Below are 557,129 nucleotides of genomic sequence, written 5' to 3' on the forward strand. Positions count from 1 at the left end.
GACTCTTGAGAACTTTACCATGCAGACAAACAAACAATTTTTGAAGCTTATGGTCTCAAACACTACTAAACTAATTCCTTGCAAATTTGGTGTAATTCCGTTCAGAAGCTTTTGCAAAAATGCTTCTCACAGATGTATATGGCAAATGAATGGGGATTTTGCATTTTGGGACACCCCTTTTTTCTTGGTCTCCTGCTCAGCAGATCAATCAGTCAATCAATCAATCAAAAACATTTATTGCCCGCGCTACTCACCCGTGAGGGTCTCAAGGCGCTTGTGGTGGTGGTGGGTTACTGTTCGAACAGCCATGTCTTGAGGTTTTTTCTGAAGAGCAGGAGGTCTTTGGTTTTGCAGAGGTTGGTGGGGAGGGAGTTCCAGGTTTTGGGGGCGAGGTAGGAGAATGCCCTGCCTCCTGTGGTGGTTCGATGGATGCAGGGGACTGTAGCTAGTGCGAGGTCGGCTGATCGGAGGTTGTGGGTGGGAGTGTGGAAGTTCACTCTTTCGTTGAGGTAGGTCGGGCTGGTGTTGTGGAGGGATTTGTGTGCGTGGATGAGGTTCTTGAAAGTGATTCTCTTGTCTATGGGGAGCCAGTGAAGGGATTTGAGGTGTGGTGAGATTCGTTCATGGCGGGGAGGCCAAGGCGAGGCATGCGGCTGTGTTCTGGATTCTCTGGAGTTTGCGTTTGAGTGTGGTGCCGGCGTAGAGGGCATGACCGTAGTCTAGTCTGCTGCTGATGAGTGCATGGGTGACTGTCTTCCTGGTCTCTGGGGGAATCCATTTGAGGGATTTCTTTTAGAGTGCGGAGTGTGTGGAAGCAGGAGGAGGTTAGTGCATTGATTTGCTGTGTCATGGAGAGGGAGGGGTCCAGGAAGATGCCGAGGTTGCGTGCATGGTCTGCGGGGGTGGGTGCGGGCCTAGGGCGGTGGGCCACCAGGAGTCATTCCATATGGTGTTGTTGGGGCCGAAGATGATGATCTCGGTTTTGTTGGAGTTAAGCTTGAGGTGGTTAGTTGTCATCCAGTTGGCGGTGTCGAGGAGAGCAGCGTGTAGGTTGGTTTTGACGGTGGTGGGATTGCGGGTGAGGGAGAGGATGAGTTGGGTGTCATCTGCGTAGGAGAGGATAGTGATTCCGTCTGGTCGGGGGATGTTGGCTAGGGGGATCATCTAAATGTTGAAGAGTGTGGGGCTGAGGGAGGACCCTTGGGGGACTCCACAGATGATCTTGGTAGCGGTGGAGTGGAAAGGTGAAAGTCGGACTCTCTGGGTCCGGTCGGTGAGGAAGGAGGTGAGCCAGTGTAAGGCTTTGTGGCGAATTCCTATGTTGTGGAGGCATGTGCGGAGTGTGTGGTGGCAGACAGTGTCAAAGGCTACGGAGAGGTCTAAGAGGATGAGTGCGACGGTCTCGCCTTTGTCGACTTTTGTCCTGATGTCGTCAGTGCATGCGATGAGGGCGGTTTCTGTGCTGTGGCTCTTGCGGAACCCGGATTGTGAGGGGTCAAGAGAGTTGTTTTCTTCGCAGAAGTGGGATAGGCGGGCGTTGACTAGTTTCTCGGCAATTTGGTGGGGAAAGGGAGGAGGGAGATAGGGCGATAGTTGGAGAGGATCTCCAGGTCGGCTTTGGTTTTTTTTAGGAGCGCATTGATTTCCGCGTGCTTCCAGGGGTCAGGGTAGGTGGCGGAGTCGAAAGAGGAGTTGATTATGTTGTGGAGTATGGGGGCGATGGTTGTGCTGGCTTTGTTGTAGATGCGATGTGGACAGGGGTTGGAGGGGGATCCGGAGTGGATGGAGTTCATGGTTTTTTCGGTTTCTTCGTGTGTGGTGGGGGCCCAGGTGGTGAGTGTGGTAGGGAGGTCATGAGTGGGGGTTGAGTTGGGTGAGTGAGGGGTGTGTGTGGTGGGTGTGTGTGGTATGAAGCTGTTGTGGATGTCCAGGATTTTGTGGTGGAAGTGGTTGGAGAGGGCGTCACATAGGGGCTGTGTGTGGTCTGTGTTGCTGGCTTTGGGTTTTGCTAGCTCTTTAATGATGGTGAAGAGTTCTTTGCTGTTTAGACAGTTGTTGTCAAGGCGTGTCTTGTAGTGATCTCTTTTGGCGGTGCGTATGAGTTGGTGATGGGTGCGAATGGTGGCTTTGAGGGTGGAGAGGTTGGTTGTAGAGGGTTCTTGTCGCCATATTTTCTCCGCTTGGCGGCATTTGCGCTTGGAGTCTTGGAGTTCGGGTGGGAACCATGGGGCATTCTTGATGTTGCGGGTGGCGATGTGTTTTCTGAGGGGGGCTAGTGTGTCTGCGCAGGTAGTGATCCATTTAAAGAGGTTGTGTGCTCCTGTGTTAGGGTCGTTGGTGTGGGAGGGGACGTTGTGAGCCAGTTGGGAGTTCAGGGGTTCTGTGGGGATCTTGTCCCATATGCGATAGGGTGTGGTGTGTTGATGGTGGTGTGTGGGGGATTTGGTGAAGGAGAAATGGACGCAGTGGTGGTCAGTCCAGAGGAGTTTGGTGGTGTAGGCTATGTGTTGGCTTGAGGTGAAAATTGCATCGAGCGTGTGTCCTGGTGAGTGGGTGGGTGCGGTGACCAGTTGTTTGAGTTCGAGGTTTGTGAGGTTGTCTATGAGGGAGGTAGAGTTGTGGTCTTGAAGGTTCTCCAAGTGAAAGTTGAAATCACCAAGGAGGATGTAGTCTGTGGAGGTGAGGACGTGCGAGCTGATGGGGTCGGCGGTGGTGTCGCAGAAGGCGGGGCGTGGTCCTGGTGGTCTGTAGATTAGTTTACCTCTGAGGGTGGAGTTGTTGTTAATGTGGATTAGGAAGTGCATGTGTTCTGTGTTGTCGATAGTGTCTTGGGAGCTGGTGATGACTTTGATGGTGTCCCTGTGTAGGATGGCGATGCCACCACCTGGCCTGTTGAGGCGGTCTTTGCATTGGAGTTTGTATCCCTTGGGGGTGGCGATGGCTATGTCAGGTTCCGAGGAGGGGTTGGCCCAGGTTTCCGTGAGGAAGGCGATGTCTGGTGAGTGTGATGTGATGAGGTCCCAGAGTTCTATGGCATGTTTGTGAAGGGAGCGGGTGTTGAGGAGCAGGCAGTTGAGGTGGTTGTGGTGGGTGGTGTTGGTGTGGTGCATGAGGGTGTTATTGCGGGGTGTGTTCTGGTTGTGGGGTGGTGTGCTGCAGGGCTGGTTGGTGGGGGTGGGGGCAGAGCAGGTGTGTATTGTGTTGGGGGTGTTGTGTTTGTTGTCAGGGGGTTGTTATGGTTGGTGTGGGGTGTGAGGGATGAGAAGCAGGAGAAATGACAGGTGTGGCAGGTGAAGGGGCCATGAGTGTGTGTGGGGCTGGAAAGGGTGCAGGTGGGGCGAGGGCCTGGGTTGAGTGAGTGGAGGGTGAGGGGGAGTAGATTTGTCTGAGGGGGCTAGGGGGACTGGCGATGGGCACGGTCTTGGCACAGACGGGCACAGACTTTGGCGCACCAGCTGTGCATCCGCGCCACGGCTGCCCTAAATGGGGAGGTGGGAGGGAGTGGCAGCTGGGAGGAGGGAGGGCTGGGCGAATGGGAGGGCTGGGGGGTGGGGCCACAGGGGATGGCAGCGGTGGGAAAACAAAAAGGAAAATGGAGGTGAGGAGGAGGGGGGAGGTGGGAGGGGCTGTGGGGACGCAGCGGCAGGGGAATTACTAAGTAGGTGAAACGGACGGTGAGAAAGGAGGGCGGAGGCAGAAGGGGCCGTGGGGACTCAGCGGCAGGGGAATTACTAAAAAGGTGAAACGGAGGGTGAGAAAGGAGGCAGCGCGAGGAGCGACCTGAAACTTTCATTGCACGAACTAGGGCAAAAAACAGCACTTTTTTGGAAAGTATTGTGAATATTCCCCAAATGCCGCCAAAGTTATAAGCAAAACAAGAAAGGTATTTCCTAAGAAAATGCTGACCGAAATATAACTACCCAGATAATACATATAATATTATATTATACATAATGGGCAACCGTACAATATGGTGCAATATTGTCATCAAGGAGTACTGGTGACATCATAAACCACATTTCAGTAAATTACAGCAGAACCCCAAGATGGTAATATAGGACTATCTTACACAGGGTACCTGCTATTTTGTTTGTTGCTTATTTATTTTGGGGTAGTCATCTTGAAAAATATGTTTTCTTCAAATTGTAGCTAACAAAGGGCAATAATTGCAATTAGAATAACATGTTGCTCATTGACAATACATTGGACAATGATGAGGGTGAGAGGATTTATGTGGTTTTATGGTTGCAGCGATTAGAATGTAACCATGGAATTACTCCATTTGCAATATCATTTGCTACATAACTTGCAACATTTACAGATTTGATAAAAATGTTGTTTCTAGCTAAAATGTATAACAAATAATACGGTCAGAGAAAGTGCTGCATAATTTTTATTTTTGCCACATAGTTTAGAAAACCTTACTGCTTAATTTGGTCTTCCATTCAGCATAATCCTAGTAGCCTAGACAATGTTAAAGCTCTGCAGAGTGGTTTGGGAGGGTTTCATTATGATGAGGAAATCCATATTTCACAGGCAGCTGTATGAATAAAGACATATGCAAATATTTTAGAAAAACCAGGTTGGAAAAGGTTAAATTTGTCCAGTATGATAAAATCTCATTGAGGAGATACAATGATTATACGAAGAGTCGACTCCATGTATAAAGTATTTGTTTATATGCAGTCAGGTAGGAAGTAAAAGTGTTTTTCTCAGGTGAGTTTTGCTCTGCTCTGGTAATAAACTCAAATTTGACCCAGCACTCTAGTAAGTATTAATAGTAAGTAATCTGTGTGAATCTGTGTATGTTAGTATTCTGTGTGAATCTGTGTATGTTAGTACTGTTGCTCTAAATAAAACGTGCTATTGGGCCAGATTTTTGTCTGCCACTGCATAAAATTATTCATCTTCAATAAAAGCTGATTTTGCATGTTTAAGCTTACCACATGTTCTTCTACACACCACTGTGGTATAGTACTCCACTATGGGAAAAAATGATGTGATCCAGTCCTACAGCTCCCAGAACGCATCAGGGGCCATATGGCCGTGGGCAGGCAATGGGTGTTTGGGTTCGCTTGTTGTGCCTCTGGGGCACATTGGTATTACAGAAGGGTACAGAAATACTTATGCGACCCCTTCTGTAATACAGATATCCCTACATCACATATAGCGCCAGTGCTATCATTAGAGGGTGTTCCCTGAGTCTTATTGCCTCTGTGCCCAACCAGTATTATCAACGTGGGCACAGAGGCAAACATGCCTTTAGAAGGCCTACTGAAAGTCCGCCAAAAAAACGTGGCGCACTTAAAGTACACCTTTTGAAGGCCGCCTTCTAAAGGAATAAAAAGGGGTCCTTTGGGCCCCCCCAAAGACATCCTGTTGAGGACGGGCGCAGTATGTCACTTCACCGGCCTGCAAGGAGGTCTCTGATGCCTCTGAAAAGTGCAGGCGAGTTGCCTCCTGCGCAGAAAAACATGGAGCAGCTTTTGAATTGGGAGGCATTATGTAGTTGGTTCTGCTCCAGGTATGTCATGAATTGCTTGTTGATGATCTTTTACAGTACGTTTGCTGTGAATCGGAGCAGGGAGATTGGCCAGTAGTTTTAGGGTTCGTTCGGTTAGGAGGATGGTTTTTAGAATAGTGGTCTGACTTCAGTGTGTTTCCAGGCATCAGGAGATGTTGCGGTGTTGATAGAGATGTTGAACAGGGTGGTGAGTTCCTGGCCAATCCTTTGGTTTCTAAGGTTGAAGATGTAGTGCGGGCATGGGTCTGTGGGAGCTCCCGAGTGGATGGATTTCATGATGGAGGTGATGTCCTGGGTGGAGAGGATGTTCCAGGTGGTCAGTATGTGGTTTGTGTTGATTATGGTGGTGGCGTTTCTGTTGAGGAAGTCCGTAGGTGTGGGTTGGGGTTCCAAGTTTCTGTATATGTTTGTGATCTTGTTGTGGAAGAAGTGGCCAAGTTTGTCACACAGCTCCTGTGAGGGTGTGATGTTTTTTTTCCACTGGCAGCCGGGTTGGAGAATTCCTTAACGATGTTGGAAAGTTCCTTGGTGTTGTTGGTGCTGGTTTTGATACGTGTGGCAAGGGCTCTCTTCTTTGTTGTCTTCAACAAACGGTGGTACAGGTTGAGGGAGGTCTTGAAGGCTGCTCTGTTGGAGTTGTCCTTGCTGGTGTGCAATCTCTTTTACAGCTGTTTGATGTCTTGTTTCTCTGTTTTGAGGTCTTGGGTGTACCAGCTCGCTTTTTTCGAGGATTTTCTCTGGATGTTGCTCTTGATGGGGACAATGGTGTTGGCACAATTGATGATCCAGGAGTTGAAGTTTTTCACTCCCTGTTCAAGGTTGGTGGCGGTAGCAGGCTTGGAAGTGTTGAGGGTGTCTACCCAGCTGGTCTCTGAGATTTTGTTCCATCTCCAGCTGGTCATCTTTGGGCTGGAGGTGCGGGGGCTGTAGATGCTGAAGTGGATGATGGAGCGATCGGTCCATGTGTGTTCTGTAACATGGCTATATTTGACGCAGTTGCTGGAGGTGAAAATGGGGTCCAGCGTGTGTCCTGCGGTGCGTGTAGGGTCGGGGACAATCTAGAGCAATCGGAGGTTGCTCATACTGTTGAGGAGGTGTGCAGTGTTGTTGTTGGGGTTGTCGATGTGGAAATTTAGGTTGCAGAGAAAGATGTAGTCCTTGGAGTCTAAGGCTAAGGGTGTACTGAAGTCTGCAGTGGTGAAGTCAAACTGTAGTAAAGAGTTATCTCCAGATAGTTGTCCAGCTGTCTGCAGTTTTGTGCAAGACCAGATATGGATTAACCCATCTGAAGAAAAGCTGGGGAAACATGGATTGTACCATAAAGTGGTGTATTTCTTAATTCTAGGGTTCTATAACTTTTTGGATACAGCATTCCCGACAAGCACATGTATGTGTAGGGTCTTAAATCTTGTTCTCTTAAAGTAAGAAGGCTAAAAACAATCCTGGCACTGATGTTAAATCGCAATAGAGATCCCTGAGACGCTATGTGGTAGAAGAAAGACCAAGAACTTGTGAAAGCCTCATTGAAAAACTAGCTCAAAAATAAAACTTCATGCATAAGAATGCCCATCCTCCTTCCCTTAATGCTTGTTTCAACTTGAAAAGATCTCTCCTCAGTTTCCTACATTGCCATCTAAATTGGGACCATATTTTGTCAATTTTTTAAAACAAATTTTATTGGATTTTAGCAGAAGAACAATGACACAGTGATGAAGGATCAGACACTGGACATTTAAATCAGTGTGTCTAGTAAAAAACCCGTACGTTGCACAGTTCATCCCACCCATCCCCACATCGCAATCCTCATTAAACATAGGGCATTTATCATCCATACCGTGTACCATGTCCTTGCATTTCAATCCCATATCCCCGGTTTTCTTCGTCCAAATTATGGGAGGTGGGGTGGTTAGGCTCCAGTACAATCCCCCTATAGTGAGCCCACCTTTGCCAAATTTTTGCATGGTGTCTCGTATAATAAGTTGTATCAGACGAAGGCAAGCCAAAATGACTGCATCACGAGGAGCACCCACAGCCTCCACCACATCGTCAACATCAGCATCATCAAGAGACCCTAGGTCCGACTCACACGCCTCTTGAACTGCAGACAACATAGTAGAGCTATTACTGATGAACAACCGGTAGATGTGTGTTATTTTGTGCCCTCCCCTGTACCCCCATAAGTAGCCTGCCATCCAGGGGGTTGAATTCTGAGAGATCAGTAAGGTCTCTAATGTATTGGGTGAGGGCATATCTCAGCTGAAGATAACAATAGAATTGACTATGGTGTAGCATACACTCTGTTCGCATCTATTGGAATTAATTTAATATTGTTCCTTGCATTGCGTCCTCCAGGTTGGAGATCCCAATGGTGTACCATGCCCTAAATCCCTCCAGCTGCATCACCTGATATAGTACCCTACCCTACCACAGTGGAGTCTGCTCTGTAAGCCCATCCACCTCAGGGATCGCTTCCATATCTGGAGGACGACCTTGGTGGCAGGTGGAAGAGATGGCATCCCTCTGTCATCATATAAATAATGAAGCAGAAGGGTGGAACCCATCGCCCACCACCCGCAGCAAATGTGGGATCTCCTGGTGAGCCATACCAATATTCTGTTCATTTCAATGAAAAAAGAATTAGGGCTCTAGATAGAAAAAAAAAACAAAATTTGTGGTAAAGCTAACATCTTAATGAAGTTGCATCAGCCTTGAATACCAATAGGGAAATTTTCTATTTACTGAGAAATTGTGAAATACTATTAATCAGTGGGATATAATTCAAGGTAAATACTTTAGCAAAATTAGCTGTAATCTGAACCTCGAGGTATGTGGCTTGAGCAGGATGTTTACCACTGTTAGAAATGGGGTTTTTGGTTGGCAGATAGGTTGCCCTCTGTCCAAGCAAGAACCCTCACTCTAGTCAGGGTAAGTCACACACAATCCAAAATCAGCCTGTGCTCACCCTCCGGTAGCTTGGCACGAGCAGTCAGGCTTAACTTAGAAGGCAATGTGTAAAGCATTTGTGCAATAAATCATACAACACCATAGCATAACACCACAAAAATACACCACACAGTGTTTAGAAAAATATAGAATATTTATCTGGATAATTGTAGGTCAAAACGATCAAAGTTGCAATACGAATTTGTAAAGATATCACTGAAAAGTGATATTAAGAGTCTTTAAGTCTTTAGAAAGCAATAAAGTGTCTTTCAAGCACAGAGTACCTGGTTTCTGGTGGGAAATCTCCTCAGAGGGCCACAGGAGAAGAGATGCGTGGAAAAAGGGGTGTGTGCGTCGTTTTCCGCTCAGCACACACAGACTTGCGTCGTTCTTTTCCACGCGGGGAAGTCGGGCGTCGTTTTCCGGCGCGCAGACAGTCTCTTTTTGTGGATCGCGGGGATTACCAGATGTCCCGGGTCTGTGCGTGGGTTCTCCTGCTTATTTTCCGGCTGCGCGTCGTTCTGCGGGGCTGCGCGTCGAAGTTTCGATCTCATGGTAGGCGTCGCGTCGATTTCTCCTTGGAAGTCGGGCGTCGTTTTCCTTGCGAGGCCGTGCGTCGAAATTTTGGTCTCACGGCAGGCGTCGCGTCGATTTCTCCTTGGAAATCGGGCGGCGTTGTCCTTGCGAGGCCGTGCGTCAAAGTTTCGCACTCACGGTAGGCGTCGCGTCGATTTCTCCTTGGAAGTCGGGCGGCTTTGTCCTTGCGAGGTTGTGCGTCGAAGTCTCGATCGTCCCGAGGGCGTCGCGTTGATCAGCGTCGGTGTGCGGCGTTTTTCTCGCCGCGAAACAAGCTGTGCGTCGAAATTTTCGGCGCACGGAGCGTCCACGTGAAAGGCAGAAGTCTTTTTGGTCCTGAGACTTCAAGGAACAGGAGGCAAGCTCTATCCAAGCCCTTGGAGAGCACTTTCACAGCCAGACAAGAGTTCAGCAAGGCAGCAGGGCAACAGCAAGACAGCAGTCCTTTGGAGAAAGCAGACAGGTGAGTCCTTTGAGCAGCCAGGCAGTTCTTCTTGGCAGGATGTAGTTTCTGGTTCAGGTTTCTTCTCCAGCAAGTGTCTGATGAGGTAGGGCAGAGGCCCTGTTTTATACTAAGTTGTGCCTTTGAAGTGGGGGTGATTTCAAAGAGTCTCTAAGAAATGCACCAAGTTCCCTTTCAGCTCAATCCTGTCTGCCAGAGTCCCAGTAGGGGGTGTGGCAGTCCTTTGTGTGAGGGCAGGCCCTCCACCCTCCCAGCCCAGGAAGACCCATTCAAAATGCAGATGTATGCAAGTGAGGCTGAGTACCCTGTGTTTGGGGTGTGTCTGAGTGAATGCACAAGGAGCTGTCAACTAAACCTAGCCAGACGTGGATTGAAGGGCACAACAAGTTTTTAGTGCAAAGAAATGCTCACTTTCTAAAAGTGGCATTTCTAGAATAGTAATATTAAATCCGACTTCACCAGTCAGCAGGATTTTATATTACCATTCTGGCCATATTAAATATGACCTTCCTGCTCCTTTTAGATCAGCAGCTGCCACTTCAACAGTGTATGAGGGCAGCCCCAATGTTAGCCTATGAAGGGAGCAGGCCTCACAGTAGTGTAAAAACGAATTTAGGAGTTTTACACTACCAGGACATATAACTACACAGGTACATGTCCTGCCTTTTACCTACACAGCACCCTGCTCTAGGGGTTACCTAGGGCACACATTAGGGATGACTTATATGTAGAAAAAGGGGAGTTCTAGGCTTGGCAAGTACTTTTAAATGCCAAGTCGAAGTGGCAGTGAAACTGCACACACAGGCCTTGCAATGGCAGGCCTGAGACAAGGTTAAGGGGCTACTGAGGTGGGTGGCACAACCAGTGCTGCAGGCCCACTAGTAGCATTTAATCTACATGCCCTAGGCACATGTAGTGCACTCTAATAGGGACTTACAGGTAAATTAAATAGTCAATCATGGATAAACCAATCAATAGTACAATTTACACAGAGAGCATATGCACTTTAGCACTGGTTAGCAGTGGTAAAGTGCTCAGAGGTCAAAAGCCAACAACAACAGGTCAGAAAAAATAGGAGGAAGGAGGCAACAAGTTTGGGGATGTCCCTGTCAAAAAGCCAGGTCCAACATGACCCCCCACCAGCCTAAAGCCAGGGGACAACAATCACTATCCTGATGTACTTCCCTGTTTGAGGCGACAGAACAAGGACCCAGGCCCACAACAGCAGGGGCATGCTCCAGTTCTTCGCCTTCCTGACTCCAATTGGATCCCTCTGTCCATACTCTCCGGGCCCACTAAGCCCATCCATGGGGAACCTTTCTCCTTTCCTGCGGATCCCATCTGTGCAGCACCTAACCTTACATTGCTCACAGATGTATCCCAGGAGCAGGATAGTACCACCAGGACCAACACAGTGGTGTTGCCCATTCTATCCCCGGGGTGGGACACTTGTCCCCTCCCCAGGGATAACTCTGTCCACCCGGACAGCAAGCCACAGTGATTACTGACAGCTGCCAGGGATGAGAGCCAGGCCCCAGGCCTCTCAAAGCTCTCCAACCACTGTGGCTGTGGAGAGTGGGGGGCGGTAGCCCCAGGTGCTGGGCACCCTTTAACCACTCTCCCTTCCACCAGGTCAGGGATGACAGCCTGAACCTGGTCCTCCCCTCTGGGGCTTTGTACCCTCCCTCCTGGAGCGGTACCCCCAGAGTCCAACATGGCCAGGGGGCTTACAGAAGTCGCCCTGTACCATTCCTCCACCAGTGCAGGGCTGTTAACCTGCCACTGGCCCTCCAACCTGGGGTCTGTACCTTCAGGTTGGACTAGGGCCCGGGGTGAGGCTTCCCTCCCCCTGCCCTCCCTTCTGGGGTCCAGCACCCTCCAACTAGGAGTGGCCTCCTCAGAAGACAACATGGTAGGGGCACTGTTATCAGTAGCCCCTCCCTCCAGGTCCGGGGGGACACCCTGAACCTGGTCTTCCAGCCCAGGGTCTGTACCCTCAGACTGGATCACCGCCTGGCAAACCAGGACTTCCTGGGAGGCACACCTACCCCCCACCAGGTCAGAGTTTAACCTCTGCACCTGCCCATTCAACTCAGAGTCACCACCCTGAAGTTGAACAATTGCCTGGCACGCCAGGACTTCCTGGAGGGCACACTGACCCTCCACCAGGTCAGAGCTTAACCTCTGCACCTGACCATTCAACTCAGAGTCACCACCCTGAAGTTGAACAATTGCCTGGCGCACCAGGACTTTCTGGGAGGCACACCTACCTCCCACCAGGTCAGAGTTTAACCTCTGCGCCTGGTTCCCCAACCCAGGGTCACCACCCTGAGGTTGGGCAATTGCCTGGCACGCCAGGACTTTCTGGGGGGCACACCTACCCCTCACCAGGTCAGAGTTTAACCTCTGAACCTGGTCATCCAACCCAGGGTCAACACCCTGAGGTTGGACAATTGCCTGGCACAGCAGGGCTTCTGGGGAGGCACACCTACCTCCCACCAGGTCAGAGTTTAACCTCTGAACCTGGGTATCCAACTCAGAGTCAGCACTCTGAGGTTGAACAATTGCCTGGCACGCCAGGACTTTCTGGAGGGCACACTGACCCTCCACCAGGTCAGAGTTTAACCTCTGAACTGGGCCATTCAACTCAGAGTTACCACCCTGAAGTAGAACAATCGCCTGGCACGCCAGGACTTCCTGGAGGGCACACTGACCCTCCACCAGGTCAGAGTTTAACCTCTGAACCTGGTTCTCCAACCTAGGGTCACCATCCTGAGGTTGGACAACTGCCTGGTACACCAGGGCTTTCTGGGGGGCACACCTACCCCCCACCAGGTCAGAGGTTAACCTCTGAACCTGTATATCCAACCCAGAGTCACCACCCTGAGGTTGAACCATTGCCTGGCAGGCCAGGACTTTCAGGGAGGCACACCTACCTCCCACCAGGTCAGAGTTTAACCTCTGAGCCTGGTTCTCCAACCCAGGGTCACCACCCTGAGGTTGGGCAATTGCCTGGCACCCCAGGACTTTCTGGGAGGCACACCTACCTCCCACCAGGTCAGAGTTTAACCTCTGAACCTGGCCATCCAACCCAGAGTCGACACCCTGAGGTTGGACAACTGCCTGGCACGCCAGGACTTTCTGGGGGGCACACCTACCCCCCACCAGGTCAGAGTTTGACCTCTTCACCTGGTAAGCCAACCCAGAGTCACCACCCTGAGGTTGAGCCATTGCCTGGCATTCCAGGACTTTCTGGGGGGCACATCTACCCCCCACCAGGTCAAGGTTTAACCTCTGAACCCGGTTATCCAACCCAGAGTCACCACCCTGAGGTTGAATCTTTGCCTGGCATGCCAGGACTTCCGGGGGGGCACTCTCACCCCCCACAAGGGACACGCCGTCCCCAAGGGCCACACAAGAGTCTGGTTGGCGCAGGTCTCCCGACCTCTGCCCATCCGGCAGAGTCTGGGTTTCCCCCAAACCAGAAACGGTCTCACCTGGGTCATTCCTGGGGGGCTCTGCTCTCAGAGCTGACCCCTGACTTTCAAGATCCTCCACTGGGGTCTGCCACCCCCTCTCAACCCTATGTCTGGACTTCTGCACCCCCCCACTAGGAGTGGTACTGCCAGACACCAGAACTGTTGGGATGCTGTCTACAGTCATCCCCCCAAGTTCTTCTGACACTGCGGGGCTTCCCTCAAAAGGTGGCCCTACGGTACAGGTTAGGCTCTGAGACCTACCTGGGACACTACAATCCTCTCCCACCTCACTTGGTCGGGAATCACCTAGACCACTCCCTTCAGGAGCACCCCCAAATGCCTCTTCAGACTCTCTGGTACTCACCCAAAAGTCTGCCTCCACTGTAAGTTCCCTGGGGTCAGAGAACTCACACTCCACCTGGTGTTGGCGTAGCTCTGGAAAATAAGGACCAGACATATGCTCTCCAGCAATTACATCACTCTGCCCTTCACATGTATTAACCACAGTACCCTTCACCCAACCACCTAGTAACTCAGCCTTGGAAAAGCACTCTACATCACCCTCTTGAGACTGGTGAGACAGTTTCTGTCTGTCCCTGACACTCAACCCAAACTCTTCTGGGATGTCTCTACACTCTATATCCAGGACGTCCACCAGGGGGGAACCCTTTTCTCTGTCACTCTCTGCTAGAGTCAGTAAAGTGTCCCTCCCCCCAGTAGGAATATGACTCCCTGTGCCAGTTCCCCAATCCTTCTCAGGGACCCTGTGCATAACGGGAACTACCTCATACCCTTGAACCGCCTGGGGTGTGTCAACTCTCTTCTTCAAGTTGGGTACCACATCTCTGGGCTTGTGCCCTTCTTCAGCAGTACTAGATGCAAGATTTTTGCTGCCACCATCTGAACTGGACTCAGCCCTTCCGGCCTCCAGTTTCAGCTCTTTACAGCTCAGCTCTTGAGCTGCAATCTTTTCTTCTTCCAGGGCTAAGAGACTTGCTGCCTCAGCCCTTTCAAGCTGCTCATCTAGCTCTTCAAAACACCGCTCTAGAGCCATGAGCCATTCTTTTTTCACTGGGTCTCTTTCCTCATCTGAGTCGTCCTCCTCCTCCTCCTCTGAGGGGTACTTAGTCATTTGGTTTCTTGCTGCCTCTCTCTCTGCCCATCTGTCTTCCTCCCAGACTATGTAGGCATGTAGCATCTCTGCTTTAGTAGATCTCTTTGCTACAGGAAGGCCACATTCTCTGCAAAGCTTCCTTAGGTCAGCCTTAGTGAGGTGGTCAGTAGGCAAAAAGAAGTAGGTAAGCGATCCCATTCTGATAGGATCTTACCAGCAAAAACCAAAATCCAAAGGCCAAAATATCAATAGTATATCCAGGAGGACATCAGAGACCAAAAGTCAAAAAAAAGATAAAAAAATCAAGTTGACCTTCAACTGTGGGTAGGTAGTGAAATACTTAGCTACTGTATGTCACTGCACAAATACAAGTCCTATCCTCACCGCTGATCACCAATGTTAGAAATGGGGTTTTTGGTTGGCAGATAGGTTGCCCTCTGTCCAAGCAAGAACCCTCACTCTAGTCAGGGTAAGTCACACACAATCCAAAATCAGCCTGTGCTCACCCTCCGGTAGCTTGGCACGAGCAGTCAGGCTTAACTTAGAAGGCAATGTGTAAAGCATTTGTGCAATAAATCATACAACACCATAGCATAACACCACAAAAATACACCACACAGTGTTTAGAAAAATATAGAATATTTATCTGGATAATTGTAGGTCAAAACGATCAAAGTTGCAATACGAATTTGTAAAGATATCACTGAAAAGTGATATTAAGAGTCTTTAAGTCTTTAGAAAGCAATAAAGTGTCTTTCAAGCACAGAGTACCTGGTTTCTGGTGGGAAATCTCCTCAGAGGGCCACAGGAGAAGAGATGCGTGGAAAAAGGGGTGTGTGCGTCGTTTTCCGCTCAGCACACACAGACTTGCGTCGTTCTTTTCCACGCGGGGAAGTCGGGCGTCGTTTTCCGGCGCGCAGACAGTCTCTTTTTGTGGATCGCGGGGATTACCAGATGTCCCGGGTCTGTGCGTGGGTTCTCCTGCTTATTTTCCGGCTGCGCGTCGTTCTGCGGGGCTGCGCGTCGAAGTTTCGATCTCACGGTAGGCGTTGCGTCGATTTCTCCTTGGAAGTCGGGCGTCGTTTTCCTTGCGAGGCCGTGCGTCGAAATTTTGGTCTCACGGCAGGCGTTGCGTCGATTTCTCCTTGGAAGTCGGGCGGCGTTGTCCTTGCGAGGCCGTGCGTCAAAGTTTCGCACTCACGGTAGGCGTCGCGTCGATTTCTCCTTGGAAGTCGGGCGGCTTTGTCCTTGCGAGGTTGTGCGTCGAAGTCTCGATCGTCCCGAGGGCGTCGCGTTGATCAGCGTCGGTGTGCGGCGTTTTTCTCGCCGCGAAACAAGCTGTGCGTCGAAATTTTCGGCGCACGGAGCGTCCACGTGAAAGGCAGAAGTCTTTTTGGTCCTGAGACTTCAAGGAACAGGAGGCAAGCTCTATCCAAGCCCTTGGAGAGCACTTTCACAGCCAGACAAGAGTTCAGCAAGGCAGCAGGGCAACAGCAAGACAGCAGTCCTTTGGAGAAAGCAGACAGGTGAGTCCTTTGAGCAGCCAGGCAGTTCTTCTTGGCAGGATGTAGTTTCTGGTTCAGGTTTCTTCTCCAGCAAGTGTCTGATGAGGTAGGGCAGAGGCCCTGTTTTATACTAAGTTGTGCCTTTGAAGTGGGGGTGATTTCAAAGAGTCTCTAAGAAATGCACCAAGTTCCCTTTCAGCTCAATCCTGTCTGCCAGAGTCCCAGTAGGGGGTGTGGCAGTCCTTTGTGTGAGGGCAGGCCCTCCACCCTCCCAGCCCAGGAAGACCCATTCAAAATGCAGATGTATGCAAGTGAGGCTGAGTACCCTGTGTTTGGGGTGTGTCTGAGTGAATGCACAAGGAGCTGTCAACTAAACCTAGCCAGACGTGGATTGAAGGGCACAACAAGTTTTTAGTGCAAAGAAATGCTCACTTTCTAAAAGTGGCATTTCTAGAATAGTAATATTAAGTCCGACTTCACCAGTCAGCAGGATTTTATATTACCATTCTGGCCATACTAAATATGACCTTCCTGCTCCTTTTAGATCAGCAGCTGCCACTTCAACAGTGTATGAGGGCAGCCCCAATGTTAGCCTATGAAGGGAGCAGGCCTCACAGTAGTGTAAAAACGAATTTAGGAGTTTTACACTACCAGGACATATAACTACACAGGTACATGTCCTGCCTTTTACCTACACAGCACCCTGCTCTAGGGGTTACCTAGGGCACACATTAGGGATGACTTATATGTAGAAAAAGGGGAGTTCTAGGCTTGGCAAGTACTTTTAAATGCCAAGTCGAAGTGGCAGTGAAACTGCACACACAGGCCTTGCAATGGCAGGCCTGAGACAAGGTTAAGGGGCTACTGAGGTGGGTGGCACAACCAGTGCTGCAGGCCCACTAGTAGCATTTAATCTACATGCCCTAGGCACATGTAGTGCACTCTAATAGGGACTTACAGGTAAATTAAATAGTCAATCATGGATAAACCAATCAATAGTACAATTTACACAGAGAGCATATGCACTTTAGCACTGGTTAGCAGTGGTAAAGTGCTCAGAGGTCAAAAGCCAACAACAACAGGTCAGAAAAAATAGGAGGAAGGAGGCAAAAAGTTTGGGGATGTCCCTGTCAAAAAGCCAGGTCCAACAACCACTATATAAAACTTGATTCTTAACTATGTTTGATGCTTAACCAGGCAATGTGCCATATCTCCTAGGTTTGCATTCAATTGTTTGTAATGCCATATCAGGATTAGATGTAAAGACTGCCACATTATCAGCGTAACCAATAACCTTCCATGTGGATCCATTTAGAACCACAGGTACGCTGTACGTTGACTGGGCTAGCATCCTAATGTAGGGCTTTAAGTATAGGTTAAACAGTTGGGGTGACTAGGGTAGCCTTAACCCCGCACAATTGCAAACTTATCAGATTGCACATCTATAGCCACCACTCTTGCAGAGCGGATCTGATAAATTACTTGTGTTCTTTGTATCAGCTGTGGGTGAAACCCAAACATTTTCATGATACATCACAGAAAAGGAGACCCAGTTGAACACTTTCACGACATCCAACAGACCCATCCTGGCTGGTACTCTGAGTTCTGCGGCCACATAAAAAACAGCAACTGCTAAGTGAATGAAGAGTGGTATCTCTCATAGGCACAAATCTGTGCTGTAAAGGGTCGATCTAACTATTGACACTCAGTTTCATTCTATTGGCCAAAATTTTCGAGTATAATTTTGAATCAACATTAGTAACTGATATAAGTCAATAGGACCCACAGTTGAGAGGATCATTAATTTTGTTTAGGAAGAAAACTATAATAGTTTCTTTCCAAGAGGGTAGGATCAGATTGTTTGTGTCAATGTAATGTAATACATTCATAAATAATGGCAAAAAAAAGTAGTAAACATAGCATAAATTCCACAGGAATGCGTCTGGTCCAGTTGCCTTTCCTGCTGGGAGATCCCTAATCACATTTGTAAATTCCATTGCTGTGACAGTGTTGTCTAACAAGTCGTGTTGCTTAGTGGTAATTTTGGCCTTCTCTAAACAGAGTGTCCTATAAAACTTAGAAAAGTGAATATGATCCCCTCTTTATCAGTTATTATCTGAAACAGGGAATTTCGAATTGCTTTTATAAAAATTATCTTCTCTTTCTCCTTAACCTGCATGGCTGAGATTGTACCCATATTCTCTGATCCTCAATGTATCCAGGTGAGTTGAGTGTAAATGCTTAGCTGACTTGTCCCATGATTGTTTCTTTTGTAAGCATTCTGACCCCATTAAGTTAACTCAAAACAGCATGTAAATCTGAGGTTCTAGCGGCCTGATATCTGGGAATCAGCCCTAGCTCAATATCCAATTTCTGGAGTTTGTCCCTCTGATGAATTGATTGCTGCTGCTCCTCCTTGTCTTTACTAATCGTATAAGATAATGTAGTCCTCATAATTATGGCCTTTAAACAATCCCAGATCATGATAGAGGAGACACTACCTGCGTTGAGGTTGATATAGTCCCTTATTATGCTTGTAATATATCAACAGTATTCACCATCGTGAAGGAGAGACCTATTAAAGATCCACCTAGTAGAGCTATAGAGGGTACAAGTTGATCTTCTACCAGTAGTTAGCCCTAATGGATTATGGTTGGAAATTATGTGTGGATAAATATCTACTGTGACATTGCCAATTAAGCTATGGCTAATTAAGAACATCTGTATCCTTGAGCGTGACTTATGAGGGGCTGAGAAAAAGGTATAACACTGTTATTGTTTGCACAGAAAATGACAGGCATCCGCCAGGCCAAGAACTTCAATCATGTGGAGCCCAGAGGCTCTTGACCTGCATTTGCAAAAATAGGTATGAAGGCTGGCAGAGTCACTTTTATGGTCATGGTGAAATTAATATCCTCGCAGATTATAAATGGGGGATTCCATAACAACAATTCCAACATAAACTTGTTAAACCACTTGGCCTCATCTGTGTGTGGGCCATACAAAACACACATGGTGATAAAGAGAACATCTACATGAATTTGACTAATTACCCATTGCTCTGAAAAATATTCCTTTTCTTTAACTATAGTCCATGTGTATTTTTTTCAGCCAGCAATGCTACCCCTCTAGTGGGTGTAATCTGGGTAGAACTCAACAGAACTTTATATCCCAGCTGTTCCGATTTTAAGGACTCAGGACATAGGAGATGAGTTTCCTATAAACATACACTTTCGGGTCCCAGCTGTATCAGCACCCCGTCACCAAGAATATCTTATTATTTGCCTGGAGCCCATTAACATTCTAGGAATAAGAAAACAAACAGAATCTTTCATCTGTGTGATGCAGATGCACCTCTGCTATAACAAAATGTATGCTTTTTTTTTAGCAGTTTCACACCCACCCATGCACCCCATAAGCCCCCAGATCCCACTGTCCCGGGGCACAAGAATGTTCACAACCCACTACTTCCCAGTCTCTGTCAGAGAGGAAGATCCCGTCCCAAACCCACCTAATGAAAGGAATGGAAAAGGAAAACAAGAAATGGTGTCCACTAGCCAACCACATTCACCAGGAAGGAGAGATCGGCCACAGATGACAGACAGAAAAAATAAGAACCAGAGAAAAACATTCTCAAACCGCTGCTTTTCCTGGTTGATTACCAGGGGCGGCTCCTCCATTTGGGCAGAGGGGCGTTGCCCTCCTTACCCCCACCCCGCCCCGACAACAGCAGTAGCTGCAAACATTTTACTGAAAACTATGTTTATTATCGTTTTTCAGTAAAAGGGGCGTGGCCATAGTGGTGACGAGTAGTAAGGGGGAGTGCACAGCACTCCCCCTCAATGCACATGTATGTCTGGCTGGCCGTCTCGGGCCGGCCAAACATACATGCGCACTGGGCTCTCTCCAGCCCAGCAACACAGTTGCTGGGCTGGAGAGAGCCTGCACAGGCTCCCAGTCTGCCTGAGAGTCCCCTAGCTGGGCGCTCCCAGCCAATCCTGACGCTGCTCTGAGCAATATCAGGATTGGTGCAGGGAAGGCTGGAAGCCTGTGCCTGTTTGCAGCCAGCAACGAACAGAGGAAGGAGCAGCGTGCAGCGGCAAAGGTAAGTTTATTTTCTTTTTTTAATTAATTTCTTTTTTATGTCCCCCACCCCCGCGCTCTGCCCCGCCCCTTCTGCGCTTAGTGAGCCGCCACTGCCGATTACATGCTTTTAGTGACTACCCTCCTGATTTCCCTTCCGAATCCTTGAAAGTGAGGGGGGAAAAAGAGATAGTTCAGAATCATAATCAGAAAAAGTGATCCCAGATTATTCATACACATAAGAGAGGACAGAATATCACCTAATCAATATTCTGAAATATTATACTTTTAACCAGGTCGGATTAAACTGGTTCATGTCAAATTTACCACCCTATCTACACACTTTATTAAAAAGGCCATTATTTCCCCATTTTGCAACAAAATTCCCAACTTCCTCATTCGAAGAACAGATTTAGGACCTGGTCCCATAAATGATCTTTTACTGGGAGTGCTCCTGAAGATTGGTACACAGACCTATTGCATGAAGTTTGCGGATAAACTGCTGAAGCTGCCAGCAGCGTTGCACCGCCTGGTGACAAAAATCTGACCTAACAAAAAGTGTGTAAGCTCTGTCTCTTGCTGGGTTTTGTGGTCATGCAGTTTGGAAAAGAAGACGTCGAAAAATAAAATTACCAGTATGAATTAAAATCATCCTAGGATGCTAGCTGTGCTGGGTGATCTCCCAGTGCGGCCATTTGCTTAGATGGTTTGCAGACAACAGGTTGTGTCTTCAAGCTGGTAGTTTTAATCCCAACAGCAACCTTATTGTACTATCGCTGTGGACAGAGTAAATCATATAGAGGCAAGAGTTGAGGCTTACGTCCCCTTGCCAGTCTGATTCTGGATCTGTGTTTGAGACTGTGCTTCTGCTGGCAGGCCTTGTCTAAAGGATTGTGGCAGCACCTGGTCACCCTACTGCCTTTCTTACACTCTGTAGTCCATACGGGGGCAGGGGGGGCGGCCATGATATCGGTAGATTTTGTAAGATGATGTGCAGAACAGTCCTCATTAGCCTCCTCAGATCCATCTTCACTGTCCCCATCCTCAGGGGTGCCATTGTCTTCAGCATCTTCCCCCGTCTTCCTTATGATGCAAAGTATCTGTAACACTTAAACCCATCAAACCATTTTTCTGGTCTCCGTCTGACAAACTCCCCCATGATGACAAACCCACGGAAGCGAGTTGGTGCGCTGCTCGCTAAAAGCACCCTTTCTACGCTTACCTCCTTGCACCCTTTATCTTCATCTGAAGCACTATCCGAGGCCTCTAACAGTGAAAAAATGGCTCTAACGGATCATCATTCCTTTTCTCACTGCCATTAGTTGAAACATCATCGTCTGCAGGGGGGCAGCTATCATTCGGTCCCTTCGGTGACATGGCATCCAGTTTTCTGGCCTCTCCTAGGCCTCGAGGTCTCCCCTGCCACTAATCAGCCAGACTGCATGATGCTAAGGTTTGAAAAGTCTGAAAAGCCTAGGAAGACATCAGCAGCTGAGAAGTCAATGGTAGGGTTGCCAGGCCCGATTAACTGTTCCCACCGGTCTCTTTCTCAGGAGATGGATTGCTGTCCACCACCACTAATATGACCGGCCTTTCCCCTCGCAGTGTTGTTTTGCGAGGGAGCTATCTCTGAGGGACTAGTATCAGAGCTTGTATTAGTAGAGGCCACTATCACAGCTGTAAGAGTCATATTAGATAAAAGCAGGGGTGCTGAGTATTCACTACTGCCTGTACTGTCTGTACTGTCATTATCACCTTAAAGAATATCATTTAGGGAATCATATATTTCAGTATTTTCCCCCTGACCCCTGAAGGACAGTCTCATATCCAAAGATAAAGTCTGACTTACTTCGTTGCTATGATCATCATCTGGGTTCCCAAGAAAGCCCATTTTGTTTAATTTGGAGGGTAGATTTCCAAAGTAGGACTCCAGTTGTTTGCTCTTGCTTCCACTGGGTATGACAGGGCGATCTACTCACGGCTCAGCCCTTAATCTCTGCCTGCAAAGGAGCAGATGGTGTTGAAGTCCCCCTGCTCCATCCGTATGCAGCCGAGGTCCCGGTTGAATTGAGCCTACAGTGGAGGACAGGGACAAGTGCGAGGACGGAGTGCTGGAGCTTTTAGAGGGACGAACTAGTGGTTGGTGTGCTTTGCATGCCCTGCCGTACCAGGTCGCGAGTTTTTAGCAGGGTTATGACAGTCACAAAGAGAGCTAAAAACGCTAAAAACACCAAACGTGTGAGCTGGGAGTAGGGGTGGTCTTGAGGGGTACTATCCAAGGCACTAATGGGGCCGGTATGGATGGGACTGCTGCTGCAATAGCTGTAGTTGCTGCAGCTGACATCAAAATCAAATAAAGAAGGAAAGACAGGCGCAAAAGGTGCAGCAGGTGAAGTCGTCCCTGTCAGTCTCACCTGGGTCAGGACCAATGTGACGAAGTACAAGACAGGGCTGAAGCAGAACACATCAACGAGAGGCGCCTGGGGAACTAACCATCTCTAAATTTGATGGATGGTAGTCTATCAGGATGGTGGAAGCAATGGCTTCTGCTACCCTGAGGCACAATGTACCATCCATTCAGCCATCCTCGTATCAGTTTCTATGTGTGTAAACATTTTATTGGATTCCTCCACAGTGCCACGTTGTCTGTGGTTTCTATTTTGGTGAGGTCTGTCATTTAAGTCTTGGTTTGTCTCCCCCGTACCCATCTCCTAGAACCCGCGGCCTGATCGCTACAAAGTTAGAGCAGTACTTCTATGTTAGTGAGAAGTCCCGTTTTTTGTTTTTCAAAATATGGTCGCCCCATCACAGTTTCAACCACCAACCCCCACCGGCAGATAGCAGCCCCACCTACAGCTGAATGCTGCTTTCGAAGATATGCACGAGTTCAGGGTATCACTGCAGTATGCAGTGGGAGGCTTACATTTCATTGTGGCTAGAATCGAACTCCTCTAGGAGCAGATTTTCCCATAGTCAGATCATCTAAACCCTCTCAGGGACTGGCTGAAGCTGCCAGAAATCCAGAGGCAGGCTGAGTGCCTCCTACAAACGGCCTCTGTGGCAGCTCACAGATCACAAAAGCGAGGCCTTGCATCCCAGAATGGCACCCTTCCTGCACAACAAAATAAAAGCCAGAAGCATATGCACATCCTTAGCCTGGGCTTGCAAAAACATAGATTTTTAATAGCCTTTGCGGAATTTGGTTTTCTGATATGGAGAATGGTGAAGTGAGATCACGGATGGACATTAAGAAAATATTCTACAGGAATCTGCAAATAGTAGGAGAGTGCGATCGGCAGAGAGGGGGTGGGACCAGGGAGGTGGGCTCAATTAACTGGAGTCCTTAAATGTCAGTCATGGTCTGTGAGTATATACGAAGTATAGTGCGCTCACAACGTGCAAGTCGCTGCCCCCCCCCACCTGAAACAGTTCTCCAGGAGATAGACCATTGCAATTAAAGTAGTTTGACCATGGCATAGCCTTTTATTCCTACAGTCACATAGTATCAGAAGGAAATGATATACATAGTTAGGCAGACATTATTGGTATGAGAATATAGAACATAATAGAGAACATAAGATCATCAAAAACAGCAATATTGTTCAAACAATACCACAGTTGTCTCCACCTTCCACTAAAGCGCAATACTTCAGGATGCAAAAAGTGCCGGGAGGCCCCTTTCCTCATCCATCGACCCGCCCTCATCCAAGGGCACCCAGGGCATATTTTAGTAGCAACCTTTCCTCAATCACACGGAGGGATGGGCAATACAAGCAGTTCCATACCGACTCATACCCAGGGCACAGCATAATGCACCCGCCTTGCCGGGGTACCTTTCACCAGGCAAAATCCCCAAAGTGCTCAACTCCAGGCATCCCGGGGTAGGACAGGAAGGTCCAGGACCACTGGCAGGCCAGTCCACACTCCTGCCTGCCCAGTGCCCATACAAATCAACACCTCTCCAAGGGGAATGTTCAGTACATCAGTCCAAATTTTTGGGTTGCCCCCTTTTCCTGCTACAAGAAATTCTGCCACAGGGCGAGAAGGTTACTGGCGACCTTGCACTCCCCCCGCCACTGCCAGAGAGTCTCAGTAATGCCACTAAGAAAGTGCGACTGCTGCATACAGAGCTTGTGGCTCACCGAGTAACCGATGCACCCCATCATTAAGGGACTGCTCTCTGGCGATAGGACACTACACTGTGGGTGCTACCAAATATACTGCTGCCACAGCTTCTCCCTTGGGTACAAGTTCACTGGCTGACTGTACCTGCATTTTAAACATGAAGGTCATACCACAACCTCGCTGCCAGACTACTCACCATTCTAGCTGCCTGGAATGAATTTTAACTTGGTAGTGAATATTCCAACCAATTTCAATTTCCTCCCCAGTAGGAGAGGTAACAACCAGGGATGGTTGGAGTCTACCATGTTCCTTTGGCAACTCCGTAACTTACCCAGGACTCTGCATCCAATGGAGAGATCCTTTAACTAACGGGTCGCTCTGCTTTCTTGAACCCAGTTAATTCCTTCCTTGATGGTACATCATGACGTAGCTGTTTAACCATAGAAACAACATTAGTGAATAAAGTGGCAGACATAAAATGATAGATAAGAAAACACCCAGAAACAAAGAAGACCACCCCACCGAAGGCACCGTACTGACGTGTGACAAAAATAACCAACACCCTTATATCAAAGCTTCCACAATCGGGTAACAAACCGCTCACACATGCGTGGAAGTTAGCTACTCCTTTTCAAGTGTCTCCCCTGTAGGGGAAGGCACCAGGCCCCCAATTTTCCATCCCTTGCAGGGGTTCTTGAGCAAAATATTGTCATTCACCTTCCTTATAGTAGCTCTTGACTAAATCAGCAGACCCTAAATGATTTGGGCTGGTGGGGGGAAGAGAGAGGCTGTCCCCTCCCCTCACGATGGCTTAAATGCTGCCGTTCCAGTCACGGGTTACCCTCCTTGCTGGCAAAGCGGATAAGGGGCTCCCTACTTGGCTCCTGCCGCCGGAGCGACTAATGGCGCCCTACTGCTACATGCTGTGGGCGCCTGGCAATTTTTACCAACTTTGCCCACAAAAAAATCGATGAGGCGAAAAGCGATAGTAAAGCTGATTTTGCCTTATTAAATGCAAAAGACCACATTTGACGATAAATTGGGGCATTAAGGCATATGCTGCAGAGATACATGTTGCTGAAGCGAATCTCAATATATGCATCTGAAGCATCTTCTGTAGAGTTCTGTGTGTGATCTGCTGGTCACGGCTGAATTAAACATAACTCGGAGAGTTAATGCGCCTGCTGCAGAGCACAATGTTTAAACTTCATGCCAGCGGTTTGTGGCCGAAGGCCAGAGGTACTAAGGGCCAGGTGTGAGTAGAACACAAATTGCAACTCGCAATTTGTGATGCAGAAAGGTGTCTCAGACACCTTCTGCGACTCGCTATGGGGTCGCAAAGACCCACCTCATAAATATTCATGAGGTGGGTCGCAGTTTGCGACCCCATAGCGAGTCTAGGCACTCACGGGGATGGTGGCCTGCTGGAGACAGCAGACCCCCATGTCCGTGACTGCTTTTCAATAAAGCAGTTTTTTTTTTCTCTTTGCAGCCCGTTTTCCTTAAAGGAAAACGAGCTGCAAATAGAAAAAAATACCGAAACCTTTTGTTTCGTTTTTTTTTTCAAAATAAATTTGTGAGCATTCACAAAGGGGAAGGGGTCCCATGGGGACCCCTTCCCGTTTGCGAATGAGTTACCATCCACTTCAAGTGGATGGTAACTGCGAGTTGATTTGCGACTGCTTTCGCGGTCACAAATCAACTTACATCGCGGTGCGAGTCGCAAATAGGAAGGGAACACCCCTTCCTATTTGCGAGTCGGAAACACATTTTGCGAGTCGGTTTCGACTTGCAAAATGTGTTTCTGCATCGCGTGAGGGCATTAGCGCCTCGCAAACGGCGTTTTTCGCCATTTGCGAAGCGCTAATGCCTTGCTACATCTGGCCCTAAGCATTTAAACAGTCGCAAATGTTCCATTTCAGCATTTCGGATTGTTGAAATACATGTTCTTCTCTAATAATCCCATCATAGCAGTCGGAGAAGTTTTTCTGACTCCTAAAATGGAGTTCTGAATTGATAGAATTTGGTATCTGGAAGGAGCGTACTCTAGGCATGACTTCCAACTACTCAATGGGTATCTTAGGTATCAATGTTTTACAACCAAAATCTGGTAGCAAAACATTGATTTTTGGAGTAGGCAGTGGCCCAGCGCAACCCAGCCAACAGTTAAACAAAAAAAATGAAAGAACATTTTCCTTTTAAAACGCAGACCCATTTCTTTTAAGGAGAAAAGACTGCATTTAAAAGAAAAAGAAAAAAAAAGTTTGCCTTACTAAAAAGCAATCACAGACATGGTGGTCCTCTGAACCCCAACAAGCCACCATCCCTTTGATGATTTCCAATCCTAATGATTCGCAATTTGTGACCTACCTCCCTCATTCATTTTCCTTATGTAGGTCGGATTACGACCCACTAGGATTCTGGATTTTAACAACCAACATACATACAGGTCAGTTCTTAAAAAAATCTTTACTTGGCGCTACATTACTGGTTGCAAATTGCTACCAGTATTTTGCATCAAGTGAATAGTACATCTGGTCCCCAGTACAGAGCTTTATGCATTAATACCTATTATAACAAATTAGTTTTTATTGTGTGCTACAGAAATGCTAATTGTTACAGTGTTATTACACATACCTAAATACATGTACCTGCATACATACAGAGCAGACATGGACAACATACCCACAATCTGGTCTTATACCTTTGCCAACTTGTAAATGTCATTGTTTGCCCCTGAAGGTTGCTCCTGAGTCTGGAGGCAATGTGATGCAGCATCCCACAGTGTTGACTTAACACCCAATTCTGGGCAAGAGACAACACAGACCAAAGTATTCCCTTGAAGTGAAGCATTTCGAGCAGGATGTATTGGTAAGGTGTCCTCAAACACTGCTGCTGCTCGCAGCAGCACAGCGACACTGAAGGTGGACAGGCACCATTGTTTTCCACTACATGTCTTGATATGTACACTCTGTACTGGGAGATAATTGGGATGATTTGCGAGGAATGGAACCAGTTCTGATATATGACAAACTGTCGGGCCTGGCTTCTGATCGGATTCTGCTCCATGCCAGCACTCTTTGACATCCAAATGATTCAATGTGACCATCAAACACAGGCACTTAATAGGTGAAATTACTGAAAATGTTGGATTCCAGGTGGTTCAGGGTGTATTCGACTCCTAAATCTGCCTTTTCCATGTAAAGTGAAGCTAATACTATGTAACATATAGCAGGATTTTTTAGCCATGCACTATGCATCCCTAGTTTTGTTTAATGTGAGGGGTGCCAAGATTTGAAGTCCTATCTATTTATGAATGTTGGCTAACCTAGTCAGTATTCAAGGGGTTTTACCCCCTAACTCTGCCTTCTCTAGTGCAATAGCTAAACCAAATTGTGTTGTGAGGGTATAGTAATAATTTCGAAGTAGCCTCAAACTCAACCCCCCCAAAATTTGATAATTTATCAGTTCTCAGATCATCCCAAAATTTGAGATGCACGATTCTTGTGATTTGAAGAACCTAGGGCTTACAAATGTAGTAGAGGTTGACTGTCGTTTAGGGACAATAAACATAAAGTACAGTCAGACAGACATGGGCTATTGGCTATATATTAGTTGTGTCTTCAGTGCTTATACAGCCATCAGGTCAATGGGGAGGACAGGGAACAATGCAAAATGATAAATTAGTTGTTATACATATCCTCGCAATTGGATTGTGTCTAGGAGTGGCCAAGAGGAAACTCTGCATAGATGATGATGATTCATCAGACTGCAAGGGGTAGCAGAAGACATCACATTTCTTTTGTCTCCAATGACATCAATGGAAGTGACATCATCTGATCATTCTTTCTTTTTATAGTCTCTATCATCTGTCTCATACCTTAATCCTACACCTTCACACTTCTTTCTCACCTGCCTCTGCCTCTCTATCACCTCTCTGCTTCTCCCCCATCGCCCTCACCTCACAGCTGTTGCTACTTCTTTCTCACCTGTCTTTTAATCGCTTATTTTACATCTTTCTTTGTTGTCGCTGTAGATCCTTTCTTTCACCTCTATCCCCTCCGTCTTCTAGTTATTTCTCACACCAGTCTGCATCTGTATCACCTCTTGCATCTACCATCTCTAACTCTTTGAATTGGGTCTTTATGATCTGTCCATCCTCTTTTTCATAGCTGTCTCTCCCATCCATCCGTCTCCATCACGTCTTCCTCACATCTGTCTCACCCTCTCTTATGCAACTCTACTATCTCTTTACCATCAGTTGTTATAGTCTGTTTCTTTTCCTCATCTCTGTCACCTGTCTCAGCCCTCATTAGATGTCTATCCCCATCACATTGTTTCCGCTTTGTCTCTCAGCTGTCTCTTTTTTGCACATGCACACACACACACACCTGTCTTAGTATTTCTGTCACTGATCTGACACTCTGAAGAGCCCTCCTCATAGCTCTTTTCTGCTTCCCCTGGACATCTTCCCATAGTCTCACGCGCGCGCGCTCCCTCTCTCCCTTTTTCACTCTCCTCTTTCTCCGATGCTGATTTGCCCTGTCCCACTAGTGCTTACATACAACCAAAGACACGGGTTCGCCTTTTTACATGAGCCCTCTCCTCTAGGAAAATAAATACATTATACTGCAAAATTGTTGCTTTCTGCCACGAGGTTGTTTTTCATGGCATTCTAAACTGCAAAGTTAGCTAAAGTGCACCTAGGAGTGTAAGAGTAGAGCGCCCAGGACACAGATGAAGGCGCCACTGTCACGTTTTAGATGGAAGCGTTTTTCACTGTAGCCTTGTGCTCCATTCTTGAAGGCATTCATTCTCATATTCAGTCTAACTGCTGACTACTAAAAGTAAACAAAACTCACAAGACCCGTTTTATATTTTTTAGTTTCTGTCACTACCTTTAAGACATTTGATGCCAGGGGTCGTAAAGGCAGTGCCAGGAGTAACGAGAGCAAGTCAGGAGTTGCAACAGCGATCCCTAGCCACCCCTAAATGACCTCCATGGAACTCTGAGTGTAGATGGTGAGGATTAAAGGTAACCCCAAGGGTGACAAATTAAAACCGACAATACAAAGCCAGTAGGTCTCGCCTTTGGGACCTACTGGTTTTGCCCATGACTCACCTCCCTACTACCAGCACCACCCTTTCACCACCATCCTGCCACCAGTTCCTACCGCCACCACCCTACCACCCTTCTAAAAAAACACTACTCTACCACCACCACCAATCTAGCACCCTGCACCCCCACCCAACCACGACCCTAATCACCACCCTATCACTACTCTACTACCACCCTATCACACCACCCTACCACCATCACTACTACCATCCTAACCACTACCCTAAAAACCACCCCTTCCACTGGCATTCTACCACTACACTACCCTAACCACCACCACACTACCCTAACCACCACCACCAAACTACCCTAACCACTAACACCACCCTGACCATCATCATTCTAACCACCATTCTAACTATCACCCTGCCCATCACCACCCTCACCACCTCTACCACCACCACTCTACCACACCACCCCCCTAACCAGCCTAACACAACCGCCCTACAAACACCACCCTAACATCTTCAGCCTTGCTACCTCCTTCCTGCCACCACTCTAACCACCAAAGCCACCACCACCCTAACCACCAGCACCAAGCTAACCACCATCACCGTAACCACCACCATCACCAACCACCACCATAACCATTGTACCATAAAAAACAGTACCATTCCACCCTACCCACCATCATCATCCCCAATCCATCACCACCATCCTACCCTTCCCACCACCACCAACACATTCACCACCATCCTACCACCACCATCCTAATCACCACCACTCCACCTTTAAGGACACCAACCCCCTCAGCACCATGACCCTCAACTCCACCCCACCACCCTAACCACCACCTGCATCACCCTCACCACTTCCACCAGCCTCACCACTTCCTTCACCACACCCACTCTAACCACCCTTTCCTAACCACCACCGCCATCCTTTCTCTCAAAGCGGCTCTCAATGCAAATAGAGGGTCCTGTAGATTTTTTGACAACCATTTTCAACTCATTACTTGGTTTTTGTTTTCATGGAAAGTTGGGGCCTACCCTTGATTAACCTGTTCTCATCTGAAACCATGCATTTAGGTATCTAGTAAAGCTAAGTCATATCAAAGATTGAGAAACATTTTCACTTCATCTGAAGCTATCTAGCTACCTGACGGCCTGCACGATGGAAATCAGTATGCAAGTGTTGAGAAGGAATCCTACGGTAGGATGTTGCTGTGAACCCTAGGGCAAGTGCCTGCTAGGCATATTCACAAGTACATAAATGAGATATTTGATTGCATTGTACGTTATAATTGCTGTACTGTGGGAATAAGAAAATGTAGTGTTCATCACATTATGGCATGCTTTTAATAAGATACCCTACGCACACAGTTGAATCCTGCTTCGAAGAAACGATATGTGGGCTTCCCTTTGTCTTCTTGTGTTTGCCCCTCCTCTGGGGCATGGCCTCATTATTGGCAACCTTTCATTGCTTACCTTTCTTTTTGTTTAAGCACTTCAGGAGAAAGAATGAAATGTATAAAACCAACACTAGGAGACCCAAGACGTAGTCAAGAGGAGGAAAGTTGTCTGTACACTAGGGGAAAATGTTCCATGTTAAGGTCTTTATAATATTTGCTAGAGCTTTCCCTAGGTGAAGTGGTATGAGTGGTAATCAAAAAGAATATTCTACAATTGAACCTTTAGAACAACAGAGTCTCCTCCAACCTCATTTACTTATCACTGGACATTCTGAGAGTGTGCTCTGGAATGCTAGTCAAGGGTGTGTTGTCAGGTGATACAGGAGCAACAATTTTCTTGGATAATCAGGAGCATGGCTAGTGTGTTCGTTGGTAGGTGGACAAACCACTATAGCACAGGCAATTTATATAGAAAGGCCTCTAAGACTGAAGTATGTAGACTAATCGGTAGATGGCTGGACTCCCTACTATGTGGCATTCTCTTTTCACTTAGCTCCTATTTTATGCTTGATCAGACATTTACATGGATGCTTAACAGAAACTTTCGTGGAAAGGAAAGATTTGTTACTTTACAATGTTCTGAAATTGCTCCTCTAACCTATCTTAGTCTGTATTCTGTGGCCCCTTTTTCAATGTTTTGTACTTTCTAGGTGTATACACTTTTTGTAGTACACTACTTTTATAGAGCTATCTATGCAGCTGATATGATAAGCTGAACTGCAATGACCATCTTGCTCTCATTTCTTGACACTGGACAGCAACTGAAGACTCGCATAGGTAGACCCACGAGTTAAGCAGGCCAAGAGAAGCCTAATATTACTCACTCAACTAATTTTATTTATATGTATTTATATATATATATTTTGGTCACCCCCTATATGCGCGATTTGCCATTGCAACAGAAAAACTGTTTTATTTTCATCATTTATATTTGTTACCTTTTCCTTGACGGAAGGGTGCCAGCCCTCCAAATGGCACAGATTGATATTTCGCTGATGTGAAGAACTCTTTACTCTGCTGTATGGAATCGTGGATAACCTCTACTCTTCAATTTATCCTTGTCCTTCTCTCTCTTCAAGCTGCAAAGTCAAATCTATCAATCACTAAAGAGCATCATAGGCATATGAAATCTGGAACAAGGCATCTTTTAATTGTTCTCTCACACATCTATAATATAGTGTGGTCTATGTCTAAGCTCTAACTTTCTGAGGCTGCTGAAATATTCAATGTAACTCAATAGACCTTTTGAACTTTGTCAAATTTAGAAAACTCCCGGTCAACTGACTTTTTAAAATAGTGATATACAACCATCAATGTATACTGGATTTACAACTGATCAAAGTTTCTTAAATACGAATTAATGCTATCTGTGAATGGTATCACTCAGTTGCATTACCTCCATGTCACTTTGGCTAATCTAACACTTTCATTTGGACATAACACATAAAGCGTAACATACAGTGTCCCATAAATGATCAGTAGCCTTTAGACTAACCAAGATATATTTAAAGTCATGGAAAACATGAATAATTGCTTTCCATCCCCTATTCAGCACCGCTTTCACTGTGGTGGAAGGTTGATATTAGACCCTCTTAGATTCATATATCATATATTTCAAGTTTCTAGAGCAAACACACCCGTGAAAACAGGTGCGCGATTGAGGGGACTGACATGGTTCGACCATCTCTAATGACAGTGCAAACAAGGAGGGAACACCACAATTGTATTTAATTCTTTCAGTAGGTGGCACACACCTTTTCCGCTATCTCTGGAGTGCTGAGAATGGAGATGTCACATCTTTGCACTAGAGGACTTCCCTTTTCTGGCTCCCCACCTTGGGTGCAGTGCAAGAGCTTCAGTCGTTTTTCGCGAATGATAATCAGCACACATGGCATGCTGATGCCATCACTACTGAATGTGAAAGTAGAAGAAGCCTTTCTGCTCCCTCTGCCTACTATGTATGGTGCTTTGGGGCATAGTTCAGCTCTCAATCACATATCACAATGGGAGATACATTGGTGGAGTGGGGAACATTTCCCCCTTCCCAACAGCTCTTTCGACTGTACTCTTCCCAGTGGATCCCTGCTCTAGGGTCGCTGAAGGAGAACGATCCATGAGTAGGGATCCATCCAGTAGTCACCAGGGACTTTAGAGAGGACCATGGCAGATTCTCCCCCACCAAGGACCTCAGCAGAGTATTTCTGACCCCTTGGTTAGCTGATTGGGGGTTTACCCCCGACCGGCCCTCTCATGGACGCAGACAGTAACACTGTCCATAAGGGTTTCTTTCTTTTTTTTTTTAACAAAAGAGGCGGGACGTTGTGCCATCCAAGAACCTGCCTGACACACCCGGCCTGCATGCCATTGACAGTCTGGGGTTGCCCCCAATCTGCCTACATGAGGAGCACAAAAAGAACTGGTCAGCATGAGAGACAATTTTTTGGGAAGGAAAAGGGGTAGGTTAGGCCCTTATATTGATAAGGCTACAACCGTCCAGCCCAGGGGCCCACACAGTCTTTCTGCCCCACTGGGAGGCAAAGTGTGAGGTTAGCCCCCAATTATTCTTCTTAATTGGGCAGAACGCACCACTAGAAGACACCAATCCATTTTTTCATATATTATATCTGGACTTGGGGGCCAGTCCTTATTGGTATTGAGTCAACCCTCTCTACCCCACTGCTCACACAATGTTTCTGACTTATTGGGAAGCAGATTGAGGAGTTTATCCACGATTAATACATCTGGGAGGACAGAGAGCACAAGTAGAAGACAGGGAATGTTATTTTTTACTATGTATCAAGAGAGGTGCCAGCCTGTATTGGTATCGGGTCACATCCCCCTCATACCCTGGGCCCACACAGTCTCTCTGCATCCCTGGTGTATTGGCAGATTAAGTTTACTTCATGGATCATTTTTGTGAAAAACAGGCTGGGAGCTGGCCCTATTGGCAGGGGAATTCACCCCGTTGTCTAGGAGGTATCAACTGTACCCAAAATCCCATGCCCAAGGGGGAGAAAGCATCACTAAACATCAGGGATTACTTTTTTTTCCAATTGTGTGGGGTGGACTATCTGCCTGTGTTGGGCCGCACCACTGGACCCTAAGGGCCCATTGTTTCTGTCCCACCAGGAGGCATATTGTGGAGTGTGCATCCAATCAACCCACTTGAGAAGGCAGAAAGTGCTACAAAATCCCAGGGATTACCAGGGGCCCACTTGGGGGTGTTAAACCTATACTTCTCCACAGATGGTTAGAAGGACCACCAGGACCAAGGAATTGTTTTCTTGGCTGGGGCACTCCTTCAGACATTAGGAATTACACAATCCGTACCTGGGGCCATAACACATTTTTATTCAATGAATGGCTACTCCTTCTTGATTACTGGCTATCCCATCCTCAAAGCACTGTCACAGATTGTCTGTCAGTGTGCAGGGTGGAGTTCACAGGACTACGCTACAGTATGCCCATCAAAAATGGTGGCTGCTTTGTAGAAAAGCTAGTAGGTCATAACTGACCTAGAAGCTTGTAAATGTGCATTCCGTTCAACACTCTGTATTGCATCGTCTGGGCCCAGGGGAAGAGCTGCACCTCTACTACCATTCAGTATCTGCCCTGTCCCTCCCTGACACCACCTTTGCTGAAGGGAAGCCTATGTGCGCTTTTCAGTTGCCTTCAGAGGGTTGAAGGATTACCTCGACTGCCCCCTCACCTGGGGACTCAGGGAGGTATCTGGAGTAAGTGCCTTGAATTCCAAAATAATTGATATGTTTCTAAGACAAAGGGATCTGGTGTAACACATATTTCAACCGTAGGTTCTAATATGAGAAAGTGCATTCCCTCTAACACTTGCTCTTTCACTGGGCATAGTCTGTGCCCTTGCATCTATAGGAACATTTGGTACTTAAAATTGACAGCAATTAGTGATTCTCCAGAGACAGGCCCACTAACCTTTTGTGCCAATTTAAGTGGGTTGTCTGGTGTAGTGCTATCACAAGCTATTACCCTCAATGACTTAGCCTGTGTATAGCTTGACCTCCATAGGCTGTACCAGACTGCACAGGAGAGACTTACCATTGTCCTTGCAAACCTAGAACAGACTATTTTGCTTTTCAGGCTGGATGGGCTTTTTTTAGATTTTAGGTTTTGCGTTCACCTTTATGTGTCTTGCCAACCTCTTTTTCCAAAACATTCACAACAAAATATACAAACGTATGCACATACATACACTGACCTTTGGCCACTACTCTTCATTCATTGGTCTGTTCACCTGTCATTCACATTTTGTTTCTGCCCACCACAGCAGGGAGCCATGGACCAGTCCACTTCAGTCATTGTCTCTTTTGCACTGTGAATGATGACATTTTGCTTGAACACATGTACGCATCTGCTTGAAAAGGGGTGCACTTCAATGCTAGAGCTGGTGTTAGTAGGCTGCTGGGTAACTGTTTTAGATTTTATATGTTTACGATTTCTTTTGCATATTGCAATAAATGAATAAATAAACAAATAATATTGCATGCTTGCCAAAGACAGACCTATTGACTTTGCCAAGGCTTTTTTGCATTTGAGTAAGGTCTGCAGGCACTACTTTGGGCCCAGAAGAGTTTCATGGAGGCTGCTTCGAAACCCCACAGATATTGCCATACCAGGAACTGAAATCTATGTAATTATGGGCAAAGGGAGATAAACATGCGTCCCTTTGAAGTGTAGCATCTTAAAGATCTACCTCAAAGAATAACTTTACAACACTGAGATGTTGGTGCTACTGTTCCTTGATAGATTCACAAGGGTTACACACTCTGTTGTCCTGAGTACACAAGCTTGGATTTCAGGAACAACTTATATGATACAACATTGGCCATAGTCCCCATGTTAAACCTTTGTATAGCCCTAGAATAGTGTAATCGTTCCTATGTCTGTTCCCGAAAGGACTAGAGAGTTCTGAATTAATTTGCTGCTCATTATATTTTATGTACTATACCATTCCTGTGGACATAACGCATTTTTCTTTTCTATAGTGAAGCACTGACTGAAATATTGGTCTATTGACTGGTACGACCTTGAGTACGCTCTGCAATGCTCTGCCTTGTTATGCTGAGAGGCAAGTGCTAAAATGGATACTTGGTCATTTAGTTTACATTTTAGCAGTACCATGGCCTCAGGACACCAGCGGTAAGAACTCGAGATACTACAATGGATCCCAGTAACCCATGACTAAACTTAGGCCCCAAGAACACATTCTCACAGTTTTTAATTCTGATGGGACACAGAGCCCGCCAGTGGGTCAATGTGTAAGCTTTCCCACTGGCTCTGCATGTGTAGCACAATACAATGCATCTTTATTTATGGCATTAGCACATTGACAAGTAACAGCAAGAGTCCTACACAGAAGGAATGTTTAGGTGCTATGTGAATAAATGGCATATAGAGAGGGACAATGCACCGTGGTCGTTAGCTGAGAGGCATGTGGATGGAAGTTCTTATATAACACTGTGGAGGCTTAATATAGCCAACGAACACCTTCAGAAACGATTTGTTCCATCATGCTACCAGCATTTTTATATCCGTTTCTGCAATCAGTATGGTGTTGTAGTGTTTTTTTAATCTTTGCTCCCTTTCTTATGGTTCTATGGCTTTCATCAACCAGTTGCGCAAGGTTGTTTGCATAGTTTGCGTTTGTTAATGAGAAAGTAAACAAGTCTTTTCATGCTCATAATCTTTGTGATACGGTTTGTGAATGGATTTTGCCACCGAGTTAGGTAGGAAGACCTCACCCTACATATCTGAGGTAGATGCTCTGCTAGAGGTCGTACGCTCTTGTCCCGTGAAGGGTACGGTTTGCATTTGGGCATGGTTGGGGTATGCAGAAGGACAAAGCGTGCAAACTCCTCTATATTTCTATTATTTCAGGCTCATGGACTGGTGTGAAGCGAGCGGGGAGTGATGTGTTTAGAATCTACACATTGGAAAGGGTTAGGAATTCGTGTTGAGCATTCCAGCAATTTTTGGTGTCTATGCATCAGAGAGTAAATCTACCTTGTCACATCAATGTCTAACTGAACAGAAGAAACCAACTCAAATTAGTGACGAGAGGGTCCTCAGACATCAGCTAAAAACGACAAAGACTGGATCCAAAAGTGAGTGAGTAAATGAGTGAGTGAATAAGTGACTGAATGAGTGAGCAGTGCAGTGTATCTGAGGGAGATAAGAGTATATCAAGGGTCCCTAGAGAAGGGATTACATGAGCATTTTAAAGTGCAAGTAAGTGAAGAGTGAGGAATAAACGTGTCTGTGAGGAGTAAAGTCAGGCGGGAAACAGGTACGAGTGACTGTAGGGGGGCATGGAGGATCATTCAAAATAAATTCTACCTCACCACATAAACTGTACTCGGGTTCACCAAAACCCAATCTTACGTGAAATCATGTCGGGCCATGTCAGGTTTGCCCTACAGCTGTCAGCCTCTGGGACTGTCTTTGTTCTGCTCCATTTCTAGTTGAACTATTTCCAGGTTGATCTATTCCCATCAGCCCATTGTCATTGGACTATTTCTGGGATGCTACACTTTCGAGCTTTTTCTCCCTTTTCGGAATTTTTCCTCCATCTCCACCAGAGAGTGACCCTTTATTTGAAGTTTGTCAGACTGATCAGACTACATAACCTTTAAAATATGTATCTTTTCTGATATGCCTTCTGCTGCCTTCCACGGCCCAGATTCCATCTGTTCCTTCGATCTTCCACTGACATTTTCTCATCCACAGAAACAAGCAAGAATTCTGATTTGTGTCATCAAATATGTCCTCCATTTAAAAAAAAAAAATTGGGAAAAGAGCTGTAAATATTTTTGTGATTTAGTAATCACTGGGATTTAGCATACCAGGGATGGCCTGTGCGCTATAAAAATTAGAACAATTGAAATCTAGGGAATGATAGTTTTAGACAAGAATTGGCAAAACCAAGCGGTCTCACCTTTGCGACTTATAGACTTTGCCCAAAAACTTTAGGGATGCCTCACAGGAACCCTGATGCTGTGCAGCATGGCTAATAAACAGAAAAAAAACCTACTTGACCGGCTGCATCATTTTGTAGGAATGCCCATCAAACAAAAGTGTCCCTATAAAATAATGGAAGTGTTATTTTTTCTTTTTGTTTACCAATCAGAGTTGGATTGGCAAACAAAAATGTAAAAGGAGCAGGTGGGGGAAAATAATGCAGATGTGGGAAACAACAGGGAGGGTGCAATCACAGAGGGCAGAGAAGAAACAGGAAGGCTAGGAAAAGCAACTTTGAGGGTGGGCAGAAGCAACATAGGATCCCTAGGGAGAAGCAACCCAGAGGGCGCGAGGAGGGATGCAAACAGAGAAAGAGCAATGCGGAGGGTGGAGGAGAATGAATAGCCGCAATGTGGAGTTAGCATGCTTGGGAGAGCGGTTCGAAGGATGAAGCTTTATAAAAACGAAAGCGTTGGTGAGAGCAGCTCGAGGAACAAAGTTGTGGAAAATGAAATGTTCATGATGCTATGAAATGAATGTGCTGAGAGAATTAGGCAAACACATTGGATGATAGAAACGCATGCACTCTTGTGGAATGCTGAAGAAAAGTGTGGTTCAAGTGCTTTTTAATTATGATAGTGCGAACAGTAAGAAAGGACATGTGCACGTAGAAGTATAGGAAAGGCCCTAGATAAAATTGTTAAAAACCAGTAGTGCATGGCACAGCAAGTGGAAGAGCGAATCAGTATAACATTGTAACCTCATTAACAGCAGTTTGAAGGCAAACGTGATTAAAGTTGAACTTTTACATTTAAAAAAAAGAAATGTACTAGAAGTGGGAAAAGAGAGAGAAAGAGGGAACACGTTCTCAAATTGGGTGCTTTTAGAAAAAGAAAAAAAAAATCTAAAAAAGCAGAAATTAAAAGGGGCAATAAGACAAATGGTAAACAGCCTATGCTCCACTGGAGGTACAAAGGTACAAAGACTAGATGAAGGGGGTAAAACAAATAAAGCCAACCATCCAAAACTAAATAGACCTCTACGGGAATTTATCCTGATCAATGTCATTGTTAAGCGAAACTGCCATTAGATCTGGGTGCCTTTGCTGGATTCACATTGGCATGAGATCAAATCAACAAAAAACACAAACCAAGGTGTTCCCTGATGTTTAAAGATACAGTGCCAGCAGAGTTTGTTTTTGGTCAATTCTTTCTATTATCGTACTAAGAAAATCCTCCTGCCATGATACTTGTTCAATACGTTTTGAAAGAATTTATGTTCGTACCGTGGCACTAAGCTACTAAACATAATAAATTTAGATAACTTTTCTCTTAGTGCAACTATCCTACTGCCACCATCCCAGAATACCCAACTTCATGTGTCATAATCTTGCACCAGTGTTTATCAGTTACAGCTCCAAAAATATCACTACTCCTTGCGAAAAGTAGTTCACGAATAGAAAGTAGATCTAAGTGCAGATAGTGATAGTAATTACTGTCAACATAAAGGGCACACATTTGAAAAGCATTTTGTTCCTTTTTTTTAAGCTATTGCTAGGACCACTGGAATTATGGAGCAGTGGAGGGCCATATTATGCGCAGGTTTGATAAAAATGTGTGTCAAGAAAAGGCAATTTATGCAGCATAATGCAGCATATTTTGTAATAGTAGTACATATTTTTTTCAGATTTTTACACTTGGTAAAACTGTCTGGGTTTAGATTGCACCTCATTAGTACTGGTTTAACACCCAAATATATTAATTAGCAAAAGAAAAGCAACCAGTCAACATTTGCAAAGGGAGTTTTAATTATATTGGTTATAAACTTTAATATGCTTAATTGCCACAAAATTGCCTCTTGATGCTAAAAGCAGCAACGTGTACAAAATGAAGTATACCCACAGCCGAGAGGTCAGCTAGGCCTGTACTGCTACTGCAGAGGCACAGGGGTTTTCAGTGTCCTTTTGAAGACCTGGAAGGAATTCCAAGCCTGGTAGCCCATCACAGGGAAGGCTCCTATCCTTTCCAGATTTTCTGTACATAAGGGATAGCCACCAGCCTTTCACTGATACATCTGGTAGTACTTAGTGGAAATAATAAAGGATGATAAAGGGAGCCATATAGGTCTTGTGAACTATGAAGATTGTCTTGAGTAGTGCACGTTAGGTCACCAGAAGGCAAAATGTCCAAGCCAGTGCAATAGAGGGATACCCTAACATCCTTACCAACATGAGAAGTGTTAGAAATGGGGTTTTTGGTTGGCAGTCAGGTTACCCTCTGACCAAGCAAAAGCCCTCACTCTAGTCAGGGTAAGTCACACACAATCCAAGATTATCCTGTGCCCACCCTCTGGTAGCTTGGCACGAGCAGTCAGGCTTAATTTAGAAGGCAATGTGTAAAGTATTTGTGCAATAAATCATACAATACCACCATATAGCACCACAAAAATACACCACACAGTGTTTAGAAAAATACATAATATTTATCAGCATAATTGTAGGTCAAAACGAATAAAGTTGCAATGTGAATTTGTAGAGATATCACTGAAAAGTGATATAAAGTGTCTTAAGTCTTTAAAAAGCAAACAAAGTCTCTTTCACGCACAAAGTACCTGGTATGGAGTGGAAAATGTCCTCAGAGGGCCACAGAAGAAGAGATGCGTGGAAAAAGGGTGTGAGCGTCGATTTCTCCCCAGCACACACGGACTCGCGTCGTTATTTTTCACGCGGGGAAGTCGTGCGTCGTTTTCCGGCACGTGGACAGTCTCTTTCTGTGGATAGCGGGGATTACCAGATGTCCCGGGTCTGTGCGTGGATTTTCCTGCTTGTTTTCCGGCTGCGCGTCGTTCTGCGGGGCTGCGTGTTGAAATTTCGATCTCACGGCAGGCGTCGCGTCGATTTCTCCTCTGGAGGTCGGGCGGCGTTGTCCTTGCGAAGCCGTGCGTTGAAGTTCCGGTCGTCCCAAAGGCGTCGCGTCGATCAGCGTCGGTGTGCAGCATTTTTCTCGCCGTGGAACAAGCTGTGCGTCGAAAATTTTGGCGCACGGAGCGTCCAAGTGAAAAAGAGAAGTCTTTTTGGTCCTGAGACTTCAAGGAACAGGAGGCAAGCTCTATCCAAGCCCTGGGAGAGCACTTTTACAGCCAGACAAGAGTTCAGCAAGGCAGCAGGCCAACAGCAAGGCAGCAGTCCTTTGTAGAAAGCAGACAGGTGAGTCCTTTGAGCAGCCAGGCAGTTCTTCTTGGCAGGATGTAGTTTCTGGTTAAGGTTTCTTCTCCAGCAAGTGTCTGATGAGGTAGGGCAGAGGCCCTGTTTTATACCCAAATGTGCTTTGGAAGTGGGGGAGACTTCAAAGAGTGGCTAAGAAGTGCACCAGGTCCCCTTTCAGTTCAATCCTGTCTGCCAGGGTCCCAGTAGGGGGTGTGGCAGTCCTTTGTGTGAGAGCAGGCCCTCCACCCTCCCAGCCCAGGAAGACCCATTCAAAATGCAGATGTATGCAAGTGAGGCTGAGTACCCTGTGTTTGGGGTGTGTCTGAGTGAATGCACAAGGAGCTGTCAACTAAGCCCAGCCAGACGTGGATTGTAAGGCACAGAAAGATTTAAGTGCAAAAAAATGCTCACTTTCTAAAAGTGGCATTTCTAGAATAGTAATATTAAATCCATCTTCACCAGTAGCAGGATTTTATATTACCATTCTGGCCATACTAAATATGACCTTCCTACTCCTTTCAGATCAGCAGCTACCACTTCAATACTGTATGAGGGCAGCCCCAATGTTAGCCTATGAAGGGAGCAGGCCTCACAGTAGTGCAAAAACGAATTTAGAAGTTTTACACTACCAGGACATGTAAACTACACAGGTACATGTCCTGCCTTCCACCCACACAGCACCCTGCTCTAGGGGTTACCTAGGGCACACATTAGAGGTGACTTATATGTGGAGAAAGGGGAGGTTTAGGCTTGGCAAGTACTTTTAAATGCCAAGTCGAGGTGACAGTGAAACTGCACACACAGGCCTTGCAGTGGCAGGCCTGAGACAAGGAAAAGGGGCTACTTAAGTGGTTGGCACAACCAGTGCTGCAGGCCAACTAGTAGCATTTAATCTACAGGCCCTAGGCACAGAGAGTGCACATTACTAGGGACTTATAAGTAAATTAAATAGTCCAATCAGGTATGATTCAAGGTTACCATGTTTTAAGGGAGAGAGCATATGCACTTTAGCACTGGTTAGCAGTGGTAAAGTGTGCAGAGTCTAAAAGCCAGCAAAAACAGTGTCCAAAAAGTGGAGGGAGGCAGGCAAAAAGTTAGGGGTGACCACCCTAAGGCTGTCAGGTCTAACAAGAAGGCACACGGTTGCGTTATTGTATATATGAAGGACACAAATATGCTACTGTTGTGGTGTAAAACCTAAGAAATGTTTGATGTTATCATGCAAATGTTATATTGAAAGGCTAAGTAGTGGTACTTCACAATTATCTTAACCAGGGATCGGAAAGGCGTGTCTGTCCTCTAAGACAATGCAAGAAACCTCATTGCAGTGGTGGACACTAGATACCCAAACATTTATTTTGGTTAAACGTTCCTTCCTTTTTTAGTGAGAAAAATAAACTCCCAAAGCAATTTATTTTCTCAATACAAAGAAGTAAATGCCTGGCAGGAAACATTAGTGAAAAATGGCACACATATATTTTTTTTCTGCCCTTGTCCACCATGCCTGGCATTTTAAACATTAGAGGGGAAAATGAGAGACTATTGGGGTGACCACCACTGTGATCAAGGTTTACTCCAGTGGTGCCAGGGGAGACTCAACTTGAAGTAGAGTGGGGGTGGCGGCTTCAAGTTATGTGGGCTGGGGCATCCAGTGGTTCTCGACCCCCGCCATACTCTAACTATTGCCCGAAGTCACTGAAGTATTTGCAAACCTAGAGAGTGCACGAAAGCTCAAATAAACAAGCATTGGCAAATGCAATAGGTTTCACCTATGTGATTATAAATATTATTTTTTTAAGTTTTAGCTTGGTGAGCAGTTGTGCAATATAATTTCAAGAACCTCCATAAAAGTGTTATGACTTGTTTAGTGAGAAACACAATATATTGTGCAGTAACTGGTGGTAATATAAAGCGCTCCTGTACCTTTGGGTGATGTTGACGCTATTTAAAACTGACCTTAAAATAAAATTGTGAAGAAAGTGTTTAAATGCGGAGGTGATTAGTTACGGAGTATGCTTGTATGAAGTAACTGGTGTTAATTTAAAGTGCTCCTGTATCATCGGGTGAGTAAAAAAGTAAAAAGTAATTAAATAAAAAAACATGTTAGCAGCCAGGACAGTGCAGCAAATATCCACAAGGTCTCTCATGTAATGTCCTTATTCTAATCATCAAAAAAAATCCCATAAATGTAATATAACTTGGCTTCTTATAAAGCGTGCGAGTTTGCACTATATAACATTGCTGTCGTTGGTGACAAAAGTGAAAAAAAGAACCAAACAGGAACTTATTCACAGCTGTTGCTATGAAACACTACAGAAATACAAAAATGTGACCAGGACCACACAGTGTCTGAAACAGATTCAACCAACATATTGTGGGAGTCGGTGGGCATTCAAGTAACCTGTTGTGGGAGTCAGGTGTATTTTAAACGTAAATTCTTGAGTGCACACAGCTACAAGGAGCAAGAGTGCTGCTGATCGCACTGTAGTACGCCTGCCCATACGTGAGAGATTGTGCAAATGAGCCCTGATATTGTGAGGACACAGTGGATCACCCCCAAAGACTTTTGGAGGAGGGACCTGAGAGACAGTGAGGTGATGGTGCAAGGGGGGCACTGACCAACTGTAGTGGATGGGCTGATTCGCTTCACATAGGGCACTCTGTGGCCGCTCTGTGATTGTGAGTGAGGACCTCCCCAAGTTAGTCTGGAGTGCAGTGGTGAATTTAGTCCCGTTTCTTCTGGGGATTCAAAGTAATCCAATGAGTGGAAGGTCCACAGTTAGCAGCAAGTGGGGTGGCAACTGATGACATTATTAAGCTCCTTAGTCCCCTTGGAGTGCTGAAAAAGTTGCAGTCCGGTTAGCCCATCTATCAATTTTGCTATGGTCTCTGAGTACTCACAGAAAAAGACCACACACCCACGTGAAAGGGAGGGATGGTTGAGTGCAACGATGTGACCCCACCCACTGGCTGAAATCCTGTGTCTGCGGACAGTGGGAGAGCTTTGGGCACCCACGGGGGTGCTGGTCTCTACAGTTGCCTCCCACTACAGTGGTTCTCAGGCTTAGCCATCTACCTGAACCCCTCACATGCCAAGGACATAGACAGGCCAGCTAGAAGTACATAACAAACCAAAATGGATCAGTGTACTGGCCCGGGTGCTGGTGTAGGCCCGCAGAAGGAACCTGCGGGACTCGTGCAAACTGTCTGTGGCCTGAATTTTAGCAGCCATTACGACTTCAGACCAAGCAGTGCAAGCGAAGATTGAAGCTATCTCTGTAAATGTCAACTTGTTCAGATCGGATCTCCGTAAAGTAGCAGAGCGGTCCATCGTGACAGAGCAACAGGTACTTACAATGAGGAATTAAATGGATTCTCTGAAGACCAAGGTAGCCGTGCTTAAGGTTCAATCACATAGGCTAGAGGCAAGGGCAGAGGATGCGGAAGAAAGATCCTGCACGTGTAATTTGAGATTTGTGGGATTCCTTGCAGGGGCTGAATGGAGCACCCTCAAGTTATTTCTGGAAGGTTGGATCAGGGAGGTACTTCCGTCCGCAGCACTGTCACAGGTATTTGTTGTGGAAAGGATCTATAGGTCACTGGCCTGTAGTGTGGTCAGTTTTACGTATATTTTGCGCATTAGCTTCAGGCCTTAGGCCTCTGTGCACTTTGCCCTAAATATATTTTATTCATTTGCTAACAGCTTAGAGCCTCTGTGCACTTTGCTCTAAATGCTTTCTATTAGGCTTCGTACTGTTATTTTACAGAATAGCCAGTTCTACGGTGTTGTTTTTTATTCATATCACACTGTTTGCCTACTTCAGCACTGGAGTTCTTCATAACATATTCACTCTGTGCTTTAGTCAAGGATACAGTCTGGTACATTGCCGATAGACGTGGTAGGAGTCTAGACTTGCCATTCCTGCGTAGGAACATTTTGTGATCACGATGACATGTTAGTTATAAAATCACTTCCTTGTCCCAATACATGGCAGAGGGAGATTCCGACCAGGGAACCACAACTAGACGCTGACTGCCTCGTTGCAGATGCTGAACCAGATCACAGGCCTTTGCTCAGGTATGAGTGTGTCCGTCTCCCTAGTGATACAGAAAGGCAAGCTGAAAGCTTAACATGCTGTGCTCTAAATAGAACAAGCAGAGGGAGAGTAGAAACGGTTAGGAATTATGATAGCTTTATTTCTATGTTTTACTCTCCTGGTTACTATATCAATCCTACTATGTTGTATTGTTCTGGTTATTGCGGCTCACGCCTTAATATCTAAAATACAGTTGTTTTATTAAAACATTATATAAAACTTATACTGTCTTTGTCATTTGTATATGAGACCATATAGTGAATGAGAGAGTTGGTTTGGATCTGAGTGACCACGACTTCCCTGAGAAGTTCCAAAGATGTCATGCGCTCGGCAGCCCAATCATTTCTTCCCCGTGGGAGAAATGAGGCACTGCTAGTTAGCCGGAGCAACAACCGGATTTAGGGTGACAGAGTTCCTTACACGTGGGTCAGACTCAGTCCCCCACACCGTTATCGATCCTGCTGCCTAGAAATCCAGTAGTCTCATTTAGGATAATGAGAGCCCACACGACATGGCGCCGCCAACGTTTGGTCTGGCTCTAATGTTTGGGTCCGACTGACTCTCTCGGTCTCGTATATATTTTGACTCCTCGGTTCCGTAAGCGGAGACGTCCGTGGGGCTGAGGGTTTCCGCCACCACAGGTTGGGTACATCCTATTACTTAGTGGTTGGTTGTTCAAGCTTGAACTTTGAAAGGAAATACCCCGATATTGGTGTGCCTTCTCTGTCCTAGAGCTATTATTGTTATACTAATGGCGAATCCAGTTGTAGTAAATATACCGCTTAATATGCGATTTCCGCTCACGGGTCATCTGATAGCACATGGACTGACGGTCCAGGGGGGTCCGGTCACTTTTGTGGTGGACGCCCATGCAGCCTATAGAACAGAACTTTTTTATTCTTGGGTTGTATTTCCAGCAGCTGATGGGGGTACAAATACTTTTCATGAATATACTGTTGCGAATGTCCCTGGACAATACAGGGCTTATGCATACTTAGAAATACCTTTATCTTATCAAGAACACCATAATTGGCTTGATGGCGCCCTCCCACATTCAGTAACACCAGTACGGTTAGGTCCGTTGAGTAATGATGGTCCGACCTGGCCTTTATTGGCTACATATACACCATATCCTGGAGTGGCAAATGTGGCAGTGGCTGAAGTGCGTCGTTTATATGTGGAATTAACTGCAACGTACAGACGATTAGTTCAGTTTGTGATGCAGACATTAAATACTAATGCAGCGCGTGCTGCTCCAGCTCATCCACATGCGGTGGTGCCGGGAATAAATCCGGCCACTGTACACTCTGTAATGGGCAAGGTACCGGCTAAACGTGAGGAGACTCCATTTTGGCTGGCGCAAAAAATTAATACGCTGGAAGCAGTATTTCCCCATACGGGACCTCAGGATAAGCATAGAATTTTGACGATGTGTTTGCCGTATGGGATGGTTCCTACGGTGGATCTTTGTAATACTTGGGGCACGGTGTTTGCCGCTCTCTATACTACAGCACACGGTACACCGACTTTGGCTAATTTGCCGGAGGTGCTTAAACAAATTCAGGATGAATATGGGGCTGCCCCTGCCTTGGATTTAGGCATGCAATTGATGGGTAATTTTGACGCGGTTTCTTCTATTATTTTGAGTAATCTCAAGGGGGAGGCTGTAGCACTAGCAGTGCGAATGCGTCTTCGGGACGTTCCGCAGATTAATCAGGAGCGGGAACTTCCGAGAATAATAGCTGAAACATATTCTAGTATTGGTCGTGATAGCCTAGGGGCTCGACCGCAGAAACCACAATTGCAGGGTAAAAATAATAAGGATAATTATAAGCAACAGCAACCTGAGGGTGCGAAAAAGCGCTGGGATAAGAAACAGCAAACACCTAAGAAAGATGGTGGGCAGTCTCCGCAACCGGAGACCCCACAAAATAAGTATAATCTCAGGAATAGGGATACTTTGAAGACGCCTGATAGATATCAATATACTGATACGCGCCAATCTCGTTCCTTTCAGGACTCCTCAGAGAAAAGAAGTGAGAGAGGTGGGCGGTCAGAGCGGAGGACGGAGTACCTGAAACCGAGACAGGATTCACAACGCTCAGCGGAGGTTTCTATTAAACAAGAAGAGAAACCGCTGCAACAAAAACAGCAGTTTAAAAAGAAGAAAGTGGCAGCAGTCTCAGTTAGACATGCCGCTCAAGAAGAGAGTTCTCTTGACGAACAAGACATGGGCGTTAGCGCTGTTAGACAGCGCGGCAGAGGTCACAATAGTTCGCCGGAGTCTTCTAGAGCATCTGGAGGCGAAAGCAACTGATGACTTCATACAAGTCGAGACGGCGGATATGCGAGTCTCTGATCCTGATCAAGTATATCTTGTGACTCTACGATTAGAAGGGGACATTGACCGCGTTGTACACGCCATCTTTTGGGACCATATGGTGAAATCATATGATGTCCTGTTGGCCGAACAAGATTGGCCACCTGACTTTGTTCGCGACTGTCCAGTTGGGGAGGAGGTTATTGCGCCTTCCTTTTCACCACTTGTTCCGAGAGAACTAGCGGAGTCATATGGTAAATCATGGGCTCTAGCACAAGCCCCCGCACTATATAGAAATAATGTGGGGTGGGATAAACAATCACCTTATCATGTCATTCCCATTAAAGGAGAACCTCAGCCACAGCCGCAATATCCTATTAAATTTGAAGCAAGGGCATCGGTTCGGAAAATTCTTACACAATTGGAGTACCAAGGTGTGATTGAGCCTTGTGTCTCGCCGATGAATAATCCCTTATTTCCGGTTGCTAAACCGGACCATTCCTATAGGATAGTGGTGGATTACAGACATTTGAATAGTCATACACGCACATATGCTATACAGAATTCACATAGCGCTGCGCTTATGAATAATATAGTGCGTAAAAAATACAAAACAACCTTGGATATCTTGAATGGATTTTTCTGCCAGAATATAGCACCCGAAAGTCGGGACTATACCGGTTTCAGTGCGTTTGGCTCTCAGAAAAAGTTTTGTCGTTTACCTCAGGGGTATAAGAATATCCCAGGACTGTTCTCGGCTCGTGTGACTGAACTTCTGCACGAGTTGGACCCTGAGGCGTTATCATATGTTGAAGACATTTATTTGACGGACGATGAGATTCTACAACATCTCAGTCGCGTATCGCGCATTGTTGTGGGTTTTGCTGATATTGGTTATAAGTTTAATTTTAAGAAATCGAAGATTGCCTTCCTCAGTGTTATTTTCCTGGGATATGAGTTATCGAGTGAGGGCAAGAGCCTGGCGCCACATTTTTTGGAGAAATGTGCTTTACTGCAGCCTCCTAATACGGTTCGGAAGCTCCAGTCTTTGTTGGGGTTTCTGAATTTTGGCAGAACTTACATTCCTGATTATGCTACACGTATAAAACCCTTATATGAACTGATTCGCCCGAATTTTTCAAGTAGATTTTGGACGATTGAGCATACACACATACTGCGAGAGTTGCAGAATGATCTCTTAGCGGTTAAACATTTACACACGCGGGACAATAAAACTCATTTGGTCATCAGGGTGATTCCTGGGGCTGTTGGATTTACGTATGTCACCTTTAATGAAGGGGAGACAGTCCCAGTAGCATACAAGTCCCACTTGTATTCTGCTGCAGAACAACGTTTTGCACAGACTGAGAAAATTCTCACTGCAGTACAGATGGCTGTGATCAAAGAAAGACCGCTAGCCCAGGGCCAACGCATTATTGTCGTTTCCCCAATTCCGGCCTTGGAGGCTGTTACAAAAGCGAGTCTTCCTAATTCGAAAGCTTTACACCCGCGGTGGATACAATGGGCTACGTCTTTGACGGCCACTGATGTGGATTACATATTTGACCCTAAGCTGCAGACTCAAGAATTTCTTCAATATGAAATAGAGTACCCGGTTCCTGCTGGCACATTACCTATTGACCAATATGAAGTGGTCATGTATACCGATGGCTCTGCGCAACCGGCGGTTGGGACTAAACAACAGTATTCTGCTGCTTGTGCGGTGGTGAGCGGGACTATGGAGGGGGGAGTTTTCTGCCCAAGACATACTTATACTAAAACATGGGGAGATTGCACGGCGCAGCTGGCTGAGCTCAAAGCTCTTTTGTTAGCGTTGGAGCATGCAGAGCCGGCGATATTGACCTTGCTAGTCTGTGACTCCTACTACTGTGTGCAATCCTTCAATGAATATCTGCATTATTGGAAAATTAATGGGTTCAGAGATTCTAAAGGCAACACCATTAAACATAAATTGTTGTGGGGTAAGGTTGCGGGTCTGAAAGAGACGCTTCCTAAAGTCCATGTTGTACATACACTTGGACACCAGCGCGTTGGAATACACGTTGCTGGGAATACTTTGGCTGATGAGGCTGCAAAGTCGGCAGTGGCTATCGCTACTGTAGCCGTGATAACTCGTTCGAGTTCAAAACCAGACATAGAGATTTCGGCTGCCATAAAAGCTACGGCTGATGGCACGCCATTTCCTAAAGGATTCCCTTCTAAATATAGTTACTGTTTGAGTAGTGCACTAAATGCTGTTGTTAATATTCCAGGCGTTGGTGTACGTGAGTTACCGAATAAGATTGAGAGACCTCGATTAATTTCTGCAGAGCATGAAGGGATGGCATCTGCGCATGCTGGTGTGGCTGCCACGATTTCGCTTTTACAGGCCCGTTATTGGTGGCCTGGTCTCTATAAGGAGACAAAGCAGTATGTCCTTTGTTGTGACGTCTGTCAACAAATTAAAGTATCGTCGGCTAGACGCCCGCAGCAGACTCCTCTGCTGATATCAAATAGACCATTACAGTGTGTGTACTTGGACCATTGTGGTCCACTGACACCAGATAGTGCATACAAATACATATTGGTTGCAGTAGATTCGTGCTCCAGATTTGTGTGGGTCTGGCCACAGCGCTCGGCTGACGCTCGGACTGTTATTAAAGATTTGCGTATCTTTGTCGATACATTTGCAGTTGCGGCTTTTCATTCGGACCAGGGCCCTGCTTTTGCCTCTAAGGCATTCAGGGACACCATGGCTTCGTTGGGGGTCCAACTCCAATTCTCGTCTCCATTTCATCCCGAGGGAAATTCTGTCGTGGAGCGTTTAAATCGTGATTTAAAGCAATCCTTAACAGCCAGGGTTATAGGTACGGGTCGTAGTTGGCTAGCCCACCTGTATGGAGTACAGAGAGCACTTAATAACTTGCCTAGAAGGTCACTGGGGGGTCGTACTTCATATGAGTGCCTGTTCGGAACACGAATGTATGTTCCTGATCTAGATGGTCCTGGTGTGGAGGCGGCAGAAACGCCCTTTGACATAAATGATCGTGTCACTGTTTTGCAGGATTTACAACGTTTCCGTGAAGATAACTCTTCTGCGAGTGCTGCCTCAGCTGGAATTAAGGATGAGCCAGTAACACCTACTGGTTGGATACCCAGGATTGGGGATCTAGTGCGTGAAAAGGTCGCAGTAAAGAAAGAATTTGGTCCTTCTTATCGAGCACCTGTCCCGGTGTTGGGGGTGAGCGGCACGAGAACTGTGATTTTGCCGCCGCTGCAAGGGGCCAAAGGAAATCGTTTTGTTTCCATTGATAATGTCAAGTTACAACATGTGGCCGATTCTGCACAGCAGACCAAGAGGGACACCCAGTAGTTCCGGCATCCCTCTCACTACTGGGGAAGAAGTCCCGCTGCAGGTGATTAGCACCGACCATGTTTCCTCTCCGAGCTTGGGGAGGGTGGAAGATGATCTTGCGGTTGTTCCACAGTCGACGATTGATATTGATTCTTTTTCTCAAGTTGCTGTACGTTCTACTGATGTTTCTGAACATGTGATTTATAGCGTACCTAGGAGAGAACCTCCATCAGCTTCCTTGTTCACTGTTGCACCTTTTGCGAGAACTGCCTCTGGCTGCTTCAACGACGCGGATGCGGCTGTATCCAGCTCTTCGTCTTCGCTGTCTTCAATCCGAGGTCCACGTAAGCTACTAAGTTGGCTTAAACGTACATATTTTGTTGTTCCTTGGAACCATTTGTGGCTTTTTATGGCTGTACTGACTATTTTTTTATGGTTGGGATTTGTGGTTACCTTTTTTCTGGTAATACATGGTAATTTTCTTCCTGATCGATCAGACATTGAGCACGTGGAGACTGTGTTGAGACCATATTTTTCGTCTCATATGGTTCGAAGAGACATATCCAATGTGAACATTTCTGCGATACCAATTCCGGATGGAATTGTGTGGGATAAAGTAATGTTTGAAATATATGGTCCCACTGAATTGATTAAAATACCGTATGTTCTTAAGTTATCAATGAATGATATTGTTATTCCAGGCATTGTTTCTGATGATTGGGATGTGAAGACAGTAGATGCTATGCTAAAAGATTTGCAATATTATACTGTCTATGACGATGAAGATGCTTACCAATTTAAAGATAATCATGGTGATATGTTTTGCTACACCTATTATGGACACCACTTTATTCACACAGCGAGTAGCCCTAAGTCCATCTTTCATTATGTACAATGGGAACATTGCTCGACTCCTCCACCAGGGAGTTCGAAAACGTATAATGATAAATTTGCATATTTTTCTGGGCATGATCAGCGAAGCGCTAAGTCTTACTATTTTAAAGTGACACCGTATTCTAATAAGCAAATTTTGTTGACCGATACTAAATTACTGTATTGTAATTCGTTTATATCTAAACTTTCGGTCGAAGGATATGAATACTGGTTGAAGACTGTTGACTTGAAAAGTGTTTGGGGTACGAAAAATTGGCAGATGCAAGGCAGAGATACATTATTTCGAGCATGCATTATCCCTGTGCAAATGATTTTCCTCAATGACACAGTACAACAGACTAGTTGTTTGGGCTTGGCGTCGATTAGAGAATTGACTTTGCCTAGCATACCTGTCCCTTCTAAATTAAATAACTGGCAGCACTATGTGAATGCTACTTTTAGTGAATTTACGTATTGGGTCCAGAATGGTACGCTTAACGCTTCATCGTTACATCCGGGCGGGTGGTTATTGTGGCCTGTAGACACTAATCAGTGTCATCAACGTTTTGTTACCTCTTCTGGGGGGTTCAGGACTAGTAGGGCAGACCCTCGTTACATTTCACCAGAACATGCAGATACAATAACTACATACAGTGTGGGGAAACTTTGTCAACAATGGTTGAAGTACTCCACGCTGGGTGCAGTTAAGTCACACCTCAAGTTACTGTCTAATGGTACTGATTTACAAGATTTCTTGTCAGGTCCCAAGGTGCCCCGGAGAAAAAGGTTCTTATACGAAGTGTATAATGAGTTTTGGAAACTTTCCCAGCAGGAGGCTGCAGCCAGGTTAAGACAGATTGATCGAAAAAATCTGCTGCAGACTTTGTCTGTTGTTGATAATGGCATGCATACCCTTTCTGACCGTGTTTACACGATTGACAGCATTGTCTCTTCTGCTATTGACATTATAAAATCAGACATGTCTTCTTTATATCATGGGCAGAGTCAGACACGATCTATCATGCAGCTGGGTTGGACTCTTCAGACCTTTCCATGGCAGCACATTTGTGCCAGAGAGATCTTTATCTCCTTTAATTTAACTCGTCAACAACAATTGATGGCTAAGAAGGAAGCGACGTATGTTATGTTAAATATTGAAAAGTTGGAGAAACTGCCTTGTACGGTGGCTGAGATTCCGTCAGCTGAGTGGTTGATTCATGGGGTTATTAATTTGCCTATCTCCACTCTGCAATTTACTTCTTGTTTGAAGCACATTCCGGTGGGTAGATATGAACTATTGGGTGACAGTTACATACACGAGGTGTGGGAGCTTCCTTTTCAGTACAGATGTGTTAATGGTTTGCGGGAAGTTTTTCTTAGCGGTAGCGACTGCGAAACTTCTGTTAGCCATTCCATGGTTTGTAAACAGCTGTCCTTGCACGGAGCGTGTAATGCTTTGATTGCTAACTTAGCTTGTTATCTGAAGGGAGTTCCGGTCCCGGTAATTAAAAACACTTTCCAGGTGCTTTCTAACGGCAGTTACATTGTTCTTAACAGCGAACGCTGCTGTGGCATGCGTGCCGGAATAGTTTACATCGTCGTTGTCAACAAGGCCGTTACGTGCTGCGGGAATGTGTTGTTTCCCCCTACTGAATTTAGGGAGGTAGCGGACATCTGGCCTCATATTGCTACTTCCAAGGTTGATTTCGACAAGTTGAGTCGGCTGAAAGCTTTATTGTTTCAAAAGCATGTGGCCCTTACATCTGCTAGCGAGACCTACGCACTTCAAGTGGCAAGGTCATCGGCGGAGATACAGTCCCTTTTGAATACTAACTTTCCGAGTCACTTCGGTGAACTTGTGGGACGTATATTTAATGCATCTAGCACTGCTGGTATTGCTCATTTTTTCAAAGCCGTTGGTGTTGGTTTCGTTCACACCTTCTCTTCCGTATTCGGTTTGATACCTTCGGCTATACACTCTATTTTCGGAAGCATTTTTGGGGGTTTCCCAATTACTTTGGCTTTATTTGCTGGAGTTTTGCTATTGTTGCTATTTTTTCGCAATGGCTGTCCCGCCGCAACGAGATCCTGTATTGCTGCTCCTGTCAGCGCAGCTGTGTCGTGAACGCATGATGCAGCGTTTTGGAGCAACACTCCTGGCTCATTTGGAGTGTGACTGGTCTTTGTCGTTCCGACCGGTTTTGGATTGTGTGCAACCCGTGTTTCGGTGCCTTTGGTGCTCGTTTGAACATGCACTGGCTTTCTGTCTCTCACTGCAGCGCTCTCCAGTGGTTGATCTTGATCTGTTGATGTTCCCGATTAGGGCTCATTCCCAGACTTGTGCACTGCGGTTGCGTTTGCTTCGTGAAGCGGATTATGAGATTCCCTTCCTGGAGGAAGATGGTTTTGTCTCTTTCCGTGGCACTACACGGGGTGCCGCCCTGAATGGTTTTGGGGCTTTGGAACACACCTGCTCCATGGTACTTTGTGGCGTGGATCTTCCGATATTGACATATCTCGAAGTGGAGGAGCTTCTACGTTCTGTTGCTTCTGTTTGACAATTGGATTTTTTTTTTTTCTCTCTCTCCCGACTAAATTGACACTATATTGCAATTCGCTCTATTGTCACATGTTTCCTAAATTTATGACTTTGTTGTCTTCTCATCTTGTCGAAATGTTGGGTTTAAATTTAGGTCATGTTTTTTTTTTTATGTTGTTGGAACCACTTGCTACCGACAAGGGGAGGGTGTAGTGTGGTCAGTTTTACGTATATTTTGCGCATTAGCTTCAGGCCTTAGGCCTCTGTGCACTTTGCTCTAAATGCTTTCTATTAGGCTTCGTACTGTTATTTTACAGAATAGCCAGTTCTACGGTGTTGTTTTTTATTCATATCACACTGTTTTGCCTACTTCAGCACTGGAGTTCTTCATAACATATTCACTCTGTGCTTTAGTCAAGGATACAGTCTGGTACATTGCCGATAGACGTGGTAGGAGTCTAGACTTGCCATTCCTGCGTAGGAACATTTTGTGATCACGATGACATGTTAGTTATAAAATCACTTCCTTGTCCCAATACATGGCAGAGGGAGATTCCGACCAGGGAACCACAACTAGACGCTGACTGCCTCGTTGCAGATGCTGAACCAGATCACAGGCCTTTGCTCAGGTATGAGTGTGCCCGTCTCCCTAGTGATACAGAAAGGCAAGCTGAAAGCTTAACATGCTGTGCTCTAAATAGAACAAGCAGAGGGACAGTAGAAACGGTTAGGAATTATGATAGCTTTATTTCTCTGTTTTACTCTCCTGGTTACTATATCAATCCTACTATGTTGTATTGTTCTGGTTATTGCGGCTCACGCCTTAATATCTAAAATACAGTCGTTTTATTAAAACATTATATAAAACTTATACTGTCTTTGTCATTTGTATATGAGACCATATAGTGAATGAGAGAGTTGGTTTGGATCTGAGTGACCACGACTTCCCTGAGAAGTTCCAAAGATGTCATGCGCTCGGCTGCCCAATCATTTCTTCCCCGTGGGAGAAATGAGGCACTGCTAGTTAGCTGGAGCAACAACCGGATTTAGGGTGACAGAGTTCCTTACACGTGGGTCAGACTCAGTCCCCCACACAGTTATCGATCCTGCTGCCTAGAAATCCAGTAGTCTCATTTAGGATAATGAGAGGCCACGCGACAGGCCCGGCTGTGCCACTGGGGACCACCTTCAGAACTATTATTGACAAACTTCCTAATTACAAGGACCGAGATGCCACATTACAAGATGTATGGAAAGTAGGTGACTTGTCCTTTGAAAATCATACCATACGCATTTTTCCAGACTACACCGGAGCAGTTCAGTTCCAGCGGCAAACCTTCAGTGGTGTCAAACAAAAACTGAAAGCAATGGGTCTTACATATATGTTGCTCTATCCTGCTAAATTGAAAGTGTTGCATGCTGGTCATTCACACTTCTTTATGACACCTGAAGACGCATGGGACTGGTTGGAGATCCGGGGAAATGAACGGATTCTGGCTACCACCTTGGGGAGTGCCCATGGTGGAGACGGGTGGGGGGGGCGAGGGACCCAAAGACGGCGACACGGAGGAGAGGCAGGTGACGGTGATGATCCAGCCCTGGTGAAAAGGTGGTGGTATGCTTGGATGGCACCCCGAACTTGGAACAGTGGTGGCAGGAAAGAGAGGAGGCCAGGGCACTGGAGGAGACAGTGACCTGAGGGATATCCTCCCATAGCAGTTCAGTTCACGGAGAAGATGCCCTGCCCCTAGACGCTGCAAATACTTTGACTTCAGTTATGGAATAGGGCTTCACGATTTAACATTGCAGCTGCGGGAACTCTTCCGGACGCTGGAGAGGAAGCCGGGAGTCAAGTAGACGATGGTGAAGGTACAGTGAGGTGCAGCTCACTTGAACGATCCTGCGGATCCAGATACCTTATTAAAACTGCTGTTTTCTCCTAACTGTAGGTTGCGGAACACCAAAGCCACATTGTAGAAGGGTCTTGGCCTAGCCAAATATATGTATGTATATATATGATACCTCGTAGTGGTTTTATTGGTTTGAGGAGGAACGAGAGTGTGGACCAAGGTGTTCTCTGAGATTGGACTGTGGGATGGTTCACTGGTTTAGTGGCCCAGACCACACTCTATACCTGAAATACTATTGTTGCTGGGGGGGAGGGGAACAAGAGGTGCTTTTTTGCACACTAACACCCTTATAGTTTATCACATGGGTGGGGTACATTCCAAAATAGCTGGGAAGACAGTAGTTGAGTTCTGAGGTGTTTACCCTGGGAAGGTGTTGGGAGGCTGGATGCTGAGTTAGGGAGTTTGTTTTTTAATGCAGCAGATGACACACTGTGGGGGTCATTCCGACCCCGGCGGGCGGCGGAAGCCGCCTGCCTGGCGGGAACCGCCAGAAGACCGTACCGCGGTCAAATGACCGCGGCGGTCATTCTCACTTTCCCGCTGGGCCGGCGGGCGACCGCCAGAAGGCCGCCTGCCGGCCCAGGGGGAAAGCCCCTTCAACAATGAAGCCGGCTCCGAATGGACCCGGCGGAGTTGAAGGGGTGCGACGGGTGCAGTGGCACCCGTCGCGATTTTCAGTGTCTGCTAGGCAGACACTGAAAATCAGTATGGGGCCCTGTTAGGGGGCCCCACGACACCCGTTCCCGCCATCCTGTTCCTGGCGGTTTTTACCGCCAGGACCAGGATGGCGGGAAGGGGGTCGGAATCCCCATGGCGGTGCTGCGAGCAGCGCCGCCATGGAGGATTCTTTGGGGCAGGGGTAAACCGGCGGGAAACCGCCGGTTGCCCTTTTCTGACCGCGGCTTTACCGCCGCGGTCAGAATTGCCCCTGAAGCACCGCCAGCCTGTTGGCGGTGCTTCCTCCGTCCCCGGCCCTGGCGGTCCATGACCGCCAGGGTCGGAATGACCCCCTGTGTTTGGTAGAGTGTGAATGGATGTCAGAGATCTTGGATGTATGTGGAGTGATGGGTCCTGTTTGCTCACATGGAGAGGTGGTTGGAGGGTGGCATAGGAGGCCAGGTGGAGGGGGACTGGAAACTATGCAGGATGTGATGTCTTGCAACGGCTGAACTGGCATGTCTACTCACCTGGAATGTGAGAGGTTTGAATTAATTTGTGAAACGTTATAAAACGCACACTTACCTCAAGTGTGTAGAAGTACACATTGCACTCTTACAGGAAAGGCACTCGCTGGATAATGAAGCCCAGAAACAACAGAAAAAAATGTAAGGGGAAGCTCTACTCATCTACCTACTCCTCTTATAGGGGGGTGTCAGTGTGGGTTGCCCCGGGGTGCTGTTTCAGTTTAGAGGTCAGGTTGTGGATGTGGCAGGTCAATATGTGCACCTTCATGGGGTACTGGATGGCCGGGAGTTATGTATTCTGAACAGCTATGCACAAAACACTGATGACAAAGGGTTCTTTAGGGACCTGGAATCTGAACTTCTGCCTTTTGTTGGAGTTCCCATTATTGGGCAGGAGACTTCAATCGTATGGTCAACGGTTGTCTGGATAGACACCCACCTAAACTGGGTTCAAAACCCAGAATGGTAGCAGGGCTACAGGAAACTATAACCAGACTACCATTAGTTGACATATGGAGGGACCTTCCTCCCATATCCAAAGAATTTCCTGCTATAGCCCTAAGCATAGGGCGCATATTCTCCTGGATTGCTTTTTACTGGCGAACTATGGCACATTAAATGTCCAGAGGGCAACATATCAGGTGTGCTTGCCACATCATGTCCCCATGTTCCTGGAATGGGGGATATGGGTGCATAGGCCGGCTATCCTCCTGTGGTGTCTGTGCACTGAATCATTGGGGGACACAGAATTCAAAGTAGATATGCTAGCGACACTGCAGTTTTTTTTGCTACCAACTGGAACACTGCTCAGAGGCGGTTCAGAGTGGGGCAACCATAAGGTGACCACACAGGGCGAGAGCCTCAGTAAGACTTATGCCACCAGAAAGAGACTGGAGCAGGAATTAAAGTAAGGAGAAGATGATCTTGCACAACTGCAGCGACAGGTGGTGGGTCAGGCAGAGGGAGTTGCAGAACTCTTAGAAGCACAGAGATGAGTTCAGGCCATCTGGGGCAGGCTGCACTGTTATATTCTGAGGGACTATGGACAATGGCTGCATCAGGGAGGGGACCAGTCAGGGTTCATGTTGGAATGGTTGCTGAAACGTGAGAGGCCCCCACCACTGATTCTCTCCCCACGTAGACCAGAAGGAGAGTTGGTTGTGGGGCAAGTGATGATCAATTCGCTGCTACGGGATCATTTGGTAGGAGTGGATACATCACCGACATGGACAGAGATTCAAGAGCCTTCCTTCATGAAATTACGGTCCCCAGACTGACAGAGACCCAGACTTAGGGTCTAGATGGAGTCATAAAGTTTGAGGAGTTACAGGATGCCCTTCGGGACATGGGTCATGGAAAATGCCCTGGCCTAGATGGCCTCCCGGTAGAGTATTAGCAGGCATACCTTGTCTCTGCTCCCTGGTTTGCTAGAGACCCTCTGTGAAGTGCATGAGACAGGCACATTACCGGCCCACATGCAGGATGCCCTAAAAATGTTGACAAAACCAGGCAGGGACCCTTCTGATCCCGGTTCGTATTAGTCTGTGTCTATGTTTAATGTGGACATTAAATTAATTGCAAAGGTTCTGGCATTGAGTTTGAGCCGAGTGATCACCCCACCTGATACATGGAGACCAATGTGGGTTTATACCAGGTAAGGTACCCAAATGAACCTACGAAGGCTCGCCCAATATGATGCATGAAACCCACAGGCACGGAGTTGCGGCTTCACTGATTGACTTGGACATTGAAAAGGCATTTGACAACCTATCTTGGGAGTATCTATGGCAAGTAATGAGGTAGATAGGATTCAGGCCGGGCTTTCTATCGTGGTTACACCTGTTATACACAGCACAAGAGCTAGAGTGAAGACTGGACAAGTGGTCTCTGATTCGTTCCACATTGAGAGAAGTACGTGGCAGAGTTGCCCGCTGTCGTCACTCCTATTAGCGCTCGCCATGGAACCACTGGCGATATGTCTGAGGATGAACTCCGGGATTGGGGTATGCGAGTGGGTACCGTGACACACATTGTGTTAATGTAGGTTGATGATACCCTGATATATGCATCAGAACTAGAACAATTGATGCCTCTCCTCATGCAGCTCATGGCCAGATTTGGGGAAGTGTCTGGCTTTCGTGCTCATCCTATTGACTGGACGTGTGGCGTCTCACTTCCCTGTGGTAGAACTGAAATGGGAGACCCGATCATTTCACTATCTGGGGATGCAGGTAACCAACGATCACCAGTTATAATATGACCTGAACATGGGCAGGGTGCTGGACGGCTTACCAACCTCTGTCCAGTTTTGGACCGAATTGCTGCTCTCGGTCATTAGTAGAGTTGCGCTGAGTGAGTTAATAATGTTGCCCCGGTGTCTCTATAAAATACAAAATTTGTTCTGTATGCTGCTGCACTCTGTGTTTGGACAACTAGAACTAAAGTTATTGGTGTCCTTGGTATGGGGAGGTGGAAAACGCAGGGTCTGCCTTGTGATTTTGAAATTGAACTTGGGCGAGTGTGGTCTCAGCTCCCGGACCTTCACCTATATTACCTGGCGGGCCTGCTCCAGTATGCAGCCCTGTGGTGCGAGGATGGGCCCAACTGGGAGAAAACATTATTGGAGGACTCGGTGGTACTGGGTGAGCTCCCCAGGTTACTTATGCACAGTTCCAGACTTCCAAAGGGTACCCCCTTTGCCATCTCTTAGGTCGCCCAGGCATTAGAGGGGCATTCATGTGGGTCCTGCAATAGGCGCGCTATGCGAGGCTCCTCCCCATTTGGTGGTTGTGCCCATTCGTCCATATAAGAAACTCTATGAACATGTTGAAATGGGTGGAGGGCGGATGTCAGAGAGGAGATATGTTTCAAAATGGCACCTTCATGTCCCTGGAAGAGTTTGGAACTGATTTTGGAATAAATTAAGGGCAGTTCTTACAATACGCAAGTGTGTCATGTATGACTCAGGCGATCTAGACAACGTTCCCAGAGGAGTCTGACGAATCTCACGTTCTATAGATGATATTAGACCCAGGGGCCTCCTTTCCCCCTATAGAAGGCGCTCAAGAAAGACAGATGGACAGATGTGTTGCTAGTACGTAGTGCTTGCAATCCAGATTTAGAGGCACCACTCACTGATCAGGAGTGGGGCTGAGCCAGGGCACAAGTACAAGAGGTGGCAAGTAATGCTAGGTCTAAATTGGCACAATTTTCCTACCTACACAGAGCATACCCGACACCGCAGCTGCTACATAAGATTTATCCGACGTGCCCCACTGAACGTGCTCGCTGTGGTGTATCCCCGGCCATGTTTGGTCTTGCCACTTGGGACTGCAGGAGGTTGCAGCCCTTCTGGATTGCAATCATAGGGGAGCTGGACAAAATGACAGCAGTAAAGGTGAAGTTGACGATGCACCATTGTCTATTAAGTTTACTGCCTCTCCCTAAGAAAGGCAGGAAAATGCAGTACAGATTTACCCAACTGGGACAAGTACTTGCTAGACAGCCATTCATTTGGCCAGCTTGGCCCCCTCTGACACAACAGAAATGGCAGACTGACTTCCTGGAATGGACAGTGGCAAAAGAACGCAGACTACGGACGGTCCAAACGGATGTGTAGGAAGCTGGCCTGGTATGTGGTGAACACCTATGGTGTTATCACCTTATACCAGGTCCAGGTATCCCCTATTAGTGAGGTGTAGACAGTGTCTAAGAAGCCAGGGCTCTCTAGAGGTAGCTGTGGATGAGCAGTGAAGACTTATCTAGGAGACATGCAAAGCTTATGCAATACCACTACAGTCACAGAGCACTTACACATATGAAAGAACCGCACAGTGTTACAAAAATAAAGGTCTTTTATTATAGTAACACAATTACTAAAATACTGTATAGGCAATACTCCTCTAGGAGGCGAGTAAACACACTAATATATACACATTAGCATAGAAAGCAATAGCAAATAGTAAAACAATAGAAAATAGTATATTATAGACCAAACCATATAGTAAATTAATTTAAAGTGCTCCTGTATCATCGGGTGAGTAAAAAGTAAAAAGTAATTAAATAAAAAAATATGTTAGCAGCCAGGACAATGCAGCAAATATCCACAAGGTCTCTCATGTAATGTCCTTATCCTAATCATAAAAGAAAATCCCATAAATGTAAGATAACTTGGCTTCTTATAAAGCGTGCGAGTTTGCACTATATAACATTGCTGTCGTTGGTGACAAAAGTGAAAAAAAGAACCAAACAGGAACTTATTCACAGCTGCTGCTATGAAACACTACAGAAATACAAAAATGTGACCAGGACCACACAGTGTCTGAAGCAGATTCAAGCAACATATTGTGGGAGTCGGTGGGCATTCAAGTAACCTGTTGTGTGAGTCAGGTGTATTTTAAACGTAAATTGCGTTAGTCTTCTAAATAAAATTTATGAAAGGAGTGAAATTGCTTTTGATACGGTTTAAGTTAGATTAAGAAAACAAGCAGTTCTTCATGCATGGAAAAAGCAGATGAGCCTTGCTGTCCACTGGTACACGGCACGGTATCAGGCAAGGCTTGGTCCGGATAGGTAATCCTCAGTCAACTGATACTACACACTTTCAGCTATCCTGTACAGTAACCGGGACACGTCACCGCTCAATACTCACGTGTTAGCAGCAGAGTGAGAAGTATGGCAAAGCCGAGACAAACCAGCTATCACCTGCTTTGTGCATGAAACCAACCCACACCAAATAAACACGCAGAACGTCCACTGACAATATCTGTCCACCATTTTAGACACACTTTTACATAAATAAATCATGAAGCGCTGAATGGCAATAAATGGAGATGGCCACGTGACTAGCGGGAGGTAAAGTGTGATGCCCCCTAGGGCGCTATTATGATGCTACACTGGCCTGGTCAAGATCTTGATACTTGCACACTATTTCAGATGAAACACCGCTCAGCACGGCAGTCGGGGAAGAGCTACTGAGTGATAACCAAACAAATCCAGAAGAATAAGAGGTTTCACAATGAGCGAGGAAAGTAAGAGAAATCACTGAGTACTGTTTCCTTGCTGTGCTTTCTGAAGTACAACCATTAATTCTTACATATTTTTGCACTTCAGAAAGTGCAATTGCATACAAATAAAGTCACAGCTGAACTAAGTGAGTCTGCCTGGGAGGAACTGATCGAAGCAAGTAAAAACAAATATACAATTGCATTTTGGCAAGTGGTTAATTCTCCAATGTTGAATAATAAGCACAAAATGACTATGGATACTGTCATCCCAGCTCAAACTTGGGTGGATTATTTTTCAAAAACTTTTGCAATGGAGAACAATGTCCAACAAGATGACACGAATCGCCTTATGACAATGGGAAATGCTCCGATCAGTGTGGCTTTCAGTAATACTATAAGTGTAGCTGACATAAGACAGGCTATACAAGACTGTCCTCCTGAGAAAGCCCCTGTCCCAGACAAAATTCTGGCTGATTTATACAAAGCGCTTCCAGATTTTTGGGGGCCATTGCTCACCAATGTTCTGAGATCTGTTATGACAGGACCACTAGTAGACACTTGGAGAGAGGCGATTATTGTCCCGATTTTCAAGAAGGGGGATAGGGCGATCCTTTATGATATCGACCGATCTCTTTGTTGGACAGTTCGGTTAAAATGTTAGGTCGAGTGATTTTAAATAAGTTGGAAAACTGGGCAACTGAATCTAACTGTCTTTCAGAAGTGCAATTTGGCTTTCGACCTGGGTTGAGTACAGTAGAAAAAAAACACTCAACCTGACTCTTATGGTCCAAAAATATACGAAAGTCAAAAAGGGGTGTATTCATTTAGCATTTATGGACCTGTCTTGTGCTTTCGATACAGTCAATAGAGAGGAACTGTGGACGGTTATGTTAAACATGGGGGTGGACAAAGACATAATTGTCCTACTTAGCAGACTTCATGCTTGTACATCGGCCCGAGTTCGCTACTCTCAGGAGGGTGGTCTAACAGAGAAGTTCCACTCAGTAAAAGGGGTTAGACAGGGTTGTGTGCTGGCCCCCTTTCTTTTTCTTCTTTATATAAATGGGCTAGAGAGATCTCTTTGTGAAGTGGGGAAGGATCTGCCAATTATTAATAAGTCCCCAATTCCAGTATTATTGTATGCCGATGACGCTGTACTCATTTCAAGGACAGCAAATGGTCTTCAGATTTTATTGAATGCTTTTAAAATATTCATGGGAAATCTTGGTCTTAAAATTAATAGATCTAATAATTTGTGATGAAGACTGGGCCAAAGTTAGCAAAAACCCAAAAATGTATTTTGGATGGGGAAAAAGTACTTAAGGTCCCACATTTTAAGTATCTGGGGATTCCCACTGATGTAGATTTTAATTGGAAATTTTTAGTAAATATACGTTCAATACAATTTCAGAAAGCCATAGAAGCAGTTTTTAGATTTGTGAAAAGGTTGCGACATAAACCTGTAAAAGAGATGATGATTGTCTTTTCTAGCAAATGTCTCTCTATTGCGTCATTTGGAGCTGGGGTTTGGGGCTATGCTGTATGCTCGAGCCTCCAGATTGTAGAAAATAAGTTTTTGGGAAGGCTATTAGTAGTCGCGCAATCAACTTCAGTAATGTTCTGCCATGAAGAAGTAGGCCTGCAGCTATATAAAGCTCCAACCCATATTACTTTGGATAAAAATTTGGTCAAAACCAGAAGCTTTTTTACATAGAAGGGTGATACAGGATTGCCTTTTATTATCACGACCATTGGACATACCTTGGCTTAGATATGTCCACTCCTCTCTTCTTTTTTTTAGGACTAAGGGAGTTCTTTTTTAAGCCGGACCTTCTGACAAAGAGGGATATCAAAAAAGGTAAAGGAAATATATTGGCAGAAAATGCATGATTTGAAGCCGACTTTGGCTATAGATAGAACTCAGGCGAGGAACCAGAAACAGCAATCGCACCCAATGTTATACTTGACTTTTATCAGCCTTGAGCGACATAGGTTCTTACTTACTAGGCTACGCCTGAACAAATTACATTACTTGGTAGCATTTCCTACACATGGAACTTGGTTCAAGAATCTACCGCCATGCTGCTGTGATGGAAAGACATCCCAAAGTACCTTGCACTTTATACTCTTTCGCACTTTTTATGATACCCCAAGAAAAAGGTTTTTACGTCTGTTATTTTTATCTAAAAGTATTAGAACTACCCAGCTTGCTTACCTTTATTTACATAACTTGGGAAATGTAGATATAATACAGGCTGTGTTAAGTTTTATATATACTGCTTTTGGAATTCGAAATATGTACCAATAATGTTTTTATTAACTTAATGGCTATGAAATTTGTATGTTTGTATTTATTGGATGTCTTTTATAGTCGATTTTGTACTGCTTAAAGTAAATTGATGATGATGATGAAGTCACAGCTGTGCCCTGCGTGTGCACAAACGTTTATGATGGAGCCCCATATCTCAAGTTAAGTCTTCACCTATATTGGGGGGCATGGCCAACAAGATGGCCGACCAGTCGCTCTGAGCTGGCCTGGTTTCATCATCCTTGCTGATACTACCGCCCTGGTGAACCGTGACACCTCCTCATGTATGGGGAAATGGGGGAAAAATAACTGCCACATTAGGACCCCTCCCGGCTCCTTGATGACCCCCCAGACTGCGAAGCTGTAAATTGCGGCTCTGCACCGCCTGTGCAAAAAATGGGACATGCTACAGGCTCTGAAACTAAGAGGCCCAGCCCCAACCGGAGCCGGGTGCCGGACGTTGCCTGCAGGGAAAACCGACCTGCGGAGGAGCGCTGTCGATTGCACCTGACATCCGTCAGCCTGCTACTGAGTATGACGACTGGCAGGGCCGGAGCCCACATTAGATGAGGCGCTGCGCTGTAGAGGGGAAAATGAGACCCGGCCCGCCATTGCAATGGGAGGAGGGACCAGAGACCTGTGTTGGGGGCCTGATCACCTATTGTGTGTCTGAAAGGGAGTGCTGCAGGAGGGAGTTGCCGTGGAGCCAGCTGCCTAACTTGAAGACCTTGTGTCGGGACGGCTGCTGGTGGCTTTGCTTCCCCACCCCGTCAGCACATTGAGCTCCACGTAAGCAGAGCGGAGGTAGTGGAGCGACTGGGGACCCCCACTTGAGCTGGGGTGTCCTGACCCTCACTCTTGAGTGCACACAGCTACGAGGAGCAAGAGTGCTGCTGATCGCACTATAGTGCGCCTGCCAATACGTGAGAGATTGTGCAAATGAGCCCTGATATTGTGAGGACACAGTGGATCACCCCCAAAGACTTTTGGAGGAGCGACCTGAGAGACAGTGAAGTGATGGTGCAAGGGGGGCACTGACCAACTGTAGTGGATGGGCTGATTCGCTTCACATAGGGCACTCTGTGGCCGCTCTGTGATTGTGAGTGATGACCTCCCCAAGTTAGTCTGGAGTGCAGTGGTGAATTTAGTCCTGTTTCTTCTGGGGATTCAAAGTAATCCAATGAGTGGAAGGTCCACAGTTAGCAGCAAGTGGGGTGGCAACTGATGACATTATTAAGCTCCTTAGTCCCCTTGAAGTGCTGAAAAAGTTGCAGTCCGGTTAGCCCATCTATCAATTTTGCTATAGTCTCTGAGTACACACAGAAAAAGACCACACACCCATGTGAAAGGGAGGGATGGTTGAGTGCAACGATGTGACCCCACCCACTGGCTGAAATCCTGTGTCTGTGGACAGTGGGAGAGCTTTGGGCACCCACGGGGGTGCTGGTCTCTACGGTTGCCTCCCACTACAGTGGTTCTCAGGCTTAGCCATCTACCTAAACCCCTCACGTGCCAAGGACATAGACAGGCCAGCTAGAAGTACATAACAAACCAAAATGGATCAGTGTACTGGCCCGGGTGCTGGTGTAGGCCCGCAGAAGGAACCTGCGGGACTCGTGCAAACTGTCTGTGGCCTGAATTTTAGCAGCCATTACGACTTCAGACCAAGCAGTGCAAGCGAAGATTGAAGCTATCGCTGTAAATGTCAACTTGTTCAGATCGGATCTCCGTAAAGTAGCAGAGCGGTCCATCGTGACAGAGCAACAGGTGCTTACAATGAGGAATGAAATGGATTCTCTGAAGACCAAGGTGGCCGTGCTTAAGGTTCAATCACATAGGCTAGAGGCAAGGGCAGAGGATGCGGAAGAAAGATCCTGCACGTGTAATTTGAGATTTGTGGGATTCCTTGCGGGGGCTGAATGGAGCACCCTGAAGTTATTTCTGGAAGGTTGGATCAGGGAGGTACTTCCGTCCGCAGCACTGTCACAGGTATTTGTTGTGGAAAGGATGTATAGGTCACTGGCCCGGCTGTGCCACTGGTGAGCACCTTTTAAAACTATTATTGACAAACTTCCTAATTACAAGGACCGAGATGCCACATTACAAGAGGTATGCAAAGTAGGTGACTTGTCCTTTGAAAATCATACCATACGCATTTTTCCGGACTACACCGGAGCAGTTCAGTTCCAGCGGCAAACCTTCAGTGGTGTCAAACAAAAACTGAAAGCAATGGGTCTTACATATATGTTGCTCTATCCTGCTAAATTGAAAGTTTTGCATGCTGGTCATTCACACTTCTTTATGACACCTTAAGACGCATGGGACTGGTTGGAGATCCGGGGAAATGAACGGATTCTGGCTACCACCTTGGGGAGTGCCCATGGTGGAGACGGGTGGGGGGGGGGTGAGGGACCCAAAGACGGCGACACGGAGGAGAGGCAGGTGACGGTGATGATCCAGCCCTGGTGAAAAGGTGGTGGTATGCTTGGATGGCACCCTGAGCTTGGAACAGTGGTGGCAGGAGAGAGAGGAGGCCAGGGCACTGGAGGAGACAGTGACCTGAGGGATATCCTCCCATAGCAGTTCAGTTCACGGAGAAGATGCCCTGCCCCTAGACGCTGCAAATACTTTGACTTCAGTTATGGAATAGGGCTTCACGATTTAACATTGCAGCTGCGGGAACTCTTCCCGACGCTGGAGAGGAAGCCGGGAGTCAAGTAGACGATGGTGAAGGTACAGTGAGGTGCAGCTCACTTGAACGCTCCTGCGGATCCAGATACCTTATTAAAACTGCTGTTTTCTCCTAACTGTAGGTTGCAGAACACCAAAGCCACATTGTAGAAGGGTCTTGGCCTAGCCAAATATATGTATGTATTTATATGATACCTCGTTGTGGTTTTATTGGTTTGAGGAGGAACGAGAGTGTGGACCAAGGTGTTCTCTGGGATTGGACTGTGGGATGGTTCACCGGTTTAGTGGCCCAGACCACACTCTATACCTGAAATACTATTGTTGCTGGGGGGGGAGGGGGAACAAGAGGTGCTTTTTTGCACACTAACACCCTTATAGTTTATCACATGGGTGGGGTACATTCCAAAATGGCTGGGAAGACAGTAGTTGAGTTCTGAGGTGCTTACCCTGGGAAGGTGTTGGGAGGCTGGATGCTGAGTTAGGGAGTTTGTTTTTTAATGCAGCAGATGACACACTGGGGGTCATTCTGACCCTGGCGCTCTAAGACCGCCGGGGCCAGGGTTGGCGGGAGCACCGCCGACAGGCCGGCGGTGCCCCGCAGGGCATTCTGACCGCGGCGGTTCGGCCGCGGTCAGAAGAGGCAAACCGGCGGTCTCCCGCCGGTTTACCGCTGCCCTTAGAATCCCCCATGGCGGCGCAGCTTGCTGCGCCGCCATGGGGGATTCTGACCCCCCTACCGCCATCCTGTTCCTGGTGGTTCGCCCGCCAGGAACAGGATGGCGGTAGGGGGTGCCGCGGGGCCTCTGGGGGCCCCTGCCGTGCCCATGCCAATGGCATGGGCACGGCAGGGGCCCCCGTAAGAGGGCCCCGAAAAGTATTTCAGTGTCTGCTAAGCAGACACTGAAATACGCGACGGGTGCAACTGCACCCGTCGCACCCCTGCAACTACGCCGGCTCAATTCTGAGCCGGCGTCGTCGTTGCAGGGGCATTTCCTCTGGGCCGGCGGGCGCTCTTTTGGAGAGCGCCCGCCGGCCCAGAGGAAATGTCTGAATGGCCGCCGCGGTCTTTTGACCGCAGTGCGGTCATTCAGCGGCGGTACCCTGGCGGACGGCCTCCGCCGGCCGCCAGGGTCAGAATGAGGCCCACTGTGTTTGGTAGAGTGTGAATGGATGTCAGAGATCTTGGATGTATGTGGAGTGATAGGTCCTGTTTGCTCACATGGAGAGGTGGTTGGAAGGTGGCATGGGAGGCCAGGTGGAGGGGGACTGGAAACTATGCAGGATGTCATGTCTTGCAATGGCTGAACTGGCACGTGTACTCACCTGGAATGTGAGAGGTTTGAATTAATTTGTGAAACGTTATAAAACGCACACTTACCTCAAGTGTGTAGAAGTGCACATTGCACTCTTACAGGAAAGGCACTCGCTGGATAATGAAGCCCAGAAACAACAGAAAAAAATGTAAGGGGAAGCTCTACTCATCTACCCACTCCTCTTATAGGGGGGTGTCAGTGTGGGTTGCCCCGGGGTGCTGTTTCAGTTGAGAGGTCAGGTTGTGGATGTGGCAGGTCAATATGTGCACCTTCATGGGGTACTGGATGGCCGGGAGTTATGTATTCTGAACAGCTATGCACAAAACACTGATGACAAAGGATTCTTTAGGGACCTGGAATCTGAACTTCTGCCTTTTGTTGGAGTTTCCATTATTGGGCAGGAGACTTCAATCGCATGGTCGACGATTGTCTGGATAGACACCCACCTAAACTGGGTTAAAAACCCAGAATGGTAGCAGGGCTACAGGAAACTATAACCAGACTACCATTAGTTGACATATGGAGGGACCTTCCTCCCATATCCAAAGAATTTCCTGCTATAGCCCTAAGCATAGGGCGCATATTCTCCTGGATTGCTTTTTACTGGTGAACTATGGCACATTAAATGTCCAGAGGGCAACATATCAGGTGTGCTTGCCAGATCATGTCACCCTGTTCCTGGAATGGGGGATATGGGTGCATAGGCCGGCTATCCTCCTGTGGTGTCTGTGCACTGAATCATTGGGGGACACAGAATTCAAAGTAGATATGCTAGCGACACTGCAGTTTTTTTTGCTACCAACTGGAACACTGCTCAGAGGCGGTTCAGAGTGGGGCAACCATAAGGTGACCACACAGGGCGAGAGCCTCAGTAAGACTTATGCCACCAGAAAGAGACTGGAGCAGGAATTAAAGTAAGGAGAAGATGATCTTGCACAACTGCAGCAACAGATGGTGGGGCAGGCAGAGGAAGTTGCAGAACTCTTGGAAGCACAGAGATGAGTTCAGGTCATTTGGGGCAGGCTGCACTGTTATATTCGGAGGGACTACAGACAATGGCTGCATCAGGGAGGGGACCAGTCAGGGTTCATGTTGGAATGGTTGCTGAAACGTGAGAGGCCCCACCACTGATTCTCTCCCTACGTAGACCAGAAGGAGAGTTGGTTGTGGGGCAAGTGCTGATCAATTCGCTGCTACGGGATCATTTGGTAGGAGTGGATACATCACCGACATGGACAGAGATTCAAGAGCCTTCCTTCATGAAATTACGGTCCCCAGACTGACAGAGACCCAGGCTTAGGGTCTAGATGGAGTCATAAAGTTTGAGGAGTTACAGGATGCCCTTCGGGACATGGGTCATGGAAAATGCCCTGGCCTAGATGGCCTCCCGGTAGAGTATTAGCAGGCATACCTTGTCTCTGCTCCCTGGTTTGCTAGAGACCCTCTGTGAAGTGCATGAGACAGGCACATTACCGACCCACATGCAGGATGCCCTAAAAATGTTGACAAAACCAGGCAGGGTCCCTTCTGATCCCGGTTCGTATTAGTCTGTGTCTATGTTTAATGTGGACATTAAATTAATTGCAAAGGTTCTGGCATTGAGTTTGAGCCGAGTGATCACCCACCTGATACATGGAGACCAATGTGGGTTTATACCAGGTAAGGTACCCAAATGAACCTACGAAGGCTCACCCAATATGATGCATGAAATCCACAGGCACGGAGTTGCAGCTTCAGTGATTGACTTGGACATTGAAAAGGTATTTGACAACCTATCTTGGGAGTATCTATGGCAAGTAATGAGGTAGATAGGATTCAGGCCGGGGTTTCTATCGTGGTTACACCTGTTATACACAGCCCCAAGAGCTAAAGTGAAGACTGGACAAGTGGTCTCTGATTCGTTCCACATTGAGAGAAGTACGCGGCAGAGTTGCCCGCTATCGTCACTCCTATTAGCGCTCGCCATGGAACCACTGGCGATATGTCTGAGGATGAACTCCGGGATTGGGGTATGCGAGTGGGTACCGTGACACACATTGTGTTAATGTAGGTTGATGATACCCTGATATATGCATCAGAACTAGAACAATTGATGCCTCTTCTCATGCAGCTCATGGCCAGATTTGGGGAAGTGTCTGGCTTTCGTGCTCATCCTATTGACTGGACGTGTGGCGTCTCACTTTCCTGTGGTAGAACTGACATGGGAGACCCGATCGTTTCACTATCTGGGGATGCAGGTAACCAACGATCACCAGTCACAATATGACCTGAACATGGGCAGGGTGCTGGATGGCTTACCAACCTCTGTCCAGTTTTGGACCGAATTGCTGCTCTTGGTCATTAGTAGAGTTGCTCTGAGTGAGTTAATAATGTTGCCCCGGTATCTCTATAAAATACAAAATTTGTTCTGTATGCTGCTGCACTCTGAGTTTGGACAACTAGAACTAAAGTTATTGGTGTCCTTGGTATGGGGAGGTGGAAAACGCAGGGTCTGCCTTGTGATTTTGAAATTGAACTTGGGCGAATGTGGTCTCAGCTCCCGGACCTTCACCTATATTACCTGGCGGGCCTGCTCCAGTATGCAGCCCTGTGGTGCGAGGATGGGCCCAGCTGGGTGAAAACATTATTGGAGGGCTCGGTGGTACTGGGTGAGCTCCCCAGGTTACTTATGCACACAGTTCCAGACTTCCAAAGGGTACCCCCTTTGCCATCTCTTAGGTCGCCCAGGCATTAGAGGGGCATTCATGTGGGTCATGCAATAGGCGCCCTATGCGAGGCTCCTCCCCATTTGGTGGTTGTGCCCATTCGTCCGTATAAGAAACTCTATGAACATGTTGAAATGGGTGGAGGGCGGTTGTCAGAGAGTAGATATGTTTCAAAATGGCACCTTCATGTCCCTGGAAGAGTTTGGAACTGATTTTGGAATAAATCAAGGGCAGTTCTTACAATACGCAAGTGTGTCATGTATGACTCAGGCGATCTGGACAACTTTCCCAGAGGAGTCTGACGAATCTCACGTTCTATAGATGATATTAGACCCCGGTTTGGCCAGGGGCCTCCTTTCCCCCTATATAAGGCGCTCAAGAAAGACAGATGGACAGATGTGTTGCTAGTACGTAGTGCTTGCAATCCAGATTTAGAGGCACCACTCACTGATCAGGAGTGGGGCTGAGCCAGGGCACAAGTACAAGAGGTGGCAAGTAATGCTAGGTCTAAATTGGCACAATTTTCCTACCTACACAGAGCATACTCTGACACCGCAGCTGCTACATAAGATTTATCCGACGTGCCCCACTGAACGTGCTCGCTGTGGTGTATCCCCGGCCATATTTGGCCTTGCCACTTGGGACTGCAGGAGGTTGCAGCCCTTCTGGATTGCAATCATAGGGGAGCTGGACAAAATGACAGCAGTAAAGGTGAAGTTGACGATGCACCATTGTCTATTAAGATTACTGCCTCTCCCTAAGAAAGGCAGGAAAATGCAGTACAGATTTACCCAACTGGGACAAGTACTTGCTAGACGGCCATTCATTTGGCCAGCTTGGCCCCCTCTGACACAACAGAAATGGCAGACTGACTTCCTGGAATGGACAGTGGCAAAAGAACGCAGACTACGGATGGTCCAAACGGATGTGTAGGAAGCTGGCCTGGTATGTGGTGAAGACCTATGGTGTTATCACCTTATACCAAGTCCAGGTATCCCCTATTAGTGAGGTGTAGACAGTGTCTAGGAAGCCAGGGCTCTCTAGAGGTAGCTGTGGATGAGCAGTGAAGACTTATCTAGGAGACATGCAAAGCTTATGCAATACCACTACAGTCACAGAGCACTTACACATATGAAAGAACCGCACAGTGTTACAAAAATAAAGGTATTTTATTATAGTAACACAATTACTAAAATACTGTATAGGCAATACTCCTCTAGGAGGCGAGTAAACACACTAATATATACACATTAGCATAGAAAGCAATAGCAAATAGTAAAACAATAGAAAATAGTATATTATAGACCAAACCATATAGTAAGTAATTGGAATGCGAGAGGCAGTCCCCCACCCAAGGAAGTGGAATCTGTAGATGGGAGCTGGAAAAAATAGGAACCCCAAAAGGTAAGTACTAGAGTGTCCCCAGCCACCAGGAGAGAAAAGGTAAGTACCTGTTTTTTCCCCAACCCCATAGGTAAACTTTGGAAAAACACTGTGCAAGACCCGAGCAAGACTGGAAGAAACCAAAGGTGGATTCAGACAGAAGAGGATGTGCAAAAGAAGGGGACCAAGTCCAGTTCGAGTTGCAGTGTTCGGTTGGGGCAGGAGCCACTAACCACCCTTCTGGAGATGCAGGACCAGGTTGATGGTTGAGACAAAGAGTCAGCTGTGCAGCACTGGAGCAGGAAGAGAGTTCCAGAAGTGATGCAGGTGATGTCCCACAACAGAAGAAGAGTTTCAGTCAGTCAGTAGTGTTGGAAAACCACCAACAAGCCTTGGCAAAGGCAAAAGTTGCAGATGAAGATTTGCAGAGCTGCCGGGGACCAGCAAGGTCCAGGGAGACTCAACCCAAAGAGTGGAGTCCCAGGTGACCTTCAGCAGTGAGGAGAGCCAGAAGACAAGGAGGCAGCCCCCACAGGCAACTCATAGGCAGCAGGCACAGGAGTCTCCAGTGAGGCCCACTCAGCACACCTGGAGAAGAGTCCGATGTTGCTGGAGCAGCAGGCAGGAGACTGTACTGTGCAGGAAAGAATGCGAGAGGCCGGGGCAATGCGGAGCCTGAAGATCCCTTGGAGTAAGAACAAATAAGCCTTGTTAGCTTCAAGAGTTGTGGGGCACAGGGGTACTGTCCTGCAAAGAAAGGCAAGGTCTCACCATCTCCCAAGTTGTACAGCTGATAGAGGGGACCACTACAGACCACCACCTGTGTTGCAGGATCCACACAGTTTTGCAGGAGAGAAGATCCATGCCACCAGACATCGTTACAGTTGGTGCCTGCGGATGCAGGGGAAAGACTCCTTCACTCCAAGGGAGATTCTTTCGTGCTTAGGATGAAGACTCGTCACCCTCAGAGGATGCACAGCCAGGGAAATGTTGCAGTTTCTGGAAGGAGCCAGAGAAACAATGTGGCAGAGCGAAGTCATCGCTGGAGTCGTACATAGTCAGTTCCTGGAGGGTCCAGTTGCAGTCCCGGTGACCAGAAGATGAAGTAAACAATCCTGCTGGAATCTTGCACATCGTATCTGAAGACCCACCCTGCAGGGAGACCCTAAATAGCCTAGGAAGGGGGATTAGTCACCCTGCAGGGTGACCACCTATCAGGAGGGGGATGTGACGTCAGCTGCCTGACCTGGCCACTCAGATATTCCCAGGGGCCTCTGCCCACTTTGGATTCACAATGGCAGAATCAAGTGGCCACCTGGAGGAGTTCTGGGCACCACCCCTGGGGTGGTGATGGACAAGGGATCGGTCACTTCCCTTTCCATTGTCCAAATATGCACCAGAGCAGGGGCTGGGGTCCCTGGACTGGTGCAAACTGGTTTATGCAAGGAGGGCACCAAATGTGCCCTTAAAAGCATACCAGTGGCTTGGGAAGGCTACCCCTCCCAAGGCATGTAACACCTATTTCGAAAGGGAGAGGGTGTTGTCTCTCTCTCCCAAAGGAAATCCTTTGTTCTGCCTTCCTCTGCTTGAGCAGGCTAAGTAGCACAAGGGCAGAAACCTGTCTGTGGGGTGGCAGCAGCAAGGGATGCACGGAAAACCCCAGAAGACTGGTAGGAGCAATGCTGGGGGTCCTGTAAGGAACCCCCAGAGTGCATAGAATCATACAACCAATACTGGCAACAGTATTGGGGTAAGATTCCAAAATGTTTGATACCAAACATGCCCAGATTTGGAGTTACCATTATGTAGCTGGACACAGGTAGTGACCTGTGTCCAGTACATAGGTAAAATGGCTTCACCGCACTTACAAAGTCCAGGGAAATGGAGCTGAAGTTCATAGGGGTACCTCTGATTATGCAGGGTTGCCCTCACACACAGATATTTGCACCCTGCCCTCTGTGTTAGGAGGGCCTGCCACAGGCTTTGACTTATAGTGACCTGGTGCAGTGACCTGTAGTGAAAGGGTGCATGCACCATTTCACGTAGGCTGTAAGGGGAGGCCTGCAGACACATTTTGCATGGGCTCCCATGGGAGGCATAATACATGCTGCAGCCCATGGCGAAAACCTGGTGCCCCAATGCGCTGGGTACCTAGTTATCATATACTAGGGACTTACATGGGGGCACCAGTATGCCAATCGTGGGGTGTGCTAAGTCCTAGGCAACCAAATTTAGAGGGAGAGAGCACAGTCACTTGGGTCCTGGTTAGCAGGATTCCAGTGAACACAGTCAAAACACACTGACAGCCGGCAAAAAGTGGGGGTAACAATGCCAAAAAAGAGGGTACTTTCCTACAGGATGAATAGCCGAGCGAGATCTGAAGCTCTGGATAGCCTTGGTGGACTTCCTGGGGGAGGAGGACGCAGAGCTAACTGCTAACTAGGCCCTGAACTCACCCAGAGACAGGGCAGGCATTGCGCATGAGATTCCTGTTGGGGTGGATGTGCCTGGAAGAACTGGGGGGGGGGGCAGGACCCCAACCATGAGGGCTAAACCTCTGGGAATGTCGTGGATGAGTGCCTGCATGTAGACAATAATAACTGCAATAATGTCTGCATGCTGTTAGACATGGCATCTTTTGGTGTGTTTCCCCTGTCTTTTTGCCTTCTGACCTCCTGTTTTTATGGTATGCTGGACTCTGTTTTTGCTGGTTTATTGCCTCTGCACACTTTACCACTGCTGATCAGTGCTAACGTACAAGTGCTCTCTATGTAAATTGTATTGGTGATTGGAACACTTCTGGATCAAGAGGAACCTCTGTCAAGGAGAAGAGCTGAAGAGCTGGGGAGCAGGAGGAGGATTACTGCCCTTTTGCTGTGTGTGCTTTGTTGGGTTGGCCTGCAGTTGCTGCTTCTGCTTTAAAGAGGACACAGAATGGACTTTGCTGTGCTTGTGAAGTTTCTCCAAGGGCTTGGAGTGGAGCTTGCCTCCTGTTGGAAGTCTCAGTGATATCAAAGACTTCAGAATCATCTGCCTGGGAACTGTGTGTTTTGTGCTGCAGCAAAAGACAAACCACTGCGACACCATCAACGACGCCTCTGACTGCACCATGACCTGATGACACCACACGGAGTTGTGCCCCACATCGTACCGCAACCCTGATCTCACCGATGTCGCATCCCAATGTCATCACTGAGCCACTGCTTGCTCCGTGACCTGTGGGTCCTGCACTCCACATTGCCTTGCTTACACCGCAGCCTTGGCAGCGCCACCCACACCACTGCCTGCACCGTAGCCTGTGGACACCGCTCATGAGGTACACGAAGCACCATCTCGACCCGCACCACAGCCCGGTCCCCTGACTCCAGCACCATCAACTCCAGCATCTTCAACAGACGCCCCTGTCTGCACCACGACTCGTGGGCACCGCATGGAGCCCGCCCCATGTCGCACCGCCGCCTTGGGCCTACTGATGACAACACCGCTACCTGCACAGTGATCTGGAGATACCGCACGTCGCACTGTCCTGCTTCACACTGCAGCACTGGTCTCACTGACGCCGCAGGATGCAGTCACAAAGCTGCTGTCTGCACTGTGACCTGTGCGCACCGCATGTCGACCATCCTGCTTTGCACCGCAGCCCCGATGCCATCAACACCAGAGCTCCTGACTTAGTCATCAGCCCGGAGTTTGATCTGCAACACGTGTCACTTCAAGGGCCCGATTACCCCACGCACTAACTTCCGGAACCAACGCCTGCGACGCTGCACTCCGGATCTCATAGTGAGGATCACAACGCCCTACATTTCCAAGGTACTGTTTGTGGGTCTTCCCGACACCGAAGCTGGCCTGCAATGCTGTGGTGGCCTGAACTGTTATATTTGTTGTCCACGACGCCGTGATAGCCCCAGACGGAGCTATCTACCTCAAGGAAATGTATTTTTAAGTTGATTCTTGCTAAATTCTTATCTTTATTAGAATATGTTGGATTTTTCTCATTTTGGTCTTGTTTTACCTCAATAAATATTGGCTATTTTTCTAAAACTGGTGTGGCTTCCTTTTGTAGTGTTTTCACTGTATTACTGTGTGTTATGTGCAAATGCTTTACACATTGCTTCGGAGATAAGCCTGACTGTTCGTGCCAAGCTACCAAGGGGGTGAGCAAGGGTTATCTGAGCTGGGCATCTCCTTTATCCTGACTAGAGTTAGAGTCCCTACTTGGACAGGGTGCAAACCGACTGCCAGCTAGAGACCCATTTCTAACACATGCCATCCATCCTCTTGTATTCTGAGACCCTTGTGCTATTCTGCCACTGGTGGGATGGGTTATCCAGTGTGAAGGTTGATAGTGAGACCGTTCCATCATCCTGGCTTCCCCCAGCTGTTAGGGGCCAAAGCGCCATGCTTTGACCACCCCCACTGAGCGAGAGACTATGAGATCTGCTGTTGTTGCTACAGCGTATGGGACTCTGCATGACTAATGGAGAGAATTTCCTGTATTAGGCTGCCTTCTTTTGAGGCTTTTGCAATGCCAGTTATATTCACTTAAATGAGAATAAACACATTAAAAAAAAAAGGTCTTCACCTATATTCATAAATCAGTGTCATGCGTCAACCTCTCACTCACCTAGTTACCAGCCCTTATGTTTCTGAGTTATTCATACACTGGTCATTTATTACCCCTGGTTAAATGGCAGCTTTGTAGAGCAGCACCCACATAGCACACAAAAGATGAGGGGATGATCGCACACGCAGCAGGCCCCCTCTTCATGCCCCCCACACAAAGGTACCTAGAGGGTTAAGTGACCCAGACCTGGCACTAAAGTGAAACCGTGTGAATCCAAGTGACAGGATGGAGAGAAACTGTAGAGATACACGCACTGAGCAGAAAGTAAAAACAAGTACAGCGCAAGTGCTGTGCAGGTAAAAGTTTAAAAAAATAAATAAAAAAAAAGTCCTACAAAGCAGATGAAAACAGTACTTATGCCATGGGAGACTGATAAGAGAAACACACAGAGGAACAGGAAATAATATGCTACTGCCAGTAGAAATGGAGGAAAAGTAAGTGGTAAGCCCCTTTTAAGATTTATATTAAATACATTATGGTTAACAAGCACAGTACAAGCGCTGTGCAGGCGAAACCTAAAAATGATGGCCAACATTTTATTCATTAAAGTGGCAAGGGCATTTCTCGGGGGACAGATGAATTGAGCATATCAGCTTTCAAAATGAACAGAGAGCCAAGTATATATTAAAAAATATCTGTCAAACTGCGTGATTTGCAAAATCACAGGTTTTGTGCTCTCAAATTGGCTTTTAGGTGTATATGAAAACCATTTTGTAGGTTTGAAAAGCCTTTCCGATTTTCGAAGGTGTGTCCTCTCTTGGTTGCAAATCTGTATGGCATGTATGATTGATTGCAACTGCAGTTGTGGTCTTAAAACGTTGGCCAGTGACCAGCGCCTCAACGGAGGTGCTAAATGATTCTCAAAGAGCAAGATATACCCTTAGGGCACCCTTCCCTTTGTAAATGGTGTTTGAGGACCTTCAGAGAAACAGACTGTGGCCCAAACCTACTCAACCTGATGTTTTCCTAAAAAGGAAACTTAGTTTAATATTGCAGAATGGGTTCCTTTCAGGAACACTGACTGCTTTAAAAGAAAAAGGGTATCCCATCTTGGAATGCACAGTGATGGTGTTCTGCTGTTCCTTGCAGGCTACTAGCCCTTTGTTTGCAGCCAATCGCAAGGGAATACAAATAGTGACCTTTCTATTTAAAATCTATTAGGCAGGCCATTCTGTGTCCCCCTGCGACTGGAGATTTTACACTGCAATCTAATAGAACATAAGTCAAATCACAACATCAGAGACAGTAGGTGCACAATTTGTGGCCTGTCTTTTAATACATTTGGCCCCTAAAGCACCTGTTATCAGGAATTCATGAATATTCACAATGGTGCAATGGAACTGTATTACATAGAGCCCAAGTACGGTACCTCTTTCAGACATCCAGTTGTACCAACTAGACATTGATGGAAGTTAATGGGGAATGTGAAGTAGCCCAGTGGCACTGGACAAAAACACCTATCAAAAGATCAATTTTTAGGGGTCATATACTGGGCATATTTGTTTTTTCCCCAAACAAGACATGGATGAGCAAATGCAGATACATAAGCCACGACTGATCAACCAACCTCTGTTCTTTTAAGATTCGTTGATGCATCTGGAAAGACACACACTCCTATGGCATGATGGCTACATATTTAATAAATACAGGCTGTGCACCATACAAATTGTAATTAACAACACAATGTCAAGATTATAATGCATTTCTTTTTATATTTTGCTTGAATTTACGCTTGTCTGGAAGCACAAAGAGCTTTATGAACAATTACTCTATGTAATGGTGATTAATGTAACCTCCTTTAAATGGACGTAGAAACCACATAATACCCATGATTGGATTTGTTGCCTACAGGTTAACATGACCACATTTCATCGGTAGTGCTTAGCTCACTGAGCCACTGCATCAGTACACATATCACTTCATAACATGAAGTTTAGGTTGTTATTTAATTTGTCCCGCAGTCGGAAATCTGTGATTTTTTAGTGACCTCAGCTATAAAAAGAATATATTTTTCCTGCATTTCTCATATGGGTGATTTAATAGTGCCTAAATGCCTCTAAAATGATAGTTTATAAAAAAAATAATGGAGATATGTTACTTATTTAGTGGTTTACAAAGATCGTTGTTGTAAAGTTATTATTACCCGATCATAAATTTATACTCATTTTGATGGCATCTGAAGGATGAAAGAGTAAGTCAACTTTTAGTGAGTGCTCAACTCACTGAGATACCTTATGGGCTTTTAGGGTGTCGTACAGCTTGTACTGTATCTTGTAGAACAAACACCTGCCACTCATACTGCAGAACATCAGTAACCAGATGGAGAGCTTTATGAAGATACAGTAGATTTGTCTAATAATGTGCCATTTACAGTAACTAGGGTGCAATTTTGTATATTTTGCTAACTTTCATAATGATGACTGTAAAGCAGTAGCAGCTCCTGCCGGGAAGGGGCGGTGGCAGTACGCAGAGCGGGAACCAATAATAAACATTTTTTTTTTTTTAAACGTACCTGCCGCCTCGGTGTTCCTCTATTCTTCTAGTCTTCTTCCTCCCCTCCCCACCCAATCCCAACGCTTCCCTGATACTATTACCAGAAAGAGCGAAGCACCGGGATTGGCCTGAGTGGGCAGAAATGCTGCTCAGGGAGGTAGGGAAAGAACACGCTTGGTCTCCACCGGGCTGTGCAACACATCCAGGTAGAGAATTTTAAGTGTGCAGGTCAGTTGGGCCTCGGATGGCCGGCCAAACTGACATGCGCATTTAGAAGTGCACATACCACTCCCTGGTGACGTGGAGGTGGCTGGTCCCGTCCTCACCAAGCGGAAAAATAAAGTGATAATAAAATACTTGTATCACTACTTTATTTTTCTGCTTTCAGCAGCGGGGCGGCGCTCCTCTGCCACAGCTGTAATGTATAATTTTTATCTTGTAACTCATTACTAGATTGCATCTACAGATCTGGTGAGAGAACAAGTAATGGTTTGAACAGAGTCATCATTAAAGTTCTGTGTTGTAAAATGGTGGGTGTTTGTTGAAAAAAATCAAATATTTCAACAATTGATAGAAACATTTGTAAACACAAGGCCATAGTTATGAAAATAATTGGAAATAGGCACCAACTTTTTGGAATTCACAATAGCTTTCAAGGGAATGCCTAAAAACCTACAACAATTTCAATCTTCCAGGCGTGTTCCTGGAAAACATTTCCGATTTCCAAATTATGACTATGCAGAGGCGCTTTTACATGCTTAGTTGTACATAAAGCACATTGGCACGTGAGAGAATTCCTTTCTATGTGTGTAATTGCACCTTATTTCTCTATGGGGTAAAACATTTTTTTCATTTAGAAAAGCCCCTTCCCATGAACCTCCACCAACTTTGAATGTCTTACATTCCCATTTATACATTGAAAGGAATTTATCCCTGTCCCGTGGCAGGGAAGGGCAGGAGTAAATCTCAGGGTAATTCTAGGGTTGGAAGGGTTGAATACATTTTGGAATATCCACAAACTCGAAGGTCTGTGGGTGTTCCCAAACTATCTAAGGTATCCTCAACCTGGAATGACCACTCCTCGACCTAGGTCATCCACAATATTACACCAATGTTGGGTAAATATTGAGCAAGAAGACACGAATTTAAGAGTTGAAGTTTTCCTTTTGTGAATAATCTTCACTCGTAATTAAGCCATTGGCATGAGCAAGTTACTCTTACACATTCATAGGGCTTCGTGAATCAAGACTATAGATTGTTGAGTGTAGCCCAAAGTCAATTGTAATTCCTTGACCAGAATTCCAATGCCAACCTAATCGACTGGACTCCATGACCAAAACTCACCATAGCATTACATATTCTGAACAGACTGATCGGGCTGCTGTGAGATGTTTTCAGTCCATGGGCATCAATACACTGAAATGCCAGGAATAGAGAAAGTTACATCATGCGCCATTTGACCCTTATTTTGACTCACACCCAGGTGCTTACCACACATTTACACTCTCTCTCTCACATAAACACTCTCACCACCAAGCACTCATACAACATACACTGAAAATCAGTTTGGTTTACCTTAGCTGCCAGATAGTATCATATTCTCGCTAAGTGTACTCTATTTTTGATTACACAAATAGTGAATAACATTATTCACTATTTGTGTAATAAAAAAATTGACAGAAAACAAAGAAAGTGGGGCTGTAACTGACGTCTATTAAGACGAGCTGCCCCTGTGTTCCATTCACTGAATTTGCCACTTCTGAGGTCAGAGATCAAAAGGCAGTGCCAGGGGTTTACTGGACACCCCTAAATGCAGGGGCGGCTCCTCCATAAGGGCAGAGGAGTGTCACACCCCCGTCAGAAGCGGCAGCTGCGAAACCTTTTTTTAAAAACGATACTAAACATAGTTTATTATCCTTTTCTTTGAATGGGGCAGGCCACTGGGTTGACGTGCACTGAGGGGGGAGTGCACAGCACTCCCTCTCACTGCGCATGTATGTTTGGCTGGCCACCTCGGGCCGGCCAAACACACATGAGAAGTAGGTTCTCTCAAGCCCGACGCTTGAGAGAGCCTGTACAGGCTCCCAGTCTGCCTTGGAGCACCCTGGCTGGGCGCTCCCAGCCAATCCTGACGCTGCTCTGAGCATCATCAGGATTGGCGCAGGGCAGGCTGGGAGCCTGTGCCTGGAGAGACAACGCGGGAGAGAGGAGCAGCGCGCGGCAGAGAAGGTACGTTTAAAAAAAAAAATCTTTTAATAACCTTAAATGTATTAATGCCCCCCGTGCGCCGCCCCGCCCACAGGAATTCCCGCGAGCCGCACCTGCCTAAATGACTTCCATGTTGCAGCCTGCCTAGCGTTTCTTTGGAAAATAACTGAAAATTACCATCTGTTTCGTCAATCTTTGAAGAGCGGCTGAGAATAGTAGGGGTTGCCTATCAGGCACTTCAGGATCAAACACCAAGATAAACAAAGCTCTTGTGAGTTACAGAGATAGAAACTTTGAAAGTGCACATCCAGGTTCCAATGGTGCCCCCAAGCAGACTTAATCAAAATGGAACGATAGTTAAATGTAATCCAACAACATCGGTTAGGAATCCCTTAAACATCACTGACTTAAAACACCTAAACATCCTTGTCACCTTTACTTTCCCATCCTTCATTAGATTGTACTGAAGAAAACACACTTACATTCCTGACACATTAGCTGTTGTGCAGTGTGCCAGTCACTGTGGCATCCGGAGCCATGCTTATTTGATCATTTAGATCGGTGCAGTAGTGTTAAAACCAGTTCCCTGCCAGCACCTGGATACCCTTACCGGTGACAAGAAGCGCTCTACAAATCTACTGATTGCGTTTATATGTAAAATGTCAAAATCAAGCACAAATTCTGCCTGCTCTGCTTTTAGTCCAGGTGCTTACCAACAAATTGTACCTGGTGTAATTGGCAGTACCGAATGGGAGAGGTGTGGTAAAAACATGAGCAAAACAGGTATAAAGGCAGTTTGTGTTCATTGCACCCCATTTTTTTGCAACAGAGATACTAATGGGGTGCAAAAACATAAACGACCCCGCATGCAAATGCTATTTGCGCAAATGTGATTTTATGCAGGGCTCTAAATTACCCCTTTGATGGGGTGCCTTAGCTTCTTTGGTTCTTTCTGTCTGGTGGAAAATCTGTTTCTTCGCTATTGTCATGTTCACATGGACTCCATATTAACACATGATAGCTATGCAGAGTTGGACTTCATCAATTTTATGAGCTTTCTTTAAACGTTGACACCATCATGAAGGTTTTGCAAGAGCACAATAATGAAAAACCTGCACTTTCCGGGCAAAAGAATAATATGAGACATTTTCTGCAATTTTGTTTTGTAGGGAATACCCCCACCCCCATGAGGCAGAATTGTACAGAGATGACAAACTTCTTCCGTGAGGTTGTGAAGTTTATCAGTTTTGTAAAAGTTTGCTGGTGAAACTATAATTTTGCATACAGAGTGGAAGTCACATCCCAGCAAAAGAATTTAGTAATGGAGGCTTTTTTCGGCCTTGAACTATATTTATTTCACAATAAGGAAACATCTGTTCACTGTCAGACAGTGCATTTGAATTTTACGTCTAAAGCTCTATTGGGATGTGTTAGTTGCAGGAGGATAAAAGCGGGGTGGTGGTGCTCGTGGTGTGGGTGTGTGTACTGTGATATTAAAAGGGTCTTTCTCTGGTGTGTGTGCCAACCAGCCTAGTTTATTTGTTATCAATATTTCCACTTTTGGGGTTTTGTGCATGTACCAATTACATGCTGCTGTGCACCTATGGAACCTTCGATATTTTCCTCTGCTGGGATCCGACACCTGCCAACCAGACCTCATACCCAGTATGCTTTGTGTAGGATGGCATTATTCATTTCTAATGCAGCCTTCTAAGACAGCCTGACTTGCTTGGCATGACTTCAAGCCACCATATTGAGTTAGTGAGGTCAGGCATTTATAGCTGTGAGGAAATAGTTTTTTGTAGGTTTGCCCCTGCTTTTTGTGACACTTTTTGACTACTAAGTACTGGTGTAATGGCTCTGAAAGTGCATTGAGGCCTGCTCATCAGACCCCAGTGCCAAGGTTCTGGCCCTTAAAAGTGTAGCTTTAATTGGCTTATACCCAATTTGCATAAGTTAGCTTACTCTCCTCTCTTGTGTACGGTAGCAGGGGTTACCCAGGGCATGTAAATTAAAGTGTCCCTCATGGGCTGCAGCACTTAATGTGCTACCACAAGTGTGACCAAGTAAAGCATGTTTCCCAGCCTGCCACTGCAGACTGGTAGAGCAGTTTTAAACTGCTAACTCAACTTTGCCATTTAAACTCATGATGTAAGTTGCCCCTCAGGTATGCATGTCGAGCCCTAACACATGGTGCTGTAAATTAAAAGGCAGGACATGTGTTTTTTAAGGTCCTAATAGTAAAATTCCCAAGTTGTCTTTTTTTTTTTTTACTGCGGAAAGGCTGGTAACCCCGTTGGCAAGTACAGGGATACACAGTGACAACTCAGATGCGCTAACTTCTGAATGGGACTACTAAAATTGCTTGTTCAGGGTATCTAAAGAATTGTTATACTAAACCTGACTTGATGCCCAAATCGAATTTAGGGTAACTATTGAGTAAAAGGCAACTTTAGAAAGTTGCCACTCTGTTGCCCACGTATTCCAGTGGCCATTTATGGTTGCTGGATTTGAGACAGCCTTCTGCTCTTCTGAGGAACAGGGTAATTGACTCCCAGGAAAGGCCACAATAGAAGCCCACAGTTGGAAGAGGTGTTACCTTCTCCTAGGCAGAGAACCACACAGGGCGTGAGCCCAAAAAGTAAGCATCAAAGCTGAAGCCTCTTTTGAAGTGTAGAGAAATTGCTCTTTTGTTCTGGTAGACAGGTTGGCAATGGGGACGGAGAGGGGAAAACAGTTGCCAAAACAGTTTTCCAGTGGACGTGTGGCCCTCAGTGAGCCACACCTATAGGGTGGGCTACCAGTCTCCACACAGAGAGAGAAGGGTTCTGCCATTTTGGGAGTGGGCAGAATACTGCACTCCGTGATAGCTAGATGCCACACTTTGCAGGAAATCATCATCAGGTGCGACGGGACCAGGTAGCCCATTGATTAGTAGTCACCGCATCCCCGAGGGAAAGGTGTGATCATAAAAGTGGCACCCCAAGCACCCAGATCACATCTGCAATGGCTGAGGTGCTTGGCTGGGTCCTTGCTACCCTGCCCATACGTGCATGATGGGGGGGTGGAGGGGTAGGGAAGAGTACAATCTGGGAAAGGAAAAGCTTTTTAGGGATGTTGGGGAGGGAATAGGGAGGAGTAATTGGAGTGGAAGATGAGGGAGTGGTTGTTGGAGGTGTTTGTCTGCTGGATTTGGGTGCAGGTGCATGGGCTGCATCCTGTTGTGAGGTGGATGGCTATTGGGTATCTGAGTGCTTGCGTTTGTGTACTTTAGGTGGGGGGACAGACATGGTGGGAGAGGACACAGGGGACGTGTGCATGGATGTTGTGGAGGTGTCTGCCTGTGAGGTGTGTGTTCTGCTTGGTATGACGATGCTGGTAGTGGATATTGATGTAGTGCATGCAGGTGTGAGTGTGGACGTCCCTGGGTGGGAGATGGAGGAGGAGGAGGGGGAGACAGTGGAGATAGTGGATGTTGTTGTGTCTGCAACTGAATGGTGTTTGTTTGAGAACCTGTGGGATGAAGGGTGGTGCTTGTGTTTGCCTGTGACACTCTTGGGTGTTGTCTTGTGTGTATGCTCGTCTGGCTGTGTGCTTGGGATGGGTTGGGGTTGAGGAGAATTAGACTGGGAAGAGGAAGTTGGAGGGGGGACGGCTGAAACAGGGATAATGGCTGCCATCAGAGAGGAGGCCAGAGCCTGAATCGATCTCTGTTGGGCCGCCAATCCACCGTGAATGCCCTCCAGGAATGTATTAAATTGCTGCATCTGGGCTGCCCCTGGATGGCATTCATAATGGCTGTTTGCCCTACAGAGATGGATCTCAAGAGGTCAATAGCGTCCCACACTCAGAGCAGCAGGGCTCACTGGGGCAGGGCCAGAGGTGCCTGGGGCGAATGAGATGCCCACCCTCCTGGGTGAGCGGGCACGGGCAACTCGCTGAGGGGCTACTGGGAGGGCGGTGATGGTACGGGGGATGGCGGCTGCACCTGCAGCTGGGGTGTTCACAGAGGTGTCTGCCACCACCAGGGAGCTTCCGTCGGGGGAGGTATCAGAGCCTGTATTGTCCCCTCCAATCTCCGCTGTGGTGCGCCCCTCACCCTCCATCCCACTGGTACCCTCAGGGTCAGTGGACTCAGCCTCCAGGGTCCTCTGGGATGCAGCTCCCTCTGTCGTCTGTGGCTCTGGTCCTCCGCCAGATGATGCTAATGCACATAAGGACAGGATGACAAAAAAAGAAAGGGGGGAGAGAGAGACAAGGGATACACTGGGTCAATGACTGCACCAACACCACCATTGGTGTACACAGCACCCTCACACACAGGGAACAGGGCTACACACTATGCATGGCACTACCAGTTATATGGCTACTCAACAAGGAATGAGGAGGGGTACACACCACCAACTGCAGCACACCTGGGACCCACGCAGCCCTGACCAGTAGTAAATACTAACAAGCTAGGTAAGCAGTATTTCACAATCAAACCCTTAGCCACCAGAGGACCTACGCTGCTAAGTCTGGCCTGGCCTAGCGGCATCCACTGACACACAACCACTACCCAGATACCACCCCTCCAGCCGTGAGTTTCAATGATAGCCACTGCACTCACCCCCTTGTGGCTGCTGTGATGCCCTCAAGCACCCATCCAGCTCAGGGTAGGCCACCACCAGTATGCGGGCCACCAGGGGGCTCAGGGTCCGACGGGCACCCCTTCCTCATTGGGAGGCCATCCCCAGCTGGGCCTCCGTGGTCTTTCGTGCCTAGCATCTCAGGTCCTCCCACCGTTTGCGACAGTGGGTGCTCTGTCTGCCATAGACCCCCAGGGTCCGCACGTCCTTGGCGATGGCACGCCATATTCCCTTCTTTTGATGGGCGCTGAACTGCAGAGGCAAAACAGACAGGAAAACACCATTAGACAAACAGTCCAGCCAGTCACAGAAATGGCCCACTATACCCGTTTCCCACACCATTGGCAAAGACATAGCCCAGCACACAACATGTACATTGCCAAGAGGGCATCCACCCACCCCCCTTACGAGGCATTAACACACAACTCCATGCATTCATGCCACATGCATTGTGCCCACAGTGTACTCACCGGTTGGACTGGAGGCCCATACAGGAGTCCGTACTGGGGTAGAACCCCATCCACCAGTCGCTCCGACTCCTCAGAAGTGAAGGCTGGGGCCCTTTCCCCGGTCACACGGGCCATGGTAGGTTCCAGTCACAGGTCACAGCAGCACATGCAGTGTAGGTCCTCTCCTATGGAAAGTCAGGAAACAAGTGAGGAATCTGATAGAAAATGGCAGTCACGTCCGCCGCGGTGCATACTGTCACCGCCAGTGTAGATCACCACTGGCCACTGTACCCCATAGGGTCCAATTATAACCAATGAGGAATTGCACAGCGGTTCACGACTGCCTACCGCCACGGTGCACAACGTCAGTGGCATTATGTCGTCACTTCCACCTGTCCCTCCACACAGGACAGGTGGACGCCATTTGAGGGGGGTTGAACAGGCCTATAGATTAATTCTGCATCACAGGATAAATAGGCACATACTTCACAAATGACACTGTCCCATAACATGTTTGCACATTGAGGACTGCTGTTGTTGCTCCATTGTTCAGCTTCTGACAACCTACTCACTATTGTGTCCCTTAGATACCTACAGCTGCGGATGAATAGGAGATGCAGACATACCCCCATGGTCAGACCCCTGGTGGACTTGGCTACACTGGAGGACAGGCACATAATACTCACCTATAGACTGGACAGGGCCACAATCACAGATCTGTGTGCCCAATTTGAGCCTGACCTGATATCTGCCATCCGTCACCCCACTGGGATCACCCCATTTGTGCAAGTGCTATCAGTTCCCCATTTCCTGGCAACTGGTTCTTTCCAAGTGACAGTGGGCTTGGCAGCACGAATGTTACAGTCAATGTTCTCAAATGTGCTAACAAAAGTGTTGTCTGCCCTGATAAAACATGTGCAGCTACACTGCATTGCCCCAGGTTGAGGATTTGGACACTGTAAAGGCCGGATTCTATGCAATGGGACATATCCCCAATATAATTGGTGGAAAATGACGGAACACATATTGCATTTGTGCCCCCACGCCAGAATGAACAGGTGTTCAGGAATCGTAAGAGTTTCCACTCCATGAATGTGTAGATGGTGTGCTTGGCGGACCAGTACATTTCCCACATCAATGCTAAGTATCCAGGGTAAGTGCATGATGCCTTTATCCTGAGGAATAGCGGCATCCCAAATGTGATGTCCCAACTACAGAGGCACAGGGTGAGGCTAATATGTGAGCCCTGGTTCCCACCCAGTATATGCTGAAGTATGCCTATGGTGTGGGCCATCTAGGATAATGTGGCTAATTGTTGTCCCTCAATATTTGCAGGTGACTCTGGTTACCCAAACCTATCATGACTGCTGACCCCTGTGAGGAATGCCAGGTCAAGGGCAGAAGAACGTTATAATGAGGCACATGGGCGAACCAGAAGGATCATTGAAAGGACCTTTAGCCTCCTGAAGGCCAGGTTCCGGTGCCTCCATCTAACAGGTGGATCCCTGTGCTACTCAGGAAGGTCTGCCAGATAGTAGTGGCATGCCACCTGTTGCACAACCTGGCTCTCATACGACATATGCCTTTTCTGCACGAGGAGGAGACTGGAGATGCCCCTTTGGCAACAGTGGACCCCGAGGACAGTGAGGATGAGGAGGCATAGGATGAGGATGTGGACAACAGAACATCTGTGATACGGCAGTACTTCTAATGACACACAGGTGAGAAAGTGCAACTTTACATTTCTATGACTTTGGTTGTATTCTGTGTGGCATTGGCATGCTGGCATTTCCCACTTCTTTGCACATTTACTGTTACCTCTGGATATTAATTTTGCAGATGTTGGTGATTTAACAATTTCTCCTGGTTTGATCACAACAGCCAGCTACAGGTAATTAACTCTATGCTCATTCTAAGTACAGTTCATTTGCAATGGTTGTAGCTGTTTTAGTCAATACATATTTGAAATACATGAAATACTCGTAGTCGATTTTTATCCAAGGGTGTTTATTACAGTGCTAATAATTTGAGGGGAAGTGCAATGGAATGGGGTGATGATGGAGGAAAGTCCAGGGTATTGTTCCAGTCTGTTTGTTGCACAGGTGCATTGTCCATGGGGATATAGGAAGGGGAGCAATGGCAGTTCAAGGTGGATAAGGTGACTGATTGGGACACAAGGGGGACAATCAGGAGAGTCTCATTTGCTGGCAGTGGTCTTGGCAAGTGTCTCTGGCTTCTGTCTGGTTCGCAGGGAACGTTTGCGGGGTCGTTCACCTTCTGCAGGGGGAGGGGTGCTGGTGGCCTGTTGGTCCTGTGGCGGGCCTTCTGGCCACTAGCGGCAGTGGAAGTGGAGGGCTGAGCAGATGACTGGCTAGTGGCAGGGGCCCGCTGGTGTGACACTGCCTCCCTCATTATGTTGGCCATGTCTGCCAGCATCCCTGCCATGGAGAGCAGGGTGTGGTTGATGGCCTGCAAGTCCTCCCTGATCCCCTGATACTGTCCCTCCTGCAGCTGCCTGGTCTCCTGCACATTGTCTAGAATGTGGCCCATCGTGTCTTGGGAATGTTGGTAGGCTCCCAGGATCTCGGAGAGTGCCTCCTGGAGAGTCAGTTCCATGGTCCTGTCCTCCCAGTGTCCCTGTTGGCCTGTGCCTCTGTACCCTGAATGGTGTGCCCACTGCCACGGACTCCAGGTCCCTGATTGTCTTGTGTGCGAGGTGTGGCCTGGGGTCCCTGTACAGGTGGGCACACTGCTGATTGACTTGTCATCGGGACAGAGGTTTGGGGACGCTGGGTGGGTGCTGTGGTGTTGGTTCCTGATGAGGGAGGCCCTGTGGTGGTCTGTGACTGGGATTGGGTGACCGACTCTCCAGTGGTCCCTGATGGGCCAGGTAGATCATCCAGATCCTGAAGTCCAGCGTTACTGTCATCACTGTGGTCCTCTTCTGTTGGGGGACTGGATAGTGATGGCACCTCCTCTCACATGTCCAGTGACATTGGCTAGGGTACCAGTGGGGATGTAAATTATGTATTATGCTTCAGGTGTATGACATTTGCACATCCCAGGCTTCCCCTCTATGGTTGGTGTTGCCCTGCCAGCTTTGGCTTGTGTATGTTGGTGTACAGTGGAATTGTTAGTTTCCCTATGCAGTGCATGCTTTAGTGATGAGTGTCCATGCAGGGCTGTGAGGGGTGCCCATGCATTGGTACAGCGTGCAGGGCTTGGCATTGGGATTAGTGTGATGTGGAGTGTGTGGGATGGAGTGGAGTGATGGGAGCAAGGGTGAGGGTTTGTGATGGCATGCAGGTATGTGGGCTGATAATTGTTAAAAGTTGACTTACCAGAGTCCAGTCCTCCTCCAACTCTGGCCAGGCCCTCAGGATGCACTATTGCCAAGAGTTGCTCCTCCCATGCTGTGAGTTGTGGGGGAGGAGGTGGGGGTCCAACGCCAGTCCTCTGTATAGCGAGCTGGTGTCTTGGTGCTATAAAAAGTACCTTCCCCCATAGGTCGTTCCACCTCTTCCTGATGTCGTCCCTTGTTCTGGGGTGCTGTCCCACGTCGTTGACCCTGTCCACGATTTTCCGCCATAGCTCCATCTTCCTTGCTATCGATACTTGCTGCACCTGTGCTCCAAATAGCTGTGGCTCTATCCTGACAATTTCCTCCACCATGACCCTTAACTCCTCCTAAGTGAAACGGGGGTGCCCTTGTGGTGCCATGGGAGTTATGTGATGTGTGTTGGTGAGGGTGTGTTGGGTAATGTGTTGGGGTGTGTGATGTGGAGTGCGTGAGGGGTGTGTGAGTCTAGTTGTCGCAGTGGTCTTGGTGTCTGTCTGGTGGCAATGATCTGTATTCGTAAAGGGTTGTGGCTACTGTGGGTGCGTGTTTTATAGTGGTGTGGGTGTTGTGTGTGTATGGTTGTCAGGTGTGTGTTGTTTGAATTGTCCAATGTGGTGTTGTTTTGTATGTGGGTGTCCATTGTGAGCGCGGCGGTATGTACCGCCAATGGTTTACCGCTGTTGAATGTCTGTCGTGGTGATTCGTGGGTCATAATGTGATGGGCGTTGTTCTGTTGGCGTAACGGTGTGGGTTTTGAGACCGCCAGTTCATCACTAACCTTTGGTCTGACGGATTTGTGTATGTGGCTGTATTCTGTCGGATTAGTGTGTGTGTGTCATAATATGGTGAATGGATATCCGCAACTGCTGCGGTGAGTTGGCGGCCGTCAGGGTGGCGGTAAGCAGGATTTACTGCCAGTGTCATCATGAGGGCCTGTATGTTACTGACCAACTATAAAGCACTCCTTAAATACTTAATATAATGAGCCCACAGAGTGTTTAAATCACTGCCTAAACAGAAATAAAGACTTAAAGAGTTAAGTCAAATTTTTCTGTGCCTTACCCGAGGAAGGGCGATTGGTGAGGGCCATCTCCAGTTTGCTACTGCTTAGCCGACTCCATCAACACCAACATGTTGTGGGTCACATCTTCTCCCATTGCAAACTGGAGTTGTGTTTGCTTGTGGACAGCCATACTGGCATATTACTAAAATATACTTAGATTTGCAGTCCTAGAGTGTTATTAATGCAAATGGTTCAGGTGAACTGTATCCAAATAGGTGCACCACCTGCAGGGAGCTTTGACATGGCTAAAGACTGCGGGGTAGCAGAGTGCCCTGTAACTATACTCCATGAAGGCAATCAGGCCCTCATGTTGAAAGAGAATACTGGGAGCCTCCACAGATTGGCTGCATGGGTCTCACAGCTGCTACATTACCCCAGGGTGGTGATTCATTGCGCACAGCAGACTTCCCCAGGTTCAAGTATGGGGAAAAACGGCCCTCCAAGTCAACCATGAATAATGTGGGCCTTCCATTCTAACCTTATCGCTAGCATCATTTTCTCACTGCTCCCAAAAAACACAGCTGTCCAGAAAGCACTGACTTGCCCAGCTATGCCCCAGTCAGTGCTTAATTTGTAAATAAACATGTGCTGCTGCCCAAAGCTCTCCTCTGAAACACAGAGCTGCTGCAATTACGTGTGCCAGCACGGAATACTGAGGCAGCACAATCCTGAAGCCATCTGAGGCCGCGTTAATCCATTTCAATACACTCCCTGCCCCTTCAGCTCACCCTTGCAGCTTACCGCTTCCTCCCTACCTGACGCTTTTTAATTTTTCTTTTCCTTTGTCTTTTCCATATGTGTCTTTGGCTCGCACTAAATGCTTGAGGCAGAAAAATAAGTGCCGGCCCTCAAAATTAAGTGCCGGTGCCCTGCACCGGAAACCACCGGCTCAAATTAGGCATTAGCCCCAGTCAGCACCATTGTAATGTAAGGACTTGCTTATTTACTTGGACAGGCCATGAATACTTGTTGGAGAACACTGCCCCTGCCAGTGCTGTGGGTATCTGTCAAACGAGACGGCCTAAACTTGGTGGACTCAGGGATAGGCGTACTTTTAGAGCAATGTCCAGACCAAAAGACAGGCTTGGTTTGTAGGAAAAATGTGTATGTAACAAGGCAATACATGTCTGGATAGTGAGGTCAGTAGGCATCAAGGGACTGGGAAGGGGATTGAGAACTTTATGAGCATGAAAGAGAGGGAGGGAGGGCAAGTGAAAGGTTGTACAAAATGGAGGGAATGGTGTGTGAGAAATGAAAAGAAAGAAAATATGAATGAAATAGCGATTGAGCTTAAGGGGTAGAAGGATAAATACAGTCAAGGGAGAGAAGCAAGAAACAAGAGTGAAAAGGGGAGAGAGGTGTGTGAGAATGGGTGCAACACTCCGAGTGTTTAAGCAACCTGTGCCAAGAATTGTGTCCTGGGACCCTTTCCCCAAGTGTCCCTCACTGCTCCCTTATGGCTAGACTTTATACAGCAGTGGTAATGCTTGAATCCAGATTTACTACTGACTGCATACTGTACACATTTTCCTTTTTCAGTGAGACCACTGCGCCAGTGAGCTCTGAGATAGAAAGAAGAACTCCAGACCAGCCCACGACAAACAGAGGGTGAAATGGGAAGTGGCGGGGCAGCAGTGAAATACCATAGACACCAATACAGCCTTGAAACATCAGCTTTCTAAGAATGTACGAATGGGTGTTTGTTACTTTACCTCATCCTGATGTTTTTGTACATGCATGGAAACAGAAGACCGATTATTTGAACTAATATTTAGCTAAGCTGTTCTTTGGCTTTTCTCCCCAGAGTTCTACTTTTCTGAAGGAAAAAAGCAGTTTAATTTTTGAAATATGATCTGCTGAGAATAATAGTGAAAGCAAACTGTAGAAATGGAATATTGTTCACCAGACAAAGAAACACTTTGCTTAACTAAAGTCAAGTAATGTTAAACCCAGATCTAAGAAGAGAAACCGCTTCCTTTCACATGTCTACATTTCATGTAATAGGAATTGTTTCCGTGTGAAGAAACACTTATTAACCAGGTACACAAAAAAAAGAAATCATCTTAAGGTAACATCTGCTGTTGACATTTAGAGATTCTTTAAAGAAGGATTGAAAATGGCATTCTAAAACAATTATGTAGAACATGGAATCACAGCACATAAAGTGAACACTTTCAAATGAAACACAACAAGTTAACCCTTACTGTAGAAAAATGCCTTTTTTGGCATCGTTTAACCCCTCACACTTTTTTCCCCCGATATTGATGCTAAACTTGACTGTGTGTGTGCTGGATCCTGCGAACCAGGCCCCAGCATCGGTGTTCTTTCCCTAAACTGTACCACTGTTTCCACAATTGGCACACTCCTGGCACACAGCTAAGTCCTTTGTAAAAAGGTACCAATGGTATCAATGGCTCTGTGGCCAGGGAAGGTCCCCAAGGGCTGCAGCATGTATTATACCACCCTAAGGGACCACTCAACACACACAGGCACACTGCCAATGCAGATTGTGTGTTGGTGAGGAGAAAAAGGTAAAGTCGACATGGCATCCCTCCCAGGGTGGCATGCCTACAAACCACTGCCTGTGGAATAGGTAAGTCACCTCTGTAGCAGGCCTTATATCCCTAAGGCAGGGTGCTCTATACCACAAGTGAGGGCATAGCTGCATGAGCAATATGCCCCTACATTGTCTAAGTTACTTTTTAGACATTGTAAGTGCAGTGGGGCCAGATTAAGCACATGGGCTTGGAGTTTGTCATTAGCTCCATGATGGCTTCACTGAAGACTGAGCAGTGTGGTTCAAACGTCTCAGCACAATAAACCCAAACTGATGCCAGTGTTGAATTTATTGTAAAAAGCACACAGAGGGTATCTTTGAGATGCCCCCTCTATTTTACTCAACCCTCTAGTGTAGGGGTGACCGTTCTGTGCCACACTACAACTAACTGACAAGTTTCTGACCCCATGGGGTGAGAGCTTTTGTGATCAGGAACAAAGCCTGCTCTGAGTGGAGGTGCTTCACACCTCCCCCCGCAGGATTCACACCTCCCCCCTCTGCAGGAACTGCAACACTTGTTGGTGAGCCTCAAAAGCGCAGACCTCCTGTTACAGTGCTCCAGGGCACTCCAGCTAGTACAGATGCCCCACTTTTGGGGGCAGGCCTGGTGGGAAAATTAGGTAAAAACAAGGAGGAGTGACCACTGAAGTCAGGACCACCCCTAAGGTGTCCAGAGCTAAAGTGACCCACTACTTGCAGAATACTCCATCTTGTTTTGGAGGAGAGGGACCAATAGGGATAGGAATGTGTCCACCTCCCTGACAAGAGTGGGCACAGGAAGGTTGTAGCCACCCTCAAGGACAGTAGCCATTGGCTACTGCCCTCTGAACCCTGTAACACCCCTGAATCTAGTATTTAGGGGCACCCCTGAACCTTGCTCTTCAGATTCCTGGTGACCTCAAGAAAGAAGGACTGAAGAGCCGACCCCAGCAGTGAAGATGCCAGACCACAACTGACTTGTCCCAAGCCCTACCAGCTTGTCTGCAGCTTCAAGATTCCTGCTACAAAAAGGTGACGCATCCTGCAGGACCAGCGACCTCTACAAATCCCCAAAGGACTGCCTGCCTAGCAGAGCATTAGGAACTCCTGAGGACAGCACCCCTGTCCAGAAGAAACTCTCAAAAAGGACTCCAGAACCATCCCGGGTCGACGAGCAGTGTCCACTCTGCACCCAACACCCACGGCCCATGTCCAGGTGGCCCACTGGTCCAGAGAAGGTCCCCAGGGTCCACCTTGGGTTGACCCCTCCTGGCCAACATGACGACACCTGCAGATTAAATACAGAGGACGCCCCCTCCCGCGACCGGATCCGATGAAGATTCCCGATGCCCAAAAGTACCCCTGCACCCACAGTCCACTGGCTTTGGGAAATCCGACCAAGGGTCCAGCAATGTCCAGCGGGCACCTCCCCTCCTTGTCCAGCTTTTGGTTTTCCAGAACCGACCCTTTGGACCCAGCCTGCAGCCTCTTTGTGATCACCGGGGTTCCCCCTTTGGAAAGCATTGGGCGCCCAACGCTGTGTTTGCACCCTGCACCTGGCCACCCATGTGCTGCTGAGGGGGTATGTTTGGTGCTCCCCTGTGCCCCCCCCCCCCCCCAGTGCTCCTCTAAACCCCCCAGGTCTGATGCCTGAAGTCGTGGGTACTTACCTGCTAACAGATCTTTTCCAAGCACCCCGAGTCCTCATTGGATTCAATGAAAACCCAATGCCAACTTTGACCTCTGCACTCGGCCGGCAGAGTGTTGCTGGTGATGCCCTTTTGGAGTCAACTTGAACTTTGACCTGTGGACACCCTAAATCCTGAAGAATGGGATTGTATGTGAAGTACTTACCTATTAACTGTGCTAACACTTTTCCTCCCCTAGGACTGCCTTGGTTCCTACGAGAAATCGCACTGTGTCAACTTTTAAAATTGAAAAGTGTTACTTTCATGTAATCAGTTTGATCTGCAAAACCTAAACAAAGTAGATTTGATACATATGCCTGATACTTACTTACAACAAAGACCTTTTTTCTTCTAGTAATAAAGTAACAAAATATGTTTTTGCTATATAAAAACATTGGCCTGGAGTTAGTCATTGAGTGTGTGCCTCATTTCTTGACTGTGTGTGTACAACAAATGTGTTGCACTACCCTCTGATAAGCCTAACTGCTCAACCACACTACCACAAAAGAGAGCATTAGTATTATGTACTTTAGCCTGTATTAAGCCTCTGGGGAACCCCTGGACTCTGTGCACACTATATCTCATTTTGGTACAGTATATACAGAGCAAACTTCCTACACTTATTCCCTACCAGTCTATGAATTTCCATACTGGTACACTGACCATCTGAGTTGGGGTGAGTGACTTTTTGTTAGGGTCATATGGGAGAATATTCCATTAGAGCTATATGCTAAAGAGTCAAGTGATCTAGGATTCAGCTCCAGCTCCCCCACTTCATAAAAATGTGTGATCCTGAGCCAACACACTTTAGGGCTGATTCACAAAGGTAAACATGCATGTGTAGATTTACTCAAGTGTAAATGTACTACATCTAGGTGTGAATCTACACTTTTTAGTTATTCTTTATATCCAGAAACCATTTCTGAGTGTGGCTTTACATAACTACATCCTGTGATGGAGATTCCAGAGACAGGAGTTATGAGTGTAAAGTTAGTACTAGTAACCTTCCATACATAGGTTGAGAGCTCTAGCTCCATGCTGAGTACCTTACTCTGGGAAAGTATGGGGAAAAATATTAACGTTTATTAATCTGTAAAAAAATGTATATATATATGTTAATAAAATCAAATATTTTAGAATACAATTAATAAAAATATTTATTAGCAACCCAAATGTAATAAATATATAACATATGTTGTAGCAAATTAACTCATCATAATAAGAGTATTAAATAACTAAAAATATTTATTTGATGTATAAATGATAGTTCATGAAGATTATTTTTCAAGCAAAATTACCACCCACAGTAACATTTGTAGTTATTTGGTATTAAAGTTTTGTTAAGGATACATGTTGAATTCATTTAAAATACCTTTAACTTTTAATAAAGTACAAGTTTAATTTAATTATTAAATTTAAATTAACTTTGCTAATTGTAATGCTATCTGTATTTTGCCCCCAGCTCCATCTTGACCACTGACTCCATTTTGTGCTTAGCTTAGCTTCAAACACTGTCATATTGGTGGTGCAGGTATTTTTCCACGCACAACTCGTGCAACATGTTTTTCGCTCCTCTCCATTTTTTCTCACCAAGGCAGGGCAATAACATGGAGGAGTGAGGGAGAAATAAAGGATGTACCAGAGAATGTTTATGGTACCGCAGGGAACAGTTCGGTCTTGGGAGCGTACCTAAGAAGTGGCTAATCTCTAAATGTGCTCTTTCAACCCAGACCTGGTACAGCCAGCGTTTGAACAACAACTTACTGTATGGGAGGGGATAGTTTCTAGAATTCTCCTCTCCAGCTTGTTTAAGGTATTTAAAAGGGAAGCTTGACCACCGGGGTTAGACAGATCTCTTTCCGGGGAGGGTGACATATTTGCCCTGACTCCCATTGTTGGTAGTTCTCGCTTTTCGCGGTCGTTTGGGTTCAAGGCTTGCAGCTGGCAAAGAGATAATGTCTATGTCACTCCCCATGGTGATGCATTTTTTTATTCTTATTTTAATCTTTGCGTTGTACATGAATATATAATCACTATAAATAGATATATTATTCAGAGTTAAAGTAGTGTATTTTCTTTGTTTGTTTCTATGATAATTATTATTCTACTGCTGTGATTATTTTCAGAAGTGTACTTGTGTTGCTGCATTTGACCTAAACGCTTTTCCTGTATAAACCTTGAGAAGTGCCTTAATAAATTTGTTACTCAGACTAAGAGTGCTGCATTGTTAGCATTCCTTTCATTTGGTCTTCTCCCAGTCTGAGGTATAGCAAAACACTAATACATTTTAAAATATTGCCTAAATATTTAGAATGTTGAGATACTAAATAACATAGATATACATATATATATATATATATATATATATATATATATATGCAAAATAATTTTACTTTGTAGCAGATTTCTCTCTAAAACTCTGGGTCAATTATTGTGTATGTGGCAGTGCCTGTGATTGCCCACATACGTTAAGAACTTCAGAAGTGTTGTTTGTGAATAGCAATGGACTTATTCTTTTTCAGGTGAGTATTTGTATTTGCATGTCCCTTTTCCTAAACCCCTGCTTATTGTTCCTGCCTAAACCTCTCCCAGTTAGTAACTGTGAGTATTTTCTATTATCTGTACATTTCCCCCAGTCCCTCCCAAATGTATTACTAAAATGTAGACTTATGTGGCAGAGATTGCTGCACAAAAAAGATGAGTAGCGTCGGTCTCTGCATATAGGTTTATGGATTGCATATTGTATTACATGAGCAGTACTACTGTAGTACTACTAAATGTATTACAAAAAAACGGGGAGAGGATGTGGTATTACTACCAGAGCTTCTGACTTTGGAGCTGGGGAACCAGGTTCACGTCTCTGTATCAGCTCAACATCCTGTGGTTCTGGCAGAGGTCAAAATGGGCGGGATCAGAGAGGCATGAAGTGCCCATATGTTTTTAATTTATGAAACACCATTCCCCTACTGTTCGTAAAAAGACAACCAACATGTGCTGGTTAATTCCAATATGTTAAATGCTTCAGCTGAAATGTCATTCAGTGAGTCTCCATGCTGTGAAACTGAAGCCAGGCAGGCAACTAAACAAGCCTTCCAGCCAGGGTGCCTGCTTGCCTGAAAGAAATAAAAATGTGCACAAGGAGTTAATCTGCAGAAGTAAAGGGTGATCGGCAACTGTAAAGGATGCTTGGGAGCCTGATCGAATCACTCAAAGCTTTGTGATGACGAAGACTTAGGGCCTCATTATGAGTGTGGCAGTCCGAAGACCGTCACACTTGCGTTGACGGTCAGACTGCCACACTCCAGGTGGTCCGACCGCCCAATTACAGCATTGGTGGGTGGATTCGCCTTAAGACTGCCGTCCCCGCAGGGATCATAAATCCTGATAGGGCAATGGTGGTTCGGCTTGTAACCAGCCATGGCGGCACTGAACTCAGTGCTGCCTGGCTGATTACAACCCCACTTTCCGCCAGCCTTTTCATGGTGGGGACCCTGCCATGAAAAAAGGCTGGCGAAAAGCCAGTGCTAAGGGTTGCAGGGGGGGGGGGGCTGCACTCCCCATGGCATGGGCAATGCAGGGCCCCCCTACTCAGCACCATCGGAATTCGCAGTCTGCACTGTAGACAGTGCGCATGCCGAGGGTGCTAAAGTGCTGCGATATTGGCCTCGACTCCCTTAAGGGAGCAGAGACCAATATCGTAGCAGTGTTCCCACCAGTCAGCCTGGCAGGAACGTGTATTACAATGTTCCCGTCGGTCAGCCCGGCAGGAATATTGTAATACGCTCGGGGGCGTCACCGCCGTGGCAACCTCCATGTGAGTCTGCTGTCCTGTGTTGGGACCACCAAACTCATAAGGAGCCCCTTATTCTTTTTGAGTGGTAGTGCAAATACTTAACAATTGAGATGTGAAGGGCTTTTAATTGTAATTCTATTTAGATAGCGCTTACTACCCCTAACCAGGGGTTGAAGGAACAGTAACGTAAAAAGAAAAAGTTGCATTATGTAATCTGGGTATTACTGAAATCTAAGCTTTTGAAGCACCATTTTATCTTAAACCTTTTTGCACATTTTGTAACAGTCTAACTGTGTAAAATACAAGCTTAAAATGACTTACATATTCACAGTGCTTTCTGTCACAGGATGTGTCCCTCGTAGCACTAAACATGCACATCACTATTTTCCAAGATTTAATTTTGTGGCTTTCTGTTTATACACAGACCTCTGCAGTGCCTTTACTAAGTGAGGGTTCATAATGTGCATTTCCCACTGAGTAACAACTTTTTTATTTATTTTTCATTCAAGCTGCACGTTATTTTATATGTAGGTACCTGACATTGAAAGACCAAGAAAGTAAAGATAATTTTGTTTTTTAGTCACACCTTTAACCCCGCACCGATAGTCACTGACCGCGCCTCCACTGCATGCAGCATCACAGTCCCATGCGTTTCTTAACGCTCTTCGATTGTTGGATTCTGGGCAAACCATTGTATATCACCTTTGAGAATAAAATGAATGTGACCTTGTGTAGAGTAATTGGTGCGCATGTAACCACACCAATGCCTTCGGATCGAGTTTGCGCTTATAAAAACTGTAGAAAAAACGTTTGTACTGCAATATTGCATTAAGGTCATTAAGGATGGTCATTGGCTTCATCTGTGCCATGTGTTCACCTCCCCTGTCTCTACTTTGGTACACTTTAAAGGAGTACCAGTTGGGAACACGCATCTTATCCGCGAGAGATCTAGAACACAACAGAAGTAGTTGCATCCGTGCGGATGAGGCTCCATTGTTCCGCGTCTCCGTTACCTGGCTTCATTGCCCCAGGCTCTACCGTGCCACCGCCCCCGACTTCTCAAGGCTGGTGGCTTCCCTGTCTGTAGGAGGGAGGGGTGGAAGACTGGAGGGTGGGAAGGCGCGTGGGAGGCAGCACGACGAGGGTGGTGGTAGAGTAGAAAAGTGTTAGCGAGGGAGGGGCCCTGCAGAAGCCCAGCAGCTCTGACACTGCGGCCTCTCCCCACCTCGCGGGACAGCAGGGGAAAGTCTGGTCAGCAGCGCAGACAGTCTGCAGCAGTGGGAGGAGGAAGAGCGGGAGGAAGGCTCCACATTTAGGGGTCACGGACAATCTGCAGCGAGGGAGGCGGGTGTGCCGATCGAGGAGAGGAGCTGCAGCGAGGGAGGGGGGGGGGGGGAAGAGCGGCAGCAGGGCGTCAGAGGTACCAGCCACATCCCCGTCCCTCCTGCCATGCACGCTGCTGCCGCCTGAGCTGAGGAGCCCGAGGACCGGCGGCCACAACAAACCCACGAGCCATGTCTGCCAAGGAGGGGCTGCCCGACAGCCATGTGGAAGGTAAGGGCGAGGCGACCGCAGTCTCCCCCGAAGCGAAGGTGGGCTGAGGGTGCGTAGGAGACTCTGGGTCCCGCCAGCGCAGCCTTCCTTATTGGGGTGGCGAGTGGGGGGTCTGCGGCAGCATGCCCCTGGGCTGTGAGATGAGGAGGTGATGCAGCAAACTGCTTGGAGGGACGGGTCAGGGATACGGGGGTTATGGGAGAGGTGTTTGAAGCTGCAGCAGCCTCCCCTCAAGGGGGAGGGAGGGTGCCGCAGAGCCCCGTCCCGAAGGAGAAGACGTGCTGCAGCAGAGGATGGGATGCTGCTAAACTCCGTTTCCTGCTCAGCATCTTCCATTTTGGGAGCTGCCGTCGCTTTCCGCCACCACAGGGATACCCCGAAGGGTGAAATGTCCGGACTTTGAGATCTACTGTAAAATTTGTAATTTTGTATGCATTTTCCTCCCTGCCCCTTTTAAAATCCTCCCTAGTTTGGCACGTTTCTACTAGGAGTTGGGACGAGAGCCCGTCCATTTTCTTGACCAAAAGTATCCCTATTTTCGTTTCGACATCCTATATTTAGATGTCCTCTGCCTGCAGAAGTGATTGACCTCCGGCTCCTTCGTCACTGACCCTTGACCCTACAGGTCCAGATGCGCCACCCAGCGGGGCTCGGTGTCTCCACCCAGCGCCAGCGCGCGTGACACCTCCCTTTTGGACCATGCGTCTCCACCCTGTAGGAGCTGGCTGATGACTTCACCCTGCTCTGCGTGGCAAGGTGCCTCCTGCACCACAATCCACAGTGCTATCTTGGCATGACTGAAATAGAAGCAGTGATAGGTATTGCGAAGGTGGTCTAGATTAGTATTTTAGTACATACGAGGTAGGGTAGATATAGTAGTGTCGTACACTGTCCTGTTTCATCAGGTCATAGTTTTTAAATCCTCCAGAGTTACGTATTCCTGTATATCTCGGAGTTCTTGAGCGTCTTTTGATGTCACATGCACCCAGACTTGCTGCCATTTGCCCTCTCACAGTTTTTACAAGTGCAGTGAATAAGGAAGATACTTATTTGCCGAAAAGCTCGGAGATGTATCAAATGGAGTATCCGGTATTAAGACTCGGATCGCTAAAATGAGCAGCGATTTAAGTGATTGACGTTGATGCAGCGCGGTAGTTGCACGGGCTGTGTGCATTAGAAGTTGTGCAGCGCTCCTTCCCGCCCATTTGGCCTGGTATCTGTTGGTGGTCTCCGTCTCTCCTCAAGGGCCCGCAGTGTGGCCTGTCAAAGAACCGACATGATCCAGGTGGAACAACAGTGCAGGAATGTCCTCTCCCCTCCCAGTGTCCTTCTCACATTACCTGTAGGCCTCTCTCCTTTCAAGAGCTTAGCCAGCCCTTCGGTCATCGGTCCTTCGCCCCCTACTCCTCCTGTTTAGCCTCCCCTCCTCTCAACCAACCGCCCGCACCGTTTCACTGCTCACACGACCTCCTTTTCTTCTACGCTCTCTAAGCCTTACTCATTCAGCCTTTACCCACCGCTCCAAACCTCCCCACACATCAATCACTGCCACTGCAGGCCTATCTCTTCAAAGTCAGATTGCTTGCACCCCTCTTCATATAAAGCCTACATCCCGTTCCTCCACAACTTCTCCTTTCACACCCTCTTCATTACCAGCTTGTCCCTCAATCCCAGACGGTCCTCCAATTAATATATTCTTACTATCAACTACCCTCCCTTTTAAACAGGCCCTTTAATTCCCTCATTGCTAGCTTTTCCTAAACACTGTCCACTTCTCTCCTCGCTACCACCCACACACAGAAGTGGTCTCTAAATGCTAAACCTCTTCCTCACATACATCTTGCTTCATCACTGGTAACACCATATCACATGCTGCAATACAGTGCCACGCTGTATCCCTTCCAACCAGACTGCCTCTCAAAAAACATTAAAGCTCCCAGTGGCACCATACCAGACACCATAATACAGGCCACACTATCTCACCATCCAAAAACATAAACTAATGACTCACACTGTACCACAGCCTTTGAAAAGCATACTGCACCAAATCCCGCCATGCTACTTCGCCCTTCCAAAATCACATCATATTTCATCACGCAGTCCAAGAAACCTATGATACCACAACACGCACTACAACAACATCACTTTAACCACACTGTGCTTCACCATGTATCTTGACACTGTGCCTTTTCAAACATCACACAAGAATTGCACCATAAAACACCATGCCAGGCCCTTCAAAAATACACCTTACAGTCCAGCGCATTATCCTACCATTCTATAGAATCTTACATCAGGTCACACCAATGCACAACAAATTATACCGCACGCCGTACTATGCAACATAACACAATATACCATACAAAATCATGCTAGATGACAGGATACAGCACAGCTTCGAGAGCACACCACACTATACAATACTGCATAACATCATGTTCTGTTATATTGATTTGTAGAGTGCACAAATCACACTAGAGGGTATCCAGGCGCTTGGGCGTGTGTGTAGTTTTGTGGTCCCAAAGGTGCCTATAGAAAGAGCAAAGTCTTCAGCTTCTTGCTGAACTCAAGAAGTGAGGAGGAGGCTCTGATGTGTAGAGAGAGGTCGTTCCATGTCTTGGGTGCGATGTAAGAGAATGAGCGACCTTAAGTTTTGATTAATTGGGATGCGGGGAATGTGCGCCAGTGGAGTGAGGCAGAGTGTAGGTGTCTTGTGGGTTGGTGAAAGTGTATGAGGCTGTTCAGGGATTCTGGTCCTGTGTTGTGTAGGGCTTCGTATGTGAGCGAGAGAGATTTGAATTGGCTGCACTTGTGAATGGGGAGCAAGTGAAGCTTCCCGATTTGCAGTGTGATGCAGGTGCGGCTTGGGAGGACAAGTATGAGTCTTACAGTGGTTTTCTGAGTGGTCTGGAGTCTGTGTAGGAGATGTTTGGGGATTCTGGCGTAAAAAGTGTTGCTGTAGTCCAGCCTGCTGGTGATGAGTGCTTGTGTAACAGTCTGTCTGGTATTCTTAGGCAACCATTTGAACGTTTTTCACAGTATGTATAGGCTGTGGAAGCAGAAGGTGCACACTGCATTGAACTGAGCAGTCATGTTGAGCTTGTCTTCCAAGATGATCCCTAGATTTCTTGCGTAGTCTGTAGGTGTGGGTGTTGGTCCTAAGTCCGACAGCCATCAGGAGGAGTCCCACGGGTAGAGCTTGTTGCCAAAGACCAGTACTTCTGTCTTGTTAGTGCTGAGCTTTAGGCAGTTGATTCACATCCAGTCTGCTACCATGGCCATGCAGTTGTTGAAGTTCGTTTTGGCGGTGGTTATTTTGTCTGTCAGGTAGAGGTTGAGTTGGGTATCATTGGTATAGGAGATTATGGTAATGTCTTGTGATCTGATGATGTTGGTGAGCCATGTTATGTAATGTGGAAAAGGGTGGGACTCCACATATAAATTTCTCAGTCTCAGATTTGAAGGGTGGCAGCCTGACCCTTTGGGTTCTTCCTGTGAGGAAGGAACAGATCCATCTGAGAGTGGATCCTTGTACGCCAATCTTGTGTAGCCTTCTCATGAGGGTGTCATGGGAGACAATGTCGAAGGCAACAGAGAAGTTGAGCAGGATGAGGGCTGTGGTTCTTTCTGAATCTTGATTGAGTGTTGCCTAGCAGATGGTGAAGTTCAAGGTGGGTTGCGAGTTGCTTGTTGATGACCTTGTCAATCACTTTGTCTGGATAGGGGGGCAAGGAGATGGGTCGGAAGTTGCTGAGTTGATTTCGGTCAGCTGTGGGTTTCTTGAGGAGGACGTTGATTTCTGCCACACAATATAATACAGTGAAGCACAGTACCATATCATGATCTAATCTCTTAATATAGTTCCACATCTTTGAATAAGATCAGCTCACAACGTAAACTATAAACAACATTTCACAAAAAGTACACCACCATTTAACACCACACCGTATAATACAACACATTATTCCTCACAACATCTCATAATGCCATGATCACTGCACCAAACCAAATCATAACACACTACCGCACATCACATAAGCCAACACCACACTATACAATCTCCATTTCACACCAGAGAGCACCACTGAACCCCAGAGGTGCATTACACAACATATTATCACCACATGACATCTTACTTCACTAAGGAAAAACATGCATAGCCACGTGGTAGCAACATACAACAGGCATTTATACATCGTAACACACTACATCACGTCACCCTATACCTAACCATACTATTAAAACCCTTCAAACAATCACAACATCACTTTTAGTATATGATACCAGCAAAGCCAGGGAAATATGAGGGCCAGGGAATATCAAGGAGTCCTTTGGCCAAAGCCCTGCGGGCAGCCAACCCAACCCTGTGCATGGCCTTTGGCCGTGCACGGCATAGAGTTGGCTGCTGGGCCTGTCCTGTGGCCAGGCCCAGGGGCCATCCTTCCCCCCCCGGGCAGCTAACCCCACACTAGGTATGACCTCCACCATGTGTGGTGTAGAATCGGCCATAAGGCCTGGCCTGCCACAAGGCATTATGCTCACCCCGCATTGGCATCCAAACCGTTCGGCCTTCAGCCATGTGCAGCGTGGAGCTGGCTGCAGGGCCTAGTCTGCAGCCAGACTCTGTGTCCAACCAATTGGCACAGGCCCCCTCCCCAAACTACTCACTCTGGAAACCCCACCCATCCCCCCTGACCGTTTTTATTTTTTTTTATTTTTTTTTTAAAGGGAAGGGGGCATGCGGCCCCCTCACCAAGCCACTTAATCAAGGGGAAAGAGGGGTGCACAGCATGGAGCCCCCTCCCCGAGCTTTAATAGGCCTGAGGGATCGCATCTTGCGGGGCTGAAATACTTTCAAAAGGGAAGGGAGGCCACACAACCTCCTCCCCAAGATGCAGTAGACCCCGGGGACTTTATCCTTTGGGACCACAGTTAACATAGTGGATGAGGCATGTGGCCGCACTCCCTGAGCCTTAGCAGGTCTTAGAGACACCATCCCCTCTGTCTGCAATTAACTTATAGGGGAGGGCAGCATGCAACCCAAGCCTATTGTGGCCTTGGGGACCCCATCCTTTGAGGCCTATCTTTCTTTTAGGTGGGTGCCCTTGTGCCCACCTGGGAACCCATTAAACAACAAGTCAGTGCTGCAGGTGGAGCCCCAAGGCCCCCCACATGCTGCGGGAGCTGGCATTGCAGTTATTGTTTGGTTGCTCCCGCTGGGTGGGAGCATTGTGTGTCAATCTGCTCCCATCCGGGGGGAGCATTTATAAACCTCCAGCCAGGTAGCAGGCAGGAAAGACATGTTTGCTCCCACCTGGCAGAAGATTTTAAAATGCTCCTGCCAGGTGAGAGCAAACATATGTTCAAAACTATTGTTTCCCTGGTGGTGGGGTGCCCTGGGACACAGTTATTAAGTCAGCCCCTGAGACCTGGGGTCCTCTGGGTGTATTAAGGCTCTGGGAGTGTAGGCAGCATGTCCCCCCCCTGTTTTATGCATTTTAGCCCCACAGGATGGGGTCCCCAGGGACACTTAGAGGCTAGGTTGGGAGTTTCATGTGCCCCCTCCCCTTAATGTAGTGAGCCTTGTGTGATGCGGTCCAAGAAGCCCAATTGGCTCGGGAAGGGTGGTCCCCCTCTCTCCCCTAATTAAGGTCTCTCCGCCGGGGAATGTAGTCCCTGGGGCCTTTAGAGGTGCAGAGAGGGGGGCTATTGCGCAGTCTCCCTATCCTTTTTTTTTTTTTATTTGGCCCCAGTGGATGGGTCCTCTGGACACAAAGCTAGTGAAGGGGACTGCTAGTCCTATAATGGCTGCGTGCAACATATTTCTGCATGTTGCAGGCAGCCAATGGGAGCACAAAATTCTGATTGAGCATGTCTACTGTAGGAGCAAATTGGCTATTGGCTTGTGAGGAAAAAATCCTGCTGTGCCAATCAGAATGCTCAATTTTTAAAAATTGGGTTTCAGGGACTATCACCAGAGTCCCTCGAATCCAACCTTCCAGATATAATATATAAATATGTTTTTTCCTGGACATCTCAAAAACTAGTGAACAAATTTACACCAAATTGCAAAAGGCACACTTTCTGGACCAAGATCTAGCTTCCTGGCAATTTTGGAGTAAATCCCTTCAGCAGTTTTTGTGATATCGCTGTCCCCCCCAAAAAAAATTTAATTTTTTTTTAAAAAAAAACCTAAGGAAAATGCATGGGGATTTTGCGTTTTGGGACCCCCGCCTTTTTCTTGGACCCTGCTTGACAGATCACTCTGAAAAATTCCATTCACAAACTAGGTTAAAAAAAAGGACAATCTTGCTGGAAGTTTTCATGGAGACTCATCAAACGGCAACAAAATTATTAGCAAAACAAAATAGGCATTTTCTATGGAAATGCTGACCTAACTATATCTAATGATGACCACTACTAAAAGTAAGTTAAATGTTTTAAGCAGACTGATTTAAACAATACTGTAGTTTGTAGAAGGTGAATGGTCTTCGGAGTGTTTCAATCACTCCTATTCTCCTCTTTACACCATTCTCTTCTGCAGTCTCTTTGGTAGACATTTACACTCTCTTTCTCCTTGTTTCTGTTTAATGCAGTCAATGTGCATTTCTCATACCTCATCTCTTTCCTCCTCAGCACCCTCTTTTCACTCTCTCCTGCACATACTCCTTTGCATCTCTTTCACTTCACTAATCCCGCTCACATAATGCACTCACTACCTGAATACACTGCCTTTCCATTACCTTTAGTCCTGTTGATATTTTGACAGTTACCTCATTCACACACTTTCAACTTTGATCACAATTTCAACTAAGACACCTGACCATTGCTCTGTACACTCTGCTGAGAGGTCAATGGCTGGTTAAGCATGAATTTATGAGCCCCTTTAAGACCCACCGACAGACACTGTGAGAAATTCTCACTGTCTTCAGCCTGAACTCCACAGCCCTCATTGCACAGCCACACCCTGAATTCACACAGCTACAGAGAGACAAATCTTTCCAAGCTATGCACTATACATGAGTAATATGTTGCGTGAAAAGACTACCAAAGCTCACCATCCTGGAAAAAGCAAATACTCTTAGGGATCGCAACAGTAGGCAAAATGTGAATTGTAAACAATAACAACATAGCTCATCCCAGGCTGAGAGGTCAGGGTCTGTTTCTTCTGGCTACGGCTGGCGTTGGGTCAAAAGGGGGGGGGTCCAGGACATTTACACATGCGACACCAGCCCACCCAAGCACCCATTTCCCTCATGCCATTGATGGGGGCCAAGAGCAAAACAGGGGATAAAGACCAGAAGCAACATATAGGTCTGGCATGACTCTGGGATCAAATATGCAAAAGAGAGAAATGTGGAGCTGGTGGGGAGAAAGAACATGGGTGAAAAGGCAACAGAGGGAGCCTGGGGAAGAAACATGGGTGAGAGAGAAAAACACAGCGTATGATAGAGAGGGAGGGAAGCACACGAGAAAGACCGTGGGAAAACACATGCACTTGTAAACTGTTTAAACAAAAAAAGTAGCATCTGAGAAAGAAATAAGTGGAAGGACAGAGTAATGCATCCATGCCCCTTGGGAGGCACAAACACAATAAAAGGAAGGAAAACCCAGACATCTAATTGATAAGAAGTAAGCAAATGAGAGTGACAATGGGGCCAACCAATGGTAAGAGCAATGGGTGGGCGCTGAGCCCGCTGAGATAACATGTATTGCAATAGACAACTCATATGCTCTGTCAGAGATGCTATCTAAAAATTACATCTTTGAAAAGGAGGAGCAAAGGAGCCTTGGTGACCGGGTGATATTGAGACAGACACATCTAGAGAAAGGTCTACAGTTGGACAGAGAACGTTGGGGACAGGAAATCTTTGAAACTGTGAGTCTTGGGCATTGGGCAGGACAGGGAGGCAAAAAGACAAGGGGACACTTGGAGATGCCGGTACATAGGGACAGCAGGATGGAACAATTTCAGACATGGAAATAAAGAAAAGGGATTCAAGCACAGTAGAGAGGTTGAGGCGATGTGGGCAGGCTATACTGATGGATGAGTAGATAGGATGACACAGGCAGTAGCAGGAAAGACTAGGAAACCTGGAACATATGAAGAATCAGGCACTAACAAGACAGAGAAACCAGATGACTGAGTGGCATTGGTACAAACTGGAAAGAAAACAAGCGAGCTTGGGGACAGTGCAAGACCAACACTAACATAATGTCTCCAGGCAAGAAAGCAATGAGTCACAATGGCTGCTAAACAAAGAGTGTGACACACCACACAGGTCATGTGAAGTGTCAAGAATCATCAGCTGTATCAAGACCCCCAGGATCTTCCACAAAGACACATAACACTGCTTTTATTGACACGTTAGGTGAAAGGCAGCAGAGGAACCCACAGCATAATGAATCCTGCCATGTTTCCCAGGACCTTGCTATTAGCTTCTGCAGCTTAGGTTGTTTCTTTGAATTCCTCGACTTGTAGTCCTGTTTGTCCCATTATAAAACCAGGATTACAAGTCACAGATTGAAAAGCATACCGTGGTCTGGGGCAACTAGTCATGCCATGTGTGACTCTGGGAAACCTGGCAGTTAAGCACAGCTCTCACAGAGGTTACGTGGAGCAGCACAACAATCCCCCCCTCCACACCCCCAGTTCACCAGGACACCACTGAAGTAAAAACCGCGACCCTACAAACCACCTTATCACCTATACATGCTTCTTGGAAAACGTAAACGTTGGATATCCCCACAGCAGCCTTCTTGCAAATCTAGGAACCCAACAGCACTAATAAGTCAAGAGATTGGCAAAGGCTGCACTACACACGTTAGCAACATCAGTCAAAATTCTCAGGCCATGTGCGAGTAGATTATTCTGTCAAGTCTTCTGTTAGCACTTCTGGGACTTGAAGTCCTGCTTTTTTATTGTATAACTAGGGCTATAAGTCCCTGAATGCAAACATACAACCTGGAGTGGGTGAAGTAGCCGTGCATTCTGAGGACATGTGTAACCTGAGAGCTCTGAACACCTCACCTCTTAATAGTAACAGCATACTAAATCATAGGTATACATGCACATATCTCCCCGTCTAGGTCACACCTACCTGCATACATGCTGTTACCAGATGAATAGCTGCATACCAGCAATGACACAATGCTTCAGCACCAAGCTTTTCCTTTACAAATCATCGTTTTCAGGCGTTTTAGTTCAACTGGATTTACGTAAGTGAACCAGGCCTACAGCACCCAGAATGCATTAGGTTGTTAAAAGAAAAATCTGAACTGGAGGATTGTTTCCATAGTGATGGAGTCATCTGATAACCATATGCATACAGTATTATCTCCCTTTACTGCTAATAATCCACCTCACACAGTACTCCTATCACAGCTGTAAGACTCTCATGCCCACTGCCAACAATCTAGGAATAGAAACTTCCTCCCACTCCTTGCTGTCATTTTCCCCTATACTGCTGCTTTATTTTTCACCCACCCCCTACTATTGTAAACACTTCACACGCACAACCAATACAAAGAAACATTCTGCTCCCTAGTGTACTTGTTTTAACCAAAGTTTTCTTCGACATCATGTGTCTGTCAGACAGGTGTTGTTAAAGTAACTCTTTAGTGACATTACCTTACTACACTAATTCAAGTCTTGGACTGCAGCGTTGTCTGGCCTGGTGCCAGGCACGAATGCAAGTACTTACTGTAGCAGCCCATTCGGTTGTTTAAGGCGGGACTTGAAGCGGCCTGAAGAAAAGTGTGAGACTCTCAAAAAGGGGTGTGGCCCAAGAACCATCAGAGAGGCATAGCCTGTGGGATTATGGGCCTAGTTTAAAACGTGTAGAGTAAAATCTAGGCCCCCCCCCTAGCCTGCCAAAGTATCACAATTAAAGTTGCATACCTCCTTATGACCCTCTTAAAGGCACTGTGAGAAACTCGCACCAAAACTCCACAGCTCTCAATCATGGCTAGTTTTAAACCCCCTTTCCAGTGCTTAATTTGTGCTTTTTCTTTCCGGTGCTGAGCACCGGCACTTATTTGTGAGGACCGGGGCTATTCTTATGCCTCAAGCATTTGCTGCGAGCAAAAGACACATATGGGAAAGACGGAAGAAGGAAAAACTAAAAGGCGTCATAAAGGGAGAAAGTAGAAAGTTGCTGGATGAGCTGAAGGGGCAGGGGTGGCCGTAAATGGATTGAGGATTACGCTGCCTCAGTATTCAGTGCTGTCAGATTTAATTACTGCAGCCTCGTGTTTAAGAGAACGGCTTTGAGCACCGGCACCTCTTTATTTACAAATTAAGCACTGCCCCATTCACGTCTGAACTCACGCAGATACCTAGGGGCGAGACTTTTCACAGTACACACTATACAAGAGTAACAGGCTACATTAAAAAAAAACTAGAGAAATACAACAACATGGAGAAAGTACATACTCTTAGGAACTACAAAAGTAAAACATGTGAAATGGAAACATGACCAAAATGGTGGCATGGATTTTAATGCTTTTTACAGCCGTTGCTCAGACGTCGGCGTTTTGCCTGTTTGGTTGATGGCATATATATAGGTACCGGTAGGGACTCGTTTCAACATCAGTTACATAATTGCTGTGGCGGTTGAGACTCGGAGAGACCCCTCCCACTTGAAGCTATGGTTTCAGGTATCGCCTCGCGCCGCACTCACCAAAGCTGTATCGCAGTTTCTTAGCTTTTTTGACAACCAGTCGCAGTCGCTCCTGTGGGGACGCGCGTTTCCCCCAAGTGTTGCTACGAAAGTCAGTGGAAGCGGAAGACACAGCTGACCGAGCCGTCGTTCAGATCTTTCCTGCCCCAATGACCTGCACAAATAAGCGCACAGGAGAGTGGTTCAAGGGTCCACGTTTTAACTGAAAATACCAGTGTCGCGTTTTGAGACTCGATTCACGACGCGGCGATAACGAGGGGGTTCACTGTAGTTCTGCAGTTGGCAGGGCGATCTTCCAAAGCCTGACAGTGCAGGGGGTATGGAAAGTGTGGTATCATGCATGGCTTTGGTCCTTTCAGGCCGTACTTCTCCCTATCGTGTGACCAGCATGTGTCAAGTACTGACTCACCAATCGATGCATCCTGGGAATTGTGGTCCTCGTTTAAACTGGAAGGAAACACTTGATAACCCTGACCGTTGAAAAGAAAGCCTCAACGTGTATCACCGGGTTCTCCTTTCATGAAGTGATCTGAAGTTGCGCAAACAAATCCTTGCTGTAGTATTAGGGACGCGGCTCGGTATCCTTAAAACGTTACTAGATTTGATAGAAAATGGAAGACACATATGTAGGTGAGGTGCTTTTTCACAGGGCTACGAACCGTACTCCGCAGCCTGACACTTTTCTTAGTAGATCACCCCGGTCCCTCCTCCTCACATGACCCTTTCGCGGACCTGAAGTAAACTGTGAAGGCTCAGGTGGCAGACCTACTTGCTTTCGTATCCCTCTCAACTCACACCCTGCATTTTCCCACCACACTCTTACCCTCCAAAAATACACCCTCCGTAACGCCCAAGCTCCCCACCCCTATAACTCGCCGCGGTCCCCATCATCATTAAAAAAAATCTCGCACCCTTCACAGCGTGTTCCTCTCGCGCACGCCCACCCGTTAAACAGGCGTGGCCTCGCGGGATTTCACTTTGAGGCTGCAGCCCTTCAATTGAACTTGTCGCTGCACGAGAATCGCCAGACTTTGTCTCCCTGACATCTCATCGTGTGGCATCGACCCCTCCCCCTTCTCTAGTGGCACTGGAAGTAGGGGCCCGTTAACTGCTGCGGAACCCTCAGACACCCAAGGAGTTCATTTCGAAAATGCACGTCGGTCTTGCAACATGTATTCATTTGTTTAAAGAAAGACAGACTGTCAAATGTCAGGCGGCTTCTGAGCAGCAGCTGACAATTCTTTCAAAGTAGTAGGAAGGCTAACATGCTAATAGCACGTGCTTTTATCTATTAAAAGTGCAAAACTCAGAATATTGTAGTATTTTCCCATGCCGTTTCTGCCATGTTTTGCCTGAAGAAACGTAATGGTTGGAAAAGGTATGGTATTTGTACACAAATTAGAATTCCAGCTCAAGCACATATTTCAAGGAAATAATGTACACACCACATTTATCCAGCTATTTGTTAACACGTGCTCCAAAATGCACTATTGGACCTTGCAGTGCCGCACACCCCTTTTGTACTAAACGATAGTCCCTGAATAAATGCACTTGTTCTTTAAGTAGAATTCGGATTTTTCACAACTCTGTGCCTGCAGTGAGCTGATGTTGCTGGCCACCTGCTCCAAGCTCAATGCTGTTCTATCACCAGAGGCCATCCCCTATATCTATATGTTCTGCCTCACAGTCCCTCTACATGCACCGCACTCATTTCCACTCCTCCTGCCTATTCGAGTCTGCCTTTCCCTATCACCTCCTCCCTCTGTAAGCAATAACACCAGGCACTACCAACTGCTAATTCTTTCACCCAGCACTGCTATGTGGATAACAGAACATCCCCAATATGTTTCAGAGTTAAAGCTCCGTTAAGTTCTTGGGAAAACTTAATGAAAGAGATTCCTTTCCTTTCTATTTTCCTGTTTCAGGTCCCTTTTACTATCTCTTCCGATTGTACCAATAGGGGACCTTCCTGAGTCTAAAGCTGGGCCTCACCTCTTGCTGCCCTTGAGTGAGTTGAGGGCTTTTGCCACGTTGAATCTTTCCTTTTCAGGCACGGCTTTCACACATATTGCACTTAGCTTCTGGGATTCAAGTTCAACACTTTGCATGGCCTTAGGGAGAAAATCCAGGGACTCAGACCTCGAGCTCACTGTGCACCCTGGGAATATAGAACTGTCCACGTGATGCCCAGACAGGATCCGAATGGGTATTTTTTAGGCTTCAGAATTCCCCATATGTTGATTTAAAAGCATTTTATGGGCCTTTTGTGGTACTTTACTGCCACTACATAGTCATGCCCTACAGGTTATGGCTTAACTTACCTTATCTAAGCAGAAGCCCTGCTTGCAGGTTCTTGTCCTGGTGCGCTAACTGATGTACTACCCTTCAAATGCATGAGTTAGGAATTTAGTTTTGGAACAGGGTTATTTCATGTGTCTTGAACACAAAGTCTGAAGGGACCTTCTGCGGAGCGTTGAGTGTTATTCCAGATCTTGGACGCTGCTATGAAGAAAAAGTGTTGCAGAGTTCTTTGTTTTTTAATTCTGGAAATATAAGTTCCTTCAACAGAAAGAAGCTGAGGCAGCCATTAATGCTTACTCACTCCTGTCGACAATTTCAGCCTTGCAGTTGTACTCGCTCCAATAAGGTAGTGAGTCCCGGTCACTCAGAAGACTGAGTATTTGAAGGATTTTAATCTGGGAGACACAAAATACCATTGCAGCCGATTTTAATTCCGTGGCCTGAAAGGAACGCAGATGGTGACTGTTCATACATTGACAAATTAACTGCAAGGGCGCTTTGCCCACAGTAGCAGCCCCTGAAAGCTTGTTGTCAGGGTTGCCTGTGCGGGGGAGCAATAGATGGGATATGCCGAGGAGACGCATTCATGTGCTGCTCCCTTCCTGGAAAAAATACATTATATGTATCATAAAATACAGAAGGTGGGCGGAGGTTGGAAGTCTCGGTGCCGCAGAATCCTGGCTACAGGCGCCACAGGGTGCTGTCTGTCTGTGTTATTGCATATGAAGGTATACCTTGCTGACAGTTGTGGTACTATGCCTGCCTGCTGCTTTTTCATGTCTAGTGTGCCCTCCCCGTGTATTTTGGGAGCGTTCATAGAGATGCAAGGGTTCATTCCCTTCACACAATCAGTCGTGCAAGACAACCCACTGAGAAGGCATTCCCCGGTGAGTTCAGTCTGGTCTGGTCCTTCAGTCTCGCACACCGGCCTTTCATACTAGTTTTCTCACTTTAAAGTCGTTATCACAATCTCCCGCTGTTTATCTGATGGCCTTTACTGCTTTTTAGAACTTGTGTTGTTTTGAATGCTTCACACAATAACGGTCAAACACCTTTATGTAGACCAAACAGTGCCATGCCCGATTAAAAATACTTGCACAAACCACACCCCGCATGAAAGCTGCCCAGCATGCCCAGATGAACGCTTTGGGCGTGGCAGGGAGTGCTGTGACTCATGAAAAGAAGCCCCTCTGACTAGCCGCACGCACAGAAGGGCCAGGCAGTGCAGGCACAGCCCTGCTGTCCCACTTGAACACGCAAGGCATGCCTGGGAAGACTCAAGGAGAGGGAGCTGCCATTTTTCTTCCAGCACTTCATATGAATATTTGTAATTGGGAGCACCTTAGCGCACACCTTGGTGATGCACGAATAACAGCATCGTTGACACCCTTATTATGCGATGTTCAACCTCCTAACTGTGAATATCTGTATTTTCTGAGTTTGCGCACCGTTTTCCTATCTTTTGCATGGTGTCAGCGTCTCAAAGCACCCTGAAGGGCCCAAGGGCGTTTGCTTAAACTTTACAAACCACCCAAATAGCTACTTTCCCAGTACTGATTCTGTAGGTGACAGCTGACTATGAGCCTACATTTTGAGTGCACACATTATAAAGTCCTCTAATAAATCGTAGGACAGGTCCCTGGTGAAGGAGCAGTCACAGCACTGGGAGAGACCCACATCTGCAGACAGTGCCCATTTCATGACTGCTTGTCTCTAACCCCAAACATTTGGGATGCAAAGACAAACCTCCCGTTGTAGGTAAGGGGGATCAAAGGCCCATTTAAAATACATTTTCATATATAATACTCACTAACACAGGCTTACGGGCAGCTCAAAATGTAGGCATGGGTGCCAGCAGCTTTTGGAAACAGAGGTTAACACACTTTTTTTTAAGAGCCAGGTTGGAGGGAGATACTGCAGACAGCTCCTGTGCCCCTCTAAGGGTCGCCACCCAGGTTATGGGCTCAGCTTGCCCATGCAAAAGGCTGGCCCTGCTTGTGGCTTCAGAGTACTAGGAGTAAGTAACACCTGTGATTGCTGCCCAGCTCAATAGTGTATAGTTAATTGGCCCTAATGCGATTCAGAGGTATGCCATTTAAAGCAGCCAGATCACTAATGAATCCATTACTTAGTAGTAATCTTCATTACTCCGAATCATGAGATCCCAGTCCCAGTCCTTCTAAATGAGGCATTGCCTTACTGTTTGTGCCCTCCCAAGATTACACTTAGTCCTAGCTTTATTTTTAGCAACTCCCTTAACACCACCCCCATCCCCACAGCACTTCCTTTCCTAACAAGCCAGTTTATTGGTTCCAAGCTAGGGAAAGAGTGTTGAGAATCTGACTGAGAAGAGGAGCTCCTGATTTGTAGTAATGAAAGTTACTGGTAAGTAATTGATTAATTATCTCCATATCATCGCTCTCCGTCTCAGTCCTTATACATGAGGATGTACACAAGCCTCCAAACATTGATGAACTTTCATAAAGTCTTTGTTAGACAATTATCAGACTCCAATCAAGTGCATAAGAAAGCAAACCACAAATATTTCATGGTGGCCTTAAGTATCTCAGTTGCTAAATTCAAGTAGTCATCATCACTCGCATCCAATCTATAATGTGCCACAAAAGTATTAGGGGTGGACCAAGAGGCAGCCCTGCATATTTCCTGAAGAGACACCCCATCAGACTCTGTGGACACTGCTCTAGTAAATATTCCTTGGAGCCCTTTTGGAACAACAAACCAGCAGAAACATAAGCCTGAATTATGGCCTGTTTCACCCACCTGCTCAAAGTTGTAGTAGCAACTTTATTACCTTTATTCGCTGCCCCATGTGCAGTAAACAACACTTGTGAGCGAATCGCCTTGAAATTTGATTTACATCCAGAAAAAAGCTTGTTGAACTGGCTTCACAGATTTCTGCAGTTGGCATTCACCCACCTGTGTTCTTTAAGGCAAGCTGGAGACAAAATACCCGATTTACTTGCAGGTGAATCCATCTAAACTTGTACTCGTTGGGGACTCCTAAGCAGAGCTTAGTGTGTGCTGATGACTGTTGGTGGTGCCCACTGGTGCTCATTTTGGGATCGGGGATTTACTTTTCTTCAATAGCCTTTGGTCCTGAGAAAGAAAGAGAAAAGAAGGCATAAAAGGGGGAAGAAGGAGGTAGAAAAATGGGAAAACTATGACAAAGAGAGAAGGTGGCAATGAAAAAAGACCAGAAGATTGAGATAAAGAGACAGGGAGAAAGAGACATGAGTTGGGATCAAAACAGTTGTCATTGGACAAACCTGGCATTGAGCTGTGTCAGTGGCAGGTTACTAAGAAAAACTTTGGCACCCTTCACTTGTTTTTTACTTTGTATTTTTTTAACAAATTAAATGCCTGTAAGTGATATCGCCACCAAAGATTCCTCCTCCAAGTCAAGCTAGTGACCGCATTCTTATGGCTGCAGTCCTGTCGCTCATGTCTCAGACTTCTCCTCATTACACATTTTTTCCACTCGGAAGAATTTTCCATCTTTCCTTTTCCATCTTCTCAGCCTCCAGCACAGTGCAAGTCATCATGACCCTAGTGCTTTTAAGGATGCATTATGCAAATTGGTTTCATTAGGGCCTACTTAATCAGAGGATTACAGCCTCTCCAGAATGTAATAGGCAGAACCCTGCAGCATCAGACTTGGAGGGTTCTCGCGGCCCTTGCACTGAAGTCCTTTCACTAGTTGTAGATTTGTCCTTTTCAAGGTGCCCTGCGTCACCCACGGCCTAAGGGCATACCTTTGCATGGTTTAGAGAGATCTAAAGAAATACAGACCCCCAGGAGATCGTCGATCAGACAATGGAATAACTTGTAATCCCACACTTCGAGCTGGCCAGAAAGGGAGGCAAACCCTTCTGACGGCCACGATGTTAGATTTCTGAACTGGATTTTATAAAACAAACATTCTAAATGTCAGTGCATCTTGCTTCAAATGGTACATATTTCATGGTGCTTAGCACAGGGGGGTGGTTTCCTATAGAACGTTGAAGCCACTAAAGAGGCAATAGTGCTCTGTACCAACAATATATAACATAGACACTGTCTAACCTAAAACACTTACCTTGAATAAGTCTCTGAGCCTGAGTCATTTTCAGTGCATTTTAGCAGGAGAAAGTGTTAAAGTATTACTGTAATGTAGAGGTTTTTATTTGATGTGAGAAAACATCCGACACATGACACGTCTGAACGTTATCATGAGAAGGTGCTGATTTGTAGTGGACCACCCTACAAGGATCTGGGTCCTGATCTATATACTGATTAACCAAACAAATAATTATTCTGCCATTTCCTGCAGGCCAGAAAATTGGACGAGAGTGTAATTTGCTGTGGTACAGTATTCCATAGTAAAGGAGCTTGAATAAAAAAGGATAGATCTGAACGTGCCATTAAAGTTTGTGTTTTGGTGCAGGTAATCTGAGGGAGGCTTAGCTGCAGAGCATGCAATTAAGGGTTTGTTAGGAGATCTTGGTTGTGAGGTAGCTTGTGGCCTGGCAGTTAAGGCACATAGACACAAAGCTTAAGGTATTCAAAGCAATTCTCTCCTGCCCTGGATTTCAGCAAAGATAATGACAGTCCTGAGAGACATAGGCTCTCGTTATGAGTTTGATAGATCGCAGAGGCCACCTGACAAACTCATTCGCACAGAAGGCCACCACACCGGTTTTCTGCCTGATGCCCTATTATGAGTTGCCTACTGGGCCAGAGGGCGGAAAAGGCGTTTCTGCTCGCCAGCCCAGCGGGAAACAGGGCCTTAACATTGACGTCGGCTCATAATTGAGCCAGCGGCAATGTGGCGGTTTTGTCGGGTGCGACAGCACCTGTCGAGCTTTTCACTGCCCGAATTTCGGGCAGTGAAAAGCACAATGGGGCTGTCTATGGGGGCCCCTGCACTGCCCATGCCAAGCGCATGGGCAGTACAGGGGTCCCCATGGGGCCCCCGGCACCCTCTTTCCGTCAGCCTTTGCATGGTGCGGCTACCACCATGCAAAGGCTGGCGGAAAGGGGACTTGTAATTTCCAGGGCAGCACTGCCCTGGTGGATTGAGACCGCCAGACTGTCGGCTGGTGGCAACCTGGCGGTCTCGGCGGTCCGACCATGGCAGCTCTGCCACGGTCGTAATGTGGAAGTCGGACCGCTGCTTTGGCGGTGGTCCGACCTCCACTGAGGCAGGGTCGTAATGAGGCCCATAGTCTTTTTTTCAGTCCTTCGATGGTTCATAGAGTGGCATTCTTGTTTTTTGGCTGTTAAGTATTTGGAAAGTCCTACAAAAAGGGTATGGCACAGTGCATCCTGCTGCTATCTGAGGATCCAATCAATCAATCAAATAATTTATAGAGCGCGCTCAAGGCGCTGAGGTTGGAGGGGGGGGAGGGAGGGTCACTGTTCGAACAGCCTTGTCTTCAGTTTTCTTTCTGAAGAGTGGGAGGTCCTGGGTCTTGCGGAGGTCAGTGGGGAGGGAGTTCCAGGCCTTCGGGGTGAGGTAGGAGAAGGATCTGTGTGGTGGTGCGTTTGATGCGGGGGACTGTGGCGAGTGCGAGGTCGGCAGATCGGAGTTGGCGGATGGGAGTGTGGAAGTTCACTCTTTGGTTGAGGTAGGCTGGGCCGTCACTGTGGAGGGATTTGTGCGCATGGATGAGGATTTTGAAGGTGATCCTCTTGTCGATGGGGAGCCAGTGAAGGGATCTGAGGTGTGGTGAAATGTGTTCATGGCGAGGGAGATCCAGGATGAGGTGTGCAGCTGTGTTCTGGATTCTCTGGAGTTTGCGTTTGAGTTTGATTGTGATGCCGACGTAGAGGGCGTTACCCTAATTTAGCCTGCTGCTGATGAGTGCGTGGGTGACGGTCTTTCTGGTCTCTATGGGAATCCATTTGAAGGTTTTTTTCAGCGTGCGGAGTGTGTTGAAACAGGAAGAGGTGATGGCGTTTATTTGCTGGGTCATGGAGAGGGAGGGGTCCAGGATGATGCCGAGGTTGCATGTGTGGTTTGCGGGGGTAGGAGCAGGGCCTGGGGGGTGGGCCACTAGGAGTCATCCCATATGGTTTTGTTGGGTCCAAAAATGATTATTTCGGTTTTGTTGGATCCCATCGCTAATGCTTTTAATTTAATTGATAGTAATGGCAGGATAGGTTTTAGAGTCTACAAGTTATAAAAGTTATAAGACAGTTTTTAGAAACAGTTAGACTTTGAGCTTTCAGGAAAGTGTCTTTATCTGCTGTTTGATCTTTTAGTCAAAATGTTGTAATGATTTCTCCACTTTAAGCAATGACAACCTGCCCCAAGTTCCGAAAATAACTAAAACATGTTTGCTTGGTATAATTAGAGATAGCTTTTAGCCGATCATTTTTTAATATCTCCCCAACAAGGTGACAAGATCGGAGCAGGGTAGTATTTTTTGGAAACATTTTAAAGAGATCTGAGGGTTTTTGGCATTTAAATTTACATATATTTTACAGTTTTCTCCTCATTCAAAGATTGGTCTCAGATAAATGTTAAAGGGTAGAAGAAAGGACAGGCTCTTGTGGAACCCTATTACTCAAGATTGCAGAATGAGAAAAGAAGTCACCAGCTTCGTCTGTACGAGATCCTTCAAAAACTAATCGAAGCATTTAATTGTGTGAGGCACACCCCTCAACACAGTTTTTAAAGACTATCGTGGTCCACTATGTTTAAGGCAGCATAAATGTCCAGCAAGACGAAAGGGGACACTTCCTCTCCTCTCATAAAATGAAGACAATCACCCAAAAGAAGAGCAAAGGTGGCTCTGTCATATGTATGTATTGAGAGTTACATGTTAATGACAGGGTGCAAACTCCACACTGTATTCACTGGGGCGATATGGTTACTACCCACCTTTTCTGGTCAATAAGTAGTTAATAACAGCCATGCAAACCGTGTTTTCCAGTTCAAGTTTTGTAACATATATTCTTTTTCATGGAGATTGATGTCCTTATTGATGACACTATCTTAAAAGATAGTAAATGGAGCAGGAGGCAGGGTGGGAATGGCATGAGGAAGCAGGATAGGCTGATGTGAATAAGGGGGAGCATACTGTCCTTATCCTGAGCCAATGGCAAGGGTGAGACATGGACCAGGGCAATGCTGTGCTTGCAGCCCAAGTCTCGTGATTTTACTGTCTAAAGTTTATAAATAGCAAATTGCGGCCTGGTGTTTCCACATCTGGGAAACCTAGGTGTGTAAACACCAGGTCAGGTATAATCTAGAGAAGTGGCTAACTTACACAGAAGGGTGTAGTGGACAAGTTCTGATTGTACAACAAAGAGTCTCTTTGTTGTACAGAAAATATTGTATGTGGTCGACAATAACCTTTTCCAGGATTTATGCTCGAACCTGTAGTTTAATTATTGTTTGAAAATTTGCCAGATCCAAAATAGGTATTTTTTTTCTTTTTCTTTCTTCCTTTTAAGAACCGGTGTCAATATGATACTATAAGAGTAGTGGGTCACATGCTTCCTTTATTGATGCATTAATTATATATTAAATAACGAGGGCAAATCTGGATGAATGTTGTTTAAGCACTGAATTTGTTGGTTAGAGAAGTAAATATGATTTGGGAAATATTTTCTAGGCTTATAGAATGAGGTTGCAATATAGTTGATGAACCTGAACTATTAAATTTATTGACCCATAGTAATGGTGACAACTTAGGGTGCTTAAAATTTTCTGCCGTAGATAGGTTTATAGTGGCTATTTTGTCTGTAAGTATTGACAAATGGTTCATTTAGTTCTTGAGAGGGAGTAACAATGTTTGTCGACAGTACCTGAGTGGAACATGGGTACCAAGATTATGCTCTGCCAGGCCCTGTCCCATGTCGAGTGGGAAGGGGGTTCAGGAGTCTTGCAGGCTAGGCTGCATCAATTCGATGAAAAGAGGGAACACCTCAAAAAAGGAAAAGTATCCCGCTACTGAAGTTGTTACGTATAAAGCTGTCATTAAAGTAAAAGTCAGTCTTAAAATGAAGGGATGTGCTTTGGTGGTCATATAATTGGCAAGGAGACCTTAGCTCTAATACAGTTTCCCCCTCGACCTAAGCGCATGACCTTGAGTAATCATCCAGTGTCTTAATTTTTCTAGTGTTAAATGGGTGAACCTTACAAATGGCCTCACAAACAAGTCATGTTTTTAATACCATAGTTTATTATGGAGTTTGCAGGCAATATTGGGTAGGTTCTTGCCATTTAACACCTGATTTTCAGGCAATTAGAATGCATGGTGTTACTAAAGTGCATATATTTTACACACACTATACAATCGCTTACTGCATAGGCACTATTACATTGTAATTACGTCCTGTTGTTTGGTGACAAGGAAGGATTCGTCTGCAGCTCTAAATCAGGGTTTTTCTTCTTCGTGGATTTACTATTGAAAGGCAGTGTCATCTTTCTCAGACCTTGAACCGCAGGGATTCTGGATTGAGAAGTATTACAATTCAGTCAAGGTTCATTATATGTGTTATTTAGAACCTGAATCTGCCAGTGGTGTGGTCTCACCTGTGGTTATTCAGTTTTCTTTGGCGGGACATCACTTTTGGATTGCTTTTCAGCTTCCAATCAGGTGATCTGTAGTCTAAGTCAATCCTGAAGTTCCCCCCCAAATGAGGAGTTTAGAACAGGCTAGGACATTTTGAGGCCTTGCTTAAGCTCCGGTTTTACCCACACCTTCCTCCAATGGTTACTCCCTTTTTTTGCAACCCTGTTGTTTTATGAGGTACCATCTTGCCTTTGTATGTAAGTCAGATGGAACGATGGAGGCAGGCTCGGGGGAAGAAGTTTCAAAGGGAGAAGAGCCCCTCCAGTATTTTTACATTTAACATTTGTTTCTGTTCCCATAATGCTGTGCTGCCCCTCTGACCAGGAGTAGTGTAGACCTCTATACTCCATTTGAACTTTCTGAACACCACCTGACTCCAAAAGATCTCAATCCCTGATATTTTTTGCATTAGGTTATTGAAGTCTTTGCCCCGACATTTTATTCAGGTCAGAGTGGAACGTTCCATTGATGTGTATGTAATCGGGTGAATATTGTTTTTGGGTGGCAGCAGTAGTGCGATCATGTAATGTGGGGAATACTGCTCTCCAAAATGATGATCACTTGAGTTCTATGAGCCATCGTTCTACTCCCCCACAGCGCCCACTGCTTCTTCCTTTAGTGATTGTTCTGGACAATATGAACTTGGAGTCTGATTCATAAAAAATCATTAATCTTTGATGCGTAGTCTCGGGTCTTCTCCGAGCAGAGATTTGCAGCTTGTTCCTGATCCTCCAAGGCCCTATTATTTGCCAGAGAACGCAATGTTATTTATAAATGTGGGCCTGCTTAAGTTCAGGGTAAATGTGACTGTCCATTTTATTTTTTCCACATGGAATGCACACTTTTCAATGTGCCGGCTTCACTTGCAAAATAATTCACCACCACTTAAGCCCTGGTTGTACAGACAGAAATCCGTACAATTTTGTGGAATTCGGAAATGCATTTCCCATGTATGCGAACTCCATCAAGTTAAAACTGTGGATGTTAGCAACATCTGCATTGTTCACTGGAATGACAATCCCTCTGAATCACCACCCCCCACCAAGAAGTCATGACTGCAGAAATATCAGCACATACAAAATTTCGCAGACCCCGACTCTGAATACAGGTGTGGAATTTTACATGCGGGGTTGGCACGTTTTTCTCTTGAAAATTACACTGACCCCTTTTGAACAATGTAAGTGCGTGTTATAGCTGGAGCTATTTAAAGCATCAAAAACGAAAAATTAATCAATGGACTTCAGACATCCGGCAGTTTCATAGATTATAAATCCACCTCTCTGTATCGGGGTGGGGCTCAGTTGTTTTGTTTTTCTGAATAAAAAAATGGGCCATGTTTGTCATTGTTTCCAAATATGTACCTGCCTTCAGGAAGTGACCCAACAGGAAATGACGTGGGTCTATAGGTCGCATCCAGCTTCCAAATAAACGCAGCAGCGCTTTGATCTATTTTAAGCACAGCATGTGGGCTGACATCTTTCCTGTCAGGCGTGCAATGCTCAGAAAAGGGATACAAGCTGATTCTTTCAGGACTCTTCAGAATCTGAGAAAGAGACCTGCACGTTGACATCCTGGCCATTTGTGGAGTTACCAATTATTGCACCAGTTATTATACAGTCATCTATTTATAATGCATTGAGATTACCAAGCAAGCCAGACATTTTTTACCTATAGAAGATAAAGCACTTGAACGATTATAGGCACCTGGAGAATCCTTGTGTCCACAATTCGAGGAGATCTGTAGAGGGGTGAGTTAATGGACTTGGCTAGTATTGTGCCACTCCTGAGTATGTACGGACACCATATAGTAAATGGTCTCTAGTCAAAGAGAGCTATGCTGTTCTAACTGTATCCATGTGGGACCTGGGATCAGTTGAGTGCCCCTACCCCTTATAAGCACATCTCTGTAGCAGGTACATTGATCTAATGCTCCATTTTGTTGGGTTCATATGAGTACCGGATGCACCGTCCCAGAACCGAGCCTTGACCCACTTTAACCTGCCAGCCCCTCTAGAGTAAGTGAGTAACAGTACCATGAGCTCTGTTTACATCCTGGCCCGCACAGTTTTGTAGATGTATGCTGCGGCTATGTGATCTCTTTGGCAGGCATAGGGTTCTGTCCCCACTGGGACAACTGTGAGAAGTGGGTGTAGGACTGTTGTTGCAGGTATTGGTGGGTGTTGCAGTATTAGTGGCATTTTTAATTATTTCCTCGAGATTTAGGTTATTCAGATATTGACGCTCTGGAAGATTAGAGGTAGTCTGGCCCAAAGGAAGCCCTGCTGATTTCTGGATGGGTAGTTCATCTTAGATGTCATCAGACTGATTGATTGATTAGTGAATTGATAAAGTGCTCTGTTACCTTTTGGTATACTAATACTGGAAATGCATACAAAGAGTAAGCCAAAAACAGGAAGGTTTTAAGTACTTTACGAAAATAAGTTTAAGAATGAGCCTTAGATGAGATGGAAGAGAATCCCAAAGATCTTTCATGATCTAGGAGAAAGATCGACCACCTTGTCTATTCTTTCTTATCTGAGGGATACTAAGGAGACCTTTCAAGACTGTCTTTAGAATATGGATAGGTAAATATTAGCAAATCTTTCTTGAATGCCTTTAAGCCATGTGGTGTTGCTAACATAGTGGACCATACACAGGGTCTTGAATACAATCTTTTTTTCCTCCAGATATCCAGTAAAATATTTCGAGACATGAAGTTACATCGTCATATTTCCTGTGATTAAGAAGAAGGCATAATGTTATGTTTTGAATCATTTGTAGCCCAGCAAAGTGATATGTGGGAGAGCCCAAATATAAGGCATTCCCATAGTCCAGCTTAGAGACTGTTGAGGCTTGAATAGGCCATTTCTTGCCTTCATGTTGGAAAATGGGTGGATTTTAATAAGAATCCGTGGAGGGACAAAGCAAGATGCACCTACTTTGTCAACATGAGGAGAAAAAGGCAGAGCAAAGTGTGGTCCAGTATTTCAAATCCAGATAATAGTCTAATTCAGAAGGTCGCCAGGCTGATTTCCAGTCAACCGGAGGACCCCTGATAACCAGAGCTTCTGTTTTCTGTGACTGCATCTTTACAGTACAACATGACTTAACAGATCTATTCGTAGAGCACATATTTGCCCACGATGAATCGCTTGGCACTGTTAATAGAAAACAGATGTTAATTGCTTGTCAAATCAATGGTACTCAATTTATCAATCTCAGAAGGATGAAAGGCTTAGTGGACCCACTGGGATTTAAACCTGTGATCCCTTGAGTTGATGCACTGAGCCCCAGCTGCCATACACTTGGCTACCAATGAGTAACAAAGAGCCTGCCAGAAGAAACAGAGTTTGGCGGTCCTCAGCGGGCACTACAAGGTCGAAGTCATGTTTTTTTAGCTCCAATGGGGGGACGTAGGGATCCAATGAAGAATGATTTAATATTATGAACGACTTGGAGACACTCCTCTGATACAGAAGAAATCTGAGGTACCATACCTTCTGGTAACATAGTTTACACAAAACGTGGTGTTTTACTGGCACAGTAGAATAGGGTCAAAGAAGAAGCAGTGTTAGAGTTTTGGCAGGTAGGATCGCAAAATCCCTTTGCTACTTCAAAAACGGCCTTGGAATTATTGCCGTCCGAGCAAATAAGCTCATAATATTGACTATGGAACAGAAACCGTAATGTCTTGGCAGTACCATATTTTACTGTATATGAGGGATCATTTACTTTAATTTAATTTAATTTAAAGCTAATGAATCTAGGAATTGACTTGATCAGTGGCCATGTCTGAATTGTCAGATGGATTGACCTGACTGGAGCTTAGGGGAGGACAGTTTAGCTAGAGTTAGTCACAGTGACCGCAGCAGGCAGTGCGTTATATAGAGAGGAGCGTTCTGAAGAAGGAGTCAATGTGACATAAGAAACCTGAAGCAAAACGTTAGAGGAAGAGAAGATTCTACATATGCACCGCTTCATGGGTCAGGGAAGTTCCCGCGAGATGTAAGACACAGGTGAATTCTCTAAAGGTTAGGCTGTCACTCGGAGAGTTAGTTCAGGTGTAGCACTTGCATATGCAAGTACTTCAGTGTCACTGGGGCAACAAGCAACCTGTGGCATGGGATTGAACTGTCTGCAACTGTCCTAAAGATGCAGGCAGGGTCGTATTTTTGTTTAGTTAGTGGGGAACAGAGTACTAATGAGTGGACATTGAGTCTTTGGTGGATCATGGCCATCGTGGACTTCTGTATTTGGGCTAGTATGACTTTTTTCACTCCACTGTTTGTAGTACTTTGTAAGTTATTAACGTGTGCGGCTAGCCTGCAGCAGAAGAGTGCATCAGTCTAGTTTGATTTGCGCCTATTTTCCCTCCTCTTGTAGTAACCTGGTGCTCACCTGTGAGGAGTGACTGTGATAGTGAGTTTGTCAATAAATGGTCTCAACACTGTCCTGTGCTCCACACACTGCCTGGTCACTGGGTTAGCTCATTGCCGTCTGCATAGAGTTGTTTCTTAGCTGAACATTACAGGGTGTGTAATTACATTACATTACAGGGGTGACTGTCTGCTTCCTGCTTCTGATGTCAACCACATGGGTGCCAATGAGCTTGGTTATAATAGTTCACATTTTTATTAACTGTATTGGTCCATAATATTATTGGAACATTTGAAATGCCAATTTGAATAGAAGAACATACTTCATTTTTGGATGAGCGCCATCTCAGAGGGTGGCATTTTTTATTAAAGATGGGTTCCTCTGTGTTCATGAGAAAACTCCAGACACTCCATCTTGATCCTCGCTCTGCCTCTTCCTCGAGTCTCCAGGGCCTTAATTTTGTTCTTCTGCCACTTCCCACCCCATGACAAATAATGGCAGTTCAAAAGCGCGGCTCCTTCTCCCCACCATCTTTTTTACAGTGGGATTACTTGAAAGATGATATATCAGTGCAGTGTAGGAGGGCGAATGAGCTCTCTGTCGGAGTACATATCCCACCACCGGCATCCGGTGTCCCCCGCAAAAGTAGTAAGTGTGGGCCCGCCCGGGTGGGCTGCTGGCAGGGCCTCTGGCTGGGAGTCCTGCTCTTATACCACAAACATGACTAACCACCGAGGAGAAGTGGCGCCTAGGAGTCGTGCGACCAGAACGTCGAAAAGATAAGTATACCATCCCTGAGAGGTAAGTAAAACACCCCCGGAAAGTGAATGGAGGAGGCGACGAGAACCCCTCCCCCTTCCACACAGTACGGAAGCTAATATTGACGCATCACAAATGCGAGAAGTTCGCTCACTTTAAGAGATTTCTATTGCGTCGATAGATAAGTTATTCCTATAGCCTACTCTGCACATCTCCTTCATAAGGATTGTGAGGGAAAAGGGGAAACGTTTTGTTTTCAGTGGCACGATTAATCAGTCTCGCGTTGTTTTTAATTCGCCAATGTTGTCAATGCTGTCAAAGAGGTATCTTTGCACCCACAGTCCAGCAGGCTCTTATCTCTGACCCTCTCCCTCTGCAGCCACTGGTCACCGATAGCAGAGCAGCCCCTTTGTGTGGATCGTTAGTTTTACCTCACCCAAAAAATATCTAAGGCGCTATAATGGTTGGGGGCTCGTGTCTGTTGGAGCAGCAGATAAGGAAAACGAGCCAGGAAACATATCACACAACTGGGCTGGCTGTTATCGCTGCTATGTTTATGTCCACAGTTGGACGATTTGCATTTTGCATGTTGATGCACAACTACGACAGCACGCAGCTGTCCCTCGAGGATTAATAAGAAGGTGGTGTTATTGTCCAGCTCGATGGCATTCGCAGTACCTACCCTGGAAGGATGAAAGAATGGAGGAACAAGACGGAAAGGATTTGGGCCAGATGTACGTACCATTTTTCTTATCGCCAATGGCCCGATTTGCATAATCGGGACGTTTGCGACAAGAAAAAAGCATCTTGGTATGTAGAGAACCTATTTTGCGATTTGGTAATCCGTTTACCGAATCGTAAAATAGGTCTGCGAGTTGTAATTATGAAGGGGCGTTCCCTTCCTAATTGCGAGTCACAGTGCAATGTAGGATTGTTTTGTGATCGTGAATGCGGTCACAAAACAATTGCAGTTAGCACCAGTTTAAAATTGGTGCTAACCCATTTGCAAACGGGAAGTGGTCCACAGGGGACCCTTACCCCTTTGTGAATAGTAACGAAAATATTTTTTCAGAAAAAAAAATGAAAAGAAAACTTTTCATTTTTGTTTTTGAAATGCACCCCCGTTTTCCTTTAAAGAAAACAGGCTGCATTTAAAAAAAAACTGCTTTATTTAAAAAGTCACAGTCCCAAGTAGGCCACCATCCCTGTGAGTACAGCCATTCCCAATGGGGTCGCAAATTGCAACCTACCTCATGAATATTTATGAGGTAGGTCATTTGCGACCCCATTGGGAATTGCAAACAGTGTCATTAACACTGTTGTACATCTGGTTTTGCAACTCACAATTTGCGAGTCACAAAACCTAATATTTGTACATGTGGCCCTTAATCATTCTTACTTTTGCACAGTGAATAATATTTACCAGGGATCACTAACACACACAAGAATCTAGTATTTCACGTAAGGCACAACGGGTAGTTGATCGAGCTAAGATAGGTGAGCAGCCAGTAAAGACTTCTAGTCGCAGTTCTCAGACACCAAAATCATACATTCATATTTTATTCAATTAACAATACATGGGCTTCTGTAATCCCTAATTAAACGGCAGTCACTCTTTTCTTTATAATCAGCGATTTGAGATGTATAGAAAAGACATCAGCATTCATAAGGTTATTACAGTGGAGTTCTGAGACAATACTTGCTCACTCTGCCAGCAGCCTACGTGAAAGGCAGGTCAAGTCAGGGAGCATAATTAAAGCAGCTGTTTAAAGCAACAAATGGAAGGTTGCTTTTCTTTTTTCTGCTCTATTTTAATAGCTAAAAATGACAAGGAGGGAGAACATATTTATTTTATGCACTCCTTATTTAGAGAAAAGCTAGAATCTTTCTGCATGTTTCTACACGTTCCGAGCTACTGCAGCTTTTTATTTATTTATTTTTTAAACCGACATATTGAACTGTTTCTAATATCTGTTTGCAACAAATATCTAGCAGGTTTTTGATTTGTTTAATTTTGCATTAGAGTTTTTTTTTATTCTTCATGTTTGCAAACATGCTCGCTCTTTATATGAATGAGCTATGCACCAAGGTTTTAAGTGATTTGTGGGAAAGGTGGTGGAGTGACCATGTTTAAATGGGATGAAGGTTCCCCTGGCATACATGATAAAGATACTGCAAGTCACCTCTGAGTTCCATAACCTATATAAAGGAACTCGGCCTTCGACCTTGTTCCTCTATATGTTTTATGGAATTCCTTGTTGACTTACAATATTCTTATAATATTCAGCAGGGGGTACTTTATCCCTTATAACATTGCCACCCGACCTAGCGACAGACTAGAACAGAACATCCAAATATATTCTTACAGGATGACAAAGCTTGTGGGGCTCTATTGGCACCTGTGGAAGGACACCCAGATGGCTGGAGTCATTGCACGGCCATACTCATGGCAGGCTGTGTGCTCTACAAATCTTATTAACATAATACAGACTACCAATATGGCCGCGAATAGTGCATGCCCCCCTAACACTAAGAACAGATACAACACATGTAGTAGCAGTAAACACCACAAACAGACATGCCTTTTCTGCAACAACAGTGCAAGCTTCCCCTACATACACAGAATATACTAGCAAAGGTTGCTTCAATTCATACTTCCTCATTTACACCCAACAAGAACAGGATGTGCAGCAGAAGTGCAAGATTTCTTTACACACTTAGCCATTACAATGCAGGCAGCAATAATACCGGGTTCCTTACACACAAAGAATAGGGACAGTATGTAGAGAGCAGCAGTGCAAGCTTCAGTCTGTATTTTTGTGTGACATCCTGAGTGTTATGTCACGCTTGAGTGGATGTATTAGGATGTGGTGGTGTGACTTGTGGTGCTTTATGTTGCAGTAACGGTCCATGTTTTGGAGGGGTGGTGATGGTATGTATGATAGTTTGTGATTCTTTAAATGTGTGTTTTTTATGTTTTGGTGAGGTGGCTTTTAGGTCTCGTCTACTAGTTAGCATATTGTTAGCTTCCCTCCTTCTCAATTGTTTGTCTGCCCCCCTGAAGTAGGGATGCATTGTTGTGTCTTTACACTGCTTGCTTTTTCAGGTGCTACTTTTTTCTTTTTGTTTAAGCTTGTGTTTTCCAGCTGTCTTGCTAGTGGGCTTCTCTTACCCTCCCTGGACTGCTCTTTCTCATCTGCATGGTTCTCCTTTGTCCCCTTCCTTGATGCACTTGCTCTTGTGTGTTTCCCAGAAACGCATTATTTATCACTGAAATATCAGTTTAAAATATAGCATTTTTCTCCAAATATCAGTCTCTCAGTTCTGAAAATGTACACATATTCATGTCAAACACATGCTTTTCAATCTTGGTATACATAACTTATTTCAACCATGCAAAGGCTCCTAATTTAGTAGGTTTGGGCTGCACAGTAGAGAGCTACCTCAAGTAGCTGAAGAGAGACCAACAACTTGAGTTACTCGTTGCCAGTGAGGCGTGAGGCAGCGGGGTCAAACAGCGCTTCCGAACCCCGCAGCCTTCCTTTAAAGCAGAGTATGCAACACATAGCAACACCGTGCCTTGTGAGTTTCCTCTACTCTGGTAGTTCGATATTATAAAAATTAGATCACGTCTTCTTATTTGAGCATTAAAAAAAAGTAGAAGACGGATGTGCCAAATAGTGTTTGTATTTAGACTGTATATATTTCTGGTCATGTCATATGCTAAAGGAATATTGCTTCATCGCATTGATTTGAATATGAATGATAACTACATCAAGACTGCGGTAGAAAAATCGTTCTCTGCCTTCTTCTGGAATATTTCAAAGTATGATGCCGCGTCAGATGGGCTTCTCTTTAACACAAAATCTATTTATTGTTCTTCAGTGTAGTTCTTTTTAATGCCCAGTAATTTTAAGGATCAGGTACTGTCCGTACCTGCACTTCTTTAGTTTGAAAGGGAGAGTACCTGCTCTTTTCAGCACCGCTACAATACATTTAATGGGAGGGTACCTGCACTTCTTTAAGTTGTTAGGGAGAGTACCTGCATTTCTCAGCAGCACTGAAATATATTTAATTGGAGAGAACCTGCACTTCTCAAGATTTCCATTAGAAGCACTGTTTATGGCCCAGGAGAACAAGATTTGGTCCAGTGGGGAAAGCCAGGATTATAAACCAGAACCATTGTTCCAGAGTCAACAAGAAGGCCAGTGCATCACATCTCCCACTGTGGATGCTACCCCGGAGGAGAGATCGCTCTGCCTCCAGGTAGGCTGACCTGCTAGATCTGGGGATCAGGCTTGACTTTCTGAAGGTTGTTTTGGAATCCCCCTTTCTGCTAAAACGACAGATTGTGCAAGTAGCTGTTTTCCAGATTCCAGGCCTGATCACATTTCACGTTACCCTAGTACATGCATAATTAATGACCAAGGGCCATTTGAGTGTAAGATAAAAGGCCACATCAGCTCTCCATAATGCCGATGTCGGCTGAACTCCACGTTTCAATTTTCTAAAGAACTGAATTTAAAACGTCATGTTCGGCCTGAAAAATATACCACATTTCATGGAGGTCAGCCTTAAAAATAAGATGCACATTTTCCACTGAACTTGGGTTTAAAATCGCACATATTGCTTTGGCAGATGTTAGTCGAAATGAAGCAAAAAACTTGAACTTTGTGTGCTTGGAACACATATTCTAACCCAGAGGGGACTCACCCTGCTGCCTTTAAATACAGTGAATCTGATTGACTTAATTCACAAAATGCCAGGGGTAGCAGAAGTGACATCACATGCCCTTTGACCTCAACTTTCTCTCACACAGACACATTGACTCATACACAAACAGGTATTATAAAGAGAGAGTACCTGCACTTCCATATTTCCATTTAAATCACTGCTTATAGCCCAGGAGAACACAATTTGGTCCAGTGGGCTGAAGCCAGGATTATAATCCAGTACCATTATTCCAGCGTCAACAAGAAGGCCAGTGCATCCCATCTCCCTCTATGGATGCTACCCCGGAGGAGAGATCTCTCTCTCCCTTCAGTTACGCTGATTGACTAGATCTGGGGGTCTGACTTGACTTTCTGAAGGTTGTTTTGGAGACCCCTTTTTTGCTAAAAGGACAGATAGTGCAAGTAGCTGTTTTGACAGATGCCAGGCCTGATCACATTTCATACGTGCCCTAGTACATACATAATTAATGACCAAGGTTCCATTTGAGTGTAAGATAAAAGGCCACAAAATCACACTTGCATACACTCTCTCACATAAACACACTCTCACCCGCAAGCACATACACGACATACACTTAAAAGCATTTTTTACTTACTTCAGCTGCCATGGAAGGGCATATTCCAGCTAACTGTACTCGAGTTTTATTACACTAAGCAGTGCCATGGGTAGCAAAAGGCAAGTCAGGGGTTGCAGCTGCGACCCCTGGCGGCCCCTAAATTTCCCGCCCGTTCCTGCCTGCCTTCTTTGTGATCGCTTGTTTCACCCTTGCTAATACATTGTTAGTGCTCACCTGTTTTTATCTCCAGCTTTTTCTCATTTATTTGGTATTGTTTCTCCTCAACCTCTCGGGTAAACACATTCCGTACTTTTCCAATGAAACCGCTATTTTCGAGTCTCTTGCCACAAAATACCCCCACATCTGGCACTCTGTGCAGAAAATGGTTTCAACCTATTTATCTCTTTAGAAATGTGAATGCCTCTATCACATTGAAGCCCCTCTTTCATTCGTGGGGGTGTGCATACGATTTTGTATGTCTGCCTCCTTGTCTTACTGTCTTGGTATACCTAGGCCTCTATCCACATAACCATTCATGCGCACTCTTTCTCTCTCTCTCCATTTGTGTGAACATTTATTTATATCCCTATAATTCTATTAAGGTCCAATATAGCCAATTGTACAAAAGGTGTACTTTTCAAACAGGGAAATGTTAATAGAAAACAGTGAAATACTGGACCATTCTGTTGGGTGCACTGCGGAATAAAGAAAATAATTATTTTGCACAAAAAAATGTAGAATTGTAGAATTTTAGAGTAAAGCGCATCGTTTTGTTGAAAATACGTGTGGAAGGGAATGATAGGATTGTTGAAGCTGTTCTCTGCAAGGTGCTGCTCACAGTGGGCCAGGTGAAAATTAGAAAACTCATATTTGGTTTACTTTTCATGGTACACCTTAGAAGAGTGGTTTTAAGTCTACTATTATAATGATCACACCTGTATTTCATAGACACCTGTGACACAACTCACAAAAGCAAACTACTTCACAAGGCAACAACTTATAACAATATACAGGAACAACACTGCAACACAAAATTCAACCCAACACACAAAACGGAAATAGGAAAATCGCACACTACAAGATCACAACAACTTAAACAATACACCGTCATAATAACTCAACACAAAACAGCATATCACATATAACTTAAAAATATCACCATAAAACAAACACTCAACATAATGAAGGTATAATGCAGCAAAATTCAAAAATGCAAACAACATAAAAAATTCAATGTACACAAGCACAGTATCTCATAACACTCAAGAGAGCAACATAACCGAAACACCAAAATGCAACACTACAATAACCCTAGTTAACATAGGACAAGCAATATAAGAGAACTGCACAGTAAGAACAAAATTATAAAATACATTAAAATAACACACGCACCACAGTTAAAAAAACATCTCAGCAAATACCAACAACAAAACTCAGCAACACAACAACTCACAAACCACAACAATACAAATCCAAAATACAAGAGATAGTAATAAAACAAAACAGCACAGACAGAAAAGCATTATCATTATATAATTCACATTGTAAATTTTCAATTGCACAATGTCTATGGTCTTGCGTATAGATATATTGTATTTTGGTGTTGTTTTTGTGCTGTTTTCCTGTCATCAATGATGTCATTAGTTAACCTATGATTTGAACATGACGGCCTGAGCACTATATTTTATGGGGAAGGTTTTGCTGCTTTTCAAAACTTTTGAATGTATGTATGTATTGATGGGAAAATCATAGCATAACATCCAAGTATTGAAATGTTTAAGGGGGTTTCCTTTTAACAATTCTTTTCACTTACTTAATGATAACTCTGCATTAACAATGTTCTATCTATCTATCTATCTATCTATCTATCTATCTATCTATCTATCTATCTATCTATCTATCTTTCAAATATTGTATTAATTCTGTCATATAGATTTTCAGGCTTTTAGGGTAATGCTTGGTTGAAGCTGGAATTGGTATAAATGTGGAAGCGCTACGAATGAATCTTTTACGTTTTAGATGGCAAAACAATTGAAATGGAATTGTGAATTTTATTTTGATCTTTAATCCTGTACCAATTATCATACTTGTTCGAACTGTCTAATCGTAATGCTTTTTTTCACAATCAGCTGGTTACTTTGTGTCCTGTGGCAGAGTATGTTTGCACAAATATTCAATTTTATTTGCAAACAATTGTAAAGGAGTTTGCTAGTGACACAAAGCAGAAGGGATTCTTGGTACAAGGCACAAGACCATAATTGTCAGTGCAAAGCAAAGATTTTAGTGGTTCAGCAGATGACAGATTGCTCTACAGAAAATACTGAGGGAAGAGAAACAAGTGGGACCTAGATATAGCAGATGAGACTAGAGGCATAGAAAAGCTCTTGGGCGATAAGAGTTGAGCAATATGAAAAGGGATTAGGAGGAATTTGGATAACGTTGGGGGTAAGTAATGTAGCAGGTATGTTAAAAACAATAATTGGAGTGAAGTCAATGCTCGAGGTGGCAGATCGGATGATGCAGAGAAAGTGAGTAATGAAAATTACTAGAAAGAGGTGTCAAGTAATTGGTGATGGGCAGTGCTTAATTTGAGCCAATTGTTTCTGGTGCTCACCACCTGCACTTAATTACTAGCACTGGGGCTTATAACAGTCTGCCACATGGTGGCACTGTTTGCCTAAATTAGGTAAGACCACAACAGCAGCTGTTAATTAATTCAACATGCATTACATTGACTGATACCTGCCACCTAAGCCATTCTTATAGCTTTAGGGCCCTGGAATAATGCAAATTGTCGCACTTGTAAGTGCGTGATGGTTAGTAGTTGTGTTGGTACGGTCACTGGCAGAGGCAATGGATTGGGCAAGCTGGAGTGTCCTCCTGACTAGGGCACTGGCACTTATTCTTTCACAAATTAAGCACTGGTTGGGAGTTTAAGCTCTGTACAAAAGAGGGAGATAGATGACGAGGAAGACAAGAAGAAAGGTGGCTGATCACAAGAAATAGTTAGAAAAAGTGATAGGGAGAAGCATTAATGGTGTTAGATTTTCACATTCTTAGTACTTGGACTGAATGAGGGCCCCTGAACAGTTGAGGCATCTTGAGGTGGGGCCCACCCGCACCATAGAGTGTGCAGGGCCCTTTGGTAACCCCTGAAATGTTTGAGTGGTTGGGATGGGGCTGACCTCTGTGCCTCCCTACAGCCCCTTCCATATCCGTCTGGCTGTTTCATTGAATGTTTTCCTGTACCTGGCAAAACTGAGTCCAATGTCTACATGCAAGCAACTAATGGGTCCAGAGACACTGGTCTGCTTGGAACATCTGCAGGGCTATCCCTTCTGGAAGTAAAACTTAAGGGGGGAATGCTGTTACGTGCAAAGAGGCCCTTCGGTGAACTGAGTATTCTAAGCAATGCAAGAAGTGCATCAAAAATGTGCTGGGAAGGAGTGAAGTGAGTGTTGAAGTTGGCAACAAGAAGAAAGAATTGGAATGAATTTAGAATGGAAGCAATAGAGTGAGGGGTGAAGGTTGCAGAAAGTAAGAGAACTGAGTGTAGTAAATGTGAATCCTGGGATGGAAGACAGAACGTGGATGTAGTTAAAAGAAGACCTTAGTATTAGAGATATAATTAATGAGGGAGAGGGGCACGTCTGAGATGGTAGTTTTTAACTCAATAGGTAATATTTTACAGTGTCACAATAGAAAACTGGTGTTATCTCCAGCCCCACCTTAGCTCCCAGGCCATCAGAAGTAACAGGCCACTTGTAATGAGGGTCTTGGGGAGCTCCTTTGAAATGCATTACATAGCAAGGAAAGGTTACAGTTCATTATCCGCTTCCATCTTGTGGGTAACCTTATTTGCTCCATGCTCCATTACAGTTTCCTTCGCAGAGAGCTTCTGCTAGAGCCACTCAATGATTAGGGAAAATTCTGGTTTATCTTTAGGCCACTGGCCATTAATATGAAACACTGTCCAAGACCCAAACAGTGCATCTCTCTACACCCAATGACACATATAATCCTTTTCAGTATGCCATGTGATCCAAAGAAAAATAAAATCCCTGTGCGGGACATATTACCTTCACTCCTTTATAGGTAGATTATTGGGGGAATGACTGTCCCTTTTCCCCACAATAGCTATCTTAGAATAACTGAGCAAAAACACTTCTATGTTGGGTAATTATTGGTACCTTGGGTATCAGTAACTCGCTGGTGCAGGATCCCAGAAAAATCTCAGAAACAGAAATATGGCAGGACAAAAGCTGAGTCATTCAGTAATGAGATAGTGGATCCTCAAGAATTGTCTTGACACCATGTTCTCTCCCCTTTCAAGTGTGCCCCAGGAGTTATATGTGAATTCAGCAGATATGTCATGCAGGACTTGACACTCAAGCAGGATTTAATACTGTAACGCGAAAAAGGATGCCCACATCCTCTCTCTGCATAGTCTGTGGGGAACAAAGGAGTCATCTCTGTCCATTTGGGTCAGCATGTTCTTTGCTCCTGGGAGGCATTTTATACTTACTCACACCTATTCAAGGCTTATTACTGGCTGAGAGCTGGCAAAGGCTCTTGTTAATTAGCAGACAGTGTAGGCAGGTAAAGGTAACGTTCTAAAAGTAATTTTTTCTTAATATTTATTAAAACATCTACTCCACTATTGAATTTGCTTTTTTTAACCTATTACAAACAGTTGTTTACTTCGTTTTCTAGCAATTTCCTTTTCCGAGATAAGGATTAGTATTTTAATCTGTACTCTAGTTTTCTACATTGGGCAGCTAGGCCTCCCACAGTGAAAATAGCTTATAAGTGCTAATCACTGTTTCTACCTGTTAACATTAAACTTCTACATGTCCTACTTTCATATACAATGCACCCTGACTTTGGAGCTACATGGCCTACATAGGGGGGACTTATTAATATTTACAAGGGAGGTTTTTACATGTCACAAGGGTTTGACAGGTCGTATTGCAGTTTTTACACTACTACAGTCAGACTACGGTAGTAGGACTGAAACCATGTTTGCACTGCCATTGTAGTGGATGGCACAATAGATGCTGCAGTCGACTAGTAACAATTATCTTCTAGGCCCTGGGGACACTTTGTTCCATATATTAGGGACTTATAGGCAAGTTATAAATGTCAGTTAGGCATATGCCAAATTGACCATGTTTAAAGGGGTAGCAGAGACACTTTACTACTGTTTAGCAGGGGTAAAGGACTCAGTGTTCTAAAGTCAGCAAAATACAGAGTCCAGCAAAAGTTGAAAATTCTGGGGTGACCACACAGAAAAGACAAGTTTCCTACAAGCCCCAATTTGTGTGTTATCATTTTGCTGAATAGTGGTCATAGAATCCTTCAATATTGTGAAGAGAGCTTTTCATCGTGATGTCATTCACTGCAATATACCCGCAGCAGTGATAAATAAACCTTGTTTTCCCCTGCAGTAGAAAAGCAATGCTTAACCTTGAACCTCAAGCCTGCCCTTTCAGTTCATGTTTATTTTTTTTGAGTGCCTGCTCACGATAGTAGATGGGTTTGGAAGCAATGGACAACATTAAATTGGAGACGGATAATTATGAATAAAAGGGATGTTTTTTTCTCGGGTCTGTCTGAGTGACATGACAGACATCGGTATGAGGTAACGTGAGCATGCAGACTGAAAGAGCATCCATCCATAAATATAAACTGACACCATCAGACCATACATAAATATTTCCATGCACAAGTGCTGGCACACAAATCTAGGATGGCCCAAAACGATGCTAGGACTCCAGGTAGAATAGTAATATAACTCAATCTTGTACTTTTTTATTTTACCAGAAGCACACTGTTGTAGGCCTTCTCTGTGGGGACAGTCCTCCATCCGAAGCTCTGCTCTTCCTCCCCTCTGAAGGAGAACCAGGTCTAAGGAAGGTGAATTCATCAATGTTTTCCACTGATGGGATTAGTATGCTTTACTCATTAACATGCCCATTCCTTGAGCCAGCCTGGTATTTCCATTTAGAATTTCAGGTAAAACCTGAAAATCCTTACAGGTATGGGGCATTGAGGCAAAGGATTAGGGAGATGGCAAATTTGCAGCAAGATATTCACAGAGTATCCACCATTTAGGGTCGGACTGGCATTTAGAGAAATCGGCAGTGCCTGAAGGGCTGGTCAGTCAGATCAGTGTGTGCGCCGGTTTTCTGGCTGTTTTTGAGTCTTTTTTGTGGCCTGCTGAGTCGGCTTTTACTGTTGTTCTCTATGATATTAAAACAAAATGGTCTGCAGCAAGCTCAAATCCATTCAGCCTTCCACACGTTCCAAAACACACATCGTGTCTTTTACAAGTTCAAAACTACCCTGTAGGACGTTGGCTCTGTATGTGCTATTTCAAAGTAAGGAATAGCATGCACAGAGTCCAAGGGTTCCCCTTAGAGGTAAAATAGTGGTAAAAATAGATAATACTAATGCTCTATTTTGTGGTAGTGTGGTCGAGCAGTAGGCTTATCCAAGGAGTAGTGTTAAGCATTTGTTGTACATACACATAGACAATAAATGAGGTACACACACTCAGAGACAAATCCAGCCAATAGGTTTTTATATAGAAAAATATCTTTTCTTAGTTTATTTTAAGAACCACAGGTTCAAATTTAACAGGTAATATCTTGTTCGAAAGGTATTGCAGGTAAGTACTTTAGGAACTTCAAATCATCAAAATTGCATGTATACTTTTCAAGTTATTGTCAAATAGCTGTTTCAAAAGTGGACACTTAGTGCAATTTTCACAGTTCCTGGGGGAGGTAAGTTTTTGTTAGTTTTACCAGGTAAGTAGGACACTTACAGGGTTCAGTTCTTGGTCCAAGGTAGCCCACCGTTGGGGGTTCAGAGCAACCCCAAAGTCACCACACCAGCAGCTCAGGGCCGGTCAGGTGCAGAGTTCAAAGTGGTGCCCAAAACACATAGGCTAGAATGGAGAGAAGGGGGTGCCCCGGTTCCGATCTGCTTGCAGGTAAGTACCCGCGTCTTCGGAGGGCAGACCAGAGGGGTTTTGTAGGGCACCGGGGGGGACACAAGTTGACACAGAAATTTCACCCTCAGCAGCGCGGGGGCGGCCGGGTGCAGTGTAGAAACAAGCGTCGGGTTTGTAATGGAAGTCAATGGGAGATCTAGGGATCTCTTCAGCGCTGCAGGCAGGCAAGGGGGGGATTCCTCGGGGAAACCTCCACTTGGGCGAGGGAGAGGGACTCCTGGGGGTCACTCCTCCAGTGAAAGTCCGGTCCTTCAGGTCCTGGGGGCTGCGGGTGCAGGGTCTCTCCCAGGCGTCGGGACTTTAGGTTCAAAGAGTCGCGGTCAGGGGAAGCCTCGGGATTCCCTCTGCAGGCGGCGCTGTGGGGGCTCAGGGGGGACAGGTTTTGGTACTCACAGTATCAGAGTAGTCCTGGGGTCCCTCCTGAGGTGTTGGATCGCCACCAGCCGAGTCGGGGTCGCCGGGTGCAGTGTGGCAAGTCTCACGCTTCTTGCGGGGAGCTTGCAGGGTTCTTTAAAGCTGCTGGAAACAAAGTTGCAGCTTTTCTTTGGAGCAGGTCCGCTGTCCTCGGGAGTTTCTTGTCTTTTCGAAGCAGGGGCAGTCCTCAGAGGATGTCGAGGTCGCTGGTCCCTTTGGAAGGCGTCGCTGGAGCAGGATCTTTGGAAGGCAGGAGACAGGCCGGTGAGTTTCTGGAGCCAAGGCAGTTGTCGTCTTCTGGTCTTCCGCTGCAGGGGTTTTCAGCTAGGCAGTCCTTCTTCTTGTAGTTGCAGGAATCTAATTTTCTAGGGTTCAGGGTAGCCCTTAAATACTAAATTTAAGGGCGTGTTTAGGTCTGGGGGGTTAGTAGCCAATGGCTACTAGCCCTGAGGGTGGGTACACCCTCTTTGTGCCTCCTCCCAAGGGGAGGGGGTCACAATCCTAACCCTATTGGGGGAATCCTCCATCTGCAAGATGGAGGATTTCTAAAAGTTAGAGTCACCTCAGCTCAGGACACCTTAGGGGCTGTCCTGACTGGCCAGTGACTCCTCCTTGTTTTTCTCATTATCTTCTCCGGCCTTGCCGCCAAAAGTGGGGGCCTGGCCGGAGGGGGCGGGCAACTCCACTAGCTGGAGTGTCCTGCTGGGTTGGCACAAAGGAGGTGAGCCTTTGAGGCTCACCGCCAGGTGTGACAATTCCTGCCTGGGGGAGGTGTTAGCATCTCCACCCAGTGCAGGCTTTGTTACTGGCCTCAGAGTGACAAAGGCACTCTCCCCATGGGGCCAGCAACATGTCTCGGTTTGTGGCAGGCTGCTAGAACTAGTCAGCCTACACAGACAGTCGGTTAAGTTTCAGGGGGCACCTCTAAGGTGCCCTCTGTGGTGTATTTTACAATAAAATGTACACTGGCATCAGTGTGCATTTATTGTGCTGAGAAGTTTGATACCAAACTTCCCAGTTTTCAGTGTAGCCATTATGGTGCTGTGGAGTTCGTGTAAAACAGACTCCCAGACCATATACTCTTATGGCTACCCTGCACTTACAATGTCTAAGGTTTTGCTTAGACACTGTAGGGGCACAGTGCTCATGCACTGGTACCCTCACCTATGGTATAGTGCACCCTGCCTTAGGGCTGTAAGGCCTGCTAGAGGGGTGTCTTACCTATACTGCATAGGCAGTGAGAGGCTGGCATGGCACCCTGAGGGGAGTGCCATGTCGGCTTACTCATTTTGTTCTCACCAGCACACACAGGCTTGTAAGCAGTGTGTCTGTGCTGAGTGAGGGGTCTCTAGGGTGGCATAATACATGCTACAGCCCTTAGAGACCTTCCCTGGCATCAGGGCCCTTGGTACCAGAGGTACCAGTTACAAGGGACTTATCTGGATGCCAGGGTGTGCCAATTGTGGAAACAATGGTACATTTTAGGTGAAAGAACACTGGTGCTGGGGCCTGGTTAGCAGGGTCCCAGCACACTTCTCAGTCAAGTCAGCATCAGTATCAGGCAAAAAGTGGGGGGTAACTGCAACAGGGAGCCATTTCTTTACACAAGCCCCCCCCAGCCCACAGGCCAGGAGACTCAGCCAACGCTGGAAGAGTCTTCCTAGTCTGTCAGGCGAGGAAGAGTAGAGGAAATGGCTGGTTTGTTGCAGGGCCTACTCTGCCTTACATCCTCCTGTTCAGGTCATTCCCTCTGGGGAACTGACCCACTTCCACAGTGATAGGACCTAGTCTGAACTGCCTCTTGTCTGTGTTTTTTATGTCTTCACCCATTCTCTCTATTTTTAGGTCAGAGGTATCCACCTCTGCTAATCTTATCTTAGCCAGGGTCACTCCTAGCTTACCCAAAGAGGTTACCCAGAGCTGGAGTAACCCCACCATGACCAACAGGGTCAGGGGGCCTAACTTGTTATTTGGCATGGGGTCAGACCACCAGGCCAAGGATAGTGCAGCCATAAAGGCTAACACCCAGCAGAGGCCACTGACAGCTGTCAGTGCCCAGAACCACACCTTTAGCTCTTCACCTACAAGGGAAGGGGCTAAGTTACAGGCTTTTTTGGGTTCAGGGTGCCTGTCTGCTGTATTAGAGTGGGGGGTCACCACATCTTGTAGTAAACACCCTTCTTCCACTCTTTCTTCTGTTAGCTGAGGAGCCACCCACTCAGGCTTAACAGTTGCCTGACTAGCCAGGACTTCTTGTGGGTCAGGTTGGACTTTATCAGAGCCATTTTTGGAGTTCTCCCCTACTGGAGCAGAATCTCCTTGGCTTGCTGGAACCTTGGCTAAAGGTTGTCCACCTTTCCTACTCTGTTTCCTTTTCTTTTTCTTCTGGGGCCTACTTGCATTTACTGCAGAGGCAGGACTTCCAGAATCCTTGGGAGAGGACTGGCACTGGACCAGTTCTTCTCTTGGGCTCTGACTAACCTCTGGGTAGTCATTTCCAAGGAGACAATCAAGGGGGAGGTCTGTACTGACTACTACCCTTCTCCAGCTAAGAGTGCCACCCACTTCTATGGGTACTAAAGCCACAGGCCTCTTAGTGACCCTGTCTAGGCTAACTCTTACCCTGGCAGTCTCACCTGGGATGTACTGGTTTGAGAGCACCAGCCTGTCATGCACAATAGTGTGACTGGCACAAGTGTCTCTCAGGGCAGTGGTTGGGATTCCATTCACCAGTAGGTGGTGGAAGTGTCTACTTCCCTCTGGAATCTCCAACTCACCTGTTGGGCCCTGTTTCCAGTTGAAGGCTATGAAGACCTCCTCATCTGAGGAGTCATCTCCCATGGCTACACTGGTTACCCCTGGAATTTTGTTCTGGGGTTTGTTTTTGGGACAAGAAGTGTCCTTGGTGTGGTGCCCAGACTGTTTACAGTTGTGGCACCATGCCTTAGTGGCATCCCAGTTCTTACCCTGGTACCCACCTTTGTTTTGGGTTGTGTCTTGGGGCCCACCCACCTGTTCTGGTTTTTGGGGGCCTACAGAGGACTCTTTTTCTTTGTTTCTAGTGTCACCCACTTTCTCCTGGGGAGTTTTTGTAACCCCTTTCTTTTGGTCACCCCCAGTGGAAGTTTTGGTTACCCTAGTCTTGACCCAGTGGTCTGCCTTCTTTCCCAATTCTTGGGGAGAAATTGGACCTAGGTCTACCAGATACTGATGCAACTTTTCATTGAAGCAGTTACTTAAAATGTGTTCTTTCATAAACAAATTATAAAGCCCAACATAGTCACACACTTCATTTCCAGTTAACCAACCATCTAGTGTTTTTACTGAGTAGTCTACAAAGTCAACCCAGGTCTGGCTCGAGGATTTTTGAGCCCCCCTGAATCTAATTCTATACTCCTCAGTGGAGAATCCAAAGCCCTCAATCAGGGTACCCTTCATGAGGTCATAAGATTCTGCATCTTTTCCAGAGAGTGTGAGGAGTCTATCCCTACACTTTCCAGTGAACATTTCCCAAAGGAGAGCACCCCAGTGAGATCTGTTTACTTTTCTGGTTACACAAGCCCTCTCAAAAGCTGTGAACCATTTGGTGATGTCATCACCATCTTCATATTTTGTTACAATCCCTTTGGGGATTTTTAGGATGTCAGGAGAATCTCTGACCCTATTTAAGTTGCTGCCACCATCGATGGGACCTAGGCCCATCTCTTTTCTTTCCCTTTCTATGGCTAGGAGCTGCTTTTCCAAAGCCAATCTTTTGACCATCCTGGCTAACAGGGGGTCATCTTCACTGGAGTTATCCTCAGTGATTTCAGAGGTGTTGGTCTCTCCTGTGAGGGAACCAGCATCTCTGACTATTATTTTTGGAGTCAGGGTTTGAGGGACCCTGTTCTCCCTAGATAGGACTGGTAGGGGGGAATTTTCCTCCAAGTCACTATCCTCTTCTTCTGAGTTGTCACCCTCAGAGGGGTTGGCCTTTTCAAACTCTGCCAAAAGCTCCTGGAGCTGTATTTTGGTAGGTTTGGGGCCCATTGTTATTTTCTTTATTTTACAGAGTGACCTTAGCTCCCTCATCTTAAGATGGAGGTAAGGTGTGGTGTCGAGTTCCACCACAGTCACATCTGTGCTAGACATTTTGCTTCTAAAAGTTGGAATACTTTTTAAGAATCTACAACTGGTTCTAGAATCTAATTCAAACTTTTACAAACTTTTAACCTCTAAAAGAAATGCTAAACAGGATCTAACACAAGGCCCTAGCAGGTCTTTTAAGAATTTAGAAAACTTTTCAAATTGCAAAAATCAATTTCTAATGACAATTTTGGAATTTGTCGTGTGATCAGGTATTGGCTGAGTAGTCCAGCAAATGCAAAGTCTTGTACCCCACCGCTGATCCACCAACGTAGGACGTTGGCTCTGTATGTGCTATTTCAAAGTAAGGAATAGCATGCACAGAGTCCAAGGGTTCCCCTTAGAGGTAAAATAGTGGTAAAAATAGATAATACTAATGCTCTATTTTGTGGTAGTGTGGTCGAGCAGTAGGCTTATCCAAGGAGTAGTGTTAAGCATTTGTTGTACATACACATAGACAATAAATGAGGTACACACACTCAGAGACAAATCCAGCCAATAGGTTTTTATATAGAAAAATATCTTTTCTTAGTTTATTTTAAGAACCACAGGTTCAAATTTAACAGGTAATATCTTGTTCGAAAGGTATTGCAGGTAAGTACTTTAGGAACTTCAAATCATCAAAATTGCATGTATACTTTTCAAGTTATTGTCAAATAGCTGTTTCAAAAGTGGACACTTAGTGCAATTTTCACAGTTCCTGGGGGAGGTAAGTTTTTGTTAGTTTTACCAGGTAAGTAGGACACTTACAGGGTTCAGTTCTTGGTCCAAGGTAGCCCACCGTTGGGGGTTCAGAGCAACCCCAAAGTCACCACACCAGCAGCTCAGGGCCGGTCAGGTGCAGAGTTCAAAGTGGTGCCCAAAACACATAGGCTAGAATGGAGAGAAGGGGGTGCCCCGGTTCCGATCTGCTTGCAGGTAAGTACCCGCGTCTTCGGAGGGCAGACCAGAGGGGTTTTGTAGGGCACCGGGGGGGACACAAGTTGACACAGAAATTTCACCCTCAGCAGCGCGGGGGCGGCCGGGTGCAGTGTAGAAACAAGCGTCGGGTTTGTAATGGAAGTCAATGGGAGATCTAGGGATCTCTTCAGCGCTGCAGGCAGGCAAGGGGGGGATTCCTCGGGGAAACCTCCACTTGGGCGAGGGAGAGGGACTCCTGGGGGTCACTCCTCCAGTGAAAGTCCGGTCCTTCAGGTCCTGGGGGCTGCGGGTGCAGGGTCTCTCCCAGGCGTCGGGACTTTAGGTTCAAAGAGTCGCGGTCAGGGGAAGCCTCGGGATTCCCTCTGCAGGCGGCGCTGTGGGGGCTCAGGGGGGACAGGTTTTGGTACTCACAGTATCAGAGTAGTCCTGGGGTCCCTCCTGAGGTGTTGGATCGCCACCAGCCGAGTCGGGGTCGCCGGGTGCAGTGTGGCAAGTCTCACGCTTCTTGCGGGGAGCTTGCAGGGTTCTTTAAAGCTGCTGGAAACAAAGTTGCAGCTTTTCTTTGGAGCAGGTCCGCTGTCCTCGGGAGTTTCTTGTCTTTTCGAAGCAGGGGCAGTCCTCAGAGGATGTCGAGGTCGCTGGTCCCTTTGGAAGGCGTCGCTGGAGCAGGATCTTTGGAAGGCAGGAGACAGGCCGGTGAGTTTCTGGAGCCAAGGCAGTTGTCGTCTTCTGGTCTTCCGCTGCAGGGGTTTTCAGCTAGGCAGTCCTTCTTCTTGTAGTTGCAGGAATCTAATTTTCTAGGGTTCAGGGTAGCCCTTAAATACTAAATTTAAGGGCGTGTTTAGGTCTGGGGGGTTAGTAGCCAATGGCTACTAGCCCTGAGGGTGGGTACACCCTCTTTGTGCCTCCTCCCAAGGGGAGGGGGTCACAATCCTAACCCTATTGGGGGAATCCTCCATCTGCAAGATGGAGGATTTCTAAAAGTTAGAGTCACCTCAGCTCAGGACACCTTAGGGGCTGTCCTGACTGGCCAGTGACTCCTCCTTGTTTTTCTCATTATCTTCTCCGGCCTTGCCGCCAAAAGTGGGGGCCTGGCCGGAGGGGGCGGGCAACTCCACTAGCTGGAGTGTCCTGCTGGGTTGGCACAAAGGAGGTGAGCCTTTGAGGCTCACCGCCAGGTGTGACAATTCCTGCCTGGGGGAGGTGTTAGCATCTCCACCCAGTGCAGGCTTTGTTACTGGCCTCAGAGTGACAAAGGCACTCTCCCCATGGGGCCAGCAACATGTCTCGGTTTGTGGCAGGCTGCTAGAACTAGTCAGCCTACACAGACAGTCGGTTAAGTTTCAGGGGGCACCTCTAAGGTGCCCTCTGTGGTGTATTTTACAATAAAATGTACACTGGCATCAGTGTGCATTTATTGTGCTGAGAAGTTTGATACCAAACTTCCCAGTTTTCAGTGTAGCCATTATGGTGCTGTGGAGTTCGTGTAAAACAGACTCCCAGACCATATACTCTTATGGCTACCCTGCACTTACAATGTCTAAGGTTTTGCTTAGACACTGTAGGGGCACAGTGCTCATGCACTGGTACCCTCACCTATGGTATAGTGCACCCTGCCTTAGGGCTGTAAGGCCTGCTAGAGGGGTGTCTTACCTATACTGCATAGGCAGTGAGAGGCTGGCATGGCACCCTGAGGGGAGTGCCATGTCGACTTACTCATTTTGTTCTCACCAGCACACACAGGCTTGTAAGCAGTGTGTCTGTGCTGAGTGAGGGGTCTCTAGGGTGGCATAATACATGCTACAGCCCTTAGAGACCTTCCCTGGCATCAGGGCCCTTGGTACCAGAGGTACCAGTTACAAGGGACTTATCTGGATGCCAGGGTGTGCCAATTGTGGAAACAATGGTACATTTTAGGTGAAAGAACACTGGTGCTGGGGCCTGGTTAGCAGGGTCCCAGCACACTTCTCAGTCAAGTCAGCATCAGTATCAGGCAAAAAGTGGGGGGTAACTGCAACAGGGAGCCATTTCTTTACATACCCTGAATTAAAAATATGGGGCACTTTTTTATCTATCTGTTACACTAATGGGGCAACTTTTATTTTGGAGCTGGGGCCTATTATCTGTCCCAGTCCGACCCTGCCAGTATTTAGTTCCTGGAACTCGGTGACATTGAGGCAGCTGACTGAGTTCTGAAGCGAATTACCCTTGTTTTCTCTTGATTTCTGAGGTAGGGAAGGTAATCCAGAAACAGAATGGAAAAACGAAACGAAACGAAAACACCAAATACAACCAAGAAAAAATTGGGGAAACGGAAAACTGAAAATCTGAAATAATGGAAACAATAAATATTGCTGAATAGACCATGCTGTTTCATACCTTTTACCCTTCAATTTAAAGTGTTTTTTTTAGTATGAATTCCCAAGCCGAGATCTAATTTGCTCAAAGAAGGAAGAGGTGGTAACATCTTGAGCAATTGAACGAGGATTCTTAGCAACCCAGCCAAAAGCCAGTAATAATCTTCATTTTCAAGGCATTTCTATTTGTCTGTCTGAATATTTGAGCTTGTGCTTCATATAAGATACTCCTCCAGTATCACTCCCCTTTGCTATAAATTACGAAGTCCGCTTTAGCATCAGTATGCTATTAGGAACCTTTCATCTCCATAATGTTAAGAACAGCAAGATACTCGCCCTGAATATGCAATGATCTGACGCCATCCTCCCCTTGCACACAGCTAGGTTCATAGTCAATGCACTAGGTACAAACAAAAATAACTAGGCTTCATGATGGCAAGTCCCAAACAGACATTCTCTTCCGTGGAGAAGGTACTCCGCGTTGAATGTCCACCCTCGTCACCCACCACTAAAATAAGCCCACACTTCTTTACCATTACTAGGTTGGCTTGATCTCCGACAATGTCAGGGCAGTATACATAGTGCTAACCTTGTTTTTGAGAGGATGCACTACACCCTTGCAAGAAGTATGCAATCGTCTATCACACCGTTCTACCCACTCTAACCAACGTGTATGCCAATTCTGTTTTTTTTTTAGCTTTCTGAGACTCCTCCACTGAAATGTACTCCCCAACTGCCCGCGAGCCATCACCATCCATTGTTGAAAACCACTTTGGGACCGCCCCCCATGTTTTGAGTGGAGCACCACAGTGTTCGTTGCCCCTATGCTATATAATTGTATCAAGATCATAAAGTTGCTTAGAAAAAATGTATCCACTCACACTGATTATGCTCTTGTGTCCCTTATTCTTTAATGTATTTATCATCTCTGGTAGAAATTCAATTACTTTTCAGTAAATGCAGATAGGTGTAGCTCTCGACACTGCACCTCTGTAAGACTGTATAGTACTGTATTAGCTTTATTTGGCTCTTCATGCCTCGGAGTAGGCGTCGATGTGCCTTTGCATGTGGGTAGCACGCTACTTTGTGGGAGTGCCATGGCTAGAGTATGTGCCTGTCATGTGGCCGATGTGGGTAATGTATGGATGTGCTTGAGGGCCGGAATGCTCTTAACGTAATTTGGTGCTGCGTCTTGTGATGATAGTGTCATCACAGCACAGAGGGTGAGAGAATTCTTAGCCTGTGATGGAAGTGTTTTATCATGACCAAGAAAGCTGAATCTGTGATGATGTGGGCATGGTTCTAGGCCTACAGTAGTGTTTAACCCCTTTCCTGCCAGGCCTTTTCCCCCCTCAGGTGCCAGGCCTTTTTTTGGCTATTCGGGGCAGTTTGCACTTAGGCCCTCATAACTTTTTGTCCACATAAGATACCCACGCCAAATTTGCATATTTTTTTTCCAATATCCCAGGGATTCCAGAGGTAACCAGAGATTGTGGGTTCTCCTCGAGGGACCAAGAAATTAGCTACAATACAGCAAAACGTTCATTTTTTAAACAAAATATGGGAAAAGGGCTGCAGAAGAAAGCTTGTGGTTTTTTCCCCGAAAATAGCATCAACAAAGGGTTTGCAGTGCTAAAATCACCATCGTCCCAACTTTCAGGAACAGGAGGTGTGAATCAGAAAACTAATTTTTCAACACAATTTTGGCATTTTACTGGGACTGTACTATTTTTTGTGCTTTTAGCCTCCTTCCAGTTAGTGATAGAAATGGGTGTGAAACCAATGCTGGATCCCAGACAGCTAAACATGTCTAAAAGTAGACAAAATTCTCAATCCAGCAAGGGGTTATTTGTGTAGATCCTACAAAGTTTTCCTACAGAAAATAACAGCTGAAATACAAAAATATTGAAATTGAGGTGAAAAAAAACAGCCATTTTTCCCCATGTTTTACTCTGTAAATTTTTCCTGTGATGTCAGATTTTCAAAAGTAATATACCGTTACATCTGCTGGACTCTTCTGGTTGCGGGGATATACAGGGCTTGTAGGTTCATCAAGAACCCAGGTACCCAGAGCCAATAAAAGAGCTGCACCTTGTAATGAGGTTTCATTTTATACTGGGTATACAGCAATTCATTTGGTGATATATAAAGAGTGAAAAGCAGGTATCAAGGAAACCTTTGTATTTCCAAAATTGATACAAGATAAGGTGTTGAGAAGCAGTGGTTATTTGCACATCTCTGAATTCCAGGGTCCCCGTAGTAGCATGTGAATTACAGGGCATTTCTCAAATGGACGTCTTTTTTTACACACTGTCTTACATTTGGAAAGAATAAAATGTAGAGAAAGACAAGGGGCAATAACACTTGTTCTGCTATTCTGTGTTCCCCCAAGTCTCCCGATAAAAATGGTACCTCACTTGTGTGGGTAAGCCTAATGCCCTCGACAGGAAACGCAACATGGACACATCACATTTTTACATTGAAATCGGATGTGTTTTTTGGAAAGTGCCTAGCTGTGGATTTTGGCCTCTAGCTCACCCAGTGAAACCTACCAAACCTGTGTATTTTTAAAAACTAGATACGTAGAGGAATCCAGGATAGGGTGACTTGTGGGGCTCTTACCAGGGTCTGTTACCCAGAATCCTTTTCAAAACTCAAAATTTGGCAAAAAAAACACATTTTCCTCACATTTCGGTGATAGAACGTTCTGGAATCTGAGAGGTGCCACAAATTTCCTTCCACCCAACATTCCCCCAAGTCTCCCAGTACAAATGGTACCTCACTTGTGTGGGTAGGCCTAGTGCCTGCGACAGGAAATGCCACAAAACACAACGTGGACACATCACATTTTCTTAAAGAAAACGGACCTGTTTTTTGCAAAGTGCCTAGCTGTGGATTTTGGTCTCTAGCTCAGCCAGCACCTAGGGAACCTAGTAAACCTATACATTTTTGTAAACTATACATCTAGGGGAATTCAGAATGGGGTGACTTGTGGGACTCTGACCAGGTTCTGCCACCCAGAATCCTTTGCAAACCTCACAATTTGGCAAACAAGCACTTTTTCCTCACATTTCGGTGATAGAAAGTTCTGGAATCTGAGAGGCACCACAAATTTCCTTCCACCCAGCATTCCCTCAAATCTCCCGATAAAAATGGTACCTCACTTGTGTGGGTAGGCCTAGTGCCCGCAACAGGAAATGCCCCCAAACACAACCTAGAAACAATCCATTTTCCCAAAGAAAACTGACCTGTTTTTCCAAAGTGCCTAGCTGTGGATTTTGGCCTCTAGCTCAGCCGGCACCTATGAAAACCTAGCAAACCTGGACATTTCTGAAAATTAAATACCAAGGGAAACCCAGGATGGGGTAACTTGTGGTGCTCCCACCAGGTTCTGTTACCCAGAATCCTTAGCAAACCTCAAAATTTGACAAAAAAACCCACATTTTCCTCACATTTCGATGCTGTTAAGTCCTGGAATGTGAGGAGAGCCACAAACTTCCATCTACCCACTATTCCCCCAGGTCTCCCGATGAAAATGGTACCTCACCTGTGTTGGTAGGCCTAGTGCCCGTGAAAGTGAATGCCCTAAAACACTACGTGGACACATCAAAATTATCAAATACAAAACGACCTGTTTTTGCAGGGGCGGGTGGCCACCTGCGTTTTTGGTCCTGGACTCAGCAGCCATCTAGGGAAACAACAAAACCCAGACATTTTTGAAAACTAGTCACCTGAGGAAATCCAGGAAGGTGTGACTTGTGTGGATCCCCCAGTGTTTTATTACCCAGAATCCTCAGCAAACCTCAAATTTAGCTAAAAAAACATATTTTTCCCACATTTCTGTGTGGGATCACTGCACTGGCACAAATTTCCTACTACCGAACGTTCTTCTCAGTCTCCTGATAAAAATGATACCTCACTCGTGTAGGTGGGCCAAGTGCCTGTGACAGGGAAGAGCCAAAAACATATCGAAAGTAAGGGGGAACCAAAGCGGGTCCAAAAGGACAGTTTGGAAAAAAAACATTTTTAGGCTGACAAGTGAAGCAGAATTGTTATCGGTATAGATGTGAAATGCTGGGTGGTAGGAATTTTGTGGATTCCTGCAGATTCCAGAAGGTTCCATCACAAAAATGTGGGGAAAATGTGTGATTTCAAGCAAATTTGGAAGTTTGCAGGGCATTGTGGGTAGGAAAAAGGTGCGGGTGCATGTGAAGCACACCACCCTGGGCTCATGCAGATATTTTATTTTCAAATGTATCTAGGTCTTGTCGATTTTTCTACATGGCAGTGTCCCAAAGTCCAAAAGTGCTGCATCACCATTCCAAGTGGGACGATTTTGAGAGTTAGGCAAGCTCTCATGGCCCAAATGTATAACCAAAACCCAAAATAATCAAATGTTCTCTTGCTTGCCATGGTATAAGATGTTTTAGTGTGTGGGTAGAGAGCTGAAAGACTGTTACTCCCTTCATTTGGGGTGGGGGCATAACTATGCCCATACTGGTTGGTATCCACCACCCCACTATTTTTTATTTTATTTTAATTCCCTGGCATCTAGTAGGCTTTCTGCTCCCCCAGTGAGTGGATCGGGAGTAATTGCCCCATTTGCCCATTGGTGGGCAGAACAACTTTGTTCTCATTTATTTGGGGTGGGGGTATGGCCATACTCCCTCCCTCTTTTTTCGAAAAAAAGTCTTCCCTGGTCTCTGGTGGGCTTTCTGCCCCCTTGGGGGCAGATGAGCCTTACAAAAATAGGGGGCAGAAATGGCCTAAAATAAATCCCCCCCCTCCCCAGGGGAGCAACCCCTGCCTAAAATTGGCACAAAAAAAAATCCCTGGTATCTAGTGAGGGGGGCAAAAATGGCCTAAAATAAAATTGCCCCCCCCGGGGAGTGACCCTTGCCTATGGGGTTGCTCCCCTTATCAATTAAAAAAAAAAACCCTGGTGTCTAGTGGCTTCTGCCCCCCTGGGGACAGATCGGCCTAATTAATACAGGCCGATCAGCCCCCGGGGGGCAGAAATGGCCTTAGAAAAAATGCCCCCCCTTGGGGAGCGACCCTTGCCAAAGGGGTCCCTCTCCTTATGCTAATTAAAAAAAATAAAAAATCCCTGGTGTCTAGTGCCTTCTGCCCCCCTGGCCCGGGGGGCAGAGCAGAAATGGCCTTAGATAAAATGGCAAAAGGGTCACTCCCCTGATGCCAATTTCCTAAAAAAACAGACATTCCTGGTGTCTAGTGTCATTCCTGTAGCGCGATCGCTATGCGATCGTGCTGCTGGAATGCTCAGAGAGACATGAAACGGAAAGGAAAATCCTTTCTTTTTCATTACTCCCTGACTTCCCGTGCCCCTGTACCTTGGAGAAACTAATCTGTTTCTCCACGGATCGCGCTGGATGGGAGGTGACCTCTGATTGCGCGCTGAAGTAATCCGACCTCACTGGGTGGGGGGTTGGAGATGGAAGGGGAGGCGATTCCCCTTCCAGCCCTGCCCTCTGGGTGTAGGGGGGAATTCTCAGGGGGGGAGGGGGTGCTATACGCTATTGTTACGTCAGTGGCGCCTCAGTGCTGCGTCACCGGACATGACCATTATGTCCGTGGCGGTTAAGGAGTTAAAGAAAGTGTCAGGGTAGAATCAGTCATGCAAACATACAGATACCCACTATCTTAGAGTGGTCTGTATCACACAGATTAAATGAAGCCTGCTTTGTTATGCACACTACCACTAACAAACAACTGTGGAGTTCACACAGGAATGGCCAAGGAGGCACCCATATGAATGGCCATCATACAATCAAACTTAGTTTATGCACTTAAAGTCTTCCCAGGAGCGGCGGGGGATCAATCCATGGCAGTGGGCATTAAAAACACAAGCTGCAATTTAGGCCCAGGGTCTGTCCTGAACTGAGTCAGGTGCAGCACATAGAGAATGTGCATTCTACAATAAGCCTTTAAGCCTTTGGGCTTGCTGTGATGAGTCCACCCAGGAGTGGCATTGAGCATCCAAAGGCATGGCAGTCTGTGACCAATTAGGAATTTATATTATATGACAATTTATGGTACATGCTCAGATAGGTCTATCATTGGCGTCAGAAGAGCATCTATTTTGTGACCAGCTGTAGTACAAGCCTGCGGAATCCACTCATTGTGGCACGGATCGGCCCACTGAAAAGGGTCTTATGCAATATGGTAATGGTGCTACTGAGACAGGACAAGAGTGAGATGTTAACTAAACCTGTAGAAACATTTAGTTAGCATAAGAACATGACAAAGACAAGAGGAATATATCGGTGGAGGTGATGACTATTAGGTAGAGATGCTGCCTAAGGCCCTATCCAGTTCACAATTTCAGACTTGAGTAGGACAGCGTGTATATCCTCGGTTTGAGCCTGTCCTGTGCATGGTCAATCCTGCACGTTGTAGCAGCCCAAAAACATTTCCTCCAAATTGTGAGGGCAGGGTCTAGTTTAATACATTTATTAAACCATAAGGGTGCAAATTCTGAGCCTTTAAGTTTCTTTTTAAAGCATTTGTCTAGGTATTTGCTAACTAAGATATAGTCATTGTAGGGAGCTGGGTTCTGGTTGCGGTAACCCCCCAACATTTTTTGCCTGGGTTTTTACATGCAAATTCGACTGAAGTGCACTGGGTTCCCTTCATCTCCCTGTAAGCCCTTGGTAAATGGTACCCCTTGTACCTAGGGCATGGGTACTGAAGAGGGACCCTCAGAACTGCAGCACAACTTGTGCCACTCTGAGGGACCCAGCACCAATCGTATGCAGACTGTCATTGTAGGCTGCGTGACAAGGTGCATCCACAATTGAAAACACAACCTAAAACACTGCTTGCAATATGTGTAATTTAGCCCTACAGCAGGCCTGGTAAACTGGTCACTACAAGTTCCCCAGCTACATGATGGCTTCTCTGAACCGAGGGATGTTTGGTATCAAACAACTCATACTAATAAACCCTCATGGATTCCAGTGTTGGATTTATTAACACATGCATCCAGAGGGTACCTTAAAGGTGCCCCCTGAAAAGCCTACCAACTGCTGGTTAGCTCACTGACCGGTTCTGACCAGCCTGCCACCAACAGATGAGAATCTGACCTCCCAGGAGGAGAGCCTCCACTCTTGAGAGGTCAGAAACAAAAGCCTGTCCGGGTAGGGGTGTTACCTACCCCGCCCCAAAGAACGATCTGCATTCCAAGGCAGCAGCTTCAAAGAAGCCCACTGCCTTTGATATGCAGAAGTGGCCTTCCTCAGAGGAAAATGCCAACCCCCCTGTCTCAAGGACCATATGGCACCTGGACAGGTGGTAAAATTACCTATGTAGGAAATGTGTGGACTTCCAGACTAGGAAAACCCCTAGCGTTGCCAGCCTGAAGTGGACACACCTTATGAAATTACTCCCATCTTGCATGTGATGGAATGTAGGGACTCTGGACAGGTAGATGCCTCTTGCTCACAGGAAGTGGTCATCTAGGGTATGTAGTGACCCCACGGGTAAGTAGCCCTTTGGCTAGTACCCTTCATTCCCCTTAATTCCCACGAAATTGAGTATTTAGGGGAACCCCTGATATCAGATCATCAGATCTTCACTGGACACAAAAGAAGTGGATGAGTAGCTTGCTGAACCCGAGAACGGAGGAGCACAACTGACGTGGTGCCAGCCCTGCCAGCCTCCCTTCTGCACCTGACCATCGAGGAGCGACTGACCTGTCCTGTTGCTGCAGCCTCCAAGAACCTGGGATAGCTGCCAGTGTTCCACAAATCGCCAAGAAGAACTCCTTTGATGCGGATGAGCTGCTCCCCTGCATCTGCAGGCACCAAAGAAAGAACTGAGAGGACCAGGACTGCCAAAAAAACCTGACGCCGGACATCACCGCTGCACCTGAGCCACCTAGCCCATCTTGAAGTGGGCCAACAGTGTCTGCGTGGTCCCCATGCCATCCAGAAGATAAGCCTACCCTGTGCACACCCACTGTGGACTTCACAACAGCATCTGCAGACTGTTTCTGCAGACCCCCAGCAACCACGTGTGACCAGGAGGCAAAGACCCGATGCCCTAAGACACTTCTGCACCCATCTGTCCTGACATCTCCCCACCTCGTGAGAACAAAGCCCACTTGTTGGCTTGGTCACCCTGGACCCCCAGTCCACACCTGCAGAGTGTTTCTGTGGGCCCCCCTTCAACCATGAGGAGCTCTAGTTCTGGACCCAACACCAGACGACACCCCTGCACCCGCACCCTACAGTTTGAGGAGTAGTGGATTGACAGTGTCCCCACGTGCCTGAGAACCTTAAGGGTTGAGCTCCCCTGTGGGTTCCCCTGGACTGCCCTTTCAGTCCATCCCTGCAGCGACTTTGCAACCAGACCGATCCCCATGGACTTGAATGGGACACCGGGGCAATAACACCTCTGCACCTGGACGCACCAGAGGTATCCGAGGTGACCTGTTGGTGTGGCCTTGGACCTTGCCCCAAAACCCCCTTGAGTCCAGGAGATTGGTCCCGTAAGTCGTTGTACTCTACCTGGATTGCTGTCTTTGGTTTCCTCCATGGGATTGTATTGCAGCTTTCTGAAAAATGCACTGTGTCTACTTCACAAATTCATAACTCGAAAAGCACTCACCTGACTCAGGTGATCTTGATATCAAAGTTTATATAAAAGTATGCGTTAGTTTTATAAATTGGTGTTTGATTTCTCTATTGAGTGTGTATCTCACTTACTGTATGTGTGTGCTTTACATGCTTAGCACTACCCTCTGATATGCCTAACTGCTCGACCACCCTACCCCTATGGGGATGGCTTGAACTCTTTGTACAGTGCACCTTGTTTTGGTCAACCATATAAAGAGACAGCTTCTTACTGTCATTAATAATGTTGGAGGAGTGAGATACTTTGATTTTTTCAGTTGTTAATATGTTAATACCAGAGAGTGGGTTGACAAATTCTGACTCGATATCAACCCAGGCCGAGCGGTCAATAAATAAAAGGTGGAGCCACCAAATCATTTCCTTCACCAGAAAGTTTGTTTGATAATTTTCAAAATTAGGACAGTTCAGGCCCCCTTTAGTTTTGTGAGTTGAAGTTTGTTGTGAGACATTCTTGCTGTTTTGCCTTTCCAGATAAACGTTGATATATAGTGATAAGGGAATTGTGAAAGGACATAGAAAGGTTATCCAAGAACATGCTGACAAAAAATGAATTTGTGGTGTGAGTATCATTTTAACAGATTCAATCCACCCCCACCATGTAATGTGTTTTGCTGACTACGCTTCTCTTAACTTTTTTACTTTGGCTAGTAAAATAGCCTTTTTATGGTTCCTGGTCTCCACAATCGTGCCCATGAATTCAATCCCCAAATATTTTAGTTTGTGCTGTTGTCACTTTAAACTAAAAGGGGTTACCATGTGCAAGAGGAACAGTATATTTATAGGGAAAATATCCTTCTTTTCTTTATTCAGTGTGTTACCTGAAGCATTCGCAAAAGATGCTATAACCCTGAGTGTTTCTGGGATTAGTTGTTCTGCATCTGTGGAGAAAATCAAACTGTCATCTGCACATGCTACTAATTTGTCTGGTCCATTCTTGAATGGGATGCCCTGGATTGTATTATTAATCCTAATAGAGTGGAGAATTGGTTCGATTGAGAGCAAAAAGAGGAGAGGGGTTAGTGGTGATCCTTGTCTGGTATCTTGAGATAAGGTAAAGATATCTGACAATTGGCCATTGATTTTAATATGTCCTAGAGGTTTTTGGTAAATTGCTATGGTCATGCGAATAAAACAAAGGCCTAGGTGAAATTTCTTGAGGGTTGGTCTTAAAAAAGTCCATGAAACTTTATCAAAGGCCTTCTCCACATCCAAGACCATGTCCATGGAGGGAAAAGTTATGTGTTTGGCTTTTTCGAGTATTTGAAAAAAGGTCCTGATATGATCCGCTGCCAAACGCCCCTTAACAAAACCTGTTTGTGATGGATAAATAAGCGATGGGAAGATCTTTTGCAGTCTGGGAGCTAAGATCTTAGTACAGATTTTATAATCAGTGTTAAGTAGGGAGATGGGACTGAAGATTTTCATCTCCAGTAAGTCCTTGCCTTCTTTTGAAATTACTATTATGTGGGCTTCAGTGGCAGAACCCAAAAGTTCACCTTTTGTGTCAGAATTGTTGAAGGGGGTAAGGAGGTGAGGTATCAGGATATGTTTAATGTTTTTTTGCAAAGAGACAAAGAGGCTGAAAATCCATCTGGACCAGAGGCTTTTTTGGTTTGAGAGATTTGATGACTGTAAGAATTTCCTCTTTTGATACTGGATTACTAAGAGTTACGAACTCATCATCTGATGGAGTGGGAAGATCAAAGAATCTAGGATTTTTTGCATGCTTTTACATTAGCGGAGTCATTATTTGTAGCGTATTATAAAAATCTGAATAGAATTTTTGGAACACTGCTGTGTTGGCATGTTGTTTTGAATCCTTAAGTGTTGCTGCAAGCAATCCCCTTGCTTTATTTCATTCTAGAAGATTATTAGCCTTAAGTTTATTAGACCAAACAAGCTTTATCACTTAAAATGTTGTTGTATTTGTGTTGTATGTAGGATGTTTTACTTTGATTGTTATTGAGGGATCAGGATTGGCGAACCCATTTTTTTCCAGGGTGTCCATTTGTTTCTCTAGAAGATTTGGTCTCGCATTGAGTTATTTATTTTTATTTGACATTAAGGCAATCATGCCCCCTGGGATAGTGGGTTTCATGGCATCCCATATAATTTCCATATCTGTTTCTGAAGCAATTTTCTCTGTAAAAAAAAAAAAAAAAGGTTAATTTGGGACTGAGCAGTGCCATTCTTTGACTCGGGGTCCAGTAGCACCTCATCGATCATTCTCCACGAGCCAGATTTATTTTGTTGTGAAGGTAAGTTTAAAGTAATTGTAATACAGGCGTGATCTGATGTGAGAATGGGTTCCATAGTTGGCTCAGCAGATAAGTGGACTAGGTTTTAGCTCATGAAAAAATAGTCTGTTCTGGATAGAGTGTGCGAGTAAAAGGTAAAGTCACTACCTGCTGGGTTGTATAGTCTCCAAATGCCAATTAAGTCATTGTCTTCCGTGTGAGATCTGTTAGGTCTTTATGTAAACTGTGAGAGTCTGTTTAAAGTGGTGTCAAAGGGGAGGTTAAATTTACCCCCTAAGATGACTTCACTATTTTTAGGGATTTCATGGAGTTTCTTGTTCAGAGAGGACCAAAATGATTGGACGTTGGCAGTAACAGCGTAGGTATTGACTATAAAGGACAAGAAACTATTTTTCATAAATTTAGAGAACATCCATTTACCCTCCTTGCCATGAGTGTACAGGTCAATAGAACATTTGGCTTTTTTGGCAAGTAGAGTATAAACACTACATTATTTTTCTTAATAGCAGGAGAACACATGCAGTCAGAGACCTATGAATGTTGCATTCTGCGAGCTGCTGTCACCCCAGCTCTGGTCTCCTGAAGAAGTATAATATTAGCTTTTAATATATGACAACAGTCCAATAACTCCTTTCGCTTGATTGGATGGTTGAAACCTTTGGTATCTAGATAAATAATTTTATGCAATGTTTGAGTCCTCAAACAATATTTTGCTTCTGGTCATTCTGTCAGCTAGCATGGAGGCGCCTCGAAGGGTGAGGGAGAATTAAAGCAAGTGTCAGGAAGCCTCCAGAGGAAAGCAAGAACAGAAATAACAATTCGCTGCAAGTGAGGGGTGTATGATCTTTCTTTGGTGACAGAAAAAAGCATTGTACCAACTTTTAACAGGAATAACCAAAACACACACAAAAACGGACTCCCCTCTCCCTCCTACACCCCTACAGTCAGAAAGAGAGCCGCGGAGGCCTCAGTGGAGAGGACGGTACCACAAACGAGGTTAGGAGAAGAGTGGAATAACATTAAGAGGAACTACAATAGTGTACATTTGCTTGGTAAGCATCAGATGTTATGCTGTAACAAAGCAATCTTGTAAAAAATAATCTGGAGGCCCGAAGCTAACAGGGGCTAACTAATCCTTCAAGAAGAGGGCATTTCCGACATTTGATAAAGAAGGGTGGTGAAAAAGTATTGATTCAGAATCTAACAGTTCCAACTGCTAAATCTAAGGTGATATGTCTAGTAACTATCCCCACTTAGTAAAGCAGAGTAGGAGGTGAACCATGTAAAATAAGAAGAGTACCTTTTTCATAAACCTTTACATAAGCCTTTTCATAAAGAGCATTTATATAAGGATATCGACATTGGACTTCAACATAAAGAACCTTTATATAAGGATGCCAACATTTGGCATTGACTAGTTGGTTAAAGAAGACATCCTTTAACATAGAGGTGATGTGGATGCCAGTGAATGTGTCATATGGGAATCAGATAATTGTCTCAGAAATGTCTCTAAGACCTTCGGTTTGTCAAAGAACCTTGGGCTACCCTTGAAGATGATCCTCATCTTGGTATGGCGTGCAAAGGAAAACATAATATTCAAGGATTTGAGTTCAGGATGCAACGCCAGAAATGTTTTCCTCCATTCAGCTGTAAACTTGCAGTAGTTGTGGGAGATTCCTATTTTGTGACCATTCCAGAGAATAGTTTTCACCTGTTTCATACGTTCCAAGGTCATTTCTGCGTGTCTGTAATGGAGTGTCCGAAAGATAAGGGCTCTAGGATGATCAGGTGATAAAGCGTTGGAGTGCGTTGGAAGCCTATGAGCTCTTTCGATCTCGAATGTGTGGTCAAATGATATATCCAGCACCTGTGGCAGCCATGGTTCAAGGAACGTTACACAGGACTTTTCTTTGTTTTCCGTGTTGTCAAAAATTCCCCCTTCTATTTCTATACTCTAATGCTGAAATGTATTTTTCTAACGAGAGAACTTTGCGTGACAGAGTATCTGAGTTCTCTGTGTGAGAGCGGTGTTTATCTTCCTGGGTACTAATTTCTGATTCTGCCTCATCCATTCGGTTAGCAAGAGCCCTCCCATCTTGTCTGAGACCTCCCATTTCGTGTTTAGGGTTTGCGTGTTGGCTTTGTTAGATTCTGATAAGACATACAAATCGTTGACCTTGTGGAGGATAGTTTTGAAGTTATTGGCTAGGTCCTGTTTCCCTTTGATTGGGGAATCCGGCGATGGAGGGCCCTGCTTAGTACGTTTCTGAGCAGGTTTTGAATTCTCTGATCTTTTGATCTTCTGTGATCCTTTCTGATCGTTTTCTCTTTAGTGTCTGCCATTCGTGTATGGTTGCGATGCTGATATGTTACTTAGACATACACAGAGTTTCTGGGCACCTGGTTTAGACAACAACCATAATGGCCACAAACAGATATTGTATTATAGTCTACTGGCACTTTCTAGTTGGGCCCTTTATTGGAGCATCTGAAGATGAAATCAAATTTTAGTGGTGCAGTGTAGTTGTGAAAGCGACGTTAAGAGCTGTATCACGTGTACAGTCGAGATGGTCGTGAAATTGAGGGTCCAGTCTAAGTGTGAGCACGACCCTGTATGTTTGACCGAGCTTGAAAGTGTTTGCTCGTTTCTTTATACTTCACAATCCACTTATTAAAACTGCTTAGGACTGTGGTATCAGTGATTTCTGATAAGAAGGGACTTCTTTCAAACTAAGCCACGAATGAGAATTTTAGATGTTGAATTAATGTAGTGAGGAAGCTAAACCCCTCTAAAGAAGAATGACACAAGCATTTTTCTCACTCCATCAAAGGAATACAATTGATGACCTCGTAGTACAGCGGAAACTGAACAAAGGCAAACTTAACAAGCACTCACAAACTCAACATCTTTGTTTCTTTCTTGCAGGGTGCTTTACACAGAGACACACAGCATTCATGCACATATCAAAATTGTTTGAACAAACCTTTACATACAAGGTGTAGCACCACACTAACAAATATTGAAGTACAAAGCCCACTAGATCTAAAGACAACCCCACATAGAACATATGATATACAGGGAGTGCAGAATTATTAGGCAAGTTGTATTTTTGAGGATTAATTTTATTATTGAACAACAACCATGTTCTCAATGAACCCAAAAAACTCATTAATATCAAAGCTGAATATTTTTGGAAGTAGTTTTTAGTTTGTTTTTAGTTTTAGCTATGTTAGGGGGATATCTGTGTGTGCAGGTGACTATTACTGTGCATAATTATTAGGCAACTTAACAAAAAAAAAATATATACCCATTTCAATTATTTATTATTACCAGTGAAACCAATATAACATCTCAACATTCACAAATATACATTTCTGACATTCAAAAACAAAACAAAAACAAATCAGTGACCAATATAGCCACCTTTCTTTGCAAGGGCACTCAAAAGCCTGCCATCCATGGATTCTGTCAGTGTTTTGATCTGTTCACCATCAACATTGCGTGCAGCAGCAACCACAGCCTCCCAGACACTGTTCAGAGAGGTGTACTGTTTTCCCTCCTTGTAAATCTCACATTTGATGATGGACCACAGGTTCTCAATGGGGTTCAGATCAGGTGAACAAGGAGGCCATGTCATTAGATTTCCTTCGTTTATACCCTTTCTTGCCAGCCACGCTGTGGAGTACTTGGACGCGTGTGATGGAGCATTGTCCTGCATGAAAATCATGTTTTTCTTGAAGGATGCAGACTTCTTCCTGTACCACTGCTTGAAGAAGGTGTCTTCCAGGAACTGGCAGTAGGACTGGGAGTTGAGCTTGACTCCATCCTCAAACCGAAAAGGCCCCACAAGCTCATCTTTGATGATACCAGCCCAAACCAGTACTCCACCTCCACCTTGCTGGCGTCTGAGTCGGACTGGAGCTCTCTGCCCTTTACCAATCCAGCCACGGGCCCATCCATCTGGCCCATCAAGACTCACTCTCATTTCATCAGTCCATAAAACCTTAGAAAAATCAGTCTTGAGATATTTATTGGCCCAGTCTTGATGTTTCAGCTTGTGTGTCTTGTTCAGTGGTGGTCGTCTTTCAGCCTTTCTTACCTTGGCCATGTCTCTGAGTATTGCACACCTTGTGCTTTTGGGCACTCCAGTGATGTTGCAGCTCTGAAATATGGCCAAACCGGTGGCAAGTGGCATCATGGCAGCTGCACGCTTGACTTTTCTCAGTTCATGGGCAGTTATTTTGCGCCTTGGTTTTTCCACACGCTTCTTGCGACCCTGTTGACTATTTTGAATGAAACGCTTGATTGTTCGATGATCACGCTTCAGAAGCTTTGCAATTTTAAGAGTGCTGCATCCCTCTGCAAGATATCTCACTATTTTTGACTTTTCTGAGCCTGTCAAGTCCTTCTTTTGACCCATTTTGCCAAAGGAAAGGAAGTTGCCTAATAATTATGCACACCTGATATAGGGTGTTGATGTCATTAGACCACACCCTTCTCATTACAGAGATGCACATCACCTAATATGCTTAATTGGTAGTAGGCTTTCGAGCCTATACAGCTTGGAGTAAGACAACATGCATAAAGAGGATGATGTGGTCAAAATACTCATTTGCCTAATAATTCTGCACTCCCTGTAGAGGTAGCCATGCACATAGACATACATACTCCCATGCACAGAGATACCAAGACCTACATCCACCCATTCACACAGACCACCTTACAGACATAAAAGACAACCAAACATACATGATATCATGTGAACACAGACCTCCACACTGATGCTTACACACCCATGAAGCACCCATAAATATACACACACAATTCAACACTAAACAAATACTGTTAGCAAGCTTTCATAGAATGGCAAGTATAAAATGGATGAATGAAACATAATCAGCGGTGGGGAGATACAGGCTTTATGTTTATTTAGGGTTGCTAGACTGCTTATGTACTCCGAACAATGTGTTTCTAGCTTTTGGTGTACTTTTATAAGCACCTTCTTATGGTCTGGCGTGACAGCACATCTGAGGCCAGACAACTATGTGAGCATCTTTAGAGAGGGACTTTGGCTGTGGCCACATGTTGGGAGACAGGAGTACATGTTTTGATCAGGAAAATAATTCCAGGCTTCCACAAAAAAGTGCTTGCTCCACAAACAGCTGTGATCATTTTGTTTTGTTTTTTTCCAGCTCCCTGAGCTTGACCTTTCAGAGGTTCACAGATAACTTTGTAGTGCTGTAAAAGTGTCTTAGATAAATAGATAATTGATTACGTTTTCTATGGTAGCATGAGGATAGTCATTAATCTACATCTAGTCTTAGGTTTGGCTTGGCAGTGCAGCAGTCACCTGACCTTTTAACCTGCACTAATATTGTAACATGACATTGTAATGCTGTAAAAGTGTCTTAGCTAATTAGATAGTTTATGGTATTTTTTTCTGGCAGCAGGAGGGCAGTCATTAATCTACACAGATGTTTAGGTCTGGCTTGGCTGTGCAGCAGTACCTGACCTTTTAAACTACAGCAATATTCTTATATAGTTTTTTGCTTCTACGCAAATACTTATCCATTCCCATGCTATTTACTTGTAATGCTCCACACTACCATACAACATTCTTTAAATCCAGTCCTATTATCATTCACAGTGCTTGTTTAAGCATTTTACTCCATTTGGAACAAATGAAGCAAAGACTAAGCACGTACCGCCAGGAGATCCGCGATGAACTTTATCCCTGGAGCATGATGCAGTCCCTTTAACCAATCACAAAGTCAGTAATCCCACACTCGATTTATTTGATCTACCACTTCCAAAAACGTTTGTTGAATAAATGCTATCAAGCCAAATCTAGGGCCAGATGTATCAAAGGTTTTTACCCATTGTATGTCTATGGGAAAATGTGTTCATACATATGGCCCCTAAAGATGGGCGCATTCTCTACATTTCCGTCTCTTTCAGCAGCTCTCCACCCTGGGTCCTCCAGGCGTTCCCCTGAAAGTGCATAGTGGTGAGTGAATCTTCCCTGGAAAAGCTGTTCCGACAGTCAATAGTGTGGACAGTTCTACACGTTTAGTGAAACCACTGCATTCATAACTGTCGCTCGCTGCAGGCACACAACTACAGTTCCTGACTTGGTGTATTAGGGTTTGGTGTGTGTAAGTCTAACTTCACACACAGGAACGTAAGTGAAAGAAAACAAGAGCCTGAAAAAGAGACGTCCACACTCTGGCCATCGACTGCAGTGCCTATATTCTCCAGAGTTTAAGTGTATCACAAAAGTTCCATCCCCAAACATGATGTAAATCCCTTTCTCTCTATTCCGAATGATGGGCGTTCATTCCTTGGTGCCAGTAAGCACTGTTTGGTAACTTATGCCGAAAGACCCTTGATCTTAAAGTCCTTCTTTCATGTCCTGTGCTGAGAATTTAATGGTTTGCTGGCCTCGCAAGAATGGCAAGCAAAATGTTATCCTACTAGGCTTATACTGAAAACGTTGATTGCGAACCCTATCATCTAAACTGGCACGCAGGAGACATGGGGGGTGGGGAAACGAGTTAACAGAGAAACAAAGCAAAATTCGTTTTCGCTTGTTTTATTGCCTCCGAAGTTAGGAACGGTGAACACAGGTTTTTACCAGTACTCGGTCTGGGCCATTTGTATTCGTTTTTGTTCAAGAAGGCCAATTATTTTTGAACATTTTTGTGTTCCTTATTTGATAACAAACGGAAAAACTTAATTTTGCTCCACTGCTGAATGTGAAAGCTGACACTGCCTTTAGAGGCAGATCTATGTTTCACCATGTCTTGTTAATAGTATGAGCAACAAAGGGTGCAAAGCTAATGCCCCGCCCACTTAAACGCAGGATTCATTTTCAGGCTAAGACATAAAAAATCAGTTTTTGAGAGAGATCGCCAGCTTGTCACATTTTAATGCGAGAGCAGAGAGTGTTTGGAAGCAGCAGCTATGACCACATGGCGGGGTTTATTCCAATGAAAATTAAATTAATGCAGAAGAGGAACACGTGAGCAACTTCCAGATGGCAGTTTTATCAGTTGCTCCATCTGCCCCGCGCTCCTCCCCCAAGACTTTCCAAAATAACAATCTTCTAGCGCAGAAATACAAGATAGATTTCAGGTCCAGGCGTGCCTGGACAGGCAGACGAAGAATGAAGGTCATATCTCTAGGCATGTTTTTCCTGAAGTGGTGCAGAGAAATTGATGTTCTTCAAGGATCGAAGTCACTGTCTTAGCCAAACCCGTCTTTATCCTGTAAAAATCCGCTCATCTGCCTTTTATTAATATGTCTTTTTCTACTAAATCAACACCATTCGTCTTTTAACAGTGATGCTCGAACAATCTTTAGAGTGGGGGTGCTGCCATCAGTGTCACGTCACTGAAGGCATAAGGACTGTGGAAAATCCAAGCAGTTACAGAAAAGACAAGGTGCAGCAAAGGGGCCACGCCCATTCAGCAAGAGAAGGGTGTGGTATGTGGTTGGTTCATTTTGGAGCACAGTTCCGCAAATAGATTAGTAAAGCATAATGTGTTAGAGGACTGTTATTGAGACAACACATTTTCCATGGAAATGGCCACTAAATTTGCACTGACATACAGTTTTACTGGCAAAACTACACAGCACACAAGCCATGTGAGGAAAACGGGTTTCACCCAATTTAATTTGTGCATCACCAGGTAAAATGTCTTGATTTGCTTTGATACTATTTTTTTGTTGTTTCCATCATGTTTCATAATTAAAAATATGCTTCATTTGTGCTTTCCTAACGGCTCATATGCTTAGAAATGTTTGTACATTTCATTTACAGGTTCTTCAATTTTGTTGTGTGCTAGGAAAAATATGACATCTTATTCCCTTTCCTTTCACACTCTCTGTCCACAGCAGGATTATCACATAAATTGCTTAACAAAAAGCCTTTCACTTTGCTGTTTACTTCTCTTTGTCTGACAGCAATCTCAGTGTTAAAACAATAGGCAGCAATTCGTCAGAAGACATAGCCTGACATTTGACTTCTGTCCTTAAATGCACAGCAAATGTGAAAAGATAAAAACAAAAATTACAGGCATCTTTATTACTCATTTACCCTCCCCCAACACACACACCTACTTTCAGCACCTTTGTATCTCACCCTCATCCAGTTTCCCAAAGAACATACCTTAACCACATACTTTGCCATTACCCCAAGCCTATACCTTTCCTTTACTCTTATCCTAACGCTATAGTTTTCTCTTACTTCAACCCTTAGCCTTAATTTGAACCTATTTCTTGCCATAAACCTATCCCTTAACCTGGCACCAACTCTAAACATGTTCTTTGACTTTTTCCTTATCCGTACCCCAACCTATACATATTCTTTACCTATAGTCTAACACTATCTGTAAACATTTATCTAGCTGTGAGCCTTATTGTTTCCCTTACCATAACCCAACTCTTTTCCACTTCCATAAATATTTTTTTACTCTTAACCTCACCTGTAGATTTCCTTTGCTCCAGCTCTTAAACTTGCCCTAAAACTATTCCCTACCCTAACGTTTGATCTAACACTATCTCTGAACACGTTATTCACCTTTCTCCGTATCCCTGCCCTAATTAAGATGTATCCATTACCTTTACCCGTACTTTATATCTATCTTTATTCTTACCATAAACCTAAACACATCCCATTCTCTTATCCTCATACTAGCCCCAAAAACCCTTAACATATCCCTTACTACAATCCTATTCTCTACCATTACGCTCACCCTCTCCTTTACCTGTACCCTCTTCTTCTCACCTACCTGACCCTAACCTTACCAGATCTAATGTTGTTACCCTTACTCTTTTCTAACCTTAAACCTGCATACTTTTTTTTACCTCAATATATTTAATTTGAAGTAATGGTAAGCCTAATCAAATGCCATTGAGTTAGAGGTACTTGACAGGGTAAAATTAATGAGGTACTAGATGTAGACGTAATGTATGTCAGGTGCATCACTATACCCCAAAGGCAATGACATAAAACGCTTTAATAGCATGTATCAGGTCATCAGACCTTACACCAAGACACCTTCCACATAGTCTACTCTATGAACTAGCGTGCCTATGTAAACTGCTTATGTCTACATGCCAGAGGAGGTGAATCCACACTGCCTAGGTTTTTGTCCATTGTATAATTTAAGAATTGATTTAAATCATCAGACACAATTACCCTGTGATAGAGGAAGGGGTGAAGATATGAGCCGCAACAGAGGGTGTTAGTAGCAGGTGATGATAAGAGAGCAAAGTGAATAAAGAGAGGATGGCAATGAGTGTAATTGGTATGAGACGGGAATATGTTGAGAAGTGATTATAAGGAAATGTTATAGGCAGCCAATGGAACCATAGAATACATTGGGGAGGTTTGAAGCTCAGCAGGGGGGCAGAATGCTAGCACTTCACAGCAAGGACTGGAGACCTGTTTATCCAGCAGTACAGGGATGCTTTTGGCGCATTACAGAGCTATAGAGCTAGAATGCATCATTCTTTCATGATGAGGAAGTTCGTTTGAATTACTAGAGAGCTTTAAGAGAAAATAGTGCTCCTAAAAGTGATGTTTCTGGGAAGAGGAAATAACAATACAAAAGGTGTATGTTCTTTTTAGTAGAGTGGTAGTTTAGAGGCATAACAGCACTAAATGCCAATGCTTCCACATGAACGAGGGTTAGCCACACTAAATTTTGTTGTTCTTCACTAAATATGTAGCTCCTTCCCTTAGTGATGGATTAGTAAATTGAGGAGCTGTGCTACAGATTAACACTCATGCGCTAATGAAAGGGTTGGCGGGGGGGTTGTTGGTGCTACATACCAATGTTTCTTTAGTAGTAATGGGGCTGTAGAGAGGAGTAATTGTGCTAGGTATTGACGTTCATGAAGAAGTTGAGGGTGAATGAAAGCATTAGCAGTGTTAAATATTAAGATTCTGATGTAATAGGGGAGTGGCAGAGAGAAACAATAGTCTGACATATCAATATTCTTGATATAGCAAAGGACAGAACAGAACATACAAAGTAGCTATATCCTTCAGTTAGTAGACAATACAAGATAGCAAAGGTGATGCAAAATATCAATGTGCTCGTTAGTAAAGGGGAGGAGAAAGGAATAAGTGCGCTACTATCAGCATCTTAGTTACTTAGAGTTACTTTTGGGGCAATAAACACAGCTCACTAACAGTAGATGTTCTTAAATTAGCAGTGGGGTAGAAGAGGGTACTAGCTGCGTTAGCTATTGACTTCCTTGAATTAGCTGAGGGGTAATACCAATGAATAGCAGACTGGTCACTGATTTTACTCACTGGAAGATCCTGTTTGGACTCCCACTCATTAGACTTTAATGTCATATACCGAGGCGGTTTGAGTGAATGAGACCTGACTGTAGTGAGAGATGCTTTTGCCAGAAGTGTACAAACCATTCTGGTATCCATGGTGCTCACAGGGAGCTAACTTATGGCATGCAGTGCTTTGAAAAGTCTAAACCAAGTATCAACACTTTAATATTCTTTGGTTGGTTAATGGGTACCAGAGGTTAACCGCTGTATGCCAAACACTTATATTCCTAAGTTAATACAGAGGTAGTAATGAAGTAGACAGTCGCTAAGCCTCATCATTCCTGAGCTTGGAAAGATGTGTTGGGGAACAGCAGATAAATATGGCTATTACTGAGATAGGATTTGAGTTGCATACGAGTATCTAAACTAAATATAGGGATTCTTTAATTAGACAGGAAGTAGTTCAGAGATAGAAAAATGCCAAACGTAATGAGCTGGATTCTGCTGTTCTGTGCTTAGTAAGAGGCACTCCTACAGTTCTGTTGGGTATTGAAAACTTGCCATAATTGACTGAGGATCGGATGCGTTTGAACACTGTGTAATTTAAACAGCATGCATTCTGCATATTACATGAAATTTGCATATTTGGAAATATGTGCCATGAACATTGTTTCTGTGACTTTGCCATGAAAAGAGTTGTGCGCTCAATGAATTTATTTGTCAGCGATACAGCAAAATACGAGTGAAAATCGCATGGTGTATTTTTTGTTAACAAAACCTCCATCACCTAAGAAGTTTCTTGATATATGTTGTAAGTAGGGGAGCCTCATCCCTGTGCCTTGCACCTTCTACTGGTAGGAATTGTGGAAGAGACTTTGCCGCGGTGTAAGGTCCACCACTGAGGACCCCAGAGAAGGTCTTCTTGTAGTTGGTTGAATTTTGATTTTAAAACAACAATCTGGAACCTCATGTGACCACAGCTTTTCCTAAGGCAAACAATAGAGTCTAGGAAGGAGTTGTCAGATCTGAACTCAGCAGTCAGATCCTGTAGCACTTATCAAAGGACCACATGTGCTGGAAGTAAGGGTGCGGCAGGTGCTGCACCACCCTCAAAATAACCATGCTGGAGTTCAGAAGGTGAATGACCAATAAAGAGGGCTTTGCATTTTGTTTTTATCTTGTCACATTTCTTGACGAAATCAATTGCTGCTTATTCTTTTTAGAGGGAGAATGGTTATTTATTTCTCTGACAGCAAAGTTAGAGAATTTTAAGAAGTGAATTATGGGACAGTCTTACCCAGGGCACAGGAAGTTTGAAAGGAAAGGCAGTAGGATGTCCATTTTATTATAACACAAAACAACATTTAAATACCTGTAATTGAATTGTACAAATATTTCAAAATATATCACCCGTTAGGAAAGCACACAAGGCACATTGTTTTGTAATTCTGAATGGTGATGGAAACACAGGGCATAGGAAAAATAGAAATAAAACAAATCAAGACACTTCTCTTGGTGACGTGCAAATGATAAATATTTGCGAAACCCGAATTCCACACATTACTCCATATGCACTGTATAGTTTTATGAGTAAAACTGCATGTCTATGCACATTTAGTAGTCAATTCAATAGAAAATGTGCTGTCTGTAAATCAGAGTGGACTACCACGCCATACTTTTGTCATATGTTTGCAACAGTGTGCTTCAAAATGCACTAGGAGGTACATACTGCACCCTTACCACTCCCATAATGAATGGACGTGGCTCATTTGCTACACTTGTTCTTTGTGTGGTGCTTTGATTTTTCACATTCGCTGTGCCTTCAGTGATGTAACATTAATGGCAGCACAAGCAGAAACCCTTCTTCGCTTGAACTTGGCTGGAACCTATGCGCATAAATGGTTTGTTAATTGGCAAAAGAAAAAAACCTCTAAATATCTTCCACCGAAGGTCTGGCAAAGGGATTTATGTCCCTCTTTCTGAACCAAACAGTTTCTCTTTTGAGCATTCTAATGCTCACTGTGCTTAAAGATAAATATAGATGGAGGTAAATCAGCCACCTAATAAAATAAATGATGGTGCCACCTAAAATGTTATAAGCAGTCTAAAAATGTCCTTTGCTGTAGCTGCCTCAGAGATGGCCAAAGGCCTTTGGCCGTGATGTAATTCCTGGAGGTAGGAGCATCCCCACCTGCTCTGGAGAGGTGCATGCATGTAGATTCGCTACGAGCCTGAGACACATTTATTTATTATCTTTGCTTCTGAGTCCACTTTCATTCCTTTCCCTTTCCTTTTGACTACTTTGGTTATTCTTATAAAACCAATTTGCTTCTGTTGTGGTGTTGAATAATTTCAGGGATCTGGTGTTGATTTGCTTGTGGTTTTCCCTTCCCCAAGGCTGTATGTACTTGTGTACAAGTAACTGCTTCTAACAGAGCGTATAATTTGTCTGCTGAGCTCATGGTCCTTCTGTCTTTCGACCACAACTTTTCACCCTGTAGAAAGCCCCATTTTGTGACTAAAGACCATTTTTTCCCAAATGTTTAAATGATGGTCGTGTTATAGGAGGAAGCTACTTTGTGATAATAGAGGTGCCTGACTGTAGCATGATGTGGTTTTCTGTTCCTCTTCTGTTGCAAACATACATTCACAGGATTTAAATATTTGACAAAAAGAAATACTGACAATTGCAATCATGTGTATCAAGTTTAGAGTCATGTCAACAGAACGGGGTTCAAAGCCAAGGAGTGATGGGGCGTAACCTGCGAAAAACAATAACACTGCATCACTACTGTTGCCAGTGTTACAGAGCATATACAGGTCCCTCTTTCAAAATCTTTTCATCATTCAAAACTTTGGGGCTGCAATATAAGGACTTAGGGCCAGATGTAGGTAGCCTTTTGCGCCTCGCAAACGGCAAAAACGCCGTTTGCGAGCGCAAAAGGCCTCACGCGATGCAGAAACACATTTTGCGAGTCGGTACCGACTCGCAAAATGTGTTTCCGACTCGCAAATAGGAAGGGGTGTTCCCTTCCTATTTGCGATTCGCACCGCGATGTAGAGTTGATTTGTGACCGCGTAAGCGGTCGCAAATCAACTCGCAGTTACCATCCACTTGAAGTGGATGGTAACTCATTCGCAAACGGGAAGGGGTCCCCAGGGGACCCCTTCCCCTTTGTGAATGCTCACAAAATTATTTTTTCAGAGCAGGCAGTGGTCCTGTGGACCACTGCCTACTCTGAAAAAACCCGAAACAAAAAGGTTTTGGTATTTTTTCTATTTGCAGCTCGTTTTCCTTTAAGGAAAACGGGCTGCAAAGAGAAAAAAAAACTGCTTTATTTAAAAGCAGTCACGGACATGGTGGTCTGCTGTCTCCAGCAGGCCACCATCCCCATGAGTGCCTAGACTCGCTATAGGGTCGCAAACTGCAACCCTCCTCATAAATATTTATGAGATGGGTCTTTGTGACCCCATAGCGAGTCGTAATTTGTGATTTACCTACATCTGGCCCCTGGTACTGGCCTTAGCCTTTGGAGCATGGAGCCTTGCCATTTCCCCAGATACATATCATTTGAATAACCTATTTGCCCCAAGTACCATTAGAAGTGTTGATGGTGGCGATAGATGGTGAATCCTGTGGACTTTCAGCACATGGTAGAGTATGTTTTTTGGAGTGTGGAGAAATGATTGATTGTGAGAAATCATACCTAAATCCCTGACCTAAACCTTTGGCTCAGTACATTGCCATAAAATGAGATGATTCCTTAATCACCAATGTTTTCAAATCTCCATGAATAATGACCATGATGATTTCATTCTTATTCTGGGTGTATTCAGTCAGATGTCCAGGCTGCAATGATCTGAAGCAGTTTAGTGAAGAGATAGTGACCCCCAAGTTCCCCCGCCTGCGCATCAGTAAAGAATGGGAGAGAGTATTGAAGGCTGCGGAGAGGCTGAGTAGTACTGTGAGAACAAAGTGCCTCTCATCAGCTGCATGGCGAATACTATTTTACTGTGTCTGGTAACGCTGTTACCTTCCCTCCTAGAGCCGGACTGCTGTTAGTGAGGGCAGCTTACAATGCTGATGCTCCTGTGGTACATATTCCTTGAGGCTGTTAAACTTGCAGCACTGGTGTCCATGTGGTACTTCTTTTGTGTGTGCGAGGGAAGCTTGCATGTGTAAAGCCCATGCTGTTCTTTTTCTATAAGCTTCTGAAACTTACAATGTTGATTGCACTGATGTAACTGTTGCACTGTTGTCAATGTTCTAACTCTTCTATAAGGGAGGGAATCTTGCACTATTGATGCTATGCTGTGCCCTTCAAAAACTAGCATGGTTGTTCTCTTCGGAAGAGAAGCTTGCCCTGCTAATGCTTTTGGTACCATTCAGCAAGGGAGGTAATCTTGCTATAAGGATGCCAATATCGTACCCATTCTGTGAGGGAATAAAATGTGAACTGCTGATGACTGAGCACATGGTACCAGTTCTGTGTGTGAGTGAAGTTAGTATTTTGATGCTTATGTTGTTACTGTCCCCGGAGACCTCTGATACAGTAATGTACCTCTTCTTAGGGAAGGGATGCTTGAAATGCTGAAGCTCTGTTGAACTTGTTTTGTGAGGGAGGATAACTTCTCTTGCTGAAATTTAATCTATACCTGTTCTGTGGAAGAAGGCAACTTGCAACTTTATGCACATTGAGTTATTATAACAGGGTTAAAATAGTTACAAGAGTTTGGGAAAAGATTAACACAGAGTATATAATACAGTTGAGTCGCACTCATACAAAGTGGGAGACAAAGGAGGAAACTGAGGGCAGAACTTAGGTGTTGGGTTGCTGGCAGGTACAACACGCCCTATGTGGTGGTTCAGTGGGTGCAATGAATACGCAGGTGGGTTGAGTATCCCATTAGTGAGGAACAAGGATAAAGGGGGGCAGGGAGGGAGAAACAGATGGGAGCTACTATACATGAGCCCTTGGGGCTAGGTGTCGTCTGTGCCAAGGGAGGATGCGTCATTGGCGTGTTGTAGGAACTGTGACATGAGTGTGGCCCGCCGCGGGGAGATGGGGCGTTTACGTAGACCTTGCGCTTCCTCAAAGCGGAGGGTGTCTTCCTCCACTGCTTCCCTCTTCCTGACAGCTCCATGCCAGGCAGATAGTGAAGGAGGTGGTGGGGAGGGCAAGTGCATAGTGAGTGTGCTTCTGGTGAGGAAGAGCGCTAGGGAGGCAAACCAAGTACAGACTTTGTATTGCTGATGATGTTTGAAAATATCTAGGGAGCACACCTCCCATGTATGTATGTTTGGGAGTTCTGGAACGTGTTGTAGTGTTTCATGGACTGCCTGCTATTAAATGCGGAGATCTGGGCAGGAGCATAGCATATGTTAAAGAACTGCCCTGGGGAATGGGCAACGCAGACACTTCACTTCCACAAGTGGGAAAATACCATTAATTTGGGCTGGGGTGAGGTATGCTTGGTGTAGCAGACAGAATTGAAGGTTTTTAAAGCAGGAGTTGGGCGACACTTGTTGCAGGAATTCTAGGGCAATGGCCCACTCTTTATTGTGTAGCGGATTCCCAAATTCATCCTCCCAAGCACGGTGATGCAGGTCTAGGAATGATGCTGTTAGTGTGCGGATATCTTTATAAAGCCAGGTGATAAGGTGACGACCGGAGCCCTTTGTTAGAATTGTCTGTTGCACAGGATGGGGCGTGGGCTCTGTTGTTGTCACATTCCAGAGAGTTCGGAACGTATGAATGAGTCGCTGGTGTGTGAGGAATTGTCCTGGAAGGATGCCATAGTCTGTTATTAGCTGGGTAAAGGAAAGAAGTTGACCATCTTGGAAAAGGTCACCTGCTGTGGTGAGCAGTTGGGTTGTCCAATGGTCTAGTTCGCAGTGAGTATAGTAACCAGGAAACCTAGGAAGACCATCGAGTGGGAGCGCAGGAGCATATGCAAGTGTGCTTTGGGCAATACAGTGGACTCTAGATATGCAGGTGCCCGCCACAGTCACCTGCATGTGTGGTGATTGGGGGGAGGGGGCGGGGGGGGAGGTTCGGGATCAAAAAACGATGGATCATGGAGGAGGACATTATGCCTTTGGTGTTGCAGGTCTCTCCAACATGCCTGCCATCAGTCCATAGAGACAGCCATTGCAGCTGTGCTGCCAAGTAATATGCTTTGAAGGATAGGGCTCCCAGTCTCTGTTGATCTAGTGGGAGTTGGAGTTCATGAAGGGTCACACTGCGTCTCCCAACAACCCAAATTAAGTCGCTCAGCAGCGAGTCAAATTCTTTGAAGAAGGAGCGCGGAGGGCATATGGGGAGCTTAGTAAAGTAGTAGACTGTTTAATATGATCATTTTTGCAAGTGCTATCTTGCCTATCGGGGCTAGGGGGAGTGAGTGCCAGAAAAGCATTTGTGCCTTGATGCCCACTAGGGCAAGTCGCAAGTTACCTTCAAACATGTCTGCTGGGAAGTGATATAGCCGAACACCCAAATAGCTGATATCCTGCCCCTGCCACCGGAGGGGAATGGTGCCTAGGTGTACAGAGAGGGGTGGTTGGTTAGAGTGTAGTAGGTACCTAGTAGCTCTGATAAAGTCGTCCGAGGTCTTGCGGATCGGAGTGAGATCTAGGGTTATGTCTCATACATAGATGAGAAGATCATCCGCGTCCTATATCAATGCTTTGAAGCAGGAAAAAATACAATGCTGTTCTATTCTGTGCATGAATGGAAGATTGTACTGCTGGTACTCATGCTGCCAATGAGACACTGAAATACAGAGTACAACATGCACTACTAATTGCATGCTGTACCTGTCCTTTGAGAGAGTGCAACTTGCCCTGATAATAGCCCTGTAATAGCTGATATTTATGTGCAGTTGGCATGCTTGCACTGCTGAGTCCCATGGTGTATCTGTTTGCACTGCTTTTCTGTATGCTGTACACTTTGTGAGAATGAAGGAATCTTGGACTGCTAATCTCATGCTGTATCTATCCTTTGAGGAAGGGGAGCGTGCACTTCTGATGTTCATGTGATGTCTATTATGTGATGTGCATGCTATGTCTGCTATAGCAGGTAGGGAAGAATGTGCTGCTGATGCCCTTGCTTAACCTCTTCTATGAGGATATGATGCTTGCATTGCTGATCCCCATTCTTCTCCTGTTCTGTGAGAGAACAAAGCTTGCAAACCTTAAACCCATGGTGTATTTTATTGTTTTAGGGAGGTAAGCTCACATTATTTATGCCATTTATTTCGAGGCATTGAAGCTTACACTGCTTATGCTTAGGCTGTACCTCGTGTGTGAAGGAAGGAAACTTGCATGGCCAGTGCCCATGGTGTAGATGTTGGTCTGGTGATCAATCCTTGGACTGCTGTTCCCATTCTATACTAGTCTTGTAGGTGAGGATGGCTCCTGCTGATGGTGCACGCGATACCGCTGTTCTAAGAAAACAAAGCTTGCATTCATGAAGCTCATGTTGTACATGTTCCATGATGAAGAAAACCTTGCAAAGCTGATGCCCTAGGTGATCTGCTTTGTTGGTGAATGAAGTTGGCAACTTTAATGCCTGTCTTGTAACTGTTCTGTCACTGTGTGATCCTTCAATTGCGGAGGCTGTGCTGGACCAGGTCTTGGGAGAGGGATGCTCGCACTACTGACGCTGTGCATTATTTATTATTTATGGAGGAACACTTTCGCTACAGTCGACTTTGATGTCTCTTTTACCAGAGGCATGGAAGATTGTTCTACCGAAACAATGCTGTACGATTTCTGTGAGAGAGGGAAACTAGCTTTTTGATCCCTGTGTAGCACTTGGTCTGTGACAAAGGGATTGCTGAACTGCTGCCACCCAGGAGTACCTGTCTGTGTTGGTGAGGGAAATGTGTACTTCTGAGGTGCATGTGGCCTGTACTTCATGAGAGGGCATATTGCATTACTGATACCACCCTGTGCCTGTTCTGTAAGATAAACTTGTGCTGACATCCATGTTATTCATGTTCTATGATAGAAGGAAGCTAACAGGAAGCTGTTTATGCTGTAAGTGTCATCCGAACTCTCATGTACCAAAGAGAAACAGCAGCTTTGATCCTCCTTGATCTCTCAGCAGCCTTCAACACTGATCCCACCACATGCTAATCAAGACTCCACCACATCTGCTTCCAAGGAGACACCCTCAGATGGATCATCTTCTTCAGAGGAAGAACCGAGAAGATCCACCTCCCACCTTTCATCTCCAAACCCAAGTAGGTGACCTGCAGTGTCCCCAAGGGCTCATCCTTCAGCCCCACGCTCTTCAACACACATATGACCCAGCTGGCCAAGATCCCACGGTCTTAACATAGTTTCCTTTGCAGACTCCTCCACCACCAGGACTAACTTCCACAGATGCATGACAAGCTTCACTGACTGGATGAAGAACAACTGCCTGCAGCTGAACGCAGACAAGACAGAAGTACTGATCTTTGGCAACAGCGGCAACATATGGAACTACTCCTGGTGGCCATCAGACCTAGGACCCGCACCCACTCAATCCGACCACCCCAGAAACCTCAGAATCATCATTGACAACAAGCTCACCATGAAGTCACAGATCAATTGCATCTCCTCTGCCTGCTTCCTCATTTTACACATGCTACATAAAATCTTCCAGTGGCTACCCCTACACACAAGACGCACCGTGACACAGGCTCTCACCAGCCAACTGAACTATGGAAACACCCTCTACATAGGAATCGCCTCACACCTCCTAAGAGACTTCAGACCATACAGAACGCCGAAGCCAGACTCATCCTCTACCTTCCCTGCTGAACCCACATCACACCCTACCGCAGGGAACTCCACTGGCTCCTCGTACAGAAGAGATGCCAATTCAAGCTGCTTACCCAGGTACACAAGACTCTACACAACCAAGGACCCATGTACATTAACCACCACCTGAACTTCCACTACCTGTCGAGAAGACTACGCTCTGCCTCCCTTTCACTTGCCCATACTCCCCACATCTACTGAAGCAGAAGTGGAGGATGCTCCTTCTCTCACATCGTAGCAAAAACCTGGAGCAGCCTCCCCACACACTTCCGGACCATCACCTCACTTCCAGAATTATGAATGGCCCTCAAGATTTGGCTGTTCGAATAAGCCTCTGGGACCTGCAAGTGCCTTGTTACCCTATCGGGTGATTAGCCACACTTTATAAATCCTGATTGATTGAAGTACTCTGTTAGGGAGTTAAGCTTGCACTGCTGATGCCCTTGTTGCACCTGTTCTGTTAGGGAGGCAGCTTGCACTTCTTCCATGTTGTTTCTGTTCTGTGAGTGAGGGTAATGTGCCCTGGTCATATCCAGAAAATCTGTATTCTGTGAGAGAGGAAAGCTTGCTCTGCTGGTGCAATTCTGGCCAGATTCGGTGACCAAGGGAAGCTTGCTCTGCTGTGCAAGTAACACCTCTTTGGTGAGGAAGTAAAGCTTGAATTGTTGAAGCCAGTGTCTTACTTGTGCTGTGAGGGAGGGGAGAATGTGTTTCTGATGTTCATACTGTATCCGCTGTGTATGAGATTTGTTTATGAGCTTGTGAAACCTCCATTGCTGATCCCCATGTGGTACCTTTTCTGTGTATGTAATGGAAGCTTTAACTACTGATGCTCATACAGTATATGCTTCCTGAAGATGGGAGGTTCCTACAGCTACTGTCCATATTGTACCCGTACTGTGAGGAAGTAAATCCTGCAATGCCAGTGTCAAGCTTCTGTCTTCTTGCCCCTATGCTGTACCATCTGTGTTAGGAAGAGATCTTGCAAAGTTGGTGCACATGTGGTACATGTTCTGTGACTGAGGCAATGTATACTGCTGATGTCCATTAGGTGCCGGGTATGTTAGAGGCGGAAGTTTGTCCACTTTGTACATGTTTGTCAAAGGAGGGAAACGTGTGTTTGGGAATTTTGTGGGTGTTTTGGATTGAAGGAAAACTTGCAATGCTGATGCCCATGTAATTCTTATGATTGTCAGTGAAGTAAGTACTGCTGATGCCCGTGTTGTAAATGTTCTGCAGAGGAGGGACACTTCACCTGCTGATGCCATGCTGCTCCAGTGCTTGGGCATGGTGGGTGAGTATGTTTGCTCTGCTGTTCCTATGCTGCCTCTCTTTTGCGAGGGCAGGTAATGGATGGACTTGCATTACTTGTTTTGTGAACTATGGAAGCTTGCTCTTTGGACATTATAGCTTTATGGCAGGGATGAAAGCTTGCACATCTGAGCCTGTGTGGTACCTGGTCTCTGGGAGAAGGAAATGTGCCCAGTTGATGCTTATGTGGTACCTTTCTGTGTATGTGCGGGATGCTTGTAAAACAGATAAACAGTACAGCATGGGAATCAGAGTGTGGGTCATTTGCATTATTAATGTCATGCTGCACCAGTTCTCATGGAATGGATACTTGAATTGCTGAAGTCTGAGTGGTACCTTTTATTGTTTGTGTGCAATTGGAGCTTGCACTGCTGCATCCCATGCTTTATTTGTTTGGCAAGGAAAGGAAGCTAAAGGCAGGCTGTACCCATTCTGGAAAGCAAGAAGTTTCCATTCCATTTGTCCATGTTGTCCCATGTTCTCTGTTGTAGGGAAGATTTTGCTCTGCTGTTCTGTGAGGCCAGTAAGTTTATTTAGTTGATGCCCAAGATATTCCTCTTGTGTAGTTGAAGGTCTTAGCTTAAATGGCTGAATATATTACTATCAGAGAATGTGCCATGCAATTTACATTGGTTGCTCCATAGTTTACAAAGCTTTGCATCATAATTTTATCCTCCTTTCCACATAATTGTATATTTGTAGCCCAGTCAATGCTACAGCTCTGCAGAGTCATTTAGGGCTCCCATTATGATAACGAAATGCCTATTTTATAGGGAACTGTGACATATTTCTCATATATCATACCTCACTGTGAAATCTGGGTTTTTATGTCACTGCATTTTGTGCAACTGTATCTATCTATCTATCTATCTATCTATCTATCTATCTATCTATCTATCTATCTATCTATATATATATATATATATATATATATATATATATATATATATTACACTGTCAGTCGCCACTGTACAGCTATAGTTTGGAGGTCAAAAGTTTCCATAGGAAAAGCATTTTTGGTTTAAGTAATAATTTTTATGGGCATTTGTCAAATCTTCAGGAAACTTTCTAACAAAGAGTTTATTCTCCTCCGCTCCTCCCTGGAAAGTTTATGGCCCATCCTAAAACAAGTAGTTTATGTCCATACAATTTCCCATATAAATTGTAAGAAGCGTTTTAGAAAAACGGTGACCAGAATTACACCACATTTGGCAGAAAAAAGCGTTTTTGTGAGTTGGTGTAAATCTGTTCAGCTGCTTTTGAGAAATTAAGGGTAAATCATCAGTAATATCTGGACCTTCGATAGTAGTGCATTATTCCTGCGGTACCGCAAATTAAAGAAAAATATAGAGCTATCTGATTGGACAAGAGCTTTTTTCCCCATCATTCCATTCAGTACCATGGACAAGTCGAGGAATTTGACTGGTTGGCTGCAACATCAACAGGAATGCTGCGGCTGCTGAGCCTAGGGACTAAGGGCCAGATGTAAAAAGCGTTTTGCATGGTGCAAACTGCGAAATTCAGGAAGAATGGTCCTAGAGGGCCCCCCACGGGAGGGCCAAATAAAAAGAATTTGTGCTGCAAGTCCTGCGATGCGCCCATGGGATCCAGTAAGGCATGCCGTGAGGTACAGCAGGAGTCTCACAAGACTAAGTATGGCCCTCTGTGTGGTCCCGTGAGAGTACTGTGGTACCAGAAAAAAATCAAAGAGGCATTGGCCAACTATTGTGGGTTAGCCTCACATGGGGGTTGAACACAGGGCCTGTGCACAGGCCAGACCCTCCTTCCAACCCTCTATTGCTGTGGCCAAAATGTGTGCTCAATGTGGAGGTGGGTAAATATATGAGAATGTAAATTTATTAGTACAGTAGCACTAAGGAACAGGCTATAGGCCCACCTTTATTTTCACTAGCATGGGACTCACACACTTGGGTGTGTGTTTATGTGTGTGCCATGCTAGTTAACTTAACTGTGGTCTGATAACATGTCAGTTAGTGAAACTGTATTTACAAGTGCCCTACTGCGGTGCGAAGTTCAAATTACAGTTTATTACGACAGTAGAGCAAAACTGGCTTGAGACAAACACTGTTTACTGTCTCACGGATTGCATAATACAATTACTTTTTAAACAAATATCTTACTGGTCACAAGGCTCCTTGAATGTGATTTTGCCGTTCTGCACAATTGTAACTCATTGCATCCTGGTTTTGGTTAAATACTTCATTTTAAAACATGAATAGATCCCATGACATAAACCGTAAATATTGTTATGCACGGAATGTAATATACAATTTATTATCACTGTTTAGGGAGAACAGGAGCATCATGACACACTAAAGGCTTTGCGTCTTGTGAGTCATCGCACCTCCTTGAAATCAACAATGGTAATAAATAGAAAATTACTCGACACTCTTCATATATACTATTTATGTACGCAGATATCATATATTACATGGATAATGCTAGAACATAATTATGTGTGTCTACCAGTGGGGGCACTAGAAGGCCAAAACTCTCCCACAAGACTTCAAGACCATCATAGTGTTTTTTCTCCAATTCACGTGACGTAAAAGTAGTTACATAGAATAACCCTGTTTCATTTCACACAGGAATACATAGTAACCCCAATCTTGGAATGGTAAATCAATACAACATTCCTGTCACATTATTACACTTGTGGAGTTGCCTGGACGACAGAAGCTTCACAAAGCCTATTTGTGCATCATTTACTATGCTTGCATGTGTATACCTCATCACGCTTTAAAAAAATATTTTGCCACTGATTTTCAGCATTGGCAATATGGATATGACAATTTTTTGCTATTGCTGATGAACCGCAGTGGCAAAAAACACTCGCAAAGCCACTGGTTTTGTCAATGCTTGGTCACACTGGGACCAGTGAACCTGTGTTCCTATTCTGGCTTCCCCACTTGACCAAACTGTTTGATTGCTGGCAAACACTTTAATCACGCTGTGACACAGTTCACTCATCGGACAAAATTGGAAGGGCTTGGAAGCAGGCAGCCTGGAAGCAGGCACAGATCTAATATAAAGCACTGCATAAAAACTTGGACTTTAGATGTAAATTTGTTATATCTGCAATGCTCCATTAAGACGTCTTAGCCAATATCCTTTGACTAGAAATCTATTCTAGCCTTGGGGTTCAATTGCTTTTGTTGCAGCACAGTCCACTGATGGTGTCATGAGAGCCTCTGTAGGGAAACATGGTTCTGGCTGCCAGGAGCGACTCCTCCGCAGTGGCGAAGGAGCGTCGACCCCTGGCTAAGCCAGGAGCTGGAAGATAAAACGATATGTAATTATTGTTTTATCTTTCAATTGCTGGCTCAGCCAGCAGCATGTTCAGGGAGGGGTGGGCTGGGCCACGGGAGGTGGAGGGAGGAGGAGAGAGTGCACATGTGTGTTTGGTCGACCGTCTAAGGTGAGCCAAACACACATGCACACTTAGGTTTCTCCATCCCGGCTGGGTTGAAACAGCCGGCCTGGAGAAATTGCACAGACCCCAGGACAGTGTCTGAGTGGCAGGCCAAGCCACTCAGACCATTCCTGACGCTGCTTTCATGCTAAACTTAGCATGAAAGCAGCGCCAGAATTGCTGGGGAGCCTGTGCTGGTGTCCCAGTGAATGTTGGGACACCAGAAGAATAGGAGCGACGAGCTCGGTGGCAGGAGATGGCAGCGACAGGAAGAGGTATGTTTTTTTTAGACGTCTTATTCGACAGCGAAAAGTTACCTCACCACAGGCATTGGAGACAGACGTTTGAGCCTATAGTTTATCTTTCATGTATATTTTCACACTTCTCCTCTAAATTGTACTCGTAGGGGTTCACAAATGTTGGCATTGCTGCACATGATGGACTGTGGGAAGAAAAAGCAATAATTTATGTATTTGGCTTGCAGAGATGAATATTCATTTAGAGGCCCTCGCCTAAGTTTGAAAGCAATGCCGACTAGCTGGGGAATACGAAATAACATTTCCAGCTGTGGTTTGCTGGCAGTCTGACGCATAAACGCTGTTTCTACTAACACTTAAAAATAACAAAACATCGTTCTAATTGTTGAACAAAGTGTGTGATATTAAAGTGCCAATTAAGAAAAGATACTCTGATCTGATATCTAAATAGAAGTGTCAAAGGCTGTGTCCTAGATGAAGAAAGGTTAGTACTGGCATTAAAGGGTTTCTGCACAGTGGCCACAGTCTCTTGCTGCCTTTCACACACAACATCTCCTGGCCTAGTGGTGACATTTTCTGGTCTTGCACGGTTGAAGGCTAACTGTGGACGATACCAGTACTTGCAGGGGACTGTTGGCCAGTCCATTGCTTGCAATTTGGTGGATTCCTTGTGAGTTTCATTTGCTGTCTTCTTAGTCAATGTGTTTTCTTCCCCTCTTGCTTTTGTCCCACCCAAACGTCTTTACCATTGTTACCATAACCCTTTTACCATTATCATTTACTTTTATTATTTACTATTTATTTACTCTTAACTATTATTCTCATTTACTATCATCATGGTTTACAATTATCATTTACCTTATCATTACCATAACTTCTTTACCATATTTTTTTTAATTAGATGGCTTGTAGCCTTCCACAGCCCCCCACGTCAAGTACAGTTTATTTTGTTTTTCTTGCAGCAATGCACGTGGTGCCTGTTTTAACGCTTTCTCACTCTTTGCTGTTTCCTCAGTGAAATCTTCCCTTCGACATTTTCTGTGTTGCTCTCCTCTTCCTTCTGCTCGTCTTTTGCTTCTCCTGCCACACCCCATCCTGCCCGGTTTGGTCTCTGCTCCCAATCTTTGTGAGGAATTATTCCCCAAGCCTCCCTCCCCACCATGTTCTTTTTAACAAACGTTTTGTTTTATCTATTTTAGATAGCCCGGCAGGTACAATTTGCTGTCAGGGTGCCTATTGAAAAACAAAATGTGCTTAGTCACACTTTATATGCTTTTTAGGGCGAGCATATCAGCGCGTAAGCAGTGCTTTTCCTACGTGTTGGTATGTATCTGGAATTTTAACCACTCCCACCGCACCCATCACTACCACTCGTCCATGGGCTTGCCCTTCAAAAATCCTTTGACATTAGTCAATCAATCAATCAAGGATTTATAGAGCGCATTCATCACCCGTTAGGCTCTCAAGGCGCTGGGGGGGGGAGCTACTGCTCGTGGAGCCATGTCTTGAGGCGTTTCCTGAATGTCAAGAGGTCTTGGGTCTGGCAAAGTTGGAGCGGTAGGGAGTTCCAGGTCTTGGCGGCTAGGTGAGAGAAGGATCTTCCTCCGGCGCTGGTGCGGCTAATGCGGGAGATGGAGGCGAGGGCGAGGCTGGCGGAGCGAAGATTGCGGGTGGGGGTGTGGAAGGTGAATGTCGTTGAGGTAGGTTGGGCCTGTGTCGTGGAGGGCCTTGTGTGCGTGGATGAGGAGTTTGAAGGTGATCCTCTTTGATACAGGTAGCCAGTGAAGGTCTCTGAGGTGGGGGGAAATGTGGTCGCGGCATGGGAAGTCAAGAATGAGGCTGGCGGATGCGTTCTGGATTCTTTGCAGCTTTGTTAGGAGTTTGGTTGTTATTCCTACATATAGGGTGTTTCCGTAGTCCAAACGGCTGCTGACCAGGGCATGGGTGACAGTTTTCCTGGATTCAATGGGAATCCACTTGAAGATTTTGCAGAGAATGCGGAGAGTGGTGTAGCAGGAAGAGGAGATGGCATTGACCTGCTGAGTCTTGCTGAGTGTGGAGTCCAAGATGAAGCCTAGGTTGCATGCGTGGGTGGTGGGTAAGGGCGTGGTTCCTAGGGAGGTGGGTCCAAGTTGAGGGGTTGGTGCCAAAGATGAGGATTTTTGTCTTGTCTGTGTTTAACTTGAGGTGGCTTGATTCCATCCAGGTGGCGATGGTGTGAAGTCCGTTGTGGAGGTTGTTCTTTGCAGTTGTAGGGTCTATCGTGAGGAAGAGGATGAGCTGAGTGTCGTCTGCGTAGGAAACTATGTTGATGTGGTGGGTTTGTGCGATGTTGGCGAGGGGGGCCATGTAAACGTTGAAGAGCGTGGGGCTGAGCGAAGATCCTTGGGGAATGCCATAGATGATTCTGGAGTCTTCTGACAGGAACGGTGGGAGGCGGACTCTCTGGGTTCTGCCTGAGAGAAATGACGAGATCCAGTCGAGTGCCTTGTCGTGGAATCCAGCGTTGTGGAGGTGTGTACGGAGAGTGTGATGACATACAGTGTCGAAAGCTGCGGAGAGGTCCAGGAGGATGCGTGCTGCTGTTTCTCCTTCGTCGAGCATGGTCCTAATGTAATCTGTGGCAGCAAAGAGTGCAGTCTCGGTGCTGTGGTTTCTGCGGAATCCGGATTGGGAGGTGTCGAGTACCTTGCTTTCTTCCAGGAACCAGGATAGTTGGCTGTTTACGATTTTTTTCGATGACCTTGGCTGGGAAGGGGAGGAGGGAGATTGGCCGGTAGTTCTTGGGGTCGTCTGGGTCTGCTTTTGGTTTCTTCAGCAGGGCGTTGATTTCTGCGTGCTTCCATCTTTCTGGGAAGGTGGCTGACTCAAAGGAGCTGTTGATGGTTTTGCAGAGGTGGGGGGCAATGATGATGTTTGCCTTATTGAAGATATGGTGTGGGCAGGGGTCTGATGGTGATCCTGAGTGGATGGAGGCCATGGTGGTGGCGGTGTCCTCTATGTGAACGGGGGTCCAGGTGTGGAGGAGGTGGGTGTTGCTTGGAGCGTTGGGTTCTTGGGTGTTTGTAGTCAGCTGGTGGGTCTGGGGTTTGAAGCTATTGTGGATTTCTTCTATCTTTCGACGGAATTGGGTTGCCAGTGAGTTGCAGAACTCCTGTGATGGCGGGGGTTGGTTGGAGCAGGTCCTGGGGATGGAGAGCTCATTGTCGATGCCGAAGAGCTCTTTACTGTTGTGAGCGTTGGTGTGGATGCAGTTTTGGAAGTGGGTCCTTTTGGTGGTGCGGATCAGTTGGTGATGTTTGCGTAGGGCATCCTTGAAAGCGATGTGGTTGGAGTTGGTAGGGTCAAGGTGCCAGGTTTTTTCCATTCTGTGACCTAGCCGTTTGGATTCCTGTAGTTCTGGGGTGAACCAGCTGGCCTTGATTCTGTGGGAGGTGTTTTTTTTTTTTTGAGCGGTGCAAGGGTGTTGGCGCAATCTTCTATCCAGCAATGCAGGTTGGTTGTGGCTGTGTTGGGGTCCGGGATCCCAGGGGGTGGGGCCAAGGCGAGAGTGGAGATCAGTTGATCCGTTGTAAATGCTTTACGTTTATCCCCCCTTGGGGAGGTTTTATTACGGCCTTGGCCATCGCTTTTGTTACATGGCTAATTGCACTTTTGCCCATACGTTTGACTGCGAGCAAACTTCTTTTCCCTTTTGTGTTTTCTTCACACTGATGCTCATGGCTGTGGCGATTTGAATCGGCTCACATATGCAAAACTGTTTTACTTTTCATTTTCAATTTATGTGGCACGAAAAGTCTGATTACGAGTTTACAATGCTAATAGCTCTAACTCGAGCAAATGCAAGACCCACTACATTGCAAATGCTTGTTATATGTTGCCTGAGACAGCGCATGCACTGTCGCCTGTAAATCATTTGTTAGCTTACAGTGGGCCTGGAGCCCACACACTACCTACCATCGGCTGGCTTAATAACCACACTCATTTACTTGCTTCTTTTTGATGAGTGCATGCCGGCTTCACTTCTTGCCCATGTGTTTGTCCCTCCCTCAGAGCATGGCCCAAGTACTTGTGTCCTTCCACTGCTCACTGTTTCAGGAATACATTTTTTTCTTGTAGTTGAAGCATTAAATAAGAGTTCATGTGTTTGCAGGCCATCTCTCTCGTGTGCCCCCTGTATCACTCTCACAAACCCATGTGCTTTTGTACCCCTACATGGGGTTGCTTGGCCCCGTCCTGCGCTTTGTGTTCCTTGTACCTGTCCAGTGTTGTTTGTTGCTTGTCTCTGAGTTGTTTGTTGCTTGCACCATTCCATGTTATTGTTCTCTCACCTCCTTCCTCCCATCCTGCTGTGGTTTTTTCCTGCTTATCCCCCACCTCTTGCCCTACTATGTGTTGTTGTTGCTTGGCCTGTCCTGGTATATGTTTTTGTTGCTTGAATCCCTCTCACCCTCCCGTGTTGTTGTTGATTGACTTCCTTCCAGACTCCCATCTTATGTTGTTGGGATTGGCACCCATGGATTCCAACCCAAAAGCAAGTCCCTGATTGGATGGCTGCAGCCTGGAAGGAAAGTTGCAACCGCCATTTTGTTTCTCGGCTGGGCCCTGGGGAAAAAATATAAATATAAAAAATCACACAAGGGTCAGGATAGAGGTATCTGGACTCCATAAAAAAATGGAGGGGTCTCTGAGGGACCCCTTATGGGCAAAACAATAGCTCAATAATTTTTTTGGGGCGATCTACGGATCAACAGATCAACTGCGGTGCTCAGCCCGACCCCCAGTGTAAAATCGCGAAAGAACCGCGGATTTGTTTGCCAATAAAAAAAAAAACATGGGATGTTAGGGTAAGGGTTACTTCTTACACTCATAAAACCATAGAAATTCAGCATTTATAGTTTATTATCTGAAGAAACTATAACTCATGCCATTAAGTAACTTTGGACCATGAGGTATAGTTTCTTGAGATAAGTACAAATATAAGTATAACAGCAACTGCTAAATTTCTATGGTTTTGTGCGTGTAAAATGTGACCCTAACTATAACATCCCAGCATCCCAGTAGCCTTTATTTTTTCACTTTTTCAGTGAAATATAAATAAATATATACAGTATATATATATATATATATATATATATATATATATTCACTTAAAAAACTAAAGGTTACAGGGACGTTCTAGTTAGGTTCTGAATTTACTCACACAAAACCAGAGAAAGTCAGCAATTATAGACAGAGTTATTTCCAGTAATTCTAACTTGCAGCCTAAGGTAATTATAACCCGAGCCCTCAAATGCACAATTTTTTCTTCAATAATTTTACTTCTAATGTTTGATTGATATTTTTATTGCCGTTATAAAAGTTGTCATGATTGCTGTAATATCTGGGGTAATTAGCAGTGCATGGTGAAGTTGGGAGTTATAGTTACCTTAGGCTGTGAGCTATAGTTTCTTGAAATAACTCTTACTATAACTACTGAATTTCTCTGGTTGTGTGCAAGTAAATTCAGAACCTATAACGGCCCTGTAACCTTTGATTTTTTTTTAAGTGAATCTCTGTTTTTTTAACATAAAGTAATTATTATTACGACCACTGCTGTGCATGGCCTTAAGTCGTGTGAGGTGGGGTTTGGCCCCAGAGCCTGGCCTCTGGCCAGGCCCTGCGGCCAACCTCCTGTAACCACCCAACCCCAGGGCCTGGCCTGTGGTCAGTCCCTTTGGCCAACCCCCCTAACCACCCAACCCCACACTGGGACCTAGGCTGTGTGTGGCAGGAGTTTGCCACAGGGCCTGTCTCTCTGGGTGTGAGAGTAGGTGTAATTGTTATTACTATATGTTGATCCAACCACTGCTGAACCAGATGGCGGTTGGTCACAGCTTCTGGTCTGTGGCCAGTGCCTCTGGCCACCCCCTTAACCACCCATCCTTGTTCTGTGCAGGCCTTTGGCTATGTGCAGTGGGAATTGGCCGCAGGGCCTCTAGGTGCGGGCAACTGGGACATAGCAGGAGCCGGCACTGGGTGGTGATGGTCCCCAGGGCCAATAATGGCTCCATGAGGGGGGGCAACAAGGCCCCCCTCCAACCTTTGATTTAGCCCTTGGGAGGTTGTGGTCCCCCAGGGCCCACAACGGAACCCCTTCATTATTTTATATCAGCCCGGGAGACAGTGGCAAAAATTGGAGAAAAAAAAACAACCACGGTTTCCCACGCTTGTTTTAGGAAATTCCCCCTGGGTGGGCCAGGTAGCCGGGCCATGTTAAAAAATAAAGGCAGGAGGCACATAGGGCCCCCCTCTTAAGGCTTTTTTATGCCCCAGGGACCACCACATCACCAGGATTAATTTATACAGATTTCGGGGTGGGGTTGCCCCGTGATCAAGACCCTGAAGGTCGAAACACGTTGGTTTTGACATATTTGTATATATATATATATATAGTTAGGACCTACTTTCTATAGAAAAAGTGTTTTTTGTTTTTGCTAATAACTTTGGCACCTCTCGACGAATCTTCAGGAAATTTCCCCAAAAACATTCACGTTCATATCAGCTGCTGCCTGGAAAGTTTTGGGGTGAGTCATCTAGGGGGCGAGAAAAAGGGGGTCCCAAAACGTGTTTTCTCATTAATTTTTTCATAGGGATTTTGAACAGCGAATTACACCAAATTTGGCAGAAAAGTAGCTCTTGGTCCAGAAAGAGCCCTTTTTTGTTATTTGGTGTAAATCCGTCCAGTAGTTTTAGAGAAATGAAAGGAAATCCAAATTTGTATATATAGAGACGCGGATCCGTTGCAAATCCACTGAGAAGTGTTGCGCCTCCGCGTGACCGAAGGAAGGAATGTGAATGGGTGGTCGCAACATGTGGAGAAAGTTGCGGCCTCCAACTTATCAACTGGTACATGGCCTCGTAAATAATTAAAGGGGTCAGGAAAGAGGTACTCTGACCCCGTGAGGATCACCAATGAGTGTATGAGGGATCCTTTATGAGTTTAAAATGGTTCAAAACTCTTTTTTCTCCACAATTGTGGAGTCACAACTCAGTCACATCCTTCTGTGTGGCCCCCCATGTAACGTCATGCCTGAATCGTGAACCCAGGTGAAAATACAAAATACACATTCATACGCATGCACTCGCTGACAGACCCACTGAGACACTTACACACCCACTCACAGGCCCAGACAGACACTTGACTTGTACACCCAGTCATAGACCCACTCAGTCACTCATACACCCACTCACAGACCCACTGATACCCTCATGCATATATATATATATATATATATATATATATATATATATATAGACACACGCATATTCACTGAAAAAACAAAGGTTACAGGGATGTTATAGTTAGGAAATGGAATTTAAAAAAACCTTAGAAATTCACAGAAAAAACAAAGGTTACAGTTAAGTTCTGAATTTACTTGTGAAAAACCATAGAAATTCACCTGTTATAGTTAGATATCTAAAGTAACTATAACTCTTGCCATAAGGTAACTATAACTTTCGCCCCCGCCATGCACAGGTATGTGATCAGTAATTTTAATGCAGATGGTACAGTGACTTTATCAATGATGTTATCAAAGATGTCATGAGTGCTGTAATTTGTGGGGTAATTAGCAGTACATAGCGAGGGAATGAGTTATAGTACAACAGTGACACTATAATGGCATACACACAGACAACCGAGAATGGAGGGAAGGGGGTCAGAGGCAGCAAGATGGCCACACAGGGCAGGTGAGAGGGGCTGTGGCAGCACAGAAGACCATGCCTGGGAAGCGGATGGTTAGTGGCAGCACAACGGCCATGGTGGGCAAGAACAAGGGGCATGCACAAATGACCATGGAGGACAGAAGGGAGAGGTAGTGGCACACAGCCAAGAGAGGGCAGGGAAAGAGGCTATAACTCATGCGTCTCCAGGCACTGCTAATTTCCCCAGATATTACATCTCTCATGACATCTTCTATGACAACATTTATAATATCACTTAACAACTGCAGTAAAATTATTGATTAGAAAACTGTGGATGGCGGGGGCGCGAGCTATAGTTACCTTAGGGCATGAGTTATAGTTACTTGAAATAACTCTAACAGCTGAATTTCTGTGCTATTGTTTGTGTAAAATCTGAACCTAACTATAATGTCCGATATATATATATATATATATATATATATATATATATATATATATATATATATATATATATATATATATATATATATATATATATATATATTTATGATTAAAGATTACAATATCTCACCAATTGTCACATAATGCACTCAGAATGGTGCATGCATTATCCTTCACACCTACCCACTTCTATAGCTCTTGATGACGATGATGATGATAGAGGCGAAGTACCTGAGACACACTTCTTTTTCTTCGGTCTCTTGGGCACAGAAAATGCTTCACAGACTTATGGGTAAGGTATATTTTGAAACCAACCACAGAAAAGATGAATGTTCTGGCCATACTTACCCAATAGATCACAATTTACGGAAAAAGTCACAAATCTGCATCTGTGCAGCGAATGTTACCCTTGGCTAGAAATTAATTAATTGACTTTTTATGAATCATCAATGCCAGTCCGAACCCAATTCAAGATATTTGGATAAGGTGTGCTCAAACCATTATCAGGCCTTGATAAGCACTAAAATAAGATTAGCGGATTGTTGCCAATGTCAAATGTCTCCCGTCTTTCTCTTCTCCCCATTGCAATCTCAGCATGCACTAGATGACGAGTGACACGGAGCAAAACCGGAGATAAACCAGGCAACACCAGGACAAAGAACACACAGTTTCGTGCAGGATGATTGTACATAGAGGACAGGGCCATTCGCGTTTTTCTTACATCCTTTACTGTGTTACTGAAAGATTTGATGAGCGTTTGATGAGTGGATCACAGGATGGCACTTGGTTTACTCATTTCTGTACACCTGAGACAAACATTGGATTACCCAAATGCTCCGGAATCTAAGAGATCCGCAAGGGTCCTCTAGATCCATTGCATGCCATGGGAAAAGTTGGTGCCTGTTTTCCATCTGGAAGACTTTGTGATGTGTAGCGTCAGTTGTGAGTATAGGATTGCGTTTCTTCATCAGGAATTAGCACAAGTAGATGCAAGCACCAAGGGTCTCTGTCATTGGGGTACAGTGGTGGGTGACTGACATTAACTTCAATGTCCTCTCTCTCTGCATCATCTTCGATGCCAGGCCGACCTGTACTTTAAGCAGTATAAACGGATGTGAACTCAGACAGCCACCTGAGCAAAATCAATTCTTGCCTGCCCCCCCACGTCTGCTCTTCTGACATGTCCCTCTTCCTGTTCCATAAAAGGCTTTGGCAAGGCCCTGCTTAAAATATCTTGTGCCATGCATTCAAAGAACTCAGCCTACCTCCTAGACAGGATCCAAATAGCTGGAGTTCTTGAAACCACTAGGAGTTTGGGAGACGTTATGTTAAACGTAGAAGAACTGAAGAACTTCAAACTTTCTTCACCTTTGCCCAGGCTGTTAGGAACTCCTCCTCAATCTCAGACTCTCTACCACCCTCCAATACTGTAGGAAAGAGCTTAATACACCTCTTCCATATATTCCCACTGCTCATTGAGTAGTTCACCCCTGAAATCCATGTTGCAGTCTGTTCGGTGAAGCTCTAGCTTTCCGAATTCCGTTATTGGTTTTGCAATTCTGTATGATTTAGTGTCTCTAAGTGCTCTGAAGGTGTCAGTAGGCAACATTATAATGTACACAAGAACTAAATCTAAATAACCCTCTATTCAAATATATAGCTATTAATTTCAGAGTCTTGAACAATGCAAAAAGATACATTTTTTTAACAGAACAGTGATAGATTCTGAGAAGGCAGGGAGAGAAAAAAAATCATCAAAACGTGACCACCCATCCCTTTTGTCCGTGTTGCTTACTCCCTTCCCATTCCCACTCTGTGTTGCTTACTTCCCTCCCACTCCCCTCTGCATTACTTATTCCCCTCCCACTCCTATCTCTGTTGCTTCTTCCTCTCCCGCCCATCAGCGTTTCTTCTTTGCTTCCCACCCCCATTGGTTTGTTTCTTATCCGTGTTACTTCTTCTCTTGAAATCCCTCATCCATTGTGCTTCCTCCCCTCCTACTTCCCATCATTGTTGTTTCTTCCCCTCCTCTTCCCAGTGTCTTGTTGTTTATCCCCATCCGTGTTGCTTATTTCTTTTACCACTTTCCTCATAAGGAAAAAAACACTATGACGCGCCAGCGTTGGCTGCTACATAGTGTTAATTTTTTTACTGTTCCATCCGCCCTGCTGTTGTCTTCCCCCAACCAATTAGCAAAGTAAATAACTCACCCATACATGAGAACTTTTGGCTTTTCCGATGCTTGTTTTTAATCATTGCTAAGAAACCTCACTCCTACCTAAAACCCCGTTGCCAACAGCAGCAAGGCCTGAAGATACCAAGCACAGCCTGGCAGCAGAATGGGTAGAGAGATGAAGGTCACGGGACTGTGACAAGGAAGACCTGGACTAGGAATAAGGAATCAGACCATTTCCTCCACAGCTGGTATTCCTGGTTATGGTCATCATCGTAGGAGGATACGGTTACCATAAGTAGTCTTTTGACAGCCACATCATAATAAATTGTACAAGCTAGGGAACTGTTAAACACAGGCACGTCATAAACACAGCCAAAAGGCATAGGCTCACCCTGGAACACAAGACAAACACAACAGAAAGATCACAAGGACGAAAATCCACTAAATCCAAATGACAGAGGCTAAGACATGTGTGATGGCTGCTTATCTGACCTATCCGTAGCAATCCTGGATGACCAAAAAGATGACCAGACCAATGGACCCAGAAACAGAGACATTGGCGAACTTCACACAGTAAGGAGGAATTCCAGCAGCTAAAGGGGACCAACTCATTTTGCATAATCTACATATACTGCCAAGATCAGAAGCCAAAGCGATGTGAACAACTATACTGACCTGGAGAATGCCAGGATCACAAGTACCTGGCTCAAGAGAACTCCAGAAACTCGCCAGAATGCAGGACGACATTCTAAGAATAGCAAATTATGGGGGAGCTTCCCATCCAGCCACAAGTACAAGGGCGAGAGAGCACAATCAACGAAGGGAATGCCATTTAAATTAATTTCACTGAAAGCAATATAAAGCTTGCATGTGCTTCAGGTGGGGCTCAGTATCAACCTTGGCATGGCTCACTGTAATTACTCCTGTATATGCACAGCGTACTAAACAGTTGCACCACTGGAGGCCACTTCACACGCCGAATTGCCACAAATGCAGAAAAAACCGATGCACAAATCTGCAGTCAAAGCATTGATTTGAAAGATTCATGTAGCACCTTGTGATTGTACAGACCTTCATGCATGCACATAACCCTTGTGGTCGTGGAGCAGTAGCTGATCCCTTAACTTCAAAATGTGAAGCATGGCCAAAGAAAGATACTCAGCGCAGCATGAGGAGGGACCTTGACAGCCTCTGACCTGGGAACCCTACCAAAGCTCAGGTCACCGGTATCCATGGCTAAAGTAGATATATTGAACAGGCCACCCGGATCACGAATATGAGCTATCAAAGCAAGAAGAATCGCAGGGAGGCAAAGAATCCACAGAGCCAGCTCACTGATGAGAAAATAGATAGTGTACCCACTGGGAGACCAGATTGGCAGTGCTTCAAATGGGCAGTACAGTCAGGAATTGAGTACCTATTCTTCTTTAATTTGAAACGTAGAGTGCCCTCCACTTCTCAGTAGTGGCTCAATACTTTTAATGGAAGTGTACTGGCACAGGGATAGTCAATATCTGCAATCCCAAAATCCCATTTCATTCATTGCACCGCGTCTAAAAGAGTTTGGTATTTAACTTTTTATGTCCAGGCTGAAGAGTGTCAATACCAATATGCTTACCTCAGCCCAATGCACAACACTTTATGCAGAAGAAATACAACGAAGGCCTGCATGTATGTTGTATTCGTGAGATGACAAAAAAAACAGAGAAACAAGAGTTAGTGGTACCTATCCCAATTGATTGAGCTGATGATGGTGCGAACTATAATCAAGATGGACTTCCATTGACCAAAGCAGAAATACTGTTTCACACAGACATCAGACATTATCCTAGAAAGAGACAGAAGAACCTCTGAACATAAGAGAATGCCCAAAGCCACCTTCCCACTCCTGCGGAAGACTAAAGGGACACCATAAATGGCTACAACTATAGTTGCCGTAAACGATGAAAGACCAGCTGGAATACAGCAATGATTGATCTACAGGAGACTGTGAGAAACACTGAAATCAGCAACCACAGGCAGCACTTGGTGCAGCGAACCATGGAACACTCTGTGATCAAGAATATGTGAAAGCATTCAAAGGGCAAGGAGAAAACAAACCTGAAGGCCCAAGCCAACAGACCGAAAGACATTTACCAATACCTAATGTCCTCCAGGGACCTATGATAGTGGCAAAATTAAACACTGGACCACAGGGACAGCAGAACCCGATCCAGAAGGCAGGTGCCAGGACTTAATAGTTACAAGAGGTACAACAGGCGCCAACAGGAGTTATGACCAAAAAAAAAACGCAGAAGGCTAAAGGTTGAGTGTCCAGAACATATAGGACTGAACAAACTGAAAAAAGAGGGATAAAGGGGGAGAGACTGCGATGAGTCCCTGAAATCCGGTCATTCTGTCACTCCCTGGTAGCCTGCAGACTTGGAGGCTGTTTTCTGAGTGGTATGGGCTACAGTGACCGAGCCATGCCTCTCTGGCTTCATTCTAGTTGTGGTCTTTCACAGAGTAGAGGTGGTTTGAACATTTTTGCCGGGACTAATGTAGTTTCCTGTCCAGCCCTGGAGAAGCATTGAGAACACCCCGTGGCTGTGGTTGTAAATCAGATGGAGAACCTGCCCGTCAAACCCTTGATCTATCCACCTCTCTTAGGAACAGACGGACCTTACATTTTCTGTCAACTGAGCCTCAGTCCAGAGGTGGGAGGTTGGGGTCAGACGTTTTTTTGTTTTTCCATAACGAATTCTTACTTTAGGAGTTTGTTTCTTAAAAAGAAATTAATAACATTATGGTGAATGGCTGTCAAAATGGACAGCGGCCGTCCCTCAAATGTTTTGTAGATTGAAAGGGAGCTGCTATGATGGAGGATCCTCTCAATTTGAAGAGGTGACTGCTTGGTCAACAGTCATCTCTAGCACTGATAGATGATAACCGGTTAGGGTTGCAGTGTTAATGTCCTTCACCCCTCATGAACGAGTACCACCCGCTGAATGTTAAATCAGGCCCTAAAAGTCAGAATTCCTCATAGTAATTCCAAGACGGACACTCGGGTGGGGCAACTGTTTGGAATCTGTATAAACCAATACCCTTCATCTGCTGAAACTCCAGCCCCACTCTATGACTGATGCTCCATCAAAGGAGCATAACACAGAGGAGACTCTCATAACAGGACCCTTTGGAGACTGACCCCGAAAAAATAAAAATGCAAGTACACAGTCACCTAGCAAGTCATTTTGGTATCAGTAACATACCCCTTCATTAGAGGTAGAGAGGAGCCAGAGAGTAAACTGGCAGCTTTAGTGTAGTGAAGCGCTGGACTCCGGGCAAAGCGAAACAGGCCAGAGCCGCTCCAGTGGTGCCAGAGGCGAGGAAAGTATGCATCAGAACTGGAACAAGCTGAGACGGGACTGTGACAGAACACCCTAACCTAGACAGAGCCAAAGGGCAAGAGCATGGGAAAAAGAGAAGAAGGGAAACATGACACCTATTTGGGTGGCAATCTGACCCTTCATCCCTATGCATCATACACCAAATATGTCTAAGGGTACAGTGAATAATAAGCCAAAGCTGGGATTTGAACTCAGGTAGCCAAGTCGAGAGATGTAGCTTAAGCTGTACACTATATCGCCATAGGATGTGAATCCAGAGACTATAAATGATATGGACAAACAAGAGGATCGCTTGACAGATGAGTTTTCATAGCAAACCCGTGGCCTAATGACTATTGGACTTGAACGTCTACATTTCAGGCTAAGTGCCATAATATTGGGTTAGGCACTAGGGAAGATGTGCATCACTCCTGTTAACACGGAATCCAGTGGTCCTCATGGGGCACAATGCCACCAAACATTAGACAGCCAACTACAGCCACATTTAGAAATCAGCTGCTGTGGCCTGATTGTGGTCCTGCACCAGCGATGCCATCTTCTTAAAAGTACGTGATCCCAAGTCATTGAGGGGTGAGAGCTCCAGTTCTGCATGGGCCTGCTACACCACACACAGCACACTGCCCTTCCAGATTCTTGAGCTGTGAAGCCGGGGCACTGGGGTACTGGGGAGCAAAAACAACAGTTCTACTGTGATGCTTAGAACAACACAACCAGTAGGACACAGTCTTCCTCTCGCATTTCAGCCAGGAAGCAGCGTGTTCACCGATGCAATCACACAAGTATAGGATAAAACTCCCTTCTCCGAAGCAACACAGGAAGAAAACGACATTGGTGCTGCTGGTAATGGAATTTATGGGTAGACAAGGTGAACCTTATGAATAGTTCAACGAAAGAAAGGAGTAAGGGACAGATTTAAAGTCTGACGGATCTGCAGCCATCAGAGTGGCGGTGGACATTTTGGCTGCCAACCTGAAGGTTTACCATCCACCAGATTTAGAGATCACCATTGTCTCAGTTGTGACCCCTGTATCTTGAAAGGAACCAACATCAGTGTACAAAAGGTTTGGTGGACAGCCAGCCTTGATTTTGACAACTGTGCATCACACTTTTACAAAGTGTTTGTTTTTCAAAAACACACTCCCAAAGTGGGAGTTTGTTATTGGAGAAACGAAAAGCTAATGACCCCCTGGGTGCGGTAGTCATTATTTGTTTTTTTTCTGCCCCTCACTGCCAGGTTGGGATACCACCAGGGTTCTATACCTCACCTGGCAGTGAGGGGCAGAATAAAAAGAACTTCAGCCCCCCCCCCCCCCAAAATAAAATATGGTGGGCAGTGTAATGCCCTTACTCTAACTGTATCATATTGTCTCTAGGCAGAGCTTAAAGTCTGGCAGTGAGGGGCAGAATAAAAAGAACTTCACACCCTTCCTTAATATGGTGGGTAGTGTAGTGCCAATTCCCCCAACACCACCTTCACCGTCGGACAGTCGGAGGAAGCATTCAGATGATGGAGCCAATGGGGGCTCGGTCGATGGAAAATGGTGCTCCTCTCAACCCTGAATAGGGTGGGCAGAACATCAGTTTGGTGGACAGGGGTCTCTGTTGCATTTGCAATGGGTTACTCCGGCCACCAAACTACGAATCAGCCAATGTATCTTACGTTTTATAAAGGGAAGATTTTAAAAGAAATTCAATTGTTTGTATGGGGCAGCAAGATTGACTGTCTCGTGAGTGAGGTTCACCCTTATGCGATAATGACTGCAATGGAAAAGGCTGTATGTAGAAGTAGTGGAGTCCACGTCATCGTAGTATGTCTGAACAGTGGTCCTATTTTGTCACACCATGTGCAATGGTGTTTGATTTCACAGGTGGAATTTAGTTATTTATCCACAGGTTCAGCTAATTCCTGAACATCCAGCAGCACTTATTTTTAAATAGAGAAGTCAAATAACATTAACACTTATCAGGAAATTTTTTCTTATATTATGGCCTCTGTATATGGGCTTACAATGAGGACCTCGGCCTTATTGACTTTGACAGTAGACCCCACCTCCTTTGAATTACATCAGGGATCTCAGAGTGTGTATCAGTGTCAGGTGTGAGACACATTGGTCCTCATTATGACTGTGGCAGTCTTTTCCCAAGACCACCGCAGCCGCCGGAAGACCACCAGTGCTGGCAGTCTTCCGACCGCCGTATTATGACTGCCACCGGATTTCTGCACCGCAGCGGTAGGATATCCGGCAGCATTCACTACTAAGGTTGGCCGCGCCTAGGCGGTTCCACTGCTGACACCGCCACACCAGAAAAGACCTCCCAGAGAATTACAACCAGTAATTCTGTGTGGCAGTCTTTTCCTGGCGTGGCAGTGCCGGCGATGGGCGCGCCGGGTCCCATCCCCTGATGAAGGTGCACCTCATCGGACGAGGTAAGTGTTGTCTGCAAGTGGATGGGGTGTGGAGGTTTGAATGGGTGTGTGTGTGTGTGTGTGTGTGTGTATGCGTGTCATGAAAGTGGGGGGGAGGGAAGGGGAGTGATTGTGCATGCGTGTCTGTGTTCAAATGTGGTGATGCGTGTGTGTATGCATGTGAACGGGGCTGGGGGTGTATGCATAGGTGAATGTATAAGGCGTAAGGGGGGTGAATGAGTGCGTGCAGGTGCGTAAATGTTTGAATAGGTATATGATGAGTGTATGCGTGCATGTGTGATATGTATGGGTATGTATGCGTGTCTATGGGGTGAATGTTGTGAGTGGGGGTGTGTGTGATTGTGTGTGTGTGGGTGCATGCGTGCGTGTGTGTGAAGGTGTTTGGGGAGTATCCCAGCGATAGGAACGCAAGTTCCTGTCATCGGGATACCTTTCTGCCAGCATTTTGTGGTGGGGAGACTGCGAGGAAAATTCTGACGGTGTCTCTAGTCGGAATAACCTCAGCGATTATCAGACTCCCGCCGGGCTGTAGGTGAAAACCTCTAGCCCAGTAGGCTACGGTAAAGTGGCGGGACGGGCGGGGACGTGACGGTTTGGCAGTGGCCAAACTGCTGTGGTCGTAATATGGCAGTCTGCGGATGTGAGAAAGTAGCCTCTTTCTAGCCTTGTTGCCCCCACTTTGGGCCTGTTTGTGAGTGTATGTCAGGGTGTTTTCACTGTCTCACTGGTATCCTGCTTGCCAGGGCCCAGTGCTCATAGTGAAAACCCTATGTTTTCAGTATGTTTGTTATGTGTCACTGGGACCCTGCTAGTTAGGACCCCAGTGCTCATAAGTTTGTGACCTAAAGGTATGTGTTCCCTGTGTGATGCCTAACTGTCTCACTGAGGCTCTGCTAACCAGAACCTCAGTGGTTATGCTCTCTCTTTACAAATTGTCACTAACAGGCTAGTGACCAATTTTACCAATTTACATTGGCTTACTGGAACACCCTTATAATTCCCTAGTATATGGTACTGAGGTACCCAGGGTATTGGGGTTCCAGGAGATCCCTATGGGCTGCAGCATTTCTTTTGCCACCCATAGGGAGCTCTGACAATTCTTACACAGGCCTGCCACTGCAGCCTGAGTGAAATAACATCCACGTTATTTCACAGCCATTTTACACTGCACTTAAGTAACTTATAAGTCACCTATATGTCTAACCTTTACCTGGTAAAGGTTGGGTGCTAAGTTACTTAGTGTGTGGGCACCCTGGCACTAGCCAAGGTGCCCCCACATTGTTCAGGGCCAATTCCCCGGACTTTGTGAGTGCGGGGACACCATTACACGCGTGCACTACATATAGGTCACTACCTATATGTAGCTTCACAATGGTAACTCCGAATATGGCCATGTAACATGTCTATGATCATGGAATTGCCCCCTCTATACCATCCTGGCATAGTTGGCACAATCCCATGATCCCAGTGGTCTGTAGCACAGACCCTGGTACTGCCAAACTGCCCTTCCTGGGGTTTCACTGCAGCTGCTGCTGCTGCCAACACCTCAGACAGGCAGCTGCCCTCCTGGGGTCCATCCAGGCCTGGCCCAGGATGGCAGAACAAAGGACTTCCTCTGAGAGAGGGTGTTACACCCTCTCCCTTTGGAAAATGGTGTGAAGGCAGGGGAGGAGTAGCCTCCCCCAGCCTCTGGAAATGCTTTCTTGGGCACAGATGTGCCCAATTCTGCATAAGCCAGTCTACACCGGTTCAGGGGACCCCTTAGCCCTGCTCTGGGGCGAAACTGGACAAAGGAAAGGGGAGTGACCACTCCCCTGACCTGCACCTCCCCTGGGAGGTGTCCAGAGCTCCTCCAGTGTGCTCCAGACCTCTGCCATCTTGGAAACAGAGGTGCTGCTGGCACACTGGACTGCTCTGAGTGGCCAGTGCCACCAGGTGACGTCAGAGACTCCTTCTGATAGGCTCCTTCAGGTGTTGCTAGCCTATCCTCTCCTAGGTAGCCAAACCCTCTTTTCTGGCTATTTAGGGTCTCTGTCTCTGGGGAAACTTCAGATAACGAATGCAAGAGCTCATCCGAGTTCCTCTGCATCTCTCTCTTCACCTTCTGCCAAGGAATCGACTGCTGACCGCGCTGGAAGCCTGCAACAAAGTAGCAAAGACGACTACTGCAACTCTGTAACGCTGATCCTGCCGCCTTCTCGACTGTTTTCCTGGTGGTGCATGCTATGGGGGTAGTCTGCCTCCTCTCTGCACTAGAAGCTCCGAAGAAATCTCCTGTGGGTCGACGGAATCTTCCCCCTGCAACCGCAGGCACCAAAAAGCTGCATTACCGGTCCATTGGGTCTCCTCTCAGCACGACGAGCGAGGTCCCTCGAATCCAGCAACTCTGTCCAAGTGACTCCCACAGTCCAGTGACTCTTCAGTCCAAGTTTGGTGGAGGTAAGTCCTTGCCTCACCTCGCTAGACTGCATTGCTGGGAACCGCGACGTTTGCAGCTACTCCGGCCTCCGTGCACTTCCGGCGGAAATCCTTTGTGCACAGTCCAGCCTGGGTCCACGGCACTCTAACCTGCATTGCACAACCTCCTAAGTTGTTCTCCGGCGACGTGGGACTTCTTTGTGCGACTTCGGGTGAGCACCGTTTCACGCATCCTCGTAGTGCCTGTTTCTGGCACTTCTCCGGGTGCTACCTCCTGCTAAGAGGGCTCCTTGTCTTGCTCGATGTCCCCTCTACCTCCTGGTGCAATTTGCGACCTCCTGGTCCCTCCTGGGCCACAGCAGCATCCAAAAATGCTAACCGCATGATTTGCAGCTAGCAAGGCTTGTTGGCGTTCTTTCGGCGGGAAAACACTTCTGCACGACTCTACAAAGCGGGAGGGAGCCGTCCTCCAAAGGGGAAGTCTCTATCCCTTTGCGTTCCTGCAGAAACCGCAGCTTCTTCTGTCCAGTAGAAGCTTCTTTGCACCCGCAGCTGGCATTTCCTGGGCATCTGCCCATCTCCGACTTGCTTGTGACTTTTGGACTTGGTCCCCTTGTTCCACAGGTACCCCAGATTGGAAATCCAGCGTTGTTGCATTGTTGGTTTGTGTCTTTCCTGCATTATTCCTCTAACACGACTTCTTTATCCTTAGGGGAACTTTAGTGCACTTTGCACTCACTTTTCAGGGTCTTGGGGAGGGTTATTTTTCTAACTCTCACTATTTTCTAATAGTCCCAGCGACCCTCTACAAGGTCACATAGGTTTGGGGTTTATTCGTGGTTCGCATTCCACGTCTGGAGTATTTGGTTTGTGTTGCCCCTATCCCTATGTGTCCCCATTGCATCCTATTGTAACTATACATTGTTGCACTGTTTTCTAAGACTATACTGCATATTTTTGCTATTGTGTATATATATTTTGTGTATATTTCCTATCCTCTCACTGAGGGTACACTCTAAGATACTTTGGCATATTGTCATAAAAATAAAGTACCTTTATTTTTAGTATAACTGTGTATTGTGTTTTCTTATGATATTGTGCATATGACACTAAGTGGTACTGTAGTAGCTTCACACGTCTCCTAGTTCAGCCTAAGCTGCTCTGCTAAGCTACCATTATCTATCAGCCTAAGCTGCTAGACACCCTATACACTAATAAGGGATAACTGGGCCTGGTGCAAGGTGCAAGTACCCCTTGGTACTCACTACAAGCCAGTCCAGCCTCCTACAGCGGAGACCGCCACAGAGGCCCTGGCAGTCCATGAACCACCAGGGTCATAATGAGGGCCATTATCTAGACCACTTCTTTCTTCTTTGTATTCTGATATGTGTATTCTTGGTTTTATAATGGGAAGCAAATGTACAAATAATTAAAAATATATAGCAAGACACGGATGAGCTACTCATCTGTGGTCTGCAGAGCTCTAAAACTCAGATTACAAGAGACGCAGTAACAGTAAATACAGATACCCTGAACTGCGTTTTTTATCGGTGTGCAAATACCTCATTTTCCAAGGTGTCTCTCTGAAAAAGTGGAATCACTTGTGGATTAGGTGATTTTGCCACATAATTAAAAATTGTATTCGAACTGACATTTTTCCCTGGTAAGATTTTTAGGTTTGATCTGGAGACAATTGGGAGGGGTCGGCGTTAGAGTAATTAATCAGAAATATGACTAAAAATATGCAAGAGCATCTGCAAAGTCCTCTATATTAATGCAGCACCTATCTTGCTGCAAAGATTTAGAAGCAGCAGCCTGGCAATTTCGTTCCTGGGGCCGTAACATAATGTTTCTGGATAGAGCCGAAAGCATGTCTATTTGCATGAGCTACCAAAACATGTTACTCTGAATTTCTCTGAGTTAGTGCATGGACTTTAAACTGAACATGTCAGAAAGAGTAAGCAGGGATTGCCTCTCTCTGTTTACAACTTGTTCTAAGGTCAATGCATTAACTCGGGGAAAATTCTAATTATGTGTTAAGCAGTGCTTGATTTGTGAAAGAATGAGTAAGGGTTCCAAAGTTTTGCTCAGGAGAGCGCAGGCAGCACCATCAAAGATTGGGGTACCTAATACCAAGGCTGCATAGTCTTGATTCCTCCTCATATCTCTTCAAAGTCTCACTCTTGTAGGTTATTTTGTATCACTGCTTTCTACCCTTGTCACTGTTTTCCATCGTTGTCTTCCTACTTCCCTTCCTTAAGCACTGTGTTTGAACTTTGTACACCACAAGCGCAATGGTGGTCAGATGATGGCTGGTCACAGCCACATGATACGGCCCCGGGGAACTCTTCTAACTGACTGTGTGATCTTGAACTGGTCAGCCAGCAATATTGGGAGGCTAATTCCATCTCACGATGCCTGCATCAGGCTGCCCTACCATGGCCAAACTCCTCTCCGTATATATATTCAGAGATTCCACGCAAAAACGACTCCTTCAGCTGAATCTATTGTGTTTTTTTCTTCTTTTAGCTACAGTTACTACGACAACGTACTCCTCTCCTGCAAGAAGTTTGGGCGATCCTGGGATAACTCCGCTCTCTCCTTGTCACATTGCTGCGGTAAGACACGCCCTTATCATACCCCTCCGTACAACAAACATGACCTCAAAGATGAGTCTTGCTGCTTTGTCTTTTCACAAATTACATTTTGCCTATTAATTGCATTAAAATGCCAGTAGTTTAATTTCTGCATTTCTTCTAAATGCTCCAATAACGCTATTATACATTTGTTTCGCATTCCATGCATTTACTAATTTTACTTTACATTTACATTTTACGTTTTACTTTACATTTCCCCAATTTCATTTTTTCTGCTAAACTTCTCGTACAAATAAGGTGCTTCATGTTATCTATAAAATTGCTATACAGACCTTCTTTGTTCTAGTTCATATGTGCACCATCAGATTTGTGCTATCCTGGTTTCAGACTTAGTAACCGGCTTTTATCATCCATGTCTACTATGAATATTATATTGTGCTTGTACTTTCATGCAGAACTGCAAAGGCAATGCTTATGCAGATGTATATGGCTCTTTGGTGGAAAATATGATGAATTAAGCAGCACTACATGTCAAAGTGAATTAAGCAACAATTAAACTCCTCTTGACTTTGCTGATCACAAATATTGTGAAATGACACAAAAGTAAAAACCTAAATTTTTGAGAGTTTTCGCCTTTTTCTTCCATCATTGCCAGGGCACAGGAAGGTAAAGAATCTTGATCCATGTTAGGGATACATCATTGTGTAACAACACTACCTGCGGCTTAATTGTCTACAAAATGCCTCATGCAAAGTATTGTCAGTTTTGGTGGAATTTCTACCTTGTCCTCGTTGGTTTCAATAAATGATTATGGCCCTGATTTCAACATTGGCGGTATTGATCGCCTACCGCCACAGTGACGGCCGCCAACATACCACCACCGTGGCTACCAGCCGTCTACCGGTATCATGACCGCCGACGGTATTACGCCAGAATGCTGGCGGAACACCGCCGACGGCCATGGCGGTGGACAGCAGTAAGGCGGCGCTGCTGACAGCAGCACCGCCACGCCAGCAAAACACTGCATCGTGGCTGTATCATGACCAATGATAAGGCCTGGTGGTGTTTTGCTGGCGGACGCCGCTGCTGACAGCAGCTCCACGGACCGTCTGCAGCTGGAGGATCCCCTCCGACCGGAGGGGGAGGAGGGGTGTGAGGTGTTGTGTGTATGTGGGGGGGATGGGTGTATGTGGGGGGTGTTGTGTGTATCTATTGGTATGCATGCATGCAGGTGTGAGTCACGTAGGATGCATGCGTGAATGAGTGATTGTCAGTGTTGTGTGTTGTGAATGCATGTGTGTGACACGGTATGTTGGTGTGTGTTGCAGTGTGTGGGTATGTATGTGTGCATGTCTGGATGGTGGTGGGTATGCATGTGTGCGTGTGTGTATATGGGTGCGCGTGTGGGTGTGTATATGTGCGGGGGGTAGGGGAGGGAGGGGGAAAGTGGGGGAGGACTCCGGGGAGGGAGAGAGGGCGGGGTGACCCCTATCAGTGCCAGGGAAGGAATTCCCTGGCACTGATAGTGCCTACCGCCATGGGTTTCATGGCAGTAACCTTGGCACGAAAACCATGGCATTAGGACGGGTCGTGATTCCGAGGCTAGGATTGTGGCGCCCGACAGGCTCGAGCCCGCAGTCTCCAGCCCAGCGGCCGTTACCACCCTGGCTGTCGGTGTGTTAAAGTGGCGGATTTGAATGGTGGTAGCCGCAATGGTCCAAATCCCAATTGTTTTACCGCTGGTCTGTTGGCGGTATTACCACTGCTTTAAAACCGACTGCCAGGGTTGTAATAAGGGCCAATGTGTTGTCTATTGCTGAGTTCCCAATAATACACCATGAAAATCATTGCATATTCTTTGGCCTATGCATTTGGCACCTCTTCTCCCCTTCTTGGTGGAGCTTTTGCTTGCTGCCTTGTCTGCTTTGCAACAGAAAACGCCCTGTTAATTGGCTGAAGGGATATTTCGAATGCTGTGGCCTGGTTTTTAACTTTTTGTACTTTTCCTTACTTTGCACTGTTTTAAAATCCTACTTATTCAACCTGATGATGGTATAAACAGCAGCATTCTGTATCCTTTGCATCTTCAGCAGGGATTTTGTGAGGCCAGTTTAAAAGATATTACAGTCGTCGAAGAGGGTGTTTTTGGTGGCACCCACTACAAATACTGGTGGTTTAGTGATAGCAGTGAAAAAATCAGTTTCAGCCTCCTTAACTGGAAAGAACAACTTTTTTACCAAATAGATTTCTTGTGATACAAGAGAGGCTTCAGCGTCCAAACTAAAGGCCAATTTCTTAATTTTGTTAGCCAATTGAAAGCCAAGGTCTGCCAAGGCATTCCAATGGGTAGTCGGTAAATGCTTCTGTCTCCTGGATACGATGTGTCATTTTTTCGATACTTCATAATAATATAACTTGCCAGGTGAAATGAGGTAGGCTATCCTGGATTATATTGCAATGTTTACGGCTGGAAACTGTAAATTGAAACTAAAATATTCATTAAAGTGGGAAAAAGTTAATCATTTCAAGCTCTTCTCAGGTGCTTGGGTCCTTTTCCTGTATCTGGCCACTATGAAGCCCCTGTGAATTGACTTTTAAATCCATGTTATCAAACGTAGTTTGGGTCATCTAAAGTAAAGAAAAGCATAGACCATTGGTAACTATCAATCTTGAGATTAAAAGCATTAATATTCGCTTACCTGTACAAAAATGAGCACATCAACTACAGTATATTTTTGTGTACAAAGAGAAGTTATCTGTTAGAACTAGGCAGGAGACTCCTTGTTTGCTAATTCAAAGATTTAAAGAAAAAATCAAGATAAAATATTTTCGATTAGTGAAAAACCAGGGATCACCCTGCCTCACAATCCAGCATGCAGTCAGCCCCAGTGCATCATGGTAATTGCAGTACAAGTTCGTTTTTTTATCCATAAAGTAAAGTCATGTTTTTCACCTCAGTAGGTGCAGCAAGTTTCTGTAAATCTCTGGACACGTGTTTCTGGGTAAGCCCTTCATCAGCAGAGAGCAGCTTTGTCTGTGGGGTTGTCTGGAAATGCTGCCAAAAGTCCACGCAGGTGCTTCAACCAGAGCTCATCAGCTCGTTGGCTCAAGGGAGCCTTCTTAAACAGAAAAACCAGAAACGCAGCACCCTGCCTCACAATCCAGCATGCAGTTAGCCCCAGTGCATCATTAATTTTTGCACCAACTTTGGTGAAAAACTACAGATAATTTTCAAGTAAGCGCTAACTGTGAATTGCATTTACCAGGATGCAGAGGGGCGAACTGTGCTGGGATGTGAGGCAGTGTGCTCCCAACCCCCCTTCCTGTTCAAAAGGTTTCCTTGAGCCAGTGAGCTGACGAGCTTTGGAGATGCAGCTGTGTGCCTGTGAGTGTTACTTGACCTGAGAGGATTTTGGCAGCATTTCCAACAACCCCAGATAAATTTTCTTTGTTCTCTACTCTCTACTGATGAAGGGCTAAACCCAGAAACACGCGACTAGAGGTATACAGCAATGTCTGCACCAACTTTGGTGAAAAACTACAGATAATTTTCAAGTAAGCGCTAACTGTGAACTGCATTTACCAGGATGCAAAGGGGCGAACTGAGCTGGGATGTGAGGCAGTGTGCTCCCAACCCCCTTCCTATTTTCGATTAGTGCTTTCAATTGGCTTATAATGTGTGCATTAACTAGGGTTTATTACCTGCATGGTAAGTTTAAAATGTTGATCAGAGACTTGAAGCAGATGAGGATAATTGTAGGTGTTTGTGAGTGTAGGCAGGGTCGGCTTTGGCGCTGGTGGGACCCTGTGTGACAGTCTTTTTTGGTCCCCCTCACCCATGACTACCTCCTTGGATTCACTCACTACCACCTGGAAAATGTGCCCCTCATCTCTTCATAGCCCCCCCCTTTCACATAGATTTCATTTGTTTCAAGGCCCTTGTATAGGCTGGCTTTGCTAATCCACTCAGCTATCCACATAAAATATAGTTCTGATCTTTACAACAGGTACATTAACCATTTAAGCTACTTTATGACAAGTCAAAGCTGCCGCTAGACTAAACTCCCATCTCTCAGTCTAGCAGGAACATTAATCACAGGAGGTATCTTGACATTTTAATTGATTCCTGAAGGTTGGACGCACAAGGAACTTTTCAGAAGGTGCTTTTAAATCACAAGTTTCGTAAGTTCTAGCTAAACACAGAACCCCCCCCCCCGAGATCAGTGCCCCTCAATCCAAGTCAGCACCCGGTGCAGTCGCACTGCCCTAAAGCCGTCCCTGAGTGTAGGAAGGGGGCAGGCACTAATATGTTTATTGCCAACATGGGGCCAAGCATTCACAATGGTAAATATATTCACCCACGCCATTGGCAGAGAGGAATTTAAAGTTGTGAACACTCTAGGTTCTGGGCAACACAGTTAATCAAAGAGAGCAGGACAAAGGTTATGATCAAACATTGGAAATTTGTCCCTGAAACAGTTAGATAGAACTGGTTATGAAGATAATTAGGGCATTATTTATAGTTTGTTGTACACGTTGCTCTATCACCAACGTGAAGGATATGCCGTTTGCCTTATTACAAGTGCTTTACATCCTGTGGCACTTGTAATCAGGCAGACAGGATAATCGTCACGTTTGTGACAGAGTAACCCATCCACCAGACACTAAATCCGGCCCTTAATGTACTAACAAACTTAAACCAACCAGATGATTTGTATCAACTCATATAGACCGGCCATAAATATTTGAAAAACAAATACAAGGTATCAGGAAATGGAAATTTTTTAATTTACACAATGAGAGCAAACCAGCGGTATATGTATAAGTGAAAAACGTGTGATTGTTGCTCTGAGTGATTCACACAAAACTTTAAACAACAAACAAATCTTGATTCATAGCAGACGTTTTTCAGATTATGAAACAAATACCAGCATACCACTGTTTGATTCATAAGGTCAAAATCAATGGGGATTGCACCCTAGACAATAAACAGGTCATTGCTGGTAAATTGCTAAACGCCGGAGAGAAAGTTTACCAAGCATTAGCAATGAATAGGTCTCCATTTGCTTAAATTAGAGCTATTGGTATTATAAATTCATAACTGGACTTTTCTTGCCACATAAATTGGTTAACCCTGCCTCATAATTTTGACTATTTCTGTCATATCATTCCAGGGGCCCTCAGTCATGATTCGCACCGTCAATGAGGAGGGGGCAGGGGTGGTGTGCGCGGGGGGGCTGGCGGGCAACGCGTGGGAGCAGTAAGTTTTCAGTGAAAAGAAAAGAAAAACTTACCTGCTCTGTGCCGCACCTCTCCTCCGTCTCCTCAGGCAGCAGACTGGCACAGGCTCCCAGCCTGCCCTGCGCAAATCTTGAAGCTGCCCATAGCAGCGTCAGGATTGGCTGGGAGCACCCTAGCTGGGCACTTCTGGGCAGACCGGGAGCCTGTGCAGGCTCTCTCCAGCCCAGCAACTGTGTTGCTGGGCTGGAGAGAGCCTACAGCGCATGTGTGTTTGGCTGGCCCGAGACGGCCGGCCAAACACACATGCGCTCTGAGGGGAGTGCCCAGTGTACTCCCCTCAGTGTTTGCCCCCATGGCCCCGCCCCTTCCACTACAAAGGGATAATAAACCTAGTTTATTATTTCTTTGTGGTGAAAGGTTTGTGACTTCTGCTGCTGGAGGGGCGATGCTCCTCCGCCCTAATGGAGGAGCCGCCCCTGGTGGCCCTGCCTATAACTAAAGCACTTCCATTTACTTTCTTCCTCTATCTGCAGCAAAACATGAAAATGTTGCCATTTAGCATAGTAATCTAAATCTGCCATGCTAATTCCAATAGAATACCACTTTTACTAACACACCATCGGAGTTGCTGGCTGAACACAATTCCCCCAAAAAAGACACAAGCCAGCTACAGAGGAGAAATAAACTAGAAGGGTCAGCCAAACATATCAAGATTGTTCAAACAGTCATAGTGTAATAAGGATGTTAAGCTGGCTGACTATAACCAGGAGAGATTATTAAAACATATACAATTATCACACAAATCTTTATCGGAAATAAACTTTTGGCATTAGATTGTAATGCTCAAAACAGCCCCTTTGTAAGAAACATGGCCATGTAACCATATTGTTAACCCCTTGAAGGCATAACCACTTTAAAAAAACATGAGAAAGTAACGCAGTGTAACCATATACTTAACCCCTAGAGGGAGTTTTTAGGGCAAGCAGGCCCACTGCAATGATATTACAAACAAGACCTTTAAAACAAAACTTCTGCCAGCTGTAAAACAAAAGTTCTAGCTATGAGAAAGCTTAAAATACACTGAATTGTGGGAGGTGTTATTATTTTGGGGTTCCCATAAACCTAATGTGGGGACCCAAATATGATGTAGACAGAGTGTTTTGAAGGTGGGTCCATTGTCCTAGGATCACCACAGGCTGAGCAAAAATGTCTTGTAGCAGTAATGCACTGCAAAGCATAATGGGGCGAGTTTTGTGCCACCAATATTATAGTATGTTGACTGCAATGCTCAGAACAGCCCCTAGAGGACACCACAATAAAAATAGCATTTGGAAAAAACATGGTCATGTAACCATACAGACAGCCCTTAGAGAGCAGAACCACATTGTAGGAAGTTGGCTCTGTATGCACTATTTCATAGTAAGGAATAGTATGCACAGAGTCCAAGGGTTCCCCTTAGAGGTAAGATAGTGGCAAAAAGAGATAATACTAATGCTCTATTTTGTGGTAGTGTGGTCGAGCAGTAGGCTTATCAAAGGAGTAGTGTTAAGCATTTGTTGTACATACACAAGCCTTAACTGAGGAACACACACTCAAAGACAATTCCAGGCCAATAGGTTTTTGTATAGAAAAATATCTTTTCTTAGTTTATTTTAAGAACCACAGGTTCAAATTTTACAGGTAATACTTTAAATGAAAGATATTGCAGGTAGGTACTTTAGGAACTTTGAATAATCAAAATAGCATATACAGTCTTCACATAAATCACATATAGCTATTTTAAAACTAGACAGTGCAATTTTCACAGTTCCTAGGCGGAATAAGAGTTGGTTATTTTTTGCAGGTAAGTAAACCACCTACGGGGTTCAAGTTTGGGTCCAAGGTAGCCCACCGTTGGGGGTTCAGAGCAACCCCAAAGTTACCACACCAGCAGCTCAGGGCCGGTCAGGTGCAGAGTTCAAAGTGGTGCCCAAAACGCATAGGCTTCAATGGAGAAGGGGGTGCCCCGGTTCCAGTCTGCCAGCAGGTAAGTACCTGCTTTTTCAGAGGGCAGACCAGGGGGGTTTTGTAGGGCACCGGGGGGGACACAAGTTAGCACAGAAAGTACACCCTCAGCAGCACGGGGGCGGCCGGGTGCAGTGTGCAAACACGCGTTGGGTTTGTCGTTGAAATCAATGGGAGACCAAGGGGTCTCTTCAGCGATGCAGGCAGGCAAGGGGGGGGGCGCTCCTCGGGGTAGCCACCACCTGGGCAAGGGAGAGGGTCTCCTGGGGGTCACTCCTGCACTGGAGTTCCGATCTTTCAGGTCCTGGGGGCTGCGGGTGCAGAGTCTTTTCCAGGCGTCGGGATCTAAGAGTCAGCAGTCGCGGTCAGGGGGAGCCTCGGGATTCCCTCTGCAGGCGTCGCTGTGGGGGTTCAGGGGGGGCAACTCTGGCTACTCACAGTCTCGTAGTCGCCGGAGAGTCCTCCCTGAAGTGTTGTTTCTCCACAAGTCGAGCCGGGGGCGTCGGGTGCAGAGTAGCAAGTCTCACGCTTCCGGCGGGAAACGCAGTTGTCTTGAAGTTGCTTCTTTGGAAACAAAGTTGCAGTCTTTGGTGAACAGGGCCGCTGTCCTCGGGAGTTTCTTGGTCCTTCTAGAGTAGGGCAGTCCTCTGAGGATTCAGAGGTCGCTGGTCCTGGGTAAAGCGTCGCTGGAGCAGTGTCTTTTCGAAGTGGGGAGACAGGCCGGTAGAGCTGGGGCCAAAGCAGTTGGTGTCTCCGTCTTCTCTGCGGGGTTTTTAAGCTTAGCAGTCCTCTTCTTCTTAGGTTGCAGGAATCTGAGTTCCTAGGTTCTGGGGAGCCCCTAAATACTGAATTTAGGGGTGTGTTTAGGTCTGGGAGGGCAGTAGCCAATGGCTACTAGCCCTGAGGGTGGCTACACCCTCTTTGTGCCTCCTCCTGAGGGGAGGGGGTCACATTCCTATCCCTATTGGGGGGATTCTCCATCTGCAAGATGGAGGATTCCTAAAAGTCAGAGTCACTTCAGCTCAGGTTGCCTTAGGGGCTGTCCTGACTGGCCAGTGACTCCTCCTTGTTTTTCTCATTATCTCCTCCGGCCTTGCCGCCAAAAGTGGGGCCGTGGCCGGAGGGGGCGGGCAACTCCACTAGCTGGAATGCCCTGTGGTGCTGTAACAAAGGGGGTGAGCCTTTGAGGCTCACCGCCAGGTGTTACAGCTCCTGCAAAGGGGAGGTGATAAGCATCTCCACCCAGTACAGGCTTTGTTACTAGCCACAGAGTGACAAAGGCACTCTCCCCATGTGGCCAGCAACATGTCTCGAGTGTGGCAGGCTGCTAAAACCAGTCAGCCTACACAGGTAGTTGGTTAAGGTTTCAGGGGGCCCCTCTAAGGTGCCCTCTGGGGTGTATGTTACAATAAAATGCACACTGGCATCAGTGTGCTTTTATTGTGCTGAGAAGTTTGATACCAAACTTCCCAGTTTTCAGTGTAGCCATTATGGTGCTGTGGAGTTCGTGTTTGACAGACTCCCAGACCATATACTCTTATGGCTACCCTGCACTTACAATGTCTAAGGTTTTGTTTTAGACACTGTAGGGGCACAGTGCTCATGCACTGGTGCCCTCACCTATGGTATAGTGCACCCTGCCTTAGGGCTGTAAGGCCTGCTAGAGTGGTGACTTATCTATACTGCATAGGCAGTGTGAGGTTGGCATGGCACCCTGAGGGGAGTGCCATGTCGACTTACTTGTTTTGTCCTCACCAGCACACACAAGCTGGCAAGCAGTGTGTCTGTGCTGAGTGAGGGGTCCCCAGGGTGGCATAAGACATGCTGCAGCCCTTAGAGACCTTCCCTGGCATCAGTGCCCTTGGTACCAGTTACAAGGGACTTACCTGGATTCCAGGGTGTGCCAATTGTGTAAACAAAAGTACAGGTTAGGGAAAGAACACTGGTGCTGGGGCCTGGTTAGCAGGCCTCAGCACACTTTCAAATCAAAACTTAGCATCAGCAAAGGCAAAAAGTCAGGGGGTAACCATGCCAAGGAGGCATTTCCTTACACACATGAAAAAAGAATGGGATAAAGTGATGCAGTGTACCAATGTACGTAGTCTCTAGAGAGTGTAGTACATTACACATTTTCAAAGCTAGCAGGCCTATTGCAATGATATTACAAACAAGCCCCATGAAACATAACTTCTCCCAGCTGTAAAACAAAACTTCCAGCCATGATAGAGCTTAAAAAGATAATGAATGCTGGTAGGGGTTATTATATTGAAACCCCCGCTAACATAGCTTGGGGAGCCAGTGATGATGTAGACAGAAAGAGCACATTGTGGTAAATGTTTTGCAAGCGGTCCCATTGTCCTAGGACCACCAAAGGCTGAGTTATGAGCAACAATATTTTGTAAAAGTGATGCCCTGCAAAGTATTATGAAGCACGATTTGTGCCACAAATATTTTAGTAGATTGTAATGCTTACAACAGCCTCTAGAGGACACCACAATGAAAATAGCATTTGTTAGAAACTTGGTCATGTAATAATATAGGTAGCCCCCAAAGTGCCCAAGTGCCTAACCACACAAAAAGAAAATGGCAATAAATAATACAGTGTAGCCATATATTTAGACCTTAGGGGACATAAAGGCCTATAGCAATGATATCACAAACCAGGCTATTAGAACACAAACTCTTCCCCACTGTAAAACAAAAGTTCTAGCCATTATACCACTTAAAATGACACTGATTAGTGGGAGGGGTTATTATTTTGGGGTCCCCACTAACCTAGTGCGGGGACCCAGAGATGACTTAGACAAAAAGAGTGTGTTGTGCTGAATCATTTGGTGGTGGTGGTCTCATTGTTGTAGGACCACCGTAGGTTGAGTTATGAACAAAAATGTTTTGTAAAAGTAATGCTCTGCAAAGCATTATGGGGTGAGTTTCCCCAATGCAGTGAATATTGCAGTAATGTCTCTCCCACTCTGCCGGGAGAGCCACTTTCACTTTGAGGATTTCTGTTTTACGTAAAGCATTTACCAATTTCAAGTGTTTTAAGGGGAGAGCCACAAGAAATTACTCAGATTAGGTAACTGTGAATAATGTGACCTGGCGCTTCAATACCGACAATGGTGTTTGCACTGCTGTTCTGCGCTCTTTGCGCCATGGCCACCATGCAGCACGAAGGGAAGAGACAACAGAAACAAGCATTTGCAATGCAATGAGTCTTGCATTTGCTCGAGTTAGAGCTGTTAGCGTTGTAAGTTCCTAACCTGACTTTTCTTGTCACATAAATTGAAAAGTAAAACAGTTGACAGAAGCAAGTGAATTCAAAGCGCCAAAGCCACCATGCGTGTGAGCGCGAGAGTTATAGTTCCCTGCATGAATGTCTAGAAAGGATCGTAGCTGGGATGAAAGGGAAACCAAAACGGAGGAGGTGCTATTACATGCTCTAACAGGAAGAAGCGTGACATAGTGTGATGGCCAACATCAATGTTCACTTAGTGAAATCGCCTGATAGGGAACTCAGCACACAAAAGAGGGACATTTCACAAGATGTACTAATAAAAATGAAGCATTTAAGACAAGCACAACAAAGAATGAATAGCAAGAGTGGATGTGGTTAAAAGCCCACAGAGAGATTACAACAGGCCAGAGTGCTTGCGCGCTCTACCCTAAAAAATAGTTCGCCCATGCTGAACTATTTCGGCAGTCGTGCAATAATCCATGTAACTGGGACAGTCTGCAAAGTGTGACAAAAACAGCCTTAAGGCGGGAAAAATGTAAAGCATTTACCAATGACATCAAGTGATTTTTGAAAGGCAAGCCCAGGAATGAATGAAAGTGATGGGCATGAGATGGGTATGGTTAAAAGCCCACAATACTTACAACAAGTCAAATCGCTTGCTCACACGACCTAAAAAGTACAGAAAGGAGATTATCAGATTGAGTAAGATTAAAGTCTGATAATTACTGGTACCAGAGCAGGACAGAAGGAGGCCTTAGGTCCAACCAGGTTCTTTAAGCAAAAATAAGCATTGGCAAATCAAATGGTCTGGCTCAGTAAGCTGACGTGATGGTGATAGAAAATAGAAAGAACAGAAAAAAGAGAAACTTGCTGCTTCCTAAAGATGATGGCTACAGGTTTTCAAGAAAAGGTTAAAATTAAAATACAATAAGACAGAATATATATTTTAATAGAACAGTAGGAGTCCTGACTGGGATATTATAAATGATGCAAATAAAAAAGATTGGTAAAGTAAAGTATTAGCCCAGCAGCTAAGCCACTGAAGTCCACTTCTCTTTAGCTACAAGTGCACATGTTCAAGAGCAGAGAAAAATGCTGTCACTTAAGTGCAAAAAATCCTGGCTGAAGTGGGCTGGCCCATCGCCCTATGCTATATTCTGTCATGGATTGAAGCACACCTGAAGCTCTCTCAAGGTCAGACCTAAAAATTTACCTGGAGTCCTGTGGTTCAGAACATTATTGACCTATGCTGAGGAAACATATAAACTATGGTGGCAGGCAACCACAGTCAGTCTTGTCCAATCTGACCTAATCATGCCCGCTATGTTGCTGCATGGCCTTTACATGGACATGTTGAGAGTACTTTGCAGTTTTATTTTATGTTTTTTATAACTCAAAGGCTTATATGCACTAGCATGCAAACTGCTATTTTTTTAGGGTTGAAACTTCAGAATGCTAGGTACGTGTTTCCCCATCATGCCGTTATTTGCCATGCCAGGAGCTCACAAACCAGGGAACCACCTGGTCACTGAATTCACTGCTTCTTTGCCCAGTCATAAACTACTACGGGGAGAATGTATCACTCAAAGTGTTCCCCTAATTTGTCCTTGAGGGGTATTTAATTATTCCTCTGAGGAGATGGAATAAGTGAGTATATATTTTTGGGGATAGACTGTAACTGTACCCCAGGGGTGAGGTCTACCACCCATATCATGTAAAAATACTCTAGTCTCATAACATGGAACCTCACTTTCCCCCCATTATGGGTTTGTATTAAGAAAATCTGAACTGGGTGACTGCGTTTTTTTAGAACAGTCTGATTTGCGGAGAACGATATGCATGTCCTCATCCCTACATCCTTCATCCTTATTTGTCTGAAGGAATACACATAATTTTCCTTAAAAGCAACCCTTTGACAATTGTCTAGCAAAAAAGTCTCTAGTGATACTGTGTATTTGGAATGCAGAATCTCCATGGGAAGAACTATTTTCCCCTGCTCATCAATAAAACTGGAATCCACAAACTGTTGTTCCATTTACAGCCAGTTCTATCAATTCAGAATAGGGCAGAGCATGTGATTCTGCACTCTCCCTTCATAGGCTGGTGCTCAAACATTTGAATTTTACAAGGACATGATTGAAAAAATACCATGGACCTCAGAGGTAAGTAAGGGCCCTTTGGTGCTAGAATTTTGAGCTGACATGCTTTGATTTCAACTTCGTACTGGAATGAAGTGCAAAATACATCTGTTTGTGTTCTGGCATGTCTGCATATCTGCCTTTGAGGCTACCTGTGGTAAGTCTCCATCTGAATCAAGCCCCAAAGGTGGCCACCAACACTGTCCTGAAATATAATACCCTTAGCTAACATTGAGTTGAACTACCCATAGCTACTAGTTGCAGGTATCAAGGCCCTAGGAGAGGTGACCTCCCTCATAAACATTCTGCCTTGCATAAACCTTGACCTTGCTAAAAGTAGGTGACCAACAATCGTTGCAGCTATCCCCAGCACACCATAGTCTCTGCCAGCCATGGTTCAAGTGCAGGTTAACCATCCACTGTTTAGGTCTGGAAGAAGTGTCCTGGACCAACATTTGGGATTGCACTGACTCCGCAAAATTGAATACGTCTCATCACCATGTACCTGTAATGTACTAACTTGCCATCTAAGACCAAGTACCTGGTTTCCAAGTCAGTAGCGAACACACATGTCTCATGCTTGCAACTTAAGTAAGGCTCTACCAGACCTCTAGCGTCTGGGACAAACCTTGATATTTTAGGTATAGTTGCTTAATTCTGTCTAGGGGGTGTTAGAACACTCAGTACAGAGATGCAATAGTTACAGAAAGTTTTGTGTGGGGCAGAAAATATAAATTTAAGTTATAACTATAACTTTAGAATTTTCAGTGTCTGGTTAGATTAAGTTTGTTTAGTATCCAAAATTAATTATTAAGAACGTTTTTCTAGATACGGTTTGTGTAGTTTATATTCTTTTGGTAAAAAAATAATAAATTACGTTTTTCTACCTATAACTTATCTTCAATTGTTGTTTTTTCTCAATGAATTTGTATGTGTTTTTACTTTTGATAAATTGATTTCTAATTATATAATGTTTCTTTTACAGTTAAGTGGAGTACAGTGAAGGGGTAAACAGTATAGTGGCATACAGTAGAGTGGGGTAGAGTAGAGTAGAGTGACACAGAATTAAGTGGGGTACAGGTAGGAAGGGTAGAGTGAAGTGGCGTAGAGTGGTGTACAGTAGAGTGGCATACATAGAATGTCGTAGAGTGAAGTAGGGTGTAGTGCAGTGGGGCAGACTAGAGTAGCGTAGATTAGAGTGGCATAGAGTAGAGTGACGCAGAGTGATATAGGGTAGAATAGAGTGATGTAGAGTGGAGTCGAGTGGAGTCGAGTACAGTGGCATAGAGTGCAGTGGTGCATAGTAGAGTGCAGTGAAGTAGAGTGGCGTGGAGTAGAGTGGCATAGAGTAGAGTGGCATAGAGTAGAGTGGCTTACATTGAAGTAGGGTCAAGTAGAGTAGCGAAGAGTAGAGTTGCGAACTTTAGAGTGACCTAGAGTGAAGTGGGATACAGTGAACTAGGGTAGAGGAAGTGGGGGACAGTAGAGTGGCGTACAGTAGAATGGCATACAGTAGAGTTGGGCAGAGAGGAGTGAGGTAGAGTGGAGTAGGGACGAGTAGAGCTGCATTGAGTAGAGTGAAGTGGGGTAATGTAGAGTGGTGTTGAGTAGTGTGGCATCAAGTTAAGTGGTGTCGAGTGAAGTGGGGTAGAGGGAATTGGGGTAAAGTAGAGTGCAGTGGTGCAGAGTAGAGTGCAGTACAAAGATTGCTGTTGCTTAGAGTGAAGTAGAGTGTAGTAGAGTAGAGTGGTGTACAGTGAAGTGAAGAAAAGAGGCTTGGAGCGGCATAGAATAGAGTGGCATAGAGTAGACAGGCTTAGATTAGAGAGGCGGAGAGTTGAGTGGTGTTGAGTACAGTGGAGTGGCTTAGAGTGCAGTGGAGCAGAGTAGAATGCCGTGGTGTAGAAAGCACTTACATAGAATGGAGTAGAGTAGAGTGGTATGGAGTGGAGTGGAGTGGCGTTGAGTAGAGTGGTATAGAGTCACGTGGTGTCAACTAGAGAGACATGGAGTAAAGTGGTATAGAGTGAATTGGGGTAGAATAACGTAGTGTTTAGAGCACTGGTGCAGAGTAGACTACAGCAGCATAGATCACGGAGGCTTAGAGTGACAGAGTACAGTGGAGTACAGTGCCGTACAACGGAGTGGAGTAGAGTGGCTTGGAGTGGCGTGGAATAGAGCTGCATAGAGTAGAGTGATCGAAAGTTGAGTAGTGTACAGGAGTGGTGTAGAGCAGTTTGGCTTAGAGTGCAGTGGTGCAGAGTGCTGAGTGCAGTGGCATGGAGAGTGGCGTGGAGTTGAGTAGAGTACAGTGGAGTAGAGTGGTGTACAGTAGAGTGGAACAGAGTGGCTTGAAGTGGCGTAGTGTGGCTTACACTGAAGTACTGTAAAGTGAAGTGAGGCTGAGTACAGTGGTCCAGAGTAGAGTTGTGTGGAGTGATGTGGTTTAGAGTGAAGTGGGGTAGAGTAGAGTGGTGTAGAATAGAGTGACAGAATGAAGTGGAGAACAATAAAATGGGGTAGAGTAAAGTGGCGTACAGTAGAGTCGTATACATTACAGTGGTGTAGACTGAAGTAGGGTAGAGTGAAGTGGGGTAGACTAGAGTGGCACATAGTGCAGTGATGCATAGTAGAGTGCAGAGGCAGAGTGTAGAAGCATAGATTGGAGTGGAGTGAAATAGAGTGGCATAGAGTAGGGTGGCATACAGTGAAATGGGGTGAAAAGTGGTGAAAAGAAGAGTTGGCATATGGTAGAGTAGCATAGAGTGAAGTGAAGTACAGTGAAGTAGGGAAGAGTAGAGTGGCGTACAGTGAAGTGGAGTAGAGTGAAGTGAGGTAGAGTGGAGTACGGTATAGCAGAGTGGGGTAAAGTAGAGTGGCATACACCGAAGTGGGGTAGAGTAGAGTGGCGTACAGTGGAGTAGAGTGAAGTGAGGTAGAGTGGAGTACGGTATAGCAGAGTGGGGTAAAGTAGAGTGCAATACACTGAAGTGGGGTAGAACAGAGTGGGGTAGATTAAAGTGGGGTAGAGTAGAGGGGTGGAGTGGCGTAGAGTGAAGTGGGGTCGAGTGAAGTAGGGTACAATACAGTGGCATAGAGTACAGTTGTGCAGAGTAGAGATGAGTGGCGTAGAATGCAGTGAAATGGTTGAGTAGAGTGGTGAAGAGTAGAGTTGCATACTGTAGTGTCACATAATGAAGTGAGGTACAGTGAAGTAGAGTTAAGTGAGGTAGAGTAGCGTGGCATACAGTAGAGTGGGTTAGAGTGAAGTGAGGCAGAGTGGAGTGGGGGAGGGTAGAGTGGAGTCCAGTAGAGTGGCCTGGAATGAGGTGGCATACAGTGAAGTATAGTTGAGAACAGTGGCAAAGAGTAGAGTTGCATACAGTAGAGTGGCATTGAGTGAAGTGGGGTACAGTGAAGTAGGATTGAGTGAAATGGGGTAGAGTATTGTGGTGCACAATAGAGTGGGGTAGAGTGGAGTGGGGTATGGGAGAGTGGTGTACATTAGAGTGGCATAGATTGAAGTAGGATACGAAGAGGGGTAGACTAGAGTGGCATAGATTAGATTGCGGTTTTGTAAAGTGAACTGGGATAGAGTGAAATGGGGTACACTAAAATGGGTTAGACTGAGGTAGGATATAGTAGAGTGATGGAGCATGGCATATGGTAGAGTGGCGTAGAGTGCAGTGGTGCATAGTAGAGTGCAGTGGTATAAAGTGCAGTAGTATATATTGGATTGCAGTAAAGTGGCATAGAGCGGAGTAGAGGGGCATAGGGTGGCGTGCAGTGAAGTGAGACCAAAAGTGGTGAAAGAAAGAGTCAGCATACTCTAGAGTGGTGTGGAGTGAAGTGTAGTACAATGAAGTAGGGTAGATTGAAAGAGAGTGGAGTGAGATAGAGTGGAGTGTGGTTGAGTGAAGTGGGAAAGAGTAGAGTGGGGAAGATTAAAGTGGGGTAGGGTAGAATGGGGTAGAGTAGAGTGGCATAGAATAAAGTGGGGTAGAGTGAAGTTGGGTAGAGTGGTGTAGAGTGCAGTGGTGCTGAGTGGAGAGCAGTGGCGTAGATTGTAGTGACAAAGTGTAGTGCAGCAGAGTAGAGTGGCGTACAGTGGGGTATAGTGGCTTGGAGTGATGTAGAATAGAGTTGCATAGAGTAAAGTGGCAGAGAATAGAGTGGCATAGAGTACAGTGGCATACAGTGAAGTAGAGTTGAGTAGAGTGGCAAAGAGTAGAACTGCGTACAGTAGAGTGGCATTGAATGAAGTGGGGTACAGTGAAGTAGGGTAGAGTGAAATGGGGAAGAGCAGTGTGGTGTACAACAGAGTGGCATACAGTAGAGTGGGGTAGAGTGAAGTGAGGTGGACTGGGGTATGGTAGTGGTGTAGAGTAGAGTGGCATAGCGTGGTACACAGTGAAGTGGGGTTGAAAGTGGTGACAAGAAGAGTCGGCATACGGTAGAGTAGCATAGAGTGAAGTGAAGTACGGTAGAGTGAAGTGGTGTAGAGTTGCGTACAGTGAAGTGGAGTGGAGTAGAGTGAAGTGAGGTAGAGCGGAGTGAGGTAGAGTGGAGTACGGTTTAGTAGAGTGGGTTAAATTAGAGTGGCTTACACTGAAGTGGGGTGCAGTAGAACGGGGTAGATTAAAGTGAGGTAGGGTACAGTGGGTTGAAGTGGTGTAGAATGAAGTGAAGAAGGGTAGAGTAGAATGGCATAAAGTACAGAGTAGAGAGCAGTGGCATAGATTGCAGTGACAGAGTGACGTAGAGTACAGCAGAGGAGAGTAGAATGGCTTGGAGTTGTGGAGAGTGGCACAGAGTATAGTGGTGTAGAGTGGCATACAATGAAGTAGGGTTGAGTAGAGTGGTGAAGAGTAGAGTTGCATACAGTAGTGTCACAGAGTGAAGTGAGGTACAGTGAGGAAGGGTAGAGTAGCGCAGCATACAATAGAGTAAGCTAGAGTGAAGTGAGGTACAGTGGAGTGGGGTACAGTAGAGTGACATACAGTAGAGTGGCCTAGAATGAAGTGGAGAACAATGAAATAGGGAACTGTAAAGTGGTGTGCAGTAGAGTGGCATACTTTAGGTAGTATAGGATGAAGGTGGGTAGAGTGAGGTGGGGTAGACTAGAGTGGCATGGATTAGAGTGGTGTTTCGTAGAGTGAACTGAGGTAGAGTGAACTGAGGTAGAGTGAACTGAGGTAGAGTGAGGTAGGGTATTGTAGAGCGACAGAGAATGGCATAGGGTAGAGTGGCATAGAGTGCAGTGGTGCACAGTAGAGTGCAGTAGTATAGATTGGAGTGGAGTAGAGTGGCATAGAGAGGCATAGGGCGGCGTACAGTGAAGTGGGATATGGTGAAAAGAAGAGTCAGCATACGATAGAGTGGTGTAGAGTGAAGTGTAGTACAGTGAAGTAGGGTAGATTGACTTGGAGGGGAGTGAGGTAGAGTGGAGGGAGGTAGAGTGTAGTGAAGTAGAGTGAAGTGGGAAAGACGAGTGGGGTAGATTAAAGTAGGGTAGAATGGGGTAGAGTAGAGTGGCATAGAGTAAAGTGGGATAGAGTGGGGTAGAGTAGAGTGGTGTAGATTGCAGTGACAGAGTGAAGTGTATTGTAGCAGAGTAGTGGCATACAGTGGGGTATAGTGGCTTGGAGTGGTGTGGAATAGAGTTGCACAGAGTAGAGTGGCATAGAGTAGAGTGGCATACAGTGAAGTAGAGTTGAGTACAGTGGCAAAGAGTAGAGTTGCATACAGTAGAGTGGCATTGAGTGAAGTGGGGTACACTGAAGTAGGATTGAGTGAAATGGGGTAGAGTAGTGTGGTGCACAATATAGTGGGGTAGAGTGGAGTGGGGTATGGTAGAGTGGTGTAGAGTAGAGTGGCGTGGAGTGAAGTGGTGTAGAGTAAAGTGGGGTAGAGTGCAGAGTAGAGTGCAGTGGTGTAGACTGCAGTGGCTTAGAGTGAAGTAGAGTGGAGTACAGTGGGGTACAGTGGAGTGGAGAAGAGTGGCTTTGAGTGGCCTAGAGTAGAGTGACATAGAGTAGAGTGGGGGAGAGTTGAGTGACATAGAGTAGAGTGGCTTAGAGTTCAGTGTTGCACAGTAGAGTGTAGAAAGCAGTATAGTAGGGTGGGTTACAGTAGAGTGGAGAAAAGTGGCTTGGAGTAGTGTAAAATAGAGTTGCAGAGAGTAGAGTTGCAGAAAGTAGAGGAGCAGAGAGTAGAGTGGCATAGAGTAAATGCTCAGATTGCAGTGGTGCACTGTGGTGTAGAAAGCAGTAGAGTACAGTGGAGTAGAGTGGCATTTAGTGATGTAAAGTAGAGTGGCTTGGAGTGGCATAGAGTAGTGTGGCATAAAGTGGCTTAGAGTATCATGGTGTCAACAAGAGTGACGTAGAGTGAAGTGGCATAGAGTAAAATAGCTTTTAGAGCAGTAGTGCAGTGTAGAGTGCAGAAACATAAACTGCAGTGGCTTAGAATAAAGTAGTGTACAATGGAGTAGAGTAGTGAACTGTGGAGTGGTGTGAAGCAGTGTGGCTTGGAGTGATGTAGAGTAGAGTCACAAAGAGTAGACTGGTGTAGAGTACAGTGAGGGAGAGTTGACTGGCATTGAGTAGAGTGATATAGAGTAGAGCAGCGTAGAGTAAAGGGTATAGGGAGGTTGGGTAGAGTGAAGTGGTGTTAAATAGAGTGGCATAGAATAGAGTAGTAGAGTAGTGTACAGTAAAGTGGCGTAGAGTCAAGTGGGGTAAGGTGAAGTTGGGTAGGGTTAAGTGAGCTAGAGTAGAGTAGCAAAGAGTGAAGTGTTGTACAGTAAAGTGGGGTAAATTGAAGTGGGGTTGAGTAGAGTGGTGCACAGTAGAGTGGTGTTTAGTGATGTGGGGTACAGTGAAATGGGGTAGAGTGAAATGGTATTGAGTAGTGTGGCATAGGGTAAAGTGGTGGAGAGTGGAGTGGAGTGGGATTAAGTTAGGTGCAGTGGAGTATGGTTGAGTGACATAGAGTACAGTGGCATAAAATAGAGTGGAATAGAGTGAAGTGGGTTAGGGTAGAGTGACATAAATTACAATTTGTGTAGAGTAGAGTGATGTAGAGTGAAGTGAGGTAGAGTGTCATGGTTACAGTGGAGTGTGAGAAGTTTTAGATAGATGTAGCGCCAAAAAAGATGAACAGATTTTTATGAACATTGGCAGGATTAAATATTATGAAGTGGAAAGGGCACTTTTTGTTATTTTGTATAAATTGGTTCAGTAGTTGTAAAGCTATAAGGCTCAAAAACATATTAATATATTGGACCATGGTATACCACAGTACTTTCACAGTATACAGTGGTATATGTTGATTAAAAAACACACAACACACCATACTATTGGTTATTGACAGCTCTTACAAAATTAAAAGGCAACCATATTGCATAGATCCCGTGGTACCTATAGTAATCAAAGTTAAATATATATATAATAAAAGAGACTATACAACATGCCACTCTACCCCACTCCATTGAAGTGAGGAGCGGGTAGAGTCTTGTTGGCATAGAGTATTGTGGCAGAGAGTGTCATGGGGTAGAGTGAAGTGTGGTAGAAAAGAGTGGCATAGAGTGATGTCACATACAGTGTCATGGCATAGAGTGGGGGGTGGACAGGAGTGATTTATAGTGTGATAGCGTACAATGGAGTGGCGTACAGTGTGATGGAAGTGGAGTGGTGTACAGTGTTGTGGCATTGAGTCTAGTGGCACAGAGTGAAGTGCCTTAGAGTAAAACGGGGTAGAGTAGAATGCGTAGCTTATAGTTGCTTTGAGCATTGTTCTGTATAGTGAAGGTGGGATAGAGTAGAGAGGCCTAGAGTGCAGTGGTGCACAGTCGATTGGAGTGGCGTAGAGTGGAGTAGAGTGGCATATAGTGGAGTGGAGTAGAGGGTGTTGGGCTGATGTAGAGTAAAGTGACGTACATCAGATTGGCTCATAGTAGAGTGGCATAGAGTAGAGTGGGGTGTCAGGCCAGCTGCTTTTATTATAACCTTTCATAATAAACAATCAGGCCTGTATCCTTTATCACTGGTTTGTCACCATAATCAACTAAAGCCTACTGTGTTGGTTATAAGTTTTCCCACAAGGCATTCATCAGGTGTACTGTACTAATATAACAAATATGTACACAACTACATTGTCACACAGTATACAATCTCTACTAATAGGGCCGAAGAAGGATTCCCATAGTGCTAATCTTCTCCCCAGTGGTTTGTTTGGGTCTATCACCAAAGCCTTTGCCTTCTATATTAATAAGTGAGAATCGCCATAACAAAATACCTGCATTTAGCACAGTGAAATAACAATCCAACCCCAAAAGCCTATTTTGTTTACCACATGATTCTCTTAAAATGTAAGTCAAGTGTAATTGCTTTGTCATAGCTTTTCAATATAAACAGATCACTCATAAGGAATCTGACAACTTTTCCCAATGAACTGATAGAGCTGATAGCCTTTACCAGAGGCTTGACACAATAACCAACAAAGGCTTACTGAAGTGTGTAAAAACTGGCAAATGTAATGCATACTGTTATTATAAAAATGTACATAATTGCTGTTGGAAAAACATTATACATTCACTCTCATTAGGGCCTACCAAGAATCATTAAGGTCAAGATTTTCTACTCCGAGGGTTTGCCAGAGTGGGTTTCTACACTAAAATACTTGCCTACTGTGGTAATCTTAGAGATTGCATGTTACCAGACACCTGTCCACAGCCTATAACACAATGTAATGGCAATCTACTTTTAGAGGCCTATTTGCGTTAAGTAGGGCTGTTCACAATAAATACACCAGACATACTGCCTTTGCTATAACGTTTCATAATAAGCAAATCAGACCTATTGCATCTGGCATAACGTTTCCCTGCACAAAAATGGGGTCTGTATAGGTGAAACGTGTAATTACTTTCACGAACATGTGGGTGTAGCCAAGGTTCCACTCTGTAGTACTCCTAAATGCTCTGACATGGAATTGTCACTGACGTAACACTATAAGGAGACATGGTGCCAGTCTTGTGGAACTGAGCATTTTGTTACCTCATGCTTGAGATGATGCAGTAATGATAAAGAGTAAGATTTGCGGTGTGCAATAATATCAGCAAAATTACTTTATTTAACGAGAGAGGAGGTAACCAGATGTCCCTTGCATTCTTTGTTCATTGTTTTAGATTGAGAGAACCAGGTGCATTATTTTTTGTCAATGGCCTTCCTGTAAAAAGTGTTGCTACCTCGACCCAGGTGTTATTAAAGATGATGCAATAAGTAAAAACAAGTCACTCGAGTGAATGTGCTAACACTCCTTCTCTCCTTCTCAAAAGCCAGCCAGATGTCATCAAAGGGAAAGGCTACAATATTAGTAACAAATGGTGATGCAGTGTTCGGTTAAGAGAGATGGATTATCGTCTTTTAACTAGAAAGTCCCTATGAAATATGTAACACCGCTTTTTAAGGATGCCTCAAAACTCAACGGGTGCTTTTTTATCGGTCAGCTCAACAAGGTTATATTTATATTTTTTAATTAAGCGATTTATCGTAATTAAATTTAGATTTGAGGAAATTACTAATATTTTACATTTTTTGCCATTACGGGTTAGCAGGCAGGTAAAAAGGAACTCATAGGAAAGAAATTCAAGGGCAGTAGCACGATGGTGAGGCTGTAACTCCTACTGACAAAGGCTGGCTGTCCAGTGACGTTGTTGCAAGGGAATGGTAGTTAGAAGACCATATTCTAACAGGGCTAATGCTGGGAAATTAGGTGGTATGCACAGGAAACCTCCAGTTTTAATCACTTGTAAATAGCTAGGTATAAGTACCACATTTTCACCCTGATTCAATCGATGTACAACCGGAAGAGTACTGGGAAAACTTACAGTACTGAATTACTGCCAATTTCTATGGAAACTGAAGGTAAAAATGTAGCAGGGTTCCAGTTGAGTCTCTTGTTTAGGAAAAAATGTAATATGGGTGCACTATATAGCCGCAAATAAAACATATTTTGTAGGCTGACAAAAGCAGTTCAAATTAATATATGATTGGAAACAGCATTGTCAGTCTAAATTATGAAAGAAGCCAGTTGATGCAGCTCCTTTGAAACATATATGAATACATGTGACTAAAGGGGATTGGGCAAGTTGTAATGAGAAAGTTATTTATTGATTATTTTCATTTTCTACTGTCAATGCTGGTCTTACCTTTTATTATTTAGGGTTTCACCTGTTGTGTTCCCTAAGCAATATATAATTTAAGCACTAGTTTATGCAGAAGTACTACATATAGATAGAAACGCAATAGATTGATCCCTGTGTACCGTGTGAGTACGTTTGATTTTTCTTTTTTCTTTTGGATACCGTGAAGATGATAAAGTGGACTCTGACCTGGCCTGAAAGAGTTTATGTGAAATTTCTTCTCTCTGCACAATTCCTTTTCTCCACGATACTGGGCTGTGGTTTCCTCTTTGACGAAGCGCGGTCCTGCCGGGATACATCAAGTACCTCTTTCTCAAGGCAGCAGGCAGGCTCATCTCTTCAATAATACTGCCAAACAGCACTTCCGGCAGAATGCATAGTTTAGGGTTTGTTCTCAGCCTCGTAGGTGAGCTCTTTGTCAAGGATACGAGTCCTAGAACTCACTGCGCCCTGCTGTGTAGAGCCCGGATAACACTCAGTTACAATTTATTGAATATTGATTTGGGGTTTGTACAGAATATTTATGTTCGTTTGAGAGGCAAATGAATGTGTCTCAGAGCCCACACGTTTTGGGTAAGGTCTGGATTCAGGTGAGCGGTCCTCTTCCACACGGCTACTTAGCCGCATCTCACGATGTGCCTGGAAAGGCGGTGGACGTGGAGATTCCTTGTCAGAAGATAAAAAGCAAAGAAAGCAATGGCACAAAGTAAGATGGTTCTTCTCGTGTCTGCAGCACACCTCTGTGGGAGACTGAAATTGACAGGGGCTGTCCTTGATTTTCAGAAAGGGGTTTAGTTATAACACTCTCAGAAATTGAAGAGGCAGAGGTCATGAAGTCCAGAAAGATTTATTGTAGAATACATAAACCAGCACACTGTGCCTCCATCTGTTCGCTCTAGATCTCAGAATAACTGTTGGTCAGGAACTTACAGTGACACAGAACCAAGGTAACAGAACACTAACTGAGTATTCCAGTAACAACAGAAATAGACAAAAGACATAAACCAGACCCCAGCCCATAACACATCTCCCTCCCCCAGCAAACAGAAAGCTCTGTACCCAACATGGGGCTACGAACTCACAACATAAAACAACCCCCAAAAAAGACAAATATCCCCTCCTACAAACCCAGTAAATATCACAGATCTAACAAAGCCAACAAAACTTCAAGAGAGAATATAATCATCCAAATATCTAGGCAAACATACCCTTCTCCCACTCCTGACTCCATTATTTCCAGTACCACCAATATCCCAGTATAGTTCACTCACAATGGGGTCTATTCTACCAGCCATCTGCGATCCCTGACTCCCTTCTTCCTCTCCCTATTTGGCGTTTTCTCCTGGCATCATCCAAGAAATCACAGACTGGTCACAGCTGTTTGCACCCACATAACCATTTCCAGGGCCTTTTATACCAGGTCTCGATCCCACTTCAGCGGCTCACCTCCACACATACCTCCTAGGGAGATCCCACTATCAGAAATATGCAACTCTGACTCATCTCGTACCTTGGCCACACTACTTTTGCTCCCCCACTTTCCATTTTCACACAAATAGAATGCTTGGCCACTTGAATGATCGTCATCTTAGGATAATATTTATCTTGACATACTCCCCCACACAAAAATCCACTATCCTTTTGAGTTTTCTCAACTCGCTTCTTAGTTTCATCAACTCCTGGAATATTTCTGTCTACCTTGGTCACATTCAGAACCCAACATGGTGACAGTTCATTCAAGGAATGTCTGCCAGTCAATATCACAAATGGAGCCAAGCCAGAAGTAGAATGGGGAGTGTTGTGATGACACCAAATTGTGTCAGCCACGCCTCTTGAATATTCTTCCCTGCCATACTCGCCAATTAGATAGTTTCTTTAAACATGTGACCCACCCTCTCGACACTCCCATTCCCCTGTGAGCTATAGAGAGCTGTGCTAAGATGCTTGACCACAGGAAGCAGACAAACTTGGGAGGGAGAGGTAAAAAGCCACCACACGTCCTCCCTAGATTAATTGCGTAAAAACAAGAGGGTACTGTCACACGCAAAGCTCAAACTTCATCCCCTACATAGAGGTATAAGTCAATGTCCTACTTGGACAACCTAGTAATCCTGTCGCATCACGTGAGAAAGCCTTTCCTTTTGGGAGAAGAAGAAAACTCACACACTACTCATGTCATTCTTCATCCTTTGCAATCGCCCCACACTCTGTTAGGGCAATCCACCCGGACGGACTCAACCTCCTGATGGATGAAAAGGAAGGAGGGAATTCTTATGTGAAGCTTGACTGGACAAATGGCAGGATCCAGGAAAACTAAAAATACCTTGGGGTATCCAGGCATGTCACCTTTAATATTGGGACCCCAGGTATATCTGTAAGCCTTTCCGGGATGGTCAATGAGAGTAATGACTCAAACCATCTCCATAGGCTAGCTTGTTTCTGCCCCTATGGTAGCCTAACTGGTCTTGCACTTTCATCAGGGCCAAGGATCCTTAATGGATTGGCCAATTCACCAAGAGGGCGATTCCACCTAAATAGACCTCACCACCAGATTACAGTGGCTGGGAAGTGATGCGCTCCATATAAGTGGAATCTACAATGCCCTCTTGAGGAATGTGCGATCCGGACAAGGGGGCTAATTGCCCTTGATTAACAAGGTACAAGTTAAGCAGATCCAGGTAGGATTCCGCTGGGTGCTGTTAGGCATTCGTCATGGCCAAAGATCCCTAATGGATTGAGCAATTTACCAAGATCAGTACCAAAGGAGCAGAAACATGTTGGTCTAGGGAAATGATTTAAGTCATTACTCTCATAGACCATCCCAACAAGGTTTTTAGATATACCTGGGGTCCCAATATTAAAGGTGACAGGCCTGGGTACCCCATGATATTTTTAGTTTCTCCTGGATCCCGCTATTTGTCAAGTCAAGCTTTGTAAATGCATTTTAAAAAATGGAGTGATGGCAAATGGCTGCTGCAGGGGACTTTAAAAAACTGAAAAGATACTTTTTTTATTGGGCCATGAAGGGAGGTGAGGTGCAGTGGAGGAGGCTATAGGGGAGAGCTCAACAGTGGGGAACAATAGAGGGGCTTAGGATATGGGAAGTAAATAAATACATATTTTGAAAAAGTTCAAACCCAAAAAATTGGACAGGTGTGAAAGCCACGCATGAGGTGGGGTGTAAGGGGAGAAGGGAGCAACACTGAGCGTGTGTGGTGAGGATGGTTTTTGAGTGAGGAAGCAGCACATCAGGGAAAGAGGATACGAAAACACACACATTCTCATTGAGAGCTGAAAGAAAAAGAAAAATGTAGTTCCGTGAATGTGAGCGGTGGTTAAATGCAAGGCATCTGTTCAAACGGATGGTAAAGAAGCTATGCTACAGAGGTGGGTGTGGTATGGCGGAGTGAAATAAACATCAGACATAGATTCTTCTTCATGAAGAGAGTTTATTCCAAACAGAAGTACAGGAATAAGAGAACTCACACACAGAGACCTTCGATCCGCTCCTCATCCCACAGAAAAAACACTTTTAACCATTTAGGTATAGCGGACCAAAGAGTTTTTGATAATCTTCCAGCCATACCTGCTCCGGTTAATGAAAATACTCTCTGAAATGTGTACCTGGAAGCAAAGGAATGGATGCACAAGTAGTATTCAGAAGAGCCGAGAGTTCTTCTGGAGAGGCACAATTTTTTCAAGTGTAAACAATCCTGCGATGAGTCTGTGGAAGAGTACATTGCCACGTTAAGACTTTTGGCATCCAAATGTGAATTTGAGAACAACGTGGATATTTACATAAGGGATCAATTTGTCTTCAATTGCTTTTCATAGAAAATACAGGAGAGACATCTTTAATTGAAACTATAGACATAGCTAAAAGAATTGAGAGGTCTATTGTTACTTCTCAGGTGATGTCAAACCATGGAGAGGAACATCAAGGTCAAAGTGGTTTGTCTCCTATTAACTGTGTTTCTGAGGACACACCTTCTATAAATGCTTTACGGAAAGAGAACAAATTCCAAAAGAATAGTAACACTTGCTATAGGTGTGGCTCAAAGAATCACATTGGAAATTCTTCTTCGTGTCCTGCACACGGACAAAAGTGTAACAAATGTCACAAGATAGGTCATTTTCAATCTGTGTGTAGAACTATGAGTAGTACTTGCAACAAAATGAAGATTAATAGTCATAACATACCTGATGAGGAAGAAAATATGCATTATTGTAAAGATGAGTTTGCAAATGTACTGTTGACGATAGACTTGGATTCAAAGGCAGAAGATGTCTTAGGCATTACAGAGAGTAAAACTATAAAGGGGCCATTTTGTCAAGTAAATATCGATGGCAAAATAATCACGGTAATGGCAGACTCAGGTGCTCCAGTAACTATTTTAGGTGATAATACTTTCCACAAACTATGGCCTAAGGGTACGAAGTTGTTGCTGGCTGATATGTCCTAAAGCGTTTGGGGAGCAAGACGTGGACTTGTTGGGATATTTTGTTTCTAATCTTGAATGTCTTCATAGGGTGATCAACACTAAAATTTATGTGGCAGTTAAGGGACGAGATATTTTGGGGTGGAAAGATTTGGCAAGTTTAGGCATATACCTGTGTCCTGGGCATAGAGAGCCAGTTGTCTGGGTGACATACCTATATTAAACATTGAGGATGAGGACAACATCAGTCAATGGCTCAAAAGTTTCCTGAAGTATTTAAAGATGTAACAGGAAGAGTAGAAGGGTTTGAACATCAAATGAAACTTAAAAAAGGAGCAGTTCCAGTTGTACACAAGGTCAGATTGGTACCTTTGAGTGTGAGAGGTGATTTGAAGAAGCTTCTGGAAAAACAAACTAGGGAAGGTGTAATCTCTAGCACTGATTCCTCAGAATGAGTATCTCCGATCGTTGTAACAAAGAAGAAATCAGGTGAATTGAGGCTTTGTGTGGACTTGAGGTCACTTAATCAGAATATAGTAGTTGACTGTCATACATTACCCTGCCCCTGGTACCAAAAATGTGGTATGTTAGAGTGAAATAAACCTCAGACGTAGATTCTTCTTCACAAATAGAAGTACAGGAATAAGAGAGCTCACGCACAGAGACCTTCGATCCGCTCCTCATCCCACAAAAAAACTGACTCTCTGGAACCTAGAGTCCTGTGGCACGAGGAACCCATTGAACGCCTCAATAGACGCTATGACATAATAAATAGAATACTACAGTGGGGCAAGCACAGCAAGAGGAAAGAAGGCCATTGAAGAAAGAAGCAAGCAAATACGAGTACCCAGCAAGTAAACCAATAATTAGCAATGGGCTGGCCATAAGCCTACTTCAGGTTTGGGATGACCCACTTGAGGGCTTTTGCAAACCTAAAGCTATAGTCTGTAGGCAAGACTTAAAACGTAATGAAGTAGGTGACAAAACTATATTGACCATCACTGAGGGCTTGTTGAAAAGAGTGAAAAAGGAAACAAATTAAAAGCAAATAGCAGAACATTTTCAGTACCCCGCCTAGCATTATGTTTCACAAAAAGCTTAGAGTAGTACTTATATTAGTCGCTACGCCATCATTGTACCCTTTGGACAATCTAAGAACATGATACGCAGAGGTCTCTCACACCTGTGTGTTTACATGGTCATGTGCTGAATTGCTCCAAGAGGAATCGCAGTGTACAACGTGCAGTAATAGTGCACGTCCCTGATCTTTACAGCTGTTATGACGTAGTTCAAAAACAATCATTTGCTGTAAGCATTCAATAACCTGATCAAACATATAAATATTCAATAACATTAATTGACATTGTATGTCAATACTAGATTATTTTTCACAAAATGAATATAGTAATGCTTATTAGAGATTTTTTTCTAGTCCACTCTATGTACATTTGAAGGTGTAAGGAGAAATGTATTTTTTAAAATAAAATCTTTATCTTTTTCTGCTTTCAAATCTAACCGTATAACAAAGCATGACAACATGCATTATCGCAAAGGCTTAATCCATAGTGTATTTTATAGCATCTCTGACTGTAAGCCACACCATTATGTGCTGTCCTGGGGTCATTAGCTATTTCAGTGGGCACTAAACAGTGTTGCTTCCTAAGCAACATCGACCTAGCCATACAACTGGCCATAGGGGTGCCACCACTGAACTCAACATTTCAGCCCATCCTCGCCACTTCATTGGGTCTAACCTCTCATGTGTGTATGCCCACTAGTGCCCTCTCTAGCATATCCTTTGCCCATACTATGTCAGTGGGGCCCCTGAAGGAAAGCTAGTGCATTGCATTTCGGCATTTTACTAGCAATAGTGCCTGTGCAGAGAATCTTTGCTAGTTTTTGTTTCCCTCTTTTTAGGGTTGGATATAATGCCTAATAGGCAGTGTCTAATCATGGCTTTTGTAATGATACCTGTTACCAATCGCAGCCTTGTCCCCATGCCTTCCCATTACCTGTCTATGACTCTACAGGTCCAGGTCAGATGCGTGAAGGTGGTCTCCTGTCTTCCACGTCTCAGACCGGTGGGCGTTCTATCTGAATAGTTCTTATGCAGCCTTGAGAGGGTCAGATAGGTACAGTGCAACACATTAAAGTGTGCCAGTTTGACCCTAGCTTTACACGCTATCTCCTGCAAATGAGCACAGGTTCTCACCCATTCATCATCTGTCGTTGTCCCCTGCAGGTCCCTCCCCTATAACTACTGAGTTCTCAGGAGTAGCTTTTTTCTGTTTGTTTCCAAAACCTTACCTAATTGCTGAACCAGCCTATATCCCTTCCCTTTTTTTACGAGCAGCCCTGGACAGACCAAAAGTCTGTCCATATTTCTCTGGCTGTCCCAACTAAGCTGATATACTAAAGAAACAGTACCCAAGTGCCTCCTGCACCTTCCTAGAGGATATAAGCATTTCCAGTGGAAATAAGCCACCCATTGGGTGGCACCTCCCCATCCTCCACCAGACCATGGACATGTCCCGATTTGTTTAAAGAAATGATTCCAGATTCAGGGAGGTGTCATTCTAACAAGTGCTTCCCAAGCGGGCACACTTGGTGCACGGCTTAAGGACACTTTCAGGCATATTGCCTCTCTCCATCAAATACACTGGTAGTTAACCTTCTCCCAGTGTCCCACGAAGCAGCCTCTTTTCCCAAATACCTTCCTCTTTGCACTACTTTGCAGCATGCTAAAGATGTGCCACTGATTAATATAATTCCTCCAAATCGGATAATCTGAGGCCTCCTTCCTCCCTGGCCATCTTCAATATCTGTACCGGTAAGACCAAGAGGCTATCCAGCTCCTTATAGGCTATCTTGTGATTCGACATAGTGTTTTGCAAGATATGTAGGCATCAGGGAGGAGTGCCAGCTTCGCAATCATTGTTCTGCCCATTCTGGGAACAGGAACAGTGTTCCAGAACTGTACAAGGTGCTGAGATCATGAAACACTCTTCCCATATTGTGTGAATATTATTTCTTGGGTATATGTGACATTTGTATCCCTAAATGGTTAAATTTGTTCATCTCCCAGAACAACCCTATCTTTGAGCATTCATCTGATGCTTTACGCACTAGACTAGCCAAGGGGAACAGCGCTGTCTTATCTTTGTTGAAATGCTGGCCCAAAGCACTCCTAAAGTAGGAACCCAAAATAGGAAAATAGGAACCCAAATATCATTGACACCATATGAACCATATCTCCCACTTTGATTCCTCAGACATGCATCACCCTTCTCAAGTGTATTTTCAGTGGCCCAACTGCCAGGTCAAATAATAATGTGATTTAAGGAGAACCTTGCCTAGTGCCTCTTTTTATGGTTTCCCCTCCTGTGTGGTCCACATATAGACGTATACAGACAAAAGATTGGGGCCTACACCCATGCTGTTTAGGGTGGCAAGCATTTATAACCTGTCTAAAGTATTAAATGCTTCTTTGCTCTTGAGTGGCACTGGTGTGCCCTCACCTATGCTTTTTCTATAACATGCATCACATGGCTGAGCCTTTTAAGGATCATAACTGTGCTGTGTTCCAGTTGAAACCATATTGGTCCTAATGTACCAGAGAGCTAATTACTTGGAGCAATCCGTTCTATAATAAAATCTTGGACAATATTTCTGTAACCATGTTTACTACAGCTGTGGAATAGTGTGGCCACTGAGTCATATGCCCCTGTCTGGTTTTAACATTATTATAACTATGACTACGATAGCTTCTTTAAAGCATGTGATAGCCTACCTACTTGCCTGGCCTCAATATAAACCCCTAACAGCCTTTCAGGGAACTGTGCAATCTCTGTATTCTCTGAGGGTGAGTCTGTCTAGTGCATATTAAGATTTCCCCTCAGAGTGCCTAGCTTCCACTAGTTCTGCTCTGTTTATTAGGTCTCTGGTCTCTTGTTATTACAGCAGTGCTAATCTTTCCTCTTTCCTTTTTCCTTTATGTTGTATTTGCGTTCTGGGGTCATATATCTTTCTCGTGCATTCTCCCTTTGTACATATCTTCAGTATTCCCCATTCATTCCCTCTAGTATCTTTCGATTCACAGACAGGTTTACATAGTCATGTGTATGTTTGAATAAAAGGCCACATCCTGCTTGGCTTTTGGATTTAACTCTGTGTGGGGATGAGGGTGTGTATCTGACTATTAGTATATTCTGTCCATACCAGTGAGTGGTCAGGGAGAATTTTTTTTAGCCATCATGCAACCTGTTTTTTGCTACTCAGGCCCCACAAGATCAGCTTGCAGTCCAGTCTGGTATAGATACAATGCGAGGCTGAGTAACATGAGTAGTTCTACTGCGTCGGGTGGAGCCCTCTCCAGATAGCAATACTCTCAATCCTATTCATGACTTTGGTTAGTCTTCTTGACATTTCAGGTTTTATGAGTAACGTGGTAGATGTCTGTCCATAGTACTACCTTGGATACAGCTAAACCAAATCATAAAGATATCAGCATAGGACGTCACTTGGTTCGACAAAAGTCAGAAGTAGGCCTTTTCGTCTAGGGGCCTGATTACGACATTGGTGGTTTGAGGACTGCCAATGTTGTGGTGGCTTGTGGACTGCTGTGGTGGTGGCGGTCCTACCGCCACATTATGAGGTTGGCAGGCAGACCTACCTCTGTCCCCGCTAGGATCTTTGATCCCGACAGGCTGACGGTGGTGCAGGTTGCAATCAGCCAGTGCGGCGCTGAACTCAGTGCCACCCTGCTGATTACAACCTTGTTCTCTGTCAGCCTTTTCATGGTGGTGAGAACAAGTGCAGGGGTCCCCCTGCCCAGCACCCTCAAAATGCTACTGTCTGCTGTGCAGAAAGTGGACATTTCAAGGGTGCTGCTGCCCCCTGCATGCAGCAGCATTGCCGCCAGGTCTATTACAAGCCGGCGTCAATGTTGCTGCACCTTTCCCATTGGGCTTCTTTGTTCCCGCCCCTCAGCCTAGTGGGAAAGTTGTAATAGGGCCGGCAGTGAGGTCGCCAGTATAGCAGCAGCCACCCCATAGGGTGTATGGTGGATGGGTGTTTCCGTCCACCAGACTCCTAATCGGCCCCTGGGTTTGATGTGCATGAGTTTATGTGGTACAGCTCGGTACCATCAAGAAGACCATATATATTTATGTATCTTTCTTCTACGTCCATCTTTAAACAACAGTGTGGAAAGGGGATCCTGAGTGCAGAACGTATCAATGCAACCCTTGCAAAGGCTAAGTATGTAGAGGAGAACCATTAACCTTTCCATTTTTTTTGTATCTTATTCTCCTCTACATCTGGAAGGTGCATCTCCTTAAGCAACACAAATTCTACAACATCTTATCTGAAAAATGTATGCGTTCTATGCATCTTCATAAGGTAGTTTAGGCACCATACCCTAAAAGTGACCATTTTTATGGTTCTCCCATCTTCTTTTAATAACTATTTGTTGGTGTGCGCTTTTGTTTCTATTCATTTTTGCATTTGCTCTTGTGAGCTCTCCCACTCCCCACAACTCCCTCCCCCACCCCATGCCTCACAGAGGCTGCAGCTTACATGTACCGCCTGCTCAGACCACTTTGATTCAAACACTTACCCCTCTCTCTCTCTCTCTCTCTCTCTCTGTCTCTCAATCATGTCTTCAGACATGGAGAAGGGTGGGTGGTCACTCGGCATACCAAGTAGTGAGAGTGGGTCATAATTTTCCCTACTTCCTTATCCTTTACTGTCCAAAGTGTGTGAAGAGAAGGTGTGGGAGGTGGGTTCTCCCTAATAAAAGAAGTGAGGTCTCCTGGAAAATCACCCCTCAGACAGTCAATGTCAGAGAGGGAAGAAGCAAGGGGCAGGGCCTGTATCAAGCTCAGTGCAGGTGACAAATGTATGTGGTAGACTCCACGGAATTGGAAATTCCATGTTGTTTTCCATATGGTTCTATATGGTATATCTGGATGTATAAGGTTACTCCCCATTCATGGGATTTAATTCGTAATTGCACACTACTGGTACGGTGGTACTGCATAGTAATGAATTTCATCTTCAGAGCTTGCACATCACAAGTACAGTGAAACCCGTAATTGGGTCCTATATATGTTATTGTAGCTAAACTGATTTGGTGTGAAGTAAACTGCCTAGTCTATTGTGGCTCTCTTTCTCCTGGTTTCAACTAACAGAAGCTTCCAGTCAGCATAACAATTTAAGAAGTTCTCATAGTCCGATAACAATGGGACAGAAGATATCTGCTTACGCAGCACTAGAAATCAACATCTGTCACGAAATTACACTCTCACCATGCATACCAACATAGCTGGATAGTTCAGCATGTTGTAGACAGATTACAGAGCAACTAAGTACAGCAAAAGTCTTTCTTAGGTAACCCCATTGTACCTCATAAAAAACAATACCATATGAAAATGTTTCACCTGAGGCAGACTGAAGAGACTGACATTTTCTTACTCTCTCTAAGGTTTATAAGATATCCTGAACTAGCTCCAGCATTGATTACAACAATGACTAATTGTGGTACAGGCCATGAAGGGCTTCAATACAAAAGGAGCACGCCAACCAGGAGTAGCCAAAGGCAGAAATGGGTCCTGTTTCAGTGCCTCATGAGGGTCAATCCCAGCATGAACTATATCATGCAGTTGCTGATTGTGGACTAAACACTAGATCTCTTAAAAGTTTTGAGCATGATGTTTGTTGTATAAGGGCCTTCAGGGTGAATTGCACATTAAGGCGAGTCTATGATTATTGTGATACAAAATATTGCAATATGAAAATATTGTGACAAATATTCAATATTGACTTTACTACCTGTGTAAATTACAAAATTGTCTACAAAAATGTAGTGGGCAAAATATCGACATTATATAGGTAAATATATATATTTAAAAGTATTTATCATAATAACTTACAAAAACATTCAAAGATAATTACATGTCAAAGTATGTATAGTAAAGAAATTATAAAGATAAATTTAATAACTATTATAAAAATATAACTTTTAAATAAATGTATGCAGAAAATAAAAATGTCAAAATTAATGTAAAATAAATAATATTACACCAACATATAAGTGAATCCAAATAAATTAATAATTTACATTTTCTAAAATCACAATATTTATAAATAAATTGTAAAAATCAAAATTATACAGTATTCAGTCATTGAAAATAAAAATGCATTACTTAAAGTAAAACTTATCAGACAATAAAACAAAAACATTTGAATATGTAAAACAAAAAAACGAAAATTAAAATAAATATATAAATTTGAAAGTAAATTACAAAAAAATCTAAAAATAATGAAACAGTTAACAAAATTCAAATAAAAATAATTAAAACATATTCACAGGTAGCACTATAAATAAAATTCAACTGATATTAATAAACAAGGCACTAAGGGGGTCATTCTGACCCCGGCGGTCTTGGACCGCCGGGGCCAGGGTTGGCGGGAGCACCGCCAACAGGCTGGCGGTGCCCCGCAGGGCATTCTGATCGCGGCGGTTTTGCTGCGGTCAGAAGTGGAAAACCGGCGGTCTCCCGCCGGTTTTCCGCTGCCCTTAAGAATCCTCCATGGCGGCGCAGCTCGCTGCGCCGCCATGGGGATTCTGACAGCCCATACCGCCATCCTGTTCCTGGCGGTTCGCCCGCCAGGAACAGGATGGCGGTATGGGTTGTCGTGGGGCCCCTGGGGGCCCCTGCAGAGCCCATGCCAATGGCATGGGCACTGCAGGGGCCCCCGTAAGAGGGCCCCACTTTGTATTTCAGTGTCTGCTTTGCAGACACTGAAATACGCGACGGGTGCCACTGCACCCATCGCACCTTCCCACTCCGCCGGCTCAATTCTGAGCCGGCGTCCTCGTGGGAAGGTGTTTTGCACTGGGCTGGCGGGCGGCCTTTTGGCGGTCGCCCGCCAGCCCAGTGCAAAACCCAAAATACCCTCAGCGGTCTTTCGACCGCGGAGCGGTATTTTGGAGGGGGGAACTCTGGCGGGCGGCCTCCGCCGCCCGCCAGGGTGAGAATCACCCCCTATATGTCAGTTTTTTGAGTTTGTCAATTCTTGTTTAATTTTGGGTTTGGAAAACGTTATTGTCAGAGAAGCTGCTGAGTCTCTGTCAATCCAAAATAAAATTGGCTAACAGTAAAATAATTTTTGTTTCGAAAAAGCACATATTGCCGTAGTAGTCTCTGCTACTGATGGGAACTACTTTGTGGATGTGCTCCTTGTACAAGAGTAAAATGCCATCACTCACAGTGAAGTTAGCCAGTGGCTGACCCATTGCCCATATGCTGTACTGGGTGGAAGAAACATGTAAATGATTCATCGAAGATCAGTGAATTAAAAGGGCTGGCTGAAAGCCCATACGGGCAAGTATATTATACATATACTTTCTGTTAAATTAAAAGGCCTGGACTAAAGCCAGGCCTAAAATTATATACTCCTTGCATAGACAATTCTAACTACAATCTAATAAAGCAACATTAAAAATACATAGTAAAACTACCATCATAAACCAAAACAAAAATTAAAAATCCGTACATCAAAGAAAGACAAATTGACTATTCCTACTCCAACCTGAGCAACAGTGAATAGTGTTGGGCTTTCGAAGGGTCAGGTTTCCTATTCTTACTCTATGCAGAGCAACCGTAGGGAAATTGTTGGAATTTGGTGGGGGGGCGGGAAGGGACATATTTACTACTCCAAATCCAGCCTGAGCAACAGTATGAAAAGCGTTGACCTTTGAAAGGGTCGAGCTACAACTCCCATTCCAACCCGACCAACAATAGGGAAAGTGTTGAACTTTGTAGGAGTATTTACAATATTTAAACATATAAGTCACAAAACTGATAAGTGGTTTCACCAATTATTAATTCATAAATGTATTCAAAACGAATACACAAACATTCCACAACAATTCTACTTCATAAAAATAATACATTTGCAAACTGGTTCATAAAAATAGTCATATTAAAATAAATTAATTTACATAAATAACAATTTAATTAACTAGTTGAAATAATTAAAAATAAAAAAAGATTGTAACACCTATAAGGTAATACACTTCCTACCATACTAAAGGTAGATTTGGACATAATTAACAGTAAAATAATAAATTATACCACTCAAACTAACAAAAATATTTTTTAAAGCCAGCACAATATTTTATATAATAATATTAAAATAAAACAATTTTAAGAACGTACTTATTATTATTGACAAGTAAAATTATATCCCTCTGGATTGTGGACATCATAATACATTTTGTAGTAATATAAAAGACCAGTGATATTTTTAGTGCAATATTAAGATCGAACACCAAAAAGCTTTGTTTAATAAGTGGGGTATTAATTTGCCAAGAAGAAAACGGGAAGACGAACCAGATTTGAGGGACAATACTGAATCTAATACAAGGACTCACTGATTACTGGCCTACTTTACTAGATGTAGCATGACAGCAGAGCTATCTGCACAACTATTGTTACCAAGTCTTTGTAATGTACATAGAGTGAGCTTACTCTGCTCACACAAGTATGCCCCTCTTCCCTCATGCCATTGGTTGTTTGATGTATCACTCCACCTCTTATGGAGTTTTTGTACTGCAATGCAAGAGGGACTTTTTTGCATCTAAAAGTACACTGAATCATCATCTTTTAAATTCTGTATGTCATAAGTACATTGTATGCAGATACAAATAGCAATCCTTTTTCGCCACTTCAAGCTAATTCTTTAGTTGGAATTCACATTTTACATTATAAACAAGCACTGAGAAAACCAAAATGTTGACACTAATAAGCCAATAAAGGCATGCACAAGTGCTGGTTGCATATTTTTGCATAATTAAGCCAGACCTGTTCGCTTTGCCAATGATTGTTTAAAGAGACAAGGAAGCAGATGGCAAAGGATACACCGAAACCTAAAACTCATTTACTTTTGCTGACCTGGCCAGTGCTAAGTGAGAATTGGCTGCGAGTGAATTTTGAGAAAATGGGAATTAGATGTTGGCCACTGATCCTGGACTAAATTTTGTAAATGTGTGTTTGTTGCTTTGCTCTTGCTATTGTGTAAGCTATTTTTTCAGGTCACAGTGCTGCAGACATTTAGTACTGTCACTGGGCCTTGTATGCACAGATTAATATTCCTATTTCTGTGTTTCATATTATTATTAAAGTTGATGTATGTCTTTATATAATTTATATAGTGCAGACCTAGCGACAAAGTCAACAGAGGGCGTTGTGGAGAATAACATAAGACACAAATAACGAGAAGCAGTTAAAACCAGGGATTAGGCAGGGAAAAAGGGTCCTAGGATAACTCTGGAGGCATGTAACACCTAGCATTTAAAAAAAGAAAGTAAATGTGGGCTGGGAATCCAGGTGATGGCTGGTTCACTCACACCTGTATGTAATGAAGTTCAGAACTGCTGCGCAATCTACTTTAAGTGAGCAGAAGATAGTGGCAAAAAAGGACAGTTAAAATGCATAATCAATGAATGGGCCATGACTGGTCCTTCAAGTAGGACTGTTAGAAATGGGGCTCTGGCTGGCAGTCAGGTTACCCCCTGTCCAACCAAGGACCCTCACTCTAGTCAGGGTAAAAGAGACTCACCTTCAGCTAACCCCCGCTTACCCCTTTGGTAGCTTGGCACGAGCAGGTAGGCTTAACTTCAGAGTGCTAGGTGTAAAGTATTTGTACCAACACACACAATAACTTAATGAAAACACCATAAAATGACACAACACAGGTTTAGAAAAATAGAGAATATTTATCGAAACAAATCCAAGACCAAAACGACAAAAATCCAAAATACACAAGTCAAGTTATCAATAAAAATGCAAAAAGAGTCTTCATGTAAATTTAAACACAATGCTAACGCTGTTAGCGTGAACATGTACCTTGGGCGTGTCAAAAATAACCCTGCACTGGCGAGTATGCGTCAAAAAGGGCTTGCGATGCATCGATAGCACTCACGAGCGAGACCTTGAATTGTTTCTCCTTCAGTCGGGTCGGCATGCGTCGTTTCTTCTCTATGCAGGAGAGCGATGCGTCGATCCGGTCAGCACTCGCAGGTCCGGGCAGGCCTTGCGTCGTTTTTACACACCCAGTGGTGTTTGGGTCAGAAATCCAGCTGCACGATGATCCAAAAACCACGCAGAACAGGTTGCGATCTCACCAGCCTCCGTCAGCGATGCTGCACATAGTTTCTCCAGACGCGTGCGTCGATCTCACAGCCGCACAACTGGCGACTGTCAATTTCAGCCACGAAGCCAGCGGCGCATCGATATTTTAGCCGCGGATTGGAGTTGTGTCTATCTTTTCCCTGCACGGCGGTCTGTGCGTGGATTTCTCACTCGTCCTGCCAGCTTCTCCTTTCAGGGCCCCAAGAACTGGATGGGCACCACTTGGCTTCTTCCTCAGCTCTTTAGCTCTTCTCCAGGCAGAGCTTCCTCTTGGTTTCCAGAAGTGTTCTAAAGTCTGAAGTTTTGGGTGGCCTTCTTATACCCATTTTGCCCTTTGAAGTAGGCTTACGTCAAAGGAAAGTCTCTCTTGTTTGTGAAATCCTGCCTTGCCCAGGTCAGGCCCCAGACACACACACACACCAGGGGGTTGGAGACTGCATTGTGTGAGGCCAAGCACAGCCCTTTCAGGTGTGAGTGACCACTCCTCCCCTCCAGATGGCCCACCAGGAAATGCAGGAAATGCAGGAAATGCAGACTACAACTCAGCTCCCTTTGTGTCACTGTCTAGTGAGAGGTGCAACAAGCCCAACTGTCAAACTGACCCAGACAGGGAATCCACAAACAGGCAGAGTCACAGAAATGGTTTAAGCAAGAAAATGCTTACTTCCTAAAAGTGGCATTTTCAAACACACAATCTTAAAATCAACTTTTCTAAAAGATGTATTTGTTAAATTGTGAGTTCAGAGACCCCAAACTCCACATGTCTATCCTCTCCCAAAGGGAATCTACACTTTAATCATTATTTAACCATGTTAGCCTATGAGAGGGACAGGCCTTGCAACAGTGAAAAATGAATTTAGCAGTATTTCACTGTCAGGACATATTAAACACATTACTATATGTCCTACCTTAACCATAAACTGCACCCTGCCCTTGGGGCTACCTAGGGCCTACCTTAGGGGTGTCTTACATGTAAGAAAAGGGAATGTTTAGGCGTGGCAAGTGGGTACACTTGCCAAGTCGAATTTACAGTTTAAAACTGCACACAAAGACACTGCAGTGGCAGGTCTGAGCCATGTTTACAGAGCTACTAATGTGGGTGGCACTACCTGTGCTGCAGGCCCACTAGTAGTATTTGATTTACAGGCCCTGGACACCTCTAGTGCACTGTAATAGGGACTTACTAGTAAATCAAATATGCCAATCATGGATGAACCAATTACATACACATTTTGTATAGGAGCACTTGCACTTTAGCACTGTTTAGCAGTGGTAAAGTGCCCAAAGTAACAAAAAACAGCAAAAACAGAGTCCAGCACACATCAACAACCTGGGAAACAGAGGCAAAAAGTTAAGGGAGACCACGCCAAGGATGAAAAGTCGAACAAGGACCAACAAAAATATTTACAGACAAAGGTTTGCCTAGCACACAGTAGACACATATACATCCATGGGTAAATAGTGTTCATCTAATTGCTATTGTACATGAGGGCATTTTGTAGAGGTAGTCACATTGTTAAAGCAGGCAAAAAATGGTTTTCCACCAGTTTTTTTTCCACCTTACGCTTGTGTTAAAACTACTAAGTGTAATTCAAAGTGGAAACAACCTGTGCAGTCGTTAATTGTGCCAGGGAGTTTTTTCACCCAGTATTCACAAAAACGAGAGGACACATCCTTACCATAAACTTGGGAGCTCTTTGTAGAGTACACCTCATTCATGCGTAACACCAAGTTAAGACTTCCAGATCCCTGGACAGTGTCATTGTTGGTAAAAATAAATCATTGTCATCATTACCACTGGGATAGTAAGGATTTTGGGGCCTGTGTTAGACATAGGGCCTCATTTCAAGTTTGGCGGATGGGAAAGCCAATACGCCAAACTCCTGACAGGGTGGCTGCCGCCTTCGTGGCTACCACCCCGCTGGAGTTATTAAAAGTTTCCTTCTAGGTTGCTGGGTGGAAACCTCAGTTTCCTCCCACCGGCCTAGCAGGAAACAGGCTACAGCATTGTCTCTGGCTCATAATCAAGCTGGCGGCAGTGCTATAGCAAAGCAGACAGTGAACACTGTGAGGGTGTTTGGCAGGGTGGCACATGCCTAGTGCAAGGGCAGAGCAGGGGCCCCCGTGGCCACCTGTACCTGTTCTCTGCTAGCCTTTTCATGGCAGTGTTACTGCCATAAAAAAGGCCGGTGGAGAACAAGGTTGTAATCCACATGGCAGTGCTTCTTGCATTGCTGCCCTGGCGGATTACGATTTCCGCCACCCCTAGGCTGCCGGGATCATGGATCCTGGCGGCACTGATGGTTCCCTGGTGGTCAGACCGCCAGGGTTGTAATGTGGCAGTCGGACTTCCGCAACATCGGTGGTCCTGACCGCTACCATGAATGTGGTGGTCTGTAGACCGCTACACTTGTAATGAGGCCACTAGTGTGGAGCCCATTGTTCCAAACAATTTGTATTGATTTCATTACACGTGTTGTGCTAAGTGAAGGACACACAATGTCCAAAAATATTAAAGCATACGTTAAACTTTCAGAAACTGGATCACAGAAAAGCAGCTGAAATATATCTTCTCCCAGGACTTCAAAAATCTTCAAGATCATAGTAGAGAAGGAAAGGATTGAGCTAGAGAAATAGACAAGAATGAGAGAGAGAGAGAGAGAGAGAGAGAGAGAGAGAGAGAGAGATCGCCTTCTTGGGTGTGGGAGGTGAAGGGAAGTGGGGGCCCTGGCCAGTAGCCCACTTTTCCTCATGCCTTAAAATGTCTCACTAATTGATTTTCATCTCCCCTCTGCACCCCACCTCAAGAGACATGTCACTTCATTTAGCCGCTGTATTTCCACATATGTTACTTGATGATGCCAAGCTTATCTCCTGCAAACTGGCAAGCACATCACCAGAACACTCCTTCTAATTGGTCCACAGACGATTGCATTTGCGATTTTCAATGAAAAGCTGCAAAAGGATTGCTGGCTACGCCAGATTTGGGTTTCTCTTATATTGTATTGTTTCATTGTCAGGCTCCATTTTGCATGTGTGCTGTTGTGCCTGAGACAGAGGTCCTTCCATTGTGTGATGCCACATTCACTGAAAATGGAAGAGCGGGTCCTGAATACGTCCCTCAGTGACCTGCTGCTGCCAGCACGTGCACCTGGAACATGTCAGAATGTCTTCAAGAAACTCAGCAAAGGGAGCCATGAGTGTGAATTATAGGAATGGGGCTGCAGTTGTTGGCAAGTGCAGAACCTGGTGCGTATTAACGTTACAACATGCAGGAAGAGAAGGGGTTGAGTGATTTGTTTTCATTGGCAATCCTTACTTGGCTCTGTTAGCCTGAAGGAGTAAGAAGAGATAGATCTATGGGCAAGACCTACTCTGCGGGCTCCTCGGGAAGACTCCGCTGGCGGTTCTTCTCCAGAACATTCCTCTTAACTGGCTACCAGGTGCTTGTAATTAGCAGCGTGTCCTGCTGCTTTATCTTGTTTGTCTCAAACAGTCTCTGTAACCCAGTGAGGACTGAGGAAAATGTCATTACAAATGGTGATTTCAGATTTCCCTTAGTAGTGGCAACGCAAAGCTCTCCCAGCACGCGGAGCCGCGCATGCCTCCCTAGCTGGCCTCGTGGTCATTGCCTGTTGCAGTCTACTCCCATGCAGAGCCCTCAGAAGAGACGCCACGCCAAAGTCTTTTTGGGGCAGTCCTGCATTACGGGACAACACTGTGCTAAACAAGCTGCCATATATACAAAAGAGTTTGACTGGGTGGTGACGTTTACCTTTAGTTTTGGAGTGACCAGTAAACAGCAGCATTTCAGGCAAGTCACCGTGGTGACACTGTAATGGGGCTCGAAATAAAAGCAGTCTTTGTGAGAGACAGCGGTTGTCATTTTACCGAAGGACAATATTCATCTAGGAAACACGTCACCTACACATATCTTCCTCTCTTATGAGGCAGATGTTACATTCCAGCTGCCATGAATGCCCAGCAAGTGACCAGAGCCGAGAGCTGCGCAGCAGGAAGAGACCCAAGCCGGGTTACTGTTGGTTCCTGCCTGTGCAACAGCTGCCTGCAAACACGGCTAATAATCTGTGACATCTTTTAGGCTAAACCACTATCCATACAGTGAGTGGTAACTCTATCAGGCGGCCTGTACCACTAAACCTACACCGACTAGGGGAGCAGCAGGTGAGCTGTACCACTAAACATTCACTGACCTGGGAAGTGAACAAGAAACTTATACTGACTGGGGAAGCTAACATGCGGAAAGTACCACAGGGCCTATCAAAGGTCACCTTCAATAGATAGTGAGTGGCCCACAACAAACATAAAGCCATTGGTTGCATTTAGTAACTTACATTTTTAGTACCTTGTATCTGTGGGGTCGAGCATGTAACATGAAACCTGGCCATCTGTGAGGGGATGCTTGCTTTATTTGCTGTGGGTAATGCACATCTTATGCATATCTGGATACTTCTAATGGACGTTAGTGCGGTGGCTGAGTCCCAACAGGTCAACTTGGCATCATTCACTTGTGTGTCTGCCCACTGCTCACCTCTGGAGCACTCCCTGGGGAACCATGTGCGGTTGCTTGTTTGAAGACGGAGTGTTGTTGCTGGAAACGGCAGGACTGGTCTGCCAAGAACCCGAAAGAAATGCAGCCACCGTGATCCTCCACGTCAGACCGCATCGAGTCAGAAGGGAAGAACCATTGAATTTTGTTACATTGTATATGGTGTTCATATTTCAGAAGCAAAAAGAGAATTGAAGATCAACATTATATTTGTTACATTTATACTAGGTGCCGTGGGATGAGTACGTCGTACTTTGGGGTTTTTTACAGCTCAAACTGGCAATGAAGTTGGTCCTTTGTCCGCTATTACTTGCTGCTCGCCATGGTTTACCTAAACAGTGGAAGGCATGTCTACAAACCTTGATTTTCAAATATGTTTTGAAGAGCAGTTGGTTTGTCTGTGCTATCGAGGCTGGGCTCAAGTGCTTGTTTTTTTGGGCATCGAAGCACCTACTTCTGTGCTTTTGATATGTGAACGCTGGTGGAACGTCTGTGTTGGGTAGCGACCCTTGACCCAAGGGTAGGTCGCTCCCCCTGCCGCTGCAGCTCCTCCAGCTCCTCCAGGTTCCTGAGTTCCTGAGACCCACCTCACAGTAAGTACCCCCCACCTCCCAGCCCCTCGCTCTGTCCCGCGCTACTCACCCTCTCTCCTGCTTCTTTTCTTCTTTTCTTCTTCTCTGTTCTTCCTCCTCGCTCCTCGTCTGTAATCTTCTTCTGTACTCTTCTTTTACCCGTCTTCTCTCTTCTTCTGTGTGCTTCTCAGCCCCTCCTGTCGCCTCTCTTCTTCCTCATCTTCTTCTGTGGTCTTCTGCCTTCTGTTCTTCGTTTTCTGTATCTTCTTCTGTGTTCTTCTGTGTTCTTCTGTGTTCTTCTGGTCTCCTGCTCTTCTGTTCTTCTGATCTTCTGATCTTCTGATCTTCTGATCTTCCGGTCTTCTGCTCTTCTGTCTTCTATCTTCTATCTTCTGCCTTCGGCTCTTCTGCCTCCTCCGTCTTCTTCTCCCCGCGCCTGCCCTCCTGCTCCTGCCTCATCCCCCTCCCTCACTCGCATCCCCCTCTCTATCTCCCCTATCTAACCCGTTCACTATCTACCTCCCTCACTCCTCCTATCTAACTCCCTCACTCTCCACCTCCTCCTATCTTCCTATCTCTCTATCCATTTCTCTATCTATCGATTTCTCTATCTATCTATTTTCTCTATCTATTTCTCTATCTCTCCCCCCCTTCCCGCCACCCCCTCTATTACCTATCTTTCTATCCTCTCACTCTACCTCTCACCCTCACCCACCTCTACAACCCCCCTCCCCTATCTTCACAACCCTACTCCTATCTTTCTCCCTAATCTCCTAAACCTCCTAACACTCACCCCCTCCACCCTTAAACCCCCTCCCCCAGCTCTTCTCACTCTACCTGTCCCCCCTCCCTCGCGCTTTCCCGCCACGACCTCCTGCACGCCCCCGCCCCCCAGCTCCCATTCGCCCCCAGCTGACCCCTCCCCCCCCTCCTACCTCATATGGCGCCCGTCCGCGCCTGGCCCGCGCCCAGCGCCACGACGCCTGGTCCCCAGATCTCCCAAGCCCCGCTGATCCGCTACGACCCCACCACCCTCCACGCCCTCAACCCAGGATGCTCCAACACCTGCTTCCAAGCTCACCCCAAACGCACCCATGGACCCTTCGCCTGCAACTCCTGCAAACGCATCTTCCACCATGCAACTACCACGACCACAAGCCCACGCGCCATCAACCACCTCAAGTGCATCCTAGTCAACGCTCGCTCCGTCCACAAACACGCCGTTGAACTCTGGGACCTCCTGGACTCCACAGCACCGGACGTCGCCTTCATCACGGAGACCTGGATGAACGCCTCCTCTGCTCCAGACATCGCCACCGCCATCCCCGAAGGCTACAAGATCTCCAGAAAAGACCGCACCAACCAAGTAGGAGGAGGTATTGCCATCGTCTTCAAAGACTCCATCAGCGTCACCACCTCCACCGAAGACGCCCCTCTCGCCGCTGAACACCTGCATTTTCAGATTCGCACCGACCCGAGGACCACCCTCAGAGGATCCCTCGTCTACCGTCCTCCCGGACCACGCGCCCCTTTCAGCGACGCCATCGCCGACTTCATCTCCCCGCACGCCCTCGCCTCACTGGACTACATCCTCCTAGGCGACCTCAACTTCCATCTGGAACAAAACAACGACCCCAACACCACCACCCTGCTCGACAACCTCGCCAACCTCGGCCTCAAACAACTGGTGAACACCGCCACCCACATCGCCGGACACACGCTCGACCCTATCTTCTCCGCCAGCAAACACATCTTCTTCAGCCACACCTCCGCCCTACACTGGACCGACCACAGCTGCATCCACTTCACATTCCGACGCGAGACCCGCCACCTCCACACTCAACCCATCCCTCGTCGACAGTGGAACAAGATCCCTGAAGAGCAACTCTTCTCCGCACTCGCCACCAACCAACCCACCCTCACCACCGACCACAACGACGCAGCCCTCAACCTCACAAACTGGATCTCCAACTGCGCAGACAACCTTGCTCCCCTCAAACGCACGCATTGACAGACCAACGCCAAAAAACCTCTCTGGTTCTCTGACACCCTCAAAGAATCAAAGAAAACTTGTCGCGCCCTTGAGAAAGCCTGGCGCAAGGACCACACTGCTGACAACATGACCGCCCTCAAGAACGCTACCCGCGAACACCACCACCTGATCCGCGCTGCCAAAAGGAACTTTTTCACCGACAGACTGGACAAAAACAGCCACAACAGCAGAGAACTCTTCAGCATCGTCAAGGAGTTCTCCAACCCCAGCACCAACGCCAACGCCGTCACGCCCTCACAGGATTTGTGCGAATCCCTCGCCACTTTCTTTCATCGCAAGATCAGCGACCTCCACGACAGCTTCGGACACCAGACCCAACCAAACACCACCGAACCCGCATCCCCGGCCATCACCCTCAACAACTGGACCCACATCAACACGGAAGAAACCAAATCCATCATGAACTCTATCCACTCCGGCGCCCCTTCGGACCCCTGCCCGCACTTCATCTTTAACAAAGCAGACGACATCATCGCCCCGCACCTCCAGACCGTCATCAACTCTTCTTTTTCTTCTGCTACCTTCCCCGAATGCTGGAAACACGCCGAAGTCAACGCCCTACTAAAGAAACCTACGGCTGACCCGAGCGACCTGAAAAACTTCCGCCCCATCTCTCTTCTGCCTTTCTCAGCCAAGGTAATAGAGAAGACCGTCAACAAACAGCTGACCACCTTCCTGGAAGACAACAACCTGCTCGACCCTTCACAAACCGGATTCCGAACCAACCACAGCAATGAAACCGCCCTCATCTCAGTCACAGACGACATCAGAACCCTGATGGACAACGGTGAAACAGTCGCCCTCATTCTCCTTGACCTCTCGGCTGCCTTTGACACCGTCTGTCACCACACCCTAATCACCCGCCTCCGCTCCACCGGGATCCAAGGCCAGGCCCTGGACTGGATCGCCTCCTTACTCGCAAACCGTTCCCAAAGAGTTTACCTCCCTCCGTTTCGCTCAGAACCCACCGAGATCATCTGCGGCGTACCTCAAGGCTCATCACGCAGCCCGACACTCTTCAATGTCTACATGAGCCCCCTCGCCAACATCGTACGCAAGCACGACATCATCATCACCTCCTACGCCGACGACACCCAACTTATACTCTCCCTCACCAAGGACCCCGCCAGCGCCAAGACCAACCTACAAGAGGGTATGAAGGACGTCGCAGATTGGATGAGGCTCAGCCGCCTAAAGCTGAACTCTGAAAAAACGGAAGTCCTCATCCTCGGCAACACCCCGTCCGCCTGGGATGACTCCTGGTGGCCAGCGGCCCTCGGCACCGCACCGACCCCCACAGACCACGCCCGCAACCTCGGCTTCATCTTGGACCCTATCCTCACCATGACCAAGCAAGTCAATGCCGTGTCCTCCGCCTGCTTCCTCACCCTCTGCATGCTCCGCAAGATCTTCCGCTGGATCCCCGCCGACACCAGAAAAACCGTGACCCACGCCCTCGTCACGAGCCGCCTGGACTACGGCAACACCCTCTACGCCGGGACCACAGCCAAACTCCAAAATCGCCTGGAACGCATTCAAAACGCCTCGGCCCGCCTCATCCTCGACGTACCCCGCAGCAGCCACATCTCCACACACCTGAGACACCTGCATTGGCTCCCAGTCAGCAAAAGGATCCCCTTCCGACTTCTCACCCACGCACACAAAGCCCTCCACGACAAGGGACCGGAATACCTCAACAGACGCCTCAGCTTCTACGTCCCCACCCGCCTCCTCCGTTCCTCTGGCCTCGCACTCGCTGCTGTCCCTCGCATCCGCCGCTCCACGGCGGGTGGGAGATCTTTCTCCTTCCTGGTGGCCAAGACCTGGAACTCCCTCCCCATCAGCCTCAGGACCACCCAGGACCACTCCGCTTTCCGGAGACTCCTAAAGACCTGGCTGTTCGAGCAGTGATAACCCCCCCTTTTCCCCTAGCGCCTTGAGACCCGCACGGGTGAGTAGCGCGCTTTATAAATGTTAATGATTTGATTTGATTTGGGCTAGCTGAGGTTGATTGACGATGGCTGGTGTGATGGGCAGCAGAATCGGGTTCATGACCCCTGCTTTGTATTTGCAGACCAGAAGTGGACAATGAGATCAAATCTCCCTCATCCAATCAGATTCCTTTTTTTTTTTTTTTTATCTGGGTCTACACATTGCCCGAAAATCTGAGTTCACAGACTATTCGCATTTTAATGATCTAGATAGCTACCTTTAAAAGGTTAATTCACCGGTCAGCTCAGTTTGAGGCTTATAAAATCACTCCTCTCCTACTGAAAGGATTTATGCCAAATCAAGCATAGGAACTTCCTTGAGTTCTGCTTTCTTGCCAATGTGATGTAATTCTGCTCAGCCATTTTTTTCTGTAGCATCCTAGAATACATAGTTTAAGCACAAATAATTCGAATGCATTCCCATACAAATGTGAAAAGCTAAAAAAGAAAGCAAATTCGGGGTTTCATTTTTAGATACCAATTTGGTACTAAAACGGGGGTTATGCTTTTTCTCTTGGTCTACCATTATGCTAAGATTTATGAAGTAACTACATCATAGTCCATTAGAGGCCTTCTTTGAAGACTTTACTATATTTCGTGGTCTGACTTTCTTAAATATAGGGGCCTTCTGTTTTTCCTCTTTGAGGGGAAGAAGTGGATTAATTAGAACAAAGTGTGTCAAATATTCTGATGTCAAAAGTAGTATAAAGTTTTTGGGCAATGTTGCATGTCTAAACTGTTTATTCGGGGTGTGGGTAGACTGCAGTTACAATGTCATTCTTTATAAGAGGTATTTGCTCAGCTAGATATTTGTAGATGTTTGTCACGTTGCTTGACCAGAAATTCGAGTCCAGCTATGATTCCTTAACAATAACAAGGAAATCCTGATCAAAGACCTCTGAGATGCCAAAATACAAAATGGCTTAATGTATGAGAAGCTAATCAGTTCTTAAGGAGCCAGGATATACCAAGATGTCTTTAGGTAATTGCATATGGAAAAGGGCATAGTAATTTGTTCAAAATCTCAGCCAGTACAATATCACTTTTAAAACATCATTTTCAGAAATCGATATTTAATATTAATTGACTCTAGAATGCAATTTGAGAGGCAACCTATGTACTAACATTACATCACAAATTGTACATGCACAGGTGTCACCAAACGACCTGCCTAATGAATGATAGATAGTGTGGTCGCAGTTTGCGATGCCTGTGATTAGCTGCAAACCTCCATTCCTGATTTTGAAATCACAAAATGGATTTAAAAAAAAGAAAAGAAAAGCAGTACACATCCCTCAACTGGACCTGCCTGCTCTCTACAAGGCTGCTGCAATAATTCCCAAAAGGAAAACTGTCACACAGGACAATTCCCCTCTGCAAACCAGCTACAATCTAACTCAGGGGTTGGTAATTGATCAATGGTGTACAACCGCGTTGCTGTCACAAACTATTGTTACATTCCATTGCAAATTTAACAAAGGAGGAGTACACTTCTTCCACACCCATCTCATATTTGCAAATCGTATGGGATCACAAAATATGTTTTGTGAGTCAGGAAGGCTTTCGAAGCTCACAAAAGGTATTTTTGTACATTTTAAAAAGGTGTTTCACACTTGCATACTCTGTGTTTTTGACAATTGCATGTTTACAATGCAAAGCACCATTGTCCATTGTTGTGTGGCACAGCGCTTGTTGATTACTGCTGGAGTGCGGCGCACATAACATTCAGTAACACTTGGTTACAGTTTCTGGCCACTCGGGAAAACTCCCCGGCCCATTTATTAGATTGGGTCCCTACATCATGGACCGCTCCATCTGGCCCCTGGGGGCAGGGTAAACATACACGACCCCTGTTAACACACAGGGGGTGTAGCGGTCCGGGCATGACATAACATTCCTCCTCAAACCAGACAGAACAAGAAAAAAATAAATAAAATGTGATTATAAATGTACAGTAATAAATTGTTATAACTAGCAAATATACTCAACAATGATGTGAGAGACCACTGAATACAGATTACGACTCCAATCCAACACAAGTTCTCACGAACACGTAGAAGTATCTGGTCGAGGACACACATGGTATCTCTCTGCCCCTCCTCTTTTACGGAAAGGAGTCAGGGTCACTGAACTAGGTCCTCTCTGCACTGGTGACCCAGGTTGCTCAGCATCTTGCGGTCCCAACTCTGATGGAGGCTGAGAGTGACCATTCACCCTGTCTCTAGGCATCCCCATGGGCACAGATACACCATCAGGATAGTCTGCAGTACAGTCTCCACCATTGAACCCCCGAACCCATTGACATGGCACCATTCATACTTGGCTTGTTGGGATTGGGCTGCAGGAATAGTTTGAAAAGGAGACGTTCCTCGTGAGGCTTTCCTGACCCTTATGAGTAGTCCCCATGGTGCCCTTGATGGAAGTCACCACCCAGGGATCCTTTTCAAATAGCAGCAGAAACTTGCTCCCTGCCTGTCGATTCCTAACCATAACAAGATCACCAACCTGGAACTCCTTTGGCTTGGCCCTCCTTCTCCTTGACACCGTTTTTTGCTGGATTCTCCTCCCTGACAATGCCTTTGCCGCCTTGTCAACAATTTGGTACGACTCAGTCACATGAGGGATGGTATTTCCGACTATCTGATTGATGCACAAAGTGCTGGGTGGTACTCCAGTGGTGACATGAGGAGTAAGACAATACTCACCAAGAAAAGCATATACTGCACAGTCCACATCCTGATTGTTGGCCACAGCAATTCTCAAGACTTTATTGAGAGCCCTCATGAAGCGTTCGCTTCTCCACTGGCCTGAGGCCAGCGAGGAGTGATCTTTTTGTGAGTGATGCCACAAGATTTTAGAAAGTCTGCAAACTCTTGGCTGGAGAACGGTGGCCCATTGTCAGTTCGAATCTCCTGCAAGAGCCTATGACTGGCCATTACCTTGTCTAAGGGGGGAATGGACTGGGAGGCAGTGATCGAATCCAGGATCTCCACCTCTGGATATTTGGAAAAATCTTCTATTACCACTAGCATGTGGCGACTGTCAGGCAAACTACCAAAGTCCACACTGGCTTGGAACCAGGGCACCAGAGGGATCTCCTCAGTGAGGATAGATAGTTGGGGGAGGTTCAGCATGACTGACAGCCTGACACATCGAACATTGACGCACCACTCGTCCACTTGTTCATCCAGTCCTGGAAACCACACCTTACTCTTTAGACTTGATTTGGTTTTGACCACCCCTTAATATGATGAGTGAGCTAGTTCCACCACCTGCTGCTGGAGGGAGATGGGACCCACAAGCCTTGGGCCCCTTAACAGACACCCCTTTGGGGATACAGCCAGTTCCTGCCTAATCTTGTGTAAGGAGGACAATATCAGACGGGCCCTCATAGTCCTACGAGCCACATTATGGAGTATGTGATGCCAATTTCCAGAGGCAATTGTCGATATCACCAACTGAAGACACTCATCCTTCTCTGTGGCTGTCTTGATTTCTTCAAGTGAAATGGGCAGGGGATGTGATCGCTCTACCACTAAACGCACATATTCTTCTACGTCGTCTGCTTCAGATATTTCTCGAGGAGTGGCTGGCCTTGCGTGTCAAGGCAGGTAATCTGCAGGATACAGAGAGCCAGGCCTATACACTACAGAGAAACTATAGTCTTGCAACTGTAGGATTAATTTCTCGATCTGGTGAGGGGGTTTCGATGACGACCCATTGAAAAGAGGTACAAGTAGCGTATGGTTGGTGTGGACTGTAAACGGTTTTCCGTAAAGATACAAATGAAAGTGGCAACCCCCTCAGTGGACCACAATAGCCTCGTTTTCTCTCTGGGAATACTGCTGCTCGGTATCTGTGAGCACACAGCTTGCATCGGCCACTGGGGCCCATTCTCCATCTCCCTGTCTTTGAGACAGAACAGCCCCTAGACCAGTAGGGCTTGCTTGCATCAACCGAGAGTTCAGACTCCTTACTCGGATCAAAGCACACTAAACTCGTGTGTTCGATAGGGTCGCTTTGGTAGCCTGAAAGGATGCTTCCTCCTCTGGGCCCCAGTCCCACATGGTATTGGACTGGATCAGTTCTCTTAGAGGAGCAGTCAGAGCAGTTAGATTCCGGATGAAATGGCCACAGTAATTAACCACCCCCAGGTAGCTGCGGACGCCAGACACATTGGTGGGAGCTTATGCTGACTGGATGTCTTGCACCTTGGCCTCTCCTGAAAACCGATAGCTGAAGAAAGCCACTTCTCTCTGTAGTAAGGCACACTTCTCACAATGGAGAGTAAGACCATTTTCTTGTTGTCGCCTATAGGTGGATTTCAGGTGATCAAGATGCAGCTCAATGGTGGGGGCGTGTAGCAGAATGTAATCGCTGACATTGATGACTCCGAGCAGCCCAGCAAGCACTCCCCAAATGACATCCTGAAACACCTCTGCTGTGCTGAATATCCCAAAACTGAGTCATTATTTATCTCCTCAGGCCAACAAGGGTGGAGAAGGTGGTGATGGCTCTAGAATCAGGAGCTAGCAGCAGTTGGTGGTACCCCGCTCGCAAGTCCACTTTGGCGATGTTTCAAAGCCACTGGCTCAACTGTACCGTCTATATGCAGATGTATTAAGCAATCCTTCAGACACCTGATCCAGTCAAACAGCTGTTCAGATTCAGTGAGAAGACTTTCAACACTCCCCAGGTGCACGCTGAAGGCAAAGGATATGAGATTGAGTTGGTCAGCTGTCCTGCAGCTCAGCAGCATCCCAGACCCAGTCTTAGTCACATAAACTTTGGCGCATGTTGATTTTCCATTGTGTGAGATGCTGGTCATGAAAACTCCAGCCAGTGGTATTGGTGTAGAAGACCCAAAAGCATACACTCGGATAGGGGTGAATCACAGAGCTGGCTGTATAAGAAGGGACTGCAGCACCGACTGTGCCAAAATGTTGATGAATGCCACTGTGTCAATTAACGCCGGAACCTGATGACCAGATAGGAGCACGGTGCACCTTGGTATGTGCTTTCTGGGGCACTCTTCTGGTCGCATTGCATGCACAATGTGAACTGCTCCTTCATCATCATCACTGTCATCATCATCATCACCCGTGTCATCGGCTGTTGCGCTAGATTGACTAGCTTTGGTTTTTGTGGCTTCTGTCGTGTGGCTGATCTGTATACTTTAGCAAAATGGTTCATCTTCTTGCAGATAGAGCATTTCTTGCCTTGGGCAGGGTACGGCCCTTGATGAGGATATGGTCCTCCACACAAGTAGCAGGTGCGGGTACTTGTGGCGGGCTTTTGACGAGCTCTGTTCTTGTCCGCCGCTACAGACGTTACTGCATTTATGGGTCCTGTCTTGATCTGGCTCTGCAGCGCCGCTTCCATATGTGCAGCATGCACCTTTGACAGTTCTTTGGAACTACCCATGGTAAGAATGGTCGCTATGGACATTCTGGGTACCTGCAGGATGTTTTCTTGTAGTTTGACAGACGCACAGCCCTTTATGATGTGCGCACGTATTTGGTCTTCTGCATTGGGTTAGGTACATGTGCTTGCAAGCTCCTTCAGCCTTGCATAAAATGTATCCACAGACTCCTCCAGAAGCTGCCTCCTCCTCCGCAAGAAACATTCATAATCTGGATTCTCAATGGGTTCGAAGTGGGCCGCTAGGGCCCCTTTGAGTGATAGGTAAGTATGAGGTGGGCTGTCTTCAACCACTGACTTGCTTATTTTATGAATAGTGCCACCCCCTAGGTGTAGCAGTATGGAGCGGCATCTGTTGGCATCCAACACCAGTGCTGCAAAGTAGGTTTCAAGCCATTCTACCCAGTCCTTCCATTGAGCAGCTTGCGCTGATGGGGGACCCTCTATGACAAAAGGTTCAAGAGCAGGGATGGACGCCATTGTGTGTTCCGAGTTGGAGTGTGGTGTGAGAGAGGTACGTTAACTTTGTTAGTTGTAGCCAGTTTACTGTGTTTGGTTGCTAAATACAGTCAGTGACATCCCAGGACAGGACAAACTTCCTTCTGAGATGGCCAGTGCTGAAATTTCCTTTCTTTTTTTTTTTTTTTTTATTATGATAGTTATTTGCCTGTTCACAATGTTTGAATTATTTCCCTGGAAGGGCAGGTGTGGCCCCATCCACTCCTTCCCCCTGGGCCTCCTCCAGTGCGCCTCATGATGCATGCACCGTGGTGATTACTGTGTGGAAGATGGGCAGGAATGATGTTCTGTCCGTTGAGCATGACGGTGTGCATCTGCTGGCAGGGACGCGATGAGAGGAGGCAGCGCTCCTCCCGGCAGGAGTGCGTCGGTCCTGGCAGTGACTCGACCTGCCTCACCTCTTCGGTGCTGCAATCCACACAGGGCACTGTGGGCTTGCATCAATGAGGGACCACCACTCTCAGTGTGCGGATCTGCGGTCGCGGTGCCTTCAACTCTGGCCAGGCCTTCGAGGGGGGGTGGCCGGCCGACCGCCCGATGTGTAGCATGAGCTGACAGGCTGCTGTTGGGAGTGGCACGCTCCGACTATGTCTCACATTTGAAGGAAGGAACGTCTCCGGGATGGGGAGGCAGCCTACCAGCGTAGCAGGCATGGGTAGCGACTCCAACTTCCCTCATCACCAATTTGTTCTGTTGTGCAGAGTGTGTTGATTACTGCTTGAGCGCTGCGCACACACCATTCAGGAACACTTGGTTACAGTTTCTGGCCACGCAGGAAAACTACCTGGCCCATTTATTAGGTTGGGTCCCTACATCATGGACCATTCCATCTGGCCTCTGGGTGCAAGGTAAACATACACGACCCCTGTTAGCGCACAGGGGGTGTAGCAGTCCGGGCCAAACATAACAGTCCATGAGGCCCCAAATTCCCAGGTTTCTCCACAATAGCTTTCGGAAGTGCACTTGCAACATTACATTTATGGGTTGACATCCAAATTTGGACTTGTATCTCCCAATAGCATTGATAGATTGGTTTAAGGCAGTAATTGACATGTGTAGGCTGGGACAAGGCAAAAGTTAGCCCCAAGATATCAAAACTACAGTTTAAAGCACATTGCCGGCTAATTCTAAAGGAACACTTCAGATGGTACCTTGTACTCACTACCATTGGCTTTGTTGTTTCTTCCTTAATAATGAGGGCCTTTATGCAAATAGTAACAAGTAACAGTCAAGAATACTGCATATACATTTTTTGGGGAGGCTTATTTAGACCTGGCTGGTAGCTCTTCATTTTACTAGGTTGGCAGATAACCTGACTTCTTGCCCCTGTAGAGGATGAGATCCCCCGTCTGCCTGGCATGGATCTCAGTGCCTACACTGCATCAGCCAGCATTCCAGAGGCAGTGTAAGCAGAGCAGTGTGTCAAGTAGATGCTGTGTTTTTTGGTCTGTGAAGCAAACATTTTTGTCACACTGAAATGAACCGTCAAAAAAGCAGAAGACCTGATGCGCAGTGAGTTTTCTCAGAAACGTCTTTTAGCTGTGCTGCTTCTTTTTAAGGTCTTACCTAGAGACAGCTGTCTGTTTGTAAAATAATTCTTGTGGACCATACAAGAAACTTATGGTAGCCTCAGAGCCAGCTCACTGCTTATTGTTGAATGGCTTTCTTGTCACTCTTCTTAGCTTGCTGCTAGCTTCTTATTCAATGGACTTTCTTTCTCTTCTTGCATTTTCCTGGCTTTGCCATCTTTTTGATTGGATGATTTGAATCCTTTTCCCACAGCTCGCATTCAGGGAACTACTTTTTTCTTTTTCTTTCAGCACTCCATGAGAGTCCAAGTGCTTTCTATCTCTCATTTCTCTGCTGCTTCCTCCCTCAAACCAGTGGTCGAAGTGGGTGGGATCTGAGTATACATACTTTTTTTAATTTAAGAAAAACTGTTCCCCTACTTTTTGTGAAAAATATAACCATTCCAGGATGGTTAATTCTGAGAGTTGAAATGCTTTAGCTGAAGAGTAAGGCAGTGAGTATCCTGTGTGAAACCGAGGAAGTCTTCTTGCCAGGGTGCCTGCTGCCTGAAACAAATGTAAATGTGCACAACTAGTCAGTCTGCGAATGTAAAGTGTGCTTGGGAGCCGATATTGGCTTTAATTAACAGAATCACATGAAGCGTCCTGATGACACAGATTTATTATTTTTGAGAAATATTGCAGGGGAGTTACCATCTGAGCTGTGAATTGTGTGTTTTTAAAAGACTGTTATAAAACAATTGCACAACATACAGTCTCGGAGTTACTAAAATCTATATTTTGAAAGCCATTTTTCCTTAAACCTTTTTGTGCATTTTGTAGCTGACTATCTTATAAAATGAGTAATGCAAGTTTAAAATAATGACTTACATATTCACAGTTTTCTGTGACAGACTGACCTCATGGCACTAAACATACAAAAGTTACTATTCTCCACTGCACCAGCCAGGTTTCAATTCTGTGGCAATCTTGTTACAGATGCATGCCTCTGCAGTGCATTAACCAGCAGAGGTTTCAGAATGTACAATTGTATCTTTCTCACTGTTTAATTTAACTTTCATTTATTTTTCATTTAAGTTGTGCATTATTTTACATGTAGTTATCCCAAGGTGAAAGACTGAAACAAACTCACAAATATTTTGTTGTTTAGTCTCACCTTTGACCCGACCCCCCATAGCCACTCCAACCCTCCCCCATTGCACGCATCATCGCAGTTCCCATACTTTGTTTAATGCACTTTGACTGCTGCTTCAAACACACCCTCGCCCCACATTACAAATTGCTCCCTCTTCCCACAATGCCTCCTCTCTTTTTAAATCATGCCATCGACTGGTGCAACCACTTCTCCACACCCCCCATAAGTCTTCAAGTATTGCCATGCGAATGCAAAGGGCAGAGAGTACAATATTTTGCACAGCCTGCCCCCACCCAGCAGTGTTACGGCAAACTCATTTTGAGACTTCAAGTCTATCTACTGAAATATTCCCGGACTGGCTTTATCAGTCACTGGGCGTTTTCCCGGTGGGCTGGCAGTGTGAGGCAGATTCACTGCTGGCGGGGGGCTGGTTTTGTTCATGAGCACCGGCCGGCCATGTTGCTGCCAGCAATGCGTATAAATAATGCAAAATAAATGGTTTGAAAGTGTGCTTTAAAACCGTTTGTTTGTGCATTTCGATGGTTCCTTTCACCCATAGGCAAGAACATTGCCAACTGGGCCTCAGCAACAAACCCAGCAGTGAAACCGGCCCATACCCTGCCAATCCATTGGTAAACATTGTTCTTGCTCTATACACACAATTTGGGGGCTGAGCCTGCAAAAATTGCCAGGGCTGTTTTTGCTGCCCAGTCCGGCGATGGCGTGAAAGTAGAGGGCTACTTGCTAGAGATTCCCCTTACCCAATGGCTACTAGCTAAAACTCACTCTGCCTGGGTTAGCTTGCATTCCACATCAGGTTTGTGCAAACTTGTTGCAGGTTAAGACTTTACTAGTATAATCCTCTGGAGGAAGTGGGAGCGGAGGGAGGGTGTGTGTGCATGCGTGCGTCTGTGATTTTGTTCAACCAGGTGTGTTTTCTTTCAACCAGTGGGACGGCAGGTTGGAATGAAAGGTCCTTGTTGGAATATGGAATCATAGCTGCCAAAGTTTGAGATTGCTATGTGTGACATTTTCATATTTTCCGTGTAATTATGAGTGACATTTCAACGACTGTGAGTGACACTTTCTTGCAAGCAATATCAAGCGATGAAGACAAGGGAAACATAAATATCTGGCTGCTTAAATGCTGTCTCGCCAAGTGTGCCTTGTGATTGTGTCTCAGGGGCGCTACAATGCGTGACTAATGTATTTTAGTGCGGTGATGCGGACAGTTAGTCTTACCCCTGATGCGTGGCACTTGGCAGGGCTGTGAAAAACAGCTTAATGGCAAAGTTTTGTCGATTGCTGTCTGGAAAGGGGGTATCTGAGAACCTTTCATGATGTGCTTTAAGCAGCACACTCAAGCAAACTGAAACTGAGAGGAACGTGTTGTTTATATAATTATTGTTTTTATTAAGCAACACATTGACCCCTCTTTATGGTGGGATAGTGATTTAAAAGTCTTAGAAAAACAGCATGTCCTTCCGAGTGTATGCCGCAAGCAGAGAACGATATTACTACATATCGGGCAATGATTAATGCAATGGCATTCACAGTCATTGCTCATTAATGTGCTGCTTCACCCAAAAACAGTAAGGACTAAATAGAAATACTGCCTATAACAGTCAACAAATGCACACTTAGGGAGTGATTCAGACCTTGGCGGACGGCGGAGGCCGTCCGCCAAGGTTCCGCCGCCGAATGACCGCACCGCGGTCAAAAGACCGCGGCGGCCATTCAGACATTTCCGCTGGGCCGGCGGGCGCTCTCCGAAAGAGCGCCCGCCGGCCCAGCAGAAATGCCCCTGCAACGAGGACGCCGGCTCAGAATTGAGCCGGCGTAGTTGCAGGGGTGCGACGGGTGCAGTTGCACCCGTCGCGTATTTCAGTGTCTGCAAAGCAGACACTGAAATACTTTGCGGGGCCCTCTTACGGGGGCCCCTGCAGTGCCCATGCCATTGGCATGGGCACTGCAGGGGCCCCCAGGGGCCCCGCGGCACCCCCTACCGCCATCCTGTTCATGGCGGGTTTCCCGCCATGAACAGGATGGCGGTAGGGGGTGTCTGAATCCCCATGGCGGCGGAGCGTGCTCCGCCGCCATGGAGGATTCAATGGGGCAGCGGTAAACCGGCGGGAGACCGCCGGTTTACCCTTTGTGACCGCGGCTGAACCGCCGCGGTCAGAATGCCCTCGGGAGCACTGCCAGCCTGTTGGCGGTGCTCCCGTGGTCGGTGACCCTGGCGGTCACCGGCCGCCAGGGTCAGAATGACCCCCTTAGTGTTTTTCTCCTTAACCGCAAAGGTATAATTGTACCTTTGTAATAATACACGGATAGTTATAAATTAAAGAATAGCTATTACACATCAGGAATCGGCCTGATAAATTTAATACATAATCAAAAAATGTTCATTAAAACAAATACCTCCAGGCCCTTTTATTCTGCCCACTTTCCTTCCGGCTTTACTCCTCCCTAGTTTCCATTTAATCTACAAATGTATATCTCAGTACTAGCAAAAACTGGACTACTCCTTAGCAAATGTTCATATCATGTTTACGAGACTGTGTGAAACTAGTGTTCTAAAGTGGAAATGATGCAAAAAAATGTAGTTTTAGTTACGTGTGTATGTGTTTAGCAAAATGTCACGTCACTTATCTCAAAGTGTCAAAAACCGGTAATAAGGTTTATGTGAACGAAAATTTGGTGAATTATAATAAATGAGACACCCCATCCATTTAATGTCAATACAAACAGGGCGTGCGGAATGTCTATGATAAAGTTTTAAGAAAGGCAAAAGGGTTACATGCCTGATGAATAAATCTGTGTCTCACCGTGAGGACACAGCATTAAAATGGAATGGTTTTCCTTCTGAACGTGTGAGTCCCACTGTGAGTGGATTTCCTCCTAATGTTTAAGTTTTAGGCAACATGCCAGTGTGTGGTATATGCAAAAGGTCTGATTCACAAAGTTAAAGCTACAATTTTGTATCAGTTTATTTTTTTACAGTATTCACAAACTGCAAGTTTAGATTGATTAATAGTAATTTTGTGACCGTGGAGACTCCACACATAAAAGTATAGGACAGGCCTATGGATAGTTTTTGCACTGTGTTAAAAAGTCTAGGCAGGTATTTTGTTACATGAAATCTCACACATTACGTGTGTAGGGAAAGAAGACGATGTTGGTTACCTCCTTTGACAAACCTTATGGGAAGAAGATTTACACTGTAATATTCTTTACTGAAATATCTTCACTTTGGAGGAACTGACAGGCTTAGCTGACTACCAGGATATTGTTATTAAAAAAAAAATCATGAAATATTGCAGTGGCGGGCGACACAATTTAATAGTAGTGGGGAGGGTGGATGGGGTACATGGGAATTTTAATAATAAAAAATATTTGAAACACTTACCTGGTGTTGCCTCCCGCCTCGCGCTCCTCTGCTTCCTGGTCCCAGCAGTCCATGGGACAACTTTGGAGACTCCCTGTGCAGTCTTCACGCTGCTCTCATGCTATTACCAAGCATGAGAGCAGCACAGAGATTGGCTTGAGTGGGCTGGTTTACTGCTCGCTTAGGCACCGGGAGTCTGTGCTGTTTCTCCAACCCGGCTGTCAAATACAGCTGGTTTGGAGAAATATAAGTGCTCATGTCTGTTTGGCTGGCCTAAGGCGACCAGGCAAACTGACATGCACACTTAAGAGCACTCCACTCCTCCTCCCCCATCCCATGGCCCAGACCCGCCCCTCCCTGAACAAGCTGGCTCAGCTAGCAGCTGAAAAATAAAACAATACAAAATATTTTTTCTTTTTCAGCTGCTGGCTCTGAGCCAGTGGGGAGACGGGCTGAAATATTGCATACATCCTTATCAACAAAATATATATCTTGATAAGTACATAAAGGAAACCTCATCTGTCCTTGGTCTGTTTGAATGTAATTTACATTCTGCTTCCATCCATGAGAGTATACTGATTGGAGTTATGGATGACTCAACATCAGTCATTGGCTCTTTTGCCCTGTGAATGACAGCATTTTCGGACCAGATGTGCATATCCACCTGAGAATGAGTGTGTTTCAGTGTCAAGACTGGTTGGCTAGTCATTTAGTTTTAAATGTGTACCTTTTGTATTTCCCATTCCATGTCTTCTCTTTTTTAATTTTAATGTTTTAAGCGGATACAACAGGTCCACAGGAACTACTAATAGGCCAGTTACTTTCCACTTATTTCATCTGCTGTGCACTGCATCCCACATGGCCACCCCCTCTATATCAGGCAGCCATTATGAAATGCAACTGTCCATATTTGATCATTGATTTACCATTCAAAGATGAATAACAAATTGGTTTGTGTAGGTGGCAGCCATGCTGGAACTTTAAATCTACAACAGCCTATGTACAATACCACTCTAAGACGGACACCCGCTACTGTGTTTAATTCAGTGATGGCAAGCATATCTATTTTATAGTTACATTCTTTTAATTTATCTTGCATACGTTGTCGAATTCATGTGCTGCATTATGGTGGTGTCAGAAGGTAAATGCAAGAATGAGTAAGTGGATGGAAGAATGGATGTAAGAGTGAAACGATGAGTATGTGTGGTGATCTAACGAGTGCCTGAACCCATCAGTAACAGAAAAATAGTTTAATTCATAAGCCAGACCTATTGACATTGCCAATGCTCCTTTAGGATGTAAATTTGAAAGAAAACTATTGCGATGGTATTGCACTGGTAAGACCTGAGGCATGCAGGTACAGCATACTTCATACTTTGCTCCTGTGCTCGATAAGTGCATTATACCCTCATGCATCACGGCAATACAATACATATAATGTTTATGCTGCACTGCCTGTGGGAGCAAGCATGGCGAATCAATCGCTGTGTACACAGTTTGGTGGTGCCTCCGTGTAATTGACTGTTATTGTACTGTGCATTAAGTAGGCATCATTTCATGATGGCTTTTCTTGAAGAATTAGACCGATGCAACATCCATTCATAACAAAAAAAGGAACATGTTGCATTGATGCGACCTGTCAGAAAATTCAGGACTTTATTTTTTCACCCATTGCGTTTCTCTCATGAACTTCCTGTAACTCTTGTGAACACTACATTTGCTACCCATAATTCACTATGTTTTCTGCTTCTAGTTTTTACGTTGAAATCAGGACTTTTAACCCTCCCCAAAAATATTTCAGTTTTAAATCTGTGAGGACAACACTTTTAAAGTTAACTCACCCCAAAAGTGCACAACACATTTTCTGCACCAACTAACACTTCCGAGGAAATATTACAAGTTTGCAAGGAAAACCTAAGCTAGGGCCGTAAGCTTAAGAGAAGGACGGAGGTAATCAGGATCTACACGAGACTTCACTCGTATAATAAATACATGGCACACCCCACACAACTTTCCTTTGCCCTGGTGCTCGGGCATTATTGCTGCGGCCTAGAGAAGGCCCGGTCCACTGAATGGACGAAGGCTAGAATCTAAAGTGAACTGAGTTTGTCACCTCACTATTTTTCCAGAAAGAAGGACCAATCCGGAAATGTCCGTATTTCCCGAGGGTCAGTCCTTGTTTACTTATACATTCTAACATATGTAGGTCTACGGAGCAGCCTCCTTAGGACATGAGTTACTTACTTGTTGCCTCTCACAGAAAAACATAGATTGAGCGTGTACGCAGTCACAAGCTCCCACACACTTTTTCTTAACATTCAGTACATGTTTTGGGGAATTCGGGCTAATAGATGGCTTTTATTTTCCTGTTATTAACAGAACGATTCCAGTGCCGCGGTGGACGACGAGCCGTCCTTTCAAGTGGTGGTTGCGATTGACTTTGGCACCACATCCAGCGGGTACGCCTACAGCTTCGCCAAGGAGCCAGAATGCATCCACATCATGAGGTAAGAGCTGCAATGCAGCGGGGGACAGTGAAGTATGGATTCACCGGCGGGACCCGCAGAGGGCGGCGTGCATTTCTTCACAGGATGCTGCAGTCTGACGTCGGCCCCTGCAGCAGTCTCTGCCGCCAGAGGCTGACTGCCGGTGTCTCTACACACTTACGTTACTTAAGGGGCCCGTCACTAAGACCCAGTGATCGTCCTGGCAATATTTAGGGTCCCAAATGGTTTCTGGATTTAGCCTACTTGCTAAAATTCCGTGTGTGGTGGCCAAAACTGAGCAGAATTTCATTAGCTGTCAAAACTACTAATTAGCAGAATAATATCTCCAAAGTAAAATCATGTGACTGGAGACCCTATTACGAACTCATATGGAACTACATCACATGACACTGGGCCCAGAACCCAGGAAATGCCAGTGTGACTTCATTTAAATCTAGATGACATTACAAGCAATAAATGATGGCGTAACTGGGTGACTGGAGCACTGTACCATCGTTAAGCTCACTAGCAAATACTGATCCCTAACATACCCACGAAGGTGCTGCATTGTGAGTGAGTATCTACAGTCTAGGGCATGCATTTCAAGGCCCTGCTTTCAAAGGGTTGTTGATTATTTTCATCCTGCTAAGGGACCTGGATTTTAAGTTCATTCTGCCATAGGCCAGCACCAATAAATTGGTAGGCAACACTTCTGCCATGTATTTAGTAGCAGAGAGGTTGTAGCCATTGACACTTGGGCATCTCCTTTTGGACCAAGAACCTGTGCTTACTCAGTGTAGAATGATTTATTCAACTCCCAGCAGGGCAAACTGAAAGCATAGGTGGACTCTATGAAGTAGGGTCTATTATAAATGCTGAAGTGACTTGATATCCATTGGCTGTGATGCGAGTGTGCTGAGAATGTTGTTTGGTTGCATACCTTAAAGTGATTGACCTACAGAAGTTGCTTTTGTATTTGAAGAATGATTGGTTTTGGGATAGCAGTGCTATTTTTTAATATTAGTCTGATGATGGTATTAGAGGAGGCAGTTATGTAAGCTTCAAGAAGATTTTTAGGGCAACATGTATCAAAATTAGTGAATTAGATTTTCCAATTGAAATTATTGCTGAATTGCAATTTGGAAACTGCAATTACTAATGTGTGATTTTTTTTCTAAAATAGCGATTCGTAGTGGGTCACAATTCGACCTACCTCTTTAATATTAATGAGGCAGGACTCAATTTGCGACCCACTAGGAATCAACGCCATCACAGGGTTTGTGACCTGCTGAAGTCAACAGACCAACATGTCTTTGATTGCTTTTAAATAAAACAGTCTTTTTTGTTTTTAAAGAAACCTGTTTCCCTTAAAGGAAAACAGGATGCATTTTAAAAATAAAGTTATTTTTTCTCTTTTGTTTGTTTAAGAAGAGGCAGTGGTCCCCTGGAGAACTGCCTCGTCTTTAACAACCTTATTTTTTACATTCACAAAAGGGAAGGGGTCCCCAGAGGACTTTTGGCAATGTATTACCACTACAAAACATTACTGCATACCATTCCAATGTGTTATTTGGAAGGGACACCCCTTCCAAATGCCAAATCGGTTGTTGGTCGCAACCAAAATTGACTTGTGTGTGACCGCAAAAAAGCTTGATACATCTGGCCCTTAGTGAGGTGGAAAAAAGATCTGCAGGAAGTCAGAGCTCAGAAGGATCCGAGTAAGATCAGGCTGAGGGTGTTTCCTTTTCAGTTGAAGAGGAAGGTGGACTGATGGGGCTGCTTGCAAAAAGACAAAGTCATTGGTAAAGAAGGAAAACCTCTGGAGTGCAGTGGTCTGAATGAGCTGAGGTGATTGTCCGTGCATTAAGGCTGTCTTAAGTCATCACCATTGTCTTATTAACTTGTCACTATTTCTGTTGCTGGTAAAATGTATTATTCATATGGAATGTGCTACTTTTTTAAAGTGTCCCACCACTTTCGGGCAATAGCTTATGGTCCAGGGGAGCCTATACCACACAGCCAGGGTACACAAATAGTTGGTGACTTGTGTCGTATATGCACCTGTGTGTGTGTTTCTAATCATGCCACTCCATTATGATCAAATTGGTTTTCTTACAGCTAAGGATGGCACATTAATATACATCTCTTTTCAAGAAACAGCACAACACAATATTCAGTACTGGATTTAACCACCTTAAAAATAGTTAACCCCTCTTTCACATTTTCTTTCCAGAATTCCACCTAGTCTGGATAAAGACAGTTACATTTTTTGTCAGAATATCCAATTATAATGCTAGAGAAAACAAGCTATAAATCCAAAACAAAGAGAAAGTTTAAGTAAGATGTAGCATAAATGTTAATATTGACCCTGATGTTACAGTAATCATCTATACGTGACAATTTATGCATTGTGTTAAATTATTAATAGTTTTGTTGTAAAGCGGCGCACTAAAATGTTATAATAATGTCCATTCACTATAGGCCATTGAACAAAAGTGTTGTGGTATAGTTTTTAAACTTCATATGTGATTAATCAGTTTGTTTCTATGTTATGTGATGATGTTAATTAACAGCCTGAACTAAAATGATAATAGTTTTCTGAAGAGAAGTGTTTTAAAACTTACATGCAAATGTGGAAAAAGTAGTTCTGTGCTATAGTTACATGAATGGGTAAACAGAGTTATTTCGTTTAAATCTACTGTGCCCTGAACACCGACAAAGCTTACTAATATTGAAATTATAATTTTGCATGTTACATGTGTATTAATTGCATAAATGAATGTGCCGTTTTAATTTACTTTGCTTAGCCTAAGTGCGGCCTACAAGGCCCTGTTTCCTTACTGTACAGAAACTATTTAGTCATTCTTGCTAAAGTGATCTTAACTTTCAGACATCATTCTCATGAAAATACTAGCTTGGAAATAGATATTTTATTGTTTTGCTCATAGTGAGCCTGAGAAACTAACCTTGAGCCCAGTACATTCAGGAACTGTGGAATGAAGTATCTATAAAATTGTTTCAACACGCACAAATGAGCTACAATGGACAAATTTTCTCATGATGGACTTTGGAATCTTCATAGATGTTGCAGTCTATGTCGCATGACTGCCTTCCATTGGACAATTTCACCTTTTATGTCATATGGAGTGATGGATGGACAAATCATTTTGCATTATGAACTTTAATTTACCGTTCCGCAGCTGCACTTTGATCAGAATTTCCCACTCTTTACTGCTTGCTGAGCCCCTGGGACGCGGAAAGGTATACTCCTCTCTACCCTTTACCCTACTAAATTACAGAGAATTATTTATGTTACTCTGAGCCTTAATTTGTAATAAACACCCTTAGACTTTATTTCAGCTTGGAGTATTCATTGTGTGGCTAAAAGAGTCATACTGTTATTTTAATTGGCTACTGTGAAGTTTGGTGCCATTGTCTCTACACTGTTATGCTAGGTGACCTCGTCCAAAGTATAATCCTGTGAAGGAATATGCTAGAGCAAATCTGGTAGCAGAGTACGGTTCCTCCCACATAGTTAGGCATAGTGTTAGGGATGTAGGATTGTTGCCCTGCAACTTGCCCATTCCAAATTCTCACAGCCCAACTTGTGCCCCATGGTTCCCTCCAAAGATTGATGAAATTACACCATTGTTTGAGGGATGTTTGAGTATAGCTAGGGTTTCGCTTGTATTGCTTCTGGCATGAGATTGTGGCAACGTGTGATGTTGTGAAATGTTTTGCAGAGTCTTTGCACTTGTATGGTTGTGGCGCTTAATGCTAATACGTAGTTGTTTTTTGGAACAGGTCCGCCATGGCCTAAGATTCAAGGTCAAGGCACAAGTGTAGAAGACACTTGGGTAATTTATTGTCTGCAATGAGGTGCTTGTCAAGAGAATTCGTTGACAGTGCCAATAGTTTTCTTTGAGTAAATGTGGGTTTGGTTAATATTAAGTGAATCCTGAGTGCACATAGAGGATCTGTATCAACCGGAGTGAGAGTTGCTGGTCACGTTTCATTTGTTGTGTAAATGTGAAAGCCGTAATTGGAAAGTGTTAATACACTGTACTGATTTGAAGGGTTTGGTTACCCTGTCCTCTAGTGAGCAGACAGGACATTGTGTTTTTTTTCTTACAATATTTGCATTAGGTTTGCGTGAAAGGTGACTGTGTGAGAGAAGTTGCAAAGAAGGGTGAGTTGCTGCAAGGAGTGAGATTGACATCATTGTGTGTTGTGCTGGTATAGGTCGGTTGGTGTGAAGCCGCGCTGGTATTGGTGGGCAGTGCTGCATTGCCACTGGTTGAGAACATCGAAAAGAGGATTGTGGGAATTAAGTTACTTCCTGCTACAAACAAAACGTTTATTGTGATTTTATTGAATTTGATTGAAAGTGAAGTTCTTTAAAGCATTAAAAAGTGCATTGAGAGGAGATGAGTGCATTCGAGTGAGAAAGGGAATAGAAACCCCACTCAAATGTACTCCAGGTCACTATGTTATGTCTGAAAAATGTCTTCATGCATGTTTGTGGCTTGAGCAATGGAACAAAGTTACAGAGAAAATAGTTGCATTAGCATTTCCCCGCTATGGAACTTTTAATATAAGAATTCTTGAAAACCTGAGGCGTTTGCTTTATGAGATGAAACCACCGTTGAGACCCGCACAATTTGAAGCACTTTGTACTTGGTAATACATAACGCAACAGAAACTAAAAAACAAATATGAAAATAGAATGCAGAGACCATTATAAACTGTTGCTGAGGCACAATGGAATGATCAGCAGAAATCCTGGTGAGCAAAACTATTGAGGGAACTAGATTGTATCCAGCTATTACTAGTGAAGAAGGAGAAAGCACTAAACCAATGACTAAGAGAAAGGCAGGGAAACAGAATAGGCAACAGATACTGAAAAGAAAAAAGCTGAGGTATATGAGAGTGATTTGGATGATGAATTTATAAACCAGATATTGCTAAATTGTCCACCTCCATATCATTTTGTAGAAGTAGGAACAAGTGAAGCTGCATCAGATGAAAACCCCAATGCGCCTACTGCTCCAGTTGCACAAACCCTGAATCAGACAATACCAGTTACACCCGCTTATTCAGTAGGACACACTCGTAGTGTGAATCTAATAGTTTAGAGCTTTGGCACAAGTCAGCCTGTACATAGTCCTAATGTAAATCAGATTGTACTGAATTCTCACATGACCCAGTCAGTACAGTCACCTTATGTGAATCGGCTAGCACAGAGTTTTAATTTGGGACAACCTGTGCAAATGTTCAGTCTAAATCAGCCCATACCGAATGTTATTCTGACTCAAACAGTACAAAGCTTAAGTAACCATCATGTCAGGGCAAAGTGTAGGAATGACAGTTCCCCAGAACCAGATGAATTATATTGGTCCAGACTCCAGATGCATTAGCAATTCCTGTAGCCATAGATCCAGTTATTACTTTGTACGCTCCAGGTATGTCTGGAAGTAATGCACACTCATTAAGAGTCCCAACTGTTCCCGATACTCCAGTTACATCCAATGGGATGTCACCAAACAGTTTACAAAGATCAGTACATTCAAATGATTCAGAGATGGAGAGAATTTGTTCTCTTCTGAAACTATTAACCCCTACATAGATTTCAGGTCCTAGTTCAATAACAAGTCAGACAGGATTTACTGCTGATGTGAGGTTTCCTCAGAGATCCTCACCATATTTTGTGCCCAGAGAAGACACCAAATTTTAGTTCTAGTACCCGTTAACACACCATAAGACATTTCTATTGTAAGATATGTCTTTTGTAAGTACCCCAAATCAATCAATTGCAGGACCTTCAAGAGCAGAAGTTTTGCAGAGTAATCCAGTGAGTTTGCGAGGTTTTACAGCACAGCAATTAAATGATTGGCTAAATAATTTTAGTCCAGTAGGTGTGACAGGTGTAACAAATTGCAGTGCAAAAGCAGATAACATTCTAGAGAAAGAATCATCACTGAATGTGTGCAGACTGAAATTGGAACTACATTAAATGATACTGGGAACTCTAGGCACTGCCCAACTAGTTACTTACACTATGGGTAAACCATTGTTCATGTGCAAAGATATTACCAAATGTGCAGGACAAGCTTATGAAAGGTTATCTGAAGTGGGTGAGAAATATAATGTGGATTTATAAAAATCAAAGCCCCTAAAGAGAAGTTACAGATTGGAATTTAGTGGCAAGGAAATAGCGAACATGAGACCTCCTGGAATTAAATTGCAGATTAGGGAATTAATCACGTAATCCAGAAATGACGTGCATCAGGTTAGTGGAAGGTTGATGGGCAAAGAAAAGTGATCAGAAAAAAGCAAAAGCTGATGTGCCTCCAGCAGGAGCAAATCGAGCTGAGGCTAATGTGAAAATGCTACCCATGAAAGAAATACCAGGTGGAGGTTATGTTCATGTACCTTAAAGTAGAAGTAATATATTATCATTAACCAAATTTGAGAAAAAAAACAGTGGAATGGTATGAGCCAATAGATTTGTGAAGCTTTGAAAATGCCTGTGGGAAGATTTGAATACATTGTTTGGCCTTGTGGTTCCGAGCAACTTGTGCACTAAGTGTAAGGTTTTTGTTGATTGGCCTGAAAGTAAACCTCCAAAAGAACCAGTAACAGGCGCGCCATCTAAAGAGGTGCCAAAAAGTATTATAAGGTAATTGGCTTTTTGAAAGACAAGGTGTCTCTAAAAGACATTGATTGGCTATGGATTCAACTACTCAAGAATCTAAGGAGTCCATATGTTCCTATTATGAGAGATTGTTTCAGGCTTTCAAACATTACAGTAGTGCTGAAGCCATAGGGGCTACGGATATGGTTCATTTTGTGCTCAGATTTATGCAAGGATTGAAACCAAAGATAAGTGATAAGATACATCAGCATTTGATGTATTTGTTGGCAGAACAAACCAGTGGTAAAAAAAACCTGCAGTATGCAAAATACTGCAGTGATGAATTGGAATTGAAGCAGAAAAAGCTGAAAGAGAAAGTAATGGTGATGCAATTAAATGCTGTACAGAAAGCTAGTCAGAGTCCGCAGTTGGTGGTGAATTCTGGTGATATTCAAGAAGTGTAACAGCAGGAAGCTAATGTTTTCCAGCCCAGAGGCAGACACCATGGAGATCAGGTAGACCAACGTGGTGGTGTTGCTGTCCAGACTTTGAAAAGAACTAATCCATGTCACTTGTGCGGATATTTGGGACATTGGAAATTAGAGTGTCCTCTTAATGTGAATAATAATCAGATGCAAAATGGAAGTGTAATGCAGGCACAAGGTGATAATCAAGTTCAAATATAGAGAATTCAAAGACCTTGAGCGCACAAGGGTAAATGTACCCCAAGGACAGTAGATGCAGGTACCACAAGCTCTGATGGCTCAGCAACAGATTAATATGTCCCGGCAGAATTTAGTTTTAGATCAGGTTGCAAATATAGATGTGAATCATTTGGCATCACAGTTTCCTTTAATAGATCTGAGTGATGAGAATCTTTCAGAGATTCTTCAGTTGGATTATTCAGATGATGAAGATTTTCTGTTAGGTGCTTCCTTAGAAGTAGATCTGTGTGGTTCTTATGTATATGCCTATGTAATAGGTCACTACATGTCATTTCTGGTTGACACTGGGGCTCCACGCTGCACTGTCCGAACATCAGAAGTACCAAATTTATTTAATTTGTGGGAAAAATGCTGATTACAGGTTGTCCAAATGTTGGTATGGTATATATGATTTAGGAGTAGTCTTTCCAAAGATTTATCATTTTTAGAATTTGAATGATCCCGTTTCAGCTGAGAAGTCAAACTCCAGAGTCAAGAGAGCTGTCAGTGCGTCAGAGATTTTAAGTGATATTTTTGTGGCCATAATTCCATCAGAAAGTGTTATCCTGAATGATCATAAGATAAGGGAGTTGTCAACAATTGTAGATAAGCTTCAACAGACACTGCAGGTTCCTTCTTGTTAGTAGACACAGAAATGGTTGCTCTAAGATCAATGACTTTACAAAATCGTCTTGCATTAGACATTCTTCTCGCAAAAGAGGGTAGAGTTTGCAAAATGCTACAGGTCGAACAGTGATGCACATATATACCTGATATCAGTAAAGAGCTGAGGAAGTATATTTTGAATGTGACAGACCTGAAAATGTATCTGAAGGAGTTAGAAGCACCAGAGTCCTGGGAAGCAATAGGTAGTGGTTTATCAGCAGTTGTAAATTCATTTGGGAACCTAGGAAGAAGGCTTGTTGGAAGTATCCTGAGATCGATACAGATAGTTACCCTGAGTATGTTAGGTGCTTTTGGTCTATTCAAATTGTACAAGAAACTGAGAGCAATGAGAGCAATAAGAGGTGAAAGAAAAGAGAAGTTTGAGATGGAGACTAGATGATGCCTATATTACAGTCACATTAATCAGTTAGAGGAGTCCAGAAGATCTTACCTGGAACGTCTTCAGAAATTTTGAGCTGTCTCATTGGTAATGAGAAGTTGAAGTTCAATGTGATAACTTGATTTGCCATAGGAGGGGCGCTGATGTAGCAGAAATGTTAATACTGTCCCTGATGTCATACTAAACATCTATATGTGTCAATGTATGCATTTTTTAAATCAAATGATTAATAGTTTTGCTGTAAAATGGTGTACTGAAAAGCCATATTAATGTGCATTTACTCTAGGCCGTTAGAGAAAAGTGTTTTGGAGTAGTACTTAAACTGTTTCATTAATCAATTAATTTCTAAGTTATAATTCATGATGTTAACAGCTTGTGCTAAAAAAATATTAGTTTTCTGAAGAGAAGTGTTTTGAAAGTTCCATGCAAATGTAGAAAAAAGGTAGATCTCTGCCATAGTTACATGAATGGGTTGACAGAGTTATTTCGTTTAAATCTACTGTGCCATGAACACTGACAACGCTTAGTAATGTTGAAATAATTTTGTATGTTATATGTGTATTAATTGCATAAATGAATGTACTATTTTAATTTACTTTGCTTAGCCTAAGTAAGGCCTGCAAAGCCCTGTTTCCTGACTGTGCAGAAAATGTTTAGTCCTCATTCTTATGAGAATGCTAGCTTGGAAACAAATATTCTATTGTTTTACACATAGTAAGCCTGAAAAACTAACCTTGAGCCCAGCACATTCAGAAACTGTGGAATGAAGTATGTAAACAGTTGTTCAAACATGCACGAATGAGCTACGATGGATGTCTTTTCTCATGATGGACTTGGGAATCTTCACTGATGTTGCAGTCTATTTCGCATGACTGCCTTCCATTGGACACTTTAATCTTTTGCGTTATATGGAGTGATGGATGGTCAAGTCATTTTGCATTATGAACTTAAATATACCTCTCCCCAGCTGGTCTTTGGTCAGAATTTCACAATCTTCATTGCTTGCTGAACCCCTTGGAGTCTGAGAGGTATACTCCTCTCTACCCTTGCCACCTTGGGAATGCTTCCTGGGACTTAGAGATTTCTCCCCTGACCCAGAGAAGAAGCCTCTTCATCGAGCTTCTGAAATGGTGACACCGTCCTTTTTTTTTACATACTGTAGGAAAGTGCCTTTTTAGACATGGTCACTCCTCCACCTTTTGCCTGGTTTCTGGTGCAATTTCCACTGAAAGTGCACCGGGTCCCTGCTAAACAGATCTCCAGTGCCAGATCTCGTTCACTAAAACTGCAGTCATTTTTCCCAATTGGCAAGCCTTTAGTTGCTATTGTAAGTCCCTAGTAAATGGTACCCCTGGTACCTAGGGCATGGGGTACTAAAGGAAATCCCCTGAGGGCTGCAGCACAGATTGTCCAACCCTCAGGGACCCTCTCACCTAAGTGCACACAGTGCTGCCTTGACGGGCTGAATGTCTCGGTGCAGACCTAACATGAAAACCCAACATGGCACACAGCCTGTGTGCCCTGTCCCCTGTAACATGCATGCAATATATTTAAGTCACCCCTCTGGCAGGCTTGCAGCCTTAAAGGCAGGGTGCATTTTATCATCTGTGAGGGCATACCTGCATGGGCACATATGCCCCTGCTATGTCTTTGTCGATTCCCAGACATAGTAAGTGAACAGTGCAGCCATTTTAAGTACATATGCTGAACACTGGCCATTATGAGTTCCCCAGCTACCTGATGGCTTCACTGACAATAGGTATGTTTGGTATCAAACATCTCATATTAATGAATTAAGTGATGGATTTAATAATACATGCACTCAGAGGGCACCTTAGAGGTGCTCCCTTGAAACCTACCAACTCCTAGAGTGCGCACTGACTGGTCAGAAACAGTGCAGCCACTTTAGACAGAGTTCAACCCCCTGAGGTGAGAGCCCATGCTCTTGAGGGTTCAGAACTAAGGTCTGCCCTGGACAGAGGTGGCATCCTCTCCCAGGTAGGATGGGCATTCCAGGATGGGGAGCTTCAAAGGCCTTGCCACCTTTGAAATGCGAACCAGGCCTCTCCAAATGGTGGAGGAGGCCGACCCCCAGTTCCTGACCCCACTTTTGGAGGCAGAAGAGGCAGGAAAAGTAGGTAAATTAGGAGTGCACACTTTATGCCAGTCGAGCCCCTAGGGTGGACACTGCTTTCTAAATTCCTTCATCTTGCATGGAAGGAATTAGGCCAATAGGATTAGGGCTAAGTCACTTCCCAAAGGAAGTGGTCCTAGGAAGGATGTAGGCACCCTTGAGTAGCCCATTGGCTACCACCTCTCCCTCCATGTAACACCACCAAATTCAATACTTGGGTAGCACCCCTGAACCCTAGAATGAGATCCCTTATGACCTAAGAAGAGCTGGACACTACAGCTTTGCAATAGCAGAGAAGACTACAGACACCAACTTACTTGGCCCCAGCTCTACCGGCCTGTCTGCTGCCCTCAAAGAACCTGCAACAAAAGTCGACCAGCCTTGCAGCCAGTGACCTCCAAACCCTTGGGAGGACTGCCTGCTTTCAACAAAGACCAAGTTCTCCCGTGGACAGCGGACCTGTACAGAAGAAACCAACTTTTAAAGACAAAGACCACATCCCTGAGGAGCTGCAAAACCGCATTCAGACCACCTCTGCATAAGACGCCCATGGCCCGAGTTCAAGTGGCCCACCAGTCCTGTGAAGGTTACCCAGCAATCCTGAGTCTGAGTCCACCATGGGTTGAGCCCTGTCAAACTGCCTCCAAGCCTGCAGCCTCAATCTGAAGACTCCAGCTGACTGCGACCACCCTATAAGCTGAATTCTGACACCAAAAGTTACACCTGCATCCGAAGCCCATGGACCTAGTGGAGCTGGACCGACGACCAACATCAGAACTTACCTGGGCAGCTGGGGGTTTCCTTCATCAAACTTCCTGGCCCGACCCAGCAGCCTTTTTCCAAAACCAATCTCCCCCATTGGCTAACATTGGGAGCCCGACCCTGTGTTGGCACTCTGCACTCAGCCACCCCCCATACTGCTGATGGTGTAAAATTTGGTGCTGCCTTGTGGCCCCCTCTGTACTTACCTCAGTTCCAGGAGATCGACCCCTGACCTCGCTCTACCTACCTGTGAGCAGTGCATCTTTGGTTACCCCAGCTCCATAGCATAACATTGAATGCCTGGCACTATTTTGCCACTCTGCACCCAGCTGCCGTCCCTGTGCCGCTGAGGGTGTAAGTTTGGTGCTGCCTTGTGGCCCCGGGTGCTTACCTTAATTCAAGGAGACCAACCTCTGATGCCACTTTCACTTACCTGTAACATTGGGCACCAACTCCGAATTCCACCCGGTCATCCCTGTGCCACTGTGGGTGCACTCATGGTGCTGATCTAAACCTCGCCTGGTGCTGATCTGAACCTTGCCAGGTGCAAAACTGCATTTTTGTTTCCCTCTATAGGTTAACATTGAAGAGTCTGAAATTTGCACAGAAACTATTTTAAATATGCTTCCCTTATAACGAAGTTCTTTGGTTTAAAGCATATAAAAGCAATTGTTATTTTTCTAAATTGGTCTTGGATTTGTTCTTTGAGTGTGTGTCTCATTTATTGCCTCTGTGAGTACAACAAATGCTTAACACAACTTTTTTATAAGCATAACTGCTCACCTACGCTTCCACAAAAAGAGCACTAGCCTTATCTATTTCTGTCTTTGCAAACCTTTGGGGATCCACTGAACTCTCTGCGCAGTGTACTTCATTTTAGTGCCCTGTATAGAGAGGCAGCTTCTTACACCTACATTTTGAAAACCTTTGTTAGTCACTTGTTTCCCCAGATTTCCTTCTTCAAATTCTTCTTCTCCTTTTTGTGCTTTTTGCCTTTGTGCCTACATGTGTTCGACATAGCACATATAAAAGGGATTTGCCAATTCTTAGGTTTACTCCTTGCCTGGGTTACTAAATTGCAGAAGTAGAATTGCTGAATGAATAACCAAATTAGACAGCATTTGTTCCCTCTTTTTCAAATGTTGTAATTGCTCTGATGTATAGCATTTTACTCCTCAGGGGATAGGGTGTGGGAAGAGACACTGCTCCCAGCAGTAGATCCAGCAGGGAACTTCCTCTCTCTGGGCTCCCCTCTCTCATTTGGAACCTGTGTAAAGTTGTCCCCCCCCACTTCCTCCTGAGAGCCACTGCCCTCATGTGTTTCTGATTTGGGATCATGTAGGAGGTTCCAAAGCCTTAAATCCTTTGCATGTACAAAGAGGTCCTCCCCAGAGTCATCTTATGGTGTTGCTACCCAGTGTATTTCCACATAACAACATAAGGATGTCTCAAGATCCCACCTTGTGGATCTCCTTTTCACAGGCAGACGTGCAGATAACTCTCAGCTCCTTCATAGTATAGGCCAGTGGTTCCCAACCTTTTGACTTCTGTGGAGCCCTACTTTATCATTAGTGGAACCCGGGGACCCCCACTGAATAATTTTAGGAATCTGGAGACCCCCTGCTGAGTCATTACTGAAAGCTTGGGACCTAATCTGTTAATATTGTTTAAATTTCTAAGCAGTCGCGGACCCCCTGAGGAGGCTTTGCGGACCCCCAGGAGTCCCCGGACCACAGGTTGGGAACCACTAATATAGGTGTTAGGGTGCCAAAAGTTAATTTCCATTCTGTCAAGGCTTCACAGGTGCAACAACTGCACAGATTTCGAAGTTGATCATCATGAAGTAAGAGTAACTTTAGAAAAATGACCAATTGAGAGAAAAAGGCGAAACAGTATATTGGTATATAATGGACTGCGATATAGAAGTTGTGTACGCCAATCACTGTATGTAAAGTACAAATACAAGTCCTATCCTCATTGCTGATACCCAGTGTTAGAAATGGTGACTCTAGTTGGCACTGGCTTATACCCTGTGAAAGTAGGGACCCTTACTCTAGTCAGGGTAAGGGAGTCACGGAGTGAAGATAACCCCTGCTCTCTCCCTTGGTAGTTTGGCTTAAGCAATTAGGCTTATCTCAGAGGCAATGTGTAAAGTGTTTATACACACACACACACACACACACACAGTAACACACTGAATACACTACAAATGGACTCCACGCAAGTCTAGAATAATAGCCAATATTAATCTGAGTAAAACCAGACCAAAATGACAAAAATCAAATATAAGCAAGCAAAGATACAACATTTTCAAAGATTAAATGTAGCATAGTACTTAAGAACACAACAGCTCCAACTAGGGCTATCAAAACGGCTTGATGGAGTCTCTTTTAACATTCCGGCACCACCTGCGAGTGAGCGCGGTCAGCCAGGAAGTCTTGTAGAACCCGGTTACAGTACCTTGGAAAACGATGAGGAAACAAATGTGTTGCACGGAGTTGGGGAGGTGAGGTGTTGCTGGAGCTGGTGCTACATTGGTTCCCCACTGCCACCGGGGAGGTGAGGCGTTGGTTCCTTACTGCTAAGTAGGGGAGATGTGGCATCGGTTTAATTATGGTTGTAGAGGAGGTAATGGTGCGTTGGCGGAGAGGCGGCGGTTCCTTAGGACAAGGCAAGGTCGATTAATCCAGCAGGTCAAGACGTGATCCATTGACTTTGTGGTGTCGCGATCACACCATGGGTCACAGGAGCTGCATCATAGTTATAGTTGAGAGCCACGGATGTCAGTGACATGGCAGTCTAGACTCACGCTGTGACAGGACTGCGGAGGTGCTACAGCAGCGTCTGGTCTGCTTTTTAGGTCATTGCACTAAGTGGGGCCCTTGAACTGAATTTGGCACCACTTGGCAATTCAGAACTGTCAACAAGAGAGCCCAGGTGCTGAGAGATGAAGTATTTGATGTCTCTGACACTTCTTCACAGGAGACAAGTTCAGTCCAAGCCCTTGGAGAACTTTTGGAAGCAGGATGCAGAAAGCCAAGTCCAGTCTTTTCCCTCCCAAAACAGAAGCAGCAGGCCAGCACAACAAATCAACAGGCAGAGTGGCTTTCCTTACTACAGGAACCAGCTCTTCTTCCTGGCAGACTTCCCTCAGACCAGAAGGTTTCTAACTATGTGGTGTCAGAGGTCCAGTTATTAAAACCCATTCCTGTCTTTGATGTAGGCAAACTTCAAAGAAAAGTCTTTTAGTGCACAAAACCCTGCCTTTCCCTCCCTTAGCCCCCGATACACTCCAGGGAGTTGGAGACTACTTTGTGTGAGGACAGGCACAGCCCTTTCAGGTACAAATGTCAGCTCCTGCCATCACTCTAGTTCAGGAAGAACCATCAGCCTGGTGATGGGCCATCAGAATATGCAGGGCACATCTCAACTCCCTTTGTGTGACTGTCTAGAGGAAATGCACAAATAGCCCAACTGTTATCCTGACCTAGACGTGTATTCAGCAGACAGGCAGAGGCACAGAATGGCTAAGCAAGAAAATGCCAACTTTCTAAATGTGACATTTTCAAACCTACAATTGCAACTCCAGCTTCATCAAAATATGTATTTTTAAATTGTGAGTTCAGAGACCCCAAACTCTACATCTCTATCTGTTTCCAAATGGGAAATTGCACTTGAAAAATATTTCAAGGCAATCCTAATGTTACTCCATGGGAGAGATAGGTCTTGCAATGGTGAAAAATGAAATTAGCAGTGTTTCACTATCAGAACATGTAAAACACACCATTACATGTCCTACATTTTAAATACCCTGCCCATGGTGCTACCTTGAGCCTACCTTAGGGGTAACTCACAGGTAATAAAAGGGAAGGTTTGGGCCTGGCAAGTTGGTGCATGTACCAGGTTGACATGGCAGTTTAAAACTTCACACACTGACACTGCAATGACAGGCCTGAAACATGTTTGCCAGGCTCCTCGTGTGGGTGGCACAAGCAGTGCTGTAGGCCCACTAGTAGCATTTGATTTACAGGCCCTGGGCACACCTGGTGTGCTACACTAGGCACTTACTAGTAAATCAGATATGTCAATCATGGATAAACAATCACTAACTTATACAATCTAGAGAAGGAACATGTGCACTTTAGCAGTGGTAAAGTGCCCAGAGTCCTAAAGCCAACATATACAGGTCAGAAACAAATAGAAGGAAGAAGGCAAAATGTTTGAGGATAACCCTGCAAAAAAGGACAGGTCCAACCCTTTCCCATTCTGTGTGCTGTGGAAGCAAAGAGTGAGTGGCAGTTGAACACACCAAAGGATGAAGAGCGCTTACCCAAAGCCCTTCTTTGTATGTATAAACGCATCTATTTTATTACCATTTTTTAGATCCACCTTTAAGACAGCTTTAGCTGTCTCACCAGACTATTGTTTTAAGGAAAAAAATATATATGATACATATATATAGTGGCTTTTTGTCAATCCTCTTCATTCATTGATTTGCTCAGTTATCAGTCACTCTTTGCTTCTGCCCACCCATCGTACCATATGGGGAAATGGTTCACCCACTTCACCCATTGTTTTTAGAGTCAGGCCTGTGAGTGCATGCACTAGTGCATGCGTCTCGCTTGGAAGACTCTGTTGTGTACCGTAAGTGGCTTAGAGCCTGCCTGACGCTCACCATTTGTTGGCTTGCATGGCACTCTTCTTTACAGTCTCGTAATTCTTCCACTTTAGGCCTGGCATAATTTTCCTTCCTCTCTGTGGAGCAGGAACCAGGCACTGATTGATTCAACTTAATCAGTGCCTCCCCTCTACTCCCGATGTGATTGAGGTACTATTTTGTTCTTTTTACCTTCTAGTGCCCTCCAAACAGAAAGCCTGTGATTGGCAAAAATGTGCCCAGCAGGGCAAACAACATCGCAAAGTTTTCTTTTTTATAGCTAACTTTCTTTTATTTTGCCAAGTCATCTTTTCTCACTTTCTACTCATGTTTTTTGTTTTGGCTCATGGGTGCTCCTTTCAAAAGATTATCTTGTTCTAAATATTCCAATACAATATTTATTTATGCAATCTTACAAAATTATGCTTTAACACATAATAGTGCAGTACACCCCAATCCACCCTAATCCAATCGGCCAGACTAAATCCATCCCAGTTCACCACACTTTAGCCACTAATCCACACCACTTCATCCAAACCACTCACCCCAGTCCTGTCCAACTCACTCCACTCCAATCCTCCCAACCACTCCAGTCTAATCTGCCCCATTCCAATTCGCCCCTCTCTCATCCAAAACAATCTTCACCACTCCAAAACAATCTGCCACACTCCAATTCAAAACAATCTGCCCCACTCCAATCCAAAACAATGTGCCCCACTTCCTTCCAGAACAATATGCCCTTCTGCCATTTACCTCTCTCCAATCTGCCTCACTCCAATCCAAAACAATCTACCCCACTCCAATCTAAAATAGTCTGCCCACTGCAATGTGCTGCATTCCGAAACAATCTGCCCCACTCCAGTCTGCACCACTTTTATCCAAAACAATCTGCCCCATACCCATCTGCCCCTCTCCAATTCAAAACAATCTGTCCCACTCAAATCTGCCCCACTCAATTCTGCCTCACCCCATTTCAAAACAATATGCCCCACTCCAATCCACCCCATCTTCAAATCCACCTAAATACAATCTGCCCACTCCAGTCCAAAACAATCTGCCCCAATCCAGTCTAGCCACTCCAATCCAAAGCAATCTGTCCTACTCCAATCCGCCTCTCTCCAGTCTGCCCCATTCCAATCCAAACCAATCTGCCCAACTCCAATCCAAATCAATCTGTCCCACTCAAGTCCACACCAATCTGCCCCACTCCAATCCAAACCAATCTGCCCCACTTCATTCCAAAAAACTCTGCCCACTTAGATCCATTTCAATCTACCAGTCTGCCCCTTTTAATTAAAAACTACCAGCCCCATTCCAACCTGCACCACTCCACTCTGTCCTACTCCAATACCAAGCAACTCACTCCAATCCAAAACAATCTGCCTCACTCCAACTCACCTCACCTCAACCCAATCCAATCCACCCCACTGAAACCCAATTCACCCCACTCCAATCCACTACAATGCACCCCACTTCAGTGCAGTCCACCCCACACCAATCCAGTCCACCCCTCTAATCTAATCCTCCCAAATCCTTTCCAGTCCAATCTACCCGACTCCAGTCCAATATACCTCATCCCAATCCAGTCCATACCACTGTAATTCAATCCACCCTAATCCACTCCAGTCCAATCCACCCCCTCCAGTCCAATCCATCCCACTCCAGTCCATCCTGCCCCACTCCTGTCCATTCCACCCAACTCCAATCCATCCCACCATAATCCAGCCCACCCCAATCCAACCCACCCTACTCCAGTCTAACCCACTCCAATCCAACCCACCTCACTCCAGGCCACCCCACTCAATTCCATCCCACCCCACTCAAACCCACCCTACTCCTATCCAGTCCACCTCACTCCAATCCAATCCACTCAGTCCATCCCACTCCAATGCAATCCACATGAATCTACCCTACTCCAGTCCAATCCACCTTAATCTACCCCACTTAAATCCAGTCCACCCCTCTCCAATCAATCCACCACACACCAATCCAATTTAACCCACGCCAGTTAATTCTACCCCTCTTCTGTCCACCACAATCCACTCCAATCCACCCCACCCCAACCAAATCCATCCCACCCCAGTTCAGTGCACCCCACCCCTATCCAATCCATTACACCACACTCAATCCAATATCCCCTCTAATCCACCCGACCCTAATCCACCCAACCCTAATCCACCCAATCCCCCTCACTCCAATCCACCCCACTACACACCACCCAATAGATACACCCCAGTCTGATCTACCCCAATCCAGTCCACCCCATTCCAGCCCACCCCACTCCAATTCACCCCACCCACCCCAATCCAGTCCAATCTACCTCACCTCAGTGGAGTCCACCTTAGTCCAATCCACCCCACCCAAATCCAACTGACCCCAATCCAGTCTACCCCACTCCAATCCAGTACATCCCACTCCACCCCATTTCACTCCAATCCACCCCACTTCAATCCACCCACTCCAGTCCACCCCACTGTACCTTAATCTAGCCCACCCCATCCCAGTTCAGACCACTGCACTTCAATCCAATCAAGCCAGATCTATTCCACTCCAATTCACCCCACTCCACTCCAATCCACCCCACTCCAATCCACCCCTCCCCAGTCTAACCCACCCTAGTCCAATCCACCACACCCCATCCCAGTTCAGCCCACCACACTCCATTCCAATCCATTCAGCTCACTGCACTCCAATCCACCCACCTCAATGCAATCCATCCCACTCCAATTCACCCACACCCCACCCCATTTCAATCTGAACCACTCTAGTCCAGTCCAGTCCACCCCACTCCAATCCACCCCACCCCATTCCAAACTACCCCACTCACTCCAATCTGCCACACTGTACTCCAGTCCATCCACTCTATTCCAATCAACCCCACTCCAATCCATCCAGCCTTCTGCACTCCAGTCCTTCCAGACCACCTCACTCCAATCCAGTCCATCCAGTCCACCCCACACTAATCCACTCCAATCCACCCCACTCCAATCCTTTCCAGTCCAATCCACCCCACTCCAGTCCAGTGACTCCAAACCACCTCACCCCAATCCATCCCACTCGAGTCCAATCTAATCCACCACCTACCCACCCCAGCCATATCACTCAAATCCAAACCACCCACCTCAATTCAATCCAAGTCACCCCACTTGAATCTTCCCAATCCCATCACCTTATCCCATTTCAATCCACCCAACATCAATCCACCCCACTCAATCCACTCCACTCATCCCAAGCCAATCCACCTTACTCTACTCCAATCCAGTCGGCCCACTATCTCAATCCTCTCCAACCACTTCACCCTATTCCACTATACTTGACTCTTTGACACTGTGCTACTGAACTTTTCTCTCCTCTACTCAACTCTACAACACTCTATTCCTCCTACTCCACTTTACATTCCAACAAATCCATTGTACAACACTCTACTCCCCCACTCCACTCTGACACTCCACACCACTACCTTTTAGCAATGCTCAACAGCAGCCACACTGGTGTACAACATGGCAAAACATGTTGCCAAAGCCAGTAGCTCTTGTTTAGGCGAGGCCTTTTGGCTTTGCCAATGCGGTGTTTCCTATTTTTGTGAGACGGGATTCTTCTTTTGCACAAAGTGCACCTTCGCCATAGAGGTAGGCCTCTTCAGTGACAGGGCTTTTATGCACCGTCCTATCCTCCATTTAGTGCTTCACCACAGCTCTCAATGCCAATGGATCCTGCTTGAGCCATGTGGTTTCTTACAGTGGCAAATCCTTGTCCCGGCTTCTTCTTTGTAATTCCTACGCTGCCTGCTCCCTGGAGTTTTTTGACAGGCCACTAATCAGCACTGATATGCATCATTGGTGCTCAGTGTGAATAGTGCCACCCCATCTGTACTTAATCAGTGGTTTGAGTCACTTTAACACTAGAAATTATGCAACAACTGAGCCATCACAAATGTGAATACGTTCAAATAATATCTGTAAACATTTTAAAGTGGTAATTATATTGCCTTGCTCTCCGACTATTACATTTTGTGCGGCTCAAGTAACATAATAAACGAAAGCAGTCGCAATCGTAGGCATCCTATCTTTTCTCTGAAAAACGGCTTATTACATTTCGGTGAATCATGTATAAACAGAACCATTCCCAATTGTGTACATCCAATATGTGCTGTGTGAACCACCACTAGCGATGGGCGTCTGTATAAAGTAAAATGCATGTGTCCACCGGCAAAACGCTCTCGGTTTAGTTCTTCTCTCCTTTCTATTGCTCTTACTATCCTTCCTGGGAAATGAGAAGGGAGCAGCCCTCATAAACGAAGTTCAGTGTAATATCAGACAAAACGTGCTGCAAAACCATTCATTTCTACTTACACATTTAGCATTGGCAAAGCCTACAGGCTTGACTTTGCCATTGTCTTTTATCCATGTTATACAGCAGCGTGGCTGCGCAGCATGGCTAAAAGTAAAGTCAGAAAAAGAAATCTGAACGCGTCATATCACTTTTCCCTAACTTTACTTTTAGCCATGCTGCATAGCCACGCTGTTGGCAACATGGCTGGAAGCGATTGCCGAAGCCAATAGACTTTGCCAGTGCTTGTTTTACACCTCGGACTGAGAGGGAAGTGAGTTCACGGCCGAGCTGCACCTTTTGTATATAACATCTCTCTCTTTTAAATATAAAAAGATACTTCAGCTGAGAAATTATATGAAACCAATGCGAAACTACCCTGTGTTGAACTTTGGAAGAGCACTTTACACTGCAAATGAATATATAATTTGTGCTGCCTGTATATTTTATTTAAGTGGTAATGGCATTCTGCTATTATGATAATTGCAACTCACCCCATTTAACATCTTTTATTTCTGAAACTGGCACATTGTTGATACAGTGTCGCTGCTGGGATGGAACAGTTTGCCATAATGAAAGGGTTTTGCCTCCCCTTAAACCTAGTTGCACTAAGTGTCTAGGTGTGCCAGGTCACATGCTTGGGTGTGCCAGCGTACTTGGCTTGCTCTGTGTACCAGCCGGTGTGGTAGAGTATTGAGGGGGGTTTGAATGGGCAACATGGGAGGGTGTGAGGAAACGTCAACGGGACAATAAAAAAAGTGATATGGTGGGGCCAGCGCTGGTTGCATTATAGTATTTTGTTTTCTTATGGTGGGCGGGGTGGGGCAACAGGAGGGTGGAGATGGAGGAAAAGAAGCAACACAGAAGCTAAGGGTGGTGGGTTGGCGGGTAATAAGCAAAACGGACAAAGGTCAGGTCAAAAGCAGAAGAAGACATGCTCATTGTCTTTTCATTTTTAGTTCAATTTACAGTTCAACAGTTTGCATCATTTTCGTTTCTGGTCTAATTTTCTTTTAGAGAGTTTTAGCTTAGATATATACTGAGAAGGATTGCTAAAAGGAAGGCAGTTGCTGTAAGTGGGGGAAGTGAAGTTGTGGCCTCACAGTCAGAAGCAATAGACATGATGCTCTGGGAATTCGTATACTAGGGTGTGTGTCTTTTTTAATGACAATGTTGATTGGCATTTGAATGAAAGGGCTATTCAAAGCAGAGGCTGTTTTCATGAGATCAATAATAACTACTAACTACTAACTACTACTAATATCTTAAGAAATTATTGACCGGATTTACACCAGATCACAAAAAGCACAATCTGCGGACCAAGATCTAGCTTCCTACCAAATTTAGTGTAATTTCATTGAGCACTTTTTGCAGTAGCGCTTCGTAATGATGTCTAAGGAAAATGCATGGGGATTTTACATTTGGGAGCCCCTTTTTAATTACCCGCTGCTTAATGAATCACTACAACACTGTCCATAAACAAACTAGGAAAAAAAAACACTTTTTAAAAAAGATCTGTGGAGGTTCATTAAATGGTGCCAAAGTTATTAGCAACACAAAAAGGCATTTCCAATGGAAATGCTGACCTAACTATGTATATGTGTGTTTGGAACCCAGTGGCGCTTGCCACTGTGTAGTTACACTTAAGTCAGCACTTCTCAAGTATCTATAACTCGTACTCTAAAGTAACTGTAACTTGCACCCCTCACCATGCACTGCTTTTACCCCGCATATTAAATCACTCATGACATATTCATTGACTACATTCATAATCATCCCTAATCATATCTGAAATGCCATCATGGTTTATAATAATGTGCATGGCGGGGGCGCAAGTTATAGTTACTTCAGGGTACGAGTTAGAGTTACTTGAGATAACTAAAACTGATGAAGTTCAATGGTTTTGTTAGTTTAAAATGGTATGTTTTACTTGCCATTTTCACCTAACCATAACATCCCTTTAACCACTGAATTTTCAGTGAACTTCTAACGTTTTTTTCATGTAAAATTAAAGATTTTTACAATTCCGTACCTCTAACGTCACTTCATTGAAAAATTGTGTGTATGAATCTCTTTTAGGAAAGGAAACGAATTACATACATTTTAAAACCAAACGCTGTGAATAAGCAGAAGTATTAATGCACACAGATTCACCTTGTCCTCTGGTTTTGATTTCATCTGTAAAAGAGTAGTCGATGTGGTTCTTCTTTTTAATTACTGTGGCTTGATTGAAGTATTTCCTGTGCTTCCCTTTGGTAATCTGTTTGTAATATTGTGTTTTTGACATTCTTAAACCGTTCTGGAGTACGGAGGCCCCTTGACAAGTGAGGGCTCTGGGCAACTTTCCACTTCCAATGCCTTAAACCGGCTTTGCGGACATCTGTGCCCCTGTCCGATGTGCCGGTGGACACAGGCTTCCCGGCATGCGCAGCGGCTGTGTCTAAAGTGGCAGGACCCTCAGGGGCACTGTTTGAAGTCTATTTTCTTGAGAGCTTCCGAACAGCTCCTAGAGATGTGACGAAAGAGGTTGTGGGGGCATTGGTTTATTTTTGTCCCAAATGTTCCCGTGGAGAGACAAAAGTAGCTCCTGCAGCACCTTTTGTTAAAACAAACTGCTATTGGATGCTGAGGCAGGAGCTAAGTAGCTTCCGGTTCCTGGGTTCCTTGACAATGCCAATAACAAGTGTTTCACGCTGTGAACGTAAGCAGGGATTTGGAATCACTCACTGTGAAAGACAAAAACAGGGACCAGTGGAAAAGACGATGTGTGTACCTCTAGCTCCCAGGGTCTGTGGTAACCAGGATGTTCTGGGCCGTTGCTAGGCCCCTGTCAACGTGTTCATGAAAATTACTCAGAAAAGCAAAGCGCTCTCTGCACCTCGGACGAAAAAACAACTGAAGTATTAGAACACAACAGTAAAGCAGAGGTTCTAAAAATATGCAAGGAGGCGTGAATGAGGCAAAGTCAGGCACCTGAGAGGACTGCAAGTAGGGCACCTGTCATAGGTGGAGTAGTGAAAGTGCACCCCATTTACAGCCACACTCTGAGTGGCTAAGTCTCCTGTAGCCGATTTGAGGTCAAGATGCCCAGTACCTTCCAGCCATCTTTGATTGGAGATGTGTGAGTTCAACATTCCACTCCAAAGACCGTAGTCACAAAACAGGAGCTCCAAAAGTGGTCTGTAATAGAGGAGTACGAGTGTGTAGAAGAGGCTCGTGGACAGTGCTAGATTGACTGCACTGAGGTTGACTTCATCTCAGAATTAGCAGCACACAGTACAGGCTACACACATTTGCCTTCAACTCAACAATGATTGAATATTCATTAAGGGTTCTTTGAGAAATGTATACTTCACAAAAAAATGCACTCAAGTCCAGAAGACATTCTGTCCAAGCAGAGATGCAGGATACTGATAAGTGGCTACTTGACCACAAAGCCAACAAGCATCACATGAAAAAGCGAGCAGATCTCTTGCTGCTAACAACTTTTATCGAAGAAGCCTTCTTTACCGTCTGCTCTTGTTTTTCGTTCATCTTCACTGTGCCTCATTATTAGAGTTGGTTGCACAAGTAACCAGTCTCCTCTACACCTCTTGCTTATGTGGAGCAGTGTTTGCCACATCATGTTTGAAGCATGTGTTTGAACCTCATGCACCTCTCCCAATACCTCTCATATAGATAACATACCCAACATAATTCCAACACTACTACCAGTGGCGGTTCCTCTGCTATGGCAGAGGAGCATCACCACCACCCCTGCCAGCAGCAGAAGCTGCAAACCTTTCACAACGAAAGGATAGTAAACTTATTATCCTTTTTCGTGAAAGGGGCAAGGCATTGGGGTGACAAGCAGAGAGGGGAGTGCACCATGCACTCCCCTCAGTACGCATGTATTTTTGGCCGACCGTCTCGGTCCCGCCAAACATAAATGCGCAGTAGGCTCTCTCCAGCCCAGCAACACAGTTGCCGGGCATGAGAGAGCCTGCACAGGCTCCCAGTCTGCCTGGGAGCCCAACACAGTTGCCGGGCTGCAGAGAGCTTGCACAGGCTCCCAGTCTGCCTGGGAGCGTCCTGGCTGGGCGCCCCCAGACAATTCTTACACTGCTTTGAGCAGCGTCAGGATTGGCCACACAGCAGGCTGGGAGCCTGTGCCTGCTGAGATGACGGCGCGGAGGTAAGCTTTTAAACATTTTTCATCTCCACCTCCACCCCCCCTCCATCTCTCTCGCCTGTAACTAGCGTGAGCCGCAACTGACTACATCCATGCACTCCAAAAGGGCATCTGGTACCCAAAGCAAACTGGAGTTCTTTCTGGCCTCCTCAGGTCTATTAACTGCTATTTAAATGCTAAACCTTGCAAATCAAAACAATCTAGCAAATGGACCAAATATGAAAGAGTACCTATCAGACGGCGGCTAGGCAAATGATAAATTGAGAAATCCACTAGAAGACAGTTCTAAACGTCTGCTGCATCTTGGGCTGGTCTTACATGTGACTGTGGGCCTTATTTTACAGTTCAACTCCATTTCACCGGAGCAGGTGAGGGATGTACTCCGCTGTTCTGGTAGAGTGCAGTCTGCTATGTATTGTTGTCGCTGTCTGACATGCACAGATTTCTCTGCTTTCAGAGGAGTTGACGCTATGGTGGCCCACGGAGGGCACTGTACTTGATCTTTATTTGTTCGGGTGCCTCCATGCGCCTGCACAGCAAGGTTTTTGATTTGCAAACACTAGCACCCAAAGTGAAGTTCGATTTGTAAAACAAAAACACAATGGTCATTAGATTCTGTGGGTTTAACGATCATTTCTGTGACTTCCTATTTGGGACCAGCAGGATTACGCAGGTAAAAATTACATCCGAGCGGCCGCTCTAAATACACGGTGGGTGACCTGAGATACTTTGAATGACGACCAGATGTCAGTCTAGCAGGCAGGCAAAGGTTGCCACTGGAAGAGCCACCAGAGGCTAAACCAGCAGAAATATGATGGGTTTCTTGGCACTAAATAGACCAGTTTACTAGGAGTAAAGCCCTAAATCTCCTTAAACTCCATTGGCCTTTTCCAGCCATCGGCTCCCTTTATTGATAACCACCAGATTTTATTGTTGTAAACAATCCACCTCTAGAAGCACTCCTGGGATTTTAACATGTGTAATAGCAGAAATGGAAACAACTGTCCTGTCACGAAGGAAGCCGAAAGGGGACAATATTTTATAACGTGAGAGAGAGTTCCGGATCTCGTGTACATAATCCGACCGGCAGAAGATGCTTATAAATACTGACATGCCTCTGAAATGAGCATCCCCAGATTTCCTTTTCTGATGCATCGGATATCTCCAGATCCTGTTTATAAACTCATGCTGCTTCGGCACAAAGATAGTCACAGTTCTAAGCTGCAGGGCACCGGGGGGAGCAGCTGCTTTGTGCTACACTCCTTGAATGAAAACATTAGATTGTTTGTATTGAAAGCATGCGGGCTCCTCCTGTTTCTGGCAGGGCTTCAAAGGGTCCTTGGGAGACAAAGTATTTTTCATGCCGTACTCGCAACATGAGTTCGTGTACTAGGACAGAGTGATAGCAGGAAGGCCAGGAGATAGCTCAGAGGGCTAGGTCACCAGCTGCAAGAGCTGTAACCCATTGACCCTTCCAATCCTAGCAAGGCGCGAGGCCAGCGTGATGTGTCAACGAAGCACATGCATCGTGATGATTATTAGAAAGTCAAGCTATAATGGCAGTTCACAAACGCTGTTTCGCTCATTTCCCACTTTTCGACATGTACACCTACTATAAGGTATAAATTACTTTCACTGTGAATCTGTACACGCTGCAGCCTCAGATTTTCAATAAAGAATATTTTTTTTTAAAAAGTGGTTGGTCACTTGAATGTTAAGTTTTATGATGTCATTCTTGTGGTATGAAAAGGTGTGATATCACTTTCAGGGGAGTAAAGCGAGCCCCTGTATTGCAGGGGGTACTCCAAACCCTGACAAAGCCCCCAACTCATTGGGGGGGGGGGCTCTTCAGCTCAAATCTAATATATGTAAGATTTGGTAAACTCAGGGGGCCCTCTTCATATTCTACATGGGGTGGGGGGTTCCTCACTTTGCAATGCACCACTGATCATTTCTGTCAACCCTCGTTTCAGAAAACTGAAATCCTGTACAGAGTTTTCACCCTTCAAATTCATAGGGCAGCAGAACATTCCTTGAGCAGCTCACCAGCTTTGTGCAACATGAGGAATTCCTCATTGCATTCATTCTTTGGCGCTATCTGCCACCACCCGTAGGATCAGGTAAGACATATCCATAGATTCCAGGGCTCATCGCCAAAAGAAGCCCAGTGCTGAGAAATTCCAGTTTGTGCCTTAGACATTCCATCTTCAATCAAATAGTGCAAAGGGATTCTTCTGCCTCCTACTACTGACAGCAAGTGGTCTCTTCGAAGACAGAGTTCTCACCTTATACCGGATGTGGACTTCACTGTCCAAGATGGATACCTGCAGGGCGAGATTGTGTGGGCAAGGACGGTTGCACTTTGTGGTATCGTCCTACTTGACAAGCTCAACATGACGGCTCAAGTAAATGCAGTGTGCACCTCCTGCTTCCACATCCTACGCATGCTGTGAGAGATCTTCAAATGTTTTCCTCAGAACATCAGACGGACCTTCACACAAGCACTTATCATTAGCAGGCTGGACTACAGCAACACTGTTTATGAGGAAAACCCCAATCCACTCCTACACAGACTCCAGACTATCTAGAATACTGCCGCAAGACTCGTACTCAACCACCAACATCACATCGCAAATCAGGAAGTTGCACTGGCTTCCCATTCACAAGCACAGACAATTCACATTTCTAACGCACACATAAAAAAACCCTACACAACGCTGGACTAGAATAGCCGAACAGCAGCATATAGTTTCACCAAGCCATCAGAAACCTACGCTCTGCCTCAGTCTCTCTCGCACACATTCCCTGCATCCGCAAACACGAAACCAGAGGTCGCTCATTCTCCTACATTGCATCCAGGACCTACAACAACTTCTCTCAACACATGAGCGCTTCCTCACTTCTTGAGTTCTGCAAGAATCTGAAGATTTGGCTCTTTGCACAAGCACCTCGGGAACCACAAACCAGCACACCTGCTCAAGAACCTGGATATTCTCTCAGGTGATTAGTGCGCTATACAAAGCAACATAACATAACCCAAAGAGGCCGGTGTAGTGTGCAAGGGCACAGATGGTGCGAGATGAATTTCATTCAGGGTGAGGGGAAGAAGCAAAGTTTCAGGAAGCATTGGCAACCAGGTACTTACACGGTGATGATTTATAGTAGAGCTTTTTTGGAGGTGATGACAGAAGGGGGAATCAGGGAGACTCTTCGGTATGGTCTGGTAAAGGGGCATTTACAATGTGATGAGGTTTTGCTTTCAGTCCTTTCTGAGGTGAGCTCTTTCCTGAAGTGTAATTAAGATTATTATGACTGTGACTGAATCGTCAAGACCATGGCTCAAAGGTACGGGAGCACAACAGCACTGCAAGAACATACTAATGGCCTTAGAGCACCATACAAGACACTGATGACGTAATATAACATTACGACTACGGTTGCCTTTGGCCTGAGCTTTTACTTATAATTTTATAATGTATAACTTGTCCACCACTCAAACCTGTAAAATATCTGTTGCCACCTCAACCTGCAAATTCTTGGTAACTAAATCTCTGATAACATAACTTAATGACTGCTGCTTCCTGAGGGTTTATCTGTAACATTTTAACTCATACCTTGTCTTCCACTTGTACCTTACGAATCTCTGTGGCCACCCAAAGTGTAAGTTCCTTAGCTGTACCTCTGGTTTTTGAGGTAGGGTGTTGAGTCTGCTATCTACCATCTTCTGCCTGAAGTGAAACAGAAGAAGAGTTTTAACTCTATCTTAGCTAAATGGATGGTTATTGCAAAATTATACATTCCCAAACTTCTCACCTTGGGCTTATATCTTGTTTGCTTTCTAGGCGGTGGGAAGGCGGAGATCCGGGAGTGTCCAACCAGAAGACTCCAACCACGATTCTCCTCACCCCAGATCGGAAGTTTCACAGCTTTGGATATGCAGCTCGCGACTTTTACCATGACCTAGACTCCAATGAGTGCAAACAGTGGCTGTACTTTGAGAAATTCAAGATGACGCTACATACCAGTCCAGTAAGGAGCCCATGTTGTGCTAAATAATACAGTTATTTAGGAGTCTGCCCAGGCAGTTCCAATAAACTCATATTTTTGGGTTAGTTTAAGACTAAAGGCAGACAAACCTGCAAAGGTTTCAGAAACAGTGCTTTCTCCCCAAACTGATTTTGTTTTCTCTTATTAAGTCACATGCCAGAAATCTACATGGACCATGTCTTGAGCATTAATTTTTTAGAAGCAATGGTCACAAAGGGGCATTTCCCACACATATTCCGTTCCAATTTATGTTCTCAAGATGCAAACTGAGTTCTGTGAATGACTGCTTGTAAAACTGATCCACATTTATTTCACATTATTTTTGCCTTTACACATAAAGAACGAATTGCTAGGGTTCGGTTACCTTACTTACACATGCACACGTAATTAATTCTGTTAATTAGGTACTTATTTAGTTAACATGTGCATTAACTTTTCATTGCTTCAAGAGTAATATATTTCATTACTTATGCGCACCTAACACATATTGTGGGCTGAGTATTTAGTTACAAATGAGGATGTAGCTCCCATTTCCTCCCGGGTACTTGTTTAAGCACATATGCAGATGTAGTGTAATTTTTTTTTAAATAGATATGCCTCAACCAATGAGTATGTTAGTCACAAATGGTGCAAGGCTCCTTACTTAGTTACAAATCTACATGTAAAATTAGCCAACAAAGATTTTCAGGGTACATTACACATGGATATATACCTCAGATCCTTACTAGGTACCAATTTAGTTACATAAACACCAGTGGCAATAATTGTTGTCCAAGAACTTCATTATTTACTCATTCATGGACAGTTAATTTGTTAATCACGAATGCACTTAGTTAAACATTCACTCATAATTCATGTTGACACTTTTATAGTTCAGCATGTACACATATAGCACAGTCTAATATGTGGGATTCTGTGATCCCTGCATAAACGTCAGTTTTTAACTTCTTTATAATCGGCGCCTGGTGACATACCCAGTCATCGATTATAAAGAAAAGATATCAGAACTCCACTATTATAAGTTATTACAGCCGAGTTCTCATGTCACAATGCCTGCTGCCAGCAGCCAGCAGATCACGGAGCACAATTGAAGCAGCTGTTTAAGGCGAGGAAACAGAACGTTACTATTCTTTCTTCTTCTTTCTTTTATTAGCTCACAATGATAAGCAGAGAGAATATGTTTACTTTTTGCACACCTTTAAATATGCAAAAGTTAGAATCTTTCTGCATGTTTCTACACATTCTGAGGTGCTACAGCTTTTTCTTTAAAAAACAGTACTTGTATTGAACTGTTTCCACTATCTGTTTGCAGCAAATATCTAACAGGTTTTTGATGTGTTAAATTTTGCACTAGAGGTTTTAGTCTTCATGCTTACAAACATGCTGACTCTTTTATACTAAAGAGCTACGTACTAAGGTTTTAAGTGTTTGTCGGAAAGGTAATGGTGTGGCCAGGTATTATATGGGATAAAGTACCCTCTGGGGTACATGATAAGAATATTGCTAGTCACCATGGAGTTCCATAACCTTAAAAAGGAACGTGGCCTTCAGCCTCGTTCCTCTATATAGTTATGGAACTCCTCGGTGACTTGCAATATCGTTATATTGTACGGAAGGCGGTGGTTTATTCCTTATATTTTCTGCATACCCATTTCATAACACATGCACCTGCAGATTTCCTCATTACTTTGGTATGTGTTAAGCTGCATATGTACCTGCTGTGATGGATTCATATAGGAAAGAGTAAAAGCTGAAATGTGAACTAAAACCTGCATATCTTTTTTTTTTTTTTTTTAAATATTTTTTATTGGCAATTAAACAGTACATCCGCCGGCATAAAATGGGTATTAATGTGAACAACTGCATAACAGGAGGTCTGTACAAACCCATCAAACACAAGCATTATGGCAGTGGTGTCTACGCGAAAGTGACAAAATACAATACAGGACAACCTGCCATATCAATGTGCCAATTTAACAGCGACATTCAGTCCAGTGTGATGTGCCCAAGAGGAGAGTAACAAAGTGAAAGGCAGCTGAAACAACAATGAACCATCTCTAACTTCTGTCTGGTGGACCAAGTGTATGTGATGTTTGTGTTCCACGTGTGGTGGGACGCTCGGATGGGGGAGGGAGGTAGAAGGGAAATGGAAGGGCCCGCATGGGCCATCCTCTAGGTCGAACCACCACTTGCGGGCATATTTGATTGTGTGTTCAGGTTCTCTGATCTCCGGGGCTAAAGTAACAACAGGATCGCTCCATCATGCCTGACAGACTAGGGTGCAGATGGGTGTAATTTGTCGAACACTTTTAGTACATAAATATCCCACAGTGTGGCAACTCCCTCAACCAGCCGTTGGTTGTGTGGTATGGTGTCCACCTTGGCCAGTGTCCATTTGTGTGTCACTTGCACCTGGCACTGCACTGCCCTGTGGACGGGTGTGTGTCTTTCTGGACCATAGCTAATAATCCCTTGAAGAAGACCAGTGTGTAGTCTACAATTTTTATATAGTATTTAATGCGTTTAGTGCGCTGTGTAGAGGTGGGGATCCGGGGACAACTGTACATCAACCACTGCTGAGATATGTTCCAGTATCTGTACCCATATTCGCGCCAACAGAGGGCACTCACATACCATGTGGATAAAAATGGCATCAAAGTAACCACATCAGGGGCAAATCAGTGGCATCCACGAAAACATTGCGTGCAACCATTGAGGTGTAAAAGTAAGTCTGATGCAGATAACTAACCTGCATAAATTTCAATTGCGCATTGTGCAACACACGTTTTACATGTGCCAATGTCATCCCCCATTTTTTAGTAGTGAGTATTATGCCTAAACTGTCATCCCATCTAGATTTGCCAAGCAGTAAAATTTGCGCTTGCAGCCTGTAGCGCAGCATAAATCGATGAAATCGCCCTACATCCAAGTCCGTGCATGAGCAAACACTGTAGGCCATGGTGTAGTCCTGGTTCATCACCCCTTGCCTCTTACGTGTCCCCTAGCCCTATTGTGAGTGCATTGTGAGTGGAATCATGCACCTCCAATAAGGATGTTGTGGCTGGTATGCTCCACAGTGGTATCTACGGCGCATAAGGGGTCTTGCCGCTTCAGGGTTGTAGGTATCTCTTCCACACTCGTTTGGTCAGGTGAACCAATCTGCCCGTCGTCTTAGTTGGACCTTGGGGCTTAAACAATCATTCCAATATACCCATGCCTCCCAGGTCTTCCTCTATCAATCTGCCCTTTGCCATCCTGTCACCCGCCGACCAACGCATAGGCCATTGAAGTTGTGCTGATGCGAAATAAAGTTCCAAATTGAGGATCCCCAGCCATCCTTCAAGAGCGGCCTCTGGAGCATACACTTGTTTCCAAGATGAGCCCCATATAAGACCCGACATCAGCCCTCTGAGGTCCCTAAAGAAGGACTTGTTGGGCATTACTGGTAGCGCCGGAAAAAAAAATACAAGAGGCGGGGAAGGATCCACATCTTGGGGACTGAGGCATGCCCCATGGGCGACAGGGGGAGACAAGTACAAAAGGTCATTGATTGTCATATTGATGTTTGAGCTCGTCCATGATTCCCATTCAGGAGATCCCTGTCCATATGATATATGTTCACCCTTAGGTAGCGGATGTTTCTGAAGCTCCAGGGCAGCCGGTCAAGCACTTACACCTCTTAGTTCTCGCGTTTCATACGCCGTAGTGGAAAAACACAGGATTTACCCCAGTTTACCCTGAGACCCAAAACTGCTCCAAAAAGGTCCAGCAGTTCATAAAGGGCAAGAAGTGCACATTTGTGATTCCTCAGGTACACCAACATGTTGTCAGCATACAAGGAAACATTATGCCATGTTGTACCCATCCGAATGCCCTATTCAGGGCCTCTAGTGCACAATTTGGTGGCCAGAAGTTCCATGGCTAGTTTAAAAATTATGGGTGAGAGAGAGCATCCTTGACGTGTCCCTCCCACAGTGTTGTGGGACACAGGTTCTGTCACCCAGTGTGTACCCGTGCACTTGGTTCCATATATAGCATCCTGATCCACCCAAGAAACTTAGGCCCATCCCTTTGACCTCCAGCACTCTGATCAATTAAGACCAACCAAGAGTGTTGAAGACCTTTTCGAAATCCCAGGAGACCACCCCTGGGAGATAGCCCCCCCCCCACATGGCACCCACGACGTGACACAGTTGCAGAATGTTATAGTGGGTCACTCGTTGGGGGATAAACCTGCACTGTTCAAAGTGGACTAATGTGCCAAGCACAGGTAATAGCCTGTTGGCAAGCACCTTGTTTAATATCCTATAATTAATGTTTAACATTGAGAGAGGTTTATAAGATCCCACTTCTAGGGGGTCCCTGCCAGGTTTGGGCACCGCCACTATGAGAGCCTCTCATAGAGACTCTGGCAGCAATCACCATTGATGGGCCTCCTCATAGACCTCCAACAATTGAATGGTGAGAGTTGCCCTAAATGTCGCATAAACTCAACAGGGAACCAGTCTTTGCTCTGGGTATTACCTGGCGCCATTTGATGGATCATTAGTTGAATCTCCTCTAATTGTAGGGGTTGTTCAAGGTCCAAGAGATGCAGCAGGGACAACATGGGAAGGGGCACTCCCTGCAGAAAATCCAGCATTTGCTCCGGGGAGGGCTCTGCTGGGGGGTGGTATAACCACTCATAGTACTGGACAAAAACTTAATTGATGTCTGATTGGGTGTTAACTATTTGACATGAGGAGTCGCATAGTGCACCAATCAGTGTTTTAGGGATCTCTGACGTCAGCAATCACGCAAGTGTACGGCTCGGTTTGTAGCCATCTCCATGTTGGTGGGCCATGGCAGCTTTATAGTCAATGTCTTTGTGCCAGTTTGCCTCCCCGCTATACCGGTGGCGGAGTTCCGTCAGCCATGTTCAGGCCTCAGCCTCTGCCATGGCTCAATTCCTACACTCTTCATATGCGATTCCAGGTCAGTCACTATACCGGTAAGTGTCGACCTCGCCCTGCACAAAGTACTTATACAGTATCCCCTCATTACTGCCTTCATGGCATCCCACTCTAGTCCCCGAGAGTCCACAGTTCCATCATTTTCCACAAAATATCACAATAAATGTGAACCAATGGCTTCCATGTGTGCTGCATCACACAATGTGTCCATCCTAAGTTTACAATGTGGAATTGTGGCCCTGATCCCACTCCATTTAAGCATTATCTTAAGTGGGCTGTGATCTGATAGAGTTCTGCCTAAATAATCAGAGCTGTGCACTAGGAGCCAGAAGTCTGAATTACAGAAAATGTAGTCCATCCTGGTGTGTACTTGATGGCCAGGTGCATAATAGGAGTACTCTGCATCCCTTGGATGTCCAAAGCTCCAAACGTCAATAAAGTGTGTCTCCCTATTCTTTTGCTAGAAGTGCATCATGAGTGCCCGGAAGTGGGGGCACGGAGAAGTCAAGGTCCTTGTCATGTATGCAGTTGAAATCCCCCCCTCCAGAACCCCGGGGCCTTAGATCGAACAGCATGGACAGTGCAGTGGTATTCACGAATTCACCCTGAAGCGTGTTAGGGGCATACATGGAAACCAATGACTGGGGGCGGCAATCCAATATTCCCTTTAGTAGTACGTAATAGCCCTCTGTCAATCACCAATCTGCTTTTCCTGAATAGTACACCTGCGGCCTGGCATGCACCGATCCATATGTTCAGTTCCATATGTCTGCCTGCTCCAGTGCCTGCTGATCTCTTCAAGCTCTGTTTTGGTGAGATGTGTCTCTTGAAGGCATGCAATGTGAATGTACCAGTGCCTGAGGTATGCATAGATTATGGGGGTCATTACGACCCTCGCGGCCGGCGGTAACACCGCCAACAGGCTGGCGGTGTTCTGCTAGCAATTATGACCGTGGCGCAATAGCCACGGCCATACTGCCGGCCCCTCCAACATACCGCCAGGCTTCTGCCTGGCGGTCATAATCCACAGGGCAGCGGTGCAAGCACTGCTGCCCTGGGGATTATGAGTCCCCGACCGCCAGCCTGGGCACGGCGGTAAACACTGCCATGGAACGGCTGGCGGTAAGGGGACTTGGGGTGCCCCTGGGGGCCCCTGCACTGCCCATGCACTTGGCATGGGCAGTGCAGGGGCCCCCAGGCATAGCCCGTTGCGCATTTTACTGCCCGAATTTCGGGCAGTGAAATGCGCAACGGGTGCTACTGCACCCGCTGCACATCAGCATTGCCGCCGGCTCTATTACGAGCCGGCAGCAATGTTGATGTGACATTTCCGCTGGGCCAGCGGACGGTAACACTGTTACTGTCCGCTGGCCCAGCGGAAATGTCATAATAGTGAGACAGGAATACCGCCGGCAATGGTGGTATTCTGTCTCCCGCAGCCTCGGCGGTCTTTTTGCAAGACCGCCGAGGTTGTAATGACCCCATATATGTCTTCGCACAGGAGTCTCCATACCCAGGATGTTCCAAGTCACCATGTTGAATGTGGTGTCCATGTGTGCATTTGATTACCCCAGTGACCCCCACCACTGCACCATCCCCCCACTTTAACCTCCCTCAAAGCTTCCTTCATCACTCCCCAATCCAGCCAGAGTAACAACGCAATAACATAACTGAAAAGAACATCCAGATCCCAGGCTTGGATGCCAACTGGCATTGTGCCACAAAGTCCTAAACAATATAGCATGTTTGTATAACGTGTCCACAACAATATTAAGCCCTTGCGGAAGTCTCTTAGGGGAAGGCGGACCAAACCCAGTGGGTAGTTGGATCAACCCCTCACGGGCCCAGCTGTTGCATACGTTACTAAGTAGAACTGCATCGTTGTTTGCCTGTACAGTCAGAAGGAGGTCACAATAGGTCTCAGCAATCATTTCAGTGTCTCTATTTATTCACCATCTGGGCATCATCAGGGATTGGGCATTTCCTTCTGGGGATCTCAACGGCGTGATTAAAGAGCCCCCATCAGAGGCAGCCGAGCCAGAAGCACCCAGCTCTGCATCTAAATACGTGTTCAGGGCCAGCCCTTGGAATCTGTTGGTGATGCGTGTGGAGGTTTCTGCCACTGCTCTTGCATGCTCCTGAACATCAGGACAGTATTACAATTTATGTAGGCGGCAGTGATCCCTCTAAGTCATATGCGGAGGCTTCCGGGCACTCCAGTATTCCTTTGGAGCAAAGCCACTCCCTGGCCTCTTCTGGGGAGGCAAAGAAGTGAGTCACACCCGCATCCACCACATGCAGGTGGGCTGGGAATAACAAGTCACGCAGTTACACTTTAACCGCTCCAGATGTGTTGTGCCTTTTATGAACCTCCACCGTATAGTCCGGGTATGGCCTTATAGTGTTACCATTGTATGTCCAAGGGCCCTTGACCCGGAACATCTGTAGTAACAAGTCTCTATCCCCGAAATTGAGCAAGCAGGTGATGATCGGCCCTGGCACTGACCCTGGAGGAGGGAGACAGCCAAGGATCCTATGTGATCATTCGATAGACAATAATTTTGGGATTCTGTTTGCTAGGACTATCGATGTCAGCCAGTCCTCTAGGAAGAGTTCAGTAGTTGGGCCCTCTGAACCTTCTGGGAACCCCAGCAAGTAGATGTTATCTCACCTGGATCGCCCTTCTGCATCTAAGTCTCTTGCCTTGAGTTCTCACACTTCTGTGTGGAGAGCCTTCAATTAGTCTTGCATAGCCATTAAGCAGAGCTTGATTGAAGTTAAGGAGGATTCCGACGCATCACAAGTGGCCCCTTTAGGCAGCCTACATTAGTTTGTAGCCCTGGTTTCACCTGGTGGTGGGTAGCCCTGCACTCTGCCTCGGTGCAGGTCTCAGTTTCAAAGTGTCCCCAGGGAGCCCACATAGGGTTTGGATGCTGTGCCCACACAGCGTGTTGTGCGATGGGAGGGCCAGGCATCCTAAGTAGTGCAGCGTCCCCAAGCCCCCACTCGCAGCAGGCCAGGACCCATCAGTTAGAATTCATCCTGCCTCACAGTGCGCTCCATAGTACGTACGTCTTTATGTTTGCCTCCCAGTGTCCAAGGAAGCCCATGCAACCCAGTGAGTCCATCACTGTGGGGGTATCTCATTCATGGGCCTGTGGGTGCCCTCTCTCTTGATGGAAATAATGGCTGGGAACAATTGGATAGAAAAACCGCCTGCCAAGCAGTCCATATCAGGGCCTCTTTGTGGCATGGGCAATTTAGAGAGCGGTTCCGCTCTTTCGCAAAGCCCCGCGATCACCGTGTGAGCTCGTCACTGCCGATTGAAGCACCACTCTCTCTCTCTGTCGGGTCCAGACACTGTTATGCAGGTGCACAGTGGGCAAGCGCTACAGTCACCATGATTTCGCCTAAGGCTCTGTCGGGGGCTGTTACTCTCTTTAGATGACACATACAACGGGGTGATGGTAGTACACTGAATGGTGGCATGAACAGCACAGGCATTTTTATTAGCTTGGCTCCTTACGTATAGAGCCTACCACGTGCATCGCTAGGTCAGGGGACACAATGGGCTGGGAACAGGGATGAACCCCTCATGGTGGTACAGCCCAAACATTTGAACATAAATACTGGGCAACTCAAAGTGTAAACATATATAGATGAATATATTATTTTCTTAAAGTTTCAATAAATGTCTCTCGAGTCCATATATGTCATTCCTTTTTATAAACACTAGTCTTCTTTATTATTATTCAAATTCATATGGTTACGTTCTGTATTTGATACATTTCACCAATTTCAACAAACACAAATATAAAACACAAATATATCCAGAATAGTAGATACAGGCGGTCGCCCCTACCCCTCTAAAGAAAAAATATACAATCATATAAAATGTAAAATCATCCATACCCAGGCATACCAAGACTCATGCATATTACCCCTTTCCACAACCAAAGCATCCATGAGAATAGAAAAACAAACAGAAAACACACCACATGATATCAGGGTCTTGCACTGGCTCATATTACCATGAAATCTTGGAGCTTGGTGGACACTTCTAGCCTGGGTCTTAGATGGTACCGGCCGGTACTTTGCTGTTGGGTAACCACATTCTCAGCTGATGGTAACGCATCCGATCATAGCATGGCTCTGTCCTCACACACCCCAGACGGGGGTATTTGGTCTTTCCCAGGGCCTAGCACCTCTCTACGCAGGTCACCAGAGACATGCCCCTGCTTCCGCTGGTCGATGGACTGGAGAGTCCCCGTCCTCCTTGGTTCACGATGAGGTCAGTGACATTACTGATCTCACTTCCAGGATTGACCCCATGACTAGATATAATTTGAAAAATGATATATTCCTTGTTAAGGATTCATCCCCTTCGAGCCGTGACCAGGGCTCCTCAGACTCGACTCACGGTCCACAGGAGAAGTTAAAAAGGTAGTCTGAACTTTCCCCCAGCCTGTCGATTCTTGACCAAACCAAGATCACCCTCATGAATGTTAGGATCTCGAGCACGTCACTTCCTGGGTGGGTAATTGTTGCGAACACATCGTTTCCGCAGTGTGTCCGCTACTTTATCTTGCAAGACAGAAGTACCTTCATAGTGAGGAATTGTGTCACTCACCATCCGATTCATGCATAAAATACTGGGGGCTACCTTGGTGGTGATATGGGGAGTGAGTCGATACTCCAGTTGAAAAGTATAAAGAGCACATTCAATGTTTTAACCATTGGCCATGGCATTTCTCAAGACTTTATTTAAAGTTCTCATGAAGCGATCGGGCTCTCCATTCTCCTGTGGCCATCTAGGAGTGATCTTAATGTGGCAAATACCCCAAGAGGCCAGGTAACCAGCAAAGTCTTAGCTTGAGAAAGGCGGGTCATTGTCCGCCAATAGTTCTCTGATAAGGCCACAGGTGGCCATGGCCTTCTCAAGGTGGGGCACTGTCTGGGCACTGGTGATATAGTCTAGGAATTCTACTTTGGGATACTTTGAGAAATCGTCAATGATAACCAGCATATGTCGCCCGTCAGGCAGGCTTTGAAAATCCACACTTGCCCGGTGCCATGGAGCTGAATGGAAGGGTTCAGTGATGATGGGAGCCGGAGGATCGGCTGGACCAACTGTTTGGCAGATGGGACAGGGTCTCACGGTGCGCTCCACATGCTCATCTAGCCCCGGGAACCATACTAAACCTAGTCGGGCTTTGGTCTTTATAATCCCTTGGTGTGCTGAGTGAGCAAGGTCCACCACTCGCTGCTGCAGGGCCAGCGAAATCACTAAACGCGCCCCCCGCAACAAGCATCCGACAGGTAACAACACCAGGTCGTGCTGGACTCAATGGAGCGCTGACAGCACCAAATGTGCCTCTTCCTTCGGGAGAGATGCTGGAAGACAGTGTGCCACTTCCCGGTGCGAACAGCAGAGAAAGCCAGCTGCAGGCCCTCATCCGTCTGGGTTGCCACTCGGATATCCTCCAGCGAAATGACAGGGGCCTTGACCGTTCAACTACCATTCGTACATATTCTTCCACTGCCTCCACATCTTCCTCTTCACGGGTGGTTGCTGGCCTGGTGTGTCGAGAAAGATATTCTGCAGGATTCTGTGCCCCTGGCCTATAAACTACTGTGATCTGGTACGCTTGAAGTTGGAGAATCCATTTCTTGATGCGGGCGGTATCTTAGAAGATGATCTATTGAGCAGCAGTATAAGAGGTTTGTGGTCAGTGCGGATGATAAAAGGGTGATCGTATAAGTAATGGTGGAAATGAAGTGACGGCAGCCCCAGTGAACCGCAATGGCCTCCTTGTCAATGTGCGAATATCTCTGTTCAGTGTCTGTCAGCGGCAACTGGCATAGGCCACCGGGGCCCACTCTCCAGTACACCCCTTTTGAGATAACACTGCCCCAAGCCTGTGGGGCTGGCATCAGCGGAGAGCTCTGAGTCTTTGGTTTGATCAAAGTAGGCGAGCACAGTGTGGGCTGACAGTGCCTTTTTGGTGGCTTGAAATGCTGCTTCTTCTGCTGATCCCCAGTCCCAGTTAGCATTGAATTTGGTGAGCTCTCAGAGAGGTGCCGTAACGGAGGTAAGTTACTGGATGAACCTCCTGCAGTGTGTGACCATACCCAAGAAACTCTGGACTCCAGTGACAGAGGTGGGGGCTGGCGCAGACTGAATGTATCTGACTTTGTTGAGGTCTGGTATACTCCGTTCTCTGAGAAATGATGCCCAAAAAATGTGATCTCCAGCTGTAGCAATGCACACTTGTCCCAATGGAGTGTCAAACCATTGTCCCGCAGCCGTCTGAAGGTGGCTGTAGCCTCTCCCACTGCTCCTCGATGGTGCGGTCAAGTACCAGAATGCCATCGCTGATACTGATGACCCCTTCCAGGCCTGCCAGCACTCCCCGTATGGTATCCTGAAAAACCTTGGCGGCACTCGTGATGCCAAAACTAAGGCGTATGTACCTCTGGAGCCAAACATGCAATGCCGCTTCTGTGTGCACTGCTTGTACCTTGGACAGTGCCTTAGACCTCCCCATGGTGAGGATGTCTGCCATTGCCATACCAGAGACCTGAAGGATGCCCTCCCTCAATTTCACGGAGTGGCACCCTTGAACGAACTGTGCCCTTATCTCATTGTCACCTTTGGGAAGGGTGCAGGTGCTGGCCACTTCTAATAGTCTCACATAGAACGTGTGTACTGATTCCTCAGGCAGTTGATGGGCGTGTTGAAGAAGGAACCTCTCGTAATTCAGATTTGCAACGGGTTCAAAATGCTCAGTGATGGCACTCTTTAAGGTCTGATAGGTGAAAGGCGGGCCTTCCTCTCCAACGATTTGCTGATTTTGTGGATCATGGCAACCCCTAGATGTAAGAGCATGGGATGACGTTGATCATTGTCCAGCGCTATTGCTGCAAAGTAGGTTTCCAGCCTTTCATACCACTCTTTCCACGGGGCAGCTTGTGCAGATGGTGGGCCATCTGCCACAAATGGTTCTAGAGTGGGTATTGAGGCCATAGCGACCTTGGCACTGGATCTTTCTGAAATGACTGTCAGTGCTGTCTGGGGCTGGTATCCTGTGCTCTACTGGATACAGAGTGCAGTGTTACCCTTTTGGGGTGTAATAATTGATCCCTTTATTTGCTTAACAGATTCAGTGAGTGTTTGGATCAAGAAGTTATGTGAGATACTCACTTACTTTACTGTTTTCCGCTTGTCATTCTTTTTATGCTGCCTGCCTTCTAGCGTCTGGCTCAGTACAGGCCCCCTTTTTGGCAGAAATGGCAGTCCTCCACTCAGCACAAGATTTGTGGCAGTCCGTTGTGGTGCGCTTTCTCCTGGGAGACACACCTTAAGGAGGAGGTGGCTGCGTGATGCACACGTGCCCACCAGCAACGCTGAGCACATGTGGATGGCCAGCAGGGAGCCCTTGACAGGGACAGGCTCCAGCGCACTCCCTCCTGGGAGACGTGTGACACACATGCAGTGAGTGGGACCTTTGAGCACACACGCCCACTCATCCTGCCAGGCGGCATGTGAAAGGGCCAGCAGAAGGCCCGAATGAGACCGCAGGTTTCTGCGCGCTCTGTCCTCTGAGACGTGCATGGTGTAGACGGAGGGTGAGGCTTATGTGTGGACATGCCGTGACTGAAGCGAGGCAGCGTAGGGAGGGCCACCGGAGAGCAACAGCCTGAATCGGTCAGCGAGCACGACAGTGGCACCTCTGTGCATGGGGCAGCGCAGAACCTTCCTTCCGCCTTCCAGGTACGCTGGGCTGGGTACCGGCCGACCAAGGCAGTCTGCTAGCAGGTGGGTTACTGTTGCACGGCTGCGGTAGGTGCAGGTTCAAAGTCGACCCTCATTGCCAGATTGTTGAATTGTCCATGTGACGTATGTGAGGACACCCTCCTTTTATAGATGGCACGTACAACGGGATGATGGTAGTACACTGCCTGGTGGCGCAAACACCACAGGCACTTTTATTAGCATGGCTCCACACGTCAGGAGCCTACCATGTGCATCCCGAGGTCAGGGGACCCAATGGGATGGGAACTAGCAAGAACCCCTCATGGTGGTACAGCCCAAACATAACACTCTCCAAGCCAAAGGCTGTGGATTGCTCCCCCCATGGACAGCAATCATGGCCCGTGGTCACTACACAATATGTGAGCACCCCACTGATACAAGGGTATTCAGGAGCCAGATTGGCTCAATGCCACATTGATGGGGTCAGGATAACTGCAGCTAGGCCGGACGGGGCTCGGAGCTTCAAAGCAGCGCGTCCATTCACTCCACCTTCTTGGCCGCACGCCCCTACACCTGCATACCCAATAATGAAAAGGTTGTCCTTCACATTCTTCACTTATTATTGGCTGTCATGCATTTAAGGGAAAGTTACTCACAAACTTGGATAATATGCACCTCTTTCATTAACTGCATGTGTGTGAACTTAATATATAAACTGCTCATGAATACTTTAGGAGGTTCTTAAAATGCACGTTATTTTTTTTTAAAACAGTTTGTCATTTATGAATATTTGTCGTTGAGACACACACACTTGGAAAATGTAGAGTACTGGTGTAACTTCTGACACTTTCTCTGTGTGTTAGATGTGAAAGTAGGTGTTGATAATGCAGTTTAGAACTGTTTGTGAATACCCAGAGCTAATAATGACTGTGCAGGTTCTTGCCTCAGTTTCATTTCCCTGACTACTCCCTTATCCTCCCGAATGAACACCCCCTAATGCCCATCTGTCTACTCGGCTTTCACAGGATTTGAACATATTTTACGAGTTAACCACACGTGTGTGACATTTCCACAGATACAACCTAGATGTTTCTGTCTTTTTCCATTGACACTACCTGACACATAGATCAATTATATGTAAAGTTCACATGCGCATTGGAATCAGTGGGAGTTTATTTACGGTTAAAGTCATAAAACCATACAACATACATCGCAGAATAATAACCACTACTGACATAACATATCAAACATCTATGTTACACAGATTCTCGACACTTATTTTATCAGTTCTAATTACATTAGATGCAGAATTCTAGATTAAAACATTCAACCTAAATGAATTCCATAACTTTAGTTCTCTGCCACATTGCAAGCTGTCCCCGCGACGCTGTATCAATTTTATATTTACAGAAAGCAAACTTTTATTTCCAAATAATGCAGTTTCTAAGCAATTGAAATAGCTACTGTTTACGATAATTTGTATATAAGAGATAGAAAAATAAAATCATAGTAAATCGGGCTAAAGTACCCCATGGATATGTTGGTGTGTATGCACGTTTTATACAAGCACTTGCATCTTAGCTTATTGCCTGAGTACTTACTAAATTACACATGAAAATGTAGTTAATATTGTGTACTTTAGTTACAGAAGCACATTTGCGCACATGGTAACTGGGTACTTAAGTTTCATACGCTGTCCTGGTTCTTACCTGATTTTGTATCTGGTTATTCACGTATTCCACATTGCTGACTACCTATTTATTACTAATAGATAAGTAGCTGTCATTGGACTGGGTACTTATTTGGTTGAAAATGTTGCTTATATTAGCTCGTCGCTTATTTAATATTGTGATTGCAGGTACCTTTGATTGTTATCCAGGTAATTTACTCAGTTCATTTAGTTACACATACATATAAAGTTTATATTTTTACAAGTGTACCTAATTTACCACAAATATAGCTGAGTTTTATACCTGCGAACTGATTTAGCTCCACAGGTAAAAGTAGCTCACTTTTGCTGCATCTGAGTAATTTTTTTGTTTCACACATTGTGTTATTCTTCTGACATTTATATAGTACACGGTCTGCTATTAGAGTGGTCTCTTAGCTATATTGGCTGTCTGGGGTGCCTCAGCAAGTGCTTTTTGGTTTTCCATAACAGAATGTAGTCTGAGTCATCCCCTGAGGACATGTTATAGGTATTATGCAGTGGTCCATTTCCGATTAAAGAGGTATGTCAGTAAGGTGTCAGAATGGTGTGCTAGAAGACACTTACCGATTGCTTATACATTGCTTGCTCCTGCATCTCTCGTTGATACGAGTACTTAAGTTTAGAATGTAGATGTTGCTCACATTTTTGCCTGGCTGCCTACTGAGTTATTTACACACTGCACGTGGCTCACGTTTTCACCTGAGTACTTCCTTTATCTTACACAAATAACTCATATTGCTTCTAGTACCCCCAGGGTACTCGTGTATAAACATATGAGCAATAGTGTTAACTAGTTACTTGGTTAGTAATTCGTGCATGCACAGTTTATACACATGCATTTACTCAAATAGCACAAAGAGTTAAAAGATACACATTTGTTACACATACACATTAAGATCACACTTTTTCATGAGAACATATTTAGATACATATGCAAAATTAGTGCACATTGTTACCCGAGTACTTATTTGGTTGTGCATTTTTTCACATTGTTACATATGTAGGCATTTATTTACTTATGTACATGTAGCACACGTTGTTACCTGAGTACCTCCTTAGTTCATGCACGTGTGGTTTCAACTGATACCCAAATATTTATAACATTATACAGTATACCTCCACATGTAGCTCATGTGTATACGTTGCTGGCATTATTAAGTGGGTAGAGATGTAGTTACATGTAGTCACATGTATTCACACTTATTAGTCAATATGCACATGTAGGTAACAGTGATACTTCTACTTATTTAAGTATGCACACTCTATCTCCCAGTCTCTCGTTCTCTCCCTCAATCTAATTCAGATATCTCCAGGGGAACCTCTTATATTTCAAAGACACATGTAGTTCATGAAATATCTGAGTACATAGTTAATTAAACATGCACAATCGTCTAACATTTTACGTAGGTGCTTAATTAGTTGCACAGGAACTTACCATAAGTAAGTTACTTGTATGAATGTAACTCATAATGTAACTTGAGTGGTTATTAAAAAACATGTGCACTTGTAGTCCACATTGTTATGAAGGTACTCATTTAAGAATGTACATGAGAAACTTTGCTCTATGAGTACCTAAGTAGTTACATGCACGTACAGTTGACATTGATTTCATGTTTAGTTATTAACACCTATGCAACTCTCACTGTTACCTTGTTATGCATATATATCTAGGTGTTCATGCTGCACAAATAGGAACCATTTGTTACACAAGCACACTTTTACTAGGCTAACTATTTAGGTAAGTGTAAGAAATTGGGTTATTAGTTGAGGGGTTAAGGACCTACATCAAGTAATAACCATAGTCCTAGTAAGGTTGAACTACTAAAGTCACTAAATAAACCTGAGCTCTTCTGGTAGCTATGTTGCAGACCAGACAAGCTTAACTTAGAGGCAGCGTGTAATGTATGCAGAACAAAAACACGAATACAGTTGAATTGTCAACTATGAAAACTCTAAAACTCATTAAAAACATAAAGTAAAATGTAATAAATAAAATGGCACTAAAATGACAAACATCCAATAATGGGAACAGAAGATATAACTTTTTAATTTTTTAATTAGAAATAACGCCAAGAAGCATAAAGTGGTAATGATAGCAAATGGTCCTGGTACAACAAGACCTAGGAGCAATTTAATACTGACCGCAGTGGAGTGAGGGTTGGATACACTAACCAGGTTTGTCCTGATCAGAGGTTATACCTTTGACATTAGTCCTTTTAGTTTAGATCCACCACAAGTACATTTCTAAAGCCAGTTAGGACCTCAGGGGATGCACTTAGAGACTGCCAGGCAGATGCCACAGCAGGGTCCAGTACAGGTCCAGTTACCACTGGTCAGCTGAGTATTTGGAGGAAAAGCCCTCTTATAGCTTGTTGAATCCCTGTAGCTTTAATGGGGGGGGGGGTCAGCCTTTTGACCCATGGAGTCCACTCCTTTGTCCTGGGTGAAAGAGACAGAGCAGATCCCGTCCCTCAGGGCTGTCTCAGGTTGCAGACCCTCTTCTGATTTTCCTCAAGTCTAGGAGTGTTCTGAAGTGGGTGCCTCAAGGTGCCACGTTTTTGTCTGGTATGAGCTGGTGGGTGGAAATGGCCCTAGCCAATGGGGTAAAGGTCCATGAGGCTAACTCTACCCACTTTAAGCATTTTCAGGATGCCCAAAGCCTTCAGCCATATCTAAAGTAGGCTTTGGTGGCCAGGGTGCGTATGGTTATTGTACTATGGTAATCCTGGTGTTCTATCACTAAAGTAGATTTTTAGGCAGCCCTGTACCCCCAAGAGACTTGGAGACAAACATTTGGTAAAGCTGAGCTTTAAGAAACCATTCAGTGGATACACAGAGTGTTTTGGCTTTCTTTTTTCCTTCTTTGAAATGCACCCCTATGATAAATGAAAAACCCAAGCAGACCTATAAAGCAGGATGTGACCATAAAGCAGGACTTGACACTGTACTACCGAAGAGGAGGATCAAAGTCCCAATCCCCGTAGTCACTCTAAACCAGTAATAGGGCAACTCTTACTCTCACTGGGGTGGGTGCCTGGCTGACGAGAAGGACAAATAGGAAGGCAGGCCCAGATGTGATCTCTATCTGTCTGTGGCTTGGGAGGACCCTGTGAAGTGCACCAAGGGCCTGGGCACAACCCCCAGGCAATCCTGTCAAGTGGCATTAAACTCCTCCCTACATCTAAAGCTCACTGTCCCTCTTCTGAGAGTAGTTCACACCTTACCACAGGGTGGCCATCACACTAACTGGTGCCAGTTGAATGCTTGCAGAAAGACCTCCAACGGCTTTATCCATGCAAAACGTAACTTTTCCAAAATAACTTTTCTGCAATTTTTAGACAAATTTCAACTTTACCATTAAGTTGGATTAACTATTAAAGAGAGTTCTTGAAATATTTCTCTGGTTATTTTCTAGGCAGATATAACATTTATTAAATGTAATATAGCATCCCAATGCTTTCCCATGGAACAAGCAACCCGTTTACAGTGAAAATAGATTTGAGGTACTAGTCACTCTAAGGAAATGTTTAATATTAACATTTACATGTCCTACTTCTAAATATCATACACTCTGCCTTAATGGATAGTAAATGTTACTTAGAGGTCACATATAATATTTAAAAGAAGGGTTTTAGGCCTGTCAAAATGGGTTATTTTGACAAGTTGAGTTTACTCCTGCACAACCAGGTTACTGGTGGCAGGCGTGCAGTCATGTTTGCATTGTCACTGCAGTGGGTGGCATATGAGTGCTTCCGCCCACTGATGACATTTAACTTACAGGCACTGGGTACACTGAGGATACCATATATTAGGGACCTATAGGTAAGTTAATATGCCAATCAGGAGTATACTAACTTCACCTTGTTGAAAGGAGGAGCACAATCACTTTACCATTGATTAGCAGGGGTAAAGTGCACAGAGTTCTCTAGCTAGCAAAATAATGTTCAGCAAAAAGGCAAAATAAATTACAGTAACCCTGAAGAAAGGAAAAAATGTCAAAATGATGTCTTATCTATGTAGCTTATAATTTTATATTGGACCTATGATACCTATGCAAAATGCTGAAAACGCTAATATGGCTACATGTAGCTTATATATTTATCTGGGGACTTCTTTTAGGGACATATTCAAAAAGCCAAAAATGCTAAAGTGGATGCAATTTTTACTTAGTTAATAATTCATACGTAGGTCATATTCTTATCTGGTTTTGCTTTTACATGAAAGGTAGCTGACATTTTTCTGTTGTTTATTTAATGATGCACATGTCTTGTTTCTGCCTATGTAATTATTGAAGCAGTTATTTAAAGTTTGATGAACAGAGTCCTCCACCACAAATGTAGCTGAGTACCCTGTTGTCCAAACTTTTAGTTTGTTCTTTCTATTTAGAGTAATTGAACCATCTAATTTTTATTGCTAGAGACTGCCTTGCTTCACTGGCAGAAGACTTAGGGCCTGATTTAGATCTTGGTGGCGTTAACGCCAAACCGCCACAGCGGCAGACCAGAAAACACCGTCAAGTCGACGGTGTTCGGTCCGCTATATTTAGATGCATTGCGGCTGAGCCAAGGACCACCACAACAGAGTGCTCTTCCTAGCCGTCAGGAAGGCAAGTTCCCACTGACCTTATTTAGATGTTACAGCTCTGTAGCTGGTGTCATACCGGCGGATTGCTGACTGATGGAGGGAGCACATCAATGGACTCAATGGACATGGTAGAATGGCAGTGGCTATGGAATACAGGTAAGTCCCCCCCCCACACACACACACACACACACTGTATCTTGGCCATATGTGTCGACACACGAGGCACGACTCAACACGCCATATACACACACCATCATCCATTGCCATTCCAACCCCACACAACTCGTACATGCGGAAAACACACATTGCCATACATCCATGATACATCATACACACACCATTGACACTGCTCCCACACACAATACAACCACAACGACCAACACAGCTACACACACAGCTACACAAACACACTCACATGGGGCACAACTACACACACCCTGACTCCTGCCACACAACCCCAATCACCTGAATGTAACACACAGCCACACAACCAACAATACACAATATCAGACCCATATGCACATGGCACACATACTGACACAATCACATCGCCCACTCCAGCTCCCTCCACCTTAACCAGCCAATCCAGTCGCACACATACATACACATAGAGGCTCACAATCATTATGGGTAGCAGAGCATCACAGGCACAGTTCCCCTTGCAATGTGCACACCTGGGCACAGTTGACAAGTGTGAATGTCACGTCATTGTGATGCTAGCATTCATTTGGCAATGAATATTGATACCAAAATAAAATTTGTGTATGTGTGAGATATGTTTCTTGTACCAGAGTGTCCCCATCCTTGTGTGACCCAATCGTGTTCCTGCCATATGCATGTCACAGTATTTTAACAAAATTACTGTGACATGTATATGACTGCAGTGGTCCTGAGATCAATTTCAGTACCCAGCTAACTTATCCTGGCAATCTGGGTTCCCTTCCTTCGAGTCCAGCGCTATGAGGGGGGGGAACATGGGGATCGTGTTTTCTCTGTGATCTGGTGGGTCTTGTCCAGTCATGTCCAGTTGAAAATCGGAAGTGGAATTGGGGAAAAGGTAGGTTATTACCTTATCTCCCCCCAGCCCAATCCACCAACTCAGGGCGGAAATTGAGCCGCCACAGTTGGCTTGGCAGTAAGGCACATCCAAATCTGCACAGCAGTATAGGTGGCTGGGGTCCCGCCAACAGCCACTATTTTCTATGGCACTGTTGATACGGATGGAGTTACTTGGCGGAGACTGCAGGACAAATGTTGGCTATTGACTATGGGACCACCAACATCTTAATTTGGCTGGCAGACCTCCAAGGCGGCGGACGGGTTTTCAGTTGAAAAATCGACAGCGGGACCATATCCGCCAAGATCTAAATCTGGACCCCAGACTGCCAACGGGCCATTGGTCTAAGGACCTCAGAATGTCCTCCTTTTTTAGAATGGACATTTACCTTTTTTTCTGTACAGGACCACTAGGAACAGCCTGGTAGTCCCTAACTGGAAATAATTTAAATGATCCCTATACCCTCCCACAGAGAAAAGTTCGAGGCTGACAGTGCCATTTGTTTCTGAAACATGGCTGCTTCTCCGCAAACTTACAGTGCCTTAAGAGGAGTTGCGGTGGCTCCTCTGATTCTCCAAGTTGGTAGAGATCTCTAAATATGGTGGGTGGTCATCTACCAGGGTGGCGGATGTTTGGCCTCCAACATACTGGCCAAACGACCCACAAATCATAAGTAGCTTTCAAAGTTACATATTTAAAATGTGCTTCAGATGTTACCTGGTTACTTGTTTAGTTTCCCTTGCTATTTAGTTACTCCACACATGTAGGTAACATTCTCACGTTGTTAACAATTTAGTTAAGAATGTACTCACTGTACTGCTTATTTAGTTACGTTTGAGTATGGGTACCAAGTTAGTTGCACCTATCTGCATAGAGCCCTATATTATCTTATTTTGTTTTAAATGCCAAACATATAGCATGTAGTTTTCATTGCTTTCTGGTTACTTATTTAGTTTCCATAGCTGCCTCGCTTATTGTACGCATGTGTGTAGTAATTATAGGTTCTTAGTGTGCATATGTTTGACAATTGCATGTCTTGTGTGTGTGCATAGCATGCTTTTCTCTTTCTGGCTTATGTCAGACGTCCTACGTTTACAAAATTCTTATGAGTAATGATTTATGTAATCATTGTCATTATAGGAATTGACATTGCATGTCCGTTGACTCCAATGAAGGTTGTGCTCATTTTTTAAATAATACTAGTATTGTGCACCAGTAGCTCCAGTCTTCAGCATTTCCCAATGCAATATGTACATTAGTCCCAACAGGAAGCAATGGGCAGTAACTAACCGGCCTGGAGTGAGCATTAATGTTTCTAGGTTGTAACAAAGATTTTTAACCCACGCCTGGCTGTAATGGGCATTAATTATAGGATCTAATGAGCATTAAAGCCACTATTATGTAACAAGTATTAATTGCTCGACTGGAACATGCATTAAAGAACCCAGGCTCTGTCAAGCATTAATAATTCCAAGCTGCAGTGCTTAATTTGAGCTGGTGGTTGCGGATGGGGTCCATTGGCACTAATTTTTGGGGGTGGGGGAGCAATTGTTTTCGTGAACAGACTTTGACCCAGAGTAAGAATGAGAAAACTATAAATGATGGAAAGAAGGAGGAAAAGAATGATGGAAAAACAGCGACAAAGGGAGAAAGCGAGGAATAAAAAGAACCTGCAAGATTGAGGTAAAGACGTAGGGATTGTCTGGTGGTGGATTAAACAGGTATGACATAGAATCACAACTATGCAGCCCTGACATTCAACACCCCTAATTTCAGTAGCGCTAGCTGCAGGCTTCAAAACAAAACCATAGGCCGAGTCACCTATTCAATCAGTGTGAAGGTGTGTTTCACAAAACTGAAAATGTTGTGGTATGACTGATGGATGAGGAATGAGGAGTAGGGATGATGGATGAGGAGTAGGGTTGATGGCTGAGGCATGAGAAGTAGGAATGATGGATGAGAAGCAGGGATGAGGGATGATAAGCAGGGATGAGGGATGAGAAGCAGGGATGATGGATGAGAAGTAGGGATGAGAAGCAGGGATGAGGAGTAGGGATGATGGAAAAGAAGCAGGGATGATGGAAGAGAAGCAGGGATGATGGATGAGAAGTAAGGATGATGTATTATGGATGAGAAGCAGGGATGATGGATGGGAAGTAGGGATGATGTATGAGAAGTAGGGATGATGTATGATGGATGAGAGGTAGGGATGAGGAGTAGGGGTGATGGATGAGAAGCAGGGATGATGGATGAGAAGTAGGGGTGATGGATGAGAAGTAGGGATGATGTATGATGGATGAGAAGTAGGGATGAAGGAAGAGACGCAGGGATGATGGATGAGAAGTAGGGATGATGAATAAGAAGCAGGGATGAGAAGTAGGGATGATGGAAGAGAAGTAGGGATGATGGATGAGAAGTAGGGATAATATATGATGGATGAGAAGTAGGGATGATGGATGAGAAGCAGGGATGAGAAGTAGGGATGAGGAGTGAGGAATGAGGATGTCCTAAAATGGATGCTGTACACCAGGCTTTATTGAGCATTTGTTACCACAGGGTCTAAAAAGAATTACTGCCACAAGTCTATGACGCCCGTTAATTGCTCCTGATGGTAGCAGGTGCTAATGTCCCCAGACACCCTTCACTCAACTCTGCAGCAGCTCTAAAAGGCACTGTGGTGACTAAACATTGGGGAGACTCAGCCAGTGCCTGAGCACCACAGAGAAGAGTTAGATTAGGCACATGCAGTTCAGTGGTTCTGCCTGAGAGTGCTAGTTCTGCCGCCCTGACCACATTGAAGCTGCAGGAGTGTGCAGCAACTCACAGGTAGGGTAAGTCTCTTGCATAGTTAAATACCCACTGACTGACCCACTTGACTCTCACTCTGCTCTAATCACTGACAAGTGCTGCAGGCCAGGCACTAGACGGTCACAGTGAGGCAGCCATTAGTATTCTTCGGGGAGCTAAGTTGCTTGAGAACTTATTGACTTCAAGTAGCGACAACTTGTATTAGGGAGTCATGCACATGGCCATTAGAACACTTACCATTGTCTGTGTGTAGCAATAAGGGGTGGGACCATAGCTGCATGTCATAGCTCCACTTAGGTGAAATTGCTGTAGTGCATAGCGCAGTCTCTTTATTGTGAGTTGAGTTGGAGATCATATATTGGAAATGTATTGCTCCTGCTGGTCAAACAGATTACTTAACTCATGTATGCAGTCTAACCTGGGAAATGAATATGAATTTAACTACTCTTAGTAAACTTTTAGATTGCATAACTTACAAAAGGAGATAGTTGCTGTTGGGGCAGATAACTGAACTCTGTATGTAAAGTTTGGAATTGTACGACAGTAACACTCAAGAACAAAATGATTCAGCAATGCCAAAGCCAGTTAGGGCAGCAATTCTTCCCCCTGATCAGAGTGATTCAAGGGTTCTTCCACCAGCATTATCAGACAGATCAGGGGAAGCACCTTCAAGTGCACAATTACAAACCTCGCAGTTATAAATGTCTACCATTTACTGGACCCTATATTTTTGCAGATTGTAGGACTCTGTACCAATGCTTACCAGAGATAAAGTGCCTATGCTCCCAATTTCAACGTGGCGTACTCTAAATTAGCGTATTTAATCTACCTATAAGTCCCCAGCAAATGATGCAAAGTGTACCCAGGGCCTGTAAATGCCACTAGTCGACGTCAGCACTCATTGCACCACCCAACACTTTGGTGCCAATTTTTTGGCACCAAAGAAGGAAGATGAGTTGCATATGTGTAGGTTGTAGAGCCATAAACCAAGTAATAATAGTGAATCGGCATGTTACCACTTTTACCATATCTATTGCATCAAGTTAGAAATGCCACTGTATTGACTAAATTTGACCTCTGGGATCCTGAACATTTAGTAGAGATCTGATTAGGCAAAGACTGGAACACTGCATTTTGTACTAAGTTCAAATTGTATTATAACCAAATCATGACGTTTGTGCTTTGTACACCAGCAGCATTTCAGTATTTTATTGATGAACTTATGCTGTAGTATATGGATGATTATGGGGTGCTTATGTAGATGATATTCTGATTTTTTTTCTTAATGTGAACCAGATCATATTTGGCGTGTAAACCTTTAGTTTTTTGTAGTACTAGAAAAGTGCTCCTTTCATTCTAAAACTGATGAGTTCTTGGGACGCATCATCACTTCAACTGCAATAAAGGTGGATTAATATAAAATTTCAGGTATTCTGGAATGCCCTATGACAAAAACTTTGACGAAAGTGTAAAGTTGTCTTCACAATTTTATCAATCAGTTTTCATCAATAATTCAACGTATGACTAAACTTCTTTGGAAAGAAACAACATTGTTTCAATCTGTAAAAGTAGAACACGCTTTGTGGATTTTTGAAGGGGAATTCACCACACGACATTGTAGTACATTGGGACTCCTCAGCAACTTTTATAGTAATGCCTGCCATTGGTTTATTAGAGCAGTGCTACTATCAAGGAGGAATCCTGATGAAGGACTTGTGCACTCAGTAGCTTTCTTTCCAAAGATGTTTACCCCAGCAGAAGCATATTACTTAAGCGCTGACAAAGAATTGTTCGGAATTTAAAAGTTCATTTGAAGAATTACAGAGTTATTAAATGGGAACAAGCCATATAGTAACCATCTCTATTCTGACCATAGAATGATCCATTTTTTAAACCCACCAGACCCTGACCCATTCTGATGGGCCTGGGTTTTGATGAGTTTGATTTCATCATTACCTATTGCGTTAAATAACAAGAAAGCTTACACCTCATTTGTCTGAGCGTGAAACTGAAGGGAGGGTGACATCCGTCCTGCCTCCACTTCGCTTATCTTCAGAAGAAGAATGAGGACCATAGCTTTGATTAATTAAGATACCTGGTTTGACCTGAGTGAGAGAAAATTCTATAAATCAAAACAATGCTGAGTGCCTCGTTGCACAAGAATATTATTCTTAAAAGATGGGTTATCTTTTCAAGGGCAGCAGTTTTCGTCACCATCAGAAAATTGGTGCAAACAAATTGTAGTCTAGTTGCATGATTCAAAGTTTTCTCATCATCCCGCTTATGACAAAAATGTGCCTTTCGTTCAATAATATTTTTGGTGGCCATCCCTCTCTACCGATATTACTTTTATTTATCTGTGTTCAGTATGTGCTCAAGGGAAAAGTCAACATTCACCACCTTATGGGAAGTTGCAATTAATACTCAACACATCAGCATCGTTTGCATACAATGCCTTTGGATTTTGTGTTAGAGCTACCAGAATGTGAAGAAAATACCATTATACTAGTTGTATTAGCTAATTAACCTGAGACCGGGCATTTTAATCCACTTGAAATGGTATGAACAGCTAGGAGTTGGCTAAATTAAAACTCAAGATTTGTTGGTTTTTGTTGCATACCCCATGTGCATCACCGATGAGGTCTGTCACTTCACCTCACATTTTTTAGAAGCTCTTTGCAAAATCTTGGATATCAAAGCTCAACAATCAACAAGTTATCATCCTCAGACAAATGGCCAACCTAAGCTTTTAAATCAAGTTTTGGAACAATTTCTCAGTTGTTTTGCTCTGAATCAGGAGAAGGATTTGATTGAAGATTTTTGGGTGGCAGAATACACATAAAACATTTAGAACATGCATCCACTAGTGTTTCACCTTTTTCCTTATTTCTATACCTATAAATATCATCTAAATATTCCTGAAATGGAAATCATTAAATCGGTCCCTCTACCATCTGTGCAAGAGCAACATGATCATTTACGAATAACAGCACAGGAAGGCCATAAATAGCTGCAGGAATACAAAATCAAATGTAAAGATTATGCAGATCGTGAAAGAGCTCAAGAACCTCCATGTATAGTAAGGCATAAGGGTTGGCTGTCCACTAAGTATTTTCAAATTAAAGGAGCATCTTGATCAAAAACAAATTGAAATGTCACCAGAGTATTGGACCATTTATCATTGAAAAGAAAATTCCTCCTGTAAACCTGACGTTAACTCTTTCATCAAAGTGGAAAATACATCTGGTACTTCATGTTTATCTCATAAAGCTAAACAATTTTTAAATACTCCATACTCCATTATTTTGTTATGTTGCAGGGTGAACTTGAATACAAGATCAATCATATATTGGAATCTAAAAGAATTAATGGAAAGGTGCATTGTCTGATAGATTAGAAGGGATGGGGCCTTGTGGAAAGATCCTGGGAACCTTCAAAGAATATACATACTTATACATTTCATGGTCATCACCCTAGTAGCCAAGCATCCTCTGTCTGGTGAAACTGTCTTCAAGAGATGAGGTAATGTCAGAGATCTACTTGGGGAAAAACAAGTGGGACAAACTGCTGTAGTACATACAGTACATCTTTAAAGTGAGGCAAGACTGAGAAATAGACTGCTGTATGGAAGCTTGGCTTGCTCATCGCAGGTCTTGCGCCTCTGGAAGTTTTACAAGACCCACGGCTCTGAGGTCACTTGAGAGCTATAACATCTTGACACCCATTTTGAAACCTTATTGTGTAAATAAACATTGACCTCACTAAGCAGTTGAAACTCTGAGACTCTAGGAATCATGTCATATTCATATTAGGTTTGCAGCTAAATTGTATGTAGAGGAGTATTTTGGCTGAGTGTTTCTGCAGTTTAGCTTTAGAATTTCATTTAGTATCTATCGAATTTTTCTGGTTGTTCAAGCTTTCACTTGAATCCTAGTGGGATTAATCTGCTGACAAGAAAAGATAACAAAAGCAAAGTTCTTTAGTGTAGTTGCATAACTACCTTAATTCAGGGGGTAGGAAAACAAACTCAGTTTATAAGCTTTCGAAATCTAAGTTGCTGCATGTGTGGAGTAATTCAGGGAATGCATTAGACTAACATGAGTTGTGTAACAGGCAAGCCTGTGTTAAACATGCACGTGTACCTCATATTTTCTCTAACTGGATATTTGTTCGTTACATATGCAGTTATATAGGCTTATTTGCCTTTACTTCTGTGCGTAAAAAGGTAGTTTGTGATTCCAGATCCTAATTCACAGAATTAGAATTTGTAGAATATTAAATCTGAGAAGGCACATATGATGGTGGAAAGTTGTAAAATATGGTGAATTGGCCACCATCCAGAGTTTGCGGTTAATGCAATGCTGAAAGTGCTCCCAGGTGGATTACTTTTCAAAAGTGGTTGAGACCCCACATACTCCTAGGTTTTAGGGTATTCACATGCATCTTGCAGTAGGTCTCACATGTTGCAAATACACTCCAGTGTAGTCCTATGGAATGCAGGAGTAAGTGCCTTTCCAAGTTATAAGCAACACAACCTATATAATGAGGCGTTGAGAAATGTCCCGCCAGTGAGGTTAAAAGGTTAATTGTGGAAATGGCCAGCTCCCCGTAATTGCACATAATTTACTCCTGAGGGATTGCCACCTAGCGGTATATTTTGTGACTTGGAATTCTCCCAGAAAAATACTAGTCTCCTACGTTTTAAGGAGAGTTTCTTATGAACATCAGTAATGTGCACTGATTAGATATGTACAGCTATGTTGTAATACTACTAGTAGTATTGGTTGTAGTAAGAGAAATAGAAAGTAGGTAGTAGATTTCCAACGTTTCAAACGGAAAATTTGTGAACTTGAAGCACAGTTTTTATTGTTGCCTGAGTTTATGTTATTATAGCTCAGATTGATAATCAGGTACACCACTGCTCCCCACATCTTTATGGAGTAATTGTATAGTGACACGTGTAACTAGCTTTATGAACAAGATCCATTTATTACACATACACAACAATTCCTGCTAGCTGATTTGTTGTTTCTCTGTGCATGTTACTCAAATTAACGAGCATGTGTAGGTAGTAACAGGACCACATACAGATTTTTGCACCACTGCAGGGTCTGTTTGCACCTGTATTTGCAGTGACCAACCACTGCAAAAATAGCATTTGAAGTTACCAACTGATGCAGTTGTGATTTCGGCACTCGTCAGTTTGGCCAAATGTGGTCCGAATTTACCTTTCACCTGTACCTACGGACATCTGTCGGATAAGAAGTGCTTGTGCTGGGGCTTAGAATCAAAAATTGTCTTTGATTTTTTTCCTTCTTCTATCCCTCTTTCAAATCCATACTGCTCAGTGCGTTTTAAAAGGGGGACTATGTTCCACTTTCTAGATCTGATTACCTTTTTTTATGAGTGTGAGACTATTTGTGATTCACAAAATGTGAATATGCACCCATAAAAAAAAATATATTCACACATACTTATTCATGTGAGTGAATCATAAATCCTGGGTGGGAAGTAGGTATCCAGGACGAGAATGCCACTGAACAGGGGCGGCTTCTCCGCAGTGGCGAAGGCACGTTGCCCTACCCCCCCACCCAGCTGGGCCAGCAGATAAAAATAAAACAATAGCTTGCTGTCGTGTTATTTTTCATCATTTTTCATCTGCCTGCTCAGCCAGCAGTGTGTACAGGGAGGGGCGAGGCTGGGTAATGGGAGGTGGGAGGGTGAAGGAGGAGAGAGTGCACTAAGTGAGCATGTGTGTTAGGTCAGCTGTCTGAGGCCAGCCAAACACATGCGCACTTAGGTTTCTACAGCCTGGATGTGGACACAGCCAGGCTGGAGAAACAGCCCAGACCCCAGGGCTGTGTCTGAGCGGCAGTTCAAGCTGCTCAGACCAATCCTGATGCTGCTTTCTTGCTATGTTTATGGGTGTTCTCTGGAATCCTTTGTCAATTCCACCAAAACAAAGTTTATTTCACACTTAGGATGAAACCTATGGGTATAAATTTCTGAATTTTTTTGTGACTCAGGTCCTGTAATTACCCAATAGGTATCTTCTCTTGATAACAAAGTGCAGACAAGGGATTGACATATTCACAGTCCATTTTTTTCTATTTTCTGATGCCAGGCCATAGAGAATGAAAACAGATAAATTCAAAAGGGTGGCATTCAAGTACAGATACATCTCTAGCTGGCATTGTCAGCAACTTACATACAAAATTTCAGACAAAAATGTTCACGGTTGAGGAACATCTGTAGTACAATGTATTCATGTGCTGGTACAGGAGGGACACATATTAATTTAGACATGGTATTAAGTCACACCGCATGTTTTAGTTACTATTTCATTTTAAAGTTGGTTACAACTTCTTCTGTGATGCTCTGAGATCAGCATAAAGGAAATTGTTACACACACAACTGTCTTCCCTTCTAGCTAGAAGAGTAGGAATTGATTCAACGTTTTCTTCTCATGTGTAATAACTTTGCCTCTTGGTCCGTTTTTAGAACCTCAACATGGAGACTGATCTCATCGCCGCAAACTGCAAGAAGGTGAAAGCGCTGGAGATATTTGCCTACGCTCTACAATTCTTTAAAGAACAAGCAATGAAGGTATGAAGAAGCAATTGACAGTATAAATGATTAGGGTGCAAGAATGGGCGTTGTCATGTTGTACTTCTTGTTGCTAATAAACACAAGTGCCTCAGATGAGCGCTGTGTACTCTTCACATATGAAACCTTGGTGCAGAAGTAGTAGTCTTCGAGTTCAGTGTATGTTGAGTGCACATTAACAATTGAAGTCAAACAGCATTACACAATTACTAGCTAGAATTACATAGTCACCAAGTTGCGTTCCCAACATTACACACCATGTCCGTTAAAATGATTTTTTAGTGTAGAAATGTGGAATTAATTTGCCAGAGGATAATCTAACAACGATTTTAAGTGGCATCAATCCCGGTAATTTCCATCTGCTCAATGACCTTTTTAAACCGAGTTACCGATTTATGTTGAGACTCTCGCTCCACTTTTCCACTTCCCCTCTACTATCAGTTAAGTACTTGGATGTACACCTTTTAGGGGTACACGTAAATGTCCTACCCTTCTGCTATCGGTCACCTGCGTGAATAGACATCTTTTTGGGAAGGACTACATAATGTCCAGTTAAAGGCGAGGCTTCAAACCTACCCAATAGCACATTAAGAGTCTGTCGCAGGTGAAACTACACCTTGAAAGTTGTTACATCAATGGCTTTGAGACTCAGTAGTGATCACATCTTGGTTTTGTGCAGGTGTGTGATTTCCTTTTTTCTTCATAATTGCCCGATGACACAGAATGAAAAGATTTTTTTATTTTACCATTTAGTGTTTTTGGGTGCGCATATTCCATCTGTCCGGAGTTTTACGTCTTTCTGTTGCTGAGTAGGCTTCTTTTGTTACCTTCTGTTACCTAGAGATTTAATTTGCCATATAATTATGATTCATTTCTATATCATGTTTGCTGTATCCCTCTTCTCTAAATGTTGCTGAACTTTTTCTATTCAGTTTGTTTTTTATGTGTGTTAGGCGTGATACTGATTAAGTTGTCTTTTTTAATCTTTGTTGGTTGTATGCCTGTGAATTACTATACGCACTGCTAGGGACTGCTGAGTAGCTTTAGGCCGAAGATGCTATGTTTGCATTTCTCATTCAGAGCATGTCATTTCTTTGTTTTGTCCAAAGGTGTACCTTTGGCAGGTCCATTTAAACTGATTCATAAATACAATAGAAATTCACACAGAAATACGACTGTGGGAGCTAGGTGTGAAAATATAGGTCCTAAAGCACCCTTGATATAATACTTTTTGGTCTCAAGTGTATGAGTCACTCTGGATATAGTAAATGAAGTGCAGGATTGTAGATGTGAAATTAATAGGATGAGCACAATTAGCCATGACGTTAGGAGAGATAGCAGTACAGAATTTCAACTATAAATCTCCCAAGCTAGTTAAACGTATGATTGACAACGTGGGCGTTTTTCTCCCTCTAATGTGTCTCTTCAAGTGAACTTCTGCACATCAAGAGTGATTGTTGTAGTTGTATTCCTTTCTGATTTCATTACAGTCATGGCTTAATTGTCTGTATTGCACTCAGGTCTATTCTATTGTTAGGAGAGTAAACATTGGGCTTTCTTAGGTGCTTTTACAAATAAACTTTCTGTTGCGTTTGCCCAAAGTTTGGTTGCATTACATTTTTTATAAATGCATGTTTGGTCTGTTCAGTGTTTGTTCCAGAGAAATAGGAGTCTCAACATTTCCCTTTTTTGTGGTGCTGGAGAGTTTCTAGCATTACAGTTTACAGAATCAAGGCTAGCGCGCTACATGCAGGGCGAATGATTGTCGTGAGGAGGTACAGACAATATCCAGTCATCTTACATGTATTTATTGCCGGCACTTCAAGGCCACAAGTTTGCAACCTCTTGTTAAACCGTGGAGGCACTGTGTCTGCTGGTTATACCAAACATCAGTGTACATCTAACCTTCTGGTCTGAGCTCCTTTAAGGACTCATATATTTTCTCCACTAGCAACAAGTTAACCCAAATGCCCAAGATCGTCGGTAAGAGGTCCTGCAGCCCAGTTCCTCACCAGGGAACCATTCTCTCTTCCACAAGAACCAGTTCTCAGCCTACACCTTAATCGCACATTAAATATATGTTGATTGCAAAATGAAGGCATGCTATCCGTACTAGCAATTTTGAGTTCGGCAGCATTAATAAAAAGTTCCTGGTAGAATCAAGCACTCTAAATAGATTGTAGATCTTCAATCTGTTTTTCACATAGTGTAGCATAAGCAAATAACGGGAACATAAGCAAAAGAGAAGTATAGAGAGGAGGAAGAGAAAAGAAAAGAGTAGCTAATGATATCAGATTTGTCCAACCAAAGCCTGCAGCCCTGACCTCCACGTCAGTCCACACCTAAAGCGCAGCTGTTTCCCATAGGCGTTATATGTGCCATTTTGCCTCTACCCACTGCAGTAACTAAGTTGTGGTTACATCTTCCTTGGCTGGATTTCCACTCAACCATAGGCATTAAACAAAGACCAATCTAAAATTATTCAGTTTATGATCATTCAAGGAAACTGGAGCACTTACTAGAATGTGTTGCCAATACTCTAGAAATCCTGACAGAAATCGATCACCTGGTGAGGCATCTCCTGCATGACCTAAATAGCTAACATATTGTAAAGCATTTGGGTTCTCCCCAGGAGCGTTGTTTTTTCCAGACTTTGTGCGATAAGGCCTAAATGGAAACAAGCCTTAAATTATTTATTTTGTGCAGTTTCATGACTCTCAATTCCTTTGCCGAAAAACTAAACAATATTTGAACCATCTCCATGGTGAGGTTAGTATCTTACATATTTTATCCACCTCAAAATCACTTCCAATAAAAATGTGCTTCCCTACTGTCGTCAACTGATGGGGGTAGCTCCCCCTTTTACCAACATCAGAACATCTGAAAGACAAGACCCACATAAGCTCTATAATCTCCAGAAATGGCAAGGACCATAATGCCAACAACTAGAGAAGGTAACCCTCCATGAAATATTCTTTCACTGATTCTTTCATCTGCTAGAGCCCTTCCCATTTCTTTCTTCTAGTCCACCCTGCATTTGGGTGCAGCATCTTTGTTTCTAGCAATAATACATCTATAGAAATCGCCCCCTAGAAATCAAACTGTTGTGCTTTAAGTTATACTACAACAGTCAAACCTCTCCTCAAAGAGGACCTTAGGAAGCAGTTTAATTTTTATAGACATCAACTGCACCAACCATGAGATCATATTGTGGTGCCACCTCTCAAAATCACTTTTGAACATGTGAAGTAGGAACATAGGGCCTGATTTAGAGTTTGGCTGAGGGGGGTAACTTGGTCACAAAGGTGACAGATATCCCTTCTGCCGTATTACAATTCCATTCTAGCCTGTGAAACTTGTGATACGGTAGACAGGATATTCGTTTGTGACAGAGTAACCCTTCTGCTAAACTCTAACTCAGGCCCATAGCTTTAAATATAGAGACTATTGTTATAAAATCCTAAATACCAGTTTGTACTTACTGACACTGAGGCCTGCTACTGTAACATAGCAAGAAATCACTTTAAATGTCCTTGAGACTGAACAGACTGGCTTGGACAGTGAAAGTAAAATATCTGCAAGCATCACACATTATAATAGTTTCCCATCATGTGAGAGACCCTTAATTTCATAATATTCTTGTATGTCCCAGACTAAATGCTGAGAAGAATGATTAATGCGGATGAGACAGGGGACATCCATTGACTTTTGTTAGATTGAATGTATCTGATTAAGAACCACTTACCTGCACTCAGGGTGTAGGAGAATCTTACAGGGCTTACACAATTTAGAAAGCTGGACCCTGAGTCAAGGTTTCCCAACACCTGATGCATCAAAGACCATTAAAACTGATCAAATGCCCTTTCAACATCTACAGACAAAAGTTTGGATTGAATTCTCCCTTTTTATTGATGTATAAGGTTCACAGGTTTGCTATGTTATTCCCTCCTTGTCTTGGTCTAACAATTTTCACTTTTTTGGGCCAGATGTAACAAGCCTTTTTGCATTCGCAAACGGTGCGAATGCAAAAATGCCTTTCAGTATTTATCAAAGGCATTCGCAACGCAAATTTAAGGAATCGCTAAAATAGCGATTCCTTAAATTTACGAGCCCTTTTAGAGAATTGCAAATTGCGATTCTCTAAATAAGAAATCGCAAATAAGGAATCCTTATTTGCGATTTCTAAACCACATGTTTCAAGCAATTCCTTAATGCGAATTTGGCATTAAGGAATCGAAATTACCACCAAGTAAAACTTGGTGGTAACCACGTGCAAATTTTAAAAATGCATTAAAAATGCATTTTTAAAATTTACATGTAACGCACACATGCCCCTTTGGCATGTGTGCGTATTACATGTCCAAAAAAACGTTTTGGGGTGCAGCAGAGGGGGCCTTAGGCCCCCAGCCCCTTGGGTTTTGCATTTCCAAATTTGCGAAGTCCAATTAGGAATTTGAAATTTGGGAAATGCAAAAAAATCGCAAATATGGGCCTACAGGCCCAGAGGTGCGAATGGGGGCTGTATCGCTATTTGCGATTCGGTAATAGCATTTGCGATTTTTAAGAAATCGCTATTACCGAATCGCAAATATGATACATAGCATTTTGCAAATCAGAAATAGCGATTTCTTAAAATTCGCTATTACCAATTCGTAAAAGGCTTTTTTGATACATCTGGCCCTATGTTTCCAAATACAGTCTTGGAGACATTTTCAACCAACTTGATATAGGTCTGATGTCACTGCAGTTACAAAGGCCCTTTCCCTTTTTCAAGATTACAGTGACCAAATCTTGCAGCGTCAGTAACAGTGACCATTCTGTTGAACATAATGATATTCAACAGGGAGGGTCACTGTTGCCGTCCATGCTGCAAGACATTAACATTCTCCCGAAGCATTTCTAGAATCTAACAGTAAATTCATTGTCTCCTAGTGTCTTACCTCCTTGGATATCTCCTTAGATATTTCCAGGATATCTTTCATTGCATTGGATACCCTAGAGTGTGGTTTTCCCTGTAATATTCATAAAATCGACCTACATTACCTCTTCTATCAATATTGAGTCAGTCGTAAAACTTTATTTAGTTTAGAAAAGCCATAAAAGAGCAAATTGCAGACATATTACACACACAGGTCATTTCGTAGGGCAAACAAGTAAAAACATTTAAAATCTCAACATATAAACCATGGATTAAAAACATCAATGACTACAGAAAATTCCCAAAAGGTTTTAGATTTAGTTTTCTTTGGCCCTCAAAACATGACAAACAACTTCTATTGATTAATCTTCAAATCCAAGGATGGCATAAACTCCACAAAGGTGTCCAGAGCTTTCTGAAGACATACCATCATCCATATAAAAAATGTCCCTTGGAAAATCCAGTTTCTTTTGGAGCAACGGGGCTTCTAAACCTTTAATATAAATAAGAAACAACAATGAGGCTAGGATGCAGCTTTGAAGGACACCTTGATTATACCGTATAGATGACGTACTTCCTCCTCAGGGCCCATTATGTAATTTAGCAGAAGTATCCCTGTGCAGACGTCGGAGGAGAGAGACCAAGGGTTCTTCTACCCCCAGCTTCCACAGCATATTCCATAGTTTGAACCTAATCACCATGTCAAAAGTACATGGCAAGTCCATGAAGGCTAGATGTAAAGAAACTTTCATGAACTTGGTATACTTTCCAATAAGAGCAATAGATGCAGACACTGCTCAACCCTACCCATTCTGTGTATGAAACCATGTTGTGCTTCAGAGAGAAGGGTTTGATGTCATGTGTGGCTATAGATACACATGCTCTGCATATTACTGCCATCTAGCGTTGGTTCCTGAGTGTTGCAAGTTGTTTTTCTTCAAATAAGTATTTTCGAGATACAGGATTGAGGTACTCCTCCTTCTCGGTGATACTGCGCATGAGCATCAACTCCTTTGTTAGATTGTTTTCTCTCCACCATCAGGTTCGGACGTGTTTGTATTCACTCTGTCTTTCGACTCACTCTGTTTCTAAACCTTTCCTTCCATCTTTCCTTTATCGACGGTATTGTTTTCTCGATCCTGTATTTCCATCTTCATGTTCATCTCCACTTGTCGGTCGGGGCATTGACTGCACACCTCTGGGGATGACCTCACCCATTTCACGCCTATCTCAACCACATGGATCCGAAGAGTATGCTGAGCTGATGAAATGGATGCCATTTGGTTTCTGTCCTTGGTGCCACTTGAAATTCCCCCACATCGTCCAACATCTGGTGTGTAACCTGTGCCTCTCCCTCAATCACCAAGAAGACACCTGTGATGCCTGTAAATCCTTCCGCTCGAAGAAGGCTCTTCAGGATTGAAGACCTTGTCGGTTGGAGATGGCGCACAAGGGCCTGAACGACACCACAGACATCTTTGGGGAGGAACATGCCCAGGAGGAGCCTGGAAACAGGAGGAGGCCTTCTCCATTCAGGTATCCGACATCAAGTTGGACATCAAAAGCCACAAGGTAACATCTGCACAACCCATGAGTACCGTGGCCCCTGCTGCCCACCCTAAGACTGTTAAAAAGCCCCTTCTAGAGGTAACCGGACCACCACTGCCACCAGGTCATGGTCAGATACGAAAAACTGTTTCGGCTGCCCCGCCCTAAGGCTCGGCTCTGAAAATAGCCAAGCCAAAACACTGTCTTTGGCTTCGATCTCCAGTACCTCGGTCCGAGACACAAGAAGGGCTCTAGCCAGTCTTCGCTATGCCCTCACTTGTGGAACCTATTTTGCAGACCATGGACTCTCTATACCGCTGCCTTCAAATCCAAGAAGGTACAGGGCACATTATTGCTTTTCCCTGTAGTTTTCAAGAGGAAATTATCCTTTGGACACTTCACTACCTCCCGAGAAGGTTACCAAGGACAATGATTCCTCCACACCTCACAAGCCTTCTTCACCTCTACCTAGTACACCTTCCACTCCTCCTTCACCCCCTGCTTCTGCTCCTTCTCCTTCCACTCCTCATTCATCTGCCTCACCTACTGCAGGAGTCTTTACACCTCTGGGATCACCTGTATACACTGGGGAAGATTTAGGTGGGACACAGTAGGACCCAGATCCATTGGACACATATGGCCCTGATCCCATGTTGACCACTGACCCAGATTTGTAGTCCACATGACCCTCCCCACCAGAGGATAGCACATCCTATTAACATGTTATCGTGTATCTGCATTCCATAATGTTGAGCTGCATAGGGATCCAATAAAACAGCACTTCCTGTTCAATACCTTCACAACCACACACAGGGATATATAGTTTCTCCCCATGCTTCCTGGCATGCTTCATCACGCAGACATAATTTTTAAAGAACCTGTTCGCTCTAGGATTATCACCCCTAGAGTAGATATGAAATATGTCTGCTCACACTGACCTGGTATATATCAGGTCCCTCCTGAATCCATAGTGGCCAACACTGCAGTGAAAAGGGCCAATAGTCAAGCCATAAGGGACTCTCCTTCTCCAAATAAAGAGAGTAAAAAGCTGGATGCCTCTGGCAAAAGGGTGGCTGCCTAGGTAGCCAATCATTGGCATATCACCAGTTCACAGGCCTTGCTAGTGAGATATGACCAAGCTATCTGGGATGAGATGGAGGAGCTCCTCCAATTTCTCCCAGATAAGCACAGAAAAAGAGGACAGTAGATTGTTGCAGAGAGGCAAGCAATTACAAATAATTCTATCCACTGTGCCCTAGATGCAGCACACACAGTCACACAGCAGTATTAACACTAGTGTGGTAATAAGGAGGCAGGCTTGGCTCTGATGCTCTGGCTTCAAACTAGAGGTCCGGCAGACAGTGCTCAATACGCCCTTGTACAAGGAGCACCTTTTTGACCCTCAAGTTGACTCCAGCCTTGTGCAGCTGACAAAAGATACCGGCACTGCAAAATCCATGGGTGCTCAGACAGGGGCACTTTTCCTCGCCCCACATTTAGAGGTGGTTACAAATCCACAACCTCAGAGGCATCTACTTCTCAGCCCAGACAGCTTTCAGCCTCATATTCCAGGGGGTTCTTCAGGGGAGCCTACAAAGACAATAACAACTGAGGCAGAGGTAAGAGCACTGCCACCCAAAGATTTACCTTCACTGCAAAGCAATGACTACCTCCTTCTTCCTCCCACACACTCAACACCTGTCGGGGACAACTTCAAAATTTTCATCCAGAATGGGTGAACATCACCATGGACCAATGGGTCCTTTCTATTATCCAACATGGTTATTGTCTGGAGCTCATTACCACTCACACTCACAGATTAGCCCGAGAGCACCTTGCACTTCTCAAAGATTAAGTTCGGGCCCTTTATCTGAAAGGGGCCATCTGGCCTGTCCCGTGCAACAACAGTGATTGGGAGTATTGTCTCTATACTTTCTCATTCCCAAAAAAGACGGCTCTTTCAGTCCTGTCCTGGACCTCAGACCATTAAATCATTACATTCTCTCAGAACACTTTCACATGGATACTCTTCAAGACATTATTCTGTCTCTACACAAGGTGATGTAATGACAGTCCTAGATCTAAAGGATGCCGACTTTCATATCGCCATCCACCCTTGACACCGAAAATACCTAAGATTTGTGGTTACAATCAAACATCATCAGATCAAAGTCCTGCCTTTCAGAGTCACGACTGCTCAAAAAGTGCTTAGCAGTTTTCACCACACATCTTGGAGAAATGTACACATCTTCCCTTATCTAGACTACTGGCTCATCAAGGCCAGCACACTATGACAGTGCCAATAGCACATTCAGATGACATTGGGCCTGCTTTACAAACTGGGATTCACAAGCAACTTTGTGAAATCCCATCTACAACCTCTTCAGATACAGCCCTATCTAGGAGCTATTCTCAATGCAGAGTTGGGGTTAGCATGCCCAATTCCGGCCTAAGTTCGAGGTTTTCAGTCTCTACTTCCCCATTTTCAGGAGAATCACACATACATAGTCCGGACTATCATGCACCTATTGGAGATGATGGCACGATGCATTGCCATTGTTTCCCATACCAGACTCCACATACGTCCCCTACAGCAGTGTCTGTCACATCAGTGGTCTCAGTCACGGGGTCACCTGGAGGATCAAGTGTTGTGTGACCACCATACTCACCGCTCTCTACAAAGATGGAACACCACCAACCTGTGAAAGGGAGGCCTTTTCCGGACCCTGTGCCTAAGGTCATTCTGACCAGACTCATCACAGATGGGTTGGGCTGCTCACCTTCAAGGCCTCATAGTACAGGGTGTCTGGGAGTGTGTTTAATCCAACTTCATCTGCACAAATTAGGTCAACATGATCTTTGCCCATGATTCTGATTTCTCTTCAAGTCACCCTTTTCTCCTTTGGTACCCCCAAAAAGTATAGATAGCACTCTCTTTCTTTGTTCTTGATTCCTCAATTCTAGGACCCTACCATTCATGTGGGAATCATTCTTGCCTTCTGGCTCCTTGAAGGTGGGGACTGTCTTCCAGTCAGTAAGGTATAATATTAAATTATTTGATTGAATGTGTTACAACTGTTTGTGTTGAAAGGAAATTCTCAATTAGGTTCTTGCTATAGTAGCTTTTTCCTGCAAGCATTTATCCTTGGTGTCAGCTTCTCCTCTGAAGAATTTGCCTTTAGATTTGTGCAGTTGAACGGGTTGCCTATAAAAGTAGTCCAACTTCTTTCTCCAGGGACTGCATGAAATCTCCCAAGGTTCCCTACCAAGCTTGCTTTCTGAATCAGGGAAGTTCCCTGATCCATTCCATGCTTTGTCTTATTGCTACATTGACTCGTGTTTCCTGAAGAGCCAGCTAAAGCGCCAGACCATATGACATTTATCGCAGCCCCAGGTGGCACCCAGCACATGTGGAGCATAGCACATCGATCTTCTCCTGTTATCACGACACAAGGGATGGTGTCCACATCATCAACATTTTCAGTGTTTCTTTGAGCTTTTTGTTTATATTTCACATGTGAATATAGTGTTTGCCTCACTGACTCTCAATTGTAGCACACTACTGTCCATAAATCTACCACTTTTTATCACGAGTGTCTTAGACATAGCTGCCTCTTACCTTAGAATAAGTTTCTCACTGTAGTGTTGAAATTGCTAGAGAGTCCCTGCAGTGGAAAAAGGTGCTAGTAAACTGTCAGTGATAAGAGGACCCCCTGACTGACAATCACGTAATGCCGCCATGAAGAGCAGTAGGCACTAGCATCCAACAAGGCAAGCACACAGAGTCCAGTCCCATTCAAAGTGATGCACCCAATGGAATTGAGGCTCCAGCTTCACGACCCTGCCCAGTTCACCACTTTTCCAGTGTCTGGGTCTTCTGTTCACAGGTGCAACACTGCTATCCTGCAGCATTCAAGTCCTTTTCTGCCCATCTGCAACTGAAAACAGGTACAGTCTTCGGTTTACATCTATGGTTGGAAAAGTGAGGAAGGCACCTCGACCATTCTTTGCTGTACTGCATGAGGCCTCAGAGGACTTGCCACTCACCGCACAGCTGTGTGGCAGCACCCTAAAAGGCACAGCAGCTGTGAATAAGTCCCCGTTGATCATCATGTACCCTCTGTCCTCTAGGGAAGCCCATGTTCACAGGCCCTCCAAGAGTCAGTTTCCTTCTGGGCAAAACCTTTTTTTTTATCCATGCAGAGAATCCCCCAAGGCCTTTTAATTGATTTTTCCGGCTTACTTTTTTTCTTCCCAAGGATTCATGGGAAGTGTAAGGCATGCTGCTGTTCATTAAAGTTAGAAACGCAAAAGCATGCCGCTGTTCATTAAAGTAAGAACGCAAAAGCATAAAATGAGCTTGCCATGACATTTAACTCAAAAAGAAAATTGAGCAGCTCTGCGTTACGTGGTAAAACGAAATAGATGTATCATAAAAGATGATGCACCACTCTTAATAATTCAGGAGCACTTCATCTGTGCACATTTAGCTTTAAGTAAAACCACATCCTTGTAAGGATGGTGTTACTGCCATGGGCCGCCACTCATAGATCAAGTCATGGCCATCCGGCATTGAAGGGCCTGGTGTCCGACTGTCTGTAGTGAGTAAGCAGATCTGCGGCACATTAAAGAAATGCTTTTATGACTAGGAAGAGCACTGTCAGTTGGCACAATGTTATTGGAAAATCAATTGCCACTTCAGGTTCAACAGAGAAGCTGTTAATGCACTTAGGTGTATTCCTGGAATCTTAAAATGCCAGATGGGTCCTCTGAGACTAGTGCAGACTTTATGTCGGCTTGTGGCAGCTTCCAGCTTCCATGCTGGTGAGCAAGCACAAGACCTTGAGGTGCACGTCGGGTTGGCTGATTTCTAGCCGCAAATATGGCAGCTAGAACCCATAGGATTGAGTGAAATTAATATTTCTCCACAGCTGACTAGAAGTTCTCCAGATTCTAAGGTTGACCTGATACTGGAAGGCAAACTGTTGCTTAAGATCTCTGTCACTTTGATACAAGTTTTGGAATGAAACTTACATCCATTACTCAAATGAAAAAATAATGTTTTCTAAATCAATTATCTAAACTTTGTATGCAGAAGCAGAGAAATTTCACAGTTTCCAGGCAGTTTATGATCCTCAGTGGAAGAATTTTAGGTTACCTTTATTGACAGTTTTGGGACTGAAAAGTCCTCTACGTAGTAAAGACATGTACTTCTGCCCTGAGTGCCCAACTGTACTTTTGTCTGGATAATGCTGATTATTTTTTACCGTAGGCGAACACACAAATCATGCGTGTGCACCATGACATAGGTCTGTTTCACGGATTGTGGTTTTGTTGGACTGGAAGGGGCATCCAAAGCGCTACCCTCCTAGTGGTGGAAGACTACCACCTTCACCAGAAGTTAAGCAGCACACGCACGGTGGTGGCAGCATACCATACAGTGATCAGTAGTAATGAACTGGACCCTTCTTACCCTGTGTCAATGGAGTGAGGCCTTTAGGCTCATTTGCCTTTTTAAAATTTCCACTGCTTTCCATGTAGATGTGGAGAGCTGCCTACCCAGGAGTAGTGACTCTGCATGGTTGTAGGCCTAGGAAGGGTACAGTACAGCGATAGAGCAGTACTGTGTAGTACATGTGAGACTGATGCATGTGGTGAGTATACGTATGCCTGTTAGGAAAACATGACATGAAAGATGTGGTGATGTGCAGTATGTGTGGATAAAGCATGTTCTGGGTGTATGTGTGGTTGTGTGAAGTACAGTACATGAAGTGTGAAGATATGTGCAGTGCACATATTGAGTGTGTGTGCTGGTAGCGAGTGTGTTTGCAAATAAAACACCTGGTTATAGATGATGGATAGAAAAGCATCAGTGCTCACATGCTAAGTGTGTACTGTCTGCAGGTGTTCATGTAAGTGTCCAATGCAGAGGATAACAGTACTGGACTGAAAGTGTGCTGCAAATATACACTGAGCAAGTGTGCCTGCAATGGTACATTACATGGAGAGCCCTTAGTTCCATTTTGGGACATACAGGCCTTCCTGGTAAGGACATGAGAAAGAGAGGACTTCTTACAGATAGATCTTACATTTCATTCCTGCTGTGGCAGAGCTCTTTCATGAAGGAAGATGAAAAGGGGCAGTGCCTAGGGGTGCAAGGAGCGCACGTTACGGCTTTGTGCACCTGCACGCATTATGGTGTTAAAGAAGGGGCAGCAGGCGCTTGTGCAGCTCTTTTGTAATGCTGGTAGTGCTGGCACACATTTAGTGCCAGTGCTTTCTTGAACGAGAGTTGCCTCATTTGCAGGTGGGAGTGGCCCCATGCAAATTAGGGAATTTCATTGTCTCTCGCCCATGCCCTATTACAGACAGGGGCGCAGAGGCAAACAGTCACTTAGGAGCGGCACTGATAGTGCGCCAAAAAGGTTGGTGCATTTTTATTACACCCCATGTGGGCAGCCCTATAGAGAGAATAAGGGGGGTCTCACGGAGCCCTCCGACATTCTCCTGCAGATGGGTGCATTCACTCATCGCACCAGCCTGCAGAGGGATCTCTGTCCCCTCTTCAAAGGTTCGGGCAGCTCCTGCCTGCGCTGTAAAACACAGTGGCTAAGCAGTTGTTCCTCCTTTCACTGAATGAACTGCCACTGGGCCATCCACAAGTGTACGGCTGCCCTAGCGGCAGCACATTCATGGTAAAAGGGAGCACTATCCTGGTCTGCACCAGTTGCATCTCATGAAAGGTGGGCGTGGTGCAGCCTGGGACAGTGCCCCGATTCTGTAATATGGGTATGAAATCCCTGATCATGAAGCTGGCAAAATTGTATGTTAAAGAAACAAAATGCAGGAAAAAAGGCCCAGTAAGTAAGACAAGCCTTCATTTAGAGGGACAGTGGCTAGATGAAGGACAAAAATAGGACAAATATTTATTGGAGCGTGGCAGCCCATGCTCTTAACGGAATCACTTCCAGAGGCTTTTTTCTTGTCGTTTTATATGGCAATAGCTGGTGCTTCAAAAAAATAAAACAGGGACTGGATATTTATTGATGTGTAAATAAATGTGTGAGTGTCTGATTTAATGCGCGTTCCTTTTGTCTAGGAGCTGAGTGATCAAACGGGCTCTGACTACGCAGCCTCTGACGTCCGATGGGTCATTACAGTCCCCGCCATCTGGAAGCAGCCGGCGAAGCAGTTCATGAGGCACGCTGCGTACAAGGTAAGACACGCCTGAAATTCCCTGACCCATGTCACAACACTGGACCCACCACAGGAGTCGGACTTTAAGCCATCAACCCTCATTTTCAGTAAAGTCTTTCTCGGAGAGCAGAAATAGCCTTCCTGGAAGTGGTCTTCGCACTGACTGGCCAGAGTCTCTGAATATGTGTAGACAGCCGCTGATTGACAGTTCTACCTCCCTTTTAGGGCAGACTGTCTAGGTGACAACTTAGTGCTTATACCAAAAAATACAAAAATTCACATTTTCAGAAATCCCACAAAATTGCAGAGGTTCCATAAACAACTATAAAATTCACAATTTTACCAATTCTATCAGCATTATAATCTCTGTAGACAAATCTAATGGCAATACTGTACCCTGCGTTAGAATTTGCTTTTTTGAAACAGTTGCCTATTTTTGGTATTCTTTGTGTGTTTGCTTGAATGACAACCGCAGCAACAATATCCTAACATCACACTCATGATTTTAAAGGAACAATTCCAATAGCTTGTTTGTTTTTTTTTCCTCAAAAAGAGCTTAATGTGCACATGTGCCCTTCAAATCTTTGAGGCTAGTTGCGTTCAGGGTTCTCGGTCCAATCCTGATTATCTCATCCAGTTCAGAGATTTTCTGTGCAAACTGCTACTTGTACCTACATTTTATTCGGCTATAAATGCAGGCCTGCAAATCATACAACTAGGAAGGAATGAAGGAAAGGAATATCAAGCACTTTCAGTGCTATGGCACGTGCCCTAAATGAAGAGAACAAGACGTGTGATGTGCAATACAAGGGAAACCTTACTCAGCCTCTTCACCTATTGTCTCCTGCCCCTCCCAACATAACCCATACAGGGAGTGCAGAATTATTAGGCAAATGAGTATTTTGACCACATCATCCTCTTTATGCATGTTGTCTTACTCCAAGCTGTATAGGCTCGAAAGCCTACTACCAATTAAGCATATTAGGTGATGTGCATCTCTGTAATGAGAAGGGGTGTGGTCTAATGACATCAACACCCTATATCAGGTGTGCATAATTATTAGGCAACTTCCTTTCCTTTGGCAAAATGGGTCAAAAGAAGGACTTGACAGGCTCAGAAAAGTCAAAAATAGTGAGATATCTTGCAGAGGGATGCAGCACTCTTAAAATTGCAAAGCTTCTGAAGCGTGATCATCGAACAATCAAGCGTTTCATTCAAAATAGTCAACAGGGTCGCAAGAAGCGTGTGGAAAAACCAAGGCGCAAAATAACTGCCCATGAACTGAGAAAAGTCAAGCGTGCAGCTGCCACGATGCCACTTGCCACCAGTTTGGCCATATTTCAGAGCTGCAACATCACTGGAGTGCCCAAAAGCACAAGGTGTGCAATACTCAGAGACATGGCCAAGGTAAGAAAGGCTGAAAGACGACCACCACTGAACAAGACACACAAGCTGAAACGTCAAGACTGGGCCAAGAAATATCTCAAGACTGATTTTTCTAAGGTTTTATGGACTGATGAAATGAGAGTGAGTCTTGATGGGCCAGATGGATGGGCCCGTGGCTGGATTGGTAAAGGGCAGAGAGCTCCAGTCCGACTCAGACGCCAGCAAGGTGGAGGTGGAGTACTGGTTTGGGCTGGTATCATCAAAGATGAGCTTGTGGGGCCTTTTCGGGTTGAGGATGGAGTCAAGCTCAACTCCCAGTCCTACTGCCAGTTCCTGGAAGACACCTTCTTCAAGCAGTGGTACAGGAAGAAGTCTGCATCCTTCAAGAAAAACATGATTTTCATGCAGGACAATGCTCCATCACACGCGTCCAAGTACTCCACAGCGTGGCTGGCAAGAAAGGGTATAAAAGAAGGAAATCTAATGACATGGCATCCTTGTTCACCTGATCTGAACCCCATTGAGAACCTGTGGTCCATCATCAAATGTGAGATTTACAAGGAGGGAAAACAGTACACCTCTCTGAACAGTGTCTGGGAGGCTGTGGTTGCTGCTGCACGCAATGTTGATGGTGAACAGATCAAAACACTGACAGAATCCATGGATGGCAGGCTTTTGAGTGTCCTTGCAAAGAAAGGTGGCTATATTGGTCACTGATTTGTTTTTGTTTTGTTTTTGAATGTCAGAAATGTATATTTGTGAATGTTGAGATGTTATATTGGTTTCACTGGTAATAATAAATAATTGAACTGGGTATATATTTTTTTTTGGTAAGTTGCCTAATAATTATGCACAGTGATAGTCACCTGCACACACAGATATCCCCCTAACATAGCTAAAACTAAAAACAAACTAAAAACTACTTCCAAAAATATTCAGCTTAGATATTAATGAGTTTTTTGGGTTCATTGAGAACATGGTTGTTGTTCAATAATAAAATTAATCCTCAAAAATACAACTTGCCTAATAATTCTGCACTCCCTGTATATCAAACACTTTCACCACAGAGTCAAGTCACTGGCACAGAGAGCAGGACATTATCCTTAGAACTGTGTGCACGTTTTCAGCGTTAATTGTTGCCAGTGGAAACTTACAATAATGACATTTTCTAGAGAGGGTCTTATTCTTTAAATTGACCCAATTTCCTTTTATTAAAAGGTTGACAGTACTGTTACCCTATTACCCACTTTTTCCATATTGTTAAAATGCTTGTGACTTTTAGTTCACTTATAATTGATGCAGCCTTACAAACCAACATGTCTTCTTGCAGAAGCAGGCTGTACTGAAAATTCTTAAATATATCAAGGCACTGCCATTCCTGAATTGATTTTTGTTTGATGACATTTGCAATTTAGAGGCTAAAGTATCTGAGTGCATGAGTTCAGAAGCATATTCAGGACTAGGTCGGGGTAATTCTTTTCAAAAGGTTGTGTATTCAAGTGACAGCTTAAAGATTGATGGGCCAAGGGCAAGATATATTTTGGGGGCCCTGTCTGAAACAATGTTCAATGTATTACTCCTTTTGAGCTTATTCAAACCCCTGTGATACAAAACAATATTGAATTATATGTGAAACTGGATATGCCAAAACTTTCGAAAGCTCAAACTGCCTGATGTCCACTCACCAAATAGTACCAAAAGAAAGATGAAACCATTTCTTTTTGAGTTTGTATTTAGATTTTTTTTTACATACAACAGCAACATTTTATGTGGAATTCATTGTCAAACCGTCTTGCTAAAGCCATGGTAGGAAAACATGCTACGGACAGATTGTTAGTCTACTAATGCATAATATTAAAATAAGACATAGTGCCTGAAATTGTAGATAAAATATTTGTAATCACAAATATATCACCTTCAGTAGTGGCATTCTTTATGTGACAACTCAAAGTCTAAGCACTGTTATGCAAATTTTCTCTATTCCAAAGCGCTACCTTTAATAACTTCTCCTACGTTTCTGTCCCTTCCTTTTCTTCTTGTTATGTCTCACCTGAGACATTGCATGTTCTGTCACTTGCAAGATCTCTTTTTAACTTAAATTTAAAGCAGGCTTAGAACCAGCCCAAAACTTACCATTGGTTGCTCTAGGAAGCTGGGTTCTGGTTGCAGTACCCACAGACTACTTTTTCCCTAATTTTTGGTGCAACTTTGACTGAAGTGCACTGGGTTCCTGCCAACCAGGTACCCAGTACCAGTGTTCCTGCTAACCAGGTACCCGGTGCCAGTGTTCCTTCCCCAAAACAAGACATTCGGTCCCTTGATCTGCAAGTGGCCAGGCCCTGTATCATCTCTATAAGTCCCTAGTAAAAGGTGCACCTGGTGCCTAGGGCATGGATACTGAAGAGGGCCTAAGAGCTGCTGTACAACTTGTGCCACTCACAGGGACCCAGCACCAACCTCATGCAGACTGCCATTGCAGGCTGCATAACACAGTGCTCCCAAAAGTGAAAACATGACATGGCACACACTCTGTGTGCCATATCCCCTCAAACACAATGGGCCTTATTACGACTTTGATGGAGGGGCTTACTCCGTCTCAAATGTGACGGATATCCCGCCCATCATATTACGAATTCCATAGGATATAATGGACTTGCAATTCGGCGGGCGGAAAATCCGTCACATTTGGGATGGAGTAATCCCATCCGCCAAAGTCGTAATCAGGCCCAATGTCTTTAATATTTGTAAATCACCCCTACAGCAGACCTTATTCCCCTAAGGCAGGGTGCATTATATTACACGTGTGGGCTGCTTTATTGTTGTTGATTCCCGGACATAATAAGTGTGCAGTGAAGCCCTTTTAAATAAAAATGCTGGAAACTGGTCAATACGAGTTACCCAGCAACATGAAGGCTTCACTGAAACTAGGGATGTTTGGTATCAAACATCTCATATTAATAAACCCTCACTGATGACAGTGATGGATTTATTAATACATGACCCAGAGGGAACCTTAGCAGTGCCCCCTGAAAACTTACCAACTGCTAGTGGGCTCATGGGCTAGTTCCAGCCAGCCTGCCACTCACAGACGAGAATCTGACCCCCAGGGTGAGAGTCTTTGCTCTCTGGAGGTCAGAGACAAAAGCCTGCACTGGCAGGGGTGTTAACCCACCCTACACAGGCTGACCGACAAATCTGCATTCTAAGGCAGGGAGCTTCAAAGAAGCCCACTGCCTTTGGTATGCAGAACTGGCCTTCCTCAGAGGAAGATGCTGACCCCCATGCCTCAGGGCCCGTCTGGCACAAGGATAGGCGGTAAAATTGGCTAAGCAGGAGGTGTGTCACATTTCCTAAGCTGGGCAGCCTGAAGTGGACACAGCATCAGGAATTCTGCCATCTTGTGTGTGGTGGAATTTAGAAACTCTGGACAGAGTGATGCCCACTCCCCTCAGGAAGTGGTCATCTTGGGGGTGTAGTGACCACAAGAGTAAGTAGCCTATTGGCTACTATCCTTCACTCCCCTTAATGCTACCTAAATTGAGTATTTAGAGGACCCCCCTGATTCCAGGGCCTCAGATCTTTGCTGGACTCAAAGGAAGGAGTGGACAAGAAGCCTGCTGAACCTAAGAACCACAGAGCTTGACGGACTTGGCATCAATTCTGCTAGCCTGTCTGCTGGACCGCCCCTCGAGGAGCAACTAACCTGTGCTGCTGTTGCAGCCTTGAAGAAGCTGTCAAATCACCAAGAAGAACCTTCTTCCAGTTGAGGAGCTGCTCCCCTGCATTTGCAGGCACACAAGAAAGAACTGTGAGGACCGGGATCGCCAAAAACCCAATAGCGGACATCACCACTGCACCCAAGCTGAAGTGGGCCAATGGTGTCAGCGTGGTCCCCAGGCCTTCCAGAGACCAAGCCCACTCCAAGCTTGCCCTCTGTGGACTTTCCGATGCATCTGCAGCCTGATACTGCAGACCCCCCTTCATTGCGACCGCCTCTGGTGATGTAGACCCAACGGTCCACTGAACCTCTGCACCCGGATGCCCCGGACTGAGGAAAAGAGGACCACTGGTGTCCTTATGTCCCCCTGGCTCATGAGACCTGAGCCCACCTTTTGGTTTGGCCGGACTGGTTCCCCAGTCCATGCATGCAGTCTGTTTCTGTGGGCCCCTGCACCACGACCGGTGATGGTAAAACCTGATGGGCCAATCAGCCTCTGCACCTGGATGCCCCGGACCGAGGAGAACTGGACCACTGGTGTCTCTATGTCCCCGAGTATCACAGGACCTGAACCCCCTTGGTGATTCACCCTGTCTAGACTCTCAGTCCACCCCTGCAGCACATTTGTGACTGGACCGATCCCCATAGACTTACACAGAGCACCCAATGCTAACCTGCACCACTGTACCTGGCCACCCTTGTGCCATCCAATGTGACCTGTTGGTGTGACCTTGGACCTTGCCCCATACTAACCCCAAGTCCAGGACACTGGTCCCATGAGTCACTGTACTATACCTGTATGCAGTGCGTGTTCTTTCTCCATAGGATAACACTACCACATCTGAAAAAAGCACTGTCAACTTTTGCAAACTCTAAAAATTCATATCTCGAAAAGTACTCACCTGACTCCAGTGATCTTGGTATCACAGTTTATATAAAAGTACATGTTATTTTTGCAAATTGGTGTAAGATTTATTTGAGTGTATGTCTCACTTACTTATGAGTGTGTGCCTTACATGTTTAGCACTACCCTCTGGTATGCATAATTGCTCGACTACACTACGCAAAAAGAGAGTATTTGGGATGTCATTTGTGCCTTTGTGAGACTTCTGGGGTTTGACTGGACTCTTTGCACAAAGTACCTAATTTTGGTCCACTATGTAAAGAGCCAGCTTCCTACAGTTGGCTTAATCACCACTCTCATTTCCTTGCTTCTCATTGGCCAGCGCATGCCAATTTCATTTTCTCTGTTTGTTTGCTCCTTGAATGGAGCATTGATCCACATACTGATTAAGTGTTTTGTTAGTGTCTTTCTGCTGCTTGCTTGGATTCAGGTACCTTATTTACAGCTTGCTTCCCCCATCGTCAATGCTTCCTTGTCATTTTTGCTTGCACCCTTTCCCGTCATTGTTGCTTGTCCTCTTGTGATTGTCGTTTGCCACCCCTCCCGTCCTTCTCTCCTTACAAGTGTATGGTTGCACATTCGCTCATCTCTAAACTTTAGTGTGCTAGTTCAGAGGGGAAGGTGGTAGCTCATCAGCAGTCTGCTTCAATAAAAAGAGTACATGAGCTAGAAAGAAGTCAGAACAGAGACTGCTTTAACCAGCATTCACTTTTATTTGCATAGTTGGCAAGGGATATGCAAATCCTCTGATCCTCTAGATATTTACTAAGACATAAATACCCCATCTTACATCAGAATACATATTATAGTTATGTTTATTATTAGGTGCTTTGCAATACAGGTGGTGATAAATGCCTCTTTTTACAGAAAGATGTTGTGTCCACTTCCCCTTCCTGTAGATCTCAGTTTAGTAGTGCGTTTCTTCCTGATAGTTGTGCCAAGCCTGAGAAGTCTCCGGGCTTGTTTCAGCAATGGCAGATAGACCATACTCCCTCTGAATGTGCAGGCTCCCTGCAGAAAGAAAATAGAAAACAGAGAAGGGAACCTTGGGAGAGAAGTTGATGGAACTGAGCTGGCTGCTGTGCCTGATATATCATTTTATTCCTGCAGTGAAATGGATCACTGGGTTAGCACAGCAAGCAGATATGTTTTTTCGTTGCCATTTTTCCCTTGCTTGCACTATAAGAGCCTGCTCAAGTGATGATATTTAAATCTGCATATGGCTTTAATGTGCACCCAAAAAGGTCTCAAAAAGATACAATTCAACTACTGAATCTCAGGTTTCCCTTATGCAGCGATTCACATTATGAATATGGGAATGTGAAATTGTAATCATTTACAGCTTGCATACAAGGCCACCGAATAGCCTACCTTCCTTTGGAACATTCTACTACATGTTAAAGAACAGATCCATGCAAGATATGTGCAAGGACTTTCTTAAACTTGACAAGAGAGCATCTTCCACGTGTAGTTGCCACTCAGAACAGAATTAAAACACCATGGCATTAACACAAGTCAGCTCTTTCTCGTCACATCTCAACCGCCATGCACACACATTTAATCAGCCTTTGAAATTGTTGACACCGTTCTGCAAATCACGTTCATGCTATTACATGTGCGATTACACGAATGAAAAAATACTCCATGCTGCGAGCATACAAGAATCCTCAGGACACGGAAGTTGTATATCGCATTAACCACCCAGATCTATGTCCACTTATTGACTTCATATCTGCCATCCCATGTTGCTGCTAAAGCAGTTTCCCCGGCTTCCTCACTCTGTCGTTGCTCGACCCCGTCCCTCTGCACTAGCCCGCCCATTGTTGTTTCCCCACCCACATTTTTATTTGCCTTTTCTCTCATCCCCTCCCACTACAAAACAAGCATTTGCAATGCAACGGGTCTCGCGTTTGCTCATGTTAGAGCTGATAGCGTTGTAAACTCCTAACCCAACTTTTCACCTATCGGCAAAAGTGCATTTATGTACGTAACCCAAAAAAGTGCAATTAACTATGTAAAGCGCTTGACTTCTGGCAAGCGAAATCGCGCTAGTAAATTAGAGAAAAATTAGTCCACGAGCCGGACAGAAAACAGCGAGCCTCGCATGTTTTTTGTACTTGGCTGATGCGCTCGAGGAGGGCTAGCCACTGAAAAAAAGGCATGACGTATGCATGCCTTCGTCTAATGAAAGCAAGCAGATTTTATGAGGCAAGCCCACGAACCAATAAAAAACACTGACGTGACGTCGACAGGGCTCCGAGCCCTTTTCTAAACACTAAAGCGTCTCGCTACGATACACATGCGCGAGCGCATGCAACGCAGGCTCGACCCTAAAAAGGCATTGCTTTATAGTGCTTTTTTCCTAAGCATTGCTATTGTCAATAGATCTCCCAATGCAAGATCTATTGCCTTTGTCTTTTTTTCTACACAAACTTTATTGCATTTTCAATGTAAAATTTTAAATTCTTATTTAGAAAAAGCATAGTTTCACCGTAGCAGCAAGCATATTAACAATAGTGTACAAAGCCATCCTTTTAGGGAGAGTTGACAGTATAGTATGAAAAGCACATCATCGTGAACAGCGTTTTCAAAATACTTGTAATGTGAACTGTAAGCTGAAGGTAACAACCCCCCTCCCTCTCTTAAACCGAACATAGGCACTGTGTGCACACATCTTGTCTTGCCCTGCAGAGAAGGAGTCGTAATAGTATACATTTGTCTCTTCGGTTTTAAAAGATTCCAATAATGCATCCCACTCCATAGCTATAGATTTTTTTTGTAGGCCCCTGTATTATTCCCGGCATAGGGCTTCACTCTCCACCAGTCCCCATCTTTCCACCTCCTTTCTCCACTGAGATATTAGCAGAGCTGTTGAGGGCTTCCATTGCTGAGTCAAGAGTCCTATTTAGTACATAAAGAGGTTAGCGAGATTAAGAGTTGTGCATGGAGCCCCCAATACAACCATCGGATTAGGTGTCTACCTTTGCCCATAGCGTGCATTGTTTGTACGAATTTGTGGTTAGGTGGTGCGGAACCATCAGGTACCCAATATTGTCATATATATTGTGTAATGTAATGCTAGCGTGTGTTAGAAAACAGCGAGTCTGGTAGGCCCTGAGTGTGGGTAAGATCTGTTTGATTCAAGGGCATGTTACCACCAATCTGCGTCCTAACAGTTGTGACCCCACCTCACGCACAGGATTGATCTATTGGCTTTTATTATATGTTTTCTTGCCATGTTGGAAAAAAGCACTATTGCATGGCCAGCATTGACTACATCATAGTCCTTTTTTTTCTTTCAGCACTCCTGCACAGCAGCTGCAGTGCTGTACAACATGGCTAAAACTAAAACATTGACAAAGCCAATAGATCTCAAATGGGCAAGACCTATGGATCTGCCAATGCGTGTTTTATTTGTGCAGTTCTCTGGATTGACAGTTACGTGTTACCCCGCTGAGTATGAGAAATGGGATGGGGTGAGATACAGGAGATGGACGAGACACAAAGAGAACAGTAGAGTGAGAGATGTGACGTAGAGGCTGAAAGGGTTTGAGGTAGAGGATGTAGAAATATAGGGATGTTGTTTGAGAAAAGTAAACCAAATAGAGAAAGGTGAGGTATACAGAAGGAAAGATAAAAAGCGGTAGAAAGAGAAGAGAGATAGAGGTATGGAGAAGGAAATGTAGAGAGAGAGAGACAAAGGTGTGCATGACTCAGAGGTAAGGTAGAGAGAGGTAATGCAGAGAAGGACATGTATTAGAGAAAGTTAAGGCAGAAAGAGGTAAAAGAAGCCAAATAAAACAAAGAGGTGCAAGGTAGAAAGAGAGCCAAATGAGAAGAGGCGCAGAAAAACAGATCTGCTAAAGAGAGTGGAGGGCAAGATAGAAAGGCGGAGCGAGGGGTGAAGGCTGGAGAGCAAAATGTGGGGTAGAGCGAAAAAAAGGAAGTTGACAGACACGAAAAAAGAAAGATAGGTCAGGTTTATATAGGAGTAGAGCTGTGAGCTAGAGAAAAAAGAAGACAACAACCGAGTTGAGAAAAACAGTTGAGGTGGAGGGGGTGAATTGAAGTGGAGAAGGAGGGCCAGAGCAAGATAACCTGTGTGTGTGTGAGAGAGAGAGACAGAAAGAGAGGGAGAGAGAGAAGAGGATGATAGAGAAAGGGGGTAGACATAGAGAAATAGAGGTAGTCAGAAAGGAATAAGATATTTTGAGAGGTGACGAAAAGGGGGGCAGATATAAAATGAGAGCAAGGTGGGAAGTTGTGGTATTAAACTAATGGTGTGGCACACTGAAAGACTAGGCAGTGAGAGAGAGAACAGTGGGTAGAATCAGGTGAGTGCCCGAGGGAAATGTCAGATATATAGAGAGAGATAAATGAGATAGAGAGGGAGGGGGGTGGTGAGGTATAGATGGGGCTGAGAGAGCGGTAGAGGGAAGCAAGGTAGTGAGACCTACAGAGAGATGCGGTGCTGAATTAATGCTAGAGATGAAGTTGTGTGAGAAGGGAAGTAGACGAAGGAGAGATACAGGGGTGTCCCATGAAAAAAGAGCAGCGAGGTGTGAGGCCGAGAAAGAGTTGAGGTAGAGAGCGGGATTAAGAGCGATAGCTGCAGATGTAGTCACAGAGAGTGATAGAGAGAGGAGCAAGACCACGAGAGAGGTAGAGCAATAAGTAAATGGTGGCGGTAGAGTAAGTTTATTAAGAGCGAAATGAGATGGTGAACAGGGAGGTAACGAGAGCTGAGAAGGAGAGGGGGTTGAAAGGATATGGAGAAGTAGAGCTAGATCAAGAGAGCTTAGAGGGCAGCTTATGACAGGAGAGGTGAGGTGAAGTAAGGAGAGAGAAATGACACAGAACATTTACTTTTACCTTTCCGTTTAATTGCCACCAGAGAGTGAGGGTTAAGGCCGGGTAGACCTGGCATGCACACTACAGGGTTCAGCAAAGTCGGTCCTGGAGAGCCGGGTCCATGCCAGATTTTTAGCATATCAATTTTTAGAAAAAAGATGTTTCAGAAATCTACATTTTTCTAAATATAAATATGCTAAACATCTGGACCCGGCTCTCCAGGACCGACTTTGCAGAACCCTGCACTAGGGGGCAGATTTATTGATTTTGAACTCAACGCAGCGCAATAACTGAATCTGCTGCGCTGCACTTCTCAAGGTGGAGAAAGCAGCACGGAGACAACATTATCAGTTAATATGGCCTGTTGCCTCGCAATACTGCTGCACTGGTGCATAACCAAGCTGCCTAGCACCATGCATAACCTTTCATCACGGTGCATAGGTGTTTGCTTGCTGTCTTGCGTGGGATTTGATTTTGAAGCTTAGAGGGCAGCTTATGACAGCTGAGGTGAGGTGAAGTAAGGAGAGAGAAATGACACAGAACATTTACTTTTACTTTTCCGTTTAATTGCCACCAGAGAGTGAGGGTTAAGGCCGGGTAGACCTGGCATGCACACTACAGGGTTCAGCAAAGTCGGTCCTGGAGAGCCGGGTCCATGCCAGATTTTTAGCATATCAATTTTTAGAAAAAAGATGTTTCAGAAATCTACATTTTTCTAAATATAAATATGCTAAACATCTGGACCCGGCTCTCCAGGACCGACTTTGCAGAACCCTGCACTAGGGGGCAGATTTATTGATTTTGAACTCAACGCAGCGCAATAACTGAATCTGCTGCGCTGCACTTCTCAAGGTGGAGAAAGCAGCACGGAGACAACATTATCAGTTCATATGGCCTGTTGCCTCGCAATACTGCTGCACTGGCGCATAACCAAGCTGCCTAGCACCATGCATAACCTTTCATCACGGTGCATAGGTGTTTGCTTGCTGTCTTGCGTGGGATTTGATTTGGAAGCTTACCTTCCTGTGCAAATCCTATGTCTAGACATATTCTTAAACATTCCACACGTATGCGTGCTGTTCAGTGCAGCACACGAGCAACTTGTGGAATGTTTGGCAAAATTAAAAATTTCTCCATTTTAGCGACGGCTTCCAGAAGGCATTATTTTTGTAACCCAAAGCCTAGTCAGGCCATCATAGTAGTTCGAGCTTTGCCACAAAAGCTATTGATGCTTGTGCTAATTCACGCAAGTAACACCCAAGCAACAACCGCTTGACACAAACTGATGCGAAGCAGCACAAAGAACAATTTGCGATGAGAAACGGATAACTTTCCAGGGCAGGATTCCTCTTGCACCGGAAAGTAAATACCCCAGTAAGAGTTCAGTTCATCTTGAAATATTGTGTGTGACATTCCACTGGAGAAAACCTATGGTAAATCAGGCCCAGAAAAAGAGTTTAAGCAAGACCGGCTGGCAAATCTGGAAGAAACGCTGCTTTTTATGAGTAGCAACATGTTGCAGGAATCTCTCCTCTCACTCACTTCACCAGGGAGCCCTTTGGAAGGGAGGACCTCTGGAAACTGCTCACTTTGCCCATGCCTTAAAAAGCCTCTCTATGTCTTATGCTCCTCGGGGCAAGAGTCACTACATTATTGGAGGAGCACAGCACCATGAGATAGGAGCAGATCTACCGAGGACAGATGTTGCTCTCGGCCCTGTGGATGCTACAAGCGCTATACCCCTGAACACTGGATTTACCACTCATGAATTCATTTTGTACAGTGCAAACCAACCAGGGAAACCAAGCAGGTAAATACTCCTAAAAAATAAGCAGGGGACTGGTTTAGTCATTGGAGGGAGGTTTTGCACATTTAGGGCCAAATGTAGCAAGCGTTTTTGCATGGTGCAAACAGCGAATTTCGCGGTTTACGCCATGCAAAAAGCACATTGCGATGCTCATTCCCATTTTGCGAGTCGGAAAACGTAAAGTGAACATTTAAAAGTTATCTTACGTGTTGTAACTGCACAGACTAGTAGTGAAGTGAGCTTTGAATCCCTCCAGCTGGCAATACTTTGCAAACATGGTGGAGATTAAGCTTGATTTCTAAATTGAAAACCAGCCATATTTCAATGAGTGAAACAAATGTTCTGACCTGAATTTTTAAAAGCGTGTGTGCTAATGCTATGTGAGAGTAGATATGCCTTGCAGTTGTAGCTGTATACTGTCACCCGCTCCCTAGGCAGCCTTTGACACTGCTAATCAGCCAATAGAACACCTTTACAATTTTGTTCTGAAAGTGGGTACCCTCACTACGGAGCTGGAGATGAAAGGGTCTCCTTATATCTTCAACACCCCAGCTTCTCAGACTTGGCTCTCAATACAGGGGGAACTTGTCGTCGAGCAATTCAGGGCAGGATAAACAATACCCTGGGCAGGGGTGTAACGCAAGCCTCTGTAGACCCTGCCCTGCAGGGGGAACCCCAACGCTCCAGGGACCCTAAACCTTTATAAAGGCACCAATTCAGCACAAGGCCAACGACTTTCTGTGAAGTATGGGAGAATTGGGCCCTCATAATTTTCTGCAGGGTGCCACCATCATTTGCATTATACCACTGGCCCTGGCCTGATGTTTTGCTCCTAACAGGGCTTAGCCCTGGAGATGGGTATAACATGAGTAATGTTTCTGCTACCTTAACCTGTAAGATCATTGTGAAAAGCTCTACCACATAGGCAAAAGATTGTGAGATCTCTGTAAGTTTTCATTTCCACTCTCGAGACCTTCTAATTAGAGGACTGATTTTGAGTTTAGTGGGCAGAGGGCAGTCAATCAGGTTAGCAGAGGGTATTACCTTCATGTACTGCCTGATAAATTTAGAGTACCACTGTCTCGGTGGTCGTGTCTGTACTTTCAAGGGAACAGTCATCACAGCAGTTCCTTTCAATGTAGTAAAAGTTTGGTGGATGGCCACCATTGGTTTTGACAGAAATTCACCAGACTTTGAACTTTTGTTTTTTTTGCCTCCCAGGTTGTGGGGACTCATTGAGCCAAAGTCAATGTGGGCTGAGTTGATGGGATACTTAGGATCTACCCCACTCTATTTGAAGTGGGTGGACTGAGGGTTTGGCAGGCAGGTCAGTCAGTTGTGTTTGCGGAAGAGTACCCTCTCCGCCAAACTGTAAATTAGGCCCAAGGTTCTCTATCTTGGAGCATGGACAAGAGCCTATGTCGAAGTGGAAAGTAAGGAAAATGAGGGGAGCGGCTGATAGAAGGGAAGGGAGATGATTTATGCATTTGAATTTGTGCAAACAGGCCAATATGTATCTTTAGCTATTATTTACAGTACTAACCCAGAAAAACGTATTTTATGCTGTCTGCCTTACTGGGTTTGAGTAGAATCTGGCATAACAATGTGTGTTTAAAACTGATAGTTTTGAAGCTAGCACAACAAAAGGGGCTGTATTGGGACTATGAGAAAACTTACATCATCTTGAGAATATTATTATAATGTGGGTCAGCGTTGTAGGTTCAATTTGCCAGATCTCTAAATTCAGAGTTGTATGTACTTTCATAAACTTTGAGGATTCTTCTTAGCATTCCATAGCCAATGAGCAACATAGGATAATAAAGCAACATAATTGACATTTTTAGTAGCTCAGGTATATTTCAGGAGTACCAGCTGTAGCACAGCCCACAGCACTTCTGCATCACTTGCACCAGCAACCCAGGCAGTGGTACCGCTGACTCGTTACCTCAAGGCATATTTGAGCAGGATCGTTGGTCGAGAATCCCTAGACCCTAGTCTGTTTGTGCATCACTTGTGACATATTGAACAGCACTCAATGGATGTGTTTGGGTGAGAGCACAATGTTTTGACAGAGGCAGCCAATGAAATATATTTGATTATTTATAGAGTTACACTTACTAATAACTAGTAAAACTTATGGCAAGTAGCAAATTTCTGTTTCTATAAAATGCACCATTTGGTCTCTTTTTTTTTTTAGTAAGGATTTTTAATTAAACAGTGCCAGACACCTTGCCCAGCCCATGTTATCTCCTACAGAAGGTTCAGGGTCTCTTGATACACTCTAGGTCTTCTTCTCCTTGTTATTTTTGCCTATTTTATGATTATGTGATATATAATGGCATTGGAAGGCGGTATACATTGTTCGATAAATGTCACATCATCCTGACATGTAAGGCAGGAATATTCTGCATGTTTGTCTATGTTACCCTATAGTTTATTGAATATTCTTATGTTGTTGTGGGTGATTGGTGTATTTCTATACATGTTCGGTTGAATTCTTTGATATGTTGCTCAGATGTTTCAGAAGTTGACAGTTGTTTGTGGTGACAATCAGTGTTCTGTGGTTCTTGAATTTGTGTTTATTGGTTGGTCCTCTGTTCTGTACTTTGAATTTCACTTATTTTTATGTGGTACGAGACCTGGTGTAAGTAGAAACGAGACGTCTTATCCATTAGGGAATTAGGTCGCACAAGTACTTTACGACATTAATTGAGTGTGAGTTCTACCTCAATTTATTAATTTCCTTACTTTTTAATCTTTTTTTTTTTTTTTTACAGCTTTTACAAATTGTTAGTATTATTTTCAGACAGACCATGTGCAAACACAGAAAGTAACACGATCCTACCCTACCCAGTTGAACCCTGACACACGTGTATCATGTTGGGTCCGCGTGTAGCGAGTAAAATATGAATTTACAAAATAAAGCAGCCTAAAACAATACCATCTTCTGAAATCCTCCACAGGATCTCCACAGGTTCTTGAAGCAGTGAACCTTTATCACCATATCGCTGTCACTGCTTCTGTGCTTATCATTCCATTGGACCGTTTGACTCAGAAAACTGCACACGCTCTGCTAATATCCCCCTTAATATGGCACAACGCCCAGTATATTGCAACTTTCCTGATGCGCTGAAATAACGTTACAGCACAAGAAATCAAAGTGACGCGAAAGAAGTAAAACTGCAGTCATCCTCTTCCTCTCAAGGTCAGAATCAATGGTAACTAAATCAGCACTGGTTGAGATAAATCCGGCCACCTGAGGCCCCCATGCTTTATTGATGGGATCGGCTCCCTTGAGGAATAATTCAATCAGTCGCTTGGTGGCCATAACTTTCGTGAACGGAGTCATCTGCTAAGTGTTCTCGAATTACAGTCTGCTAAATGGATAACGCTCCTCTGGCCTCTTTTTCCGCATCTAGAACATGTGGCGACCAACTGTGTCCGTAGCATCACTTCACGCCGAGGTCCCCAAGGCCTAGTGTACATCACGTCATTAGAAATACATTCACAAGGAAAATATGTTTTTGTGCAAGGTCACAAAGTATCCACCGGAGCGAGATTAAACCCTGGGAATTCGCGCTCAGTGCCTTAATGAGAAGTCCGAACTTCACTCCTGCGATGGGAGATGTAGCAGGTTTGCTACAGTTGTATCTCATGGTAAAGGCGCACTTTGCAACACGCTACCTGCTCCCTTGAACCCATTTACCGCCTGGGATGCCTCGATCGGCCCAGCACTGTCCCTTGCCCAGAGGCGTCGTGCACACTTAAATACTCGGCTGTAAAAGTATACCGCTGCTTTTAACCATTAGAGGTAAACATTGCCTTATAGAAGTAGAATTGTGCGCCTTGGATGTTTATAATATGATTTATAGAGGAGCATAAGTAGAAAAGATATCAAGCGCTCAACATCTGATTAAAAAGGTATATGTGACCCATAGGCACGTCAGCATGAGGTGTATAATGGCAGCAGCCGAGCACTGAGAGACATTGCATTCTGCAAATGTCACGTGACTTAGAATGACATTTGATATAGTGTTTGTTTAAGGAACAGGGGCTAATTATTATTGGTTGGTAAAACAATCTGAAAGGCAGTTGTTTTTTATCTGATAATGGTAGCTAGCCCATCTCAACCAGAAGAAAATTCGAAATGCTGAGCCATAACATGATTGCTGGATTGTATGTTGCTGTCTGAATTTTGGAGTATCCAGAAAAGGCGATCCGTGGTGGGCCTCTTGTTTTTGTCATTGGCAGTGGCAAGGTTTGTTTTGGCTGTACGTTTCCAGAAGTTGAGGTAGAGGTAGAGGACATTATAGGTCAAACCAGCAGTCTTGGAGACCCATCAGCGTTCAATGGGAACTATTGTCGTCAGTTGTGGGTAGTGGTGGTCTGGTCCTACCTTTGAATTCTATTTGCTGCTTATGTTTAGGGGTGCCAGCTTGATTTTGGACAATATTGTCAGTAATGCTATTCCATCATTTTTCCTGTGCACAGTATGTGCTGGTACTACTGTGAGGCGGTCGTGAGAGGAGATGTATTGTGGATGCCTAAGCTTTGATGAAGCACTATGTATAAATTGATGGGCATACAAGAGAGGATTAATGCCTGGACACGTTGGTTTTAGACTAGCTACTAGCGGCTGTTATATGATAATAAGAGCCATTACCATCGAAGGACTCTGTCCAGTGTGTTTTCAGGCTTTCAAGATTGGCAATGTTTTCCAATAGAGGGGTGACTACCAAGCTCAAGCCTGAAATGGTAATCATCCCATTGAAATAATGTGTAATTATGTTGAACCTGAGAGGACCAGATGTGCCAATGGTATTTCAACCATTGAATGCGGTTGACATCAGGTAGGCAGTCTTTTTGTTAATTTCTAGAGAGATTGGTTGACATCAGAATTTGCATGTATTACCAGAGGCTATTCTATTTCCAATTATGTGTTTTTTCAGAAAAGGAGAATTTGTTCATTGCTCAGAATTTCTCTGTCCAAATAGGGCATTTTGGTTTTCCAGGCAAATTTTGTACAATGACCCGGTTTATACGATTCAGTTATTTTTATAAGGTGTTCTTTTTTCCCTGTTGCTTACTTCTTTGATCATTCTAGGCAATTCTTCTTGGGATCTAACTGTTATACAAAGCCCTAAAAGCAACTATCACGTTACTTTTGGGTACACAAGATAACTGTCACATTCAACAAGGCCTCCACGTGCTTTGAGTTTTTCGCTTGCTTTCTTCGCATTTGTATGTTTCTCATTATCAAACCTATGATGTTAGTGTCACATGCTATTTGTTAAAGAATAACAGTTATAAAGGTTTAGATCCCAATACTGACCTAATGTATCATTTTACTACTTTTTAAGACTTTGCTGGTACATATCCCTGGGTCAAAAATGTTTCTATTTATGTTTGAAGTGTAATGCCATTTGCAGTAATATGGCATTTTATATACAGTATAGTATTTTAGTCTCTCTTTCAGTTAACTTTTTGGATGTATTCTTCTGACTATTGGAATGCATGAGGGAAAATGTTCTTTTTTTAAATTGTTTTGCACTGCAGCAGGCTTTATTATTGCTTGTATCAAGGCTTGAGTGTGAGCATCAAACTTATTGGCTATGCTGATGCGTGTTTAACTTGATTTTGCATTATGTGTCTTCGACACATATTGGGCCCTAGATTATTTAGACAGTAGTTGGTGTACCTATCCCCTTTCTAGCAGAACTTCTTAAGTGTTTCAAGAAAAAGTAAACAGGGCTTGACCTGATGAAGTAATTAAATTTGTTCTTATAGAAACCACATTACACAGCTATGCCTAACCATGGGGAGATCTCCACACCGATTGTTTCCCTTTGTTAAGAAGCAGGGAAAAATGTATTCAACTCGAAAATAAATCTTACAAATATTTTCATGTTAAACATTATTTGTAATTAATTTTATGTATAATGTTTAAACATAGAACAGTAGACCAAAATAGAAAAAATGCTACAGCACTATTACATTCATTTTAAATTAATACATTAATAATTGAAATATAGTAAATTAAAACTCTCTTTCTAAAGGTTAAATAAATCCCACCTAAAGAAAAATATTTTGAATGTGCATTAATAATTATAAAAAGTGATGTATAGAACGTATTAAAATTATTGTAATTGTTTTTGTAATTATTTAAAAAATATATTGTTACTTTGAGTTTTACATTAAATATAGGTTATTAAAAAGTTCATAATTAACTACTAAATGTCCACATTTTATATATACATATAATTGTAACATTATTTTATATTTATTTATATTTATATTTTAAATAATTAATTTAAATCTACATATTTTTCTATCGACTTTTATTTTAATTTTCTGCCTCCAATATTTTCTGTGGGAAGGTGTTGCAGTACTAGTTACAGGCCATGTGTAGTTCTTCTACAAAAGTATAAGGCCCTTATTACGACTGTGGTCCAACCGGTGGACTCCCCAAAGCTGCGGGGATGAGGATGCCGTAAGCCCGGCAGCCTCACCCCCCATCATATTATGATGTTTCCATGGAGCTGACCGGCAGAAACGTCATATTACGACATTTCCACCGGTCAGCCTGGTGGAAACAGGGCAGCGGGAGGCCAATGCTGTCGCACATCACCCCCCTCGGAATGCGCACTGTATGGCAGACAGTGCGCATTCCAAGAGTGCTGCCAGGGGGGGCCTGCACAGTGCAGGGCCCCCCTGTGGCTCTCAGCCCTAGCTTTTTATCAGTGAAACCGCCATGGAAAGGCTGGAGGAAAGTGAAGTCATGATCAGCATGGCAGAGCTGCCATGGACACCTCTGTGGCTGACCATGATTTTGACTGCCGCCACCTCATCGGAATCAGTGATCCTGGCGGTGGCAGCGGTCTCCTGGAGGCCTGACCACCAGGGTTGTAATCTGCCGGTCGCTCCGCCAGGAGTGTGGTGGTCCGACCACCACCGTAAGTTTCTTTGTCTGAAGACCACAAAACTCGTAATGAGGCCTAATGAAGTTACTACAAAAGTGTAAGTTACATGTGTAAGTTACAACAAAAATATAAATTACTACAAAACTGTAAGTTACATGTGTAAGTTATGAAAATAATGTAAGTTACTAAAAAAAAATGCAATTTGTGAACATCGAAAAGTAGTAAACTTACTTAAAAGTGTAAATTTACTAAAAATTGTAAGTTGCCTTTCTGAATCAGGCCCACAGATTGTTTGCTTGTCAATGCGAAAGGTCAAGAATTTTGCACTTGTTGATACTTAGGCCATTGCACACTTGCTACTGAGGAGACAGATTCTTTATTGCGGCACTTAGGGTTAAGGACCGCCAACAACCTTGCTGGGGCTCGAACCTTTAAGGACTATCAGTTGTGAACAGTGTACTTGTTGTTTTTGCACTGTAGCACTTTCTAGTGTATTCATAAACATATTTTCCCAGCTACATTTTTTTTTTTTATTAAGTACGTAAGCTAACCATAGCTCACATCTGCCAATGAAAGTGACTGCGGAGGGTGCTTTTCGTTAAATAAATGGTTAAATAAAAATGTAAATGTTGACAAGCTAACCCCAGCTGCCCAACTGCTGCCTGTCCTTGAGATAGACTCCAGGTGGTCTCCAGCGTAATTATTTGAAATGCAAGATTATTTCTCCCTTAATGCTTCCTGAGTTAATGTCTATTATTTGCCCAGGATACAATGCACATCGTCCCTGTATCGTAACACTTTTGCGCATGTGGTAACGAAGCAGCTGCTTCACAGTTGAGGCGGTTCCCAATATAGTTTGCATTCCTCCGTAGGCTTCCCTCCCTTGTCACTCAGCACTGCTGTGAGAATGCTGATCCGCCATCAAATGCAGGCCCTGGCAGCGTGGTAACCTCCCTGGTGGCACTAACAGCTGCCATGATGACACTGTACAAAAATACCCTACAGCAAAACAAAGGCACTGCACCTCAACACACCCCAAAGTAAAAACAAAATACATTCGTATATGTCACAGTAACTTACGGCACCGTGTTAATCGTAGTGACTTACAGCTAGTAAGTGGTTGACAAATTTCATAAAAGGGATACATGCAAAGAGTGACTTACACTAAACAAATCTGAGGCCTAACTGAAAGCACAAATCTACTCTGGCATGTTTCTGGAATGACACACTTAATTCACTGTTTTGTGATATTTATATGAGATGCATTTAGCCCCGTGATTAATGACTTTTTAGGTTCTACTCACAGAGGAAGGGGTCTGTCAGTCAGTTTAAAGTATTTTAATGTTTTTTTCTTTTTCAGCTATTTTTATACTGCGTTGTCTTATTGATGATGGTTTTATCACAAATCAAAAAAGGATCACTCAAAGTTCAAAACTGCAAAAAGAGAGACAAAGCACAAAACAAAACGAAATAAAGTGCTAAGCAGAAGACACAAAGCAAAACAATGCCACGCAGTAGATAACACACAAATTAAAGGACGGTACAAAGCCCAGAAAACTAAGTGCAACATAATGCAAAACAAACAAAACTAAAATAAAAAGACTGAACAAACCACCAAAACATCCTGTAAAACACACTAAATACCACAACATGCCAAACATAGAAGGCATACCTGCCTAAACAGACAGGAGATAAAACATGTGTATTGTAAAACACTTTCCACAGGTAAATTACATCTTTGTTTTGTTTTAGCAATTTCATAAGGACAAAAATCTGAGAGTAACCTCATAGAGACGAGTCCTTCTAGTCATATGATGCTCACCGGGACGTAGCTATAAACTATATGAAAAGGCCTGAATAGGCTCTTTACACCATGCTACTTTTTATTTTTGTTTAAGAACTCTGCAAGGGTGCTTTTGTTTCCCTGCTGTCTCTCTCGTGTGCCATGCTCTGTGTTCTTTCCTCATGTCTGTGTGATTCTTTTCCTCTCCCCTAAATTTCCTTTTTGCCTGTGTGCTTTCACTCTGCCAGCTCTACATTGCTTTCTTTTGCCCGCTTAAACCTCCATTAGTGTTGCTGTGTTACCTCCCTCCCTCAGTGCCACATGTTGCTTCTACCCCTTGTCACGGGGTTGCTTCGCCCTCCACTCACACCCCCTTGTAGCTTTTGTCTGTGTTGCAAAAATCTCCCTTCATCCCCCGTATTGTTTCCACTATGTACCAGTGGCTCTCTATGTTGCTTCCAACACCCTCTTTAAGGAAAAAAGGACACTTTTGCAGTTTTTTAAGTTACCCATCCAACTCAGATCTAAACTAAAAACAAATAAGCATTGGCAAAGTCAACAGGTCGCCCCCTATGGAAGATCTATTGGCTTTGCCAATCTGTTTTAGCCATGTTGTACACCAGCGTGGCTGCTTTTCAGCATGGATAATTGTTAGTGGCATAAAGGAGAGTGGTGTGGAGTGTCGTAAAGTGGAGTTGAATGGAGTGGCATGAAGTGGCGTAGAGTGGTGTAGTGTAGATCTGAGTTGAGCGGTGTGGAGTGTCATGAAGGGAGTAGATTGTCGTAGAATGGAGTGCCATAGAATGGAGTCTTGTAGCAGAGTGAAATGGCATACAGTTTAGTAGACTGAATTCCAGTGTTGTGTGCTGCCATAGAGTGGAGCAGATGGTGTGGAGTGGCAAAGACTGGAAAGACATAGATTGGGGTAGTGGGTACTGTGCTGTATAATATAGTGGAGTAAAGTGACATAGAGTGAGGCAAAGGAGTTGGGTATAGCATCATAAAGTGAAGTAGTGTTGTAGAGTGGCACAGAGTGGCTTACTGTGTTGCGGAGTGGCATATAGTGGAGTTGCATGTCAGAGGGGAGTAGAGTTTAATGGAGAAGTCTGTCATAGAGTGGAGCGGAGTGCCATAGAAAGGAGTTTTATCGTCTCCTAGAGTAAAGTGGTTTCAACTACAGAATAGACAGGCATAGAGTGCAGTGGCATAGAGTGCATTGTTTTGGAGTAATGGGGTGTAGAGCGCATTGGCATAGAGTGCAGTGACATAGAGAAGAGTATCTTAGAGTGGTGTAGAGTGGCATAGAGTGGAGTGCCACAGCACAGAATAGACAGGCACAGAGTGGAAGGGTGCAGAGTGGAGCAGTGCAGGGTGGAGAAGAGTGGCGTAGAGTGCAGTGGTGTAAAGTAGATTGTACGGTTAATCACGTAAAAAGAAGAATGGTTGAAACGAAATCGAACAGAAACATAGAGTGATACAAAAATTATGCAAAACATTAAACGGTACTCTTGGTATCTTCTAATTTAGGCGAGGATCTTAGTAACGAAACAAATGTGAACAGTTGCAATCTCAAATAACAGGATTCCGTCAGTCTTTTAACTTTCTATTAGCAGTGTGCCATGAAAAAGGACGATTCAGGAGACAAGATTTCTCGCCTCAGTACCACCAACCTTTGAGGATGCACACACATGTGTCTTAGGTTGTGTTTTGTTTTGTGCCAGGTTGTTTGCCATGATGTGTCATAGTGTGTAGTGCTGCTAGCAATTTGTTAACTTACACATTGTTAAGCCTTGTATGGGAGTTTTGTGTTATTGGGGATTGCGGTACACAAATGGAGCTCAAACCGAGGACATTCCTTAAATATAAAAGCAGGACTACACTTTTGAATCGACCGAGGTTCACAGAATGACTCAAATAGCATTATTGTCTAACGAAGAAAACACATAAAATGGTGAACTAAAGGGAAATAAATACAGCTATTACAATCTTCTGTATTCATTACAATATTTTCTGCTTGTGACTGTTGAGTAATACTGCGCTGGAACAAATACATTCTTGCCGGTAGCTGTGTTCAGTTTTCTCTGGTCAAAACAAGCATAGATAAAGCCAATCGGTCTCAGCTACGCGAGAGCTATTGCCTTTGTCAATGCCAGTTAGTCATGTTATACAGCAGCATGGCTAAAATCAAAGTTACTAAAAAACCGCTAACACAGACAGCACTTGTGCAGAGTCAAAGTACTTTTTATTTTTGGGTGGAAGAGCGGGATGGGCAAGCAAGAATGGGGAGGGGGTATGGGCAAGCAAGAATGGGGGAGGGGGTATGGGCAAGCAAAAACGTAGGGGTGGTGGCAAAAGGGACAGCAACATGGGGACATGATGGGTGGGAGTGAAAGCCACAGCACATATAAAAAATACCACTTCAATCATGGCGTGATCAACCAAGAGATGCCAATTAAATATAATTAATGCTCCCAGTATTCTGTTTTTATTAATTTTGGCTGATAAATACAGACAGAAAACAATGTGTTTTCTGTCTGTATTTATTTTTAAAAACAGAAAAATACAGAAAACGTTGCCTGTTGTGAGTGACTCTCCATGCTGTTCTTCATGATTTCCAGGCCAACACCTGGCCGGATGGAAAGCATGGTGAATTAAAAATCAGGATGAGATTTCCTTGAATACAGGTATCAGTTAAAACTTACTTGTATGTAATGCTCTAATTACATGTGGGTGTAGTGTTTTTTTACATCAGGCTGCTTGATTTGCTAAAACTCGACAGGTGTCAAAGTATGAGAGCATGTTTAATAGTTAATTAAATGTGGAAATATGTCATTTTACGACTCTGTTTATTCTTAAAGCACAAAATAAATATGGATAAATACCAATAAGAAGGCCAAAAAATAAATATGGTGAAATACTGAGCGAAATTGTTAAAGGAATAAATACCATAAAACCGGGAGCCCTAAATATAATCAATCAGTGCTTGGTCCATGTGCAAAAAACGGAACAGAAGTGACGCATGGCCTCTTCTGGACATCTAGGATGCATCAAAGCGGAGATACACCGACTCTAACAAATGGTAAGCAAAGGGTAATTTGCAAGCCGTAAATTATATACAATAGTGTTTCACTAGTGAGAGGAAATATCCATGCGCTGTCACAGGCCCGATCTTAAAAAAGCTGCTTTGCCATTTTGTAAGCATGGTGTACATGCCCACAACATGAAATAGCTGGCCACATCAAAAGCATTTTTTTTTTTTATGTTAGCCATGCTGCATGGTTAAAACCATTGGCAAGGCCAGTATGCCATAAAGGTGAACCCTATTGGCTTTGTCAGGGCTTGTTTTGCCTGATTCTGAACTTCCCATCTGCTAAAGTGGAAGAGCGGCAGAAGCAGTTTTTGCAACTGGTTTTACCACAAAATGTTCCCTCTGCCAACTGTTTTACCACAAAACAGCACCCAGTGCTTAATTGAGCCAGTTGTTGCAGGTGCTAAACACCCATTTTTTGGGCCGGCCCTTATTTTTGCTAAAAAAAACTTTGATCCAGAGCAGGAGAGAGAAATACAGAAGAATGGAATAGAAGGAGGAAAAAAAAAAAGAAACAGTAGCAAAGAGTGAAAACAAGGATGAAAAAGAGCCTAGAGGAGTGTGCTGAAGAGGCATGGAGCTTCTAATAGTAGATTAGAGACGAGGTGGAGTCAAGATTATGCAGCCCTGGTATTCGGCACCCTGGCCTTCGACAGCACCGGCCTCGGGCTTCTAAACACAACGTTGAGCCCCAGCACTTATTCTTTTACAAATAAAGCACTACTGGGAGGAAATACCGCATTCGCAAACACAAGACAGAGCTAAATTTTTATGGAACTGATGATTTCAGATCTAACCCGGCATTGAGAATGGCTGTAAATTAATTAAAAACCAACATGGGAGCAAGGCTGGCTGCAGCAGTTGCGGAGATAATTGTAATTCTGTAGACAAGTTAGGGTATTTTGTTTAAACATCAGCCAGCAGGGTAGGGGAGAATGGATGAGATGTTGGTCTCCTGTCAAATTCTTTGTTTTTCTTTTGCTCAGTGGTGAGTATTCATCCTGGCGCAGACGGGCGCACATGTGTTTTCTCAAAGGACCGTTGTTGGAAAACCTGTGTGTGTAACTATGACGCCCTGCTCGTAGCAGTGCCCCAGAGACTGCGCTCACTAGAAAACAACAACTTCCTGAATTACTGATGACTAGACAGCGCAGAGCTCCATGTTGTGTGTGTGTCTTTTTATAGCTGACCGCGTGGAACTACGTCATTCACTGGTGCAAATCGGCCAAATTCACAGAGGGCTTTACAGCCTAGGTTTAAATGTGGCGTACGTATTTGCCAAGTTGCGTAAACCATAAGTGAAAGCCTCAGGTTATCTCTAGATGTATACAACGGATGCACTGTGTGTGTGTAATTTACATATACAATAATGTCACAATTGGTGGGCAGAAGTGAACACACACAACGCAAAGTACAATGACATGCATGAAACGTGGCATCTCCTGTGGTAATTGAAAGTCAGTTAATCACTTTCAGGCTAATATCAGTTGATGAATCACGGATGATTAATTTCGAAATTGTATTTTTTGAACAAAATCTCAGATGATTTATTTCTGGCATTCTTGTTGTAATTCACTGTTTTTTTATAATATGAGTCCCCTCTCTGTCCTCCATCCCTCACACTTTAAACCATTCCCCTTCTTTTTGTTTAACTTTTTACCCTTTCCTTACCCAACCTTACCTTAACCATTACCCTTACCTTTAAGTTTGTCCTTTCTTAGTTAGCGGTAGCCTGCTACGTAGTTAAGTCTTGCCTCCCAGACAGCTTTCAGCTGTTGTTAGCGAAAGCCTTTTGTGGACTATAGTAAAAATGTATAGTGGGTTTGGAGCCCACCCACCGCTTACCATTCGGAGGCTTCATAGTTTCTTTCATTTGTTAGCTTTATATTCAGTGGCTTGCCTTCATCTTCTTTTGTTTGTCCCTTCACTGGAGCAAAGCCTCGTTACTGTTCTTTTTTGATTGACTGATTTTCTTGAGTCTTATTCAATGGCTTACTTTTCTTACCTGTGTTTGTCCCTATCCTGGAGCATAGTTTATTTGGCATTCTGTTATTTGGCTGACCTGTGTCCTTCCATTGCTCACATTTAGAGACTTGTGTTTTTTCCTTTTTTTATTAAGTACTCAATGAGAATGCATGTGCCTTCTTACTTTCTCTTACTTTCTCTTCTCAAACAACTACCTCCCTCTTTGCATCCTCTTCACCCGCTCCAAAGTGGCTACCTTACCCCTGGAAATTATCCAAGTGCATTACTTGAACTTTTTTTCAGAGGGCCCAGCAGCTGGCATTTGCTGCCCGGCTTTAACAGGCACTTTCACCCTTCCCTCTTGCTCCCCCGCCCTTGTTCATTCCTCCCCACACAACATTGGCAAAAAGCATTTGAATAGCCAATGGGTCTACAAAGTGAGATTCTTTGGCTTTACCAGTGGTTGTTTATCCAATGTTTTGGTCATCCATTTTTTTCTCAAACTTTTTGTATCCAAGGTTGTTTTCTGAAATGAACATGTCACTGCTAGTTTGTGTCCCCTGCAACGTATTAACATTTTGGTATTCACAAAGGATTGGGTATGCACTTGTATCACTTACCTGTGCATCCAGTGCGCATGCAAATGGACCTGGAGCACGTTGTGCAGAAAGTGCAGTGAAAATTATCACTCCGTGCAATCTTTATCGATGTTTTTAGGAACAGACATCGTATAACAGATTTCAGAAAATTGAGGAAAGAAATGTAAACTGAACAAATGTGTTTTAAATTCGTTTAGTTTTCAAACTGTAGGCTTGTGTAATTGTAGGGTTTGATATTAGGTCGATGTACATGAATACCGTACTGTTGCACACACATTTACACAATGCTGTGAAGTCTTCTGAGTCAAGCGGCATGCAATGTCACCTCAGCTTTCCCCAAGATTTTATGAAATGAACTAGGCTAAGAGAGGCAAGGCCTAAATGAAACTGGTAGAACTGACTATTGCCGAAGGCTGAGAGAAGCTTGTATGGAAGTGCAAGATTAGGGTACATGTGCCCTTCTTAATAAAGTGAGAGAAATTTACGCTTAATGGCTGCTGGAATTAGATGTTGAAGTACATTTTTAGCTATACTTGTCTTGGAAAGTGCTTTTTCTTTCAAAACACAACCGTCTCAGGAAAAGGGAAGGGTAGATTTGTGGCACGCTAAATGGTTTGGCAGACCCAAAAAGCTGTGATAGCATCTTCGGGGCAACTGGGGCACAACAAGTCCTGTTTGAGGAAAGATGTCAAGATGCAGGTGCTAATGCCTGCACAGTTGTTCACTTCCTGATTAAGAATGAAACATTGACAGGTTAATGCTGAAACCTCACTTAGGGCCAGATGTAGGAAACTATTTGCATGGCGCAAACAGCGAATTTCGGTGTTTGCGTCCTGCAAAAAGCACATTGCGATGCCCATTCCCATTTTGCGAGTCGGTAACCTGTTTACCGACTTGCAAAATGGGAATGCGAGTCGCAAATAGGAAGGGGTGTTCCTGTTCCTATTTGAGATTCGCATCGCGATGCAGAATTGCTTTGTGACCGCAAACGTGGTCGCAAAGCAATTCGCAGTTACCACCAGTGTCACACTGGTGGTAACCCGTTCGCAAAAGGGAAGGGGTCCCCATGGGACCCCTTCCCCTTTGTGAATGGCCCTGAAAACATTTTTTCAGGGCAGGCAGTGGTCCTATACTCTGAAAAAATTAAACAAAACCATTTAATTTTTTCGTTTGTATTGCAACTCGTTTTCCTTTAAGGAAAACGGGCTGCATTGCAAAAAAAAAAAACCCTGCTTTATTGAAAAGCAGTCATAGACATGGTGGTCTGCTGTCTCCAGCAGGCCACCATCCCTGTGAGTGCTGCGAGTCGCAAATTGTGATCCACCTCATTAATATTAATGAGGTGGGTCTTTGCAACCCTCAAAACGGGCTGCATTTCAAAAAAAAAAACCTGCTTTATTGAAAAGCAGTCACAGACATGGTGGTCTGCTGTCTCCAGCAGGCCACCATCCCTGTGAGTGCTGTGAGTCGCAAGGGGGTCGCAAATTGTGACCCACCTCATTAATATTAATAAGGTGGGCCTTTGCGACCCCCTTGCGACTTGCAGATGGTGTCATGGACACCATCCCGCATCCGGGTTTGCGGCACGCAAATTGCGACTCGCAAATCCGGAATTTCGTACATCTGGCCCTTACTGACTTTGTTGTACAGTCCAAAGCTGCAGCATTCATCAGTGAAGGTCTTCACCTTTAACAGCACCATGCCTATTTTTAAGTTGGAGCCTACCAGACAGCACAGATGTCTGGTCGCTAAAGATTTATTGGGGATATCCTGAAAGCTGACATCCTTCATTCCGCCCATTGCTTACCATTAACTTTGTGGTTTGTTTACTGTATTCTTCCATAAGTGCTCGCTTTCTGTAAACAGACCTTTACATTTTTTTTGTCTTGTCACATTTGCTGTACATTCAAAGACAGAGTTCAAATGTCAGGCTCTGTTTTCTGAGGGTGCTTGGTGTTTACTTTTCTTTCTCTGACTTCAAAGCGAAAAGATTTATTGAAAATCTGGGGATGGGAAACAAGAGGCTTTTTTAGAGGACACAACAAGATTGAAATGTCTGTAAATGAATTGTGCAAATGTTTTAGAATATATCAGAATTAGGAAAGCACAAATGAAGCACTTTTTTGTAATTCTGCAGTGTGGTGGAAACAACTATTTCAATATGATTAAAACAGTCAATGCACTAGGTGATGGTATTTTCACACATTATCGTTCATGTGCTATACAAGTGTTTGTCTATGCAAATGTAACGGTCTTTTCAATTGAAAAAGTGTTGTCTGTAAAGGCAGTGCACTACTGCACCATGCATACTCTATGCCACTCCACTCTACTCTGGTCCACTCTACGCCCCTCCACTCTACTCCACACCTCTCTACTGTACTCCATGCCACTCTGTGTCTCTCTACTCCATTATACGCCACTCTACTTTACACCACTCTCCTTCACCCTATGCCACTCTACTCCATGCTACACCATGCCAATCCACTCTACACCACTAACTCTATGCCACTCTGTGACCCTCTACTGTACGACATTCTATTCTATTCTGTGACACTGTACTCTGTGTCGTAGTTTGGACTCTTGCTCTGAGCAAGACTGCTGGTCTCAGGATGACAGTACTTTCGTTTGTAGGTGACTAAGTCTCTTCCTACAACTAGTTGTAACTGTTGTCCAAACCTTACCGGCATACTAGCAGTACCTCACCATTAACACAATAGTCAAAGGTGATTTGTAGCAGTCGCTTACGCATGGACTCAAAGTAAAATATCTCAAGGTTGTCGTGGTTAAACTGAAATTACCCTTTTCTCACAGATTTATTATGTCTCATACAAACAAAGGCAATAACATAGATGCAGTAAAGTTATAATAGTTTTTATTCAACATAACTGCAATTTGTGATAAGTTGCATGAACTGCAATGATTAGGATAATGAATATACCAAGCAACAGTATTGTGAAGAGGAGGGTCATTGTTATAAAGACCCCCACCATTATGCAATATATGAAAGAAGTATATGTATATGTAAAAGATGGCACAAGCCCTAATACCTCAAGGAGAGCTGGGTTCGTTAAATCTAATCTGCCAAAACGTGTCCATGAGAGGAGCCCCCAACCCTCGTTACCTTGGAATGAGGTCTCTATTTCAGACTCCGCAGGGACACGAAGACTGGGTCAGTGTCAAGATGACTGCAGCATCGGTATCAGCGATGGTGGCGATGCCCTCTGGTCGGAATCCCTCTGATTATCTGTCTAAAAGTGTGTTGTATTTATACAGATCTACAAGGTCCCCTGACATAAGTGTTATTCATAACAATAGATAACAGGCATGCTTGGGACGGCAATTAATATCAACAATCCCTCGAAAGTATAGAGAGGGAAAATCCCTAAGTGTGAATGCCTACTGTATGTTTGTCTTTCGTGCTTGATCTTGACGCCTTGGCGCAGTGACACCGATAATAGAACCCATAACAAGTGGCCTAACTATAAACAAGGCCGCCATTTTAAAGGAAATAAATAATTAAATGGACTAAGCCAGAGCAAGCTAATTAGGTTAAAAGTCACTGGGTGACGGGGGCACGAGTTTACAAGCCGACGGCTAAGCTAACTCCTGTTATCCCGTTAAAACAAACTAGGATTCACTACAATGACACCATAGTCTACAACACTCTACTTCACTCTGTGCCACTCCACTCTGGGCCACTCCACTTTGCACCACACCACTCCACTCTACAACACTCCACTCACTCTCTGACAATCCACTCTGACACTCCACTCTATCCCACTCCTTTCTAGTCCACTCCACTCTACTCTGATACTGCACTCTATGGCTGTCCACCCTATGACTGTCCACTCTTTGACTCTCCACTCTACGACACTATACATCACTCTACTGTATGACACTTTTCGCCCCTTTACACCACTCTAGTCCATACCACTCTGACACTGTATGCCACTCCCACTATACTACACTCCATGCCACTTTACTCCACTCTACTCTATGCCACTCCACTCTGCTCCACTCCACACCATTTCACTGTATGCCAGTCCACACCACTCTCATACTCTACAACATACCATGCCACTCTACGTCACTCTATGCTATGCCACTCCACTCTACTCTGCTCCACTCAACAACACTCCACTCTACCCCACTCAACTCTACAACACTCTGCTCTGTGGCACTCCACTCTAGAACACTCCACTCTACGACACTCGACTATACTCCACTCTGTGACACTCTACTCCACTTTACAATACTCCATTCTATGCCACTCCACTCTACTACACTTTATGGCACTCTGCTCCACTCTACTCTACCTCACTCTGCGACACTCTACTACCCCTTACTACACTCCACTTTAAGCCACTACTCTCTACGCCACTCCACTCTGTGCCACTTCATGACACTCTACGACCCTCCACTCTATGCCTCTCCAATCTGACATTCCATTCTGACACTCCACTCCCCTCCATTCTATGCCACTCCACTCTATGCCACTCTAAATCACCCTACTCTATTCCATTCTACGCCACTCTTCATCAATCTACTTTGCTCCGCTCTACCCCACTCTATGCCATTCCACTCTACACCATTTTACATCACTCTACTCTATGCCACTCCCCTCCCCTCCATGACCCTACACTCTACACCCACCCTCCACTATACTGTATGACACTTCACAACACTCTGACAATATACTCCACTCTACGCCACCCTAATCTACTCCATTCTGCAATATTCTACTCTTCTGCATGCCACCTCCTCTATCCCACTCCACCCTACTTCACACCACTCTGCTCCACAACACTCTACTCTGAAACTCTACTTTATGACACTTGCCTCTAAAACACTCTATGCCTTTCTATGTTGCTCCACTCTACTCTATGCCATTCTACTCCGCTCTACTCCACAACACTCTACTCCAATGTATGCCACTCCATTCTTTGCCCCTCCACTCTACAACACTTGGCTCCACTCTATGCAACTCCCTTTATGCCACTCCATGCCACCCTACTTCACTTTACACCACTCCACTATATGGCACTGGACTCCACTCTACATCACTCCACTGTATGCCACCCTATTCAACTCCACTCTGCGCCACTCTACATGCTACACCCCTGTACTCCACTCTAAGGCATTCCACTCTACACACTTTACTCCTTTTTACAGCACTTCACTCTACGCCACTGTATTCCCTTCCACTCTACAACTCTTCACTCTACGACCTCCCTCCACTCTACTCTATGACACTCTACGAGACTCCACTGTACTCTGACACTTCACTCTGACACTCCATTCTACAACACTCCACTCTACAGCAGTCCATGCCACTCCACTCTACACCACTCCACATCACTCTACATCACTCTGTTCTATTCCACTCTGCCACTACTCTCCTCTCTCTACCCCTCTACTGCACGACCCTCCCCTCTGCCCCACTCTACTCTGTGCAACTCCTTCTATGCTACTCCATGACACTTTACTTCACTTTACACCACTACTCCCTGATACTGTACTTCTCTCTAGATCACTCCACTCTATTCCACCCTGCTCTGTGACACTCTGTGCCACGCCACTCTTCGAATCTCGACTCCACTCTATGCTCCTCTGCTCTATGCTACTCTGCACCACTCCACTCTGCACCTCTCCGTTCTATATCACTCCACTCTACTCCACCATGCTCCACTCTACCCCACAACACTCCGCTGAGACACTCCATTCTACGACACTTAACAACCTTCCACTCCACAACCCTCTACTCCACTCTACAACACTTAACAACACCCTAGGCAACTCCACCCAATGACATTCCACACTCTGCCACTCTACAACCCTCACTCCACAACCCTCTACTCCACTCTATGACACTTCACGACACCCTACCCAACTCCACTCTATGACACTCTACAGCATTCCACTCTATGACACTCCACTCCATGGCACTCTCATCTGCGTCACTGACTTTTAGCTATGTTGAACAGTAGCCACACTGGTGTACAACATGTCTAAATCACATTAACAAAGCCCATAACTCTTACATATGTGAGACCTTTTGGCTATACCATTGTTTGTTATGGTTCCTGCTTTTGAGGCTACCATTGCAAGCAATACTTTATCTGACAAAAGTAGTGTGCATAAAAACAACTGTTTAATATTTTGGCCCTGTGTTTCCGGCTGCAGGTAAGAGAGCACACCCAAGTAGCAAAATGTCATTACAACTTCCAGTGCCCCATCACTTATCCCTTAGCACTTATCCCTTAACAATTTTCTATGCAAGGCCATTCTTTGTACTTAGTCTTTGCTAAAGCTAGCTTTTTTTGATGCAACTACTCCTACACCTGCTGAAGACCATGTAGCAGTGAGTGTTTGAACCAGAGCTGCCCATTGCCTTTCCACATGCCAAGGATGCACTCATTATAAATGACATTTCGAGACATGTGAAGAATATCTCATTATCTCCAAGATCATCATTACTTTGTGTTGTGCAGACACAGGACTCTCTTGAATGCACTATTTATCTTTTGAATGTGCAGGCAGAGCTATTAAACTGATGCAAGCGAGACACTCCCAGAGTACAGACAGTTGCGTTTTTGTGGGGTGTCAGTACAGACTTCTGTATCTTTGCAGACAACGAATGGTTGTGTTTACTGACCACAAAACACATTGCCTCTTGTCATAGGTTTGATTCCTCATTCCCCAGCTTCAAAGTAAAAGTGGATGTTAGAGCAACAAGGTATGACTTTCAGATGATCTACAATAGGGTTGTTGCCAGCCCGTGGATTTATTGTTAAAACGTATGAGGACACTGACTTCTGTTACAACCAACTCCTTATTTATTTTAATGTGGATCAGGCCATTGCAAAGGCAGTCATCATTACCTTTTTATATATACACACTCAAACTCCAGTGATTACAATTAGCTAGCTTTCTAGGTCATCTTGACCAGCTCAGGAGGAATATACTGCTCATCAATTGTGCCGGCCATTCCCTAAGCTTTCTACAGGGGAATGGTAGAACTAATGCATATGGTCCATCAAAGTGTGGTAAAGTAAAATGTACTTGTAAGGGAAAAGTTCTGGTTTCTGAGAATGGATGACCATGTATACAGGGAGTGCAGAATTATTAGGCAAGTTGTATTTTTGAGGATTAATTTTATTATTGAACAACAACCATGTTCTCAATGAACCCAAAAAACTCATTAATATCAAAGCTGAATATTTTTGGAAGTAGTTTTTAGTTTGTTTTTAGTTTTAGCTATGTTAGGGGGATATCTGTGTGTGCAGGTGACTATTACTGTGCATAATTATTAGGCAACTTAACAAAAAAAAATATATACCCATTTCAATTATTTATTATTACCAGTGAAACCAATATAACATCTCAACATTCACAAATATACATTTCTGACATTCAAAAACAAAACAAAAACAAATCAGTGACCACTATAGCCACCTTTCTTTGCAAGGACACTCAAAAGCCTGCCATCCATGGATTCTGTCAGTGTTTTGATCTGTTCACCATCAACATTGCGTGCAGCAGCAACCACAGCCTCCCAGACACTGTTCAGAGAGGTGTACTGTTTTCCCTCCTTGTAAATCTCACATTTGATGATGGACCACAGGTTCTCAATGGGGTTCAGATCAGGTGAACAAGGAGGCCATGTCATTAGATTTCCTTCTTTTATACCCTTTCTTGCCAGCCACGCTGTGGAGTACTTGGACGCGTGTGATGGAGCATTGTCCTGCATGAGAATCATGTTTTTCTTGAAGGATGCAGACTTCTTCCTGTACCACTGCTTGAAGAAGGTGTCTTCCAGGAACTGGCAGTAGGACTGGGAGTTGAGCTTGACTCCATCCTCAACCCGAAAAGGCCCCACAAGCTCATCTTTGATGATACCAGCCCAAACCAGTACTCCACCTCCACAATGCTGGCGTCTGAGTCGGACTGGAGCTCTCTGCCCTTTACCAATCCAGCCACGGGCCCATCCATCTGGCCCATCAAGACTCACTCTCATTTCATCAGTCCATAAAACCTTAGAAAAATCAGTCTTGAGATATTTCTTGGCCCAGTCTTGACGTTTCAGCTTGTGTGTCTTGTTCAGTGGTGGTCGTCTTTCAGCCTTTCTTACCTTGGCCATGTCTCTGAGTATTGCACACCTTGTGCTTTTGGGCGCTCCAGTGATGTTGCAGCTCTGAAATATGGCCAAACTGGTGGCAAGTGGCATCGTGGCAGCTGCACACTTGACTTTTCTCAGTTTATGGGCAGTTATTTTGCGCCTTGGTTTTTCCACACGCTTCTTGCGAACCTGTTGACTATTTTGAATGAAACACTTGATTGTTCGATGATCACGCTTCAGAAGCTTTGCAATTTTAAGAGTGCTGCATCCCTCTGCAAGATATCTCACTATTTTTGACTTTTCTGAGCCTGTCAAGTCCTTCTTTTGACCCATTTTGCCAAAGGAAAGGAAGTTGCCTAATAATTATGCACACCTGATATAGGGTGTTGATGTCATTAGACCACACCCCTTCTCATTACAGAGATGCACATCACCTAATATGCTTAATTGGTAGTAGGCTTTCGAGCCTATACAGCTTGGAGTAAGACAACATGCATAAAGAGGATGATGTGGTCAAAATACTCATTTGCCTAATAATTCTGCACTCCCTGTAGGAACTGGTCTCATCATGAATATGAAGCTAAGTTGTAGGCCAAACAGATGTACCATATCCTATTTCTACATCGGAGGAGATAAACCTTGTGGAAGGATATTGGCAAATTTCTGCCACTGTCAAATTAACTTTATTTGTTTGTAGTCGTCGACTATTTATCATTGACTCTGTAAGTAGGATTTATGTCTCCACTATGGCCGAGGCAATAATTCCAAAGCCTAAACAACTAATTTGATCTCCAAGTTTTCCACTGAGGGTTCATACTGGCAGTAGGTGTCCAATCCAGGGCATAAAGGGTTTGAAGTATATGGTGCTGCTGTAATTTGATACCAAATAGTCACTCGGTTTGGGGATATTGGATGATTTGTTGCACTGTCACTGAGAGGCACCGGGGCAAGTGAATGGTAATCTTCCAGTTTCTCCACACCAATTCTACCACTAATTTTCCGAAGCATCTTGTTTTTGTTGGTGACTCATTACATCACCTTTTCCAGTGCATTTTATTGTTGGTTGCAGAATCCATATTTCAGACTACTGTCTTAAGAGATCACTAAAGGAACAACGATCACATGAACAACAAGAGGAGAGACAATCCCATAGACTTAGATATAGATGGCATCCTCTTTGTGAGGAACTTTTCCCTCCAGTCAGTCTCACATTGAACTTCAGGACCGAACCAAGGTAGATTGTTCATCACAAATGAACTTTGAGAACTGCCACCAAGGGTCATGCGATTCTAAGACAGGTCTGAATCCCAGATGAGCCCATCTATGCCCTATTTCGCCTTTAACCTTCTGACATGAAGAAACCCAGTGTTTTCGGTTGCCTGCACACAAAGTTATGAGACTCTTTAGGAAAATCAGTCTCCTAACAGCTTTTTTCAAGAACCTGTGCCTGCTCAGATGTACTAAAACCTTTCAATTTAACATGAATAACTGTGCTTAAAATATGACAAGAAAGCTTTCCAGCGCAGGCAGAATTTCGTAATTTCTTAGTTGGTTAAATTACTTTGTTTAACCCACCCACCCCCAAAAATAACCCAAATTGCATTTTATTTTATTAATCTGTTTTCTTTTCTTTAGGAATTTAAAAGGAGAAACACATTACCAAATTCAAAGTATATGGTTAATTTACATTGGTAATGTACGAATCACGCCGCTTCGTCTACTCCTGCTATCCTGACTGTTCTCCTCCCCCTTAAACACATTTTTATCTTGAGATTTCACCATAGAAACAAGGCACAAGTAGGAGCTGTGGGTGTTCAATTTTTCAATGAAATTAAATCGCTTTTCAATCTGAGCTCTTAACTAATGCATGATGGATGGGAGGAAATGATACACACTGGCAGAGCCTCTTATTATGTCTAGCCAATGACGTGTGGAGCCACAGCTGTATTTACACAACATGCATCAGAAGCAAATCTCGCTCCTTTTGTATTTATTTATTTATTTATTTAATAAAAGGATAACTAATTATGAAATGGGAGAGTAATTGTAGAATGGCAACATTTGTTGTGATGTTATGGGCTGATCCTGCATGGATATTTCACATTTATCTAATTTGTAGGTTTTGCTCGAGCATTTTAGCTCTGTGAAGCTCAGTTAATGCATCAGAACACATTCAAATGCTTAGGGTTACCAATTGTGTGAAAGCAACAAACAGTTGCACGGGGCCAACTGGCTAATGTGCAAAGTTTGGCTGGATGACCAGGGATTTTTCCTTCTCTAAAATCCTTCATTTTGAAAGGGCAGACAACGTGAGAGCCTCAGATGCCACTTAATCCACTGTGATTGCTTCATTCAGTCATCAAGTCTCTGAGATAAACGCAAACTACCAGATTTGGAATTTGGAATTCTTGCAGAGATGGAGGAGACATTTAGGTCTATAATAGAATTTATTTGCACCAAAGGAATTGGATGAAGGTATCAGTGGTGCAGCAGGTGTAGTGGCACCAAGGCACAAAGGATTGAGGGCTGCAGACCTCCCTGAATCGACTGCAGTAAACAGAATGCTGGTAGCACAGACTTTTTTCTCCACTGTCCTGCCTTTATTCTTACTCTAAGAGCTTAGGAGAGGAAGAAAAGTAAAGAGATAGCGGGGAGAAAATAGAGTTAGAGCCATGAAATAAAGCTAGCAATGAGGAGGTAGGCATAGTGATACATGGAAGAATGGATGGGTACGGCAAATAGAGGGAGGCCACTTGACGGACAGTGGAAGTGAAGTGGGAGATATTAAATTAAGGCAGGAGGGAAAGAAGGGGAGAGAAATGACAGGTTAGGAAGAGGAAAGATAGTAAAAAGAAGAAGAGCTGAAAAATACCGAAGACCAAGGGTGAAAGGTATAAAGAAGCAAAATACAGATGTAGAGTGAGAAGGCAAGAGTGGAGTTATACTTAAAAAGATGGATTGTAAGGGGTTGTTGGGACAGAAAAGTCCTCCACATGCCAATGGATGTCCATCCCTGCCCTGAGTGCCCCAGCAGTACTGCTGTCTGGTTCTGTAATTCTTATTTTTTTTTTTGTCATAGGTAAACATAGATCATGTGTGTGCACCATGACATAGACCTGCTTCATGGATTGCGGTCTTGGTTGACCAGGAAGGGGCCCAAAGTGCTATGCTAGTAGTGATGAAAGCTACTGCCTTCACCAGAAGTTAAGCAGCAGGAGTGCCTGGTGGCAGCATACCATGTAGTGATTAGTAAGATTGAACAGGTTCTTTTGAACTGTGTCAAAGGTGTGAGGCCTAGAGGCTCACTCATTTAAAGTTCCATTGCCGTGTTCTTAACTCACCATTGTGCCATGTGTGGTGCACATGTGCCTGTGAATAGCAGAATACAAGGCTAATGCAGTACCTTGCAGTGCATGTACATTATATGCATGTGTTGGGACTATATGTGCCTGCGAGTGGTACAATACTTGAAGTCTGCAGTGCTGCACAGTGGGGTATGGTATATGTATGTGCTAGGTGTATGTGTGCCTGTGAGCGGTACAATACATGAAGGCTATAGTACAGTGTGTGTGGATTTTGTATACATGTACTGGGTGTATATGTGCCTGCGAATGGTACAGTGCATGGCTGATTCTGGGTTCTATTTTTTGAGACTCAGTGCTGTATGGTGAAACATGAGGATGTAGATGAATCCCCCTGGCAGCTCTGTGTATTGCTGTGTTCCTTTAAGCTGGGTTGGATACACTGCAGAGGAGAGCCAGGCTTCTCCAGGACACTTCAAAGTGTGCTCCTTGATTCAGAGAGAGCTCACAAGGTAGGGCCTGTGCACATCTCTGGAAGGAGATGGGGGTGATAGAAGAATCAAAAAAGGTAGGGCTGAAGTACACATATCACTATGGCTGACATACACGTGCGAACTTTTAGTTACTCCCATGTCCTGTGTTATGGGGCCATCAGCTTTGGAGTGGCTTCTGCTGTGACAGACAGCTTTTAGGAGGAAGAGAGGGCAGAGGAATGGGCACTTCAAAAGGAATCAGACCCCAAGCATAATCTTCAAAGACTCAGAGACTGAATCATCACATTTGATGTCTCAAAATCGACTATTAGGGGTGGCTGCGATCCCCAAAATGGTCAATTGTTAAACAACCAGTCGGGCTGTGCAACAAGAAGAAGCTCAGCATGTGATTATGACTAGGGGCTAAGGCCTGCCAGTCTTCCAGCTGAGTGAGGGACATCACCCAGGGAACACACCACCACCTGCCCTGGAGCCAGGAGCAGCAGCACCTGCTTGCTTGCCAAGCTCAGTGTGCCCTATGAGGAAGAGCTGAGCACTGGAGGGAGCAAGGTCCAGTGGAGAATCCTGTCAAGTGGATTCCTGTGGCAATGAGTGCCCCCCATGAGGGATTTGCTGTGCTGATTGGGTCAGATCCCATGTGCATTGGTGAGACGGTAACACCGTATGCCAGAGAGGGCCACTGGGGCCGGGTCAGGGTCATCACTGGAAGAGAGAGGCCACTGTGGGGACCGCTATGGACCTGATCTGCACTGTGCCTTAGGACCAGCGTTGGGACCGTTGCCCTACTCCCCCTCCTCACCCCCCCCCCAGTTACCGTGGGAAGGCTCAAATAACTTACCCAGCTTGGAGGAGTCACTAAGAACCTCAGTTTCTGTGGCCTCACAATCTTGTTTGAGGAACTCGAGGACTTGTTGAGCGCATCTGCCTGGGCTCCATGCAGAAAACTTACTAAAGGCTGCCACTTCAGCTCCTGAGCCTGCAGAGGGGGCTTGCCAAGAGACTCAGGTCGCTCTGAACATGCAGGTGTCGTAAAGACTGATTTTAGGCCAGTCTTCCCTGGTGCAACTTGCTTGTCAGGTTGCGCATTGGCACTGGAACACTTTTTACTTTAAGTCGGGGTGGGCCTCCTACGAATCAGAGTACAGTGAAGCTTCCAGTGAATGGGGAATACCACCATCGCTAGAGCGAGGAGGAAGTGGGCGAGGGGAACCAACTAACAACACTAGAGCCCCGACCTCAGAGGGCTGTAGAAGTTGTTTCTGAATGTCATATTTCCCTTTGTGTTGCTAGCAGTAAAATAAAATACTTATTTTTTTCATAAAAGCAAGCATTTGGCTGCACTATCATTTATTGCTGTGTGTATTTTGAGTTGTGTCCTCCCACCCCATCCACCAGAGACCCCTGGGAATACTTGAGCCGCCTTATTGCGGGGTGTCAAGTGCTGAAGGGGTTATTGGTCCAGTTGCTCAGGATCCATAGAAGGTCCAGCCCCGGGACATCAGGAGTAAGAGTCCTCAATCCCCACAGCTGAGTTAAGTAAAACCTGCTTGCCCCATGGCCCTCAAAATGGGTTTCTGAAAGAGGGAAACAATAGCCTAGAGATAGAGGGGAGAATGGGGTAAAGTGAAATATATGAAGTAGCTAGATAAAGATTGATATTGTGGTGAACGGGGGCTATAGGAGGAAGTGAAGAGACAGGGAAGAAAGAAGGGGAATAAACAAGCATTGCAAAGTCAACAAGAATTGGCAACGCCTTTATAAGTGAGTGTCGAGCTGTTGTCTTTTTCAATGTTTTTCTGTAAAATATTGTTTAAAAACATTTTTAAAAATTCTAAATACTAGTGGAAAATATAACAAATATCTTGTGCATAGACATTTAGGGGGTGCCTGGTATCGCAGTAGAGACCACTGGTTTCCTCCTTGCAACCCCTAGTACTACCACTGTGACCCCTGGCCTAAAAGGTCACTAAAGAAGTACCAGGAACTAGAAGTAGTGCTCGCATGAGCCTTTTTAAATCTTTTTTTCATGCCGCCAATGTTACATTTGGGTGACATAAATTCCATAGTGACACTCTGATCACTGCAATGAAACAAAATGTTAGCACCATTTGTGAATAAAGAAAATGGGACAGAAAATAAAATGTTGGCTCCATTTGTTAATTTGGTGCTTTGGCCTGTGCCGATTTTGCAGTGTAATGTGAAGGTGGTGTGCTCAAACTGAAAATAACAATTTCAACAAGGGCCCTGCATACACGAGAGAAAAGGAAGAGTTAAGGACCAGGGACACCAGAGAGAACAGAAAATAGGAAGAAGGCACACCAGACAGACTGAGTGCGAAAAAGGACTATGCGCTCGTGCGTGTGTGTGAGACAGAGATTGGTGAAAAAGAGACTGAAGACAGGGGTTAATAGGTTTGACAGGCAGACAGATGAGAAAGACACTGCTTGGATAGACAGAAATAGAGGAGAGGTCTGACAAGGATGATAAGAGACATTCCAGAAAAAAGACAGCTGGTAGGGAAGGTAAGAGACAGCTGAGAGAAAGGAGAGATTAATGAGACACAGGTGAGAAAGAAACAGTTCAAAGATACAGAGCAGGAGACAGATTTAAAAGAAACAATAAAGATAAACTGGCATGAGAAAACTCAGGTAGATACAAAGAGAAGGATACACACGAGGAAGACAGAGGGATAATGAGGCAAGCAGAATAGCAAGAATGGCTGAGAGGTGGGGAATGGAAATATTGATTTTGATTAGGGATTGTGTTGGGTCTCAGTCGAGAACCCTGGATAGGCCTTTGCTGCCCCTGGCACTGATTTTGCTGTCCCCTGGCCTCTGAAATGGCAACATCAGTGGCAGGAACACAGGGGTTTTATGCCCATCTTCTGTTAGACCAATATTGAGTAATAATGTGTTACTCGCTATTAATGTTAACAGAAATGGAGCCCCAGTAGCTGTAAGAGAAGATTCACTGACAACAGAGGTATGTTCATTAAAATGCTTTTAAATGTATGTTGTATCCATGTGTGCATGTGAGTGTGTTGTGTTTGAGAGCCTATGTATGTGCGAGAGCGTGTCTGTATGTGCGAGAATCTGTGTGTCAGAAAGAAAGTGAGTGTGAATGAGTGATAATGAATAGGAATAAGTGTGAAGCGTATTAGAATGATGGAATGTGATTGAGAATGAATGGGAGCGAGAATGAGTCAAAGTGAGTGACAGTGTAGGAATGTAACTGCATGAGAATGTTAGTGAATGAGAATAGGTGAAAACAATGAATGTATGAGTGAGTCAGAGAAAATGAGAATACGAGTGGGCGTGTGTGCATTAATGAGTGGAAATGAATGACTCAGACTGTGTGAAAATAAGTGTGAATGAGAGTAAGAGTTAGTGAAAGAGTATGAGTGAGAATTTGAGTGACTGAATGAGAGAGAATGCAAATCAGTGGGAATGAGAGTGACAGTAAGACTGAGTGCAAGAGAGCTAGTAAGGAGAATGAATGAGTTTGAGTGAGAATGAGAGAGTGAGTGAATGTAAGTGAGTGTGGGAGACAATGCGGTTTTAAGCCTGCAAGTCTGCAGTTCGTTGTGACGTACTGAATGTCATTCTTAACTTATAGATGCACCCACAGTAAAGTGCTGGGGCTGGCATACCAGAGAGGCAATTCTTACTATGACCGGTACCTGTGACAAAACACTGGCACTAGTATATGAGAGAGAATACCTGCCGCATGTGGACACCTATGGAAACATTCTGACATATTGAGCAAATTCTTAGTATGTGGGACACCCATGAGAGTAGCATATTGGTGTTAATTCTTGACATAATGGAGGACAACCGTGGCATATTGAGGGAGGCAACCAAAATGCTGGCCCTGTAATTCTAGAGGTAATTCTTGACCGAAGGGCCACCCATAGTATATGGACTGCACTAATTGCAAAATTCTGGTACTGGCATATTGTATGTAAGTATTTGTCCAAATGAGTTCCCATGATATTGAGGGGAATCCATGACAAAGTGCACACCTTTAGGTTCGGCCTTTTGATTTTACTAAAATTATATGGGTAATATACTTACATAAAAGGGTTTTCAGCTACCTCTCTTTATCCTTTGGTCTGTTGTTGTTGTGTCATTCTCATTTTGCTTCTTCCCACTGCAGAATACAGCATGGGGCTGTGGGTCAGCCACTGGTTAACTTTACTGTGAGTGACTGCATTTTGCTCTTTCACAGTGAGCACATCCGCACTCAAGGTAGCTGCCTTCAGTGACAGTGTTTGTGTTGTTTACTTTACAATTACTTTAGTGTTGCCTTCATGTTTAGAGTCTGAAGTGAAAGCAGGATGGTTTATACCCAATATAAGCACTAATCACATTCCATTGTCTATCAGTTCTTGATTCCTGCCAATGCTGTTGTAAATTCCTTTTGTAGTGCACTTTGTTTATATGAGTGCTGGTATTTCACAGCATAATAGATTGCGTCCATGTGAAACTGTTCTGTATTAAGTTATCCTCTTGTTACTAGATACACAATAACCAAAAGCTTCAATATCATACATGTGAATTCATAAGAGGACAATTCTTCAGTACACATTGATTCTGAACTCAGTTTTACCAATGGTTCTTTAATAAACTTTGCCAAGGAAGAATACCAACCGTTATCATGTTTAATTGGCAGTAAATGTAGCACATTGTTTATATTTATTTCCTTCTTTCCTTCATTCTTTCTTTCTTTCCTTCTTCCTTTGTTTCTTTTTCCTTCTCTTTCATTCTTTCTTTCTCTTTTTCTTACTTTCTTTCTTTCCTTCCTTTTTTCTTTCCTTTCTTTCCTTCTTTGCTTCTTTTTTGCACTGTTTTCTTCCTTCTTTCTTGCCTTTTTTCCCGTCTTCCTATCACTTTTTCTTGCCTTCTTCCTTTCCTTTTTCCATTTTCCTTCTTTCTTCTTTGTTTCTAGCCTTCTTATTTCATTGGTTCTTCTATCTTTCCCTTATGTTTTCTTTCTTTTTCCTCTCAACCCTTTTTTCTTTCTTTCCCTTTTTCTTTATTACTCATTTTCTTTCGTGCTTTTCTTTCTTGAGACAGCCAACCAATGAAAGAACAATTATCAATTTTTTGTCTGTGTTAGCCAAGACCTTTGGATTTTACAAACAATTATGTGTATGGCATAGTTACTTGTAGAGGTTTTCAGTCACACTTCACCCATTTGTCTGTGGTTGTGTCATTCACATTTTATCCAACCCACTCGAGCATGCATCATGGAGCAATGGGTCACCCCACTTCAGCTGTTGGCTGACTTCACACTGAGTTACATCATGCTACCCTTTCACTGGGAGCACATCCACACACAAAGTAGTTCACTACAGTGCCAGGCAGCACTATGGTAATGTGTATTTTTTAAAGACCAAAAACATTTTTTGCCTTTAGTCAAGGTTTTTTGTTAGATTGACAAATGCCTGTCAGCTTCACAAACAATACAGTTTGCAAAGACCATGACTAAACAAAACAAGAATTGGCAAAAGGCTGATGGTCCGCCAGACCTACTGGCTTTGCCAATGCATGCTAATTAAGTTGTTTTTATGTTTCCTTATAGTGAATACATTAACATTTATGTTTCTGAATTTAACCTTAAAATATGGTATACTCAAAGTATTAGTCATTGTTTTGTGGCAGTATATACTCTGCAGATGAAAACATAATGAAAACATACTTTTTAATTTAATACAAAAAGAAAGTAGTAAGGTCCCCTTAGCATATCTTAGCATTACCCTAATATAGGTTTTTAGACCTAGGGCCCTCTCTCCATGGTCACCCCCAAACTTTTTGCCTCCTCCCATCGTGTTTGCTGAAATCATTTTTGTTGGGCAGAGGACACTATGCACTTTGCCACTGCTAACCAGTGCTGCCATGCTTGTGCTCTCTCCTTTAAGCATGGTGAATTTTGCTTACACCCAATTGGCACATTCAATTTACTTACAAGTCCTTAGTAGAGTGATAATTCATATACTCAGAGTCTGTACGTGAAATACTACTAGTGGGCCTGCAGCACTGATTGTGCCACTCACTTAAGTAGCATTCTGAAGCATGTCGTAGGTCTGCCATTGCAGCCTTTATGTGCAGTTTTAAATTGCCTTTTTACCTTGGAAAATAAACCTTTTTGACAGGCCTAAACCTTCCTTTTTAATGCACATAACTCATCCTCCAGGTAGGCCCTAAACAGCCTTTGGGCAGTGTGCATTGTATTTAATATTTTGGACATGTACATTTAAGTTTACATGTCCTTGTCCAAGACTATCAAATTTATTTTCACTTTTGCAAGGCCTACCTCTCCCATAGGATAATATTGGGTCCCCTTATTACATTTAGTAAGTGATAACTTTTCTTTGGGACCAGGTAGGTATGTCATGTTTGATGTCTGACAAATTGTAATTTAAAACCCCATTAATGTTAAAGTTTAATTTTAAGTCACCATTCTAAAAATGCCACTTTTAGAAACTTGCCATTTTCTTGCTCTAAAAATGTGGTGCCTGCAACATGTTCCTGTGTCACAGAACTAGGTGTAGTTTGCAGATGTTCTTTGTCTATTTCTCCCAGACAACGCACACAATGAATGGTCTTGGTGTTGGCAGGATAGGCCATCCTGACTTGATGAGTGGGGCACAGATGTCCCCTGTTGCACTTGCACTTCAAAGACAGTGCTGCAGCTCACACACAAAGAACTTCCATTAGCCTAATGTGCTGGCAGACTAGAGCAAAGAGTCAGGAAGTTACAGACACTTCTGTAGGGGGAAAACTCCAGAGTTTGTCTCCACTTCAAAGTGGGCATCAGGTATAAAAATAGGATGTCAGACCCACTCATCAGTACCCTCCTGGGACTGTTCTGCTTGCTGAGAAGGAAGACTGGATGTGCAGCCTTCATCCCCGGCAGAAGTGACTCCAAGTGTCTCCTGTTCTGATCTAGGGGGACAAACAAGCTCCAGAGGCCTCCTTGCATCTGCTCAGCTGACCTGCTGCCTAGACCTTCAACTGAAACAGCCTGTGCACTGCAGGCCTCTGCTTGAGCAAGTTCCTGATCCCTAAGTGGTGTCCCTTAGGTCCTGGATCATTGGTATGGAATCAGTTGAGCCCCTCCTTGAAAAAAGGGAGAAATCCTAAAGTTTTGTGCTTTTCATAACCGTGAATGGGCTAGTTTGTGGCAAGATCCTGCTGCCCGCACCGACTGCCAATGCGAATATCCAGTAAACCAGGAACTTCGCGCTACAGCGACTGCCAGCGATGGGAGGTCTGCACTTTGCACTAAAGCACAGACATCTCATGGTGACTACCAATGTAAAATTCCAGCAACGACCGTCCATGATTCCCGACAGGATCTTTGCACTACAGTGATGGCTATCCATGATGCTGTTCCTGCTCCTTGCAGCCTCCTCCACTGCAAATGGAACACTTAACACTGAACTTCAGAAGATAACTTTTTCAGTGGGACTAAACTGGTCCCTGTATATGGCCCTTACTCCATAGCATTGGGCTTGAAGTTGTGACTTTCACCTGGTCTTGCACAACTAGATTTACCTTAAATCTTTGAAAGTGCTTATCTCTGGTTCTAATGATTCACTGTTTTTATTTTTCTAAATTGGAATGAGATTTTTCTTGCTGTGTTTTCACTTTATTGATGTTTGTGGGCTGCATAAATATGTTACTCATTGGCTCTCAGGTAAGTCTGTCTGCTTTGTGCCAAGCTGCCAGAGTGCTTAGCACATGTTGATTTAGTGACTTTTAGTGGCTCACTCTGACAAGGATTGTGACTGTTGCTTGAGTAGCGTTTCACCCCCCTCGGCTAGCAACCCAATTTCTCACATAGGTTATATCTAAAATTGACACTGTGTTGTGTGAGAAAGTAATTCTTTTAGTATGTTCCCCCCAATTTTTCTGACAGATACTGGTAGTAACTGCCCCTACTGTGCCCTGGGCTCTTCAAAAAAGGCCCAGGGCTCTAAAATAAAAAGTATATGGCAAAGTGGCACAATTGCAATTGGCAGTGACAGACTCCTGTTAAGTACCTTGTAGATAATAGGGAAAGGGGGATTAAAACTACCTTTAAGTCCCTATTATATAACAGGGCAGGGACGTTTAGAGGCCTAAAAGATTTCCTGCACTGGAGGTGCACTGCTGTGGTGCCTGCTGTCATTTGTAAAGGCAGCCCTGCCTTGCAGACTGTCTTTAAAAAAATTAAAATGTGTGCCAATTCGACTTCTGGATTTAAGGTACTTCTAAACTGATAATATACCTTAATTTTATACATAAGTCACCCCTAATGTCTCCTCTAGATGCCTCACGGATGGAGTGACATGCAACTATGTGCAGGGACATTATGATAGATGTTTTATATGCCATGGTGAGATAAAAACTGCATCTTTCAATCTTCCTCATTGCAGATACTTAGCTCCATAGGCTAACATGAGGATATTTTCCATAAGCATAAGTATTGCTAGGAAGGAGCTAAATGTGTCATAAAGTGACGCAAAAGAATGGTAATGATAAATCCAATAACTTGCCATTGTTGAATTTATCTTAACTGATACATAAAATAAGTTATAAGACTTTCTTCTCTGTAAACCAAATTCCAGCCTGCCAGTGGCCTCTCCTGATTGTTCAGGCTTAACAGGATTAGCCAGGCTGCTTTGATGAAGTGATAAGTGACCTGCACTGAGCATAGGATATCTGATGGAGGGAGGTCTGCAGATGCAGAGGCCAGGCCAGGAAGGGGACTGGGTAAATCAAACTGGGCTTCAAATGAAGCAGAACAGAAAGGAATGCCAGCCATGACTGCCCTCTCACCCTGTACCCCATGGATAGATGCAGATGTCCAGAGGGGGAGGGTAATTAGAAATGAGCCACACAAGTAAGTTGGTTTAGCCAGGTCTTGCTCCTCTGGAGGAATATTGTCCATCTTGGAATTTTAAAGTGCAGTGCTTTATGGGACAAGAAAATGCCACACTTTGGAGGAGGTTGTCATGCTTTTGGTTGGCAACCCGCAGCTCATTGGACAAGGGTGCCCCCCTTCTTATTCCCTAAGATGATTGGATAAAAGTGGCTGATCTGCTTTGCAACTAAGATCTGCTGCCTGAAACCACAAGAAGAATGACTTCCCTGCTGGAATCCTGATCTGCAACCCAGAGGACTGCACTGTGAAATACTGCTCCTGTTGCACACTGGAACAACAGCCCTAAGGACTTTGCCTTGCTTCAAAAAGGACTCAGGTGTGGACTCCCTGAAAGCAATTGGTTGTCATTGCTTGCCTGCACTAACTGCCACAAAAGTCCCCAGCCTGGAGTGCATCTAGTGGACTTTTAAGGATTTGGCCAGGTGCATTGTGGGAATTGTGGTCCTAAATTTCTAAAGGCCATGTCAGAGCTTCTAGATCCTTGGATATGTGTTTTGGAATTGTTGAAACCTCAAGAGAAACTTCAGGAAGAAATCCCAGAAGTTTGGAGAGTTTTGGGGTAACTTTTGGAAAAAGCTCCATAAGTAGACTGACTCGCCGTTGTGAGTCGAGCCAACTACATTCAACCGTGACCCGCCCTGGATTTCAGGTTCATCCCGCTGAAAGCTCCAGACTTCCAGGATTTGACAGAGGTCTCACGGAATAGCAATCCAATGACGTTGCATCAAAATCAGCTTGCTGTGGAGGCCCACATGATATTGACTGAGAAAAGCTCCAGAAAAGTTTCAAAATGTGAAGGTAAAATTTTGACTAAGGCCTCCTGCGCAGTGTATCCGAGCAGGACACCATTGCTGTTGGCCTCAAACTTTGACTTTATCCCGGTCAAGCGCGACCAGATGTCGCCAGTTGGCGCTATTGATTTCTAAGCACTAGAAAGCACATTTTTTTTATTTAATCTTTAAAAAAATCATTACTGTGGTTCTTTATATTGGATGTTTGTCATTCTGGTGCCATTTTAAAGTTAAACATATTTACAATGTTTTTAATTAGCGTGGGATTTTTATTGTGTGATGTGTCTTACTTACTTACTGTACTGGTGTATTTGAAGGCTTCCCATACCTGTCTCCTAAGTTAAGCTGCCTGTTGCTTGTTGGCAAGTTACCAGGGGTTGGGCCAGGGGCTGATATTTTGAGACCATGACTGGACCTAACACTGTCTGGGGGCATTATTGATAGTGGTAGGTGGCAACTTACCTCTAATAGTACTCAACCTCCAACAAGTTGCTATATTAATCCTACAGTTACGGAACTTCAGCGAAGTTAATAATTGTCATGTAAACAAGATCATGTGCTATCACCCCATTGGAAGATTCAGGGTCAAAGCTCATGATAATGTCAGGGGTGTCATATAGGTCACAGATGTGTGATGTCACTTCCGCTACCCCTGACATTTTGGTGAATCGTCATCCATGATCTTGTGATATCTTAAAATTGTACATTGAATCCAATGTTTACAATATTTATAAATTTCCTGGTTAATTTTTCAAATAGTTTTCACCCAAGAAACTCAGAACATAATTTAACAAGAATAAGGAAGCGCCAGAATGTAAATTTAAACATTTGTGAAGGCCTAATTTACTTTCCCCAGGTTTCAGCCATTTGTTCGCTGCACTAACCCAGGCAGCAGATTCATAGGCCTTCAGGTGAAGTGTCATGCTAAGTATACCTTCTGCCTTAGACACCAGCCTACGGAGTGCAGCAGGTGGATCTTCCCCAAGTGCGCTAAAAGGCTGTGTGTGCCAAAGCTTGTGCTTTTATTTAATATGTAGAATGCAGGAGATAGATAAAATGAGATAGAACAAAAACAGCCATTGAGGGCTGCTCTTTAGTCGTATTCTAGCACAAATATATCTGTTTTTAAAGGCAAGCTGGGAGGGCTGGGGAGCATCACAGTATGGGAGATGGGTATTGAGGGCAGAAAGCAATACACAAGGAGGACAGCTAGAAAACACATGCACTCTCGTGGACTGTTGAATGAAAAAGAAAAAAGTAATCCCCTAAATGTGAGCAGTGAAAGGATACAAGTCAGCTAATCAAAAGGGTCATAAAGAGGCTATGCTCCAGGAGACGGACAAACACACGAAGAGGAAGGCAAGCCATTGAATAAGAGGCAAGCAAATGACAGTGACAAGAAATCCAACCAATGGTAAGTAATGGACTGACTGTCAACGGAGGTCTTTTGCAACCTAACAGCTCAAACTGTCTGTTATGCGAGACCTAAAAAGCAGTAGAGTGATGCAGCAGAAAAGCAAGTGCGGTAAAGGGTAAGAGGTATTATCCAGTTCACCCTCAAATGTTATGTTCTCTTTAAATCTCATCAAGGTATCCAGACAAAGAGGCTTCACCTCGTTCCCAATCTATACGGGAGCAGGGAAAAACAGTGAAACAATTCATCTAAATAGTGATTTCAATAACAGTATAGAGCAGATCTGTCTGTCAAGTCTTTAGCTCTTACTTTCTTGAAAATTGATTTGGTGGTATCCACATGAGAGAACAAAATCATTTTGACTTTCCTCGGGTCTCAGCCTTGCAGTCTACTTAACCAAGTCCTTTTGCTGGACTGATACATCTCTCTACAAAAAAAGGAGAACGTTTTTGCCGCTAAATTAAAATCCCTTTGGCTGCTGTGCAACCTATCTTTTTCGGGGTCATGCCCGGAAAGCTATCTTTCCCCTAGAGGCATATGTGCACAGCCTTCACCTCTGCAGAAAAAAAGGACAGGGGACTCACTTTTAGGAATATGCACGATGTTACGAATACAACAGACCTGCCAGAGGAACTCTTGTAGGGTACCGACGAGAACCCTCTGCCCCCATCTAAAGAAACACACTCACACACGTCCCCCCTTTGTATTTTACAATACTTCGTATTTATTTTCTGTTAATCGAATAGGATTATCACCACTGTAGGAGATAACTCAAGAATTAGAAAAATTATAAGACTGAGCAAAGTAAACACCCCGGGCATTATATCACTCATCCCATATTCTTCCTAGTACGTCACTGCTATATATGTTGCTTTGCTGCCTTGTTGCAGAGCAATGTAAAATCCCCTCTCGCACCTGCTGCAGTCAGATGGTCTTTAATATAATGTTCCCATTTCTTCTCTTTCTGCCCCTTCACTAAGGAGTGAATATGCACCATATTTGTCATTGTACGTCTGTGGAGCGCACAGGGCCACTTTTATCTTGGATCACATGTGAAACATATCCTCAAATAACAACGTATGCCGGATACAATTCTATCATTTGAACCACCCAAAGCATGACAATGTGTTGCATTATATTTTGCATTTGAAACCCAGTTGCAATATTCATTTATGTCAAGACCTGCTATTAAGATTATTGAAACACACAGGGAGGGCCGGGAGCACTTCACATGGGCACCTTAACCTCCACTTATCCTCCCAAAGTCAAAACAGTGTAAACAAAGGGTGTGGAGGAAATGAGATCACTTCATCAGTAACAACCACATTGGTTGTGATTGTGTCAATATTTTCTTGGTGTTCTTATTAAAGACTGTTGTGTTCGATCCTATGTGGGGAATTCCTCTGTATGGAATAGGTGGTCTCGCACACTTAATAGTGTCATGCTTCATCATAGACCACCTATCCCCACCCTAGTAGGACAATGCCACCAGGGTGACTCGACCTCATTGTGAGGTACACCCAGAGGGAGTTCTTAGAATACGTTTTCTCGATAATAACGGGATCCAGTTGAATTAAAACTACCTAGCTGACAGCAAGTGTTAATATACCTTTAATAATAGTGTCCATTGGTAAGATTAAAAAATGAATCAACGGTATATGTGGGTATAATGACTCACCCCGTCATAAGACAAAGCCAACATATTTCTGCCCTCACAGCAAGCCTAACCTGGTCTGGGGCATTCTTCAGGGCCAAGGATCCCTAACCATACATCAGTGAGCTGACTACTGGTCCCTCCCACTACTGGAAAGGAATACCTAATATAGAAGCACTCAAGGCCTAATTGTGTGGCAGTAATAGTTTATACATACCCTGAATTTAAGAGATTGGGGTCTCTGGTCTGGGACTAGGGATGATGCCCCTTGTAGTTTCACATTCTATTACTGCCACTAAGGTAGGCCTTGGCCTCCATAGCAAGTTTGTGAAGGAGGGCAGTTGGTAAAGGGAAGTGTGTTGGTGTGGTTGAGAACAGCAGGTGCCAGGTTGGTGGGCTGTCAGCACAAGAGGCCTGAAATTGAAGCTTTCACTGCCTAGGATGACGGCATTACGCAGCACGCAAACTCCACAGAATTTCACAGAATTTGTAGCTAATTCTGCAAAATTCCGCTGAGTAGAACTCCATGAGCTTCTCCCACCCTTAATGGATTCAAAATGTGCTTGTGTATTTACTTGTGGGACCTTGGCAGATTAATGTTGTTATCTCTGATCTCAGCTCATGAGCTGAAACACAGTGTATTCAGCACTTAGAGTACATATAAGAGAATTCCATAGAGTAGACCACAGAGAACCTCACTGTTCCCAATAGGACTCTTTCTTGCATGTCTACCCCTTCACCACACCATAGCACTTGGCAGACATGATGAGTACTTTATTGCACTTTATCGCACAGCACGCGTCACGGTCTGAGACTAGGTTGAACAGTGGAAGAGGAAGAGACCAGAAGTACCATCTTTATCCCCCTCAGAGGAGCAGGATGCTGACAACAGCATGTGTTGGATCAGAGCCACGCGCACACCACATATTAGTGGACCTCCATGGAAACGGAGAAAGCAACTGAACTCTAATAGCATTTTTTTTCAGGAAGGATGATTCATGGGCTAGTTACTAAACTTCTAGCTGTAGATCTTTGATGCGTGAGTTCTGATGATGGATCCACCACTTGACCAGGTTGTGTGAGCCATGGCAAGTCCAGTGTAGCTTCAGGCTGCTTAGCTCTCTTTAGCCACCAAAACTGACTGACAGCTGGTTGAGAAACTGACTGAAAACAGCCTTGAGTTCTGCATAGTAGTATTGCTATCCTTACTTTTAGTAGCTCTTACACAGAAAAGAAATATATGGTCATTGCAGACTAGCCTCAGAACGCAAAGTAATAAACGCTGCAGTGGGTGGTATGGAAATTTGCTTTATTTGGATAGGTTGTTGTTCTACCTATCACTTTGATGAGGCTTCAAAGTGATTACGAAGTGCCAAAATTAAATAGAGAGTCAGTGTGATAAAACATACAATTCCATACTCCCGCTGTTTCATTTCACATGTATTTGCTGTGGAGCCTATTAGCTGCTTAAGTCACGTGATCTTTCAGAGAGATTTAAAGGCACAAGTTCTTTTACTTCTGCCTTCAGTTGGGCAGTTAGAAAGAGCCATCTAGTGCCTCTGGTCACCAAGTATATAAGCAGATAAACCTGGCCTGGATAACATTCTGGCTGTATCATGTGAGCTCCTATTGGTTTGTATGGAATGACGAAGCAGGACATGTACTTGGGTGGAAGACCAGTTACTCTTTTCATATAACGGACAGGGAGTCTGATAATGATCCTCTCCACCCCTCCATCCAGAGTCCTGGGACGTCCAGAGCTGGCTCGGTCCTACTACAGAGGCGCTTTATCGTCGTAATTCCACCTAAACAGGTGTTTTAAGTCCCCTGCGTGGGCTAGAGATAACTGGTACTCCCAACGAGCATCCAAAGGCGCCCCTGGTGCCCAAGCAACCCCTCCACAGTGCTCTTCCGCGTGCCACTCTAAATCACATTTTAGCTCATTTCTGAACTATGAGCACCTCTCTTTTCATGTGTCTTAAGTGTCATCTCTACAGAAATTAAATCTACCGTTCTCATATTGGCCCCATTACTTCTGGAGTCCACATCCCGCTCGCGCCCCTCTTCCCTATACCAGTGCAGCTTCTCTTCTTTCATAAGCCATCGATCAGTTTGACCATCGAACGGATTCTGCAGCATGTTCGCCCACTGATTAAATAGTCATGCAGCCTCCTATAAAGGAGGCTATTAAAGCAGAGTGCTGGTAATGGCTGCGCAGAACGACACAAAGCACATTTCTTGAAATTTATTGCCCGCGGGTGGGAGCGAGGTCCCTGCCCCCTCCCCGAGATGATCTCATCTGACGTCTGCATTTTGGGACATGGGCACATCAGTCCTTACTGCGGTAAAATTACCATTCTGGAAGCACAGAACTTGTGCTAATGCAGTAGTTCTGCAGCTCGGGATATCGCCAGCGCAGCACTTGGGCAGCACGCGCTCACGTCTGACATCCGCTCACCGCGAGCTGGGCTCGCCCTGATGGACAGGCACATCTGGCCAACATTCAGGTTTAGTGTGAAAGGAGAACTCTTTGGGAACTGGGAGCCGTGCTTTATTGTTAGTCATCACAGCTGCAACAGTGACGTGAGAGATTTGTGGGCGACAATGCAGCGAAGGTGGGGGCTAGCACTGGAGCTGTGTGTGTAATAACACAAGGAGGTGCGGTGCAACCTGCAAAGAGGTGCAGGGGACAACCATATACAACGGTGTGGGGACAACTGTGCAGTGTCGAGACCTGCTAGTGCCTACTAGGTATGTGGGCAGTGGTACAAAGTGAGGATTGGGGCAATAATGCTAGGGGCGTAGCTTCAAGGGTGGTGTTTAGGATCCCCCCAATAAATGTATTTTGTACAAATAGTTGGGTACAAATGCTTTCAGTCAGGTGTGGAGTGTCTGTCGCATTTCACCATGATTTTTACATATACAGACAAAAATGCCCATGCACTCTCCCTGTCTCTGTTTTGAAACTCTTCAAAAATGTTTGTCATTTTACAAAATATAGTTTTCTCTTACTTAATACACCTACCAGTCGGCATTCCTCTCCCTTTCTACTGACCCTTGAGCCCCTCTCAATGCACCCTCCTTGTTGTATGATATATTTTAACCTTATATGCCCGCGTGAATCTTCCTGACCAACCTTCACCGCTGTATAATGCAGAAGTTGTATGGTCAACAATTCAGAAAGATGTGCAGTGGCAACAAAAAAAAGAGTTGTGGGGGGGGGGACAATGCAAAAGAGGTCTGGTCAACAATTAAGCGAGTGGTGAGGGCAACAACGCAGAGGTGTGTCATTAATAATATCAAAGAGAGGCCTGTGAGGCAACGATGCAAAGAACGGTGTGACGGCAGCAATGATGAAAAATGTGGACTATTATTGCAAAAAATATATGGGGCAACATCGCAAAGAGAGTTACGTGTACATCAGTGCAAAGAGGTGTGTGCAGAGGATGAACAGCAGTGCACAGCTCAGTGCTTAATTTGTGCTTGTTGTTTCCGGTGCTGAGCACCGACCCTTATTTTTGAGGGCCGGGGCTTATTTTTCTGCCTCAAGCATTTGCTGCGAGGAAAAGACACATATAGGAAAGACGACGCATATAGGAAAGACGGTGGAGGGGGAAAAGCGTCACAATGGGAGAAAGAAGGAAGCTGCTAGAGTGAGCTGAAGGGGCAAGGAGTGGCTTTACCTGGATTAAAGAGACCCAAGATGTTTTAAGTATTACGCTGCCTCAGTATTCTGTGTTCCCACATTTAATTGCAGCAGCCGCATGTTTAAGAGGAGGGCTTTGGGCACCGGCACGTTTTTATTTACAAATTAAGCACTCGCACAGCTCTGTGTGTCTGAAAATGTTAAGAGCTATATGTGGCAACAGTGCGAGGCGGAGCTGGGGCAATACTGCAAATATATAGAGGTAACTGACAATAGATGGGTGTGTGGGGAACAGCAAAGAAAAATTTGGGGGAAATAATGTAAAGAGAAGTGTCAGTGTAACAATGTAAAGGGGCGTGGGCAATCAATGTAAAGCGAAGTGTGTGCAAAAGTGGCAAGAGGAGAGGAGAAACAATGTAGGGAGTGATGAGGGCTAAGAATACTGATATGAGTGAGTAATAATGGAAAGAAAGGTGTTAGAACAAGAATAGGAAGGAACCTGAGAAAGCAAAGAGAGGAGTGTGGGCAACAATGCAAAGAGACGTTTGCGCCACAATGCCAAGAAAAGCATGGACATCACATTACAAAGAGAACTGTGATGACTAACAACTCCCAAAAAAAGTTTTGGGCAAAACTGCAAAGTGGTGTCGAGCTATAATACATAGCATGTATGTGGACCAACATTTCACCGATGAACAGTGCTAAGCAGGGCTCGCTTTAGGGCTGTGTGAGGGGTGCGACCGCACCAGGTGCTGACCTGGATTGGGGGGCGCTGACCTCAGGGTGGCGCTGTGTTTAGCAATGACTTTCAAAACTTGTGATTTAAAAACACCTGCTTAAAAGTTCCTTGTGGGTCCAGCCTTCAGGAAACAATTAAAATTCCAAGATACCTCTTGTGATTAATGTTCCTGCTAGGGAGAGAGATGGGAGTTTTGTCTAGTGGCAGATTTGACTTGCCATACAGTAGCATAGAAGGTTAATATGCCTGCTGCAAATAATAGAACTATATTTTATGTGGATAGCTGCGTGGATTAGTAAAGCCAGCTTTTACAAGCTCTTTAAAATAAATGAATGTATGTGAAAAGGGGGCTATGGAGAGATGAGGGGCACATTTGCCGGGTGGTAGTGAGGGTTTCCGAGGAGGTTGTCATGATGTTGAGGGTCCCAAAAAAGACTGTCGCACAGGGTGCCACAAGCTCTAAAGCCGGCCCTGGTGCTAAGAGTAATGTTAAGGCAATAATGCAAACCGAAGTGTGGGGGCACAAATGCACACATAAGTGTGGAAGCCAGTAATGCAGAGTTGTGTAGGACAACAATGCAGAGAGAGAACACGTTGCTCTTAAGTCTAGGGGTGGGCGATTGGGGAAGCACCGTCATTGGCTAAAGTCCACCATTTCTCCCAGAGTAATTATGGTAGATACAGTACATGCATGCTGCCACTTTAGAGTTGTCACAAGTTGGCACAGTCAGTGCTTTTATCTCTGGACATGTGTGCCCTGCATTTTTGTCTGTCTTCGTCAGAGAGTACAAGTTGGTTTGGGGATGATGCTTGAAATGCTGTTTACTGTTTCTCAGTAAAGTACCTCCCCAGAGTAAAGGTGATTCCACCTTTACCTACCCACCATGCCTCATTAATGTATTTGATGTTATATTGAATCTTTGTAAAGGGTTGTGTCATCTCAACAATTCTCTCTAACACATGTTGACACATTTTAGGCAGAATCATGGTACAGAAAAAGGTAACATATCCACAATAAAACAAGAAATATAGAAATTCATACACACATCCCCATGCGTGCATTCACACAAACATATCCAAACATATACACATGTATATAGTACAGCCTTATGCACATAGCTACAGAGGGACACTATCACATACATAGAAATATCTATACACATACAAAAATGAAGAAAAAAGCTCAAATGAATTTTCATGTATACACATATATATATACACATGCATACACAGAGAGACATACAACAGCGGTACACCTCCCTATGCAGACCTGTATATTCATAGGTATACATACATAGAATGTAACAGAGTTTGAAACAGGTTGTGTGAGGTGGATGCCGCCTTGAACCTTCTTTATGTGGGCCATACTGGCCACCCTGTGGCTCTGGTATTTTCCCACTTGGCTGCAGTCTAGGGGTAGCCTTCAGAGCAGAATGGGGTGTCACAACCCAACAAGTCCCCACAGCCATATTTTAATTTTGCTATTATTGCAATAACAGGTGTGAACATTTTTGCCATGGCTGATTTTGTTTTCCAATGGGCTATGGGTGTGCTGTCCGAGGTAAGCCTACGCTTGGTTTCTTATCAGTGCCTCAGAATGGCTGATTGTTTTTCCCTGACCACCAAACAGATTCCAACCTTTGCCCAGTTTGCTCTCAAGTCTATAATGTTTACGCTCACAGAACCCCTCAATGCTTCTCAAGGAAATGAGGTGGTACCTTGACAACGCTTTTTAAACTACCCACCACCCCTACCTCCTCCTTGCCATTCATCTTGTTCTCAGGACACATTAGCTTTGCTGCAGTATGAGCGTGAGCGCCACCTTTGTTCTGTTGATTGGAGGCGCCACGTGCATGCAGTGGTGCTGGAACAACTATCAGAGTGGTGATGCTCCCTTCAATGTCAATGACGACATAAGGGTTGTGCAAAATCCAAGCGCCACGCCAAATATAGCAAATGATCCTCTCCCATTGGACTGAAGAATAGTGTGGAAGTAGTATGTGTCCAGTAGAGCATTTTGGAACATAATGCCCTAAATAAATGAATAAAGCAAGGGTCTGCCAGCACATTTTCTATTGAAATGGTCTCTACATTTCCATCAGTCAAAAAGCTTCCCTTCTAATGTATGTACCCCACAAATATTAACATGCTGGAATTTGATTTTGCATATATTTAACAATTTGGCATCACACAAGTAAAGTGTCTTGGTTTGTTTTGATCTTATTAAAATCGCTGATACCGTCACACCTGAGAATTACAAAAACACTGTGCCTCATGTGAAGGTTTCTTGCTGCTGATATATTTCGAAATATATATATACAGTCCACTTGCACGTATATAAATGTGGATGTACAGGGAGTGCAGAATTATTAGGCAAATGAGTATTTTGACCACATCATCCTCTTTATGCATGTTGTCTTACTCCAAGCTGTATAGGCTCGAAAGCCTACTACCAATTAAGCATATTAGGTGATGTGCATCTCTGTAATGAGAAGGGGTGTGGTCTAATGACATCAACACCCTATATCAGGTGTGCATAATTATTAGGCAACTTCCTTTCCTTTGGCAAAATGGGTCAAAAGAAGGACTTGGCAGGCTCAGAAAAGTCAAAAATAGTGAGATATCTTGCAGAGGGATGCAGCACTCTTAAAATTGCAAAGCTTCTGAAGCGTGATCATCGAACAATCAAGCGTTTCATTCAAAATAGTCAACAGGGTCGCAAGAAGCGTGTGGAAAAACCAAGGCGCAAAATAACTGCCCATGAACTGAGAAAAGTCAAGCGTGCAGCTGCCACGATGCCACTTGCCACCAGTTTGGCCATATTTCAGAGCTGCAACATCACTGGAGTGCCCAAAAGCACAAGGTGTGCAATACTCAGAGACATGGCCAAGGTAAGAAAGGCTGAAAGACGACCACCACTGAACAAGACACACAAGCTGAAACATCAAGACTGGGCCAAGAAATATCTCAAGACTGATTTTTCTAAGGTTTTATGGACTGATGAAATGAGAGTGGGTCTTGATGGGCCAGATGGATGGGCCCGTGGCTGGATTGGTAAAGGGCAGAGAGCTCCAGTCCGACTCAGACGCCAGCAAGGTGGAGGTGGAGTACTGGTTTGGGCTGGTATCATCAAAGATGAGCTTGTGGGGCCTTTTCGGGTTGAGGATGGAGTCAAGCTCAACTCCCAGTCCTACTGCCAGTTCCTGGAAGACACCTTCTTCAAGCAGTGGTACAGGAAGAAGTCTGCATCCTTCAAGAAAAACATGATTTTCATGCAGGACAATGCTCCATCACACGCGTCCAAGTACTCCACAGCGTGGCTGGCAAGAAAGGGTATAAAAGAAGGAAATCTAATGACATGGCCTCCTTGTTCACCTGATCTGAACCCCATTGAGAACCTGTGGTCCCTCATCAAATGTGAGATTTACAAGGAGGGAAAACAGTACACCTCTCTGAACAGTGTCTGGGAGGCTGTGGTTGCTGCTGCACGCAATGTTGATGGTGAACAGATCAAAACACTGACAGAATCCATGGATGGCAGGCTTTTGAGTGTCCTTGCAAAGATAGGTGGCTATATTGGTCACTGATTTGTTTTTGTTTTGTTTTTGAATGTCAGAAATGTATATTTGTGAATGTTGAGATGTTATATTGGTTTCACTGGTAATGATAAATAATTGAAATGGGTATATATTTTTTTTTGTTAAGTTGCCTAATAATTATGCACAGTGATAGTCACCTGCACACACAGATATCCCCCTAACATAGCTAAAACTAAAAACAAACTAAAAACTACTTCCAAAAATATTCAGTTTTGATATTAATGAGTTTTTTGGGTTCATTGAGAACATGGTTGTTGTTCAATAATAAAATTAATCCTCAAAAATACAACTTGCCTAATAATTCTGCACTCCCTGTATATTAGAAAACATTGATGTCCTGTAGCCCGTTTTTCAATTCTTCCTGTACCCCAGCAAGACTGTAACTTGATCCATAATCTAAAAGTCGCCCACTTAGCAGTCAAGGAAAGGAACAGTAAACAGCAATCTGTTAAATTTGCACCCGTTTATCAGAAGACATTCAGTGACACTTGACCTCTGCCTTTAAACTCATAGCAAACGTGTCAAGGTAAAAACGAACCGTAAAGGCCTCTCTATTGCTCTTTCCCCATCTTAACTTCTGCATGGTTATCTTGGGGGTGCTGCAACACATCCTGCATCCCTACTTCCAGGGCCCAGACGGTGGGGGGGATATTTATTTTATTTTTGACTGCTCAACATTGCGTTGTGCAGAGCTTACAGTCCGTGGCTTCTTGGTGCTTAAATGGTATTGTTACTCTTCTCTTTGGTCGGTGTGGATCTGCGTCACAGGATGAGAAGTGAAGTCATTCCTGCCAGCAGATCATCCACAGCTCTCTGCAGCGGGCACATAACCCATTAGCTGCCTACCCGTGGTTTTGCTAGATACTGATATACATAAGAGAGTTGGGCACTGCTGGGCGGCACCAGATGTTTCCTAACCGGTGGGGGCGTGTTCAGGAGAGCAGGTGATTTTTCCCTGAGGAGCTGTGTGAGGACGTTCAATTTCACGGCTGTTTGCAGAGTTTATAAGGGTGTTTTTTTTTTTTTTTTTTTTTAACAAGGGAGGGAGCCTGGGTTCTTCCGGAAAAGGAATGGGAAATGGGCTGATCCGGGCAGGAGGGAGTGTGTGGAAACATCTGCAAGAGTTTAAGGAAATGGACTCTCCCGTGCTGGCCATGCTAAATTGTCATAACATTCGACAAGGTCTGGCTAGTGCTGACACGGTACAAATCTCTCTGCAGTTTTTTAAGTGGATTCCAGAGCCGCTGAAGAAAGCCTGTAGTTTTATTTCATGGTTGACCAGAGATGGGTGTGGGGAATGCGGTATTCTCTTTCAGCCCACTCCTACAGTGCTCTGATCTGGCATTTCCTAAGGCCGTCCTTGAAAGTCCGTGACTGACGGCTGCGCGTGAAAGGGTCACGCCACAAAGCGAATCTGAGCAGTGCAATGTGAAGTATTTCCGCCTTGATCTGCATCCTCGGCAGATTACTTCCAGAATGTTCTAAGGGACACGAGAGGTAAAGGATACTACTCTGAAGTAAGACTATGCTCTGTATGAGAGAACTATTCAGAACTCCCAAAGCCTCTAGAACTGATGAAGAGAGATATCTGTGGAAACTAGAGCTGCATAGCTGCTTACATAACAAAAGCGATAGAGATACACGTATCATACATACCAACATTTTAGAGCAGAAAAGTGGGAGATTTAAAACAATAGCTGGGATAATGTATTTTCCCTACTGATTTAAATCAAAGCGGAGGCAATCTGCCTGAATCGGGTCTATTTGTATGTATGGTGACAGTCAGCATTTCATTTTTGTCAGTTTAATAACAGCCAAAAAAACTGTTTTTGTTTGCCCTTTGATAAAACTGCCCAAAATAAAATGTTAAACCCGTCATATACTCTGTGTCCCCTCCAAGAATGAAGGACAAAAAATTAACCCTTGATATCAGTTATAACTCTTGGAAGGGAGAGATTGGAACGTGTGTGACAAGCATTAACATTTAATTTTTGGCATTTTTACCATACGCCTAATCAGGTTTCTGCAAACAGAAATTGGGAGACTGGAGACAAGGCAATGGGTAGTCTCCTGTCTGAATTGGGAGGGTTGGTATGTATGACATTCATAGACAGTTGAGTAATAATAAATATATAAAATCATACATATTGGAACCACTAGAAAGACAGTGATCCATAGATATCATAACTGGTGTGAGACACAGTTGTGATATCTATGCACATGCATAGGAACCAGTGAAGAACACAGATTCATAAATTCGTATATTCGTATATTCTAAGACTGAAGAAGACACATACAGATAAGATGTTAATGCCCAGACACTTATATTTAGACACCTGCTTTCATTCAGAAGAAGTTTGCTCCCTGTCAGAGTTATCGTCAAAAGTGCAATTATCCATGTAACAGGGTCGATGTCCAAGGCTGTAACAAAACCGCCCTAACGAGGAACAAAAGTAAAGCAGCTACCAACGAAAACAAAGGATTTTTGCAAGGCAAGCCCAAGAACGAGTGATAGTGATGGGAGTGCAGTGGGTGTAGTTAAAAGCCCAGATACATACCAACACGTCGGAAAAGCAGCGCTTGTGTGCTGCTATGCTCAACCTAAAAAATTAGGACACGTTTAAGTGAGTTCTAAAATATCTTTCAGTTGTACTTCCAACAGGAGCAGCCTATCAATTGATTCCCTTGTGTTCTATTTCAGCCTCCCAGAGTGTTCTAAAGAACAACTAGAGCGCTAACAGTCTTACTTATCACAAAAGTGCCTTTGCCATGCACAGCTAATTACTCCACATATTATGTCATTGATGAGATTTTGTTTGGCATCTTTGATATTATAACTTAACATTAGCAATAAAATTGGGCATGGCAAGGGCACAAGTTATAGTTAACTTAGGGTGAGAGTTAACTATAACTGCTGAATTTGTATGGCTTTTCAAGAGTAAATTCAGAACCTAACTATAACGTCCCTGTAACCTTTGTTCTTTTCAGTGAATATATATATATATATATATATATATATATATATATATATATATGTGTGTGTGTGTGTGTATATATCTATGTAATTTGTTAGACCTGGCAGCTTTTTGGCGTGTCTCCCCTGCCTATTTGCCTTCTGACCTCCTGGTTTTGAACTCTGTTTTTGCTGGTTCACTGTCTCTGCACACTTTACCACTGCTAATCAATGCTAAAGCGCAAGTGCTCCTTAGGTAAATTGTACTTGTTGATTGATTTATCCATGAATGGCATATTTGATTCACTGGTAAGTCCCTAGTAAAGTGCACTGGAGGTGCGCAGTGCCTGTAAATCAAATGCTACTAGTGGGCCTGCAGCACTGGTTGTGCCACCCACATTAGTAGCCCTGTAAACATGGCTCAGATCTGCCACTGCGGTGTCTGTGTGTGCAGTGGCCGTGATAACTGGGTAGTTGTATGGTCATAGTTAGGTCAGCGTTTCCGTAGGAAATGCTTTTTTGTTGTGTTAATAACTTTGACACGTTTGATAAATTGCCACAAAACTTTCCACAAAAGTGCTCTTTGTGTCTACTTTGTGCATGGAAAGTTTCGGAGTAATCTGTGAAGTGGGGGCCAAAAGGGGGGTAAAAAATCGCAAACCCCCCATGCATTTTCTATAGACTTCTTTAAGAAGCACGACTGCAAAACCCGCGGAACGGAATTACACCAAATTTGGCAGGAAGCTAGATCTTGGTACACAGATTGTGCTTTTTGTGATTTGGAGTAAATCTATTCAGTAGGTTTTGAGAAATTAAAGTTTACAAATATTTGTATATCTCCATACTTGGGTCCACAAAAGCGCCAGTTTAAAAATGGAGCATTCTTATTGGCCCAGGGAGATTTTTTTCCCCTTCATCCATATCGCTTCCGCAGGAGTCAGACTCCTGCAGGAGCGAGCGCTCTGATGGCTGCCAGTAACATAAGCAAAAAGTTGCTGGCAGCCATTACAGGACTCAGCGCCTTCATTCCCTGTCCTGAACTTAAAAAAACAAAATATAAGGGTGGCAAGGTATGAATTCCCTGCCTCCTCAGGCCTCATTGGGGGGACCCAGAGGGATCCCCCCTGATGCCAAAATAGCAAAAGAAAATCAGCACATTTTGCTGCAATCATGAGGGATCGTGGAAAAAAAAAAAAAATTAAATGGTGGCCCACATTTTATAATTTATATAAGGGAAGTGGGCATGAGCAGGGCCATCCTCCCCAGCACATTTAGGATCCTGGGCACCCTGTCCCCCAGGGCCATGTATTTTTAAGGGGGGTGGGCCCTCTCATTTAGAAAAAAGCACACGCCCTGAGGGATGAGGTCCCTGGAGGCCTAATAAGGCTTGGGGATGGGGGTAACGCAACCCTCCCAACCCTTTTAAATAAGGTACAGTCCCGAGGTTGGGGGCCCTGGGGGCTATAAAGGCTCAGGAGGGGGGCGTGTAATCCCATCCCCTTTTATTAAAAAAATTGGCTGTGAGGATAGGGGCCATGGGGTGTAATTAGGCTCAGGGAGGCGGGCACACGACCCCCCTCCCTTTATTAATTACTCAGTCCTAGGGGATGGGGTGCAGGTAATGCTCACAGGCAGGGGCTGTTCGCCCCATCCTTTTTAAAAATATTTTATTAAATTTGGCCAAGGGGGATGGAGTCAAAGGGGAAAAAAAGGCTTGGGGAGGATGGGCAACCTCCTTTCACCTGTTTAATTGACTTTGGCCTGGGACAATGGGCCCCCAGAGCTTGAAAAGGCTCGGGAAGGGGGCTGTGCAGCCCCCTCCCCTTTTAAACAAAACAACAGCCCCAGGGAAACAAAACAAACAAAACAGAAGTACTCATCATGGGCCCTCAACCCAATGCGTGGAACAACTCCTGGTGGCCACCCACCCTCGGAAACCCACCCACCCCCACCGGCCAAGCCTGCAACCTCGGAATCATCCTGGACTCCAACCTCAAATCAACTCAGTCACCTCCACCTGCTTCCACATCTTCCGCCTCCTACCCAAGTCCTTCAAGTGGATCCCCCGCGAGCATAGAAAGACCGTCACACATGCCTTCATCACCAGCAGACTGGACTATGGCAATGCACTCTACGCCGGAATCAACAAGAAACTCACCCGCAAACTATAAAACATTCAGAACGCCGCCACCAGACTGGTCCTCGACCTACCTCGACACTGCCACATCTTGCAACACCTGCGTACACTGCATTGGCTCCCCATAGAGAAAAGAATCACCTTCAAGATCGTCACCCACTCACACAAAGCCCTCCACAACACCGGACCAGCCTACCTGAACCAGCGACTCAACCTCCACGTACCCCACAGGCCCCTATGCTCAGCCCAGCTCTCTTTCGCAGAAGTACCCCGCATCAGGAAAACCAGAACAGGTGGACACTCATTTTCCTACCTCGTAGCCACCGCCTGGAATGCCCTCTATCTCCACATCAGACAAACCACCTCCCTCCTCAGCTTCACAAAGGAACGGAATACGTGGCTTTTTTAAGAACCACCTTATCGGTAAACGCTACACTTCCCCACCTCAAGCGCCTTGAGACCCTAACGGGCGAGTAGTTGTGCTATACAAGCACTGATTGATTGTGAGAAGGGGTCCCCTGAACCTATGAAGGCTCGGGGATGGGGGTACACACAGCCCAACTCCCCATTTTTATTGGTTTTGCCCTAGGGGATGGAATCCCCAGCGCCTAATAAGGCTTCAGGAGGGGGCTGCATGGGCCCCTCCCATTTGTTATAGTATTTGACCCCGGCATATGTGGTCCCCTGGACCATCTAAGAGTCGGGGGACCTGCATGCCTCCCTACCCATATATATATATATATATATATATATATATATATATATATATATATATATATTGGCCCCAGGGGACGAGGTTCCCGGGCCCAAATTTCAACCCTACACTGCTCACGGCAAAACTGTGCATGGTGTGGGGTTGCAGTATGCTGGGGTTTGGCCACAGGGCCAAGCCCTGTGACCAATCCTCTGCTTAGCACGACCAAAGGCTGTGTGCAGCATAGGTTTGGCTGCCTGAGTTTTTTCAGTGTATTTCTATTTTCTTTTTTTTTTTCATTAAACAAAATTCCCATCACAATGCACGGTTGATGGGTGGAGCAACTCTCCCCCCATCAACCGTGCATTGTGATGGGAATTCAACTAATGCAGGGCCTGGCCTGGCAGTGCGCTACCCCCACATAAGCTTGTTGCTCCTGCCCCCCCTCCTCCTTTGCATCCATTACAGCCCTGTCTGGCTGTTGTTCTGATGCTCATGTAAAGTACTACTATGCCTTTGGTTCAAGTCTGCGCTACATAAAACTGAAAAAACAAAACAAAATTAAGGCCCTCATTATGAACATGGCGGTCTGGGCGGCCATGCCGGCGGTTTCTGCCCGCTCGCCCAGCTGAATGCACATAATGTGGCCGTCGGGGTCTTCTGCGCGCTAGCGGTCTTTTGTTGTCCACCAGCGCCGAACTCGGCGGGTTTTCCTGTGAATTCATAATTAGGGCCTAAGTGTTTTGCACACTTCTGTCATTTGACTATACGTGGATACATTTGGGTTATAGTTGTGCTACATTTGGGCTCTTTGTTCTCTGGTGGCCATCTTGGGGGGACTTCTTTGTTATGAAACTCCCTAACCTCCTCATTTACTTCAGTACCCTCAGTACAAAATGCTTTCAGTTTTCCACTTTGATTCCATCAAGTTGGTGATCAAATGTGTCACAGTTTTGGCATGAATTCAGAATGTTGGCACTCTGGTTGCTCATTATAACACTGTAGTAAATTGCTGATCACCAGGGAGTTAACTGACAGTCTGCTGCTGGTGTTAAAAGTGCATGTTTCAGAATATTTTAATAAAATAGAAGAGGAATAATTGAGAACTCACTTAAAACGTGTCCTAATTTTTCTTTCTACAGCACTAACCATAATTTCTGTGATAAAATGAAACCCGTAATTTTGCTCCTTTCTAAATTAAATGTTTTACATTTTACCAGTTTGATTCAATCAAGATGGCCCCAGGTGTGCCATACTTTTTTCATAAGTAACACTGTTAGTGCTCTATTTGTTCTTTAGAACACTTAGGAGAAAGATAAAACAGCTTCCAAATGTATTGGTCTAGCATTTCTGCTAGCCAGCTGCACAACTGGGATGAGATAAAGGTGTGGCATCCTACCAGTATAACTGGCATATTTAAAAATGTATGTGGCCGCTGAGTCTGATGTTTTGTCTTGACGAAGTTAAAAACATACCATAACTGTAATAACACAATGCAGCACTTAGATATTTTGACTAAATAATTATTGTTCCCATCTAAAAATTTGCAAACCCTGAGGCGATAATCTAATTGAAGGAAACTCTTCACACCATTCCATGAGTACTTAACAACTCACCAGTAGTGGAGGTATGGGAGGCATGCTACAGATGGAGGCGGGGGTTGTATATGTGATAGTATGCATTTGGTAACTATGGTGGTCCGGAGGATGCTGCCAAGCTGGCAGCCTCCCAACCACCGTATAAGGATGTTCCCGCGGGGCCGGATGGCAGAGACAGTGTGGTGGCATTGACTTTGACTCTAACGTTGAGCTGAGGCCAATGCCGCCGCACTGTTGATGCCGCCAGCACTGACAGAATGAACTCTGTTGCCATTGCAGACAGTGCGTATTCCGACTGTGCTGACAGGGGACCCTCTGCCCTGCCCACAACACAGGCATGGGCGTGGCAGGGGCCCCCCTGTGGCCCCCTCTCTGCATTTCCACTGACTTTTTTTTGGCAGTGTCTCCACCATGAAAAGGCCAATGGAAAGGAAAGTCGTGACCTAGCACGGCAATGCCAAATTCCGCACCTCTGTGCTTGACCACAGCTTTCCGCATCACCACAACCACAGGATCTCTGAACCTGGCGGTTGTGACAGTCCAACTGCCAGCATCTAAATCTGTCGGTCGGACCGCCAAGGATGCAGCGGACCTAGAGCCTCCATTCTCATCATCGGGCCCTATGTGCCATTGAGTGCACTATGTAAACAGTGACCCAGATGTATGCAAAGAAGAATTATTTAGTCAAAAGTGTCATGCATCGCCAGACACTAGCCCTCCTCTAATGTGTAGAAGTATGGTTCCTATGCTGCAGTTAGAAAGATGCACATTTTGTAGTCACTCAGTAAACAGGTACATTCAAGTGTTGAGCTGTTGCTGCAGTTTAGATGAATGCACGGGACACCTGATAGTTCTAATCTCAGCAGCACATGTGGATGTACAAATAATGACAAAATGCTTGAGCTTGTTTAGAGGGCACCATGCTTAATTTGTGACAAAAGATGCAGGTAGGGCTCACTGGCCTTTATTTTTGGGCACCGGCTCTTATTTTTCCTCAGCAGACTTTGACCCAGAGTGAGAGAGAAAAATGCAAAAGGGGGAAACGAGAGGAGGAGAAAGACGAGAACCCAGTGACAAATGGGGAAGACAAAGAATAAAAAGAACATGTAGGAATACGTTTTGGGGACATGGAATGTCAGGTGATGGATTAAAGGTGCATGTGAGGAAATTAAGGCTACATAGCCTTGGTATTCCTCACCACAACTCTCTGCAACACTGGCGGCAGCTTTGGAGCCAACATGTGGGCCCTGCCACTTATTTTACAAATTAAGCAATGGTGGCGGCACCTGTAGTGGAGCACACTTGACATTTCAGTTCAGGTGGATCACGAAGGGGCTATTCTTGCCTTCTGTCAGATTACAGATGTATCTGGGTGATGAAAACTGAAAGAACTTAAGAATTTTTTTGACATCTGATTGCATAAATGAAAAGGTTGCAGGGAGTGTAAGAGAATTGGAAAAGTCTGATTAGGGGCTTACTTCCTGTAATGCAGGAGTGATGCAGGGAGCTTCAAGTTATGTTATGTTACATTATGTTACGTTGATTTGTAAAGCACAATATCACCCAGAATGGTAACCTGGCACTGTGCAGTGTGGGTCTAGCCCTGCCTGTGGCCTAGTTAGACTACTCAGAAAGCCAAGTCTTCAGCTTCTTGCAGAATCCATGAAGTGAGGAAGAGGCTCATATGGATAGCGGCAGGTCATTCCATACTTTAGGAGTAATGTAGGAGAAGGCTTGCCCACTGGATCTGGTTCTCTGTGTATATGGGATGTGTGCCAGTAGGAGCACGGTCGAGAGGATGTGTCTGGATGATTTGTGGAAGCAGATGCTGTTATTGAGGTATGCTGGGCAAATGCAGTGTAGTGGCTTGAAAGTGTGGTTAAAGAATTTGAATGGTGCTAGTTTGTGTATGAGGAGCCAGTGGGTCTCCTTGAACTGTGATGTGATGTGAGTGATAAGGGTGTGGTGGTGGAGGTTGACAGTGATTCCAGCTGTTTGGTTTGCAGCCTACTGATGAGTTGCTTGTTGATACCAGCATAGAAGGTGTTTCTGTAATCTAGTATGCTAATGAGGAGGGTGTGCACAGCTGTTTTCTGAGTGCTGATTGGGAGCCATATGAAAACCTTCCCTGTCGTTTTCAAGGTGTGGAAGCATGAGGCAGTGACAGCAATGACTTGGGCAGTCATATCAAGTTTACTATTGATGGTGATCCCAAGATATTTGGTATGGGTGGTGGGGTGGGTCTTAGAGTTTACAGATTTGACTGACTGGGTTCTTCCAGTCAGGAAGGAACATATTCAGCAGAATACAGGTCCTTGAGCTTTGATGTTGTGTAGGCATTGGATGAGGGTGGGGTGGGAGATGGTATCTAATGCTGAGAAGAGATCCAGGAGAATGAGGGTATGGTGTCTCCACCATCCAGGATCATTTAGGTGTTGTCAATGGCAGCAATCAAGGCAGTTTCAGTGCTGCGGTTGAGTCTGAATCCAGACTGAGTGGTGTCAAGGAGTTGGTGGCCACTGACATATTTGGTGAGGCTTCTGTTGATGATTTTCTCTAATACCTTGGTTGGGTACTATAGCAGGGAGATAGGTCTGTAGCTTGCAAGCATAGGTGGATGGTTTCGTCAGCAAGGGGAGGACTGTTGTGTGTTTTCAAGCATCTAGGAAGGTCACTGAAGAGGTGGAGGTGTTCAGGATGGGTTTGAGCATGGCACTCTAGAGAAGGCGTGGTGGGGCAAGGTTACGATGGGGCCCCCCCACATGGACTTAATGGTGGAGGCAGTGTAATTCAGGGTGATGATGAGCCATGTGCTTAGCATTGGTTGCTTGGATGAGAATGGGAGCTGGATGGTAAATTCTGCCAGGTCTGATTGTGGGCTGAAGTTGCTGTATATGGCAGTGAAATCTTTCATGAAGCTCAATATTTCTTTGCTTCTGTTGGCGCTTGTGTCAATGCAGTCTTCTAGGGCTGTGCGTATAGTGGTCTGAATCCTTTGATGGTATCATCTCAGGGCAGATTTGAATGCACTCCGGTTTGTGTTGTCTTGTTTCATTCTCCATCTGTGCTCTAGGTGTCTGCAGTGGCGCTTCATCAACCAGTTGGTACATTCTTTATGTACCAACTGGTTTCGTGTCTGGATCTCATTGTACTGTTGTGCTTGAGGGGGACCAGAGAGTTGGTGCAGGCAGTGATCCAGTTGTTAAAATTCTTGATGGATTTATGGAGGAAGTTGCTGTGTTTGTCTCAGTGAATGTTAAGAGTGATGCTCCAGTCCTCATCTAGGATGCTGTTCCATTTTCAGCAGGCTGTTTGGGCGATGGTGCATGTGGTTTGAACAAGACAGTAATGCTGGAATTGACGAGGGTGTGGTCTGTCCAGATGACTGGTGTGTGTTTGTGCACTCTGATGCTGTCAAAGTTAGTGAAGGTAGGGTCTGGGTGGTGTTCAGCAGTGTGGGTAGGTTCCTTTACTCACTGGGTGAGGCCCAGGTTTTAAAGTTTTTGATGAGTGCTTTAAAGTTGGGGTTAACGTCTTCTCCCAGGTGGAAGTTCAGGTCTCCAAGTAGGATGTAGTAGCTTATGTCGAGGACAGGAGGTGCTCCAAAGTCTGCAATGGTGTCAGCAAAGTTGAGCATGGTCCCGGTGGTCTGTAGATATGGGTGCCACTGAAGGTGAAGTTAGCTGTGATGTGAAGCTACAATTTACCTTGATATCATGTCTTTGCAAAATTATTGTGAGTGAACCAGGAAGGATAAAGTTTACGCTGGGAGAGACAATGTTTTGAAGACATGATACTATTGTTTAGATGAATTACAGGCACTACCAATCTTGTTCTGGGTGTAGGCAACATTCAGGCTATGATTGTGAATATGACTTCCCGAATAATGGTAGAATAATTTTAATTTTCTTGTTTTGAGGGATGGAAGGGCCTGATTACAAGTGACCTGTGGTGAATGCAATAATTGTCACACCCAATAAAATCCGACACCAATGTGTTTGGAATTTACTAGGCACAATAACCCTCGCACCACTTATAATTGTGATCCATGCGCATACAAGTGTTTGCACATGGATCACAATATTATGGTGCATATGTAATCAGGCCTTTAAAGAAAACGTATTTAATTATTTATTTTAGAAGAGCTTTCAGAGAAGTGTGCAAATCAATCAGACGTCTGTAGCAAGAGGTTGCAAGTTAGAGCACCCCATAACGTTTTTTTTAAAAGGAGACTTGATACAATTAAAATACTTGCTTGAAATATGTAAAAATAAAAAACGGCTCTCTTCGTGTTTATATGCACATTTACTGCTCGGAGTAGGGCTTTGAGGCTACAATACTGTTGAAATGGCAACTACTCAAGCATAATACTAACTTTAAAAATTGTTTTGAGTTTATTATTTTCACATGCTCGCGGTGGCACTTGACATTACTGACTTGCAGGACCTCGCATTGTAAAAGTTGATGAATATGTATTTTTTTGAGCTGGCCGAAAAAAGGCACATGCCCATGTAATTCGAGCCTCTGGTGTAAGAAGGTGATGCACGTCTAATGCTGTTTTACACCTTTTTTACACTCCCTCGCCAGACCACCCCTCTACCTCCCAGCTAAGGGCTATTCTTGAAAACAAAAGCGAGTCTGCAAAAATATCAATGGAGCCTGAAATTGCGCTGAGTTCGGTCCTCTGCTGGGGCTTCCTATACCGCTAAGAAAAGGCTGAAAATAGGGCGCCGTGCTCCTTTTTTACAGCATAAACCCTTACACTCAAAGATATTGCCTAAAATGTGTACGTATTCTAGGCATTCCTAAAAGGGAAAGGTTTGTCGTAGCATCCAGGCGCAGTGTTCTTCTGCTGCAGTAAATCAATCATACGTGTGTTTAAAAATATTGCATGACCTGTACCAAATAGGAGAAGCACTGAACTGCAAAAGAAGTGAAAAGCTGTAAACCGTTGAAGAAATGCATATCAGAAGAAACTCCAATGACAGGAGAAGTAACACCAGTTTTATATACTGTGCTAGGACTTGCTGACCATCATTGCACCTCTGAGACAGTTTTTAAAAACGACTTTTTTTGTTTTATGAAACACAAGTAGTGTAAATTATATCCCAATTACAGGTCACAGTCTCAAGGGTGATATACAGTCAATCATCAGTATCATTCCATGATTGACAAGACTATGGGAGTGATTTAGAGTGTGGTAGAGTCACTGTGACGGATATCGCAACCACCCTAATACGGTCTCATGATATCCTATGGAGATCGTAATATGGCGGATGGGATATCCATCACGTTAGTGACGGAGTAACCTGTCCGCCAAACTCTAAATTAGGCCCTAAATCATTTGAAAAGCTCCTGAGCGACTTAATAATTGTTTAAAATATGTGCTCCTCTTAATACAAGTCCAATAGAGTTGATGTTCTTATATGCCACTGTGCTAACATATTATGCCAGGACACTTTCAAAATATATATATTGTACTGCCTAAATTTTTCAAGGCCCGTTTAATTAGGGTACTTTTTAAGTATTGTGGGGTGCTCAGGGCTTTAAGTGGGGCGGGTCCTGCCGGTGCTCAACACCAGCAGTTCTAAAAAGCAAGTGCTGATTGGGGTCGCTATGGGGCTCTTCATTAATGCCTTCACCCTCACAGTGAAAACAAAAATCTTGCCTGGCAGCAATACCATCTTTCACTGCTTTTGATGCAACTTCAAAGAGGCTTGTTTTAGTTCTTTCAGTCTCATCAATTCAGAACTGAAGCATTTTAACTATTTTATACAAAGATGCCATTCTTGTTGCTTACTTATCTTATGCGACTAACAACCATTCACAAAGCCAATAGTCCTGGTTTGCTGTAGGTGTAATGTTACTTGTTGTATTATATATCTGGATGCAGCGACAGAAAGAAGCAGAAAAATACCAGTCGGACGGCACACTATGCTAAGCAGAGATTTCTAGTTTACGTTTTTTAAGTCACCCCCTTAATTTGAGAGAACCCCCCAGTTTTTTCATCCCACTTAAAGCCCTTGAGGTCCTACATGAAAATAAAGTCAAAAGGGCTGTGGTAGCCTGACATGCATATGATTCACATATACCCTAGTTACACTCAATGTGCCAGCAGCCAGAGATGAGTAGTCATGCTGAAATAGTCACTGGCAGTCCGTCACGCCAGGGTGCTCCTTAGGATGCTCAGGCAGGAGCAGGTTACCTCCCGTCCTGTTAATCCTGATATGAGACATGCAGCTGAGGTAGCAGAGACATCCATCAGATCACAGAAACTATCACAGGGTGCAACCTCCGTTTCCATTCTAATTTGCAGGAATGTGAATCACCACAAATACATCAGTTTGCACATTGTCCTACCTCGCAAAACTCCACTTTATTTATTTAATATATTCAAAAATATGTAAAAAAACAACATTGCCATGAGAGTTGTTCAATAGTCTAGTATTTAAAACACCAGTTGCCATGGCAGTGTCTTCACCTTCCAGGCAGGCACTGTAGCCATGACATTGTAGTAATAATATATATGGTGCTATAAGCATGACAGGGTTCATACTCTACCAACCTGTATATGTTGATTTTTATTATGACATTAATGTTCTCGTAATTTTAGAAATTATCATTCCAGTGCATATTCTACTTCAATATTGTGATGTCAATACAGGAGTCCAGACAGGTGCACGACGCTACACTGTGGCAGTACTGTGGTTGGTGTTTTCATTTGTGCCTCTCAGTATTGACAGAGTGTCCTTTTCTCTCTTTTCTGTTTTGCACACAGGCAGGTATGGCCTCGCCTGCAAATCCTGAACAACTGATCATTGCCCTTGAACCGGAAGGTGCCTCTATCTACTGCAGGAAGCTCCGCCTCCACCAGATGATTGACTTGAGCAGCAAAACCGCTATGAATGGCTACAGCCCTACTGACCCGGCCACCGTGGCGTTTACACAGTGTATTTAAACTTAACTTAATCTGTATGCATGGACGTTGTATATCACACTGAGTTATGATGCCCTAGAACATCACAAATAATGGGGGCATTACCTCTTTTTTGCTCTCTTGCTATCGAAGCTTCTTTGAAGTGTTATTGTCAATGTGGGGCCCAAAATGCAAGAATATTAGCTGAATAAGGTTTATCATATAATGTAAAAAAGAGACTGGCCAGTCTGAGAGCAGCAAATATCACCTTATGTTACTGTTAACAGTGATGGGGTGTTGACTTCATCGCATGGCTCATCTTTTCTAATTGCTTAAAGTACCAGGTAACATTTTGGGGACCAAAAGTTCTTATAGCTGTCCGGAGGCAGTGCAGAACGTGCATAGTTAATATGTGGGTGTAGGTAAAGCTGAGTTAACCACATATGGCCGGTGTCACTTCTACATTATAACTAATGATTCATACTTGTGGCAATCACTAGTTTGCAGGACAAAAGCATGTGGTCTACATAGGATGAACTACATAGCATTGCACCTCCTAGCGGGCCCTAGGCTCTCTAATAATACCATTTCCTCTCACTCTATGTCTCTGACATCGTCCCTTCGTGCTGGGTGATGTTGGATTTATCATAAATAGAATCTCTGTTAGCCTCTGGATTCTTTGTGTTTGGTGTCACCAAGCAGGTCCCATGTTGCGGGATGTGATGTGGTCTTCAGTAGACAATGTGAGTGGTTGATGCTTGCACTATTGTATACCTACAGCCAAGTTCATCCAAGGTTGTTGGTCAGTGATTGAGGGGATGACATACATGTTAATGTCAAGTGCATGTTTTTTGCTACTGATTTACCTAGAGGTGGGCAAGCCAGGCCTAACTGCATGATGTTTATCACATAGACTATAAATAATTACATTGGAATACAAAAATATATTCAAGGTAAGAATTTGGAAACGTAAACAAACAAGATCACTGCTCGTCTAGAGACATTTGACTAGAAGTGATGTTCAGATAACCGTCCCACTTTATCTGACACTGCCTACGTGCCCTGACAACAACACTGCCCCCTGTCTCTGCACTGCCAGCACCTACTTTATCTATTGAGGCATTAATATTCGGTTTTCACGTGTCTCTTTTGGTATGTAAGCCCAAGTCATGCTTGTCTCATGATTCAATGGAGTTCTTCCTATTTGTGCCTCATGTCTCATCAGAGATCTCTCTTTAGTTAACTTCTGTATTTTCGAGCTCAATCCGCATTCCTCTTCTGATTATCATAAGCCCACTAGTTACTAATTTCTGCTTCATCATTTTCTATTTCATCTTTGGCGACGTGCATCTTGCCTCTCGGACCCCATAACATTTAACAAAATCCTAACCACAGAGTGAAATGTCAGTGAAGTAGAATCAACTGTGTTACTATTGCCACGATGATTAAGATGCTTAGTGTGTCCCTGAAAGGGCACTTACATGCCCTTGTGTGTCAAGGTCTTCCCTTTGCAGTGTCGATGCTTTCCTGTAGTTGATGTTCTGTCTCCTCTTCTCCCGCTGGTGGTCTCTGTTCTTGTCCCCTACAGCTCTACTTAAATTTCCATACGTGTTTTTCCCCACCTGCTAATGCCTGAAGTTATTTTTCCTACAGAGCTGCATTCTAAGCTCCCCTAACACTATGCATCTTAAAATTGTATTTTCGCTTGTAATGCCTTTGTGCCACAACCCTGGGACCAGCGAACCAATAGATTTTGTATCATAAGCACTAAAAACACAGTGTTTATTCTGAATAAAACTTGAGTGATGTGAAACTGCTCTCTGGATGTGTCAGTGTGGACACCTTTGCACTGTCTGCCGATGCCTCCGAGGCCAGGAGCAGAAGCACCAACACATTTTGTCTTTGGTGCCATCTTGCAGAAGCATAGTCAAAAACAGAAAACTGCTGGGCACTTCGACAGCAAAGCACAGAATCCACTTTTTCTGGTGATAAACGGGCCAGCAACGGAGTTCACTATGTAATAAAGATGTTTCCTTTGGCAAAATATGATTGGAAAGAATAAACAGCCCTTGCCTGTGGTAAATAATAGAAATTGTTCTTGCCACAGTTAAAGTCCTGCATCACTAAACTAAATACCAAGGAAAACGAAAACGCTACACACTGAACCGTCATAGTTTCTGTAAAACTGTCTAAAAGCAAAAACATTTTTGCTGTCAAAAGCACAGTTCTTCATAGCAGCCCCTGGCAGTGAAGGGAACTATCTTTTTGTGCAAATGTGCTCCTTGTGTTTGAGCAGGATGCCAGGGGATACTCCTTTGGGCAACTCGTAATCAGGCCCATCGGGGAACAAGATGTACAATACATGTTTGTGGTTGCCAGTGCTCCATATCTGCATTTAAAAATGTTAAATGGTTTTTGTAATGTACGAATTCCATTTTAGGAGTCTGCAAAGTTCTACTGACTCCTTAAATGGCAGTGAGACGGACTATCGTTTTAGTATTCGGAAAAAAGGCGTGTTGAGGGTGTCTGTCCAAATACCCAGTCTGTGTCCAATGTATTAATGTTTTGCAACCGTCTTCCGGTCGCAAACCATTGAAAAGTACTGACTGACTATTGAGTTGAGATGGTACCATATTTGCAAAAGTGAAGGGGTTCCATTTGGACTCCGTCTCCCATGTAATTTTTTATAAAAGTTTAAGAGGGGTGGTGGGGGATGAGACAGCGGGCCCAATTTTCAGTGTTTTTTTTTTTTTTTTAACTTTTTGAAAATATAGCTGCTTTAGCTCTGTTTACTTTAAGAAAATGGGCTGTATTTAAAAATAAACATTTTCTTTATTGAATCACAATAACAAACGTGGTCTGCTGACCCTTACAGGCTTTCATTCCTGTAAATGTGTTCATTCAGAGGTAGTCGCAATGTGCAACCTACCCCATGAATATTATTGAGGGAGTTCAGAGTGCAACCCACTCCAGCTTCGAACTTTACAAACAAACCTAGTACTACACAAGCTAGTTCTCATCATTTCACACTCATCGGAAAAGTAATTGTCCCAAATGTATTGTCGGGCCCAAGACACGACACTGAAGCTTGGGGTTCGTTCGACAAATGCTTTATTGGTACATCGGATTAGTCAACACTCTTTGCGGGCTGCTAAAAACTCCCCTCTTCCCGCCACCCGCACCTCTACATAAACCCTCGCACTTACGTCACCTGGGATCATCCCACACTTTACAGTTAGGCAGGGGTCGCCTGGTTGACCCCTTATGTGAGGTGCGATAGTGAGCCCGCCCGCATCCCGGGCGGTTACTACATCAAATTGAGAACAATTGTTGCAGCCAGAGTAATCGTACCTCTAAACCAGGGTTCGCTGTGAACACCGTAGCAGAGTTGGTTTACTGTAGTAAGAGGGTAAGTAAATAGCATCCAATGGTTTGTCAGGTGAAATGCACAGGAGAGGTCTTGTCTTTAATAAGTGTGTATTTTTTAGGACACAAGGGTGGGGAGTGTATTCTTTTTTCAAAAACGTAAGCTTTTACGCCTCCTCTGCAGGAAAAAACAAATGTGTCCTGCCTGACAACTTGAGCACAGTATGCGTTTTCATACTGTTCTCCTATCTCCGTCCATAAATAAATGCTCGTATCCTGCCATCTAGTGGCCAAAGTTTGGTTTTGTGCATTGTGCCGGGTCCTACGGAAAATCAATCGCTCACTTCCGAAAACTAAACATCGACTAAATGCCATTCTTTTTGTGGATTTTCTATTTTTTTTTATATTAACCTGTAATGCTATTTGTGTGACACATATGTGCGCATCGAGAGTTCCGGGGTGCGAAGGAGTCTTGGCTGTGACTGCGCAGTTCTCCATAATTGACACATTTATGTCTAATCTATCCTCAAAGAAACTGGCATCGAGGAAAAATGTAATAGCTGAAACTGTCCTGGTTTACTTAATTGGTCACAATTTATAGACTGCAATATTAGATATAAGAAGGGGTTAAGCAGTGATTTCCGCAGCCTCAAAAAGTAGGTAGGCTTCTAAAGAGTCTCTGGCCTACAACGAGGAAGTAAGAAACGATTATAGCAAGTGTGCTCCCTGTAACTGAGGCGTGTTCTTATACATTTGGCCTGAAATATTGACTTTTCCTACCGATCCTTCTTCTCCCCCTGTTCTTTCATCATCGCCTCTTCTACCTTGCGGTCTTTCTCATCATCATCGTCCTGTTTCTCCTCCTCCTGCTGGTCTTGTCCTCCTCTTCCTCTTCATCCTGCCCCTTCGGTTCCTCCTCCTGCTTGAGTCTGCTTTCCTCAAGGCCCTCCATAGTCTCCTTGGTCCGGCTCTGGACCCTGGTCTTTTTCCTCCTAGTTTTGACCCTCATCCTCCTATTCCAGGTCCTTCTGGGCCTCCTGATGCTTCTGGTCTTGGTCTCCATAGCCCTGGCCAGGACTGTCCTCCTGATCCTGCCTGGTCCACGTATTCCTACTCTTCCTCCTGGTCTGCCTCTTGGTCTTTTCCCTTCCCCCTGTCTCCTCTCGGTGCTGCTCCTTCTGGTCCTGAACTGGTTCTCCTGCCCCTCCTAACCCTAGCCTTGCAGGCAGTGGTCCTCCTGGTTTTCTCGGATCTTTTTTTTTACGCAGGATAGCTCAGCGGTGAACGCTTTTGCTCCAGAGATCCTGGTGCCACCTGCAGGCCACAAGGTACAAGCCCAGTACTATAACTCAGTGGTTTGTGCACCTTCATCAAAGAGATTAATGTAACCTGCAAGGCATACATTTACAAACCTTACTGGGTTTTTTGACATTATTCTTCAATGACATGAACTACCACAACCTTGTAATCCTGGCGCAACTTTATTCTCTCGTGGACTACGGTAATGTTTGTTACCTATGATGCTTCAACAAACTTCTAAAATTATTCTAAATTACTGCCGGTCAACTGCTCTCTGACACTTCCCTTCGGGATCACATTTCTCTCGTCCCTACATTTTTGCATCGGTTGTCTATCAGGAAATGAGTCTTCTTTAAGGCAACAGTGATTGTACACTGGATAATAATGGCTCTGCTGTCCTGTACTTATTTTCTAAATCCAGCCTCCACTCCCCGGTAAAGTCCCCAATCCTTCTGGCTGTTCCTAAAGCCTTAACCATGCCGCTAGGGGACAAAGCCTTATCTGTACTGGCAGCCACAACGTGGAATAAACTCCCTAACAAGCTTCACCCCTCATTTGCTCTGCAGGTCTTCTACGTAATTTTAAAAAGTTTTTATTTAACCTGGCTGTTGAAGTACTTGCTTTCAACATAGTCTGCATGGTATAGCGCCAAGATGCTTCAGTGATCATGTGCTAAATATATATACAAATATAATTTCTAAGGTTTTGAAACTTGATTTATTATGGATCTAGAATCCAGCTCCACAACAAATGCTGAGATCCCTCTGGATTCCCCTGTACCCTAGCACTAAATGTAGGTGTAAACCTCTTCAACTTAATTTATTTTTAAGAGGCATTTGTATGCTTTTAAAAACAGTTATTTTCCCTATATCAGCGAAGAGCCCTGCGTTCCCTTTAACAATTTCCTTTTAATAAAAAAAAAATACATATACATAATGTACTGTGACATTAGAAATACGTTTCTCTTGAAAACGTATTAGAATTAGGGGTGTGTGAAATCTTTGTAATTTGCATTACGAAATGTGGTGTAATGGCACAATTTTGGGAGTTTCGTGTAACAAAATTTCATGAGATTATGCCAGCATAATGAAAATTTCACATGGGCCTTATTTGAAATAAGTATAGAGGTGAATGTGCATTGATTCACACTCTGCTACAGTTCGAATGTCAAAATTAATACTATTGCCATAGTACACACTATTTACAGCCATTTTAAGAAAACGAATGTTTCAGTACTCACCAAACCTATTTAATAAGATTGTATTTCATCCCACCTTGCAGTGTGGTTTTGATTTTGTATTGTCCTGTTGGACTTTTAACCTGGGCATTCTCTGTGGTCCATAGATTGTCCTTGACTGGAGTCGATATGGTTTGTTGTCAGTGTATTTCGTTAGAGGACATCTGTCAGTCCAAGTTATTGTTTAGTAGTGCTTTTTTATTAGGTAATGATCAGAATAGGATTTGTATGATCGTGAAAGGGAGGCTTTGTAGAGCATTTTGTTTGTGTTTGCCGCAGTCCTTTGTCACGTTTTTATTCCCTACCCTTGTGCATTGAGGCAATATTGTGTCCTTTCACTACTCACTTTTTTATGAGCTATTTTTTCCTTTCTTTTATTATCTCTTCAAGAGTGCATGTGTTTTCCAACTGACTCCTTCATGTGCCTGTCCTCCCCACTCTGTCACACTCCATGTTCCTTTCTTGCGCCCTGTGTTCTTCTCCTCCACTCTTCCCGCTTTGCCTTCATGGCCCTTTGCTTTCTCTCCACTAGCTCCATATTTCTTTCTTTCATTTGATCACCCTGCCCATGCCCCTGTATTGCTTCCCTGACCCGTGATTTAGGTTTTATTAACACCCCCACCCGCACCCCCATGCTGCTTCAGCCCCTTGTCCCCCGATGTTGCTTGGCCTCCCAGCACTTCCCTGTTTCTTTCGTCCCCAGCTTTGCTTCCCCCATGCTGCGCCCCCTGTCAGTGTGGTTTCTCCGCTACAATTGCTCCTTCAATCCATAAAAAAAATGCTTTCACAAATTTTTTACCTTTTTAGTTACCAATCCAACTCGGATCCGTAGCTAAAATATAAAGCAACGGTGTCATTTGGAGGTGACTGCATGCGTGGTGTGCACACCTAAAACATGAAGCTGCCAGTCACGTCAAAAGCGTAAACAAAACTCTTTAGCCATGCAACTCCGTATCAGAGGCACTGTGCTGCAAAGCTTGAACTGTTTGATAAAGCTATTTGGTCCCTAATCTATTGCTTTAGCAAATGCTGGTTACATTCCAGTTGGCTGTTCACCCAGTGGAGGCAGCTTTTTGAGGAGCATCATTAGCGACTTAACCAGTTAAATGGTTTGGGCGCATTCTTGTGGGTTTGTGTGTGCGTGTGTGTTATTATGTGGTATTTCTAAGCTTTTATGTTCTTAAGTGTTTTGATATGCAGGGTTGTTAGAGGCGTTAGATGTACAGCTGTTTCCGTATGCGGGAGTGAGCGTTTACTTTTAGTCGGAGATGCGCCCCCTTCCAACTTCAGCCCACCTATCATGCTTTGAAAGGTTCTATAGAATTGGTCCAGCTCTTTATGCAGGTGAGAGTGCATCTGGTGGGTTGGAGTATACCGGTTGATCAGCAGTCTTATACAAGAGCACTTCTCCAGTTTCATGCACAGTTTAAAACGTCAGGAAAGTAATTTTCCATAATAGTATTCTCCACACCAAATGTTCCCAAAGTGCATTGGCAGCTTGTGGGAGGGAAAAGGGGCAAGGGGGAGAAATAAAATAATAATATTTTTTTTAAACTTACCTTAATTCCCCGCCATGTCGCCACTCCTCTGTCCTCGCCTGCACGCACAGGCTCCCATCCTGCCCTGGGCCAGTCCTGACACTGCTCAGAGCAGCGTTATGATTGGCTGAGAGAGCCCAGCCAGGGCGCTCCCAGGCAGACTGGAAGCCAGTGCCTGCTCTCTCCAGCCCGGCAACACAGTGCAGGGCTGGAGAGAGCCTACTGCACATGTGTGTTTGGCTGGCCTGAGACGACCGGCCAAACATGCACGCACAGTGAGGGGGGAGTGCTGTGCACTCCCCCTTAGTGCTCGTCACAGTCCATGGCACACCCCTTTTAATACAAAATATAATAAACATAGTTTATTATCATTTTTTTATTAAAAGTTTTCAGCTGCCGCTGCTGGGTGGGGGGGAGGTGGGGTGACGCTCCTCCACCCTAGCATAGGAGCCGTGCCTGCCAAAGTGTTGCATTTTCCATGGCTGAACACTAAGATAGCCTCATTGGATGGATATGTGGAAGTTTCACCCCTGACTTTCTTAAACCCTGCATGAATCCTGCAGTACACTAATGACACACACCTTTTGAGAAGTTCTATTTTAATACCCTAGCTTCACTCTCAAATCTTCTATAGTTTCACGGTGATCAGACATGATTATGCTCTGTTCTTCCAACACAACATCATCTATATTCCAGTCTCCTCCACCCATCCCAATCAACTCCATTAATCTCATGTCCACCTCATATCTTCTTTTCTCCCCAAGTAGAGACCTCCGAGTACTCTTGAAGGCAAACTGTGCTACCAGAACTTTCCAAATCAGAGCAACCACAGCCAAATATCAGCTCTTCAATATAACACACCACTAGGTTCTCCATAAACTGACTTACAGTGTATATTGTAGCAGTCTGCATGTGGGTGTCCTGAATTTCATCATTTTCATTGACCAAGTTACTAACCTTGTAGCCGGAGTACTCTTCTTTTCCTCAGCACCGTTCTACCTCCTTTCACTGACTACAGGCAGGGTGGATTTCTTCCAGCAGCAGAGCCCAAATTAAGCTTCTCCTATTGTCTGCAACGTGCATGGACTTTCACCCTCTTCCTTTGCTGATATTCTCTCTGCACATTCACCATCCCAGTGCTCTGGCAACCTTCCCCTCCTTACTGTTCTTAAAAACCTCTGTAAACAATCTTGAATTTTCTTACTCGATATACTACCCCGTACCCTTTAACACCGTCCCTGAAGCTCAGGAGCACCCCCCCCCCCATCCGCTGGTTTTCATTTTGAAGCCTCTTAACCTGAGCAGATCCAGCCCAATTACTGTTCTCTCCCATCCATCACGTAAATATGTTAAAACGGTGCATAGATAATTTATATGTTGTCTTCTTGCGTGTGTTAATAACTGTCTCGCCCATCACTCCTTAATCCGTCCCTCTTGGAATATGTCAACCACCCAAACTATTATCTGTTTCATGTGCTGTGCTGTATTTTCATGTAAAGCTATTCTGTTCAGAATGCGTCTGCGCTTGGGTGTTCTCTTACCTGCACACATGTGATTGTATACCTTTTTAAAGGAATCTCAAGTCTCCTAATAACTATGGAGTCTCTTGGTCTTTAGCGTGTCGAGCATCAATATGAAGTGTGGCATTTTTGGTGGGGCCTATAGTTCCATGATGCTGTAATGTTACAATAGGGTATACACATGTGTTCTGTTTGCTGACAGAAAAAGACAAATTCTATTAGAAGGACCGCGGGTATCTGATGTTGATGGCTAGCTTGGTAATCCAAGTGGCACCACTCTACCGAAATGGTAGTGGTAGCAGAAGTGACATCACAAGAGTCCTTAGACACTTATTGACATCAAAGGAAGTGCTATCTAAAATCTTTGCACTCATTTCCAGATCATTGTCCCATCATAAAGAAACTTTATTGAAAATGTAAAGTTTGCATGAGAACCACTGTGAGTCAGCATGACTTGGTAGTGTATTATGAGACTCTCCTTCATAAAAGTCATCTCAAGAATTCCATATTTTCTTTTTTTTTTTTTTTTTAGAAAATATGGAATTCTTGCGATGACTTTTATGATGGGAAGTGTTCAAATCCCAAACCAGGTACATAACACCATACTGGAACTAGGCTTGCACAACTGTTCATTTCACATGTATCCAAGGGACAATCACCTGTGGTGTTTGGGATAATACCAGTGTTCCTAAAAATGAGTCTCGCAATACACTGCCAAGTCATGCTGAGTCACAGTGGTTCTCAGGCAAACTTTACATTTTCAATAATGTTTCTCTCACTGTGTGTGCTTGGATTAAAAGAACAGAACTTATGAGCATGTTTTAGGTCTAATATAATTATGTTATACACTGTAGAGGATCTGGGAGTATTTAAAATTATATATGCTGTTTTGGCAGTGTTGAAATCTTTCACTGATTGGTGAAATGGTTGGCTCATAAGAATCTTAGCCAAAATGCACTATCAGATTTACCTACTGACATAGAATGGGTAAAACCCTTTGATACATCACCCCCTTTTCTGACAGTCAGTATTGATTACAGGTCACTTGCCAAACACCTCAGGCTTTAAGCATTCAATGCAAGGTGTAGTGATAACTATCTGTGAAAAGAGTGCTCGCACCATACACATAGCATATTGGCAAAAACATGTGAAGCCTTTTAAGAGGTCAGGGTTGATTTTAAGTGACCCATTTGGACACTTGTAAAGATATCCCCGACCAGAGTTATTGTTTTGGAGCAGTAGTTCCCTCATTTGCCCCCCCCCCCACAACATAGCTAGCCACCTCCTCACAACCCTAACTTTCTTACCGGCCCCATCTCATGACTACCGTAGCCCTTTCAGTTTATTGATCCACAAGGATGCCATACTTGCAGATTGAAAAGTTCTGTTGCTGTTTGTTCATCAAACATACTAAGAGCCTACTCACTTCTCCCTCAATTCACCCACCAAGAAACCTTATATTATTATTAGATATAAATGTAGGTAGTCAGAGTCCTGGAATACTGGTGCAGTTTCCTTTAGAGGACTCTTGATCTGATACATATAGCCAGACAGAAGTTTGAATAGCTCCATTTATAAAGATAACAGCGAACTCAAAGATGTTGACGGGAAAGGACCACCCCTAGAAAACAGCTCAACATGGTGAGAGAACACATGTAATTGTGTTATATAATGTAAAAGGTCTGCTCACACCTCCCGTGCATTAATCTGTTGTAATGATGCTATTCTCTATCATACTTTATCTGTCCTCGCTGCATGCTAAATATGCTAATAGACTGATCATGCTGTCTCACTCTGGTCATTCTCTCTCTCTGTTCATCACTAGCCAAGGAGCACATTCGGCGTAACCGTCAGAGTCGGACCTTTCTGGTGGAAAATGTCATAGGAGAACTTTGGTCCGAGCTGGAGGAAGGTACTGTAGATAGTCCTTTCCTATATGCTCTTGCTAGTTCATGGTTTCTGGCAATAACTATTTTGTCAATGTTTAGGGTGCTGTTTTGGATATTTTTAAAAAGATTTCTGTGGAAACTTTTTAAAAATATACAATATTTTCAAAATGGCACCTTTTGTAGAAGACAGTCGGCAATTCAGTGCCTCATCCTTCAAAATAACCGCCCCTTCTAAAGAACATTAGTTTCAAAATTAAGTTATTTTCCAAATGGCTGCCCTTTATCGACTTGGTGGCCTTGTCTAACTATCCATCCCATTGAAAGCATTACCTTTTCCGGGTGGCTGCTTCTTCCAGATGTCAAGTGCTTCTGTTTTCCATGACAGTCTTAAGGATCATAATTAATAAGAGATGCATTCATTTTTTTTCCAAAATAAATTTTACAGGCCTACAGATATTGCTTGTATTGTAACATTGGGAGACATGTAGGAACGTGATTTTGCCACAAAAAGAGAGAATCATAGTTTCCCTTTTGGCTGCAGTGGATTGAGTTTAAGAGGGAAAAGCTTACAAAGTTTACAGTTTTGGAAGCCTCCCTTCTAAACAGGGACAGTTGCAATGTATGAAAGAGCTTAAGTGTTTGAAGGAATCCTCTCCTCCCACATTTCACCTGTGTAGCAAGCAAATGTTAGTGGTTTCATTGTATGTACCAAGAGAAGCCTGCTCCAAGTCCATCATATAGAATTTAACACACTACAATGCCACTTGTGTGTTCATACCTTTTTCAACTCTTTTCTTGAATTTCCTTTAATTGAAATTACAATTGCATGTTAAGCATGAATCTCATGAGGTCTGGTTTTAGTTTGTCAGGGCCGTCTAACTGATTTTTTATTTGCAGAACTCTGTTGCACACAACAACATCATGTAGAATGTTAGAATAGTGAAAGATGGCATCAATAGAGGCATTTCTCTAGGCAGAAGAACATTGAGCAGCACCTTCCCTATCATTAGAATCTTCTAAAAAAGATGTGCATTCTGTGTACAATTTATCTTAAAATAGAAACATTATACTTAGACATAGCTTAAGTGAACTTATTGAAGCCAGAGATGGTTAGGTACACTGGGGTTTCTGTCTTGTGTGTCTTTTGGAAGATGCAGAATGTACCAGTATTAGAAGTGGAGATATCCCTGAATATGCGGCTTAACATGAATGTAATGTCTCATTTTACAATTGCTTTGCAATCTTTAGGGGTATTCACTTACAGTCTGGAATATAGGGGTTGGCTATACACTTTCCTTTTGTACTTTTTTGTCTAAATGTCCAACAGTAATCCATCCTCAATAGTGGGAGATATAAATACATTGCAAAGGACCCTTATGACCAGACTGATTTGGGGGGTGGTCCAGGTCACACCTTTGACCAGGCAGCAACATGAGAAACTGCTGTATGTGGTATCATTTAAGGCCCTTGACCAAGAGCCATCCTGCGAGAGTGGTTGGAGGATTGAGGCTAAGTAGAACCTGGCAGCACCTTCTAAAACCATAGTCAGTACTCATAGAGTACATCCTCAGCAGTTAGGTGCTAGGAGACAACCCTGTTCAATTGGTATGTAGAAGGAGAATGGTTCTAGAACAACCACCAGATCAAGAGATAGTAACAGATCTTGTGACTGTACTGGTGAAGCAGCGTAAAAGAGACCAACATAAATTCAAAAGGAAATAGACTGAGAGCTAGGGTAGTGGTTCCTGGAAAGATCTGAAATGAACCCAGATTCGGATGACAATGTGCTAGATTTTGAAGGCTAACATAAAAATGTGTTGTCATCTGCACAAAACCTGTCCACCCCATCCAATGTGAAATATGACTTTTATATGAATAAAGCATCACAATTCCACAAATAATGATTATCACCTGATGATTGGCATCGTAAACATGGTGATCTGATTTCTCTAAATGCAGCTTGCTTTGGTGTTTGTTTGCAGGGTGTTCTCACCTCTTCAAAGACCTTAGATAGGGGATATGTGTACAAGCCACTTCTTTAAAATATACAGTCCAAGAGAATCATTGCATTTAGACACGAGAAAGAGCACTGGGATCTGGCACTGTTACTGAGGTGTACTAGTGATCCGCAGAAGTATGCATATTGTCTGCTTTGAATATATCTTTGCATGTGCTGCGACATCGTTGTGCCTTAGCGTAAGTACAAAGAAGTGCTAAGCCCACCATTGAATTTGTGTATATTTGCTTCAAATGAGGCGAAAGCCTTGCACGTCTAAAGTCCCCTTATAGCTGAAGATATGTGGATCCTCCCATAACTGCTATTTCAATCCTACCCTCCTACAAAGCTGACATACACGGGCAAGCTTCCAATGGCTGCAAAAGTGACTCAGATATCAAGAACTTGGATCCCCTAATGACAATTGTAGCTGAAGTATACAAGTCTGCTGTGGATTTGTTGCCATTAACATCTCAGTCTCTTTCTCAAATGGTTGTACTAAAAGCTTCTGTCTTGCTAATGACCAAGGAGTTTTCTCCAGGGGAAGATGACATTTGCAGAGGACCTCTTGAGGTGATCTTTGATATGTGGTCTTTTCTTGATCTAGGAGGGTTTGAGGGAGATACAGTGCAAGACTCATTTCTGAGAATGGCAGAGGGGAGCAGGACCAGCATTAAGTCCAAATGTTGTCCTGCTTGTAAGAGAATTAACCCTTTTCTTCAGGTGTTCTGTTGTTTATTTGTCATATATTGGAAACAATAAATTGGGCCTTAAACTTGCAACATAATAAGAGAGGTTTTCAGGTTGACCTTTTGCACCTTTTGCACTCACAAACCACTTTTGTGGCTTCAGTAGATAACAAATTAGTGCTTTGGGATCAAATGCTTCACGCTGTTAGAGAGGAATCCAAAGTTAGAAGAGTTGCTTGCCTTTTATTGTCTTCCTGCCTTTGACGATCTCAGCACCTTACTTAATACTTCAAAGACCCATGATGAAGATAAAAACAGTTTGTCCTCTTCAGGGTGACATTGATGAGGTAAAGGAAACAACATAATAATGGAAGCTATATACCTAAAATGAAAGGCATCTATTCAGGTCCGCAAACATTCTCTGGTGTGGTAGTGGATGAAATCAAAGACTCAAACAAGTTTTCTCAGATTTCACCTGTTTTCCCTCAAACCAATGTTCCTAAGGAAAAACAGGAAACAAACATTTGAACAAATTAAATAAAACAATTAGAGTCAGGATCATTGGGCACCTTCAATGAAACACAATTTACCCATTTGCAACAAGGAATTTCCCAGTTTTCATTCAGAAGCAGGCACGAGGGCTCATGAAGAGGAAATCACGGTATTAGATACTAATCCCTTACAATCTAATGCTGCCTTAGACTCACCAGAGAAGGTGATTTTAACTACTGGGAGAACAATAGGGGGGTGGGGAGGTGAACCCCCTTTTCTTTGTCTATTTTTTCTTGCAGATTAAATGAACACCCAATGCTTCTGCTACTGGCATTACAGAGAATGAACCAGGGAATGGGGGGATAGGCACCACGTCTGAAAATAATGGAGCAATAGGCGTCCACTTACAAGAGGGGTATATTGTCCTTCCTCCATGGGATGGCCAATCAATATGAAAACCTTTACTCCCAGCTGAACCTGGTGATTAATAGGACAGCAGCCCTATCTTTCAAGAGGTCTGAAGTAAGCAGTTTAATAAAGAATGTTCGCAAAATAAGCCCATAAACCCCATTCATGAAACTGACAAAGTGAAAAAACAAATTGAAGTTAAATCTGGAGGTTCAAGGAGCAGGGGATTTATCATGTGTTTCCCCCTTTCACACTAAATATCAAAACTTCTTTTGTCCATAACGTTTTGAACAGTGGCAGTATCTCTGTCCTCCAGCATCTAGTCTCAATGGACATTACTTCTGTCGAATTTGAACCTATAAGCTATGCCAGTTTAAAGGAAAGATCAAAAAGTACCTGGATTATTCGAAATAAGGACTCCTAAATGTGTGAGAAAAGCCTTAGTTGAGTAAAAGATGTAAGGGGCATCACATGCCCTTCTTAAAGAAAGAGGTACTATTTAGGCTGCATTTTTAATTGTGAAGTTACTCGTAAATTGATTTAAATCATATTGATTTTTATTACTCTTCAACAAACTAAAGGTAATGTTAAAACATGATGCCAATAGTTCACAATAAAAAAATAATTCTGTTTAGGGATGGACAAAGGTTTTCATTATTCCATTGCATTCTGGCAGAGTTGAATGGGGAAACTTTGATTCGCTCTAAAGTTTCCAAATACCACTGGCTTCTTGAAATCCACTGGGCCCCTCTACTTATTTGATTACCTAGTGCAATATGTCCTCTTGGTGTGGTAGTTTGTTGCAGGAAATCCCAGGGACTCTTGGAGCATGTGTTGCCGCTTCTTACAGGAAGGTGAAACTTGAGTGGGCAAAGCAGACAGGGACAGCAGGAGCCAGGCCGGCAGCAGGACCTCAGGTGATCGTGCTAGGGGCAGGATTAGTCATGCAGGGATAAATACAGACTACTGAGTTTGATAGTCCACCCACATGTAAGTACCTGGTTCTGAGTCGTGACTGCAACAAAGAGCTTCTGTCCAGCACAGTTCTCTACTGCAGTAGGAACTGCTTACCACAGTTTCAGAAAGCACCTGAAACTGCCCCCCTCTTTAAAGAAAAGAAACGTTGTGATCTGTACAATATGCAAACATTTTAAAACATTGCACATCCAGTAAACTACAAAATACATTTTGTCTAGCCACTGATGAAGTGTGATTTCTGTATTAAGGCTTGTCAGCACCAAATAAATCAGCCTATGTGTAGAATCATGGAACACTTGGTTGCAAATTTGAATTTCCTTCTTCTCTATATTCTGATCAGAAATGATCATGACATTGACTTGAGAAATCATTGAGTGAAAAGAACACCAAAAGGTAGCATAGTACTGTCTCTGCACAGGACTGGTACTTGCTTGTCTCCCAGCTGTAGTCCTCCTCCTTTAAGGTACACAATGCCTTACATAACCTTTAAATCTTCTTATAGAACAGAATATCGTAAGTATTTGTACCTTCAGGAGCAAGGCCACCTTCTGGATTAGTACCCTATATTCTAAGAGATACTGTCCTTCACCTTGAGGACAGGCACTAGCAACAACACAAATTGGAAGTGGAGATTCCTAAATCTTCTTGGAGTGTTCGCAGGATCTTATCCTGCATCTTCATTGTCGAAGTCTTCGAGGATGGCTGTTTCAAGGCTCAATCTAACCTTTACATCAAGCAAGACCCCAGAGCCTAACCAGTCCTCCACATCAAAGCCCCTTCCAAAACATTCCTTAATGTCAGACGCTTTGATTGAAATGGTAACTTGATGGTGAAGCTTTCAACAAAGCTCTCAATATCAACTGAGGTGATGATGGCCTGTCAGCTTCCCCAGAAGTATCACTGTGACTATCATCAAGGCTCAAAGTAGAGAATGCTTCCCTTTTTGTGCTTTTGGGATATTGAATCAAAGAACACATCTCTTTTCTCTGCAGAGAAGCCCACAAATGTGTTGTATCTCTCCTTCAGTCTGCTTTAATCCGTCATCTGTCAAATATTACACTTCTCCATAGTGTAAGTGTCAGATTTGTAAACAATGAACAAGGTACATTAATTCTTTCATGGAGTTTCCCCTTCAGCAGAAATATTCAATACAGCAAGCACAGTGCTGAAAACATAGTTGATAAACAACTAATTGTACACAGCTCCTACAAAAGTAATGTTTGAAAAGATCTATGAAGTTAGATTTTTTAAAATAAATGTATGGAAAACTACAAGACAGTATGCTGAATTTGGGGCCTCTGGAGAAACCTGCTGACCTGTTACACTTATGTCTATGTGAATCTATTTCCTTTTCCCCCTTGTTTAATGGGACAAATTAAAGGGCTGATTAAGCCCATTTGTTTATCTATCTCTGTTTTAATTCTCATTGAGTTCATTTAAAATTATGCAAATTGTTTTTTTAAAGACTTTGGATATTTCTCTCTGGAACAAAAGTGGTCTAGAAACATTTAAATTGCTTGAGATATTCTATTGATTAACTTAAATAAGAGCCACCAAACTCTGAATCAGGCTCTAATATACCCAAAATGAGAAATAGATTTAAAAGTAAGTAACATTTCCTTATATGTACCCAACTCAATTATATTCATTTTGTGTATCCAACTGGATCTCTACCTGCAGCTTTCATGGTACATTCATATCTCTACAATGTACGTTTGTTCATTGTGTTATCTACAGACACTCAAAGGTATGGTCATAGAAGATATCTCAGGAATAGGTCTCCCAGAGCACTTCTCTGCCAGTTGTGTCTTGGGGATGCGGTGTGCTCTGCCAAGTGTAATGCATCATAATCTTGTACCCGGAAAGCCTTTGGGAATGCTTTGCTTGTCTAACTTTTCTACTCTCTTTACCAGGTGACAGATACGTGGTTGTGGACTGTGGAGGAGGTACTGTGGATCTGACTGTTCATCAGATCACTCTTCCTGAGGGGCACCTCAAAGAGCTCTACAAGGCCTCAGGTAACAGATCTACCTCTACACCAGTTTCCTTGTTTCTTCAATTTTCCAATTGTGCAGAAGGTATAGGCTACACCATGTTTCTATTTTGAATCTTTATATACTCTTGAAATACGAATGGTCTGTGGGAAGGTCAGTAGTAAAACAATCAGGATGTCTGCGGCAAAAAGTGGTAAATGCAAATTGGACTTGGTAACAAAGTAGGTGGAAATGTAGCATTAGTAAATGAGTTTAATAGTGCCCATGCAGAAAAGAACATAATTGTACAGTGGAAAAGAAAAGAGAGCTGGAAACTTCAGTAGCGTCAAACAGACCATTTGTGCAGTGGTCCTCATCTGCACTCAACATCTATGGATAAGGCATTGACCCTGCATTACAACACTTCCATGACGGGAGTGACAGCATATGGAGGTGGACATAATAGGAGCACAGGGGATTGCCTGGGTCCAGCACCCATGTGCCAAGTATTGAGCTTGTCACTTGTCCGTCACAGGAAGGTAGTGAATACGTCTACTACTTAGGTTCTAGGCATATTGCATCCTGTTATTAAAACCAATGCGCAGACAGTTAATGAGTCTGTACCAAGGTTCCATAAAATCCCAGTTTTGTCCGATACTATGTTCTGCGCTCAGGATTCTTGTATGCATTATGAAGCTTTGTCAGATCCTGTGACCCTTCCCAGGTGGAGGCATAAATGCATGCACCGGGTACCCTGGTAAACAATGTGAAGGGAATGTTCAGCTAAGTAAGTGATAACCCTCTGCGGGTGAAATGCCTAGGGCAGGTTCCCTTGTTAAGTAAACTATGGGTGTATCCTTCTGCACCCAGCATTACATATGAATTGATCAATAATGTGAGTCATAAATATATTATCAGATAATTGTCTTGGCTCAGAAGAAAAGGACAGGCATTGAATCTGTTCTATTGCTACATAGGCGTGGATGAATTTGGTGTGGTTTTCTGCACGCAAAGGGAAAAAGATGTGGCAGTGCTTTAGAACTGCCTATAATTCTTTAAAATTGATGAATTCAGTACATTTAATTAGCATCTATAAGGGAAGGGTTGCATTTATTATTATTATTATTATTATTATTATTATTATTATATATTTTCAGATAGGGCTACTGTACCTCGCAGCATTAGTGAGCTTGTCAGTGTTCACCGTTCACGGAATGTGTGAATGATAAGTGTAACAATAATGATATTGTAGACGTCACACTATCATAGGTATTTTCTGTTGAAGGTAAATAGTATGGGGAGTGAAGGGTTACTTAGAAGGAGAGTACAGGCAGGGTGGACCAATTCAGTAATGAGTGCATATGTGCAGTTCAAGATGGAAGTTAATGCAGGCGCCTTCTAAACAGGTTAGACTGTAAGCCCCTCCTGAAGGAGAGCGAGACCGGTTGTTGTCGCAGGTTCGATGGTGGAGAGTTCCAGAGTTCTTGCTCCTCCAATGAAAGATCTGGTTTCTTTGGAACCTGGGTGCCATTAGTACTAGTGCGATTTTATCTCTGACGTCCCTGAATCCACCAGAGAATGTGAAGAGGTTGGCATGGAAGTTGGGTCTTCTCTGGTGGCTGGCTCCCTAAAGTTCTTGCACCCTGCATGTATCAGGCTGTTGGGGTAGGGGAAGGGTAATTCACAGACGTCCTCCTTCCACCCCATAGGTTTGGGTGATGTGTGGGTCTGGAGTTTATGGGGGAGCAAGAAGGGAAAGGAATTGTTTTAATAAGGATACACTCCAGAAAGCTCCATACAGGATCTGTGATATTGCCAAGGGAAAAGCCCAAATCGACTTGACAAAATGTTGAACATGGAACAGTGAACCTGGTGTCAGAAGGACACTCACTGAAACACGTAACTTCTCAAACAGACGGATAAGATACCACACGCTTCCCTCTTCATAAAGAAAACTCAAAGAAAAGATTGCCCACGCACACCTGAACCAGCAAACAGTCACGAAACAGCACACAACCACCCAGTAGCATTCCCACAACTCTGATGGGGTGCAGTGTGCAAGAGAAGCAAGCAAACCGGACTTTCTCGATATGGTTGGGGTAGAAAATCTTGAACAAAAAGTCAGTGTACAGCGCAATTTTAATAGAAATAGGCTAAACAGCCACAGGTTCCCAAGGGCAGTAATTAAATATCTCAGAACTTTCCAAACTTTCACAATTAAACATCGAAAAAAACAATGAAAAACCACGCATTTGTAACCACTAACGATTGGCCAATAAAGGTATAGGTATTAATTAGATTAAACACCCGAGTATACAATTTCTAATTTATTAAAATGTATTCAGTACTTAAATCTCTCAACCTCAGGCTATATCCAGTAGTGTAGCTTGTGGGCTACTGGTGTAAGGAGCCCTCTTGTGTGCAGCCCAGCTCGATAAATCAGAAACTTTTGTTAGGCTAATTAAAATAATGTATGTATGCCAAAATTGAAAAGTGTGTTTTGGAAATGACAATGTTTGCATTTTCTGAATTTATAGGCACAATGGTTGAATGTCCAAAATATTTTAAAAGCTGATATTTGAGTGCCTAATCACTTGGTGCTGGGGAGACATTACTTTGGTTTCAGAAGCATTGTAGCTGTGGCTGTTAGGCAGCACCTATATAAAAGGATTCAAAATTGACAAAGGGGGTCATTCTGACCTTGGCGGTGCTTCCTGGGCGATTCTGACCGCGGCGGTAAAGCCGCGGTCGGAAAAGGGGAGCCGGCGGTTTCCCGCCGGTTTCCCGCTGGCCCAGGGAACCCGCCATGGCGGCGCTGCTTGCTCGCTGATTCCGACCCCCTTCCCGCCAGCCTGTTTCTGGCGGTGTCCACCGCCAGAACCAGGATGGCGGGAACGGGTGCCGTGGGGCTCCTCGGGGCCCCACAAAGATTTTCACTGTCTGCTTAGCAGACAGTGAAAATCGCGACGGGTGCCACTGCACCCGTCGCACCCCTTCAACTCCGCCGGCTCCATTCCGAGCCGGCTTCATTGTTGAAGGGGCTGTCCCGCTGGGCCGGTCGGCGGTCTTCTGGTGGTCGCCCGCCGGCCCAGCGGGAAAGCCGGAATGGCCGCCGCGGTCTTTGGACCGCAGTGCGGTCTTTCGGCGGGAACCGCTTGGCGGGCGGCGACTGCCGACCGCCGCGGTCAGAATGACCGCCAAAGTCTTTTTACATTACTTCTGGCAACGTTGCTTGATGCACTAAAGTGATCACTGTTGGTAATCATGCATGGGGTGACCAATAATGTAATATTTTCTGGTGTGGTCACAACTACAACACTAATAATATTGGTAGTTCAGGATAACTGTAATTGAATATTAGTAACTCTTGTAAAAGAAAATGTTGGAGATCCCTGAGTTAGACAGCTCTTACAGAGTCATAAAGGTGTTACAGAAACATTACAGGTTCAAACAGCAAAGTTGCGCAGATTTTACAGGCTCAATCAAACCACAAACAGCAACACAATGTGGAAAAAAGCTTTACAAATATAGATAAGGCAATGCTACATTTCTGCCAAATGCAAAGATTTAATTTTAGTTAAACAAGCTCAGATCCCCCACACAAAGGCAGTTTTGCCTGAAATACCAGCTTTGTATTTTGTGGAAATACATGTTTAGCCCCCACTCATCAGCTTGTCATTGGTATTATGTCCTACTACCATACACAGATAGTTTCCCCCTTATATGCCAATTTATGATTATTGAATGTTTGTTAGCTGCAAATATGGCAGGAACACCCACATTATGTTAAAGAAGGGCACCGTTATGCCATGACTGCTGCCTTCATACCAGAGTAATAATAGCCAACATTAAGACTGGTAGGGCCAGCAAAATACCAATCCTTGGCCTTGTCGTGTCTAAAGGTCACAACTGGCCAAGATTGACTGTCCCCATGTCGAAATCCATATTGGGCTCCATCATGCCAAATATAGTGACTATCTGCCAAGAATTATTTCCATTATATAAGGAGTATATCTCATCATGCCACAAATGCCAAGATTCTAACTAATATTTCCCACACTTATCTATACGGTCCCCTTTTCCTTGTTCCTCCTTCCATACTCTGCCCTCCACTGACAGACGGCCTATACATGCACGCCATTGACATGTAACAGAACTAGATATGAACATACCAGCATCCTACAAGTTGTGGATATGGACCAGTTCTACACTGGTCCATGCATGGTGTAGCTGTAAGATATTTTGCCTTACTGACATCCTCTGGAATGTAGGTGTGGACCCCACTATCTTCTAGCAAAAAGATCTGCACTGCGTAAAAGCTGGCAGTTGCCCATACACTAGAGCCTGGGGGTCCTGCTATTGATATACAACAAGGTAATTGACACTAGAGAGTCTCAGAATTCATTTACTGCAGAGCAGATCACTCAGAGCCCAGGAGAGCAGGAGAAGCATGTAAGCACCAAAGACACTGGGAGGCTGCAGATCATTCTTAGCGCACTATTCTTAAGCACTTCTACCAGCACCAAACAGTGCACGTGCAATAGAGGCCGTGCATACACTCCAATCTGCAAAGCATTCCACATTCGCTGAAAATGAAACATAGTAAAACAGTTCCACTGTTAATACACAAAGGTCACTCAAGTCCTCGGAGGCTGTGAGCACCATTAAATCATAAGAGGAAAGAATAATACCTGAGCACAACTGAAGAAATGGGCCAACATCCGCAGGTAAGATGTAAAGGATTCCACATTGATATGTGATAGAATAACCTCCTAAATGAGCTGCTTAATCCCAGCATGGGCCACATATGTTCCTCCTGAGCTAAAGCACAAAGCAGACATAAATCACCTTTGTACATCAATTGTTGGATAACTACATTACTTATTCATACTGGTCTTTTGGCTCATGCAGGTGGCCCTTATGGATCTCTGGGCGTGGACTATGAGTTTGAGAAACTGCTTTACAAAATATTCGGCGAGGACTTCATCGAGCAGTTCAAGGTGAAGCGTCCGGCCGCCTGGGTAGACTTGATGATAGCCTTCGAGTCGCGTAAACGGGCTGCGGCGCCGGACCGAAGCAACCCACTGAACATTAACCTACCCTTCTCATTCATCGACTACTACAAAAAGTTTCGAGGTCACAGCGTGGAGCATGCCCTCCGGAAAAGCAAGTAAGCGACTCACGTTTCCAGATTGGCCTAGGCTTTAGGGTTGGCCTTGTAGAACTTGAGGTCTTAAAAAATTATTTCTTCTATGTTTAATAAGTCCTAGATTATATTTGGAGCTGCATCTTGTGCTTCCGAACACTGAATAGATTTTAATACTTACAGTTATGTATCTTTGACAGTGTGGCTTGGACTAGTTTAAGACGCTGGTCAATGCCATAAAAGAGCTATTTTCATTTAAGTCCACGGACAACACCCATAATCACTAGTTTTCTAGAGGAACATTTTCCATATATTTTTAGGCTCAGTACTAGTTGGCAAAATAGCGCTGGTTTGCAAATCTTACATTTTCTACAACTCAAATAGAATATTTGAGGCTGAATTCACAATTTGAGAGCTGAGATGCTTCACCTCTTTGTGCAAGTTTTTCATTCCTTATCTGAATTATCGTTCCTGAAGCTTACATACAGCCCTGCCTATTCATCATGATTTCTAGTATTCTAAAGGGTAACTTTTGGGCACCTGGGACATGACATAACTCAATGCATTTATCTTGTCATGACCCACTTGCTTGCTGCTGTGCAGCTGTTTCAAAAGACCGTAGACTTTTATTGTCTGCCACAGTGTGGCTGAATCCGGAGCAATCATGTAAAATGTACATTTTTGTTAAAAAGCCTATGGTGTTCATCGATAAGACCCTTGTGATGTCACACATCTTTGTTCAGCATCACAGAAGCGTCTTTCGTGAGCCCATTATCGTGGCATCATTTGTTGCGAACTTGTGTTTTTTTCCCAAAGATGTCTTTGTTGCATCTATTTATCAGAGGACGACTTTTGTGTGTGTGTGTGTGTGTTTTGTAGCTGACTTACAATTAAGTTATTCTCATCTTGGGAAGTTGATTATCCTTACAGCTTGTAAGCTTTCAACAGGAAAAATGCATTTGATTTTTGCAATGTCTTTTCACTGAAGAATGGAGGACCTAAGACTAAAGGACATCGTTCTGACAAAGAGGGAATTTGTTGCCTACAGTTCTGTAAAAGAAAATATTGATGCCAGGAGTCCAATCACAAAACCTCAGCTTCATTGTTCCTACAACTGAAATGCCCACACTCGCCTCTAGCCTTCCTTTCCACACATAAGTAGCCAACTTTTGTTGACTTCGCCGGCTTCAAGTCACACCAAGGAAGCAGGTCCCACACTTTCTTCTGCTGCCAATTACCCAATTAAGGGGTATTCTCTAAAAATGGGGAATCTAACACTCATGCGGATAGGGCCAACTATAGCCCGTAAAGCAAGCAATATGTAAGACATTGTTGAGTGTGATGCCAGTGCATTAATGGTTAGAGAGCCATAGGGGAATATAATTGCAATTTCCTTGATTTTTTATTAATTAGGTTGCAACTCAATGGTCCTTCTAATCACTCCTTGGCTTTAGAACACACAGGTGCTTGGGAGAACACGTAGTGTTATTAACTTGGGCTATGCAGTTACTGTAGAGCTTACAAACAATGATTACATATTCAGATTGCATGAAAAGTAGCCATTGTGTAAATCATTGTATATTTTTAAATGACAGCCTTGAAAATACCCCGGGCAAGCCAGCCGTTGAAGGGGTGAAACATGTGTTGGATGATTTTTTATTTTGTTCAATTGGAGATGCTGTAATAATCCAATACACAATTTGTGAACATAAATGCCTATTGGATGCTTTTGATATTCAAGAAATCGAATTAAAAAGAACAAATAAAAGCTAGGTTGAACAAAAACAAACATTGTGATTACTTGGATCCAAAATAAATTTTAGGGGAACATCACACTCAGTGCTTTCTTACAGATCTCTGGCTTCAAGACTTGCATCACCACCAGTGCACCCATCAAAGTGAATACACATGCAGTCAGCTCGTGGGCATGAGAATGTACTAATAATGAGGTATAATTTAACATAAAGGCATGGCCTAACAGCGAGCAATACTTTGGCAATGATGTCTCTCTGTGTATTGGCCTCAACCAACAACAAGCGTTTCCTCTTCACCATATAATTCTGAGAATGATGTGTTGAGAGCAGAAAAGGAGGTGGTGAAGGAGAATTCCTTATGTGGTAGGACAGCTGAAGAATGTGGTATGACCATTGAAAAGATGGAGAATGAAACTGTGATATTGTTTCTCTCCTACCGGTAAATACCTAGTCAGTGTGTGAATGAAATAGGATGTCTGAATTCGTTTAGATCCGTTCTTCCCAAACTTTTTGCAACCACAGCGTAATTTTTCTAGAATGAGACATTCAGGGGCCATTATGAGTTTGGCGGACGGAAAAGACTGTCTGCCGAAGTCCTGACAGACAGGGTGCCACCAGTGTGACTGCCTTCCCGCGGGCCCCGCTAAAAGTTTGCGCTGGGTCAGCGGGCGCCCAGAAGGAAACAGCCTACAGCATTGTCTCCAGATCCTAATAGAGCCGGCGGCAATGCTGTAGTGCGTAGGGTCGCGAAAGGGGTCTAGCCAGGGGGAGCACTGCATTGCCCATGCTACATGCGTGGGCAGTGCAGGGGCCCTCTGGGGCCCCCTGCCATTCGTCTCTGCCACCTTTTACATGGCAGTGCTAACGCCATGTAATCGCAGATGGAGAAGGGACTCGTAATCTGCCCTAGCGAATTAGGACTGCCAGCACCGCCAGGCCGATGAAAACTCGTAATCTGGCAGTGCTGGCAGTCTGACCGTGGCGCTACCTACACGGTCATAATGTAGCAGTCGGACCGCCACATTGGCGATGGTCTGACCGCCACCGTGGCCCTGCCAATCTTGAGACCGCCAGGGGCGTAATGACCCTCTTAGTGACCCACCTATCTTTAAAGGACATGAGGCGAAGGTGTCTTTTTAATGTAATAGCAGCAATAGTTTGTAAACATCACAACTTTGACTGGGCCCTTCGATATCATATCAGACTTTGGCTAAGAAATTGCATGTACAAATGTGTGTATATTATTATATATATATGTTCGATGGCATGTGTAGCTGCAGGTACACATGCTGTGCACTGTTCCTGCCATCTAGTGTTGGGCTCGGAGTGTTACAAGTTGTTTTTCTTCGAAGAAGTCTTTTCGAATCACGGGACCGAGTGACTCCTCCCTTTCGGCTCCATTGCGCATGGGCATCGACTCCATCTAAGATTGTTTTCTTTCCGCCATCGGGTTCGGACGTGTTTCTCTTCGCTCCGTGATTTGAATCGGGAAAGTATTAAAATCATCGAAAATCCGTCAGTATTGTTGCGCTCGGGACTGATTTCCTATAGATACATCGGCACCGACGAGACAACCGCTTCGGCGGCCCTTCGGGGCTTCCGTGCCCAGCCGAGGCCTGGTCGGCCCCGAACACACCCATCATCGAAGCCTCATGGACCGGACCCTCTTCCGTTTCTGTCCGACGTGCAATGCCAAGTATCCTTATACAGACCAGCATCGAGTCTGTAATCTGTGTCTGTCACCGGAGCACAGGGAGGATACCTGCGAGACCTGCAAGGCCTTTCGGTCGAAAAAGACCTTGAGAGATTGGAGGGTGAGGTGCTTACAGATGGCATCGAAATCGGCGCAGCACCTCAACATCGAAGAGGAGGAGATGACTATCTCTATCCAGGGATCGGAATCAGACGACTCCGACGGAGACCGACCGCCGGCAGCGGGCCAAAAAGTGAGTACACCTGCCCCGATCCAACCCCAAAGTCAGCCGAAAAAGCAAAAGGCCGTGGGGACGCCACTGCCTGAAGGCCATGGCTCAACCCACAAAAAGAGCCGTGACCAAGCAACATCTTCGGCACCGAAAAAGGCCAAAATCGTGCCGAAGTCTTCCGACTCGAGGCGAGAAACCGGCGTCGAAAAAAGTCGACATCGACTGGTCGAAACCGCTATGCCTCGAAAGAGCCTTTCGGAGCCGAGGCCAACCGTGACCATGGGTATTTTGGTGCCGAGGAAGCCGGCTTCGGAGCCGAAAAAGACTTCTTACACAGAAGAACATGGGCTCTCCAAGCAACTTAAGGAGAGGCACAGGTTTGAACAGGAGTTGGATGTGGAGGAGTTTGATCAAAGTCAACCAAGATTACAGATCCAGAAGGATACTGGAACAATTCAAACTATCCCTCCTCTCAGATTTAAAAGGAAATTGGCTTTTCGCACACAGGCAGAGACTGAAACTGATCAGCCAAGAGCAAAAGTGGCTAGAGAAAAGTCACCAGCTCCACATTTCTCACCAGAAATATCGCCACCACATTTGCCACAAAGGACAAGGTCGCCATTTGGCATGCCAACTGCACAGTCACCCACACATACTGTGCAAACACAGGACGATGTAGATCCCTGGGACCTCTACGACCCACCGGTTTCAGACAACAGCCCTGAGTGCTACCCCTCAAAGCCATCTCCTCCAGAGGATAGCACCTCCTATACACAAGTACTAGCCAGGGCTGCGACATTCCATAATGTCACTATGCACTCGAAACCATTGGAGGATGACTTTCTTTTCAATACCCTGGCGTCCACGCATGCGTCATATCAAAGCCTGCCTATGCTACCAGGCATGCTTAAGAATGCACAACAAGTCTTTCAAGAGCCGGTCAAGGGAAGGGCCATCACACCGAGGGTGGACAAAAAATATAAACCACCCCCGTCGGACCCTGTGTTCATTACACCGCAGCTCCCTCCGGACTCTGTAGTTGTGGGAGCTGCAAGGAAGTGGGCAAACTCGCAATCATCAGGGGATGCACCACCTCCTGATAAAGAAAGCTACAAATTTGATGCAGCGGGGAAGAGAGTGGCATCGCAAGCTGCCAACCAATGGCGTATCGCGAATTCACAGGCCCTCCTCGCCCGTTACGACCGAGCCCACTGGGATGAAATGAATGATATCATTCAGCATCTACCAAAAGAATATCAGAAATGGGCTCAAAAGGTGGTTGAGGAAGGACAAGCCATCTCCAACAAGCAGATCCGTTCGGCACTGGACTCTGCTGATACCGCAGCAAGAACTGTAAACACGGCTGTCACAATCAGGAGGCATGCCTGGCTACGAAGTTCAGGTTTCAAACCTGAAATACAGCAGGCGGTGTTAAACATGCAGTTTAACCAGCAGCAACTATTTGGGCCGGAGGTGGACACCGCCATTGAAAAAATTAAGAAGAACACTGACACGGCCAAAGCCATGGGCGCACTCTACTCTTCCCAGTATAGGGGAACATTTAGAAAGCTACAATTTAGGGGAGGGTTTAGACAGAAACCCTCAGAGGCATCCACCTCTCAAACAAAAACCACCTACCAGTCACAATACCAGAGAGGGGGGTTTCATGGTTCATTCAGGTGACAATTCCCAAGAGCAGGGGGAAAATTTCAGCCTACCAAGCAGACCCGTGGTAACAAACAGTGACTTCAATGTCACACTTCCCCAACACACATCACCGTTAGGGGGTAGATTAACAAAATACCACAAACATTGGTCAGACTTAACCACAGAGACATGGGTTCTATCAATTATCCAACGTGGTCACTGCATAGAATTCACACATTTCCCTCCAGATGTTCCCCCAAGAGCGCACAAACTGTCGGCACAACATCTAGGCCTGCTACAAATAGAGGTACAGGCACTATTAACAAAACAAGCCATAGACCTAGTACCTCATCAACAAAAAGGAACAGGGGTTTATTCCCTATATTTCCTTATTCCCAAAAAAGACAAAACACTAAGACCAATTTTAGATCTCAGGACATTAAACCTCTTCATCAAATCAGAACATTTCCACATGGTCACACTACAAGATGTAGTTCCCTTACTAAAACAGGGAGAACACATGGCAACACTGGATTTAAAAGATGCGTATTTCCATATACCCATCCATCCATCTCACAGGAAATACCTCAGATTTGTCATACAGGCTAAACATTACCAATTCAAGGTATTGCCCTTCGGGATAACAACAGCGCCCAGAGTATTTACAAAATGCCTTGCTGTAGTAGCAGCTCATATAAGAAGACATCACATGCACGTATTCCCATATCTCGACGATTGGCTAATAAAAGCCAACACTCAACACCGGTGTCAAAGTCACACGCAATATGTAATAGATACCCTACACAAACTAGGGTTTTCTATAAATTACCAAAAATCCCACTTGCAACCATCCCAACTACAACAATACTTGGGAGCCACGCTCAACACACAAAGAGCAATTGCCACTCAAAGCCAACAGAGAGTTCAGTTGTTTCAAACTATGGTGTCAAGTATAAAACCAAATCACCAGTACACAGTCAGATTTGTCATGAAACTACTAGGCATGATGTCCTCATTCATAGCTATTGTCCCAAACGCACGGCTACACATGCGGCCCTTACAACAGTGCATAGCAAAACAGTGGACGCAGGCACAGGGTCAACTTCAGGATCTAGTGTTGATAGACCTCCAAACACACTCTTCGCTTCAATGGTGGAACCCTGTAAATTTAAACAAAGGGTGGCCATTTCAAGACCCGGTGCCTCACGCCATTATCACAACAGTTGCTTCCATGATCGGGTGGGGAGCACACCTCAACAATCACAATATACAAGGACAATAGGACAATCAACAAAAACAACTACACATAAATCACTTAGAACTACTAGCGGTCTCCCTAGCACTAAAAGCTTTTCATCCCCTTCTAGTCCACAAACACATTCTTGTCAAAACAGACAATATGACAACAATGTACTATCTAAACAAACAGGGGGGGACACACTTGTCACAACTATGCCTCCTAGCACAAAAGATTTGGCATTGGGCAATTCACAACAACATTCGCCTGATAGCGCAATATATACCAGGCATTCACAATCAGTTAGCTGCCAATCTCAGTCGAGATCACCAGCAAGCTCACGAGTGGGAAATGCATCCCCAGATTCTACAGGATTACTTCTACAGCTGGGGGACACCAGACATAGATCTGTTTGCAACAAAACAAAACGCAAAATGCCAAAACTTCGCATCCAGGTACCCACACCCTCAGTCCAAGGGCAATGCTCTATGGATCAATTGGTCAGGGATATTTGCTTACGCTTTCCCCCCTCTCCCACTCATTCCTTTCCTAGTCAACAAACTGAGTCAAAACAGACTCAAACTAATACTCATAGCACCAACGTGGGCTCGCCAACCGTGGTACACCACACTGTTGGACTTCTCAGTAGAACCTCACATCAAACTCCCAAACAGACCAGACCTGTTAACACAACACAAACAACAGATAAGACACCCCAATCCAGCATCGCTCAACCTAGCAATCTGGCTCCTGAAGTCTTAGAATTTGGCAACCTAAACCTTTCAAATGAGTGTATGGAAGTCATTAAACAAGCAAGAAAACCGACAACAAGGCATTGTTATGCTAATAAATGGAAAAGGTTTGTTTTCTACTGCCAAGCAAACCAAATCACACCGTTAGGTCCGTTCCATACAAAACATTGTGAGTTACTTACTACACCTACAAAAAGCAAATCTCGCTTTTTCTTCTATCAAATTTCATCTCACTGCAATCTCTGCTTACCTGCAGATTAAACATACAAAGTCACTTTTTAGAATCCCAGTTATTAAAGCCTTTATGGGAGGACTAAAAAGGATTATACCTCCAAGAACCCCACCAGTACCCTCGCGGAATCTTAATATTGTATTAACACGACTCATGGGCCCACCTTTTGAACCCATGCATTCTTGCCAAATCTAATTCTTGACTTGGAAGGTAGCATTTCTAATAGCCATCACTTCACTACGAAGAGTTAGCGAAATACAGGCGTTCACTATCGAAGAACCATTTATACAAGTACACAAACATAAAGTGGTTCTCTGCACAAATCCGAAATTTCTGCCAAAAGTCATTTCACCGTTTCATCTAAACCAAACTGTAGAGCTCCCAGTGTTCTTTCCACAGCCAGACTCAGTAGCAGAAAGATGTAGGAGGCTGGCCTGGCTTGTAGTGGGTACCATGGGGTACTTACACCTTGCACCAGGCCCAGGTATCCCTTATTAGTGTAGAGGGGTGTCTAGCAGCTTAGGCTGATAGAAAAGGTAGCTTAGCAGAGCAGCTTAGGCTGAACTAGGAGACGAGTGAAGCTCATACAGTACCACTAGTGTCATATGCACAATATCATAAGAAAACACAATACACAGATATACTAAAAATAAAGGTACTTTATTTTTATGACAATATGCCCAAGTATCTCAGTGAGTACCCTCAGTATGAGGATAACAAATATACACAATATATATGTACACAATACCAAAATATGCAGTAATAGCAATAGAAAACAGTGCAAACAATGTGTAGTCACAATAGAATGCAATGGGAGCACATAGGGATAGGGGCAACACAAACCATATACTCTAGAAGTGGAATGCGAACCACGAATGGACCCCAAACCTATGTGAGCTCGTAGAGGGTCGCTGGAACTGTAAGAAAACAGTGAGGGTTAGAAAAATAGCCCACCCCAAGACCCTGAAAAGTGGGTGCAAAGTGCACCTAAGTTCCCCAAAGAGCACAGAAGTTGTGATAGGGGAATTCTGCCAGAAACCACAACACCAGCAATGCAACAACGATGGATTTCCTGACGAGAGTGCCTGTGGAACAAGGGGACCAAGTCCAAGAGTCACGATCAAGTTGGGAGTGGGCAGATGCCCAGGAAATGCCAGCTGTGGGTGCAAAGAAGCTGCCACCGGATGGTAGAAGCTGTAGATTCTGCAAGAACGACAAGGGCTAGAAACTTCCTCTTTGGAGGATGGATGTCCCACGTCGTGAAGAGTCGTGCAGAAGTGTTTCCGTGCAGAAAGACCGCCAACAAGCCTTGCTAGCTGCAAAGGTAGCGGTTAGGGTTTTTGGATGCTGTTGTGGCCCAGGAGGGACCAGGATGTCGCCAATTGCGTGAGGAGACAGAGGGGGCGCCCAGCAAGAGAAGGAGCCCACTCAGAAGCAAGCAGCACCCGCAGAAGTGCCGGAACAGGCACTACGAAGTGGAGTGAACTGGAGCTCACCCGAAGTTGCACAAGAGGGTCCCACGAAGCCGGAGGACAACTCAGGAGGTCGTGCAATGCAGGTTAGAGTGCCGGGGACCCAGGCTTGGCTGTGCACAAAGGAAATCCTCGGTGAGTGCACAGGAGCCGGAGTAGCTGCAAAATATGCGGTTCCCAGCAATGCAGTCTAGCGTGGGGAGGCAAGGACTTACCTCCACCAAACTTGGACTGAAGAGTCACTGGACTGTGGGAGTCACTTGGACAGAGTTGCTGAGTTCAAGGGACCTCGCTCGTCGTGCTGAGAGGAGACCCAGAGGACCGGTGATGCAGTTCTTTGGTGCCTGCGGTTGCAGGGGGAAGATTCCGTCGACCCACGGGAGATTTCTTCGGAGCTTCTAGTGCAGAGAGGAGGCAGACGACCCCCACAGCATGCACCACCAGGAAAACAGTTGAGAAGGCGGCAGGATCAGCGTTACAAGGTCGCAGTAGTCGTCTTTGCTACTTTGTTGCAGTTTTACAGGCTTCCAGCGTGGTCAGCAGTCGATTCCTTGGCAGAAGGTGAAGAGAGAGATGCAGAGGAACTCTGATGAGCTCTTGCATTCGTTATCTAAAGAATTCCCCAAAGCAGAGACCCTAAATAGCCAGAAAAGGAGGTTTGGCTACATAGGAGAGAGGATAGGCTAGCAACACCTGAAGGAGCCTATCAGAAGGAGTCTCTGACGTCACCTGCTGGCCCTGGCCACTCAGAGCAGTCCAGTGTGCCAGCAGCACCTCTGTTTCCAAGATGGCAGAGGTCTGGAGCACACTGGAGGAGCTCTGGGCACCTCCCAGGGGAGGTGCAGGTCAGGGGAGTGGTCACTCCCCTTTCCTTTGTCCAGTTTCGCGCCAGAGCAGTGCTGAGGGATCCCTGAACCGGTGTAGACTGGCTTATGCAGAGATGGGCACCATCTGTGCCCATCAAAGCATTTCCAGAGGCTCGGGGAGGCTACTCCTCCCCAGCCCTGACACCTTATTCCAAAGGAAGAGGGTGTAACACCCTCTCTCTGAGGAAGTCCTTTGTTCTGCCTTCCTGGGCCAAGCCTGGCTGGACCCCAGGAGGGCAGAAACCTGTCTGAGGGGTTGGCAGCAGCAGCAGCTGCAGTGAAACCCCGGGAAAGGCAGTTTGGCAGTACCCGGGTCTGTGCTAGAGACCCGGGGAATCATGGGATTGTCTCCCCAATACCAGGATGGCATTGGTGGGGCAATTCCATGATCTTAGACATGTTACATGGCCATATTCGGAGTTACCATTGTGACGCTATACATAGGTAGTGACCTATGTATAGTGCACGCGTGTAATGGTGTCCCCGCACTCACAAAGTCCGGGGAATTGGCCCTGAACAATGTGGGGGCACCTTGGCTAGTGCCAGGGTGCCCACACACTAAGTAACTTAGCACCCAACCTTTACCAGGTAAAGGTTAGACATATAGGTGACTTATAAGTTACTTAAGTGCAGTGTAAAATGGCTGTGAAATAACGTGGACGTTATTTCACTCAGGCTGCAGTGGCAGGCCTGTGTAAGAATTGTCAGAGCTCCCTATGGGTGGCAAAAGAAATGCTGCAGCCCATAGGGATCTCCTGGAACCCCAATACCCTGGGTACCTCAGTACCATATACTAGGGAATTATAAGGGCGTTCCAGTATGCCAATGTAAATTGGTAAAATTGGTCACTAGCCTGTTAGTGACAATTTGGAAAGAAATGAGAGAGCATAACCACTGAGGTTCTGATTAGCAGAGCCTCAGTGAGACAGTTAGTCATAACACAGATAACACATACAGGGCACACTTATGAGCACTGGGGCCCTGGCTGGCAGGGTCCCAGTGATACATACAACTAAAACAACATATATACAGTGAAATATGGGGGTAACATGCCAGGCAAGATGGTACTTTCCTACAAAAGACCACTTCATACATTAGACATACAGAGAGCACTAATGTATTACATAGACAGGACAAAATCATTTTGAAAAACTAAGCAATTGTTTGTTGCTTTCCAAAAGCCCCATGCTGGTAACCCTATATCCAAACAGGGCATTGCCAGATGGATAGCCAAATGCATACAGACCTGTTACCTTAAAGCGAAAAGAGAGTTACCCGTTACACCAAAGGCTCACTCCACTAGAAAGAAAGGAGCAACAATGGCTTTTCTAGGTAACATACCAATGACAGAGATTTGTAAGGCAGCCACTTTGTCTACACCTCATATGTTTACCAAACATTAGTGTGTAGATGTGTTAGCAACACAACAAGCCACAGTAGGACAGGCTGTACTAAGAACATTATTTCAAACAACTTCAACTCCTACAGGCTGACCACCGCTTTGGGGAGGATTACTGCTTTGTAGTCTATGCACAGCATGTGTATCTGCAGCTACACATGCCATTGAATGGAAAATGTAATGTACATTTGTACATCTGTTCGTGGCATGTTGCGCTGCAGATTCACATGCGCCCTCCCACCTCCACGGGAGCCTGTAGCCATTTAAGTTTCATTAAAATTGTATATATGTAAATAAACATTCCTTTAATACAAACTATGTACATACATATCTATTTTATTGCATGGACATCTTTAGTATCCTCATTCTACCACTCCTACCTCACCCTATGCGGGGAAAACAATCTATGATGGAGTCGATGCCCATGCGCAATGGAGCCTAAAGGGAGGAGTCACTCGGTCCTGTGACTCGAAAAGACTTCTTCGAAGAAAAACAACTTGTAACACTCCGAGCCCAACAATAGATGGCAGGAACAGTGCACAGCATGTGAATCTGCAGCTCAACATGCCACGAACAGATGTATACTGGGTAAGTGACATTTTCCATATATATATATATATGTATATATATATATATGTTCGATGGCCTGTGTAGCTGCAGATACACATGCTTTGCATAGGTTCACCATCTAGTGTTGGGCTTCGGAGTGTTACAAGTTGTTTTTCTCAGAAGAATCTTTTTCGAGTCATGAGATTGAGTGACTCCTCCTCTCAGTGATGGGGTTCATAGGTATTGAGTCCTTTGTTAGATTGTTTTCTTTCCGCGGTCGGGTTCGGACGTGTTCCTCTCGCTCCAGTAGATCTTGTTTTGGTACTATCTGAACTTATCTATCTTTCCTTTAAACGTCAGCATCATTTTTTAACGCATTTTCCATACTACGCTCGATCCAACGGTAGCATCGGGATCGATTAAACGCCCTTTTGGGTGCCCACACCCTTCTTGGGCCTTCTCAGGCCTACTACGTCACAGGCTTATGGATCGGACTCAGTTTCTATTCTTCCCTCGGTGCCACGCTAATTTCCCCTACACCGATCAGCACTCTGTGTATAACCTCTGCCTCTCTCAGGACCATAAGGAAGAAACATGTAAGGTGTGCCGATCCTTGCGTTCCAAGAAGACTCTGTGAGATCGGAAAGCGCGTTGGCTGGAGATGGCATTGAAGTCGACGAACAAACGTCCGACATTTTCGGTGAGGAACAGGCGCAGATTGCAGTTTCCATCGCAGAGTCTGACTCCGGCGGGGAATTGGATGGCGACAGCCAAGTTAGTTCTGCGGCACAGTACGTGAGTACGCCAGCCCCTTCCCATCTCCAAAAACATCAGAAAAAGTCAACACAAATGGTCTTGGGTCCACCACTGCTTACCGGCCATGGTCAGGCCTGAGAGTTACATCTTAATGACGGGCTGTTGGGTTCGGTGTCGAAAAGACCAGTCGCGTTCGGCCGAGCAGACTGCCACACCTGTTTTGGGAGCGAGTCGCAAGATGGAAGCTTCCACTTTGGAACTGAAACGTTTGCATACCACCTCGGAGCCGAAGCAGCCAAGCTCCTTAAAGAAGTTAATCACCAAGCTTTCGGAGCACACAGCTATGGGAAGCAGATATGTTCTATCTACAGAGGAGTCAGCAGACATTAGGCCCATTCTTGAAGTGATGGACCATAAACAACGTAAAATACAGATTAAAAAAAACACTGGGAAGATTATTGCCTCTCTTCCTTCAATAACAAAGAGGAAGCTGTCTTTCCAGTAAAGTTTAGATCCTGGGCCTTCACCTCCAATAATATTTAAGCACAAGGAGAAACCAAAGACAGTACAACAGTCTTCTCCACCACACTCTCCTTTGCTTCCCACTTCTCCACCACCGCCACCTTCACCTACACAGTATTCTATGCAATATCCTGTCTCTTCACATAGGGGTTATATGGATGACAATATTTACAGTGCATACCCATGGGATGTATATGATTCTGACCCTACCCTATTATTGACCCTGATCTATATCACATTAGGCCATCTCCACCAGAAGACACCGCAGCCTATAATCAGGTGATTGCGAGAGCAGCCACATACCATTATTAGCTGCACTCTCAACCCATAGAGGATGACTTTCTATTCAACACCCTATCCTCTACACATAAACAATAACAATGTTTGCCAAAGCTACCAGGCATGCTAAAACATGCTGACAATATTTTTGAAGAACCAGCAAAGGCTAGAGTACTTACACCGAAGGTGAACAAAAAGTATAAAGCTGCACCATCAGATCCACTCTTCATAACACAACAATTACCACCTGATTCCATTGTTGTCAGTGCAGCTAGAAAGAGGGCAAACAGTCAGTCCACAGGGGATGCTCCTACCCCTGATAAAGAATGCCACAAATTTGATGCAGTATCCAAAAGAGTGGCGTCTCAAGCCGCAGATCAGTGGAGAATTGCCAACTCCCAAGCTCTTTTAGCCAGGTATGACAGGGCCCATTGGAACGAGATGCAGGATTTACTCCAATATCTCCCTCCTGAACACCAAGAAAGGGCACAGCAGGTAGTGGCAGAAGGACAAGCTATTGCCAACAATCAAATTAGATCTGCCCTAGTTGCTGCAGACACTGCATCTAGGGGTATAAATACCAGCATCATGATCATGAGGCATGCTTGGTTGTAGTCGCCGGATTCAAACCTGATATAGATCAAGCGGTCCTTAATATGCAGTTTAACAACAGCAGCTATTTGGACCAGAGGTGGATACCGCCATCGAAAATTTAAAAGAGAACTCAGATACAGCAAAGGCCATGGGTGCCCTTTACACAACACCTTCTCAAGGTACATTTTGCAAGCCCAAATTTAGAAGGGGTTTTAAACATCAGAGGTCTCTACGCCCCAACAAAAACAGGGACAACAGTATTATTCTAGGGGATCTTTCAGACAATCCTATAGAGGACACAACTTTAGAAGTAGGGGCAAATCCACTGCCACAAGAGGTGCCTCCACCTCATCAAAGCAGTGACTTTCTCTGCATTCCCACACAGCACACATCTCCTGTGGGAGGAAGACTGCAACATTTCTACCATCAATGGCACACCATTACATCAGATCAATGGGTACTGTCAATTATCCACAATGATTATTGCCTAGAACTCATCTCCCCTCCACCAAATATTCCCTCTCGCTCACACAGGTTCTCTCCAGAACACCTTGTTCTACTAAAACAAGAGATGGAATCATTGTTTCTCAAAGGTGCAATAGAGATCATACCTTTAACTCAACAAAGGACAGTATATTCTCTCTACTTCCTCATACCAAAGAAAGATGGAACTCTCAGACCAGTCCTCGATCTCAGACCCCTCAATCAATACATTCTTTCGGAGGATTTCCACATGGTCACTCTTCAGGATATCATTCCTTTACTACAAAAACAGGACTACATGACAACATTAGATCTAAAAGACACTTATTTACATATTCCCATGCATCCAGCACATCACAAATATCTAAGATTTGTGATAACAGGCAAGCACTACCAATTCAAAGTGCTACCCTTTGGAGTAACACCAGCACCAAGGGTATTTACCAAATGCCTAGCAGTAGTTGCAGCATACCTCAGAAGACAGCATATGCATATCTTTCCCTATCTGGACCATTGGCTCATAAAAGCCAGCACCATTCAAACCTGTCAACAACACACACAATACTCAATCGATACCCTACACAGTCTAGGGTTCATAATCAATTACCAGAAGTCACACCTTCAGCCAGGGCAAATGCAACCAAATCTGGGAGCAATTCTGAACACTCGGTCTGCATTAGCCTACCCAAACCCACAAAGAATTCAAGTGTTCTACAGTCTCCTATTTTAACTACAGTACAATCAAACTTACACAGTAAGGTTTATTATGAAACTGTTTGGAATGATGGCATCCTTCATATCAATAGTGCCCAATGCAGAACTTAACATGATACCCCTGCAACAGTGTCTTTCACAACAATGGTCTCAGGCACAGGGTCAACTTCACGATCTGGTGTTGTTGGACTGCGAAACTTACAACTCTCTGCAATGGTAGAATCACACCAACTTATCAAAAGGGTGGCCATTTCAGGACCCTGTGCTACAGGCCATAATCACCACAGATGCATCAATGACAGGTTGGGGAGTTCATCTGAACAATCTTACGATACAGAAAGAATGGGACTCAATCCAGCAGACTTACCACATAAACCACTTGGAATTGCTGGCAATGTTCTTATCACTCAAAGTATTTCAGCCACAGATCAGACACAAGACAGTGTTAATAAGGACAGACAACATGACAACAATGTATTATCTGCAGAAACAGGGGAGGACACACTCATCTCAATTGTCCCTTCTAGCACAGACAATTTGAAAGTGGGCAATTCACAATCGCATTCACCTATTAGAAGAGTATATACCAGGGATACACGACCAGCTAGCAGATCTCTTAAGCAGTACGCAGCAACAAATACACGAATGGGAGATTCACCCACAAGTAATTCAACAGTACTTTCACATGTGGGGAACATCAAACATAGACCTCTACGCAACAAGCGAAAATACAAAATGCCCAAGCTTCGCATCCAGGTACCCACGCCCTCGATCTAAGGGCAATGCTCTGTGGATCAATTAGTCGGGGATATATATTTACACTTTTTCCCCTCTCCCACTAATTCCATTTCTGGTCAACAAGATCCGTCACACTTCCCTCACTATGATACTCGTAGCTCCCACCTGGGCACCTCAACATTGGTACACAACACTATTGGATCTATCTGTAGTACCACATTACAAGCTCCCAAACAGACCAGACCTATTGACTCAAAATAAAGGTCAAATGAGGCATCCCAATCCCAGTATGCATAATCTGGCAATTTGGCTCCTGAGGTCATAGAGTTTGGATATCTACAACTTCCATCAGAATGTATGGACGTTCTAAAGGAAGCACGTAAACCTACAACCAGGCAGTCCTATGCAGCTAAATGGAACCATTTTGTATATTACTGCCAACTCAAAAACATTGATCCACTTAAAACATCTGTACAGGATATTGTATGTTATTTGCTTTACATATTTACATACAAAAAGCAAATCTTGCATATTCATCTATTAAAATTCATTCAACAGAAATATCAGCCCCCCTCCAAAACAAACAGCACACCTCTCGGTTTAGAATTTCTGTCATAAAAGCTTTTATGGAAGGCCTTAAAACAGTTATTCCACCTAGAGCTCCACCAGCTCCTGCCTTGAATCTTTACATTGTGCTAACAAGGCTTATGGGTCCACCATTTGAACCCATACATTCTTGCACTCTTCAATTTCTCTCATGGAAAGTTGCTTTCCTGTTAGCAATTACTTCCTTAAGGAGAGTACGTGAAATTCAAGCATTCACTTTAGAAGAACCTTTCTTCCAAATGCACAATCACAAAATAGTACTTTAGAACAAATCCAAAATTTCTACCCAAAGTGGTTTCACCATTTCACATCAATCAGTCAGTGGAATTGCCAGTTTTCTTTCCACAGCCAGATTCAGTTGCTGAAAGAGCTCTCCACACTCTTGATCTCAAAAGTGATCTCATGTATTAAATAGACAGGACAAAACATTTTAGAAAATCTAAACACATTGTTATGGCTTTTGAACAGCCTCATGAAGGTAATCCTATTTCCAAACAAGGATTGGCCAGATGGCTATTAAAGCATATTCAAACTTGCTAACTTATTGCTAAAAGGCAATTATTAGTAACTCCTAAAGCACATTCTACTAGAAAGAAAGGAGCTTCAATGGCATTCTTAGGAAACATACCAATGGCACACATATGCAAAGCAGCCACATGGTCCACACCACACACATTCACTAAACACTACTGTGTGGATGTGCTATCTTCCCAACAAGCAAATGTTGGTCAAGCAGTGCCTAAAACACTATTTCAACCTCCAACTCCTATAGGGTAGCCACTGCTCATTTTAGGAGGGGGCTGCTTTTCAGTTTATGCAAAGCATGTGTATCTGCCCCTGCACATGCCATCGAACAGAAAATGTCACTTTCCCAGTGTACATCTGTTTGTGGCATGTAGTGCTGCAGATTCATATGTGCCCTCCCTCCTCTCTGGAAGCCTGTAGCCATTGTTGCAGTTTCTTATGTAAATATATATATAGATTGCATGGACATCTTCTTTACTTACTATATATATGTACATATACAATTCTTCACTCCTTACTTCACCCTCCTGCGGGAAAACAATCTAACAAAGGACTCAATGCCCATGCGCACTAACACTGAGAGGAGGAGCCACTCGATCTTGTGACTCGAAAAAGATTCTTCAAAGAAAAACAACTTGTAACACTCCGGGCCCAACACTAAATGGCGGACTTATGCAAAGCATGTGAATCTGCAGTACTGCATGCCACAAACAGATGTACACTGGGTAAGTGACATTTTCCATATATATATATATATATTTAACCGGACTGTTTATTTATGAAATCACGAGATGCATCTACCACATATTGGTGCACTGAACAATATGAAACTTTTACATCATGCAGGATGTTGAAACGCAATAATGCTGTATTTAAAATCTTTTCTGCCTTCAAAGATATATCGGATTATGCTTGGCAGTGCACTATGGGAGATGTATGCTTTAATATTACTATCACGTGACAGTTTGGTTACCAGCACGCAATCACTTTATAAAAATAGAATCACCTGTGAACAAGGCTCTACGGAGCTGAAACGCGTCAGGAAATAAGATAATAAGATTGGAAATGAAACGTGCTGTTTGATAAAAGGATACAGAGAATGCTGCTTAAACATGATGGAATAAAATGCTATGCAGCACTGGAGTTGGGCTTCATAATCTCTGTTCTTTTGTTTGTGAATTTATGGGTTGCTCCGTATATATATATATATATATATATAAAACCTAGTGGCGATTGCCACTAAGTAATTATAGTTGGGGCCATGTTTCCATAGAAAAAGCGTTTTTTGACTTCCCTATATCTTTGGCACCGTTTGACAAATCTTCACGAAATTTCTGTCCAAAAAAGTGCCCGATGATTCTTGGTGCGCATGGAAAGTTTTGGGGTGATCCGTCAAGTGAGAGCTGAGGAAAAGGGGGACTCAAAAAACATTGCGTTTCCCATGTTAATTCCCACATGATCTGTCAACGCGTCTACAGCCCGAAGCACTGGGAGGAATTACACTAAATTTGGCAGAAAGCTAGCTGTTGGTACGAAAATTATGCTTTTTGCTAATTGGTGTAAATCTGTTAAGTAGTTTTTTTTAGAAATTTAGGGAAATTCAAATTTGTATATCTCTGGCCGCAAAGTGTTCTCAAACAAAGAAGAGCTCATGCAGGGAAATGCACACTCTGATTGGCTGCCAACACTTCAAACCAGGAAGTGAAGTGTATATAATATTATACAACATAATAGAATAGAATAGGATAGAATAGAATAGAATAAAATGTTTTTGCAGATATATATAAAATATGATAGAAAGATAGATAGATAGATAGATAGATAGATAGATAGATAGATAGATAGATAGATAGAAAGAAACAAAGGCTACATGGATGTCATAGCTAGGAAATAGAATTTTTAAAAACTTAGAAATTCACTGAAAAACCAAAGGTTGCAGGGATGTTATAGTTAGATTCAGATTGTACACACATAAAACCAAATGCAGCCAACCCCATGCCACGTACAGTCTTTGGCCATGCATTGCAGGCAGTTGGATGCAGTGCCCAGTCTGTGGTCAGGTCTTGCAGCCAACCCCCCTGAATGCAGCCAAACCTATGCTGTGGGTCTGTGAATGGGTGTGTGAGTGGCTATACGGGTGTGTGACTGGGTGTGTGTGTGGTTACGTGAGTGGTTGAGAAGGTATGTGAATGGTTGTGTGGGTGTGTAAGTGGGTGTGTGAGTGTGTGTGTGAGTGAGTGACTGCGTAGGTCTGTGACTTGGTGTGGTATTGGTTTTGCAGGTTTGTGAGTGGGTGTGTGAGTGGGTGTCTAAGAGTGTGTATGATTGGCTGTGTGGGTTTGCGATTAGGTGTGTGAGTGGTTTTGTAGGCCTGTGTGTGGGTGTGTGAGTGGATTTATGGATATGTGAGTGGGTGTGTTTTTTTTCATTCGGGCCTCGATCCGCGGATCTGTTGTGGATTCACACAGGGGGCCATGCTGAGCACCGCCTAGAATCCGCCAATCCTCGAGTGCCCAAAAAAACATTTAAGGGCAATTTTTGCCCATGAGGGGTCCCACACAGACACCCTCCATCAGTCCTATGGGGTAAGGATACCTCTATCCTGACCCATTATATCATATTTTATGTCTATTTTCTTCGCTGCGATCCAAGACGATAGACAAAATAGAGACTGCATGATTGCAGCCAGCTAGTCACAGCATTGCTGGTGGCGCCTGGATCCACGGATCTACTGTGGTGGATCTGCATCACTAGATATACATAAATATGTTCTCTTTAGTAACTCCACAACTATTGAACAGATTTACACCAAACTAAAAAAAGAGATCTTTCTGGACCAAAATCTAGCTAACTGCCAAATTTGGTGTAACTCCACCCTCTGGTTCGGGCAGTAGCGCCCCCTTTTTCTTGCCCCCCGCCTTGATGAATCATCCTGAAGCTTTCCAGACTGCAGCTGAAATGAGTGGCAAACTAGTTTTAAAAATGTTGTGAAGATTCATCAAACAGTGCCAAAAGTTATTATCAAAACAAAAAATGCTTTTCCTACAGAAACTAGGTCCTAACTATAACTACCTAATGGTGACCGCCAGTAGGTGACAAATCTGTAGTTAGAGTGTCCACCAGAAAGAACATTACGAAAAGTAAATAATTTGTTTGTTAGTGCTGTTTATAACTTTAAAACTCTTGGATTTGATCAATAAAATGATAGAAAAGTTATTTATGGTATATTACCATTTCCAGGTGACAAAAAAGTGTATTTTCCCCCAAGGAAAATTCTACCTGTTTGAAACAAATTTTCCATTAATAATCACATTTTCTTCAATCTGGTAAAAGTATTCAACCTTCCACATCACTCATTTTTGTGTATATAGAAACATACCTAAGATGTAGAGAATTGTATCATTAATTTGTACCAGTGAGTAGTGCTGCTCTAAACATGCTTTGTGTTAAACTCTTGTTGCAGTGTGGACTTTGTTAAGTGGTCCTCTCAGGGTATGCTGAGGATGAATCCTGATGCCATGAATGCCTTGTTCAAACCGACCATTGACCACATCATCCAGCATCTTAGTAAGTATCACTATGTAATGCACCAGTACTACAACCCCCATCCATCTCCCCGTGTACTGACCAGTCACAGAGGACACCAAAATAATGATCATAAGAGATCTTTCTTTGAGATTGTGGGAGTTATAGGAAAAAGATAATTATTGTCTTTCTTTTAAAAACAATTAGTTTCACTCTGTCCTCTTGTAGATGTCTCTTCAGTACCTCTGCATAGGAATAGTTATTTTTCAACTTAGTATTTAAAACACTGCATAAACTTTAGTATTTAAGTTTATATTTGACAGAGGGGAAACCTTTTGAATAAAACAACTCCCCATTTAGAAAAGGGACCAACAACATTAGCAATGGAGTTATTTTAATAAATTCATGGGAGTAGAGGATATGAAATCACACTTTTTACCGTAGTGACATCATAAGAAAATAACCATTACAGGAGTAGTAGACAGGCTTATGAACTTCGGGCCAGATGTATCATGAAGGCCTTTTGCGATTTGGAAATAGCGATTTTTAAGAAATCGCTATTTCCGACTCGCAAAATGCCATATATCACATTTGCGAATCGGTAATAGCGATTTCTTAAAAATCGCAAATGCTATTACCGAATCGCAATTGCGATAGCGATTCCTTAATGCCCATATCGCATTTAGGAATTGCTTCTTACATGTGCTAAGAAATTGCAAATAAGGAATCCTTATTTGCGATTTCTTATTTAGAGAGTCGCAATTTGAGACTCTCTAAACAGGGTTGCAATTTTAAGGAATCGCTATTTTAGCGATTCCTTAAAATTGCGTTCAGAATGTCTTTCATACATTCTGAACTGGCTTTTTGCATTCGCAAACGGGCATTCGCACCGTTTGCGAATGCAAAAAACCTTGATACATCTGGCCCATAATCTTTAAATTATTTTTATTAAGTGTGGAAGGCTTTTCAATATATGACTTAATTATCACTCTAGACAAGACGTATGCATCACTGTTTATCAACAACAGTGATAATTAAGTTGTATCTACCTTGCGACTCAGACGATGCAAAAGCTACAAACTTTTTTGTAAGATCGAAAAACATATTTTCATTAAAACATCAGGAGCTTGATAAGTTAAATCTCCGGGCAAAGCAGTCAAAAGTGGTGGCAAGCAGCTATGTATTGTTACCCACTGCAACCCAGAACAACTATTGAAGCAAACTAGTGTATGTTGAGTAGATAGTGACAACATGTGAGGAGACCAGGGTCACCCAATTGATGAGCTTCATTGCCCACAGCCGCAACATAGACACTACTTTGCTGTCAGCTCTTTCTTTTGTCTTACACTAAAATTCTGGGTACTTATCTTTCACCTGGAATGTAACAGCAGTGTTATGGAAAATGGACTGACTAAATTAGTCTTGTGCTCTTTCTCTCATGTCTATATATGCAGACATCTGCTCTGGATCTTTGTAGGTGCTAGGTCTTATATTAATTTGGAAACCATGTTCATTATCATGTATTCCATAATGAACTCTACTTATGCTCAAAGGTGACCCTACTATATCTCTATTATCAGATCAAATTGGTAGACCTGACATCCTTGTCATGGTTTCCCCTAACTTTACCTTCAGACCTCCTATTTTGGCTGAGTTCGTTTTTGCTGGCCTTAGGATTCTGCACACTTTACTGCTGCTGACTAGTGCTAACGTTCTTGTGCTCTTTCCCTAAAACATGGTAATATTGGCTTATACCCCATTGGCATATTTATTCTACTTAACTCCTAATAAAGTGCACTACATGTGCCCAGGGCCTGTAGATTAAATGCTACTAGTGGACCTGCAGCACTGATTGTGCCATTCAGTTAAGTAGTCCTCTAAACATGTCTCAGGCCTGCCATTGCAGAACTTGTGTGTGCAGTTTTGAACTGCCATTTCAACCTGAAAACATCAAACCTTTTCCAGGCCCAAAGCTTCCTTTTTAATAACTATATATGTCAACCAAAGGTGGGTCTTAGGCAGCCTCAATGGCAGGGTGCAGTGTATTTAAAAATGTTGGACATATACTTTTAAGTTTTGCATGTCCTAGTAGTGTGAACCCCTTAATTTTTTTCACTACCACAAGGCCTATCTCTCCAATAGAATAACATTGGAGTTGCCTTATAACCTTCTGTAAGTATAACTTCCAATTCAAAAGAGATAGCAAGTTTGATGTCCCTGGGATCACAGTTTAAAATCACACCTGTGGTGAAGTCAGACTTTAAATTGCAATTTTGAAAATGCTACATTTAGAAAATTGGCATTTTCTTACTTTAGCCATTTAGGGCCTGATTTTGACCCTGGCGGACGGCGGAGGCCAACCGCCAAGGTACCGCCGCTGAATGACCGCACCGCGGTCAAAAGACCGCGGCGGCCATTTAGACATTTCCTCTGGGCCGGCGGGCGCTCTCCAAAAGAGCGCCCGCCGGCCCAGAGGAAATGCCCCTGCAACGAGGACGCCGGCTCAGAATTGAGCCAGCGTAGTTGCAGGGGTGCGACGGGTGCAGTTGGCACCCGTCGCGTATTTCAGTGTCTGCTTAGCAGACACTGAAATACTTTGCGGGGCCCTCTTACGGGGGCCCCTGCCGTGCCCATGCCATAGGCATGGGCACGGCAGGGGCCCCCAGGGGCCCCGCGGCACCCCCTACCGCCATCCTGTTCCTGGCGGGCGAACCGCCAGGAACAGGATGGCGGTAGGGGGTGTCAGAATCCCCCATGGCGGCGCAGCAAGCTGCGCCGCCATGGGGGATTCTAAGGGCAGCGGTAAACCGGCGGGAGACCGCCGGTTTGCCTCTTCTGACCGCGGCTGAACCGCTGCGGTCAGAATGCCCTGCAGGGCACCGCCGGCCTGTCGGCAGTGCTCCCGCCGACCCTGGCCCCGGCGGTCTTAGACCGCCGGGGTCAGAATGACCCCCTTAGTGTCTGCTGCCTGTCTGTGCTCACGTGTCTGGTGAAAGCTGAGCTTTGTGTATTCCTCATAGACAGACACACAATGGGAGCCTAGGTGTGAACTGATGGATCTTGATGAGCCATCCTGGGCAGAATGGGAGGGAGGGACTGGGCACAGGCTGTGTCCTGTTCACACATGAAGGGCTGCATAACCCCCTGTAGTGAGCCTGGATCTAGGGCAGGAAGGGTAGGGACCCTGTGCACTCCAAAGGCATGTATTTGAAGCCTCCCCCAATTTAAAGGACCAACAGGGTATAAGTACTGGAACTCTGACACCACCACTTCAGTACACTGCTGGATCTGTGGATACTCTGCCAGCAAGAAGGACTTCTGTACTGCTGAAGGGCTGCCACTCTGCTGGACTGCTACTCTGCTGGACTCCTGCTTTGCTGTGCTGACCTTTTGCCTGGTGGTAGGAAGGACTGGACCTACATCTCTCCAACCCAGAACCCAGACTGACTCCAAGTACTAGTTGGCTGGCCTCCTGATCTGAAGTATCACCCTGCTTCTGCAGCTGGACTCTGCCATATGTGATTCTGCCTGCCAAGTGGTGCCACCCCAGCCCTGGACCCTTGGAAGTAGGCCTAAGGTGTTTGCTCCAGCAGAACTGATGCAACTTCTGCTGTGGGAGCAGAAAGAATGCCTCGCTACTGCTTCCTGGAGCAGAACTGACACATCTGCTACTGCGTGGGTCAAAACGGATGTAAGATACTCACATTGCTGCTGCACCCAGCATCTTGGGACCGATGCGTCGTTCTCTGAACCACCACAGCGCTACACTTTCCCCAGCGCAAGCTCCTCACATGTCCAATCGATGGCAGCCTCTATGAGGACACTGAACCTCTGCATCGCAGCCTCAGGCTTATCGGAACCAGGGCATCCCCTTGACTGCGACACGTATCCTGGACACCGACCTTTGCATCACAAGCCCTGTTGACAGATCCTCAAAGATGATGCATTGGGACCTTGCAACACAGCCTCGCCGCATCTCAGAACTGATGCATCGTCTCGGTTGCACGATGCTTCTTTGTTTCAGATCCATGCAACACTCTGCAACCAGGATTTAAGCAACTTTCATTCAGTGGGCCTAACGGGGTCCCTGTAGCAAGCCCGATCTCCATTGCAGCAGCCTTAACTTTTTACTGGTCCAGCATGACCAGATATCCCCAGTTAGCGTTTTTTGTCTCTAAGAGCTGTTTTACAATTTAAAGATTCATAATTCAAGTTCTGCATGTTAGATTTTTGGCGTTTTGGTCTTGTTTTATTTATTAAATTAAATTCTGTTTTTCTAACCTGGTGTGGGATCCTTTTTGTGTGGTGTTGTCACTGTTTTACTGTTTGAAGTGTTGCCCAAATACTTTAAGCATTGCCTTCAAGCTAAGTCTGACTGCTCTGTGCCAAGCTACCAGAAGGTGAGCACAGGTTAATGTGGGGTTTGCTTGTGACTTAGCTTGACAAGAATTGTGGTTGCTACTTGACCAAGGTTCACACCCCAGTCAACCAACACCCCAATTCCTCACATAAATTATAAACTATTTATTTATATTAGCTAGGAATGTAATTTCTTGCCAACTAATTTTGCTACGTTCCTCAACATAAGTATTGGATCACTGATATTTAAGTTATGTACATTGTAATCCTTTATCCTTCTGAACAGAAATCAAAGCATTTGGGTAAGAAAATAAAGAGCTATTGACTACCCGAACTCTGCAATATCTGTGAAGCCCACAGTCAGTGAAAGCGAAAAATTGACTGCTAAACAGCTGGATTCAGTCTATCATGTAATATAGCCTGAAAAGAGAAAATACCCCTAAGTTAAATCAATTCTGGAAAATGTTAAGTATCTGCAAGAAAAGATAGCTTAAGCATCGGTTTCTGGATGAGAAGGAAGTATAGTATCAACCAGCTCAAAAGCTTATGTGTATAGTATAATTTTTGATTACTGGAGAGCTTTTCTTCTTCTTTGTATCTTCTATCATTTTCCAAATTCGGTGAAATGTTAAAATGACCCCAACACAATAAGTGCTAAACTGTGGAAAGTGACAAATGTCAAAAGCAAAAAAAAACACTCCAAATTGAAAATGCAGCATATGCCTGCAATTAGTGAGGTGAGGGCCTTAGTTGCACTAAGGGTTTGAACACAGTAGTCCATATTTTTTATTGCATCCAGGAGGAGACTGGTTAAGAAGCTTTCTCCTGAAGCGTGCTATTGGCGCTCCCCTGAGGCTACTTTCTTCATCAATTTGACTGTTTATTGAGATAAAGACAGTGCTAACTTGAGTCGGTTGTTTCTGGTGCTCTGCACCGTCACTTAACACTGGCGCTTATGACAATCTGCCACATGGTGGACCTGTCAGTCTAGTTTAGAAATGAGCGCAACAGGTGTTTATTAATTAAATATACATTCAAAATGATGAATACCTGCCACCCGAGCTATTCTTAAAATTATATGGGCATGAAATAGTTGGAACTGTCACACTTGTAGGAGAGTGATGGTTAGTAGTTGGGTTGGTACTGTCACCGGCAATGCTGGCAGGGGCAATGGGTGATGCAAGCTGCAGTGGCCTCCTGACGAGGGCCCTGGCACTTATTTAGTTACAAATTTAGCAATGAATAAAGAGACCCTCTAGAAGGAGGGAAGAGTGTTCAGGACCTCATAAGCAGATCAAGGGGTGGTGGTGTTTCTCAGAAAGAGGGCAGGTTTATAAACCCAGGCGACCACCATTGTGCCCTGTTCATCTCTGCTCTCGTCTGCACCTATGCGAAGCAACAATTTCCCACCCACCTCTTCGTAAGATTCCTCATAGCAGAAGATTTTTAAGTTTGTCAAAAATGTGGTAAAAACAAAGGTTATGGACATGGTAATGGCACCTGCTGTCGAATTCAAAATTGGTCTAAACTGGCTCTGATGTGGGTGACGGCTGGCTCGAGGAGAAGTGGGCCTGCTGGTAGACTTTACCTTGTAGCTCCACTCGGGGTTGCTTACATCATGGTGCCTTCATTTGAAGGGAGGCTTGGGATACGGCTTTATCATGTGTGGCTCAACCTGCTTATTTTCCATCAGTCTGGTAAATTCCTGATGTGCCACATTGTAAATAAATAATATAATGCACATGATTATTATATTTTGAAAACAATGTTAGAAAAAGAAGTTATGAAAAGCTGTTCAAGAATTTAAGACTTGCAATATTGTTATGATGTCAAATTCTGCTAGATGTGTTATCACTTTCATATGGTTCCAAAGTTTCTCGTCTCATAGTCATTATTCCTTACATGTCAAAGTGGGTACCCAAAGTATTAAGAGAAAGCTAAAATTGTCAATTGTTTCACCTTTTACTTCCGAGGTTTAAGGCTGGTGTAATAAATTAAGTTGCGGCCGTGAAATAGGAAACAGTGGTCATGTCATATAATGTCTTATGTTTGTAAAACATACCTGAGTGTGCGTACTATCCAAGGTCACCTTGGAATTCTAATTTCAGCATCACACTTATTGCCTCATGGTGCTTTACTAATTTAATCACTCTCATTCTAAAAGGTGTAGGTATCAGAAATGTGGTTGTCTTCTCATGAACGTTAATGTGGCTTGTTTATATAGTGTAAGCTCAGCAAACCAGAACGGGTTTTACAGATCACTTAGAGGCGAGTTTCCATGAGGAGGGATCTGAATTTCTTCTTTAGCTCAAAATATATCAATATTCTGGCTCCCTGACAATTTGTAAATCAAGCCATTAACATTCCGGCACACAATTATACCCTTTCACATTTACTTGTTAAATAACTTATCATGGCCTTGACCGTGGTCTGCTACCTGGTGTCATTCTGCATTGACCACATACCTTTCCTACACCTAAACTTCGGCATTTGGGGGACCCTCATAATGGCTACATGAGTTTTTTCAGGTCCAGTCGGTCATAGTCCCCCAGGCCTTTCCTTTCTATTACATTGTGTTTCAAAAACGAGCAGGAAAATTAGATTGGTATTTTTGTGGAGGCTCCGCCATTAAATGGAGATGTGATTGAGTAAGATATACATTAATAACTAAAATAATGTCCATTTCACAATTAATTGTGGTGGAAAAAACAGTCTTAGAGTTTAAAAAGACCCAAAAAGATTAAGAGGATTATCCATCGTATGGGCCAAAGACGTGGCTGGAGATAAAACAATGTTTATGATGCATTAGCAGACAGATAATGGGTCCGGAGATCTTAATCTGCAGCCAATATCAATGCCTCCTCAGCTGTAGTACTCGTTAGCAAATGAAGAGCACATTGTTGCTTTCCTAAGTAGAAGCCAAAATCGGAGTTAGATGAAAATATGTATTGTGTATGTATGTATATGTAATTTCTATAGCACAAACCTAGCTAAAAGACAGTGGAGCGCTGCACATGGTCAACAGCATGTAAACAATCAATGAGTAATAAGAGAGGAGCTGAGTTGTGGATGGTCTAGGCATTGTGAGGTGGTCTTCTGTAATCACCACCTGGAGTCAGGGACTTCACTTGCAATATTTGTGTGTGGATAACTTATTTTATCTCAAGATTGATGGAGTTGTGTTTGTCTTCTAGGTGATCTGTTCCAGAAGCCAGAGGTCACTGGTGTCAAGTTTCTCTTCTTAGTGGGAGGGTTTGCAGAATCACCCCTACTTCAACAAGCTGTCCAGCAAGCCTTTGGTGACAAATGCCGAGTGATCATCCCCCATGATGTGGGCCTTACAATCCTCAAAGGCGCTGTGCTCTTTGGCCTGGACCCTGCTGTTATTAAAGTGCGCCGCTCCCCACTCACCTACGGAGTGGGGGTGCTGAACCGCTATGTGGAGGGCAAGCACCCACCTGAGAAGCTGCTCCTCAAAGATGGCACACGCTGGTGCACCGATGTCTTCGACAAGTTCATCACTGCCGACCAATCTGTTGCACTTGGGGAAACAGTCAAACGCAGCTACACGCCAGCGAAGCCCTCCCAAATGGTCATCGTCATCAATATCTACAGTGCCGATCAAGATACTGCCAACTTTATCACTGACCCTGGGGTGAAGAAGTGTGGCACCTTGCGTCTAGATCTCACCGGGACAGATAACATTTCTGCTCCAAGCCGCAGAGAAATCCAAACGCTGATGCAATTTGGAGACACAGAAATCAAAGCCATGGCTATTGACGTTGCCAGTTCTAAAAGTGTCAAGGCCGGCATTGATTTCTTAAGTTGCTAATTGCCTATATCCCTGCCCTCTTGCCTTTCCCAGCGCATATGCAACTTGTCTTTGCACAAGATCTGATCCAATTGCAGCCCCAACAACAACTCATGAGGTCATCATGGGACGTATTTGGGCAAGTGCTGCTTTCCTGACACCAGCCCTAATCTAGGTTGCTGACGTGGACATTCACTGTGTCTAGTGACCGATTGCAACAGATATTCAACTTCCTGAACTGTAATCAGATAGCCTTCAGTGGACCAAAGTAATGAAAATTACTTTTCTGTGTCTTTTGCTTTTCCCACATACTTTCTGTTCTATAGATTAGCAGGGTCACAAAATCACTCATCTGATGAAGGTAATATCTTCAGATAGGATTCATTTCAGCCTCGTGTCTTACTCTTAAAGACATGGCTCTCAGAGATAAGTCATAGGGGATCAAGTGTTAATGTGCACTGGTCCTTGAGGGCGTGTCCTTTTCAACCGAGTGACACCCAGACATATATTAGGGCTCCTAGGATTTTTGGTGAGGCAGCTGCAAAGTCGTGAATAGTATTTTTCCGCAGGATGGGTTTCAGTTTCCTACAGCATTTCCTATTTTCTTCAGCTCATTGTAATACTGGGTATGGTACTCTGAATTTTTCGTTACTGCAAGTTTACACATTTCTTTATAAAATCATTCATCACTACATACTTACACATTACGCTTCAACTTTATACATTTCATTATGAATTCGCCACTTTAAACCTGTCCTTGCAACTTTGCATACTTCGATGGAACTTTACACATTTCACTGAAACCACATACCATGTTTACGTTTTGGTTTTCCTAAAAGCACTCAGTCACCATGCCGTAAATCTACGATTACTCCAGACACCAGGACAATATTGTTGTGATCTCAGAGTTAGACCTGGCACAGACCGATTCAGAGGCACAAGCCAACTGTGGAATGCTCCGATGCCCACGTAGACCAGTCTGTTTCTGAGGACCAGATCCCTGGCCCTGGCAACTGTTTAACCTACGAAGCCCTTCGGGGCTCAGGGGCCCTACAACTCCATGATGTAATTTAACGTCACCAGCTGGGCAGATGTATGTGCTCCAGCATCCGGGTTACCTGTCTACCTTATAGAATATCCTTGTCCACACAGGATCGTGGATCAGAACCTGTTCTTTATCACCAGGTTTTTGGCGATAAATACCTTTCCCCTTAAAGGAACACAGAGCTTGTGAAAGACTGAAAAGTGTACATGGCTCAATGTAAGAGAAGAAATACATTAGCATCAGGTGGAGGTAAAGAACTTATTAGAGGTGACGACACAGCCTCATGCTGTCAAAGGCAACATACCCATCCGGACACAGTCCGCCCGATATTGCATTACCCATCGTCCCCTTTCTGGACTGACACAGGCGAGGACGGAGGCTGCTATACACCAAAATGGCAGCAGGGAGGAAGCGTTTGCTTTCCATGTAACACTGAATACTTCCGTCCTGGATCCCCAAAAGCTTCGTGGGAACAATCGTGGGACGTATGGTGGAAATTAGTACTGAGTTTTGAATGGAGTATTGGCGTTTCCCTATAAGTTACCTGCTCATCTGCCAGGGTAGCTGAAAGAAGTGGAATTTGTCTGCAGAAGAGTGGAAATGAAGAACATACATTTTAAACATAAACTACCAAAAAAATTGTCCTTGAGGCTGAGTGTAGACGGTGAAGGGATGAGACAGTGGAAGGTGGAAAATTTATGAAAACACTTTTCAAGTGGTTAGGAATGACACAAAAAATTCTGCTCAATGCCAAAATTAGTGGTGAGCCACAGAAACAATCTCAAAAGAAAATACAGTACCTCGAATGAAGGTGCTAGGGAAAATTCTCTACTTTTACTCTATCCCTCCAGAAATGATAAGTTTGGTCTTTGTTCAAAATGGTTTCTTTCATGGTTCGAATGTGGCAGTGGACTGAAGCGCGTATTCTGCTTTCTGCTCTAGACTTCTGCACCGATGATTGTGGCCTTATCCTGGAAAGCAGCCCTTTTACAGTATTACTCAGGCCCATCTGGCCTTGTTGGTGAGCTGTGGAGGAAATACTACTGCAAAGGCGCAGGCCATTCATCTTGCTAAATCTCCTACACCCTCCATTGCCCTCTCTTTAAGCTACAGAGGTACAGTCTCTCAAGAACTGCTTGGAGTATTGCAGCCAGCCCGCTCCACTGGGCAGTGTAGGACGCCGGCTCCACAGCAACCTTCACAGCACCCCTTAGTCTCGTTGGCTGGAAGTCCGGAACCACCGCGGGCTGCGGGTCTCAGAACCTTGCTGCTTTGCCGCTCAGCCTAAAGTGATGAGTCCGGATTGTGCACCAGTTAGATTTGACCTTCCTGGAGGAGCACTGCTGCCGCGCGCTCCCACTGTTCCTGGGTGAGTTTCTGTGTGAGTCTGTGGATGCACGGAGTCTCCTTGTTATGCTTGTGCTTCTGTTCTGTTCTCTAAAGAGAAGGAGGAAAATATTGCATTGGTCACACTATGGCTTAGGCATTAAGGGGGCGTTTGGTGGCTAACTGCTCCCCTGCGCAGACATGTCTCCCTCGAGGCTCCTTGTGCCATGTATCCAATTACAATATCCGTGGAATTACCTCGAGCACAGAAAAACCATGGCGGAGAACATGCTCTCGTAGTTTCTCCTCAATGTTAGTGTTTCATAAGGACATTAATTGCTGGTTTTCCTTGGCATCCAACTGTAAATGAGGCACTAATTGTATCCGCCTCTCTTTCTTTCAGTGTCTCGTTCCTTTTCGGCTCGTGGTATCCCTGCTACTAGAATACTAGAAGTCTCATTGAGACCCCTACAGATATAAGATACATGTTTACACGTTTAAACAACTACCAACAGCGGTTAGGTAAATCTCCCCCAGTTGTTGTCTTGGTGCACTCCATTAGTATCCTCCACTCGCTGTTAGCTCTCCATAGCAGATGAGCATACAATTACAAGTATAGTGGTGCAGCCAAAGAAAAAGTCCAATCATAACGTCTGAAGTTTTTGTGCCTTCTTTATATCCACTCCACATAATAAAACATTGTTATTTTCCTTCCGTTGTTATTTATATGAATACAGCCACAGCCAATGCGTTCGTTCAAGAATGAACTTCCTCAGGGCTGTAACACAATACATGAAAATATATTTGAACTAAATACATAAATATGCCTGAGACAAACCAGTGCAAAATCTCTAACCACGAATCTTACTTTCTATCAGCATTTAATATAAATAATGTCTACATTTAACATCACATTAAAAGCCTGAATTCACATCAATCGTGCCGTTATAAATATTTTAGCAATTTGAGGTACTGCACCAGTTGCCTGTCACTGCAAATCAATCTACATCTCTGCATCTGCCATTGGTCTTCTTGCATGTAACAACCCCTCACGAATATTGTACTCAGTGCTTTAAATGAAAATATAGAAGTACGGGTACTCACTATCCACAGTACTTCTTTGCTCCAGAGAAGTACCAGTACTCTCCCACTAAGTGTAATGCAGAAATGCTGGCAAGTGCGGGTACTCTTCCTTTCATAGAGAAGTGTAGGTACTCAGTAACTGACAGTGCCTGCCCATCTAAAGCACTGATTGTACTGCATCTCATGAGATGTCGCCGCTCTCTCAGATAGGACTCCACACATTGGGATATTTTAGCCTTATCTGAGCCACTGCACCTCTGCTGGGTCATAATACTCCTATTATAACCAGGGCCACTGGAATTATACAATCCTGCAGTTGCGGCATTTACAGCACAGGCATGGATTAGCCGCATTTGCCACATAATCCATCATCTCCTGCATAGTTTGCTGATTTTAACTAAAACAAATATTTGCGTCTGAGGCAATGTGGATGGCCCTTCACAAAGATTTCTCACATTGCGATTTTCGTATTGCTGTATTTGGGTGCTAATATATTACTAATACGGTGAAACATTTGCCCAAGGAGTGTTAACGTAAAAAACGGCAAACCAAATCATGTAATACTATCGCAAAATGCGCCGCATTGCACTTCATAATTTGTCTATCCCTGTCGCATAATTTAGTTAACACTGTCGCATGGTTTGATCTTCCCCTCTTCCATAATAGAATTCCACTGGCCTCCTTATAACACTGCACCACTGTTTTTCTTGGTTCACCTTTTGTTTGTAGAGTGAATATGTTAAATAGTTCTAGTTTTTGCGTGCTGCTGCCACCTGGCGGCTATTTGGGGAAGTGCTATAGGTAGCTCTTACCTTCGTCCCCCGTAGACTAGTTTGTGATTCGACTGTCCACATCATCATATTCAGGCTTCCAAGCGCAATCAGTCAGGGATCACCGGAAGGGAAAATGTAAACGTTTGCTGCGCTCGGGGAACTACAATGGCAGATCGTCAAGACTTGCTCGCTGATAGCCCCCACACTTGTATTGCACGTTTTGAGTGAATTCCATGCAGCGGAGTACCGAAACCTGAGTGACCCCCCGCCCCCCTCCCCTTGCAAAATAGACGGAGGGGACCCACGCTGCGGACTCAGGAGCTTTCATCCAGGGACTCGCCTCCCTTACATAGTGTCGGAAGGGGCCCCCCCTAGAGCTGATGGGGCCGGGTAATTTGCCCCCAACTTTGTATCCACCATTGTTCAAACTGTAGGTGGCAGGATTCCTACCTGCGGCCATAAAGGAGAAGCTATTGTGTTATTGGCACATGTAACATTACCGTCCTCCTCTAAGTAAGGCCAGTGGGCCAGATGTAGCAAAGATTTTTACCCATTCTATGTCTATGGGAAAAAGTGTTCGCACATATGGCCCAGTAAAACTCACTAGACGAACATCAGTCAGATTTGTAAGCAAGGGAACCTTGGCTTTAAAGGACACAGTGGTAACTGATTACCCTCCTGACAAGGATGTTTGTGAAAGTCAGTGACCTCGAAGAGCACCAGCTGTGTTTATATGTAATCTACTGTGAACAGGTCACCGGTTTATAATGGCTCTCTTGGGTAAAGGCTTTAAGAAAACTTTCCCTGAAATCTAGTAAAGTCGAGCATATGGTGCAAACAACCCCATACTTAAGTTGGGAATTGTTCGACCTTGCCCGCACTGGGGTTTCGCTTCCATTTGCCTTTATGAGGGTTTCCAATGTATTTATGTCTCCACCCACGAAAGCGCCACAATTCCGACCTTGACACTTTGCAGGTCGGAGTTAAACGTGAACAGGCTCTCGTAGTCACAAACGCATGCTTTGTCAGGCATAAATTAATTGACTTTTCTTCTGTAGTAGTGCACTGCAGATTACATTACCGGATTAAGACACAAAAGGCCCAGGTGTTCCCCAAGAACACACCATTTTGTTAGATGAGTACACCTTCAAGCTGTGTAGTCAGAAGTTCGGGTAAATGTGCTGTTTGGTGGAAGTACACTGTAAGGTGTACAGATTGATGAAATGTTGCACAGAATAAAAGCCAGTCCGAGGCTTCCAGGACATGGAAATTCTGCACCAGTGAAAATGTTTTGTTAAGTTACAGAAAACGCTAGCTCACGACACACACGACGCCGAGTCCTGACTTCCCAAATCCAGTCCCAGTGATCGCTGCAAAGTCAGCAATCCCAGAGTGTAGGGGAATAAAAAAAAGTCAGAGAGGGCACTTGTGCAATTTCACCACAATCAGAAGTGTAGCTCGAGTCACACGACATGCTCATGGTCCTCTTGATGACATCACATGACATGATTTCATGTGCCCCTTTGTTCATAGCACGCAACGTGACATGCTGATTGTCCCCTTAGATGCTGTTACTTCACGTGCACCTTGTTCATAGCCAGTGCTTTAAATGGGCCGGTAGTGAGTGCCGGCACTTTTTTATTTTGCGACGGAGAGCACCTGCACATCTCAAGAAAAACGTAATACTTTTCATGTGATAGTACCGCCACTTCTCAGAAACAAGCAGATATTCTGGCACAGAGTACCTGCACTTCTATTTTTCTATTTCAAGCACTGTTCATAGCACGTCACATGATGTGCATCTAGTCCTCTTGTGACATCACATGACGTGACTTCATGTGCCCTCTGTGGAAGATTAATAAAGTAAGATTAAAAAGCCCTCTCATAGGTCAGCTTCTGCTTCTCAAGGCGTTTTAGCACACGTGCAGCCTATCACTTAGTTCCCACGCAACTGATAAGTATTTTAAGAGGACCTTCTACAAGTGGCGCAGTTACAGCAGCGCCAATCACTGACCAGATCTCAGCACGAGATATATAATAATCGGTAACGTGGCGCTTTGTCCTTATCCGTGCTAGGCAATACTGCGTGGACTCCTATACCCGTACGTCAGCAGCATTAAGCAATCTGTTCACCTGACCTTGCCTCACCCAGCCCAGAACTCCTTGCTGTAGAACTAACTACGCTGCACAGAGGAGAGGAGTCCATGATCCGTGGATGCAGATCGAGCATAGGTCGGCACCCCGTGGTTGCCATTCAAAACGCCGGGACTTCGTTTTCTATTGAACCCGCTAGATTGTAGGAGCACGCGACACGCCATTATGTATGCGAGCGCACACCAGAGTTGCAAACAAGGAGCTTTTCTTTATATTCCCGCACATCTCATTTTACCACCGCCCCGCTGTCTATGACCACACACTCTGATTACATCACACGCGCAGCAGTGCTCGTGCTGCTTCAGAAGTAACTATCAATTCAACCCGGAAAAGAAGGGGAACCCCTTAAAGACCAGCTGCGTGACTTTGGGTGTTTTCATGCGCCTTCCTAGCCCTACCTAGTTTACTACTGTATAAAACAAGTTTCCAAACTTGAAAGAAGTGAAGAGGAAGGCCTGCCCTAAATGCAGCCGTCCATCGGAACGGATACACAACTCTGCTGAGGAGGAGGATGAGCTGAGCTTCAAAGTCTCTCTTTGCTCTCTCCTAATTGTCCTCTGTGTAGTACCGCTCGTCCTAACAGCGGCTGAAGTCAAGTTTGCATTTGCAAAGCTCCACAGACCTGGTTGTTTCTCAGGTAACACGTCTGTGACCACTCGTTGTCACTGGATGTTGAGTGTTGGGTGTCATAAGCATGCTTTAAAAAGATGTTGACATGGCCCACTAGTTTGCTAACAATTCCTTCCAGTAATTTATACCACAAACCTGCTATGAAAGCCACCAGAGGTCAAATAATCGGTAAGAGCACCCCATCCATCTGGAGTGATCAAGTCCTGTGCAGACTGTGGGGTTGGCCCCTTTTATAGACTGTGCACACGGTTGTCATTGTTCTGTAGGAGCACATGATCCCTCGTCTTTTGTGCAAAAGCAAGAGTTACCTGACAGCTCGCTGGCAAGCCCTTTCCTTACTGGGCCACCTCAAGCATGGCCTTACTATTTGCACACAGAGCAATGTCTTAAAACACGAGAGTCATATCTCATCTGGTGCACACTTACATCTGCACACTTGCATGTCATATATGCAGGTTTCCCTAGGCCATTGTGCATACTTATGTACTTTGGATGTGCGCAAAATATGCAAGTGCTAAATTGCATTGACGATTTTTAGGGATAAGGCTGACACTGTGCACCTCATGAAGTTTCGGCAAACTTTCACCTATGTGTTTTCAGGCACATACAGGGGTTTGCGTTTTTGTAGTGGAGATCCCTGTGGCTGGTACTGCTCGACATTTTACATGGTTGTTCTGTAGCGATTACCAGTGCAACAAGGAGACAGTGATTTGCAGGATCTCTAGGATGAGCCACCACTTGAATTTGAATTCATTTGTCTTGTCTCTGAGTTTAAGGAGAGCTAACTATTAGGACATCCGAGAATGTCAGGATCCTCTGCAGAGGTGGGAGGGTCTAATTGTGGGAGAAGGATCAATAGTTTTGAGTGGTGTCGTTTTGTTGATAGATCCCACCAGGAGTGAGGGCTTTTTTTGCCTTCGTCCGTGGAATATTTCAAGTGTGTAAATCCAGCTCTGCTTTTAGTGCATGTGTAGGCAACATAAATGGCAATCACACACTCATTGTTTTCATCTATTTCTTCTGGCAAAGAATGACTGGAGAGGTGCTCTTCCATAGAGGGGGGCACTTGAAGTACAGGCCATACAGTGCCTGCAACCTTGGATAAGCTGTCCTGCGCCACAGAGAAAGGGCTGAAATGTGCCGGATCTACAAGCTACAGCACATTTCTGTCCTTTCCCCTGCACTGGCCCACAATGGGCTGCCTAGTGCCAACACCCTTACACCATGGTGCAAGGGGGCCTGCGCCGCAGACAGGATTGTTTCTGTGCTGGAAGGGGCACCCTCCTGCACAATAATAATCCATGGAAGCTTTTTCCTCTCTCCATGTGTGCTGCAAAATGCAGCACACATAGAAAGAGGAAAAAACTAGGAGAAATGGAGCTATTTCTCCTAGTTGTGCCTCCTCATGCGAGGCATAAGTTTTTGACGCATTTCCAGGTTTACAGTGCCTTGTAAATATGGGAATACGCCTAAACCCATGGGGGTTCCATGGGAAAACCCATTGCAACACCCATGGAACACTTCCTTGACACAGTGTAAGGCGATGCAGCAATTTGCACCATATCTGCAAGGCCATGCAAAGTGGCCACGCAAAGTGACTTTACGTGGCCTTGTAGAAATGGGCCTGCAATATGTGCCATCGGTGTGTCACAAAAAGTGACGTACTGGTGGCACACGGGGCTTGTAAGTAAGCCTCAAGGTTTCCAATTTAGTGACAAGCTCTGTCTTATCATTATGCAAAATTATTGTCTCCTCTCTGCACAATGTTATCACAGGACTTTAAGTTTGATCCTCTCCATGCTGGACTTTGCAGATTCCCTCAAAATTGGACCAGTAATTTAGAAGCTTTATGTTACCTAACCCAAGGACGTCAGGCTCATACTCAACTTAAAGCCTATCCCAATGCCACCCTGGGTTTGAAACAATTTTATTATTTTCTATTTACTACTCACACAGAAGAAAATTTGCAGTACTGGTCCAACTATATGGAACTTTGTTCCATGAGCTGCTTCACTAACTGCATTGGTGGTCCGCCCTTCTACTGTTGTTCACTCTCTGAGGTGGTGCATATGTGCTTGCTACAACTTTCTAATAAGTGAACTGCATGATGGTAGCCAATGGTTACCTGACAGAGCACCAGCACCTGATTCTTTAGATGCCTTTTCCACCATCCAAACACCACCAACCCATTCTGAGTGAACCAAGCATTCATTGTCAACTCATCGTCCACACACGATTTTGCCACCTGTGCAATTTTAGCCCTTTTGGTGACCTCCTGGGACATGAGTTTAAATAGTCTTTTCTGGGTGGAGGATGGATTAGGGGACCACTATCACACCACATGTAATTTGTGTCAAAACACAGCATCAGTATATTTGCAGAAGTGTGGTGCCTCATTTCACCAGAATGTATCTGAGAGGCTTTCAACTTTGTTTATGCTGTTAAAGAAGTGTGATGTCATGAGGATGTTAATTCGCCAGTTTCGGACCTGCTTGGAATGCAGGGGATCAGGAAAAAACAGTAAAGTACAAAGCAGTGCACAGTGAAGGTGGGGCAGGGTTTTGAACCTATTGTATTGATAAAGAATTGCTTGTGAGCTTTGCAGAATTCCCTAATAAATGTGAAATACAAGATACTGGATAAGGGATGCACCATTTAGATGAACATTAGAGTCGAATAAGCCACTTCCCGTATGTACTCAGCTGGCATTCTCTTCCCTGCTATTGGCTATGCTTCTGCGCCAAATGACCGTAACTGTTTGTCACCTTTCTGCGTTAACACACCAGACAACTATAAAGATTACTGCCGATCAGGATCGTTGATGTATATACCATATTTAAATATTGTACATACGTTTTATTTTTACTCTCTGTTATGTTGTACAAAAAATGACTTTGCTTTCTTTGATTGCGCCTGGCTCACCCTCTACAGTTATCCCGGATTTAGCCCAAAACATGGAATTCTTCTGAGAATAAAGGAATTGAATGAAACTATGTCTATTGAATGCATTGTATATTTGCCTGGCCAGTTATACTTCAATGTGTTTTGTTCTTCTGCAGGACATTCTCTATAACTAACAAAAAGGTTTCCAGTAACTTAAATATTGCTTTCCATTTCCTGTCTTTTCCATGTTTTCATCATGATAAAATACATCTTCGTTGTCAGAACTCCTATCTAAAAACTGTTCTAAAATAAAGAGAGTCCTTTTTTTAGGTTTTATCTGTCCAGCGTGTGTGCTGTGCTGGTGAGAGCTCCTGTAAATAAAAAAAGCTTGAAATGGGCTTAGAGTCCACCCATTACTTACCATAGCTTACCATTAGTTGGCTTTCATGTCTGTCTGATTTCCTTGCTTCTCATGTGGAAGCACCTTTTGCTTGCAGTTTCCTGTCTGCGAGAACTATCCTTTCACTAGCCACTTACGAGCAGACGTACTTTCTTTTTACTGTTAAACTAGCACTCCACAAAAGTGCATGTGTTTTCGGACCTCTCTATCACTCCCATCCCATACTTATTGCTTGCCAAGTCCCTTTCACCCCCTCCAAGTTTGTCATTTCGTGCCCACCCTCTCCCATCCCCCTCCTGCTTGGTAGTTGCTTGTCCCCATACCTCCCACCCCCTCCCGTGACTGTGTTGCCCGTCACATCCCGCCTTCATGCTTACTTACTCACGTCCAGTTATATCCCTCACGCATCATCCTTTCCATTAGTCTATGACTCTCCTCTTTCTAAGTAATGGACTCAGTTTTCAACATTTATGAACAAATAACCACCCTCCGCCCCAAGAGTGGCATGCCCATATCCTAAACCTCACTAGCTCTAATTCTTATCCTGATACAACCGTTTCACGAGAATCACATCAGTCCTGATGAAGACGTTTTCAAATGAATATATATTCACTGGAGAGAGTTTGAAATGCATTGACTAGTAGCTGAAGAGTGTACTTCCCATGAACATCATCACAGGGGAAACCTCCATTATGACAATGCACATGTAAATAACTTTGGCAGGGCCCCCACACCTTCAGTGACAGTTGATTACATCTACCAATAGGTCCCAATAAAAAAGGACCCTTGTCTCCATTTGATCCCTAGAAGTATTATAATTAATGGCATTGTTAGTGTTTGTTGAGCCCAATGGAAATCTTTGAACTTAGTCGTCTTTTCTGAACTATCTTTATTTAGGCCAATAAATGTGCTGACGGGCTGAACTTCTGCCTTTGTGTTTTAATGTTTTGGGGCATATCACTACTAGTTAAATCATTCAGAGTTTTGGTTACCAGTGACATTGATGAGTACTTGATAGAATGTAGAAGCAATTATACAGGCAGTTGTGGGGTCTTTCTATATGAATTTTAATAAGAATTGGATGATATTGTGTGTGTTTCAATGGAAATTGGTCCAAAAACATTGGTCAAAACAGACACACTTTTATTAACACTTTATTATTAACACTTCATCGTGGACTTAGGAGATCTCTTAAAAGCACTGCTTGGAAACGCGCATGGCAGTTGGTACATTTATTTGCACATTTTTCAAAACATATCAATGAAAATTGGATTGGTGTCACTCCTAGTTAAAACCACATGGGCACACAGACACTATGTGCGTACAGACCCGGGAATGCAGACATTTGGGAAGAGGATGTGGCGCCACAGCCAGAGCTGCCATCTTTGGAGCTGGAGAACCAGGTTTGAGTCTTGGTGTCCACTCAACATCCTGTGATTCTGGACAAATCTCTTAATCTCACAGTGCCTACCAAAAATGAGTGTGTCTTTGTGTAATGTAACTGGTGCTCTTGTAAAGTGCCCCAATACCTTCTGGTCGAGTTTGCGCTACATAAAACTGCAAAACAAAAGAAAGAACTAACAACCAGGCAGTGGTGAAAGGGCTGTAAATGGCTCCTACGGGAGAGGTACTGGCTGGGCACTCAGCAGAAGGACATAAAAACAAGTCAGTAATAGACTGTTGATGAAGCATTGACTTTGCTCGGGGGGATTGCTGTGGGGTGCAGACCCCACCTGTATCTAAGGTTAGAGAGCTACCTCAAGACTATGGCAGTGAGTGACAATGCCACAGAATTTGCTCTGACTCCTACTTGGTGCTGGGCTCCCTTTTATCTTTGCGGTCTAATTCTCATTGGATTGCGTGGGGCGGGGGTGGAGTTTGTGCACCATATTTAAAATGTCAAAGGAGGCAAAACCACAGAGGGAATGAAGAGTTCCTTTGCTCCCCTATATGCAGCAGGCCTCATTTTTGGCCATTATACAGTTTCCAAACATTGCCTGAGCAGATACAACACATTTGGAGCTGATTATTCCAGTGCCAAGATAGCCTCACACGTGCTAGTGCTCTTTATAAATACCCATATTATAGCATTACAGAACGCAATAGCAGGCTATGCTGGCCATTAAAGGCCTGCTGCAGTGTTAAAGTCCTGAGACGAAGGCGAGGGCCTTTAACAAGGGAGCGGGCCTTTAATGGCTGGTGTAGCCAAGCTAGGTTGGGTACAAGGCAATTAGAACATTCCACCACTAGAGGGCAAAATGTGCTAATAAATAAAACAAAGGCCTCATGGAGCTCGAGGGGATTGAAATCCTCTTGGGCTCTGTGAGGCCTTTGTTCGCAGCTGTTGATGTGAAAGACAAACATTGGAATCTTGGTGCTCTGGGCTTTTTCCAGCCATTAGAAACCTTAAGCTGCTCCATTGTCTTCAATGGAATTCCCAACATTCCAGTGTTCTAATATAGCCGTAGATCCCTCTATAGCAGACTATTAAAGGCCCGCTCCAGCGTTTGGCTCTGGCCTTTAACAAGGGAGTGGGACTCTAATTGCCAGTATAGCCCACCTATGAAGGGCTATAAGGCTATTAGAACATTCTGCCACTAGAGGACAGAATGTTCTAATAAACAAAACAAAGTCCTCATGGAGCCCGAAGGGATTAAAATCCCCTCTGGCTCTGTGAGGCCTTTGTTCACAGTTGTTGCTGTGAACAGAGAAGATTGGAATGTTAATGCTCTGAGCTTTTACCAGCCAGTAAAAGCCCAGAGCACTTCAGTGTCTCCAATAGAGCTCCCAACACTCCAATGTTATAATATAGCCATAGAACCCGCCTTAGCGGGCTCTACCGGCTATTAAAAGCCCGCTCCCGCGTTACAGGCCCGAGCTGAAGGCGAGGGCCTTTAACAAGGCAGAGGGCCTTTAATAGCTGGTAGAGCCTGCTATGGCGGGTTCTAAGGCTATTAGAACATTCTGCCATTAGAGGGCAGGATTTTCTCATAAATAAAACAAAGGCTTCACGGAACCGGAGGGGATTAAAATCCCTTCAGGCTCCGTGCGGCTTTGTTCACACCTGCTGCTGTGAACAAAGAAGATTGGAATGTTGGCGCTCCAGGCTTTTACCGGCCAGTAAAAGCCCGGAGCACTCCATTGTTTTCAATGGAGCTGCCAAAATTCCAATGTTCTAATATAGCCTTAGAACCCGCCGTAGCGGGCTCTACCGGCTATTAAAGGCCCGCTCCCCGCGTTAAATCGGCTCGGGCATTTAACAAGGGAGAGGGACTTTAATAGCCGGTAGAGCCCGCTACGGCGGGTTCTAAGGCTATTAGAACATTCTGCCACTCAGGGCAGAATGTTCTATTAAAAAAAAAAATGTTCACGGAGCCCGAGGGGATTAAAATCCCCTCGGGCTCCGTGAGGCTTTGTTCACAGCTGCTGCTGTGAACAAAGCGAACATTGGAATGTTGGCGCTGCGGGCTTTTACCGGCCAGTAAAAGCCTGCAGCACTCCATTGTTTTCAATGGAGCCCCCAGCATTCCAATGTTCTAATATAACATAACATAACATAACATAACATTGTAGCCACCTTCTTTCTTTACCAGAAGAAGACAAGAGCTTCTTAATAGAACTGCTATACTGATAGTACAAGGTACCCACACATCTCAACATAGCTATCATACATGTATAAGGAAATGACAGCATTTGTGATCAGACTTTTAATTGGCCAGCTCTATCATATTTGCTTTGGACATCTCAATACTTCTCAGCAGAGCTGCTAAGTCTTTATTGCAAAATACCAACCCATCTAAGCAATACTTCTATATGTTTAGTGGAACAGCAGCACCCGTACAGGAGTGGGCTAACATGATTTTGATAGGTCAGTGCCAGAACTTCTCTGTAGAGTCTCTGTACAGTTCATGGGAGTACTAAAACTGCCCTGAAGAGTTTCCTTTTCAAGAGGGCACAATTATAATAAAAAAACTTTTTTATATATATGCTACATTTTAACAATGTTTTTAAGTTCTGCATATAAAAGGTATTATAATCAGTTTTAATAGTACTCACTTTGCTGCCCTTAGAAGTATGGAAGGTTTAGTTGGGTTGTCAGGATTAAATGTTGATCTTCAGGTCAACGTAGATATTAATGATGAGTGTCTAATTAACTTAGCTTCTTTTTTGGACAATACTAATATATCCCAGGAGAGCTCAAGTATCTTCCCACGATGAGTCCCAGCAGTTAAAACTCCGATGGCTAAGATAAAGAGACAGACAGAAGGTGACACTCGTGGCCTAAGACCATTTGGGAGCTTGTGTATGAAGAGGTAAATGTAGAGGATATACTATTCCCTGTAGAGTATGTGTTTTTGTAGAGGTCACGAGTCAAGTGATGGGGATGTGTAAAGTTCACCAGAGAAGATAATTGTTTACGAAATATATGGCTACTGCATCATTGGACAACTGGACAATAAATCTTAAATTTCATTTATTTGCCCCAAGTCCCATCTATGGACTTATGAGGGCCGGAAGAGTTTATCTCTATTTTGTGCATTTGGTGGGTGGAGTGACCAGTTTCTGCAGCAGAGTACTGCCAACTTTGCCCTTACACAGTTCACTTCCCTTTTGGGTGAGCTTTCGACTTCCTTCACTCCCTCCCTTTTGACTCTCCCTTCAATACTTCCTTGTTTAGTCCTGCTAGGACAGGTAGAGCCTGATCTGTAAGCCCTGCATAGCACCCTTCTAACCCCTCTCCTTGCAACCTATCTCTTTCCCTGACTGTTATCTACCTGTATTCCTTGTAAGGTTTATAGATTTCGCGACTGCTCACTTTTACTCCCCAATATCCACCCCCCAGACTATTTGCTTCAGGGAGAACCCATAGAGCCATTACTTAGGCTGGCTGTGGTTTCCCCATGGGTTCCATCGTCAGCACTTTTTGGTAGACCCAATACACAATTTATTGATATGTTAGTGAAATTTCTTTCAGCATTTCTAGGTGGAATCTACTTAGAGATCACATTGGGCTGCACTTTCAACACTTCTCTGGTCTCCCTGCGATTAGCTTCTGTGCTACTGTGCCCATGTTAGTGTCCAGCATCGCTGCACCACTATCAGTGTTGATAGTCCAGTGAGTATTCCTGTGTCAGTCTCTCAGTGTCAGTTTCCTCATGTCAGGGTCGGTGTTTGCTCGTGTGTCAGTGCCTCTTTATCAGTTTCCCACTTTTTGTGTTTCTACCAGTTTGCCCATGTCCTTGTGTCTGTGTCCTAGTGTCCGTAAGTCTATGTTAAAGTCTGGGTTTTTACCACTGTCATTGTCTTCACGTCAGTACAGTCCGTGTGTAAGAGACCTAATACGAATGATGGTACCCCTGTCTCATTATGCTCGTTTTTGTGTCATAGAGTTAGTTTTGCAGGCCCAAGGTCCCTTCCCAAGACTCGGTGACTCCTTTTCAATTCCCCAGTGTTTAGTTCCTGTGTCACAGTTCGAGTGCTAGCGCTTTGTGTCAGTATTGTTTCCCCTGTGTCAGTCTATTAGCAAAAGTGGCCCAATATGATGTCATGGTGTTTATCTTTATAGTACTTAGACCACCAAAATACCATCCCAAAGCAATTACAGGAGGAGAAAAGTGGAAGACGGCAACAAAAGGGACATTACAGATCGGGTTAACCAGAAAAATGCATTAGGATGATGACTACTTCAGAAAAGATGATGTGAAAAATGTGAAGCAACATTTTGCAGAAGACCAACATTGCAAGTTTTGTACATTGGCTTGACTGATGCTTACATAACACTGCCTTATGGAGCGTCAATATGTCCCTCTCTCACTTGTTTTCACTGATGAAAATGCAAGATAGTCGGATTGACATTAAAGAAAAGTTTGCAGTTTGTGGAAATGTGTTTGACATTGCAGGTCTTGAATTTTGCCACACTTGCAATAATTATTCTGAGATGAAAACACCAAAGCGTAATGTAAGTTGTCCATTTAGAACAACCCATTAAAATAAAGTTTTTTTTACATCACAGGCTTTTGGCCTGGCAGTTATGAATGGCCTTTTGGGGGGCCAAGAATTAATACAGAGTCAGGATTGTACCTTCCACAAAAACATGCTGCAGTCGTGAGAAGACCGGAAAATATTTCGAAGCAAAAAGTCAGCAGTTGGATTCAGCTTTCTGATTAACAGGCTCCTGCCAGTAAAATGAATGTTCACTTGTGCTTAATAGTACAGTAAACTAGTTGAAAATCTGCTCATATTGACTGACGTGAACTGTAAAACACCCTATGTGTAGATCTCCAGATACTAGAAAGAGTCTTACCTAAGACTCTACGTGCAACTAGCCCGTAAACTCCACAAGATAACTGTTTATCTCTGAAAGCAGCTGAAAGTGAAAGTTCAAAACATACAGGGGCCGCAGAGGAAATACCAATTATCGAAGCACTGGGGTGCTGCAGGTCTGTGGCAGGGAATTACCGGAATTTTAACGAAGCACTTGTACTCGAGACACTGTAAAAAAAAAAAGATATTGTTCTCAGTACCCACTACCTTTGACCTGATCCATTTGATCCAGATAATGGGTGTGGAGTCCTGTGTGTGTGGCACTGGTCACACTACAGAACAAGCATTTGCAATGCAATGGGTCTCGCGTTTTGTTCGAGTTAGAGCTATTAGCGTTTTAAACTCCTAATTTTTCTTGACACATAAACTGAAAAGTATAACAGTTTCACATAAGCGAGCCAACGGCCGCCATGAGCACAAAGCAGACACACAAAAGGAAACAGAAGTTCCCTCGCAGTGAAACGTATTGGCAAAAGTGCAATTATCCATGTATCCAGCAAAAGTGCAATTATCCAAGTCACCAGCAAAAGTGCATTTATCCATGTAACAAGCTAGATATCATGCAAAGCGCTCAGTTACTGCCCAGCGAGATCATGCTGCCTACGAAATAAAAAGAAAAAGTATTCCAGAAACCATACGGAAAACATCGAGCCTCGTACGTTTTCAGTAGTCGGCGGGTGCGCTTGAGGAGGGCTAAACACTGAAAAAGCCATGACCTGTGTATGCCTTCCACTAATGAAATCAAGCAAATTTTAAAAGGCAAGCCCACAAACCAACCAAACTGATGGGCGCGATTAAAAGCCCATAGAGAGATTACACCAGGGACAGAGTGTTTTGCGTGCTCAACCCTAAAAATATGACACAGATACAGTATTATGGTAGAGTGGAGTGAGGGCATGTGCTCTTGGCTCCCTTTTATTGGCAGGGTCACCTAATTGGTAGCACTTCAGCTGTGCATGTATAGAACATCCCTTCTGGAGAGGGAGTAGTAAAGTGAACTGTTCTGATGGTCAAGATATGTCTGCAAAAGACACAATTAGAGGTCAAGAGTCCAACAGGAGAAAATAAAACAGGCAGGACACTACTGTGAGCCTAAAAGTCTCAGAGCCAATCAATAGAACAGTAGTTTACAACTGGTCAAGTGGTGCTGGCTGCAAAGGTCATTGTCTCTCGAGTTCATAATTTAACCTGATGATAAATCAGTGCACGAACACTTATTCAGAGAATCCCAATATCCATTGACGGCATACATGGCTGGATTATATCCAGAAGTACAGAATCTTTCACGCCAGTTGTTGCGTGGACAGGTTCTGGTTATTGTCCAAACAAATCAAAAACCCAGAGCACTGCTGGAGTCATGTTACTCACGATGCTTGACCTGCGAAGGCAGTCTTCTTGAGGACCATTTCGCAATGAGACACAGGGAGTTCAAGTCGAGAAAAGAGGTAACTGTTGTAAAAGTCAACATGAATGCTTGTAACTTAGGTTTATAACGTTTTAGTGTTTAAAGTCTTGGCCACGAATTTCCAGTGGCTCTTTGATAGTTTGTTAGGTCTATTATTGAGTGAAGGCAGTTTGTGATATCGGGATGGGACCGACTTCATACGACTGGTGCTCTGTGAGTTGCTGGTGATGGGTGTTCATTTCAAGCCTGTCTCAGCATCAGTGGCTCCTTTTAGTGCGCATGTCATGGTTTGTAAGGCAGCTGGTGGCAGTCTCTGGACAGCTGCTGTGGAAACTAGGGTTACAGACACTGATGTGCATCAAACCAATTTATTTCTGGTTGGCACCAACCTTTTGCCAAGGCATTGCTGCATTGGTGGCCTTCCTGTAGTGGATGACAATGATGGCAGTTAGTGGCACACGTTTTTGTGATATCTTTTTTTCCTGCGCAGAAGCAGTCTTTAGGTTCACGAGTGTGGGCGAGCAGAGTACTTCCTTCTTTTCATGTTGGAACTTAATGTCCTTTCACTCATTCACAAGGGACATTCAATGTCTCATAGTTGGGTAGGAACTGAACCTCAATATTTTCCTGCACACCAATATTGTGATCAGCCCAAAATGTATCTTTGGCTCTTTGGCCCCTACACCCTTGATCTTTCCCACAAATCCACTTATCAGAGTAATAAAAATAGTGACTGGAACCACTCAATAGCTGAGTTCTAGATCAATTAAAAATTAAAGGGTTTTATTACAAAATCTCAAAATAAGCATTACAGACAAATATAAAATATATGCTCTGAAAGCTCAATAAGTAACAAAATTCATAAATGAAATGAACAGCATCCGTAGTAGAAAAGGCTGTTAATAAATGGACAGAGTCCTGCAAGGGAAAAGAAAAGTCTCTCAATTCTATTTGTCGGATTAACAAGGAACACGGACAGCATTTCTAGGAGAAAAGAGAAAAGGCTCTGGCTCACCCCCAACACCAAGGGTTTTTACACACATTTTACAAATAGGTAGTAAGCCACAACTGCAAATTTAGTCTGACATGACTATTGATAACACATGCTGAGTTCATCATAATAACTTTATTTCGATCACCCAAGACCAACGAAGTACACATAGGAACACAGTTAAAACAACAAATAATTCCTGATAAAAAGCCATACTGATCAGACAATCAAAAATGTAAACATTATACAAATTAAGTCACAGTAATCACATGCAAAACATCGCAATACTCCCTAGTTCTGTTGTACAGATAGTCCTGTGCAAATTAGCAATTCAGTGCACGTTTATAATATGATCTCAAACTACTAATCCTTTTGGATTCTAAAAACATGCAAGTTGACAATATTCAAAAACACATATAAAATAGGCATAACATATTTGTAACTCTCTAGCTTGTATACACTGGTTGCGCCATATCCAAGCCAACATAAGGAATCTTGCAATAGAATATACTACAGTTCTAGTAGTGTCAATGCTGAGAATCCTATAATCCCATAATCTTCAGTATTTCGGCTTGTGCCCAATTTCCTACACAGAGGTGCAGTCCATTTACCTCTTTGATATCCATAGTCTGGACAAAAGAATAATGTTGGAAAATTGCCTCTCTGAAAGGTCATCCCAAATTTGTTGCCTTCCTCCTCTTCTTTTTCTGACCTCATTTATGATAGCTTTAGGACTCTGGACACTTTACCACTGCTAACCAGTGCTAAAGTGCACGTGCATCTCCCTAAAAACATGGTAACATTGGTTCATCCATAATTGGCCTATTTGATGTACTTATAAAGTAAAGTTCACTACATGTGCCCCAAGGCCTGTAAATTAAATGCTACTAGTGGGCCTGCTGCACTTATTGTGTCACCCACATAAGTAGCCCCTTAAACATGTCTCAGGCCTGCCAATGCAAGGCCTTTGAGTGCAGTTTCACTGCCACTTCGACTTGGCATTTTAAAGTACTTGCCAAGCCTTAAACTCCCCTTTTTGTACATAGAAGTCACCCCTAAGGTAGGCCGTAGGTAACCCATAGGGCAGAGTGCTATGTAGGTAAAAGGCAGGACATGTACATAAGTGTTTTATATTTCCTAGTAGTGAAAAACTCCTAAATTAGTTTTCCACTACTTTGAGGCCTGCTCCTTCCATAAGCTAGCATTAGGTCTGCCCTCACATACTGTTTGAGTGGTCTGAAAGGGGTAACCAGGTCACATGGTAATAGAAAATCCTGCTTATTGGTGAGGTTGGATTTAATATTACTATTTTAGAAATGCCTCGTTTAGAAAGTGAGCATTTCTCTGCACTTAAAACCATCTGTGCCTTACAGCCTGCCTCCAATCAACATCTGGTCTGTGCTGGTTGGCAGTTCCCTTGTGCATTTCACCCAGACAACCACAAACACAGGACACTCAGTCACATTTGCATTCATCTGCATATTGAATGGGTGGAGGACCTGACACTTACATTTCAAAGGCCAGTGGCCTGCCCTCATACAATGGATTGATAAACCCCCCACTGGGACCCTGGCAGACAGGACTGGGCTGAAAGGGGAACTTGTGCACTTCAAAACTACTCTTTGAAATCTCCCCTACTTCAAAGGCATTTTTGGCTATATAAATGGAGTTTCTGACCCCACCAACTCAGACACAGTTCTGGACCTACACTTGCATCCTGTCAAGAAGAGCTGCCTGGCTGCCCAAAGGACTCATCTTGACTGCTTTGCTGAGAAGGACTGCTTCCCTGCTGTTGCCCTGCTGGCCTCTGACGTTGCTGAGAAGGACTCTACCTTCCCCAAAAGTGCTCTCCAAGGGCTTGGATTGAGCTTGCCTCCTATTTTCAGAAGTCTTAGGGCCAAAAAGACTTAGGGGGTCATTCCGACCCTGGCGGTCATAGACCGCCAGGGCTGGGGACCGCGGATGCACCGCCAACAGGCTGGCGGTGCATCCAGGCCAATTCTGACCGCGGCGGTAAAGCCGCGGTCAGAAAAGGGAAACCGGCGGTTTCCCGCCGGTTTTCGCCTGGCCTGAGGAATCCTCCATGGCGGCGCTGCAGGCAGCGCCGCCATGGGGATTCTGACCCCCTTCCCGCCAGCCTGGTTCTGGCGGTTTTGACCGCCAGAACCTTGCTGGCGGGAACGGGTGTCGTGGGGCCCCTGGGGGCCCCTGCAGTGCCCATGCCAATGGCATGGGCACTGCAGGGGCCCCCTAACAGGGCCCCACAAAGATTTTCAGTGTCTGCATAGCAGACACTGAAAATCGCGACGGGTGCAACTGCACCCGTCGCACCCTTTCCACTCCGCCGGCTCCATTCGGAGCCGGCATCCTCGTGGAAGGGGGTTTCCCGCTGGGCGGGCGGGCGGCCTTCTGGCGGTCGCCCACCAGCCCAGCGGCAAACTCAGAATGACCGCCGCGGTCTTTTGACCGCAGTACGGTCTTCTGGCGGTTCCCGCCAGGCCGGCGGCATCTGCCGCCGGCGGGGGTCAGAATGACCCCCTTAGAGCCTGATTACAACTTTTGAGGAGGTGTTAATCTGTCCCAAAAGTGACGGTAAAGTGACGAATATACCACCAGCCGTATTACGAGTTCCATAGGATATAATGGACTCGTAATACGTCTGGTGGTATATCCGTCACTTTACCATCACTTTTGGGACGGATTAACACCTCCTCCAAAGTTGTAATCAGGCCCCTAATCTCTTCAGGAAATTCCTTGTGCGTCAAAAATCGATGGGCCGCCTGCCGAAATAAATGCAAAGCCTGCATTGCAACCGAGAAAAGTGCTGCACAGCCGACTGGAATGATGCAGCCCTGACTTCCCAACTGGAAATTCGACACAGCGATTGCCTTGCAATGGAAAATTCAACGCATCTCATACCAGTTCGATGCAGCGCCCATGCCTTCTTCCAGCACGATTTTTCCTGCATCATCCTTGGGTGTCAAAATATCCATGCATCGCAGTGAGGAACCAAGACTGCGCACCGAAAAATGATGCAAACTTCTTGGTGTGTGGAAAGAAACAAAGCATCGTCTGTGCCGTGTTGGAAAATCCGATGCACACCTTATTTTTTCCGTGCATCTCCTCCGCTGCGGTCTCCGTCCATCATTATTTTTGAAGCATACCAGGTACTGTGTGTAACAAAGAGACAACTGTTTATTTCTATGGGCTAAGACTCTTTTAAACCTTTTAAAAGTGATATTTAAACTTCTACTTATTGGATCTTTGTCATTTTGACCTTATTTTATTGAGATCAATATTATCTATTTTTCGAAACTGGTGTGGTGTATTGTTGTGGTGTTTTCACTGTGTTACTGCATGATTTATTGCACAAATACTTTACATATTGTCTTCTAAGTTAAGTCTGACTGCTCAGTGCCAAGCTACCAGAAGGTGGGCACAGGATACATTGGATTGTGTGTGACTTACCCTGACTAGGATTGAGGTCCCTGCTGGGACAAGGGTGGATACCTCTACCAACTAGAGACCCAATTTCTAACAAATAGTATATGTATTATTAACTCTGTTGCCCCTTTGCAAACCGGATATTTGTCTCACATGGGTGATACATCACCCCACTTACTGCAAAAGGATCTTGTAGGTATGGATTTATATCTAGATTTCATAAACAATTTACGCACACGTGGAGGGATGATTTCATCAATCATGATCGCATCAAAATCAAGTGCTTTTAAAACAGTAAACTCCACTGGCAACAATACTTCACAGCTGTGAACCTTTTAGGCAGACACATATTCTCAGTTCAAAGCTTTTAGAGCTGAAGTGGGGAGTGAATTAAATTCCTCTGGGCATACCCAGAATCCCTCCAGGCCCAATTTCCCCAATGATGCTTTAAAAAAGCTTAACCATTATATTTTCTGAATGCAGGTAGATCACATAAGATCACGGAAAGCCTCTGGATATGCTCTAATGCTGTTAAGGTCCATAAGCGATGCCAATACATCAAAGGTCTGCACTCAGCTTTCTGTGCAATTTTCTTGATTGGTATATCCAAGTACACAGGAATCAATGGAGTACTCAGGGTTAGTGCCAAAAGGGATCTTATAAATTTGCTTTCTACCACTGTCAATATGCTGGCATTCCCACACCCTCAAATATCTGAGCCATGCTAGGCTGCAGCCAAAGCCTTTACGTTATCTATCTCCAAGATAGGGGCAAGTATCCTAGATACAATCTTTTCGTGAATCTTGGCTATATTCGCAGTGAACTACATTAAAGATAGTAGGGATTTCTGAAATAGTAAAGGCCACATCAGATTTGGGGTCAGTCTTAGCCCCAAATAATCAAAGTTAGAAACCAATTTAATTGGGTCCTCTCCTATGCACATTTTGCATTTACTGTTCTTTAGCTTTGCAGGGTTAAAGGTCATGAATTTAGAACTTCAGCTATTTAGTTGCAACCCCACCTCTGTGCAGAATGCATTGAAATGAGCCAGTAGCAGCTGTAAATCTTGGGGCGTCTTGGAGAGCAAAAGGGTGTCATCAGCAAAAAGCAGGGCAGGCACTCTCGGCGCTGCCAATTGTGGTGAGTCACACCCATTCCTGTCCAGCCATTCCATAACCCTATTTATATACAATGAAACAGGATAGGGGCCTGGAAACAACCTTGTCTAACTCTGTGTCTGATCTTTATTGGGTCAGTTAGTTGGCCCTGGTCCCCACCACCTGATTTGTGCATAGTTCCCTGCATGTAATTGCACAAGAATGGCCAACAAGTTTGAGGGAATAACCATCCCTTCCAAAACTGTCCACAGCTTTGTCCTTGGTACCAAATCAAAAGCTGCACATAAATCAACAAAGGAGGCATACAGGCTGCCCCTGTTGATTTGCAGTCTTCCAGTAAATGAAATTAAATTGAAAAACCTGGTCGATAGTGCTTATATCACCTCTGAAACCTGTCAGAACATCTGACAAATCATCATTATCCTTTATCAACTCTTGGAGGTGTGGTAGTACCTGTTTGCAGAAAATCTTCTGCAATGTATTTACCAAACCAGTTGGTTGATAGTTCCTAGGATCATTACGTTGGTCTTTATAAAATATAGGGATAATCTCTGCCACCTGCCAGGATGGTGGTTTCTCCATTCCCTTCAAAATTGAGGTTGATAGATGGTTTATATAAGGGCCCCACACATCTAAGTGGGGAATGTAAAGGTCAATAGAGATCTTATCAGGTCCTTGAACTTTAGACATTAGACTAGTCTTAATGGCCACCAAGGTTTTGCTCAACCCAAATTTATAGTGTTCTTGTTTTCCAATTTGATGGCCAGGGATGGATCAACACCATCCCAAAATCCAGAACATAGAGGAATAAAATGGACCACCCAATCCTATAACTGGATAGAATACTCCAATTCCTTGGAGTACCATTAACTCTTATTGTAGCTATTTTCCAGGATGTTTTACCGTCTTTGTTATTCATTGCACAGTGCAAATCTTCCCAAAGGGTGTTCTCCCTTTCTTTCTTAGCTTTGGCCAGCTCCCCCCTGTATGCTGTCCTATGTGTCATCAGTTCACTCCTACACTTAGCTTTAGATGTGGCTACTAATCCTGCTTTCTCTGTCCCACATGGTTTATTGTGCCATGGTGCTCACTGTGGGGCTTTACTGCATCCCCTTCTTTCCTGAGCTAAGAGATCTCTAATAGATAAATAAAAGTGATTCATTATCTACCTGTAAGGTTATTGCACTTTCTTCTGGGGATAGGTCATTCATTTTCCCTACCACTTCCTCAACCTTAATAGGTAATGCTCCCAGAGTCTTGGGGTTCTTAACTACCCATTCCCACCGGATGGCTTTTCCATTGTTGGTGTGTGAAATTTCACCCACAGATGAGTGACCAATAGTCTGAGGTCCTCCAGCAATATTTCCCGACAGGATCAAGCTCAGGGCATTATGATCACTATTGACCCTATCTATTATGATCATATCATGCAGGCAAGGCCATAACTTCATATCAATTACAAAGTAATCTATTCAGCTGGAGTGGCTGGGTCTGTTAAAGTTGTGCCTACTTTCACTATCTGAAAGAGTCCTCCCATTTCTTGCTCTTAGATCTCATTTTAGCACCAGTGCTAGCAATTGTGCTGCCCTTGGCATCCATTTCACTGAGGACAACTCTAAACAAGGAATTTACCACTTACTATCTTGTTCAGATGTTATGGCTGGTGGGACAGCCTCCAACAGTTCAAAGGTTGTGTTTATATTTCCTGTCAATATTACATGTCCTTTCCCTTTTAGCTCCAGGACAGTAATCTCAAAGTTTATAACCTTGGACTCCGCATTGCATGTTCCCACTCGGTTATAGACATTGAAGATTATCAAGGAGTTACCTGATGAAAGATTCACCCTAATTACCAGTATATCAGGGCAATTAACAGGGTGAGCCTACCTATACCCCAAAGTGTAGTCTTAACCCACATTATTAAACCCCAATGGTCTTCCTCTTCTTGAATGAACAGCATTTATGCAATATGATGTAAGCCCATTCCTATAAATTGGAGCTATACCTCAGGTCTCCGGGAAAAGGCATATATTGTGGTCATCTTAAACAGCAGCCATTCTATTTCAGCCAGCTTTGCTCCAATATAATTCTAGCTAAATTCAATGACAGAACATTGATCTGTTTAGGTGGACCGTCTTTGAGTTTGAGAGAGTCATGTGATATAGAAGTCCCACTCAACCCACAGCTACTAATGGCCCTGTCTTTATTCACCAGAAGGTTTCTCCCATCTTTATTTACCAAAAGGTTTTCCCCACCCTCCACTCTTTCTGCAGAGTCATTTTTACATTCTATGTACATTGCCAAGCCCATGCTCGTAGTCCCAATCTTTGTATCCATCAATTAATCCCCAACACGACTCCTTTCGATACTATCTCAGGGGTCACTACATAGATATAGTCAATTGACTTGAATAAGCCCCCTTGTCCTAGTTATCTTCTGGTTATCTGTGTTTCTATCATGTGTCGATTCTCTTTGTGTTGCGGCCAGGGCTTGAACTTTATATTCGATCTGGCCTTGGAGTTTGCACTCCAAATTTTGTGTGCATCAGTTGACACGAGTGTTCTTGAAGATAACTCTCACTCCGGAGCCACCAGGGGGTAACAATCCTGTCAGCTCTGAGGATATCACTCCTTATGTTTGAATAGCGATTGCTAAAGTTCCATATCCCGTAAATAGCTTTAGTTATTAGGGAGTCCTGACCTTCCCTCACACCAGGTGTCTTTGGAACCTGTGTTAGATTGATTTGACCTTGATTCAGTAGAGCCAGGGTTGTATATAAATCCCTTCATGCACCATCCCTCTTTGTGGATAGGATTGCAAATAAGATGTATTATGTTTACCAGAGTCACACCAACTATCACTTAGTGCTCCTCTTGGAGCCTCCTCCTCCATCTGAGCTTTAAACCTAGGATTCCACCTTAGCAAATTTCTCCTTCCCCCACCACCCCTCTGGACACACCAGGTAGGTTATAGGAGGGCTCTATCGGCCTGCTAAGATTTGGGATTAAGTGTTCTTTCTGGGACAGAGTTTGAGTTACATTACAACCTTGGGCCAAGGATTTACTTTGCTGCCTTTCTGCAGACACCTCGCAGATCCTCCATTTCACCAACCCATTTTGACTAGTTTTATTTAGTCCTTATCGATTCAACAACTTTGCCGACCAAAGTATTTATAACCTCCTTTAGGCCACAAACCTCCTCTCTTAATCCTAATATAAGAACCACCATGTTTTTCAAAAACAGTGGGTTGGATTCTTTCTCATTGTGGAGGTCTTTCACCCCTCCTCCAGCCCATCTCTCCCTGATTCTTCTACATTTAAAGTGAACTATCTACTTCAACATACAATAACTAGGTTAACATGCTCGGGGAGTTGTCCCCCTATGGTAGTATCAAGGATAAGTACCTTCTGTGAATTCCCAGAATGCTGACGGTGCTGGGCCTGGGTTGGTCCCTTTGGTTTCTCAAAATTGTTTGGAATGCATCTAGGTTCTGAACTCAGAGTTGGGTATGGAGGTACAGTGGAAGGTGGTGGGACCGTAGGATTTAAGATTTCTTCAACTTCCTCCTGTAAATTGTCAATTAGGTTCATCACAAAATTTTCCACTGCAGATGTAAGGATTTTTTTCTCCATTAGAACCAGGAGCCACACTGGGCACATTTCTTTTTCCCATTTCATTTACTTCACAACAACCCTTGAAGGACTGCAATGACCACAACAGTAGCTGGTGCTACTTGGAAACAAATATAAAAAGAATAGGCACTACAGCTCCGAATACAAACATAAAAAGAAACTTACCCTTCCTACGGTTTTGGAGAAACAGTTAATCCACCTGTGAGTCAATGAGTACTTCATGCCAAATAACACTATGAAGAAAGCACAAAGACATTACCTTTTTATAGATGTGAAGAGAAGAAGGAGCTTGTAGTTTATTTACTCCCCATGATGTCCCCCAGGCATCAACTGCAACTATCTCAGCTCACCAGGTTCCACGCAGGGAACTTGAACTCTCCCACCCCAACATTCTACCTTACACACCACTCTCCTTTATAATGACAAGAAAGAAGATCATTAACAGGGAAATGATAACGCCTAAAAAAAACGAAAAGCAAATTAACGTATATACAAACATTAGTGTAGTACCTGATGCTACTAGAACCTTAGAACTATCAATCCACAACGTTTGGTTATTGAAGCTAATACATGCTGAAATCTCTGAACGTTGCAGAGCTAGACTTTGACCTGCACGAAATTCTTCTATTGCCACTACAATCTCTGCAACCTTCCCTTATTTGCACTCCCATCTTACTACCCACATATTCAGCTTTATTTTCAGGCACAATGGAAAGGAACAACTTGTTCCACATTTTCCTATTATCTAGTACCACCACATGATCCTTGACCTCCTTCATCCTTACAGGAGAAGAAAAGCGAGGTAAGGCTTCCTGATTCTGACCCAGTTTCATTCCTGAACATCCAAACTCCTGTGCAGACTGTCCTTGGCCTTGTACTTCTTTTGTTCTGCAGATCTCACATCCAACACACTTCCCATTTTCCCCACATCAACACCATTCTTGTCCATACATTCTTTGTTTAACTTAGAAACTGCTACTCTTCCTCTCAGTAAAGTGAAAGGGGACATACCTGTACTTATAAGTGGTGTAGTCCTTATTCCCCACAATAATTCTTCAATAGATTCTTTCCAATTTATTCTATTAATAAGAGGCAGTTGCAGATTATCTTTTATAACCCTGTTGAGTCTCTCTACCAGGCCATTGCTGCGGGGATAGTATAGTGATGTCAAAACATGCTTAATGCCTGCACATACTAGCAAACGGTCCTTTTCTCATAACACCAGTTGCGTACCATTATCGGTTACCATTTTGTCAGAGAAACCTTGCTTCAAAAACACTTCTTTAAAGAACTTAGGACCTCATTACAATCCTGGCGGTTGGTGATAAAGTGGCAGTAATACCGCCTACAGGCTGGCGGTAAATACCGCCACATTATAACCATGGTGGAAAGAGCTCAGAAAGACAGCCACTTTAACACACTGACCGCCAGGGCGGAATCGACAGGCACCACGGTGGTAGCCGCCTACAGCCAGGCAGAAGTCAATGTTCCGCCCACCATATTATGAGACAGGAAACCACCACCTTTTCCGGGGCAGTACCAACGACATCAAAAGCCTGGTGGAAACACTGCACAGAAGGGAAACGACTCACCTTTGGAGACACAGGGAAGAACCACGCCGCCATGGAGCCTGAACTGCATATCTTCCCAATGCTGTTCTACATCCTGCTCCACCATGAACACCAACGACGGCGAAGACAACCACAGTGAGTACAGCCACTTAGCACACAAGGGAGGGAGGAAAAAGAAAGTGACACACACATGCAACACGCAACACCATACACACAAGCAGATGCACAAGAAAACAATGAGTGTAGTAATATAAATACATTGAAAATACGTCCAGCAAATCAAAATTTATATACATATGTACAAATCAAGAGGCACAGCCCAGTCCTCAATGTGCGTGGGCCACTGGGCCACATCACAAAGTCCAAGGCACCATTTGTCTCCTGCAAGAACACGTAGAGAACACTGCAGGGGCATCAGTTCAAAATTAGGCAGGCACCTCAGGGGGGCGGGAAATGGAGGGGCACCTCATCTGGCAGATGGAACAACACCACTGGTCCTGGAGGGGGCAACATGCCCTGTGCGCTGTCCTGGGGAGTGCAAGGCCACAGTCTCTCAAGTGGGTGGCTTGACCACTGGCTGGAGGGGGCAACATGCCCTGTGTGCTGTCCTGGGGAGTGCAAGGCCACAGTCTCTCAAGTGGGTAACTTGCCCACTGGCTCTGGAGGGGGCAACATGCCCTGTGCTTCTGATCCTGGGGAAGATGGGGTAAGTTGATGGCTTCTCCGCTGGTTCTGGAGGGGGAATCGTACCTTGTGCTTCTGATCCTGGGGAGGATGGGGTGAGTGGGTGGCTTCTCCACTGGTTCTGGAGGGGGCATTGTGCCCTGTGATGCAGGTCTCGGGTAGTGCAAAGTCACAGTGTCTCAGGTGGGTGTCAATCCCACAGGAGTTGTAGGGGCTGCCCGCACAACAGCCCATGGATGCAGGACTACACACTGTCTGCCGGCAGTGACGGCTGCTCACTGGTGGTGATGGTGATGTTGCAGCTAGCTGTGGGGGCAAGCTCCTGCCCATCCCCTGCAGCCTCGGACGGCTGCCCACTAATGCTGGTGCTGCTGGTTGTGGGGGGAAGCTCCAGCCCATCCCCTGAAGCCTCAAACGGCTGCCCACTTCTGGTGGTGGTGGTGCTGATGCTGGTGGTGGTTGTGGGGGAAGCTCCAGCCCATCCCCTGCTGCCTCGTATGGCTGCCCACTGATGGTGGTGCTGGTGCTGCTGCTGGTAGTGGTTGTGCGGGGTGGCTCCTGCTCATCCCTGCAGCCTCGGATGGCTGCACCACCATGGTTGGTGGTGGGGGCTCCGACTGAGTCCCAGCACCAGGCCCCTTGTCCTTTCTGCCTGCAGGTGCAGGCCCCTTGCCCTTCCTGGCAGCAGCTGGGGATGGCTCCTTGCTCCTCTTGGCAGCAGCTGGGGTTGACTCCTTGCTCCTCTTGGCAGCAGCTGGGGGTGGCACCTTTGCCTTCATGGTAGCAGCTGGGGGTGGCACCTTTATCTTCCTGGCACCACTTGGGGCAAACACTCTTTCCGTGTGGCTGCTTGGTGCCCGGGATCCCTTCCCACCCCGAGTTGCTGTGGACACTATTGGGCCCGTGGACTGGGTGGCTGAGGTGCTTGCCTGAGTCTTACACACCCTGGCCAGACGTGAAGGATGGGGGGAGCGGTAGGGAAGAGGTAAAAAATGGAGAGGAAAAGCTTCTTAGGGACATTGGGGCGGGAAGAGTGAGAAGGTCTGGGAGTGGAGGAAGAGGGAGTGGCTGTAGGAGGTGTCTGTCTGCTGTTTTGGGTGCAGGTGCATGGGCTGGATGCTGTTGTGAGGTGGATGGCTGTTGGGTGTCTGAGTGCTTGCGTTTGTGTACCTTGAGAGGGAGGGGGCCAAAGACAAAGTGGGAGAGGAAATAGGGGACGTGTGCATGGATGTTGCAGTGGTGACTGCCAGTGAGGTGTGTGTTCTGATCGGTGTGCTGGTGATGGGGGTAGTGGATGAGGGTGTATTGCATGCAGGTGTGAGTGTAGACGCAACTGGGAGGGAAGTGGAGGACGAGGAGGAGGGGGACACAGTGGAGCTAGTGAATGTTGGTATGTCTGCATCTGGATGGTGCTTGTGTTTGCCTGTGCCACTCTTGTGTATTGTCTTGTGTGCATGGTGGTCTGCCTGTGTGCTTGGGATAGGTTGGGGTTGAGGGGAATGGGTTTGGGAAGAGGAAGCTGGAGAGGGGAGGGAAGCCAGTGTGAATGCCCTCTAGAAATGTATTGGACTGTTGCATTTGGGATGCCAGCCACTGGATGGCATTCACAATGGTTGATTGCCCAACAGAGATCGATCTTAGGAGGTCAATAGCCTCCTCACTCAGGGCAGCAGGGCTTACTGGGGCAGGGCCTGAGGTGCCTGGGGCGAAGGAGATGCCCACCCTCCTGGGTGAGCTGGAACAGGCTACTCTCTGAGGGGGTGCTGGTACAGGGGTGGCGGCTGTACCTGTAGATGGGGTGGGCACAGAGGTGTCGGCCACCACCAGGGAGCTTCCATCGGTGCCCGAAATGTACCCTTCAATCTCCGCCATGGTGCTCCCCTCGCCCTCCGTCCCACTGGTGCCCTCACCGTCGGTGGACTCTGCCTCCTGGGTCCTGTGGGATGCAGCTCCCTCCGTCGCCGGTGCCTCTGCTCCTCCACCTGATGATGCTAATGCACATAGGGACAGGATGACAAAACAAGAAAGGGGGGAAGAGAGACAAAGGATACACTTGGTCAGTGGCTGCACCAACACTACCGTTGGTGTACACAGCACTCTCACACACAGGGAACAGCCCTATGCTCTATGCATGGCACTGCCAATAAGAATGCTAGTCACCTGGGCATGGGGAGGGACACATACCGCTCACTGCAGCATACCTGGAACTCACACAGCCCTGCCCAGTAGTGGATGCCCACTAGCTAGGTTGGAGAAATATCATATCAGAACCCTGCCCAACATGGGACCTTCACTGCAATATCAGCCCTGGCCTGGGGCACCCACAGGCACACATCCCCACCTGGATACCACCCCACCAGGCATAGGTAGCAATGATGGGCACTGAACTCACCCCCTTGTTGCTGCTGTAATGCCCCCAAGTGCCCATCCAGCTCCGGATGGGCCACCGCCAGTATGTGGGCCATCAGGGGGGCCAGGGTTCAATGGGCACCCCTTCCTCGTTGAGAGGCCATCCCCAGCTCAGCCTCTGCCGTCTTCAGTGCTCAGCGTCTCAGGTCCTTCCACCGTTTCCGACAGTGGGTGTTCCACCAGCCATGGACCCCCAGGGTGCGCATGTACTTGACGATGACACGCCATATACCCTTCTTTTGATGGGCGCTGACCTGCAGAGGAAATATACACAGGGAAAGGTATTAGTTAGACCGTCCTGCCTGTTACACTATGGCCCACCATACCCCTTCCCATCCCCGTGTGCACAGACACGACCCAGCACAAAAGCTGCACGTCGCCCAGGGGACATCCACCAACCCCACCTACACGAGGCCTTCACACACAGCACTCCATGCATTCATGCCCCATGCATCGAGCTCACAGTGTACTCACCTGTTGGTCTGGAGGCCCATACAGCAGTCCGTACTGGGGTAGGACCCCATCCACCAGTCGCTCCAACTCCGCTGAGGTGTAGGCAGGGGCCCTTTCCTCAGTCACATGGGCCATGGTTGGTTCCAGACACAGGTCACAGAAGCACATGCAGTGTAGGTCCTCTCCTGTTGAAGGTCAGGAAACAAGTGAGTGAACAGATAGAAAACGGCAGGGACGTCAGCGGTGGCGTAGATCACCATTGGCCACTGTAACCCATAGGGCTCAATTATAACCAGTGAGGAGTTGCACGGCGGTTCCCGACTGCCTCCCGTAATGGCACACAACGTCAGCGGAATTACCTCACTTCCACATGTCCCTCCATACAGGACAGGTGGATGCCATTTCAGGGGTGGGGGCGTAGACCAAGGATCCTAACTGCGTCACAGATCATAATTGTATATTCCAGAGATATGCCACTAATACATTAATAAATCACATCATGCATTTAACTGTAGTGACTACAATGTACAGTTTATGACCTTCTCCTCACTCTTTTGCCCCATAGATTGCAACCGCTGCAGATGAATAGGAGATGGCGACATCCCCCCATGTACAGACCCCTGGTGGACTTGGCAACAATGGAGGACAGGCTCATCATACTCACCTACAGACTTGACAATTGGTAATACCGACAGCCTGCTATCCGTCACCCCACTGGGATCCCCCCCTCTTGTGTAAGTCCTATCTGTGCTCCATTTCTTGGCAACTGGTTCTTTCCAAGTGACAGAGGGCTTGGCAGCAGGAATGTCACAGCCAATGTTCTCAATAGTGCTGACCAGAGTGCTGTCTGCTCTGATTAAACACATGTGCAGCTACATTGTCTTCCCCTAAGTTGAAGATTAGGCCACAGTGAAGGCTGACTTCTATGCAATGGGACATATCCCCAACATCATTCGGGCGATTGGTGGAACACATATTGCATTTGTCCACCCCCTGCCATAATGAACAGGTCTTCAGAAATCGTAAAAGTTTTCACTCGATGAATGTGCAGATGGTGTGTTTGGCGGACCAGTACATCTCCCATGTCAATGCTAAGTATCCAGGCTCAGTGCATGATGCTTTCTTCCTGAGCAATAGCAGCATCCCAAATGTGATGGCCCAACTCCAGAGGCACAGGGCATGGCTAATAGATGAGCCCTTCTTCCCACTAAGTACATGTTGTTGTATGGGTATGGTGTGGGCCATAAAGGGATAGCGTGTGGCTAACAGTTGTCCCTCGAAATTTGCAGGTGACTCTGGTTACCCCAACCTCTCATGGCAACTGACCCCTGTGAGGAATCCCAGGACAAGGGCAGAGGAATGTTACAATGAGGCACATGGGCGTACAAGAATAATAATAGAATGAAGCCTCAGCCTCCTGAAGGCCAGGTTCCGGTGCCTCCATCTAATAGGTGGATCCCTGTGCTACTCACCCAAGAAGGTCTGCCAGATAATCGTGGCATGCTGCATTTTGCACAACCTTGCAATGAGACGCCATGTGCCTTTTCTGCATGAGGAGGAGGCTGGAGATGGCCATGTGGCAGCAGTGGACCCTGTGAACAGTGAAGATGAGGAGGATGAGGACAACAGAACTTCAGTGATACGTCAATACTTCCAATGACACAAAAGTAAGACATTATAACTTCACATTTCAATGACAGTTTTGTGTTTGGCATTGTCACTGGCAGGATGTGAATTCCCACTTCTATGCCCACTCACTGTACCATTTGGTAACTCTTTTTGCAGATGTTGGTGCCCCACTATTGCTCCTGGTGTGTTGACTGCAGCCAACTAGAGGTGTTTCCTATGTATACATTACTGTACAGTTTAATTGCACTGTTTAAACCTTGTTGAAAAAATACATACTTAAATCATTTGACATACTCCATGCTTGTATTTTTTCAAAGGGTGGTTATTTAAGTGCTATGAAGAAAAGGGGGTAGTGCAATGGGCTGGGGTGATGTTGGACGAAAGTCCAGGGTAGAGTCCAGTCTATTGGTAGCACAGGTGCATTGTCCAAGGGGGCATAGGAAGTGGAGAAATGGCAGTTCAAGGTGGACAGGTTGACAGAGTGGGACACAAGGGTGACTATCAGGAGAGTCTTATTTCTTGAAGGGGGTCTTGGCAATAGTCGATGGCTTCTGTCTGGATCACAGGGAACGTTTGCCGGGTGGTTCTCCTCCAGCAGGGGGAGGGGTGCTGGTGGCCTGTTGGTCCTGTGGCGGGGCCTTCTGTCCACTAGCGGCAACGGAGGTGGAGGGCTGTTCAGATGTTAGGCTAGTGGCAGGGGCCCGCTGGTGTGACACTGCCTCCCTCATGATGTTGGCCATGTCTGTCAGCACCCCTGCAATGGAGACCAGGGTGGTGTTAATGGCTTTAAGTCCTCCCTGATCCCCTGGTACTGTCCCTCCTGCAGCCACCTGCTCTCCTGCTCAAAGTCCAGGATCTGGCCCAGCGTATCCTGGGAATGTTGGTATGCTCCCAGGATCATGGTGAGTGCCTCCTGGAGAGTCGGTTCCCTGTGCTTGTCCTCCCTCTGGCACACAGCAGCCCTCCCAGCTTCCCTGTTGTCCTGTGCCTCTATCCCCTGAACGGTGTGTCCACGGCCACTGACCCCAGGTCCCTGATTGTCTTGGGTATGGGGGGTGCCTGTAGTGATGGACACACTGCTAATTGACATGTCCTGGAGACAGAGGTATGGGCACGCTGGGTGGGTGCTGTGGTGGTGTTTCCTGAGAGGTGAGGCTCTGTGGTGGTCTGTGACTGTGCCTGGGTAACCGACTATCCGGAGGTCCCTGATGGGCCAGGTTGGTCATCCAGGTGAGCCGAGTCGCTGTCATCACTGTGGGACTCTTCTGTGGGGGGGACTGGATGTTGCTGGCACCTCTTCTCCGGTGACATTGGCTAGGATACCTGTGGGGATGTATATGCAGTGTTATTCTTTCTGTGTGTGACATATTGTGTATGGGTGGGTTGCCCTCTACGGTTGTTATTGCCCTGGCAGCTTTTCCTTGTGTGAGTTGTTATGTGGTGGGCTAGGTGATTCTCCAGTGTGCATTCTTTAGTGTTAGGTGTCCATACAAGTCGGTGAGTAGTGTCCATGCATTGGTGGTGCATGCTGTGCTTGGCACTGGGATGAGGGTTTGTGGGAGGTGGTGGATTGATGGGAGTGAGGGTGGGGTTATGTGATGGCATGCAGGTATGGGGGGTGATAGTAGTAGAGAGCTGACTTACCAGAGTCCAGTCCTCCTCCTACTCCTGCCAGGCCCTCAGGATGTGTGATTGCCAAGACTTGCTCCTCCTATGTTGTTAGTTGTGGGGGAGGAGGTGGGGTCCACCGCCAATCCTCTGTACAGCTAGTTGGTGTCTTGCAGCCACGGAACGTACCTTCCCCCATAGGTTGTTCCACCTCTTCCTGATGACATCCCTTGTTCTGGGTACTGTCCCACGGCGTTGACCCTGTCCACGATCCTCCGCCATAGCTCCATCTTCCTTGCAATGGATATCTGCTGCAACTGTGATCCAAATAGCTGTGGCTCTACCTGGATGATTTCCTCCACCATGAACCATAGCTCCTCCTCAGAGAATCTGGGGTGTCGTTGTGGTGCCATGGGTGTAGTGTGAGCGGTGTGTGTGAGGGTGTTTAGGGTGATGTGTTGGGGTGTGTGTGTTGTGAGGTGCGTGGGTGGTGTATAGGTGATGGTGGTATGTGGCTCTGGTTGTGTGAGTGCTCTTGCTGCCTCTCTCTGTTGGCAATTAATTGTAGTCTTAAAGGGTTGTGGGTAGTGTGGGTGTGTGTTTTATAGTGGTGTGGGTGTGGTGTGTGTATGGGTGTCAGGTGTGTGTAGTTTTAATTGTCCAATGTGGTGTTGTTTTGCTTGAGTGTGTGTATTTTGAGTGCGGCGGTATGTATCGCCAATGGTTTACCGCCACTGAATATCTGCTTTGGTGATTTGTGGGTCATAATGTGATGGGCGTAGTTCTGTTGGCATAACGGTGTGGGTTTTGATACCACCAGTTTATCACTGACCTTTGGTGTGGCGCAGTTGTGTCTGTGGCTGTATAGTGACGGATTGATGTCTGTGTGTGTCATAATGTAGTGAACAGATATACGTGGCGGCGGCGGTATGTTGGCGGCAGTCAGCATGGCAGTAAGTGGGATTTACCGCCAATGTCATAATGAGGGCCTTAGAGACAGAATCTGAATTTACATTATCCACAAACTTTACTTTTAGCCACTTGGTCATGTAGTCCATAATGACTAAGGCATATTTTGGTGGACTCCCAATTACCCCGAATGGTCCTGATACATCAAATGCAACCTTAGACCACGATATATTCTTTACATCAGTTGGGTTCAAGGGAGAGGGATATGTTACTTGAGTTTGGTCTCTTAACACACACAAACTGCATTCCTGGACATAATGCTCTATGGCTTTGTTCACAGCTGGCCACCAAAAATCCTCTCTCATCCTGCGTTTCATAGCCTGAATCCCAGGATGCCCTTCATGTATTAAATCTAATACTCTTTTACATAAAGTATTTGGAACTTGGTTACCCCTTCACACTATGGGGGTGATTCTGACCGCGGCGGACGGCGGTCGCCGCCCGCCAAGCGGTTCCCGCCGAAAGACCGCTGCGCGGTCAAAAGACCGCGGCGGTCATTCTGGCTTTCCCACTGGGCCGGCGGGTGACCGCCGAAAGTCCGCCCGCCAGCCCAGCGGGAAACACCCTTCCCACGAGGACGCCGGCTCAGAATGGAGCCGGCAGAGTGGGAAGGTGCGACGGGTGCAGTTGCACCCGTCGCGAATTTCAGTGTCTGCAAAGCAGACACTGAAATTCTCCGTGGGGCCCTCTTACGGGTGCCCCTGCAGTGCCCATGCCATTGGCATGGGCACTGCAGGGGCCCCCAGGGGCCCCGCGGCACCCCCTACCGCCATCCTGTTCCTGGTGGGAGAACCGCCAGGAACCGGATGGCGGTAGGGGGTGTCAGAATCCCCATGGCGGCGGAGCGCGCTCCGCCGCCATGGAGGATTCTCAAGGGCAGCGGGAAGTCGGCGGTACACCGCCGACTTTCCGTTTCTGGCCGCGGCTGAACCGCCGCGGTCAGAATGCCCAGCGGTGCACCGCCAGCCTGTTGGCGGTGCTACCGCCGACCTCCGCCATGGCGGTAATTACCGCCAGGGTCAGAATGACCCCCTATGTTCCCAACCACAGACAATTCCTCCTCAACCCTTTTGTAGGGAACTAACAATTCTGGGATATTTTTCACATTAGGCCATCCTTTTGTTACGAATTCTTTTACTCTTTGTAGTTCCTCGTCTTTGGTTAATGCATCTAACCACTCCACTTCTGTGTGGGATACAGGCCCCCTTCGGTAACATAATTCACCGTACACACCATCTCTAAGTCATCCGCCACATCCAAACTGTTCTCATTCTCTTTCAAAGGCAACCTTGAAAGGCAATCAGCTGCCTAATTCTTCACTCCTGATACATAAATATGCTTGTAATGGAATCCTTGCAACCAATATTGCCACTTTGCAATTCGAGGGGTAGCTCTACCTCCTTTTGTTGTGAATAAATCCACCCAGGGCTTATGGTCTGTTCTCAAAATGAACTCTTTTCCCCACAGAAAGTTTTTTAAATGTTGCACACTCCACCACAATGCTAGAGCCTCCTTATCTATTGTGGAATATGTATTCTTAGCTCCCCTCAATGTTCTTAATCAGTGCTATGGTTTCTTCTTTCTTGTTACTTCTTTGCTGCATATGAACGGCACCTAACCCTGTGTTACTTGCATCAGTTGAAATGATAAATAAATCATTGATATCAAAGCTTTGAGGGGATGAGCTTCTTCAATGTCTCGCTTGATTTCTTCCAAACACTTGGGCCCATATTTATACTTTTTTTGCGTTGCATTTTCATAATTTTTTTACGCAAAAGCGGCGCAAACTTACAAAATATAATTGTATTTTGTAAGTTTGCGCCGCTTTTGTGTAAAAAAATAACGCAAATGCGGCGCAAAAAAAGTATAAGTATGGGCCCCGGTACATTCATCGTTCCACGAATATTTTGCATTTTCTTTCAGAAGATTACGTAGGAACGCTGTCTTGTCAGAAAAGTTATGTACAAACTTTGCTTAATATTCCACCAAGCCTAAGAACAACCGTAGCTGGTCTTTATCAATAGGTTCAGGTGCATTTTGAATAGCATCCAAAATGTTCATTTTGGGTTCTACACCCTTTTTTGACACATGGGGGGTCATAGACCGCCGGGGCCAGGGTCGGCGGGAGCACCGCCGACAGGCCGGCGGTGCCCCGCAGGGCATTCTGACCGCAGCGCTTCGGCCGCGGTCAGAAGAGGCAAACCGGCGGTCTCCCGCCGGTTTACCGCTGCCCTTTGAATCCCCCATGGCGGCGCAGCTTGCTGCGCCGCCATGGGGGATTCTGACACCCCCTACCGCCATCCTGTTCCTGGCGGTTCGCCAATGGCATGGGCACGGCAGGGGCCCCCGTAAGAGGGCCCCGCAAAGTATTTCAGTGTCTGCTAAGCAGACACTGAAATACGCGACGGGTGCAAACTGCACCCGTCGCACCCCTGCAACTCCACCGGCTCAATTCTGAGCCGGCGACCTCGTTGCAGGGGCATTTCCTCTGGGCCAGCGGGCGCTCTTTTGGAGAGCGCCCGCCGGCCCAGAGGAAATGTCTAAATGGCCGCCGCTGTCTTTTGGCCGCGGTGCGGTCATTCAGCGGCGGTAGCTTGGCGGGCGGCTCCCGCCGCCCGCCAACATTAGAATCAAGCCCATGATGTCCTAAGTAATCCACACCTTTTTGCAGAAATTTGCACATGTCCTTCTTCAATGTTAATCCACTTGTTTTTATGATCTCACAATATCATCCTGAAAATACACAACCCTTTTTTCCCATCAAACAATCTGTTCATTAACCTTTGGAATACTACAGACGCAGATGCCAGTCTAAATGGCATGTGAACATATCTGAATGCCCCTTCTGGAGTCACATATGAGGTGTAGTGTCTGGCATCCCTGCTCAACTCAATCTGATGATAGGCTGAGGAAATATTAACTGAAGTGAAAAAATTTGCACCACTTAACGTCAACAACATTTCATTTATATTTGGTAAAGGTTGGCGATCGACCCAGATATTCACATTTAGGTCTCTCAAATCCACACATAGGTGGTCATTATGAACATGGCGGTCTGGACCGCCACGCCGGTGGTGGCGGTCATTACCACCAACGGCATAGCGATCCAGACCACAGCCAGTTCACTACCACCCACCGCCAGGCCTGATTCGACCGCCGGGCCGACTGTGAGCACATTCGACCCGACGGTGAAGGCCGGACAGGCGGCGGGATTATGATCCCATTTCCACCAGGGATTCTCTGGCTAGTTACTCAGCCAGGTAATCCCTGGAGGAAAGCAACGGGTGACAGGAATAATCATTCCTGTCGCCTGTATGTGACACGTCTGTCCCCTCCCCCCTTTCCACTCTCCCTACCCACCCTTGAAGCCCCTAGAACAGCCTCCACCCCTGAACCACGAAAACCGACCCCCCATCCCTCCACCCCCAAAACCCCATGTAGGTCCCCCCACACTGACCCTCACCATACCCCATCCCTCACCCCTACATACAAGCCCCCCAAAACCCCAACCCCCCACATCCACATGCACCCATTCACGTACATGCACACACGCATTCATGCACTCAGACACACATCCCCCCACATACACTCACGCACACCCCCATGCACTCACACACACACCCTCCCCTCTCGGACAGCACTTACCTCTTCTGTTGCGCTGCTCCAGGAGGGAACGGGCTCCCTGGATGCTGCTCCGCCACCATCGCTACCTCTCCATACACCACCATGCCTATAACTGCTTCATTATAGGCGTAGCGGTGTATGGAGTGACGTGGTGGTGAGGGTGGAGCAGAATCCACCCCCGCCGCTGACCGCCAGCATGGTGCATGGCATCCCTCACCATCATCAATGGCGTTGAGGCACTATGCATCATTATTTGGTGGACCGCCGGCCGCCAACACTGGCGGTCTTTCATTGACCACCAGCATGGTTGGTGGCGGCGCATCCCGCCAAAAACATAATGACCCCCATAGTTTTAAGGACTTTAACAGCTTTACGTGCCAGAATCACAGGATATAACCATTCAGATCCTTCAATATGTTCGATAATTCCCATTGAACACAATTTGTCTAATTCTTTTATGAGTTCCAATTGTAACCCAAGTGGTACTCTACGAACCTTGTGTGCTACAGCCTTGGTACCCTTTTTTATTATTATACGATGTTGAAACCTTTTAAGCTTTCCCAATTCCTCACTAAATATTTCTGGATAGTCTTTGACCCAATATTTGCACACACTCTGATTCACCTGGCGTATAGCCTCACTCTTGGACAGTACCATATGAGGATGATTAGGGTCTAATATGATCCCCAGCTCTCTTTGTTTGTCCCAACCCAGCAAGCCGGTTCCATCTTTCACAACGTACACAGGTCCCACAGCACATTTCCGATCAAATTGTAAATTCCCCTCAAATTTCTCCATCACCTCCACCCTTTTTCCACCATATGCAAAAAAAAATATCAGAGATTCATGTAAATCAATGTCATAGATCTTGCCATGTCAGTTATGTTTATTAATGTGAAAGGCAAACCCGAATGAGCCAAAAATTTCACATTCTTGTTGTTGACTGAAATAACACACGATGGAGGTTTTTCTTTTTTGTGCCACCACCATGGATGATATTTCCATGGTTCCATTCCACTCTGGACTAAATGAAAGCATGAGCACCTCGCTGTTTTCTTCATTTGAATCACAATAACTCTTTTCAATCGCCCTGACTGCTTGTGGAGTTACACTCTTAGTGCCGATATTTACTTTACAGACTCGTGCATTGTGTCCCTTTTACCATACTTGAAACAAGTCTGATTAATTGCTGCACAAAACTTAGAATTGCTTATGTGCAACTTGCTGCCACAACGGAAGCATAACACCTCTTTCTTCTCATTCTTAGCCCTCGGTGGTGAAACCTCATGCTCCCGATGTAGCTTTGCCTTGCTTCCCTTCAAGTGTGGACATTTTAAAATGTTTAATTTCCACAGCCTTCGCTCCATCAATCATCTCTTTCATGCAATATTGTGAGTGTTCAATACTCCTTGCTAACCGTAAAGCAGTTTCTAAATCTGGATCATCCGTGGCTAAAAGTTTTTCTTGCACTTTCTGTTAATCGTTCTCTCAATCAGTTGATCTCAGATGATTTCATCTCTAAACTCCTGGTAGTTGCAACCAGTTGCAAGAGCTTGTAGTGCTGCAACAAAGTAGTCTATTGACTCTTCTTGAATATGTGAGCGTCAAAAAAATCTGTGTCTTTTCAAAATTATGTTTTTCCTTGAATTGAATCTTTTATCCACGTTGCTAATAAAAGACGCATACTCATCAATGGTAGATGTTGATTTGTGTTCCTCGTTTCCCTCTACATAAACACAGACTACTTCTGGAGTTAGTGGTATTTAAGATATTTCTACCTTGTGCACCCAAATTGTATATCAATAATGCTTTTTTCTTTTTTGAGGTGAAATTGTCCCCGCCAATAGCCTCTTGATATGCTTGGAAAGTCTCTTTCCATATTTGCCATGGCACAATTGGTGTTCCTACCTCCTGCATGAATGGTACTGGTGAAAGTATTTTATCCATTAGGGGACCTGTGTGGCCTACATAAACACATTTCCTCCTTCTTCAAACTGTGCTAAAAGTTCACACCTTTTTGCTGAAATTTCCACTGTTCAAAATCCTTTTTTTTAAACTTTATTTGATAATGCTATCCATTTCCTAATAATTATAACTGGCCACAGGGGTCACTGCAGACTCCTTAGCTGCATGTGCGTAGCACGTGTTTCAGTAGCCGATTGGGCACATCCGCATCTGCTTCCCAACTTTACAAAATGGCCACCGACATGCTCAGTTGCACACGTGGTACATTTGTTTCTTCTGTCAGTTGAGCACACACTCTCCTGTTTCCCAACTTCAAAATGGCCACCAGGCATGTGCAGAATGCCTCATTACATGCGTGCGTGCACAGGCAAGGAAGGATTTACTCAGCGTCGCTCCCAAATCTAGAAGCTGCCTTTCTCCCACTGACGTTGCTCCACGCCCCCTGCACATCGCTTGCTTGCTGTGTTGATCCACACTGCTCCTGCACTAGGCCCCTGCTCCAAGCACAACGCTGTCGGTGTCGCAACTCACCGCACCACCCTCAAATAACGCGCTCCACTCCACTCCGGCTGCCACTCCTTCCCGAACTTCACCTTATCCCATCCTCGTCGCCACTGAAGAGAAGACAACGAGAAGGTATGAGCACATAGTTAATTTACTCCCCACGACGTCCCCCAGGCTGCAACTACCACTATCCCAACTCCCCAGGTTCCATTCAGGAAACTCGAACTCTCCCACCCCAGTATTCTACCCTACAAGATGTTATGGGGGTCACCCAGCCCAGCCTCCTCCAGGCTCCAATGAGCATGGACAGGCCTGCCCTTACCCAAGGGCAGCCTGCGCATCCCTTGCTGCGGGAGCTGTGTGCCACTTTCCAGGCGCTGGGTGGCCGGTGGGATGGCCTGGATCCTTCTCCTGCAGTAAGGCGTGGTGCAGGGTGGTTTCTGGAGTCCCCCTGAGGCTACCGGCGTTTCCTGTATCCCACACCATGGGACCTATACACACTTTCATGGTGCTGGGTGGCCAGCGGGGGTTCTGGCCCCTTCTCCTGCTGTAATGAGAGTTGCAGGGAAGTTCCTGGAGTTTCCCTGAGACTGCCAAGGTTTCCTGGATCCCGTGCTGGGTAAATCAGAATGGAGGTCATCACAAAAATAATTATAACACTGACCCATTTCTTAGCTTTCACAGCAACAGTGCAGTCTGGAAATGTACAACACAATATGAAACGTTTTCATAGACTCATAGACACCAGTGTGCCAGCAAGCCTGCAGTGAAGCTTCCAGCGGAAGTGTCCTTTAGAATGTTACATTAGGTACACAAAGAAAGTTTCATTAGGTACACAAAGAAAGTTTCATTCACAGTACATGCTCTCTAAGGAACATAGCCAATTGCATCACAATGTCATGTATTACGCAAAGACTGTGAGGAGAGAAGACACACAAGGGTACACTGATTGGGAGGAGTAATAAGCAAGGTGAACAGAACACAAAGCAAGCATACATTTTAATAAGATGGTGTCTATTTGAAAATGTGGCGTAATTAAACTACATCAATAAACACGCTTATAAACCTCTAAATAAAATTGTTTCAAGTGCAACAGTATTAATTCATAAGTTATAACTATTGTAGGTGGCTGGTCTGGCTTGTAGTGGGTACCAATGGTACTTACACCTTGTGCCAGGTCCAATTATCCCTTATTAGCAGAATGTAGTAGTGTTCTAGCAGCTTAGGCTGATAGAGGTAGCTATGGCAGAGCAGCCAAGGCTGAACTAGGAGACATGCAAAGCTCATGAAATACCACTTATATCATATAGGTACTATATCATAAGAAAGACAATAGTCATAGTTACTGAAAATAGAGGTACCTTATTTTTAGTGACAATGTGCCAAAAATATCTCAGAGGATATTCTCCCTTAGGAGGTAAGTAACATACACAAAATATACCCAACTAACCAAATCAGGTGAGCAAAACAGTCAGAAAGTAGTGCAAACACTGTAAAACACAATAGGATGCAACTTGCCTAGGGGCAACACAAACCCAATACTAAGTAAGTGGAATGCGAACCACAAATGCACCCCTAGGCAAGTGTAGTGTGTAGAGGGTCACTAGGAGTGTAAGAAAACATTAAGGGTGTAAAGGAGACCCCACCCCAGGACCCAGGAAAGTAGGAGTAAAGTACTACTATTCCCCCCAAAACACTAAAGACTTGATAAAGGATTTTGCAAGGAACACAACAGACTGCACAGCACTGAAGTCGGATTCCTGGACTTGAAGACCTGTAAAGGAAGGGGACAAAGTCCAAGAGTCGCTAAAGTGTCTAGGGGGGGCAGGAGCCCACTAAACCCCAGATGAAGGTGCAAAATGGCTGCCTCCGGTTGGAAGAAGATGCTGATTTTGCACCAACGAAAGGAGGTAGGAGATTCTGCTTTGTGCAGAAGATGTCCCACGGCGTGCTGAAGAATGCAGAGTTGATTCCTTGGCAACATATCACAAACAAGCCTTGGTACCTGCAAGGGTCGCGGTTGAAGAAAAAGGATGCTGCCTGGGCTCAGGAAGGGCCAGGGTGTCACCACTCAGGTGAGGAGACAGGGGGGCCCTCAGCAACATAGAGAGCCCACTGGAAGGAGGGAAGCACCTGCAGAAGTCCTTGAACACGGGTTTAAGAAGACTGAACACATCAGTCACAGTCATCTCAACACTGCAAAGAGAGGTCCCACGACACAGGAAGCCAACTCAGGGAGCTGAGCTGAGTGCTGGGGACCTAGGCTCAGCTGTGCATGCAGTTTTTCTTGGAAATGTGCACAGAAGCCCTTGTAGCTACAGATCACATGGTGCACAGGATTACTGTATGGTGAGAGGAGGCAAGGACTTACCTCCTCCAAATTCAGACAGTTGGACCACTGGACAGTCTGGGCCACTTGGGTCCACCACCTGTGTTCCAGGGGCCACGCTCGTCAGGATGAGAGGGGACCCAGAGTACCAGTGAAGCTGAAGTTTGATGCCTGCTGAAGCAGGGGGAACATTCCGTCGACCCACGGGAGATTTCTTCATGGCTTCCAGTGCAGGCTGAAGGTAGGCAGCCCCCAGAGCATGCACCATCAGGAAACAGTAGAGAAACTGGCAGGATTAGGCGCTACAATGTCTCTGGTAGTCTTCTGGCTACTTTGTTGCAGTTTTGCAGGCATCCTGGAGCAGTCAGCAGTAGATCCTTGGCAGAAGTCAAAGAGAGAAGTGCAGAGGAGTCCCGCTGGATTCTTTCAATTCATAATCTGAAGAGAAGCCCAGAGGAGAGACCCTAAATAGCCATCACAGGAGTATTGGCTACCTAGCCAGGTATGCACCTATCAGAACGGGTCTCTGACGTCACCTGCTGGCACTGGCCACTCAGTGGCCTCCAGGGTGTCCCCACACCTCTGAAAACAAGATTGCAGAGGTCTGATACACACTGGAGGAGCTCTGGGCACCACCCCTGTGGTGGTGATGGACAGGAGAGTGGTCGCTCCCCTTTCCTTTGTCCAGGTTAGCGCCAGAGCAGGGACTGGGGTTCCGTAAACTGCTGTAGACTGGCTTATGCAAGGAGGGCACCATCTGTGCCCTTCAAAGCATTTCCAGAGGCTAGGGGAGGCTACCCCTCCCCAGCCTGTAACGCCTATTTCCAAAGGGAGAGGGTGTAACACCCTGCTCTCAGAGGAAATTCTTTGTTCTGCTTTCCTGGGACTGGGCTGCCCAGACCCCAGGAGGGCAAAACCCTGTCTGTGAGGTGGCAGCAGCTGCAGCCGCAGTGCAAGCACCGGAGAGCTGGTTTTGGCAGTACTGGGGGTCCATAGTGGAGCCCCCAGGATGCATGGAATTGACTCCCCAATACTAGATTAGGAATGTGGGGACAATTCCATGATTGCAGACATGTTAGTTGGCCGTATTTGGAGTTACCGTTGTGAAGCTACATATAGGTATTGACCTATATGTAGTGCACGCGTGTAATGGTGACCCGCACTCACAAATTCCAGGGAAATGGCCCTGAACTATGTGGGGGCACCTTTGCTAGTGCAAGGGTGCCCTCACACTTAGTAACTTTGCACCTAACCTTCAGCAAGTGAAGGTTAGACATATAGGTGACTTATAAGTTACTTAAGTGCAGTGAAAATGGCTGTGAAATAACGTGTGCACTATTTCACGCAGGCTGCAGTGGCAGTCCTGTGTAAGGGGTTGTCTGAGCTCCCTATGGGTGACAAAAGAAATGCTGCAGCCCATATGGATCTCCTGGAACCCCAATGCCCTGGGTACCTAGGTACCATATACTAGGGACTTATAAGGGGGTCCAGTATGCCAATTGGAATTGGTAAATGTAGTCACTAGCCTATAGTGACAAACCTAAAGGCAGAGAGAGCATGAGCACTGAGGTTCTGATTATCAGAGCCTCAGTGACACAGTTAGACACTACACAGGCATACGCATTTAGGACACAAACTATGAGCCCTGGGGTCCTGGCTAGCAGGATCCCAGTAAGACAGGCAAAAACATACTGACATACATGTAATATTGGGGGTAACATGCCAAGAAAGATGGTACTTTCCTACAACTATGTTCAAGACAGAAATCATTAGTATTAAAGAATACTTTGTCACATAATTGCACATTTAGAAAAATCTTTTTCAGTGGGATATTTTGAACACAGCTTCCACGTTTCCAAAGGCTAATATCTGATATTTCCATGGTTTCACTGTACTCACAAGTAAAGTTTTACTGCCTAATGTGTGGCATTTTGAGACACTTTCTCACCAGTTAAACCAAGCAATTAAACCCATGTAAATAACTACATTTTAGAAATTACTACCCTTTGAGCAATGAGAAGCACCACCCCCACTCTTTATTGTCCATTCTAACCCACTTCATAACTGGAACCAGCCTAACCTAACCCATTTCTTTTTAACCCCATTAACATTCAACAGAAGTAGCTTTAACCAACTCACCACATCTTAACTCTATTCACAGTATCAAAACTAGGCAGCTTCACCTGTGCATTCAAACCCTACTCATATCCATCCATCATATTCATACCCATTTACATTCACCAGAGTCAGCCCAATCAGCTCAAAGAATTCTAGTTCATTCACGTTCACCAGAACCAGAACCAGTGTGAAACTGCACAGTTTTTTTAGCCTCATTAATATGCATCAGAGCAAGCCTGATCCTACCCAGTCCTCTACAACCCATTCCCAATCTGATCCAGCCTACCCCACCTAGGGCATTGAAACACATAAAAAATCCTCTCGAACAAACCCTATTTACATCAATCACAGACAGCCCAACCAGTTCAAACTACCATGCTCCCAGTCACACCCACCAGAACCTATTCAAGTTCACCTAAACCTATTCACATCACTGTTAAACTCACCTGTGCCAAAAGTGGCTTGCCACCCCAGTGCTTAACTTGCCAGTCTGAGCAAAGGTGTCTTCATTGAGCATCTTCAAAGGCTGGGTGGGGCTGGAGGCCACCAGGCAGTGCTCTGCTGTTTATTACAGAGATAACTGGGCTTGGCCTGCCACGACTGGCCTTTGGACTTACAGTGCGCCATTTCTGGTGAGATGTGGGGAAACTAGCAGGTGATCTGCAGCTGAGCAAATCAACAATTGTTGACTCAGAAACGTGCCGATCAAGCCATACCATGCTTTTTTTGTTTCAGCTTTACAACTGTAAGCCATTCAACAAAATACAAGTTAATACAACATTTAAAATCACAGTCTGGTTATGCTTTGATCATGTCAACTCATACTGCATAGTGTGACCATCAGCAATCAACCATGGGGGCACATTTATGGTTTTGTGGCGCAGGGCAGTGCTGCAAGTTGCCTTGTCGCACTGCCCTGCATCACAGGGAAAGGGCAGGAATGCGTCGTATCTATGCCGCATGACCCATTCCTGTCCTTTCCCCCTGCAGTGACGCCAGTGCAGGCACCCTTCCACGATGATGCAAAGGTGTTTTTGTACAAGAAGGGGCACCTTCCTTGACAAAAACAATCCTGGAAGGCTTTTTCCTCTTTCTATGTTTGCTGTAGCACACTTGGAGAGAGGAAAAAAGAGGAGAATTGAAGATATTTCTCCTCGTTGCACCTTTCCTGGCGAGGCACAAGGTTTTGGCCCATCCTCAAGTTGACAAGGTCTTGTAAATCCAGGAATGTGTCAAAATCCATGTGTTTTGCATGGGTCCACCCATTGCTACGCCAATGGAACTCCTCCCTACTGCACAGTAAGGCAACACAGCGATTTGCGCTTTCTTGCCTTACTCCATATTCATGAGGTCATGCAAAGAGCTTTGCGTGGCCTGATAAATATGGTTTAGTGGTTTGTGCCATTGTTACATTACAAAAAGTGATGCAATGGTGGCGCAAGGGCCTCATAAATATGGGCCTAAATCCTTTCCAACCGGGCTAGCGAGCTGCATAGCATTTTTGAGCTTATATCAAAAGGCTAATAGCACTAACCAAAATATCAAAATATTGCTGTGGTAGATTAAATACATTCGGCAGAAGTAAGATCAAACTCCATCTCTTCCTCACACAGATAGTTCCTATCTTGACAAATATCAGAGATGCATATACACTCCATGCAAACCATGCCTTGACTCAACATTTAAAAAAATAAGCAACCCATACAAATTTTAACAAATCATATCGTGGGGCACACGCTAACATTTGATTATATAAAATTTTTATGTTGCTGTCCAAGTATCGGCTTGGTATAGAATTTGCCAGCAATGCTAGCCAGACGTATAGCATTGCTGAAAAGCAAAAACATTTAGAAAAGAGAAAATGGGAGAGATGCATCTCTTCCTCCTTTAGGAATGCAATTTGTTAGCAATCGAGAGAAGCCGAACTTATAAAGGGGGCCGCTCCCCTCAATTAAAGTTGGACAATTACGTGCCTGACAGGGTGAACTAGGGTGAGACACGAGAATGGTAAGCTGCTATGCAAAGAAGCTACTATCATGGGCTTCAATCGAGTGTTAAAAATACTTTGCAGGTAAAACACTAAGGGCCTGGTTGAGATTCTGGCAGACGAGTTACTCTGTCACAATGGTGACAGATATCCCGTCTGCCTAAATATAAATCCCACAGGATATTATTGGATTTATATTTCAGCAGACAGGATATTCGTCACTGTTGTGACAAAGTAACTCGCCCGCCAGATGTCAACCAGATCCTAAGTGCGTTTTATTTCAGGCATGAATGCGCTCCGCTTCTTTCACCATAAAGGTAATGTATGTTAGACAGGAGGAATCCAGGCTCGAATAGGAGTTAAACCTGGTGACTTTCCACGTGACGTAGATATAGGAAATCACCGGAATGAGGACTACATTGTAGTCAGCTCGGAGGCAAAAGGACAGGGCAGCTTTGCAGTCTCTTACATTATATCTGATAAACAGAGGTTGTAAGGGCATCCTCATTGCTTGCAAGGACTTGGTGGAAAGTAGGATAAAGTGCAATAAAGTTTCGTCTCCTCCTTGGTTACAATTACAGGCAGCTGATCCCTCGCCTTTACTGGTCTAGTTTCTGTTGATGGTCTTGACCGACAATGTGTCTAGCCTAAATCTTTATGTGCCCTTAGACTGACTTGGTCTGAAGTCTGTATGTTTATGTTCATGACTTGCTGCGCCAATGAGATCTACGTGGCCAAGAGTGAGGAGTGCGCTGTGCCCAAGTTTGTAGTTTTTTTTTGTGAAAGCAGAATTCATAATTTTAACAGCAACTTAGCCAGGCCCAAGCCGTCACCTTAGCAACTGTAACAGAAGGTGCGGAGGGTGGAACATAGAAAAGGAGAGAGAAATCAATATTGTCTAGTAGTCTGGCCTTTCGTGGCTAAACATAGTTTGCCCTTAGAAATTAAAAGTTTTCATCGAGCTAATTGCTTAATGGTAAACATCTGGACGTGATCTTGGGGCTAAGAGGTTGACTGTTGATACAACAGACTCAAGTTCTCAACCTGTCTATCCCACTTGATCAAACTGAATGATCGTTCTTATTTTTTTTCATCTCAGCTTTTCCCCATCCCTCTGCCTCCGCGTTCCCAATTTGCTAACATTGCATGCACTTAGCTGGTATTAATTGATTTATAAACACTGGGCCTTTATGTTTTGTCAAAACTGTTTTTTTTCGTAGTTTTAGCAGAATGAGGCTGTGTTAATGACTAGACACTCCTTCTTTTAGTCAGTCTCTGGAATAGGCACCCCCAACCGTAAATACATCAATAGCTCAATGTGGAAGGGGCTGGCGTGTCGATTAGGGTCCAACCTGCGTATCACTCTCATTACACTACACCCACTGGGAACAAAAGAGGACTCATCCATTAATACATCTTTTCCACAACTGTTTGTGTATGCTAATAAGGCTTTCAGCAATCATTTCAGAGCGGTAGGGCGCGTTAGGTGCCTGTGCCATTCTGCCCGCCTCTTGTCAGAAGGCGGCTGCAAGCAGTGTAAATGGCTTTATAACTGCAGGTTGCAAAGCTAACAGAACTGCCATCTCCAACCTCCCTTTGTTGTTGTTGTCTTACTCTCCATCACCACGCAAGAGTTGTTCAGAATTTTGTAGAGGGCCGCGTTCAACTAGTTTACACAATATAGGGATATTAAGTGCATAGCTCTCCAGGGTGATTCTCTGCAAATACATATACTCTAAAAGCATCTTTCACAAAAACACAGACTTTTAAATTTAGACTGCTAAAATCTGAACCTTACACAAGCACCTCTCTAAGAACGTCCACCTGTACTTAATTCCTAAATACAGCCAAACTAATTTCCCAGCTACTCGAGAACTGGATTAATTTGCTTTTGTAACTCCAGTCCTAGTAATTTTTGTGTGCAGGTGCTTCATAGTGGGTTTAAATGTAGCTTGGATGTTGAATACATCTAAATATATATAAAGTCAAGATTTGGAACCTATGGTTCTGATATAGCTTTTGGGGTACGGATTTTACTCCATTCGAGCGATGGAGTAAAATATTCCATTGCCCTTTACTCTGAATTTAGAGATGTCTTTGGTCATTCAAAGGAACCGCCGTCATAAGGGTTCCTTTCAAAGAGTTAAAAGTTTGACAAATTATACCATCCATCAAACTTTAACTTGTTTTTGTTTTTTTCAGTGTAGGATTTTGTTCTTGAACAAAGAAAAAATAATGACTCCCACACCATGGGGATTTGGGGTTTTTCTACCCTAGTGTGGGGTTCATTTAAATGTTTTTACCGCCTGTTTTTTTCACAGCGGTAAGGGGAAGTAGAAACTGGCCATTTGACCGCCATCTCTAAATCAGGCATGGGGTTGAATGACCAACCCTCCAATGGCTCTTACTCCATCAGAGGAGTATGTCACTGACAGAGAAGGAGTAATCTTTGTCGTGACATACTTAAGGTCTGCCCGATTGTGAATCAGGCAGTCAAACTTTAAGTTTGGTGGAGAGGGTAGTCCATCACTGTTGCAACGGTGTACCCTCTTCGCGAAACTCTGAATCAGCACCTATATCTTATCAAAAGATGTTTTTGCAGTTAATATTTTCTCATGCTAGCCTCCGGGCTATGGGCATACTAGTGAGTAGGGATGGCACACACTGAAGAGATGTGTGTGCAACATTAGATAAAAATGAAAATCGCCCAGCTGAATCAGTCTTCATCATTCAACAGTAATTGAACGAGCAACATTGATCTGGGTAACAAATTGACCATTTTTAATTGTTTTAAAAAAAAATTATACTATTGAACAAAACATTTCTCTTACAATGCATCGCATGAAGTATAGCATATAATTAATGTATCCAGACACTAATTCCATTAAAATAAGCCAGCATCCAACGTTATCAAAATGCAGCATGCTTACTGAAGTCCTCCGAGAATTACTCCTGTCTCCCTTTCAAAAAGTGAAAGGACCGTATTGAAAAAGATAGTCATGTGCATAGAGTCATTTCTATACGTTAGCTAAGACATTATCAGTATCTTGCCAATCACAATCCTTTGCAAGGCTGGGATGGGATATCAGTGAAAAAATAATTCATCTCTTTGCCCCAGAAAGTCCTGAAAGCCTCACTTCCATTAAACACAATGAACAGAGCCAGTCCCTGTTTCCAGACCGAAGTCAAGCACCACCAATGTCCAAAAAAGGTAGCACTAGTATACCCAACACATATATAGTACAAAGGTTCTTCTTGCTTTGGGTGTCCGGCTCATTCCTAGTGCGGCTGTATTTTCTTAGAATGCAAGCCTCCGGCAAATCTTACATAAGATGTACATCAACTTAGCTTTTACGGAGTAAGATGCAATGAATGTATTCCATGTTCTTACATTGGTCAAGAGAGGAATCCTGACCAAAAATAACTCGCTGGATTCCTAGGAGTGGAGAAGCTCAATTAGATTACAAACTAACCCACCATCCAACGTTCAACACCTTCTCGACTGGTCTTCTAAGGGAGAGCAACAGGGGCCTCTCTCCGAAGTTTGGCTGAGGCCTGTGGGTGCACAGTGTGCGAATAAAGTCGGCAAACTTGGGGCTGCCATATCCTTGCACACACAGAGGGAACCAGCATTTCTCTTTGCACATCGATATGGAGACGGGGTCCGCGACCGGTACTTCGTCTAGGGGCCTAGTGTGATCTATCAAGAGGGTGACTGAGGTAACAGAGGGCCTTGAAAAATATGACACTGGGACTCATATCGTGCTGGGGTCCCCACTGTGTGGCGGCATGTTGCGCCGCGGGCCGCTGCGGCGCATCCCAGCCGAACCGCGGGGGAGCCGCGGCAGCATGCGGCCGGGCCGCGGGGGAAGCCGCGGTCCGGGTCAAGGGTCGCGGCGCCCGCGGCGGGCCTTTTCTCCGACCGCGCGCTGTTATTAGAGCGCGGCGGGCCGGAGACCCAGAGTTGGGCTGCGGTCCTCCTTGCGCACGGCGCGCGATGCTAGCACTGTTCTAGGGTGTCTGGCCCCCCCCCCAGCACTACTCAACTGCCAAACGCCTTTAGGGCCTTCCTCATTCTACATGCATGGTTTTAAAGCATGCCTTCTCCTTCCCAGCAGGACAGGGGTATACTTTCTATCTTTAGTTATGGCTTCTTCCCAAGCCAAGATGGTGGTGTTACTTCTTCCTGTCTAGCACTTCCTGTCTAGGGCTATTTAAGGGGAATCCTTTCTTCTTCTCATTGCGTTGCAACACTTCAGCGGTGGTGGTCACTCTCCGGCTGGTTTTCGTTTGAGACGCCAGTCGTCCTTGTTCTTTCCTCAGTCTTCCAGATTAAACAGGATCCTGAGTTCTAATCCTTGTGTCCTCCTTCTGTTTCAGGGAGTTCCTGTTGGAGGTTTTTTCCCCCTTGGGGTTTTTCCTCTGGGACTCCTTCTGGAGGGCACGGACTGTAGTGGCTTACTATTGTCAACAGCACCGTGGCTACCGGAAGGGGTCGCCCCTACCTCGGCCAGAGCAGGACTTGCAGGAACCGGGGCCACTCACCATCCCTCTCCAGTATCGACGGTAAGCCCAGGGTGAATCGTGACAGATTGCAAAGCCCAAAACTCCAGTCGCTGACCGGAACCATGGAGAATCCCGTGATGAGTACAGAACCAACAAGTCAAACCTTGCTCCTGACAATCCAACAACAGGCCCAAGAACTCCAACAGCTACGTACCGAAAATACGGCTTTCCGACAAGCCTTAGCCTCTAGAGCCACAGACGCTCCTACTGTCTCTGCAACCTCACCTCGCTTCTCTGGGGACCCTAACAAATTGCGAGAGTTCCTGGATGCCTTGACAGTCTACTTCGCATTCCGTCCTTCACAGTTCATGCAAGACAAGACCAAGGTTGGATATTTGATCAGCGCTCTCTCTGGTCCAGCCTTGTCCTGGGCAACCCCTTTGGTGACAGGCAACGACCCCAGCCTGTCTAATTATTCAAGCTTTGTCGCTGCCTTTAAACAAATGTTTGAGCGTCCTGGACTGGAGTCTTCAGCAGAAGAAGCTCTATGCGATATTCAACAAGGAAGTCAGGAAGTCCTACAATACATCACACGATTCAGACAGTTGGCAGCTGAAACTTCTTGGGTGGAGCGTAGGTTGGTGACCCTGTTTCGCAGGGATCTCAGGGATGACATCAAAGACGAACTAGTGCACTCCGCCAGAGTGGAGAACCTCAAGGGTTTAATGGATTTGACCCTTGCAATAGAGTATCGTCTAAATGAGCGAAGGGTGGAGAAGAAGAAGAGTCGTATACCATCACACTCGATGACGTCCCGCGCCCTTCCTCATCGCTCCGAGGAGACACGTTCTGAACTTAAAGGTACTACTGATGAAGAGCCTATACAAATTGACATGGCACGAGGGCCATTATCACCTAGTGAGCAGGAAAACCGGCGAAGAAAAGGACTTTGCCTTTATTGTGGTGCTGCTGGTCATCTACTTCGTACCTGTCCCGTCCGTCCAGCCAAACCCTTGGGAAACGCCAACTCCCGTCCTCTGTGAGAAGGGGGAGGACGGGATATTCCGAGATACCTTCCATCTGTTCCTCAAGGGAAGAAGTAACTGCTCTTTTCCTCTTACCTGTTACCTTACACTTAACAGACAGCCGTGAAGAAAGAGCACTGGCCTTGCTGGATTGTGGAGCCAGTGGTATCTATCTAGACGAGACCTGGGCCATGGAAAGACAGATTCTGCAAATACCTAAGGAAGTACCAGAACAAGTCCACACGGTGGATGGTTCACTCCTAGCCTCCGGTCCTGTCCGGCATACCACTCCTACCTTATGTCTGCAGTTCGGGAAACATCAAGAAAACATTTCCTTCGACTTAATATCCTCACCGCATCACGTAATGATCCTGGGGATTCCATGGCTAATTCGGCATAATCCCTACATTAATTGGGAAACTAGAACCATTTCTCTTTCCTCCCACTTTTGCCAACACCATTGTTATTTAGCAGGAAACTATTGGTCCCCGAAGAGTCTCTTACTCACACCACCTAAGGTGGGATGTTCCATTAACGTTTTACAAGGAGTACCCAGACATTATCTAGAATATGCCGATGTATTCCAGAAACCGGAAAGACCAGAACTGCCACCCCATAGAGAATACGATTGCGCCATTCCTTTGGAACCAGATGCCATGGTTCCTCTTGGGCGAATGTATTCTCTAACTGAGCCTGAGAAAAAGATCCTAAAGGAATGTCTAGTGGAAAATGTACAAAGTGGTTTGATTGCACCTTCCTCTTCACCTGCAGGGGCTCCTCTCTTTTTCGTACCAAAAAAGACGAAAGACTTGCGTCCTTGCATAGACTTTAGAGGATTAAATAAGATTACTACTAAGGATCGCTACCCTCTGCCTCTTATTAAGGACATCTTAGAAGCCGTCAGAGGGGCTAAAAAATTCACCAAGTTAGATCTTAGAGGAGCATACCATCTTTTAAGGATAAAGGAAGGTGATGAGTGGAAGGCCGCCTTCAGAACACCTTTCGGCCACTATGAATATCGGGTGATGCCTTTTGGACTAACCAATTCTCCCTCCATCTTTCAAATATTTATGGACGCTATTTTTTCTGATCTTCTACACCAGACTGTGGTCGTCTATCTGGATGACATTCTAATATTCTCTGTCCACCCAGAACAACACATTAAACATGTACTCCAAGTATTGGAAAGACTTAGACATCATCTATTCTGTAAGCCAGAAAAATGCGAATTTGACCAAACTGAGGTAAAATACTTGGGGTATTGCATTAACCAAGTAGGTGTTGCCATGGATTCAGATAAGATTCAAGCCATTCTGGATTGGCCATCCCCCTCTTCCATCAAGGAAACTCAGTGTTTTTTGGGATTGGCCAATTTTATCGACAGTTTATAGCTGACTTTGCCCAGAGAACCAGTTATATTACACAAACCCTTAAGAAGGACAATCTAAGGAAGGGTTTTTGTTGGACCCAAGACGCTGAGTTTGCCTTTCAAGAGCTAAAGAAGGCCTTCATTCAAGCCCCCATTCTACGGCATCCAGACACCACCAAACAGTTCATCGTTGTCACGGACGCCTCAGAAAGAGCAATCAGGGCTGCCTTACTACAAAAACAAGATGATGATGGGCTAGAGCATCCTGTATTCTATCTCTCACACATACTATCCGACTCCGAACGTAACTATTCGGTGTTAGAATGAGAACTACTCGCCTTGAAGACAGCTTGCACGGAATGGAGGCCCTTTCTTATGGGATCGAAAGAACCTTTTGAGGCACGGACAGATCACCGGAGTTTACAGTGTTTAAGGAACTTTTAGTGCCAAAATAGTCGGCAGGCTCGATGGGCCTTCTTTTTTAGTCAATATGATTTTTACATCACATATATCCCTGGTTCTCAGAATATCTTGGCAGATGCCCTGTCCCGTCGCTACCCTGAGTGTAGCGATTCTCCTGTACAAAACCTATTTGAAAATAATAAGATCATTGGCCTAGTACAGACATTCCTAGACAAAGTTAAGACTGAATATTCCAATCTTGAAATAACTGAAATGAACAATTTACGACCGCAGCTTCATAAAGACCAGGAATACTATTATTACAAAGAAGCCCTATTTCTACCTACTAAGATAGTCCAGACAGAAGCTCTACATATGTGCCACGACTCCCCCATCGCAGGTCATCGCGGAATGAAGGCTACTCAAGAGCTCCTGCTTCGCTCTTTCTGGTGGCCCACAATTAAAGCAGATACTGAGGACTATGGGGGTTATTACAACTTTGGAGGAGGTGTTAATCCGTCCCAAAAGTGACGGTAAAGTGACGGATATACCACCAGCCGTATTACGAGTCCATTATATCCTATGGAACTTGTGATACGGCTGGTGGTAAATCTGTCACTTTACCGTCACTTTTGGGACGGATTAACACCTCCTCCAAAGTTGTAATAACCCCCTATGTGTCTTCTTGTCCCATCTGTGCACAAGCCAAGACACCTCGTAAGAAACCAGTAGGATTACTCCGTCCGTTACCTGTCCCACCAGGTCCATGGCACACTATATCCACTGATTTTATGCGCTCCTTGCCTTCTTCGGTTGGGAATCGGGTAATAATGGTAACAATTGATTCCTTCACAAAGATGGCACATTTCACGGCATTAAGAAATCTACCTACGGCTAAGGAACTAAGCCAAATCTTTATCCAGGAGATCTTTCGGCTTCATGGCCTACCACAAGTCATTATCTCAGATCGGGGTCCCCAATACATCTCCCGATTTTGGAGACAATTTTGTAAGACACTAGGAATAGAGGTGGCCTTATCATCAGGTTTCCATCCCCAAACGAATGGACAGACAGAACGGCTGAATTAAGGCCTTGAACAATATTTACGTAGCTTCTATAATGCTACGCAGAGTAATTGGTCTACGTATTTACCACTTGCAGAATTCTCCTACAACAATTCAGTACACAGTGCCTTGAAAGTCTCCCCTTTCTATTGTTCTTATGGATTCCATCCAAAGGCCTTTCCAATTCCTCTGAAAGAAACCTCCAATCTTCCTGCCATTATCTCATATGTCCGGCAACTACAGGGTATCCAACGTGTCATACATTCAAATCTTTTAGCCACTAAAACACGCATGAAAAGGATGGCTGATAAGAAACGTTGTGAGGCCCCGCGTTATCAGATCCACGATAAGGTCTGGCTTTCCTCTAAATTCTTGCCTCTCCGACTAACCCAAAATAAATTTAAACCTCGATATTATGGTCCATTCCTGATTCTTCAGAAAATCAATCCTGTGCCTGTTCGTCTTCGCTTGCCTCTTACTTGGAAAATACATCCTGTATTCCATGTCTCACAACTCAAACCCTACATCCCTGATCCTTTTCACAGACAATTCACCTGTCCTCCTCCTCAATTGATTGATAACGTGCCTGAATACGAGGTCCAGGAAATCTGTGACTCTCGGGTCTTCCGTGGTCGTCTCCAATACCTCATTCATTGAAAGGGCTACCCTATGAGTGAATGCTCCTGGGAAGATGCACCTTCGGTTCATGCCCCTCTTTTGATCCGTTATTTCTTCCGTCTTTTTCCTCACAAACCTGGGGCCTCGGGGGGGACCTACTGTTGCGCCGCGGGCCGCTGCGGCACATCCCAGCCGGGCCACGGGGGAAGCCGCGGACCGGGTCAAGGGTCGCGGCGCCCGCGGCAGCCCTTTTCTCTGGCCGCGCGCTGTTATTAGAGCGCGGCGGGGCCGGAGACCAGAGTTGGGTCGTGGTCCTCGCCGTGCGACGCTAGCACTGTTCTAGGGTGTCTGGGCCCCCCCCAGCACTACTCACCTGCCACACGCCTTTAGGGCCTTCCTCATTCTACATGCATGGTTTTAAAGCATGCCTTCTCCTTCCCAGCATGCTGTGCACTTCCCTTCTTCCCTGCATGCATTTGTTCCTCTTGTACAGGGGTATATTTTCTATCTTTAGTTATGGCTTCTTCCCAAGCCAAGATGGTGGTGTTACTTCTTCCTGTCTAGCACTTCCTGTCTAGGGGTATATAAGGGGAATCCTTTCTTCTTCTCATTGCGTTGCAACACTTCAGCGGTGGTGGTCACTCTCCGGCTGGTTTTTGTTTGAGACGCCAGTCGTCCTTGTTCTGTCCTCAGTCTTCCAGATTTCCAGGATCCTGAGTTCTAATCCTTGTGTCCTCCTTCTGTTTCAGGGAGTTCCTGTTGGAGGTTTTTTCCCCCTTGGGGTTTTTCCTTTGGGACTCCTTCTGGAGGGCACGGACTGTAGTGGCTTACCATTGTCAACAGCACTGTGGCTACCGGAAGGGGTCGCCCCTACCTTGGCCAGAGCAGGACTTGCAGGAACCGGGGCCGCTCACCATCCCTCTCCAGTATCGACGGTAATCCCAGGGTGAATCGTGACACGCATGCCTAAAAGAGCGACATGAGTGGGGGTGCCCAATTTACTAGCTGCATGAAGGGGCAGGAGTCGGGACAGCCTGGACAAGTGAGGATTCCCGTGGGTTGGGGGTGTCACCAAAAGGAGCCGGTCGAGACCCAGGACTGTGGGACTCTACCTTTGAAGATTGCAAGCAGTGGGGCGAGCAGTGCAGACCGGGCCCCTAGACTCCAAGAACTCAAGGAAGATCAGAGGGAGGGCTCACAGAGGTGACTTTGGGCATGGTGTCCCACAAGGGAAGACTGGGAGAGAGCAGATAGGCAGTGAAACAAAGACGGCAGTGTTGTGGCATGAGTGAGGCGGGTACCTCATGGACAAAGTGCGCCCGCAGAGAATCAAGAATACCGACCTGGAAAGGCTAGCTTGTCTTGTCATTAAAAAAGGAGATAGCGAGCCCTGGGAAGTATTATTTGAAAATTTTACTCCTAACACTGGCCATTTTCTCTGAACCTATCTAAAGCAGAGACATTAGCCCTCAAGGACATTTGTGAAAGGGACTCTGTGATTATAAAACCAGCAGATAAAGGGGGTGCAACAGTCGTACTTCCTAAGGAGATGGGTAGACAAGAATGCATCAAGCTCTATCAGGACTCCCGCAACTATAAAATTTTGCACCATGACCCAACTAAGGACATCTGTGAAGATGTGAATATGTGGTAAAATCTGCTGAAGAGAAAGGTTGGATCACAAACAAGGAAGCAGAAGTCTTATTTAAAAGGAATTCAACTGTTCCCTATTTTTACATCCTGCCAAAAATTCATAAGGGTCACACCAGGCAGAGCAATTGTCTCTGGTATAGGGTCCGCATTAGAACCTTTGTCAAAATTCACTGACCACTTCATACAACCCTTAGTATCCATGATGCCCTCTTTTGTGAAAGACACAAAAGACATTCTTAATATAATACAAGATATTGACTTTGAAGTGGAAAAAGACCTTCTCCTGACACTAGACATAGACGCCTTATATACTAGCATTCCCCAAGAGGCATTCTTGAGAGTACTAGACTGACTTCTTGCAATGGTCCCCTGGGGATCAATTTCCAGTGACAAGTAATGCAGTGACTCGGTATAGTAAGAAATAGAGAGGCTTTGCGAAAGGTCTTTTGACCAATAGAAAGGTATAATCCAATCTATATGAATGATGAGAAATAAGAGAGATAGGATAGCTGTGAATACATATAAGGTGTCGTAACAAACTGTCAACTTTATAGTCAGAAACGAAATGTAGTTGTTTCAAGGTTGCCCTTAATTAGAGCCACATGGAAAGGGGAACTATTTGTTCCCTTCCTTACAAAAAGACTGGGATACTATAATATTTTGGGGAAAAGAAACCGATGTAGAGTAAGCCTCTGTGAAAAGAATAATATTAGATTTTTTGGTCTATTGTAGGTACTCAAAACATTTAAGCAAGTCTGAAGAAACAGGTGAGAGCAATAGGACTCATGGGTGTGCATGACTCTGGTAACAGTAAGCAGGGAATGTTTACTTTGCCCTGAAGAAGGCCCCAAGACACATTTGGGTGCTTTAAGTGCGCCGAAATGTTGATGAAAAATAGGGTTTCCAGGGAACATAGTAGACCCTTAGGAAACTATGGCGGTCATTCTGACCGCAGCGGGCGGCGGTCGCCGCCCGCCATGCGGTTACCGCCGAATGACCGCACCGCGGTCAAAAGACCGCGGCGGTCATTCCAACTTTCCCGCTGGGCCGGCGGGCGACTGGCAAAAGGCCGTCCGCCGGCCCAGCGGGAAAGCCCCTGCAACGAGGAAGCCGGCTCGGAATGGAGCCGGCGGAGTTGCAGGGGTGCGACGGGTGCAGTGGCACCCGTCGCGATTTTCACTGTCTGCAAAGCAGACAGTGAAAATCTTTGTGGGGCCCTGTTAGGGGGCCCCTGCACTGCCCATGCCACTGGCATGGGCAGTGCAGGGGCCCCCAGGGGCCCCACGGCACCCGTTCCCGCCATCCTGGTTCTGGCGGTGGACACCGCCAGAAACAGGCTGGCGGGAAGGGGGTCGGAATCCCCATGGCGGTGCTGCAAGCAGCGCCGCCATGGCGGATTCCCTGGGCCAGGGGAAAACCGGCGGGAAACCGCCGGTTCCCCTTTTCTGACCGCGGCTTTACCGCCGTGGTCAGAATAGCCCAGGAAGCACCGCCAGCCTGTTGGCGGTGCTTCCGCCGCCCTCCGCCATGGCGGTCATGGACCGCCAGGGTCAGAATGACCCCCTAAGACTGGGGTGTGATAGACAGCCAATGATGAAGCATGCCACTATTAAGTGGGTGAGGTATCTATTCCAAATCTTGGAATGATCCTATTAGCTGGTGGGTACAGGAGGTTAGGTCTGATTGGTTCTCTCATGAATCCCTTGCAGGATAAAAGTTCCTAATATTGAAGAAGTGACCCTAATGCCTAGTTACTATATCATGGTTAGTGATTGAATTAGGAGAATGTGACTAGGTTGTTATCTCTCATTCTCAAAGTGTGGCATAAGTATATATTTGAGGTCTTGAGCAGCACCATACAGGGGGTAGGGTGACCTATGGAGGCAACAATAGGTAACAGAGGGCACTGCCACAAGTATTGTCAGGGCAAGGGCAGAAATACACAGAGGGAACAGGAAGACAGAGAGCACGGACATGAGGACTATGGTAGGGTGGGCAGTAAGGAAAGTGGGAAAAGGGTGTGTGGCAAGTGACGAAGAAAGTCTCAAGGAGGTGTCAGGCACATCTTCAGATGATGGCAGCACAGGCAGGAGCATGGAGGTGGTGGCATAGGGGATGCTGGCAAGGGGCATGGACAGATAATGGCATTGATGATGAGCATGCCGGAGAAGGAGTGTGCAACAGGACAAGGGGATCTGTAAGAGATACGAGTGGTTGGGAGAGAAGAAGGTCCTGGAGGGCGAACCTTCAACTGTCACTGGGAAGGTGTGAGGAGAGGAGTGATGTTGGTGGCAAGGGGCGGAAAAGGGCAGTGCCCCGAAGTGATAAAGTGCAAGATTCAGCAAATGAATATGTTGATGGAGGGTGGTCAGCATGGAAAGGGGAAGAGGTCCACAGGGTGAGGGGATGGGAGAAAGGAGTTATAGGAGTGCAGGGGAGAGTACAGGGTAGAGTGCTATGGAACAGTCATCGAGAAGTTTTATAAGAAATGGTGGGAGTGGAAGGAAACATTTTTGGAAAAGAATGGAGCAAAGGAATGAAGGTATGCACCACACTTGATATGGTAATGCAGGTGAGAGAGGGAGAGCTGGGGGACGAGAAGGGTATGTTGCACCAACATTGCTTAGTGGGGAGACTGGACTGTGAAGCAAGTGTGGGCCACACAGTAGCAGGGCAGATCTGAGGTAGCTAGTTAGAAGGACATAAAAAGGAAACATGGAGGACAGACAGAGAAAGGGAACAAAAGGGAATGCTAAGATGCCATACACGATAATATTGATGACCCTTGACAGCCACTCAAAGGGCCAATGAGTATGTTGACATATTTGAATTGCTGCACTGGGACATCCAGAGGAAAGATAGGGACCTGGAAAAGAGGACCACAATAGCCACCAACATTGATACGTGGATGGGGGGCCATTCATGGTTTACACCAACATAATGTGTGAGAATCACCCTGAATGTGGTGTATCAGTATTAACATATATGGATGTCATCATGCCATTTAAGGCCTGAGTGCTCCGGATGTGGTGGAAAACACCCATTGTTTGCAAAGTTTTGCAGGGCAACTACTACATGGGGGAGGGAGGAGTAAGATGGGTAACAGAAAGTGATTTTGGGAAAGGGCCAGTACACCAGTTAAGATGGAGGCGATAACCCTGTGGTTGAAGAAATACCAGAATGAGTTTGCTGCAGCAGATCTGAAGAAAGCTTTAATTAACAGTTTCCTTTTTCTGTAACACCAGTGCTGGGCCAGATGACAATCTGAGTTCCACAAATGGAGGGAAGGGGTGGTGCAGGTCAAGTTAAAAAAGGAAAATGAGGCAGGCAGGCTCGCTGGCTCATTCCAGTTTACACCCATTCCAAACTTGAAGTTTCACCACTAGGAGTATTGCGAAAAAAGGTGGCTGGAAAATGCAGTTTGATCCAGCACTATCCTTGGAAGAGGGTTCAAAGTCCCACCACTGGGTCTGCATCAGAGAAGAGGTAAGGAGGTACTTGAGAATTTGGAGGAGATTTTTGACGCGTACAATGGGGTGACAATGTGGATGTCCAGAGACCTGTATGAATGGGATGTCAGAATATCCTCTGATGCCTCAGGAGCTCATGGATTCGGATTCTATGGAAATGGTAGATGATGCATTTAGATGTGATTAAATGACTTAAAAAGACAAAACACACCATCGCCTTCGTGGACTCCTTTCCTGTGCTCTTTCAAATTGAGTTATAAGGCATGAGTTAGCAACAGACATGTGATCTTTATGAATGGCAATGAGGCAGCAGTGAGCTTGATTAACAAACAGTCAGCGTCTGATTGGTGCTTACAGCCCCAGTTCCACACAAGTTGAGCAGAGCAATGACCACTGTAATATTTTACGGATGTTACTTATATATTGTAATAGTCATGGAAAACAAAGAGAGCAACAGAGGTGAAGCGAAATAACTTCGTTTAGCACAACATGAACAGAAGATCTCATTGACTTCAAGTCCTCCCACACTCTGCGAACCATTATCTAACCCCAAAGAGCTCCAATTACATTAATAAAACAAGTTTGTTGTTTAAATGTGTTTAGGGGGCATTGTTAAACTGCAAGGGGAAAGAAATACTGAGGGATGGGCTTTAGACGTTATTGGTATTTTATACGTTCGGAAGTTTAGAATGTAGGGCTAAGTCAAATCTTATAACAGTGAGAGATCAGCTTGCGTCCAATAAAACGTACTTTTCCAAAATCCCAGGAGTCTAAGGACTGGTGGTTTACCCAAGGCGGCCCCCGCACGGAGATGAGTGGCCCTCTCAGCGTTGGGGGTGGAGGGGGGTCAGTTGTGGAGGTCCAAGGGCAGGTGGCGTGAGAAAAAACGTGTTTCGGCCTGTGCCCCGATATGGACCACCTCACAGATGAAAGACAGATGAAAGACAGATGGCAATTTTGGAGGCAGGAAGAGCAGGAATGTTATGGAAAAGTATTGGTTGATTTCACTGGTTATGGTATTGCTAGAAGCAGGCTGAAAAGAGAACTTAGGTAAGGCAGGGAAAGAGATGGCAAGTTGAGGAGAAAATGGAAGGAGAAATATCATGGGAATAGAAGTGTCTGGCCACCTGGGCCAGTTCAGGCAGGAGAAGAAGAGGATGGTGTTGCAAGAATGAGAATTCAAACACGTTTTGTGTTTAAAATGTATTTCAGCTGACGAAATTATACTGAAGGGGCTATAGAGACTGAGGAGTGGGCAATCAGAGGTGGGTAATAGGGGTTAGGATGTTATCAGATCATTTGTTAGGAAGCTGAAGTGTACTACTAAGCTGGAGGTTATAATAACATGAGCTTTGCTTACTCCCAAAAAAATAGCCTTTTTCACAAGGGCTGAAGCTTAAGCATTATTTCCCTTAAAGTGTCAGGAACTGCCTAAGCCGATGTTTCCAATTAATAAAGCCCCCCTACAGCAGCACTCAACTTGATTTGACAGAGGATTTAAGGGAAATAACCGGATATGGGAAAGAGTCCCTCTGATTGAGAACACATTACCGTAAGGGGTCCTCAAATGTATCAAGATTCAAGTTTAACCCAAACCCCATTCAGCTCCACTGCATAAAACAGGGAGGCACTTGGCTATGCACACCTTCCTATAGGTGGAGGATGTATTGCAACCAGATCACATATTAAGACTTGGCAGGCAAAAGTGATGGCACTATGATTCATAGCACCTCACAGCGGCACAGAGATAGTTATAGAAAACGTGCCTCCTTAATAACTTTAATGATAATTTAGGTGCTCCAAGTTGCCAGGTATAATAAGTCTTTCTTGCCACTAAAATGCATATTTTGTGTTTTATTTAAAATCATTAAGGGACCATTCAAACATTCACAGCTTTCTAAACAGTCCAGTCCATGCTGCAGCGCCACAGATGTGACATTAAGCAGCATCCTGCTGTCAATAAAACCAGCAGGGACTGTCTCACTCCCCAAACTTGGAGGAAAACTCACCTTCCACCTCTTCTCTTTTGCAAGCTCAATGATTTAAATATTGAGGAGGAACCAGCAAGGATACCAGCCATGGCGCACAACAGCCATGACGCACACCCAAAGTGCCAATTTTAAGTTTTAACTACTCTACGCAACCTTAATATTTAATTTAAGCTGAAGTTCTATTCTACAGCTCTCACAAAATCTAGAACTATCATTGTGTAGTGTTCCCCGCAAGCATTTCATTTTTTAAATGGGTTAGATTCATTTTCTCAAAGGCAAAAGTGAAGTCAACAAATGCAGCCAAACCATCCGCCACATAAACACCTATGAGTCTTCCTGACCATCAGTAGATGGGTCACTGTATTATATGTAGTCAATATCACCTGCATAAAGTCAATCTATACTTTCAAATATCTGATCCCATGTTTCATTAACCTTCAATCAATCCGACACCTTTTGTTCTTAAAAATGTTTTGTGTCATTCTCCTTCAGTTAGATAGGCTTAGAGGGTGGCAACACACTTCCAGTAGCCAGGCTTTATTTACTCCCAATTAATAATGCATACCAGGAGGCTATTGCTTTTCTGTAGACATGCTTCCGTAAATCCTTTTAACTAATAAATTAAAAGGTTAAGGCACAGGATCAGGTCCATATTTGTTGCAATATACAGCTGCCCTTGCCACTAAAGAAAACTTTCACAGGGCAAAATATGAAGTCAAAATCATAAAGGTTTATTCAAATGTAAGACTCATTACAGAAGGAAAAAAGTAGTTAGTTAATTTCAAATGAGCATCAGCAGTATATGAAATAATGCCAATTGCGAGAGGTAACGCCGTAAGGTGAGCTCCAAAGCAAGTAAATAGCCATAATGAAAATATAGTTCAGCAATAGGACTAACATAAATCTGCTAAGTTTAAAAGTCAAGAAATGTCTAAGTATACATTATTAGGCAAACAAACGTGAAGTCTGCACGGTTCAGAAAGCAAGACAAGTGGCACATCTCTCAAAAAGGCACGTTTTTATAGTTTTCAGACTGTGAAAGGCACACACCTCACAAGTTTATAGCTTGTACCAGGTATTTAGGTACATTTTAGCGTGAGTAAGACTTATAATATCTGGCCTCTGGAAGCAACTAAATTATCATTGTATGGAACCCCTCATCATAGGGATGTACTAACAGTGTAACTAGCACACAGACAAACAGTAAAGCAAGAAAATATGGTACATCAAATAAGAAACCTGCAGAAACACTTACTTTCATGTACAATTATAACAAGATGTACATAGAAAATGGGGAAAATAACGTGACATTTATGGAACAAGTGAAAAAGTGCACTTTGTAACTGCTTAGAGCAGCGCCCTGCAAAGACCCTTGAATGAATATGTGACAGAACAACTAGGTCCTAAACAACTATAGCCTAAACCACTACTGCTAAACAACTAAAAAGTCTCTACAACCAAGTACTGAACAACTACTGTCTAAACAACAATTGTGCCTGAATAACAATTGCCTGAACAACTAATTTTAATATATATTCTAAACAACTAATAAACCATAAAAACCAAAAAGAAAACCTTACCTTAAAATTAGTTGTTCAGGCAATTGTTACTCAGGGACAATTGTTGTTTAGACAGTAGTTGTTCAGTACTTAGTTGTAGAGACTTTTTAGTTGTTTAGCAGTGGTGGTTCAGGCAAGTAGTGGTTTAGACCTAGTTGTTCAGGATGTTTCCCCCCTTGAATATGTTGCAAATACAGGAACAGTCAGCACACGGCTTTCTTTGCTAGGAACCAAAATAATTACATTTCAGCTCAGCAAAATAAACGCCACCACAAAAAGAATTATATTTTGCTTATTTTATGAAAAGGAAAAACACCTGCACATAAGAAATATTTTCTCTGATAGTACAAAATGAATGTCAATGCAGGCTGACTTTGGCCTAATCATGTCAACTGAAGCCTGGTTATGCTAAGTGAACCATTTAAACCAAGCGTTAATTTGTATAAAAAATGCTCTGACACTCCTTTCACCATTCATTTCTGGTAGCTGTACTTCGTTCATGCTTCTGGGTGCACTTTCCACTCACGTCCGTAATACTCATTCTGTTCTTTAATTTCCAGATGGTGTTTCATTTCTGGAAGTTCATAGCATAGTGCCCTTCCAGGTAAACTACCATTCTTGGATTGCTAATATTATAACTCCAGAGCTGAGTCATCATGACTTTCTGTATGGCTGGGGTTCTTAACTGCTGCACCTCCCCCTGGTCTTGCAGAAGAACTTGTTGCATGCGGTCAGCTTCTGGGGTGAAGCAACGATTTAAACACCTGCCATGTGTGCCCAAGTTGAGGGAGGCTCGAAACTGGGGTATTGGTCTGCCTTCCTTTGGGTAGCTGCCTTTTATTTCTTCCTTTACGAGACTTTGGTGGTCTCTTGTTGGGTTACCCCGCTAGTTCCTTGGCTGTTTCCATTTGTTGGGCGTAAGGCCCATAGCATTAGTAAGTGTTTGAGATTCAATGCACATTTATCTTAGTTATTTATGATGGCCTCATGTAAAAACAGATAGAGCCCTATGAGCTGCTTGTACTTCAAAGTGAAACGTCCTTGACGTTTGTGCCTTTTTCCCTGTAGGTCTTATAAGAGTTCTGTATTTTATCCTTATTCTTTACAGGTCTTTCTGGCTGTGCTGAACCTCTGATACTGTATATTTTGTGATGTACCCAATCCCACCACCTAGCTCCTCTTGCTCCGATAAACTAGGATTGGTAATTTAACTCAGTTTACATTAAGTGAGAGCGAGCTTTTTTGATTTTGAAACTTTTTGTAGGTCCAAATTTATAGGAAGAAATTATATCATGGTCTTTATTTTGTGGTCTATATTTGTGAGTCTTTATTTTTGAAGTGTTTATTCTTGTAGGCTATGTGTTCATGGTGAACTGGTGGAAGGGCAGTCATGTGAGACTGTTTCATATAACTTAACTGACAGTGGACGACAGGCCTAGGTGATGCTGGTAATATGATGGCCCTTGGTTAGGACACACAGTCACTCTCCATTATGCCATAAATAGATGGATCCTGCTTCATATTCTTTCACTGAAGACACTGCTAAGATCCACATACCTAAAGGCTCTGTTGGTATCAGACGTGCACTAGTCCCTAGGCTTTGATCCTGGGTGTGTGATTGCACCCAGAGGTGAGCATATGGATTGTTTTTTGTCTTTTGCAGTATGCAAGCTTCTTGGTTGGGTGTAGAAATTGTTTTCTTTTTTATCTAAAACTTTTTGGTGGGGTTTACTATCCACAACAAAACAATTGCACCCCCTTAGACAAAATCAATGTAGCTGAAAGTCTGCAATGAGACTAAGATGATGTAAAGGTCATAGATCATAACCTTCGACCAGTCACTGGCTCTCCTTTTTGACATAGGACACCACTTAAAAACTACAATCTTGTGCCTCAGTGACAAAATATTGTTATTTTATGTGCAAAAGTGAATGGAAATGTATTAATTCTCCTGCCAAAATCAAGATTTTTACCAACAAAAACCAGAAGAATATTACACCTTGAGTTTTGAAGCCTTTCACTCAAACATGAGTTATTTTTGTTGAAGAACTGCCCATGGAACACTCCGAAATTAAGTCCAGCCTCCATTTGGTCAGCAGTCAGGATTCATCATGTCAAGCCCACTTATTATGCAATGCTGGACAGCCTGATGCATCTATGTATTCAGAGACTTATTTACTAAAATTTCACTCAACCCAGGACAGCAAGAAACGTTGCTACTCTGTGTTGCATGAATGGGAGACAGCTGAATAGCGTCATATCTACTAACATACAATGCTTTTCAACTCTCCATCTCCGCTGGCACTCTTGAAGCTGCATAGCACCAACACAGGCACCCTTGCACCATGCACGTTGCAACTTGCACAATGTAAGTACAAAGCAAAGTCTTAGTAAATTTGGACTTTGGTGTTAGAGCAGACACTGCTGCCAAAGCAAATGCAAAAGACTGATACCTAGGATCAAACAATGTGAGCAATTATGGAACCCAGAACTAGAATTCAGTACTACATCCATAACCTATTGAGGGACTTAAAGACAGTCCATTAGAGATATTTCACTTTAATATCTTCACGTGAAAAATATAGAGGAGAGGATATTCAACACTTATTTGAGATATTTCCGAAACCAGAGATACAAGACCATCATATCTCAGTATGATTAGATAAATATTACAATAAGTGATTAGAATATTGTTTCAAATATAATCAACTAGAAAGTATTTACAATTATAATCTTTCAATAGTATTTATCGCTTATAAATCAGGTTAACAACTGTTTAGTGTTGACAAATGAGTCGTTGTTTTGTTTTCAAAAAGAAAATCTCCCTTTGGGATTTTCTTTTTGAAAATAATAAAAAAAGATGTATATTTGCCTTACGGTTCTGTAATGTTGCCAGAGCTGTCTATCAACCTTACAGTGCATTGACAGGAACTGCTGTGATGGGAGTTCCTGCCAATGCTATAAATGGCTGCTGGGCCAGAGGACATTTCTAAAATGGCGGTTGGCACCCCTATTAGGGTGATGGATTAATTTACTCCATTGGCCTGCCAGAAAAACAGGCCCTCCTCCTGTATGTAATTTGTCCTATGTTGTCACATGTCATGGGAACCGATTTCCCCTTTTCTTATTTCTCCAAGAATGCTTCCTCTTTGCTATTATGTACTAAGTTGTTTCTTGACGTGTGTTTGCTTGGATAGCTTGTGAGCATAATTTGTTGGAAAGGTTGCTATCTTCCTCAAAAGTGTTGCGGTCTGTGTGATGGCTGTTTCTAAGGCCCTGGCACAAGGGTAGATTTTCTCAGTGTGCTTTCAGATGACAACTGCGGAACCTCGGAAAGAAGTTTTACCTGAGGCTTTAATGTGGATTTCGCTGATCAGGATACCTGCAGGTAGCATAATGCAGGGATCAATAAAAGCTAGGTCTGTTTTGCTTGTAGTTGCAGCAAATCTAAAGTATTAATCTTTTCTAATGAGATAAGAAAGGAATTTAGTTGTGGACCCTTCATGCCTATTCCAGATCACCAGGATGCCAATGACTCCAGATCCTAAATTTGTCATGAAAAGGGATGTAGATGTTGAATACTTTTATTTTTTCATAAAAATTTACATTTGCATTTGTTACGCTGGTAGCAGAGGATATGCACATCAAAGGATCACTGATTTGAAGGTGTATTTTGTCTTGGAATCAGAAAACGTTCTTTGTCAGGGCTATTTCAGAGTACTAGAACTGGGATGGGGATAATGTATGGGGAGTTGCTCCCACTACCTTCAGAGCAACCTTTCGTGTGATAGTGTTGTAATGGGCCTCCATATCAGGTTTCATCAAAAGTTGGTTGTTGGGGTGGATGGCAGGTCTTTAAGGAGTTTGAAAACATGCTTACTAGCGTTATGATAGTTTGGCATTTTGTAGATCTCCGGGCAGATCTAGAAGCTAATAAATTGTGATAATGGACTTGCAGAGACCATAAACTTGACAAATTGGATCTTCCCTGAGTTCTCAAATTATGTTTTTTTGTATGAGAGGTTGCTGCTAGAAAGTCTCCTATTTGGAAAGTCATCTTACTGGCAGTCCCTCTGTAATCGGACCAGTAATGGAGAAATTGAGTTCAGTTGTAAGACTATGATTCAGTTTGGAGTAACTGTCTTTGTTAGAGGATAGATTCGACTATTCTTCAAAAGACAAAGGACTAGGACCTTTCCAAACAAACTACTGAAAAACAGTCAGGTCCAGGGTTAAACTTTGTTGGTGGCATGAAATTTGGATATTTCATGACCCCAGAGAGCTAGCGACACTGGGGAAGAAAAGGGACAGGCAGGGGGTAACCCATCAGGGCTAACCGAATGTGGTGTCCCATGCATCAAAGCTCTACTAAAGACCAAAAGGTGACCTCTTTAAGCATATTTATTCATCTGGCGTGCAATTCATGGCTACCCATTATGACAACCAGGCCCTGATCGCAGTTACAAGCGTGTTCTCATTACATGCCTCATTCAGAACGGTGGGTGCTGTGAAAGGGCATTAGGGAGTCTCAAGAAAGTGAAAAAGGAAACCCCAAAATTGTTACACTACTATGTTCACTAAGCGGAGTCACCACTTAGCTCACGTGCATTTGTGTGTTGATCTTAGAGGACCTCTTCTGGACTCTTGTGAGGGGCATAGAAGGAATCTTGGAATGATGAATACCCTTGTGGCAGCAGGCAATCCAGCATAATTTATGAGTGATATCAGGCTTAACCATAGACTTAACAAAATGGGCAGAAAGCAGATTCACATTCATGAAGCACCATAACAGGATTCACCTAATTTTGTGTTAATGATGAGCTTCCCTTTGCTGAAGTTGGGCGCCAACCTATATGCTCAGTCCTTGGGTTTGGGTTGCAGCCCATTGTCAATAAGTGAGGTGCATCTGCCAAGCTTGAAAATGCAATCTATTACTTTTGGCAAGGTTTTCCTCCTCAGAAAAGATTCTGGGACTCATTACAACATTGGCGGGCGGCAACCACCGCCTGCCAAGTTGTAACTGCCGTGCAGCCGCCAATGTGGCCGCACTCACGCGGTGCCCATTTTGACATCCCCTCTGGGCCGACGGGTGGAAACCAAGTTTCCGCCCGCCGGCCCAGCGGGGATGTGGGCCGCAACACAGGAGCCGGCTCCAAATGGAGCTGGCGGTGTTGCGGCCATGCGACGGGTGCAGTTGCACCCGTCGTGCTTTTCACTGTCTGCATAGCAGACAGTGTAAAGCCGCATGGGGCCCTGTCAGGGGGCCCCTGCACTGCCCATGCCAGTGGCATGGGCTGTGCAGGGGCGGGACCCACGACTCCCCGTACTGCCAGCCTTTTCCTGGCGGTTCAAACCGCCAGAAAAAGGCTGGCGGTCGGGGACTCGTAATCCCCTGGGCAGCTCTGCTAGCAGCGCTGCCCAGGCGGATTATCACTGCCGGGGCAAATGTGGCGGAAAACCGACGGCCCCGGCGGTGCGACCGCGGTGCTTCCGCCACGGTCAAAATAGCCCAGGAAGCACCGCCAGCCTGTTGGCGGTTCTTCCGTCATTTTAGCCCTGACGGTCTTGTACCGCCAGGGTCAAAATGACCCCCTTTGTGTGTAACAGACCTTAAACTGCTTCCAGGATGCTCTGCAGGAGCTGCCCTACATAGCAGTAGGCAGGTACATTCTCCTAAGCCTGCTCTGATGGGGCACCTTGCATTTTCTCTTAAAATAGCTCTTGAAGATGAAGAACAAAATTGGAGGAGAAAAATAAGGTAGCAGGCACCTTCCACATTGCATTCACTGCTCATAAAGATGAGTGTGAGCCTCTAAATTAACTCTAAAAGCACACTTATTTCCATGTAGTGGATCTTTTTTTAAAAACAATTCTAGATAATGATTGCAAGCATTCACATTCTTTAAAAAATTAAAGCGAAGGGACATGAGGCAGTTATACATAATTTGCAAAGAGGCAAGTAGGCATCATCCTCGTGTGCAGCTACTGAACCCCAGAGGTAAACATATGCTCCCATCAGCCAGGATCTTGGCAAAGGAGTTGATGGAGTGAGGCCTTCCATCAAGACAATAGGGTGGGTCCTGAGGCTAAACAAGGTTATCCCTACTGGACACTCTGTGTGGAGTTTGGAGGGTTCCTGGGGATCATGAGACCCTCTAAGTAGGTCAAAAAATGAAATGTGCGCTCAATAAGGTCTTAACTGCCAGTTCACTATCAGGGAGTTTTTCACTCCTCTTGCAAGGTTCAGATTCCCTTCATTTTCTCTGATCACCCAAGTGAACACATTTGTGTGTTATTTTTTCTCCTATATGCATGCCTGTGTGTATTTTTTTATATAGCTAAAAACTGGCCGATAGAAAATAGAGCACTGTACCAGTGCAAATACACAATCAATAAGTGATTGAAGGGGTAGCTGTGTCTGAGAGCGGAAGTTGACTTCTACTACATAGTGGTATTTTGTTCTTTAAAAATATGTGTTGTCAACTGCTTCCTAAGCCGGAACAGGGATGAAGTGATTCTGAAGGGTATCAGAATGTTGTTTCAGAACCTCGTTGCGTACATAGAAGAATCCCATAGTTTTTCTGGGTTTTTTTGCACTTCATCTCTATTCTGAATGCGGTTGTGCATGATCCTTCAGAGACAATGAGCTTTTCAGGCAGAAAGATGGTGGCCCTTGTTGTGATGGCTTTTTAACCATGCAGCTGATGTGGAGTGACAAGGGGCTACTGGAGGGCTATCAGGGTAAGGTAATAGATTTCTACAGGCTGCTGATATGGTTCTCTCCAACTTGTAAAATTCGCTACTTGCAAGCCAATGTGGAGCCTGTGATACTATGAAGCATGGCGTTGCTCCATCTACATTGAAGTGTCGGGTCATCGACAGCAGATCTGAAGTCGATTTCTGGGAGGAAAAGTTTTACTTTAATATAGAGAACTATAACCAGACTGTCTTGGTCTTCCTGGCAACATCTTCCGTGGGGGGTAAGGCCACTGCCCAGATATAAGACAGCCAGGTAGTGAGCTTCTCTAGTGTGATTACTATTCATCATAGCGTAAAGAAACATGAGACCCCACCCCCCAGAAACTACATCGAGGTCCATCCTAACTCAGTCAGGAGCTCTCAGGCAGGGGCTCACCACCTGTGCACAGGTTACTGTGCTGAGGAACCCCCCCACTGCAGCTGCCCCCCCACCACACCACAGGGGTTATGGGGGCTATTGTTACACCAGTGCTATTCACACTGTTTTCATTCTGTTCTGGAGTAAGCCATAAATGCTCCCTATTGCCAAGTTTGAGAGAAAGGTTTGTAAAATTAACAACTCTGTTGTCCCAATGGAATGAAATAGCCTTGAGGCCTGAAACAGAAAAGATGAATACAATTATCCACAATGGATACTGGCCAGCACCTACAGCACGCTACAGCACCAAAACAAAAATTATTACAGTCTACTTATGTCTTTTTCCCATTATATGAACATATTGAGGGAGCTAAAAACAGACTTAGTACATGTAATGAGCATGATAAGCAACATTGACCAGACTCCCAACCAGGTATGTAAGTCACTGTGGTGAGAAGATAAGACACGAAACTAGGATATTTCACATATAATGTCGGCTTTACTATTTCACCTAAATATGCTGGAAATAAACATTATATTCTAACGATGGGGAGGGTCCACAACTCAATAACCTTTCCCTTGGAAGCATCATCCTTTGGCCTTGCCATCAGATTCATTGCCACCCCAGTTATAGTTTAGTGGGCTACTTGAAAACTGTGGAAGCAGGAGCCAAAGGTTTTAATGCTGACCCCACAATTACGATAGATTCTGTGCTCATGGGCTGACAGGGACTAAATAGGATCAATATAGAAGCTGCTTAAAATGGTTTAAATAACTGAACTGGATATTAGCTGGTGTAGGAGAGACGGTACCCAGTCTCATGGTAAATTCACCAAAATGCAATATGGTGGTAGATTTATAGCCTTGGAGAAAATCCCAGTATGCTGCAGTCTCGGAAGACTACTTTATCAAACTGCTCGATCCTGAGAAAGCCATACTCTTCCAACACCTCTGTGCAGTGGTGGCTGCTGCCAATAAAAAGTGGTGGGGCAGCGCAGGGGAAAATAATTTTAAAAATTGAGTACTTACCTGCTGCTGACACTGCCAGCCACCACCTCGGTGCTCATCTTCTCCCGCAGGCCATAGGCTACATTTCAAAGGCTCCCAGATTCCACCTAATCCAGTCACTGCTTTCATGCTGGTAATGCTATTGCCGAGCATGAAAAAAGCGCCAGGATTGGTCTGATTGGGCTGGTTTAACTCTCGCTCAGGGACAGGGATTCTCTGCCTCTTCTCCACCTGGCTGTGCAACAGAAATCGAGTTGGAGAAATATAAGTGCGCATGCCGGTTTGGCCATCCTAAGAAAGTCGGCCAAACCGACATGAGCACTTGCAATGCCCACCACTCCTCCTCCGTGCTGCTGTCCATAGAGGATAGCCCCGCCCCACCCTAGACTAAGCCCAGACTAGGTTCATTCAGTGAGAAATTAAATGTTAATAACATTGTTTTATTATCATTCTATTTTTTCATCTGCTGGCTCTCAGCAGTGGTGCGTCACTCCTCCACAATAAAGTAGGAGCCGCTGCTGCCTCTGTGCACTAATCTGACAATATATTAGCACTTTGAAACATGCCTAATGAAAGAGATATCAAAGGCATATTCTCAGTACAAGACCCCAGCATACATTTCATTCAAACATTCAAGGCTGCTTAATGGGAGGTGACTGCATTTGCATCCTTATAGCGAAACATGCTCCTCCCAGCTACCAACTGGCAGCTCTTTCACACCTCATAAAGGGCAGATTAATTGAGAATTGGTGTTCCTCAGTTTCTCTGTGGGGGCAGCAGGGCTAAAGCCACGACTGCAAGGCAAACCTGCAAAATACAGGGCAGTTGGCCACCCTAGAGCTACTCAGTAGTTGGGGAAGCAAAAATGGTTGATGAAGATTTCAGGAGGGGCACAGAACCCTAAGATGTTGCTAATGAAGTGCCATTGTCTTCAATTTGCATACATGCCTACTATGCCATAAATTACCATTTTGAACAAGTTCCTGATCAAACATATTTTTATTTTTTGAACTGTAACCTAGGTGGATAAGACTATAAGGCCCGCCAGTAAAGGGACCATACAGAATTGGGTTTGAATGTATGACAGGCCATGAAGACACATAACAGGCTCTTCCCAAGCCCCACAGCCCTTTTAGATGCATTTCCCTGCTGGGAAATCTCCTGATTTCTTATTAGGCCTGTCCTACATTTTGAACTAATGTTATGTGGAGGTCAACTATGGGGAAAGTGAATATTCCCCCCGGCTTTACTACAGAGGGGGCCCAGTGTAATAACGCTTCATGCTCCTCTCATTTACAGAACATGTTAAAGTCAGAAAAAGAGCCACAGAAAGGAGTAAAAGAGTGTGAGGAAAAGGACACACTGTGATGGGATAGAAAAGTCCCTCACATGGTGACGGACTTGCACCCCTGCTATGAGTGCCCCAACTGCAATGGTGTCTGGATTCCTGGTGCTGCTTTTCATTATCATGGGGCAAATACAGATCATGTGTGTGCACCAGGATATAGGCCTGTCTTATGGAATACGGTGTCGTTGGACCGCCATGGGTACCAAAAGTGCTACCCTCATAGTGGTGAAAGGCTACTGCCTGTACCAGGAGGTAAGTTCAAGTGTTGTGATGGTGGCATACTGCATAGGGTTTTGTAGAAGTAAACAGGCCTTTTTACCTGTGTCACTGGAATGGGGCCTGCAAGACCGCTCATGTAGTTCCACTGCTGTGTGCTTAACACACCCTTGTGCTACATCAAATTAGTATGTAGTACTGTTCAGTGCCCATGTATTTGCATGTGTGTGTTGTGTGAATGTGTGCCTGTGAATGGTACAGTACATGTAAAACTCTGGGTTCCATTTTGGGAGACTCAGGGCTAACTGGAGGAGGTACAGGAGTCCCCCTAGACAGATCTGTGAATTGCTGCATTCCTGTGAGATGGGTGGGACATACAGTGGATGAAGAAGAGCTTGGCTCTTCAATACACTTCAATTGGTGCTCTTTGAGTCAGGCAGAGGCCATTGGAAAAGGGCATGGGCACATTTCAGGAAGTAGTTGGGGCTGATAAGAAACTCATAAAGAGTACTGCTAGGGTCCTGGGGTAAAACTTTGATGCACATATCAATTTGGCTGACATCCAGGTGTAAATCTCTAGACACTCTTGTGGCTTATGTTGTAGGGCGATTTGATGAAGAGTCGCTCCTGCTGTGATAGACTACGTTTTGGAGGAATGGCAAGGCAGAGGAGTGGGCACTTCAAAAGGAAACAGATCCACAACTCAAACTTCAAAGACTCATAACCTAAATCATATTTGGTGTCTGAAAATGGATTCTAGGAAGGGAAGCTCAATGCCCCCAAATTGACAACAGTCAAGCAGCTAGTTGGGCTGTGTGAGGAGAATCTCTGCAAGACCTCTGCCTGTGACCAGGGCTGAGAGCTGTTACACCTGACATACTTTGTGTGGTTTTCCTGAACATTTTGCCTTCAATATTTCCTTCCTTGCCACAGAATTCTGTACACTCTACCGCTGCTCACCAGTGCTAAAGTGCTTGTGCTGTCTCTCTAAAACATGGTAACATTGGCTTCCACCCAATTGACACCTTTAATGTACTTGTATGTTCCTAGGAAAGTGCTACTACATGTACCCAAGGTCTACAAAGTAAATGATACTGGGGGCATGCAGCACTGATTGTGCCACCCACTTAAATAGCCCTTTAAACATTTCTCAGGCCTGCCATTGCAGCCTGTATGTGCAGTTTTAAGCTGCAGTTTCAGCTGGCAAAATTAACCCTTTGCCAGGCCCCAACTTTCCTTTTTAATCAGTATCAGTCACCCCTAGGGTAGGTCCTAAACAGCCCATAGGGCAGGGTGTGGTGTATTGAAAAAGTTAGACATGTACTTTTAACTTTTACATGCCATAGTAGTGAAAAACTCTTATATTCATTTTTCACTACTGCATGGCCTACCTCTCTCACAGGATAACATTGGGTTACCTTATTATATTTAATAAGTGAATAATTCCCTACCTGCTCCCAATTAAAAGTTGAGTTTGGTCTCTAAAGAATTTATAATTTAAAACTCTCTTTCAAGGTAAAGTTTGATTTAAGTTACAATTCTGAAAATTCAAGACACCTCAGTAGGGGGAGGACTATAGATCACTTCTGGACCTGTGGGCTCTGCCATGAAGTTGAACTCCCCAGCTGTGAAGTCTGACCTGGTGTCCTACAAGCTGACCAAGGACAGTGTTGGAGCCCAAAACCCGCTGTTGTGGCACCAGAACTCTTCTGCTGGTGCTTTACCCTGCTGAATCCAGCCTCCTTGTATGGACCCAGGACTCCAAAGAATCTCCAGCCTGCTGGCCTCATGTTCAAGATACATGGACATAACAGGCTCCTCGACGTTGACACATCTCCACGCATCTTGACGCAGCATGGTGCATCCAGCCATTGCATTTTACCCAGGGCAACACAGATTGTGCTTGATGCTGATGCACCTCAGTGCAAGTCCTCGCAAGTCCCAAGGGCTTCTTTCGATGTTGGTGCAGCCCGACACATCTCATCCCCTGCCCTAACACAGTGCAAGTCTCTGCAAGCCCCATCGGCTTGAGACAGGACCTCACATCATAGCTCTTCGTCTACACCAATTGACTCCACCTCTATGCAACGCATCTCGACGCATCTTGATGCCCAGGCCACAAGATACTTTTCAGGAGACTAAACTCAGTCCTGTATTTGCTACATCGCATTAAGCCTGGAGTTGTGACTTGGATTTAGCCTACTGCGAGCAGGTAAAAGTGGGTGTAGGGGTGGTTCCTTTTTTAGGGTATGAGGCGTTGACCCATCACCCAGCCAGAGTAAGGCACCAGTGCATGATAATTTTATAACTTAAAAGACCTGCTTGTGCACCCTCCCACTGAAGTTTAATGATGTGAGCTGTGGGGGCAGAAAGGGACGGCTATCCCGGGTGATTGGAATGATGGGCATCAGCTGAAATCCACTGCGCATCTCAGGCTGGACAGGTCTCTGATTGCAGCCAACTCGACATGCACACTTTAATACTCATATCAGTGCTCTATTAGGGAGTCAGGGGGAACTCAGCACAGCCCCCCTGTTCTCCTTTGGAGAAGTGGGTTCACCTGACTTAGCCAGTCCTTGCTTAGCTCTGATGCATTTTTAAGTATAAAAAGCATGAGAGAAAAGCCTGGATCGGTTTGGGCACTCAAGCTTCTCCCTGTGGGCCTGTGCTTTCAAGGTAGCATGGGGGAGAACTAATTAAAGACATGGCCAATGGCTGTATGGCTTTATTTTAAAGCCACACAGTCATTGGTTATGTTTCCACATGGTGATGCGATGGCACTGCTTTTTCCCTTCGTGCACAGCGCCAGTGACCACATTGTGCATGAGAAGTGTAGAAATTAGCAGTTGCCATACCTCATGTTTGCAGACAGAGCATGAGTGAGTATGCTCCAGTATGTTGCTTCATTTGTATAGGACCCTAAATAGTAGCTGTGGTGAAGAGTGGGGGCATTGATGGAAGAGGGTGCAATGCCACCTTCAGCAACTATGCAAGTGCCTTACAGCGATCCTGTAGTACTCCCCTCACTCCTTGAGTAATGCATGCACAAATCACTTCAAGCCCTGAATACTCATCATTTCACAGTCCTATATTTTCAGTGTTTTCATACAGCGCCATAGGTAAATGTGTTTACAGCGAAGGCACTGGAGGAACAAACCATTAGTAGAGAAACCACCTACTCACTAAGAAAGTCTTTAGTGTGAGAAAATGCCTCTTTTGACATGGTTAGTCTCCCAGTGTTTGCCTGGACCATGATGTGGTTTCAAACTGTAAGTCCCCTGGCCCCTGCTAAAAAGGGTCCCAGGGCCAGATCTCTTTCCCAAAAACTGTACTGTGATTGACACTTCAGCCACCCTTGTAAGTGCCTAGTTAATGGTACCTAGGGCATTGGTACTGAAGAGAGTGACCCTAAGAACTGCGGCACCAATTGTGCCACTCTGAAGGGACTCCCACCAGCCTCATGCAAACTGCTATTGCAAGTGCATGACAAGGTGTACCCAAATTTGTAAACTCGACATGGCACTCACCATGGGTGTCATGCCCACTAACACTGCATGCAATATAGGTAATTCCCCCTCTGGCAGGCCTTACAGCCCTAAGGCAGGGTGCACTATCATGCCTGTGAGGGCATATGTGCATGAGCAGATATGCCCCTACTGTGTCTTTGCCAATTCTTAGACATAGTAAGTGTACAGGGAAGCCATAGCAAATGTATGTGGTGGACACTGGTCACTATGAGTTCCCCAGCTACATGATGGCCTCTCTGAACACAGGGCTGTTTGGTATCGAACAACTCAAAATAATAAATCCACTCTGATGCCATTGTGGGAGTTATTATAAAATGTACAGAGAGGGCACCTTAAACATGCTCCACGCAAAAACAGCCCTGGCATGGTTGCTGACTGGCCTGAACCATCCTGCCACCACCAGATGCGGTTCTAGACGCCTGGGGTGAGAGCCTTTGCTCTCAAGATCCATGAAACAAAGCCTTTCCTGGGCAGAGGTATCACACCTCCTCCCCCGGGCAAGCACCATGGTCCAGCAGTCAGCTTCAAAGGCCTTGCCATCTTTGAAAACTGACCCCGCCTCTACTGATAGCAGAAGACTGCAGCCAATGGTTCTACCCTCACTTTAGGTGGGAAAACCGGCGGGAAACTGAGCAAGACTAGGGGGAGAGGCCACTCTCTGCCTGCACCACCCCGTAGATGTGTTAGGTGAGGTGACCACTCCATTTCATTTTCCTCCATTTTTGATTGTAGGAAAAATAGCCAATCATGGTCAGGGATGTGTCCTGTTCCCACAGGAAGCGGTCACTGGGTGGGTGTAGCCACCCTAAGGTAAGTGGCCCATTGGCCCCGACCAGGTACTCCCCCTAATAACCATATAAATGCAGTATTTAGAGGGCATCCCCTGACCAAGATCTCTGATTCTATGGACAAAAGAAGACCAGGACAAAGAAGACCCAAGGCGCAGGGCGCCATCCCCTGTCTGTTGCTCCATGGTCTTGACCATCACTGCTGAGGTGTCACCTGGAAACCTGAAGGACTCTACAAAACCCCAGAGCACCTCCAAACCTGAAGGCAAGGAACCCATGAAGTCTGGTTGACTGACCTGCTGCTGACCAGTGCCTTGGGCCCAGCAGCCCAGCCAAAAACTGTACAACAACTCCTGAGGACCTGACCAGCCACCATGCCACGGTTTGTGGCACTAGGACTTCCTAGGACTGTGGTGTATCAGTACCTGGGGTACCGGACCCTCAGTGTCAGATACCCCGAAGCAGAGTCCATTCGGGACTTCCAAAGGCATAGGCGCAAGTACCAGTCGAGTGACTTCAGGACACATAATATCCACTCCCTGAGTGGACCTGCTGACCTGCAATCCACCCTCAAAGCTGCCTGCCCCTGACCACGAGAACTCCATGACGCCTGGCTGAACCATCTGTGCTGCACCTGGCCCCCAGATTGACCAACCAGCTGTGCTCTCACGGTCCCTAAGCCCTTGCACCCTCTCCCCCTCCAAGGGGAACCGGTGGACTTCCCATTAAGTCCCTCTGCGCAGTGTGTTTCCAAGTGGCCTCCTTCTCCTCTGGGCACCAGCTACAAGACCTTCAGCCGCTTCTCCCGCTCGAACCGGGAACCACCCAAACTTCTCCTGCTGTGCCACTGGACGTGTCCATGACCTAGACCTACAAACAGAAGGTAACTCCTGTGAGAGCGCTGCCTGATTTTATATGCATTTTTCTAATTTCTCCCATTGATTCCTCTGGTGCGTAATTGTGCACAAAAACAGTACATTTTTTAAACTTTGAAAAATCATAACTAAAAAGGTAGTTATTGTAGAACCATGAATTTGGTCTTAAACATTTTATGGAAATCTATATTACTTTGAAAATGGGTCTCAAGATATTCTTCTGAGTGTGTGTCTTCATTTATTGATACGGTGAGCACAACAAATGCTTAGCACATCTCCTGGATTAGCCTAACTGCTCACCCACACTACCACAAAAACAAAGCATTAGGTGGTGTGTTTTTACCTCTGGATACCAAGGTAGGGTTGCTTGGACTCTCTGCACGGTGCATGTCATTTTCATACACCATATAGAGAGCCAACCTCTACATTTAGTTAAGAAGGTGTACTACTGAAAATACAGGGTAGACACCAGTGACTGCACAACATTCTGAAATGTTGTTTTCGTCTTCTATCAACCAACTGTGTCCTATCCTATGGGGAAAGCAGAGTGAATCCTGGGGGTTGGCGTCGAAACCTGTAGTCTGATGATGAGCTAGAACATCTCTGATTTGGCATGGCTCATGACTTATGTGGGCCGCGTTACTAGGAAGGCTGCTAAAGTAATAGCATGTTAGGCAACAAAGAGAATTCTGCAAAGCCATCTTTTCAACCACCGTTCAGGATGAAGTAATTATATTTTTTAATGTCCCTTTAAAAATATATATCTGACGTAAGGAAACTGGTTACACCAATTTATGCACCTGAAACTAGATGCATATTTGTGTATCCTCCGTTTGGGCCACACAAGAATGAAAATGTTTCTTTTTTTCATTTCTATTATTCTGATTTCTGGCCCTGCATTTAAAGCAAAGGCTATAATTAAGGCATATTAAAGGGTTTTATTCAGCATTCGCTGAAGCAAGACACTCTGGCACATTGCTGCATTCTTCCCCCCATGCTTAAGCAGCTTCTGCTTATCCTGAATATCTGTGCATGACTGTATAATGAAAGACACTGCATATGTTATACTATATCTAAGTCTGGTGACAGGTAGCTGAGAACTCTCGCGTTACTACCTCCCAGCGTCTACACGCCGAGAGAAATGGAATTGCAAATGTGTACATTTCCATTTCTGGTGTGCCATGATGCCTTGAATGGCCTTTAATGGGGCACTTTGTCGCATTTTGATCTACTCCGATCCTCTATAAGCTTCCACTAGGAAATATTTAAACCTGACTGTATCACATATTCAGAAGGTCTGATTAATGCGGAAAGATGTCTCCCGGAGCCGCAAATGGAGGCTTTACCCGTCACATGGATGCACAATATTCGGAGATATAAATTTTGCATCGCTCGTGGCTAGTTCAGAATACCATCTACAAGCAGGCATTCTCTTGTGCTCGTGAGACAAGCATCCTTGCTTTAAATATATATTGATGAATTCAAAAGCCAAGTAAAAAGAAGAGAATAACTGCACGGAATATGACTGCAACACCCAGGTACACCTTCTATACAGGGAGTGCAGAATTATTAGGCAAATGAGTATTTTGACCACATCATCCTCTTTATGCATGTTGTCTTACTCCAAGCTGTATAGGCTCGAAAGCCTACTACCAATTAAGCATATTAGGTGATGTGCATCTCTGTAATGAGAAGGGGTGTGGTCTAATGACATCAACACCCTATATCAGGTGTGCATAATTATTAGGCAACTTCCTTTCCTTTGGCAAAATGGGTCAAAAGAAGGACTTGACAGGCTCAGAAAAGTCAAAAATAGTGAGATATCTTGCAGAGGGATGCAGCACTCTTAAAATTGCAAAGCTTCTGAAGCGTGATCATCGAACAATCAAGCGTTTCATTCAAAATAGTCAACAGGGTCGCAAGAAGCGTGTGGAAAAACCAAGGCGCAAAATAACTGCCCATGAACTGAGAAAAGTCAAGCGTGCAGCTGCCACGATGCCACTTGCCACCAGTTTGGCCATATTTCAGAGCTGCAACATCACTGGAGTGCCCAAAAGCACAAGGTGTGCAATACTCAGAGACATGGCCAAGGTAAGAAAGGCTGAAAGACGACCACCACTGAACAAAACACACAAGCTGAAACGTCAAGACTGGGCCAAGAAATATCTCAAGACTGATTTTCCTAAGGTTTTATGGACTGATGAAATGAGAGTGAGTCTTGATGGGCCAGATGGATGGGCCCGTGGCTGGATTGGTAAAGGGCAGAGAGCTCCAGTCCGACTCAGACGCCAGCAAGGTGGAGGTGGAGTACTGGTTTGGGCTGGTATCATCAAAGATGAGCTTGTGGGGCCTTTTCGGGTTGAGGATGGGGTCAAGCTCAACTCCCAGTCCTACTGCCAGTTCCTGGAAGACACCTTCTTCAAGCAGTGGTACAGGAAGAAGTCTGCATCCTTCAAGAAAAACATTATTTTCATGCAGGACAATGCTCCATCACACGCGTCCAAGTACTCCACAGCGTGGCTGGCAAGAAAGTGTATAAAAGAAGGAGATCTAATGACATGGCCTCCTTGTTCACCTGATCTGAACCCCATTGAGAACCTGTGGTCCATCATCAAATGTGAGATTTACAAGGAGGGAAAACAGTACACCTCTCTGAACAGTGTCTGGGAGGCTGTGGTTGCTGCTGCACGCAATGTTGATGGTGAACAGATCAAAACACTGACAGAATCCATGGATGGCAGGCTTTTGAGTGTCCTTGCAAAGAAAGGTGGCTATATTGGTCACTGATTTGTTTTTGTTTTGTTTTTGAATGTCAGAAATGTATATTTGTGAATGTTGAGATGTTATATTGGTTTCACTGGTAATAATAAATAATTGAAATGGGTATATATTTGTTTTTTGTTAAGTTGCCTAATAATTATGCACAGTAATAGTCACCTGCACACACAGATATCCCCCTAACATAGCTAAAACTAAAAACAAACTAAAAACTACTTCCAAAAATATTCAGCTTTGATATTAATGAGTTTTTTGGGTTCATTGAGAACATGGTTGTTGTTCAATAATAAAATTAATCCTCAAAAATACAATTTGCCTAATAATTCTGCACTCCCTGTATATATACACTTTTTGTATTTTCCAATTGTATAATGAATTTTAATGTTTTCGGACTGACATTTTCACAACAGCCCTATAAAAAGAGACAGGAGGCTGACCAGGTGGCACGCATTTGAACAGAAGTACCACAGGTAAGATTTAAAGTTTAATAATTAGTGAGTTGGTGACTGTGAAAAAATAAAACAGTCTTTTATTTCAGCACACACGTATTTAGTCGGTACACATTGTTATCGCTAATTACCAGATTTGCACTGGAAGCAAGCGCTCCAACAGAGCGCCGTATCCCGGCAGAGGCGTTCGACGACCCTCCGCTTCCCTCCTCCCAGGGACTGCAGACACTGGGTGCCTCAAGCCCCCCCGGGCCAGGGAAATACCTTGTTGTGCACAGCAAGTGCAGAGCCAGTAAGAGCGCCGCTGAGCTGAGGGTTCCCTAAATTGCCTGTCATGCTCGAACTTTGCATCGATGGCGTCGGACAGGGTGAAAATCTGGCAGATCCCATCTGGAGACGTGGCCACACTTAATGGTGCTTTTTCAGAGTGAACATTTTATCAACCAACTGTACATAAGGGCCCACTTTACCTACTCATTTGCTGAAATGCCCCACCCGCCAATTCAAATATATCCCATTGTAATCCAAGTTACAGTTAACTACAACCTTTGCAGGCGTGGCTTGCAAGAGTCATGTACACTGCAGTACACCGAAGACCCGTGGTTATTATCCCTTGGGGTTAAAGGTAATAACCGATGTAAACAAACCCCACTTCTGACTATTGGCTCGGTTTATCCACCAGTCTAATTCCAACAGCTGAGTTAGGGCTGTAATACACAGAGCAGCAGTTCTGGGCACCGTTTATTGGGGTGGAATGGCTAACATAAGAGGGTATGTGGGGGTGACAAGTGCACTGGTGGATATAGTATGCAGCCGCACATCAGCTTGTCCACACCCTGTTCCCTGGATTTCTGCCTCGTCTTGTCACAGCAGTGGCGGACAGTCCTTTAGGGTGGAGGGGCCACGCCCCCCACCTTTTGCCCCTCATGAAGAGTGTCTGTCAGGCTTAACAAAGGCCAGCCTGACAGACACTCTTCATTTTTAGTTCAGACAGCCAGGAGTGAGCCATGCGCGATTTGCGCAGAATCCTGGCTGCCTGAGCTGAACTTTGCTGGGCTGAGGAGGTCACAGCTCCTATGGGCGTGACCTCCTTGGCTCAGCAAAGGTGCCTCGAGGCCCTCCCCTGGGTGACGAGGGAAGCGTCACCCATTGACACTTGCCCTGGGCGCTTCAGGTTTAATCCCTGAAGCGCCCAGGGCGAGTGTCAATCAGTGACACTTCGTCACAGAGTGGGGTGGGGTCAGCAGTCTCACTGACCCCATCCCACTCTGCGACGAGGCTGGGACTTCTGCCTTCCCTCATTGGCTGACCTTGGCAGCAGTCCCAACCCTCCTGGGACCTGGAGCCTGAAGGTAAGTGTGTGTGTGAGATGTTTTAAATTGAATGTTTGGTGCACCCGTGCATATTTGAGTGTTATGAGTGTTGTTAATGGATGTGCGTGCGGGTGTGTGTGAAAGAATGAGTGTGTGATCTTTTTAAATGAATGTTTGGTGCATGCGTGCATGTTTGAATGTTTTGTTTGTGTTTCACCTTTAGGGTTTCACTGACTTCCACCAGGAATCCCATTTCCTACATGGGCTAAGGCATGCGAATCTCCTAGGTGGGTGCGGGGAGATTACCTAGGGAAATCCAATACCACATATCCATGGAGCCACCCTGTATGCCAGATGGGGCTGCCGTAAATTTAGCCATGGTTCCTGCTGTGCCAATAGGGGTATCGCCTATGTGTGGAGTAAAGCTGGTGACCATGTATGCCACAGGGGGCTACTGTTTAGAACAAGGAGCGTTGCCTGGTCCTGCCATCATCAAGAGGGGAGGACATCATGGTGACCTGTGCATGCCCAAGCCCTGACTGAGGATCAGAACCCGAGCGATCATTTCCAGCACTTGTGAGAAAGATCAGGGGTCTCACCAGAGGAAGCGCTGTGGACACCTAGCCGCCCCCCCTGCAGAGTCCTGAGTGCTACTCATCATCAGCAACCACTGTAGCCCCGCAATCTTTGAGAGTAAAACACTTCCGGGGATTCAGGTAATGCAATTCCTATGAAAGTTGGTAAGGCTGACTGAAGTGCTGGAAGCACCCATGGGAACTTGTTCTGCCACTGCATTAGAACACTTTTGACTCTGAAAGAGTCAGATTGGGACTCCTTAGTAGGACTCCTTAGTGGGGCTCCTGAGACTCACGCTTCTAGTGGGGCTTAACCTGAACCCCCATGGTTGGGCCCAGTAGGTCCTGCTTGCCCTGTGGCCTCCTGAAAGGGCTTCTGACACAGTGACACAAGCATTCGTTGCTTTTGAAACCATGCGAGCCTATGGAAAACGATGGACGCCTTCCTTAGAAGAAATATAGCGACCTGACTTTCAAGGAAGCAGCTGACAAATGAGTTTGTAATAGGTGCCACAGGCCCAAATGCGAGCATGCATAATGGGCTATCAAGCCTTCGGTTTGGTAGTGAAAACAAGCTATAATTGAGGGACAGTACGTTTCCCACACCACTGGGCAATGGTGCAACTATACCTGCTGCACTAATGATAACTATGTCTCAAAGTGTAACAGCCCAATAATACCTGAAAGTAACAAAGTTAATTGGATTCTGCCGCTCCTAATTACATTTCCTTTCGAAAGATATAAAAACACATATTAAATAATTCTATAGAAAACACTGGCTGCTCGTTTAACTCTCCGACGGACAGGTTTTTGGAAGGCTGTGGCAAGGAGGGCGATTTGCGATGATGCCGCATAAGTGCGCGTGGGCTTTAGCACGAACGAGGGCCCTTTGTCAACCCGCACTACTTAAGGGATCTTGACACGCACACAGTGGGGGGAAATCAGTGGCGGGCACAACACTTCCAAATAGCGTGGAAGCGCAGCAGCGTAACGGATGACAACGGGCGCCCCGCGACACTTACTGCCAATAACAGACGCCGCTAAGTAGCTCACGTTTGCCAACAGGCGATTGTTTGACGCAAGCGCTCAGAGCGACTGCGGCTCCCAGGGGTCGAGAGGGAAGCACGCCATCAGCAATAAAAGCTGGTAAAGGGAAAACAGCAATTTGTTGTTCGTTTAACATGACATTAAATGTAATAGCCCAGCACAACAAGCATTCATCCTTTGTGTGGCCGTGGAAAATGGAATGGCTATTCTGGCGCGGCTATGAGTGGCTGCCGAGCGGTTGCTATTGTTAAAAATCGTCTTGATTCTGTCACCTATTTGCGGAAATGATATGTTTTGTGGAAGCGGCTGCAGGAGAGGAGAGTGCACCCTCGAACAAAAGCCCTGATGCACAATTTGCACGGCTGGGTTGAGTGGGTAAGACGGTCGCTGCATACGGGAATGAGTTGTGCGCTTTACATGGCAGCCTGCAAGGCCGCTCTTCATGCGTCTTCATTCTCAGGGGTTACTTGAAAGAGGCCGAGGATGTGAAGCGTCCCTTACAGGCATCCATACTTTGGACAATACGTTCAATGCGGATAAGCCCTGTAGAGTCCTGCTGGACACTAATGATGCAGCTCCTCCACAGGAGCCATGCTAACACCTACCCCTCACCCATCCAACACAGGAGTCCCCAGTCAGGTCAGTCTGTGTATAAAAGGGGCAGAGCGCATGTGCCGTGGGTCAGTTATGCACCCATCACACTAGAGTCCTTGTGTTTACTTTAGTCATCATCAGGGCCAGATTGACAATATCTGGCATCAGGCATTTCCCTGGGAGGCTGGAAGGGCAGGGGCCGGTTTTGCAGCGTTGGGGGCTGGTTTTGTTACTGGGGGCCAGTTTTGCAGCGGTGCTGCAATATCGCCCTCCACTAACAAAAGGAGCGGTGCTTCACACTTGCAACCCCACCCCCCCCCTCCTGAGGCTGGTCCGACAAAATTGCCAGCGCTGCTTTGGGTTCCCAGTCCTGCCCTGGTCATCATGTGGGACGTTGGCAGCAAGGTGGACTGGACCCCGTCTCTCCAAGCAGACTGGCAATGAGGGTGACTACTTCACTTCAGGCTTGGTAGGAAAGGTATCTGCCATAACGATCGCAGCCCTGCCCCTGAGAAAGGTGCCAGGAGAAGCTGGGGGATAGCGCTTGAGGTCTGGTCAGTACAGCGTGGTGCATTGGGTTGCTCCAGTATCAGCAGAGTGCCATCCAGGGAAACTATTCAGTGCTTCAGCCTACCCAGTAAGCAAACTGCCTGTGGGTGAAGAGGAGAGGCCACATCAGGACCAGAGTGGTGCATCCGTAAGGTAGGCAGCACCCAGGCATTAGCAGTCCACCTACAATAACAAGGAGAAGCATCTGGTCACCCCATAGCACCCCTGCTGTGCTAGCGGGTGTCTGTCAGAGGAAACACTGTGCAGGGCCTTTACGCTGTACAAGAGGGAGGCAGTGGTTTGCAGGTGCCATTGTGAGGCCACTGTGGTTATGCTGAAGCACTACTGGGAGTGCTTTAAACCCCTTTCCACCCCACCTTCCTCACTTACCGGTGCAGGAACTGGAATGAGCTCCCTTCATCGCAAGGAGCTATCAGAGCAGGCCAGCAAGCCCATTGCAGGCTTGGGGAATAATATACACCCCCTGGTGGCAGTCTGCCACCATTGCACAAGAAAAGACAGTTTGGCCTCCTGCTGCACCTAGCAGCACCACCAGTGCCCATACTCAAGCACAAGAAAGGAAGACTATCATGAAGTGCGTACTGGGCCACACCTGGGTATTTCACTGCAGTGCAGAAGCTGAGCCCAGTGAGGAGGGACACAGACTCCAGGATGGTCCACTCTGCACCCCCTGTTGACTTCTGGTGGCCACCACAGGTGAAAGGAGATACTTCCTCTGCTGTGCAGACCATGTCAAAGCAACGCAGAGTCCATGAGGTGAGCAGGTCACCAATGCCTTAAGGGGCACAGGCTTACCCGCAAACAGTCACTAATTTGAGCCTACAGGAAAAGCAGCTAATTCCTGTGACTCCTAGAAAGCAGCACCAAAGTGCCACTGAAGGTTGCGCTGAAGCACAGCAGCACCATGGCAGAGTCCAGGATACAAGTCACGGACACACCCAGAGATGCTCAGCCGCTGCAGACTCTCACGTGGCCCGGGACCTGCTGAATTGCAATGCCCACAAAAGACCTGCACTAGCACAGGCTGCACCAACTTCAGCACGTTTCTCTATCACCATTCTAACGGGGGAAGTCCTTGACAGCTGCATCACTGCTACTTTGGTGATTCGTGGTACTACATCAACTTATCAGCAAGGGCTGGAGCCCTGGAAGGAGAAGGGCATTGGGGAGAGAGATCAGACCAAACAAAAGGTTCTGAGGCCCAGCACCTCCTACAGTGTCAAAAGACAATGTGAGAATCACCCGCCAGCACATAAGAGAGAGGGCATCCAAGTGGTAACCAATCGACCCTCAGAACTCAATCAGGTACTGCACCAAGCCAACGTCTAGCAACACTGCCATAGCAGAGACACTGTAAAGGGGAAAGGACAGTCACATGTCAGTTCTGGAAGAGGGAACACCATGGAGTAGGAGCTCCAAGAAGGTCCCTTAGAAAGGAATGAGGATATGGACGGACAACCCACCGCACTCAAGAAAAAAAGGAGAACCAAATCAGTGACTTCCTTGATAATCACCAAGCCGTAGCCCAGCACTTGAGACAGGTGGCCAAACTACAGAGACAGTAGACCACTGATAGGCCCTGTTGTCTGGCTCTGCAGAGGGTGCATTTTGCTGCATTCACAAGAAGAGACTCAAGCTACTAGAAGTCTCACCTGCATGGTCCAGAGATCATCGACCATTATGATGCATGCTGCTGCACCAGAACAAGAGACTTGTAATGAGAAGTCTCAACTGCATCAGTGGAAAGAAGGTGCAGGCTTAAGCAACCAGAACAGAGGAGATGCAAGAGACAAGAAAGTGTGACCCACTGTTCCACACTAGGAAACGCAAGCCTAGGAGGGAAGATCAAGAGGGGTTTGACCAGAAAGGCACACTAAAGAAGACTTGGGCTGCTGACAAAGCACATGTAGACACACAAGCAGCAAGCCATGAGGTGAAATGAGGGCAACCTGGCGACAACACAGCAGGAGAACAGAGAGTAAGCCGCCAGCATGCGTGAACCAATGCCTCCACTGTATCCGTCCAGACACAATCACTAACGGCTCAGCAACTGAAACATAAAGGCATAAGGATGCAGAAGCCTCCACAGGGCAAGAATGGAAACACCTGACCACCATCACTCCCAGTTGTTGAAGACCCAAGAAAGGCCTTAAGCCATCAAGGCCATTCGTCACAACCTGTCATACAGATTCACCCCATGACTGGCAACCCCATCATACCAGCCCCTGTCCAGTGCGTTGTCACTACCACCCATGGAGCATCAAACAACCAGACTAGAGTCAAACACCATTGCTATACCAACAAATAGCACGAGTGATGTTCTGAAGAACCAGTGCCTACCTGCTCACTCTCCCTGCATCCTCCTCCCAGTGTGATGAGCGCATCTTGACCAGGACCCATCTATCCCAGTGGCTGCATGAGCGACAAGGAAGTGGCTCCTTGGAAGTCTTGCAGCTGCCCAAATGTGGCACACACGTAGCTTCAACACAGCCCACAAGCAGTCCTGTGGCAAACCAACCCAGGGGATGCCCCAGGCGCAAGAGATGGACTTCACAGTGCCTCACTGACAGATTCCAGACAGTAGCAAGTAATGGAGATTCCAACAGCTCACACCAGCCAAGACTTACTTCAAGTGATTTAAGCAACACCATTGTTAAACTTCGTAATGGACTCCGACAACGGTCCTGACGCACCCTGTTTTTTTAACTATCGACACCAACCCCGAATCATCAGGTTCAGCAGAGTGGACCAACTCCAAACGAGGGACATGATTCTACCTGGTATGCTGCCAAAATTTCTGTGACATCTCTGAGCCAGTGTTTGTATCTTGAACCACTCAGGTTAAATTATGAATGTGAGCGGAAATGTCCTGGGGCAGCCAGCATCATCAGTCCATGTACTCACTGCTATCCTGCTGATTGACTGTAGAGGCTGAAGGACTACGTGGTATCCAGTTTGTTTTGTTTTGTTTTCCACAGGTTGGACTCGTCATTTTGTTTGGATTTTGGGAGGCATGTAGCATCCTGCTGGACATGTAATGATGCAGCCCCTCCCTAGAAGCTGTGCTAACACCCACCCCTAACCCATCCAACACAGGCGTCACCTGTCAGGTGACCCTGCGAATAAAGGGGCAGGGCGGATGTGCCCTGGGCCAGTTATGCACTCATCACACTAGTATCCATGTCATTGCTTTAGTCATGTGGGCCTAGGGCCTGCAACTTTACAAGCCCATCATTCATCCCAGTATTAGAATGCTCTGGTCAACAGAAACAACAATGCTGACTTTTATGGGGCCGTGAATGAGTTGCTAACGAGATACACCAGATGGAGGAGCTACTGCTATGCATGAAAATGGAGTGGTTGCAATGCACAAATGGCTAAATCCAACAAATGAGGTTAATCTCATTTAATAAACCACCATGCATATTACAGGTGAAATTTTGCAAGTCCAAATATTTTGTATAGCAACTCATAAACTAATTCTGAGGTTCTGAATGTCTTCCATTACTTCTTTTCTATAGGTCCTGAGTGTTCGAGAAGAGGTAAATCCTACATACAACAGGGGATTATTAATTGAAATCTATTGGTCGAGATTTAACAACACTTTGCCCTGGGTAAAGAGTTGAATTGGTATGTGATTTCCAGCATAAAACCTGGCCACCCTACAATAAAGCAAGGAATTGCTATGCGCTACTTTGCATCAAGAGTCTATTCCATGAGTGGTAAATGGGCATTGCCAATCAACCATCAAAAGGTAGGCAGAATTTTGTATCAAAAACGACACTTCCTCTAAGCAAGTGTAACATTTGGGAAACGTTTCTTTTCTTCAAATTTTCAATTTTGCATGTATGCTGTGCTTTACAGCACACATACACACTTGGAAAAGTTTTAGATTATGCGTAAGCATAGTATTTTGTACTGGTTAGGAATGGCTTCCATACAAACCGTTTGCTAGACATCACTCACCAACCCTTTCATGGTGGTGCAAACCTAAAGTGCTCTAGTGCAGGAGGAAAGATGCAATGCCGTATTTTATTGAATATGGTTCTCTTCTGCTAAAGTTGCTGCACTGCGTCAAATGTACCACAGGTAGTACATGGGAGTTGCCATGCAGTCACAAATGTTTTATTTAATCAAAGCTGTATGTATTAAAACATGTATTCAGGGCATTGCTGAATAAAATGCCACCTCCTCAAGGCAGGTGCAACAGAGAAAGGTTTATTTTCTCCAAACGTTTCCAATTTTGCTTATAAGCTTTACTGTACAGCACACATAAAAAACTTCAAAACATTTTAAATCATGTGTAAGCATAGTATTTTGCACTGGAAAGGTGCCCTGCCAGTACAAAACTCACAGTAGACATCACACACACTGCCTTGCGTTATGGCGGAAGTGGGGTGTGCGCGTGTAGTCAGAGCACCACATTCTTCCAATACTAATTTGTTATGTGCCACTTACTCTTTTTTCTTTAAACTGTGTGGCTGCTTCTAATCAGAAAGGATGCCTCACCTATGGACAGCATTTCCCAGTATTTATGAAACACTAGTAAGCTGTGGCAAGTGGTAAAGTCCTGGATTTTTGGGTCTCAACTATAGATAGCTTTAGGAGACAGTTTCCCAGACCTATTGATTCCAGTATAGAGCGGGCTTTGGGTCAGGGGCTCATGACTGGAAAGCTCTACTGTCAATGCAGATGACATTATAGATCCAAGAAAAAGGACATAAATCAGTGATTCTTAGGAAGGAGGGACGGGTAGGGGCGTGGTTAAAAAAAGGTGAAGGAGGTGATGAAGAAGGGAGGGTCTCTTGCCCTGGGAATTTGTTTCTGAAAAAGAAAAAAGAAAAACAATAAAAACTGCAGACTAGCCACCCTAACATGGTGGTCACGGAGCAATTTAGTTTTGCCAAAAGTGTTTCCGTCACTTTGTCAGAAGCATTTTTTGGGCAAAATGATCACCCCAGACATAATAGGGATCTCTCAGTGAGGCAGGTGGTCTTCTGCTTGAAAGACAGTGGTGAAGGCAACAGCTGATCCAGCTTGCTTGTCGTCTGCCATACTGTAATAATATAATGTTTATGGTGATAATACTAGACTCCTACCAACCTTTTCCAGCAAAGACTTATTTATCTGCTAAATCTTAAGGTGCCATCTTCACAAGCTACAACTCCAATGTGAATTCAAATGCTACATTGGAAGTCAATAGAAATGGTGCAGTACCTCAGGTCATTGCTAGAGACCCATCTAAAGTCGACAGAATTTTATAATACCATCATATTGTCCCTTGGAGGACTTCTGCCATGATCATTTGGAAAAATAACAATGAGTTTTGTTTTTGCCTCCCATACTGTAAATGTCACACTATTAAGATGTGGTACACCTGAGTAGACTGACAGCAGCATCACTTGAGTGTGTCAGTAATTGTTTTGCGCTTGATGCACTCATAACATTAAAGATTGCAGCAATAATACTTGTATAAGTAAGCAATTGAGTAATCTGTGAAGTTTCTAATGCTCAATGTGTTTGGCTAACTCAAAACACATCAGACCTACTGCATCCTGGGCCTCTGCAGCTACTGGTGGT

General features: G+C 44.9%; 1 protein-coding gene across 2 annotated transcripts; it reads left to right on the plus strand.

Annotated features, from left to right (window-relative positions):
- The first annotated feature begins 100,233 nt into the window (after nt 1-100,233).
- Nucleotides 100,234-465,794, plus strand: HSPA12A (heat shock protein family A (Hsp70) member 12A). 2 transcript variants are annotated; one of them, XM_069239265.1, is made up of 12 exons: nt 100,234-100,600; nt 203,514-203,602; nt 265,598-265,725; nt 294,004-294,190; nt 323,578-323,682; nt 337,248-337,364; nt 411,216-411,387; nt 422,139-422,225; nt 428,679-428,783; nt 433,650-433,908; nt 454,398-454,501; nt 462,013-465,794. In XM_069239265.1, exons 1-12 carry the CDS (start codon nt 100,561-100,563, stop codon nt 462,648-462,650), a joined length of 2,031 nt encoding a protein of 676 aa, XP_069095366.1. In that variant the 5' UTR covers nt 100,234-100,560; the 3' UTR covers nt 462,651-465,794. The 2 variants fall into 2 exon arrangements, with proteins under 2 accessions (XP_069095366.1, XP_069095367.1); XM_069239266.1 differs by lacking the exon at nt 422,139-422,225 and having other exon boundaries at nt 100,446-100,600; nt 462,013-464,457.
- The last annotated feature ends 91,335 nt before the right edge of the window (nt 465,795-557,129 follow it).

This window comes from Pleurodeles waltl, chromosome 6 (genome assembly GCF_031143425.1).
Source record: "Pleurodeles waltl isolate 20211129_DDA chromosome 6, aPleWal1.hap1.20221129, whole genome shotgun sequence".
In the NCBI taxonomy this organism is placed as follows: domain Eukaryota; kingdom Metazoa; phylum Chordata; class Amphibia; order Caudata; family Salamandridae; genus Pleurodeles; species Pleurodeles waltl.

Excerpts from the sequence above, each read along its gene's own strand:
- HSPA12A (XM_069239265.1), top strand. The coding sequence starts at position 100,561 with ATGTCTGCCAAGGAGGGGCTGCCCGACAGCCATGTGGAAG. Across the intron at positions 203,603-265,597 it reads CTCCTTGTCACATTGCTGCG|AACGATTCCAGTGCCGCGGT; the intron begins GTAAGACACGCC and ends TGTTATTAACAG. Across the intron at positions 294,191-323,577 it reads TGACGCTACATACCAGTCCA|AACCTCAACATGGAGACTGA; the intron begins GTAAGGAGCCCA and ends GTCCGTTTTTAG.